The 425,708-nt window shown below is 44.1% G+C and overlaps 2 protein-coding genes across 2 annotated transcripts; one reads left to right on the forward strand and one right to left on the reverse strand.

Moving 5' to 3' along the window:
* The first annotated feature begins 36,430 nt into the window (after positions 1–36,430).
* BACH2 (BTB domain and CNC homolog 2) lies at positions 36,431–410,242 on the forward strand. Its single transcript, XM_065911689.1, has 7 exons — positions 36,431–36,554; positions 130,044–130,156; positions 253,320–253,468; positions 322,731–322,985; positions 383,707–385,299; positions 396,788–396,994; positions 404,061–410,242. Exons 4-7 carry the CDS (start codon positions 322,743–322,745, stop codon positions 404,526–404,528), a joined length of 2,511 nt encoding a protein of 836 aa, XP_065767761.1. The 5' UTR covers positions 36,431–36,554; positions 130,044–130,156; positions 253,320–253,468; positions 322,731–322,742; the 3' UTR covers positions 404,529–410,242.
* An 8,706-nt stretch (positions 410,243–418,948) lies between these two features.
* Positions 418,949–420,512, reverse strand: GJA10 (gap junction protein alpha 10). Its single transcript, XM_065911412.1, has 3 exons — positions 420,240–420,512; positions 419,084–420,146; positions 418,949–418,994 (listed from the first exon to the last, which is right to left on the reverse strand). Exons 1-3 carry the CDS (start codon positions 420,415–420,417, stop codon positions 418,949–418,951), a joined length of 1,287 nt encoding a protein of 428 aa, XP_065767484.1. The 5' UTR covers positions 420,418–420,512.
* Positions 420,513–425,708: the final 5,196 nt, after the last annotated feature.

The raw sequence follows: 425,708 nt of genomic DNA on the forward strand, positions 1-425,708 counted from the left end.
ACTGGATTAACAGCTCCTACAGACGAGAATGCTCTGCGGACACTTACCCAAATGCAGGGACTAGCAGGGACATCAACAGCTAAGTTCCCTTCTGGGAAATTGCTGAAGAGGGTGCCGCTGGCTGATGCTGTAGCTTCCTGAGGGTAAAATAGCTGGCTCCCCTTTCTCTTTTGGGGGGTGTCTGTCTAAACCATCATCACTGTTTCAGGTTCTGCTGTTTCCACACACTCCCTCTCCCACACAGGTAACTCAGCATTGCTGGGATCCCTGGAAAGATGTCATTTTTCCGGTCAAATTACAGGACACTGTGGATGAGGGGCCATAGAGTTTGCTCCTACATCCAGGCCTGGCTTCACCACACACAGCTTTACCGTGGCAGGAAAATTCTCTTTATGGAGTTCTGAGTGCAGCAGTCTGGCCATTGGGGGCTTGACAAATGTTTTTTTCATGATACTGAAGCTGATATTCAGAGGAACAAAATATTTCCTGGAACAAAGGGGTACATTGTGAGTGAATTCACCTTTTATTATGAGCTGTCGGGCCACCAGATCCCTCTGTGCCCAGCATACAAGGAAAACAGACCACAAACACGAATGCAGGACAGGACATGCAGAGACTGGGACCACAGCACCGAACTCCTCAGCGCCAAAATGCGTCTACCGTGCAAAACAAGCCCCACATTCAATAACCAAGTTGAGGAACTGTGAACAGACGTGAAGGATCAGGAACTCACAGACCGGCCCGAGCGAAAACTCCCAACTGATTCCAGCTCAAAGCAAGTGTTTATTCAAAAACACTAATTAGCAGGCAAAATGCGGGTTCATGAAACAGCACTCTCCAGAAAGTGAGGAAGGATGGAGAACGCGGGGTGGGGGCAGTGGGGGGAGGTAAGACCATTTCCCTAGTGAGAATGATGAGAGAATTGCTTGCTCAAGGGCAAATTTTATGGAAAATCATGATCCAGTGCTAACAGAGGAGAAACCTTTCCAAAGAGTTAATGGAGCAGTTAGAGAAATTCAGGTTCAGTAAATCATGAGGACTGGGAGTATTGATCTGAACATCCTGGTGGATGAAAATATGGAGCTGAGCTGCTGACCAAACTGTATAATAGAACAGCTCTTCCACAGAGGATGCGGATTTTTAGTTGCTGAGCTGATGCTGCAGTCTTGCCCACCCAACTCTCCCTCTCAAGCTGGTTCTCCTAAAAAAAAAATGCTTTCCACTCCATCCTGGAAGTTGGTCGACTAACCTCCCACTCATGTAACTGCCCTTCTCATCTCTGATGAGTTCCAAATCTACACCCTCCAGCCCAAGCTCTCATCTGACCTCCAGGGGGACAGCTCCAGGTCTCTCGGGGAATCGGGTAATTCACTGTCACAACGAAATTGCCACTCACCCTGCCCAGAGCCCTCACCACCAGCATCAACGAGAAAACAAAGCAATCAAATAAACCATAAACCATTTCAATCATGTTTCCTGTCTGCCAACTTTGAAAATATGGGTTTACCCATATTTTCCCTTTTTTCCCTCCCTTTTTTCAGCTCCTCTACCCAAACTGTCAATAATATCAGCATTTCACCTTGGCCAGTTGTTCCAGTGATTTCTCTAATTCTGTTATGCCATGTTGAGAATGAGAATAAGAGACTGACATGAAGACTGACCAAAAACCATGTGTGTGGAACACTCAGGGCGATACCAGGCATTTCATTACTACACACAAGCCAGCACTGGCATTGCAGGAAAATATTTATTCAATTCTTCCCTCTAGACACTCCACCAGCATCACATCAACACCTTCCTTGCCTCAGCCATTGGAATTTGGGATGTTAAGTTTCCCAGCCTTTAAAGCCAGGAGACTCCTAAGAGAAATAAAGACCAGTCCTTGCTGCTTGCCACAGTCTGGTGGGAATTAAAAAAAAATAGATACCAAGCCCCTACCCCAGACTTACAGAATCTCACACTTGGGGGAAGGTGTGCCTAGAAGCAGTTTGCTTTTTTCAGCAGCCTCTCTGGGTCTTCTGCTGCAAAGTCAGGTTTGGGAACCACTATATAAGACAAGGCTATTGAGTATTCTCATTCTACAGATGAGGATACTGAGGTAGAGAGAAATTAATAAGAGACTGAATTAAGGACACAGAGCTGGGAAGTAGCAGAGCCAGGAGGGTCCAAATCAATGTCAGCACCGTTCTACAGGTCAAATGTTATTCAATCTTACCAAAGTAATAACTTGCTGGCCAGTGTTACATGATCAGGCTGATCTCCTGCATCAGGCACAATCTTGGCTCTAGGATGCCAGAAATAAGAGTGCTAGAGCTCTTTTGGATATCTGGTCAACCTTACAGACTGGATGGACTAGAATAGTACCATGAAGGGAAGAAACGAGTTCAGGTTTGGACTTTCATCCAAATAGTATTGCAGGCAGTGGACTTTCTTCAAGGAAAACCATACAAATCATAGGGATAAGTGTGGGGACCCAAGGCAGGGGTCCTTCCCATGGGTAAGAGGAGTACCATCTCGTCAGTTGGTTAATAGTTGGGGATCTATGGAAGAGTACTTCAGAGTCACTTTTCAAAGCTTTATATAGATGCCTGGCCAACTGCATTATATGTTAAATAAGTAGGAACTTGGAGGCATTAAAAATTAATAGGAAGCTGTATGAATAATGAATCTGTGGCAGTGTATAAATTGATCATACATTACCTCCAGGTTAGGCAATGCATTTTGGAAATGGTACAAGCTATGTGAACTTACAGAGTTTTCACTGGTGGCCTGAGAAGAGGAACAAAGGAGAAGGTAAATGAAATCTGGGCTGAATGAAGGCTGCACAAGTTACTTATGCTTTGAAGCAATGTATCTAGGGATCCCCGCATACCCTGTCCCCAGAGACATGTACCACAGCCCTGAGCCTCTGAACCCAAATTGCAGAGGCTGATTCCAATCTCCTATGACAGAGAGATCCCTTAGGATACAAGTAAAGCAGGCTATAAGTAAAGGTTACAAGTACCCCTTGGGTTACAAGTAAAGCTAAAAGCAAAGGAGAAAAGGAAAGATATACCCATTTCTTTGCAGCCAAATATGCAGAAGCTCTATACAGTCAGCAAAAGCAAGACTGGGAGCTGACTGTGGCTCAGATCATGAACTCCTTATTGCCAAATTCAGACTTAAATCGAAGAAAGTAGGGAAAACCACTAGACCATTCAGGTATACCCTAATTCAAATCCCTTATGACTATACAGTGGAAGTGAGAAATAGATTTAAGGGACTAGATCTGATAGACAGAGTACCTGATGAACTATGGACAGAGGTTCGTGACATTGTACAGAAGACAGGGATCAAGACCATCCCCATGGAAAAGAAATGCAAAAAGGCAAAGTGGTTGTCTGGGGAGGCCTTACAAATAGCTGTGAAACGAAGAGAAGCGAAAAGCAAAGGAAAAAAGGAAAGATATTCCCATTTGAATGCAGAGTTCCAAAGAATAGCAAGGAGAGATAAGAAAGCCTTCCTAAGCGATCAACGCAAAGAAATAGAGGAAAACAACAGAATGGGAAAGACTACAGATCTCTTCAAGAAAATTAGAGATACCAAGGGAACATTTCATGCAAAGATGTGTTCGATAAAGGACATAAATGGTATGGACCTAACAGACGCAGAAGATATTAAGAAGAGGTGGCAAGAATACACAGAAGAACTATATAAAAAAGATCTTCATGACCCAGATAATCACGATGGTGTGATCATTCACCTAGAGCCAGACATCCATGGATGTGAAGTCAAGTGGGCCTTAGAAAGCATCACTACAAACAAAACTAGTGGAGGTGATGGAATTCCAGTTGAGTTATTTCAAATCCTGAAAGATGATGCTGTGAAAGTGCTACACTCAATATGCCAGCAAATTTGGAAAACTCAGCAATGGCCACAGGACTGGAAAAGGTCAGTTTTCATTCCAATCCCAAAGAAAGGCAATGCCAAAGAATGTTCAAACTACCACACAATTGCACTCATCTCACATACAAATAAAGTAATGCTCAAAATTCTCCAAGCCAGGCTTCAGCAATACATGAACCGTGAACTTCCAGATGTTCAAGCTGGTTTTAGGAAAGGCAGAGGAACCAGAGATCAAATTGCCAACATCCACTGGATCATTGATAAAGCAAGAGAGTTCCAGAAAAACATCTATTTCTGCTTTGTTGACTATGCCAAAGCCTTTGACTGTGTGGATCACAATAAACTGTGGAAAATTCTGAAAGAGATGGGAATACCAGACCACCTGACCTGCCTCTTGAGAAACCTGTATGCAGGTCAGGAAGCAACAGTTAGAACTGGACACAGAATAACAGACTGGTTCCAAATAGGAAAAGGAGTACGTCAAGGCTGTATATTGTCACCCTGCTTATTTAACTTATATGCAGAGTACATCATGAGAAATGCTGGGCTGGAAGAAGCACAAGCTGGAATCAAGATTGCCAAAGCCTTTGACTGTGTTTATCACAACAAACTCCAGAAAATTCCTAGAGATGGGAATACCAGACCACCTTACCTGTCTCCTGAGGAATGTGTATGCCAGTCAAGAAATTAGAGGATTCTAACTGTATGTAATTAAAAATGGACATAGAACAACACACTGGTTCCAGATTGGGAAAGGAGTATGTCAAGACTGCATATTGTCACCCTGCTTATTTAACTTAAATGCAGAGTACATCATGCAAAATGCCAGACTGGATGAAGCACAAGCTGGAATCAAGATTGCCAGGAGAAATATCAACAACCAGAGATACACAGATGATACCACCCTTAAGGCAGAAAGCATAGAAGAACTAAAGAGCTTCCTGATGAAAGTGAAAAAGGAGAGTGAAAAAGTTGGCTTAAAACTCAACATTCAGAAAACTAAGATCATGGCATCTGGTCCCATCACTTCATGGCAAACAGATTGGGAAACAGTGGAAACAGTGAGAGGCTTTATTTTGGGGGGCTCCAAAATCACTGCAGATGGTGACTGCAGCGATGAAATTAAAAGACACTTGCTCCTTGGAAGAAAAGCTATAACCAACCTAGACAAGCATATTAAAAAGCAGAGACATTCCTTTGCCAACAAATGTCCGTCTAGGCAAAGCTGTGGTTTTTCCAGTAGTCATGTATGGATGTGAGAGTTGGACCATAAAGAAGGCTGAGCACCAAAGAATTGATGCTTTTGAACTGTGGTGTTGGAAAAGACCCTTGAGAGTCCCTTGGACTGCAAGATCAAACCAGTCCATCCTAAAGGAGATCAGTCCTGAATATTCATTGGAAGGACTGATGTTGAAGCTGAAACTCTAATACTTTGGCTCCTGATGTGAAGAGCTGACTCATTGGAAAAGACCCTGATGCTGGGAAGGACTGAAGGCGGGAGGAGAAGGGGACGGCAGAGGAAGAGATGGTTGGATGGCATCACTGACTCAATGGACATGAGTTTGAGTAAACTCCGGGAGTTGGTGATGGACAGAGAGGCCTGATGTGCAGCAGTCCATGGCATCGCAGAGTCAGACGGGACTGAGCAACTGAACTGAATTGAACTGAGGGCTTCCCAGGCAGCACAGTGGTAGAGAATTCGCCTGCCAATGCAGGTGACGCAAGAGAGGTGGGTTCAATTCATGAGTCAGGAAGATCCCCTGGAGGAGGAAATGGCAACCCACTCCAGTATTCTTGCCTGGGGAATCCCATGGACAGAGGCACCTGGAGGGCTACTGTCGGTGGGGTTGCAAAGAGTCAGACATTACTGAGCAACGCACACCCATGCTGGTAATTTTCCATGCTTCCTTTTCATCCTACCAGTATCCAGTTACTTGGTCATCTCCTTCTCTGTCTCTCTGTCTCTCTCACACACACACAAACACACAGACACACACACACACACACGCACGCAATGCTGGCATATGCTGGCTTATAGAGTTTTAGATACTATGTTGGCGCAACACGAAACAAGCAGACCAAAAAAAAGAGCATTTCCTGCAAATTAAAGACCTGCAGAGCCTGGTAACACAGGTGATGGGGTGAACATTTACAAAGTCTGCCTCTCAACACTGCTTCTTTGATGCACTTTATTTTGCCCTAAAGGAATTTCATGGTAATGAAATCTGTACTCAGAAATCAAGCCTTCCTAACTAGAGATACCTTGGGACTGTTTCTTCTCTGCTGTGTAGCTGTGGGTGGCATGACCCTGTTACTGAGTGTGTGTTGGGGTGGGCGGAGGGGGGGGGGAATGTTGCTATCGATGTATGATCTAAGTCTGCTTTGAAAGCTGATCCCATGGGGTAAAGTAAGATACAGGTCTAATTTGATGAGACAGTAAATTCTGACCTGTCTTACCTAACAGAATTCTGGTGCTTGTTTTTTCATTATAAAGATTTGGGGTAATAACTTTATTTAGAGCTTGCTTTTCTCCCCCACTGGATTTCTAGCAGAAAGTCAAAGATCCCGATTTACAAACAGAGGTTTCTTAAGTACTATTTTTAGAACAATGCTGTACCAGATTTATAAGGGGGGTTAGGGGGAGAAACTACAGTCACTTTCGAGCAAAGTAGCATTTCACTGCATAATAATGAAGTACTAATTGCTCTTTGTCATCACTTTTTATGCAAATTGCCCTGGAGCATTTGCCCAATATGCATTTTACATTTTAACAAAGAAAGTGGAGTCTTGACAAACAAGAATAGTATACCCAAGCAAAAATAAAAATATCAGCTATAAAATAAAACTGCTTAAGGTGCATTCTCTATGGGTATAAATTTTTCTATTATATCATTCCCATTATTAGATCTATTTGACCAATAAGATTTCTTTGAATCTAAAATAGCAGTTTATGTGTCAGGCAAGAAATAAGTTGGTGGGCAAAACCTGCATATTTTGCTTATCATACAATTTGCAATGGAAGTTTGATGTGAAAATTATGTTCCCAGCAGAATTTAAATAGACCAGGTCAAAATCTAGACTGTCAAAAGAATCCAGTTGTGTCAAAGCATTTATAACTGGCACAAATCTCACTATTTTAGAGGTTTCGGTTATTCTAATGGTCCCTATTTTCATAGAGACAGTCATCAGCGTTATAAAAAAAAAAACATGATTTGCATATCACAAATGGGTAGGGAGGTTAAAACATATCTCAGGATGTGTGCGTTCAAATTCCAGTTTGGAGACAGTTACTAGTCGCTATCTTGGTGACCATCAGGCAGTAGAGGAAAAAAAAAAGAGAGAAATGTGATTTATAAGATTTCTGAGACCTTCAGAGTAATCTAAAATTCAAACCTGGTCTTCTAGGTCATTATGAAGATATATTTGTCAAGGTAAGAGGATAGAACATATTTTATTTAACAGTCTGCTAGTTTGATCTATACCATTTAAATATTTAAACATATGGTATGTGGCCTCCATTTGTACTGTTGCCCTAGGCTCCACAAATGTTCGAGGCAGGCCTACTTCCTAGAACCACTCCTCCACTTCCAATTCACAAGCTTCCATCAAATCTGGACCTGCTTATTCTAAAAATAGAATACAATTGACTCAAGGCAACTGATGTCCAGAGCTATCACGATGCCATTCGGTAAATCCATACTTTGCAAATCAAAAAATACATTATGTGACAAGGTACACCGTTTACAGAGAAAAAGAGGATTTCTTTCCAGATGTGCAGAAATGAGCTGTTGCCTTACTAAATGGCCATTGTAGCGTATTCTTTCCAAAGTAGGGTAACTCCTGGAATGATAAAGAATAACGGGAAGCCTGTTTAATTCCAGACTTCTAAGCCGTTTACAGTCCTAAAGTCATCAGTCCACAGTCCCTTCTTCTGCGCTGGATCCACAAGGTGTGAGACACTCACTTTCACAAGCACCCAGGCCTGGAGACGTATTGCCTAAAGTCACGGCGTGAGTCAGGGGGCGAGCGGAGTGCAGAATCGCTCACGGTCCCAGACACCCTCCATTAGACAACCCGATTATGAGATGAAATACGGGTAAACACAAGCTTCTGTACCCAGGAAATGCACTGTGAAGGGCATAATGAATTACTTATGCTGCGTGGTGTATGTATAAATCATATTAAAGCATGCTGAATGGTACATTATCATGCTTCTATTTTGCATTACAAAAGTAACTAATGTAAGCTGCAAAGTGTACTTTTAATCCATTATTCATTTCTAAAAGTAGTCAGACCACTATTCAAGAACCATAAAAGGCTACCAGGATAAGCAAACCTGCTTTTCAATGGATGAAGATGAAACAGCAAGATTTTAAAATCAATTTCAAATTAGTCAGGCTGTATTTATCAAAACTTGTATCAAATCTATGCATTCCCAGTTCAGATGGAGGAATCATGACAAACCATAACTTTTTCTACCCTCCCCCCCACACACAAAAATTTTATTTCTCCAGTCCAGCATCAATATAATTACTTTCATTATGTGTGATTCTCTGATACTGTTTATTTTACCTCATTTTTAATGTTCACACTGGTTCAAAACACATTTTTAGTTTTCCTTCTCATTTGGGTTCAGCTCTGTACACTCTAGTTTTTCCACAGGGGCTGCCTCAAGGAGCTAGCACGTTTTCTACAAACTTTCCCTAACACAAAAGCAAGAACTTGGGGTGTCTCTATCAAGCCCCCAGCACTCCATATAGAGCACCCTGCAAAAGCCTTTTTAGTCAGGGTTCAAAATCCAGGAGCCATAGAAGAAAAGGCTGATACACATTGATACAAAAGCAACATACACAGGAAACCCAAGTGACAAACTAGGAGAATGTTTGCAACCTGCATCACAGAGAGGCCAGCCACTTAACGTGTCATCAGTTTCAGAAATTGAGAAGGACTTCCCTGGTGGCACTGGGTAAAAATCTGCCTCAGAAGCCAAGCACCACAAAGACGAATAGCTCTCGCTCACTGCAACTAGAGGAAGAACTTGCAGAGCAAGGAAGACCCACTGTGGCCAAAAAGAAATAAATAATTGCTTTTAAAACTATTAAAAAGAAAGAAAAAGAAATCGAGAAAAGTCCAACAGTCTAACTGAACAAAAGTAATGAACAAAAAATGTACAGAGGGGGAAATACAAATGAAATACATATGAGAAAACTTGCCACGTCACTCGTAAAGTTCAATTCAAATTAAAGCTTCACAATGAAACCATTTCAAATTGGCAAACATTATAACTGTTGACAGGGCTGTAGGGGAAATAAACACATATGCTGGTGGGACTGCCAATTAGACTAAATCTAGTGGATGGCAGTGGGGCAGTCCTTATCAGAGTTACTTGTTTCGACCAGTAATCCCACTTCTGGGAATTTATCCTACATAGAGATTCATCTGTATCCTTATGAAATGATATATATGCAAGGTTACTCTCTACAACATGGTTTGTAGCAGCAACACTTAGTCCATTAATACATGTGATGGCTAATTTTATATGTCAGTTTGACTGGGCCACAGGCGGCAAATTATTTGATCAAATGCTATTCTGAGTATTCCCATGAGGCTGTTTTTGGATGAGATCTGAAGCAGGAGATTGAACAAAGCAGACTGCCCTCCCCAGTGTGGGTGGGCTAGTTGAAAGTCTGAACAGTACCTATTAGAAACAGTACTCACTACAGAAACACAAGTGGGGATGACCTTGGTGAGACCTAGGACACATTAACTAAATAACTGTTATGAATAGATCAAAATCTATTAAATGCTCGCCTTTACATGAAAAGGGAGATAAAGATACATATTGGTAATTGCTTATATTCACATTAAGACATATTGAAACACAAAAGCAGTAAATAAGATCGTTTCACTAGGGTCAGAGTGAACCAGGATATATATGCATAATGAGACACTTTTTCAATCCTTTTGCTTTTTGAATCATGTGAATATATTTCTTATTCAAAAAAGCTAAAATAAAATTTAAAATAACTGATAGCGTTTCTTGATCACATCACCCTAACTGGCTTCTTTTTTGGCACCATCACCATCGGAGATATTCTTGTTTAGTTACTAGTTTCCCTGTTCGCTGTGCTTTAGGACAGAGGTCAGCAAAGTATGGCCCATGAGCCAGAGTCAACCCATATCTTATTCTGGAAATAACGTTTCAGCAATAAACAGCCATGCCCATTCATTTTCGTATTTCTCAGGCTGCTCTTTTGCTACAGGGGCAGAGGTGAATGGCTGTGACTGAGACCATATGGCCCCAAAGCCTAAAATATTTGCCATCTGGCCTTTTCCAGAAAAAGTTTGCTGACACTTGCTCTAGAACTCGAATTCCTTCTTAACAGAATGTGAGGTAAGGGTTTCCCAGGTGGCAGGTGGCAAAGACCCTGCGTGCCAGTGAAGGAAATGTGGGTTTGAATCCTGGGTCAGGAAGATCCCCTGGAGGAGGGCATAGCAACCCATTCCAATAGTCTTGCCCGGGAAATCCCACGGACAAAGGAGCCTGGCGGGCTGCAGTCCAGAGGGTCACAGAGAGTCAGATACGACAGAGCATGCACACAGGCACAAGGCTAGGAAGCTTATTTGGTCTCCACTGTATTCCTTCAGTTCAGCTCAGTTCAGTCGCTCAGTCATGTCCAACTCTTTGAGACCCCGTGGACTGCAACACATCAGGCTTCCCTGTCCATCACCACCACCCAGAGCTTGCTCAAACTCATGTCCATCAAGTCAGTGATGGCATCCAACCATCTCATCCTCTGTCATCCCCTTCTCCTCCCGCCTTCAATCTTTGCCAGCATCAGGGTCTTTTCCAATGAGTCAGTTCTTCACATCAGGTAGCCAAAGTATTGAATTTTCAGCTACAGCATCAGTCCTTCCAATGAATATTCAGGAGAGATTTCCTTCAGGATGGACTAGTTGGATCTCCTTGCAGCCCAAGGGACTCTCAAGAGTCTTCTCCAACACCACAGTTCAAAAGCGTCAATTCTTTGGTGCTCAGCTTTCTTTATGGTCCAACTCTCATATCCATACATGACTACTGGAAAAACCACAGCTTTGTCTAGATGGACCTTTGTTGGCAAAGGAATGTCTCTGCTTTTTAATATGCTGTCTAGGTTTGTCATAGTTTTTCTTCCAAGGAGCAAGTGTCTTTTAATTTCATGGCTGCAGTCACCATCTGCAGTGATTTTAGAGCCCCCCAAAATAAAGTCTTTCACTGTTTCCATTGTTTCCCCATCTATCCGCTGTGAACTGTATTCCTTACAATCTTGAATAAGGTCTAGGTTGATTTTCCCGATAAACCAACTTTGAGCAGTGAACAGAGGCTTCTTAGGGCTGCTCCTAGGGTCACCTGAGGGAAGGAAAGGAGACGGGGGTGTGGGCAGGGAGCGCGGCGGGGAAGAGCCAAGGACCCCCACCACTCTGCCCCCTCCCCCCGGTCTCAAAGGACTGTCTCACCTGACCGCAGCGGCACTTCTGAAGGTGGAATGACCCTTCAGAGCTCCAGATGAGTTGACAGGGCTGGGGCTTTCTGGCCCCACTTGGATCTGTCATTGCGTGGGGGCATCCCGGAAAGGAGATATGACTTTCTTTCTTCGGTCGAAACAAATCCTTGAAGCAGTGTCACCAGTGACAGCTGTCTGCCGACAGGACTCCCCAAAGCTGGGATGTGAAAGTGAAAGTGTTAATCACCCAGGTGTGTCCAGCTCTTGCAACCCCAGGGACTGTGAAGCTCCTCAGGCTCCTCTGTCCGTGGAATTCTCCAGGCAAGAATACTGGAGTGGGTTGCCATTTCCTTCTCCACAGGATCTTCCCAACAAAGGGTTCAAACTCGGGTCTCCCACATGGCAGTAGATTCTGTCCTGTCTCAACCACCAAACCTGGGATAATAAGCATTTAATTTGGGGTGGAGGAGCATGCGACATAACATCCATCACAACATAGCATTCATCCCTGACAATGTGTGAGCAATCGTATGAGTGTGTGAGCATGTATCTTCCAGCAATGACTCCATCTCTTTGGAAAGTCTCCTGGAGTAGATTTTATTCTCGTCACCTTTCTTTGGGTTTTTCAGCATTTGTCTTAGTTTGTGTGTGCTCAGATGCAGACTCTGAAACAATGACTGGCGTTCAAATACTCTCTCTCTCTCTCTCTCTCTCTCTCTCTCTCTCTATCTATCTATCTATATATATATATATTTTTTTTTCCACTTCCTGAAATGCAGGGAACACCAGCAGAGGAAAGAAGTCAGACAGAGAAGGTAAGGCAGTTAACCGGCTGCCTGTGGCAACAGTCATCCCCTCGTATCTGAGGGCCGTTGGTTTCAGGACCTACACTAGATACCAAGTCGCTCGGAGGCTCACACGCCTGGTATAAAATAGCATGGTACTTGCATACATCCTACTCACATCCTCCATGTACTCTATATCATCTCTAGATTACTTGTAGTATCCAATACGATGTAAATGGTATGTGAAGAGTTTCTGGTAAATGTCAGATTCAAGTTTTGCCTTTTGGAACTTCCTGGAATTTGGGGGGATTTTTTGGAATATTTTTTAACCTTAAACCCACAGAGGCAGAACTTGAGCCACTTGTATGGATTACTGCTGCTCAAAGTGGGGTTCAGGGAATAGTGCTCATCCAGGAATGGTTTGTCACTACGTTTACAAACTACAGTTGTTGTCAATTCCATCTCATTCTGATCCTCAGTTTCTGGGCAGAATTTTCCCCCCATTCACTCAAAGTCATTAATTATCTTTAATTTAAAGTTAAGAGCCAATGTCCAGTGGAAAACACTACACCAATTACAGATTGGTAATTTTCACAGTTTTCCAGCAGGTGAAATAGCTCCCATCCCAGACTCAAGTTTTTATCCTTTGAATCTAGAGAGTCCATATTTCTCATTGTAAAACGATGGTTCCCATGGGAACAAAGTATCAGTTTCTCTTAGCAACCACTGCAGCTCCTATAACACTGACAAACTTGGTATCAATATCAAACGACTCTTACTAAGTGCTTATTGTTACTGTAAAGCCAAGCTCACCATAATTTAACTTAAAAAAATCTAAGCAGGATATAAAACTTCATGTAAACCGTGGTATGTACAAAATAAAGTATGTATAAAATACAAAAAGACCTCAGAGAAATAAACTAAAATATTAATTTTTTCTTTCTTGATGAATGTGTGTTCTAAATTTTTGTTTTGTGCACTAAATAACTATAACATCAAAAAGAGAGAGAACTCTAAACACAATACAACTTCTTTTAACTCAGAGATGAAGTTGAAATTCATCTTATTAACTGCCTGTTAAATTCATCTTATTAATTCTTTCTTTCTTGATGTCCATGTGTTTTAAATTTTTGCTTTGTGCACTAAATAACTGTAACACCAAAGAGAGAGAGAACTCTAAACACAATATAATAGAAACACATCTTTTAACTCAGAGATGAAGAGTGGAAGTGTCGTTGAGCTCTAGGCTGTTGGTCACAGCGTCTTCTTCTCTCTGACTTCATGACTGTATCATCGGATGAGAGGGTGCCAATCACTGACCCGCTAGCCTTTGGATTCTTTCCGTGAAGAGTGATGTCTAAGTTTCTTCTGAATTCTAAAAGTCAAAAACTTTATAATTTTACTCTTCCACAATAATTATATGTGGAGGCTTGCCCCAATAGTATTGAAGCAGTTTGCAGGTTTGGGAGAGCATAATGCTAACCAGGGGAATACGAAATAACAAGTGTTGATGATATGGAGAGAAGAGAACCCTCTACACTGTTAGTGGAAACGTAGATGGGTGCAGTCATGATGGAAAACAGTGTAGAGGTTCCTCAAAAAATTAAGCATAAACCTGCCATGCAATTCAGCAATTTCACTTCTGAGTATATATGTGAAGAAAATGAAATCGCTGTCTGGAAGGGATACCTGCACTCCACTGTTCACTGCAATATAAACTAGGATCGCCAAGACACTGGAGCAACCTAGCCAGCCAAGGCTCACATGGACGGACCTTCCACGCATTATGTTAAGTGAACTGAAGTCAGAGAAAGACAAATACTGTATATCTCACTTACATATGGAATCTAGGAAAACGGAACTCATAAGTATTGAGAATAGATTGGTGGTTGAAAGAGGTAGGGAGTAAAGGGTGGGCAAAATGGGTGAAGGAGATCCAAGGGTATCCTTTCAGTTACAAAATAAATAAGCTCTGGGGATCAATATACAACAATACTATGTTGCATATTTGAAAGTTGCTGAGAGAGTAAATCTTGAAAGTTCTCATCACAAGAAAAAAAAATTATAGCTATGTGAGGTGATAGATTTTCACTAAACTTATGGTGGCAAACATTTTTCTATATAAACCTGTCTAGATCATTAGGAAGGTTGTACACCTTCAACTAACAGAACAGAATACGCCAACTATATCTCAACAAAACTGGAAAAACATAAAATAAATAAAAAAGAGGATCTCCGGGAGAGTTTCTTGCAAGCTGATGAGCGGGCTGCATGCTCAGATCCTCCACAACTGGTTTAGACTAGGGCATCTTTACCATGGCTTCCCAGAGGTTCTAACGTAGGTCACGTTTGGGCACGACTCCACAATCAATGCGCAAATCTTGAGACTTAAAAATCATCAAGAAAAGAAACCATTCGGCATAAGAGAATGAGTCTTATGAGATCATCCAAAACTGAGCGGTACAGTTGGAACTTAGGGCAGCTTGGGTCCTCAGGTATTTAGCTGCAACTCATCTGTTCGTTCCAGTCACTTCGTTACATTCATCCCGGACCTCAGCTCCACCAGTATTTTGTTCACTCTTTGAAGCATCACTCTGCACCACCTGTAACATCCTCTGTGACTCCTCACAGAAACATAACAAGACTGTCCACACGTGGGGCCGCCACCTGGAAATAGACACGCTTTTCCCTCAGAGAGGAGAACCGCCCGACGCTCTCGAATGGAAGCAGCGCCTGCTGGGTCCAGTGCAATAGCAGCCGCCGACCTGCCACTGGTGACATGAAGGCTCACGATAAAGGATGGAGACAAACGTAAAACAGTCTGTGTGGTATATTTAATCCTCCATACCCAGAAGCAGTTTACAAACTAAACTACAAAGCCAGCAGGCTTTTACTGGAAACTTTCTTCTACCACGAGTAGGTAACGAGGATCCACCTGTGAGCCAAGAGGAAAAATCTTCCTTAAAGGGGCCATTTCTTGAAGACAAGCACATTTTACAAATCCACAAGAAATGTCTTTCCCAGGTGTTTACTGAAAGAAGATGGTTTTTAATTTAATAACCAGGAGAAAGCACTCTACGAGCTGTATGATGCTGGGTTTTGAAGTGAGGCTGGAATGGGAAAGGTGTTCATGTCTGTTGCTTATTATTGTTCAACATAAGTTCTGTTTACTGAAAATTTGTTTTGCCTATTCTCAAGTGTTTTTACCGAATTACATAACCATCAGGGGTAGCTGAATGACCCCATGGCTGCACATCACTGCCCATGCCTGATGATATCAAAGTTTTAAAGTATCTGCCAAACACTGCATGGGGGAAAGTGTTTCATTGCTGCTTCTGTTTGTCTTTATATCATTACTGTAAAGTCGGTCGGCTTTTTTTTAAGCCCACGGGTCGTCTCCTGCCTCTTCTGTGAAATGACATCTGCTTGCTTTGCTTACATTTCTGTTGGATGTCTTCTCTTTTTATTTGCGTGAAGATGTGCTTTGTGGATTCTGATGTTGGCGCCTGGCCATGGCTCCTCTTTAATGCATCGTGGGTTTAAGAAAACGTAAGGTCTGAAAATCAGTGCATAAAACACAGTGGAGCATAATGAAACACATTTCAAGTGCACCCTTACCTTCACAAAAAGGTTATTTACGTGCACTTTGAAACAAGAGTAACCCCTTCAGTGTTTAAAATATCACTAGTTTGGTTATAATTTATTTCTTGATCTGGGTGCTGGTTATATGTATGGGTGGTTAACTCTGAAATTTCATGGAGCTGTAAATGCATAAGTTGGTGCCCTTTACCATAAGTAAGTTATATTTTAGTTAAAAGTTTACCTAAAAATTCATTAGATTTATATCTCAATGTGCATACAACTTTTCATGGATGTGAGCCTGCTATAACTTTTGTTGAAGATGGTACATTAGAAAACTCAGCGAGGGAGGGAAAAGATAACAGAACAGAATGAGCTTCTGTGAGTTCAAATGAGGCCACAGGAGGTAAGAAAGAAGACCCAAGTCAAGGTAAATGGTAACCCAATGTCAACAGGATGGCATGCTGTCTAATACAGCCTTTTTTAGGATAAAGTCAAATGTCATAACTGATCATTTTTATTAGTCTCTCTCATTTAAAGAAGACTAATAAATCAAGATACAGATCAGGGTCATGAAGGTAAAAATGTCTTGCCCCTGGAATACCATTCCTAAGAGAAGTAGATTGAAATTACAAAACACAGGATTTGAAAACTGAACTGGCCACTCCCTACTCACCTGTGCCCTCGTTTATTTGTTTGTAAAAGGGAGATAATAAAAACAACCATGTGGGGTTGTTATGAAGACTAAGAAAAGCACACACATGAAGAACTCGTCCAGTGTCTGCCTCAAATTATAGTAATTATGATTGTTTCTGTCCCAAGATGTGAAAATTTTAAGGGAAAAAAAAATGTTTCTATTTAGAATTACTTAATTTGTTGAAAGACAAAATTGAATTTTCTTTTTTCCATGGAGCACTAAAAACACTTTCAGGACCAATATGTGATTTCTATGTGATGCAAGAACGTGACTTGTTGTTTTTCCCTGTTAGCTTTTGAGTATGGTGCGCAGCCTGCAGGCTTCTAGGTAGGCACGGATGATTGGTGTGTAAGCTCTTAGCAGTTAATATAAACCTTGGATTTACATGGCTTTCAATTTCCTTCACAACAGTTGCCTGAGTCGGGTTTACCACCCTTGTCCTGGTGCACCAAAGAGGACAGAGAAGGTGGAAAGAACAATTAAGCTGGTAAGGCTGTCTTAACGTAAAAATGTTCTGAGCAAGCAGCAGCTATGATTTCTCTGCCCAAATCAAAATCTCATGAAGTTGTGTTTAGACAGGGCTTAGTTCTAGACCTCAAATTTACTTGTGTACACTTATCTAAATACCTAAGGATTCAAGTGGGGTTTTTTTTCCCCCTTACGGCAATCATATGCTGTTTGGTTAACATCAAATAGAGCTATATCTACAAAAATCTTTCTCAATATAAGCAGGAATCTGAACATAAAACCCCTTTAAAATAATACTGGAGCCCAGATTAAACTCACAAACGCCAAGAGGGTTAATAGGGGTTGAGGGACACCCTCTCCTCCTTCGCTCTGCTGTTGTGATTGTTGAGACTTGGTGAACTGGAACGAAATCGACAAGGGGCAAGCTTGTCGTTTCAAGTCTCCCAGATTAAATTGACATCTTGTTTTTAATTTCATTTCCTTTTTTATTTAAAAAAAGAACTTGTTATTCACATCTTGTAATTACGCTAAATAAGTTAACTGTCCCAGCAGTCTCTCTGCCTGGTTGCTCACTGGACAAAACACAAATGTGTTATCAAAAATAGCCTCTCAGCCATAAAGAAAAAAGAATGAAATAATGCCATTTGCAGTAACATGGGCGGCCCTAGAGACAGTCATGCAGAGTGAAGTAAGTCAGACAAAGACAAGTATCTTGTGATATCACTTATATGTGGAATCTAAAAAAACAATGAACTTAATACAAGACAGAAACAGACTTTCAGACATGCTTACAGTAACCAAGGGGGAACGGAGAGGGCAAGGAATAAATTGGGAGTGTGGGATTAACAGATACTACAGATAAAATACACGAGATCCTACTGCCTAGCATGGGGAACGCTACGCAGTATCTGGTAATAACCTACAATGAAAAAGAACTGGAATATATATAACTGAATCACTTTGCTGTACATCTGAAACTCACACAACATTTAAAATCCACTATAATTTTTTTTAAAAATTAAAAAAATAAATAGTCTCAACACAGGCAGCTCCACACAAACATTGATGTTGGCTGAGGACGGGTCTAAGGAGCAAAGTAACCTGCATCTGGAAATCTCCTACCCAGAGTGCTATAGAAAACATCACCCAGCTCTTCATACTCAAGTTCACTGCAGGTACTGGAAAACAGAGGCAGGAATTGAGTTTATATTTCAAGAGGAAATTATGGGGAAATGGAATTAATCACTGATTTGAGCGAAGATTTGAAGCTAACAGATCTCCAGTTGCTAAACCTTGACTCTTCTATTCTTTGTCATTCTCTGTAAGATTTTGTGACTCCAGTTTACTATCGACGACATGAGAAAAACACAAGCAAGCTTTATCTTCTACAATTGTTGTGCCCTCAAAATTTGTGTGAACTGAACTGTGGAAAATAAAACTACAAGCTCTGAATATATCAAGAGAAAAGAAATTAAAAACCAGGAGTGTCATGTGACATGGACACATGTACAAACATCACTCACAAAACTTTGAATGAGTAAGGTTTGAATTATCTGAGATTTTTTTTAATGGAATAAACAGTATGTGTCTATTTCAGCTAAAAAATAACAACTGCTTTGAGCTACTCATGGTTTAAAATAAACTAATAATAGATTGCAGCAATTTTTATTGCATTTGATTATATATTGGGGCCAGATTTTTCTCTGTACCATCCTCTTTAGGTGAACAAAGGATGCTGTTACATCTTTTTCATAGGCCACGACAGTTACTGTTGTGGAATACTAAATGTGACTCTAGTGGCCCAGCGGCATTACTGGATCTTCCAAAAGTGCCCACTGTTCCCCTTGCAAATAGTGTCATCAGTGACAGGCTGCAACTGAGGAATTTCTGATAAGCAATGAGCAGACATCAAATTCAGGCATATTAGGCAAGGGTTTACACTGCTAGCAGAGACCTAGCGGGGTTGCCTGTTGAAAAGCATCTGTGAAAAACTTCTGCTACTATTATGGAAGCAGGAGGCAACATTCAAATAGAGGCGACTCGGTCATTTAAATAAATGTGTTTATTTATTGACTGCTCTACAGACCCATTTTTTCCTACTAACCTGTTGGAGATACTGTTGATGAGATTTAATGTTTTAAGGGCAGAGTCTTATGAAAGACAGCCTAAAAGGACACATCGTCATTCTTCTGAAGCTGTGAGTCATTACTGATCTGTGTGAAATCTGATGGCTCTTAAATCTGTACTCACATCACCTAAGCAACGAAAGCACAGGCTCAGATGACCACACAAGGTGTGGCCGCCAAGATGCCTCCCCTCCCCTCTCCGCTACGTTCACGCCCCGCCGTGGCTGCGGCTGCTGTTGAGTTGCCAAGTTGCGTCTGACTCTCCTGTGACCCCACCAGGCTCCTCTGTCCATGGGATTTCCCAAGCAAGAATGCCGGAGTGGGTTGCCATTTTCCCTTCCGTGGGATCCTCCCGACCCAGGGATGGAACGAGTGTCCTTCTTGGCAGCCAGACCCTTTGCCACTGAGCCGCCTGGGAAGCCCCTCCACGCCCCCGAGAAGAAAACAAAAACAAGCAGAAGGCAAGGCTGGAAGCTGGAATACTGGGGGCGGGGGAGGCCACGAGTTAGTTCAGAAGACAGCTCATTTTCCACATGTGAATGTGTTCGAGGTATTGATTACAGCTTATACCCCAACAGTCCCCCTCAAGAGAGAACGACCTATACACACGGCTGCTGAAGGGGAAGACGTGGATGACCTTGTTCTTTGGTCACAAGGGCGTCAGCCCTTTCCCACTTGGTAATTGTTGATGGGATCAGACGTGGGCTTCTAACCCACCCAAGGCAGCCATTCTGGCCATCTGACGTCTGGCCATCAACTACACTGATCAGATTTCTTCTCTCACAATGTTGAAATAAGAAAGATGTTAAAAAAAAAACAATCTGGAAGGGGACCGCCCTGGTGGTTCAGGGGTTAAGACTCCCTGCTTCCACTACAGGGAGTGAGAGTTGCATCATTGGTCAGGGAACTAAGAACCCACATGCCACATGGCGCAGGCAAATTAATTAACTGGTCAGCTTTCAGATATATTTAAAAAAGAAGAGTCAGAGCCTTAAAAAGGCAACACTTGCTCCTGAAATTTTCAAGGAACAAACATGGTGGGTATAAAGGAGTGTCTTGGCGGGGCCACATGCTGAGACTCGGCAAGGCATGGATGTGACGGCAGGCCTCACCTCCCCAGCAGCCTCTGCATTCAGCTGCGTTGCCCAATCGTCCCGAGGTTGCACATGCCCATTTGATGAGCCAGCGGAGGAGACAGGAGAACAACAGAGGCTGCATCACAGGGAGCAACCTCAGAACCCAGAGAGGAAAGGAAAACAAAACCAAACCCCCTAAACAATGAAGACACCCATTGGGCTGGAAGGGTCGGCTGGATGATGCTATGAGAGCTTGGGTATCAGGAGAGAGTTGTGGTTTGGGTACAGTCTTAGAACTCTACCTGAAAGCTTGAAGCTGTCTGTCCCAGCCTCCCCTCCTTCCTCCAACCCTTACCAGGCAGTGGGAGGATGTATAATACAACCCAAGATCACTATCATTTGCCTTGGCAACCATCCATCCCCAGATCTCCTGGACCAGAGGAGGCTGGAAGGAGAAGACACTTCCCCAGCACAGAAGCATAAGTGTGTGTAAGCAGAAGCCCTGGTATATCGGAGGGCAGGGCTTGTCCGCATTGCCATGGGGCAGCGTGGGCTACGCTGGTGGGAAACCCCAGTGAGGGTTAAACTAGCAGCCAGCACAGCAGAGGGCAGAGCCTCAGAAGCTGTGATGGCTGATTTTATGTGTCAACTTTATTGGGCTCAGGGATGCCCAGGTAGCTGGTAAAACGTGATTTCTGGGTGTGTCTGTAAGAGGTGAACATCTGAATCAGTAAACCGAGTAAAGAAGCTCATCCTCCCCAATGTGGGTGGACACCATCCAATCCACTTAGGGTCTGAATAGAAGAAAAGGCAGAGGAGGGGCAAAATTTGTCTCTCTCCAGGAGCTGGGACATCCATCTTCTCCTGCCCTTGGGCGTCAGATCTCTTGATTCTTGGGTCTTTAGTGTGTGTGCATATGAAGTCACTTCAGTCGTGTCCAACTCTTTGTGACCCCATAGAATATAGCCCGCCAGGTTCCTCTGTCCATAGGATTTCCCAGGCAAGAATACTGGAGTGCGTTGCCATGCCCTTCTCTAGGGTATCTTCCCGACCCAGGGCTAGACCTGCATCTCTTGCATCTCCTGCATTGGTAAGCAAGTTCTTTACCACTAGCACCACCAGGGCAATTCGGGTCTTTAGACTCTAAGTCGATAATCCCACTGGCTTTCCTGGTTTTCCAGCTTGCAGATGGCAGATTGTGGGACTTCTCTGCTCCTACAGCCACGTGAGTCAATTCCTATAATAAATCTATCATCTATCCATCCTGTTAGTTCTGTTTCTCTGGAGAATCTTGACTAATACATAAGGTAAACGAGCCACCTCCCTACACACACCTTAAGGAGGAGCAGAGCTGAGGTTTTGCCACCTGGCAAAAGAAGACTAGGAACAAGGTGACAACTAAGTGGGTGACGCTCCACAAAGATGATGGAGGAAGCGGAGGAGATGAAGGCCAGTCACAGAGAACCAAAACCTCACCTTGCTCCCCACCCTGCCTTCAAGTGACTTCCCCCTTCCCACCACCCACCACCCACCCCCAACAGGGGACAATAACAGATCTGGTCCCCATGCTCACTCTCACCAAAATAAAAGGCACAACCAAAAGCAGAATAAACCCAATCTGAGAGCCAGGGAGTCTAGAAAGCAATCTTTGGCATTTTGTCAGCAATAAAATGCGAGTTTCCGTTTTTAATTTTGGGAAATTTCATATTGCACAATTTACTATGTCTCCTTGAGCTGCCAGTACTATTTGCCATCTATTTGGTATCTGGACCAAACCCAAGCATTTACTGGCAGAGGCTGCTTTTACTGGTTTGGGCTGCATTGCGGATTAGTCAGAAGAACAGTCTCTGAAGCCAGACTTCATGAGTTCAAATCCTGCCTCAGTTACTTGATGGGGGTGTCTCTTAAGGAAAGCATTCCACCCCTCTGTGCCAAGATTCCTACCACCCAAGGTGGTTGTGAAGATAAAACCGAGGGATCAGCTTTCCTGGCTTGCTCAGGACTGAAGGCCTTCCCTAGGATGCTGGACTCCCAATGCAAACACTGGGAAGGTCCTGGGAAAACTAGGAAGTGCCGGTCACCTAAGGGAGAAATAAGCTATTGCAGGTAAAGCACTAGAAACAATGGGTGCTCAACAAATATTAGCCGCTGATACTAGTGAGCTTGCCATGAATGTGACTATTGCAAAGGTCATTGCTTCCCCTGACCTTGGAGGTCTGGGACTAGTGTCCTGGTCTTTCTGAAGGATAAGATCACTTCCATTTCTCCAGGGCTCTGGAATCACTGGAAACAGAGGCGAAGATGAGGGTGATGTGCCTGGGCTGACAGCCGAGTCTGCACACACAGGGAGGATGAGCCAGACTGCAGCCTCTTCCAGCCTGGGATAAAGCCGGAGGGGCCCCGACCCTCCCCACCCTGCGATGGGTCCACCTGAGCCCTGCTGGCTGTCCGGCTGGTCTGCACTGGAGATCTACAGACAGAGCGTGGTCTGCTGAGTGAAGACTTCTAGTCTTTGGAATCAGATTTCTCCTCGGGACAGCCTGAGTCTCCCCAGAAATTCCAAGTGAATTTTGGAAAACGAAAGGACCATATGCTTGCACACTCTGATCTGGCATCCTGGGAGCTTCCATTTCTCACAAGCTCTTCAAACATTTCATCAGTGAGGGGTTTGTGAGTTTCCTCACTGCCTGGTCTGGAATATAAGGCAGAATGATGTACATGGGAGGCACTTTGGTGTAGAGCTTAAGTGTTTAGGGATTCTAGATTGCTTCAGGGTGATCATGGGCAGCTTTTCCCCTTTAAATCTCAGCTCCCACAATTGCCACATTGAGATAATGATTGCTAAGATTTACAAAGCACTTACTATGTGCTGAGCAACTAATATACCTTAATTAATCCTTTAAGACAAATCAAGGGTTATACATTTTAAGAATCCCATATTATAGAAATCTGAGGCACAGAGAGATGAAGTAACTTGTCCAAGGTCACACGGCTTGCAAGGAGAACCAGATTCAAATTTGAGAAGTCTGGCTCCAAAATTCAAACTTTCAACAAAGTGTATTCTGACTCTATGCCCACCTGACTGGCTTGTTGCAAAAAATAAAGCAACACAAAGATGCTTAGCATATAGTAAGCATTAAGTAAATCTTGGTTGTTTTTTTTTTTTTTCAGGGTAGAGGCCTGAAAAGATAGTCAAGATAAACGGTTAAGCATAATCTTCATCCACATATAAGAACAGACAATGAGTCTACTAAGCTAGCCTGACATTATTAGAAAAGTTTAACTAGTATTTATTGAGCATGTATCCAGTGACTATTGCTACACAGAGAACTTGGAGTGGAGTTGTGAGTGAAACTAGACACTGTTTCTACACTCCTGAAGATTATTGCCCAGAGAAAGAGATTAAAATTGAGTAAATCATTCCACTTGGAAAAGAAGAAAATGAACAACTCAAAAAGGAAATTAAGAAAACAATTCCATTTACCATATCATCAAAAGAATAAAGTATTTAAGGATAACTTAACCAAGAAGGCAAAGACTCATACACCTGAAGACTACAAAATGTTGCTGAAAGAAATTTTAAAAGACACAAATAAATGGAAAACCAACCTGTGTTCATGGACTGGAAGATATAAAACTGTCAAGATGTCAATACTTTCCAAAGTGACTTACAGATGTAATGCAATCCATACTGAAATTTTCCATAGCCCCCCCCCCCCAAATAGAAATATCCATTCCAAAATTTGTATAGAATTGCAAAAGATCTTGAAGAGCCAAAACAATCTTGTAAAAGAAGAATGAAGTTGGAGGTCTCACATTTCCTGATTTCAAAACTTACTACAAACTTATAGTCATCAAAGCAATGTTGTATATTTCATAAAGACAGACATAGAGACTAATGGAATAAAATAGAACAGAAATAAACCCTTGTATACATGTTCAAATGATTTTTGACAAGGGTACCAATATTATTCAATGGGGAAAAGATAGTCTTTTAAACAAATAATGTTGGGAAAACTGGATATCTGCATGCAGAAGAATGATGTTGAATCCTTACCTTACACTATATAGAAAAATTAATTCAAAATGGATTAAAGATCTAAACACAAGGGCTAAAACTATAAAACTCTTAGCAGAAAACATAGAGGAAGGCTCCTTGACATTGAATTTGGCAATCATTTTTTGGATATGGTGTCAGAAGCACAAGGAACACAAATGAAAGTTTATAAACTGGACTCCATGGATAATTAAAACCTTCTGTGCATCAAGAGACACAATCAAAAGAGTGAAAAAGCAACCTATAGAACAAGAGGGAATATTTGCAATTTTATATCTGATAAGGAATAAATACCAAGACTATACAAAGAACTCCCACAACTCAACAAGAAAACAAATAACGTGATCAAAAAAGCGGCAAAGAACTCGAACAGACATTTCCCCGAAGAAGACACACAAATGGCCAACAAGCCATGAAGTCTCAAGGTCGCTGATCATGAGGGAGACGAGAACCAACCACAGTGAGACGCGCCTCACGCTCCTCAGGGCGGCGGCTGTCACATCACAGAGACAAGAACAACAAGCGCTGGCGAGGGCGTGGAAAAACTGGCACCTAATGTAGCCAGATTCATAGAGAAAACAAGAAGAAGAGTGACTGCCAAGGGCTGAGGAAGGGAAGAAATGGGAGTTGATGACGGGTATCACTGGAAGGACTGATGCTGAAGCTGAAACGCCATTACTTTGGCCACCTCATGTGAAGAGCTGACTCATTGGAAAAGACCCTGATGCTGGGAGGGATTGGGGGCAGGAGGAGAAGGGGACGACAGAGATGAGATGGCTGGATGGCATCACCCACTCGATGGACATGGGTTTGGGTAGACTCTGAGAGTTGGTGATGGACAGGGAGGCCTGGCGTGCTGCGATTCATGGGGTTGCAAAGAGTCAAACATGACCGAGCGACTGAACTGAACTGAAAGAGTTTTCATTTTTTAAAAGATTGTTTTGACGTGGACTGGTTTTAAAGCCTTCACTGAATTTATTACAGTATTGCTTCTGTTTCATGGTTTGGTTTCTTGGCCGTGAGGCATGCGGGATCTCAGCTCCCCAGCCAGGGATGGAGCCTGTACCCCCTGCATCGGAAGCTGAAGTCTTAACTGCTGTATCACCAAGGAAGTCTCGAGAGTTTTCCTTTAGCAAGATGAAAGGAGTTCTGCAGAAGGATGGTGGTGATGGCTGCACAGAAATGGGAGTGTACTTAACGTCACTGAACAGTAGACTTCAGAATAGTTAGGACGGTAAGTTTTATGTGAGATGCTGCTGCTGCTGCTAAGTCGCTTCAGTCGTGTCCGACTCCGCGAGACCCCATAGACGGCAGCCCACCAGGCTCCCCCGTCCCTGGGATCCTCCAGGCAAGAACACTGGAGTGGGCTGCCATTTCCTCCTCCAATGCAGGAAAGTGAAAAATGAAAGTCGCTCAGTCATGTCCAGGTCTGTGCGATCCCATAGACAGTAGCCCACCAGGCTCCCCCATCCATGGGATTTTCCAGGCAAGAGTACTGGAGTGGGTTGCCATTGCCTTCTCCAAATGTTTTATGCATTTTACCACAAATTTTAAAAAATGCGTTTAAAAAGAGGAGTGGAACGTATGTATAAAGAATGCTGCAAAGGATTTGGGTTCAAGGTCCACATAAGGCCACCCTGACCTGGGAGGAACGGTGGGTGAGAGGTCTCACTAAGCGCAGAGCTGGGTGAGTAGGAGTTTGCTGGGGCAGGAAAGAGGTGATGAGGAAGCATTGCGAAGGCCTTGTGAGGTGAGGGTGCTTCATTCATTTGGGAGGGTTTATTAATCATCCTTTAAGTACTAACACTTCTTTCCACCTGGTGATTTCTACCTTTTTCTTTTTAAACTGAGACGTAGCCTACGAACAAAGGTCGCAAAACCTTGAATGAACGGCTCAGTATATGTTGTACCAACACTCTGAATCAAGTAACAGTCCAAAGGAGTATTGCCAGGCTTCCGGCCCCCTTCCTGGCCCTTCCCCTGGGGACAGTTGGGGCAGAGGCAAGGAGACATCAACAGAGAGCTGGTCCAGAGGGAAGGAGACCAAAGCGATGTGACAGCTACATGAAACCGTGATCCTGCGCTGGATCTTGGACCAGAAAGGAGAAAGATGCTGCTGGGAGAGTCGGGGAAAGCCGACTCTGGATTGGCTGTCAGGGTTGCAGCAATGCGGACTTCCTGGTCTGGATGCTGCGTTGTACTGATGCAGGACAGAGGCACTGTCTTTCGGAAATATTCTCTCACACATTGAGGGTTGATGGGCATGATGCTGAAGTGAAGTGAAAGTCACTCTGTCGTGTCTGACTCTTTGTGACCCTGTGGGCTGTACACTCCATGGAATTCTCCAGGCCAGAATACCGGAGTGGGGAGCCGTTCGCTCCTGCCGGGGATCTTCCCAACCCAGGTCTCCCACATTGCAGGCGGATTCTTTACCAGCTGAGCCACAAGGGAAGTCCATGATGCTGAAACTTGCTTTCAAATATTCAGAAAAAGAATAATAATAATAAGTGTGTATGCAGATACCTATAGATAGAAAGGGGGAGAAAGGGAGAGAACACACAAACGTGTCAAAATATTAAGAATCGGGATATCTGAGCTGGAGGTGATACGGAGGTTGTATGTATTAATCTTGCACCTTTTCCAAAAGTTTGTAATTATTTCTAAGTAAGATATTTTTCAAAGACATTCTTTATGATTGAAAGGAGCCCACAGGTGAGGCTGTAGGTAACAGGTGAGATTAGAGAGGAATAGCAACGCTGTCGATCGCTGAATTGGAAAAAGGAAAGTTTGGGAGAAAAATTCGTGGTGTTTCCTGTTGTTCTTTTCAGAGCGAGGTAGGCTATCCTGAAACGAACTCACGAACTCACAGACATTAATACACAAGCACTCGGATTCAGCATCTGCTTGGGTTCACGCGAACCTGTCCTCAGACCTGGGAATCTGGTCCCTTTTCTGGATCACCGCCCAGCACGATTCTGAGACATATCCCAGACCCACCTTCACACCGCCCCTTCCAGCCTCAGAAAAACGAAGGACGGAGGAAACCTAACCACAGGGTCTGGCTGACGACGCCGGCAAATCCGGGCAAAGCCATAAATCCAGAAGGTGCCGAAGTGAGAGTGGAACATACACAGGGACTCGGCCTTTCCCTCCAGCTGCGAGATCACCCGACGCCCCGTGCAAGTCCGGCAGAGCCGCCAGGTTTGCTCACACACCCACCCACGAAGTGCAGCGGGGCGCTGGCCTGGGTGTGTTGTGCAGGGAGGCGTCTGCAGGGACCGCCTCGGGAAGACGCGGGAGAGCAGGCCCCGAGCTCGTGGTCCACGCCCGCCCCGCGCCTGGGCACAGCTGCGCTGCCCCGCGCGTGGCTGGCACCCGCGTTCAGGTTGGGCGCCCTTGTGCAATCGTATCACATAAACAAGCTTGTTTTTTAAAAGCAGACTGAAAGCGCTAAGTACAGCCTATTAGATCCCTTGGGGAAAACTGCTATAGGATTAGTGAACTCAGCTCTGTGCCCTTCAAAAACTCTGAAGCTGGATTGAGGGGGGCGGGAAATGTAGAGTATTAATACATTGGTATCAGAATAAAAGCATCCAGGCTTTCTTTTCGTAGTCATTAGAAAACTGTCAGATTACTTCTGTCTACAACCAGACTTCTTCAAGTTTCTTAAGCAAATATGTAATGATTGGTGAAAATAATCCATTTATTGACCAAAAACATCTTTACCAGGTGGGCAAAGGAAGAGACAAACATTGAAAATTTACTTATTCATTTAAAAAAAAAGCTAGCCATGGCAACAAGCTCTGAGGGGAACAAGAGAACATTGCTAGAGTTACTTATTTTAAAAAGGGGAAAGGAAAGCAATATTATTATTATCATTGTCATGATTATTACCAATACTATTATTTTGCTTATTTGAGCTTTGAACTCATCACCCTCTTCCTGTGGGGAAAAAAATCCCAGCTCTCAACTCCAATTTTCTTACTTATCCTGCAAGTCTCAAAATTTTATCATTGTCCTTTCTTTGATGATAATCCAGTTCATTTTCAGGTTCCACTTTTCTGACTAGATACCTGATGACCGCCCATCTGTCCCCCAGATTATGTTTAACGCTCAAAATGAGCACAAGTGTCTGTCTTTCTCCGTCCATCCATTGGTTCCTCCTGCCCACCCAGAGTTCTGGATTCACGCTGTATTTCCTCCTTCATATCTCGTGCATCTGCCTTTATCTGCTCCATCCTTTCATCTCCACTCTCTTCTGCCACGTAGGTCCTATCTCCATGTCTTTCTCAGCCCCCCAGGGACCCACATCTCCCATTCATTCTCCCCCTCCCCATGAAGTGGGTCTAGACCCTCCCTGCTGTCCCTCCATTTTCTTTTTTGTGGGATGCTGTTCCCAGACCCCTCCTTGAAAAGTCCTCCTTGCTATTGTTGATGTGCCCGTCTCTGGACCATCTCCCCTCCAGTTAGCTCCATTCCTGCCCACACCCATCCTCAACACTGCTGGTCCAGTTCCAGCCCTCGTTCCTCTTCACGTCACTGCTTACAGAGTGCCTTTTGCCTCCTCCCACTCCCCAGGATCAGTTCTTCCCTCGGGTTGCTCCTCCCGCTCCCCGTTGCCTCCTGCAGATGATCCTTACATCTTGAATTTCTCTGAATGTCTTTCGGTAGACCTTTCCTCTTGTGTCAGTCCCACTCCATGTGTTGGTTTGGGCTCCTGTCATCTTGTTCCTGGATCTCTGCTACTGTCTCCAGCTCCTCTGGCCCCTTCACGCTGCCGATGCTGTGTTCTTGTCTAAAACCAAAACTGATTATGCCCCTTTGACAGCTGGCAACTGGTCGTTGAAAGCCACCCAGCCAGGCTTTCCTGTATCTCTGAGCAACTTTGAAGACACAGATAAACTCAGGGCATTTTCCTACAGTGCACTGATTTTAATCAAAGATTTTGAGTGTGGGAGAAAAAAATTTAGTCCTAATAGGCACCAAATTATTTAAGTAAGAATTTACAGTAAAATCAACTCCTGTTCATCATAGAGGCAACAGAAGTTTAGTTGAATTCTTTAACATATAACAGGAGATCTCACAGACACACCACGCCTGGAGAAGAGCATCTGGGGCCATGTTCCAGGATTCCTAGTTCTTCGCATCCTGTCTCTGCCGTTTTACAAGCATGTCCCTGGAAAGTTGAAGAGGCATTGTGCCCTATGGATAAAATTAAATCTTCATGCTTTTGCTCCACGTCCACCTCTCTAGTCTTATATTGTGCTGCTGGCTGTTACTTTTAACATTGTACAACTCTTGAACTTTCACTACCCCAATTTCCCTGCTGAGGATGACCTTCCAACCTCTATGTTTGACCAGAATCTCCTTGTCCTTCAGAATCAAGGCATCAGGGAATGTATGAGAGAAGTGAAGGCAGGCAGGTAAGTGATTGTTTTCTAACAGATACAAGGTTTTGGCCAGTGAGAGGGGAACGGAAGGAGAAACCCGTTTCTCAAGAACCTGTCACCACGACAACGGCCCTCCCTCGCTTCAGCACCCGAGGGCTCCTTGCTGGCCGTCACAGCGGGCAGTGTCTCCCGTAACCTTCTGATGTCGTAATGTCTTAACTCCTTCCTAAGACTCCAACGCGTGGATGGTTTGGTCAGACCGAATACAGCCTCTGGGGATACTTGGGTGTTCAGTGTCTAGCCACTTTTCGTCCTCCGAATCCCTCCCAGCCTTGATGTTCAACTCAAATTCCATCTTCTCAGTGAAAACCTTCCTGGCTGTTTCAACCCTCATAAAAAAATTTTTTTCCCCTCTTAACACCTACTTCACTTCAGTTCTTATTAGAATTTAATTACACACATCTTGAATTTTATAACTTTTATTGGCTTTCTTTATTGCAGAAGTAATACATTTATATTAGAGAGAAAAAAAAAAAACAGTTAAGCAAAAAGAAAAACCACTCATAAGCTCTCCTTTAACACTGGCTGTATATCTTTCCACACTTTTTTTCTATGTTCACTTAGGCAGTTTTTCCACTTTGGGGATCATACTGTTCTGCAGTTTTTTTAAAGAAAATATACCAATAAAGCACTAAAATACCAATATACATACTTTTTCAACATCATCTTTTATGAATCTGTGATATTCACTTTTATATATAAGCCACCACTAATTCAACCAATCCTCTGCTATAGGCATTTAGATTTTCCTTTTTTTTGCCATCATACAAAAAATCTCTTTGTATATTTTTAATTTTTCAATAGTATAAATTCTAATAAATATCATATCTATGTAAATAATTTTAAACCTTAATATAAGTAATGCATGAAATAATTAATAAAATTAATTAAATATAAAATCACTACATTTGTCCACTGTTTCATTTGTTAGCTTTGACTTTCTACCTAAATTTAAGTGTCTTAAGGGTAGATCTAGCGTTTTCTAATTTTTCACCTCTCATCAGGACAACAGATATTCAACTGTGCCTGAAGAAGAATTAGTTTATTTCACTTAAATTTTTAGATAATAGTGGCATCAATTCTTCATTGTAATACAAGATCTTGGGCTATGCTACCATAGATAATGATGTAAGACCATGTTTTCCTCCTAAGGACTATTTCCAGTCCTTCTTAGGAACTGAGGTGAACTTTGGGGGAGGTAAAGATGTGATAAATAAAAGTTTATTTTTATATAAATTTATATAAAGTTTATATAAATAAAAGTAGTTAAAAAGCAAAAAGGCTGCCAGCTAAATTTAACAATAGCTAGCAGTAAAATTTCTGCATGGTCCTAGTTACTCTGAAAAATTACAACACTCTCTAGTTTGGAATACACTGATTATTTTTCAAAACTTGTATGAGAGTTTGTATGATGAGAAACAAGTCTTCTTGGCGATGCCCTGTCCATAAAGACTCTAGTAGTGACCCTCAAGCCCCATCTGAGCTGCTCAGGAGTCCTGCACATCGCGATGCACTGGTCCACTTTTCCCCTCTCCTCCAACTCCTACACCCTTCCCTTCTCCACCATCAGCTGAGACCTCACTTCTGAGTCTCCTAAGAAAACAGAATCACCCAGACAAGGACCCCCGGCATCTCCTACCACCCCAGGCCAGCCTCCCTGAGCATCCCTGCCTGAGCCGCCTTCTTGCTCTTGCTGGGGGATGAACTGACCCAACCTGACTCGAGAACTTCACTCTAGAAGTTGTCCACTCTCTCTTGACTTCAGCAGTTTCCCCTCTTGACCGGACTCTTCTTACCAACAAGGTCTAATTTCTCCCATCATCCTCTACCCATGTCTCCATCTTGCCTTTCACAGCAAAGCTCCTCTAGAGAGTGGTTCACATCCACTGCCTCTACCTTCTCACCTCCCCGTCTCTCCGAGACTCGCTTCAGCCACTCCCTGCTGCCAAAGACACCAGCGCTCTTCAGATCATTGAAAGTCAGTGGGGGGGACTTCCTGGGTGGGGTCCAGCGGTTAAACCACTGAGCTTCTGCAGCAGGGAGCGACGGTTCCATTCCTGGCTGGGGAACTAAGATCACATATACCCTGTGGCGCAGCTGAAATAAACAGAAAACAAATAAATATTCAATTTAGAAAAGAGTCGATGGTACGTTCTCCTCAATAAGTCGCATCAAAGCACTGGCACCACTGACTGGCCCCTGCTTCTCGAAACACCCACTTTCACTTGGTTTCCAGGATGCTCCGCTGCCCTCTCCCCGACTCGCACCATCGCTGTTTCCCAGCCACCTTGGCCAGATCTTCCTTTTACTCCTCTTCTGGCCTCTGAAGGCTGCCCTGCTCCGGGGCTTATCCTCAGACCTCTTCTCTTCTCCACCCACTTTCCGACTTTCTGTGTTGATAACACAGATTTCCAACTCTAGTCTAGACATCTCTTCTGAAGCCTCAATCTCCCATGTTTAATTGTTTACTCAATGTTTTCACTTAGACGTCAACAGGTGTCTGAAGTTTGGTGGTTGGTTGGCTGGTTGATGGTTTAGCAGCTAAGTCATGTCAGACTCTTGCAACCCCATGGACTGTAGCCTGCCAGGCTCCTCTGTCCATGGGATTTCCCAGCTAAGAATTCTGGAGTGGGCTGCCATTTCTTTTCCAGCAGATCTTCTGGATTCAGGGATCAAACCCAGGTCTCCTGCATTGCAGGCGGATTCTTTACCAACTGAGCCACCAGGGAAGCCTGACATTTACTTACTTTCTGCAAATGCAAACATTTGAACTCCTCCCTCCCCCATTACTGTTCCTCCTGTAGCCTTCCCCATCTCACAAAACGGAATTTCTGCTAATCTACTATTTAGGCCAAAGTCTAGAATTTCCTTTGACTCCTTATTTCTCTCACATCCCACAGCCGAATCATCAGTAAGTCCCGTCTGGTTTACTTTGAACATATATCTAGATTCCATTTGCAGCTATTATTGCAGTCCAAATCACCATCACCCCCCTCTTAGCCCATCTCGATAGCCTCCTAAATGCTCTCCGTGTTCTCACTCTTGTTGTCTCCTCCACTTGCCAAACAAAATGATTTTTTAGGAGCCAAGGCCAGACAGGGTCCCTTCTCTGCAGAAACTCCTGTAAATGCCCTAAACTAAATGCCACCTAAACTAAAAGCCTGGCTAGCTCTCTGGCATGGTCTCCTGCTTCTCCCCTTCCTGCCCTTCTCCATCAGGCACTGTGGCCCTGCTGGCCCCGTCCACCCTGCCTCAGACCTTTGCACCTGTTCGTCTCCACGTGTGAAAAGCTCTCCCCCGAGATAGCTCTGTTCTCTGCTCATTTATGTCTCAGACTGTACACACACACACACACACACACACACATATGGTCAAGTAGTGTGTTTTTTATATATAAATATATATTTGGTTCATTGTCTCTCTCCCCCACCCCAGTCTCATCACTAGAATGAATTCTGCCCGTCAGCTCGTAGAACAGTGCCTGCCACAAAGAGGTGGCTGAACAATTATTGAACAAAACACCACTCAAAACTATTCAAATCTCACCAGTTCTTCCAGGTGTTACTTGTGCAGTACTGGGCTGAGATTCTATGGTTTATATATACTTCAAAACATCTGGCTTTGAAATAATAAATCTCAGGCATAATGCTGAGGACTTTGCCCAGTGAGTAGAACTCAGAACTTTCTTAACAGCCATTTCCTCCAGTGTTTCGCCTCCCTTTGTCTTTGACTGTCTCCCTCTAGACACCATACCCCATTCTGTCTCATCTGACTTTAACTTTGCCCTGCGATGTCTTGTTCAAGGTACAACATTTCAAATTCTGCCTAAGCAAAATGATTATATCTTCTCCACATCCTCAGATCCTTTAAGAGGGTGCTGGAGAAGGAGAAAATCAAAGACTAGAGAACCGCTCACTTCTTTCTTCTATCTTCCTTTGCTCTTTTTGTTTCCTGCATATTTTGGTCTTTCTTATTTTATTTTATAAAATCAAGGGGATTTCTGGGGACAAAGTTTACTGACTTCAGTACTATGGTACAAATTATTGTCTCTGGAAATCATAGTCTGCCTTTAAAAACATACCACAGATGAAGCCCCTATTCTGGATCAGCACACACATCTAATTAGGTAAGAAGAAAAGTGTATCAGGAAAGGTTGAAAGTTGCAGGCATGGGAAATAAATTGACTTCTACTCAAGTTACCGTCGTGAATATACAGAGGAAAGGACCTGCATCTGTTTCACATTGTAAAAGCCTTAGTGCTCTGAGCAGCATTTCAAGCCCAGGGGATGGCCGACAAATGCTCATGACAATGATGCTGAGGCCGTCTGCAGCCTGACCTCTAGAGCAGTTCTGGTAAAGAGTGTCCGGTTCTTGATTTACCATCTTAATTTTATGTGATTCTGAATATGCTTTACAGGCTTTAATTCAAATTACCCACTTCTGACTTTGAAAATGAAATAACTAACTGCCTATCAGACTTCCAGCTCCTCCAGGGCAGAGATTTTTGTCTTACCTGCTGCCACAGAAGCCCCTGATGTGCAGTCCCGGACTTAACTCAGAGGTCAATTCCTTCTAATTCCACCTCCCTGAATGACTAAATGAAACAACCTATCATAGTTGCACCTCTAATTGTTGTTCCATCCCATACTTGAGAATTTCAAACTAAGAAACTTCCCCTTCTGAGTCTTTGGCAAGTAGGGAATGACCTAATAGCCTTTCTTGTATCCATATCCATCCTGGACCAGACACAAGCTGGCAAGATTGGCTTCCATCAGCCACCCGCCCCAACCCCACCCTCTCACCACAACCGACGCCAACCCCCACCGTCTCACCGCAATCCACGGTGAGGCACCCAGCTCCATTCACAGCTGGGCGGACACAGTTTGTTTTCAAAACAAATGAATCTACTCCACCCTCCTAGCGATCTTCTCAAGCCTGGCACTAGGGAGAAAACACTGCTTGATGCTACTAAAAAGCAAAGTTATCACATTGACACTCACATGCTTTCAAGAATGAGGAATGCAGAAACAACACGCTTCAGGAGACTATAAGAAATGGCCCCGCCGAGGCAGATCATCAAAATTCTGTCCTGACGGTGAGGCCGGGCAGGGACCTCTGAGAAGCCAGGATGCTTTGTCAAAAGGGGCACCAGATTCCTCGAACCAGGGGACTGAAGACTGCTCCTACCCCTGGGACCGCTGCTCATCAGAAAACTGGAGATGCTAGCAGAGGAAAATACCCAGTGTGGGTCTCAACCTATTCCAGGAGGCTCTGCAATGCTGCTAGAAAAATTACCTTGGCCCCTTCCGCTTCCTCGCAGCCATTGCTTAGCTTTCCACGCAGACGTTCAAAATGGGGCCTTTGAAAACTCTGCCCTCAAACGAAGGTGGTTCAGAGCAACACTTTGGCTGATATCACAAGACTCCCAGGGCAGCGCTTCGCTGCTTCCTCAGCATATGCCAGCGCCCATTTTACAGGGGCGATTTATGGTCCTTCTCTCAGTAGAGCGAGCCAAAGTTTTATAATCTTCATTAAAAACCAGCACCGCATGCAATAATACAGAATACCGCCTGTACACAAGGGGGCCAAGTTATAGGTGCTCGGGGAAACGTGGCAGAATTTCTTGGCCCTGGCAGGCGTAAAGTTGCAGGCACCAGCACTGTACTAACACAACCCCCTTTAATTGCAAATGTTCCTTCAGTCGAAGTCCTAATTACTTTCTGTAAAACCCTAACCACCATCAAGCTTTCTTCCGACAGGGCGGCCGCGCGCTGGCCTTCAGGCGCAGCAGCAACACCCTGGCGGCCTCTGGAGTGGGCGGCGGGCAGGGGGCTGGACCCCAGCAGGACTGGGGAGGCAGCCGCGAGGCAGGCTCCTGGGTGAGCTTCGCCATCGCACGCGCCCCTTTCCAACCCTGGCGTGCGGACTCAGGGGCCACCTCGGTGGGACAGGCGGAGGCCCTCCTGGAAAGGATTGCAAACTCAGTGTCAACCTTAGGTCAGAAGCTACTCTTTCTCACCCCGTCTGCTCCCAACAGGGGGACCGGTCAGCTTTGAGCGGCGCATCTTTTCCTGCCCCTTCTTGGGAAACCGCCAGCAAGCCCGGAATCCCAGGTCTCGAGGTCCCACTCCCCTTCCAGGGTCGGGCGCCCCGGCTCTGCCCGCTCCGCACGTGCCACACCAGCCATCACCTCTCCAACCTCCCCTCTCGCCCCCAGTCCCGGCCTTTCGAGGCCCCTGGGCGAGTCGCCGGCCAGGCCGGACCCAGCCAGGCGGCCAGGAGGGCCAGGAGCAGGGGGCCCTGCAGGCCGCGCGGCCGCACAAAGCGGGGAGAGCGGCGGCGGCGGCGGCGGCGTGAGGCGCGCCCCCTCCCGCGAGCAGGCCGAGCGCGCGCCCGCCCCGTGCCCCTCCGCCCCAGCCCCGAGCGCCATTCGCGGAGCGGCTTACGCTAGTCGCCGGGCGTACGGCGCCCCAGCGGCCGGGGAGGTGCGCTGCCCGGCTCCCGTAAAGTTATTGTGAATGGGGAGCGGGTGACGTCAGCGCCGAATGTCAACAATGTAGCGATTGAGAGTGTGGGCGTTCCGGGGAGAGCGCGAGCCGCGCGGCGCGGAGCAGACAGCGCCGAGCAGCCGCCGCCTCGCCAGCAGCGGCCGCGGCCACCGTGCACGCCGGCTGCGGTCGCAGCAGCGCTGAAGCCAGCGCCCGCCGCCGCCCTCGCCGCCCGCCTGCCCCTCCGCGGCCGCCGGGCTCTCGCCTTCGCCCCGGCCTCCCCTCCCCCTTCCCGCCACTCTCGGGGGGCTGGGGCGCGCTGCCATGTGATGCGCCCCCTCTCCGCGGGCTTTCGGTGACCCCCACCCCGCCCCGATCCGCCGACCGCCGGGAGGGGGCTGCGGGCCGGGAGGACGCGGGCAGGAGCAGACGGAGAGGAACGCAAAGTTCTCCGGCGAGGTGAGTCCGTGGCCCGCGGGTCCCGGGCCCCGCGGCCGGGCGAGTTGGCCGGGGAGGGGGCGCGGGGGAGCGGGCTCGCCCGGCTGGCGGGGAGGCGTGCGGAAGCGGCGCGGGAAGGAGCCGCGGCTGCCGGGCGCGCACGCAGCCGCCAGCCGAGCGCCCTGCCCGCCTTGATGGCATTTTCTAGGAACGGGAAGGGGGTGGGAGCGGAGCGGGCGGACGCACGGCTCCGGCCGTGCGCTCTCTCGCCCGGCTGTTTACGGCGGGCGAGGCGGCATTGTATTTTGCTCGCGTCGACGGGTGTTTTGGAACGGCAGGGGGAGGAGGAGCAGAGGGTAATAAGTCAGGCGTGGGGAGGGCGGGCTGGAGGGAGGCGCGCGTCCGCGCGACCGGAGCAGCTGTCAGACCCACGGCCCTGCGCTCGGGCCCCCGGCCCGCGATCGCGGTGCCAGGCCGGGCGGCCTCCTCCCAGCTCGCGGCGTCGGCGCCCGGGGCTGCTCCGCGAAGCTTTGCGCTCGGCTGTCAGCCGCCGCCGGGTAGCTGAGACTACAGCGACAGGCGGGGTATCAAAGCCCAAGTTTAGGGTCCCGGGAAGAGGCAGCCCAGGGACTCTCAGCGCAGACCTCGGGCTGCGCGCTGGGTACGATCGCTACTAGCCAAGGACCGGGTCATTGGCATGAGTCCCGGGGAGCTCGAACCGAGGGGCTCGTGCCTTCAGACAGGAAAATCTTGCACCTTCCTCTTCCACGATTCTGCATGAAATCAAAGTGCAACACACACACCTTCTTCTCCCTGCCTGCACTTCAGCCTGCACCCCCCTTTGGGCTCCACCTAGGAGAGGAGTTTATCCAGGGGACACCTCCCCGCCGCGCCTCGCAGAGGCGCCCTGTGGGGTCTCGCAGTTTCTCTGCTCTCACCGCTGAGTGCTCAGGACCCGAGCCCCCATGGAGAGGGAGGCGGTTGGCGCTCCTTGGACTACCCTGGCTGCCCGCGAGAGGGGACCCGAGTGAGCACCTAGGCGACCTCGGTTTGGCCGGGGATTTGCAAGAACTCGGGGCCGTGGGAGGAAGCGGGCAGGGCCGGGTGTGTGCGCGTGAAAGGACCGCGCGCCCCAGGCTTCCAGGGTCGCGGGCGCGCGAGGTATCTGCAGCACCGTCTCGCATGCAGCGAGTTTGATAACTTGGGAAGTTCCCGCACCGCCGTCAGCGGGTTTTGTCTGTGGCCGGAGAAGGAGCGCTTCGCAATTAGCCGGTCTGGTCACCGTCGTCTCGACGACCCGTGACCCCTGGAAACAGGAGGGACGAGGCCGCCCAGCCCCGGGCGGAGCTGCGCTCTCTCGGCCGCCTGGCGGGGGAGCGGCGGGACGCAGCCTTCCTCGGCTTTCACCTTCGCGGTCTAGTGCTGCGGTCTCTCACTCCGGGTGTAAATTTCATCTGTTGAGTGTATTTAACTAAAATGGGTAATTACTTTAGATAAAAATCCTTTCCTGCCTAGTGGGAACCTTGGCGGAGATGATGCCTAATGAGATATTTTGCTTTTGTCTGTTTAGAGTAAAATTAGAGATGTTAACTCTGATAACGGTTTTCTCAGATCATTAAAATGTAACATGTAGGAAAGGCATGTTGAGCTGCGAAGGCTCTGGCTGACATGAAAGAAGATGTGAGGGAAAGGCTACCCCTCGGTTGGCGGAGGGGCTGCTTTGGTAAGGCAGCGGCGTCTGGCTTACCATGTGAGATTGCCCCACCCTGCTGCTCCTGAAGCTCACAGCTTGTGAGTAAAGGGCGGTTTTCATTCTTACAGGTAATAATAAATGTGAGTCAAAATGACATCTTGTTAGAATTAGCCTTCAGTCTGTAAGAGAGATGGCTAAATAACAGTGATGGCTAAATAACTGCTCCCTTGAAAGGTCTGTCAGCATTTCCATTATAAATGCAGTTTTTCAGGAGTTTATAATTTCACCACAAAACTTTTGAGTGGCTGAAATGTTTTTCCCTTCTAGTGTTCTGCTTTTAAAAAAAAAAGTATGTGATGATTGCCTACTTCCATCCTATTTGCTGTTCCTGAACCTTGAATATCATTCAGATGAGCGTCCCACATATGGAAAACACAACCATGGAATAAAGAAGTTTTGTTAGAATGTACTCTATTTGTGACGAGTAATATTTTCATTTTGGATTTTGGAAGGTTTTATGTTTGCCATTTGGTAATCATAAATGTGTTAATTCTGGTATCTGTCAGTTCTGCAGGTGGATTGAAATGTCAGTTCATGCTGTATATGCCAGGATTACATGGAAGAGCGTTCTCCTCATATATGTGTCTGTGAGCTCAGCGCTAAATTATATGAGCATCTGTTAGTTACCTATCCGTTCTTAGTATGTTGCATGTGAAGATCTGCAATAAAGGAGAAGAGTAAGGCAGAAAGACAGGGAGGGAGTCAGGGACCCCCGTCCCCCCCACCCCTGTAACTTTTCAGCGTTTCTAGCGCGTGAGAGAAAGCCATTCATTTTCTTTCTTTTGAATTATGCCTTTGACTCAGTGTGTTTAGGCCAGTCCCTTTCAGTCACTCACCTCTGGCTGCAGTGTGAGGGGCTTAATTATTTGTAAAGTACTCTGACATCCCTGGATGAAAGGCACTGCAGAAGTGCAAAGTATTGTTATTCTCATATGGAATTTAATGATCCATTACAGTTCATCAGGAAAATGCACTTTGCAGCCATGGTGGGAAATGTTCCCACCTGATAGAGGGTAATAATAACTGCCTAAAAGTAGGGTCAGATTACAGATGAGACAATTAACTCTAGCCATGTGCTCTTCAATTTGTTGCAATTCATTTGGTGATCAAAGTGAGTCGCAGAGAGACAGATGGTGAGGTTCGCATCTCTCCTAGGCCAGCTCTTCACTTCTGAGCCCACTGCCTGCACAGGCAACAGGACCTCCTCATTAGTGCTTGTGAACTGTTCCTCAGAATTTGTGATCGAGGCTCCCGGGACGCCGACAAAAGGGCTCAGGCTAATCTGTATTGTTGCGAGCAGTTTAATTTTACTTGGATTAAGTCCTGCTTAGTGTCTCTGGGATGGATCCAGCCTTAACAAGGGAGGAGAGAGATCCTAGTGGCTCTCTAGCTCAGCGGGGCTGGGCTTCACTGCCCTAGTTTTTGTCTACCTCAGATTTCAGGGGGTGCAGTGTCTGGCTTCTTGAAAATGTTGGCTTAACTCAGATACATAAACACCCTCCTGTCTGACGGAGGGGTGGGGAGCAGGACCGGCTTGGTGGGCACGTGACCTGCACCGTTGCCCAGGCCCCCTCCCCTCTCAGAAGGACCTCACACGTGGTTTCATCTTCTGCTCTTGTTCTTCTTGAGATCCTTAATAGTTCGGGAACTTGGGGCCCTTCATCTTCCTTGCTCACCATCGAGGAGGGGGCATGGCGTGGAGTGGCAGGCCCCCGCAGCACCATCACAGCTCCTTGCCATCAGGCGGGAAGCGCTGGGAATAGTGGCTTTGTGTCGCCCCACTGTCTGATTTTTCTGAGGGAAGCTGGGTATCAGGGTTTTGATGTGGAATCCCCTACTTTCTAAATATTTGCTCACACTTTTTTTAATAACACTGGGCGGAAACATTGCAAGTGCTGGAGCTGGCCTGTAGGCTGTCTGGCTGCCCACTACTGAGTGAGCTAGAATGTCTTACTGTTGACATTTCTGTCTTTGGCTGTTTCCGAAAGGCTGACACATCGTAGATGATTTTTGAGTCTACACCAAGTGAATGGTTAACTGTGGTCAGGAAAATTGAAAAAAGCAAAAAACCCCAAACGGAATCAACTGAAATCAACACTGAGTCCCACTCAGGGATTGATAGCTTTCTTTTTAACAGAGAATACAATGTGAAAGGCCATATAATTAATACCGAGGGCACCATATAATCCTCTGCAGGTAAATAATCTATTTCTTTGGGTCACCTGCCCTCTATTTAATTGTTATTGACCAGATCGGGTAACGTGGCTGTTTAATGCCTAAGGACTCCTCCAGGAGAATTTGACATTTGCCAGCACCCACTAAAACAAGAGCTGTGGTTTATTGAATGTTCACCATGTGCCAGAAACAGTGCTGACTCTTTCCCTGAACATTGACTCCTCATTTCCTTCCTCGACTCCTCAAGGCAACCCTGAAAAGCAGGCATTGTGCCCATTGTACAGAAGAGGAAGGTTCTCGTTGGAAGGGTTCCGTCAGAAGGCAGTGTGTGTCTAACCCTAACCCTAACCCTGACTGTCTAAAGGTCATTTCCCTGTCCTGTACACACAGTCTAGCCCAGAGTCAATGACTGGGCTTGGCGTTGGGAGTCATAGCATACAGAGAACCCCGTCTCTACCCTGGAGTACGAGGAATAGGGAACAATGTAAGATGCAACATAATCTGTCAGAATCCGTGGTTCACACAGCAAGCCCCGCATCTGCCTGTCAGGAAGGTTCCGGTGACATAGGGCCCTATCAGAGGCCCAAGCAGTTCAGAAGTCAGGGCTGGCTGCAAAAACTGGCATTACTCTGGAGAAGAAAAGAAGCTTTCGGCAGAGCTGAAGCCGTGTTAGGGAAAGCAGCGCCAAGGCCTTTGGAATGATAGAAAATCGCTCCTGGATTGCCGATGACAGCCTATCACCTATTCGTATCCCATTTTTAAATTTCATGTAAATATTTACACATTGTTCAAGTCCAAACTGAAACCTGCTATGAATTAAACATTTTGTAAACTCAGATTGCCCAGAATTATTACTCATCTTTTTTTATTTTTTGGTCTGTGATGATATTTAATAGAAAAGTAGTTTCTTTGTCAATTTAAGGCTTTTACTCCCCCCACCTTTTATTCTTGTTAATTTCAAATGTCAGTTTCCTGAAGACTGAAACTTACTCTGACCATCAGCTTGCTCCTCAGCTTCCCTGAAGCTGGAAGTCTCAGAAGCACCAGTGTGTCCTTTTCAAGGACCATTTCTTTTCTAAAGAATATGGAAATTGAACCCTACTAGTGGCAGTCCTTCAAAAATCAAGCAGGAATGTTGCTTTTGTTTTTCCTTGAGCTACTTTTTTCCAAAATAATAAATCTTCCCAATCTGAAAACATTTCACGTACTTCTTCATCCTCGTCATTGGAATTACAGCCAAAATGTCTCTCAGTCTTCCCCAGTGACCTCATAATCACGGCTTCTCCAGCACATTACCCGGGTTAACTTCTCTTTTGTTCCTCAGCCTGATTATAAATTGGCCTTTGGTGCTGAGATGTGTCGTTTGCCTCCCTAACCTCTTTGTTCCACTCCTGGTGGAGGACACGGCAGTGATGCCCTGCCAGTGGCTGCCTGGTTACTGGTTCTCTCTCCTGCTTGAGTCGGCTTTCAGCTTCCTTTTCCCCAAGCGCTGCCATCCTCCTATTTCCAGCTTTCCCATACTTCTCGTGATTATCTTCATTTATTCCTGAGCCAGCAGCTGGCATGTGGACAAACTCCAGCTTAGTGCAGAGGGAAGCATTCTGCATTTCCAAGTCCATTGTCAAAATTCCAGTCTTATTCCGTCCTTTTGTCTCTCTCTTGCCACTTTCTGTGGATGCTTCAGGAGTTGCCTCAGGCTGCGTGTGTCTACCCTGTTAAAAGGCTTAGACTTTGGAGTTTAAAACTGGGAGATCCCAGTGTGGTTATTCCTGTTCTTATCCGTAGAAAACCAAAGTCAAGGTGCCGCTCAGCGAGTTTGCTTAGTCTCCCAGGATCTACAGATTATAGGCAGGTTTTATATTCTTCCCATCCTGTATTCTCCTAATTATTGGGAGCTCATGGATGGCATAAAATGGACCAGGTGTCCAGAAATGGCATACTTTAGAGGCAAGTGGCTCATTCATTCACTAAACAGATATTGAGTATCCCTTACATGGCAGATGTAGTGCTAGGTGAACATGATGCTTTTGGGGAGCAAGCCCCATTCCAGCCCTGACCTCATGAAGCACCCCATCTAGTAGGAGGGGTGACATTTATCAGATAGCCACAGATGACTTATTGCAGACTCTGAGAGGGAAAGGTATTATATGCACTGGAGGATATACTGGAGGGGTTGTGACCTGGATGGGAGGTTGGGGCAGCCTAGCCCAAGGAATTATGGAGTCAGCTGCCATCTGAACCTGTCTGAAACTAGCTAGGTTTCCCCCTACTCTCCCTGGCCTGTAAAGAAGGCTGAGCACTGAAGAATTGATGCCTTTGAGCTGTGGTGTTGGAGAAGACTCTTGAGAGTCCCTTGGACTGCAAGGAGATCCAACCAGTCCATCCTGAAGGAGATCAGTCCTGGGTGTTCATTGGAAGGACTGATGCTGAAGCTGAAACTCTAGTACTTTGGCCACCTGATGGGAAGGACTGACTTATTTGAAAAGACCCTGATGCTGTGAGATTGAGGGCAGGAGGAGAAGGGGATGACAGAGGGTGAGAGGGTTGGATGGCATCACTGACTCAATGGACATGACTGAGTAAACTCCGGGAGACAGTAAAGGACAGGGAAGCCTGGTGTGCTGCAGTGCGTGGGGTCGCAAAGGGTTGGACATGACTGACCGACTAAACAAGTCTCCCAAGCCTATGAATTCCCTCCTATCTGTGGCCCTTTGGAATATTGCATAAACCATGGTATAACCCGTTGAGTCATTTTGGCCAATAATGGTTCCTGTATACAGAGTCCAGAATTGATTTATTTACCTGTGTCTTTAGAACCTGATAAAAACAGAATTAATTGCCAAGAATATTGTTTCCCTACTGGAAAAAAAAATGCAAGTTAGCATTCTTGTTTTGGGCATGTTGAGGGTCATTTGGACAATGTTTGAGTGATTAGAACGTGCAGGCACGCCCTCCCAGTTGTCTAATATGCGCAGGCCCCGGGGCGAGGGGCTTTGGTGAAAATGAGAGTCCAGCTGATCAGAAGCCCCTACCTGTCCCAGACCGGCAGGGTCTCCAGCCTCTGCAGACCCAGGAAGATTATACAGACTGTTCTTAGCACAATTTAGGAGTGCAGACAGCGTCTGTTTAAAACAAATGGATTTATTATGTGCTAAAACGCCTCTCTCTTCTTTTTTTCCTATGATAGCTAACCTGTGTTGGGAGTCTTAAGTGTGTGTTCTTCATATTAACTACTTAATTCATATAACCACCCGGAGGCAGGTGTGATCATTAAAGACTGAGGCATGGATGTCACTTGGCTAATGAGTGGCTGAGCTGGGTTTGGACATGAGGTGTCTGATGCTAGAACCTGTTCTCTTAACCATCTGCTGTTCTGCACCCCCTCTTCCTTTTTGCTCTCCATCACATCTCAGAAGTGGAAATATAGGCCATCTCACTGTATTGGATATTTTCTTGACATCTATCTGAAAGAAAAAATTGGAAAATAATTTCTCAGTGAGCCTGAATGAATGCATCCTTTGTCCTTCTCCTTTTACCTAACTCACTTTCTGATAATTGCATTCCTCAGTTCTCAGCATCCGTCTGAGGATTCAGAGGATGGAAGTGATAACATGCCAAGACACAGGAAGACATAGACACAGAACATGAATCCTATGACTCTGTTCCCAGGGTTTTTCTGTAACTCATGCTCCTACCCTCCTGTTAAGTGGAGAATTTGTTTATAGCTTGCTTTCTTTTTTTTTTCCTACTGAGAAGGAAAAATTTCATTCAGAACCAATTCCATCAGAGTTCCTAATGAGAAATATTAGCTGCTAGTAACAGATAAAAACAGGTAACCTTTGCTCCATCCTAGTCAATTTCAGGAAGAGATTATCTTGCCAGATTAGCATGTTGCAACTCTCAACAGGAGATTTGAATGATTTTAAAGGACTCCGCCAGGCAGTTGGTTTGGTAGTGACCCCGATTACCCGGGTTGTAGGGTGACTGTTTAGAATGCTGACTCAGCTGTGTCCTGGGCCGGACGTCCAAGTTGTCATCTTTAGTCAAGCGGCATTATCCTTGGAGCTGCTGGAACATTTAAGCATATGCTTGAAGCTCAATTTGGGAAATGATCAAGCATATGACTGTACTGTGCTTATTTTTCAGTATTTAGTTCAAATTTTGGAGATGGCTAAATGGGGAGATGCTTAGCGTGTCACTGTTGGAGGTTTTAAGTGATTAAAAAAATCAAGCAGATGAGTGCATAAAGATTTCTATGCAAACAATGATGAGCTTAATTTAAAGCTGCTGATTTAGTGTGAGAATTACTTGCACTGATTTGTAGAACATCTATAGAGGTTCAGGCTTCCATATTATGCAAATGAATGAGCCCTGAAGAGTCAAACTGTGAAAAAAAAAAATGAAATTAACTATAAAAGATATTATTACCCATTCAGCAAGTGGAAAATGTAGACTGACTTAGAGTTCACCCTTGCTTTTCATGTATCTCCTTGAGAAGATCGGCGTTGGGGTGATGACCTTGACTTCATTGGGAAGAAGCCAGGCAAGGCTTGCTGTTAGTTCTCCGGTGTCCACTTTCTGTCCTGACTTCACTCTGCTCTGCTTCCTTGAGGCCGCCCAGTGCACTTAACCAGTCCCCTCCTTGCCTTTCAAACCAATCTCAGAAAAGGATTTGATGAAAACTGTCTCTTGTTGTTGTTGTTTAGGTGTGGAGTCGTGTCCGACTCTTGGCGACCCCATGGACTGAAGCCCACCAGGCCCCTCTGTCCATGGGATTCTCCAGGCAAGAATCCTGGAGTGGGCTGCCATGCCCTCCTCCAGGGGATCTTCCAACCCAGGGATGGAGCAGCAACAACCAAGTGTATTACTTCTTTCTGACGCATCAGCTTAGTAATAGGAGATAAAGTGAAAGAAGTGAAAACCCTAGCGATGGGGCTAGTAGAATCTCGTACACTGGTAACCTGGTGATGGCAGGAACTTTCTGAGTATAGAGGGGGCTCTGTATAAATCCTACCGTGGAAACAGAGAATATGGGCAAGCAGATTAGAACGTATAAACCACACGGTAGTATTAAAAATATGAAGAGCAGATGATTTTTAATGTGATAATACGTTTGTCAGAAAGCATCACCTTTCCCTTGCCAGACACTCGATCTGATTGCATAAACCTGGGCAGCAAGTTGCTGTGTTGACATTTAAACAGAGGTTCAGGGGAAAACCACTTGGTCTATAACTAGGAATTTTTGTCAGTTAGTCAGTAGCAGTGAACCTGAAATACTCTTATTATTCTTAAATGTTGACTGTTATTTATTTATTTATTTTCCATTTGTTTTTATTAGTTGGAGGCTAATTACTTTACAATATTGTAGTGGTTTTTGCCATACATTGACATGAATCAGCCATGGATTTACATGTGTTCCCCATCCCAAATGTTGAATTTTAAAAGAAGAAGAAGAAAAAGAGTGGATTTCACCCATCTGCCTCCCCACCCTACACTTCTGCTGATTACAAATTGAGTTGATAAGTCTGTTTCAAAAGTGACATGCCCGGTGCCATGAGCATGACTGGTGGTGACAAGTGGACACTTGGAGAGGTCGACTGTTTAATGAAATTGTGCTTTTTAAATAATCTTTATTTTTTTGGCATGTGGGATCTTAGTTCCCTGGCCAGGGATTGAACCTGTGCCCTCTGCGTCGGGAGCACCGAGTTCTAACCCCCTGACTACCAGGGACGTCCCAGCCCTGCTGCTTTCAGATAGACGGGCTGCCTTCTGAATGCCCGGTGGGGATGAGTCTGAGCCGGCTTCCCCTCTGCCCACCCCAGGCAGACTCCGCCGGCAACCATGCGATGTTGAGTTGATGGCGCCATCTAGTGTCAGTCCGAGGAAATGTCCTGCGTGCTCCCCTGCGATGCTCCGGGGTCAGATCTCGGGTGGCTGGGCCAGGAGGCCCTGCTCTCTGCAGGACGCTGTCTAGCAGGGGGCCGCTCCCTAATTCTTACCTTCTGTCTTGGGCTGCGTCTCTGCTTCCCTGTGTCTCTGACGCCGTTTCTCTCTGGCCTCCTCTCTCTGGTACCCCCTCTCTGGAGCTCTTCTTCCTTTTTTTTTTCTGTTCCAACTCTTGGTGGATTTTTTGGAACAACAGCAACAAAAATATCGAAACTCACAGCCGATAAAAGAGTTTCCTGATGATATGTTATGGCAAAATAGGAGAGTGTCATGCATTTCAAAGTGGGATTAACCACGAAAGGTCATCTTGGAGAACCAGAGCGAAACTGGACAAAGTCTGAAAGTCCCACCTAGAAGACTGCCTCTGGTTAGGTGTTTCAAACAGTCACTCCGTAATGTTTTCTTTAGTTTTTAATTGGCTTTGGAACTATTGTTATAGTGTTATTTTCTCTTTTAAAACAAATGTAACCTCTGGCTCGAATTTTACATTTGAGACAACCTTCATGGAATATCCTGAACATGGTGGTGTTTCTGCGTGGGACGATGTGTTCTGAGTTCCGAATAACCCGTTTCCCTCTGGAGTTTTGGGTCGGGTATTCAGTGAGAGAAAGAAGGTGAAAAGACGTGTAGGACCCAGCCCGAGATGTGATTACACCAGGACGTTCGTGGGATCCGAGTTCGTGTACAGGTTTAAGCTCCCACATCAAACAATAAATTTTAAATTTCCACTTGTGTTAAACATCTCGACGTTGTGGGTTTGAAAGTAAGTCCCCTCTGAAAAACAGGAACTGTGCTTGTCTGTTAGCAGTTTTTGTGGTCGATCGGGCAACTATTTTGATTTTTGTCAGAAGGGAGGAAAAGCAGTTAAATCCAGTTAAAATTAAAGCTGGTGAAAATGAACTGGCTCGTGAGATTTGAGTGCAGCTGTGCCCCGCATCCCAACAGGGAGAGCGAATTGTTTATTACCCCTGTTCAGGAGTATTAGCTGTCAGCGCTGCTTTTGGAGCAGCGGCATCTCTGCTCCGCGTCTGGCCTGTGTCTGTTCGGGGTTGGACCTCGGAGAATAGGAACGGTGAGGGGACAGAGGCTCCTGTTTGCCGATTTGCATGTACCTTGTTTTTGTTTTTGCCGGGTAGGCGTGCGCGCCTTCTGTCTGGAGAGCCATTTAGCGTGTCAGCAGTTTCCTCCCAGCCGCGCGTGCTGACTCATGTGGCTGTTACAGCCCTCAGCTGGCCCCCGGCCGGTCGGCCCACAGCACCAGCGCCGCCGTGGAGAGCACCTCGCCCATTCGCTGCAGGGAGACTATTTTCAGATCTGTGGTCGCGGCCGAGCTGGGTTCCCTTCTCCCTCCATCAGCCAGACACAGCTTTTGTTTCCCCGGGGTAGAAAACTGGGCTTGTTTCTACCTTAGTGACTGCTTGGGCATCACAGTATTTCTGGGAAGCCCCCAAAGAAAACCGATTTTTACTTCCTTTTAATTTTCTGGGGCTCTTTATAGGGAGAGGGGCGGGGGGATGAGAGTAAGAGAAAGGGACTCTGCCGTTATTTCCTCCCTAGCACCAGAGGGAACTCTTCTGAACAGTTAGCTGAGGTTTTCCTGGTGTGACCCAGATCTGACCCACTTCTCCCCGTGTCAGTGAAGCGTGTGTGCCTGGACCGGGGCGGTGGGCAGGAGGTGTTCGGCAGCCAGCCCCACTCTGTTTTATGTGGTTCACGTCCTTAAGTAATGACAGATTTTGTTTGTATCTGTTGCATGTTATTAAGGTTAAAAAAAAAACTCAAACCTGACCTCGGGTCATTTTAAAGTTGGCATGTGTTTTCAGAAATGGTTTCGCTGTTTGTTTTTGGAGTTCAGTTCTGCTTATTTTCATCGGAAAGTGAAAATGTTACTTTTTTTGAGGTTTATAAATAAACTTCCTTTTGCAGATACAGTTGATCAGAGCATCCTGAACTATCTTGAGAAAGATGATTAAAGTGAGATCAGTTAGGGAAAGGAAAGCTTTACACATCCTTGTGGAGTTTGCCTCCATTTTTTTTTTTTTTTTTAGCTTCAATAAGCATTCTGAAGCAGCTTTGACCAGTAATAAAGAAAAAGCCAAGCCACAGTCACTGTGTGTAACATGGTGTTGATGGAAGTTCTTGGTTTCCGCCGATACGAATGACTCATCAGTATCAATAGAATTGTGACTTCTAATAATAACACAGTGCAAAACCTTCAAAACATGTGGTTTTAGCCTGAGCTGTTAGTGAAAGGTTGGAAAATATTAGTTTGAGCTTTTTTTTTTTTTCTGATCTCTTGATTTCACCCAAGTTTAAAGTTGTTTTTTGTAGGTGTGATGATCACACTATTGTTTTTTCATCTTACTGTTTTTAGTTTCGTTATGACCAAGTCGCCAAACTCAGATCATTTCATCGTTTAGAAATCTGTGCAGTAAGCATCTCCCGGCGGGGCTGTGTTTTGAGGGAAATGTGGCTGAAAAGCAAATCCTCCCTGAACAGAGAAAGGAAAAAACCGGTCCGGACTCTGTCCACCGAGCCGCCAGCCTGCTCCACAGCGTCTGTTGTGGAGGGTGGTGGGACCGCTGGCGAGCTGATTGCCGCGTGAGTCATTGTCAGAGGATCCCAAGAGGAAGGGTAACAGAAAATGCGAGTCAGAGTGAGGAGGGGCAGCTCTGACAGGAAGGACGGTGCTGCCCCGTTTCCAGGGCTGAAGGGCTGAGACCCGCAGACCCCGGGCGTCACAGGGAGTTTAGGTGTGTGTCAGTTGCAGCCTCTCTGCTTGCATCTGTTTGTGGGAGCTTTCTTCTGCTCTTCAGCTTTGGTTTGTTTTGCCTGCAGTTTGGCCAGACCATCAGAGATCGCTATCTTAGCTCGGTGAGACCACAGAGGTCTTACCCCAGGACCTTTCCTTTTTGCATTCTGTAGTGAAAGCAGCTGAATTTCTAGACTGTGAAATCAGCACCTACATTTACCTTTATGCAGATTTTTTTCTTTCTGAACACTTCATCTTTAGAAACGTTGCCTCACTAGTTTCCTAGCTACTAGAGCCAATGGCCTTTGCGCCTTACCTGCTATGTTAGCCTTGATCTGGGAAATAGGAAATGCTTTAAAGAGAAGTGCAAAATGAGAATGTTGCTAGCTGAAATTTTGTGTCAGTCTTGCCTCTCTCACAGTTCGTTCTAGATGGCTCTTTTTCTCCTTGCCATCTTCTCCGCATTTTTTATTTTTAATGCTTATGCCTCCCTTTACTCTCTTTACCCTGGTGTCTTGCTCCTCAGTAGCATTTCCTTTCTTTGCCTCTTGTTCTTCCTTCCTTCTGCCAAGTCTTTACATTTCTTTCTCTATGTGAACACTCACCTCTTCTCGTTTGTTCTCGTAGATTCTGTCTGCTCCTGCCTGCATGCACACACCCTTTCTTACATCACTCCTAGACAGACCCAGGAGTGTGTGCACATATGCACGCACCCCGCGTCCATACGTGGACACATGTGCACCAACACAACCCCCTCCCTGACCCTGGGCTCTTGCTTATGGAGGCCCCATAGTGCCTCTGGCTGCTCCTGTTGCTCTCTCTTCCCAGAGCTGGGTTTCTGGGAGAGGTCGTTCAGACAGGAAGGGAATTGGAAGGGGAGCGTGCACTGGCTTGCCACCTGTGTCTAAGAATACATCCTGGGAAGGAGGCTGGATTCTGAGGCCCAGGGAGAAACCCAGGGGAGGCTCTGACCTCAGAATCCAGGGAGTATCTTCTTGTTGTTCACTCCCTAAGTGATGTCCGACACCTTGTGACCCCATGGACTGCAGCATGCCAGGCTTCCCTCTGCTTCACTGTCTCCCGGAGTTTGCTCAGACTCGTGTCCATTGAGTCGGTGATGTCATCCAGCCATCTCATCCTCTGTCACCCCCTTCTCCTGCCCTCAGTGTTTCCCAACATCAGGGTCTTTTTCAGGGAGTCAGTTCTTCACATCAGGTGGCCAAAGTACCGGAGCTTCAGCTTCAGCATCAGTCCTTCCAGTGAATATTCAGGGTTGATTTCCTTTAGGATTGACTGGTTTGATCTTGCAGTCCAAGGGGCTCTTCAAGAGCCTTCTCCAACACCACAGTTTGAAAGCATCAATTCTTTAGCGCTCAGCCTTCTTTAATGGTCCAACTGTTACATCCATACATGGCTACTGGAAAAACCATAGCTTTGGCTATATGCACCTTTGCTGGCAAAGTGATTAAGAGGAGGTAGGCCTGCCTGAGCTTGGGGAAATCAGCGAAAGAGAACAAGGTGTTGGGAAGATTCTTCCACCAGCCTTGAGTTGGAGAATCCTGATGGGGTGAGAGATGCCTCTGGATGGGGAGTACTCAGGGGAGGAGGAGGCTCAGAACTCAGGGTGTGAAAGAGGACGGGGATCATCGGCTTGCCTCTGGCTGTTAAAATGCCCACGGAGCCTGGTCGGTCTGGGGGACTTGGCAGGAGATCCCAGGGATACCCAGGCTCCCTCTGTGACCTTGAGCTGTCTCTTGCCCCATCAGAGAGGCCTTCCCCGACCCTGTGGAGTGGGGGGACCACCCTCTTTTCCAGGAACCCACTCCTGTCCTTCCTTTTCTCTGAGGCTCTTCTCACCCTCTGACCTCTTGTATATGAGGTTGCTTGTTCATCTGTCTCCCTCACTATGAAATCAGCTCCAGACTCCCGAGTCTTTGCCTGCTTTGGTCACTGTGTAAGTCCAGGGGCCTGGAAAAGTGACCCTACAGGGCTGCTCATTAAGCATGTATTTGTTGAATGAATGAACTTACTGACTGTCCCTTAAGAATCACCTGTGGCTTCTCACTGTCCATAGAAAACACTCAGAGTCCTCAGAAGAGCCTTTAAAGCTCCTTACAGTCTGTTCCCAGGCTACCATTTCAGATATATATCAGTGTTTTCTTCCTGCTCAACTTTTGTTAAATATCTCTTTGACTAACTTATGTTTTTATTTTGTACAGTCTTATAATGTTTGTGTTATATCTGTTGGTTCTGAAGTTCTCTTAATTTGTCCTAAATTTACTTACTGTGCAAATAGAGAACTACTTGTCGAGGGGCTTGCTCTTTGCAGGGAGCTCTGTTAAGCCCAGGTTATGGTGTGTGGAATACGGACCCAGTAGAAAGCATGGTCCCATAGACAGACCACCCTCTGACCATGCGGTCCCCCCAGACGGTAGGGAAGTTAGTATTTCTGGAGATGACATAGATACGCATGAAGCATTTGAAGTTCAGTGCACATAGCAGGATGTGATCAAGGGCCAGGATGAATAGTTGAGGTAAGTGTGGTCGGAGTTGGAAGAAAAGAGAGCTGGCAAAGATTGGGCACCAGGACGGCCTTAACAGGAGGAGTTGAATCTGTTTACGTCCTTAAAATGATTGTGGGATTTGCTGAAATGGTCCTAATTACCTAGTTGATATCCTTCGAGATCTTACAGATGTCAGGTTCATCAGCTTTATCATTCTATGTCAGTCATTGCCAGTATACTTTTCCTGACCATTCCCAGGTAAGACCTTCTTAAGAAAAAATTAATGAAGGGATATGAAGGACTCTCAAGTGCAGACCCAGAAAATTCTTCTGTAGTAGTACAGAAAGTTTAAAATGAGTGAGGAGGCCTTCACTTTAATTGTTTGAATAGAACTTCAGTTCATTAAGACATGAGGAGTAAGATGACACGCCCCGCGTGGTTGGTGATGTCCGTGGACATCTGTGGTACTGTTCCAGCGTGTGTAAAGAACACAGGAGTTGGTAAGAAGCAGCCAGACAGCCCAGTCGGAAAATGATACTGTACATGCGTCCACTCGCGCAGGCCCTTCACCAAAGAGGCCCAGACGGCTCGCTGAATAATGTATGCTGAGTGGAATTACAGCAACACGCCGTGCGCTCTCTCTGGCTCGGCAGACGTTCACGGATCTGACGTGGCCACGTGTTGGTGAGGATGTGCGTGCCTGGACGGTCTTGTAGATAGTAGGAGTATTTGGAGAAGGAAATGGCAGCCCACTCCAGTGTCCTTGCCTGGAGAATCCCCGGGACGGGGGAGCCTGGCGGGCTGCAGTCCATGGGGTCCCACAGAGTCGGACACGACTGAGCGGCTTAGCGGCAGCAGCGGCAGTAGGGGCATGACTTGATACAGTTACGTTGAAGAACAGCTTATTACTGACCCAAGTTCATCCTGTTACTGACTTAACAATCAAGCAGCCTTGCTCCTAGACACACATTTTGGAAGAAGTCTCACTCATGTGCTTCAGGATGGATGAGGAAGTTGCGGGACCTGTGTACAATGGGATATTTGTTGCTGGTTAGTTGGCAAGCCACATCTGACTCTTGACGACCCCGTGGACTGTCGCCCGCCAGGCTGGTCTGTCCGCGGATTTCCCAGGCAAGAGCACTGGAGTGAGTTGCCATTTCCTTCTCAGGGATCTTCCCGACCCTTCGAACCTTCGCCTCCCGCCTAGCAGGTGGGGTCTTCACCACTGAGCCATCTGGGGAACCTGCAGTGGGACATCACTCCGCCGGAGAAAGGAGCGGGTTCGAGTTAGCTGAACTGAGGTGGATGAACGTAGAGTTTGTTGTTCAGAGTGAAGTAAGTCAGAAAGAGGAAAACAAATATCGTATATTAATGCATATCCAGGGAATCCAGAGAAATGGTACTGATGAGCCTATGGCAGGGCAGGAGTAGAGGCTCAGATGTAGGGAACAGACGTGTGGACGCAGTGGGGGGAAGGAGAGCGCGGGGCAGACTGAGAAGGTGGCCCTGAGATGTCTGTATGCTGCATGTAAGTTAGCTAGCTGGTGGGAAGGTGCAGTGTAACTCGGGAGCTCAGCCTGGTGCTCGGACAACCTGGAGGGATGGGGAGGCTGGTGGTGATGGAAGGGCAGCTTCAGAGGAGGGGATGTATGTGGTCTTACAGCTGCTTCATGTTGTGTGGCAGAAGCCAACTCAACATTGTGGAACGCTGATCCTCCAATTAACGATAAATTTTAAGAAAAGAAACACTGACAAGAATGTTCAAAGAAACATCGGCTCATAAGAGCAAAGCCCAGAAGCAACCCAAATGCTCATCAGCATTGTATTCCGTTAACTCATTTGGCTGTACTTACCCATTGAGATCCTGTTTGGCTGTGAAAAAATTAAGTCAATAACACCCCATACAGGAGGGCGTGCGAGGTGTGTTTAAGAGCAAGGATTCTGCCTGGGTTCAAAATCTGGGTCTCCCACTTGCTTTGTGACCTTGGGCAGGTTTCTCAACCTCACTGACCATCCATTTCCTTACCTCTACATTGGGGTAGAAGACAGTGTCTGCCAGATAGGGTTGTTAGAAAGATGAAATGAGTTAATATTTGTGACATGATTAGGAGAGTGACTGCCATGTAATAAATTCTAGGTGAGTGTTTGTTAAACAAAAATGCATACATGCATATGGGTTAGTCTTAGAAATATAATGTCCAGTGAGAGAAGCAAGACCCAGAATGCATATAGAATGATTCCATTTATATTAAGTTCAAAAGCTTGCAAAACTAAGTGGATTGCTTAGGGATATACATATAGATGTTAAAATTATAAAGAAGATGAAGGCAATGATTGTCACCAAAAAAAAAATCTGTATATTGGTAACCTCTAGAGGTGATGGAGTAGGTTATGGTAGGGAAGGAACTCTTTGGAGGCTCCCAGGGTCCTCAAAATGTTTTATTTTCTAGCCTGAAGAATGGTCCCAAGAATGTTCTTTTAAAATGATTATTATTTGAAGTGTGTGTGGATTTTTTGCAAATGTATATACTTAAAACATATTAGATAATACATTTTTAACATATTTTGTGAGTTATTTTCTGAAAATATTTCTGATTTGATCTGTTATTTTAAAATTACCTAAGAAAATGCCAAACCCAAAGTAGCAGGGTGACATTTAGCAGGCATAAATGTAAATTCCTACATTTGAGTTAAAAAAAATAGCCTGTTCAAGTACAGAATTTGCACACCTGCTTGGTGCTTGTTTCTCCGCAAGACTTTGAGCTGCCCGTGCAGCGTGGCCCTTGCCTCTTGCTGAAAGTGGCTTTTCCCTAGAGCCACGTTTAGCGAGCTGTCCCGTTTAGATAGGACTACGCAGTGATTTTTGCTCACTATTCCCAGGCCTGGTTGTCCCATGTACAGAATACTGTGCCCCATCCCTGGGGACTATTTTAAGGAAGATACTGACCATGGATGGAGCATCCTCTGTGACCAAGATGTTTAAGGATCTGCAAACTGGCCACTTCTAAGAGTAACCAAAGAAGTAGGGATGTTTCGTTTGACAAAGAGAAGATGTCGGGAGAGAAATGGTGTCTTCCGTCATCAGAAGAGGAAATCAGCTTTCTTTGTTGTTCCACAAGTCAGATGCTGTCCTGCTGGTGGAGGCAGGTGTCAGCTCCTAGTGGCTGGAAACTTCCAAACAAAAGCTGCGGGCTCTCCTTTAGGCTTGACTAGAGTCTTGGTACCTGACGTGTGGTTCCAGGCCCAGCAGCATCAGCGTCATCCAGAGCATGTTAGCATGCAGAATCTCAGGCCCACTCCACACCTATGGAATCATCATCTGTATTTCCATCAGGATTTCCCTGGGGACTCTTTGAGACATTAAAGTTAGAGAGGCACTGGCCTAAATGTTTCTGAGATCCTTCTTTGTAATTCTTAGGATTCAGTGGTTTTATTTAAAGTATATACTCAACTGAAAATTATCAGTTCATATGTGACATTATTGATTTTAAAACCTTGACTATAGTTAATAATAAGGTATTTTATATTTCAACGTTATTGAGACAGTAGATTTCATAAGAAAAATTAGATTTGTAAGTATGTGTGGTGATGGATGTTAACCAGACTTCCTTGGGTGATTATTTCACGAAATATGTTGTTCTCAGTCGTGTCCGACTCTCTGTGACCCTCTGGACTGCAGCCCACCAGGCTCCTCTGTCCACGGGGATTCTCCAGGCAGGAGTACTGGAGTGGGTTGCCATGCCCTCCTCCAGGGGATCTTCCCGACCCAGGGGTCGAACCCAGGTCTCCTGCATTGCAGGTGATTCTTTACCGACTGAGCCTCCTGGGAAGCCCATTTCACTATTACGTATATATACATATGTATATACACACACACACACAAAAATATCAAGTCAGTGTGTTGTACACCTGAAACAAATACAATGTTGTATGTCAGTTATATCTCAATTTTTAAAAAGTAAAAAATAAATGCCTGAGTATGTTACAGGTACATAAAGCCAAACAAGTTTTTGTTGCTGAATTAGTTTGAAATTTTTTTGTCCATTTTCCCCCTAAAGTAAATGTAGTGTTGGTTATGTGTTGGGGCAGCTTATAACAATTACAATATAATATAATAGTGATTTTTTTTCTTTTTAATATATAAGATGAGATTCTTATTTTAAAATTATGTTAATTTATCCAAATTTTTCTTCTGTAGTCTTTAAAATTTGCAGAGTGGATTAAGGTTCTGAATACCTCTTAAGAATGCTCAGAAGAGATATTTAAATGATAAAAAATATATCACATTGATTTTGTATTTTTTTTGCTTGTACATATTCCATATTTTGACCTTATAGGAACCTTCGAAGTGTGAGTATTGATAGTGATTCTCCACAGTGCCCTTTATCTTTTAGATACTAGATCTGAGATCAAGTAAAATAGTTTTACCTTTTTCCCCCTCAAAAGATCATGACTAATTTAAGCTCATTTCTTATTTTCCTTAAAGATTTGCTACGCATCCTTTTAACTGATGAACTTCAAGTGGAACCCATGATTCATTTCATCCTTTTCCCTTTATGTAATTAGTCATTTATTCTTTTGATGTCCACAGTAAAACTAATACTTAGCATGATAGTCTTAAGATTCCAAAATAAAGAAGTTCTTAAATGACTTACAATCAGATATAAAATATGCTTTACTGTATGGCAAAAATGAATAGGGAAAACTTCTCATGAATAAAAGATGTTTTTTTAGGCCATATAACCATGAGTTAGTTGGCTTAAGCACATATTTCCAGATCTGTTTTCTTTTAACATGTAGGACAAAGAAACTGTACTTTGATATTTGGCTTAGATATTATTTGGTGATATATGCCATCTAAATAAGATAAGATGACAAATGGTTTTATCAAATGTAAGGTACTATAGGCACTTTATTAACTTCAGTGCATGATAATTCAGTTTTCATTTTAATTTAGCAGGGTTTCCCCTCCTTTTCTGGAACTGACTTAAACAAAATCTAAATTCCATCTTAGTGTGAGTCTTTAAGTTTCGATTTCTTTATCCATAAATGATTTTGAATATATGTCACCACAGGTTATCATATTAGTAATTGGGAGGTGGAAGGCTAGACTTTTTTCTGTAAGCTTGCTCACTTGTTTTCTTTATTTGTTCATTCATTCATCATGAATATGTGCTGAGGACTTTCTGTGTTCAAAGCTTTGGGCTCAGTGCTCTGGTAAGACACAAAATGAATAAGCCAGTCCAAGGTCCAAAGTTATTTGTAATTTATAAATTTATTTTTAATAATTATCATACTTTTCTGAATTTTAGAATGTTTGATCACCGTTTTAAATACTGAGTAGACGTGAGATCGATGGTGAACTTGATCGCTGTTGAAGATACAACTGTCTGAAGCATGTACTTCAGTTTTTAGGAGCACGGTTGAGGAAGAGCACTGCGTATCCCTACGGCGTTTACCTGATCTTAGATTTTTTCAGACTGCTTTGCGGTCACATACTCCAGTGTAGTCTGTGCTGCTTAATACAGTCACCACTTAGCTGCGTGTGGCTTTTGACCACCTGAAATGTGGCTGGTCCAAGTCAAGATGTGCCAAGAGTGTAAAATACACACTGGGTTTCAAAGATTTAGTACAAAAGAAGACAAACTACCTCTTCAATAAGAATGTTATTTGCCTGTTGAAATGATAACATGTAAGATTAAATAAAAATGTTTTAAATGTTATCTATTTCCTTTTACTTTTTAAAATGTGACTACTAGGAAATTTTAAGTTACATATGTGGCTGACGTTTTATTTCTGTTTGAAAGTGCTGGTCTAGATTCTAAAGTGCAGAGTGGTTGAGAGCTCTCAGAGAAATATCAGAGCTTAACACAGAGAGTTTTAGAGATGAGATACCACTGACAGAATCCACTTACTCAAAAGAAGAAATCTCGGTCTGCACCTTTGCCCTACTTTGAGACATGCCTGCTTTCCTGAGCACACAAAAAGAGCGTTGGTAGGGCGAGCATTTTCATATCTGCAATGTACAGAGTATTGAAGGGGATTAAAATAAATATCACACAGGTCCCTTCTCTCAGGAAAAGATCCAGCCTACTGAGGAGACAAGATATGAGCATGTGACTTGTTATATCACAGAAAGAGAGGAATAGCTATTCAACACTCTGATCCAGGAACTTGGTGGAAGCACTCAGTGGAAAAGGAAAGAAATGTCTCCGTGGCAGGGAGGGGTGTGTTGGCTGGGTGCTCACGAGTGGGTAAGGTTCCAGTGGACAGAGGGAAAAGGGCATGGCGGGGTGGGAAGGGGCTTGCGTGGAAACAAGCGAGAAAAGATGGAAAAGCAGTTGAGAGGTCAGCTGAGTCCGAGGATGGAGTTTAAGTAAGGTATAAGTAGAATAAATGTTGCCTATCTTTGTTAGAGTTTCGCGGGTGGCTCCAATTGTAAAGAATCTGCCTGCAGTGCTGGAGATGTGGGTTCAGTCCCTGCATCAGGTAGATTCCCTGGAGAAGAGAATAGCAACACACTCCAGGCTCTTCCCTGGAAAATCGCATGGACAGAGGAGAGTGGCAGGCTAGTCCATGGGGTTGCAAAAGAGTCACACACTCCTCAGCGACCAAACAACAGCAAATCTTTGTTAGAAAGTCCTTTAAATGGCAAAATCGGTCATGCTGTATTTCCAGTTACACTTATACTTACATTTGTATACAATCTTATAACTTAAAGAATCCTCAATAATACAGTATCATTTAATATTTTAGGCAACAGTGATACCATTTTTTTTTTTTTTGCTAAAGGCACACTGTTATGTCATTTGATTTTTGCTGTTGACTCCATTTTATACAAGCAGAAAGCAGAGAAGCCTGGCTTGCATAATTAATGATAAAATCTTGAATCTGAATTAAGCTCTCTAGCTCAGTTTTGGAGAAGGCAATGGCACCCCACTCCAGTCCTCTTGCCTGGAGAATCCCATGGATGGAGGAGCCTGGTGGGCTGCAGTCCATGGGGTCGCTAAGAGTCGGACACGACTGAGCAGCTTCCCTTTCCCTTTTCACTTTCCTGCACTAGAGAAGGCAATGGCAGCCCACTCCAGCGTTCTTGCCTGGAGAATCCCAGGGACGGGGAAGCCTGGTGGGCTGCCGTCTATGGGGTCGCGCAGAGTCGGACACGACTGAAGCGACTTCGCAGCAGCAGCCGTCTTACTACGCTGAGCCGCTCTGAACTGTGCGCCTGTGATTCTGTCTGCTCTGCCTGTTTCTGAACCTCATATTCATGGAATCATGCCGCATGCGCCCCTTCGTGTCTGGCTTCTTTCATTCGTTGTTCGTGAAATTCATTCATGTCATTGCGTATAATGGTCGATTTTTAAATTCTCAGTGCTATATAGTGTTCCGCTGTATGAATATACCACTCTTTGGCTATTTGTATAGTTTTCACTTTTCTGGCCGTTCTGAATGGCACTACTATTGAACATTCCAGTACATATCTTTGGGTGAACACACAGTGCGTTTCTGTTGGGCATATATGTAGGAGTAGAAGTATAAAAGCAGCTAAATTATTAAATTGTCTTGGAAATGAGGCTAAAATTTGGCTTTATGATACTCTTTAGAAGAAAAGTAAAAGCTGCAAACTTTTAAAAAACTAGAGTTGACTTACAATGTTGCGTTAATTTCTGGTATACAGTGGAGTGATTCATTTATGTATATTCTTTTTCATATTCTTTTCCATTATGGTTTATTTCAGGATATTTAATATAGTTCCCTGTGCTGTACAGTAGGACCTTGTTATTTATCTGTATTACACGTAGTCAAACACCAGACTTCTAATCCTCAAATACTATATCAAAATAGATATCAAGGCAACCTTTACAAAAGGATCTAAGGTGTAATAATTTTTCTGCTTTTAACACATTTTTGGATGGAAGCATGAAAATAGTAAACTTTTTCATCTATATAGAATTTGAAAGGGGTAACCAGGTGGCGCAGTGGTTAAGAATCCTCAGGAGGTTCAAAAGGTTTGGGTTCGATCCCTGATATGAGAAGATCCCTTGAAGTAGGAAATGGCAACCTACTCCAGTATTCTTGCCTGGAAAACTCTGGACAGAGGAGCCTGGTGGGTTAGAGTCCATGCGGCTGCAGAATCGGATGTGGCTGAGCGGCTGAGCACACAGACAGAACATGTGAAAAGACTGAATTTGTATCACTAAGGTTTCTCTGACAGTTATGCTTTTTTCCTCCAAGAGAAGTTCTGGCAGATAAATAGTGGATAATGAAGATGAGGTTTTTACCAGGATGACATTATACTAGGGTATAATGAGCAATGAGTATCTGGATTATGTTTATTGGGAGATGAGGAATTCGAGGTGCAGGTAAATGGTAGGAAATTACATCCCAGAATCTTTAATGAAAGCTACTGTTCTCAAAACTTTATTGAACTTTCCTCCAACCCTCCCTCTTTTGTTCAGGGGAATCTTCAGGCAATCAAATTTGCATTCTTGCAAAGAAGGCAATTACAAATTCCCCAACCTGTTTTTAGGGGAAAATAAAAAACGAAGGCTGACATTTATCCAGAGACATCCTCTGTGAAGGAAAGGTAGCTCTGGGATTTGCCAACAGAAGACTTCAGTCTTTGTAGCTTCTTAACGTTAATGATGATCATTGAAAGCTGGGTGTTTTATGTTTAGACTGACCAGAGTTGTTGAACTTAAATTGACTGGGCAGAGGAAGAAATCTTTCTTTTTTCTGTGCTCTGACTCAGGGTGGCCGTAGGCAGGTTACAAGGCAAATGGAAGTGTAGCCTCAGTGGACAGAGAACATTGTTGTGGTTATTGGTGGTAAATGAAAATTATTTTAGAGTGGAGAAAAGGACATTAACTTAGAACAATCACTTATGGACTGAAAGTTTTGTTCCTCTGTGGCTGTGATGGACATCTCTTGCATTTTATAGAAAGACCATCCTGGTTATTGTCATGTCAGTGAAGTGTGATTACTCCAGCCTCCAACTCCTGTATGTGCGTTGGGGGATTATGGGCATATGTGTAAAAGTCACATTTTTTTTAATGTCCACTGATGATTTCCTTAGGGTTACACGGTGTGGGTCAGCATTTGAGCTTAATTCAGTTTTTCCTCTCACTTACCAAAATCAATATCAAATGAGAGCATGATGGGGGGATCAAGTTATTTTCAACTCATATTTGAAGAGCAGGTGTGTTCTTTCCTGATTTACACTGCAGGTGCATTTGAATGTAACTGCCTAAAATGGTGATTAAAAAATTATTCAAGTGGAACAAAGCAAAGACTTGTAAACAGTTGCTCTTATTTTTCCCCCCATTTTCTCACCACTTAAAATAATGTGGATTTCTGAACGCTCCAAGAACCTCTTACCAGTACTGCTCCAAACATGTGAATTACACTCATTCAGTAAGATCCAGTCTTTTCATTGGTAGGACAGTGCCGGGGTGTTCTGGATCTTTTCTTTGTCTAGTCCAGTTCTAAGGCGGAGAACAGTCCTCCCTGCTTTTGAATCCAGTGACATCTTTCCGCTCATCATTGAACGCCAGGGGGAGCAGAACCACAGACCCTCCGGAATACCCCTCACCACTGTGGCTCCCACCCTCTGCCGGGGGTTTGTAGCTTTAGTCTTTCAAGAGCCGCGAATATTTGATGCTGAGATCCTGCACTCAGGTAGCCAGTTCTCAGGCTTGTGTGGGTGTGTTTAGAGGGGTCTCCCCTTCAGCTTGGTTTTAGGTCTTGGTGACCGAATCTAAATAACACAGGTTACTCATCACGAGTTGAAGATTTTCCCCTTTTCACATTGATGCTTCTGATATAATTTTGTACGTTGGCTGATGATGTGTGCGTACTTTGTGGCTGCCGAGATGCAGCTGGAAAGTGTGTGGGGGTGGTCTGCTTCCTCTGAGGCTGCTCCAGGTGGTCAGGTGGGGGCGGCCGAGAGGAAGGTACAGCACGCTTCCGGCGCTTCGCCTTGAGATCTGTGCACCGGCCGCCTGCACCCGGGTCCCGGCTCTCTCCTGCACGCTTTAGTTTTCGCTGCTTCAGGTTCGCCTGACGCTGGTTTATGACTAAGGCGGTGGTTCAAAATTCCCTTTTTATCAATAGCTATGAAGAATCTTTCCAATTACTTTGTGTCACCGTTGCTCTTTTTCTTTTGCTGTGCATTTTCTGCATTTTGTAAAAAAAAAAAAGAAAAAAAAATGAGGCCTGAAAAAAGATTTTAGTATCATAGAACAGATAAAGGTTAGATGGATCGTTTAAGTCCCTCATTAGAGCAAACGTAAAAATCGCTTTATGTTCTTCGCAGACTGAGCGTGCGAAAATGCGTTCTATGTTGGAAGCTGTCGGTTATCTAACACAGATACGGAAAAGTCCATTTCAGAATATTGATAGAGGCTCACTAGACTTGAAAGGGGTTCGTTCATCCCGTCCGCCCTCCACATCCATGTCTTTTGAGTTTCTGCGTTGCATCGCTGACTCGATGGACACGAGTCTGAGCAGACTCCGGGAAATGATGAAGGACAGTTCCAGTCCGCTGCAGTCCACGGGGCGCAAAGAGCTGGCCACGACTCAGCGGCTGAACAACAACATCCTTGGAGCTGGGAGAAATGTGAACTGCGCTTGGGGGTTTACAGTCTCCCTGGAAGGAAACCAGTGTTTATTAATATACCTGCAAAGGGATGGTCTTATTCATCCTTTGAGAAAAGCTCATCACTGAGATCATAGAATAACGTTTCCGGGACAGAGGCTGAGATGCAGGGGTGCAGGACCCACGCAGCAGAGCCCATGGGAGACGCCTCTGGCTCCAGACCCCGCGCTCTGGGCAGTGTGCGCGCCGCTTCTCACGCTTGGTCATTCAGAGAAAAACGTGATTTAGGGACATCCAGAAAGTATTCTGGAAGTTCAGCGTCAAGGGCGACGAGGGCAGCCGGAGCAATGGAAGAAGACCCACTGGCTGGGTGGGAGTCAGCCCTGAGCCTTAGCCACGGGTAGAATTTGTATCCAACAGCCATGGAGGAGAAAGGGTCTCCCACCCAGTATAAACTGAGGGAGGGCAGGGGTGATACCGGAGGGGAAGGACGTGTCCGTGGGGGCCTCCTCCCTGTCCATCACCAACTCCCACCGTTCAGGCGGGAGCCGTGAGAAGCTAGCCCTGAAGGAGTGCTGCCTGGGCGAGGCGCTATTCCAGGCTCTCTGCATCAATGAAGCAATCCTGCCTTCACAGCAGCCCTCTAGGGAAGATGCTGTCAGCTCTGCTGAGGGTCATGGTGGTGGCGCTGGGACTCAAAGCCCAGCTGTCAGACCCCAGAGCCTGAGCTCTGAGCACTGTGCTCTCTGTACCCCTCGTTACTAGGAGATGTGGATGGTGGGGAGGTGTTTTTTTTTAACTTTTGACTTTGTACTGGGGTATAGTCAGTTAACAATGTCGTGATAGTTTCATATACGTGGGAGAATGTATCCAGCACCGCCCCCGCCCCCCACATCCAGGCTGCCAGGCGACATTGAGCAGAGTTCCCTGTGGTGTAGCGTAGGTCCTTGTTGGTTGTCCATTTTAAATATAGCAGTGTGTACGTTCCCATCCCAAACTCCCTAACTGTCCCTTCCCCTCTATCTTCCTGGTGGGGCGGGCTCTTGAATGGCTGGGGACAGTGCTGGAAAGATCAAGATGGCAGGGGTGGTGATTGGGAGATCACAGTGACCGTAGTGTGATGGTTGATTTGGGAAAAAAGAAGCAGCATTTTCTCTGAGCCAGACAGGATCTGGCTGGTGCCAAGTGTGTAGCGAGAGACAGAGGGGAGCTTTAAGGAATCCGCAGGCCTGGAAGGATTTGAACTGAAGACGTGAAGGTGGTGCAACTTGGGGACTGGGTGGCATTTCTGCTGTTGAAGAAATGAGGGAGATCAACAGAGAGTCTCTTTCGAATCAGGCAATCAGACAAGGGGAAGACATGAAGCCTTTTGAAAGGGTTGAACATGCAGTAGAGGCCCTAGAAAAGTGGTTCACTGGAGGAGAGCTGAAAATCAGGGAGATGAGTCCAAGGGGGGGGAGAGTGATGAATTGGGGGTTCTGCACAAGGAGAGAGTTGATATCCCTGGAAACAGATGATTTCTCAGCATGAGAAACCCAGGGCTTTGGGAAGTACCCTCAGGCAGGCGGAGGACAGAGAGGAGAAGCAGTCAAGGGGGACACAGGAGAAGCAGCTAAGCTAGGGGAGAGAGGATAATTACAGGGAAAATTTAAAAAGCTGCTGAGCAGTGTTAGGTGTTGCAGAGAGGTCAAGGGGACAAGGAGTGAAAAGGGGCCACATGGTTTGACAAAGGGGAAGGCCATCTACACTGTACGGTAGGCTTGGTGGAAATCCAGGGGAGGGGAAATCCCCTGGGCTAAGGACTTTGGAGGTCTTCAGCAGACCTCCTCTAAGAGCTAAATTTACAAGTTAGTTTAGCATCACTGCAGAGTGGGCGCTTTGTAAATAGCTCGCGGCTGCTTGACACTGCTTTTTGTCGCATTGGGCCGTCTGGCCTATCTTTCCGAACACCTAATAAATTTGGTATTCCAATGCATTCGTTCACATAGCTAAGAGTTGTGATGGTGGAGGTGTTTAATTGATCACTGCCCGCTGAAGTCACCATTGGGGTGCCAGCTCAGTTCAGTTCAGTCGCTCAGTCATTTCCGAACTCTTTGCGACCCCATGAACCGCAGCACGCCAGGCCTCCCTGCCCATCACCAACTCCCGGAGTTTACTCAAACTCATGTCCATCGAGTCAGTGATGCCATCCAGCCATCTCATCCTCTGTCGTCCCCTTCTCCTCCTGCCCCCAATCCCTCCCAGCATCAGGGTCTTTTCCAGTGAGTCAGCTCTTCTCATGAGGTGGCCAAAGTATTGGAGTTTCAGCTTCAGCATCAGTCCTTCCAATGAACACCCAGGACTGATCTCCTTTAGGATGAACTGGTTGGATCTCTTTGCAGTTCGAGGGACTCTCAAGAGTCTTCTCCAGCACCACAATTCAAAAGCATCAATTCTTCAGCCCTCAGCTTTCTTCACAGTCCAACTCTCACATGCATACGTGACCACTGGAAAAACCACAGCCTTGACCAGACGGACCTTTGTTGGCAAAGTGACGTCTCTGCTTTTTAATATGCTGTCTAGGTTGTTCATAACTTTCCTTCCAAGGAGTAAGCGTCTTTTGATGTCCTGGCTGCAGTCACCATCTGCAGTGATTTTGGAGCCCCCCAAAATACAGTCTGTCACTGTTTCCAGTGTTTCCCCATTTATTTGCCATGAGGTGATGGGACCAGATGCCATGATCTTAGTTTTCTGAATGTTGAACTTTAAGCCAACTTTTTCACTCTCTTCTTTCACTTTCATGAAGAGGCTCTTTAGCTCTTCTTCACTTTCTGCCATAAAGGTGGTGTCATCTGCATATCTGAGGTTATTGATATTTCTCCCGGCAATCTTGATTCCAGCTTGTGCTTCTTCCAGCCCAGCGTTTCTCATGATGTACTCTGCATATAAGTTAAATAAACAGGGTGACAATTTGACATGCCCTTAAAGCAGAGCAGTTGAGGCAGAAGACTCTTCCTTGGAAACCATGGTTTAGAAGATCATCCAGCTGCCCACTGGCTGCCCCACTTCCCAGGGCCATAGACTCATCTATTTTTCAGTCTCATTTGATGATACTGTTTGCTACAAGGAGTCCAGATAGTGTCATAACACTGCCATACACAGGGCTGCTTTTCATTTTAGGGATCCCTTAGCATATGAAGTTCAACTGATACGAAAGTTACCCAGTTGTTTTTCCTAACTTCTCAGATATCCTCGAGATCCCAAACTGTGTCGTACATCTTCCAATGGCTGTGTCCCCTTTGGTGACAGTCCAGGATTCCCCAGTTTCAGCACTACAGCTGTGAATTTTAAAGCATTTCATCCACCACCGTGGCATTCACAGTTATTTTTATTTACACTGCCAAGTTTGGAAATGCACCTCACTCTAGCATTAATATAAATTTTTTTAGGGAGGAGAGAATAAATTTGCATTTACAAATGATCGTGGATTTTTTATTTTAGCTTTTGGCTGGAAGCCTATTTGGTTCTTTCTTTTTCCAGCCAGTTTTTCTTGGTAACTATAACTTGGTGGTAACTATAACTTGGTGCATTCTGCTGTTAGAAAACGTGTCTCCGTGTGGGAAGGCTTAGGAGCCCGTAAAGGCTGCCTCTCCCGCCCCTCCCCCTCCCCTAGCGTAGATTACTGGTAAGTGAAACTTCAAAGAGTCAGCTCTGGAAAGTCAGACCCACCGCCCACCCCCACCGGGCCCTCCTTCTCCTTCTCACTGCCTGTCTCTGTCATTAGCATCTTGACTCAGAAGCAGGAGGGGGGAGAAAAAAATGAAAGTCAGGCCAACTTTGTTTCTTATCCAGTTTTGGCAAAAGTTTAATTGTCTTTGGTTGAACTCTTGGTAGTTGGTTTTTGGAGTTGTCTGGGGTTTCATTTATTCTCCAGTTCTCTTAGTTTTCAGTAAGAAAAATTGAAATTGTAGTATAAATACAATCTAGAGTTCATTGTTCTTAATGAGAGAAACTGCTTAATCATTCACTTAGGTTAGAAATCTGTTCTGATTACGCAGAAGTTTTCTGCAAATCAATTTGGTATCTTTTCGTAAGTGTTTGATTGTATTAGCATAGTCCTAATATGTTTAATGCAATTTAATCTTTCACTATTAAAGTTCCTAAATGTATTACTGTGCTTTATCATTGTGAATATCAAAAAACTGTGCCTCATTAACCATTTTGTTTGAGTCATGGATGGATGATTTTATAAAATACGATAAAAGTGAATTACTAGAAAAATGAAATTAACATCTAAAATCATAAGATTTTAAAAAATTGTTACATTCAACAGACATAAAATTAACTCTGGAAAACTGCTAAAAAGTCTCTAAACTCTCCTCCCTGTTTCTGGGCTTGGGGCTGGTCTACATAGATCCCACTTTGAGTCCCACTGGGATGTGATGGAATACAGACAGCTTAAGAGCTATAAGCTGAATCCCTTAACTTTAGGTTATACCCTCAAAGCAGGTTTTGATGGGACTGTCATATCCATATTTCTTACATTTGCATTTTTCACTCATTAAAGTCAAGTGCAGAGAAAAGAATCCTGTTTATTTAAAGTTTTTCTATGTAAAAATATAGTTGCAGGACAGTTACTTGATTGTTAAAATGCTTCAAATGATATAAAGGTAAATATTGAAAAGTTTATTGCATTTCTTCTCAGTTCTCAGATTATTTATTTTCCTTGCTCTGAATGCAATATATATATAAACATATGTATGTATGTATGCATACATATATAAGATAATTTTTTCTCTGTAAAGATAAAATCATGAATAATACTCTGCAACTTTTTTTTGCTTAATATTGTGTCACAGCATTTTTCCTATCCATAGTCATAAATCTAATGCCTCTTTTAGTATATGAATGTCTCGTGCACCATCAGTTCAGTTCAGTCGCTCAGTCGTGTCCGACTCTTTGCGACCCCAAAGGTGCACCAGGCGCTCCATAGTTTCTTTAAATATTCCTCCATTGATGGTATTCAGGAGCATCCTAGGTTTTTACCATTCCACAAAACACCACAGTTAAAATTCTTGTACGCATATTCTCACTTACCCACTTTGAAGGATAGATTCCTAAGAGCTGAGTCAAAGATGATGCCAGATGACATTCCAAAAAAGTTGCATCGATGGAGCGTCTCACCAGGAAAATATGAAATACCTGGTTACCTCACTGCAGCTAGAGAGCTGGACTGTTTTCCAGGTTTCCCACTCTGATGGATGAAGAGTGATTCTCTAGTTGTTTTCCTTTGAATATCCTTGATTATCAGCGAGATTGTGCCTCCTTTTGTATGTTTAAGGGCCTGTTGGCTTTTTCTTTTAACTTTGGGACAGTAGGGGGACAACCCACAAGAGATTTCATTTTACTGGTCTTTTTAAGTACCAGTTTTTCTGTGTGTGGTGTATGCGGTGATTGGGGTTTATGTTTGGCTTCGTGGGATAGAGGAGATATAAAGATGAAAAAAATACAGTGTTGAATCTTGTTTTGTTTTGTTGAGTTGGCTTAGTTCTCATTTTCTTTCTCTAACATTTTTTTTCTTCAAGATCAGCTTACTTACAGGAAATCCGTCTCTGTCTATTTGTGTGTAATGTAAAAAGAGCCCAGGGTGGGGCATCTTTACGGCTTGGCATACTGTACATTGTTATTCAAGACTGCCCAAGGAGTGTGCGTTCACATATGTGTTTTTGTTTTTAATTGAAGTGAATTTACATAACATGAAATTAACCCTCTTAAAGTATACAATTTAGTGTGTACCCATCACCTCAATCTAGTTCCAGAACATTTTCATCACCCCAAAGGAATCCACATACCCCATTAAGAAGTCACTCCCAATACCCTCATTTTTCATCCCCTGGAAGCCACTAATCTGCTTCCTGCTTCCGTGGATTTGCCTTTTCTGGATGCTTCATATAAATGGGATCACACCTATGATATGTGACTTTGGGGGTCTGGTTTCTTTAATTTAGCATCATGTTTCTGACGTTCATCCACACTGTAGTGTACCAGCGCCTCGGTCCTTGTGGCTGGATAATATTCCATTGTATGCCACAGATACACCACAATTTGTTTATCCATTCATCAGCTGATACACATTTGGGTAGTTTCCAGCTCTGGCTGTTGTGAATAATCACACATGTAAATTTAGACCCCGAGTTAGTCATACAGAGGGAAGTATGAGGGACAAGCAGGAAGGCAGCTGAGAAGAGCCTTCCAGTGGGTCTTTAGAGCTCTCCCTTCTCTCACTGACTGGTCACTTATAGAATCTGGAAGGCTGAGTCAGCCTTGGAGGCAGATGGGCAGTGTGTTTTCGTTTGGCTTTAAGCTCAGGGTTAGACCAGCATATAAAGCCACCCAGTGGATTGCATCCTCTGGATTTGAAAAGAAGCTTACTTTCAACCCTGGAGCCTGGTTGCATATTTCCCCTCCTCCAGGCGCTGGTCTCTGTAGCCTTAGTGGATGCATGACCAGGAGGTAGTATTTGTGGCGGTCCCCTCCATGGCCGTGACCTCTGCCTCCGGTTTCTGGCTTGAAGCTTGAGGAATTTGGCGACCAGAGAGAGGAATTGTGCTCATGATGCATAAGGGGGCTTAGTTCCCAGCTTAGCAGTCTTGGCTATGTACCTCCCAGTTTTCTCCTCTGTAAGATGGGCTCACTGATACATCCTAGGGTTGTAAAGAGAGTTAGGTGAGATGATGTAGAATGAGCACTGCTGCGGTGCCACGTGGTCATGCCTGGTGCATGTTCATTTCCCCTTCTCAGAGCTGCCCTGTCCTCTGCCGTCGCATGCCTGTAACATTACGTTCCTCACCGTGTTGTACTAAGAACGAAATGAGCACATATGCACGGCATGGTTCCTAGCACCACGGCTGCCCTGTAAGCAAACACTCGGTGTAAGCAGATCGAAAGATACCTTACCTTGCAATCTGTATTTCCCATTGAGAAAACACCATCTCGTTGATTACAAGCTATCTAACACTCTAGGTGGTAAAGATTTCACCTGGGTTTATTGAGTTCTTATGAAACTTTATTTTTATTATTACAGACGTATCTGGCTAATTAAAAGACAATCATGTTCAGGACAGATGGACTGTAGCCAAGATCTTGGTGTGGGAGTTAGAAGTTTAGCATCATATTAGCACAAACATTAGAGAAAGTTATGTTTGCATCATATTGTTGCAACCTGCCCCCCCAAAAAAAATATGTGCACAGCGTGAAATCAGCTCTCTAGAAGCTGACACTTCTGTCTGACCTTTGAAAACAGGCATTAGCGCCCTGTTTCGAGTACAGTTTTGGTGTCATTATTTAGAAACCCTGACTTTTACCACGTTCCCTCTCGAAAGCACACTCTGTGAGGATGAAGGCAGTCATCCCAACATGCCTGTTGCGAGGAAATCTTTCTTGGGACTTCCCTGGTGGTCCAGAGGTTAGGATTTGCCAGTTTCACTGCCCAGGGCTTGGGTTGGATCCTTGGTCCAGGAACTAAGATCCTGTAAGCTGCTTGGTGAGGCCAAAAAAAAAAAAAAAAGCCTTTTTCCATCTATGCCAGTATAATTGAACGAGAAAGACTGTTCATGTTTTGTCAGATATGAAGTATGTTTTTAGTTCTAATCTTTTGTTTCTCTGACCAGGTCTGTACTGACTAGAATAGTAAATTGCTCATGTAAGATTTGCACATAAATATCTGAAGAAGCATTTTAGACTCAGCTGAAGTTTTGAAAGCGTTTAAGAATATTTGTAACACTTACCTTTTAAAATTAGGAGATCTAACACGCAGTAGTGTATTTGGCAGGTTTGTCCCATGTGTGCTTTGGATTGAGCCCCAAACCTTCAGTGAACTCCCAGCCACATCCCAGGAGCCACAGGGAGATCCTGGAGGCAGGATGAGTGACCAGGCGCTCCCTGGGAGGTAGAGACCAGGAGACCCTGAGGCCCCAGCTTTCTGGAGACTTCCAGAGGGAAGTGCCTGGATTAGGGGTGCATTCATCCAGCCCTCCACCTCCATGCTAGGAGTCACAATCAGTCCCCTCCAACACGTGCAACCTGAATCAAGGTTGTGCTCATAGAAGACAATTAAATGTGTCTTCTGTTGTTCCTGACATCTCTTTAGCACAGGGCCCCCCACATTTTAGGTTTGTGGTGCTAGAAAATGGATTTGCAATATGAAAAACTGGTATTCATTAAGAAAAGTAATTTTTTAAAAACTTTTTCCTCTTTCTTTTGAAAAATTCACAGCTAGAGGAAAGATGAAAGAAAAATATAAGGAACACTTCTCTACTCTTAAGTTTATGCTCATTGATCATTAACATTTGTTATTGTGTCTTTCTGTGTATACTTTTGTGTATATGTACTAGGGAAAGGGACTTCTTTCATAGCTCAGTCAGTAAAGAATCTGCCTACAGTGCAGGAGACCTGGATTCAATTCCTAAGTTGGGAAGATCCCTTGGAGAAGGAAATGGCAACGCACTTCAGTATTCTTGCCTGGAGAATCCTATGAACAGAGGAGCCTGGCAGGCTACAGTCTTTGGGGTCGCAAGAGTTGGACATGACTTAGTGACTAAACTACCACCACCATTGGGGAAAGGGGCTCATATTCTTAAAAGTTTCATTTGAAAGTAAGTCGTAGACCTTGTGACATTTTAACCCTAAACACTTCAGCATCATCTCTGAAGAATAATAGCATTTCCCTCCATAACTACAACAGTGTTGTAGAGTAACTCTGTTGAAAACTTCAGACAAATGGCAAAGAGTAAAAAGGGCAGAGATTGAACAATGCTGAGATTGAATTTGAAAAGTGTGAGGAGGAGAAATAGACGGAGATCATTCCAATTCCTGTTTGGTTTGCTCAAGGATAAATTTTGTATGTACCACTAAGTCACCCATGGATGCACATTTTCCCTGAGTATTTATTTAAAGAGTTTCTCCTGGTACTCTGGAGCATTTTAGCCCGAGTTAAAAGCTTTTCAAGGGCTTCCCTGATGGCTTAGTGGTGAAGAATCCTTCTGCCAATGCAGGAGATCTGGGTTCGATCCCTGGGACAGAAGATCCCCTGGAGAAGGAAATGGCAACCCACTCCAATATTCTTGCCTGGGAAATCCCAGGGACAGACGAGCCTGGCAGGCCACAGTCCAGGGTCGCCACTGTCAAACGTGACTGAGCAACTGAGCCAGCACCGCCATGAGCTTTTCAGCCTGCAAAGGTATTTCTTTAGTATCGTCAGTCTAAAACTTGAGAGGTCACATCTGCTTGGACTTGGTTATGAGCAAATTTCCAAGGGGATTTGTTGGTGCCAATAATCTGTTGGATTGACAACGTGGGGCCGTCAGTTATTATAGTCCATGTGGTTATTAATGGACAAGAGGAGGAGGCATGGTGGTCCTTTCCTGACATTTCACTTAGGTTTGTCTAAAAGCTGATATGCTAGCGTGCTGCTTGGAGAAATCGTTTTACTCACTTGGCAAAGTGTGAAGTTTGATGTCATCCCAGACTTTTTGCAGAATTTCAGTCTCAGGTTTCAGTTCCAGGTAACACGCTACTCTTTTAAAGCTGAACGGCAGGAACTAAGTCAAGTGGTTGCTATATATTGTATAAGCATCAGTGATTTGTGTATTTTAGAACAAAGATACACATTTTCTTGATACCATTAGCTCAGAGACCTTTAAATAAATTAAAAGCTTTCTTTGGACTGTGTCCCTGAAAACATCCATCTTTGGCAGGATTTAATATGCTACAAGAACTATGTTTGGGGATTTATTTTTCAAAGTTTAAAAAAGCTATTCACTAAGCTTTGGGATGGGAAGCATGTTCAGTTGTTTCTGTGGATAAGTACACTGTGCATCATCGTGTCAAGTACGAGAAAAAAAAATGTGTTTCCTTTAACAGCAAATGTGTCATAGAGTTGTTTGACCCATGATTTTTCATAAAAAGGTCCATTTTCCGTAAACCCAGTATGCTGAATGTGCTAACTGGCCTCCCAGTGATCAGGCAGGAGGGAGATATGTCCCAGTGAGTTTGAAACTGTGTATTTTATCTTTAATTCCCTTTTTCTTTTTACTCTTTTAGTATTCAGTGGCCATGGAGATTTCTAATTTTAAATTCCTATTTACATATCAAATTTACAAGCTATAACTTCTAGGATAATTTTTTTTTTTAGGATAATTTTTGTACTACGTTCTGTGAGCAAATTACAACAGCGTTTAATGTAAAATGCACGTGTGGTTCCTTGTGTTTCAAAGCCACACTTTTCTTTGCCTCATTTAACTGTCTTCTGTTTCCAATTTGTGTGAGAAAGTCCCGTGTGAAATGTGAACCCTGGTTTATACAATTACTGAGAACGAATGCATGTCCCTTGGGATGAAAGCCCTTGAGCTGTCTTTACGGTGATCTTATGTAGAGTATTTGAGTCCCTCTCCTCTAATGCCAAGTGCTCACTTTTCACATGTAAATTAAAGATGGCACTCCTTGAACTTGGCCACCAGTGCGTGCCTATAATGCCGATCAGTGTCATCATGATTTGGGGCCACTCTGAGAATTTTGTTTTAAATTTTAGCAGGCCCAGCTTAAGAAGGAGGATTGAATTTGCTCATCATTCATTCCTTCTATCAGTAAGCATTCATTAAGTGCCTACTTTGTGCCAATGTTGTTCAAAAAGGAACAGGATAACATCGCCATCCCGATTTCACATGATAGGTGCCGTGAGCCAGTGCTAACTGTATCAGAGCCTCTTGGATGGGGTGTGAGGATGAGGAGGGGGCCCACGGAAGGCTGGGTTAATCAGTAAAGACATCTGTGAACAAATGAATCCCACGCTGAATAGTGAAAGAATGTGTAGTGCATTCCCTCAGTTGGACGAGGGTAGCGAAAGGAGCATTCAAGGCAAAAAGTTTCTATAAAGTTTGAGAAGCATAGAACACGCCAGATTCTGTGAATTTCAGATAGTTCAGGATGACTAGAGCTTGGCAACATGGAGGAAGATCAGGCTCAAACATAAATGGAAGCCTGACTATGCAGGATCTTATATACTCTTCTAAGGAGATGGACCTTCATCCTTTAGGCAGTGAGGAACCACTTCTGAAATTTCAATGAAGAATTTTCTTGATCACATTTGTGATCTTACAACTATGTGGGGCCGTGACTATGGGAACGGATTCAGAGGTCCTAGGATCAGTTCCTATGCTCCTATAGTAGTCCATGCAAAGAGTGAGGGGACGGGGGGGTGGGGATGGGGGTTAGGAGCCGATGGTGCCGAGAGTCTGCTTCCCTGGAAGCTCAGCTGGTAAAGAATCCGCCTGCAGTGTAGGAGACCCCGGTTCGATTCCTGCATCGGGAAGATCCCCTGGAGAAGGGATGGGCTATCCACTCCAGTATTCTTGTTCTTCCCTGGTGGCTCAGACCGGAAAGAATCCTCCTGCGATGCGGGCAACCTGGGTTTAATCCCTGGCTTGGGAAGATTGCTTGGAGGAGGGCATGGCAGCCCACTCCAGTATTCTTGCCTGGAGAATCCCTTGGACAGAGGAGCTGTAGTCCATGGGGTCGCAAAGAGCTGGATATGACTGAGCGCCCAACCACAGCACAGCCTGGAGAGACAGGAGCGGATCGAGGACCGCTCCCAGGCTTCAGTGAGCGCATGGCGGCGACATCAGTGGAGGGGCGTTCAGTTAAGTCATGAGACCAGGGTAGGGTTGAGATTAATGGGAGAGACAGATCAGAGAGAACCACCGATAGAAGCCCTGGGAAGTGGATATTTCAGGAGGAGGCCAGTGAAAAGAAGCCTTAGAAAGAATGGTCTGCCGGAGGAGGAAAACTTAAAGATAGGATGTCCTAGAACCCAAGGCAGGCGTGTCTAGAAGGAAGGAGTTATCAGTGGTGTTAAGCATTTCAGAGAGGTTGGCAAGGGTTCCAGGATATTTCAACCTGTAGGTTTGTGTGATCCTAGTGAGAGAAGTTGTGGCGTAGTAAAAAATAAGAAATAAATAGTCCACTCATACCACTCTTGCACGAAGATGAGATGGGAAGGGAAGGAAAGAAAGAGGGTCAATGAGCGTTTTTAGATCTTAGTTTTTAATAGCCAAGACATGGAGGCAGCCTGTGTCCATTGACAGAGGAGTGGATAGAGAAGGTGTGATGTATGTATGTGTACAATAGAATATTATTTAGGCATAAAAAGAATGAAACAATGCTATTTGCAACAATATGGATGGATTTCAGAGATTATCACAGTAAGTGAGGTAAGGCAGAAAGAGAGAGATGTCACATGATACCACTTACAGGTGGAATCTAAAAGAATATGATACAAATGGGGACTTCTTTGTGGTCCAGTGGTTGAGAATCTGCCTGCTGTTGCAGGGGACATGGGTTCAATCCCCGATCTGAAAAGATCCCACGTGCTACGGAGCAGCTAAGCCCATTGCCACCACCATAGAAGCCCGTGCGCCCTGGAGCCTGCCCTCTGCAGCAGCAGAAGCCACCACCACGAGAAGCCCCTCTACTGCAGCACAGACTCAGCGACAGAAAGTAAACAAGCAAATTAGTTCACTTAAAAAGCGATGCAAGTGAACTTATTTACAAAACCAAAGTAGCCTCACAGACATAGAAAACAAACGCGTAGTTACCAAAAGGGAAAGTGGGGGAGGGATAAATTTGGGATTAACAGATAATCTGAAAAAGGTGGTGATGATAGGAAAGAATCCGCCTGCCAGTGCAGGAGATGCAAGAGACCCGGGTTCAATCTCTGGTGAGGAAGATCCCCTGGAGAAGGAAATGGCACCCCACTCTGGTGTTCTTGCCTGGAAAATCCCATGGACAGGGGGAGCCTGGCGGGCTATAGTCCATGGGGTCGCAAAGTGGTCGGGCATGACTGAACCGCTGAGCATGCTGAAAAAGAATAGGGGTATATATGACTGAAGCACTTTGGTGTATGCCTGGACCGTTATAAAGCAACTCTACTTCAATCAGTTTTTTTAAACTTAGTTTTTAAGCTTGAAAATCTTAAGCATGTTCACATACGAGAGTAGATAGAATCCAGAAGAGAAAAAGAGGAAGGAAACAATTAATGGAATGATGTCTCTAAGAAGATCTGAGGACATCTTAGCTGGAATGTATGGAGATATTAGCTTTGGACTAGAGAAGGAACAGCTCTTCTTAAGAGACAGGAGCAGAGGAGGAAAGGAAAGGTGCGTTTGGGTGAGTGGAAGGAGGAAGGAGAAGGTAGGACTTGAAATTTGAAAGTTTGAGGAATGCGGTGTCCATGACCATGAGATGTTTGCATCTGCAGCTGGAGCATAAGTTGGCTGGCTGCCCACTTGGTGCCCCTCTGGGGCCACCTCTGCATTGACTCTGGGACCGCCCTGAGCCCCCGGGCTCCTCCCCACCAGTGACAGGAGGGTTCCCATTGTAGCCTCATTCCTTTGGGACGCAAGGTTTTTCCAGTGGGCCGTGTTGGCTTGAGAACTCACAGTCGCTTGACCAGACCTTCTTGGAGCTGTGCTGCAGTCTGAGACTCCTGCTCATCCCTCCTTCCTTCCACTGTCCACGTTGCGGTCCGAAGCACCTCTCACCTTCTCTTGCTCCGTCCCGCCAGCAGATCTTCTGTGTTTCTAACGCTGTCTTGGCCCCTACTTCTCAGGAGACCCAAACTAAGGCAAAAGCGTGGTCAGAATTTGGATATTGTTAAGATAAAGTTAGCTGCTTGTACAGATAAGCCCCCAAATCTCAAGGTCCATAATGTGTGTTAATAAGTGGCACAATGGGTGAAATAAGTGGCATTCCTCCTGGTTGTCCTTCAGAAATCCAGATTACTTTTATTTTGTAGTTTCTGCATTTCCAGTGCATGGCTTCCACAGTTATTGGGGGTTTTACATCACATCAAGAGAGGAGGAAAGAACACGGAGGATCACACATGGGAGATTTTTATGGACCAGGCCTGTAAATTAGCATCATCACTTTTGCTCACATTTCACTGGTAGATCTCAGTCACATGTCACCAACTAACTGCATGGGAGGCTGAGAAATGTGACATGACCTAGCTGTGTGCCAGGAAATATTATATTTCATGAGATAGCCCCTCTAGGAAACAGGAGGACCAGCTGAGTAAGGGGACCTGATACTGTGAAGCTCAGATGCATACCAAATCCCACAATTACATGATTTTTTTTTTCCTAGCAACTTCAACATTCAGTGACCTGTGGAAAAACAGAGTAAGCAGGTAGATGACTTAGTTCAGTGTTGGGAGGTTCTCTTTTTTCAAAATTGAGCAGCTTTTAAAGGAATCATGAGGCAGGTTTCCATTGGTAAATGTGTCTGCAAAGTCTCCATACTTTTTGGATTGATGGGAGAAAGTCCTGGTCACAACACACATCCCCGTGTGGGTTCCTGGTTGTGTTCTGAGACCTGGACAGCTGGGAACATCAGTCTTGTGTGGCCACACATCACTTGGAGAATATAAAGTATTAAAAAAAAACCAAACCCGAACATCTCAAATAGTGTGTTAGAAGAGAGTGAATGGTCTATAGTAATTTCGTGCCTCTCTAACAATGCTAGGGATTCTGTTTCTATTATATACGGGGGCTATGCAAAGGGTCATATTATGGTTCTGAATTTTGTGAACGTGATTTCCACCCATCTGTTATTGAGAAAGTCAGTCACTTGATTGGGAACCAACTATCTTTTAACAATCTTGACTTACTCTGGAGTGTTCATGGAGGCAAATAGAGATTTTGGTTAGCTGTAGGGAATCTAAGGTATGTGAATGCTCAGTTGGATAGGTTTTTTTCTTTTTTTACTTAAGATTTGTGCAATTTATTCTACATAATTTGCATCTCACTTAAAATTTTTTTTACAAAACTTTAATAAGTTAGGGTGATTCTAAAAAACTCTTTAATTAGTAAGGTCATGCAATACATCTAGATTTTAAAATTTTCTTTGAAGGGAAGATTACCTTAGAAAGAGGTCCATGTTAAAATATTTGGAGAAAAAAATGCAAACGGAAGATTATTAATGCTTTTATTTAAAAAACCATATGCACACCTATGTGTGGGTTTAGAGGTGTACACAAAATAAATTTCTGGAAGGGGAACAAGTTGTTTACGATGGTTACCTTTGGATAAATGGGGAAGTTTTCACTTTCTTTATTTTAAAATATATTTATTTACTGGCTGTATTGGATCCAGGAGGATAGTTTAGAGTTTGAAACATTACAATAGCTCCTCGGGCCTTTTAAAATGTAGTAAAATTCTTGTAAGCGGAAGATAATGAGTTGACAGAAGACCTCTTTATACAATTAGAATATATCAAGCTGCTGGTCCTCTGCTGTAAATCCCCTAGCTTGTTGGTTTTTGTTGGTTCTGGATTTTCTTGCTTTTGCAGTTGCAGTTGGTTTGTTGTAGGATTAAAGTCCAAGAAAAGAAAAAATAAACAGTTTTAAATATAAGGTACATACTTTAAATATAAGACATGGACAGTATAAGTGATGTACCCATTTTTGGCTATAAGTCCTTTTTTTTACCCTTATAGCCAAACATATTGCAAATTTAAAGATGGAGAGCAGGCAGTTAAAATCTGGCCTGAAATTCCCCCTTGTTGACTAAGTTTGCAGGGTGTCACACCATTGGGTGACCCAGGCCTTACACACAACAGGTTATTTTAATCACCACTTATTTTATTAGCATAATGTAATGTATTGATTTCTTAATGTTTGGCAAATAGTGTCAAGTAGTTTTGAAAAGATCTAGAAAGACACACAGTTATTTTTTCAGGAATCAGTTATACTCTCCTTAACTGAGCCTTTTCTGTAGGGAGCATTTGCTTGCATTTACCATCTATCTGCCAAACTCTGTGCTCAATATTGAGATTATGGTCTATTGATTTGCTTCTCTCTCTGTGTTTCTCTAGTATGTCTTACCTTTTGGGTTTTGTTTCTGGCTCTACAGTCTTTTACTTTAAGCACTTTTATCTGGTTGTGATTTGTTGCTAAAGTGCCTGCATGTAAACTTTTATAAATGGATATAGATATTTTGAAAGTGATTTTTTTCAGGATGCCAAAACGTAAGAAAAAATTAAATGGGGGGGGGGAATAATAATGTGGTATTTGTACAAAAAAAAAATTAAATATACATCCCATTGCTATGTACAAATGGTCTTTTGGGATAAGAATTATTTGTATGTTGAAAGCAACGTGTGCAGTGATAGCTTTTAAAAAATTGTTCAGCAATGATGTTTTTGTTTAATTCTGTGTACATGTTGTGTGGGACCACGGAAGTCCTTTAGGATGACTGGGGCTCCTGTGTGGCCCGTTTTAGGTCAAATATGAAATATATGGTGTAGCTATTGTGGTGTTCCCTCTTTCCAGAACACTTGGACTTGTCCATGAGATGTATTAAAAATTGTTATTTCCGCTTGGGTTGCCCTTTCATTCGTTAGATTGGCTAGAAAAGAAGAACTCTGCAATCCATGATGAAGACAGTCTGTTAGTGCAGCCCCAGGCTAGTTCTTGGCGTTTGACTCATGAAGAGGGTGGCATGCTCCCCCATGTAATTACCAGTCGTGCAAGTGGGCAGGAAGTTCCATGTCTTCAGGTTCAAGACCATCAGATGCAGATGCTTCCTTTAAGGGAGCCTCATTTCTTTTTTTTATTTTTTAAATAAATTTTTATCTCATATTGAAATGTATTTGATTTACAGTGTTGTGTTAGTTTCAAGTATACAGCAGAGTGACTAGTTTTACATGTACATGTATCCTTTTCCATTAGGATTTATCCCAGGAGATTGGACATAGATCCCAGTGCTACACAGTAGGACCTTATTGTTTACCGTTCTAAATGTGATAGTTCTACATTTACCAACCTCAAATTACAAATAAGGCATCCTCATTTCTATGTTGCAAATAAAGCTAACAGTCCTCATGGCAGATCTTTAGTTATTTGAATAAAGACAACACCATAACCTCTGTGAGGCTCCTTTTTCCAAGCTATTCGTGTTAAATTCTCTTTCAGTCAGTTCAGTCCAACTCTTTGCGACCCCATGGACTGCAGCACGCCAGGCTTCCCTGTCCGTCACCAACTCCTGGAGCTTGTTCAAACTCATGTCCATCGAGTCGGTGATGCCGTCCAACCATCTCATCCTCTGTCGTCCCCTTCTCCTCCTGCCTTCTGTCTTTCCCAGCATCAGGGTCTTTTCCAACGAGTCAGTTCTCCACATCAAGGCCGCAGTATTGGAGTTTCAGCTTCAGCATCAGTCCATTCTCTTTAACATTCCTCAGCTGGAGTTCATTCATCATTCTGATCTTTCCTTCTCTTCAGAATCTTCGGTTTATGAGAAAGTGCCTTAAAATGTAGTGGGAAAAATTTAAAGCCATTCTCCATGAGTAGTTTGACTAGAGCCAAGTACGATGAGACTTGACTTCTCTGGTCTGAGAACAGTGTCTTTATTCATGCGGCCAAAGGGACATTTTGGCAGCCTGGTCACACTGCCTCTGTTGAATCAGGAAGCTGCCACCTCTATGGATCCACTGGGCAGAACTTCACATTGGAGCCTCCATCATCTTGACTGTATTCATTTGGGCTCATTTCTGATCTTGTAGGAACTTTACAAATCTTGTTTCTGGCATCCCTGGTGTTCTATTTTCAAACCAGTAAGTCTTCTGGATCTTTGTGACTCATCAGCAGTTGGTGAAATGAGCCAAATTGGCAAAAGACAAGTCATCCTCTGTCCAGGGTGATATAGCCATTGACTTTTGCTTTAGATAGAGTCTTATTGTCTGTGCCTGGGGAATTTGAATGATAAAGCAGGAAGAAGGCATGCTTTCTAGTTATTCCAAATTTTACTCTTAAGGAAAGAGAGGTTTTTTTTAAAAAGCTAAGTAGAAAATTTAGATTTTATTAACATGGTCTCATACATTTTAGGAGACCTAAAAGTGTCAGAGGAAACAAAATGGCTCACACCGAAGCCTGGTTATGACTTTCCCCTTGGGGGGCTCATAGGTGTGGGATGTGGGATACTTGTGGTTTGCCCAGGACTGTCCCAGTTCACACCTGTGTTCTGGATTAATTGACAACATCCCCTTTCACTCTTGAAAATGTCCCCTTTAGATAATACTTTATGTATTCACTCTAATGCTCTGCCTCCACTTTAAAAAAAAAAACAACACATGATGTTTTTTAACTACCTCTCTTTGGTTTGGGCCAGAGACCTCATGTTCCAAGGAATTTTGATTATGGAAGGTGATGTTATAAAATCTTCATCCAGTTTGGCAGCAGGGGAAAGGCTGTCTGGCACCAAGCTGTATTAATCTTTATGTTATTAAATAAGCATTACTGGCAATCTGAAAATCGGTGCTTCACATTATGTGGGCTTTAAAATCCTGTGGTGGTGATGTTTGTTTAGGCCAGCTACTCCTGTTCTGTTACAACATAATGCTTCTTACACCATAGTTGGAAATTTGATGCTAAGCATGAAGTGTTTGAACAGAGTAGAGTCTAAATAAATTATTGCCTTTCTTCCCTCCTTCCCTCTTTCTTCCTTTTTTCTGTCCTGAAATCTATGGATCGTACTGGAAAAACAGGTCAGAGGGCATATCTCCTGTCACATAATGTTACCTTTCTGTATCAGCCGATTTATTCTATGTGTCCTTAGGTTAACCTGAGCAACACCTATAAAGTGTAGAACAAAGTAACTCTCCATTAAAATCCTAACAGTTGTTATGAAGGCTCCTGCCTGGGGAGCTTTTTCTCACCCCTGTGGGGTGTGTTGCAAGAAGGGGAAAGTTGCATCTTCATTTGTTACCCATGACTTGATCCAGGTGTCACCTTCTAAGTTAGGAAGAGAGGGGGCAACCTCACACCAAGCGCCCTGCTGACAGACTTGGTTTTTAAGGGAGCAAAATTCTGAAACGGGAAGGGTTTTCTTTTTTTATGTGACTAGCAAAATCACGTTGATTAAGTCAGGCAGGTGCTGGGTATGTGCTAAACTAGTTGATGGTTTTCAGAGTACTGGAGGGCTATTTTTAAGGGTTTCTATATTATTCTCAACCAAGCTGCTGGATGAAAAGTACAAAGGGCTAAAAATATTTACAGTTTCAGTAATGTCTGTTTTAAAAGAAGCCATCCTGTGTGATTTTTTTTTTCCATTAGTAGGAGAAGCATATTATGGCTTAAAGACAAATGGTCACAAGCAGTTTGTCCAGCACATAGGTTTTCAGGCAAAATAACCGTCAGAAGGGCAGTAAGTTGGCCTAGAAACCATCAAGAGTTGAAAAACCGAGTTGAAGAATGAAACAGATGGGACTGTAGCTACTTTTACTATCATAGTATGATTACTACTCTTTCCCTGCTATTAACTATAGGTCCTATTGAAAATAGCATTGCTTATTTTCAAAACTTTGTGTACATAAGGAAACAGTTTAACTTGTTAGGAGACAAGTTGGATTGCATCTGAGCTCCATCTCCTGGATATGTGACCTTGGATAAGTTGCTTTCCCCCTCAGTGTATCCATCTGTGAAATGGGGATAATAACAGTACCTGCTTCCTAAGGGTATTGTGAGGACTGAGTGAGATGTCACTCAGAACCTGGTACCTGGTAAGTGCTCAGTAAATGTTGTTGTCGTTGTTCAGTTACTAAATCACGTCCAACTCTTTGTGACCCCATGGATGTTAGAACACCAGGCTTCCCTGCCCTTCACTATCTCCCAGAGTTTGCCCAGGTTCGTGTCCATCATCCTCTGCCAGCCTCTTCTCCTTTTGCCTTCAGTCTTTCCCAGCATCAGGGTCTTTTCCAATGAATCAGCCCTTCGCATCAGGTGCCCAAAGTAATGGAGCTTCAGCTTCAGCATCAGCCCTTCCAATAAATATTCAGGGTTGATTTCCTTTAGGATTAACTGATTTGATCTCCTTGCTGTCCAAGGAACTTTCAAGAGTCTTCTCCAGCACCACGGTTTGAAAGCATCAGTTCTTCGGCACTTAGCCCTCTTTATGGTCCAACTCTCAGATCCATATATGACTACAGGAAAAATCATACCTTAGACTACATGGACCTTTGTTGGCAAAATGATGTCTCTGCTTCTTAATATGATGTCTAAGTTTGTGATAGCTTTCCATCCAAGGAGCAAGCATCTTTTAATTTCATGGCTGCAGTCACCGTCCACAGTGATTTTGGAACCCAAGAAAATCTCTCACTGCTTCCACTTTCCCCCCATCTATTTGACATGAAGTGATGGGACTGGATGCCATGATCTTAGTTTTTTAATATTGACTACATGTATTTTTGACCTTTTGAGAATTTGTTTTAGTTTTTTCATTGTGCTTAAAAAGCACACAGCATCAAATGTACCCTCTTAATAATTCTTTAAGTGTATAATTCAGTAGTGTTAACTATGCTTACATTGTTGTGTAAAGGATCTCTAGAACTTTTTCATCTTGAAAAATTGAAATGTTTATTATTTTTTTGAAAGTTCATTTTCCTCCACAATCAGTTCTCTAGCTCTGTGGGGGTAGCATGAGAATTCAGGCTCCATCGGGGTAGGCGTTTAGGCTGTTCTGTTCACTGTTGTCTTCCAAGTGCTGAATCCCCATGCCTGGCCCAGAGCAGGGACTCAATTAACATTTGCCTAATTAATGAATGAATGGATGGATGGAGGGAGAGAGGGAAGGAGGGACAGGGATCAGTGAGGCTTCATTCAATACACTAGATGTGCTTTTGAAAAATTATCTCTTAAACAATAAACCCATTTTATAAGTGATCTTTAATACATATGGAAAACTGACTCCTTTCATAAGGAAATAATTTTTAACAACAAATAGGTACTTCTTAATTATTTATAAATTCTGATTTGGGTAGGTCAGCTTTTCTTAAACTGGAAAAAAAAAGTGTACTGAATGGAGACATGGCAAAAGAAAAGAGGATTTAATTAAATGATTTGTCTAAAATTTGAGCAAGATTCATTTTAAGTGCAAACTTTTTTTTTTTAACTTTCTTTCAGAACTGGCTGCCAGACCTACTTTTTCCTTAGGTATTTGTGAATCATCTTGTTCTTTCTTTTAGAAATCAAAAGTTTAGGTCTCGATCAGTTATTTACCAAAACTGGTGGAACACTCCCTTTCCACTGAGAGTGTGCATCACCTCTTTCTGCATCTTTTGAAAGCATGTCAGCTGAACATCGTCTAGAAATGGCCTAAACTCTGTGGGTGGGAAGAAAGGAAGGAAGAACATGTCTGTCACCTAGAACTTGCCACCTATGGAATAAATAATAGTCTTCATCTGCAGAGTTTGCCTTTAAATTATCTACTCTGCTGGGAAAAAGGTTTTTTGTTGATAGAGGTTATTTCCTTCTGGCTGAAACAGTGTTACTTTTTATTGCGCAACCTTATATTTTGTTTTTATAACATATTAAAAACTTCCAAGGGCTTGCCAGATGGCTCAGTGGTAAAAGAATCCGCCTGCCAGTGCAGGAGACACAGGTTTGGTCCCTGGGTTGGGGAGACCCGTGGAGAAGGGAACGCAGCCCACTCCAGAATGCTTGCTTGGGAAGTCCCACGGACAGAGGAGCCTGGCGTGCTGGTCTTTTGGAGGGTCGCAAAGGTTGGGCATGACTTAGCGATTCAACAACAAAATGTTCCAGTGAGCATTTTTTATTTTGTATTGGAGGATGGATCTTCGAAAATGGGCACAAAATGTGCCTTACACAGTGGTTCACTGCATTCTCCCAGGGAGAGGGGATCCGCACTGCCATGGACTTGGCAGTCCCGGGAGGAAGATGATGGGAAGCCATGTCACCTGCCCAGAGTGTTGGGGGGTCCCATCCTGAATGTAACCAGGAGCAAAAGTACATCTCTCCTTCCAGCTGACAGTTGACACGCCCTCACTCCCAAGTGGGTCAGCTCTAAGAACCTATCTGCCAGTGCAGGAGACTCCCGGGTTCGATTCCTGGGTTGGGACGATGCCCTGGAGGAGGAAATGGCTCCCCACTCCAGTATTCTCATCTGGAGAATCCCATGGACAGAGGGGCCTGGTGGGCTGCAGTCCCTGGGGTCGCCAAGAGCCGGACACGGCTGGGCAACTGCGCACACTCTGTTCCCGTGGCAGAGCAGTCGCCCATCTTCCAAACGGTGGCATCTTGAGTCATTTCCATTGTGATTCTGACCTCTTTTCTGAAAAGTGACACAGGAAAGTGATCTTACCTCGTCATTCTTTCCCAGGCCACAAGACAGAGCTTACCTCTAAAACAGAGATCATAAACTTCTGAGAGGTCTCCACTGCTGCTCTAAATGGTTCATGTTTTTGTATCTGAATTCTCTGATGGCAGGAGAGTCTGAAATCTTGCCCATAGTTTCAGTTCCCTCTTGATTCCGCACCTACAGACAGACAGCAGCGGAATCACAGGCAGTTCCCTGGCTTGGACTCTGAGGACAGGATACTCCTCGTGAAGCAGTCAGCGCATCCTGCCCCTCGTCTGCCCTCCCAGAGCTGCCCGCTGCCCGGAGAGTCCAGGCTCCCCGTCTGTGCAGTTCTGCTGACCTGCCCCCCCCCAGGACACTCCAGTCGCATCAGGGTGTTTTCCCTTCATTGACCTCTTATTTACCTCTCTGACCGGAGGCCACTGCTCTTCCTCACGGCTGCGCCTTCTCCTGAAAATGCCACCCCACCCACCCCCAGCTTTTCATTTTTCTAACTCTGGCTCATCCTTTAGGCTCATCTTAATACTTCCTCCAATAAGCCTTCCCTGATTCCCACCCTTAAGGAGCACCCCATCAGTTGTTTATACTTTCCCTCCTTCTATCTTTCTTAGCCTCTATTAGAATTTTAATTACTCATTGACATCTGGATTTGTTTATTTGATGGTTTTCCCTCCCATTCAACATAAAGCCCCATCACGGACCACAGCTGTCTGATCCTTGTAACATCCAGTTAGCCCACTTTGAAGCAGAAGGTGATGGTGATGATTTCGTAGCTAAGTTGTGTCCGACTCTTGCAACCCCATGGACTGTAGCCCACCAGGCTCCTCTGTCCATGGGATTCTCCAGGCAAGAACACTGGAGTGTGTTTCCATTTCCTTCTCTCGGGGATCTTCCTGACCCAGGATTGAACCCAGGCCTCCTGCATTGCAGGCAGATTCTTTACCCACTGAGCTACGAGGGAAGCCCTAAGCAGAAGGTAGGAGCTGGTGACTAGAAAGATCTCAGAATGAAAAAGTAGATAGAAGCTATACTTTAAAGGAACAAAAAGTTCCTCTAAGATCAAAAACGAATAATTTTGATTACCTTAATGCATAGATGATATTAACATTGCTGTTCGATGGCCCTTAATAAATTAATTCTTCCCCAAATTCATGACTCATGTGCTGTAACCATCCCTAGTAAATGAAACTTTTAAAAAAGTCTCTTTTAAACTATATCCATGTTCTTGTTTATAGTAGTAGTATGCAGGTTGACCATTTATATTTGGTCTTCAACCTTTATTACAAAGTAAAAAAGCAAAAGCATTTTTATACTATGTGACATTTGAAGTCCTTTTCTCATTTGTAATATCAAAAACTTTACTCTTAAATGAGTATCCTGAATTGACAAATCCTCTTTTCATGTGTATTAAAAGAAAACTTTCATACAACTTTAACGTTAGGTTTCTTTTGAAGACTTCCACATGCAGTATCTAACAGGTTCAGTGCAAATCCTCCTTTTCCTGATCAGATTCAGCATAATAGCCACACTGGTGTTTGAGCTGAGATACCCTGGAATATCTGTGTTCTTAGAAAAGTTGGTTATGAAATATGATTTTATGAATCAGATTGTATTGTAATAGACTTGGTCATCTTCAGATGATTCCTTCAGTAAATTAAATCCATTTATATCATCTAGTTTGTCTTCTCTAACTCTGAATTTCACTAAGTTTTACTAATTTTACCTATTTTTCTTGAATTGGGGGTTACTCTGCAAAGAATAAGTAAATGAATTATTTTTTCATCTGTATGTTTTAAGAGAATGTGTTATTTTGCTTTGGGCACATATATATTAGTTAATTCACACCCTGTATCCGATAGCCAACAGTGAGGGGTAGGGGGAGGCTCACATAACTGATTTTGTCTTTTGCCTGGAAACTTGTTGGAACCTGTCTTAAGGAGTTCTGAGCAGATGTTGAAGGATGAAACTGTGGTTTTCAGTTTAGCTGGAGAAACTTGGTTTTAGTGGATAACAATAATAAAAGTGGGACAGTTCTATTTGAAACATATTTTATTATAACTTTTGGAAATTCATCATCTCCACTGTACACACTGCACTTACAAAAGAACAATAATTTACTTTGCTTTATACCTGTTTTGTGCCAGTTATTTATTTACTTTAAAGAGTCCTTTTAACGTGGACCATCTTTAAAGTCTTTATTGAGTTTGTCCCAGTATTGCCTCTATTTTATGTTTTGATTTTTTTGGCCATGAGACATGTGGGATCTTAGCTTCCCGACCAGGCAGAGATGGAACCCCCACTCTCTACATTGGAGGGTGAAGTCTTAACCCTGGAACACCAGGGAAGTCCCTGTTTAAAGGGCAAGAAGGCATAGTCAAGGTGCCCCAGGTTTATGTACATTTTAGAATAACTGTAAGCTCGTGATTCCTAGCTCTCACTGTTCTAGTTCAAGTTAGGACCCTCTGTTCATTCTGTTCCAGCAGTCATCACTCAGACTCAACCTACCAATTTATCACTCGAGTCTAACTTCTGTCACTTCCTTCCCACTCCTCTTCCCTTGATTGCTTCTTGAGCTGTCACCCCTTCTGCGTCTTTATACCTTGTTATTCTGTCACTGCCAGCCTCCTGTCATGGAACGAAGATCTAGGCCTGAAGATCTTAGAAACAGATTCCTGGAGAGTAGACCTTCAGAGGTTTTTATCAACTCTGTTTCCACCTCCTTAAAATTTTTATTTTCAAATCTAAAATACTAAAAATTTTTTAAATTCAGACGTATTTCAGATTCAAATTATTTCTAGCCCCCTCATAGTTCAGTCTGAAGTTCATCTGTGTAGGAATGGAGCTAACTAAACTGGTGAATGTTAATGAACTTGAAAAGATACACTTACCTACTTAAGAGAACAAATTACTCTCAGTCACATAGAAATGTCCCCTTATTTTTATCAGTAAAAATGAATTGCATTGAAAAGAAGAGTTCGCTGTCCTTAAACAATGGTTTTTAGTAGTTGATTAAAATCAGTAGTGTGTTTTCAAAGCAAAGGTTATATTAGCCGTTGTTCATCCTTCATGGTTGTTGCTTGGTTAATTTCAGCAGATTAAGGCGATTAGCTGGAGCTGAAAGAGCCTGGGAGAGTAGGTGGGGTCTCGGGGAGATAGTCTTGGGCTTCCCTTGTGGCTCAGCTGGTAAAGAGTCCGCCTGCAATGTGGGAGACCTGGTTTGATCCCTGGGTTGGGAAAAGCCCTTGGAGAAGGGAAAGGCTACCCACTCCAGTAGTCTGGCCTGGAGAATTCCATGGACTAAGTCCATGGGGTCGCAAAGAATCGGACATGACTGAGCGATTTTCACTTTCACTTTCAGGGGAGATAGAACAGCTCCTACAGAGGGATCGAGTCCAGCAGGTGAACATGGGATGTGTCAGATATCGTACCAGACCTTGCTTCCTAGGGCATGACAGCATCTGTGAGTCTCAGCCCGGGGCACACATCTGTATGTGGCTGAGTGTAGGGGGAGAGGAGGTTTCTCACGGGTGGGCAGTAGCCACACTGGAGACCCCAGAAACCACAGACACTCTTCTGTCCACGTAGCAAGCAGTGTCCACAAGAATTCTGGACTCAGTCATTAGCCAGGGGCTCTTGGGCAGGACTGCAGTTCCTCAGAGAAAGGTTGGAGAAATCATAGCAGAGCCGCTGCTTGACTTCCCTGAGCTTTTTGCTTCCATAAGTGGAAATGGTAATAGTGATTATCTCATGGGGTTATCTTGAAGGCTAATTGAAAGAATACGCGTGAAGACCCCAGAGTAGCACCCAGTGCCCAGTGAGTATTTAAATGTTTGCTCTTATTATATTTACATGAAAGTAGTAAAAAGGTATTTCTTTTTAAATGTCCCACAACTGAGATTTATTATACCTCAATTCTGATTTTAATCAATGAAATTTTATCTGTTACAGGTTGGTGATTTCCAGAGGTGTTTTTTTTTGGAGGGGGTAGGAAACTATTTCACTAGTAAATCTGTTCATAACAAACAAAAGTATTTAAATGCTGAGAAAAGAATTTTTCATTTTGGGGGCAAATCCTTATTTTTGCTAAGTTCATAGAGTTCTTCCCCAGTGGTACCAAACTGTAAGGTTCATGGGGAAAAGGATGCAACAATTCCCCATGATATTAGGGCAGGTGTAGAAATAAGGGATGAGCATTGTATTAAGGCCATAATACAATTCAGAAAATGTCCTCAGTGAAAAGATAATGTCTTCTTTTGTTAGCAGGAAAGAAATTTCATGACCTAAAACCAAAATAGCAACAAAAACAGCAGCTCAACAATCCAAGTCATTTTCAGTGTCTTGATCATTTAACATTTTCTCCAAAGTCTAAACTACAGTTTGTTAAGGTTTTATTGAAATGATACAAAAAATTAAAAGTCAAATGGAATTATTGATATCACAGAAATCATAATTTCCCTCTTAAGAGTTGTATAAGGTTTAATAACTATAAGGGATTTTCAAGATGGTATTCATGAGTAGTTACATTTTTTGAGACGGTAAAAGTCAGGTATATTTGCTCAAAGACATCAGCTAGGGTCCTTATAAGTCTTGTAAGTTTGGTCTAGCTCTGAAAGTTAACTATCCTTCACTTAGATTATAGATAATATGCTAGTAGTGTTTCTAGTCACTTTGTGTTGATAAAATAAGATGTACCTCTGTAGGTGGATTTTTAAACATTATAGACGATAGACTGGTCCAGCCACTTTGGAAGACAGTGTGGCAGTTTCTTACGGAGCTCATCATAGACCTATGCAGTTCGGCAGGTGTGATTATAGATATTTTCACAAATGAGTGGAAGACTTTTGTCTTTACAAATCCTGTACACAAATGTTTATAGAAGTTTTATTCATAATTGCCGCAAACCAGAGGTCACCAAGGTGTGTCTCAGTAGATGAATGGGTAAACTGTGGTACGTCCATGCAATGGAATATTATTTGGCGTTAAAAATAAAAAATGGACTAGCAAGACATTCATTGGTGGGGCTGATGCTGGAGCTGAAGCTCCTATACTTTGGCCACCTGATGCGAAGAACTGACTGATTGGAAAAGACCCTGATGCTGGGAAAGATAGAAGGCAAGAGGAGAAGGGGACGACAGAGGATGAGATGGTTGGATGGCATCATCATAACAGAGGATGAGATGAGTTTGAGCAAGCTCCGGGAAATGATGAAGGACAGGGAAGCCTGGCGTTCTGCAGTCCATGGAGTCACAGAGAGTCAGACGTGATTGAGTGACTGAACAACAAAGCAAGACCTGGAGGAACCTTAAATGCATATTTTAATGGAAAAAGTCAATCTGAAAAGGGCGTGTACTGAATGATTCCAACTACAAGAAAGGCCAACTAGAGACATTAAAGAGCAGTGGTTGCCAGAGCCTTGGGGAAAGCAGAGGCAGGCTGGATAGGTGATGCACAGTGGATTTTCAAGGCAGTGACATTATTTTGTGTGATATTGTAATGGTGGCTAGATGACACAGAGCATTTTTCAAACCCAGAGAATGATGTAACATGAAGAGTGAAACCTAATGTAAACTGTGGGTTTGGGTGAGTATTAGCAAATTAATATGGATTCATTAACTGTAACCATGGCGCCATACTAAAGTAGGATGTTAATAACAGGAGACACTGGGAAGGACAGGACCTTTCTGCTGTATAATTTTTCTATAAACCTAAATCTGCTCTAAAAAAAGTCCACTAATAAAAATGTCTTAAAAGTAACTTTAAAAAATTGGGATAAAAAAATTGGGATTGACGTATAAACCCAACTATATGTAAAATAGATAATAATGAGAACCTACTGTATAGCTATGCCAAAGCCTTTGACTGTGTGGATCACAATAAACTGTGGAAAATTCTGGAAGAGATGGGCATACCAGACCACCTGACCTGTCTCTTGAGAAACCTATATGCGTCAGGAAGCAACAGTTAGAACTGGACATGGAACAACAGTCTGGTTCCAGATAGGCAAAGGGGTACGTCAATGCTATATATTGTCACCCTGCTTATTTAACTTATATGCAGAGCACATCATGAAAAATGATGGTTTGGAAGAAGCACAAGCTGGAATCAAGATTGCCAGGAGAAATATCAATAACCTCAGATATGCAGATGACACCACCCTTATGGCAGAAAGTGAAGAGGAACTAAACAACCTCTTGATGAAAGTGAAAGAGGAGAGTGAAAAAGTTGACTTAAAGCTCAACATTCAGAAAACTAAGATCATGGCATCTGGTCCTATCACTTCATGGGAAATAGATGGGGAGACAGTGGAAACAGTGTCAGACTTCATTTTTTGGGCTCCAAAATCACTGCAGATGGTGATTGCAGCCATGAAATTAAAAGACGCTTACTCCTTGGAAGGAAAGTTATGACCAACCTAGATAGCATATTAAAAAACAGAGACATTACTTTGCCAACAAAGGTCCATCTAGAAAGGCTATGGCTTTTCCAGTGGTCATGTGTGGATGTGAGAGTTGGACTGTGAAGAAAGCTGAGTGCTAAAGAATTGATGCTTTTGAACTGTGGTGTTGGAGAAGACTCTTGAGAGTCCCTTGGACTGCAAGGAGATCCAACCTGTCCATCCTGAAGGAGATCAGTCCTGGGTGTTCATTGGAAGGACTGATGCTGAAGCTGAAACTCCAATACTTTGGCCACCTCATGAGAAGAGCTGACTCACTGGAAAAGACCCTGATGCTGGGAGGGATTGGGGGCAGGAGGAGAAGGGGGCGACAGAGGATGAGATGGCTGGATGGCATCACCGACTCGATGGGCATGAGTCTGAGTAAACTCCAGGAGTTAGTGATGGACAGGGAAACCTGGCGTGCTGCGATTCACGGGGTTGCAAAGAGTCGGACATGACTTGGCGACTGAACTGAACTGAGCTGTATAGCTCAGGGAACCCAGTGTTACATGGTGACCTAAAATGGGAAGGCAGTTCAAAAAAAAGAGGGGACGTATGTATACATGTGACTGGTTCACTTTGCTCTACGGTGAAAACTGACACAGCATTGTAAGGCAACTATGCTCCAAAAACACAAACAAAAAGACCGTCGTCAACTATAACAGAATAGTATCCCAACAGGCAAAAGCAGAATAACCCTGGATGTAACTTTTGTTATGGAATCTGCCCCTACCTTATCTCTCTGGTTATTTTAAAAAACTTCTTTTCATTTAGCTCACATTTTATGTCATTACCTAGTAAGGAGCGGGCAGTTACAAAGTAGAAGGTAGCTTTATTGTTTTTGTATAGTTCCCTGTGGCAAACATGTCCAGTGGTGGGGGCAGGTCAGGAGCAGAAGGGCTATCCCCCGTGTGGCTGACAGTTCCCGTCTTCCTGCCTGTACCCCAGCCCTCTTTTCTGTCTTTAGCTGGGTTCCACCTGGCTATTGACCCTGGGGGCTTCCCTGGCGGCTCAGATGGTAAAGAATCCACTTGCAATGCGAGAGATCTGGGTTTGATACCTGGGTTGAGAAAATTCCCCTGGAGGAGGGCATGGCGACCCACTCCAGTATTCGTGCCTGGAGAATCCCATGGACGGAGGAGCCTGGCGAACCACATACAGTCCAGGGGGCTGCAGACAGTTGGACGGGACGGGGCTGCTAGGCGCAGCACATCGACGGCAGACAGAACCTGTGGGGTGGCGGCTCATTGTGCTTTCAGCATTACGCCACTGTATTTGCTTTTACACTGTCTCTTTTAAAACTCACATTTTGGTAGTTGAGGAGAGGAGACCCCTGGAGGAGGGAAGGTCGGTACACATGCAGTCTGACTGTAAAGACCCCTGGAGGAACATGAAGGTATATGGCTGTCCCACCCTGCCCCCCACCTGCAGTGGGAGTGGACGAGAAGCGGGGGTATTGGAAGAAGCTGGTCTCAGTCCAGGTGCCATGGGAATGATCAGATAGCAGGACCCAGCTGGTTCTAGCTGGGGTAGATACTACCACCCCACAAACCAGCAGCTCCTGTTGTGTTATCTCAGCCCTTATATTATTAAGGGACATATGATTATCACTTATGTGTATGTATTATTGTATTTTATGTTATATGAGAATCATATGTGCATTTAGCCAGCTCTTAATTTCTGGCCTCATAGAGAAGAGTGATAGAATTAAAATACACTATCTATTTACTTTGAGAATAGCATTAAATTATGAGCGACTGAACTGATTTTAGTAGGAATTAGCAGCAATAGCTGATTTTATGGAGACCATGGTTTTAAAAGTCAATTTGCTTTCTAATTTTGTGATAAATATTCAAGAATTTTGAGCCGTGTCTCCTCTTATTTAAGAATTTTGAATTGAATCACAAATATATCTCCTCTTATTTAATTTGTGATTCCGATAAGGTTCTGTTATAGTGGGGGATGAGAAATAACACTTTTCCTTGTGTTATTTTTTCTTAACATAAGAATTTTGTGAAGCAGACAGTAGCAGAGAGTTTTGCAAGTCTTGACTCTATTATGGATTTCATCCTCGACCAAAGCACAGGATTTTGGAAATGTTTGAAAACTTCATCATCACAGAAATTATGTTTCAAAATCATATAATTTAAATTTTTGAATACAGTTTTCCTCCTTGAAACATAAAACTTCCCTCATTGATCTTAGAATTACATTACAACCTCCTTTACCTTTATTATGAGGCAAAATACACTTTCAAAGGGATTAGCCTATGTTAAAGTTTTTCATGTTTAATAAAAGTATTTGTAAAAGCACAGTATTTTTCATTTACTCCAAACTGTTTTGAACTAAACTTCTTTTGACCTAGTACGTAACTAGTGCAACTAGAACTTTTTAAGGTTACCACATACCTGTGACCTGTAAGATTAATTTTCAGTTCTTTATTGTTCTTAGGATGTCTGCAATAGTAGTAGAGGTTTGTTCTGGGATTGATTCATATATTTGTTATTCTAATCATCCCACTATTTCACTAATGTTTATATGGTGATGTTTTAGAAATAGTCAGAATACATATGTATGTATGTGCTTATTTATTTATATATTTATGATAGAAAAACAAGCTGGAGATAACCATCCCACTGGAGATAACCATCCCACTGGAGATAACCATCATCTCTCAGTCATATGGAAGATAAGGTCCATCTCTTAGTCATATAGTATGATATACATCTTAGTAGTTGACATAAATGTGAGCTTATTGCCAGAGATTACTGAAATATGTACATCCACATGTATATCGTTTTGGAAGCAAAAAGAAAATCGTAATGTTTTATAGAGTAGCTGTATCTTTTTACTGTCTCGCCGGGACCTTCCTGGAATTCCAGAGCTGACACCTGCATGGTTCAGGCTCACCCATGACATTTTCAGTTGATCTTTCACTTGTTTTCTTTTCTAGTTGACCTTCAAACAGAAAGTTCATAGCCTCTTCTCAGCTGTTAATGTGATTTACTTCTGTCTGGGAGTCAGGATTGTTGCTGAATTCATTGTTTGAAGGGGACTGAGGTTCTTGGTTTCATGCCAGAATGTTCCCTCCTAACAGAACTAAATCCACCAACTCCAATTTCAAAGATTCCTGGCTCTGTGGCTCATGAACATGTTAGATTCCAGGTCAAGAGATTGTTAGGCTGTTCCTGGCATATCTCATATATACTGGGTTGTCTGTTGGTTATAAGCCAGGTATCATTGTAGCACTAATCAGCAAACACCCCGGTCACTGGCTTTGAGTTGGAAAAATATGGTGCAGCCACTAACGTGCTGTTCCTTATTAAAGACAGCATTTGAGTTAGTGATTGTTTATCTTTGGAATGCTTATCTTTGTATTAAAACATATAATTTTTCTTTATTTTCAAAATGAGGCATGCCAATGTGTGCTTTTCAGGGTCCCGAGGTGCACGGGAAGTACATTATTAAATAGAAGTGAAAAAGAGACATCTGATGAGCCCCGCGTATGGCGAAATTACAGCTCAGTCCAGCGGGGAGGCATGAGGTCATTGCTTCTCACACAGTGAAAGAGTTGTCTTGCCATGGAAAAAGGGTATATAAGTATGTTTAATTAAAAGCAGTTTAGCAGACTCACAGATGTGGAGAAACACCTAGTGGTTACCAGGTGGGAGAGGTAAGTGGGAGTTGGCAAAATAAGGGAGGGGATTATGGGTTGCAGACGCCTATATTTAAAATCACTAAACTACAAGGGTGCTTTTAAAGTTATTTCTTAATTGGAGGAAAATTACTTTACAATGTTGCGTTGGTTTCTGCCACACACCAACGTGAATCAATCATAAAGCCCCTCTGTCCCTGGGATTCTTCAGGCAAGAACACTGGAGTGGGTGGACACTTCCTTCTCCAGGGGATCTTCCCGACCCCGGGGATCGAACCCCTGTCTTATTTTGTATAAGGCTCCCTCTCAGCCTCCCCCCTGTCCCTCCATCGCACCTCTCTAGGTCATCACAGCACCAGGCTGGGCGCCCTGTGTTCTGCAACTTCCTACTAGCTGTTTATTTTATACATGGTAGTGTGTTTTAAAAAGCAAGTTAGCAGAGTTATTGTCTAGTTGGCTGGCGTGGAGGACATTAGCGGCAATGGTTTAAAGCCTTCAAGAGCCTCTCCCAAGCAAGACCACGCTGGTTCCCTTAGGGTTCTGTCTTTATGCCTCCACCGCTCTCACTTCAGTGTGAAACAGGAGGAAACCGTGCGAGGGCAGAGAAAGGTGTTTCAGAATCAGCTTATTAAGAATGAATGTTTCTTCATGGGTACTAGTGACCCAGAAGGAGAACTAGTATAAATAATTGTTAAATGTGTGATTTCAGGTGGACACCAGCCGTCGTGGTGTTGTATGGCTATGCAGGTTCTCTCAGAAATTTAATATTTTATCAAAAGGCACAACTCCAAAACCGATACCTGCCGGCTCGTTTCTATGGCAACTACTATTGAAATATGTCTAGCCAGTATGTGTCTTTCCATAATTTTTCTCTGAGAGTTTCGGGGAGTTCATTAATTTTACTTTCCTAGCATTGACTAGATAGAATAAGAGAGAGATATAAATATGCATATATTTTTCAATGAGGATATGAGACTATTGCAAAATTCCCTTAGGTTCATATAGAATATGACTACATCCTTACACATAAATATTTTTGACTAAAGCAGAAGCCCATTGTTTTATAAGTTTACTTAAACTAGTGGAACCAGTTAAGTACTGATTTCTAAGAGAGAGATGATTCTGGCTTCCTCAGTATTTTCTCGTACTTACAGGTGGAACTTTCAGATTCAGCACTTGGTCTGGAATGACCAATGTCCCTTTAAAATTAAGCTTCATTTGCCTGTCTCTACAGGACCCACCAGGCCGTGAGGCTTCATTTAATGGAGTTCTGGCCTGGATGTAATTAAGCCTCTTTGTGGCCCTTCTTCCTGGCCAGAGGTTGTTTGGGGAAGTCATACTTATTTCTTAGAAAATCTCAGTATTTCCCAGCAGTGTCACTCAGAAAAGCTGACTATAAGGCACCCAAGGACTTCCATCACATTTTATATTTAAGATAAAATGTACTATTGATTTGTTTTGAGAACTTCCCCACCTTTTTCCAAGGCCTGAACGTCACTAAATAGAGGTGGTCAGGTAGTCTTGTGATGTAGATTGTGTGCTCCCTGAGAAGATGATGCTTATGGCTGACATCTATCTAGTTGAATTCAGAGGGAGACCATTTTGGAAGGTAAAGTGGCAAGAAATAGTTACTAAGGAAACGCGACCACCCTGGACGGGACAGGAGGGGGATCTCACTCAGCTCACAAGGATGCTGGAGAAGCCAGGATGTCCCCGAGCCTGTTAGACATGCTCGCCCCTGATGATGTTTGATTCCTTGCGGAGGAGGAATGAGTGTTTAAGGCGAGGCCCTTTGTTTCTGCTTCCAAGTTCTAGGCTTCTCAGGGAAGGGCGTTGCCACTCCTGGGTCGTGCGGGGTGCTCTGGCCGTTCACAGATCCCATTGCCGTCCTGTAGACACATGTCGTCTTCAATCTGCTTTTAACTGAAGTATCATTGATCTGCAGTGTTTTGTTCGTTTTCTGAGTACAGGAAAATGATTCTGTTCATGTATCCTTGTCAGATTCTTTCCCCATTTTAAGTTATTACGAGACATTGAATGTAGCTCTGTGCTATACGGGAAGCCCTTTTTATCTGTTTTATGTATAGTAATGTGTACCTGGACTTCACTGGGGGCTCAGGTGGTGAAGTATCCACCTGCATTGCAGGAGCTGCAGGTTCAATCCCGGGGTCAGGAGGACCCCCTGGAGAAGGGCATGGCAACTCACTCTAGTATCCTTGCCTGGAGAATTCCATGGATCGAGGAGCCTGACGGGCTTATCTGTTAATCCCAAACTCCTGGTTTAGCCCTCCCTTTCCCTTTTGATAACCATGAGCTTGTTTTCTATATCTATGAGTCTATTTCTGTTTTGTAAATGAATTCATTTGTGTAATTTTTTAGGTTCTACGTATAAATGATATCATATGATATTTTGTCTTCTCTGGCTGACGTACTTCACTTAGGATGATCATCTCTAGGTGCATCCATGTTGCTCCAGAGAGCACTACTTCATTCTTCTATGGCTGAGTAATATTCCATTGTGTATATGTTCTGCACCTTATCCATTCCCCTGTTGATGGACATGTAGGCTCTTTCCATTGTGTAAATGTTCTGCATCTTCCTATCCGTTCCTCTGTTGATGGACATGTAGGCTCTTTCCATCGTGTATATGTTCTGCATCTTCCTATCCACTCCTCTGTCGATGGACATTTAGGCTCTTTCCATCGTGTATATGTTCTGCATCTTCCTATCCGTTCCTCTGTCGATGGACATTAGGCTCTTTCCATCGTGTATATGTTCTGCATCTTCCTATCCGTTCCTCTGTCGATGGACATTTAGGCTCTTTCCATCGTGTATATGTTCTGCATCTTCCTATCCGTTCCTCTGTCGATGGACATTTAGGCTCTTTCCATCGTGTATATGTTCTGCATCTTCCTATCCGTTCCTCTGTCGATGGACATTTAGGCTCTTTCCATCGTGTATATGTTCTGCATCTTCCTATCCGTTCCTCTGTCGATGGACATGTAGGCTCTTTCCATCGTGTATATGTTCTGCATCTTCCTATCCGTTCCTCTGTCGATGGACATTTAGGCTCTTTCCATCGTGTATATGTTCTGCATCTTCCTATCCGTTCCTCTGTCGATGGACATGTAGGCTCTTTCCATCATGTATATGTTCTGCATCTTCCTATCCGTTCCTCTGTCGATGGACATGTAGGCTCTTTCCATCATGTATATGTTCTGCATCTTCCTATCCGTTCCTCTGTCGATGGACATGTAGGCTCTTTCCATCATGTATATGTTCTGCATCTTCCTATCCGTTCCTCTGTCGATGGACATTTAGGCTCTTTCCATCGTGTATATGTTCTGCATCTTCCTATCCGTTCCTCTGTCGATGGACATGTAGGCTCTTTCCATCGTGTATATGTTCTGCATCTTCCTATCCGTTCCTCTGTCGATGGACATGTAGGCTCTTTCCGTGTCCTGGCTGTTACAATCGTGCTGCAGTGAGCACTGGGGTACGTGTATATTTTTTAATTAGACTTTTCTCTGGATATATGCCAAAGAGCGGGATTGCGGGATCATATGATAGCTGTAGTTTTAGTTTTTTGAGGAACTTCTATACTCTTCTCCATAGTGGCTGCACCAGCTTACATTCCCACCAACAGTGTAGGAATGTTCGCTTTTCTCCATACCCTCTCCAGCATTTATTATTTTAAACTTTTAATGGTGATCGTCCTGACTGGTGTGAGGTCATGCCTCACTGTAGTTTTGATTTGCATTCCCCTAATAATTAGCAGTGCTGAGCATCTTCTCGTGTGCCTTCTTGAAGTAGCCAAACAGTGACAGGCCCACAGTGTCTAGTGAGCTGAAGAAGCAAGCATAACTTCACAGAATCCAGGTTCTCCCGTTTTCTGGAATCCCAGAATCTTTCTCTTTTGCTTCATCTTCTATTCTCCCTGCATTCAAGCTTCCCCACTTCTTTTCTAGGTAAATGCAGTAAACTCTCTACTCCTCCCAGTTTCCACGGTATGGTCCCTTCTTTCATCTTCCATACTGCCCATCAGGGTGATCCTTTCTAAAAGCAGAACTGAGTCTTGTCATGATTTTCTTACAATCTTTCAAAGACTGCTGTTACGTAGAAGAGCACATTTTCTTCCCAGGGGACCTGATATTCCAGAATGTCTTAAGACCTACATGCCTTTCCAGTCAGCGTCTTTGTCCTCCTCCACCCCTTCTGTGCCCTGGACAGACCTGTGCTGAGTGCATGGATTTGCATGGATTTCTCCTGAGTCCCACTCTGCAGGCCTGAGCTCTCCTCGTGCCTCGGGCACACCTCTGTCCTAGCACTATTTTCTCGTGTTCGGTTGACTGACTTGCTTTCCTCACTAGTCTCTTAGGTTTCTTGCTGTGTTTTATCCAGAACCTAGCCCAGCACAGGTTAGGGCTCAATATAAGTTTATTGTGTGAATGAATGAATTAGTGATTTTATCACACACAAAGCAGAAATGGAGAAACTCCTTTTAATTAGTACGTAAAATAGGCCTGAGTTGCAGTTAATACAGATTTCAACAAGAGTGAGGCTTGCTGGTTAATCAGGGTGATTACCCTAAGGACATAGCCCTGTGGGATAAAGGACCAAAATCAGTTTTTATTGGTTTTAGAGAGATGTGATTTGCAAGAATTGCCTTATAATTAAATTGATGACAGATGAATTCATAACTGAGATGTCTTGACAGTGAGAAAGAGGGCCGTCGGGCAGTACAGCTGATAAGGGTCATTTGCTCGGGCCGTATCCTCTTGGTCAGTAAGTTCACTCAGGGGACCAAATGTTGGAGCTGGCTAAGTTCTAATATGAGGAACTGAACTCTCTCTAATTGTCCTTAAGGGATTTTCCATCAAGCTGGATTATCTGGAAGAATGATTCTTTTCTTACTGATGATAAGTAAGTCTGGATCAGTGACTTTTATGCAGTTTTTAATAGCTGTCAGACTCACTCTTCCTTTTTAATCCTGACAGCTAATATTTATGGAGGGCTTCCCTGGCAGCTCCAGTGGCCAGAGAGACCACCTGCCAATGCAAGAGACTTGGGTTTGATCCCTGGGCTGGGAAGATGCCCTGGAAGAGGAAATGTCAACCCACTCTAGTGTTCGTGCCTGGGAAATCCCATGGAAAGAGGACCCTGGCAGGCTACAGTCCATGGGGTTACAGAAGAGGTGGACACCACTTACCACAGAGCAACAATATTTATGGAACGTTTGCTGCTGCGGGTTAGGCACTGTTCTAAAGGCTTCATCTAAGTTGACTCAGTCCTCAAAACCTTATGATGAAGTTACTATTGTTAGCTCCATTTTTACAGACTGGGACACTGAGACAAAGATGTCAAGTGATTTATCTAAACAGACCTTGTGAAGGGAGCTGGGATTTTAACCCATATGGTCAAGACACCAGCCCCTATGCAGACCAACCTCTCTAAGGGTGCAGCCAGTCTTTCTTGTGTCTGCTTTACATACTTCATTTAATTCTCATAGCAACTCTTGCAAATGAGCTGTATAACCAAGCTGTTTTTGGCTGTGAGCTGCAGACCGACTTGAGTGAGAAAGCTTTAACTGTGTCCTGTAACTAAGCTGTGTTTATGTCGTGTGACCGGCTGTGATGTTAGGTCTTCCAGTGGGTGTGGAAGGGCAGTTCTTCACAAAGGAAGAGGAGTCAGTGATGGACAAACAAAAAAAATCACACGAGGAGTTGGAAGCTGAGAGAGGTTAAGTAGCTCGGCCAGGGTCACTCAGCTGGGGAACGGCAAAGGTGAAATTCGGAAAGTGGGCCCCCTGCCTCCAGGACCAGCCATTCTGTGTTTGCTCTGATTTGTATGGATCTGTGCATTTGCCCATTCTTCTTCCACCCTCCATCTTCAGCAAGTTCTGGTAGCCTTGGTCAAGATATCTTTAAAAAAAAACAAAAAACATTTAATTCTGTATTGGGGTATAGCTGATTAAAAATGTGTGATGATTTCAGGTGAATGGTGAAGGGGCTCGGCCAATATACATGTATATTCTCCCCCAAACCCCCCCTCCCATCCTGGCTGCCACATAACATTGAACAGAATTCCCTGTGCTGCTCAGGAGGCCCTTGTTGATTATCCTTTTAAAATATAGCAGTGTGTCCTGTCCATCCCAAGCTCCCTGACGATCCCATCCGCCTTGGCAACCATAAGTTTGTTCTCTAAGTCTGTGAGTCTCTTTCTGCTTTGTATTTAGGTTCATCTATACCATTTCATTTTAGATTCCACATATAAGGGGCATCATATGATATTTCTCCTTCTCTGGCTGACTTATTTCACTCAGTTTGATAGTCTCTAGGTCCCTCTATGTTGCTGCAAATCTTGGCCAAGATACCTTTTTCTCCACTTCATTTTAGCTTTAAGGACGCATAGTGGTCACCTCCTGTGAGCCTGGCTGTTTCCCAAATGCAGTGTGCCTTGCTTTATTGAATCCTGAACTGACTTTGAGGATAGTTATGTGAACAGTCTAATCATTTTACTACTTTCCACTTCAGAGAGTGAATTTTTTTCTGACCAGGCCCCAACTTCTGGAGAAATCTTTACTGAAGCCCTGTGACCAGACCAGAGCTTTTTCAGGCGAAGGTTTATGCAAAACATTGGCCTTCATGGAAATTTGGTTCTTGCTCACTTGGGTCTCGGTTCATGAGAATGTTCACCAACTCAAGCAGCAGGTCATAGAGATAAAAGCACAGGCGTGGAAGGGCAGCCTGTGACCTTGCTGCCGCCTCGCAGCCTACTGTAGAGATTCTCAGCAGGGACCTCTTTGGAAGATGCTCTGTACTTGGCACATCTCACTGTGTTTATGAGGAAATGGCAGCATTTCTCAGTGTTTGCACCACCTCTGACTGACGCTCTGATCCTTGAGGTGTTTAGCGTTTTACGTGAGCTCAGCTCTACATGAAAAACAGAGGAAGCCACAGGAAACTGCTGCCTGTATTTCCAGGAAATGTAACTGCCTCGCCTGCTCCCTGATCCGCACAGCCCAGAAGACCCTGCCGGGGGCAGCGGCGTCTCTGATGAAGGCGGTGATAAGGAGCTGGGGGAATGTGCTCGCTCTGCTGCTCTGCCAGCAAAGCTCCAAGAAGGCTGGCTCTTCAGACTGACGGGTTCATGCTCAATCCGGTTTCCTAAGCACTCACCCTCTGAACGTGTAAATGCTACCCGTGAAGTGAGATAGAATTCCAAACCAGACCTCTCTCTTTCGACTCAGGGGTGGTGCCTCCTGACCAGTCCACAGGGCTGGGGGCTGGCTCTCCCTCTCATCACACAAAAATGAAATAATCCTGGGAAAGAGCCTGTTTGAGGACTTGGGAGATTTCAAGAACATGAGGTGATGGGCTCGGAGGGCGTTACGCTAAATGAAATGAGTCAGAGAAAGACAAATACTGTATGATATCACTTACATGTGGAATCTACAGAAAAACAACAAACTACTGAATATAACAACAATAAAAAAGCAGACTCACTGATACAGAGGTCAAACTAGTGGTTACCCCTGGGGAGAGGGAAGAGGCGAGGGCAAGATGAGGGTAAGAGATTAAGAGGTACAGACTACCGTGTGTGAAATAAATAAGCTACGAAAATGTAATATACAGCACAGGGACTATTTTATAATGTTTTATAAATATTTGCAAATATTTTATAATAACTACCAATGGAGCATAACCTTTAAAAATTGTAGATCCCTGTATTGTAGACCGGTAACTTATAATATTAAACATAGACTATCAGTTCAGTTCAGCTGCTCGGTCATGTCCGACCCTTTGTGGCCCCGTGGGCTGCAGCACGCCAGGCTTCCCTGTCCATCACCAGTTCCGGGAGCTTGCTCAAACTCATGTCCGTCAACTCGGTGATGCCATCCAACCATCTCATCCTCTGTCATCCCCTTCTCCTCCCTCCTTCAGTCTTCCTCAGCATCAGGGTCTTTTCCAATGAGTCAGTTCTTCACATCAGTATTGGAGTTTCCGCCAAACACCAAAGTATTGGAGTTTCCGCTTCAGCATCTGTCCTTCCAATGAATATTCAGGACTGATTTCCTTTAGGATGGACTGGTTGGATCTCCTTGCAGTCCAAGGGACTCTTGGGAGTTCTCTAACACCACAGTTCAAAAGCATCAGTTCTTCAGTGCTCAGCTTTATTTATAGTCCAACTCTCACATCCATACATGACTACTGGAAAAACCGTAACTTTGACTAGATGGACCTTTGTTGGCAAAATAATGTCCCTGCTTTTTAATATGCTGTCTAAGTTGGTTATAACTTTTCTTCCAAGGAGCAAGCGTCTTATAATTTCATGGCTAGTCACCATCTGCAGGGATTTTGGAGCCAAAAAAAGTCTCACTGTTTCCACTTTTTCTCCTATTTGCCATGAACTGATGAGACTGGATGCCATGACCTTAGCTTTCTGAATGTGGAAGCCAGCTTTAACCAACTTTTTCACTCTCCTCTTTCACTTTCATCAAGAGGCTCTTTAGTTCTTCTTTGCTGTCTGCCATAAGGTTGGTATCATCTGCGTATCTGAGGTTATTGATATTTCCCCTGGCAATCTTGATTCCAGCTTGTGCTTCATCCACCCTGGCATTTCATATGATGTAATCGGCATATAAGTTAAATAAGCAGGGTGACAATATATAGTCTTGACGTACTCCTTTCCCAATTTGGAACCAGTCTGTTGTACCATGTCCAGTTCTAACTGTTGCTACTTGACTTGCATACAGATTTCTCAGGAGGCAGGTCAGTTGGTCTGGTATTCCCATCTCTTTAAGAATTTTCCAGAGTTTTTTGTGATCCACACAGTCAAAGGCTTTGGCATAGTCAATAAAGCAGAAGTAGATATTTTTCTGAAATTCTGTTGCTTTTACAATGATCTAATGGATGTTGGCAAATTGATCTCTGGTTCCTCTGCCTTTTCTAAATCCAACTTAAACATCTGGAAGTTATGGTTCCTGTACTGTTGAAGCCTGGCTTGGAGAATTTTGAGCATTACTTCGCTAGCGTGTGAGATGAGTGCCAGTCAAAAGCTATGGTTTAGTCAAAGCTATGGTTATGTCTCATCAAAGCCATGGTTTTTCCAGTAGTCATGTATGGATGTGAGAGTTGGACTATAAAGAAAGCTGTCACTGAAGAATTGATGCTTTTGAACTGTGGTTTTGGAGAAGACTCTTGAGAGTCCCTTGGATTGCAAGGAGATCCAACCAGTCTATCCTAAAGGAAGTCAGTCCTGAATATTCATTGGAAGGACAGATGCTGAAACGGAAACTCCAGTACTTTGGCCGCCTGATGCGAAGAACTGACTCATTGGAAAAGACCCTGATGCTGGGAAAGATTGAAGGTGGGAGGAGAATGGGGAGACAGAGAATGAGATGGTTGGATGGCATCACTGACTCAATGGACATGAGTTTGAGCAAGCTCTGGGAGTTGGTGATAGACCAGTAAGCTGGCATGCTGCAGTCCATGGGGTCTCAAAGAGTTGGACACGACTGAGTGACTGAACTAAACTGAGTTGAGTGCAGTTGTGCGGTAGTTTGAACATTCTTTGGCATTGCCTTTCTTTGGGATTGGAATGAAATCTGACCTTTTCCAGTCCTGTGGCCACTGCTGAGTTTTACAAAGTTGCTGGCATATTGAGTGCATCACTTTAATAGCATCATCTTTAAGGATTTGAAATTGGAATTCCATCACCTCCATTAGCTTTGTTCATAGTGGTGCTTCCTAAGGGTCACTTGACTTTGCATTCCAGGATGTCTGGCTCTAAGTGAGTGATTACACCATTGCGGTTATCTGGGATCATTATCTTTTTTGTTTAGTTCTTATGTGTATTCTTGCCACCTCTTCTTAATATCTTCTGCTTCTGTTAGGTCCATACCATTTCTGTCCTTTATTGTGCCTATCTTTGCATGAAATGGTCCCTAGAAATTAGAGATTCCAAGGGAACATTTCAGGCAAAGATGAGCACAGTACATAGACTGTATATCAAAAAAATAAAGATTATGTGTTGTATTGTTCTTAGTTACTCGGTCGTGTCTGACTCTTTGTGACCCCATGGACTGTAACCCACCGGGCTCCTCTGTCCATGTGGATTCTCCAAGCAGTAATATTGGAGTGGTTTGCCATTCCCTTCTCCAGGGGATCTTCCCAACCCAGGGATCGAACCCAGGTCTCCTGCATTGCAGGTGCATTCTTTACCATCTGAGCCGCCAGGGAAGCCCATAAAGATCATGAGGTTACACTGAATAAGAGTCATTCTTTAAAAAATGATGATAAGAGATACACACTACTACATGTAATATGGATAATTAATAAGAACCTATGGTATGGCACAGGGGACTTTATTTAATACTCTGTAATAGCCTATATGGACTTCCCTATGGCTCAGTGATGAAGAACTGCCTGCCAATGAAGGAAACTCGGGTTCGGTCCTCAGGTCGGAAACATCCCCTGGGGAAGGAAGTGGCAACCCACTCCAGTATTCTTGCCTGGAGAATTCCGTGGACAGAGCCTGGTGGTCTGCAGTCCATGGGTTGGCAAAGAGTCGGACAGAGCTGAGCGGTTAAGCAGCAGCAGCAGCGATGCCTCTGTGTGGGTGGAGAATCTAGGAGAGAGCGTGTGTATGTCTGTGTGTGGCTGAGTCACTTTGATGTACAGCAGTAAGTAATAGAACATTGTAAATCAGTTATACTTTAGTGAAAATTAATTTTAAAAGGATGGTAATGACAGTAGTTAACGTTTTCGAGTGTGCCAGACGTGTTACTTAGGACCTATGTGTGTTGTTTAATTTAATCCTCACACAAACCCCAGTAGGGACTTCCTATACTATCCCACCTTTCAGATGAGGCACCTGAGACTCAGAGAGTGTTTAATATTTTGCCTAGGATCACACAGTCAGTAACTACAAACCCAGGCCTATGTCATGCCAAGCCAACACTGTGAATAGCCGAGTAGGTGCCCCTGGACGTGGAGCTGGCCTGGCGGCCTGTGTGCATTGCGGATGCAGGCAGACACGGTCCACCCAGGCAGGCGGAACTTTGCCAAGGACAGGCTTCACTGTGGGTCTGCCACGGTGACACTCCCATGGCAGAAAGGAGGGGTCCGGTAGTCCAATAAGACCTGTACCCCAAGGTCTTCTGGGTGCCGGCCAGCATCCTGAGTGCAAGCAACTGAATACAAAAGGCTGGCTTGTCACCTTGTCATGGTCCCAGCTTCCTAGCATGGCTCTCTTCTCTGTTTTACCTTATAAATTCACATTGTGATTAAAACAAGTATAAGAAATTGATGTTGCTTAGCTTCTCTGTGAACTGAAGCAGATTTTTGTTTGAGCATGAAGTCTCCCATCTCACGGATCCATAAGAGGCTCTGGAAGAGAAACACCTGTAAATATTTGAGGCTTAATGAAGGCTGTCTCGTTAATAATACCTCACATTATTATAAAAAGGTAACATCTGGGGCTTCCGAGATGTCGCTGGTGGTAAAGAACCTGCCTGCCAATGCAGGAGACATAAGAGACGAGTTTGATCCCTGGGTCAGAAAGATTCCCCTGGAGGAGGGCATGGCACCCCACTCCAGTATTCTTGCCCGGAAAAGTCCATGGACAGAGGAGCCTGATGGGCTGTCGTCCATAGGGTCGCAGAGAGTTGGTCACAACTAAAGTGACTTAGACATTTGACTCCAAAATACACCCCATTAAAGCCAATGACAAAAAGCTGGAAAATGAGCCTAGGAATTAACAATAATAAAAAAAAATCAGAAGATCATTTATGGATTTGCTAGAGACAGGCCGAGAGTGTGGTTTTGAACTTTCTGGCAGCTGTTGTGAAAATGGAAAGAGACGTGTAGCAGAAATTGACTTTCAAAACCCAAAAGGAGAAAAGGTCTTATAGAATTTTAGCAGAAAAAGAGTTTACACCTCCACACAGGTAGTGGTTAGTGTTGGTTTAAAGTTGTTGGCAGGCATACAACTATACACCTCTCTGCATTCTGCTTATTTTTAGGATTAAACGCCCATGCAGTGTGATGTATCTTATGTCTACTTCTGGATTACTTCAAGACTGGATAATCTGGTTTGTGTATCATCTATGCCTTTCTGTCGCTTTCCCTCTGGGCCTGCTGTTCGTCTCCTGGACATTTCTTTTCTCATCAGCAGAATGCTCAGTGATAAGCAAAGAAAATAAAAACAAGCAAACAGCTCTAGCAATCAGCTTGGCTACTTACAGAGAAGGTTTTATTTTTTTTTATTTATTTATTTTTTTTAAATTTTATTTATTTATTTTTTTCAGTGGGTTTTGTCATACATTGATATGAATCAGCCATAGAGTTACACGAATTCCCCATCCCGGTCTCCCATCCCACCTCCCTCTCCACCCGATTCCTCTGGATCTTCCCAGCCCAACAGGCCCGAGCTCTTAACTCATGCCTCCCACCTGGGCTGGTGGTCTGTTTCACCACAGATAATATACATGCTGTTCTTTCGAAACATCCCACCCTCCCCTTCTCCCACAGAGTTCAAAAGTCTGTTCTGTACTTCTGCGTCTGGTTTTAATGTTTTTTTAGCTAATGGGACTTTCAGGAGAGATCTTTCCCGACTGTCTTAGAACCCAGTCTGCTGGTGTGTGAACTCAGTGAAACCCAGCTGGGCTCCAAGTGAAGACAGACCTACAGGGGAAAGTTTGACCCCATTGTGCCTGAGATAAAGCCACTCTTGGGGAATTGACATAGAGCAGAAAAGGTGGAAACTTGTGTTCATCTGCGGGGGCTGCCGTAACAAAGCACCCCAGGCCGTGCAGGCCGTAACAAAGCACCCCAGGCCATGCAGCTAAAACAGCAGAAATTTCTCTTTCTATATCTAGGCTGGAAGCTCTAGGTCAAAAGGTCAGCAGAGTGGGTTTCTTCTCAGGGCCTTTCTCCTTGGCTTGTAGATGGCTGAGGATCACGTGGTCTTCCCTTTGCCTGCATCTGTGTCCTAATCGCCTCTTCTTATAAGGACACCAGTCAGATTGGATTAGGACCCACCCCAGTGACCTCATTTCACCTTAAATACCTCTTTAAAGGCTCTGTCTTCAAATACAGTCACATTTTGACTTACCGGGGCTTAGGATTTCAACAGTTCAACCCATAACAAAACTGCCGATTAAAACAAGATGTTACGTTATCTATTTTAACAACACGGATCTCTCTCCTCCTTAGTTGTAAAGAATCGAAGGTCTTGCAAGGCACCCTTGTTGTAGCTTTCTGCCCTTGAAAGGCTTGGATCACAGTCAGGGTTTCGTGTGTGTGGGTTTTCTCTTTTGGATCAAATATACTGTGTCTATTGAAAGTTTGAAGATCAGTGCATTTCCTTCTGTTCAGAAAATAATAATGCCAAGCTTTCACCAGAGTTCTTTTCATCTCCAAGGCGCTCTTAAATATTGACTAATTAAGTAAAAATGGAGGAATTCTGGCTAAATAGCCTTTCTTTGAGGACCAGTCCAGTGGACTTGGAGTACATAGTGATTTGCAGTGTCTTTGAAAACAGAAGCAACTAGAAATCTTTTATTATTGGCTATAATAGTAAGTGGCATCTCTTATTATGTTTAGCAACTGACATATCAAATTGTATTTTAGTTGGTTGTTATACATGGAGTAGTAGGATATGAGTAGACTAAAAATGAGAATTTACAGCCCTGGGACACGGGGTATCTGACATCTAGGGGTTGCCATGACAACTCATCAGGATGTTGCTTTGTAATCTTTTAGATTAGGTTCCAGCCCAGGGTCACTGGATTGGAATTGGAGGGGGGAACTGGCTACTGGACGTGAATGTTGTGCTTTTAATAAGTGGTATTTGAATTTGCGTTTTGGTCACGTTGCTAAGATCAAACAGAAATGACTTTGAAGGAATATTTAAATTCTTCGGAACTGAGACAAGGTCACATTTGTCAGCAAGAATATTCCGATGGAGTGGTCTGAGACCCAGCAGCTGGGAGACAGGATTTCCTGTCCTTGCTCAGTGGATAAAACTATGCAAGTATTCCTTAATATATGTATACCACTGAGCAGCTCTGTGCCAATGAAACATGGGGAAATTAAAACTCTTTTTTAATTGTCTTATGTTAGAAAATTGGAACCGAACATCCCCGAGAACACAATTTGGCCGCAGAGCAAATCACAGCTGCTTTCTAGTGTTCCACATCCTCCATCTCAGACGGAAATGGCCTGCAGGGTGTGGAATTTGGATCAGGGAAGGGAATTGGTCAGAGTGAGGAAGGAAGCGGTGGGGAAACAGGGCACCACATTCCTCACCCCTCACATTGGCCTTGGCCTCGGGTACCGCGGCCTCCCAGACATGCTTGTCACCAAGGATGCTCCATGGAAGCCACCTGGAAACTGAAGGGCTCTGTGCTGAAGTCAGATCCCGGTTCTGCCACGAAGAGTGTGACCTTGGACACAACTCGTTTCCACTCTGGGCTCCCCCTAGGAAATGAGGCGCTGGCGTTTCCTCCAGCCGTCGAGTTCTGCTGCTCATCATCACTTGGGGAGGGGCAATTCACCACATTTTTCTTCTTTGCCATTAAACCCACATTCCTATCATGTCTTTGCAGCACAAGTACCCTCGCTGGTTAGTGGGCCTCCAGATAATGAAGAGAGAGCAGAAAGGTTTCTCCCCACCCTCATGTATTTTAGGTTTTATTGCCATGAGGAGAAGGTGAAATCCCAAACAGAAGATAGCCAGTTCCAGTAAGTTTTTCCACCATTGCTATTGTCAGCATCAGCCTAGCTAATGTTTACTGAGCACTTCTCAGTGGAGACGGTGCCAAGCACCTTGTATTCATATGCCCTTTAATCCTATGACAAATAAACATGTGTGTATATATATGATAATGTAAAATTGAGCATTTGCTCTTTACCAGGTATCATGACAGATCCTTAACAATAACCCAGTGAGGTCAATCAGTTAAGCTTCTTGACAGAAGTGGTGTCATCCATTAGCTTCGTTTTCACAATTAATGAAGCCGAACCCAAACCAGTAACAGGGGGAGCAGGGATTTGAACCCATGTGGTACGGCCTCAGAGCCCTTTCTCGTAACCACTCTGCTGTGGTTCTCCACATTCATATGGCACAACAGTCACCTGGAAAGCTCTTAAAATCCATGGATCCCCGGGACTTCCTCGGTGGTTCAGTGGTTAAGACTTTGCCTTCCGATGCAGGAGATGCAGGTTCAACCCCTGGTCACGGAGTTGAGATCCACATGCCTCATGGCCAAAAAGCCAAAACATAGAACAGAAACAATATTGTAACAAATTCAATAAAGACTTTAAAATGGTGCACATCAAAAAAAAAAAAAAATCTTTAAAAAATCTATGGGTCCCCTATAGGTCCCATGCAGCCTACATGACGGTAAGCACCTCAGGCTAAGAACCCCTAGTCCCAGGCGAACCACTTGGGTCCTTTGACTGGGTAGATGTGGACAGTCCCATATCTAACTGGTGACGGGGCCGAGGCCTTGCATCCAGGCTGCTGACTCTGAAGCCAGGTCACTTGATCATCTGATGAGCAACATTATTGTTGCTCTCAGGGCCTGTACCTACCTTCATGCCTGGTTTCCCTTCCTAGTCTAAATCGCAGAGCCTCAGGTTCACTGTCTCATATGTGACTGGGACTTTTCCTGGTGATCCAGCGGTTAGTACTCTGTCCTTTCACTGCAGGCAGCATGGATTGTTCGATACCTGATCAGGGAGCTAAGATCCCTCAAATCGTGCAGCGTGGCCAAAAAACAAAACAACTACAACAAAAACAAACAGAAAGCCTATGTAGTGGACCACGATATGAAAATCAAAGAAGATGAAACAAGGGGGTGATTTCCCACTTAACAGGCAGCTACCCTGGGCTGTTTGTAATTTATGCTCATGCTCACTCATGTTCAACTCTTTGTGACCCCGTGCACTGCAGCTAACCAGGCTCCTCTGTCCACGAATTCTCCAGGCAAGAATACTGGAGTGGGTTGCCATTTCCTCCTCCAGGGGATCTTCCCTATCCAGAGATCAAACTCGCATTTCCTGAGTCCTGCATTGGCAGATGGATTCTTTACCACTAGCGCCACCTGGGAAACCCCAACTTTGGACTGTAGCCATTGCCTTCTTTAACATCAGATGTCGTGCTCTGCCACGAGAGACTGGGACTGTGGATCCAAACCCGTGATGCACATTGGAATGACCTGGGGATCTTTAAACACCATGGATGCCCAACCGCTGCCCAGACATTCTGATTTTATTAGCATGGAATGTGACCTGGGCAATGAACTTTTAAAAAGCTTTCCAAAGTGATTCTAATGTGCGGCAGTTGGAACCAGCGGTTTAAGAACTTGGTCTGTAAGTTCACAAGGGTGTTGACTGTAGAATCACCTCTGTGGCCTGACTTGATGAACTTACATTTTACCTCTGACAGTGTCTCTTTTGCTTTTTAGCCAGCAGTAATTGACATTTAATTCTGCTCAGTTCCCTACCTGACTCCAAATTCCACCTCTCTGTCAAATGATGGTTTCTCTCCAGAAGTGGTTCTTATGCTTAGGCTCGTGGAGTAATACTGGTGATGTGTCTGTGAAGTGTCTTTGTACGGTTCTCAGCCTCACTGGACTCTCTTATTTTCTTTTCCTCTTTCTTTTAAAAAGATATTTGTTTACTTAGTTGGCTGTGCTGGGTCTTAGCTGTGGCACTCCAGATCTAGTTCCCCGACCAGGGCTGGAACCTGGGGTCCATTGGGAGCATGGAGTTTTAACCATTGGACCACCCGGGAAATCTCTGGACTCCCTTATTTATGAGATATAATTTCTTCTGAAATTGTTTTACATTCTGAAGCTTTTTTATGATTTTAATATACATTGCTTTTTTCTTCCAAGAGTAAAATAAACACCTTTTCCACATAGTGCTTTATAATAATAAACCACTTATGAGTCTTTCCTCAAAACAGTTTGACCATCATGGGAGACAGCTGACATGCCTGCAGTGCTTAGCAGTTGATAAAATCTTACAGACAGAAATATGGTACAAGTTTTCTCCTTAGGGAGTTTAGAAAAGTTTGATTAACTTATCCATTGGGAAATACAGTTGGATTAAATAAAGAAGTATTAAAGCAGAAGGGTGCGTTTGTTCACAGGTTTGCAGATGTACTTGATTAATCTGGAAATCCATTTTGCAGTGGGTGCTGGGTCTCAAACTGAGGCTTTTAAGGCAATAGAGATGTTGTTTGGTGAGAGGAGACAGGTAGGGCTTCCCTGGTGGCTCACACGGTAAAGAATCTGCCTGCAGGAGACCTGGGTTCGATCCCAGGGTTGGGAATCCCCTAGAGAAGGGAATGGCTCCCCACTCCAGCATTCTTGCCTGGACAGAGGAGCCTGGCAGGCTACAGTCCATGGGGTCGCAAATGAGTGGAACTTGACTGAGCGGCTAACACACGCAGGAGACAGGTGATTTGCAAGTGGAACAGATTTTGGCAAAGGCTGGGAGACAGAATCCTGCTAGGCGGTTGGGAAACGTGTAAACTGGGTGTGGCAGGTGATGAGAAAGGCTTGCCAAGGTGGGGCTAGTTGTATGAGATTTCTTAGCAAGAATACTTGGGAAGAGCTAAAAAATATATGGTATAGTGGAAGGAGTTTCTGTTTTCCTTTGTGTGGTGGTTGAAGTCCAGTTGGTCTGTAATCATGTTGGTGCTATGGATCATTGAACAAGGCTGGTCATTTGGATTGGTTTTCTTGAGGGTAAACCTTTTGAAATTAACTCTGCTTCTTGAGATTGAAAATTTCCTCATTCTGATGTCTTGTCTACGTCTTGCTGCTGTAATCCCTGAGACGAGAAAGGGGACTTGGGGCTGCCTCTCTTTTTAAAAGGAAGGGTTAGCAAAGGCGGGGACTGTCACGGTTGTTTCTCTTTGTTCAGGACTTAGAACTTGTGAGCCTGTGGTTCCACCCCTCACTTTGTGAGCTGTTTTCCTCTGATATTTCCTAATTTTTCCCATGACGTTTCAGCCCGTTTCTTCACAAGATTGTAAGGCCTGAAAGACCCCATTGTTTTCCAGAGTGTGAGCTGGTGCACATTTGCTGGGCTGGTCGGCTGGGGTCTGTGTGTGGGTGGGATGTGGCTAATGCATCATGCAGACTGGAGGGTGTGTAGAGTGTATTCCTGACGATGGCAGACACTTTCTGCTCAGCAGGCATCTAGGGAGGGCCTTTTGCTTCATGGAAGGTGCTGCAGTTTTAAAATATTTTCCACAAACTATGTTTTTTAACTGTGCTGATTGAGAGAAATGGGAGGCTAAGGGAAGTTCTTGATGGCAAATCAAATGAATGAAGGCCTTATCCAAACTTCATTTCATGTTCGGATAAAAGCAAACTTTTGTTCTTATAATGCACACTCATACACCGCCCCCCCCCCCAACACACACAAACACACTGCTGATGTCCTGCCTGTGATTTATGTGAGCTCTGATCCATTTTCATCTTCTCATCACCCTGAGCATCTATTTAGAATTGCAGCCATCCTCTTCCATCCCATTTCCAATTCCTCTGACCCCAGTCAATTTTTTATTGCTCCTACCACCTTATATTCTTGCCTGGAGAATCCTGTGGACAGAGGGGAGCCTGGCAGGCTACCGTCCACGGGATCACAGAGTCCAACATGACAAGTGACTTAGTACACATGCACCACCTTATAACAAAAGTCATTTATTACATTTCTTGTTTGTGCTTACCGTTAGACTCTAAGTTCCATGAAGGTAGGGGGTTTTGTCTGTTTTCTTCATGGATGTATCCCAAGTCTCAGGACAGTGCCTGACACATGATAGGTGCTCAGTAAATACTGCTGGGTGAATTAGTGAATGAACAATGTTGATAAGTGAGTGACATGTCTCAGATTTGAGTCATAGCCTTTTAAATTCTAATTTACTAGAGAATCTTAATGCATTTTCTGCAGTTTGGTTTTTCAGCTTCCCTACATTTTTTAGGATACTGAGGAATGGTATCTCCTCCCAGCTGCAGTATGGGAATGATCTGATGATCCTTATGGAGTAGGGGCAGAGTATTGCTCCCAGATTTACTTTTTGATCTTGAAGGCCCCGAACTAACAGTCTTCAAACTCTGGTCTGCAGAAGTTCCCTGGAAATACTTAAGGGGGTGTGCGAGCATTTATTTCATTTGCATTTTATTTTTAATATATTTGAGTATTTTTTGTAACGCTAATTTAAAAACATGCGCACTTAAATGTGTTGCTTACATGCCAAATTTTAACACATTGAGACCATCGACGCATTGAGTCAGACTGTCAAATTAACCTTGAAATTGAGTGTTTTCTGCTATCTTGGCTTATATTTGAACCTGTTATAAAGGGGTTGTCGACAAGTCTGTACCATGTCTGTACCAATGTTTTCCAGATTCCAGCGAGGTCATAAATTGAACAAGTGAATTCCTCCGGTTAGATAAATACAGCATGGTCAGTTACATGCCAGGCAGGGCTAGGGAGTCTCCTCTGAGTGTAGATTTCTGGGTGGGTAAGTGGCTAGTTATATAATTCTTCTGGATTCTGTCTAGAAAAGTGTTCTGACTCAGACCCTTCCATGCCATCCCTCTGCCATGCCGGGTCAGCTGTCCTAGATTCCAGTGTCATCCTTCTCCTCTTCCCTGGCCTGGACCCTGGAGGCAGCCTCACCAGCCTCTCCAAGACCCAGTCTTCCCTCTGCTTCTGCACATTGTCGCTGCGCTGGTCTCCTCTTGAGACATGTCGCAGCGAGTCCATTGGCCGTCACCACCTGCACGGTCAGACGCAGACCCGTTCGGGACAGCGTCCCCTGGCTGCACGTGGCTCGTGAGCTCTCCAAGTGTGGCCGGTCTAAGTTGAGATGTGTCACAGGTATAGAGCCATGCCCTGTTCTAAAAAGACTTACATGTGACTGGAAACTAGAGACAGTCGTACTGAGTGAAGTAAGTCAGAAAGGTAGAAACCACATGATGCCACGTATGTGTGGAATCTGAAATGCAACACAAATGAACTTATCTCTAAAACAGAAACAGACCCACCGACCTAGAGAGCAGACCTGTGGTTTCCACGGGAGCGGGGGAGTCGGGGAGAGATGGATTGGGAGTTTGGGGTCAGTAGATAAGCAAAAAGGTCCTACTGTGTAGCACCAGGAACTGTCATCGATATCCTGTGATAAACCATAATGGAAAAGAATATTTAAAAAAAAAAAAGGAATCTTCATATATGTAAAACTGAATCACTTCACTGCGCAGCAAAATTAACACAACATTGTAGATCAACTATACTTTAATAAAAAATTAAAAAATAAAAATAAGAGTATAAAAATGTAATATATCTCAATAATTTTTATATTGAATACATGTCAAAATGGTAATATTTTAGACCTATTGGGTTAAATAACATATCATTAAAATTAATTCCTTCTGTTCCTTTTTACATTTTTAACATGACTGCTGGAAAATTTGAAGTTATGTGAGTGGTTCACCTTAGGTTTCTGTACCTCAGCGCTGGTCTCCACTGTATCATGACATTTGAAGTTTCTAATAACTTAGGCTCAGTTCCCTTTTCAGTCTCAAATCCCAGTCCTTCTTCCCCTCCTCAGAATTTCTCATAACCCCCAGCACTCACCAAACCTATTTATACTTACGGGTGGTGGTTGTTGGGTTTTTTTTTTTCCACATTCTGTTCCTTCATTCTGAGCTGTCCTTCTCTTTCTTTGTTAGCTGTAAAATTCCTACTCAGATTTTTAGGACTCAACTGTCCTACGCTGCTGAAGTTATGCCCTGTCTCCCTAGACGGAATTAGCCACATTTCCCCACAGCAAGCGTTGGTACCTCCATTACTGTGATGGTCTTGCTGTGGGGCCACGAGGTGTCTTCTTAACTAGGCTTCTTCAGGGAGAAGGCTGCAATTTATTCCTCCAGTGACCCCCTGAGGGCAGTACCTGGTGTGTACTAGACATTTAATTGACATTTATTAAATTAATTTATGAATTAATTTCACCCTACTGCACACACTGCTGTTTTCACATGCATCCAGCCTTGATCATCTGAACCATTAGCCATGCAAACACTTGGATGCAGAGGTGGAGAGCCCTGGACCTCTCAGTTGATCAGTTTCAGACTTTGATGTTTAATGAAATGGCCTCTTTGGTCTCACTGGTTGACTTACAGTGATTTAAAAAAATTATCCATTTGAATTTATTAAATCCATGGATATTGTATCGACATACAAATAACCACTTACTATTTTGTTTAGAGAGATTTCATATAAGATTTGGCTTGATTGAAGATTTCACTTCTAAACAGCTTTGAAAGTCACTGTTCTAATCCCAAATCTCATTTATATTGCCATTCCAAAGGTTTCATTTTAATTTTAATGCGGTGCAAGTTCACACAGAGCAGGACTTTTCAACTCTGGCTGCCCAATACCTCCAGCTGGGAAGCTTTCAGAAATCCTGATGCCTAGGTGCCCCTCCTCCCCCAGCCCTGACAGGGGTCCTGGTAGAATTGGGCTGGGAGCATCAGTATTTATGAAAATCCTAAGTATTGACTTGGCCAAAAAGTTCATTTGGGTTTTCCTATAACTTCCCAAACAAACTACTTGGTCAGTCCAATACTTTGTAATAAATTGATTCCGTGGTGCAGAGGTAAATTATGAAATTGTTGAAGTTGTGAGCTGATCATTTTTCTTCCTTTTTATTAGTGATGTTGTGACGATGGTAATTCATCTTAAGTGTGTACTATGGTTTGGGGGTGAAAACCAGCATTTAATTGAACCCATCTTCTATGGACAATTTCTTAAGGCTTCTGAAATTGAAAGTTCCTTTTCTATCATTTTCTAAAACCTGCGGTAGCAGAATTTTAATGTCCCTTATTGGGGACATATTGGGGAAAGAGCAAACAAAAAGCGTATTTCAAATCACAAAACGAGGATGGACAAGGACAGTGGGTGTAAGATGTCTGTCCGCTCAGGTAGCAGCCTCCTGACACCCTTGTTAGCCTGAATAAACAGTGTTCCCTGACTGAACCTCCATATTACTGCCACACTGATAAAATCTGACATTCTGCTTAATCACTTTTTAATGATACTCTTCCTTTTCTTCTTGGTATGTGGGAAGCCAGCCTTTTAATTTTTTTAAAGTGTGGGAAAGAATTAACTTTCAGTTCCTAACTCAGTAAAATGGGCTGGTATTATACATATAATTCTAGTGGGAACGGGGGCAAAATTTATCTAATTTCTGCTTACCACTATCTCTTCTTAAACTGAAAAATAAAAAAACAGTTATAAACTACCTGAAATCACGTAAAGGAGAAAATCTGAGATAAATACTTGGGAGAAGTTGCAAGAAAAGCGCCTGAATTCCGATAGTCTGTTCCCTGTTATGATTGTGTTCGATGAAAATGCCAATGTCAATAAGCATAAGTTTTGCAAATTATCAGTTTGTTGAAAAAGGCTGTGGGCTCTTATTCTTGTGAGGTGGCATCTCTTTCAGTTTAGGCTCCAGAGGGGAAAGAAGAAAGAAAGAAAAATACACACTTGCGGTTGAATCCTTGAGGGCAGAGAAAGGAGCAGAGTCCTTTCCTGGACTTGGTTATTTGTAGCCCGCGTGTCTTCTGGGTGAGACTGATGTCATGAGAATTGAATGCAGAGGCAAACTTGGGTGTGTGTGTGTGTGTGTGTGTGTGTGTGTGTGGTGGTTAAAAGCCCAGAATATGGAGTGAGTGTGAAGGGCACCACAACCACCCCTGGATCTGTCAAGAATGTACCTATTTTTAACATCCTGGATCAAGTGTCAGCCCTCAGCAGGAGTGAGGAAGGGTAGGGACGCGTGGGGCGGAGGAGGACGGGAAGCGGTCCTCTGGCGTATTGCAATACAGCTGTGCCGCCTTAATGGCTCGCTGCCGCCAGGTAAAGTTTTCTTTGCACGTGATGAATGGCAGAGAATTCTTTAGCCGAGGGAACCGAAGGAGCTGGGAGGCGGAAAGGGGAAGGGCAGAACGGAACAGAGAGAAAAAGAAACACCGCCCCAGAGGGAGATGGTCTGTGCTTTGCAGTTGCTTGTGTGGATAGAAACCAGATGGTGAGCTGGAACCGTGCTCTGCTCCGCGAGCTGGGGAGCCAAACATATGGTTAATGGTCGGGAGAAACAGCTCCTCGAGCCAGGGCTTTGCTGACTGCTTCATATTACAGATTGTTACACTGTGTCATTACATTGCCAACCTAAGTGCTTAATACCCACTGCGGGCGGGCGCTGGGCATCCACTCACAAGAAAGACTTTGAGCTCTGTGCTGGCTCAGGATATAGCAGTGACATCATAGGGAGGCTTAAAATGTCTGGTGTTGGGAGGTGGGAAGAAGGGCAATTTTGTAGTGGAAACAATATTTTTTTTCTTTTCTTTTCTTTTCTTTTTTAAATGAGCCAAGCCTTCACGCCACCAAACTCTGCTGTTTTTCTGAGGTCCTTTTTGTATGAGTATCTCTCTCTGTCTCTCTCTCACACACACAAGTCCTCAGGCAAAAATCTAACCCCGGTCCCTGTCCCCCCACTTTCACCTGGACACCCCATCCCTGGCCTTTGCAAGCCCCACATTTGAAGTTTCTGTTTGGGGCGCTTTGGGCCACAGCAGGCCCGTGTTATCTAAGGAACTGCTGAGCCCATTCATCTGCTTTTCACGGCCCGCTTCCTTTTATTTTTAGCCAAATCCGTCAGGCCTGACAGGCGGGTAATTCGAGCCAGAGAAAGGGCAGCGCTCCAGGTCCTTTCCACAAAGCAATTCTTCTCCTCCCTCCTGGGAGGGCTCCAGACTTGGCCTGCTTCAGGCAGATGGATTTGTTGAGTCATGTGAGATCATTTACACAAAAACACAGTGAGGCAATGGAAATTGAAAAAAAAAAAAAAAAAAAAGGAGGGTGGGGGCAGAGGAAAGAGGAGGGGAAGGCCGGGGTGTGAGCTGGGAGCAGAGGAATGTGCTAGATGAGGAATGCGTAGATTCATTTGTGTATAAGGTAATGTCTCGTTTACACTGCGGGTGGAGCCAGGCTGCAGAGGCGCCTCCAACCACTGGCCTGTATTTACACGAGGAAAGAGGTGTAGGGGAAACTTCTTTTTTTTTTTTGGCTTAATTTTTCAAGCAACACCCACCAAACAAAGACCACACTGTTGACAGCCTTGGGTTCCAGTAGCGGTAATCTACCAATGAGATGGTTTACAGAAAAGGAGTTTGCTCTGTGATGTAATACAAGTTGGCTTTGTCCTGGTTCCAGCATGACTGAGGCAGCAAGAGAGGGAGAGGAAAATTGGAATGGGAGTCTCGGTTAATGGTTTCCAGAGATGATTTAGCAGGGCTGGAGTGAGCGAGGGAAGTGGGTTATGGTGGAGGACTACTCCCAACGTGCCCCATAATTGCGGTAGGTAAAATAAAGTCATTACGGTGGCTTCCCTTGCTCAAGAGTCATTGAGCAATGATTTTGAAATGCCAAGGAAGGTATCACTTTTTCCCTACCAAGGTATTCATTTACCTCTTGCTTCTGGAACATGAAAAAAAAAAAAAAAAGAAAGCCCAACTCTTATATCATGGTCAACAGTATTAACATTTAGTGAATCAGTTTTGTTTACTGTTTATACCACAGGCCCTTAAAACATTCCATTAAGAAACTGTCTCCTGCTCATTCATGAATTTTTTTTCCTCCTTCTTCTGATTTGCTTACATGCAGGCACTGTGTTTAAAAAGGGATTTTTCTTTCTTTTATGGGAATGAAAGAGGTTGTGAGAGAATGATGACTGAGTTATGGAAACGTACATTCTTACATCAGATGCAATGAAAGTGTGCTTATGTAGAGGAAAGGGGGTGTTTAGAAACAGGTACAGAAAATTAGAAATGGGAGAATTTCAAAATAAGCACGACGATTATCTTCATCATGAAACCTTTCTGCAATTCTGCATTTATTTAGTGTCCTACCATGCAGCTGTTTTTTTAACCTTCCTAGAATGTAGGTCAACATCCCCACGGTTCCTCATATTTTTGCTGGTATTGTGAAAGTTGAAGTATTTTGCCATTTTCTCCCCCCCCCCCCCCCAGCCCTACATCTACTCAGGTTACATGTATGGTTTTAGTGATCATGGAAGCGAGCTCAGGAATTCCTTCCGTGAGGGCTCACCAGTGAACCGTGATGGTGAGCGCAGAGATCACACCTTCACCTGAAATAAACAGCACTCACGTTGATGCTGGTCATGTCGTCTCAAATCCAAGCTGCTCCACTCTTTTCCAGGCAGCTCTTGATGATCTGACTCTGCATAGTTACAGGGCAGTTTTCATTTATTTTACTTGAAGAAAGAACTGGTGAATTTTTGTGGTGGTTACTTGTGCACATTTTGACTGCGTGCTCCCGACGTTATTGGAATGTGATTAAGAATGGTCACTCTTTTAAACTTACCCAGTACATCCTCGAGTGTTCCCTCTGCATCAGAATTTCTCAGTTTCATCCCTGTTGACATGTTTTTTCCCTTTTGAACTTTTAATTTTGTATTGGGATGTCAACAATGGTGTGATAGTTTCATGTGATCAGTGAGGGGACTCAACCATCGATACACATGTATCCATTTTCCCCCAAACCCCCTCCCATCCAGGCCACCAGATAACATTGAGCAGAATTCCCTGTGCTATACAGTGGATCCTTGTGGGTTATCCCACTCTTGGCGTTTTAGAGTCGACAGTTCTTATTATGGGGGGTGTATTGTGCCTGGTAGGATATTTACCAGCATCCTGAGTCTCTACCTGCTCGATGACGGGCGCACCCTCCCCCAGTCGTGACAGCCAAGAATGTCTCCATGCACTTGCAGTTCAGAACCACCGCTCTGTTCTTAATTTTGGTTTGTAAGTTTACCCTCTTCCTTCTGAACCAAGCATTCAGTTACGTCTGAGATGACATTAAAGAGTGTAAAATAATTTTTTCCTCTTTCCATTTATTCTAGAAGTGGGAGCCCCAGGTTGGATAAAGTTTTCCAAGGCTCGGGCAAGGGTATTTTAGGGAAAAAAATTTTCCCACCAAACGATGTAGAGTTTTGTTCCACGAGACAGCCTCTCTCTTGGGCTTGCGGCCTTAGCAGGTGGAACCCTTCAAGGCTGAGCTTTCCCAGGGCCGTTCCAGAGCCAGCGGCTCCGCTGACTGCGCCTGGTGGGGTGGGGTTGACAGAAGAAGAAAGGGAGCGTCCCCAGCTCAGGGGCTCTCTGCAGGCTCACCTCCTTCCTGTCCAGCCCCAGCACGAGGGGAAGAGGCCGGACCTCAGTTCTTTCTTTGGAGCAGAGCAGACATCCTCCCGGCGCAGGGGCTGCGGTCTCTGAGGCTGGAACTCTCGTTAAGCGAGGAATGCGCGCTCTCCCCAGGCTGAGGCCGGCATAAATTTCCTCTGTTTGTTTTGCGAGGACTGGTGTGGACTGCTGTAATGAGATCAGAGGGTCCCCCGGGGCCGAGGCCTCCAGGTCGGCGGCTGCGGTGGGAGAACTCGGCGCCTCTCCAGGCCGCAGTTGTGATGTGCGGAGCCGGTTGCGCCCTGGTCTCCTTCCTCGTCCTCTTTGCCCCTCTCTCGCTACCGAGACGTCAGCGTGCGGCCATCCAGTTCTGGATCATTGGAAAGTTAACACCAGGCACCTTCCTTCCCTCAGACCCAGGACAGACTTGGCCGGCTGTGAAGAGCGCGGGCGCCGACTGCTTCCTTGGGGGCAGTTTGCTGCGCTGCCGATGCTGGCGGGGGGCATGGGTCTCAATGTTTGACCCGATCCTTAAGCTCTTCCTCACCCAGCGTCACTCTGCCATGAATGAGGAAAAGTCAGGCTGTGAGTCATAACGAGACCGCATCAGCTACAAAGAACGTATTTCTGGCTCTGGCCTGAAGTATAGCCAAATCGCCACTGGATATGACAGAATTGAGGTTAGGGAAGCCCACATGGGGATTTCTGGCAGAACAGAATCCTGAGGTCATGCAGCCTGGCCCCCTTCTAACTCCCAGCCCCACTCTGCCTACCCCCAGATCCTTAGGTATGTTGTAAATTGGAAATAGTAAGTGCCTCGTGAACTCAAATCCACCTGCAATGCAGAAGATCCAGGTTTGATCCCTGGGTCAGGAAGATCCCCTGCAGAAGGAAATGGCAAGCCACTGGAGGATTCTTGCCTGGAGAATTCAGTGGACAGAGGAGCCTGGCGGGCTACAGTTCACAGGGTCGCGAAGAATTGGAGATGACTGAGTCACTCAGCACGGGCCCAAGCTCGAAGGCGGGAAAGGGAAGTTCCCAGATGGGAGAACATCAATGCCACGGACGGGGCCATGGGTTCTAGGGGCTGCAGTGGGTGATGGCACTCACACCAGAACTGCTGACCCAAAGCGGCAAGGTGCGTTCCCCCCAGAGTCTGTGTGGGGCTCTCAGGGTGAGTGCTGGGGGCACGGCGTGGGGAGATGGGCACCCAGCGTTCTGTTGTTAGAAGGACTCTGGGGGTTCCCAGGTGCGCTACCTGTGAGGTATGAGAACTTCGTTCATTCTGATGACACTGAACTCATTCAAGAGCATAGAAAAAGCCCCAGCACCCTGGAAGAACAAACATTCAGACATCGGGCGCCCTCATGAAGAACAAGCCACACGGTGGAGAAGCTAGTGTTCAGAGGACAGAATCTGAGCCTCAAGAAAGCAGAAATCAACAGTGAATCCTTGAGATTGCTTTCGACAGGTGCTGGTCATGCCAAATTGAGCTTTCTTCTGAGGATTAATGAAAGCTCCTTCCAAGACGAACAAGGCATCACACTCAGTTTGGCTGGCTAAACAGATGGGTTTCAGATGTAAGCACTCGCCCCCAGTAAGACGGTCACTTCTCACTGACTTATCCTCAAGGTATTGTTGAGAATATTTCAATCCCTCAGTTGAAAACCTTTTGTTGGAGAGATAGCTGATCCCCTTGAGCTTCTGGAAAGAGATACTTTTCAGAGTGATTTCCCGTGTCTTTGCTTCCTTTTCAGTGGGTCATTCTGAAGTCACCCACCAACTAGGCTCTCTGTTATTTTCGCTTCTTACCAAATCACAGGAAATGTGTTTGTATGAATTGTTCAGCAAACGCCCCAGAGGAGAGGGAAGCTGAGATTGTTGGAAGGTCACTAGGATTCTTTCAGAACAAAATCAAAGAAACCTGGATCAGTCAGTCATGGTTAGTAAACTTTTGTCCTGGATGAATACAGGTCAGCCTTCTCCATCCGAACTGGACAAGTGTACTGGGGATTGCCTCAAACTCTGGCCAGCCACCAAGTCCACAGCAGGCAGTGACATGCACTGTTGGCAAACATGAGTTGAGGATGCTAAAATTAAGGCATGACTCTATTTATTAGTAGGGTGATGAAATCTCTTACATTTAAGTTTTTTCTTCTGAGGCATACAAAGAGTACCCAGATAGTACCCTATTGACCTAAAAGTGATGCCATACTTCTCAAGAGAAAACTCTTCAGGATTGCATTCTTAAATTTGAAGGTGTTTTTTCATTTAGCCTCACAATATTCTGGCCAAGTCAGGAGTAGATACAGATTTTGACATTAAAGCATCAAAAGAACATAAATTGAGAGGAAAAAGGCTCTGTTGGAGCTAGATTTAAGGAAGATCTTCCTAAGTGTTTGCCACCAACAGTTTAGCCTGCTATAACAGAATGCCATAGCCTGAGAGGCTAAGCAGCAGCTTATGTCTCACAGTTTTGGAGGCTGGTGAGTCCCAAGATCAAGGTGCCAGCCCATTTGACTCCTAGCGAGGGCTCTGTTACAGTTGACTTCCGCTGTGTCCTCAGATGGTGAGGAGAGGGGGAGAAAGAATGCATGCACACATTTGAGCTCTCTGGCATCTCTTCTTATAATGGCACTAATCCCACAATGGGGACTCCACCCAAATATCATCACATCGGGGATTAGGCAACCTATGCATTTTGTGGGGGGACACACAAACATTTGGTCTATAACATCATTATAATTAAAATTTGCATATATTGAGTGCCTACTGCATGTAGGGCGGTGGGATAGATGCTGGTTACTTGGGAATAAAACAGACAAAATCTCGTCCCTTGAAATACTTGTAATCCAGTAGGGTAATTGAGAGGTAAACACCTCCGTACACTTGCAAGCATAATGAGATGATGCTGAATGGTGATGGGAAACAGGAAGAGGTGAAGAGCCTCATCTTTGTTAACATCATGCATCCAGTGCTTTCTTCATGTTACTCCATTTAACTGTCAGAACAGGCTTAGGATGTATAAAGAATTTCCGCAAATTTTGCAGGTGAAGGAATAGAGACGCAGAGGTCGTTAGTGCCAAGAGGCAGAGTTGATATGCAGACTGACGTGGTTCCTGAGCCCTTCCTTGCCCACTCTTCCCTGGGCTCCCTGTGCCCAGGGAAGCCACAGCGGCGCATCCCTAGAGGACCAGGAGACAGGCTGGGGCCATCAGCCTTGGAGGTTTAAAGGAACAAAGAATCCCCCAACCAACATGAAAGGTCTCCGATAATAGACACAACCTGACCCACCAAATCAAACCCGTTCGGTATTTCCAAAGTATTAATATAAACTGCCAGTGTTGAAAAGGCATATGCTTTCATGTAATCTCTCACTGTTTCTGTCTTCCTTGAATATCAGAAGCTCTGGGGCCATGTGCCTCGTGTCCCTTGTTCCTGCCTTCCTCGAGTGACACTTGGCAGATTCTCCAGGCCACCTACGCCTCACTGTCTGTCTTCTCCTCTGGCCCGACTGTTCCCTCATCTCATTCTTCTTGACCGCTTTGTTGTCGTTCAGTCATTCAGTCATGTCCGACTCTTTGTGACCTCGTGGACTGCAGCACGCCAGGCTTCCCTGTCCTTCACCATCTACCAGAGCTGGCTCAAACTCATGTCCACTGAATCAATGATGCCGTGCAACCATCTCATCCTCTGTAACCCCCCTCTCCTCCTGCCCTCAGTCTTTCCGAGCGTCAGGGTCTTTTCCAGTGAGTGGGTTCTTCTCATCAAGTGGCCAAAGTATTGGAGTTTCAGCATCAGTCCTTCCAATGAATATTCATGGTTGATTTCCATTAGTATTGACTGGTTTGATCTCCTTGCTGTCCAAGGGACGCTCAAGAGTCTACCCCTTAAGCATCTGAATTTGTGTCCTCTGGGTTAAATAGCCCTACCTAGGCTAGAAGTAGGCTGATCCAGGCACCCCCTTGGAAGCTTTTCTGTATTGTGCCTTTAATTAAGATATTCCTAAATTACTTAAATTGGTCTTTTACAGAGTGTTCGCCCTGAACTTGGATATCCTGACTTAGGATTAGACTACGGGGACCCCCGGCATATGTGTCAGAAGTGTTCATCTGAAAGCGGCAGACACTCTGCCCCTTGGCGCGTCCGCTGGCATGCTGCTGCGCCTCATCTGGCTCTCAGGGCAGTTTTTTTGTGTTCTCAGCGGCATCTCTCTCCTTTATATTCCTTTCACTTCTTCTTCCTTATCAGTTTCCTGTTGAACTGTATAGCTCACATGCCAGTTAGTGTTTCAGAATATTCATTTTCAGATTACCTAGCCTGCCCTTGGATAAGCAGGCTCCTGATGATGCTGGGTGGCCAGATGACTTGCGTGGTGTGTTTTCTGTGGCATGCCATGAGGATAGGGCATAGGGGAGCAAGGCAGAGTGGCCAGCACCGTCCCGTCTCTCGGGGCAGAATCAGATTATGGCATGTTTGCTGCCTGAAGCTGGGGATGGCAAAAACAAGTCTTGCAGAGTCAGAGCCACATGTCTGATGTAACCGTGAGGCTGGAGAAGGACCTTCAAGATATTTCTCAGGAAACGTTGCTCTGTCTTTTCAGGAGGAATGGACGGAGACAGCTGCTTGGAGAGTGTATGTGCATTTAGGGTAGAGGACGGGTCTGTTTGCTGTTTTACCTTTGGATCTTTTAATCCCAGCACCAACACCCCTTACTGTGGAAGGGAGTGTTTGGACTGTCTGTAATAAAATGGTTTTACATTTTCCAGTCTTGCACAAGGATTCCTCTTGAAGGTTGTCAAGACTTTGCTTCAGAGGCGTGTTAATTACCCCAGCCCATGAAATTTACTCTCCTATGGTGGAGGATATTAGGGATATCTCTCTCATCTGTTAACGTCATTTCTGACGCTCCTAAGTCCTAGATTTAGAGAATTTCTCCTATTAGACTCTGACCACCTTGCATGCTCTGCCTTTCTCTCCAAGCACCCATTCATCTTTTTTTCCCTTATTCCTTTCCCACAGCTCTTGGGTCCTCACACTCTGGCCCTTTGCTCAGGCTTCTGGATTCAGTGGTGGGAGGGGAGGGACTGGAGGCCTGATTCACAGGCTGACCTCAGGCTATGTTGTATGTAAAAGCCAGTGGGAACTTGGACAAAGTGAGGCATAACCACTGGCTCCTCTTGGCGTGTTTCCTGTAGGGAGTGCCCAAACTCCCCAGCTTTGAGTAATATCAGAAAAGACTTCTAAAATGAGCATCTTGGTAGAGATTGAGGAGTTGGAGTGGGAAGAAAAACCCAGCTCATCATATTCCATTGATTTCTTATTGGTATTTAATGTCACCGAAGGTGTTAAGTCACTCAGTTGTGTCCGACTCTGTGACCTCATGGACTGTAGCCTACCAGGCTCCTCTGTCTATGGAATTTTCCAGGCCAGAATACTGGAGTGGGTAACCTTTCCCTTCTCCAAGGGATCTTCCTGACCCAGGGACCAAACCTGGAACTCCCACCTTGCAGGCAAATTCTTTACTGTCTGAGCCACCAGAATCATTGATTATTGGTAATAAGTATTTGCTGCATTTTCAAGGGCTAAGAAATGGTGCAGCACGCACACAGCCATTTGACATGGTTGAGCTTCTCTTTAGAGTAAGGAGGAGAGAATGAAGTTGGCTTCCATCCTCACTGTGCCTCTCCACGCCATTATCAGTGATCCAGTTTAACATACTCTTCTCTGTGGTAGGTGGAGATGGATGGTAAATACATAGTGGTGAAACAGGTAGGCCCGGTCTTCACTTCACTCCGACTCCCACTTGCTGACACCCGAGCCCTGAGAGTGTCCTCCCGGAGAAGCCCTAGGATGTGGCGCTGTCTCCAGGAGCCTCAGGACTGGCTGGTGAGGGGCTCGGCCATATCACTGAACCTGTCCCCGAGGCTCTTTTGCTCGCCTGCCCTTTGCTTTGCTCCTTTTCTGTAGCCTCACCTTCTCTTCTCATTCTCTTTGCTCCTGTCTTACATTTGCCCTGTCTCTACCTTCCTGCTCACCCACACTTGCTAACCCGCCTGGAAAGATGAATTGCAGCTCAACTAAGCTGTTACACGCCTGAGGTTGACCATGGGCTTTGTTTTTCTTCTTGAACCAATCCTGTTAGGAGTGACTGAGTGGAAGTCACACGCTGGGATGGCGTTTCTTCAGCTGCCCTTGAGAGGCATCAGCTTCTTGAACAATTAAAAAGAAACATTGAAAAATAGAATAAAAAAGAAACACTCCCTTAATTCTACTGTGGTAACTCTGATATCTTTTCCCTGAATGCTTTATACTTGAGTCAGTCTTATTTTTTAAGCTGTGGATTTTTCTAAGCTTCTTCATAAATTGAATTGGCTATAAAACAACCAGGTTTTCTGTATTTCAAAGGAGATTGAAATAACTTGATAGAATAAGGCTAGTCTTTTCTGATGCTGTCCAGAAGCAAACTGATCCAGTTTCTAACTCTGTCATTCATTTACTGAGGTTATTTGTGTTAATTGTGATCTTTCAGTGTGTATGTATGTTTTATTGGGGGAGGTTCTTTTATTTGTGGTCTTTGAGCTTATTTTAATTCTATAGTGTCTTGAAATGAAGTCACTTCCAGCACAGGGTCTACTGCCTACTATAGCATGACTAAGAAGAATTCTTTTTCCTCTCTGCATCCAATTTCCTAATTAGGAAAACTACCACCCAGATTGATCCCAGTACTGAAGAATATAAACATGCATTGTACAGTTTTGAGCGTTGTGTAAGGTGTTCTTAACAGTACTTTTAAAAAAAAAGATTTCTGATCCTGGATATGAAAAGATTTTCTTCTTCTAAAAAAAATCCTGAAGGCCATTTGCAACGTTTATCAACATTGTTTTTAAGGCCCTCCATTAAGAGTCATGACATCACTCTCAGCCCTACGAGTGAGAGCAAAGAAAAAAAATCTACTCATAATATTTATTAAGAATTTTCTAGCTGATTAATATTTCCCTTGGAGAGTTTTTATTCTGACTTTGCTGTAGAACTGACATACATGAAAACGATACAAGAACACTTGGCAGGGGTGACGGACAGGAGAGGACCCAAAGTTAGTTTACTGCAATCTATGGAAGCAGGTTCTCAGGGCATGGGGATGGTGGGATGATTGGAACTGGGTGGGGCTTCCTTGGGGAAATTATGCTCAAGAATCCTTGTCTGTTTGTTGTTATCTCTTTGTGCCCACCTTTCCTGTGTTGATACCAGTGTGTCCCTCTGAATGGAATTGTGACATCAGGCATCTCTGCCAGGTTTTTGAACAAACGTCCCAGTTAATTGTTGGGCCATAGTTTTTAAACGGATCAAGTACATATGTCAAAAAGGAAATAACATGTCTAGATTTCTCTTTAAAACCCCGAAATTCATTAACATCTGCTTGTAGAAATTCAGAGAGATAAATTACAAGCAGAATTTTCTTTCAGTCACTTTTAAGCTTGGTTAGAATTAAATATTGAATTTTCTTGGCTTTGAAGCAGTGATTACCCAGGTCTCGTGTACAGCTGAGGGTGTACACGATGCATTTGGCTGTATTTAGATGTATTTCGATGTATTTAGGCTACAGAGGCAGAATTCCAGGGTCTCTCGTGTTGTACATCATTGTTAAAATATGTTATTGCTATGACTGAATGTAATATTTTCTTTGGAATTTATGTGTCTCAAATAGCCGAGGAGTGATCGGCAGTCTCCTCTCCCTGTCTTCTGATTTATAATAATATTATGTTTGCAGAATGATATTGTGTGTGGAGTAAGGGTTTATCTTTTGAAAACGTGTATTGCAAAATCACTTCTTTCTTAGCGAAAGATGTTAAAATAGAGAACACAAACTTGGACTTAAGTGCCTTCGACTCAGTCAGCAGACATGCCTCATGTTGTTCTCCAATAGACGAAGGCTGGCTGCTAAAAACTAAAGGTGATGCTGGGCCAGTGGGATTCTGCGTACTTCTCCCTTTTCCTCTTGAATGTTTCCTACACTGTTGTTATAATTAAAAATAATATATTTTTAAGACACCGCAGTTCTGCTTGAAACTCGAATTCCAGGCTTTATGGAAAGATTCAGATATATAAATCCTTCCTAGCTGCAACCTGAAAACATGTAGAAATAAGGCATTATAAGGCACCTTACAATGTTTTGTTCTCTTTTCAAATCTTCTCAGAAACATCTTTCAAAGGAAAAGGCTACCAATCCAATTAAGTGGTTGAATACATTTTCTTTATTTATTTTTCCTCAATATTTGACTAATTAAGAATCCTGGAACTGAACAAGGACCATTGTGTTTTAAATATAATTCAAATGAGTCAAAAAACCTACCTAAAGAACCAACAATGTGGATAAAAATGTGGACCCTGTTTCCCGTTTGAGGGGACGTTGGGCCATCTGCTTCATTTGGCCCGTGGCAGACAGACGTCCTCTGGTACACCGCTGCTCAGAAAGCCCCATGGAAGGCTCTAGCTGTGAAGCCCTGACGGTGGGGCAGTCAGGCTCCAGCAAACGCTGGTCCGCTTCTTGTTTGGTTGGTTTGTTTGTTTGTTTTCTTTCTTACCACATCATGCAGCATGTGAGGTCTTAGTTCCCTGACCAGGGATCGAACCCACGCCCCCTTCAGTGAACATGCAGAACGTTAACCACTGGGCCGCCAGGGACGTCTCAGCTAGTCTGTTCCTTTACTCCCCGTGGGCTGCTTGGATGGCACTGAGGTTTGGCACGTTTGCAGCTTGTATGTTAGAGCCTGTCGCTTCCCAAGGAGACTGAAGGCTGCACGCGAAGCGCTTATATAACCGCCCTCTCTGGCCTGCTGGCCACTGTATCCTCAGCACTCAGGGCCCAGTTGTAGGATGAATGAGTCTTCTTCGCCCCGTGCATCCACACTCACTCGGGGCATATGATATCCAACTCTTCCTTGGACCCTGGTGAGCCTGGTGTCTGCGGCCTCTAGACTCTTGATTAGACTCTCTAGACCTGCACCATCCATTATGGTAACCACTGACCACACATGGCTATTACATTGAGCTTTGATTAAAATTACACAGAAATTAAAATTCAGCACTCAGCTGCAGTGGCCACCACTCAAGTACTCGGCAGCAACGTATGGCTCGTGGCTACCATACTGAATAGGCATGGAGCCTTGTTCCCCTGGACACAGGACTGCTCTGAAAGATCTTTTCTTTGTTTGTGATTGCAGTGCAGCTGTCTGCTTCAGGAAGTGGGGTCAGCAGGAGCAGGGAGAATCTCTAAGAGCTGCCTTGCGCTGTGACATGTCTGATTCCTTGGTGCAGTCCCTACAGCATGAACAAGGTAAGAGGCACTTTGCGGACTCATCCTTTGTGTCTTCTTTATGGTACCATGAATTTCCCTGGGTACGTGATGTCTTTCTGTGATGTGAGCAGGTTGTGTCTCCCGCCAGAAGCATTGTGGAGGTTGGCAAGCAGTGTCGACAGGCAGGGTCACAGGCTGCTGGTGATGTGGCCTTCTAGAGGTGTGAACTGTGTTTGTCGGAGGCCTCTGAGCAGCCAGACTGTCGGTTGTTAGTATAATTGTCTTGGTGTGGATGTTGGAAGACGGAGGCTCTAGGGCCAAGCTCCCTGGGTTTAAATATCAGCTAGCTTTGAAGAGCTTGGGAAAGTGGCTTGATGGCTCTGTGCCTCGGTTTACCCATCTGTAAAATGCTGGTGATGATGGTATGTAACTCGCAGGGTTGTTTAAAGGATGAAATGAGTTGATATGTGTCCAGTGTTTAATACAACCCGTGTCTACATTATAAGCTGCTGCTGCTGCTGCTAAATCGCTTCAGTCGTGTCCGACTCTGTGCGACCCCATAGACGGCAGCCCACCAGGCTCCACGGTCCCTGGGATTCTCCAGGCAAGAACACTGGAGTGGGTTGCCATTTCCTTCTCCAATGCAGGAAAGTGAAAAGTGAAAGTGAAGTCGCTCAGTCCTGTCTGACACTTAGCGACCCCATGGACTGCAGCCCACCAGACTCCTCCATCCATGGGATTTTCCAGGCGAGAGTGCTGCAGTGGGGTGCCATTGCCTTCTGCAACATGATAAGCATTGGATGAGTTTTTGCTGTTGTTGTCTTGGGTGTTGGGGACACTGTTGTCCCCAATAATGTTGCCAGTGAGCCTTAGGTGCAGGTGGCGCTGGTGGTGAAGGACCCACCTGCCACTGCGGGAGACTTAAGAGACATGAGTTCGATCCCTGGGTCGGGAAGACCCCCAGGAGGAGGGCATGAAATCCCACTCGAGTATCCTTGCCTGGAGAATCCTATGGACAGAGGAGCCTGGCGGGCTACAGTCCACGGGGTTGCACAGAGTCAGACACGACTGAAGCGACTTAGCACAGCCTGGTGACATTTGCATTTATTCCTTGATTGATTACTCAGCACGCAGTGATTGACTACCAGAGGGGCGCCTTGGGGAAAAATGATGAGTGGGCCTGAGGTCCTGCCTTCAGCAGGTGACAGGCAATTTAGGGGCGCTGTGACCGGTATGAGGTGGGTACCAGCATCTGAGGAAGCACAGAAGAAACATCTCTCTTTGAGGAATCTGGAAAGGAGCGTATAGAGGAAGTGACATCTCGAGTTGGATTCTGTATGGTACACGGTCATTTCTTGGGCACAGAAGTATGGCAGGGCATTCCAGGTAAAAGAAACCCCCTGTGTAGAGGTGCAGAAGCTTATGAGCAAGTCTGCCATGCGTAGAGAACAGTAGAGTTCGTGTGGCTGTAGCAGGGTTTCTCAGCCTTGACACTACTGATGATCAGGAAGTCCTTTGTCGTGAGAGGCTGTCTTTGGCGTTGGAGGTCTTTAGTAGCATTCATCTTCCTCCACTTGAGTGTGACGATGGAAAATGTTCCCACATGTTGAACAGTGTGCCTTTAGGGAACCAAAAAGGCCTGCTTGAGAACACCTGCCCTGGTGGAAGATGGCAGATAGGAGACCAGAGAAGGATGGAAGGGTTGCATTCTGAGAGCCCCTGAAGGATTTAAAACAGTGGAGAGACAATTCCAGAAACTGCAGCAAGAGGTAACCATGGGAGTTGGACAGCACTTTTAGGTGATTTGGTCTTAAAAACTTATTTTGGGACTCCTAGACTTTAGAAAGCCCATGTAACCTGTTGAGGTTCTTTTGCTAAGGTCCCTTTTCCAGGGGCAATTTTTCTCATGGCCATTGTTTGGCCTTTTTATGGGCATGGTTGCTTTACCCCATCAGAAGAGACCAGAAAAAAGTAAGCCATTGTTTTGGGGTTTTTTTGGCCATGCTGTGAAGCAAGTGGAATCTTAGTTCCCTGACCAGGGATCGAACCCCTGCCCCCTTCCCTGGAAGCGCAGTCTTAACCACTGGACCATCAGGGAAGTCCTAACACATTGTTTTTTGAGAGATTTTCATTTAACTGAGCCAAGCCAAAGAGAAAGAAAACTTTGCTGACCTCTCCCCCGTTTGGCTTCAATACTTAAACCTTTTTTTTTAATCCATATTTTTTTAAATTGAAGTATAGTTGCTGGGATAGTTGGATGGCATCACTGACTCAATGGCCATGAGTGAGAAAACTCAGACAGACAGTGAAGGACTGGAAGGCCTGGAGTGCTGCAGTTCATGGGGTCAGAGGGTCGGACTTGACTGAGCAACTGAACAACCACAGTAGTTGCTGGACAGTATTATACCAGTGACAGGTGTGCAAGGTAGTGATTCAAAACCTTTAAAGGCTGTGCTCCATTTATAGTTGTTATAAAATACTGGCTATATTCCCCGCGTTGTGCAATCTATCCTTGTAGCTTATCTTACACCTAATAGTTCATATCTCCTACTTCCCCACCCCTGTTCTGCCCCTCCCCCTTCCTTCTCCCACTGGTAGCCACTAATCTATTAGTTCTCTACTTATGAGTCTGTTTCTTCTCTGCTATATTTGTTAGTTTGTTGTATTTTTTTAGATTCCACGTATAAGTGAAATCATGCAGTATTTGTCTTTCTCTGACTTGTTTCACATAATGCCCCCCGACAGTCTTTGAAGAGTGAGCTTTGGAATCCTGGAGGGTGTTCTTCCCCAAGGTCAGGATTGGAAGTGGGGGAGGGAAGGCAATTCATCATGGTGGTCATTGGAGACCTGGGCTTCTATCATTGACAGTTTGATGTAGTGAAAAGCTAAGACAACTCTTGGGAAATCTCAGATTGGCAAGCACAGTCTGCTGTGACAGCCCTGCCCTGAGTTGCTCCAGGGCAACGCAAGACCTGATGTCATGGTTTGGCTCTTGACACACAGCCGGGAACCAGACTCAGAAATTTCAGAAGTCCCGGTAGGTGTGTCGGTGGCTTGAGAGGTTATGTTCTTGCCTGAATGACCCAGTGAATGTTTTATTTTATGTTATTTTAAGTCAAAGTGGTGATTAAGCATGATGTGTAACCTTCATCGGTCAGCATTTTTCTTATAGTTTTCTTGGCATAAGACAAAAAAAATAGGTCACCCCCTGGGAAGGAAACAGACCTTGGCGCAAGTAAAACTAGACAGTCACCTCATCAGTTAGGATATTTGTTAGAACATTGGAAACATTTTTGAGGGTGTGACTGATTTTCTAAGTAGAAATGTTCCTAGAAAGTTGGAGAATCTGAGTTGTACGTTTTCCACTTCCTTGGACATACACCACGCAGTCACACTCCTCCCTTCCCAAACCCAGCTCGCTTTGTGACACTCTAACTAGGGACATGTCTGGATAGAGCGGGGCTGGGACATCCTAGGGTCCAGGGCTGCTCCTCTGAAACACCGCAGCGATTCTGATCACCGTTAGGCACTGACAGCTCCCTTTGGGGCCAGTTGGAGACAGAACCCTCTAGAAAACATAGGCATGGCCGCACGGCATCAAAAATTGGCAGTTTGTCTAACTAATTTAACGGGGATAATCCGACAGTGAACCACTGGCAGCCAGATAGGGCCTTCATTCCTCACATTCTGGAACCTTCTCTGTGGGCCCGGGTCTGGAATGCACCTGCCTGGAAGGGGTGCGCTTCTGGCCCTCCGATAGCCAGCAGGCTGGTAAGTGCCTCAGTGCCGGCAGAAAACGGAGGGCTTTCCCAGCCACCACAGTCTTCACTGTGAGCTTAGGGCCGTTTCCGGAGCTGCTGTACATGGGACGCGTCAGGTTGATACCCAGCTCGTAAGCTTTATACAGGGTGGATGCCCTCACGTCTCTTCACCTTTTCAGTATTGTAAACACACTTTAATGGTTGTACATTTCTGGGCTTTGTGCTCTAGCCTTACATTTAAGAAAACTGTATGTACAAATTTCCCCAGGGTGCTCATACTCCCTGGGCTTAGGCAGACTTGCAGACTATGTTTCCAACTTTCATATTCCCCTTGGAGCTTTTTGCAAGAGCTGACTTTCTAATCTTTTGTGTTGATCAAAAACTTTATAATTGGGATTTCACTTTAAATTTGTCCAGCATCTTTACCCTTTCTACTTTCTTGGTTATCCTCTTGTTAATATATATAAATATATTTTATATTTTAATATTATAAAATTTGCCCACCAGAAGGATTATTGTTTTGTGTTTATATTTTTTATCTATATTTTGTGTTTATATGTGTTATTTGTATGTGTCGTCCTGCTGTCAAGAGAGGATTTTAGCCTGTAACTTAGGAAATTGTAGCCAAATGAGAGGTTGGACAGAATGGGATTCTGTGGACGTAAACTGGGCAAGGTGGTGTGCATTTAGGACATGCCACTATGTAAGACAGAACCACACTTACAGGAACAAAGTTCTGCTTTTGAAAGAGCTCTCTTCCTAGAAGCAACCTTGGAATTATGATCCTAAACTCTTTCTCTCATGGTCATCATTCTCAGGAAGGCACATCACATGATGTTCTCTGCCTTGAATTTATGAGGACACTCCATCTGAATGAAAAATAATTGATTTTTCCATTATTGCCCAGAATGCTTCTCACTCTACCCCCACAGTGAAAATGAATCTTCTTAGAACTGTTTCTTCCTTGTCATGTTCAGATAAGGCTAAATCTGATTGTTACCGCCTTAGACATGCGCCATGGCATCAAATGGAGGAAGGTGGTATCTCTTCTCTCTCTTGTTGGGTGGATACCACTATTTTGCTTACTCTGCCCAACGTAACTTTTTCTCTGAATATTTTCCAGTCTTCAGCACCGAATCCTACCATGCCAAGTTTGGGGCAGTTTCTTCCTTACATACAAATCGGTATCTCTGCAGTTGATAGAAAAGTAACACTGGAAATTTCATTTCTGCCTTCCTCTAGAGTTTCTCTCACTTTGCCACTCCTTTATATGAAGTAGTGAAGTCCAGGACTCACACCCTTGGGTCGTCCCATGAGGCACCTGGCAACACATAAGAGCATCAGGTCCTTCATCCTTCAGCACATCCATCACGTACGCGCTGCGTACCATGACCATGCTTGCTGTTCACCAGGGAACAAAACAAAGGTCTTGACTGTCCAAAGCCTCCGTTCTGGCCAACATGAGTTGTCTCACTCCAGAGTTTAATAAGCATGCACCTGATGTTCAAACTTTCTCCATTTGAAACTTCTTCCACCTGAAGAGCAACTTAACAGAGCTACTGGACGCTGGATAAGGGCTTGGTGAACAGTAAATGTGTAAGATCTCTCTCCTCCCCTTTCTAGGACACGCTGGGTGATTTTACCCAGTGACCAGTCTTTATTTTATGAGTCTCCACTGTTGTTTTTCTGAAGGCAAAAGGCCAAATTCCCATCCTGGCAGACTTTGGAGAAACGTCACACCCTTCAAAAACCAGTGACACAGAAAAAAATACAAATACAGCTTAAATCATCTTGGAATAAGGAGGGCCTTATTAATATCTAGTGACAGAAATGATAGCGGAAGAAAATGTATTTGTGTAAAACCTACAGATGTTTTCCCATCAGAAGACATTCTGAACTATCCTAACACACAGGAGACTAGCCGGGCAACATATACAACACATGTGTCAGACAGTTAGCTAACTTATGAAAAACTCTGGAGCATTAGGAAGATAGAAAATGGGAAAGAACAGAAAGATAAAGTCAATAAAGGAAGAAATGTGATCAGCAAATAATTTACAAGTACCCAATCCCAGAAGTTAACAAAGTAAGACAAATTAAAATGATGAGATGGTACTTTCTACCTATACAGTTGATGAGATTTTATTTCTGCCTATACAATCGAGGAGGATTTATTAACAGTTACTCATCAAAGGCATAGATAGGACTGACAGCCCTCTCTCATTCACTGTTAATGAAAGAGCATGTTTCTCAAGGGGACTTCGTGTGTATCAAAGCCTCCAAAATACATGTACCTTTTGGCTCAGAAATTCCATGTCTAGAACTCAGTGAAAATTGTCATAGATGTGTGTAAAAATTTAGCTAAGATTTTCATTATATATTATCATAGTAACTTTAGAAAAATGATAACCATGGTATATCCAGACAATAAAAATGACGAGGGATGGAAGAATATTTAGTGATATAAAAAGATGTTCCCGATAAATTGTGAAGAAGGCAAGTTATTAATAGATAACAATATATACAGTTTGATTATCATTTTTTCTTAAAAGACGCCCTTCTGCCCACAGCAAAGAGATTGCAGATAACAGCAAAGTACCAAGGGCCTTGTCTTCTTTTTGCTTATATGTTCTAAATTCTCTTAAGCAATGTGAATTCTTTCCTACTAAAAATAGTATTTTGAAATAAGGCATGCAATTATCTTTAAGGTAGAGACTTCACTAAATATTAAAAATATATATGATGAAGAAGACTTTGCAGTGGACTTCCCTGGTGGGCCAGTGGTTAAGGCTTCACCTTCCCGTGCAAGGGGTGTGAGTTCAAGCTAAGATCCCACACGCCTCGATGCCAAAACACCAAAACATAAAACAGAAGCAATATTCAGTAAAGACTTAAAAAAAATGGTCCACATTAAAAAAAAAAAAAAAAAAAAAAAGACTATGAGGATTTTGCTCAGAATTCTGGCAGTGTTTTTCCCGAGGACAGGTATAAAGTATGCATGTTTCTTATTTAAGAAAATATCTTTCTGTGAGAAGAGACACCTGAGAGCTCTCTCTGCTAACCCCTTCACACGGTGAAGAAAGGCCAGGTGAGGATGACATCGTGGGAAGTGACCATCTACACGCCAGGAGGGAAGGGCTCACGGGGACCAGTCCTACTGGACTGGTTTGCACAGTCTCCATAACTGTGCACATATCAATGGCTGTTGTTTAAAAAACACTTTTTTATTTTCAACTTTCTTGCAATTAATATTTATATGTATGATTTACAATCAGGAAAAGCAGGCATTTTACAATAAATACATTTTTAGCTGTTTTGCATTTGAGGTACAAGTGGTGGAAATATTTAATGGCAGATAAAAAGAGAGAGATGCATTGGTCAAACAGATCTGAATGTGGAAGTCCTTCTATTTGACATATTACCAGGAAGGAATATTTTAATGTACTAGCATTTTATAGGCAGTAGTATATTGAGAAGGAAATGGCAACCCACTCCAGGATTCTTGCCTAGAGAATCCTATGGACAGAGGAGCCTGGTGGGCTGCTGTCCATGGGGTTGCCCAGAGTCAGACACGACTGGGGCAACTTAGCATGCATGCATGCATTGGAGAAGGAAATGGCAACCCACTCCAGTATTCTTGCCTAGAGAATCTAATGGACGGAGGAGCATGGTGGACTGCCATCTATGGGGTCGCACAGAGTCAGACATGACTGAAGTGACTTAGCAGCAGTATATTGAGAAATGGTCTAGAAAAGATACTGTCCCTTGGTTCAGTGGCTATTACATCCTCTTATTCAAGATGCTGCTGAAGCGCCAGGTTTAGACCAATGGTTTTCAAGCTGTGGTTTGGGGACCCTGGGGTGCCCACTTACTGGCCACCTGAAAAGTCAGAACTATTTTCATAATAATACTGAGACATTTTTTGCCCTTTCCACTGTCTCTTGCGTATACAGTAGCATTTGAGAGGCTCCATGACCTGCTATGATGCCATCCCCCTGATGTGTGTTGGTGTGTTTGCTAGTGTTTTCCTGTTCCGAGAATGTCTCCATTTTAATTTTTAATAGGATAAAGTGTGTGAGTCACTCAGTCGTGTCCGACTCTTTGTGACCCCACGGACTGTACCCCACCAGGTTCCTCTGTCCACGGAATCCTCCAGGCAAGAATACTGGAGTGGGTTGCCATTTCCTTCTCTAGGGAATCTTCCCAACCTCGGGATCGAACCCATCTCTCGCTTTGCAGGCAGATTCTTTACCCTCTGAGCTACCAGGAAGCCCCACATTGTCAGAAATAACTGACCTGAACAAAGGCTCTGTAGGGTCTGCAATCATTTTTAAGCATAGCCTCAGATAGGAGTCTAGTCTGTGCTTGGGTCCTGTATTGGGCAGTGGTTACTCTAAGAAGAAGGTGGTCCCTGACGCCTGGTCCAGGAGGGCCCTGGACATCGTAGCACATCTGTCCTCACCTTCTGCATCTTTACGGAAACATTGCCCTTGTTCCTTATTTTTAAAACTTTACTTTGTGGAGTTTGTGAGGCTGCGTGAAACTTTGTTAACACAAGGGTGACGTGTAAATTGAGTTCTGCTGAATGTGAGGTGTATGGGAATGGTGAAATTAGACCTCCACTCTCTTGCCTTTGTACTGCACTGGGCAAGTCTGCATTTTTAGGATGAAAACAAGAATATAATTTCCTTCTGGGAGGTATAGGAGTGTGTATTTAAAATAAACATAACCTGTACAGATGAGGCTATTTGCAAAGCAGAAATAGAGACAGAGACATAGAGAACAAATGTATGGACATCAGGAAATGGGGGGTGAGATGGGTGGGAGATTGAGATTAACATATACTGGGATTGACATATATGCGCTATCAATACTATGTATAAAATAGATAATTAATAAGGACCTACTGTGTAGCACAGGGAACTCTATAATCAGTGCTCTGGGGTGACCTAAATGGGAATAAAATCCAACAAAGAGTGGTTATGTGTAAACACATGGTGGATTCACTTTGTTGCACGGTAGAAGCTACGACATTGTAAAGCAGCTAGGTGTGAAAGGGTCAGTCGCTCAGTCGTGTCCGACTCTTTGTGGCCCTGTGGACTATAGCCCACCAGGCTCCTCTGTCCACAGAATTCTCCAGGCAAGAATACTGAGTAGGTTGCCATTCCCTTCTCCAGAGGATTTTCCCGACCCAGGGATCAAACCCAGGTATCCTACGTTGCAGACAGATTCTTTACCATCTGAGCCACTAGGAAAGCCCATAATACTCCAATAAAAATTAATAAAATTAAAAACATAACCTAGTGGATGGTCAGCTTGGCATGAAGTAGGGAGGAGACAAACTTGGAATTAACTGAATATGTTTATGCTTATCTGTCTTTAAAATGTGCGCATGTCTGGAACTTGTGTTTGTAAACATATGTAAAACAGACCTGCTCTTTGAGAGCTGCTTCCTGAATGATGTGGAATCCGCGCCTAGACCGTCCTCACTACCGGGGAGGCAGCATCAGCGCCCAGGCTCCCGCTCCTCTCTGCTTCACTAGGAACACACGTCGGCCTCAGGCGTGGGGCTCTCCTCTGCCTCTCAGCGCAGCGCACGCTGGGGCAGTGGTCTGCGCCTGCTCCTCTGAGCACGTATCTTTATGGTCTGGGCTGTAGGTTGAAACTTGGAACCTTTCTGTACAGAGAACGTGGCTTCAAAGGAAGGACGCTGTGGAGCTCTGAGACCAGGGTCCCCGCGGCAGTGTTACTGGCGGCTTCTCAGTGTCGGCCTGAGCGGCAGGCTTCGGCAGCCTCACTTACCAGCTCCCCGTCATGTCAGAAAAGAGGAGGGAGAACCCAGACAGGGAGGAGCGAAATTAAGGCTTCAGACTGGACTCTTGGTTTAAGACCATCCCGGACCCAGAGCAGGAAAAGGAATACATTTTGACATGACTGCAATCTGATTTCGAGTCTAAGAGGCTGAGCTGTGAATCATGATATAGGCTCTTTGAAATGTGGCCACAGCTGTTGTTGTTTGCCCACTAAGGCACGTCTGACTCTTTGAGACCCCGTGAACTCTAGCCCTCCAGGCTCCTCTGTCCGTGAAATTTCCCAGGGAAGAATCCAGGAATGGGTTGCCATTTCCTTCTCCAGGGGATCTTCCCGACCCAGGGGTCGAACCCGCGCCTGCTGTGTTGCAAGCGGATTCCTTACTGTTCTCCCTCGGAGGAAAGAGGACGCCCGATCTCACTTGGTCATTTTTAGTGGCAGCTCACACACATTGTGATCGTCAGTTTGGGAATCTTAGCATCCTTATTTCTTGAGGGTTTAGAGAGATGTGCCTAGGATTTTCTTGATTACAAGTTTTGCTTCTTCTTTTTTTCCTTAACTGACCAACTCCCCTACCAGCCTTCACGTCGAGCTGTGATTGAATGTTGACTGAGCCTCGGGAGTCTTGCTCAGCTGCCCCGTGTGGGACTGAGCCCACAGCCGCATCGTTAGCCGGGCCCTTTGGACCGCGATGTGTGCGCTGAGCTCTTTCTTTGCTCCTGGTGGTGACTGGGCCCCTGGTAACAAAGAGGTCAGTGGATCCTGGCCCTGGGCATCGTGTGGAGGAATGCCCTGACATCCTTCTAAGCCCTCGGCTCTGCCCCTTTTCTCCCGGCTTTAATGGAGACAATTAAGTTACATCCTATTTAGCTAATTGGTGATTGGAAACATGACTATTCAGTTGATCTGTGTCTTGTCTGTTAGAATATTAATAATCCTCTTGCTTTGCCTGATTTTGTGAACACATCTCCACCAGGGCAGTCACTGTGTAGGAGGGGAAATACATAACACAGAGTTTGCTTTCAACCCCAGCTTATTAATTTGAGTACCTAATACTTCAAGTTGCTTTTTATCCCTCCCTTTTTGTGCTATGGAGGCCTTATAATGTGGAGTTGTTTGATGTTTTTCCCACTTCTTGTTATCTTTTATCTCCATAAAAATAAGCCTGGCACTACTGTCTTCTGTAAGATGCTCTCAGAGAGCACGGTGCTTTTGAATGTATGTACGTCCTCGGCTTTATGTTTTAAAAACCTCCTACTGTGTGATAAAATCGATACATGTACTAGCTAGAGGAGAGGTGCCTATTCTGAGTAGGTAAAACTACGTAATTTGCAGAAACTCCTCAGTTAATACTCAGAAGACATGTATTTCTTATTTCTCATAAATGACAATATTTAGGTTTAAATGCAAACATTTAGGTTTGATTAATCATAGTTTATATGTTCTTCTGGTTGATTTGCTTTTTTTTTTAATGAAATAGTTTTGTAATTTTTTATACCCTTAGACGTTAGTAAAGTGGCATTATCTTGAAAGGCTAGTCTCAATTAGATATAAACGTGAGCAATTAATTAAGTTAGCCAGCACAAGCCACGGAGCTAAGGTGTCATCACATGTCAGTGATCGAGGAGCACCTGTTAATTAGAACAGTAGGAAAACTGCAATGAGTTATGGGAGAAAAAAAACTAAAAAATGATGGGTGAAATTAGCAATATCTGCATTTCTTGTTATTTCTTAAATCCAACCCGTAAACAATATGTTGTGACAGCTCTAGGATGGGATTATGGCATTTTGGGTGAGGTCTGATGATGGCTAAAAATAGACGTGTATTGAAGATCAGAAGAGGAATATTAAACAATTGAAATTTTGTGAAAGACTGATGCTGTTTCATTGTAATAATTTCCCCAAAGACACATTAGTAATGCTGCTAAATACAGACTTTAATAGACTTTAATAATGTGTACTTTAGAGGCCTGATACACAAAGGAATAATGTATAAAACATTCATTATGGAAAATTGCTACCTTTTTTATTTAATAGGAAATCTGTTGAAACAAAACCATTGCACTGCCTATGGCATTGTGTTCCTGGGTGCGAGCAGCCTGAAGAATAATTGCCACCTTCTCTTACATTTTTTCCATCTATTCTAATCAAGTTGCCATCATATTTACTTCTTTGTTCCCTGAATGAAGTTAGATGGGGTTTAGAAGAAGGGTGCATTGGATGCACCCTTGTTAACGTGTGGTCCAGCCTCTCCCTACGCGTGTAATCTTGGTCGAGGACCTTACCGTCAGACTCCTCTTCTTCATTTACACACCGGTAAATGAAGGTTTACCTTGCTTGCCTCACAAGGTCAAGGTAGGAGATAGGAAATGTTGGCAGGGCGGAGGCTCCATGGAACAGGCACCCAATAAAATGCTTCCTATTCTGATTACTTTCTGCATCTGTTTCTCTTTGCATTTCTTGTTTCTATGGGTGACCAGTGGGTGGGGAGAGCAGCCTGGGGGTCGAGAGTAGAAAAAAGCAATTAAAAAGAAGCCTCCGTAAGCAGCTCTGTCGCCAAGCCCTGCATTGGATTTCAATTTGATTTTAATGTGCTGCTGAGAGAGCCATGCTGTTGAAAAAGAGAGGAGAGTAAGAAGCAGATGCTTTTGGAAGAACAGTAGGGCATTTATCTCTTTTAATGAGATAACATCATTAGAGTGACAAAGTGCAGCGAATCGATACTCGAAACGGACTCATGCTATCCTTCCAGAGTGTGGTGATGGTTCCCCTTCATAGCCGAGAATCTGCTGAATCACGAATTCTGTCTTATCTGTTATTAGAGTCCCTGACTTTGATCTCACAGAATAGATCCTCACCTTTGGAATCTGCCCAGGAGTAGAAAAACAGACTAATTGGATAAATGAGAAGAATCCAGGGTGATTTATAAGCTGCTCTGTCATCAGGGAGCCTCAGAGGAGGCAGGTCGGGCTTTTTTGCCTTTGACTTCTATCCATGGCTGCGCATCCTCGCCCGCTCTCCTTGTTCCCCGCCTGCTTCCTGGTGTCAGAAGCACTAATCACGTCAGGCTGTGACACTGACAGCCCTGACATTCACAACAAAGAGGCAAGCAGGGAGACGGGAAGAGAGACCTTGGAGCGGGAAGGTGAGGAGGAGCAGTAGGGGAAGGATTTTTTTTTTTTCTTGCACGTAAAATCCATCGCTACAGCATCACCAACATTTCTGGGTAGATTACACTCAAGGAAAATAAAGGAAGAAGCAAGGTGAATTCTGATGGAGATAAAATTGGGCAAGGAAGATTTTTTGCTACTGTTTTTTCCCCTCTTCTCTTAGATTTCATGTGTAGTGTATGTGAGAGTGACTGAGGCTATGATTTCTTCTCATCAAGAATAAAAAGGTCATTGAAAAAATTTCCCTCCTGGGAGTTAGGAGTTTGAGATGAACATCTATACCCTACTGTAGTATATAAAATAGGTAAACAACAGGACCTGCTGTGTAGCACAGGGAACTATACTTAATATCTTTTAATGACTATAGTGAAAAAGAATCTGGAAAAGAACATATGTGTGTTTGTGTGTGTGTAAATGTATAACTGAATCAGTTGGCTGTGCACTTGAAACTAATGCAACATTGTAAATTAACTATACTTCAATAAAATTAAAAAACTAAAAAAATTCACCTCCTCCATTATCCTAGCTTTTCTCTTCAAGACAAAGTAGAGTTGAGTCTTAGTAGGAACTGTGTGCTCTCTCTGAGTTTTCCTTTTACTGCCAGATTCCCATAGTTAAATCTGAACAATGACGACTCCAGGAAAGGAGTCATTGGTGAGGGGTGCTTTCTGACGAAGCTGATGAGGGGATGGGCTGTTTAGTGTCACCCTCTGGCCATCTCACCCTTGGCCTCCCCCGCTCCTGCCCGCTGCAGGAAATGCTGATGCCTGGGACTTCCTTGGGTGTCCGATGGTTGTAACGCCAGACGCCACTGCAGAGGGCGCAGGTTCAGTCCCTGTTCTGGGAACTAAGATTCCCACATGCTGCACAGCCAATAAATAAATAAATACAAATTTTTTTTTTTTAAAAGAAAGACCAATGTGCTTGGCAGTTTGGAGCAGGCTGTCTGTGGCCAGATCTTTCAAACACCTTTGAGTCTCCTCTCTCCCTTGGGCAACTTTCTCCATTTGGCATCCTTCCAGTGAGTGGTCTCCAGTCCATCCTGGATCAGTTCAGGACCTGGAAACCTGTGGCCACATCTCACGTGTGGTTTGGAATCCAGATGCTATGATCTAAATTGAGCTCTGAGCTCAGGCTGAATCATCCTAGCTTTTCTATAAACAGGAGAACCCAGCTGCCAGCTCAGCTTTTGAGGTATTTTGAATTACAACTCTATGTCTTAGCAAGGATATCTGTCCTTTCACTTTTTCATGCAAGGGAAAAAAAAATAATAATAATAAAAAAGGGAAACAATGTATTGATTCCATGTTAGTTACCCTACCACAAAGGAAGTACATTTTTTGGTCTACAGTTGAGGGAAGAAGGTGTTACATGGTGACATCTCTTCAGATTAATTAAAAATAATATTAATAAAGAACTTTGGAAAAAATTGAGACCTCATTTTGCAGTATTTTGTTCTTAGTACCCAAGTAGGATTTAACACACTTGGGCCACTTGGGAGAAATGTTTCTCTGAATTTGCAAAATAATTGTTTTAAGTGAATTATAGCATAATTTAAACCTTTACATTGTGGCTTATTTAAAATTCTTGAGGAACTTCTACTTCTACTGGCAGAGGAGAGTACATTTGTACCCTGGGGAGGGCTTGGGGGAATTACCCCCAAGTATCTTCCTGTAAACTCATATTTTCTGTGAAGTTCCCTTTTATCCTAAACGTTTACATGGATATTACGTTGTTCTCTGTGTTCTTTGGGTTTTTTACGTAAAAGAACTTTAAAAATTACTTGCCAGTTAAATTATTAATACTTAATTAAATCTTAATATTATTAGTAGATAAGTTAGCTATTATTACAAATAAACCCTCAATAGCCAGTGATTTGGCACAATAAAAGTTTCCTTTCTTGCTAAATTTTGACCCATTGTAGGTGTTTCTGATAGGTAAAGTGCTTTTTACTCGGCAGTTATTCAGGAATCCTGAACCCAGCCTCCTGCCTCGTTCTGGCCTTGCAGTCTGTACTGGGCTTCTAGGCTGCTGTTAGGAAGTACCACAGCCTGGAGGCCTTAAATAAAAGTAATGTATTGCCCCACAGTTCTGGAGGCTAGGAATCCAAGATCAAAGTGTCGGCAGCGTTGGTTTCTTCTGAGGCTATGAGAGACGGATCTGTACCAGGCGTCTCTCCTTGGCTTGTAGATGGCTGTCTCCTCCCTGTGACCCTTCATGTCATCTTCCTTCTGTTCCTGTCTGTCCAAATTTCCCCTTTTTATAAGAACACCAGTCATGCTAGGTTCAGGCCCACCCTCTTTTGATGTGACTTTATCTTAACTAATCACACCTATAATTATCCTACTTCTAAATAAGGTTATTTTCTGAGTGGCTGAGGGTGAGGACTTCATGAATTTGGTGGGGAAGAGAGGATTCAACCCATAATCCCATCTTTGAGGCTAATGATTGTCTGCACATAGATGGTGGAAGGGAGAGAGAGCATGAAGAAGGAACACTCCTTAATCCCCATAGCCCTGAAGTGAGTCCGCATTTTCCCTTCGTATTCCGTTGGTAAGAACTAGTCACGAGTTTCCTCCTGAGTGCAGAGGACCTGGGAAATGTAGTCCCTGGCTGAGTAGTAGCTGTGCCAAGGGGTTCCTGGCGAAGGCATGCGCACAAGAGCCACCCATCTTTCTAGGAAAAAGTGTCATGTATATCCTGGATCTTCCACTGTTCCTGAGAGCCAGCCCATCCGTGGGCACAGAAGGAGATCGTATCCAAGTTTGAGAAGCCCGTTCTAGCACAGCTTAGAACACTTCCCAGTGAACACTCCAAGTATTTATATGTAAATGGGTGCCTCAACTTGCTTACTATTTTGTTTCTTAAGAATCTAATGTATTCTCAAGGGGATTTTATTTATACTATTAATGGATACGCTTTCCTCTTATGAGACTAGTAAACTCCAAAATAATGAGGTTTTACTCTTCGCCAGAAGTATAACTTGTGGTTAGAGTGATTTCTTATGGTACAGTGACCTTTTTTTTGTTATATGTTCTGTTATTACTGAAAAACGTTATGCATCCAAGAGGGAGAAAAGGATATTATGAGTGCAGAGGACAATTATATAACCTGCTGTGCTTATCTCAAATGGCTAGACTTTAGTATTTAATTATAAAAGTCTTGTCTTTCCTATCAGATTAGTCATTATTTCAGAAGTTGAACGTGGGTTTTGTCAGTGACTAAGTAATTGCTTTGTATGTTCCTTCGCAGTTACAGTAAGAAGTCATGAATCTTCTACATTTAGAACTGCTAAAAATTATTTAGATTTGCTTGTTGAGTGGGTTTATCTAAAGAAGGACTTGGGAAGAAATTTCCACTGTGAATTTTTGGCTTCTCAAAGTAATTTTTAAGAAATTTCACCTGAAAAAGATAGTGATAGTAATTTTAAAAGGATAAGTAGGTACAGTTTGAAAACTTGGTAGGTAGTGTGAAAACACATGACTATTGAACCATAATATTTAAGATTTTCATTATGAAGTCCCATGTCAAGAAAACATTCTCTTGTTGTTTTATTGTTTTGTAACTTTAGAACACTGATGTTATCTAATGATTTAAAATCCATCAGTGGTGCTATAGATTTCCTTTTGATCAAAAATCCTAACAGTGATACTTTAGAAAGATAGTCATTTGGACAGTAGCCTTTTAATTTTCAATAGTTATAGTTTTTAATATGGCAAAATAAACTAACACAAATATTTGAGTTGTTTTAAACATGAACCGATCTATCATTTGCTGATCTGCATGTCTGTACCTCATTACAATATTGTCTCTGCCTTTAAGCTTCCTCTCCAATATATTCAGTTTTGTACACTGAGGTCAACTCTTTTTAATGCCCGGCTCAAAAGCCACCAGTATCACAAAGTCCAGTAGAAAGAGAATCCAGAAGAAAGAATGAACTAAGTCCTCATTCACTTAGATGTCATGAATTCAGATTTTGGATTAGGATCTAGGATGAAGTTTATCCTTTGTAGATATTTAATTAATAATTTAACTGTTAAATCAGTACCACCTGTTTAGATATAGCAGATCCAGTATTTGAATTTGGATTTTATTGATTCCAAAACCCAGGCACATTTTCATCCTGTCACATTGCCTCATAGGAGAGTATTTGAACTATATTACGTGGATTTGCTAAGCTAAGAGTAAATGCAGCATCCCAGGATGAATGTTTTAGTTCTTGAAAGAACAAGTCTTTTGCAAGTGAACAAATTAATATAGTGGCTGGAAATTAGTTTCATCTCATCATTAAAGCAACTGTAGAACTTTTACTTGCTAACACTTCAGTAGACTGCCACTTTCTAAATAAAGGAACAGCCTCAGATTCAGGAAACCTCTTAAACATCCCATGTGTGACTCACGTGGGCTTCCCTGGTGGCTGAGTGGTAGAGAAACCCCCTGCCAATGCAGGAGACGTGAATTTGATCCCCGAGCAGAGAAGATCCCCTGGAGAAGGAAATGGCAGCCCAGTCCAGTATTCTTGTCGGGGAAGCCCAGGGACAGAGGAGCCTGGCGGGCTACAGTCCATGGGGTCACGAAAGAGTCGGACACGACTTAGTGAATGAACAACAGCATGAGGCTAACGTAGAGTCCTTTAGAACTCGTGTTGATTTCCTTAAAACTGGTTTCTAATGCATACTGTCACACTTGCTCACCTTGATAAATGCGCCCAGGTTATGAAGGTCTTATTGATTGGCTGAGGCAAACACAGGAGAGGCAACCTTGAACCACAGGTAGGCCTGCCCTGAGGGCAAGACCAAGAAAGCCTCATATTTCCAGTGAGAAGGTCAGCTCGAGCCCTCAGATAAAAGGAAGGTATATTCCTCTGAAAACATTTCACCTTTTCACCTTTTCTAGCAACTTGATAAGCCCGACTTGTGGTGAAGAGGTTGATTTAGAGTTTGGAAGGGTACCTGCATCATTTTCTGTTTTATTCCATTTGCTCCCTTCACGGTCCCTGCTATGTGACTCTGGCCAAGTCACATCCTCTGTTTGAAACTGGGGGTCTGCATGTATGAGATGGAGCCGTGGGAATACATTTGGAGTTGTTCGCCTGATGTTTTAGCCTAGCTTGACTTCAGGGGTTGTCTGTAAAATATAGGAATTGAGTCCGATATTTGATGTGCATATGCATTCTTCTGAAGAGAGTGGTTCGTAGGTTATTATATCAGATTCTCCCGGGCTTTAGCAGACGAAGGAATCAAGAAGTCAGATGATCTTGGAACTCTGTAGGGCCTCTAGCATTCCAGTTTTCTACAAATTATCTGAAGCACAGGCTGTCCTGGGCAGAATAGAGGAGAAAATGAATTCATTCTGTCTCCTTTCTGCAGTGTGACCTGGAAAGGAATACCTGCAGTGCTTTTATTATAGGCAAGTGCTTCTGTCTTCTCTAGGATGAGTGTTCTCTGTACAGTAAACGTTCAGTATATATTTTTGTGGAGAGTGACAAAATTCTGTTATTAGGAGAAGAGCAGAAATAGCCTATTAGTCTGAAGTGAGTGACTTTTTGATGATCAATGAGCATTTTTTTTTTCAAACCTGAGCATTTCTTGTAGTTATCTGCAATGGGTGTTTAAAGAATCATTTGTCTTAGCACGTAAATTACTTGGTATCTCAGACACTTGAAGAGTTGGTAAGGATGTTCAGAGTTAAGAGGTTGGTCCCCAGCAGTGAGGAGGAGGCGGAGGCCCAGAGGCATGGGGGTGCCCAGCCTTTATCCGGCTGCATTTCTCTGACTGTGGTTCCTACAGTGTGGTAAGCATGCCATCTTGCCAGAGAGCCTTCTCATATGGTTCATGGCTCAGCAGATCAGCCAGCCTGAAGCAAGAGCCTTATTGCTCAGCAGATAAACAGATGAGAGAATCAGAAGAGCACTCTGGCACCTCCCCCTTTGGGTAGGGAAGAAAAAGAATTAAGCAGCCTTCCCTGGCCAGCTGTGCAGTTTGAAGCTAATGGAAGTCTGCTCTTTAATGTGACTCGTGCAGTTCACTGTATTGGCACAATACACTCTTCTCCAGAAAGTCCCGATATGATTAAAACAGACAAACAAAAACATTATTTCTTGACTACTTGGATCTGCCTTTCGAAAAAATCAGGGATGTTAATCTACATTATTACTTCTAGACAAAAACTGTATTCCTTTTTCTTTTTTTTTCTGTTGGTGGGTTTTTAAAAATTGGCTTTTGAGTCCTTAATATAAACGTCTATGCGTGTGTTTTACAACCATTGACTGTCAACTTTGGTTTAAAGTTTAAGCATCTTGGCTATTTTCTTTGGAAACTTTGTACAAAGAGAATAATCATATAGACCACAATAATATTATTTGTCTTCAAAGTTGCTATGAACAATCATTCCTAAGATTTATTGTCTAGGCCAAGTCCACAATTCAAAATCCAGAGCAGGCCAAATGTTCAGAGCTAGGCTTTGGAAACTGATTTAATTTATTTTGTAATGCTGAAAACATACTCAGGGGGCCTCCTTCTGCTCTATTTTTTCATTGTTGGGACCACCAGTCCTTATTATAGGTATTTAATATGAAACTTTCATGATGATAATCACTTCAGAGTTGTTTGAGCTGGATTGGTAGTATGCAGCAATCATATCAAAATTTTCAGCAGGAACAGAAAACATGGTATAAAATGATATTACCTGTATTCTTTGGCGTAGTTTCTCAGGATAGGTTTTTTACCAATTATCTGTGTCTCGTTCAGTCATGAGTGAGCACACACTGTGGCACGTGGCTTGTACCATGTATATTTATGTAGTTTTGATAGATATAAATAAATTAGTGCCCAGGTACCAAATAATGAACACCCTCAAAATTTGAATTTCAAGGAACAGTGGCAGAAAATATCATCACTTGAAACTGAAACTTTCAGACATCAACAGAAAAATGACGGAGATTAGCTATGTGTGAAATTCCCAGAAGGTAATCCACACTCCCATCAACCCATGGTTTGTCTACCCACTTTTTGGTATCCTTTCAACAGAAATAAAAATAAATGTAGATACTTCGGCAAGTGAACACACAGCACCACATGGGGTGAATAACCTGACATCAAATGTTTCTTGAGATGATAAGAGTGTGAAGGTATCACCTGGGAGATATTCTTGCCAAACGTGTCATCAAGCCTCTAGACTTCATTCCACTTTAAAGGAAATACAAGGGGGTTGAGAAGGAAGTTAAATAACCACTGCAGGAAAACAAGGAAATCAGTTTTGTGGGAGAGTATGAAGATAAATGTTTTTGACTGCTTCAAAAGCCCTCGTCATTAAAAAAATAATAAGGCAGAACTGGGACTTCCCTGGTGAACCAGTGGTTAAGACTTTGCTCTTCCATTGCAGGGGGAACAGGTTTGATCCCTGGTCAGGGAACTGAGATCCTGCATTCTGTGTGGCATGGCCAAAAAATTAATTATTTTTTTTAAAAGGAGGAACTATTCTACATTAGAAGAAACTAAAAAGCCACAAAGCCAAAAACAAAAAAAATGTAGACAATGTTAATTAACCAATGTGTTGGGAATTCCAGCATGTTCACATCAGAAGCGAGCAGCTAGATGCTGTTCTTTGTATCAGCCACCAGCACGAGTTGGGGAGCCTGAAAACTGTGTATTATAGACCCACTGGCAGCTATATGTGGCCAGTACCAAGTTTTAAGTCTAGAGGTTTAAAAGTCGTCAAGGCAGGGTGACCGAACTCTATCGCCACCCGCTTCTGAACGTCACACTTTCCCAGCACTGAGACCCCTGGCTCCAGTATTGGAGGCTGACTCTGCTGCTCCTCTTTGTGACATCAGCTGGGGCCCTGAGCCTCTCCAGGCCACAACCTCCTTGGCTCCAATATGTACACAAAAGATATTTCAAAGGTTTGTTGTGAGGCTGAAATGAGACCACTGATGTGAAAGGGCCTCGGACAGGTCTTGGCCCATGGTAGGCTTTCAGTAAATGTTTTAATTTAAAAAATAATAATCCTCTGGCCCCAGTATTATGCTCTTCTGGGAAACTCTCTTTCTCTTTGTAAATTGATAAGTAAGCATTCCAAGTAATCGGTCAGCTTGGCTTTTAGGACTGGGAGGAACGAGTCATCTCAGTGTGAACAGATGCAAACGATTTCTCTTCCGTGCAGAGCTGAGTCCTCGGTGACCCTGGCCTCCTGCTGACCCATGAGTTGATGGGAGTTAACCCCCACCCCCAGAAGAGGCCTCCGCTTCACTCCTGCAAGATGGGTGTTAGTCAGGACTCTGGAGGTTGGGTTGAAAACTTAGGTGTTTTGTTTCTTTTTTGACAGGACCAAAAAGCTGAGCATATGCGTGAACTGTAGCAAATGGGAGAAATATAAATCCCACTCACAGTATATTTTTCAGATGCTGTTAGCTGGGTTTATTTTTACTTTGACAGATACTTCCGTTTAGGGGGGTGCTTTCCACAGACAGAGTCTATTGTGCAATAGAAAATTCGGTAAATTTTGCCTCGAGATTTCCTCCAGATCTCTCAGGTGACCACACCCGAGCCTCAGCATGGCCGTGTTTTCAGTAAGAGACTTGAGTGATTACTTTAGAAAGTGACCTTCGTTTCTTCCCTCTGGAGGTTTTTGTTGGCGGTTTGTCGTCTTTTTTTTTTTGGACATCATGCTTACTATAGGAAAGACCAGCCATGTGTGTGCCACAGACTGAAAACTGGCGTAATTGTATCTACCTGTTACTTGATTTCACACTTCACTGGCTCCCTAAAGTCAGCATGTCCTTCCTGGTTAAGAGTTTTCACCCTGGGTGTCCTCAGACCTGCGTTCAGATCCCAGCTCTGCCACAGAGGAGCCTTGAGACCTCGGGCAATCTCCCTGACCTCTTCTAAACCTATCGCTTCTAAAATACTGATGAAAACACCTAACTCCCTGGCCTCCTCGGAGGATGATGTTAGATCGTGCCCATAAACACTTAGAGCTCAGCATCGGATGAGCACTCAGCCAGTGTTCACCCTTGGGATGGGTGTGAGGGAAGGGGAATGGCAGGGTTCTCAAAAGCGACTTCTGTTTCAATTCAGTAAGTGCCTGGAATTTCACATTTGCATCTCTCTCATGATAACCTTCAGAAGAACAGACTTATTTGGGCCAAATTTGATATATTGTGTTTTAAATTTCTAGTAAGAGTATCAGCTCTACAGACTGACAATCATCTGTCTTCTTGTGGGCTATTGCACTAAAAAAGTAAATAAAATAAAAGACTATTGTTTGTAGACAGCGCGATACACCCTGAGAGTGACTTCCAGTGTTACAGTAACCATGCACATATTGGGGTGGGGTGATGGGGAGTCACTGGCCAGCGCTCTGCGGGCGCCTAGCAAACCCTCTGAGTGGAAGCTGCCCTGTAGATTCTGGCTCCAGATTTACATGAGTGGTTTGACTTAAGGCTGTTTGGGTTTGGTTTTGTTTTCTAAGTGGAAAAACTCTTTTGTGTCTCTCTTTTCTATTAATTCCAGAGGCTGAGTCAGTGGTGAATCCAGTCGTTGAATTAATATGGAAATCATACTCTAAGCTAATGCTTAGGATTACTCCCATTATGTAACACTGAAGTGGACTGGAACAGAGAAAATTCCAGTACCATTTCTTTCTCCACTTTAAAGATTGTAGAGCACCAATCTTCTCTGTGAAAGTACATGCTGTATATAAAAGTGGTTTTTAACAAGGATTTTAAAACAGGAGAAAGGATGAGTTCTTATTCTGTGTCCCTCTCTGGGCATCTATAACATTGAGGAATTTTCCCGGCTGCTCGCAGAGTGAACGACAACCAGATGCATTTGCATAATCATCATAAAAATTATGTTCTGCTGCATTTTTCATTGAGCAAAACTTTGCACAGAATTAGGCACAGCCTTTGCTCTCTGGGAGTTTAAATGTAAGACACAAGATAGCAATGTGTGTAGATATTTGGACAAATTTGTGTTAACATTTTATAAACTTTTCTATTTTGTACTTTGACAGCCTCCCTTAACTCATGTAACTCATCCTTGGGTATCAGTTCATCCATAGGATAATGTTGTTTTTTTTTTTTTAGATTAGAGAAGTTCTATTTTTCTTGATTACAAAGCTAAAACAGGTTCCTTTTAGAAAAATTGGAAGATAAAGTATAAACAAAAAACACAGTGACATGTAATTCTGTCACCCAGAAAAAACTACCCAGTGGTATTTCATAGGGAGATTTTTAATACCTCTTTTAAAATATATCTATATATTTTCTAAAACTGAGATCTATATATGCAGTTTTGCTTTGGGCTATTTTCACTTGACGTATCTTTGCATGTTTTCATATTGTATATGTTTAAAAATTCACTTTGAGTGGTGTTATACTATTAGAGTAATTTTTTAAAAGTTGAGAATCCAGCTTCTGGACATCTGAAACAGTCATTTGGTGGATTAGAAAGTCAAAAGATCACTCTGACTGTTCAGCCAGCCCATCCAGACCTGTTTCCGAAACAGCCATTGTCCACCTTGCGTGGAAACTCGGCCGACTCTGCGTGTTTCCTCGGGCTGGCCGCTGCTCCGCGTCTGTCTCTCCCTGCTGACTTATCAGCCTCCGCGCACACATGCACATTTGTTTATACCAGCCTTCCTGACATGCAGCCGCAGCGTGGGGTTTGGAAGACTGCCCGGCTGCATACCATTCATGCCGGCTGATCTTCAGCTTCTGGTAACTGAACTGGGTGCTCTGAACTCCTTCCATCTCTAAAGAGCTCACCCTGAAGTGCCGCTGACCACAGAGCAAGTGCGCTCCCAAACTCTTGAGGGCTCACATTCATGCTCGCCGGAGGAAAGAGGGGTCTTGGCCCAAGCATTGTGACAGGCTTGGGGGTACTTGTAAAAGTCATCAACACTCTGTTTGCCACCCCCTCAGCCATACCATAAGCCACTGGTCCCCAGCCTTTTAGGCCCCAGGGACGGGTTTTATGGAAGATGGTCTTTCCAGGGACTGGGGCGGGGTGGTGGGGGTGGCGTGTGGCGGTTTGGGGATGATTCAGGTGCATTACATGTGTTGTGCGCTCCGCTTCTGTTATTATGACATCAGCTCCACCTCAGATCATCAGGCATTAGATGCTGAAGGTTGAGGACCCCTGCCATAAACAGCTGCTTGAATTCATATACCTTCAAGCTTAAGATGATGTTTCTTGAAGCACCTTGGAAGCAGGGGGAGTCTGAGGGGACCTAGGAGGAGTGAAGGAGATGGTCCCGCCTCGTGGAGGACAGATGCAGCCCCTGTGCTGGGCTCACCTCTTATGTTGGGAAGTGTTGCGTGTGCCCTGAAGCCATCCCTTTCTGAACACTCCCTGTGGCCCTCCCGCCTCCCCCAGGAGCCCTGTCGGTTTCTCTTAGAGAATAAGCATCAGAAAAGAAAACTTTGGGGGGCTCAGTGATAGAAAGGGAATGTGGAGGGCAGAGGAAAGGACATCATGCCGAGTAGAAAGATCGCCTTGTATTGGGTGAGGCTCAGAATCTTTCCATGAACTCCGCAAACACTTTTTTCCTCCAAAGAAAGAATTGGTACTCCTTTCCATCAGATAACCTTCTGTATATGCAGGGATCTGAAGAGGAAACAGTCACAATAACGGCATACCAGGAAATGGGGGAGCCTAGACAGAGAAAAGAAGTTAAAGTGACATTCATTCTGTTTACAAATACCTCCGCTGAGCATGTTTCAGCAGTTAATCAGAGCTTTCTTGCTTGGCACGTTCTAAAATGATATCATTATCTAGCTTGCTATTTCAGCAGTTCCAGGAATACCTTGCCTGTGGGTCAGGGTACTTGGTTTCATATAAACAACTCATCAGAGCCTTTTATAATTTCAGAGAGACAGGCAAAAAGAGAAAAAATAGCCCCACAAGTTATGCAGACAAACGATAAATTGGCGAGATTTCTCTCCTAATACAGACCCTGGGAGAAGGCATCCTCTGCTCCCTCTCGGGGTTAAATGTGACTTATTTGTTTCCCCCTCAGACTGTGCTGAGTTTAGTTTCTCAGTAGACTGAAGCACCTTTGGAACTCCTAGGGGGAGGCCAGGAGGTATGTCCTTAATTGCTTCATGGATGATGTGAAGTCTTGGAATGGAATCTAGCTGTCACTCATTAACTAGCTTGGCTTATTAAACCTTGACAGCTAACAGAACTGAGCCAAACACCCTTGATTAGAGGTGGCTCAAGAGCAGCAGGAGTTGGTCCAGTTGAATTGTACTGAAGGAGTTACTGTAGTACGTCCACTTCATCTATTTGAACTGATTCTCGTGAAATCTGAGGAGGACAGATGATGGTTTGCCAGATGCTTTTCCTGCTTTCATTGAGGGCAGTAGGAATAAATAGGTGACCATTTTCTTAATTGGGATACTGATCACTATTATTGATGGCATCACTGTTATACAAGAATGGCAAGTTTTTGTTCAAACTTTTTGGCTTGCTTGAATCTATTTATGGTAAACAGTAAGGGATATACATGTTATCAAGTACATTCTGATTCCGCAGACTTGCTTCTCACAGCAGGGACCTACAATCAGTCAGCGTTTTCAGGCGTGGACATGTAATCAAGGCATAAACTCAACAAAGGATGTTCTGCTGCACAGCCAGCGTCCGTATAAACACACATCACGTCGACGGATTTGCTCTTTGCTCCATACCACAGAACAGATAATGTCTCTGGAAGTAAATACATTCCAAGTGTTCATACAAACATTAGCCATTATTATTTCTCTGAATGATCTCACCCCACGGAAGTAAAGGAAGGTCTGAATTAGTGACGAGCATTCCATATGTGAATACATACGTCTGCATACACACACCACGCTCCAAATGTGATTTGACACCTAAAACCAACATTTGAAAGGGTGGTAGCTTGCCCTGCGGTTGCTGAGTTAGGAAGAGGCAGGAAGGAAGCAACACCTGTCTGAGTTATCTCATGTTTCCTGGTAGAGATGTAGTTAGAGATTATCTAAAGGCAAGGAATTCTTAGCTATGTTCATAGAAGACTGCAGGTTGATTTGCCTGCGTGATAGACCCTCTTACCAATTCACCTTGTGAATTCATAGAATCTCAGCTTCACAGTTCCATGAAACTGATATTTTATTGAAGGCCTATGATACAGCACCATGCTAGCCACATGGTGAGGGTGAGAAATGATGCAGAGATAAATGAGACATCGTGCTCCTGGTCAGCTCCTGGAAAAATCGGCACCTAAACCCATCATCAAAGGCTAGGTGAGAACTGCTGGGGTGCGCCTGTCCTCAGTGGTGTGGGCATGTGGAGGGTGGAGCACTTCTGCTTGGAAGAGGCAGGAAAACCTTGATGGAGAAGATGACATTGAGCTACATCTTAAAGAATGCGGAGGAGTTTCCCAGGCAGAGAGAAAGAGGAAGGGGATTCCAGATAAAGGAACACAGGCCTAGAAGAAAGAAGCCTTGTTGCTTATTTAGAGATTGTGAAGATGTTTCCACTTCTAGTTTATTTGGGTAGGAGGGAAGGTGTCTTTGATTCAGAGATGAACCAGTCAATAAGGATTTTGTAGCAGTGGTGACTAAAATGATGTCTATGGGATAGAGGGTTGCCCTCGTAATCAGCCACAAAAGGCTGATCTCTGGCTACACTCTCTGCTGGGTTTAGTGTTCCAGCCTGGAAAGGAGAGCTTCAGAGGACAGTTGGTGGTTCTGAAAAGAGCTCTGGAGTGAGGACAGATCGCAGCAGTGGGCTGGGTCCCTCTCTTGAAGCAGCCCATCGCAGGGCTGGTGAACTTGGCGGCGTGATCCCCAGCCGTGGTGGACCAGAGTCTAGTCGCCTTGCTAGTTGTGTGGGCCGCAGAGTGGTTCAGAGGCCAGGCCTTGTGGCCTCAGAGACTCAGGTGCACTTCTTGGCTCTTCTGCTGTTTACTTAGTGTGGGATTTGGGGCAAGTTTCTTTCCTTTCTTAAAAAAAAAAACAGCAACCAACTCTTGTATGTCTATATACTGCAAGTGATTTCCTATTAGTGCATGAGTGTGATAATAGCACGCACACTTTTTAGTTTCCCATTTTTGAAGTTTTCCTTTTTGAACTAGACCTCTCACTTCCTTATTCCCCCTTCACCCACTTTAACTGTCCAGGTAGCCACCTATATTTTCTCAGCTTAACATAATCAGTTATATAAATACACAACCATACAAACACACACACACACCAGCACGCACGTGGGAGCAGGGGTGAGAGTTGTCCCAGGAGTGAAAGCATATCGTATGGAGTATTCCTAAAGCATTAGTGCAGTTTTAAGTTAATAACTTTAGGATTATAGTCGCTATGGGTTTCCCTGGTGGCTCGGATGGTAAGGAATCTGCCTGCATTGTGGAAAGAAAGAGAAGTGAAGTCGCTCGGTCGTGTCCGACTCTTTGCGACCCCGTAGACTGTAGCCCACCTCTGTCCATGGGATTCTCCAGGCAAGAGTGCTGGAGTGGGCTGCCATTTCCTTCTCCAGGGGATCTTCCCGACCCAGGGATCAAACCCAGGTCTCCCACATTGCAGGCAGACTCTTTAACCTCTGAGCCACTGGGGAAGCAATGTGGGAGACCTGCGTTTGACCCGTGGGTCGGAAAGAGCCCCTGGAGAAGGGAGTGGCTGTCCACTCTGGTGTTCTCGCCTGAAGAATCCCATGAACGGAGGAGCCTGGCCGGCTACAGTCCTGTGGGGTTCCCAGGGTCGGACACGACTGACCAGCTAACACTGTAATTGCTGTACACTTAGAAAAGAAACCTTGGAACATTTAATTATTTGCATTTATTTTACTTTGTCAACTTTGAATACAAACATTTGCTCTTCATTTTTTGTGTGCAGCAGTTTCTGTTAAATTGAATTTTAATAAGAACTTTAAAATGTATTTTAAAATGTTCAGTGTTCAAACTTTCATGTTATTTTTGTAAGTCTGTAGCATTTATACTTTTGAAATTACTAAAGTTTAAAAGCCCTACACTAAGACTTTGGGAACGCCTCATTACATTTTCTTACAAGTGCTTTTTCTGAAAAAGCCATGTCGAAATCTCTTCATTCAACTGATAAAATTCTAGTCACTCTTCTAGGGGTTGCATAATATTTTATAGTGTAGCTATTATAATCTATTCCACTGTTACTCTGCTGATGGATATCTACCTTGGTCCTGCCTCCCACTTTGCTGTTGTCAACACTGTAATCATAAACATATCTGTACATAACCTTGCAAAGAAGTTTTGTTAGTACCGTGGCGTTGTTTTCCAGGAATGGGACTGCAGCATTGAAGAATGGAGGTACACTTGGCCCTTGAACGGCATGAGTTTGAACCATGTGGGTCCACTTATGCTCAGCTTTTTTTTCAGTTGTAAATACTACAGTATTATACAATCCACGTTTGGTTCAATCTACAGATACAGATATGAGGGAACCCTAAATACAGAAGACCAACTGTAAGTTAAATTCGGATTTTCTAGCTGCCTGAAGTGTTGTTATCCTTAACGCCCAAGTTATTCAAGGGCCCACTGTAATTTTTTTTTAGGATTATTTTGATGTGGATCATTTTTAACATCTCTTATTGAATTTGTTACAATATTGCTTCTGTTCTATTCTTTGGTTTTTATGGCTGCAAGGCACCGAGATCTTAGCTCCCCTGACCAGGAGTTAGACCCACACCCCCTGCATTGGAAGGAGAGGTTTTAGCAACTAGACTGCCAGGGAAGTCCCAGTCCATTGAAATTTTAATTTTAATGGTATTTCTGTGAATGGCTTTAGTTGATTAATAAAGATGTCCTTGGTTTTAGATTGTTTGAAAAGAACATTCAAATGCATTATCTTTGATGTTCACAGTGACCTTTGAGGTAGGCAGAGTAGATATTATTATCCCCATTTTACTGATGGAAAAATAGAGGCACCGAGAAGCCAAATGGTTTCTCATAATTAACTCAGGTGACGTGTACCTGATTTCCATCTAGATCCAAGTCTCATCCTGACGAAGCCCCGTACAGTCTTTTCTTTACCTGCGTGTTTGGTTTTGATAGATCAATTAGATGAAAAGTTTCTAAATTGATTGAATTAAGAAAAGGCCATACACCTTTGTTTATGCCACCAGGAGAGGGCAGTAGTTGAAATGCAGTTTTTTCCCTAAATATTCGCACCCCCAGCCTCTTTTAAGAGCCATATATTTTTTTTTTACACATTTGTAATGTCTTAATTACAGTTAATAAACTTAATAAAGTTTGAGTTTGTTGATCATTGGAATCTTAATTAAGGTTCGATGGTTTACATTTCATCAGTGATCCGTTTCCTCTGATTTTTTTTAAAGTCGAAACACACAGAGCATAAGCCAAGGGTTGTGAAAGAATGAATATTGTTTCCTTGGTTCCCGAAGAACTTCTGTGTTACATATTCTGGGTCTTATTGACTGTTCAAATTCCAGCTTGGCAAATTTACTGACTCTGTGGTCTGGAGCAGTTCACATAGCACTTGGCTTCCTCACCTGTAAAATGAGGGAGAATACACCTTCTGCCTAAGGCTGTTTTTCTCAAGGCATGAAGCTCACAGCAAGGGCTCAGTAGACACATGTGCAGGGGTAGTCCTCATGGAACTAGACTGACCCTACTGATCAGGAATTCGTTAGACACTGGCCAAGTCTCCCAAACATACAAGGGGTGGGGTGTATTTTTTTAAACAGTTTTCATCTACACCATTGCCAAAATGCCATTCAGCTGCTCAGCATTTTGTGCCCAGAGCAAACACTGATACAGCTCCCTAAGTAGAAGTGAAATTATAGGAAGGCTCATGGCGTTTCTAGGTACCACTTTTTTGAGTGACAAGTGTGTAAACCACAATGAAAACTTTTGTTCCTTCAAGGGTTTGATTGAGAGGAACAGCAAAAAGAATTTTAGTTTCTCTTCCTCCAAGCGAACATTGTTTTTTTAGCTGTCGTTTTTTGGGAGACGGGAAGGAGTGGTTACTTAAAACCAGTAGTGTGTGTACATAGGAGTGGCAAGTATAATTAGCATTTACTTGCTGTAACTCGTGGACAAGCCCCCATAGACGTGGCTGGGGAGACATCTGTGAACTAACAGACTTTTTTTTCCCTTTGAAAATGTTAAGAATCTTTCTGTTTTCAGCAGAAACAGCTGTAGAATTCAGCGGTTTGTAACGTGATGTCCGATCGAGGGCTGATGTTTAGATGTTGTGTGTTAATATCCAAAATGTCATTGTAGATAATAGTAAGGTGGTGAGGTAAGTGGGATAAAGCCAGAAAATTCAGCCACAGCTGACATCTCATCCTCTCTGAGGTTTGTGAAAAGGCCACAGCTAGCTTTGCATTTCCCCAGGAAGGAGGGCGGAGGTTTGGTTGCTATCACACCCTGCACATTACGGAGAGCGGTTACAGAAAGTGTGTCTTTGACTGACTCTGACATGCTGGTGCATAGCTCTTCTCTGGTCTGCAGCCCTTGGGAAAAGTGAGGGTCCAGGTGTCTGCTCTGAGCTGAGAACCTAAGTGGACACTTCTCTGGCCCTGCCCAAAAGTGGCTTCTGACATCCTTTCTTCAGCAACGGTTTTTCAGTAAAGGAAGTGATGTTTCAAGGCCAGTAACTCGGAGTACCCAGATTTTTGATCCACAAGCCTTTCTTACCAGCTTTAGAGGGTCAAAAGAGTGAAGCTGTGATGTGCAATCGGTTGTGTGTGGAATCCTCCCTAAGGAGGAGAGGGCGGCCCAGGGGCTGCCGGGGACAGCCCTGCGTCACAGCTGACAAGCAGCAGAACCAAAAGTCCTGACACCTCCTCCAGGGTGTTCCATCCGCCTCACGGGGCCCAGGGAGACTGGGCATTCACAGGACCCGTACCACGACGCCTCCTCACAGGTGCGAGGTGCTGGCCTCAGCAGTGGAGTCCCGGAGCCCCGGGTTCTCATCAGAAGCCCACCACCTCCTAACTGGAGCGTCTCCAGGGGATGTAACCCCTGCATCTCAGGTTCCTTGTTTGTAAAAACGGGGCTCACAGCAGACTTCATTGAGTCATCGTGGGAGTTCAGTGTGATAATGTGTAAAAAGCTGAGTAAAGACCTGGGTATACAAAGAAACGATAACTTTAGTGGGGGCAGTGCTCAGCGACACTCTGGAGATGTTAAAAAAAAAATAAAAAGATAATCATTCATGCATTCAAGTCATTTACAGTATAGTTGGGAAGATAGGTTTAAAAAGCAGCAAGTGTTCAATGGGATGATAGCAACGAGGTGCATGAGGAGTGCAGACAGGAGTGGTCTGGGAAACTTCGGAGTGGAGCTGTTTCACAGATTTTCTGAAGATGGATAATGAGTTTTTTCATTTTATTGAAGTTTTAGTTCAGTCGCTCAGTCGTGTCCAACTCTTTGCGATCCCATGAATAGCAGCACGCCAGGCCTCTCTGTCCATCACCAACTCCCAGAGTTTACTCAAACTCATATAGTTTATTTAAAATGTTGTGTTTAGTTTCTGCCATATAGCAGAGTGACTCAGGGTTATACATACATATATTTTTTTTCATGTTCTTTCCATATGGTTTGTCACAAGATGCTGAAGATAGTTGCCTGTGCCATACAGCGGGGCCCTGTTTATCCATCCTCTATATAATAGTTTGAAGATGAACAATAATTTTGAGGCAGGCAAATATTTTTCAAGAAGGAGCGAGGAGCGTACAGTAGGCTAATGTATGGACCCATAAAATAATATTTTGATATCAGCATGTTAAATTAACACTGCTGCTGGTGCTGCTGCTAAGTCGCGTCAGTCGTGTCCGACTCTGTGCGACCCCACAGACGGCAGCCCCCCAGGCTCCCCCGTCCCTGGGATTCTCCAGGCAAGAACACTGGAGTGGGTTGCCATTTCCTTCTCCAATGCGTGAAAGTGAAAAGTGAAAGTGAAGTCGCTCAGTTGCGTCTGACTCTTTGTGACCCCATGGACTGCAGCCCACCAGGCTCCTCCGTCCATGGGATTTTCCAGGCAAGAGGACTGGAGTGGGTGCCGTTGCCTTCTCCACCAGCCAGAAAGGACAATAGAAAAGGGACCATATTCTGAATGGCTTGGAGGCTGTTCTGTGTAGGGATGGGTCAGCACTGAAAGACTTGAAATCTAGGAAATACATGGTGATGTGTATGCTCTGTAAAAATTGCTCAGAGGGCAGATGGAGGATGAATTGCAGGAGGGGAAGTTACACAGGCTGTTGGGAGGTACTGAGGCATTGGGTCTGGCTTGGGACTGGACCCTGTCACCCAAGACTTATTTGGAAGGGTTGGTAATGAGTACCATTTGGAATATTTTGTGTGGGTTATCCAGATGGCTGGATCATCAATATCATTTTAATTATACTGGCAAGTTAAAAATTGTATGAGAAGGGAAAATATTTTCAACTCTTTCGGACATGAATCTCCTATTATTTTGGTCTGAACAAAACTTCTCTTTCAAAGAATTCTTTAAAAGAAAGGATCAGATCTTTTCCAGTGAAAGTTTTCTTAATATAAGAATTCAAGTCTTTTTGGCATTTCTTAATAGTGAATGTTCTTTCCTTAGCATGTGGTCATTTATTGTTTTTCTTCTGTCGTATGCGGACAGTTATGAAAGCACAGAGATTTTGCTATGTACCTTTAAAATCTGTCAAGACAGTGGTGATCATGTTGCAATATATATATAAATATCAAATCATTACAGTGTATACCTGAAACTGATATAATGTTACATGTCAATTATACCTCAAAAATAAATTAATTTTTACTTATTTATGAATAAAATAGCCAAGAAAATAAATAGCCAGTCTAGAAAAAAAAATAACCAATCAAAAGAGTTTCTTATGACTCTGGTGCATTTAGAAAATCATCATGTGAGTAAGGACTATCAACTTCCCCATAAATGAATTTAAAAATAATAAACATTAATTATAAAACTTAGATATAGAAAAATAGCTGTCTTAATGTCTGTGTTTTTCCACTTGAAATAATATTACAGTACATTTTGGGGAGGGGGTCCACCCCACTCTGCCTGTGGGATCTTAGTTCCCCAACCAGGGATTGAACTTACACCTCCCACAGTGGAAGCAAACAATTGCCTCTGGACTAGCAGGGAGGTCCCTACAGTACTTTAAAATGCACTTTCTGAGCAAGTTCACTTGGGTTCATTTATTTCTTTGAATTAGGAAGGATACAACACATAGAGGAGAGAAAGCATAGCATATTTGCACATTTTAAAGAATAAAATGGAGATATCCACATTTATACTACTTATCTAAGAATATTATCACTCTACTATCGAAATCCATATGTACCTTTCTCCTGTTATATTCCGCTCTCCCCAGTTGCTTTCCTGGATTTGGAGTTAATCACCCTCCTGCTTTTCTTTAGTTTTACCACATAAGTATGTGTCTCTAAACATTGTACTATATTATTTTAATCTTTATGTAAATAGAATCACACTGGTTATTATGTGACTTACTCCTGCCAAAACAGTATGTTCTGAGATTCATCTCTATAGATGTGTGTAACTTCTTTAGTTCATTCACTTTCATTGTTGTATCATATTTTATTGTACTTATTATAATACAATTTACTTAGCCATTTCAATGTTGAAGGGCTCTGCATTTTATCATGTGTATGGTAACATTATTAGCCTCCTTATTAATGAAAATAATTTGTAGATTCTTTAGGATTTTCTATTTAGATTATTATATCACCTATAAGAAACAATAACTTTGATTTTTTTTTCCCTTTCTGATTTGTATAGTGTTAATTCCCTTTTCTTGGTTTATTGAGCTGGCTAGAATCTCCAGAGTTGAACAGAAGTGATAATAAATAGCAGACTTTATCTTTTCGTTGACTTTACAGCAATGATTTAAAGTTTTACCCTTGAATTGAACTGAACTGAACTGAAATGATGCAGAATTATTTTGTAATACCCTTTACTCAGCTGAGGAAGCTTCCTTGTATTCCTTGTCTACTCAGAGTTTTAATCATGAATGGTTTTTGTATTTTATTGAATGTTTTTTCTGCATCTTTTGAGATAAGCATATACTTTTTCTTCTTTAATCTTCTAATGTGATGAATAACACTGATTGATATTGAACTGACCCTGTATTATGGGGCTAACTCAGACTTATTGCATGGCTCATTCTGTTGTATGGATATTCTGTTGCATGGAATACTGGAGTGGGTTGCCATTCCCTTCTCCAGGGGCTCTTCCCCACCCAAGGATTGAACCCAGGTCTCCTGCATTGCAGGCAGAGGCTTCACCCTCTGAGCCACCAGGGAAGCAACTCAGACTTAGGCGTGTTATTTTTCTTTATAAATTAATGTATTTGTTAATTTTTTTTTGCATTTATGTTTACAAATAAGATTGTCCCATGGTCAGTTTCCCCTTGAGGTTACGTGAATTTTGTTATTATACATTTTGAAGATATTGTTAGGCATGTGTTTCTCTGGTGGCTTAAATGTTTTTATTACTATGTCATGACCCTTTTCATCTCTTTGCCTAATATTAATTTTGTATGGGTTCAGTTTAGTTAAACCAGATTTTGGGGCAATTGTGTGCAAATATCTTTCTCCAACTTCCTTTTTTCAAGGATACAAACGTTTTAGATTCGTCTTTTGTAAATCACATAACTAGATTTTGTCTTTCTTAATTGACTGTGTGTGTGAGTCTGTCAGTCGTGTCTGACTCTTTGTGACCCCTAGGGCTGCAGCCCACCAGGCTCCCCCGTCCATGGAATTTCCCAGGCAAGAATACTGGAGTAAGGAATAATTTATATACAGTAAGACTCAAGCATTTAAAGTGTACAATTTGGTGAATTTTGACAAGCGTGGAAGGCATGTAACCAACACCACAATAAAGATACAGATCATTTCCATCACACCAGAAAGTTCCTCATGCCCTTTTTGCAGTTTCTTTCCCTCTCGTCTAGCCCCAAGAAACCACTGATCTGCTTTTTTTATCGCTCTGCTATGGTCTTCTCTAGAATGTCATATAAATAGGATCATACCGTATGTAGGTTTTATGGTGTTTGACTTCCTCCATTTGGCATAAAGCTTTTGAGATTCATGCATGTTGCAATGTGTATCAGTATTTCATTCATTTTCGAGTATCATTCTGTTGTATGGATATACCACTATTTGTTTGACCATTTACCAGTTGATGGGCATTTGGGCTGGTTTCAGCATGGAACGATTATGAATAAAGCTGCTGTGAACATTCATCCGCTGTTTGGGTGGACATGGTTTCTGTTTTTTAATTCAATCAGTCTTTGTCTTTAACAACAAAAAAATATGATCAGTTTTTTGTTTACGACATTGCATTGATTACATTTGTATTTTCAGTCAAAATGTAATAATGAATTTAAATTCATTTCAGTCATCTCATTTTTGCTTTCTGTTTGTCCTTTTTCTGTTTTGTTTTTTGTTACTACCTTTGTCTGAATTGCATGAGTTTTGCTTTGTTTTTATGCTTCCAAGGTTTTTCTCCTACTGGTGTGACAGTTGCACACGCCGTTCCCTTTCAACGTTTACCCTGGAGATGTCAGTATTCTGTTTAACTTAATGAAGTCTGACTCTAGATAGTGTCTTCCCTCTTCTCCCAAGCAGTTTAGGAATCTTAAAACTTTTTTGTTCTGATCATTCTTTTCCAACCTAATATGCCATTGTTGCTCAGCTTCCAGTTTCATCTTGTTGTTTATATTAGGCATGATTACAATTTGTATTTAGTCAGCATTTGTTTTATATTGCTTATGTTTCTATCAATTTAGACATACGTCTACTGTTTTCTTTGCTTACCATTCCCTTTCATCTCAGATCACTTTGCTTTTTTCTGAAGTATGTTTGTTAGAAGTTTCTATAATTTTTTTTTAAATAAACTTTCTTATTTTTGACTGAAAATGCCTTTATTTGCTTTTATTTGTGAAAGATAGCTTTGCTGAGTATACAGTTCCATGTTTAATATTATTTTCTCAGTGTTTTTTTTTAAGTGAAATAATACATTTTTATTTTGTTTCAATTTGATTAATTGAATATTCCTCCCCCATATTAAGTAGCCACTTTCATATTCTAAATTCTTTTGTTTTAAATTGTATTACTTTGCTTACTATTCAGTTTAGCTAATTTGCCTATTCATGACCCATTACCACAATGTGAAATTATTACTGCTTTACAATACATTTTAATATCTTTTTTCAGAGTTGTATTAGCTTATAAGATAGACTTGAGATGGTCTCTGTTAAAGAATAAATTTCTGTTTCTAGCTGAAAATTTTATATTGAATTAAGATCTATAGGTATTGTTATAAAATATTATGGTCATACATAAAACCATAATGAAAAAAAAAGAAAAAAATATTAAAAAATAAATAAATAAAAATAAATAAAATATTATGGTCATACAGAAAGAGAGGTGGCAAACAGTATCTCAGAATTAAGATTAAAAAACATTTTCTCCAGATTCCTCCTCTTCTCTTGAGAAATCAAATATCAATCTAGCTATCACTTACTTGTAGATAATCTGCTTTGTCCTTGGGCTGTCCTGAAGATATGTTTTGATAATGGTGTTCTGCAGTTTTTCAGGGGTTTATCTGGGTTAAGATTTCTTTCTATTTAGCATCCTTGGAATTCATTTGGCTTCCTGAATGTGATGATTGATAGTTCTGGAAAATCTCAAGTATAATCACTTCTAAGTCTGTCTTTCCCCTCATTTTCTGTTTTTTCCTCCATACTCCCCCCACCATAACTTTGCATCTTTTTTTCATCTCGCTACAAGATTATATGTAATTTCTTTATATCCATCTACCAAATCACCGTTTCCCTCTTCAGCTATATCTAATTTGGTATTGAACTCACCCACTGAATCTCTATTTGTAATTATTTTCATTTCTAGAAGTTACTTTTGGCTCTTGTTCAAATCTGCTTAGTTATTTTTGGTATCTTACTCTTTTTCATATTTTAAGATGCTGTTTTCTTCCTCTAAACACTAGACACATCTTTCCTATATTCTGTATCTGATCTGTGCAGAACCTCCGTTCTCTGAGAGTTCGATCCCGCAGTTTGTTTTCCCTTCTTGTCCGTGGTGTGCACGGGCTTAGGCGCTCAGTCGTGTCCAACTCTTGCGACCCCATAGACTGCAGCCCGCCAGGCCCCTCTGTCCATGGGATTCTCCAGGCAAGAACACTGGAGTGGGCTGCCGTTTCCTTCTCCAGGGAAGCTTCCCGACCCCCGAAACGAACCTGGGCCTCCTGCATTGCAGGCAGACTCTTTAATTGCTCTTTTGTGTGTTTTGAGATTTTTGATTCTGAATTCAATTACTTGGAACTCTCTGTTTGAAGACTCTTTGAAATGTGGATTTAGTTCATTATTCTATTCTATTATTCTATTCTATTCTGTTGAATTTGTTTCTGGTGTATGTTTGGGGGCACTGCCGTTTTAGGGCTTTTTTATCCTAAATGCTTGTATTTGGGAGAAGATGTGTAATTTCTGATCCCTAACAGTGCAACAGTGGGCTTGGAATTTTCTGAAGAAAGTTTTTCTTTCATTTCCCCACCTCTGCCATGGCTAATGCTTACTTTTTCTTTCTTCTGCTCCTGGGGAGATGTTTTTCAAACGTGCCCACAAAGGGTCTCACGTTGCAGGGGTATGGGCTTCAGGCCCCACGCCCTTCGTGTGCCTTTGGCTTCTCTCCTAGCCCATGGACACCCCGGGGCTCACTCACGACTCCAGGGTACATGCCACCTCATGGATTACTTACCTTCCTGGCTTCTAGTCTCCTTGCTATTGCCAACCTTTAGTACTTTCTTGCAGTTTAGCCACATATTTTTTAAGTGTTTTTAATGCTTATACCAGTATTTTTAGGTGTTTTACATAGATTTGCCAAGGTTGACAATCAGAAGTCCTCTTGATTTGAAAGTTGAAATGTTTCCCAGAAGGGGAGAAATATTAAATTAATTAGATCCTGTAATCTGTGAATTTTACTGGAATCAAAGATTGACTTTGATTTTTACTTTCAAAAAAGTAGTAGTTGGTTTCCATAAACATTAATGTTCATTTTTTAAAATTCCTGCTGAAATAGAATTATAAAAAATTTAAGAATCAGTTATTTGTTCACTTCCCTTTCAGCGAGTACTTGTTGAGCTTCTGTGTTTTGGAGGGCGGTTTTAGGTGCTGGGAGTACATCAGTGATTAAAATAGACAAAAAGTCGGCCTGTATTGAGCTTACATTGCAGTTGGAGGAGACAGACAATTCACAAGATCAGTAGGTAAAGTATGTACAGTTGAACCCTGAACAGCTTAGGTGTTAGGGGCACCAACCCTCCCTCCCCCTCAGTTGAAAGTCTGTGTACTGCCATCTCTGCCTCAAAAGCAAAGAAACTGATAAATGACTAACTCAAAGGCAGGAAACAAGCAGTTTTGATAGAATCAGAACTCAAACCCTACTTCTTTTGACTCCGCATACTGTGATCTCTTATTGCACAGACTTTTCCCCACACTTAGTTAATTCAAAGATTTATAAAGTGGAAATGCATACTATGTTTATTGGGAAAAATCTATATCTAAGTGGTGCGACACAATTCAGAACTTTGCTGTTCAAAGATCAACTGTAGTATGGTAAAAGGTGATAAATGCTGTAGGGAGTGATTAAGCCGGTAAAGGAGGACTGGGAGGTGGTACTGTTCTTCATTTTTAAAACAATATATTTAAGGTCAGCAGGGACCATTGCAATTAAAGAAGGACAAATGTTGTATGTTAATGCATGTATGCGGAATCTAGAAAAATGGTATAGATGATCTTATTTGCAAAGCAGAAATAGAGATGCAGACATGGAGACCAAATGGACAGACACGAAGGGGCCGAGGGAGGATGGGGTGAATTGGGAGACTGTGGTTGACCAAATACACTTCTGAAACTGGGTGTAACATAGGTAACTAGTGTCAGCATACTGTATAGAGGAACTATCCTCGCTGCTCTGTGATGACCTCCCTGGGAAGGAAATCCAGAAGAGAGGGGATATGTGTGAACATGCAGCTGATTCATTTTCTGTCCAACAGAAACACACACACCACTATAAAGCAACTATGCTCCAATTTAAAAAATTATGAAAGAAGCTGAACGCTCTACTACTGCAGCATTATTAATTCTAACTTAACTTTGTAAATGTTAAGTTAGATGTTTGTAGATGTTCCTAGATTGGAAAATAAGTTGTTTTTTAATAGTTCCTTGGTCACTTCTGAAGTAAGAAAGGAAATGATTAGAAAATATTAGCCACAAGAAAAGTTCAACGCCAAAACCTTTAAAATTCTCAGGTTTTAAAAATAGCTTTAAACTGGAAAATGATCCTTTCTACCCATCAACCCCCACAAGGCATAAAACAAAAGACTCACCAACAGCTAAATACCAAAGGAGGCTAAATATCTATTGCACTTAACTCACTCTGGTTGGTTTTGAAAGCCCCAATGGGCGAAGTTATAAAAGGCCATTCATTTCTTTAGTGTGAAAGCTGATGAACAGGGCAGAAGTAACCAAAAGGGAACAAAGAGAGCCGTGGGGAGCTTTGAAGACGGCGGCGGTGGACACCAGGGTGAAAAGCAGCAGGCCGGGCTTTAAAAGGAGCACCGCTAATCCGGAGAGTAAAGCGCCGCAGACGGAGCAGCGCGCGTTCGCAGCTCAGTTCCCACGAGAGCGGACCAGCGCTGTGACAGGCACACCGGCTCAGGGACAGAGTCTGTGGTCGCACAAGTGTAGTGGCTACCTGCAGGAAGCGGGGTGAATGTCTGGGTCACTGTCCTGACCCCGGTGACTTCATCCACCCCACCCGTGCAAGTTACCAAGTAAGGGTTCAGAATCGTAAGAGTTACCGCAGGAGCTTATTCAGGAGTGAGCTTCCTCTCATTAGGCATCATCTGAGACTGTCAATTGTTTACTTATTGAAGTAGTTGATTTGCAATATTGCATTACTTTCTGGTGTATAGCAAAGTGATTCAGCTATGTGTGTGTGTGTGTATATATATATACACATACACACTCTTTCATGTTCTTCTCCATTATGATGTATTACGGGATATTGAATATAGTTTCTCTGTGATACAGTAGGATTTGGTGGTTTATTTTATGTGTAGTAGTGTGCATCTGCTAATCCTAAGCTCCTGAGTTATCCCTGTCCCACCTTTTCCCTTTGGTAACCATAAATTTTTTTCTGTGCCTGTGAGTCTGTTTCTGTTTCATATATAGGTTCATTGTGTCATATTTTAGATTTCGTGTATAAGTGGTATTATATGATATTTGTCTTTTTCTGACTTACTTCACTTATATGATAATCTCTGAGCCTATCCATGTTTGCTGCAAATGGCATTATTTCATCCTTTTTTATGGTCGAGTAATATTCCATTGTGTATCTGTACCAATATACCATTCACCTGTCAGTGGACACTTAATAAGACTTTCTATTTTTAATGTTTATGCTGAGACTTTTCTAAGAGCAAAAAATTCAGGTGAGCAGAATATCTATCTTTTAAGAACCAAAAAATACCTTTCATAGAAGAAAAGAGAAATGTATGAACCAGAAAGAAGTCCTCACCAGATGCCTAACTGGCCAGGGTCTTGATCTTGTACTTCTCAGGCTTGAGAACAGTAAGAAATCAAAGTTTGTTGTAAAAGCTAAAGGGAAAAAAAAAAAAAAAAAAACTTCTGAAAATATGTAAATCAGTTTAATGATTTTTCTCATTGTAAAAGTCACAAGTGTTTATTGGGAAGGAGTCAGAAAATCTTTTTTTTTTAATTCTTTAATCATCCATACCCAAGAGAGGGCTTCAGCTGGTAAGGAATCTGCCTGCAGTGTGGGAGACCTGGGTTCGATTGCTGGGTTGGGAAGATCCCCTGGAGACGGGAAAGGCGACCCACTCCAATATCCTGGCCTGGAGAATTCCATAGACGGTATAGTCCATGGAGTCACAAAGAGCTGGACATGACCGAGTGACTCTCACTTCCACACCCAGGAGAAGCCAGCTGCTAATACTGTTAGGGATGTGCCGTTACCAAGCTGTGTGCCTTGGTGCGCGGGGACAGCCCAGTGAATTCATGAGGGTGCCCCAGGTTATTTCCCATCCTCAAGGGACACCCGTCTGTTCAACACTGTTTTGAGGTTGCTCATGGCTTCAACATAAGAATGTGCCATGTTTCTAATGATGACATCATATCTTTGCAAAAGAGGGTTTTCAGAGACTGCTGAGTTTTTTAATGACAAATGAGCACCATGTGAAAACCAGTGTGAAACAGGAAATGCAGACAGTGGCATCCACATTGAATCTGAAGTTTTGCTTGTCCACAAAGAATCTGAAATTTTGCTTGTCCAGCAGGTGTTCCCATTCTGTTGATAAATCATTAGGAGGCTATTTAAGAAAGAACAGTACTTTTAATTTATGTGGGTTATTTTTTCCAAATAGCTATTAAGTTATTAGGACATAAATACTTACTAAGTTGTTTAGACTAGCTACTGAACAAACAGCATTGTTGAATATCTGTTGGAGCCTGGAGGCACTGTTAAAAAATTATCAAGATTCTGAGAGCTTCCATAATCATTTGGGAGCCTCTAATATATTTCCTTCTAGATGTTTCCCTATGTACACTGTACATATTCTTTAAACTTACAATATCTAGTGAAAATCTTTGCATTTCAATAAATATGGGTCTGTGTCATTATTTTCAAAATTTAATGGCATAATGGCTTTCTGTTGTTTGACTCCATTATTTTATTTATCAAACTTGTAATTTAGAATTAAGCAGAACTTTACTTTTATGGTATGGTGTGGTCATCCCCTTTGTACATTTTCTTTGTTTACAAATCCATTGATTTCCTTAGGCCGGATTCCTAGGAAGCAATTTACTAGGTCAGACCGTGTGTACCTTCTCATGCTTTTGATATCCAGAAAGAGAGGGAGAACCAACTTGCCCTTTCAGAGAGATTGTGCCGATTTCTCTCTACCAACAGTCTGTAATACCTCAGCGAAGAGGGCAGCATTAATATATCTATGCTATCATGTGTAAAATAGATGGTGGGAAGCTGCCGTGTAGGGCAGGGAGCTCAGCTTGATGGCCTGTGATGACCTGGAGAGGCAGATTGGGAGGGAGGGAGAGGCTTCAGAGGGAGGCGGTGTGTGAATGCATATGGCTCATGTATTACATGATATTGTACGGTAGAAACTAGCAACATTGTAAAGCAGTTTTATTCCAATTAAAAAAATAGCGAAAAAAAAAAAAAAAAGAATACCTCGGTTTAAAGAGGTCCTATGGCTGATTCTTGTTGTTGTTTGACAGAAAACGACAAAATTCTGTAAAGCAACTATCCTTCAATTATAAAAATAAATGAAGTGGGAAAAGGAAAAAAAAATCAGAAATGAAGCATTGGAGAACTCCTAACCGTAAGATTTGTGAATCGGTCAAGGGTGTTCCTCCTCCCCACCAGTTAAATGAACTTAATGCCGGTGAAAAAGCTGAGGAAGTGCATTCTGGCCGAGAGCTTTTGGGATCCTCAACAGACGGAAGTTCCAGCTAAAGTCAGAGGTAGCTGAGAGCAACATCCAGGCAGATGCCCACTTAGAGAACAGAAAAACCACTCGTCAGGAAACTTCTTTAGCTTTAGCCTCACTATCTAGTTTTTCAAAACTAGGTAAGTCATACCACACTGCTCAGCTTTCACCCTAACTCTGTGGGCCAGAGGCAAATGACCAGAACAGACATTGACATCAGGAATTTTTTTTTTTTGAGGGGATGGATTTCAAAGTATTTTGACAGTCACATGAAGTCCTTCGTGTTCCATGGACCACAGCACATATAGTCTCATCTACAGCCACGTGTGTATCACGTTTTGAACTACATTCAATTTAGACAAATGAGCTAGTGTTTTCAATTGTAAGTTACCAAGGAAAAAACGTATATTATGTATGCAGACTCTATCATGGAGACACACACAAAAATATGGTACATTTTGGAAGTATTTCTGTTTTAAGTAAACTGGAGCCCTTCATCTTCCTGGGAAACGAAGCTGTGTAGGAAGACTCATTCCTGAACCTCATGAATGGCTAAGACTTTTGTAATTTTCATGATGGCCATGTGTATTACCTTTTTAAAAATTAAAACGTTATCCACCTTTGATCTTGATTTAGAAAATGTTTAAACAATTCAATTTGATAATTTTATAGATATTCCTATTAAAACAACATTCTCTATTAAAGCTATTTGAAAAATTCGTGCTTAGATGCTGCTGCTGCTGCTAAGTCGCTTCAGTCGTGTCCGACTCTGTGCGACCCCATAGACGGCAGCCCGCCAGGCTCCCCCATCCCTGGGATTCTCCAGGCAAGAACACTGGAGTGGGTTGCCTTTCCTTCTCCAATGCATGAAAGTGAAAAGTGAAAGTGAAGTCACTCAGTCGTGTCCGACTCTTCGAGACCCCATGGACTGCAGCCCACCAGGCTCCTCCATCCATGGGATTTTCCAGGCAAGCGTCCTGGAGTGGGGTGCCGTTGCCTTCTCCTTGTGCTTAGATAGCTGACTCTAAAGAGATGAGTGGATTCTTTCAGGCCTTCACACTTTACTCTTATCAAATTGAAGTAAAAATTAGTGTGGTAAGATGGTAGTTAAGTAGGATGATCTTACTTAAAGCAGAAATTTTGATACAGAAAAATTAAAATCTGTATTATAAATCCTTATCACTTCATTGCCTTTACCTGATGCCTTCAATACATGCCTGTTTTCACTTGTATCAGAAGAAGTAAGAAGCCTGCTATGGTATGTTCATCAAACAGTTGCAACATGGAGGCCCTTTCCCTCTTTGCATAGATGGAGAATATCTGAATTGTTGGAAGCCTTCGTGGGACTCCACAGCCACAGAGTATTTCCTTTTAAATCCTCACTGGCTGTCTCTCCCAAAGTCTGGTGTGTATGTCAGCTTTAGTAGGAAGCCAGTTGTGTTGAGAGGTGGCTTTCTGCCTTTGTGACTGGTATGGTTAGGAGAAATAAGGTTTTCAGGAGTTTAGGAGAATTTGAAGGCTATATCAGTTACTTTTATTTGACCAACATGGTTCTCTTTTGTTAATTAAAAAATAAAATAAAAGGTGAATTGCCAGTCTGCTTCCAGAGCACTGGACGTGTGTACAGACTTAAAGAGACCCACGTCCACGAGTGTACTAGTGTACTGTAATTATGTAACCCTCCTCTGTCACACCCAGATCAGAGTTTCTTTCAGACAGTTCCTTAACCCTCCGGTTTTAAGTATAGAATATCATGATCATTCTTTGCTTTTTTGTCCATAGGAAATGAAAATCTGTGTTAAAGGACTGATCTCTCATTTCTGAGTTTTTGAATATGACCAGGAACACTATTTCGTTAAACCCCACATCATTTTTATCAGATATTTACTAAATTCATAAGTTATCTGATAGATAAGAGCATTAATAACTGCTGTAAATCCAGCCCTTCACACTCATTCATTCATCAGCCAAGATTTCTGGAGCTCCACCAATTCTGGGCCCCAGAGATGAGCCACACAGATATGGTCCTGCTCCTAAGAAGTTTGTGATTGAATTGGGAAGCTTTCAAGAAAGCTGGTGGTTGAATATAAATGAAGAAGTGCTATAGAGATTCGGGAAATCTTTTAGAGCAGAGTGCCTGACCTCTGATAAGCTTCCTGAAAGGAACTTCTGGTTTGTCTGAGTATGAAAAGTCAGAGTACTCCTTCTGTGAAATCCAAGTGTACGTTCTTCTGGCCAGATGCTCCACATTTTCAGAGCTGTGACTGACAGCCAGATGCTAGCTGGTTCCTTGCCTTGTGGTCCACTAACCACGATGGGATATTTGTCTGTTAGACTTAGTAATAGAAAGGTGAGATTTTAAACATTCTGCTTTTTCTTTTCTTTTTCTCTGAATAATGTCAGCTGATGATTCTAGGGCCATATTACCTACATGTAACTTGTTTGGTTTTTGTGTCAGCCCTTGAGTGACTTTTTAATCAATTGTGTAGCTATGCGTAATCATGATACTTTGTTTATTCAAACAGGTAAATAACCACATGTGTACTTTAATGTTTATATTTATTTAGATGAATTCAGAAGTTAGTCATCTGTGATTTGGGGCAAATATGAGTGGTGGTATCAATTCTCCCATTTGTCAGATTTGGTTAACAGTAGCTGTATTTACGTAACAGATTAAATATTTAATGTTTATGGAACCTTTGTGTTTCATTAGAGGTATCATTATTATGGTTGTTCGTATGATTTGAGAATCATTAGTACCAACCATAGATGAACACAGCTGCAGAAAAGATCGCATTTTCAGACAAATCGTGACTCACTCAGATAGCTTTAACTTTTTTGAATCCAAGACTTTCATTACAGAAGTTTTGGGGTCACAGACCCTCAATATCTCTTTTTCTTCCTCCCAGTTAAGATCATCCACTTGTCAAAGGCTGTGTGATAATTTGGCCTCTTCTGAGGAAAGCCTGAGATGAGAAATCCTTTCCTAAGGCCTAGTAACTGGTTTGATTCAGGACTCCATCTTATTTGTTTCCTCCTTGGGGTTCCTTTGTCTCAAGAAAAGCCAAGTCTGAAGAACTGTACTCTGGCTAAAAAATAGGTGACTTTTTTGGAATGCTGCACAGAAGTTTCTAGTGAAGAGGTGGTGTTTGTCTTAGTATCCTGACACTATGCTTTTGAAAAGCTTGCAGTACCAAATTCCCATGTGGTATATTTTTAGCTTGAGTCTACTCTGCTAGTAAAAATAAAGCTATTTTTGTAAGTGCTACTTCTAGTACTTACAGCTACATTTGAAAAGAAGTCACAGAAAACAGTCCAGAACTGTGTGCAGTGCCCAGATTGTTGCAGAATTGTGTTTTGAATAAATCTTTTGATGATGGCTGCATTTCAGCTATACCAGAGGGTTCAGCTCACATGATTCCACCCCCGGTACACACACACACACAAAGGGTTCATGGCCCCTTCCGAAAGTGCTTATTTCATGTGTGTATTTGTCCAGTGTGTGTATGCATTGTCTGCAGCCTCAGTTGCGCACACAGACACTGAATAAATCTCTATGATGACGAGTCCCCTTAAGAGACAACGGATTGCTCTTTTAGAGAGTTGTGTGTTTCTATGGCAACCCCTTTCTAAAACTTTGAATTTTATCCATATATGTTTTGCAGATACCAGAAACAAGCTTATGTTTAATTTAGAGACGCTTTGAGTTTTGAAGAAGAGGAAATTGTAGCTCCTCAGCAGATGTCAAGAGCATGCACCCTTTGTTTGAAAGCTTGTTGAAAAAAAAATGATGATTCTTTTTGTGCTTGACACTTAACCAGAGGCCAGCATTCCATTCAGACAAGGTTTTATTGTCAATTTTTCATGCTTCTTACAGTAAGAGTCACACAGAGAAGTGTAACTTGACAAAACTAAAAAGGAGCCGAGTAGGCACAGTATTTTGGGGTTCTGTCCCCACTTCTCTCCCCTTCCCAGTTCTGTCCATTATGACGTACACTGAGTTATATTTACTTTCATCATCCACTTCCTTTTCTCTGTGTTGCCACAGTATCTATGGGCTCTCAGTTACAGCTATATCCGAAGGTTGTGTTCCTTTTCTGAGAAGGGGGCCATCTCCATGGCTCAGTGCTTTGTGTTTGTTAACAGTTGGGATTCTGGAAGCGATACGGCTGTTTTCCTGAGTGATCAAATACCTGTATAACAGCCCCTTCCTAACTTTACAGGACAGTTCAGACACAGTAGTTTGTTGGGTCTTTGAGGTCTGCATGGATGAATTTAGCTTGCTTTCAGTTGTCTTACTTTGCTTTCAGGGCGTTTTGTTTCCTTTTTTCACCCTCTGTGTATTTTCACTCTTTCTCCTTTCTTGCTGAAACACAGATTTCCTTTTCTTCAAATCAGATCAGCTGCGTGACTGGCGCTGCTTCGCCTTTTCCACATGTGCTAATTGTTCCCTGGCTTATTTTGTTTACTGTTTTTGCAGACCTGATTTGCCATAGTCCTTGCCTTTCATTCTACCAAACCACATCATTGATTTCCCAGTGGGGAAAAGACTGCCTTTTCACTGGGTAATTAGTTATCTCATTTCAAAAGGACCAAGTTTCTCCGAGATGCCTGCGTCACACTTTAAATGTCTGCTTGGGAGGATGATAGCCCATTTAGCTACATGCTCATCAATGTGGTGGAAGAAACGCATGGTTAGTCACCATGGAAATTCTGAAATATCTGAAGGGCAGAAGATGGTTAATTAGACCATTTATACTCAGCTATTGAGAGATTATGAGTTAGTTTATAGTGATAAGAAACCAAAGTAAGAAATAATATTTTTCAGCCCCATGAGGAAGTGGTAGTGTTGTTTATTCCTTAGGTGTATTTTCATTTGCTGAAGGAGGACTCTCCGCCACTTTATCTCGAATAATTTTTGCGTGATCTCTTGCTAAGTAAGCCAGCATGCCCCCAAAAGGCACAGAGGTACACTGAGTTATGCGTCTCACTGCTGCTACCTCTCCAGGATATGGAAAGAGAGTCAAAGCTAGACTCTTCCCTGAAAGTGCAGGATGGAGGTAAGATTGTCCCTTAGCGGGCTCCCTCCATTCCCAGTGCTTCTGGGTCTTCCCGCACCCTCAGATCACCACCCAGCTCTTGTTACTGCACACCATGAACCTCTACGCAGGCCCCTGGTCCCAGGCAGCCTGGCCTCAAGGCCACCGTCTTCCTCTCCATCCTTTTCCTGTCTTGGCCTCTTTCTTTCCTTCGTTCTCAGTCACAACCAAGACTTCCCTGGTGGCTCAGTGGTAAAGAATCTGCCTGCAATGCAGGAGAAACGGGTTCTGTTTCTGAGTCAGGAAGATCTCCCAGAGCAGGAAATGGCAACTCACACCAGTATTCCTGCCTGGGAGATTCCATGAACCGAGGAGCCTGGCAGGCTACAGTCCATAGGGTTACAGAAGTTAGACATGATTTAGGGACTAAACCACACCACCAGTGTTAGAACCTACACTTCCACTGCAGAAGGCATGGGTTTGATCCCTGGTCAGGGAACTCAGATCCTGCATACCTTGCGATGTAGCCAAAAATAAATCAACAAAGTGGGGAAAAAAAAATTGGTTACAACTGTGTGGCTTCACCTTTCAACCCAGGCTTCAGGTCAGCCCAGGTCTTGTCTGTCCCCTCACCCGCTCCATCTGGCTTTCTCCTTTGGGGCTACACTAAGCAACTAGAAATACTCACTGTAAAAGGACAAGGAATGGCCATTTAATATTCTCAAAGCAGCCATGCCCCGAGACATTTTAGAGCCCTGTTCTGTGTCAAACTTGATGTGAACAAGAAAGGTCTAAGAGTTTTACAGTTTAAAGAATGTATGTGTTCATATTTTCTTATGTTGTATACGACTCAGATGGTCTGGCTCCCCCCTTACCTCCTCAGCTCCTTCTTGCTCCAAGTTCGCCCCCCGTCCCTGATCTGCTCTCCATCTGGGGAGTGGTTTCTGAGTGTGTCATAGTCCATCCTTCCACTTGGCCACTCCGTGTGGTCCCTCTGTCTGAAAGGTTTCTCCACCCCTGTCCCCAAACCTCAGTGTCCCTTCTCCAGGGAGGCCTCACCTCCCCCTTATCTAATCTAGGTGCCCTGATAGTTAATACCACAGACCTTTTCAGCAGAGCATTTATTACAGTTGTAGTTTTATCTTTAATCGGCATGGTTATGTCCTTAATTTCTGTCTCTGCCATTATCTCTAAGCTCCTACAGAGAGGCCATTCCTTGTCACCGTGATTCCAGGACCAGCACAGGGGTGGACACCTGTAGGCACTTGGTGACTGCTGTTGAGTGACCATCTGCTCACATCTCTGGGGGCCCCCCGGTGGACTCTGGCCTCTTTCTCGCTGGCACAGACCTGGGTGAAGTCTGCACTCTCTTCCAGCTGCTCTCGGGAAGCAGGCCGCAGACCCAGTCCATCCCCAGGGGAATTTGGGGTTAATCCAAGCAAATCAAATTATAGTGAGTCTCCTACATATGAACCTGCACGTTACGAACTTTCAAAGATACGAACGTGCGTTCACATGTCCAGTCGCTTGAGTTAGATCACGTGACTAGTGTACACTGTCTCATGCGTGCGTCCTCTGCAAGTGGTTCTTTACATAAGTGCTGTATAGAGTGCGGTAGTACAGGCCTTTATTTCAAGACCAGGACGTCTGGAAGCAAGCATAAAAGCGGCAGTGGGGTCGCTGGTACAGGGTACTGTATTACAAGTTTAAAAAATATTTTCCTTAATTTTTTGTGTTTGTTTTCTATGTATTATTTGTGTGAAAAGTACTATAAACCTATCACAGTACAGTATCATGTACACATGCCAGTTTTGTTAGTGGTTATGTAGGCTAACTTGGTTGGACTTACGAACAACCTGGACTTTGGATACACTCTGGGAATGAAGCTTGTTTGTATGGAGGGGACTTACTGTAGACAGAAAGATGGAAAGAATCGAGGTCCTTGATGATGTTGGTGAGCTGCCAAATAAACCATCTCCACTGTATCCAGGCAACTCTGTTGTATGAGATAGAAGGTCCTCTTATTGACTTAGGTCAATGGAGATATTTTGTGTGTCTGAAAATATCGTGATATAGAATGTCGTGAGTGAATGAACCCACCAGTAATGATCAGCGTAATCTCACATCTTCCCGAGTCGGTTTGTGGTTCAGTTTTCTCTTCATTTCCCAGCACGTGGAGTGTTGGGCTGCCGCAGTGACGATGTCAGCCAGCGTCGACCCCCGTGACGCTGCTGTGCTCAGCCCCTCAGTCCCGTCGGGCTCTTTGCAGTCCGTGTACTGCAGCCCCCCAGGCTCCTCTGTCCCTGGGACTGTCTGTCCCGGCGAGAACACTGGAGCGGGCTGCCTTTCCCTTCTCCAGGGGATCTTCCCGAACCAGCGGTCAAACACGCATCTCGCATCTCCTGCCCTGGCAGATGGACTCTTTACCGCTGGTGCCGCCTGGGAAGGCTCGAAGCCCACGTAACTCCTCCGTGTTTAGGAAAGGGTTTCCTTCCGCTGAATGCCCAGACCCTGAAACTGAACTCACGGTGTTCTTCACCTCTCACCCTGACTCCACACTCTGTTCATTGCCCTTTGGGGCAGGCTCATCTCGAGGGAGGTGGAGACTCAGGTTAAGCCATACCTAGCCGTTTCCTGTTTGTGAACCCTGAAGCTCTTGAAGGGTGCGGGCAGGTTTGATGGAACCTGTCTGTGTTTTCAGACGCTGAGTTGGTTCTTTCCCTCCGGCCGCTCCGCTCCCCGGCTCCTGTAGCAGCTCTTCCCTCTGGATGCTGTGCGGTATCTGTCTGTGTGGGGTGAAGCTTTCAAGTCCTCCCCATTCTACACGCTGTGACTTTTCTGGAGTTCGGCAGATTGTACTTTAGCTCCCCTCCCCCAACACACACACACACACAGACACACACACTTCTCCATTGTTACAGAATGCTTCTATACAAGAGAGGAGTTCTGTCTGTTTCTTAGCGTTTTTGTTGGTGGTGGAAAGGCAGAGCTTTACATGATCCTTGAAAATTCCATGCCTGGTGGGCAGAGGAGCCTGGCAGACTGTAGTTCATGGGGCCACAAAGAGGCAGACAGAACTGAGCGCGCGGGCGTGCGCACACACACACACACACACACACACACACACACACACACACACACACACACACACACTGCTTTCTTTTTTAAAGTATTGCATGAATTTATTACTGATTCTTTTTAATGTTTTTTATTGTAGTAAAAACCACATGATATAAAACATACTCCTTTAACCATATTTAACTCTGCAGTTCAGGGTCACGAAGTACATTCACATTTTTGTACATCTCTCACTATCGTTTCTCTCCCGTATTTTTCACCTTCCTAAACGGAAACTCTGTCCCCATTAAACACACACTCCCCATTCCCCCTCCCCACCCCCTCAGCCCCTGTCATCTGCCAATTGTACTGGCTTTTCTTAAACCAAAATGGGAATGATCTGCTTTGGCCCACCACCGTGGACAAAGAACACATTCTCCAAGGTTCAGAAAATAATCTTAACCGTTTCAGAAGGCTGTTAGGAGAGGTATACAGTGAAAGTGTTTTGTATGCCTGGGAGGTGCCGTATAAAGTATTCCTATTGTAAGGGTGTGAAGACAAACCCTGGTGAAGTATCTTCTCACACTGCCCGGCACCTACCTGTTCCCTCTTGACCCCCAGAGACGTGCAGAGCTGGTCATCGCGTGGCTTCACGTGCTACAGGGCTTAGTTACCCTGGAGCCTTTAGCGTGAGTCAACTGCCGCTTCTGATGGCAGAATGCACCTGCTGACCTCTGAATTTGATTCTTTTTTTAACCTTGGTGATTTATATTGAAAAATACATATATTCCTCGTAGGTAGTGATGAGGCAGCTTCCTCATCTTGTTACCTGAAAAAAAGACTTTTTGCAGTGTTGCTGGTTGATCTGTGTCTTGTTCTGATTCAGTCAGCTGGCATCTTTCCACACCTGCTGTGTGCCACTCAAGCTTCCACATCCAGGTGTGAATAAAACAGACGAACATTTCTGCCCTCCTGGAGCATATATTCTACTGGGTGAAAACAGAAATAAGCAGTAAACAAATAAGCAAATTCTAATACATTTGGAGATTGTGTGTGTCCGTGCATGTTCAGTCGCTCAGTCGTGTCCAACTCTTTGTAACCTCGTGGACTCCAGCCCCCCAGGCTCCGCTGTTTGTGGGATTTCCCAGGCAAGAATACTGGAATGAGTTGCCGTTTCCTTCGCCAAGGGATCTTCCCGACCCAGGGATTGAGCCCGTGTCTCCTGCATCTCCTGGATTGGCAGGCAGATTCTTTACCGCTGAGCCACAGGGGAAGCCTGTTGGAGATAATAATTGCTATTAAAGAAAAGGAAAAAGAACAGGGCAAGAGGAGTGTCAGTTTGGGGACAGGACAAGGTTGAAGTTTTAAGTTGGGTGGTCAAAGCAGGCCTCCTGTGTTTTTGGTCTTTGTTGTTGTAGTTTTTACAGAATGTTGTAATAGTTTAATATTGCAAGTGAACTGTCTGCATAAATTAAATGTCTGAAATGAAATGAAAGTCATTCAACTGAAGACTAAATCTGGTTGCTAAATGCTTTAGAAAGCATGGGATACTGAACTGGCCCTTGTCTGGAATTCTCAGGTTCTCTTAGTGTCAAGTTCTCTTAGTGACAAGTTTAGTGTCCTTTTCCAAAAACAGTTTTTTATTTTACATAGTCTCCTAGGAGGGGGTATCTCTGATGCCTGCTGCCACGTGTTTACACATGTGTTAAACCTAACAAGCCATCTTTCCTCCAAGACCAAGAGGCTTGTCCACAGCGTTCCCCTTCAGAGTTCTAAGAAGGCTCCCCTGGTTGGTTTTCCAGTCCATAACAGTGATGGGATTCGCAACCCGCTCGTGGTTCTCCATGCAAGCCTGCAGTGAATGTACCCTCTCCCCCGCTTGGCCCCTCCTCGCTGCACACAGCCTTTGTTTTCCCCCAGAAGCCGCTGAGTCTTGGGAGCGGCTGGCCCGTGGCTCCTCCCGTCATTGCTCTGGGGCAGGACCACGTCAGGATTGCGCTGAGTTTTGCCTCCGGTCCAGTCTGAGTAGGACAGTGCTCTTTACAAGGTCAGCTGGAGTTCAGGCCATCAGAGTGAGCGTGCTCTAGGGTTGGCAGGCGTCTTTCCATCCCTTGCCTGGAAGGGAAGTTACTCCCAGTCACTTACCAGATTCATAGGGTGTGATGATCCATGGAAGCGAGGCTAGAGCCTTTAGAGTGGGTCCTCCAGAGGGGCTGGGTGGCCACCCTGGCTCATGGCCAGGTCTGAATCTGCCACTCATATTCTGAGTGGTGCAGTGCCCTTCTGTCACCGCCTAAGATAGAGTGACCTCGAGAACGTCGCATCCTTTCTTTAAGCCTCAGTTTCCTCATTTATAAAACGGGACAAGGACTTCCCCGGGGCTCAGTGGTAAAGAATCTGCCTGCCAGTGCAGGAAACACGGATTCGATCCCTGGCCTGGGAAGATCCCACATACCACAGAGCAGCTCAGCCCAAGATCCCACGTACCACAGAGCAGCTCAGCCCACGCGCCACAAACTACTGAGCCTGTGCTCTGGGGCCCGGGGACCACAGCTCCTGAAACCTGGCCCGTCTAGACTCTGCTCAACGAGAGAGGCCTCCGCCGTGAGATACCTGCCCACTGCAACTAGAGAGTAACCCCGCTCTCTAAAACTAGAGAAAGGCCGAGCAGCAACAGAGACCCCGCAGAGCCATAAACAAATAAATGTATATAAAAATAAAAGGAAGTGATGAGTTCCCAAATTACGTCAAGATTATTTCCACTTCTTATGTTTCAGAGGACACTATTAACTGTCCTTCTCCTTAAAACTGGCCTTTTTTATATGATGAGGCTCTTCTCCTCTTTACTCTTTATCCTTCTTGACTCCCCATGAATGAGTCTTATTCATGATTCACCTGAAATACTGAGGTTCCATTGGTATCTCTTGAGTAAGGAGTTAGGCTGTTGGCAAAAACATGTTGTGGCCCAAAGTCTGTATTAGAGAAGAGATGGGGAGTGGAACTGCATGTTCTTATTGTTTTAGTATTCCTATTTAGTTAGAAAAGAATCTTTAGCTTAGAGGTAAAATGGCCGAAAACCATATAACATATGAGACTCTAGAACTGGAATTCACTTCCTTGGAATATGATTCATATCCTTGGTTATGAATTGATACCAATATCTTATGTGAAATGCCTATACTCTGGAAAATTCTACTACTCTAGATATACAGCTAATAAATACACCTGTCTTTCAAAAAAAGATTGGAACCAGTTCTTTTGTCTCTAAATAGGGACATAGCAATGTCCCTATTGTAATGTATATTGCAATGTATATTGTAATGTATATTGCTGGGATTCCATCTTATTTTTAAGATTTTCAAGAAAGGAGATTTCATTACTTCTCTCACTAATCTATTCCACTGTTTAATTGGGTCAGATGCCAGAACACTCTTTCTTATCTAACTTAAATCTCTCATGCTGTAGCTTAAGTATACTTTCTCTCACTCTGCCTAGGATATTAAAAGCAACTAATGACCATTATTCATAATAATGTTCATAAAATCCTCTGTGTATTTGAAATGTTAATACTGTAACTGACAGCAAGCATAACTCCCAAATATCAGTTAATTTTAAAATAGAGAAGAGAGACCAGCTCGTAATAAATGTAGATGACATAGTAGTGTTTAATTTTGATGAATGAGTAATACTGTTAACTAATGTGACTTAGACTAAATGAAACACATTTATCTATTAATTCATTCACTTAAATATTTATTAGGCACCTACTTTGTGATATTGTGTTATATTCAGAAGTACCGGAAAAGGATAAATCATGGAATTGAGATGATTTCAAGGAGAGGGATTTTTTAAGTAGAACTTAGGCATATTCCTCAGAGTGTGAGGATAGAATAACCCAACCTTAAGAGGATAACTCTTGTTCTAGCTAATGAACCTGTGATATTTACAACCATGTCTTGAGGCATGCCTGAAAAAAAAGCCTGCTGATTAGAGCAGGCTTCGCTGGTGGTTCAGTATTAAAGAATCGTCCTGTCAGTGCAGGAGACGTAAGCTTGATCCCTGGGTTGGGAAGATCCCCTGGAGAAGGAAATGGCAGCCCCCTGCAGCATTCTTGCCTGGGAGATCCCCTATGGACAGAGGAACCTGGTGGGCCAAAGTTCATGGGGTTCACAAAAAGTCGGACGCAACTTAGCGGCTAAACAAGGACAGTCATTACAGCATTTCTGTTCTTTTTACAGCCGCCCCATTACCAAAATCTATAGTAGGAATCAGAATCCTACTCTGTATGGTCCTTGAGCCCTCCAGTCAGGTAACCCCTTCATTTCAGCGTTGATGTTGAAGAGATCCCTGTGTCTTTCTGTGTATATTTGGCCATGCGTAAGCACCAGCCCGTGTAGGGCTACAAGAGGTTTATCGCTGGAAATAAATTACAGAGTCGTGGAGCACGAAAATGATGTGCCCAGGAATGCCGAACACCGGCTTACCTTCTGCCTCCTTCCTCTATCATAGGCAGCAGAGGCGCAAAGGAGCAAGAGATTTATTCTGAAGCCATTTGACGCTGACCAAGCAGTTTATAACAGATGAAATGCTGGTTTATTGCTGTGAAGAAAATAACGGGTGTTCTTGCCCAAACGTCATTAATGGCTTTATTGTTTCAAGTGCAAATTATATTCAGCAATTTGTTCGTCTCCTTTGGAGGCGAAGTTGAAGTAATTCAGTGTAGGCTTTCAGCAGAAAAAGGACAAAGTAATTAGCAAATGGTAAAAGAATTCATTCACCAAGCTTGGCTGATATTTGAATTCTCTGTCTGAACTGTAAAGACATAGAAAACATTGCATTTAAAAAATACAAGATGATACAAGTATTTGTTTAAGACAGAAAAGCCATAGCCGGGCTCTGTAGAGAGAAGAATACCGTCTTCTGTAGGTGCTACTGTTGGTGTCTACTGTATGGTGATCGTGCTCGTCATCAGACAGAAGACAGAACTGGAAAAACAAACATTGCCCCTGCCCTTAGCGGCCTTACTCTCTGATGGCAAGAATAAAATAATTCAAAATTAATTCAAATATATAACAGGAGAGTATCAGTATTTCAAGAACGGCACACTTGAAGTGTTTCCAAGGAGGAAAAGATGGCATTCAGAAAGTGATATTGGAAGTCAGTTTTAACAGATGCCTAAGATTTATGTGAAAATGTTAGTCACCCAGTGATGTCCAACTCTTTGTGACCCCATGGACTATAGCACACCAGGCTTCCCTGTCCCTCACCATCTTCCGGAGTTTGCCCAAGTTCATGTCCACTGAATCGGTGATGCTCTCCAACCGTTTTCATCCTCTGCTGCTCTCTTCTCCTTTTGCCTTTAATCTTTCCCAGCATCAGGGTCTTTTCCAATGAGTAAGCTCTGTGCATCAGGTGGCCAAAGTATTGGAGCTTCAGCTTCAGCATCAGTGCTTCCAATGAATATTCAGGGTTGATTTCTTTTAGGATTGACTGGTTTGATCTTGCAGTCCAAGGGACTCTCAAGCTTCTTTTATCCACCACCACAGTTCAAAAGCATGAATTCTTTAGCCCTGAGCCTTCTATGGTCCAACTCTCACATCTGTACAAAACAGTTGGAAAGATCGTACCTTTGACTATCGGACTTTTGTCAGCAAAGTGATGTCTCTGCTTTTTAATATGCTGTCTAGGTTTGTCATAGCTTTCCTTCCAAGAAGTAAGTGTCATTTTTAACTGAATGTTTAACTTTATTCAGTTGAGACTTGAATAGTCATATGTAGTGAGTGGCTGCGTTTGGAAGTATCACCTAAATCTGAAAGTACTAAACAAACTAATAGGAATCGCAAAGTGAGAGTTGATTCTCGTGTTCGCAAATGCCTGTTAAACTGCTGAGACTTGCTTGTACGTAAGCCGGCAGGCTTGGTTGCTGATCACTGTAGTCAGAGATAACCGCAGAGAGGGCTGTGATCCTAATCAGACTCTGGTGAGGTGATCAGAGCAGTTAAGAAAGGAAGGGAGGAGGAGAGTATTTCCAGTAACCCTGCAACGAGAAAACTACTTGAGGCTTGATGGAGAGCAATCGTGCAGTGGTTTCTGCAAGTAGCTAATAGGCGGTTAAGACCTCGCGTTAAATGGGATCTGGACCGTCACTGTCCCTTTCCCAGGTCAAAAGAGAGGAGGTGTCGCACTGCCTGCTATTCTGTTTGCCTGCCAGTGAGAGCCAGGATAGCACTGTTATTATGTAAGGTCACAGCTGAGGACTCCCGGGAGTTCAAGGACAGCACTAATTGGAACCCCGAGGGATGTATTAGAAGGAAAGGTGCACAGATTTCTTGGTGTTTGTGAGGGTAGGATAGAAAGACATTCGTGTGCCCATAGATGCAAAAATAAGACTTTTTAAATAGCACTCTTTCCCTTCTTGCATCCCTTTGCCCTGTTTGGGCATTGCTGGCCTTTCCAGTTCCAGGAATCTCTCTCTGGATGGGGAGTTTGTGCGGGGCTTGCGGCCAGCTGCCCCCACATCACTGACTCACCATTGAGATTTATGATGCCTTTGAAACTCCAGGTGCCTCTGCTGTTAAGTAACCTGTATGAATCGGGGTCTTTCTCTCAGGAGATAAAGGAGGCAGATGTGTAGCACAGTAGCAAGGGGAAGGATTTTTAGTCTGTCCAGAGAGAAGATCACAGCTGTTGGATTGCTAGATCCGTGCCCAGTGCTAATTACTTTAACTTCAATGTTCTTATCTGTAAAATGGGAGTGCTGGTATTTTCAGAGTTACTCAGAAGATTACATGAATTGACAGGAGCCTTGTATGTGGAAGCGCTGGAAAAAAGTTTCATTCCATGTGCCTTACTGTACCTCTAGTCTCCTGATTTTCTTAAGTTCCCATCCATTATTGTTCCAAAACCCAGTGTTATGTGGGACTCTCAATTCTGTTAAACCCCGACTCCCAGATCACACACACACATCCCTCCCACGCTCTCTGCCTTGGGGAGCAACTTGGGGCAGCCTTGCCCCTCTCTTGCGGTGACTTCCGTAACTCCTGAGCGCTCCCAAGGCCAGAGCCTACCTGTCCTGTCCGCCTTGGTTCCCCGTCTACCAAGCGAAGACAGTGGTGAGGGGAGCTGAAAGCCCTTCAGCTCTAGCATTTGATAGATTTCTGTACACAAGGCCACCACCTGATTTTGTTCCTTTTTAAAAAACATTTGTTGATTTTTCTCTTTATCAAAACCCACAACATTTTTTAAAAATACATTTTTAGGAAGAAGCAAGGAAGGAAGGAGTTAAAGCATTCTTGATTTTACCATCTCTGGAAACTCCTGTATGCATCCTGGTTGTATCTTTGTGTGTGTGTGTGTGTGTGTGTGTAAAGACAAAAATTTAATCATTTCCACTTTTTGGTAACATCCCTCCTAAATGTCATCATTTCTTGAATATTTTTTCTGCATCACTAAATATTCCTCTACCCCATCACTTCAAATGCCTGTCTAAAATGCCATGTTTGAATGTATTCTGATTTATTACCAGACGTTGAGGTTGTTTCTCCTTTTTTTCCACTGGTGTGAACAAGGCAGAACATTATAGAAAAAGCAGCAAATAGCAGCCTCACACATACATCCTTTCACGTATCCTTGAAATGGAATTACCAGATCAAAAAGCATGCACATTCTTAAGGGTTATAGTACCACATTGTCAGGTTAACCTGCTGAAAGGATGGATCTGTTTTCCCCTCCCGTCAGAGCTCATAAGGCTTGGACCACTTGATTCCTGATGGAACCAGAAGTCCTGCTTGGGGGGAAAATGAGAGGAAGAGAGAAAGAAAAATAACGCTTTTTCCTACTCATGTCTCCTATGTTTTTAAGCTCTCCTTGAATAGGACGTCTCCTTGGCTTGAGTGGGATTCTTATTTATCACCCACTAGTTTCCTCTGCCTCCTCTAAATTGCCACCTTTAAATCAACACACTGTTCCTTTGAAGTGTCGACCCTCTGGGAAAAGCCTTTCTGCACCTCTGTCTCATCAAACTGGAGAATCTCGTCAGAGTCTTTTTCTTTCATCTCATCTCATTCTGCAACAATATTTTTTCTTTTCTCTCATACTGCCTTTTTGATTTACTGCTTTAATTTGGCATGTGGGTTCTTTGTATCACCATTCTGGATAATTCATGCCAGTCTAGGTTGAATATTCTATAAAAATTTTGTGAAATATTCTGTGAAAGATGTCTTACAGACTCAGAGGATGGCCAAAGAGAAAAAGCTGAGCGCTTGTGGCAACCACACAACCTGTCTTGTGATTCCAAGGGCTCAGGAGAAGACTACTTTTTCTTTAGCTGGATAAGGATAAGCAGTTTCGTTTTGTTTTTTTCCTAATCGATTTCTCTGGGACGTAGATTGTGGCTTCAGCAGGTTGATCAGACCACATTCCACCATCTTTAAGGATGTGAATACACAGGTTCCTTAGAGGAAGAGTCGGGCTCAGGCTTGTACGTAGAGAAAGACCCCAGCCACCTCCTGCCTGGGATCCAGGACCCCGGGAGCAGCTGGGGAGAGACTAGCACTTTTCTTAGCGCGCTGCTTCAGCGACTTGTGGGAAGGCTTATGGTGGAGCAATCTGACAAGCCGTGAACAGCAGATCAGAGAAAAAACGTGAGATAATTTAATTGAGGAGCTTGGGGAGAGGACAGCTGAAGAGCAGAGAGCAGGGACGTGGAGAAAAAGGGCTTCTGAGGAAGGGATAAATTATGAAAGAGCCTTCTGAGCACAGTATGAAAAAAGTGCTTCCTCATTTCTCTGGCAGTTTGGGTCAATTTCCTACCCTCACATACTTTGCAAAAAAGGAAATAATTTATTTTTATTACTGCCCCATTCTCATTATGGCAATTTTTAATATCACATATAGCAAGCCACCCATTTCTGCTAACTTCCTCTTTTTTCTGGGTTTGGTATTTACTATTTCTGCTATATTCTGCCATTTCGGGAAAAAATCTTTTTTTGTCATTTTCTTTTCCTTTTTTTAAGTAGCGGTAGAAATGTGAGGCTGACAAGCTATGGTGTGTTCTCTTTGAAATATCTTTAGGTAGCCACTGGAGGTCTTTTTATTTCTTCGACTGTCATTGGCTCTGAATTCTGAAATTTTATATCTTCATTCCCAAACAAGTTTTTTGAGCTCGTTTTATACTTCATTCCTTATTGTTCACTCTGATTCACATTATTTAAACACTATCTAGTCTTTTACTAAATCTCAACTAATAGCCTTCCTGGGTGCTTGAAGAACAACAAGCAGAATTCAAAAATGGCTTACCTGGAGATTTTAAGGTATTTGTTTATTGAAGTTGAAATAATTCATTTACTAAATTTTTCAGCTTTCCATTTCTTTCTGTGTTGAGACCAGTTGTTTACTTAAGAATGACTGGCCACCTAGTTTAGAACAAGGTCTTGAAAGTGTTTCCCGTCAACTTTGGATCATGGCATGATTAAAGCCATTTTAGACACTTCCATCTTTACATTTCATCTAGAAGACTTTACAACACTGTAAATGACAGAATCAGTGCCTCAGTATAAAATCATCAGCTTCAGTCCTTAAGGGAAGATTGCACTGGAATACAAGGATTACCACCACCCATACCACCCCACACACAGGATGGATCTGTTTTCTCCTCCCATCAGGGGAATATTAAGAAGTGTTCCCTGTGCTATACAGTAGATCCTTATTAGGTATCTATTTTATACATAATAGTGTGTATATGTGAATCCCAATCTCCCAGTTTAAGTTCTCCCAACTACCCTGTAACCATGTTTGTTTACTACATCTGTGATTTTATTTCTGTTTTGTAAATAAGTTCATTTGAACCATTAAAAATTTTTTTACTTCTTTAATTTTTTATATTTACTTCTTTTTAATTTTTAGCATTTTAATTTATCTATTTTTAATTGAGGGATAATTGCTTCACAATGTTGTGTTGGTTCCTGCCGTACGCAAACATGAATCAGCCGTAAGTGTGCATACGTCCGCCCCCTCCGGACCCTCTCTCCCACCTCCCAGCCCGTCTCCCCTCTGCGTTGTCACAGAGCCCTGGTTTGAGCTCCTTGAGCCACACAGCCAGTTCCCACTGGCTGGCTGTCTTACATACGGTGGTGGTACGTTTCCATGTGGTCCCCTCCACTGGTCCCACCCTCTCCTTCCCGCCCCTCGTGCCCACAGCTCTCTCTATTTCTGCGTGTCCATCCCCGCCCTCCAGATAGGCTCACCCCTACCATCTTTTGAGATTCCTTGTGTGTGTGTTAATGTACAATATTTGCTTTTCTCTTTCTGATGTACTTCACGCTATATAAGAAGCTCCAGATTCATCCACCTCATTAGAACTGACTCAAATGTATTCCTTTTTATGGCTGAGCAATATTCCATTATATATATACACACATATATGTACACACACACACACACACACACCACAGCTCCTTTATCCATTCATCTATCAGTGGACATCTGGGTTCCTTCCACGTCCTAGCTGTTGTAAATAGTGCTGCAATGAACACTGGCGTACACGTGTCTTTTTCAGTCATGATTTTCTCAATGTATATTGCCCGGTAGTGGGATTGCTGGCTCATATGGTAGTTTTATTCCTAGTATTTTTAAGGAATCAGATTCCACGTGTAAGCAATATGGTATACATAGAATCTTATGTAAAATTTTTAAAGCGAAGTTTGAATGTCAGACTCTTAAGTTTCATTTGTTCCTAATTCCATGATTGAGATTCCATAGTTGAAAATTTGTTGGAAGTCAAAGAGAAGAGGTCACGAAATGGCTCAGTCAGTCACTTAAGGACTTTGTCAGTTTCCACCACCTTCTCTCGAGCTGCCTTCTACACACACCCCATCTTCTTGCTTAAACCTCGGTGGTTTCCCTCTATATGCAAATTGTTCACATCCTTGTGGAAGATGACACTCTTTTTTCTTGGGGTTATCATTCCTTGCTATTGAGTGGGTCAAATGGTTCAAATTAGTCAGAGGGAGACTTAAATGATGAACTCATATATTTCAATATGAATTTGATTTTAAGTCCTGGCACATGGGTCATGTTTAGGAGAATGTCACTCTCTGCACTTTTGAAAGGATATACTTGCAGAAAGAGGCTCTCTAGGGACCTTCAGGGAACATTATCAGGCATTTTCCCATCATCCTGAGGGAGCTTGGATTGTATTTTAAGTGTTTTGCACTTAAAAAGTTTTCCGTGTGAACCAGTTTTGTAGAAAGCTGACTGCATACTGGTTTTGTAAACCCCTTTCCTCCTCACCCCGCATATCTTCCCAAGTTTATCTCCAAGTGCTTCCTATCACCCAAGCACTTAAACAAGATTGCAGACATTTTCATCTAAGCTGGTAGCAGTTAATTGCCTGTCTTTGTCTGCATTTCAGCACTTAATACTATTTTGACAGGGGTTGCATACTCTCTGTCTTTCTGGAATTTTTTTAAAGTGCTCTTATGAGTAATTTGAGAAATTCCAAGTATAGATGAGTTGAGCTGTTCTTTCCTTTGTTGGGTTTTTTTTTTAAGACATTTAAAGAGGACCCACTGTGTGTCAGATAACAGGTCTCCTGACTCCCACGAACATCGTCTAGCTTCCTTTCTTCTCCCCTTGGCTCTGCACCTCGAGCCTCCCCTGTAACCTCACGGTGGGGGTGGGAGTGGGCTGAGGCCAGGGGGTCCAGGAGCAGAGAAGAAAGGTCGTGCTGTCTGGGCGCGCGTCCATTTTGGTGGGTGATTCGGCCTGCGGCCTCAGGGCGTTGCTTCCTCCACCCTCAGCTGTCCGGTCGCCTCTCGGCAGACGTGGTCTGTCATCAGCATGGCAGTGGCCCTCGGGGAAGCTTCCACACGAGTTTGTTTCTGTTCCCTTTACACAATCTCTGTTTGCTCACCTGCGCGGGAGGTGAATGGAGGCTCAGCCCACCCAGCGGAGTGTGTCAGGAAGGATTACGGATCGCTGTGTTGGCTCCTCGAGTACCTGTAAGACGTTGGTTTTATTGCTGCTCTCAGTGGGGCCTGCTCGCCCAGCCAGAGTTTAAACGCCTCAGGCCTGTCGTCCCAGGACAGCGCTGTTCCTGAGGTGCCGTCCCCAACCTGAGGCTGACCTCCCTCGGGCGCAGCAGGCCCGGCTGAGCGTCCCTTTCCGGCCGGCCCCTCTCCTGGGCCGTCTGCGGACGCCCGTGCCTGCCTTACCTCAGGGCGAAGGGTTGATCCTGCGCTTTGCTCTTGACACCAGACTTTCACTTTTCTCCCCTTTCTTCCTTCGTTCCTCCCTCCCTCCTTTTCTCCCTGCCCTCCTCCTTCCTCCCGTTCCTCTAGCAGACATTTACTGAGCACCTACTGATCCCTCACACTGTGCAAACTCCCAAGAATCCAGAGTCAAGTAAATAAGCCTTCCTTTGTGTTGTTCACAAGTGAATCATGAGGTTTTCCCCAAAAGCAAACCACGGGTACCCATTTTCTTAAATGAAGGGGGAAAATGGCATCTTTAGCTGAATCAGCTCCCTGTTTCTAGATGGGATTGCCCACAAATCTGTTATCAGGGAATAGGGCCTAGCAGGGAGATTTTTCAGGACACTGTTCATTCATCAAATACTCATTAAGTGCTAAATGCGTGAGTTCTGTGTCAGACACAAGAAATGTAAAGCTAGGTGAGGCATGGTCCCTTCCTCCAGGCTCATATTGTAACCAAGGAAAGAGCTCTATAAAGTGTATGTATAAATGGCATGGTAAGAGCCCAGAAGGCTTCCCAGGCGGCGCTAGTGGTAAAGAGCTCACCTTCCAATGCAGGAGACCTCAGAGACAAGGGTTTGACCCCTGGGTCGGGAAGATCCCCTGGAGAAGGGCCAGGCAGTCCCCTCCAGGCTCCTTGCCTGGAGAATCCCACGGACAGAGGCGCCCACAGGGTCCCACGGAGCTGGGCGCGTGAGGTGACCGAGCCTGCACGCACGCTGCTGGCAGAGGCGTGGACGTGATCAGGGACGGGGTGAGGAGCCTGAGCTGAGTGAAGACCGAGGTTTCATTCACGACCTGTTCAGAGCGCCTGAGGCAGTGCCTGACGCCCTGACGCCTGATAGGCTCTCACAAGCGCTTGTTGACCGTCAGCGGAGTGAGCGCTCAGTCAGGGCCTTTAGGGGGTGACTCGGGAGCGCTTCCCAAGAAGCTGTGGAAAACACTGTCCAGAGGAGAAGCACGGTCTAGGCGGAAAGTGAACGGAAATGGAAGGAGGAGCCTGGGGCAGGCCGTGTGGGGCGGGGGGCCCTCACAGGAGCCGCAGGGTGTCCCAGGCGGCAGAGCTGGAGAGATGCTTCTAGAAACGGGAGTCGGTTTGAAGGCTTGGGCTGTTTTCCCGTCGGTCAGCAGGTCAGAGAGACTTGGGTGGTTTTTGAGCAGTGAAGTCGTCCCAGGTGGAGGCTAGAACCCCTGCCCTGGCTTCCGTGCCCTGCACGGGATATTCTAAGTAGGAGGAAACCGGGAGAGGAAGCCCGAGGGAAGGTTGAGGTGGGGTCCAGCCCGGCAGCCTGTGTGAAAAGAGGGGAACAAATTTGGGAGGAACCGCAGGCCCATTCTGTATCATAGAGCAGACGAGGGGGGTTACAGCTTTTAGGGGACTCCCATCCGCCCACTGACTAGCTGAACAAACTCCTGCCAGTCACTGTATCCCCAGAGGCTCGGGGATTGCATCTGCACAGTGGGCGCAGCTGTGTGTGCCTGCTAGGATTGCTGTGGGAATTACCTGAGAGGCTGGTGGTCTCAGCACTTAATGTGGCTCCAGCATAAAAAATAGCCAACACTTACTGAACTCACACCGAGGCTTTTCCTGTGCTTACTGAGGCCTCACAGTAACTTTGTGAAGTAGCGAGGGTTGCCATCCTTACCCCACAGATGAGGAAACCGAGGCACAGAGAGCGTAATTAACTTTCCCAAGGTAGCTCATCTGGTGATGGGGGATTTGAACCCGCAGGCAGGCTGCAGTATTGGACATCTCACTGCAGGCTACACTGTCTTTAGGAGTGATCCGTTATTGTGTGTCTTCATCAAACCGTCTCAATCCTCAGTCCTGGCTTCCTGACTGTGGAGATTTTGAGAGGCTGGCTGCTTGGAAGAAAAGCTGTGACCAACCTAGACAGCATATTAAAAAGCAGAGACATTCAATTACTTTGCCAACAAAGGTCCATCTAGTCAAAGCTATGATTTTTCCAGTAGTCGTGTATGGATGTGAGTTGGACCATGAAGAAAGCTGAACACCAAAGAATTGATGCTTTTGAACTGTGGTGTTGGCGAAAACTCTTGAGAGTCCCTTGGACTGCAAGGAGATCAAACCAGTCCAATCATAAAGGAAATCAGTCCTAAATATTCATTGGAAGGACTGATGCTGAAGCTGAAACTCCAGTGCTTTGGCCACCTGATGCAAAGAATTGACTCATTGGAAGAGACCCTAATGCTGGGAAAGATTGAGGGCAGGAGGAGAAGGGAAAGACAGAGGATGAGATAGTTGGATGGCATCATCGACTCGATGGACGTGAGTTTGAGCAAGCTCCGGGAGTTGGTGACAGATAGGGAAGCCTGGCATGCTGCAGTCCATGGGGTCGCAATGAGTCAGACACGACTGAGTGACTGAACTGAACTGAACTGAGGAGAGCTGGGATGTCCAGTCCCTGATCTTTTGATTGTCTCTCTCCACACTCCCATGACCTGTCCCTGACTGGTCCTCTTAGGACTCTGTCCAGGCCACAGAAACGAACCTGATCAGTGAAAGTCTGCTGTGAACGGAGGCGGAGAGGGGGCAGTAGATCAATCAGTTACTTTTCTAGAAAATACATCTACATTTTAACTAACTTGCAACTAGATGAGTGACCAGTTTCAAGCCAACAGGGAATGATTTTTGAACTGAAATCACACCCTTTGGCTGATCCAGCCTGCCTTTGTTCATGTCCCAAGTGTTACTTACAAAATGTCTCTACTTTGCTCCCTTTTCTTTCTTTTTTTATTAATTGACTTGTTTTTAATTGGAGGGTAATTGCCTTACAATAGTGTATTGGTTTCTGCCGTACTTCAACATGAATGAGCCATAGGTATACACATGTCCCCTCCCTCCTGAGCCTCCCTCCCACCTCCCAGCCCATCTAGCCTGTCACAGAGCGTAAGTTTGAGCCCCTGTGTCCTATAAGAGCTTCCCACTGGCCATCTGTTTTACACACAGTGATGTACATGTTTCAGGGCTCCTCTCTCCACTCGTTCCTTTTCATTCTTTTTTTTTCCTTTTTAAAAAAACTAATTAATTTTAATTGGAGGATAATTACTTTATAATATTGTGATAGTTTCTGCCATACATCAACGTGAATCAGCCACAGGTGGACATGTGTCCCTCAATCCTGAACCCCACCTCCCACCTGACCCCATCCCCCTGGGCTGCCCCAGAGCAACGACTTTGAGCGCCCTGCTTCGGGCATTGAACTTGCACGGGTCATCTATTTTACATACGGTAATATACATGTTTCAGTGCTATTCTCTCCAATCATCCCACGCTCACCTTCTGCCAGAGAGTCCAAACGTCTGTTCTTTATATCTGTGCTTCTTTTGCTGCCTTGCATATAGATTCGTTGTTACCGTCTTTCTAAATTCCTTATATGTGTGTGGGTATACAGAATCTGTGTTTCTCCTTCTGACTTAATTCACTCTGTATAATAGGCTCTAGTTTCATCCACGTCATTAGAACTGAGTCAAATGGCATTCCTTTTAATAGCTGAGTAATATTCCATGGTGTATATGTACCACAGCTTCCTTATCCATTCGTCTGCTGATGGGCTTCTAGGTTGCTTCCATGTCCTGGATATTATAAACAGTGCTGCGATGAACATTGGGGTGCACGTGTCTCTTTCAGATCTGGATTCCTCAGTGTGTATGCCCAGCAGTGGTATTGCTGGGTCATATGGCAGTTCTATTTCCAGTTTTTTAAGAAATCTCCACACTGTTTTCCATAGTGGCTGTACTAGTTTGCATTCCCACCAACAGTGTAAGAGGGTTCCCTTTTCTCCACACCCTCTCCAGCATTTATTGCTTGTAGACTTTTGGATAGCAGCCATCCTGACTGGCGTGTAATGGTACCTCATTGTGGTTTTGATTTGCATTTCTCTGATGATGAGTGATGTTGAGCATCTTTTCATGTGTTTGTTAGCCATCTGTATGTCTTCTTTGGAGAAATGTCTGTTTAGTTCCTTTGCCCACTTTTTGATTAGGTTGTTCATTTTTCTGGTATTGAACTGTATGAGTTGCTTGTATATTTTGGAGTTTAATTCTTTGTCAGTTGTTCCCTTTTGTTCTTAACACTATTTCTCTGATGATGATATCCATTCTAGTTCATTGAAGAAACTTTAGAATAAAGAGAAGCAAACAGAAGAAGTGTAACTCTCTCAGAATAGTCTTCTTGCACGGCAGTAACCACTGAAGACTTTATAGAAATTGTCATTCTTTTTTTTTCTCTATATGCACAGGATATAAGGCAAGAAGGGGGCTTTGTTTAGCCAGATGTTTTCCATCTTAAAAGTGCGTATTGTCTTATCTTCAGGTTCCTACATTCTCTCCTGTAATGGGCATTCTCTTTATAATTGTATTTTGAACAACAGGGTCCTGTTTGGACAAAGGCTTGTTATCCTGAAATCACCCCATCAGAGCAACATTTAGGGCTTTGTAGAAATCACGTGGTTGAATTGCTCTAAAAGTAAGTGATGAAAGCATGACCATCCTTCCTGAAAACGTGACCTCACAGGCTGGGTTGGGTGTCATCAAGAACAAGTCTTTAAATGAGCACTTTTAAGAGCAATGGAGATCACATACAGATCAAATGATAACACCAGTTTTCTTAATAGGATGCAAATGTGTATTTCTCACTCAGGATCAAATTTTCAGAGACAGCATCACCTACTAAGTCAAAGATTCTATCACTGACAATGAGAAGTATTAGATGATTAGAAAGGAATTCTACCAATAATGAAGACATTGAAGATGAGTGTATAACACTTGGACAACACATTTACATAAAATATGATTTCAAAAAATATTACAAACCAATCAGTTACTCTCTATGGATGCAACTTGTAATATGAATATGAAGTAAATATCATATTTTCATCACATTCCTAAAAGTTTATAAACTCAAGTTAGCAAAACTTTCCTTTACTGTTTTTGTAGTCTCATTGATAAAATGGAAGATCTTTTATTTGAGGCTACCTTATATTCAAGTATGTGTGGTAATATATGTTCTTTGATTTTTAAACAACAAATAGGATCACACTACATGTTTTGTTTTGTAATTCCTTTTTATGCTTTATATGGTAGGCTTTCCTGGTGGCTCAAGACAGTAAAAAAATCTGCCTCCAATGCAGTAGACCCAGGTTCAATCCCTAGGTGGAGAAGATTCCTTTGATTGTGACTGTTTTCCATGACTTAATCTTATTAACCACCTCCTCTCTAATGGTTACATTAGAATGGCTGGATCAGCATTTCTCAACCAATCCCCTCTTGTTAGATGTGGAAGGGTTTTTTTTCCCACTTATTTACTGGTATAAATAATCTTGATGAATATCTATATATATAGATCTCTTAAATATATCCATGGCTATTTTTCTGAAGCTAAATTTCTAGAAAGGAAATTGCTGGGTTGGAGCCTTAAAAAATTTTAAGATATTTAATATCGATCGCTAGGTTGTACCAACCAGTAATACTTTGATTATATTTTAGGAAACTATTTAATTATTGTCCCCTTGTGACAATGTCTTAATTAATTCTTAGTAGCTCTTTTATGAAATCATTTTTTTGCTGTCCAAAATGTTTGTTCTGTCTCCCTCCTTCCTTCTTCACACCTCAGGCCACTGGATTAGTATTAAATACAGGTTAGAGGATTTCATGTCTATTTTGTTGTCCACAGCTATTGATTGAAAATATTTGCTACCACTGGGCTCAGTGAGATGTCTCTGCAGCACCATGTGATATATTACCCCTTTCCTGGAATGACATTAAATCATTAGAAAGCATCACTGGGTCCTATGAGATCGAGGACCTATATGGCTTTTCTTAAACTCAGAAGAATGCTATTATTGCACTTTACCATAATAGGCCCTTTTGTTTCCATTTTCATATGCTGCTGATCTTTATATGACGCAGCCTCAGAAAATAAGGAAGCTTACAAAGCTCTCATTATATCAGAGAGAGATTGCTAGTTGGCCACCAAAGAGCTTTCTTTTCCTTGCTCACCAGTTACCTGAAGGCCACACTGCTACAGGCCAAAAGGCATGTTGGACTTCCCATGTGGCTCAGATGGAGACCCAGGTTCGACCCCTGGGTTGGGAAGATCCTCTGAAGAAGGAAATGGCAACCCACTCCAGTACTCTTGCCTGGAAAATCCCATGGACGGAGGAACGTTGTAGGCTACAGTCCATGGGGTCGCAAAGAGTCGGACACAGCTGAGCAACTTCACTTTTGCTTTCTAAAAGGCATGTTCCCCAGCTTCCTTGACCATGTGGCTTGGTTATGTCCAGTGATATGTAAGAAGCGGGTGTGCAAGTTCCAGGAAGTCTTAAAAAGGGTAGGTCACACCCTTCTCCACCCCTTTCTCCATATTCTCCCTTGGAGTATAAGTGTGATGGCTGGAAAACCAGCACCATTTTGGACTTAGAGGAGGAGGAGGACCACATCATAGGACTGATGGAAAGGAAAGAGCTTGGTTCCTGATGAAAGAGAAACCTCAGTTTGGTCCTTCCTGACCCTGATTTCTTTTCTGTGAAAGTAAAATAAACTTCTCTGCTATTTAAACCCCTATTTTGGAGGGTCTCTTTTACCTAGAGTCTGGCATAATTCTATCTAAAGCAGTGATCTTATCAATTTTATGACCATCTGTCTTCCTATTCTCTTTCCTGTATTCATTTTCTTTTTTTTATCTTATTAACTAAAAGGGATTCCTTAACAGACACAGGGCCCCCCAACGATGTAGAAGTACAATGGATATTGTTCATATGGCAGATAAGGACAGCCTCAGAGCACTGCATTACATAATCACATTTCCTGTGTTCATTTACATGTGCTATTTGAAGCTGGTTGGTTTGTTGAATGCCCCCTCCCTTCCTCCTCTTTTCCCCAAGAAAAGAAGCGAGACTGGTCCCTATGCAGAACTCACCAGAGCACAGCTCTATCAGAAAATAAGAGGGGTGTCAGCCTCCTGGAGTATGAGGAGGCAGTTTGCTGAAACTGAGAGCCCCAAATAGTGAGCCTGCAACTTCACGGGGCCTGCCACCCTGACTGTGAGCCAGCTGCATTTATCTACCTCCACCCTCACTTTTCTTACTAACATTATCTGTGACTGTTTTTTTAGGTTTACCCAGCTCTTTCACCCAACAGTTCAAGACACACAACACTTTACACAAAACATCACTATTACAAAGTTGAATCAGGACTTCCCTGGTGGTCCAATACTTAGGACTTTGCCTTCCAATGCAGGGGATTAGGGTTCCATCCCTGGTCAGGGAGCTGAGATCCCGCATGACTTATGGCCAAGAAACAAACAAAACATAAAACAGAAGCAATATTGTAATAAGTTCAGTAAAGACTTTCAAAATGGTCCACAGTAAAAAAAAAAAAAAAAAAAAAAAAAAAATCATTAAAAAAAAAAGCTGAATCATGAGAATCATGGCAAGGAATAAATAAAAGAAGATAGAAAAATATGAAATCACGTAGACAGGAACGAAGATCAGAAAATTCCAGATTTCAGTCACAGATGTACAGTAGCACTGTAAACAAGACTTTCTTAAATCTGGTGACGTAGCAAGAACATCCTTTGATGCCTCTTTTTCAGTGAAGTCACCTTAAAAGCAAGCGAGGAAGCCGAGTAGGCATATCCTGTTTATGCATCTTGTTAAGTGTGTCTGCAGGGGAAGCCAACGAAACCTTCTGAGTGTTCTGTCAAAAATGCAAGCCTGCTCCCATCCTGGCACCTCCTACTCAAAGTCAGCCCCCACCGGTCTTCCCACCCTGCTTTCTTGTTAGTGGGTCGTGTGGTACCTGAGTTAATGCAGGCACTGAAGTGGCTTACAGACACTGTGTTTACTATGTCCCACTTCAGTGTGTTTCACTTCCTGACAGCTCTGTTGAGGGTTATTGCTTAGTGGCAAGGGGTTGGTGGAGCTGAAGGGGTGAGCTTAGAAACCACACTTTCTTAGATTAATTAATATGTTCTAGCTCCTAGGAAGTGTCTTCTGGTGCGCTTAATGAATTCACCTCAATTATTCGTATTGGCATGTAGTCTCCAAGCAATGGTTTGATTTTTTCAAGGGTTTTTCAAAGAAAGGCTTAAGCAGATTCTTTTTCTCTACCCATTATTATCCTTGTCTGTGTATCCCTGATCCTTTAAACTGACTTTCACTGTTCAGTTCATGTCTGTGTTTCTCCCTCTCGTCTCTGATTAGATCTAGAACAAGCCTTTGGTTCTGAGAATGTGTCTCCTGGGCTTCATGGCATCTCTCCATGAAAAGTTAGAGCAGAAGTCATTACATCCTAGACTATCAGACTCGGACAATCTCAGAAGACATCATCACCTCTTACACTTTTTTTAAGTTTTTTTTTTTTTTTATGTGGACCATCTTTAAAAATCTTTATTGACTTTGTTACAATATTGCTTCTGTTGTATGTTTTGGTTTTTTGGCCATCAAGCATGTAAGATCTTAGCACCCCAACCAGGGATCAGACCCACATCCCCTGCTTTGGAAGGCACATTCTCAACTATTGGGTCACCAGGGAAGTCCCCGCCTCTTACATTTTATAATCTCCTCCCAGCAAGGTGGGATCCTTTGTCCCCATCAGAGAAGAGTAGATTTAACCCTTACCACCTGGTCCTTCCCACTGCCACCCCACCTGGCTTTTTGAGACAACAGTCGAAGCTTTTTAAAAGTCTGGGCATCAGGTCCTTCCTGGTTGAGAATTGTCTTGGAATATATCATCCTGATGGGAAAGAGCACTGGACAATTATAGAATCTCAGAGGCTTCTCCAAGATAATTCACTTTCAGCTGTTCTCAGTAAAAGCCACATAAAAATGTCCAACAAATCATAGAAAAAATGACCTCATGTAATAGTGTTTAGCCATAAACTGGACTAAAAAATCTGTTGGTCCAGAGAGAGAACCATGTAGAAGATCTTTTCAAAAGTTCGACAAGCAAGAAAAATGGGGAGGATAAAGTGACAAGGTGTCCAGTTTGGTTCCCGTTGTCTTTCTAGGAAGGAGTCAAGAAATGGTGTGGAGTCTGTTCTCCTGGCCCCAGCCTCATTTTCAATTTTCTCGGAATATGTTCCTTTGAAGTTCAAGTTGATAGATTGATGGCATCTTTATAGACAGTTGAGAGCCATCCCATTTCACTGAAACACAGGTGCTTTTCTTCACTCCAGCAGGAGCATCTGCACTCTCTCCTCAGGTATTTGCGGAGAGAGAGAGCTGGTCTACCTTGGGTGGTGTGTGTGCAGCCCCTGTGTGGTTCATTTCACTCGCCTGGCAGCCGAGGAGGAGTTTAATAAAATGTTAGTGTGCAGAGTCCTTAGGGGATACTGTGTCTTGGGTTTGAATCGGCACGTGGAGGTCAGACCAGCCGGGTCCTCCGCCTGTCTCTGGCAGTTGCTCTCCTTGTGGCTTCACTCAAGCAGGCGTTGTGTGTGGGTCGTGGTGCTGGGGTCACAGGATGACTTGGTACACAAGAACTGCCTCACTTTCAGAAGGGGTCCGGTTAGTCTGCAAGTTCCTGTTTAAAATGGGAATCTGGTCTGGGTTTTTGCATATGTGTCAGCTCTGTGCATAAGGCCAAGTCTTTCTCACACACTAGTTTCCTTATATCCTGTTTCTTTGTGGGACACTTAAATAACATGACTTAGTACTCATTTTGCTGCTCATGTTGCAACCTGATTTTTTGGCTCACTTTGTCCTGGCGACCTCTTCCTTCTGCTTTTTGCTGCTTCTGTAGAAGTAATTTAGTTATTTTTTAAAAACCTTAATCTTTAGATTTTTATAAGAGAACAGTCCTGGCAGTATGAAGTGCCATTTGCAGTTACTCTGTTCACTGCTCTCAGCTTTATTTTGCCAGCCATGTCCCCTCTCCTCCCCATTTACTGTAGCCATCCTCTGCGTCACCTGTATAGGGGGTACCAAGGGGCGTGTCAGTGAAGGAACATTGACTTTCAGGGTACCTTCTATGTGTAAGGCCTTTTATATTTTGAACCCTGATCACAACAAACATTTGAGGTAAGAATTGCCAAACCCACTTTGCCGATACGGCAGTGGAGGCCAAGGAGAGTTAAATGACTCGCCAAAGGCTTTTCATCTCCTACTGCAGTTGACTGGGCTTCATTGGCGGCTCAACAGTAAAGAATCCGCCTGCAATGCGGGAGACACAGGAGACACGAGTTCAATTCCTAGGTCAGGAAGATCCCCTGGAGGAAGGCATGGTGACCCATTCCAATATTCTTTCCTGGAGAATCCCAAGGACAGAGCAGCCTGGTGGTCTGTGGTCCATGGGGTCCCAAAGAGTCGGACACAACTGAAGCGACTGATCATGCATGCACTGCAGTTTATTAGGATTTGAAACTGGATCTCTCCAACTCCAAAGCGAAGTGCTTCCCCCAGGGCCACGTTCATGTAACAATGCCTCTTTTACCAGTCCTATTTGTCTGTAGTAGAACTGATCCTGACAGTGTTTAAAAAAAAAACAAAAAAGCATAAGAAAGTAAGATAGGTACCTCTGGAGGTGAAGAAATGCGGCCTAAGCAATAGCAACAGCAGAATGATGTGAGGGTTACAGCTTGGGACTGTGTTTGTGAGACTGGCTGATCACAGGCAGGAAAGGGGGGCCCTCTTTCTGGGTGATACCTTTGGATGAGTAACTAGCCTTAGGGAAATTCAGGAAGCTTAGGGGAAGTGATGAGAGAGCAAAGAGAAGGGACAGAGCACTGACAAAGCAAGCAGCAGTGAAGATGAAACATAGTGGGGATCAGCTGGCTGCAGCCAAGACAAGAGACCCCAGTGGAGGGGGCCTCAGGCCCAGGGGAATTGGTGGGAGCCTGTCATGGAGACTCTGCATCATCACTGCCCCACTGGCCGTGAGACCCAAGCCAGTACCTAAATGTTTGGTGGTAAGTGAGGGAATCAACAGGAGGAGGGTTGCAAGAGAAGGTAGCAAGAGAAGATGAGGCTTCTCAGTAATCTTGATTGTAACATTTCAAGGTTGTTTGTGACCAGAATTCTGATCAACATTAGACATTCAGTCAAACTTGGAGAAAAATGGTAGCCTGGGGTCATGGGTGCAGAAGCAGCATCATTTTCTGAACTTGTAGTGCACATTTTCAAGGTCTGATGTGAGAGAGATGGGTGAGTGGGTAGGGGGGATGAGAAGAGGACAGAGCTTCACTGTGTTGATGATGAACAAGGCAGAAATGCTGTTTTGGTTGGCTGTGTTGGATTGGAGGACAATGACAGCAACAATACAGAAAATGTTTGTATAATAGGAGAACTATATTGAAGAAAAGCAGGGCTGCTTCTATAGCCTTCATTCCTTAATTTCAGTCTCATTTTTGCAAAAATGTGGTCACAGCATGCTGCCTGAGAGATGATGGTATTCCAAGGGCATCACCCCATTGGGGGAGGAGACACATGATTCAGAAGTAAGGGTACTGTTGAAGTGATTGTACATGTGTCAGTCTCAGGACCTATTTATTCCACATTTCATACCATCTACTCCTTGTCTGTATCTGTTATATATCCCAATAATTCATTTCTATAAACTCAAGACCCCAGATCTCCAGCTTGCCCTCCTAACTAATCTGATAGGGAAGAACTGACCCAGCTCTTTCTCACTCCCTCAAAGGCCTTGACCAAAACAAATACCAGCTCTTCGCACAAGACTTCTATTCAGCCAGAGCACACAACTTTCAGTTTAGACATAAACTCATCTAACGAGCTTCTCTACCCCCACCCCCAACCCTTCCCTTCAATTAAGAAGACCTGGGTTCTGTAACATAGAAAGTTTCACTTTGGAGGCCAGCATTCTGGAGATGGTTTCCACTCAGAGTATTCTCCGTGCACTGCCTATCCTGCTTCAAAATTATTGCTCTCCCAACAAAATGTTACCTCAGAGCCCTGACCTGAACTGTGAGCCCAGCTCCACCATTCATTCTGGGTTAACACCTGCCTCGTTGAAACCCTTCCACCAGAAAGGACTCCTCCCTGTCCCTCTTTTGTAACAAAAGAACTACTCTCATTTCTCTCCATGCCCAGGTTGACACTGTCCCCAGACAGGTCAGTGATGGGCACCATCAGAAAAAATACGGTACAATATGAAATGTGCCGTGCTATGCTCAGTCACTAAGTCACGTCCGACTCTCTGTGACCCCATAGGGACTGTAGCCCGCCAGGCTTCTCTGTCCACGGGGATTCTCCAGGCAAGAATACTGGAGTGGGTTGCATGTCTTCCTCCCAATCCAGGGATCTTCCCAATCCAGGGACTGAACCCAGGTCTCCCACATTGCAAGCAGATTCTTGACCATCTGAGCCACCAGGAAAGCCCAAGAATATGGGAATGGGTAGCCTAACCCTTCTCCAGGGGATCTTCCTGACTCAGGAATTGAACCAGGGTCTCCTATATTGCATGTGGATTCATTACCAACTGAGCTACCAGGGAAGCCCCAAGATGCAGTATCTCTAAATAAAAGCTGATTAAAGATGAAGGCATGTGTTTAAAACGTTTAGGGAAAAAATGCATTTCTGTAGGGGAATTGTTTCATTTCCTCCTCTCCCTCCCTTACATAGTGAATTATAACTCAACCTTATAGTTATTACTAGATTTAACATCAATAAGGGTGTTTGGCAGTGTTGTAGATTTCCTGACAGCAGAAGTACTTAATTCTGAGTTCACTGAATTCCATTGTGTCATCTACCCCGAGGGAGCTGGTGATGTCTCTGCTGAGTTTACTTTTGCATTTCATTTAGATTCCCTTCCTGAGTTCTCCTAAGGACATAAATAAAAAGAAGTCTTTATTTACTGAAGTGGCTCTCCATGGGTTGTGAACGAAGAGGAGGAGAAGGGATAGGGTAGGCAGAGATGATACAAAGAAAGAGAAAATAATATAGTCTTTTGGGAGCCATGAGAAATTCAGCTGAGGAGAGAAGAAATTAATGGATTTGCATTGGAATAGCGTTAAAGCGGTAAACATTATAAGAGAGGTGACCAGGAGGTACACCGCTTATCACCGAGTGATAAGGTCAGGGTTGCACGTGCTCCTGGAGAGGCCAGAGCTGCCTCCCTGGAGGAAACAGGCCTTACCTGAACCTTGGCAGGTAGCCAGATAAAAATGGGCATGGATGTGAGCAGGGGGTGAGGTTAGTGCAGAGCGAAAGTGAAAAATAGGATTGGGGGGGCAGCTTGCTTACCGCATTGCTGAGGTCCGCGAATACACGCTGAGTTTTGAGTTGCCCCTGGAAAAGGCCATTGTGATAACGTGGAGGTGGTGTCCCAGACAACTGGTCGGGGCAGAAGCCAGAGGCTCAAGACCAGTCAGGAAGTTCTTGTGAAGGTGTCGCCATGGCTGGACAGACCTGAGGAGTGGGAAGCACCCTGCACTAAAGTGGTAACGGTAGGAGTAGAAGGTAGAATTGGAAGTAAACGGCACATATCAAGGGAGTAGTCAGTGGGACTTTGGTGAATATTAATGGAGTCAGGATGGAACAAGAGAGAGAAATCAGAGAAGACCCAGGGCTCTGAGTCTGGATTCTTGAAAGCATGGGAGGTAGAAGCATGGATGAAAGCATAGGAAAGTGAGATGTGTGTATAAGGCTGTTATTTATAAGACAGGCTTGTTCTGGTGCTTCGATTAAATTTGCTAAAGACCCTGTAGGGGGCTGTGACCCCACTAGAAGAATAATATTCTGCCTTAGGAAAAAATAGATGAAGACTGAGTCAGGTTGACCCATGTTACAATATACATACCTGTTCACCCATTGTTTGCAGCTGGAACTCATAGCCACTTGGAGAGGAGTATAGTTTATCTTCTTCAACTGGGCAAGATGTCTAGGACTGAGATAACTTCCTCTCTTAACCACTTACCATTCTATCATAACCATTCTTTCTGCTAAGTCATGGTAGCATGTTTTCATTTACTTTTTAGTAGCCAGCAATGTGCCTAGTGGTCATTAAGCCTGGATGTGGCCGTGTCTGTCATCAACAAGGGTAGCATCACTCTTGATATCCTGGCATGCAAGTAATGCCAAGGAGAAACAGTCCCTGAAGCTCTGTTTCCGTTTAGGAAAGGCGTCCCTTTCACTGGCTGGCGTTACAGTAATGAGCATCGTTTCCCAGCTGTGAGCAAAGGCAGCTTGCTCGGTGTACATGGACTTGGCACCGTCTTCCGTGTGGCAGCTGGCCCACTGACTTCATCCTTTGGATTCCCCATTCCAGCACCACAGAAGTGAAATGCTGTATTTTCCAGGGTCACCCCACATGTGATTGTTTACAGTGACATAATGCTTTAAACGTTAGTTCATCCCTCCCAAAATGGCCACAAGTGTGGTGGTTTGAAGGGTGAGCTCATGGGGAGGAAGAGGATGCAGATTGTCTGTAATAAAGGGTCCGATGAATCACTGCGGACTGTGCTTCTGGAGCGCACCTATCCGTGCAGAAGGGTTTGCTGAAATTTAGGCCGTTAGAAGCAGAAAGCTTAGAATCCTGACGGCTGCCCCTGGGTCTCAGCAGGTCGGTGTCTTTTTCAACTACTTTGGGAGAAGCTACTGCATTTTGGAATTGTTACAGAATGAGGAGTTGACTGCCCAAAGGTGACTCTGGTTTTTGAATCCAGTCTGCAGTGTGCCAGGCATAAGTGTCATCACCAATAAGAAAATGACGCCCTATAAACTCGTCCAGTTCAGCAGCTGACATGCAGGTCTCCAGGCAGCCCGTGAGTGTGGGAAGGATCACCTACTCTGAATTCACTGAACGTTCATGTCTGTCATCCACATATCACAGAATCCATCTTCACGTGTTGGCTTTTGGGGTCAAACTTCCTTATTACTGGTAAAGAAAGAAAGAAAGTGAAATCGCTCAGTCGTGTCCGACTCTTTGTGACCCCATGGACTGTAACCTTCTACATTCCTCCGTCCATGTGATTTTCCAGGCTAGAGTACTGGAGTGGGTTGCCATTTCCTTCTCCAGAGGGTCTTCCTGACCTAGGGATTAAACCTGGGTCTCCCGCATCGCAAGCAGACGCTTTACCATCTGAGCCACCAGGAAAGTCACTACTGGTAAATGCCAGTATAATCAGCTAGTTGCTGCTTCTCCCTTCTCCCCGGGGTCATTCTGAGAACCTTCTCTTGGATTTTCCCAGGTCGGGCTAGTTGGTACCTATGTGAAGGTCAGTCTTCTGCATGCATGCGTGCTCAATTGCTTCAGTCATGTTTGACTCTCTGCGACGCTATGGGCTAGCCCGCCAGACTCCTCTGTCCATGGAACTCTGCAGGCAAGAATACTGGAGTGGGTTGTCATGCTCTCCTCCAGGGGATCTTCCTGACTCCGGGATCAAACTCGAATCTTCTGTATCTCCTGTACTGCAGGCGGATTCTTTACCACTGAGCCCCGGGGAAGCTCGGAAGGAGTAGTATTTCCCACCAAAAGACTGCAGTAATAATAACATCTAAGCAAACTGTGTGTCTGAAAACATTTTTCATGTTCCTTATTGAATACTCACAAACAACTCTGTGAACCGGGAAGTATCAGATGAACTCTACAGATGAGAAAATGGAAGTTCAGAGATTAACTTCAGGTCAAAGAACTAGCCAGGTGGAGGGTCAGGATTCTAACCAGACCTGTCTGCATTCAAATTCTGTGTCCTTACTCCTCCACATTCACATGAGAAGGGGCTTTTGTATCCAGGATATGGCTTCTGGGTGTTCCATCCTGGTAAATCAGGATGCTGACTGGAGCTGGTTGTTCACAGTTTACACTGGTTTACACTGGGGTGACGGAGAAGGCAATGGCACCCCACTCCAGTCCTCTTGCCTGGAAAATCCCATGGACGGAGGAGCCTGGTAGGCTGCAGTGCTTGGGGTCATGAAAAGTTGGACATAACTCAGTGACTTCAGTTTCACTTTTCACTTTCATGCATTGGAGAAGGAAATGGCAACACACTCCAGTGTTCTTGCCTGGAGAATCCCAGGGACGGGGAGCCTGGTGGGCTGCCGTCTACGGGGTCGCACAGAGTCGGACACGACTGAGGTGACTTAGCAGCAGCAGCAGCAGCATACTGGGGTGAAACCACTGAAGATGATGGAAGGATACTGGTTCCAGACTCAGTTGCTGTCAGTTCCAACTCTGTCACTTTTTGTTAGCTGTTGTAGCCTTAAGCAAGTTACCTAATCTCTTGGAGCCTCAGTATCTACCTTGGAAAATGAGAATAACAGAACCACAGGCTCTCAAGGTTTTGGAGGTGGACCTCAGAGAGATTATGGCTTTGGTTCCAGACCACTACAACAAAGGGAATAGTGCAATAAAGGAAGACACACAGTTGTTGTTTTTTTTTTTTCATTTTCCAGTACATATAAGTTATGTTCACACTATACTGTAGCCTGTTAAATATGAAATAGCATTATGTCTAATAAAACTTTGAACATACCTTAATTAAAAACTGCTTTGCTTCTGAAAAATGCCAGCCATCATCTGACAACACAGGGTTGCCACCAACATCCTATTTGTAAAAAAAGACAATATCTGCCAAGTATAATAAAGCAAAGTATAATAAAACTAGGTGTGCCTGCATCAGATGAGTCTACGTACATAAAAGCAGACAGCACAATGCCCAGCAGGGACGAAATGCTTTGGTGGTGTTAGCGCTGGGTCAGCATCACCATCATTGGTGGGACCAGTTCTTCTAACTCATGACTTTCACCGTCAGACCAGCCTCTTGCTGGCTACAGATTTAAGCACTTGAATACTGGGCCTGGACTATTCAGGCTAAACAGACCACTTTGTCCTAGATTTCCAGGCACTCTGAGATCCCTTCTCTCCTCTGTGTTTTAAGAGTTCTCTGTGCATCTCATCCTCCAACAGGAAGACCACCAACTCAAGGTATACTCTAAGACACCCCGAAGACTTAGGGGGATGACTACTTTATCCCACCAGTCATTTCTTTACTAAAATGACTCTTTCCTCTGCCTTCTTCCTGATACCAAACCAAAGAGGAGTTTCATGATGATGAAGAATGAGAGGGAGGGAAAAGGATGGGCTAAGGAGGGGGTGAGTAACAGAACTGGAAGAGCTCTCTGGGGACCTCTGGACTGTGGCTGGGGCAGTAAAGATGGGGGTGGGGGCTTGTGTGAAAAACGTCCCTGGGGAATCAGAGAATACTCCCCATTCACAGTTTTCCTTTGGGTCAGCTCCATACAAACTTTATTTTCAGCAGATATTAATACATAAATGTAGCTTGCCTAGTTTTGACATAAAGAGCAATTCGTGATCCCAGGAAGCACAGTTACCATTGTTCCCCAGTATCCGTAGGGGGCTGGTTCCAGGACTCCCTCAGATACCAAAATTCACGGATGCTCGAGTCCCTTGTAGAAAATGCCATATTATCTGCATCTAACCTATGCACATTCTCCTGTATATTTTAAGTAATCTCTAGACTACTTATAGTACCCAGTACAGTGTCAACGCTATGCCAGTAGTTGCCGGCACATAGCAAATTTAAGTTTTGTGCTTTGTAGAACTTTCTGGCATTTTTTCCCCAAATATGTTCAACCTGTGTTTGGTTGATTCTGGGTGATGAACCTGCAGATCCAGAGGATCAGATGTAGTCGTCTTCATTTTCCAAGGCACGTGACTCCTCATGCAGAAGACACTGTGCCTGACTGAAAAAAAATCTTCAAACACAGCACCTTGACCTCACAGCGCGGCGCTGAGCCAGCCAGAGTCTGTAAAAATCAGGGGGAGAAGGCCAAGTATTTGCTGTCCCACCGGCTTCCTTTTCACTGGAAATATCTCAAGTGGCTGAAGATCACTGAATCACACTGTATTCTTTCTGACTTTAATGTAAATGATCTGCGAGCTAGCGAATGGCATCTCCCCAGCCTCCCTGAAGTCCTAATAAGTAACAGAGTGTTGTTTTAATCTTGCGGTTACCAAAGGGGAGGGAAATCTGAGGCTCCTGCATTGCAGGCAGGTTCTTTACCACCCCTAAAGGGGAAGGAGGAGTGTGGAGAAATGAGGAGTTTGTGAGTAACATATACACATTACTATGTAGAAATTGGATAACCAACAAGGACCTGCTGTATAGCCCAGGGAACTGCATTCAGTATTTTGCCATAACCTATAATGGAAAGAATCTGAACAAGAAAAGATACATATGCATGTGTGTGTGTGTAACTGAGTCACTTTGTGGTACACCTGAATGTAACACAACCTGGTAAATCAATTATTTGTGCCCTGTGAAACCTGAGGAGGTACGCTGGCACCAAGGCTAGCGCTACAGGGTGGGGCTGGAAGGGAGAACCACCGCCGTGACCAGTTGTCACCGAGGCTGCGTGAGAGGCTCAGCGCCCCCGCATCCCCTCCAAACGAGGGCCCACCTTCATCTCGCACCCCAAGCCGTCACCCCCAGAATGGGCCGTCCTCACCTGCAGGGTGGCGTTCAGCCTCTGGGACGCAGCTCCTGTTTTCTCTTGGAAGCAACTTTGGCTGTTGTATGGGCTGGAAAAGAGGGAAAGTGTGTTGCTTTTTTTATCTAACAACTTATAACCGTGTCAACACATAAGACAGTCTGTCAAAGCTTTCTTCTCGATGTTGCCGCTGTGAATTAATTTTGAGCGGCTCTTGTGAGCAGTAAACACTTTGGCGGCGCGAACAACTCTTTGTGCGGGAGGAGTTGTCGGCAGCCCACTGTCCGCGTCCCCACCCTCACCCCTAAGCGGGGAAGGGAGCAGAGATTGCCTCTTCCCTGGCCAGTCGGGTTGACTGGGGCGGGGGGAGCAGACGTTGGCCTCTCTGCTCATGTTGTGATTCTGTCTTTTTTGACCACCGCGCTGTCCGATCCTCAGACTGCAGGACAGCCTTGGGGTGTTGAGTTGAGAATCTGCAGGCCGAGGCCTGATCTGCGTGTTCTGACCACGTCCAGCCAGTGCACGACGTCTGACCCCCATTTTTTTTCAGTTGTTTCTGAGCCAGGAACCTGTTCTACACCCAGTGAAGTGCACACGACTCTTCTCTTTCCTTGAGAGTGAACACTGGGATGGAGATGTTCCTTTTCAGAGGTGAACCCACCGTTTCGCCTAAACCAGGCATCTGGCCGCCTCTTACTGTTTTAGAATTGGTTCTAGAATGAATGGTCCTCATCACTTTTGCCCTTAAATTATTCAAGAAGGTATCACCGTTTAAGAGCAGGACAGAAAGACTCAACAGTACATGTGCCAAACACTGAGCGAGATCTTTCACAGTTTTACACTGTGTTACTGTGACGTTAAATATTCTTTTTGAACCTTATTCACAGAGGTAGAATAGTCTCTCACTTCACTTAGGTCACTGCGCGCACACACGTGCATGCCCAGTTGCTCAGTCATGTCAGACTCTGTGACCCTTTAGACTGTAGCCCACTAGGCTCCTCTGTCCATGGGATTCTCCAGGCAGGAATACTGGAGCAGGTTGCCATTTCCTCCTCCAGGGGATCTTCCCGATCCAAGGATCCAACAAACATCTGCATTTCCTGAATTGCAGGGAGATTCTTTACCTCTGAGCCATCAGGGAAGTCTACACACACGCGCACACACACACGTATATATGTATATATACTTATATTTATGCAATGTTCACTATGACTCTTTTTCTCTTTGTTTAAAGGCCTTCATTTTTTCTGCTCTTTGCATCCCTTATCCAAATACCCCCGTCTGCATCAGGCAGCCCCCGGCCCTCCCTGCTGCTGCCTCGGACAGGAGTGTGGGGAGTATCTTCCAGGTCCAACAGTGAGCTTCCTTGCTCTGACCCACATTTTGGAGCTGTGTTCCAGAGTTCCCTGTCCCTTTAAAACCTGGAAGAATCTATTGTGCACAACACGCCCGTTCTAGTGGCTATTGAAATCTATTTTAGGCTGCATAGTTCTGAAGGCTTGTATGCTTCGAATGTTTACACAGGACCTGCTGCAGAAGGTCAGGCTTAGCTTTTTATCCGAAAATTCCTTTCTTCAGGCTTTACAGTGGGACCCGCTCGCTTTTACTTCCTGAAATGTGGTGACCAAGACCTCCGCCAGGCTGTTCACATCCCGCGGAGTGGGGTCTGAACGCTTTCTCTCCCCGCCACCCCCTCCCCAGCACCCGGCACATGCTCTTACTGTTCATGAGAAATGCTCAGTGAATGAAGGTGGCCGGTCTGTCACCGTCCAGCCTATCCGCGGAGCTGCGGCCAGCAGAGGATGGCCACGGCGGGGGAGCTGGGTTTTCATCTTCGTGACCATGGGGCTGTCAGACCTTCAGATTGGACCGCGGCCTTCGTGTATTTTATTGCGTCGAGAATCTGCAGGATGAGGCCTGGTCTGCATGTTCAGCTCCCTTCCAGCCAGTGCATGACGTCTGACCCCCATTTGGCATCATCTTCAGATAGCAGGAGATTTCCGGGGGCCCCGTGAGAAGACCCCTGCTATTTGTTAGGGCTAGAGGGTCTCCGTACCAGGTGTGAGCCTGTGGAGGATGCCTCTGTGACAGAGCAGGCAGGGAGCCTGAAGGCAGCACGTGTCCTGTGGAATGAAGCCCGGTCTGTGCACCCTGCTCACATCCAGCCCATCCACCACCTCCGACCCCCTTTTCTTCAGTTGGTGCCAAGCTGGGAATAGTTTTACACCCAGTGATGTGGGTACAGCTGTTCTCTTTCCTAAAAAGTAACCGTTTGGAGAGGAGTGTTCTTTTTTCAGAGGCAAACACTGTTTCTCCCGCCTGCCCAGGGGGAGGTTTGCTCACTGTTCCTGACTCTTAAGAGAGATACTAGTAGGGAATCCATATCATGCCAGCCTCCAAAGGGTTAACTAATGATGCCTTTTAAATGGGAATCATCTTGAAATGTATGTAACATAAAAGGCAAATGCAAAATACTTAAGTGACAGGTGGCATCGTTTGAAAAGGATGTGGGGGCTGATCCCAGAACTGCGATCGTACACAGCTGCATTAATTTGCCTAATCACTGGATTGCTGTAACCAGTGTCTATAAATAAACACACAAACTAATCTTTTGATTATCCTTTTTATGGCACGTTCTCCGCTCCCTTCCTTCTTTTTCATCTTCTTGTCTTTTCATTGTGATTAGAGAGTATTTCAAAACTCTATAATTCTGCAGATTCTTCTCTAACTGCTATTTTAAACAACCAAAACTACCCTGGACAGTTCACAAAGAGAATGATGCAGATGGCCAATAAATGTATGAAAAGATATTCCATTTTTTATCGTTTTTAGAAAAATACAGGAAAATATCAATGAACTGTCATGTTTAAGTATCAGATAGGCAGAGATTAAAATTACTGTGATGACCCCTGTGTGGCTGGTGTATACTGTCTGTGCGCTGGTGCAGTATTTGGTGACGGCATCTGGCATTATGTATCCAAACAGTGAGTGTGCCCATCATTTGATTTATCAAACATACTTCTCGGGATTTGCTCAAAAATAACATTGGCAAGACCGAAAGATGTATTCTCGAGGATTCCTGTATCAAGAGTGTTTGCAGTTGTATGAAAAAAACGTGAAAATAGAAATCATAAAAGGGGACAGATTAAATACATTCTGGTACATAAAGGAATATCACATACCCATTAATGAAGATCATATAGCGCTTGTGTTTTTTACTGAGGACAGATGTTTATAACACCTCGATGTGTGAAAAAAGCAAGTTAAAGAACAAGTGTATTCTTTGACATAGTATGTTGTCAGTTATATGAAATCAGTGCTTCTCAAATACTTACATGCAAATGCAGGTTCCAATTCAGAAAGATTGGGTTGGGATCTGAGATTCTGAGCCACTGTCAAAGCTGACAATTCCCCCACTCTTCGCCAGTGCTGCTGGCCTGTGGACCAGACTTGGAGTCGTGAGGTTAAACTGTACACATAAATCTGTGTGCCAGTAAATGCTGGGGACAAATGTGGAAGACGGTGAATCTGGGTGACTTTTACTTTCGTCTTTGTGCTTTCCTGCATTGTTTAATACTTTATGATGCGTCTCTATCGGCTTTCCATACGCAATAGAATGGATTTTTAAAATAAAAACTAGCCTATTAAAAACATTAAAAGATGCTTGCTCCTTGGAAGAAAAGCTATGGCAAGCCTAGACAGTGTATTGAAAAGCAGAGATATCACTTTGCCAGCAAAGATCTGTATAGTCAAAGCTATGGTTGGAAGGTATTCCCGACATGATGGACATGAGTTTGAGCAAGCTCCAGGAATTGATGATAGACAGGGAAGCCTGGCATGCTGCAGTTCATGGGGTCGCAAAGACTCGGACACGACTGAGCAACTGAACTGATGGTCCTTCCAGTAGTCATGTATGGTGGATGTGGGAGCTGGACCATAAAAAAGGCTGAGTACCAAAGAGTTGATGCTTTCAAACTATGGTGCTGGAGAAGACTCTTGAGAGTCTGTCTCTTGGACAGCCAGGAGATCAAATCAGTCAATCCTAAAGGAAATTAATCCTGAATATTTATTGGAAGGACTAATGCTGAAGCTGAGGCTCCAATACTTTGGCTACCCGATGGGAAGAGCCAACTCATTGGAAAAGACCTGATACTGGGAAAGATTGAGGGCAGGAGGAGAAGGGGGTGACAGAGGACGAGATGGTTGGATGGCATCACCGTCTCGATGGACATGAGTTTGAGCAAGCTCTGGGAGATGGTGAAGGACAGGGAAGCCTGGTGTGCTGCAGTTCATGGGGTCGCAAAGAGTCAGATATGACTTAGCAACTGAGCAGCAGCAACATTAAAAACGTGTCTATTTTTGAAAAGTTGGCTTCAGATTTACCTCTCCAACATTTAAGGGAGGGGCACAGCATCTAGGCCAGTTATTCTTACAAAGGCTAGGTTATCAGAATCACACAGAATACTTTTCAAAAGCACAGTATCTCAAATCTGACCTCAGAAATTCAGATTCAACCATCTTCAAATGGAGAAATCAGCATTTTTAAAAGTTTGCCAGGTGATTCTGACACAGACCAGATTTGGCCACTGATTCAGGCTTAAGATTCTTAAACATCAGATTTGGGACTCAAGCATGCATTTAAAAGAGGTTTCCACCCTTTGTCCTGCTCACTTCACTCTTCAGAATCACGCTTTTGATATTGACACATAGACTTCTCTGTTTTCCAGGAGCTGTTGGTTGACATTTTCCCACCAGTCTCCTGATAGGCTTTCCTACCAGCCTTCTGTTAATATATCACTTTCTTCCATGAGCAGGAGGATTCTTCACCACTGGCGCCACCTGGGAAGCCCAATATGTTACTTTCCTGTAACAAAAGATCACACAGACTGGGTTGCTTCACTCAACAGAACTGTGTTCTCTCACAGTTGTGAAGGTTGGAAGCCTGAAATCAAAGTTCCCCACTTTCTTTCCCAAGGCCTTAGAGGAGATTCCTTCCTTTCCTTGTCCGGCTGCTGGGGAGGCTCTGGAGGTTGCAAGGCAAATGGCTGCATGCCTCCAACCTTGGCCTCCATCTTCACGTGGCCTTCTCCTCCGTGTCTTCTCTTGTCTCATGTAAGGACCATTGTCTTGGATTTAGGGCTTACCCGATTAATCTGGGAGGATTTTGTCTTGGGATCCTCAACTTAATTGTATCTGCAAAGTCCCTTTTTCCAAAGAAGGCCACATTCATATGAACAGTTCCAGGAGTTAGGACATAAGCCTCTCTTCTTGCAGGGGCCACAGTTCCACCCACCACATCTTTTAAGTGGTTCAACAACAGTTTTGAAATTAAGTAAAAGATTCAAGATTTACCATTTTGTTTTTCTCTGAGGTTGAGTCTTTGGTTTTATTTCCCTTTTACAGGTAGAGCTGTAGGAAGTTCTTCCATGAAAAAAACGGTTGCCACTGGCAGTATCTACACTAGCGATTCAGCTGCCTAGAGAGCTCAGGGCTGTGTCCTGGTGGGTCTGGGTCCTTTTCTTGTCCAGGAACCTCCCAGCCATCAAAGGGCCTGGGAAAGCCAGGCACACCCAACAGCCTCTGAGCACATCCACACTGCTTGCCTGCACTGTGGTGGAAATGCCATCCAGCATTAATCCGGGGATGTGGAAGTCAATTAATGTTTACTGAGGAATAACCATAAGTCTATGGGCTGTTGACCTGGACTTTGAACTGGGTCAGAGCCAGTTTTGCCCACCCCCACTCACAGGGAGAAAGGTAAAAGTAAAGGCTAAAACGAGAGTAACCATACATCCCAGCTTACTGCTTTCGAGTGGTTCTTTCCTGTAAACCTCTTTTTGGTGGTTGTTATTATTCTGGTAAGAACGGTGACCTGTGTTTGATACTGAGACTGACACAGACTTGACTTTCTGACGTTTCACTAACTTGATTTCTTTGTTCAGCACACGCTACAGGTTTCTCACAGTGGATTTCTCAGTTGAGGAGGAGGTTTCTCAAAACTGCTTTGCCAGTGTCCAGTCATGCACAGCCCCTGGGCATCCCCAGTGAAGTGCTTTGAGTCACAGTCCCTTTAAGACCCAGACAGAGATGTGGACTTGGGTCATTTCCCAAAATATACAGGAGGAGAACCAGATTAGTAAAAGGGAACCTTGTTCACACATGGGAGGGTTCTGCTGCCCCAGAATCAGCCTTTACATATGAAAGATCCAGCTCTGTTACTGAGAGGTTCATGTTCATTGGACCCCAATGAAACCAATTTTACAAATAAGTAGGTGTCCTCATGCCAGAAACAGAGATGCAAAAGGCAGAATTAAAATTGCTAGCTAAATAAACAATACATGAGTGAATTTATTTGACCTTCTTTTCTCTTTGCTTCAGGATACCTGAAATTTATACATACATGTTTTACATGAAAAAGAGTGTTTTTAATTAAATAAGCAAAGAATTACCATTGATAAAATGTTAGACAATAAAAAAGAAATCAGAAAGAGCAAAAAGAAGAAACTCCATATTCCTAGAGATTCCTGGGACTGTTTGTACAGTTATCGTCCTAACCTGATTGGGACCACACGTTTTCTTATTAGTTGAAAATCTGGCTGAATCACTAAAAAAAAAAACGAAAAAGATACTGCATGACTTAAATAATGTATTTAACTTAAAGATGCACATGAACAGTTATTGGCCAATCTGATGTAAGCTCAAGGCCTTTTCTTGGAGTTTGTGTACACTGATTGGAAATTCTGTGTCACCTTCCACATATGTAAGCACAAGATTTTCATGTTTATTCTCTTTAAAGTGGAAGAGCTTTTTAAAAAATTATTTTTGGCTTCGCTGGGTCTTCATTGCCATGTGCGGACTTCTCACTGTCGTGATTTCTCTTGTTGCAGAGCTCAGGCCCTAGGCATATGGGCGTCAGTAGTGGAGCTTGCCGGCTCTAGAACTCAGGCTCAGTAGCTGAGCTGTGCGGGCTTAGTTGCTCCGTGGCATGGGGAATCTTCCCAGACCAGGAATCCAACCTGTGTCCTCTGCATTGGCAGGCAGATCCTTATCCACCATGCCGCCAGGGAAGTACTAAAGTGGAAGAATTTTTAGACACTTGTCATACAGTCTGAGTGCAAAATCATTGTAAATATTTCTCCAGTCTTCCAGTTATATTATACATATATAATTCGATAGCAAATTTCTTTCAGCAACTTACTTCTTTGATTTCACTAAACTTTCAGAAAAATAGCTTTGAATTTTCACACTCATCTTTCATTAGCCGACATGATATTTAAACACATTTATTGTTGCTGTTTCCGTCACTAAGTTGCGTCCAACTGTTTTGCGACCCCTGTGGACTGTATGTAGCCGGCCAGGCTCTTCTGTCCATGAGATTTCCCGAACACTGGAGTGGGTTGTCATTTCCTCCTTCAGGAGATCTTCTAAATTCGGGGATCGAGCCCTAGTCTCCTGCATTGGCTGGCAGACTTTTTACCACTGAGTCACCAGGGAAGCCCCCAAATTACATACATGTATTATTTCTATACATGTATATCACACAGTTATTATACAGTAACAAGAACAGCGGCTTTAGCAGTTGACGCGTAAAGTTCCCAGGAAGGAGCTGAGTGCTCCAGGATGCCAGAGGGCAACGTGAATCCTTCATTTGACCCCTGTGTCAGTCAGCATATTTTACAGAGAAGATGGAGAAGGCCAATTTATTCATCCAGCCAACTGAGGACCATCTGTCAAGACTTTCTACTGGATCTATTCTGACTTACTCCAAGAAACTCATCGGTTTATTCAAAAAGCAAGTGGCCTTAAAATGATTTGAAGAGTTCTCTGCCAAACACAGGGACCCACTTAGGAATATTAAGATCCATACCAAGACTCAGGATATTTGAAGAAGGTTTATAGTTACGCAAATATTTGACTTCTTCTGAAGGGCCAGTAAATATATCCGTGAAGATATTGTGAAATAGACAAGCTTTGTTCTGAGAACCTTGAACTTAAAGAGAATTGGTTTGCCAAATGGTTTATTCTGATAAGGTAATGTTTCTCTTTTAATTTTAAATGTGTACAACATAATAAGTGCTCAGAGAGCTTGATGCTTCCTGAGGTAGAGAAAGCAGTATTTCTGTTCCTGTTTTGTGGACCAAAAACAAACAAACAAGCAAAAACAGACCTAAAGGGTGTCTGTTCCATGAAGATGGTAATCATCATGAATTTTCCATTGTGATGCCTGATTTAAATTCTTTGCCATCATCGTGGTCCTCCCCATTTTTAGGGTGTTTAGTAAGCCTTACTGAGTGAGCTCTCTCCAAGGGGCATATCTGTTTTGCCCATTGATATCAGCAGTATCTGGAGTAGGTGGGTGAATGAATGAATGAATGAGTCACACAGTTAGCAAAAGATCGACTTGTGCTTAGAGCAAGGTCTTCTGACTCTTCATCCTGTGTCTTTTTATTACATTGGGATCTAGTGCTGTGCTGGCGTTTCTGGGTTCTTAATGTTCCTGAGACCTGAGCAGGACCCATTTATCAAGTCATAGACAGGTTGTGACAGATAATGTAAAGCAAGATAAGCCACTCCCAATTTTAACCGACATATTGTCTCAGTAACAGGCAAGTCATATATGTTTTCACACATGTCTGGGAGTTTTTAACTGAGGCTTCATGATTATCTAGAAATGTCCAAGTTAGTATTTTCTTTTCAAGGTAAATGAACATCATACTTTAAGAGATTGTTTTTGACAGGAGCTAAAAACTACTGAAAGCGTCACTCAGTCATGTCGGTCTCTTTGCAACCCTGTGGACTCTAGCCCACCAGGCTCCCCTGTCCATGGGATTCTCCAGGCAAGAATACTGGAATGGGTTGCCATATCTTCTAAATATTTGTTATTTAAAACATTTTAACCCATTAGTAAATGCTAATTATATCTTTCTGGCAACTTTTGCAGTTATTGAGTAATGTCCAATTGTGAATATTTTCCATAAGTAATTGGTTTTCCAGCTGGTAGATAATATTATATATTTTCAGAAAGTTGTTTCCACAGCTGCTCATCTCTTCTGTATGTTGAAATTTCAGGCTTTTAATTTAAATTGATAGCTCAGTGAACCTACATCACAAATCCAGTGATTTGCTGAGCATTTGTCTATGATGTGTGCCATATTTTAAATAATAAATTTTGGACATTGTATTAATGTACGTAAGTTTATTTTTGGTATGTGTGAATCAGTCTTTTGTAGGCTCTTCATCAATTCTTCGTATTTTAGTTATTGAATGAAACTAATGTAATGAAGTAAAGCAAGTGAGCACTGGCCCACAGGAGACCCTGGAATGACCATGATTTAATCCCCATCACTAGACGTGGCTACATGTGCGTGACAGTTCCAGACGGTTTCTATAGCGTGTAGATAACAGCTCCCAAATGTCATGTTCACACAGAGACTTGCAGGTATCCCATAAAGCCTTACGTGTAACTAGCATTTTGCATTTTAAAGGATGTCATGTCACTTGTTTGTACAAAGAGCAATTGGTGGTGGTGTGGTCTTAAATCATGTCCAACGCTTGTGACTGTATAGACTGAAACCAGCCAGACTCCTCTGTCCATGGGGTTTTCCAGGCAAGAATACTGGATTGGGTTGACATTTAAAGATAGAAGGAAATAGTTTATTTACATAAAACGTTCTGAACATTTGCTGTGTACCTGGGACTAGGCTCAATTTTTAACTTATATGTGTTATCTCCTTTAATCTTCATAAAAATCCTATTTGCTAAGTACCACTATGGCCATTTTTATATTATTAGATTTAGAGGAGTTAAGTAACTTTCTCTGGATACCTGATAGGCAGTAAATTGTAAAGCTTGGAACCAAACCCAGGTCTGGTTCGACCCTGGAGCCCATACTCTCAATGACTCCTATGCTGCTACCTCTTTGGCTACCTGCAAAGAAGAACAAGCAATCCTTTGTTTGGTCCACTTTTCCTTTAGACACTTACTGTGACCTTCTTGGCTTAATGTCAGCTTTTCTTAAGAGTGAATGTTGGTCTTTCCATGACAGATTAATCAAATGCATATCTTTTGAATTAATGAGAATATATTAACATTAGCAGTTCAGTGACAGCTCTTGTGTACCGATCACTGGTATTAATAAAAGGCAAATCAGATTCAATGAAATTATCAAAACTCATCAGCTGTGTGGCCGGATCTTGCACAGGAATAAGAATTTGGATACAATAACACAGGCTCCGTTTTAATAGAAGGCTGTTTTAATCATTGGAAAATAATTTTTCCAAACTTATAATTCAGGTACTTGCATGAGTTATTTACTCATGGAATGTCATGACCCTTTCATCTTGTCTGTATTCTCCACAGAGCAGAAAAGAATGGTCAGTAGCAAAGAAAAGTCAGCTGTGTGAAAACACTGCCCCTCTTCTCTTTAAATAATAGATGCTTCTTCTTCAGATTCCTTGGTGAGCATTACACTCCTGGAAAATGTCCACAGAATGTCTTCAAAAATACTTGAGGGCTTATTAGCTTGAATTTTAAATGCTCTAAGGAACTTTACATTGTCGGTTAGACTTAACTATCCTTAATTATAGCTGTATAATAAATGAAACTGTAATGAATCATAAAAGAAAACTATTATAGTCAGTAACAAACAGTACAGAGTACTTTAATGTACAACTGTAGATGCTGGAAAACACAAAATTGAACTAGGAGCGAGAGGAGGTAAAAAGACTGAAGAAGGAAGGGCCTGAACTTAGAGAACCATTGTGTGTTACCGCTTGGTATGAAAAACACAAAGTAATAGAGAGGTGCACGTTTGTTTGTTTGTAACTTTATTTTTTTATTGATGGCTGTGCTGGATCTTCACTGCTGTGTGGGCTGTTCTCTAGTTGCGGTGCCGGGGCTTCTCATCTCAGTGGCTTCTCCCGTGGACCCAGGCCATCGGGTGCATAGGCTTCAGCAGTTGCAGCACGTGGGCTCAGTAGTTGAGGCGCACAGGCTTAGCTGCTTCACAGCATGTGGGATCTTCCCGGATGAGGGATCATAACCCGTGTCTCCTACACGGAGCCTCCAGTGAAGCCCCTAGAGAGATGTATGTTGATTAAAAATACATGTAAAGACCAGAAAGCTAAAAGCAAGAATGTTGAAAATGGGGCTGCAGCCTGGTGGCTAGCAGGCCAGGTAGGATTTCCAGGGGAAATTGCTATGGAAGCTAAGGAGGTGTTGGCAGCACCCCGGAATATGTATATAATCTTCCTAAACTGGTTAATAATGGCATGGAAGATCCATTTGAGATCAAGCCCTGAGCCTTTGGAGTGGGAACACTGACTCCCAGACCCTAGACTACTAGAGAACTAAGCCTCAGTTCAGTTCAGTTCAGTTGCTCAGTCATGTCCGACTCTTTGCGACCCCATGAACCTCAGCGCGCCAGGCCTCCCTGCCCATCACCAACTCCCGGAGTTTACTCAAACTCATGTCCTTTGAGTCAGTGATGCCATCCAGCCATTTCATCCTCTGTCGTCCCCTTCTCCTCCTGCCCCCAATCCCTCCCAGCATCAGGGTCTTTTCTAATGAGTCAACTCTTCGCATGAGGTGGCCAAAGTATTGGAGTTTCAGCTTCAGCATCAGTCCTTCCAATGAACACCCAGGACTGATCTCCTTTAGGATGGACTGGTTGGATCTCCTTGCAGTCCAAGGGACTCTCAAGAGTCTTCTCCAAAACCACAGTTCAAAAGCATCAATTTTTCGACACTCAGCTTTCTTCACAATCCAACTCTCACATCCACACATGACCACTGGAAAAACCATAGATTTGACTAGATGGACCTTTGTTGGCAAAGTGATGTCTCTGCTTTTTAATATGTTATCTAGGTTGGTCAAAACTTTCCTTCCAAGGAGTAAGCGTCTTTTAATTTCATGGCTGCAATCACCATCTGCAGTGATTTTGGAGCCCCCAAAAATAAAGTCTGACACTGTTTCCACTGTTTCCCCGTCTATTTCCCATGAGGTGATCAGACCAGAACTCAGCCTCGGGAGTATCAAATAGTGAGAACTCACACAAAGGAAACCATTGAATACAGGACCCGGCATCACCCAACCACCAGAGGCACCCTGTGCAGGACGCCTCATCTAAACAACAAACAAAACAAGAATACAAACCCAGTCATCAGCAGACAGGTTTACCACCCCACTCAGCCTTGCCCATCAGAGGAAAAACAAACAAACAAACAAAAACTCAAAACAAACAAAAATACAATAGGGTATTGTACCCTATACAAGCTGACACAAACTGCTGGACCAGCCTTAGGAGAGCAGAAACCAAAAGGAAGAAAGAATTCAACCTTGAAATCTGGGGAAAGGAGACCTCAAACACAGTAAGTTAAAAATAATGAAAAGGCAGAGAAATACTACACAAATGAAGGAACAAACTAGAAACACAGAAGTCCAAATAAATGAAGAGGAAATAGGCAAACTACCTGAAAAAGAATTCAGGATATTGAGAGTAAAGATGATCAAAAACCTTGAAAACAAAATGGAGAAAATGAAAGAATCAATTAATAAAGACCTAGAAGAATTAAAGAATAACCATACAGAGACAAACAACACAATTACTGAAATTAAAGATACTCTAGAAGGAATCAATAGCAGAATATCTGAAGCAGAAGAATGAATCAGTGACCTGGAAAATAAAATGGTGGAAATAATTTACAAAGACCTGATTAAAGTAAAAAAGAATGAAAAGAACTGAGGATAGTCTCAGAGACCTCTGGGACAATATCAGATTCACCAACATTCGAATTATAGGGGTCTCAGAAGAAAAAGAGAAAAAATAAAGGGTCTAAGAAAATTTTTGAATACATTGTAGTTGAAAATTTCCCCAACATGGAAAAGGAAATAGTCAATCAAGTCAGTCCAAGAGACACAAAGAGCCCCATACAGGATAAACCCAAATAGAAACACACCAAGACACATACTAATCAAACTAACAAAGATTAAACACAAAGAAAGAATATTAAAAGCAGCAAGGGAGAGGCAACCAGTAACATACAAGGGAAACCCCACACAATTAACAGATGATCCTTCAGCAAAATCTCTTTAGGCCAGAAGGGAATGGCAGAATATATTTAAAGTACTGAAAGGGAAAAATCTACAATCAAGATTACTGTACCTGGCAAGGATCTCATTCAAAATTGATGGAGAAATAAAAAACTTTTCAGATAAACAAAAGTTAAGAGAATTCAGTACCACCAAACCAGCTTTACAATAAATGTTAAACGGACTTATATAGTCAAGAAATACAAGAGATGAAAAAAGATCTACAAAATCAACCTCAAGCAATTAAGAAAATGGCAACAGGAACATATATATCAATAATTACTTTAAATGTAAATGGAGTAAATGCTCCAAGCAAAAGACACAGACTGGCTGAATGAATCCAAAAACAAGACCCATATATGTGCTGTCTACAAGAAACCCACCTCAGACCTCAAGACACACACGACTGAAAGTGAGAGGATAGAAAAATATTTTCCATGAAAGTGGGAAGCAAAAGAAAGCTGGATAGCAATCCTCATATCAGACAAAATAGACCTTAAAATAAAGAAAATTACAAGAGGTAGGGAAGGACACTACACAACGATCAAGGGATCAATCCCAAGAGGAAGACATGACAATTGTAAATATCTATGCACCCAACATAGGAGCACTTCAATACATAAGACAAACACTAACAGACATAGAAGGAGAAATTGGCAGTAACACAATAATAGTAGGAGACTTTAACACCCCACTCACACCAATGGACAGATCATCAAAACAGAAAATTAATATGGAAACACAAGTTTAAATGATAGATTAGATGAGATGGATCTCACTGATATCTTCAGGACATTCCATCCAAATGCAGAAGAATATACTTTCTTCTCAAGTGCACGTGGAACATTCTGCATGATAAATCACATCTTGAGTCACAAATCAAACCTCAGTAAATTTAATAAAATTGAAATTGTATCAAAAAAAAAAAAAAAATTGAAATTGTATCAAGCGTCTTTTCCAACCACAACGCTATGAGACTAGATATCAATTACAAGAAATAAACTGTAAGAAACACAAACACATGGAGATTAAACAACACATTCTAAACAACCAACAGATTACTGAAGAAATCAGAAGGGAAATCAAAAAACTTCTAGAAACAAATGACAATGAAAACATGACAACTCAAACCTGTGGGATGCAGCAAAAGCAGTTCCAAGAGGGAAGTTTATAGCAATACAGTCCTACCTCAAGAAACAAGAAAAATATCAAACAAATAGACAACCTAACTTTACACCTAAAACTACTGGAAAAAAAGAAGAACAACAACAAAAAAAAAACCCCAAAAGAAATTATAAAGATTCCAGCAGAAATAAATGAAAAAAAAATCAAAGAAGCAGTAGTAAAATTAATGAAACTAACAGCTGGTTCTTTGAGAAGATAAACAAAATTGACAAACCTTTAGCCAGACTCATCAAGACAAAAGAGAGAAAAATCAAATCAACAGAATTAGAAATTAAAAACGAGAGGTTACAACAGACAATGCAGAAATACAAAGGATTATAAGAGACTGAACAACTATATGGCAATAAAATAGATAACCTGGAAGAAATGGACAGATTCTTAGAAAAGTTTGATCTTCCAAGACTGAACCAGGAAGAAATAGAAATTATGAACAACCCAATTACAAGCACTAAAACTGAAACTGTGATTAAAAAAAAAACACTTCCAAAAAACCAAAGCCCAGACCAGATGGCTTCACAGGAGTATTCTATCAAACATTTAGAGAAGAGCCTGTCCTTCTAAAACTCTTTCAAAAAACTGCAGAGGAAGGAACATTTCCAAACTCATTGTACGAAGCCACCATCACCCTGATACCAAAACCAGACAAAGACAACACAAGAAAAGAAAACTACAGGCCAATATCACTGATGAACATAGATGCAAGAGTCTTCAACAAAATTTTAGCAAACAGAATTCAGCAGCACATCAAAAAGCTCATAGACCATGATCAAGTTGGGTTTATTCCAGGAATGCAAGGATTCCTCAATATACACAAATCAATCAATGTGCTACACCATATTAACAAATTGAAAGATAAAAATTTTATGATAACCTCAATAGATGCAGAAAAAGTCTTTGACAAAATTCAGCACCCACTTATGATTAAAACTCTTCAAAAAATGGGCATAGAAGGAACCTACTTCAACATAGTAAAGGCCAAATACGATAAGCCTGCAGCAAGCATTATTCTCAATGGTGAAAAACTGAAAGCATTCCCCGTAAGATCAGGAACAAGACAAGGGTGTCCACTTTCACCACTATTATTTAGCACAGTTTTGAAAGTCCTAGCTGTAGCAATCAGAGAAGAAAAAGAAATAAAGGAAATCCAGATCGACAAAGAAGAAGTAAAGCTCTCATTGTTTGCAGATGACATCATACTGTACATAGAAAACCCTAAAGATAGTATCAGAAAATTACTAGAGCTAATCAGTGAATTTAGCAAAGTTGCAGGATATAAAATCAATAAACAGGAATCACTTGCATTTCTGTATACTAACAAAGAAAAATCAGAAAGAGAAATTAAGGAATCAATCCCATTCATCATTGCAACAAAAAGAATTAAATATCTAGGAATAAACTTACCTAAGGAGACAAAAGAACTGTACACAGAAAGTTGTAAGACACTAAGGAAAGAAATCAAAGATAACATAAACAGATGGAGAGATAGTCCATGTTCAAGGGTAGGAAGAATCAACATTGTGAAAATGACCATACTACCAAATGCAATCTACAGATTCAGTGCAATCCCTCTCAAATTACCAATGGCATTTTTTTCACAGAGAAATTTCACAATTCATATGGAAACACAAAAGACCCTGAAAAGCCAAAGCAGTCTGAGAAAGAAGAATGGAGCGGAGGAATCAAGCTTCCTGACTTCAGGTTATAGTACAAAGCCACAGTCATCAAGACAGTATGGGACTGGCACAGAAACAGAAATATAGACCGATGGAACAAGGTAGAAATCCCGGAAATAAACCCATGCACCTATGGGTACCTTATTTTTGTCAAAGGAGGCAAGAATATACACTGGGGCAAAGACAGCCTCTTCAATAAATGGTGCTGAGAAAACTGGACAGCTCCATGTGAAAGAATGAAATCAGAGCACTTCCTAACACCATACACAAAGATAAAATGGATTAAACACCTAAGTGTAAGACCAGAAACTGTAAAACTCTTAGAGGAAAACATAAGCAGAACACTCGATGACATAAATCAAAGCCAGATCCTCTATGACCCACCTCCTAGAGTAACGGAAATAAAAATAGAAGTAAACAAGTGGGACCTGATTAAACTTAAAAGTTTTTCTCAGCAAAGGAAACTATAAGCAAGGTGAAAAGACAGCCCTCAGAATGGGAGAAAATAATAACAAATGAAACAACTGACAAAAGATTAATTTCCAGAATATGCAAGCAGCTCATACAACTGAATACCAGAAAAACAAACAACCCAATCAAAAAGTGGGGAAAAGACCTAAACAGACATTTTTCCAAAGAAGATATACAGATGGCTAACAAACACATGAAAAGATGCTCAGCATCACTCATTATTAGAGAGATCCAAATCAAAACTAAATGAGACAAAAAAAAAAAAAAAAAAACTAAATGAGATATCACCTCACACCAGTCAAAATGGCCATCATCCAAAAGTCTAGAAACAGTAAATGCTGGAGAGGCTGTGGAGAAAAGGGAACCCTCACTGTTGGTGGGAATGTATGATACAGCCACTATGGAAGACGGTGTGGCGATTCCTTAAAAAACTAGGAGTAAAATCACCATATGACCCAGCAATCCCACTCCTAGACATATACCCTGAGGAAACAAAAATTGAAAACGACACAGGTATCCCATTGTTCATTGCAGCACTATTTACAATAGCTAGAACATGGAAGCAACCTAGATGTTCATGGACAGATGAATGGATAAAGAAGTTGTGGTACCTGTATACAAAGGAATATTACTCGGCCATAAAAAGGAACACATTTGAGTCCGTTTCTGATGAGGTGGATGAACCTAGCACCTATTATGCAGAGTGAAGTGAGTCAGAAAGAAAGATAAATATCGTATTCTAACACATACATACAGAATCTAGAAGAATGCTACTGGAGGACTTACTTACAGGGCAGTAATGGAGAAACAGGCATAGAGAATAGACTTCTGGACATGAGAAGAGGGGAGCAGAGGGTGAGATGTATGCAAACAGCAACATGGAAGCTCACATCACCACATGTAAAATAGAGAGCCAACGGGAATTTGCTGTCTGGCTCAGGAAACTCAAACAGGAGCTCTGTATCAACCTAGAGGGGTGGGCTGGGGAGGGAGATGGGAGGGAAGTTCAAAAGGGAGGGGACATGTGTATCCCTATGGATATAGGGGCTCCCCTTATAGCTGAGTTGGTAAAGAATCCACCTGCAATGTAGGAGACCCCAGTCTGATTCCTGGGTCAGGAAGATCTGCTGGAGAAGGGATAGGCTACCCACTCCAGTATACTTGGGCTTTCCTGGTGGCTCAGCTGGTAAAGAATCCGCTTGCTATGTGGGAGACCTGGGTTCGATCCCTGGGTTTGGAAGATCCCCTGGAGAAGGGAAAGGCTACCCACTCCAACATTCTGGCCTGGAGAATTCCATGGACTGTATAGTCCATGGGGTCGCAAAGAGTTGGACGTGACTTTCACTTTCACTTCCATGGCTGATTCATGTTGAGGTTTGACAGAAAACAACAAAATTCTGTAAAGCAATCATCCTTGAATAAAAAAATAAAAGAATGTTGAAAATGAAGTGCAAGAATTAGGAACAATCACAGATAATACAGAAAAGAGAAAAATCAAAGCTAACCACATACATGCCGTCTAGAATTATCTCTTTTCTCTTTGGTAGGATTCACACATTAGTCCATTTGTTCATTAATACTACAATCATTCTTGAGTACCTCTAGCTCGGGCTCAGAGATGAACAGGAGAGCCTAGTCCTTGCCATCAAGAAGCTTAAAAAGGAATGGAGACATTTAAGTGAGTGATCATCTGGGGAATAATAAAGTCTGTGACTGCAGAAGGGTGGGACGCTGTCAATTACAAAGAAGCAAACCTAACCCAGATCAGGGAGGGGGTCCGAAAAAGTTCCCAGAGGAACTCTCCAATCTGACACCTGAAGGATGAGTTAGCCAGGTCAGGGGGAGGGGAATGAATGACTGAATCCTGAGGTGACAGTGCCTGGTGCAGTCAAAGAACCGAATTTCAGGACAGCTGAGGAGCAGAGCAAGGGAGGAGCAGGAGCGAAAGAAGAGGCTTTGGAGGGAGCAGCGTCCTGAACGGCCTTAGAAGCTGTAATTGAGCTTCATCCTAAAATCAGTGGGAAGCAGGGGAGTGATATGGTGAGGTTTCCATGTTGAAAGATGACTCCCTACATTGTAGAGATGACCTGGAGAAGAAAAAGACTGGCAGCAAGGAGACCAGGTTGGGGAATGGTGAGAGACAGTGAAAGCTTGGACTCTTGTTTCATCTGCTGAAATGGAGTCAAGATGACGGATGCTCATAGAGCAATGATGTCTTGAGAAGACAGAGTCTGGACTAGTTGTAGCACATTACTTCTCTCTGGAGAAGGGAATGGCTACTCACTTCAGTATTCTTGCCTGGAAAAATCACATGGACAGAGGAGCCTGGCAGGCTACAGTCTATGCAGTCATAAGAATTGGACACAACTGAGCAACTAAACCAACACCAGTCTGTCCCCTTACTTGCACATGATTATTTTGCAGTATGCAGAGGTCTTTCCTGCAGGGTATCATACCACCCATTGTTACATACATGCTTGCATCCAGTCAGCAAATATTAATCACCTGCTATATTCCAGATATCGTCCAAGATGGTAGACATACAGCATGCACAGGAAACAAGATTCCTACTCGAGTGGAGATTCCCATTCTGTTTCAGGAATACAGACTGTATACCAGTAATCCTGTTCATCCCCAAGGTAGTTTCAGAGAGTTATGAGAGCTATACAGGTAATAAAATGTAGCAATATGTTCAGGAGGAGGACAGTTATAGGGAAGTGTTATAGGAAGGTCAGGTAATGCCTGATTAGGGAAGAAGGACCTCACCAGGCTAAGGGCAGGGCCTTTCAGGCCAAGGCCAAAGAAGGTATGAGCACTGAAGCAGACAGAATGTGGATGGTGGACTGGCCTGTGGACTGAAGTGACCGGAAAGGGGGAAGAAAAGGAGGATGAGTAAGAATGAAGACAGAGGACTAGGCAGGGCTTGGTAAGCCTGAGGAAGAACCTTGGGTTCTATTCTGAGAGCAACGTGAAGTCACAAGGAAAGGTGTCAAGCAGGAGGGTGATGGTAGGGGATGTGGTACCAAGAATTCTGTTTCAACCATTTAATATTAGACATGCAAGTTGGATAAAAAAGCTCAGGTGCTGAGTGGGTAATTGGAAATGGAACTCAGAGAGGAAGTCAGGACAAGAAAAAGAGGTTTGGAAGCCTTCAGCATATGGGTAATAGGAGCCGTAGACCTGGCAGTGACTAGTTGGAGAAGAGAAGTCCGTGGTTGGAGCCTTGGACCACACTGACGTTTTGAAGGGGAGTCAGCCAAGGCTCTGGGGTCGGGAGGCAGGGGTGGGGGGGCGCTCATAGGTGAAGTGAGAAAGCCAGGGGAGTAATCAGGACCATGTGATGCTGCTGAAGCCACAGGAAGAGGTCATTTCACTGAGGAGCTGGGCCACTGAGTCAGGTGCTGCTGAGACTTCACAGAAGAGAAGAGAAGGTGAGGCGTGAACCTGACAAGATGGACCTCTTGGGAGCTTTGATAAAAGCAGCTTATTTGAAGTAACACAAAACCTACTTAACACAGGCTCAGGATGGAATGAGAAGCAAGACTACGCCAACAAATCTGAACAACTCTTGAGGATTTTCTTTCCTTTGAAATGGGGGCAGAGAAGGGGAGTGGTACCTGGTGAAGTTATGGAACCCACAGAGGATTTGAAGATGGGAGATAGTAAATGTGCTGCGATGCCAGGGGTCCTGGAGAGAGACATTGATGTCACAGGAAGAGTAAGGGTAAATTCAGGGACAGATTGCTTAAGTGAGAGCATGGGTGTAGGATCCAGAGCTCAAGAATAGGCATTGATTGCTGATAGGAGGAGGAGGAGCCGACGGGGTGCCCAAGGATGGGGCTCATCACCTCTGTGTCCTCAACAAAGAGACTGACAGTAGAAAACAGCCAAGACTGAAGATATTTCTTGGGAGACCCTAAGAAAAGAAGGGTCTAGATTCTCCCATTTGTTTGGGGTTTTCCCCATTTGTCTGGAAAGATGGCAGACATTCTCCATCTTTGGCCCCCATCTTTGGGTCTTTTCCTGCAGGCTGTGGGAAGGGAAGAGTCCAGCTGATAACCAGGTTGTATGTTACACTGGCTTCCTCTTTCCTGATGTTCAGTAATCAGACTGCCTCCCAAAAGCCAGGGGCAAGGGGGAATTGGACAAAGAGTGTTGGTGATTTCTTGGTAGTTCATGGTCAGTAAATAAACCATGAAGGTGTAACCCTGAGTTCACTCATCTGATAAGACACTTCTTGACCTTTCCTCCTTAGGCCAGTTATAAGAGAAAGCAGCTCTGGAGTTGAAATGTCTCCTTTCTCCTTTCGGCGTTGTAGGGATCCGCAGCTGGAGCAGGTCAGCTTAGTCAGGGCTGTGTTCTGTCCCAGGCAAAGGCCGCCCATCTTCGCAGAAGGATATTTTAAATATTATTCTTGACAATGGTTGGCGAAGGAAATGGTAGCTCATTCTATTATTCTTGCCTGGAAACTTCCCTGGACAGAGGAGCCTTGTGGTCTACCACCCATGGGGTCGCAAAGAGTCAGACACGACTGGGCGCGCACACACACTCACCCCGTCAATGGTAATGAGTGCCAATCATTCCCTTCATTATCTCAGGTTAGTGACACATGACTAACTCTGTGTCATCTCAAGACATCCCCCAGGTGAGGGGGTGGTTTCAGAAAAAAAGGAAGTGAACTGTGTCTGGTTTCATTATGAAGCTGGGACCTGTATCTGTCCTCATGCCGCCTGGGCAGGACACAGCGCAGAGCAGAAATCTTGAAATCTCTTCCATCACTAAACATCCTCTTGTCTTAGATAGTTCTCAGCAGGAGAAATAAACAAACATGGTAAATATTTATTCTGAGTTTCCTCTCCGAATTGACCAAGCAGATTTCAGCGCAGCATACACAGGGAGCCAGTTCCTAAAGGTCATCTTGTATTGAGTTAGTTTTCATCTTGACTGCCCTCTGCTATGTAAGCTTAGTACAATTTAAGGATTACAAAAAAATCTCTTTAGCACAGTTCTCTTTCATGTGTTCTTTTGTTATTGAGGGGATAAGCAGAAGGAAAGAATTAAAAACAACAACAACAACAAGGAATTCGAGCTGAGAGAGCTGACATTTAATAATAGAAATCAGTGTCAAGACCTATGGTTGTATCCAAATAAAGAAATCAGCTTCACAAATAGAAAATTCAGGACGTAGAAGGCAATAGCAAAATGTGAAAAATTCTCATAAGACTTACTTTCCACAAGCTCAATCCGTCAGTGATGGGAAGAAGCTGCCCAAAATGTTTACGAAATCATGGTTTGCACTATAGGACTAAGAAGATGGTAGATAGTTCTTTCTGCTCATCACAGTTAAAATGATGCTGAATTTGAGATCACATTTTGGTGGATATATTGGCAAATGTATTGTTGGCTATTGCATGGTATTAGCTTTAAATGATTGTTTTTTAACAGAGAGCTTTTTTTTATTTTGAAAGACATTGGCTTGAGACAACGACAGAAAATTTGAAACCATGTCCCAAGTGACATTTGGAGGAACTGAAAACAGTTACCTGGAGAAAAGACTTGGGGTGAAAAAAGAAAGATGGAGCCATGCCTGTTCCCTAACACGTGTATGGGTGTTATTCTTGCTCCGGTGACCCTGGAGGGCAGACCAGTATTTTTAGGCTATAGGGAGGCAGATTTGCCTGAGGGAGAACTCTGATGTTAGATGCAGTGATGTTGTGCCTGTAATTCCCCAAAATGGAATTGACTGTTTCAGAAATAGTAGCTTTCTTCTCGCTGGAGATATTTAATCAGAATCAGCCACTTGGTGGTCAAACCTTTGATGGTGGATTGTACCATCTGGCCCTTAAAATGCCTCTCAGCTTGTGATAGTGTTGATGGGTGTTTATTTCGTGGAGCATGTAGGTTTGCTTTTCATTAACCATCTACTGGATTAAAATAATGAGCTCTGCAGGCCAAGTGAGAAGAGGTGGCCGCTTCTCCATGCTGCTGTCGGCACATGAGGATAATTTGATGAAATAAATATCTGTGAAATATTTTAGTGTTTTTGAAACTTTGGCTGCAAAATATGAAAAGATCTTTTTCTGGTCAGTCCTTATCTCAGGGAAGAAAAGAGAAACCATTGACTACGGACTGAGCACAATGAGCTGCCACCCTGTTTTCCTCTCCCTCTTCTGAAGATGGGGTACTTTAGCAAGGAGCTCTGGAGAGAGCAGAAAGCCCAAAGTTGATGGAGTTCATTAACTCCAAGCAAAAATGTTGGTGGGATCCATTGTTACTGTGATAGAGGGTAAACCTTCAGGATTTTGAAGCTTTGAGCCCCAAATTTGGGAATTTAAAATCTAAAAATAAGAAATTTTAAAAACAGATGCTGATGATTAAAACTAGGAAACTTGCCCCATCCTTCACTTTCCTTCTCGTTCCGTCGGTAACAGTAGAATTACCACCCCCATCCACAGATAAAAGGACTGAAAAAACAGGAAACAACATCAAATAGTTTTAAATTACTTTGGGAAACTCCTGAAAGTGGGTGTAACATGATGGGCCTTTAAAAATGAATCATATTTGTGCATTTGATGTGCAGCTACTTAATTGCTTCTCACCGTTCACCCCAACGTTCACTGGTGTTTGTCTCTTCCCAACTACGCCTGGTCCTTCCTTGATGTGTCTTAACTGCTGCTGGGTTTGTTCCCGCTGGTACCATCAAGTTGTTAAACTAGCTGCTGGGAAATATGTTACAAAGTATGTATGAAGAAAGAGACCACAAGAGATGAAAGAGTCCGGTGATTTTTTTTTTTAATGAAGATTTTTCTCAGTTAGCCAATAGCAAGATCCTAATGTATTTGGCTGCAGAGAAGCGAGATGGGAAAAGATTTAGCTACCCACGTTCTGCATGATCTCTCCAAAACAACAGTGAAGGAAACCTTTGTTGCATAAGCGCCTTGATATTCTGAAAGCCCCTTGCAGCCACCTCAGCTTCCTCACCCAGAGGGTCAAGTGTCTGCAGCATCAGGGTGTGTGCCCCCCGGTGACCATCCACGGGCTGCCCAGCCCTGATCTTGGTGACCAGGGACCCTGGCCCTAACCTGAGTGCAGCTTGGAGCAAGGGCACATGTGAAACTCACGTGCCATACATTGAAAGATTAGAATGTTCTAAATCAAGCTAATAGCCTGGGTGTATGAAATGTGTACTATCCTTCTCCATGATACAATGACCTTTCAGAGGCCGGCTCTGAGTTTAGAATTCACAGTCTCCTTGGAGCTCCCATCTGGAGCGTGATGGTTCAGGGTGAGCTGGTGCATGCCCCGCTCCTTCATCCTTGCCCCTTGTCCTCCCATCCCCCAACTGCATCCTACTCTACAGGGGCCTGGATGCATGCACGGGACCCCCCAACGCACTCAGCCAAAGTATATCTGCATTTCCTTAAACAGTTGCCACTTGGCTGTTTTATTTTATTTTTTTCCCATTTATTTTTATTAGTTGGAGGCTAATTACTTTACAATATTGTAGTGGTTTTTGTCATACATTGACATGAATCAGCCATAGAGTTACACGTATTCCCCATCCCGATCCCCCCTCCCACCTCCCTCTCCACCCGATCCCTCTGGGTCCTCCCAGTGCACCAGGCCCGAGCACTTGTCTCATGCATCCCACCTGGGCTGGTGATCTGTTTCACCCTAGATAATATACATGCTGTTCTCTCGAAACATCCCACCCTCACCTTCTCCCACAGAGTCCAAAAGTCTGTTCTGTACTTCTGTGTCTCTTTTTCTGTTTTGCATATAGGGCCATCGTTACCATCTTTCTAAATTCCATATATATGTGTTAGTATACTGTAATGGTCTTTATCTTTCTGGCTTACTTCACTCTGTATAATGGGCTCCAGTTTCATCCATCTCATTAGAACTGATTCAAATGAATTCTTTTTAACGGCTGAGTAATATTCCATGGTGTATATGTACCACAGCTTCCTTATCCATTCATCTGCTGATGGGCATCTAGGTTGCTTCCGTGTCCTAGCTATTATAAACAGTGCTGTGATGAACATTGGGGTGCACGTGTCTCTTTCAGATCTGGATTCCTCAGTGTGTATGCCCAGAAGTGGTATTGCTGGGTCAAATGGCAGTTCTATTTCCAGTTTTCTAGGAAATCTCCACACTGTTTTCCATAGTGGCTGTACTAGTTTGCATTCCCACCAACAGTGTAAGAGGGTTCCCTTTTCTCCACACCCTCTCCAGCATTTATTGCTTGTAGACTTTTGGATAGCAGCCATCCTGACTGGCGTGTAATGGTACCTCATTGTGGTTTTGATTTGCATTTCTCTGATGATGAGTGATGTGGAGCATCTTTTCATGTGTTTGTTAGCCATCTGTATGTCTTCTTTGGAGAAATGTCTGTTTAGTTCTTTGGCCCATTTTTTGATTGGGTCATTTATTTTTCTGGAATTGAGCTGCAGGAGTTGCTTGTATATTTTTGAGATGAATCCTTTGTCTGTTGCTTCGTTTGCTATTATTTTCTCCCAATCTGAGGGCTGTCTTTTCACCTTGCACTTGGCTGTTTTAGCCGTCATACAGGTGGAGTAGCCCACTCTAAGGAGGATGGAGGGACTTTCCTCGTAGTCTAGTGGTTAAGACTTCTCCTTCCAATACACGAGGTACAGGTTCCATCCCTGGTCCAGGAGCAAAGATCCCACATGCCTCATGGCCACAAAAACATAAAGCAGAAATAATATTGTGACAAATTTAATAAAGACTTTAAAAACGGTCCACATAAAAAAATCTTTTTAAAAATAAAATACAAATAAAGAGGATGGACTGGGGGAAAGTCCTGCATTGATGCTGGAAGCTCACTTGGGTGGGACACTCCAAGGCACTGAAAAGCAGAGAGGGTCATGGGTTTGAGGCAGGGTCAAGGGCAGGGTTCCTCCGCCTGGCTTCCGGAGTTGTGCTGCCCCTGGGGGAGCCCTGTGGACCCTGCTGCACCTCTGTTTCCTTGTGGTGGCGATTGCTTCCCTCCACACAGATGCAGCTCTTGCCTGGACTCCCAGGGCCAGGGTGAGTGGGTGCATCGCCCGGAGGTGCCCTGTGCTTCTGGGCATGGCAGGCGCAGGGGCGGGCTCAGTTCTGAGGTTTCAGGAAAGGATTTTGCCTCAAGTTTGTGGGTCCAGCTTCTCCTTCAGGCTTTGTTCTTTTCCTCTTCTGCATCCTCTCCTTGCCACACACACCTGCATCTCTACCTTGGGACCCAGATTTGAAAACTGCTCTTGTTAGCAGACTCACAGACATAGAGAACAGACTGTGGTTGCCGAGGGGGAATGGGGTAGGCGAGGGATGGGGGAGAAGTTTGGGATGAGCAGATGCAAACGACTGTATATAGAGAATGGATAAGCAACAAGGTCCTACTCCACAGCACAGGGAACTGTGTTCAATATCCTGGGATAAATCGTAATGGAAAAGAATATATATATGGGCTTCCCTGATGACTCAGCTGGTAAAGAATCCTCCTGCCATGCAGGAGACCCTGGTTCAATTCCTGGGTGAGGAAGATCCTCTGGAGAAGGGAAAGGCTACCCACTCCAGTATTCTGGCCTGGAGAATTGCATGCGGGCTTCCCTGGTGGCTCAGATGGTAAGGAATCTGCCTGCAAAGCAGGAGACTTGGGTTCCATCCCTGGGTCGGGAAAATCCCCTGGAGAAGGGCAAGGCAACCCACTTCACTATTCTTGCTGGGATATCCCAGGGACAGAGGAGCCTGGCGGGCTATAGTCCATGGGGTCACAAAGAGTCAGACACAACTGAATGACTAACACCGCCCTTCACTTCATGGATAACTGAATCATTTTCTGTACAGCAGAAATTAACACAACATTGTAAATTATACTTCAACTTTAAAAAGGCTTTTTAAAAAACTGCCCTTGTTTAGAGTTCATCACCCAGCCCCTCCTCTTGCCCTCTATAGAATAAGAGACCTTCTCAATAAAATTGCGAGGAATTCGAACACTCCGTGGAAATAAAATCGCAAGACCCTTGACACCTGAAGATTGTAAGTTAAAAGTCCTGTGGGTTGTGTGCTTCCCAGTTTGGCCACATTCTCAGTCACTGACCAAGCCACGTACCCTCTCCACGCCTCTGTCTGCATCTACAAAACTGGAATGACAACTCATGCCTGTTTCTGGTACTTCAAATGGATGCTTTCAGGACAAATTTCTAAGTACATATACAAAGCAATCAGAATAACTCATCACACCCCTTTCCCATAGAACTTCATCTAACTCTCCAAGAGCTTTCTTATATTACCAAGAAATATGATTCAAATTTACCCTAAGTTGTCAGAAAAGCGTGAAATCTGTTTCTAACAGATGTTCCCCGTGCTCCCCCAAATGTAAACATGTTTGCGAGATGATCGTAAGACAACCTGTTTACGCAGGGAAGTAGTTAAAAAAGCAAACACAAAGCACCAGCCAGAGCAGTCATTGTGATCAAAGTGCCTCAATTATTAGGGTGTAAAGGGAACTGATGACTCAACTTAGCACCACCGCGGTCTCCAGATTTCAGTTTCATAACAAGAGTTTCTTTTCAGGAATATTCTTCACTGACACACAAATCCGATTTTCTTTCTAAAATGTTTCTCGATTTTTGTCAAACCGAAATGACAGGATCCCTTCAAAAGATGACTTCGATACCCGTATCATGCTCACATGAGAGTCATCTGGATATCCTTGGCCATGGAGAGCTGGGGTTTTCACTTCCCGGGATCTTGGTGCCCAGAAGAGGGACCAGGTCTTCTGCCCAGTGACTCCTGGCTCGCAGCTCCTACACCTCCCCAGTTAGTCAGACGCAACACAGAAAGTCCAGACTGCATGGTGGTAGGAAGTGACTTTCTGAATCAATCAAAGTGTGATATTTTGATCCTTTCACATGCATGGGTATTCTGGGCAAGTGCATGTTTCAATGAGTGACTCATGGATCAATATGCAAAGTAGGTCTCTGACTGCTGGCTGGCTGGAAATAAGTTTTTAAACCTGAAACAAAATGCAGTCCAGTAAAGAATAAAATTAGAACTTGTATCAGGTTTAGCAGTTTTTGGGGAAAATAATCACACCTGTTCCCCAAAGTAATGTACATCGGGAGTGTACAAAGTAATGTACACCTTTCCTGAAGTGGAAGGGTGTAGGTAGACGTGTCTCTGTGAAAACCTGTAAGAAATCTCGCCTAACAGGAAGGTTCTTTTGTAAAGGTTCATTCAGAACTCCTTTAGGATGTGGTCTCCTATACAAGCGAAACTTTAATAAATTCTTTTACTCTGGGGATGGTGACGTCAGACCCTGTGGGATTTTTGCCTGATGATGTCCACTTGAATAGACAGACCTAAGGGGCCAGGCTGAGGACTTGATTTTCTAGCATCTCTTCTGTGGAAGTGGGTTCATGGTTCACCGTGTACCCTGCAGTCCCTGCGGTACAAATCACTGCATGACTGTCGGCAAGGGTAGGAAGGCCTCTGAGACTGTGGCCCCCAAGGGGGAGGGTCCCCCAGGGAGGAGGGACTGCTAGCGTGGGCTCTTGGCATTTGCACTGCCATTTCAGTGCTGGGTTTCTGTGCGAACATCTACCTATGCTCTTTCAGAATACTCAAGACTCCAGTCCACGTACACACCAACACACACACACACATACACACAAACGCACACACACAAATTATTATAATTAACAAACAAGTTTAGGATGGTGGGATAAAAGGTATTAGGATAAAAAGATCAATGTACAAAAATCAATGTTATTCCTATAAACTAGCAATGGAACACTCTGAAAATAAAATAGCTCTCTGTACAACAGTATCAAAAAAAAAGAATGAAATGCTCAGGAATAAATTTAACAAAAGAAATGCAAGATTTATACACTGAGAGCCACAGAACACTATAGAAAGCAATTAAGAAGACCTGAGTAAGTGGGAGACAGCCACTGTTCACAGAGCAGAAGACTTGCCATTGTTAAGATGGGAATACCACCAAACTGATAAACATATATATTCAACATAATCCCTATCAAAAGTCCAGTTAGCTCTTTGCAGAAATTGACAGGCTAATTTTTTTTAAATTGGAGTATTGTTGATTTGCAATGTTGTGTTAGTTTCTGGTATACAGAAAAATGATTTTATATATATGTATATTCTTTCCTATTACATACTACCAGACATTGAGACAGGCTAGTTTTAAAATTTGTGTGGAAATGCAGGGGACCCAAAATAGCCACATCAGTATTGAAAAAGAATAACAAAGTTGGAGAACTCAGTTTCTGATTTCAAAACATAACACATAGCTACAGTAATCAAAACAGCATAGTCATAGGATGGACAGTGGTATAGAATCAATAGTCTAGAAATAAATTCTTAGGTTTGTGGTCAAAGTTTTTCAGCAAAGATGCCAGCACTATTAGATAAGAAAGAATAGTCTTTTTTCAACAAATGATTCTAGAATAACTAATATTCTCATGCAAAAGAATAAAGTTGAACTCCTACGTTATACAACATACAAAAACTCTGATTGGATCATAAATGTAAGAGTTAAAACTATAAAACTCTTAGAAGAAAACATAGGAATAAATCTTTGTGACCTTGGATTAGGCAACAGTTTCTTAGACATGACCAAATACAAGATAACAACAACAGCAAAAATGGATAATTGTAGTTTCATAAAATTCTTCTATGCTTGAAAGGAAACCATTAAGAAAATGAAAAGCAACCCTCAGAATGGGAGAGGATGTTTGCAAAACACACATCTGGTCAAGAATTTGTATGCAGAATATATAAAGAATTCTTACTTGTTAACAGTCAAAAGACAAATAATCCAATTAAGTAAGGAGCAAGAAATTAAAATAGGCATTTCTCCAAAAAAGACATGCAAATGGCCCATAAGTGAGTGGAAAGATGCTCAGCACCAGGTGTCACTGAGGCAGGCTCAGTCATGACCGATGCTTTGCGACCCCGTGGACTGTAGCCCATCAAGCTCCTCTGGCCATGGAGTTTTTCAGGCAAGAATACCTGGGTGGGTTGCCATTTCTTCCCCCAGGGGATCTTCCCTCCCCAGGGATCAATAGCCTTGGCAGGTGGATTCTTTCCCACTGGTGCCGCCTGGGAAGCCCTGTTAGTCGTTAGGGAAACACAACTCAAAACCACAATGAAATAATCACTTTAGCCCACTAGGATGGCTGAAAATAAAAAGAAAACAGTAATAATAAGTGTTGGTAAGAATGTGGAATAATCTAAACTCTTATGCATTGCTGATGGGATTGTACAACTGTTTTGGAAGACGGTTTGACAGCTCCTCAAAATGGACATGAGTTTGAGTAAACTTCTGGAGATAGTGAAGGACAGAGAAGCCTGGCGTGCTGGAGTTCATGGGGTTGCAAACAGCTGGACACGACTTAGTGACTGAACGACAGCAGAGTGTTAAATACAGAGTTACCAGATGAAATCCTTAAGATGTGTTGTATATGCAGAAAGAGTGAGATTTATTTTAAGGCATTATCTGAGAGTCCCTTGGACTGCAAGGAGATCCAAGCAGTCCATCCTAAAGGAGATCAGTCCTGGCTGTTCATTGGAAGGACTGATGCTGAAGCTGAAACTCCAGTACTTTAGCCACCTCATGTGAAGAGTTGACTCATTGGAAAAGACCCTGATGCTGGGAGGGATTGGGGTCAGGAGGATAAGGGGATGACAGAGGATGAAATGGCTGGATGGCATCACTGACTCGATGGACATGAGTTTGAGTAAACTCTGGGAGTTGTTTATGGACAGGAAGGCCTGGAGTGCTGCGATTCATGGGGTCGCAAAGAATCAGACACGACTGAGCGACTGGACTGAACTGAACTGAACTGATCTACCATAGTCATGAAAACTGGCAAGTCCAAAATCTACAGGCTAGGTCAGCTATGGTAAAGACTCAGGGTGGAGCTGATTTGAGCTTTATGTCTGAAGCTGTCAGAATTTCCTCTTCCTTGGGAGAGGTCAGTCTTTTTCTTAAGGCCTTCAACTGATTTCACCCATTTTATCTAATGTAATTTACTTTACTCAAATCTACTGATGTAAACGTTAGTCTCATCTAAAAATTACCTTCACAGCAATATTTTAATATGCTTGGCCAAATGTATGGGTACCATGGCATAGCCAAGTTAAAAATAAGATTTGTCATCACGCCCAGTATTTACACTTCCAGGTATATTTCCTAAAGAATTGAAAAACATATGTCTACGTATATCCAGCTCTGCTTAAGCACTCATAGCAGCATCATTTATGATAGCCAAAAAGTGTAAAGAACCCAAAGGTCCATCATCTAATAAATGAATCAACAGAATGTGATACATACACACAATGGATTATTATTTAGCCATAAAAAGCAATGAACTAATAATACATATTACAACATGGATGAAGCTTGAAAACATTATGCTAAGTAAATCCAGATAGAAAAAGCTGCCTAGTGTGTGGTTCCATTTATATTAAATATTTCATTTATATGAATAGGTAAATCCATAGAGACAGGAATTAGATCAGTGATTGCCAAGGGCTGGGAGTGGGAAAGGGGTCCAGGAAGGAAGAAATGTGCAGTGATTGTTAATGGGTATGGGATCTCTTTTTAGGGTGATGAAAATGTTCTGAAATTAGATAGTAGTGGCAGTGGCATGCACGTCTCCAGGAATAAACTAAAAGCCATTGAACTATACACTTCAAAAGTGTGAATTTTATGGTATGTGCATTAGATCTTTAAGTTTAAAAAGATACTTAAAACTGCAAATATAAGTGGTCCTGACTGCACAGTAAACAGCATCAAGCATTGCTTCTAGAGTGAGAATGTATGCTGGGCCTCATTAATGAAGAGTTAGACGGGGAGCCGGAGAAGGCAGTGACTCCCACTCCAGGACTCTTGCCTGGAAAATCCCGTGGATGGAGGAGCCTGGTGGGCTGCAGTCCATGGGGTCGCTAAGAGTCAGACTTGACTGAGTGACTTCCCTTTCCCTTTTCACTTTCATGCATTGGAGAGGGAAATGGCAGCCCACTCCAGTGTTCTTGCCTGGAGAATCCCAGGGACGGGGGAGTCTGGGGGGCTGCCGTCTGTGAGGTCGCACAGGGTCGGACACGACTGAAGCGACTTCGCAGCAGAGGGGGAACATGGGAACCGCTATATACCAGGCCCCTCTGTGTCTCCCAGGTGGCACAGTGGTGGAGAACCCACCAGCCAATGCAGGAGACACAGAGGCTCGGGTTCGATCCCTGGGTCGGGAAGATCCCCTGGAGGAGGAAATGGCAACCACTCCAGTGTTCTTGCCTGGAGAATCCCATGGACAGCGGAGCCTGGTGGGCTACAGTTCATGGGTTTGAGAAGAGCCAGACGCGGCTGAGCACTCAGCAGCCTTCTGTGTCTCAGGAGCTGTGTTTATCAGCTCATTCAATCATCCTTTAAAAAAAAAAGAAAAAGAAAAAACATATAGGTTGGTATTATCATCCCTATTTTTTCATATTAGGAAATTGAGCTTTCCTTTAAAATAGTTGACTGGGGACCTCCCTGACGGTGCAGTGATTAAGATTTCACCTTCCAGGTGGGGTGATTTGGGAGAGTAGCGTGGACACATATACATTACCGTATGTAAAGTAGACGGCTAGTGGGGATTTGCTGCATGACGCAGGGTGCTCAGACCTGGTGCTCTGCGGCCAGCTGAAGGGGTGGGATGCGGAGGGAGGGGGAGAGAGGTTTACGAGGGAGGGGACGTAGGTAAGCTTGTGGCTGGTTCACGTTGTTACACGGCAGAAACCAACACAGCATTGTAAGCCAATTATCCTCCAGTTAAACAAGAACTAGAATTGTTTCAATGGTCCACATGAAAAAATATATTAAAAATAATAAAAAATAAAAGAGTTGGCCTCAGTCTGTCAACTTGGTAAACTGGGATTAGACCCCCATCTGTCTGTCTGTCTTCCCACTGTACCTGCTGCTTCCGTAGGGGAAACCCTGTCCCAGCTGGGCCGAAACTGCAGACCCTGTTGCCTTGAGCCGTGGACAGGTGAATCCCACGGGACAAAGGGATGAAAGGGAGACGGGTGCTTTTAGAGGAAAAACTGATAAATTAAATACAAAAGTCAAGATTGTTACTTTTATGGTAAAGACAGAATATGAATTTTTTTTTTTAAATTATAAGAGTTCACAAAGGACCAAGAAGGAAAGAGACAGGATGGAGGGGAGAGAGCAGGATCTATGACCACAAATCCAAGAGCAGACCCCAAGACCGTCCAGGGAAAGGCAAGTCCAGGAGAGACTGGGAGAGGTCGAGGATTCCCAGAGCAGCCGGCTGGCTTGGGAGAGGCACGGCTGGGCTCGCGGTAACTGACCAGAGGCCTGGTAGGGGTGCTCCTGAAGCCAGAACAAGAAAGGTCATTTTTCACCGAGACTAGAGTGACACCAGAGGAAGTCACTTGGGATGCTCCAGCGACCAGGATCCAATGCAGAGACCCAGGCACGAAGGGAGCTGTTGTTGAAGCTCATTTACAGCAGGGGTTTTTAACCCGGGGTCTGTGGGTTGAAGCTCACAGGGGTCTTTTAACCCGGGGTCTGTGGGTTCTTAGGCTTCCCAGGACCCTTGAACCGCTCCTGTTACATGGAAAGGTTTTGCGTTTATTTGTGCATCTTTTTATGAGGAGAGAGTTATTAGGTTTTTAAAGGGCCCGTGATGGGCGAAAGGTTTTAAAAACTCAGCTTCAGTGTTTCTCTTAAAGTGCCAGGCTCATTTTCTGGCTGTGTGATAGATTGTGTGAAATGGTCTGGCACTCCTGATTTTTGGAATAAAAATGAATTCTTAGTGAATGATCTCACTGCCTGCAGTGCTGTCTGATTCTGTCCTGGCATTTGATAGAACTTGTTCGGGGATTAGGTAAGACAGGATGTTGGTACATTTCAGGTCATTAAACCAAGGAAGGCAGGAAAAAAAGAAATCTTGCTAAGTATATTGTGGAGTTGAACTGAATGCTGAGTTGCCAAGAGATGTTCTTTGTGCGTTATGCCGACACTTTTGAACCCTTAAGAGTAGACTGAGGTGGTGGGGGACGCTCCACTGCATTAAGAAATGCAGTGCATTAGTTAATGCCTGTCTTTCCGAGAAATACTGCTTTACCTGTCCTTTTGCAGAGGAGGTGTGGAAGGCTGTGGTGTTCTAGGTTGTGTAACGTTTTTGTACGTGGATACAACTAGCATGAGCTTCCCAGGAGGCTCAGTCCTAAAGAATCTGTCTGCCAAGAAGGAAACAGTAGCTAGATCCCTGGGCTGGGAAGATCCCCTGGAGGAGGAAATAGTAACCCACTCCAGTATTCTTGCCTGGAGAGTTCCGTGGACAGAGAAGCCTGGCAGGCTATAGTCCGTGGGGGTCGCAAAAGAGTTAGACATGACTTAGCAACTAAACAACAACAATAGTGTAGATCTGAGAGAAACAGCAAAAGTTGCCTTTTCACCTGGTAGCCAGCATTCTCACAGTTCTGGTTTCAAGACTAGCAGAATAATGAAAAATGTATTACAGGAGACCTCATGTGTATGAAAGGTTTAGTTGAATGAACTGCTGCCCTCCCCTCCTCACTACCCAAAAGGCTATTTTCCACCTGTCTTTTCCTTCAACTTTTTTCTGGTGTGCCATTTACTAAGTTGACTGGCAGCCCCAGTCAACACACATGCCCATGTCTACTCCTGCGCCCATGTCTACTCCTGCAGCGAGCTTAGTTACTGACTGCCTGATTTCCTGGATGTCTTTGACCTAAGGGTGGAAAATATGGTACATGAGCCCTAAATGCCACTTCAGAATCTGCTTTGGGTGTTTTTCTGTGTGGGCATTGTCAAGATCATGATGTCCTTCAAAGATCAGGACCCAGAGGAAGATACTGCGTGTACATATCTTCACTGCCGTGTCTCATGATCGAGGATAGGTGTCCATGCTTAGAACTCACTTGGAGAGAGTAATCTGGGTCATTTTAAAATAAGACGCCTGGTAGTATTTTAAGAAACTGCAATATGAAAGGAATTTTTAATTCTAGTGTACCTCATGAAATATAACCATTTTAGTGCTAACAAGCTAATCGGCTTTTTGCAAAAATGTCTAAATGGCTGAAGGACCTGCAGCTTTGTCACTTTACTTTGACAGTTTACTGGTAGCACGTGGAAGAGTGGGCCTGTTTGCTTTGGGGAGAGGGATGTAGTTTCCCCAGAGTGTAGAGGATAGCAGTGTTGCGGAGGAAAGGGGTGAGCTTCGGAGTCACACTGGCATGGATACAGGTTACTTGTCACCCCCTCTTATCTCCTCCAGCGTGACCTTGGGCAAGGCACGTTGCCTCTCTGAGCCATGGTTCTCTCATTCATTCGGTAGGCTAATAATACTCATAATATTCCTAACACAATTCCTAGAATGTGGAAGTTTTCAGTCATTAAAAAGTATGATTATTGCTATGCATAAGTATAGGTCACTATTTATATTCTAAAGCTACAGAAACCCCCGGTATATTTTGGATTGGGTATTTTCTTTTATATTGAAATATAGTTGATTTTTTTTTTTTTTCGGGTATACAGCAAAGTGATTCAGATCTATTCTTCTCAGATTCTTTTATAGATCATTACAAGATACTGAATACAGTTCCTTGTGCTATACAGTAAATCCTTGTTGGTTATCTATTTTATATACTGTAGTGTGTATGTGTTAAGACTCTTAATTTAGCCCTTCCCCCCTTCCCCCTTGTTATCAGATTGTATGTTTTCAACACTTGTTTCTTTTTAGCTTCTTGTGTATCAGATTGTGTGTTTTCAACACTTGTTTCTTTTTAGCTGGTTCTTTTCAGAATTGTCAGTGGCAAGTTGTTCTGACTGCACTATCCTCTTAGGGGTGGAAATCTGAACACGCTCTCCACTATGTTTTGGGAAGGTAAAACCTTGAGAATCAAAGAAGTGAATTTTCTAGCTGGGGTTCTCCAACTAGAGTACCTTGGCATCTGAAATGTGTAAGTGGAAACTTTCAGAAATGTTTTATCTTAATTAATTTTCTCCATCCTGTCTGAAGTGGCTGCTCCCCAGTTCTTTCTCTGTTGCAGAAAAAAAAAAAAGCACATTTCCTCATATCACCTTCCCATGCCACTAGAACAAAACACAAAAGCCACAGACCTATGATTCAAAGGTCTTCTGCCTCGTACAAGTGACTGTTGAAATTCGGTTTGAAATGTATGTTCAAAAAAAAAGCTCACCTCCGTAGTTTCTTAAAAAATTAACGTCGATGGACCCCTTTCTTTTCAAAGCCCTTCTGGTCATAAAATAGTACGTGACTACGGGATGAATAGGGGCTCCAGGACCGCTCACAAGTTAGCATGTTTATCGCTAAAGCTGTCACCAAATTTCTGGTAATATTTTTATACAGCATGGGACCAGCAGAACGTTTGAGATTTAACCTTTTCTAGCAGATGGTAGTCTCAAAATGGAATTTGTAATTTTAGAATTAAGTTTTGAACTCTCATCTTGTTTTCTGACCACTGTAATTTCTCTTTCTATTCAATTCAGAGGGAAAGAGTGATGGAGTGTGTGTATCTGTGTAGATGGACATTATTTATTAATCTTAAAAACCAATACTGTGACTTTGCACAGAAGGACCAGAGTGGCATTTTGAAGCTCCTGAAAGTCAGATTGGCTCAATGGTATCATCCAGGTACAATCCCATTGTGATGCTGAGCAAAATCAGGTTATTTAGCCTGGTGACTCTCCTCAAGTGAAATAGTATAAATACAATGGAGATGATTAGCTTAAAAACACTGTATCCCAGAGCATAATATCTCTGTCCTCTTAAATTTTGGCAGACCTGGATTCTGGTTCAAATAAGAACAGAAAACAGCTCTTGAATATTTTGTCATGTTTTCTTATTATCATTCTGAATCCCAGTAAGGTAGGAAGAGGTGATCAGGAGAGGAGAGAATTGACAGCTGGACGCAGGAAGCAATATTGGAAATTGGAAAATCATTAAACCAAACCACTTTTATGTTTCTTAGAAATAATGTAGCTGGTATTAGATTTGGGATGTAGATAAAAATATTTCCACCTGGAGTTGCCTGGGGGGAAGCAAAGAGGTCTTTGCTCATCAAATCTCATTCAAGCCACTGTGAAAATTTTAGCTAAGAGTGGAGTTGTAGAGTAAAAGAATGCAATCAGCCTTACTTATACAAGAAGTACCTTCTAGAAAACCTGATCATTTTACAGTTAATGGGAATAAATGTTCCCTTGCCCACTGCTCGCAGCTGGAGACCTGCTTGTACTTTTTTATGACTATTGCTATAATTAAATACCATTTACTTTTTCTTAGCTGAAGAATGCAGGTCCCACTGACTTTTTCTTCTAAGTAAATTTAAGTTTGTGCAAGAGGGAGTTTCTTACAGATAATTTCCCTTCTCTGGGACATGTGAGTTGACTTGTAAGTGAGTGCACAGTGACCGTTCAGATGTCCCTTTTAAAACTTTCCCCAGCTTCTCTAACAGTAAATATGAAAAAACGAAAAGGCACTGCTTTCACGCTTAGTACAGCGTTACCATATCTCCTCACCCACCTCTTCCTAAGAGCAGTCTGGTGAACCACGGTGAGGTTTCGTGAGGTCTTTGGTCATCAGTCTAGCTGAGAGGCAACCATGAGAGCAGGAAGTGTCCGTGATGATCTCATCACCGTTGTTTCGAGACACCTAAACGTACCCAGGAGGAGGTCAGTAACTGCTTGCTGAAGAGATGATTGAGTGTTGTCCTGTGAGCTTCTGGGGTCCAAAATACTGCCTAGAAAGCTAGTGCATGAGGCAGCCTAGAGCTGCACCGTTGAATAAGTTGCCCACTCACCACATGGGCCTCTTTAAATGTACATCAATTTAAATTGATAAAATTTAAAATTCAGTTCTTCTGTCTTACTAGGAACTTTTAAGCTCTATGGCGTTCTTGAAAGTTCTATGGAGAACCACTTTGGACACCACAGATACTGAATATTTCCCTCATCAGAGAAAGCTGTGTCAGACAGCCCTGCTAGAGTGTCATTAGCAGAAGCCAAAGTTAGCGGCCCCAGCCCTTCTGAAGTGAGGTTCCCCTGTAACCCTGATGTTCCCTCACACTGCAAAAAGTGACCCTTTTAGATCTCTCCTCCATACTGTAGGGGCTCAGTCAGGAAAGGTGGGTGGCCCACAGAGGTGCCATCTCTCTGAAACTAAGAGCCCAGCAACAATAGGGCTGTTTGCCAGACTGCCATTCCCAGGGGTCTACACGCATTTGGCTACGCTAGTTGTTGGAATAGTGAAACATTTTACCAGCTACTACAGAGCTTTAAGCTCTTCCAGGACCTCCTTCCTATGCCCCAGAGGCCCTGACTGTTCACCTAGGATGTCCCCAGCCTCCCCTTAATCCTGCAGAATGAATTAACGCCCGCCCCGTCCCCAGGGGTGAGAGGCTGCTGACAGCCCCATCCCAGTACTGCAGACTGTGACCTGCTGACCTCGACTGCAAGGGGAGACTGCTTCCGAAGAGTCACTCTCAGGGGTGCCCCATCCCACCACGGCCAAGTCCCTGATCACAGAACCGTTAGTCTCAAGAAGAGTTTTTAAAGCATTTTACTCAACTGCCTCATTTTACTGAGGAAATCACGTCCAGAGTTACTCAGCAGATTTGTGGCCATGTCAAAGATAAAACTCTCCTCACTCAGTTTTGTTCTGTTTTGGGGTTGGTTTGTTTTTTGTTCATTTGTTTTGGTTTTGCTGTCTCTTCCTGTTGTCAGTTTCCTTAGCTGTGAAATGGGGATCAGTATCTTTATACCTTGCAAAGTTGTTAGTAAAAAGAACAGTGATACCCAATATTTTATGTATGTGTTAGGAGTTTGCGAAAACTCTCTTGTCTGCCGTCTCATTTGATCGTCACAGGAACCGGTGAAAGGCATTGGGCCCAGAGGCGATGAATGACCTGCCTTTAATAGCAAAGCTCCTCTGAGTGGCAGCCCTCTAAGTCTCTTAGGGCTTAGGAAACTATAAACTCTCTCGTAAATGTACGATGACAGAACCACATGGCATTAGTAGTTTTTAAGCTTGTGGTATTTTGCAGTTCAAGATTCAGTGACATTGAAAGTGTAATTTTATTCAAGCAACTTTTTTTTTTTTTTTTACTTTGATAATATGCCAATCGCACAGACTTTGGTTCAGCATTAAAACAGAAGTGAGCTGCTCCGAAGTACATTCTTTAAATGAGAGAATCCAAATTTGTAATCAGCTTTAAAAATGCAGTTGTGTAGTTTGAGTAGCTAAAGAGCTTTTAGTAATCATTTCTGTTACTTAATGGTGGCTTATTTTTTTTTATTCTCTTTCCCTCTCAAGTAATTAGGCCCTTTGGAAAAAACAAAGTATGTTCTTTGAGGGTGAGTGGTCATCTCCTCTCAGTTCTATTCAGTCATGTCTGACTCTTTGCAACCCCATGGACTGCAGCACGCCAGGCTTTCCTGTCCATCCCCAGCTCCTGGAGCTTGCTGAAATTCATGTCCGAGTTGGTGATGCCATCCAACTATCTCATCCTCTGTCATCCCCTTCTCCTCTTGCCTTCAATCTTTTATCATCATCTTATTTTTCTCATCCTATAGGCCTGGTATACCTAGAAAATTAATCGTATACCCTATTGTAGCAAAGAAAAAATCACTTAGAAGTCCTTCTACCCACTTGACACCTAATTATCAGGAATGCTATTTTAAGTATAAAGAAAAGCTTCAGTGGAGGAAGTGGTCCACTTCTTGATACATCTTGGGTCTTTTGATAGATTTGGTGGAAGCACCCCTTAGTTTTTGAGAAGATTGTTGAGATCAATTTAACTCACTCCTAAAAAAAATTAAATTTATACCCCCTTCTTTTTCTCTCTACGAACTGCAGGCATTATATAGTGTATACTAAACTATGCAGAAGCTGAGTTTCTAGATGAGGGCAAGAGTGGGTGTTATTTCATTCCATGTAACAAAAAAATCTCTCTTCCATTTTTTTGTATCAGTGTGTGAAAACTGTGGCCTCGGCTACATCAATTGTAGCAGTAAATGGCAGCTCCAGTATTCTTGCCTGGAAAATCCCATGGACAGAGGAGCCTGGCAGACTCTATAGCCCATGGGGTCGCAGAGAGTCAGACATGACTGAGCGACTGAGCGCGCACACACACTCCGTCGATTATCCTGCAAGGTTAACTACATAAAGGGTAGAGAGAAAATTTATTAGAAAAGGCTATAAATGGAAAGAAACTTGGGGTTGCGAACTCTGCTTTAGCATTATTAAACTTGTAGTCTCACTTGGGAAGAATATGTTTGTAGGTTTGGTGGTTTTTTAAAGTGTATGTGTGTGTCTTCATTCTTTTCTGTGCGAACAGACTCTCAACTCTCAGCTGTCCTGAGATACAGCCTCCCTTCTGTCCATATAAAACCTTGGACGTGTTTACAGTTATTTGGACTCTTCTTGTATTTTATACTATTTTCACTGCTTCCTACAGATAGTGCTGGAGGTGTTGACAGAAAAATATCTAAGGGTAACATTTGGATTGATAGCTTGACTAGGAGTCCCTGAGTCTTTGGATTATCTTGGAGTCATTCAAGACATTAGGCTTGATCTTTGAAATTGCAACCCTTTAATTCCTCCAGACTTACTAGAGGAGCAGGGGGATTGATGAGCAAGCACATACTTTCGAACCTCACCATCACCAGTTTCTGTACCAGTGCACTCAGCATTATGTGAGATAAAGCATGTAAGGCGCTCGGCACTAGAGTTGACACATCGTGAGCACTTGGGAGGGTTAGCCGTGATTACTGGCTTGTCTGATTTAATTTTGTCTTCACATCTCTTTCTGCTCCCTGATGGCCATTCTGAAGAGCAGTCAGATGTCCAAGAAATGGGAAAATACCAAATGCACGGGAAATGCAAGGCTTTGGTCTTCCAGAAACAGAATTTATCAGTGCACAAAGAAAAATGATTGTGTTTTTTTTTTTTTTCACGATTATGTGTCGACGACTTCCATACTCCCTCCACGGAAGAGGGGCAGTTCCTCCCTTGTCCAGATCCAACTCAGTCCCATCTAATGAGGGCCACTTGATGGAAAACTTACCTTTTTCCCATTTCCCTCTTTATTATGTGAAAAACAATGAGCTGCTGATTATCATCTGTGTGAGAAAGAAAGTACAGTCTAAGTGTGGTTGTCCCTGATTAGAACTTTGTTAAGGTATGTGACGGGCAAGTGGGTTTCTTCTGTGCCTTCAGTAAAGTGGGTATAGCTAAACAAATGAACCAAAACTCAGGCTGCGGCAGGAGTGTGAGTTGGTACAGCTTTTCTGAACAGTCACCAGGACCCTCAAAGCTCGCTCCCCTTGACCCCACAGTTCTTTTTCTAGGAATCTACCTAGGAAAATACACAGACATTCAGGCAATTTGATATTCAGATACATCTGTCAAAGTGTCACTTGCAATAACAAAAGAAAAGAAAACAATATGTCATTCCCCAAGTGAGAGAAATAATGAAATAAAACACTTTTCTACACAGACATTGAAAAGCATGTTCCTGAAGAATTTTTAACGACTTGAGGAAATGCTCACGTTCATATAATATTGAATTAAAAAGGAGAAGCTAAGCTCTCTTTTTGTATATCTGAAAAGAGTACCAGTCCACAATCCCTTATCCCCAGTTCTGAATGCATTTGCTTCAGACATCACAAACATCTCTTGGTGACTTGTTTGGTAGAAAAATCTGACCTGAACTAGTGTGAAGCTCTGTTTTATCTGACCAAATAAGAATGTGCATCTGCTTTGCTGCAGAGCTATCTAATATGTGTGATTACGGGGTGCTGCTTCAGGTTCTGATGGGGCAGCATGCGGTAAGTGGTAGTTTAGCATCGTAATACTAACACCAAGCAGTTCTGAACTCTGAAGTGTATCTGGCCCAGGAGTTTCATTTAAGGGGTCATGAGCCTACACAACAAAATATCATGAATGACTTATCAGTGTCAAGGTCTCAGTTGATGTTTATTTTTTCTTGATTCTTTTCCATAAAATTTTCAGGTGTTCTAGAATAAGCATGTATTAATTTATCCTCAGGAAAAAATAAGGACTGTTATTTTCTAAGAAAACATATTTGAGGTATCAGAGGATCATCTCATTTCAGTTGGAATCCACAAATTTATCACTTGCTTCAAATTTATCACAACTCTTTCTGTTGTTGTTTAGTCGCTAGGTCTTGTCTGACTCTTTGTGACCCCGTGGACTGTGGCCCGCCAGGCTCCTCTGTTCATAGGATTTCCCAGGCAGGAATCCTGGAGTGGCCTGCCATTTCCTTCTCCATTGTTTCCTGTATCTTCTTGTTAATGTAGCCAGGTGTGTCTTTTGAACCAAAGTGTTCTGATGTGTTAAAAGAAAACATTCAGGAGATGAAATAGAGAGATAGCTGACTGGGTATGTCCAAGCTGCTTTGGGGTTCAGAAGAGCACCCAGTGAGGGATGCGTTTCACCCGTGGTGAGCCCTGGCATCGATACCTGCATTATTTTATCCAGTTCTGTTTGTCTGGATCGGTCCTGAGGCACAGGACATTAGAGGTCGTGAAATCGGAGGATGGGGTGTAGCAGATTGCAGGAGCGAGGGGACGATGTTAACTTGCAAGGTTTCCTGTGCTAATGGACAGTCTTCCTTCCCAACCAGGTGGATGCCCGCTGACCTGGCGCAAGGTGGCCCCACAAGGTTTTGGGGTCCATGTCTGAATGGATTGCTGTAGCCTTCTCTTCTCACCCTTCGCCCAGTTCCCTGCATCCTAAGACTCGAAGCCAGCACGGGACCTGGAAAAATTACATGTAAGTTTTGACTAAAGTTTCTTTCCTCCAACCACACAAGGCTAAGAATTTTCTGAGATGATAATAACAAGGTGTCTTGAGAATTATCATTGAGGAAGGGAACAGGGGTTAGACTCTGCCTATGGGTGGTTCCCTAACTCGGTGGGTCTTAACCACTGTCATGCTTCAGAATCGCCTGGAGGGCTTGTGAAAGTCCAGCTTGCTGAAGCTCATGCCCAGACCCCTGGATTCAGGAGATCTAGGGGCCTCTGAGAATTTACTAACAAACTTCCAAGTGATGCCGATGAGGCTGGTCCAGGGACCCCACTTTGAGAATCGCTGCTTTAACTCAAGTGTGACTGATAAGAGGAATGATGAAGGTAGAAACGTGTGTGAAACTGAAATGAAGACATTAGTGCTGTACTTAATACATGAACTCAACTCTCAGGAAGGAGACTTTTAGGGCCTTCTCAGCACCGTCACCTTTGAAAGTCCATCCAAGTAGATGCCATTCTTCTGTTCCAGCTCAACTCCAGAGGCACGCGTACCAGCCATTCTCTGCCCTGGCCTTTCAGCAAGGGTGACTGACAGTGCTGGTAGCAGGCTGTGGTGATGGGCACCATCTTTTCCCATGGGTCCTCATCATGCTTCGAGACATACTCCAAAGGGAAAATCTTTTTTCTCCTGGGCTAGAAAATATATTGTTCCCTTTCAAAGTGAATCATCCCAGTATGATCCTTCCCCTCATACTCTTAAATGTGACTTGATTTGCAAAAGGCGTGTGTGAAGGAAGGTGAACTTTTAATCAAAAGTCTCAGCCAGCAAAACCAGTGTTTTTTGGCTTTTATGTTCTCAGGACTGACATATTTGGAAGATAAGCATGTTTCTCTGTTAGCTTTGGGACAAGCCAGTCACCTCTCTGCTGAAGGCAGGAACAATTTAGTCCATGTTCATAGAATAAAGTAGAGGAGTGTGCACTTGCATATATGGGAGCATACATGCGAATGTACACATGTACCTGTGAACCTGTATGAACTTTGTATGTTTCTAAGCTTTCAATGTAGGAGTTCTCACAACTTGTTGTCTTTTGTTTCATTGAATCAATGTGCGTGTGAAAATAGTCTGAGTGATGCTGTCTAGGAAATGTTTGAGAAATTTATGGGCGTTTTGAATCTGTGGATAAGCATGGTGGTTTATAGCATTTTACTTGATATGGTTTATGTTATCATTCAAAGCAGCAATTAGGGCTTACAGTTCTTTTATTAAAACTCTCTGAAATGGAGAACAGTCACTTAAAAAAAACTTTTTTTAATTGAAAGTAGTCACTTTTTTAAAATAAAGTGATTGAACAGCACCAGAATGGTTGGCATGGTTTGGCATTGCTTTCATTTTACAGACAAAGAAACTGATTATCAGAAAGGGTTAAAATAATGGAAGGAAGGAAAGAAGGAAGAAAGGAAGGGCTCCAAGAATCACATAGAAAGAAGTAGCCAAGGCCACCTGTAAAATTCGAGGGTCCCTGTACAAGATGAATATGTGGAGTTGCTTGGGAATAGTCACTTTTAATAAAGCAATTCCCAAGCAGATATGTAATGAAGGAGCATTACCTTCTACCTAGATGTTAACAGAACCCCACATCCTGGAGATAGATTTAAGTGCATGCATTTAAAATAAAAATCACAAAATCAGAAAAATAAGACCAAAAGAGCAAGAGGTGATGAAAGAGTTGTAGAAGGAATTAATTCAGAATTGTCTTCTGGGAGCTGCCCAGAGGGTAACAGGGCTGGTGATCGGGCGGGCAGAGTTGTGAGCGATGTAATTACCTCTGATCACTCTGCCCTTACAAATGATAACGTCTCTGTCAGGCACTAATTGGTTATTCTGCACCGCATCCTGGGAAGTTTCAGTGTATGAAATGTGTTCACCATTAAGTAGAAGAAATGGGTTGGATCCAATGTTCCTTCATCTCCCTCCTGCTTTCCTGCGCTGGCATCTGTGAGTGTCCACGTTTACACTTGAGGTTTCCCTGGTGAATGACCGTGGGTGCCAGTTTAATAACTACAAGGAAACCAGGGCGGGTAGCAGGCGGCTAGGACCCCTTGGGTGACTCGGAGCAGAGACTCCTGCTGGCCCTGGCGCCCACTTCCTGGCCCCCTCCCTGCAGCCTTGGGTGAGGCAGCCAACACACCAGGTGCCCGGAGTGGCTCTGTGAGAGTCATGGGGACGCCCCTGGTGCAGTGATGAGACTCCACGCTGTCAAGGCACGGGACGTGGGTTCAGTCCCTGGTCAGGGAAATAAAATCCCTCATGCCATGTGGCGTGGCCAGTAAGTAGATTTAAAAAAATAATAATAATGTCTTGGCAGTTCCCTGGTGGTCCAGTGTTTAGGACTTGGCACTTTCACTGCCATGGACCTGGGTTAAAAAATAAATTAAAAAGTAAAGTTTGAAAAATGGATACTGTGCATTTGGGGACAAGGCGTATATGGGGCCCCATGGTGCTTCCCTTTCAGTTTTTCCATCTACCTAAAACTGCACTAAAACAGTTATTAATATCAAAAACTGAAGACTAGACAGTATGATGATTCCTCAGAAAATTAAGCGCAGAATGACCATGCGTGGCTGTCGCTTCAGTCGTGCCCAGCTCTCTGCGACCCTGTGGACTGCAGCCCGCCAGCCTCCTCTGCCCGTGGAGTTCTCCAGGCAGGAACGCTGGAGTGGGTTGCCATTTCCTCCTCCGGGGACCTTCCCGGCCCAGGGACTGAACCCATGTCTCCTGCATCTCCTACACTGGCAGGTGGGTTCTTACCACTGTGCCACCTGGGAAGCCTAGAAGGACTGTATGATTCTGCAGTTCCTCTCCTGGGTGTATACTTAAAAGTAGTGAAAACCGAGACTTGAACAAATACTTGTGCATCCATGTTCATACATCATTATTCCCAATAGCCCAAAGGTGGAAGCAACTCATTCAACCACGAATGAAGAAAATGTGGAATACACATACAAGAGAATATTATTTAGTCTTAAAAATGTGGGATTCTGGCACATGCTCCAACATGGATGAAACATGTGATACCAAGTGGAATGAGCAAGACATAGAATGACACATACCGTATGATCCATTTACGTGATGTGCCCAGACTAGTCAAGGCCATCGGAAGTGTAGAAGGCTGATTTCCAGGGCCTGGGAATAGAGGGGAGAGAGAAGCTAGTGATAACGGGTACAGAGTTTCACTCTGGGAAGATGAAAGAGCTCTGGAGATGGATGGTGGTCACGGCCGCACAGTACTTTGGACGGCTTCCCAGGTGGCTCAGTGGTGAAGAACCTGCTTGCCGACGCGGGAGACACAGAACCTGTGAGTTCGATCCCTGGGTTGGGAAGATCCCTTGCAGAAGGAGATGGCAACCTGCTCCAGTATTCCTGCCTGACAATCCCATGGACAGAGGAGCCTGGCAGGCTACAGTCCATGAGGTCGCAAAGAGTCAGATGTGACTCAGCAACTAGAACAACAATCCAATGCCGCTGAGCTGTACTCTTAAAAAATGATGTAAGTGGTAAATGTTATGTTGTGTATATTTTACCACACACACACACACACACAATACCCTGAGTACCAGAATTTACTTTCCTTCTGAGAATAGCGGGCAGAACACTAAGTGATGCTCGGCAGGAATGCTGTAGTTTGAGTAGGCGGAGGACGCATAGGTGTCTCTGTCCGTCGCACTTTGCCAGGCACCCTCTGGGCAAAGGTGAGGGCCTGCAGAATATTAGACTTCAGTCTCAGGAATGGGTTTTCTATCGGAACAAGGACAAATTTGTCCGAAACCGCTAGGGAAGTTTGTCATCGATACCCGTCCCCTCCACTGAAACCTCATGTCCGCATGCAGGAAAGCCGCTTTCCTGGGGTGGAGGGGATGAGCACACCCGCGTGCTCCAGTCGGGGGGCTGCTGCAGGTCATGTGAATTCATTAGTGGGTCCGGGTACCACAGCCCGGGATGCCTGAACAGTGGAGGCCGTTGACAGGTCTTAGCCGTGGGGGCAGACCTGAAGCCAGGACCAGGACTTGCCCCAGAGTGAAGCCTAGCAGAAAGTGGAAACTTGGAAAGAAAATTAGTAGCAAATAGATCTCCTGCAACGGGGCTTCTCTCTCGAATGCCTGTTTGACATCGTCCCAGTGAAGTGTGGCTTATCCCCCATCAGCAAATCTCTGTAATGCTGGATATTGCTGCACCTGTACCTCACAGAACAGCTGTAGCAGCAACGTGGAGGCCTGTGAGGAACGAGAAGGGTTGAACCCACTGAGTCAGTCCATTTGGGCCCTAATTTGGGGGAGGGAGGCGGATTTTGCTTTTTATCCTGTGTTTCTAGTAAACCAGCCTTGGAGAATCATCAGTGAGTTGTAGTTCCTAAAGAGCAGTACATAAGGATTCATAGTTTCAGAGAGCTTAGCATCCTCCTTAAGACATCAGAATCATTTATACATACGAGCATGCCTGTGCGTGGCCTTCCCTGGTGGTTCACAAGGTTAAGAATCCGCCTGCAATGCGGGAGACCCGGGTCTGATCCCTGGGTTGGGAATCTCCCCTGGAGAAGGGAATGGCTACCCACTCCAGTATTCTGGCCTGGAGAATTCCATGGACAGAGGAGCCTGGTGGGCTATAGTCCGTGGGGTCACAAAGAGTCAGACACAACTGAACGCCTTTCAAAAAGATAATAATAATAAATGCATGTGTGTGAATTATATACATACATAAATGTGTGTGTATGTCTTTTGGCTCAAGGAAAAAGTATATCCAAAAAAGAATTGAAATAAAATCATCAAAGTTGAAGTACAGTAGATATAAATCAGTCCCTCATTTCCAACCCAGACATTCCAAACCTGCTTAGAAATACTCTCCCTGCTTTTTGCTTAGGTGCTAGAGAACAGGGCATAGCAAGAAAGGTTTTGGAGTCAGTTGCTATAGGGAGCTGCTAAGACATCAGACAGTTGGAATGAAATGTTTTTATGGAAAAGAAAATTCAGGGGAGCAAGTCTTAAGAGAGGAGAAGTAAGTGCTTTTTCATCTTTGACATCACACGTAAATACTGGCACCCTAAGCTTGAGTTGAAACAACATGGATATGGATTCTAATCGAAACAGGTTCAGCCCCAGGAGTTCAGAGACCATGATTTTTCGATGGACACCCTGACACGGATTGTCTACACAGTCCCCAGAGGGAACGGCACAAGCTCGAGAAAGCCAACAAAGACAGCCTTTGGGGCTCTCCTGATCGACTCCTAGGGCTCCGAGAATCAGGTGTACCTGGATACAGGCGCTGAACTCATATTTAGTGATGCTCAGCTACCTGGAACCCAACTAACCAGAACCCTGAATTAGCCAGCCTTGGTACTTCCCACCGCCACTCCACCCCACCCCCCTCACACCCCACACCCCACCCTACCGCACAAATCCCACTTCCCTTTTTCGGTGATAGAGATTCAGAAAACAAGATAGCTTTGGTCTAATAAAGTTAGCAAATACACCCTGGAGGATATTTCTAGCTGATGACACTGACCTGCTGAATCACTGAGAATGGTTAGATCCTTTATAAGTAGAAAAAGAAACTGCTTTGAAAAGATTTTGAACAGAAAGCATTTTCTAGCTGTCAGTTCCCCGGAAAATTGAAACAAATCAAAAAAAGATCTTCTTGTCTTCAAATAATTTAGTTAACTTAGTACCTATTTTCATGTCTTAATAATGATATAAACATATTGACTTAGGATAGAAAAATATACCATTAATTTGTTCTTGAGAAACCATGCAAGTTTTGGCGTTTACCACCTTTCCAGTACCAGAGTTTAAATCTCAGATAATTATTTTTATGCTTATTCTGTTTATTCTAGTTGGAGGCACTCTAAAAGTTGTGATGTTGATGATAGGAATGTTATATAAAATAAGTTCATGAATGTATATATTTAGCTCTTATTGTCATTGGGGAACCATTGGCATAGTTTTGAAGCCAATTCTGTTTTTTCTTTTTTAAAGAATGTATGTGCTTCTTTGTAACATACCGGTTCACAGTCATGTTCTGCTCAGGCACCGTCAGGATTAATTTTCATTCTCTGCATCTGCACTGATGGTGCAGGTAGTGGTGATGTAACCAGCGTGGTAACAGACGTGTCCAGATCTGAGAAGGTGCTCGCTGTGCATTCCCGACTCAGCCATGCAGGCGACAGAGCCGCTCACCAGGTGACGTCAGCTGTAGGACAAGTAGTTTGTCCATTTCTTCTGATCATTTCCAATCTGCTGCTTCTTAGAAGCAGTTTGTGTGCTCCTTCTTGGATGTGCCTCTGCGAACAAAGTCACAGTGCTCTCTGAGCCGTGATTTAGCCCAAGGGAGAGCCACCCTCTTCCGGAGACACACCCCTTAAACTGACCACTGTGAGGTCCCTGGCCCCTGGAGCTCTGGAGTGGCTGGAGCGTGCCCAGGCCGCGGTCACAGTGAGGAAGGACGCTGTTGCGAAGCTCTGCAGAGGAGCAGCATTCTGAGAGTCCTGGTCAGGCTTAACTAGAAGATATAATCTATTGTTTCCAGCAGATTTTCCCTGTATTTCATGTCTGCTTTGTCACCAGCCCAGGTTACAATAAAGATCCCATGTATTAAGTGTTCTCAATGACTAGAAAGAACAGAATCAGAAACTAATGAATTGTTTCCTTTTATCAAAATAGAGTTAGCTTTACTTTCCCAATTATGACAGTAATACATGCTTATGGTACAAAATTTATAAAATAGCAGAAAAGAATAAAGAAAATAAGTCACTTTTAATCCAGCTATCCAAATGCAACCTACCTGTTAATGCCTACTTTTCTGTGTTTTTCCAGACTTTTTTCCTTTTGTCACCCAATTACAAATTGACAATCAGTACTCTGGACTGCTGACATCCCACCAAATTGGTGGAATTCAGAAATGATAACTTTGTTATCATTTTATAGGACAGTGATCTCCTGGTTGCTTATTTTTCTCCCTTCAAATTACATTCATCAACTCTTACAAGAGCAGATACCTCTGTAGACTCAGCATTGTGTTTATCAAATGGAAATTGTTATTAACTTTTTTTTTCCATTTCTGGATTCTGTCAATGAATGTGATTTTTAAGTGACCCTACAAGATCCTAGTGGGCCTTGGAAATGATAAAAGAAAGATTTGATGTGGTCCCAGATGGTTTTAGTGTTATATCAATTGGTTGTGTTCTAGATAGGTAAAAATTTGCAATTGATACACCATAAGACAATTTGGCAGAAGAGGGAAATGTTGATGAGCCGGATTCCTCACCCCTATTCCCCAACCATACTCCAGACAATATGGACTCCAATAAAATTCTGATTTTATATTCAAATATAGCCCCTTCTGTGCTGTGAACCAGAGGGTTTTCCTTTGCATCATTTGTCGTCGTTGTTCAGTCACTAGGTTGTGTCCCATTCTTTGCGACCTCATGGACTGCATCAGACCAGGCTTCCCTGTTCTTCACTATCTCCTGGAGTTTGCTCAAACTCATGTCCACTGAGTCGGTGATGCCACCCAACTACCTTATCCTCTGTCACCCCCTTGTTCTCCCGCCCTCAATCTTTCCCGGCGTCAGAGTCTTTGCCAGTGAGTCGGCTCTTTGCATCAGGTGGCCAGAGGATTGGAGCTTCGGCTTCAGCATCAGTCCTTGCAGTGAGTACTCAGGGTGGATTTCCTTTAGAATTGAGTGGTTGGATCTCCTTGCTGTCCAAAGGACACTCAGGAGTCTTCTCCAGCACCACAGTTGGAAAGCATCGATTCTTCGACGCTCAGCCTCCTTTATGGCATCCCTCTTCGGAGAAGCATCTGTTCAGCCCCCTCTGGCATGGTGTTCAGCCTGTGGTGTGGCTTGCGCTGAGTATCTGCATGCTTCCCTTTAGAGAGACGTCAGCTCTGGATCGGGGTGAATCCTGACTCTTCGCCAAACTTAGGAAGGGCTTTGAACACTGAAACAAAACCCAGATTAAAATGAAGGGGATTGTTAAAGGAGTCGCCTGAGGAAAGTTGTGGGAATGTCATCCACGAACATTAATGTCAGTAGAATATTAAGTGTATAGTAAACAGCTGCTGGAAGAGATTTTATGTTTCAAAGGTGATCTGGGGACTTCCCTGACAGCCGATCCAATGGTTTAAGACTCTAGTGTTTCCAGTGTGGTGGAGTAGGGGTGGGGGGAGGTCAGATTCAATCCCTGGTCGAGGAATTAAGATCCCACATGCCACGTGGCACAGCTGAAAAATAAAAAATAGATGTTTAAAAATGACCCATATTAGACATTGTGTGTAATGAGGTCTCATCGTCCTCTGTACAAGCCTTAGGTTCTTTAAAAGCAGTTTTCTCTAGGTTCTTTCCTCTGCATGCCTTCACATCCTCTGTGTCCTAGTGTATAATAGGGATCCAGCATGCTTTGACTTGAATTAAAATTTCTGTGCTGTGACTCTTGCGTGACAGATGAGCGAATGTGCTGAGTGCAGGGTGTATTCTGCTTCCTTCTGAGAGTCGTCGAAAGATGCCTTCTTCTGACGACAGTCGAAAGATGCTTGGGTAAATTGTGTGGCGCGCCCGAGTCGGGTACCAGTGTGGGACGTGGTCTGCAGTGCGCTGATGCTGCCTTGGAGAAGGAGATGCTTGTGTGGATGCTGAGAACTCACTTCCCCACCTTCGGTTTCGGTTTGACCTCCTCGCTCCCCTGAGTCACGGCGTCCGCTCATCGGCGACAGGCACGTCCCAGAAGCCTGAGACGGTCCCTCGGCCTGTTTGTGACACTGTCTCTGAAATTTCCCGTGACACCAACAGCCAGCATCTGTCGTCAGACTTCAAAAACTTTGGGTTGGTTTGCAGTTGACATTGAGATTAACTTTCTCTAACCCGAACCAGTGAAAAGTAAAACACTGCTCACCACATGAAAGTCTTGCTTTCGCTGCGTCCAGACCCCTCCCTCCCCGTCACAGCCCAGTCATCTGGAGTCTAGTGCGGGGAGGTGTGGTTGTGCCTCGGCCGTGGATGACCCACTTTTTCGTAACACTTAATTACCCGTGTTTTTACAACAGCAGTCAGAGACCTGGGCAGAGTGGACTCTAACCCCTCAAAGACTTTCTGACCCTGCTCATCAGCACTGCTCTGGGAAGAAGGTGTGAGCTCTGCAGGGCGCGAGGAGCCACCGGGCATGACAGCATTGCCTCTAGTTTCTGGATAATGAGCAAGCGCGCAGGTAAAGATGCCTTTCTCGGTGTTGACTCTTTCCGTGTCTGCATTATTTGGTGGAGCCGACTTTTAAATATTGATCCCCGTCTGCCTGTTTGCTACTGTGCGTTGCGGAGGGTTCAGGGGAGCAAGCATTCAGATCGGTGCCCTGGGACTTTAATAACTTTTCATGAAAAGTCTAAAGAGATGGTGATCAAAAATAGACTCTCGTCTCTATCCTCTCTATGCCCCCAGAAACATCCTCTTCCTCAATTTTTTTTTTTCTTATTTGCTCTCAAGGTGGGTTTTTTCAGCATCAGCAGCTCTGCTCGGCAGCGAGGGTCCATGCTTGGTGAGCTGAGGGCTTGCGGGGTGAGTGGATGGGACAGACAGAGACAAAAATGCACAGAAGGGAAGGGAGATGGCAAGGAGATGCCGTGTCCCGGGGAGCGCTGGCCTTCAGCACCCCAAGAGCAGATTTAGGATAAGCACTGTTGCTGTAACTTTGGCAGGATCATTTCTGACAGCCTGCTCTGTTCTAGAAACGCTTACGTTTCTGATGTCCCTTTGTCCATTTGAGAAACTTTTAAAATACCGTCTTTGTTGCAAAAGAAGGTGTTGTAGGTATCATCTGCCTGAATTTACAGAACCGTTTGGGGGTATGTTTCTTTGCTGGAAGCTGGTTGCCAGGCGGCGGGTGGCGGGGTGGTAGCGGTGCCTGGCGGATCACACTTGCCAGAGCACCGTCTGCCCTGCCACCGCGGAGTGCTTGAAGATGCCCAGAGATAAGTCAGCGTTGTTTTCCCTGAAAGTCCTGATACAGAAAAAGAATGAAAGTACAAACACTAACTGGAAAAAATGTCACATATTTTAGCCACTTTGCATCCCTTGTTAGGACGAACCCTGGGCTGGGTTTTTTTTTTCTTTCTTTTTTCACATTCGTGGACTTGTGCGGTAGGTGGAGCAGTGTGGGTGGCCCAGAAAAAGTAGCGGTTAGAATAAGATTTTCCATTTATTGCCCTTTTGTGCATGGCTAAAAATAAGATTCATACAAATCAGAATATGTAATGCAAGCAGAATCACTCTGTTAATTCTGATGACTGGCTTGCCCGCATCTTTGCATCTGTCTGGTAAGTGGTGCGCTGGGGGGAATAGATGCGTCTCTCTAAGCAGCGAAAAGTCGGCCACGTTTGGCCACTGTGTGTGTACCTGTGACAGTTGATCAGCATTTTCCCCTCCTGAAGAAAGAAAGACACAACTCATACATAAGCAAACTGTGTCGGCGGAAGGTTGCAAGAAATAGTGACAAGATCCTTGAATCATTGTTTGAGAAGTAATTGCCTTGTTTGAAATGCCATTTTACAACATCCATCTCTTTGGCTCGAGGTGAGAAAGTCGTGTCTTGTAGATCCAGAGAACAGCATGGGAGGATCCCTTAGTGGCGTTGCAGAGAGATTGGAGGACGTGTTTGTGTGTGTAGGGACAGGGTGTTGGGCGGGGGGCAGGGATGGGCACACACCTGCTCTATGCACAGATGTCGGAGGGGCAGGTAACCAAGTCAAAACTCCCCTTCATCTGCCAGCCAAGCCTCCTGCAACCACAGTAAGGGGTAGCGTGTCTGTCTGTGGCTACAGGAAATACCAGACAGAAGTGGTGTCAGCCTTCGCAGGGAAATTCGCAGCTCCGTGATCCCAGCCATGGTGCTGTCCCCCTGCTACTGGCTGAGTGGCTGTGGCATTTCCAAAGAATGAGGGTGTCTGCAAGTGAAGAGTGTGTCTGCTGAAGCCTCTCAGTTTGATGTCACTTGGGAAATAGGATGAGTCAAGAGGACAGTCATTCCAGAAGCCTCTGGAAACTGAAGACTGCAAATCATATTCCCCACTGGTTGTCTGCAGGCTCAGCAGATGGTGAGGAAGGGTGGTTAACCTGAGGCCAGAGCTTTGGGGAAAAGAGGACTAGACAGCATCAGATCTTCACTTAGCTACCTGTTGACCTCGATCTCTTTGTTGAACCTCTCCTAGGCCTGGATGTCTTTAATTAAAAACTGGAACAGGGCGAGTGCCTACCTCAGAGGGTGCTGGTGGGGAGTAAATGAGATAACGTCCTTGAAGCACAGAGCCAGCATTCAGTAAAAGGGGGGTGGTGATGCTTACTCATGCTATTGCATCATACGAACATAGTGGAGAATTCAGGGCATTCGGCGGTTCCTCGCTCTGCTTGGAGGACACATTTGGGAATTAAGTGAATACAGGATCGTCCTCTTGTTCATTGTTTCTCAATAAGAAGGTGACGGGTCATTTACAAATCATTTGGTTCTTCATAGGCTACTACTGTTACTTTTGGGGTCTCGGGTTTTTATTTTGCTCTTAAATTAGCTCCATAAAAGCCCCTCTTTCATCTTAAGGTGAGCACTGTGTTGAGCATAAGCAGTTATTTTTGCCCTCCCACTCAATTTATTTCAGCGTGACTATTTCAGTTCTGACATCTGTGCAGATTCTCTGTAATACCTGCTGAGGTACATCATGAAAGAGAGAGCGCTAATGTTGTAATCAAGGAAGGTTTTAAGTATTTCAGTTGGGAATGGGCAAAACTTGAGGAGCAATTAGCTTCCATGGTGGTAGAATTCCCTACAGAAAATGCCACATCTGTTGTCATTCTGGTTACTGATCAATCCTTTAGATAACCGGATGCTGACAAGCAGAAAACAATTACTGTTGCTTCTTTTTAGTATTCTTTGCAAATTATTTTCTCTTGAATGTAATGTATATCTAACCTTCTAGGAGTCTTTTTCTGCTCACCAAAGTTTTTCATTAAGTAAATATATTGTGTATTTCATAATCAGGGCATCATTGTAGGTATCACTTAACCTTTTTGGTCAACCTTTAGTATTACATGTGAAGAATTACATACATCAGATTACATATATCAGATTCTTCAGCTTCCTCCATGACCTTCCTGGGATGCGGTTTCTTCATTTATCAAGTTAAAAAAAGACACTATGACTGCACCCTGACTTGGCCTCACCAGGGACCTAACAAGAAGTGATAAATGAGACTAAAAAGCTAAGGGATTAAAACACGGTGCAGGTGTAAAGCAGTGATGGCTTGGTTTTATCAATTGATGTATTTTGCTAGTTTTAAAAATTATTCTCTCCAAATTTTCTTCTTCATGATCTGTCCTACCACTCCTGTCATGGGTACAACCTTTGATTTGTAGTATATATATTAGCATCATCACTGGGTTTTCTGGATTTTTCATGCTAGGGACCCTATCAGTCCAGTGAACTGGAGACATTTCTCAGGTCGACTGAATGGGCAAAACCTCTCTTTCATTAGAATGGTACCCAGGGAACAGACTTATGAATCTGGTGGGGCAGGAGCTGGGGGTCGGGGGGGAGGTTGCCAGTGGAAGGATAGGGTGGAATTTATGGAGAGAGTAACATGGAAACATGTATTACCATATGTAAAATAGATAGCCAATGAGAATTTGCCGGACTCAGGGACCTCAACCCGGGGCTCTGTCACAGCCTAGAGGGATGGGATGGGGGAGGAAGGCGGGAAGGAGGTTCAAGAGGGAGGGGACATGTGAATACCTATGGCTGATTCATGTTGATTCTTGACAGAAAATAACATAATACTGTAAAGCAATTATCTTTCACTTAAAAATAAATAAACTTTTTAAGAAAGAAGGATGGTACCCAGATTCTTTCAGTGCATCCAGACAGTGCTGCTTTTTCCACCTTTTTTTCCCTCCTTCTGTTGAGTGAAATGGAAGAATGCTTTTCAGGCAGAGCAAATCATTCTAGAAGACTAGCAAGTTCCTAGCATCACAGATAGAGCTCCCCCCACCCCCCATGAACACACACACTCCCCATGATCTTTGCCTGTCTTATTGTACTTTGCCACAGACTGAAGTTTCTGTAAAAATGGTAGGCAAAAGGAGGTGATAAATTAGGCTCTGGGTCTGATTTCCTCCCACACCTTCGTAAGGGATGAGAGAGATTCTGAAATTCATTTCATTGATATACTGCCTGCTTCTTCCTTCATAACAGCCAGTTTTAACCTATCCTTCATGTGCAATTTGAGGGTACTGGCCAGGCTGGGCTCATTATTCCTTTGGTTGAATAATGTAAAGCATTTGCAATGGAGATTTGCTCTAATGATGTATTTTAAGTGCATGTCCATGTTGTTGGTTTAATGCACTCAGTCATGGAATGCTTTAGAGTGTATTGCTAATGGATGAATCCTCAGGAAAATCGGCATTTTCAATCGGATTGACATTTGGAGTGAGAAACAGAAATCTAATGAGAGCATTTCAACCAAGGTTTGTAATTAGGGCTGAGTGGAGTAAATTTGTCCGTGCGCACCCCAGAAGGGCACCGTGGAAGGTGAAATCGCTCACTCTGCGCGAATGAGGCACAGGGGCCGATGGATCGGTGTCGGGCCACGACACTGTGGAGTAGGAATGATCCTGTCGCCAAGTGCTGCGCGGGGCATCAAGGGAATTCCACTCCAGTAAATTACGTTACTCAGACAGACCTGAAGGCATTGTGCTGGAATGAGAGGAGGGAAGAGGAGGCTGTCAGCACCCAGCGGACGATATTACAGAGCTGGCTGCAGGGGTGGACGTCACCGGTTTCCATCGTACCTGGAGATTCTGTGTCCTCCTTTGTTAATTAGTTTTCAGAGGTTACAAATGGGTACATGTGAAAGCAGTCGTGTCTCCTGGGGTATAGGTTTCAATTGACCCCAAGGGAGTAAAGGCAAGTTAATTTGTATAAACTGGTTAGTGCTGGATTCTCTTAGTAGCTGGTGATACTACATGTTCATCTATGATCTAACCCTTGTCTTATCTTATTTTGGGGCTGATCCAAAAATATTGGGTTGGCCAAAATGTGCATCCAGGTTTTTTGATAACAGCTTATGGAGACCAAATGGAGTTTTTGGCCAACCCAATACATTAGGGGGATGTAACCATTCTTCTATCTGTAATAGTGTTTTATTTTCCCCCATCCCTGGCTTCATAGAAACATGCATTTTTCTCATCCTCTTCTAACACATCTTTCCTCTCATCACCTTCCATCCCTAAGGGCAACAAATTGCACCTGCGCCTAGCATTTCATTTCGTGAAAGAATTCCAAGTGAAGAGCAGTTGATTCCTCGAGTGCAGTTTGTGGCACCAAAAAAAAAAAAAAAAAAACCACTATTTTTTCATTTCTTCTATTTTCTTTATTCCCCTGCAGTGAAGTGAGGCTTCAGTTTTGGGGGAAAATATTAGGAGAAGAACATAAGAGCATCAGTTATGTGGCTGCCTTCTTGGTCACGTTGGAGGTGTTCTGGGTACTTTGTCCACTTTGACCTCCAGTGCCAGCTCTTAAAAAAGCCAGACCAAGCGCTCGGGAGTTACACGGTTGCCTCTTCATCGGAAAGCAGATGTCCTCTCTGAGTGGATAGATATTAAAAACTACATCCATTCTGACTTTCTTAAATCCATGTTACACCTTGTCTTTAGTGAAGTAAACCTGATAAGCATCTCTGATACTCTGTTAACAAGGAGAATGCATGATATTGTACGGAATGTCTCTAAAAGGCTTCCAGACAGCAAATTTTAAGCAACCTTTGTGAAACAGAAAACGCAGATAGCAGTGAAAATAATTTCTTGAGTTTGACTTTTATTCTTTCCAAAATAATACTCCATCAATATCAGGGTATCGCAATTTAGTCTTTATTTTGTAGCCATCATTGCAATCTTATTTTGTTCATCCAAGCATAAAACTTCGTAAAACCAGTATACTTGGAAAACTAGTTTTGAGGGCGGATAGGAGAAACTTTGGTTCATGATAAGATGGTTGGTATTTCTGTCTTATGTAAGGTACCACCACTTTAATGACATTTTAAAAAAATGTTGTTAGTTGATGATTCTAAAGTAATCATTGAGTATAAAAGGCATGATATAAAATGTCTTAGCATCATGTGTTATCCTCAGCACACAAGGACTGGGCTTATAGGCGTTGCTTTGTTTACTTAAGTGACACAAAAGGCTGGGACTATATGAGGAATAAGAGTCTCTCCCTAAATAAACTCCCTAGAATTTTCCCGCCTTTGTATTATGTCCATTTTGATGGGTAGTGTGTACCTTATGTCTTCTGTTTTCTTCTCAGCCATGCCATCATTTGGGAGATGCCAGGTGTTTCGTCGTTGGCCCCAGTAACACACGTATGACGGGTTTCTCTGTCCCGGCCTGTGATGCAGCGTGCTAACACAGTACACTTTTTGAGTTTTTTCTGAATTGAATTCTGATGGAAGGTGTTTAAGAGTACCTCAAACATGGCCGGTTTAGATGCTCCTCCCATCTGCAGAGGTTCCTTTGTTCCTGCCTACTTCTCCATGTCTGATTATTGTCTCTCTCTCTTTTTTTTTTTACATTAAAATTGGAAAGAGAAAGGGGGAGCTCCTTAGGAGAAATAGGTCTGTGGAGAATTGTGAATCCTCATTCAGAAGCTATTCTTAGTTCTGAGAAATAGAGTGAACTTGAGCTTTGGGTCCTGCCGCATCTCCCATGAATGATCTTGCCATCGTCACCAGCTCGCCCCTTGATTATGTTTTCCCCAAGGACTACTGGTATCTTTCCTCTAATATTCTGAATGAAGCATCTCCCAAGGAAAACATGTCTTGGAAGGAATTGGGTCCTGTTGTCCAGCAGGCCCACCTCTAAGTTTTCGGGATGATTTTTTTTAATTAATTAATTTATTTTTGCTGTGGTAGGGCTTCACTGCTGCAAGGGTTTTGCTCTAGTTGCAAGCCAGGGGCCTTTTCTCCGGTTGCCGTATATAGGCTTCTCATTGCAATGGCTTCTCTTCTTGCAAAGCACAGGCTCTAGGGCATGCAGGCTTCCGTCCTTGCAGCTCCTGGACTCGGGAACACAGATCTGACAGCTGTGGCTCACAGCCTCAGTTGCTCCGCGGTGTGTGGGGTCTTCCTGGATCAGGGATCGAACCTGTCTCCTGCATTGGCGGGCGGATTCTTTACCACTGAGCCTCCAGGGGAGCTTGGGTCATTCTTTATCATTATTTATTTATCTCTGGCTGCATTGGGTCTTCGTTGCGGCACCCAGGCTTCTCTCTAGGTGTGGCGCTTGGGCTCCAGAGTGCACGGGCTCCATAGTTACGACGCCCAGGCTTGGGTAACCCACAGCATATAGGATCCTAGCTCCCCAACCAGGGACTGAACCCCCATTCCCTACACTGGAAAGTGGATTCTTAACCCCTGGACCACCAGGGAAGTCCCCTACTGGATGAGTCTTAATTGTTCTATGAAGTGCATCTATCCTGCAATACCTTGAAGTCTGCTGTGTCAAAGAAACTTTTCCAGAGATCTTGATTTCCTTGTCAGAAGTCAGCCTATTAATGTTAGCACTTCACTTAACAGGATCGTTATGGTGTTTCCAACTGAAACAGCTGCCACACACTCCACGTTCCCTAGTTCCCAGCGCTGCAGAAAAAGAGACTTTTGTTCTGACTTGATGAGGAAAAAAATGCAAACAACAACACCAGCCCTACCACCAGAGATCCTATGAAGACATGTTCAAATGAACAATAAGGCCGTTTGTTCACAGATGACATAAGGATGTAAGAATTTAAACAATAAGACCTCTTGTGAAATGTGGCAGAATATGCCCCACAAACGTTGTGAAGTTCTCTGTCTCAGGGAAGCCAGTTTTTACACAGGCTTCAAAAAACCCATTAACGTATAAAGCACCTTTTAAAAGAAAAGAAAATCACTTGTCTCGCTATAACATTAAAGCAATTTCTGTTCCAAGGAAAGCTAAAATGCGTTCATTTATAGAAAGTACATGCACTGTAATTTATAAAAAGTATAGTACTCTACTAGGGAGTATAGTGCCTCTTCCCTCCTTGGCCTGAAATGCGAAATCCATCATGCAGTCAAGACCTCTCTTCCTTTGAAGAATATTTATTTCTTCAAATGAAAAAAAAATCCTTAAATCGCTTAGATTCAAGATGAAGTTTGCTTGACAGTAATTCTCTTAAATTCTCTAACACCGATATGCTTTTCGTTTTTCTCTTCTTCTTCTGGGACCCCTCTGTGGGCAAGAATAGAGACACAGACGTAGAGAGTGGACTTGTGGACACAGCGGGTGAAGGCAGGGTCGGGACGAATTGAGAGAGTAGCACTGAAATATATACACTACCGCGTGTAGGATGGATAGCTGGTGGGAAGCTGCCGTCTCACACAGGGACCCCAGCCTGGTGCCCTGTGACAGTCTAGAGGGGTGGGTGGGAGGGAGGTTCAAGAGAGAGCAACATATATATACTCAGGGCTGGTTTGCATCAAACAGCAGAAACCAGCACAGTGTTGTAAAAGCAATTATCCTCCAATTAAAAATGTTTTTAAAAATGAATTTTGGGGAAAAAGAAAAAGCCCTCTGACATTGGTGGAACATGGGGAGGGAATAATTCTTCTTTAAAGAAAAATTTTAATTACTTTTATCTGAACCGTATCCCCTTTTTTTGCCTTGCACTTTTACGGAAGGTTTGGTGCATTTGTAAACCCTAACAGGACAATGACAGAGAAATGCAGAGATTTCCTTGTCAGCTTGGATCAGGATCTCTAATGATGTCCCTGAATTATTCCTGTCTTGATGATTCTGATGCTTAAAATGTGACCTTCCTATTTCACTAAAGAAAAAAAAAATGTTACCTTCCAGGAAAACTTGGAGGGGAGGAAAAAAACAATTTAACTGGCCAGAGCTGCTCATTGAGCTGACTTAGAATTAAACTCTAAAGATTTTCAAGTATTTGCAGATGGATATATATACAGCATCCTTGCAGAATCCTCTTAATTGAAGAAATGTTTCATCTCTATCTCTGTTGACAGAAAAGATTGCCTACTGATAATTGCTTTGCTTAAGTGTCTGATAATATGCCAGGAATGAGAGCATTCTGTGTTAGGTCATCTTTAATTATGCATGTACCACCTGTCAGCTCTAAATCTACCAGATTACATCCTCGTGAAGTCAGTGTGGGGATGGTTGGAGGGAAGCCGGGGTGATCGCTTTTAGAAACAACAAAATTAGAGAGGAGTAAACATGGCTTTTTTTAAGGAGCCTCACTCATCCTCATTGTTCCTGGGCGGGAGTAAGCTCTTGGTGCAACTGAAAGATGTTCGAAATCTCGCCCAAGCTACCTCGAGTGGCGATACATTGCTGGGTGAGAGGGCGGGAGTCCCATCTGCTGCATTTCCTTTTTGCTCCCTCTCGTCACTGTAAATGAGCCAGGGAAAAGCTCAGAAACATTTTTTATAAGCTATGTGAGGACAGGAAATATGTTAACGATGTTAGATTTCCTACATTTCAGGTTTTTTTTTTCTTCTTTCTGTAGTTGGTTGGCTTTTTTTAGAAGGACAAATGTGGGTTGGAAATAATGCTGTTCCCCTCTGTCAGCTTTTGGTAGTTTTATTCTCACTTTTCAGGGTTGTTTGGGACTTTCTGGTAGGATGTTTAGGGTTCTTTTACTGAAGGTTCTGTTCCCTCTTCTATGCTTTGATAGCATTGTGGATTTGTGAAGAATGTTCCTCTTTGTTCACCTGTCACAGGGGACAGGGAAGCCTTGAGATCCTGTGCACTCCCTCCAGAGGAGGAGGTCGGATTCAGCGAGGGGCTGAAGGCAGAGAAGGGATAAGTGGACAGAAGCAGCAGGTGTGTGTGATGACACCGCTAGCCTGACTGCCCTCCAACCTCAGGAAACTGCCTCAGCAAGAGTTTGTAAATAATAAGCTTAGCAAGAATGTGGAATCCTGAAATGCATTATTCCACACTCTGCTGCCTAGAGGCACTGAGGAGAAACCAGATCGGCTCATAAACAGGGGAAGACAGTACCCCTGTGTTCTGTCATGGCCCCGAAGGACCCCTTGGCTGCCTGCCTACACTTGAGGCACCGCTTTTCTGAAAATACACTGGATGGAGGACAGAGACCCCGTGAACAGGGATCAGGATTGGGAAAGCCGTCAGAGAGTGTGTCTTATAACCAGTGGTTGAGGGAGCTAAGCAGAGCCAGCTTGGAGAAGAGAACAAGGAGACACAGAGTCGCCGCATTGAGATGCACAGAAGACGTGATTATTCCAGAAAAAGCAGAACCAAAAGGTGCAAGCTATAGAGACAGTGATTTAGACTCAGAACTAGCACTACCCCACACTGAAATCAGTGGCTCCATTTGGAACAGTGAACCCCTTTTCCACCTCCTGTTGCTAGAATAAAAATCGTTATCTTTTAGGACCATGTTATGGGGTCGCAAGGAGTCGGACACGACTGAGCGACTTCACTTCACTTTTTGGGACATATTATAGACAAGATACAACGAACATGAGCTCGGGCAAACTCCAGGAGATGGTGAGGGACAGAGAGGCCTGGTGTGCTGCAGTCCATGGGATCAAAAAGAGTCAGACACAACTGGGCAACTGATCAACAACGGCGATAGGCAAGGTTAGGGCTCCCGTTGTGGCCCAGTGGTAAAGACTCCGAAGTGCAGGAGATGTGGGAGATGCATGGGTTTGGTCCCTGCTTGAGAAGACCCCCTGGAGGAGGAAGTGGCAACCCATTCCAGTACTCTTGCCTGGGAAATCCAATGGACAGAGGAGCCTGGCGGGCTACAGTCCATGAGGTTGCAAAGAGTTGGACAGGACTGAGCGACTAAAGAGCACAATAGGCCAGATCGCAGCGCTGCCTAGCAGCACAAACCAGTAAGCGTAACTTTATTTTGCAAGCTCAGAATCCCCGTTCCACGCGCAGTCACCATCAGGGACATGAGCACCAGCCTCCACACGGTACCTGGCTGGTCTGGTGCTCGGCCCTCATCTGCCCACAGGTTACAGGCTGAGAGTGGGGATGCTGTCAGGGCCAGGGAGCTGGCTCCTCCCTCTGGGAGCCTGTCCAGTGAAACAGAAGGAACCCTGGATCGCATCTCAGTTCCCACGCATCCTGGCCTCTTGCTAGCTGCGACTGTGTCAATGACTTCATCAAAGCTTGGAAGCCTCCTTTTCTTGCCAAGCAAAATGGAAATAATAAGTATTTGCTCCCCAGAGTTACCTGAGGCTTCAACAAGGTAAAGTGTCCGGTGGATGCTGTCCATCGGAGGGTGCTTGCTCCACCACTGAAGACATCCGAGCTCGGGGTTGTCACAGGTACAAGGGACAGAGTGGCCTTCCTCGCAGGGTTGCTGAGAGCTGGACAGCCAAATAAAAGGTCACATGTAATAATAGAACGGCCCACATAAAAGGCCCCAGCACGGTGCAGGTGTTCAGTATTGTCAGCCTCACTCTACTGTCTGGACCTGGAGAGGCTGGGAGAGGGCGTCCTTTCTCACCCACGCCTGCTGCTCACATCCCCACCAGGTGCTCTTGGGCCTTCTGCAGAGACCGGCCTGAGGCTTGGGCCCCTCCTGTTCCCTTGTCATCTCACCCCCAGCCACCTTCTCTCCTCCTCCTCTCTTCTTCCTCCTCTATTTCCTTCTCTTCCTAAGCCTCTTCTTGTCTCTGGCTAACTTGCCTCTGCGCATTCTGGGTAGGATCGTTTTGAGGAGCACAAACTTGCAAGTACTTTTTTCAGTCATATTTTTGTTCAAAACAAGAGGTTTTAGGTAGCTTGGGTGGGGGGACCTTCTTCATTTTCTTCTAAATTTACTTGAGCTTTTTTTTTCTTTAGTGTTAAGATTTTCCCCTTATCCCATCCCTTGAGCTTGTGGTCACTCACTTGCCAGACCCAGGGTAACTGAGTATCTCTGGACTTGGCAAACTGTCCTTCGCAGTGAACCTAACTCGTATATTAACCCAGACAGAGCAAACTACTAAATAAATAGCCCCAGAATGTCACCTGCATCCTCTTGGTCCCACCCTGTCCTGTGGAAAAGTGGTTGATGGAACAGAAAAGTCAAAAGGCAGCCAAGGTAAAGTTTCAACCATTTTACTGAGTCAGAAATTGGGGTCCTGCCAGATTCAGGCATCTTGTCCATCTATTCATCCATCTATCCATCTATTCATCCATCCACCTATCCATCCAGCTGTCCATTTATCCATTCATCCACTAAATATTCAGGAAACAGGTCCTTGTCTAAGACCCAGAGTGAGATCCTGGGCAGACATGAGGCGGGTGATTGGATTCCTGCCCTCTGCCTTCCTCTGCTATTTGAGCAGGTGGGAGAGTGGCTCTTTTCATCTGTATTCCAGTATTCCTGCAGTCCTCTTGATAGGTCTAGTTCAGTAAATGCAGGAGTGACTGTGAAAGTTGTATAATGGAGGGAAGGAAAGAAGGAAAATCCTCAAAGGAAGAAGGGAAATTGTATTATATGTAGTGCCAGGCATGTAAATCGCTACACATGCTAAGTGCAGTTTAATGATTGCAATGAGAACCCAGGGAAACATCGCTGCATATGGAAATTTGAATAAAGTTTCCAGGGAAGTGATGCTAATTATCCTCATTTTTGTAGAAGTCAAAATGGAAACTGTGCATTCTCCGAGTACATCCCCCAGAATATGCATTCCTCCTGATTTTTCTCCCAGTAAGTGATGTTGCTTTTTACTTAACAGAAGACTGCAGCTTAAAAAAAAAAAAAAAAAAGAAGACTGCATCTTTAGCCCTCCAGTCATTTCTGGTTTTTAAATCAGAAAACTGAATTCTTTCCCTTTTAAGGAAAGCAGAGAACAGCCTGCTTCTCCCCCACCACACCCCAGCACCTTTTACCTGCAGTGTTTCTCTGGGGCCGTTGACCTGTGGGAGGAAGGTTGCTCCTACCTCTTGGCTCAGCCCGTGACTCAGCAGCTGCCAGATGCGGTGCCCGTTCCCCCCGCACCTCAGCATCTCCACGGGCCTTGCGCACCCCTGGGTTGTCATGCGAGAGGAGATTTATACAAAAGCACTTTGAAAGCGCAGGTGCTAAATATGTAAAGAATTTTATTGCGAAATGCAACATGTCGGCTTGATTTTTCACAGTACATTTGTGTCTTTCTAAAATCGTAGCATAACACCTGAGGTCATTTGCTGTCTGCGAGTTTGTCAACTGCCAAATTCCATTTCAGAGAAGCTTGCGGGGCCCTAAAATAGAAGTCATTTTCCTCCTTTTTCCCCCAGAAAGTTCTCAGGACCTTTGTGTTATTCACAGGCGTGCAGGTGATGTTTTTTCATAAACCAGTGCCAAGACGTTTGAGCTGTAACTCCCTGCCGCCCTGGGTTTCCACGGCGTTTTGTTTCCGTTCTCAGCGCCCACCCTCAGAGGCCACGGTCAGGCAGAGGATGGACAGCGCACACGAGCGACTGTGGCAGGTTGTTGGTGTTCAGCCCCGCAGTCGTGTCTGACTCTGCAGCCTCACGGACTGAAGCGCACGAGGCTTCCCTGTGCTTCACCAGCTGCCGGGGTTTGCTCAAACTCATCTCCACTGACTTGGTACTTTGGCCACCTCATGCGAAGCATTGACTCATTGGAAAAGACCCCGATGCTGGGAAGGATTGAGGGCAGGAGGAGAAGGGAACGACAGAGGATGAGATGGTTGGATGGCATCACCGACTCGATGGACATGAGTTTGAGTAAACCCCGGGAGTTGGTGATGGACAGGGAGGCCCGGCGTGCTGCGGTTCATGGGGTCGCAGAGAGTCAGACACGACTGAGCGACTGAACTGAACTGAACTGATGTCCATTGAGTCAATGATGCCATCCAACCATCTCATCCTCTGTCATCAGGCGCCAGTCTATTTGATAGGTCAAGCTGGGAGTAGGGGCATATCTGGGAGAGGTAAACTAGCCTTTTAAGCAGAATAAGGAGAAAAAGGAGGACACATTCAAGCATCCTTAGTGCCGTCCTACCATATAATATCGTGTTTGTCTTACCCCTCTTATATCACAGGATCCTGGGGACAGGGACTTTCCGATTCATCACCACTATGTTTAGTGATGTGAGCTTACAATTAATAGGTTAGGGAATGGCTGCCTGAGCAAATAGATTCTGTATGATCTCATACAAAATTTCAATCCCAAAATCAATGCCCCCATTTGAAACAAAACTCAGTAACTTCATTCTATATGTGTATATGGCATTTTGGGCCTTTCCAGTTTTTTTTTTAACTCTGGGAAAAAGAAAACAAACAAACGCTGACTTTAGGAGGAGTTCTAGAACAGTCAAAATAAGGAAAGTGATTTTGTTTACACTTGAAGTATGAACCGAATGCAGAGAGACTTCCAGAAACTCTTTGCAACAGGAAAAGTGGCTGCTAGGGGGCCTGTTTCCACGTATAATCAGGTTTCCCTTTTGTCAGGTTTAATTAGATAACAGAAATTCCTTTTACCCAGCAATCTATACTGTACAGTGATTCAAACATTATACTTATTTTATTACTAGATTTTCCCATTATTTACTAAAATTCATAAGCTCTGTTAGTGCAGAAGTATTTGTCAAATTCTTTGATGTATCTCCAGGGACTATAAGCTTCCTAGTCATGTAGTAGGTGCTTAATAAATGCAGGAGACCTGTGTTTGATTCCTGGGTCAGGAGGATCCCCTGGTGAAGGAAATGGCTGGCCAATCCAGTATTCTTACCTGGAGAATCCCGTGGACAGAGGAGCCTGGTGGGCTATAGTCCATACAGTCGCAGAGTTGGACATGACTGAGCAACTAACACTTTGAGTAAATATTGCCCAAGTGAATGAATAGTCGACTGTGTCAAGTCCTATGGTAGATTCTGGAGGCTCGAATGATGAATAAGTATAGTCTTTGCCCCCAAGAACCCCATCATCTAACTGGGAAGACAAACATATGAAGTCATTATTGGAGAGTGGAAAAGTAATGACAAGCTATGCAAAAATTATTTATTTGTTATTGTTGTTATTATTACCTTGAAACAAGAAGGCTCAAAGAATTATCGGTTTTTATCTCTTGGTCTGTCCGTTTGTTTTACTAACCTTTGTCCTAAGTTACCGGGTTTCCTGGGTGGTAGATGCTTGTGGTAACCTCCAAATGCAATCTGTGCTAAAATTTGCATATAGAATAAAAATTCAAATCAGACTTCCAAGGTCAAAGTCAGTGGCCATGTAAGCACAGACATTGCTGGTTTGTAATTGTTTTTTCTAGCATCCCTCCCAGTCCAGTTTCCCTTGCCATCCCTCTCTCTCTCTCTTCCCTCTTAAAGATTGGTGTTCCACAGCTACCTGAATTTACCTGCCACCTGAGTGAGGACTTGACTGTAATCTGCAGGCCCGGCTTCTCTCCAGTGCTTCATAGAGACAGCCTGCTGGATATCATGCTTGCTCTGTCCAGACCGGGATGCATTATTCCACCCTCCCATTCCCTCTTGCAAGAGTAATCCCTTCATTTCCACCTAGCTGACAAGCCCATGAGTCACGCTTCCCTTCCATGCTCTCTATCCAAGGAGTCGACTCTGCTTTGAGTCGCTCAGATCCAGGCCTGTCTGCAGCCCAGCGCCGCAGGCCTCACCCAGCCACCTCCCCTCTGCTGTCCTCTGTTGTGCACAAAGAAGTGGTCTTTCTGAATATGAACGTGAACCCATACATTCAAAACCTCTCAACACCACCCATCGCCACTCATAACCTCTTGCATGTCTGGCCGCTGGAAATCTCTCTTGTTTTACCTCCTGGCGCTCCATCTTCATGTCTGAGTTCCCAGGCTTTTTCCACGTTGCCTGGGTTCCGTGCATGTTTGCTGGATGAACCAATAAGCCCAGAGCTGAGAGGAGGAAGACCACTTGCATGGGAAACCTGGCAAGTGAAGGTGGATGGAGGAATCTGTGTGGCGTGTCCAGGAGAGGTGGCCAGGGGCTCAGAGCTGCAGAGGTGGGGATATAGCTGGGACGCGCACACACACACGTTCACACCCCACCCTTGCCCTCCGGCCACACCAGACATTTTAGTGTTTCTCTGCTGGCCTGTGACAGCTCCACACCCTTGCCCCTCTTTTGGACCCTCTGTCGGTCCCCCACCTGGCAGACCAGCTCCTCCGTGAGGGGGCCCCTAACGCAACCTCCCTGCAGACAGTCTTTCAAGCCCAAAGTGCAGTGGCTTAACTACCACCCTTATACTTCTAGCTTTGCTAGATCTCTGCATTCCTTAGGCTCACTCATCTCGCTGCCTCCTGGACTAGTCTGCTTTCTCACTCCTGGGTTTACCAAGTTGTCCTAACTGAACATGTCTGAAATCCACCCTCCCCGCTGCCACCGAACTCATCTTCATAGATACCACCTTAGCCCTTTGTTCCGGGAACGTTTGGTTGAAACTCCCAGGTCTGACTTTCTGGGTCCTTCATGTTGCCTTCTCACCTGCCCTCCCCACCCCAGCTGTCCAGAATCCCGTGTCCAGCTGTGTTATTCCTTCCCCTGGCTCAATGACCTGGGGTAGGGGAGGCAGACCACAGCCCACAGGCGAGCCCCCTGTTTTTTAAAGGAAGTTTTTATGGGAACACACCCCCACTCAACACAGTCCTTAAACTCCTCTTCTCTAGATTCCTTGCCGTTCTCCAAATGCACACTGTGCATCTTTGTGTCCATTCCCAAATGTGTCTTTTGAGACACTTCTCATCTGCCGAGGCCAGGTGTCACCTCCTCCATGCTGTCCCCCCGACTGCTCCTATTGGAAGCTCCTCTCCGGCACTCACAGGGCGCCAGGCTTGGACTGTGACTCAGGTGGCACATGTCACACACTGGTGTTTGACCCTGCCTCACCCACCTCCTGCTTTGTGTCCTCCTGGAGATCAGGCTTTGAGTCTTATGGATTTGCATTTCTTTCTGAGTGCCTTTCACAAGGGAGATTTTCAGTGAAAGCTTATTTTATGAATAAATGAACAATTGACATTTTACCATTTCCAGCACTTTATTTGCCAGATTTCTAAGAGGCCGTTGATTTAAATACAGCATTTTGTGTACCACTAAGAAAGAAAAAAATACTAGGGAAGTGCAAGTCAAAACTACAATGAGATACCGAGTTAAACCTGTTAGAATGGCTATCATCAAAAAGACAAATAGCAAGTGTTGGCAAAAATGTGGAGAAAGGGAACACTTGCACACTGCTGGTGGGAATGTAAATTGGTGCAATCACTATGGAACACTCAAAAAAAAAAAATAAAGCTACCATACAATCCAGCCATTGTACTTTTCAGTATTTGAAGAAAGCAAAATACTACTTCAAAAATATATATGCAACCCTACGTTCATTGCATTGATGCTTTTGAACTGTGGTGTTGGAGAAGACTCTTGGGAGTCCCTTGGACTGCAAGGAGATCCAACCAGTCCATCCTAAAGGAAATCAGTCCTGACTATTCATTGGAAGGACTGATGCTGAAGCTGAAACTCCAATACTTAGGCCACCTGATGTGAAGAACTGACTCATTGGAAAAGACCCTGATGCTGGGAAAGATTGAAGGCAGGAGGAGAAGGAGACGACAGATGAGATGATTGGATGGCATCACTGACTCGACATGAGTTTGAGTAAGCTCTTGGAGTTGGTGATGGACAGGGAGGCCTGGCGTGCTGCAGCCTATGGGGTTGCAAACAGTCGGACACGACTGAGCAACTGAACTGAACTGAACGTTCATTGCAGCATTATTCACAGTAGTCAAGGTGTGGAAGCAATCTGAATGCCCATCAGTAGGTGAATGAAAAGATACACACTCACACTTGAGATCACTCAGCCATAAAAAAAGAATGAAATCGTGCCATTTGTGACAACATGGGTGAATGGGGCGTGTGATGCTGGATGAAACGAGTCAGAGGAAGATCAGTGCCAGGCGATCTCACTTCCACGTGGGATGTAAAACACCAGAAAAGCAGGACAGAGCAGACGAGGGCTTGACACAGAGAGCAGGCAGGTGGCTGGGGAGGCTGGGCAAGAACTGGTGGGTGGAACGGAGAGGTGTGAGCTTCCAGTTATAGAGTAAGTCGCAAGGGTGTTTTATATCACGTAAGGAATACGGTCAGTGATACCGTAGGAATGTGTGGTGACAGACTTGTGATCATTTCATAATGCATTTGGCGGTTGGATCACTCTGTTGTACACGTGAAACTGACATAATATTGTATGTCAAGTGCACTTCAATTGAAAAAGAGAAAGACTATAGCAAGCTATCAATTTTAAGATGTATCCTAATTTTAAAATATTATTATATAGGAAAATCTTAGTAAAATACAGAATAGTAAATCCAATTCAGATAGATGTAAGTATCAAATTAGATATTTATAAAACACTTAAATGCGCTGGGCATGAGAATCTCACAAAAACTATATGAGAGAGGTAAGGTGCGTAGTAGTATTCTTATGTCACAGAGGAAAAAGTTGAAGTTCAACGAGGCTGCAACGCATATGCAGAGTAAAACAAATACTGTAAATGAGGGAGCGAAGTCTTATGGCTGCGTCATAGCTCCCTTCCTAAAGTCACCTGTGGATATCAAAACCCTTAGGTCAGCTCTAGGCCTGATTATCAACATGTACCGTTTTCTTTCTTTGCAAGTTATATGCACATCGGTTGACCTTTCAGTTTGTTTTTCCCAGCTGTATTGTATTGTCAGGTTACCCCAGGAACATCCTGCTCCTTGACATGACATAATGTAATGGGATGTGATATTTCATGGTGCTTAGCAGAAATTGGAATGGTTGTTGGATGCTTAGATTTTCTGGGTAGGAATTAGCAGACAGCATCTCTCTCACACACACCCCCAGAGGAGTTTCTCAACCTTCCATTAACCTCAATACTAGTAGAAGGCTTTCCAAACCCACACTTCTCTTAATTAATTACTTCATCTGACTACCTCCTTTTGGATTTTCACAAGCACTTGCCGGAATATACATTAAGACACAAAGCAGTTTTTGTTAGTAAGTTTAGGTATTTGTGACACTTTGGAAGGAGTTGGTATGTGCAGATTTTGACTTACAGAGATATCAAACTAATTTTCCAGAATAGGGACATTAAATCTCTTTCCTATATATGTCTGGTTGCATTTTCATTTTATTTGGACAACTAGGTGAAATAAGAAAAACGCAAATGGAAGTGTCTCCCCAGATTAGCAACAACTGGAGAGTGTTCACATCTTGGCAGAGTCAATTCAGCCTTTCATCAGTCCAAGGGAGATGTGTTGAAATTCCCCCACTGTTCTCAGGATTACTCAGACTTTGAGTAGCTTGTTGATTTCTTGTCACTGTGCTTTTTAAAAAAAAAGCAGTTGGAGAGAGGGAAAGAAGTCAGGAAGACTTAGTCAAATGATATAAAATAAGCTCTGTGTAGGAAAATTAAGAGATAGGGATTGTTTGGCTTGGAGAAGAAATAGTGAATTTAATTTCTATCTTCAAATACGTAAGAAGTTTGTTTGTTTGGGTTTTTTTTTTGTTTTGTTTTTTGTGTGTGTGTGAAGAATGTTATAGTCCAACTACATACCCTCATGACCACTAAGCACAAATTAAGAGGAAATGGACTTCAGTGTGTGTTAGACACATTACATGGTGATGTGGTTTCCAAGGGATGCCACAGTGAAAGAGGTGTGCATCCTAAGACCTTTAGGATTTACTTGCCTAAAGTGGATAGGGGATCAAATTAAATTCGATTTGAGCTAATAATTGAGTTAATCTCCTCTTTTCATAACTACCCCAAACAGCTTTTGGGTAATGATTATCAGATATTGCCCTATAGCTTCTACTGCTGAAACATGGGTAAACTTTAAGTTAGGATATAGCATCCCCTCATGGTTAAGATTACAGTCGCCAAGTCCTTGTACAATATACATAAGGACTAAACCTTCTGTCCTGCAGGTCATGTGCATGACTCATGTTTCATGTCACAGACATGTTCCATGTCACGCATTAAAAGACTTTGGGGCATTTGGGCTTTTCAAGAATGTTGCTCCTGGAAAATATCCCCTTTCTTTTCTGGATGATGAGTTTCTCCCTTGTCTTCGGTCTTTCCCATGGACATGTTAAATCTTTAATATCAACCAGTGGGAGGAGAAAAACTCTCTTCTGCCAAACCCTCCTCTAGCTTCTACGTTATTTTATTGCTCCCTTTCACATAGAATATCTTGAACTTCTTGCCCATGGGTGTTATTTCTGCTGCCTCATCTAACCCTACTGCTGCACCACAACTGTTCATATCAAAGCCACCAATGACCTCTTTGTTGCCTCATTTTTCTCAGCCTCTCAACAGTATCCAACACAGTCAACCACTCCCTTCTTCCTAAAATTCACTGTTCTCTGGGCCTTCATGAGAGCACCTTCTCCTGGATTTTTTCCTTCTCAATTGCTACTGCTATCTTCTCCTCCATTCAGCATCTGCATCAATATCCTAGGCATAGCTCTGAGCCTTATCTTTTCTCCCTCTTCAGCCTCACTTGATATTTTATCTGCTTGAACTTCATGGTACTAACTCCCCAGTTTATATCTCCAGTTCTGATTCCTCCCTTGAGTATCGGATTCATATGTTCAGTGGTGTACCTGACATATCCACTTGGATGTTTGATAATCATTGCAAACTTAACATATCCAAAACAGAATTTAGACTTCCAGTTTTTTCACACATTAAGATCTTGTGTGTATTCAGATATTTAGTCGTGTCTGACTCTTTGTGACCCCATGGACTATAGCCAGCCAGTCTCCTCTGTCCATGGGATTCTCCAGGCAAGAATACTGGAGTGGGTTGCCATGCCCTTCTCCAGGGGATCTTCCCAACCCAGGGATCAAAGCTGGGTCTCCCGTGTTGCAGGCAGATTATTGTCTGAACCACCAGGGAAGCGCAAGGCATAGCCTATACAATTAAATAAAAATAAAAGAATAGAAGTGGTATGTAGTTTTGAAGGCAGTTTTTTTTTTAAGTCAAGCAAGGATAAAAACTGAATGAAACACAGAAAAAGTAGGGCAAATAGAAATCAAAAGTATATCAGCTGTCACAATATATGTAAATTTTCTGGCTAAAAGACAGAGTTAAATTAAGAGTCTATAAAATAATAATTCAGCTCTACAGTATTGCAAAACCCTGACATGGAAGGACAAAATAAAAGGATGGAAAAATATATTTCAGCAAATGGTACTCAAAAGAAAGCTAGAGTAGCTTTATTCATACCAGTCAAAACAGACTTTAAGACAACATTATTTGCCTAGGGAACTTTATTCAACATCTTATAGTAACCTTTAATGAAAAAGTCTATGTGTATATATGTATAAGTGAATTGCTTTGCTGTATACCAAAATCCACACAGTATTGTAAATCAACTATACTTCAATTTTTAAAAAGTGAAAAAAAAAAAGACAACATTATTAAGGTAAAGAGAGTACTACTTATTGATAACAGTTTTAATTTATTGAAAAATGTACAACATTTCTAAAATATTCTCAAAGTATAAAAAACAAAAGTTGATAAAATTGTAAATAAATTTCTTATGTTTTTCTAAGTTACTGCTCAGTGAAGCAGATGACAAATAATGAGTAAAGATGGAAAATTTAGACTGCACAATTAAATAGTTTGACTCATGGACATGAGGACTTTGCACCAAACATTTACAATACATGTATTCTTCACAAAGAAGAGTTATAAAAATTGACCTCACACTAAGCCACAAAACAAGTCTCATCAAATTTCCAAGAATCACTATAATAATGATCACATTCTCTGATCATAATACAATTAAATTAGAAGTCAGTAACTAAAAGATAACCCCCCACAAAATCCCCCCTATATTTGGAAATTTTAAAGCATTTCTAAATAACTCACTGATCAAAGATATCATAATGGAAATTTTTAAATACTTAGAATTGAATGATAATGAAAATATTACATGTCAAAACTTGTGGGATGCAGTGAGACTTGAACTTAGAGGAAAATTTATAGCCTCAAGTACTTTAACCAGAAAAGAAAAAAAAGTAAAAATTAAAAAGTGAATTTTGAGAGGGTAGAAAAAAGATGGAGAAAACAAGGGAGGATGAATAAAGATGGGAACAGAAATTAAATTGAAAATAAAAATACCATTTAAGGAATCAAGAGACCCAGAATTGCCTCTTTGAATGGCGTTCGTAACATAGAGTTTTGTTAAAGGGCAGATAGTAAGTATTTTTGACTCTTGGCAGTACAGTGTCTGTCACTCAACTCTGCGTTGTAGTGTGAAAACAATTACAAATATGTAAATGAGGATGTGTGGTTCTATTTCAATTAACTTTTATTTACAGAAACTGGTGGCACAGTTTTGGCCTCTGGCTCATAGTTTACTAACCACTGAACTAATATAATGGGAAGACTGATATGCAAAAAATAATGGCAACGCTTGGCAAAGTGGCTGGATATAGTATCAATATACAAAAATTGGTTGCATTTTAATACACAAAGAATACAGAAAAATAGCTTTTAAAAGTTATGGTTTACAGTAACAACAAAATATTTAAGTACCTAAGAATAAATCTCACCAAATTCATTCAAGACCTAAATAAATTTGCTTAAAAATCAATAAGCTTATTGTCTCATTCCAAGACCAATGGTTTTCAAATTTTTGGTCTTAAGAATCCTTTATACTCTTTTCAAAAAAAAATTTTTTTAATTGAAATATAGTTGATTCATAGTATTGTGTTATTTTCTGCTGTACGGCAAAGTAAATTAGTTGTTTGTATACATATATCAACTCTTCTTTAGATTCTTTTCCCACATAGGTCATTATAGATATTGAGTATGTGCTATACAGTCACCTTTATACTCTTAAGAATTACTGAGACTCCCAAAGAGCTTTTGTTTATTTGAGTTTTATCCATCTATATTTACCTTATTAAAATTGCTTAAAGTATTTATTCGCTAATTTTTAAATAACATAATAAGCCCACTACGTGTTAAACGCATAAATGCATGCGTTTATGAAAAAAACTAAATCTGTTAAGAGAAAAAGAATAGTGAGAAGAATGGCATTGTTTTATACTTTTTCATATCTCTCAAATGTCTGGTATGTTAGAAGACATATAAGATAGTTGGGTTCTAATATCTGTTTCAGTATTCAATCCATTGTTATATGATGGTTTGGTTAAATTAGATGAAGAAAATTCCACCTCACACAGATGTGTAGTTGGAAAAGGATGAAGTATATTTTCAAAGTCTTTTCAAACAGTTGTGGATACTCTTTTTTGATACGACATCAAAAGTTGACAGATGGTAACTTCCTAAAGGTTAGTTGCCATGCTGAATCTAAAACCATATCAATGAACTTTTCATATTCTGTTATGTTAAAATGCATTGGTCTGCTTTGCATATCAATTGTATATATTACCAAAGCATGATTTCTTAAGTCCATGATTGGCTATTTGGAAAATAGTGGTTTACTGAGTCATACAGATCTTCAGAATGGTGACACATTTCATTTTACAATGTCCCCAAAATTCACGTTAGGATTACCACCAGTATCAAAAGAAAAGTATTAAAGTTTGAGAAGCTAGTAAGCTCATAGTAGCAGATACACATTTTCAAAAATTCTGATTTGTAGAAGCTTGAATTTTCTACTTGGCGGCAAACTCTGCCAGTTGTTTTCCTTGAAGTAACAGCTTACCTTTCTCATTCTCAAGAAAATACCTGCTAGATATCTAAATCTGAATAACCGTAGTTCGTAAGGCAGTCTTTCAAGTAAAGATGTTGTTCCATGAAAGTTTTCGTTCAACTTGCAGCTCAGACAGTCCCACAAATATTTTCCCTTGACATAGCAGTCACACCTCAGTGGCAACAGAAATTCTTTTGTTATACAGAATGTTAAAACGATGTTACTCAGGTGTTGAAATTTAACGTAAGTTTAATGCAAATAACAATTCTTACTGCTTGATCAAGTGCATTCTTCAGTGAAACTAGCATTGCCTTACTGAGCCCGTCTGGCGCTGGAGAACCAACACAGTGTGTCCTGCTGCGGCGCCAGCAGTTTTACCCACTGTTAAATTTGCACCATCTACGCAGATGTCAACCCGCGGAGAAAAAACAAATGGCGTCTTAGGACTATTATGAAAATAGTAGTGACTTCATTGATTTTCTGAAAGGGTCTCAGGATCCCCAGGGGGTCCACAGACCATCTGGGATCAGCTGCCATAGACCTTCATGTGGCTGTCTCCTTCGTGTCATTCAGACCTCAGTTTAAATGTCATGACCTCAGAGAACCCTAGTCTGTTTAGCCCCCAGGGACTCCCTAACATAGCACTGTATTTTGCTTTTATCACTACTTGATAGGGATAAGTTTATTCATCACTGTTGAACTGTTGTTTGTTTATGTGTTTAGTATCTGTCTCCCCAGACTGGAATATAAGGCCTGAGAATGTAGCAACCTTGTCTGTCATGTTCAATATAATACCTGTGTCTCCAAAACCTAAAGTGGTATTTGGCACCTGCACATTCAGTAGATGTTTGAGGTGTGATTGAGTCCCACTGAGATGGGGCACGGGGAGCTGGGGGGATCCTCACCATTTCTCACTCAGATGGCCTCATAGCTGCAAATAGCCATTTTGCTTTTACTCTTGTTTCTATGGATAATAGCAGAAGGAATTTCTGAGTTCTGCATTTTACATGTATTAATTCAGTCCTCACAAGAACCCTGGAAGCTGTTTTATTCACCCCTTTTCATAGAAGCATTGGAAGGTCACCAAGAACTATGTTAAATCAAAAGATGTGATAAGAATTAGAGCCAAAAATTGAAGTTGTATCCATCACCTTCCTCCCAGGTGAAGACCAGCAGTTCAATGGATGCACGTTAAGACCTACTCAGAAGAATCACTCAGAGGGCCAGGGTTTCAAGAACTGCCTGCCAGTGATGAGGCAGTAGTCATTCAGAAAGTGTGTTTGTTAGAGGGAATTTTTTTAATAATTAAAATTGAAACTCTGAAGTTATAACAAATGAGCAGCAAATTTTCAAAATTAACTTCCTTGTACATTTTAGAAATGTTTACCTCAAACTTTAATTCCCAAGAAACCGTGTGTTTCTTCAGTTCTTGGCCCCCAAGTTCATGAGCTTTCAGAGAAACTGTGGCAGATGAGCATGGAGTTCTCATGTTCCATGCATACCAAAGATCTCTCCTTTGCCCCGTTTTCTGTCTGGAGCAAGGGTGCAATGACATGTGATGACACACATGCCAGCGTGAAGACTTAGGCCTCACCTGATCTCAACTATTCATCTTTACTTCATAGATTATGCCACAGAGAAGCTATGAATTTTTAGGGGTCACGGAGAAGTCAGCAGTGAACATGGAATATGAGCCAGGTCTTCTATTGTCTAGACAGATGCTGTGTTCGTTACAGGTTTTATGTATAATCTTTAATACCAAGGAGAGACTCGCCAAGAATCTTTGAAGGGAGCTTCTAGACCAGCTCATTAGACGCCGAGAGATATGGAACGTTTGACAGTCAATTCCCTAAGATTGTGTTTGCTAGCACTGAGAGTTAGAACTGTTAAAAAATAAAGTAGGGCACCAATGTTCTGAGTTCTTTTTATTTTAAAGGCTGCTTGTGAGAATTTAGGGCCATTTCACCTGCAGGGGTTAGTGGTGTGACTACAGTGGAGACTGGCAGGGCCTTTCTCTTCCACTCTATGGATCTGAAAATCCGTAATTATCTACTAAATTCATTCACCCTCAGAATATGACTAAACTCCTAGGACCGTCAGAAGAGATCATAAGTCAGTCCGAATTTTCTGAAAACCAGTTTAAGTTCTGAGCACACGAAGGTGCTCAGCTTGACCAAGGAAACTGGAGGATGAGAAGAACAGAAGGGAAGGAAGAAGTGATTTGTGAAAATGGAGTGCCCAGTCAGGGGTTCTGACCCCAGAAGAGCCCTGATACTCAGGAGACGGAGGGAGGGAAGGGGGGACCTGTCTGGAAGAGCCTCTGCTGGCCTCAGTCTTTCCTTGGGTGGGTCATGAATGTGCCAATACAGTTCAGGCTGCCTCTGGATTCTCAGCAGCAATGGGAGAGGCACCTGTCTGTCTCTACCGCAGGCCCTTCCCACTACCCCAGCCCCGGTAACTTCCCCAGAGCACCCAAAGGATAACAATTCATACAAACAACCAGACCAGTTTGTCAAGGCCTCGCCTTGGCCTCTGCTAATGGCTTGCTTGATCTTGAGGTCACCCTTCCCTTTGTTCTTATAATTATGGTGTAAAAACCAGTCTCCGCTCATCATCCTTGAAACACAACAGGTGAAATATTTGCAAAGTGTTCAAAGGGATCTTCTGATGCGTTGTTTTCTTGAGTTTTTTAACCCAAATCCCCTTGAGGGATGACTCACTTCTTGTGTACATCCCCACTAGCACCTCAGTGTCTGTAGTTTGTGACGGAAGATTAACTTAGCTCAGGAAGCCTCGCTCAGACATGTGTCTCCCACTCCCAGGGCATATGCCTGCCTTGGAGAGTGACTAATGTGTTTCGTATAAATTTCTGCTTTTCATAGTATCTGCTTATCCTGGGACTGTATTTGATTCATTATAGAGTTTTTATTAACTTTTTTTTTTTGGTCTTCAGTATCCTGTTAAGATTCTGCCAGTGTTTGAAGAGTCCCTAGCTTCTGAAGTGGAAGCACTAACCCTTAAAAATGTGGGGCTGCTGGAAGGACCTAGGGAATATGATACTAAATGAAGTCAGTCCAACAGAGAAAGACAAGTATTCCGTGGTATCACTTATATGTGGAATCTAAAAAAAAATTGATACTGTTGAATTTACTTACAGAACAGAAACAGACTCACGGACATAGAAAACAAACCTATGGTTTCCTCGGGGGAAAGAGAGGGGCGGAGGGATAAACTAGGAGTGTGGGATTAACATACACGCTACACATACAGCAGGTAGACAGCAAGGACCTACTGAATAGCCCAAGAAGACAGATATGTATATATACAAGCTCAGTCGTGTCCATCTCTCTGTGAACCCGTGGGCTGCAGCCCACCAGGCCCCTCTGTTCACGGAGGGTCTCCAGGCAGCAGTACTGGAGTGGGTAGCCATGCCCGTCTCCAGGGGATCTTCCCGACCAGGGATCGAACCTGGGTCTCCCGTGTTTCCTTCATCGCAGGCGACTTCTTTACCTGCCGAGCCGCTGGGGAAACCACACACACACACACACACACACACCTTAATCACTGTGCTGCGCTGACTCACTCAGCCGCGTCTGACTCTCTGTGACCCCGTGGACTGCAGCCTGCCAGGCTCCTCTGTCCGTGGGATTTTTCAGGCAAGAATACTGGAGTGGGTTTCCAGGGATCATTGTGCTGTGCCCCTGAAACTAACACAGTGTTGTAAATCAAGTATACTTCAATTTCTAAAATATAAAAAAAATAAAAAAATAAAAAATTTAGTGTCTCTAATGTAGGGCTGCCCCCGGGCAGGCAGTATATAGGTGATAGCACAGACCATCTTTGCTTGGAGATCCTAAGTATCAGGGTCATATTTTCATGTTAATATTAAAAGGCATAGTCAGCTGATACCCGAATTCCCTTGACTGCCATTATTAATCACGCCTAAATTCACCTGTAGTCCTATTTGGAAATATTCTAATGTTTCTGATCAGTCCATTTCTGAATATGTACGAAGTTGATCTTTTTCACCGGGGCGTCTCTCTAGGTCAGTGGAGAAAGTATTCAGAAGAACCCGTTGACTCTCCTCTCCACCAGCCTCCGCTGTACCTTCTCTGTTGATATCACTCAAAGGGCCAACCAGAAAAGCCTGGTGCTTTGTCTACTTTGCTCCTTAGAAATGTTCACAGCGAATACCTCTTGTAATGCCATCTGCTTTCATATTTTTAAATGTGATTATATTCCTATGAGCTGAGGAGCTATTGGTTTAGGGTAATATATTTGAAGTAACCAAAAAAATTTGGTGGACCCACTGACCTGCTTTTGATTTCTGAGGAATACAGCTTCACTATCTCAAATTCTACAAAACTTGTCCTGGGTTTACGGCAAAGATTATTTTATCTTCATTGCGAAAAATTGTTTCTGCCTGTTTTTTCAGTAGAGACATGTTGCACTTGAAAGATGTCTGTAGATGCTGGATTTGTTATCTTTTCTCCCCTTTCTAATTGGAAATACATGGTGTATACCTGTTAATATCTTTTCTTTCTGGAACTACTCACTCCTACTGATTCCAGCCTGTACTTCATGCTATGACAGGGTGCTGAGTTCCCAAGCAGCTTGAAGAGGGTTGACACACATTATCCACCTACTGAGCAATGGAAACTTATTCCAGAGAGTTCTGTGATCCACTTTGTTCCCAAATAACTTGGGCTACAGGCTGTATTTCCTTGAGAGTGCAGTGAAAAAGTCTGAATTGGTCCCCTAGACAGGGAGAAAACTTCGCCTGTGTACTCTTACCTCTCTCTGTGTTATTTCTTTGCCCGGTTTCTGCAGGGTCGGGTTATATGACCCTGTTAACATGTTCCTGCACACAAACTTGCTTATCCATTCATTCAGCTCACACGAGTTTACTCCCTGGATGATCTCATCCAGTACTATAGCTTTTAAATACCATCTCCACCCTAATACCTCTCAAATTTATATCTCTAGAATCAACTTTGCCCTGAATCTCAACCTATGTGTTCAGCTGCTTCTATAAAATCTCCATAGGGCTGTCAAACAGTGCTATCCCCATGCTTAGCATTTCCCAAACCAAGCCTTGTTCTCCCCTCAACCCCCACCCTGACACCTGATCCTCCCCTGAGGTTTCCCATGTCAGTGCATGACTGCTCCATTCATTTGGTCACGTAAGCTGAAATCCTTGAAAGCATCCTTAACGCCTTCTCTCACATCCCACATCAATCCACTAGCAGGTCCCATCAGCTCTACCTTCCAAATATATGCCAGGCCCACCCACTTGTCACTGCTTCTCCTGCTCCTTCCTTAGTCCAGTCCATCATCCTTGCTCATCTTGGGTGCTGCAGGAGTCCCCCCAACATGCTTCCAGTCCGACCCCACCACAACCCACTTTCCACAGAGAGGCCAAACTCATCCTTTAAAAATAGAAATCAAGACTTCCCTGGCTGTGCAGGAGTTGGGAGTCTGAGCTTCCACTCCTGGGGGCATGGGTTCAATCCCTGGTTGGGAACTAAGGTCCTGCATGCCTAATGGTGTGGTCAAACATTTAGAAAGGAAAAAGAAATCAGATTCTGTCACTTGCCTGCTTTGGCTTCCCATAGCACTTAGAATAAAATCCAGACTCCTAACCCAAAAGCCTGCCTTTCACTGCCGTGACTACCGCGGCAGCCTTCTTGGCACACCTTCCAGGCTCTGGGTAGCTGTTAGCTCTGCCAGCAGCTCTTCTCTGAGATACCTGGATCGTTACCCGCTCCCTTCATTTGGAATCTACTTCAGTGAGACCCTCGGTGACCACAATGTCTAAAGCAGGACCTCCGTTCTCAGCCTCCAGTTCTCTTGCCCTGCCTTATTTTTCTTCTCTGTGTTACATTTGATCAGGACTTTATTTCTGTGTTTGTATTGCTGTATTGCCAGCTACCCTAGTAGAATGTAAGTTCCTTGATAGGAGCTTGGTAGGCTTTGCTGGGCTCACGGCTGTGTCCTCCGGCGCCTAGGACAACACGTGACATCATGTACTGTGCTCGGGGAGTGTACATTCAGTATTGACTGAGTGAGTGAAAACACGTATTGAGTAGCCAGCTCTGCTTCAGACGTTATGCTGCAGGAAGGAAAAAAGAAAGCCTGGTGTCTGCCCTTGAGGGACTTGCCCTGGGTGACAGACAGACACAGAAGTAATTCTGTGATAGTGGTATGACTAGGGAGCTGGGGAAGCTGGTGCGAGAATCCCTCAGCTGTGCCCTCAGGAGTCGGGAAGTAACCGGAGGAACTGACATCTGAGATTATTCTTGAAGGATGAGCAGGTGTTTGGCAGAGAAGAGTAGGAAGGGCAGGCGATGTATGGAAACTTAACATACAACAGCATGGAGCTGTGATAGGACCAAGCTCTTGAATATGACCAACTGATTCAGCTGATGGGAGAGTTGTGTGAGAGGAGTTTGTACCATGAGCTTTCAGCAGGCAATAATTTATTTCAGTCCCAGTCTCCAATTAATCATATGAATAGATCTTTATGAAAGCTTATTGGATCATCTTCATAGATGCTGCAAAGATATTGATGTAATTCAAAATCCATTTTTCATTTAAAAAGCACTTTATAAAATAAGAAATGATGGTATCTCCTCAACATGATCAAGTATAGATATTACACCTAAAATTGAGCATCATGCTTGAGAGGGAAGTACTAGAATCCATGTTATGTCAGAAAGAATGAACACAAAGGCGCTTAACATTGTACATTATTTTGAATATACAATGAGCCCATGCAATGCTCAGTCAGTTTAGTTCAGTCACTCAGTCGTGTCCAACTCTTTGCGACCCCATGAACTGCAGCACGCCAGGTTTTCCTGTCCATCACCAACTCCTAGAACTTGCTTAAACTCATGCAGTACTAGAGACAGAAATTAAAAGCATAAAAAGTCAGAAGGGAGAAGTCAAACTGTGTTTGTAATTTGCAGGTGATAACAATTGTGTACTTGGATTGGGTGCTTATTTCTATGAATCAACTGAAAAATTGTTGTAAACGATAACAGAACTCTGTAAAGGTGGCTGAGTATCAATTTATTATGTGAAAAATCAACATTCTTCATGTACAAGATCAACAGCTAGCTATGATATAATGGTAGAAAAGATCTTACTTACAACAGCAAAAAAAGAAAAATCCAAAAATAAATGTAAATATACACAGAAATACATTATGCATATAAACACAGGTATCGAGTTTCACAAACAATCTGTAAGATATAAATCTTTATTCTTATAAATAAATGAAAATTTTTCATTCCCCTGAGATGCAGAGGAAAAAAAGATATAAATAAGTGAAAAGACAATTCATGTTCTTATAAAGAAAATCTCAACATCAGAGATTTAACACAAAAAATAACAACAGAACTGTTTGTAACCACACAAGCTGATGCTGAAGTTCATGTGGGAAAAAAATGTTTTTAATTAGGAATAGTCTAGAATTTTTAAAAAATGAGAAAAAATTGCTTTTCAGATGTCAAAATATATTACAAATATATTTATACATTTGAGTCAGGACATTAATTAGACAGGTCCATGGTGGAGTATGGAGTCCAGGAATAATCTCAAATACATTTGAAAATTTAGGTTACATTAAAAAAGGTGTCTCAGATCACTGCAGTTAAACGGGACCATTCAATAAATGGTGCAGCAATGACAGTAATAGCTCTCTGGAAAAACTGAAGTTTGTTGAAAACAGAAACGGTCACAGATTTCGAGACCAAGCGTATGGTGGCCGGGGTGGCGTGGGGGAGGATGGGGGAAGCGATAGTTGGGGAGATGGGATGGACAGGTACACACCACTGTGTTTAAAGTGGGTACCCAACAAAGACCTGCTGGGTAGCACACGGACCTCTGCTCCATGTGATGCGGCGGCCTGGATGCGAGGGGCGTCTGGGGGAGGACGGACACGGGTACCTGCGGCTGGGTCTCCACCGCTCACCTGGGACTGGTGTGACGTTGTCAGTCATTGCTTTGCTCCCCTGCGCTCTCTCAGTGGTGTCCGACTCCTTGCAGCCCCGTGGACTGTCGCCCGCCAGGCTCCTCTGTCCATGGAATGTTCCAGGCAAGAGTACTGGTGTGGGTTGCCATTTCCTCCTCCAGGGGATCTTCCTGAGCCAGGGATCGAACCCAAGTCTCTTGCATCTCCTGCATTGCAGGCACATTCTTTACCACTGCACCTCCTGGCAAACCCTGATCGACTATACTGCAATACAAAATAATAAGTTTAAAAAATGAAGTTTGTTGATAGCTAGTATTTTATGAAAGTGGAAGTCGCTCAGTCGTGTCCAACTCTTTACAACCCTATGGGTATAGTCCAGGAATTCTCTAGGCCAGAATACTGGGGTGGGTAGCCTTTCCCTGCTCCAGGGGATCTTCCCAACCCAGGGATTGAACCCAGGTCTCCCACATTACAGGCGGATTCTTTGCCAGTTGAGCCACAAGGGAAGCCCAAGAAAAATACTGGAGTGGGTAGCCTATCCCTTCTTCAGGGGATCTTCCCCACCTAGGAATCGAACCAGGGTCTCCTGAATTGCAGGCGGATTCTTTACCAACTGAGCTATCAGGGAAGCCCCAGTATTTTATACCAAGGTAAATTCTAATTGAATTGAAGACATACATTTAAAAGAAACCAAACTGGGCCTTGCTGGTATCTCCGTGGTAAAGAACCCCCCTGCCATTGCAGGAGACACAGGTTCGATCCCTGGTCCGGGGAGATCCCACTTGGTACAGAGCAACTGAGGCTGTGAGCCGCAAGCATTGACCTATGCTCCCGAGCCTGGGAGTCACAACTCCTGAAGCCCAGGTGCCCTAGAGTCCACGCCTCAAAACAAGAGAAGCCCCCACCGCGAGACGCTGCATACCGCACTGGAGAGCGGCCCCCTCACCACAACCAGGAAAAGCCCTGCGCGGCAGTGAACGCCCAGCACGGCCAAAATAAAACAAGTTTAAAAAGCCTAAGAATACTATAAGAATTTAGGGGGTAACTGTTTATATCCACAATTGGGAAAAGCTTTTAAATTTATCATATACATGCTAAAAGCCTTAAAAAGAAAGCCGTAAAATTAATCCAATTTTATGACAATGAAAAACAAAAGCAAGTGACAAACTAGGAAAAATATTTTTCAAGTCATTATAAGAGAAAAGGCAGATTTCTCTACTATATAAAGAGCCTGTACACTAAGAAAAAAGACCATCAATGCAATTGAAGAGATAACTTTAACAGAGAATTTACTTCTGAGGACATATAAGTAGCTGCTCATAGATGTATTACATGTACTAAAATGAATGTATTTTTAAACTTTAAAGTATTTTTAAGCTTTGAAATGAATATATTTTTAAATTTTAAAGCTACAATGAGATGTTATTTACCTACCAAAAAGACAGATTTTTTCCCTTTCAGTTTGATAACACTGTCTATTAGCAAGACTGGATAAAGAGGGTACTCTTGCATATTGCTGGTAGGAATTTAAATTGGTACCATCTAAATGGAGAACAGTTTGGTAAAATCACAACTGCAAAAGGTTCTATCATTTTAATGCTTACCTTCCCGTCAGCCTTAGGGGGAAATATATGGATGTGCAAAATTACAAGGTTACACATTGCAGCCTTGTTTATAATAGCAAGTCAAATTGCTATGAATAGAGAATTGGTTATATACATTATACTGTGTTCTCATAGTTGAATTTTGGTTGTAACCAAAAAGCAAGGATGAGGAAATTTTCTTATGTTGGTATGGGGTGAAGCTCAAAATATATTTTTGAGTAAAACAGCAAGGTACCTAATAGTGGTATGTTAGGTTTTGTGTAAAAAAGGAGAAAGAGTTATCTATAAATGTATATATTTTTGCTTAAATAGACATAAGATTCTTCTAGAAAGGCATATAATTAACATGAGATGCCTCTAAGAAATGGAACTGTGTGGTTGGGCTGGAACGATCTAGGAAATTTGCACTATGTACCATTTGTACCTTTTGAAATTTGAACCAGCCAAAACAAACCAAAAAATTGTAATACTATTTTTAAATCATCATCAGAAGAAACAAGCGTTACAAAAGCATGGATGAATCCTACAAATACAAGATCAAAAGAAGCCAGACATACACATGCCCCCCTCCCTCGCCAGAAAAAAATGTAGTATATTTTCCCATATATTCAAAGCTCAAAAGGAGACAAAATAAATCTATGGTGGAAGCAGTTAGAATGGCTGTCATCGCTGGGTGGGGAAGGTTCCAAAAGGGCATGGCAACCCAGTATTCTTGCCTGGGAAATCCCATGGACAGAGGAGCCTGGTGGGCTACAGTTCGTTGGGTTGCTAGAGTTGAACACGATTTAGTGATTAAACGACAACAGCAAACGTCTTGGCGTGGAGACTGATGGGACGGGGCAGGAAGGAGACTTCTGGGTGCCGCTCGCCTTCTTGATCTGGGTGGTGTTTACATGAGTAACTTGAAAAAATTCACGGGAGTGTACTCTTACGGTTGATACATCTTTCTGCCTGTGGACTATGCTTCATTTTTTTAAAAAAAATTACCAAAAAGGAAAAAATAATCTTTAGGATTAGTTTCAGAAGCCTGCAGTAACAAAATGCCTCAAACTGATGTTCTTAAAACTACGGAAGTTTTTATGTCTCATAGTTGCTAGAAGTTCAAAATCAAGGTGTCTGCAGGGCCTTGTTCCCTCTGACCTTGTAGAGGAATCGGTCTTTGCCTCCTCCTAGCTTCTTGCTGGTGCCCGGCAATCCGGGACATTCCTTGGCTGCTAGATGCATCACTGTAGTCTCTGCCTGCATCCCACGCGGTGCTCTCGCCTGCCTGCTCTCGCCTGCCTTTCCTCGGAGTCCCTTTTATAAAAGCGCCACCGCACCCCAGTGGTGTGGGGCTGGCATTTAGTCACTCAGTCGTGTCTGACTCTTTTGTGACTCCATGGACTGGAGCCCGCCAGGCTCCTCTGTCCATGGGCTTTTCCTGGCAAGATTACTGGAGTGGGTTGCCATTTCCTCTTTCAGGAAATCTTCCCGACCCAGGGTTCAAACTCGCGTCTCTGCATCTCCTACATTGCAGGTGGCTTATTACCGCTGAACCACTGGGGAAACCCCACCCCAGTGTGACTTCATCTTAAGTATTTACATCTGCAGTGATCCTATTTCTAAATAAAGTCCCATGCTGAGGTATTGGAGGTTAGGGTGTCAACTTTTTGTTGTTGGACACAATCAATTCATAACAAGGGTTAATGGAGAATTGTTAAAGAATGTTGGAGTTTCTTTAGAAGTCTGTTATAATCCCATTTCAGTGACTGATTTGTGAAGTGTACCATTGTTGAGCTCTTTGGTAAAGTAACCCAGTACTTTGTCTGCTAAGGGTATCTCTCCTTGGCAATCATTCAGCTGCTGGAGGAAAATGAAAAAGGCCTAGTCCACTCACTGCCCGCTGACAGGTGAAAAGAAAGTAAACAGGAGCTTCGGGGGTCCTTTGGTAGCCTCCTTCTTGGTTGTACGTTCTCTAGAACTAAGGGTCGAACCCTAATAGATTACAGCTTGGCACGCAGTGACCGTCCATCTTCATCACTAAGCAATAATGCCGATCTGGAGTTGGGCAAGTTTTAAAGGCCTCCTCATTTTTCATATTTACTCCAAGGATCCTATAGAGCCCTCAGTTTTCTGTGGGTACGCGTTTTATTTTTCTATCGAAGAGTCAACCAGTTTCCAAATGAGTAACAGACCCAGAGTGTGGTGTGTGGCTTCCCTTTTGGTTGTACATCCAGATCACCCTCGAGATATAATTAATCCTGCAATTCTCACCACCATTGAAGTTATTTTCCTGGTTTAATGAAATGATTATTTCGTTGTCACTGATTTCTAGTGTGTGTTCAAAAAGTTGGTTAGCCGAAGGGAGGAAAACAGAACAACATTAAGCCGCTTAACTGTTGAAGGAGGCTTTTAATCATTCCAAATTCAGCCATTCGAGGACAGATAAAATTTGTCTATGCTAGAAAGACATTAGAATAGTGGTTGCCTTAGGCAGGTGTGGGGGGATTAACAGGGATGGGGAATCTTTCTGGGGTGATGATTATATTCTGTAGCTTGATAAGGTTCAGATTACACAGTTATCTACATTTATCAAAACTCAGTGAGTATGAAATGATTTGTACATTTCGTTGAATGTAAATTATACCTCAGAAGAGAAAAACTATAAACAAATTTTGAACTCTAGCAAGTGATATGTCTGTTAAAGTATTTAGGGGAAAGTGCGCCGATGTTGGTAATTTATACTTTGATATGCACTCTATGTGGATTGACAGATGGATAGAGGAGTGGATACAGATGCTTATTATAATGTAATAAGCATAATAAATGGTTATTGCAGCATCTAGATATGGGTATATAGGTGTTCAATGTAAAATTCTTTACACTTTTACACTCTTCTTCTACCCACCCCTTATTTTATATTTATCAGCCCTGTGAAAATTAAATGTCAAGAAAAGGGCCTAATTTTGTAACAAAACATTCTCTCCATACTCTTCTCCATGACCCCCTTCCCCCTTAATTTTTTCCAACACAATATATTAATAGTAGAAACCTAGGAGTCAGAAATACTTAGGTTCTCCTGTGTCTGTTGCGGAATAGTTCTATGATCTTGAGTAAATTACTTTGAGCCTAGATTTACACTACTGTAAAAGGAGAGAATTCAATCAAGTGATCTACTTCTGGTAGATCCCTTCTGGTTCTGGAATGAAACTTTGCTTAGCTTTTTTTTTAACGTGTCTTCCTGTATTATCTTTTGGGCGATCAGCTGTAATGAAATCTTGAATCCAGACCCTGGCATACTCTAGAAGGAATAAGTCCCTTTCCCAACAAGACACACACCCTGCTAAGAGCTCATTTTAAATAATACTAAAGATTCTAGTCCCGGTGAATATTCCATCTGCTCCTCCATATTAGCCAGACTTGAAGTTAGTCGAATATTTAAGGCATTCAGGAGAGGAAAGCCATGATGTCTTACATCTCTTCCAAAAATATCAGTGAAAGCAGAGAAGAAAGTGATTTTTCTATGTGTAGATCTGTATGTTTTGTTTCACTTGGGCTTCTCCCTAGGTGAAAATTTCATTTAAATACTGATTATGGAAAGAGACTATCAATTCCTAGCCAGGTACTTTCCCCAAACCCTGAAAGCAAGACAGAGTAAATACGCCTGTTGGGATGTGTCTATTTCCACTCTCAGGGTATAACAGAACTCCAAGGAAAGAGCGATGGTGCGTCACAAGATAGAAACAACCCAGAGAGGTTAATCTGACCAACTTTGAATCTCTTCATGTGCTACTTACTCAGCTATGTTCCCAAAGACAGAGACTCAGCTTTCATCATGTGGATTCTTTGGCAGGTCTAGCTACCTGAGGAGTGATTATCCAGACATAGTCGTGCCAGATGTAAATTATATACCGACCGTAGTTGTCTCCGTGTTCTATCTTTTCCATAGCTTCTGTCTCTGTGTTTACGTATTCTGGCCCGTATATCTACATATTTTCTCCCTTCACTTCACTGTAAACCAAATGAGTAGTGGGACTGCTTAAATAATGAAAGAGGCTAATCATCAAGGACTTGACTTTACTAATGTACTCAGGTTGGAGATGTTTTTGGTGACGAGAGCATGGGCAAGTCATCTGATTTGGTCCATTATTATATTTTCAATTATCTTTGGTGCTCAGAGACATTAATATAGCTGAGGATGACACAGCGAATTACCACAGCTCTCTAACCGTTTAAATTGCCACTGTTGTAATCTGTAATTATAGAAATCAGTGTGAGGATTGTGGCACTGCATAAGTATCTTTCTTGATACTTTATTGCTGAATGAATTATTAATCAGAATCAGTCTTGTATAGTATTTGCAGCAACTCTGAAGAATACTGTATAATTAAATTTCATTATTCCTATTTTTGTGCTAATGTTTTATGATGTTGTAATTGATAATTAATTGGCCCAAAATTCACACAGTGCTTGGGAGTTTCAGGTGGCTGGAAAATGTTCAGCATGCTGAGTTCATTAACTAAGTAATGATCATTCTGTAAAGATCATACAGTCCAGTCCTATCTGATGAAAAAACTTTTGAAGTTGTTATATTAAATCATTAAGCTTTTCAGTGTTTCTTTAAAATAAAGTAATAATTGTGAGCACATATGACTAATTAAGAAATCTCAATAGATTTCAAATCTGGTCAATTTTACGTAATCAAATGTTGATTATGACTATCAGGCTTAATACTCTAGATTCAGTTGGTATGCTTTTCTATGTATAAGTTTCCATTCTAATTAAGCAACCAGCAGTCTCCATATAACCACAGTTTTAAAAAGAGAATAACAGTGCTACAGCCTGAAAAGCCGTTTCCCTCTGCCTTTAAAGAGTATAGCCCACATCTTTATAGACCAAGTCTGGTGTAATCTTCTTTTCCAATTGTCCAAACTGTTAAATGGTTTTCCTCCGCACAGACACAGAGAATTTAAAATCTGAAAGGATTATGAACTTTTCGGTGACTGGCATTCTAACGAAGAAATCCTGGTGTGAGTCTCTTTTGGTATCCTTTGCAACCTCGGTAACCAGCCAACGTTCAGAATCCAAGAATGTCTTTCACTCGGCCTGAGTTCTGTTGAAAAGAAACATCGTCAGGCATTTTATGTGAACTTCTGCTGTGCCATTTTATTTGACTTTTTTTTTAAAGAAGGTAATACTTTTTTCTGGTTTTCAAGTGTCTTCTTTAGAAACATACAAGTTAAAAAAAAAAAAAATAGGTGAACATCTTTTTCCTTTCCAAAGAATTTTGAAGGCATTGTGATAGGAAACTTTACAATGCATGTGCTATTTTTCAATCAGTTCTTTTCTAAGCTGGTCAGAAAACTATCCACTGGGGACTGTTCTTGGGAATTGCGGGGCAAATACACCTCTACTTTCCCAGAAGGATTATGAGTGGTTTATTTTCACATTGGTTGCCTTGACTCCAGTGTCTTACAACTCCAAATGATAAATTATTAAAGAGGAGTTTGTCATCAGACCGCTGTGAGTGGCAGTAAGGCGCGTTCCTGTAGCATCTGGGAGCATGTTGCTCAGTGGCCTTTGTCCGATGCTGGGGTGAGCATCAGAAACCTTGCTCTTACCGTCCTCTCTCAATTGCAGACCCTCCGGAGCTCTGCGCGATCCCAGGGCAGCCAGCAGCCAGGAGGTGAGCCTGCTGAGCTCAGCCATACTCTCAAAACACAGCCCTGGGGATGCAGTTGCGAGTCCTGTGTGCACATCATCTCTTGGGGGCTTGGCGGCCTGTGTGCTGCTGAAAGGGAGGGTACCACGGGCCGTCTCTCTGGCATTTGAGAGCAGTGGCTGTGAATTTAGAGAGAAATCAGAGCCATCGTGCTTTTGCCAGGCTGGAAGAGCTAAACAATGGTCTGTGGGGATCCACCTCGTGCAGACCCAGTGGGCAAAGAATGTGTTTCGGGGAAGAACCTGCCTGCCAGTGAAGGAGACATGAGAGATGTGGGCCTGACCCCTGGGTCGGGAAGATCCCCTGCAGCAGGGCATGGCAGCCCAGTCCGGTACTCCTGCCTGGGGAATCACGTGGACAGACGAGCCTGGCAGGCGGCAGTCCACGGGGTCGCAGAGTCAGACGTGGCTGAAGTGACCTAGCAACACACACACACACACACAGGAAGCGCAGTGCCGTCCTCTGTAACAACCCAGAGGGGTGGGGGAGGGTGAGGAGTGGGAAGGGAGGTTCAAGACGGGGGGATATGTGTACGCTTGTGATGGACCCATGTTGTTGTATGACAGAGGCCAACACAGATTGTAAAGCAATAGTCCAATTAAAGACAAATTAAAAAGAGAAAAGAATGTGTTGCACTGAAAGCCTGGAAATAAAACACACTTAAGCCCCTTCCACTGAGAAAGTCTGCAGATGTTAGCTTTTCCTTTATTGTGTCAACCTAGGCTTTTCCTATAGCTTTTTTAAAATGTATTTTTAATTGAAGGATAACGGATTTACAGTGTTGTGTTGGTTTATGCCATCCATCAACAGGAATCAGCCATTGGTACGCACATGTCCCCTCCCTCCCACCCTCTAGTTGTCACAGAAGTGCAGCTTAAGTCCCCTGAGGCATGCAGCAGACCCCACTGGCTGGCTGTCTTGCAGATGGTGGTGTGTGTTTCCACGCTCCTCTCTCCTTTTGTCCCCTGTAGGGTTTTTACCTTCCCGTTCTCTAGGCGTGTACCTTGGCGGTTATGGCGTTGGTCTCCGCTAACATTCACATTATGCAGAAGGGCCAGAGTCTTCTGTGGATAAACAGACAGGCACGGCAGCCTGGTGGCCCAGGGAAGACAGACGGCCCCAGAGAGCATAGGAAGATGTGAGGAGAAGCAGGTTTGAAGGAAACCTCGCCCCAAACAGAAGCAGCACCGAGTGGTGCAGGAGGACGGAGAGGCGGGCGGGAGGACGGAGAGGCGGGCGGGAGGACGGAGAGGCAGGCGGAAGGACGGAGAGAGGATGGAGAGGCAGGCAGGAGGACGGAGAGGAGGGCGGGAGGACGGAGAGGAGGACGGAGAGAGGATGGAGAGGCAGGCAGGAGGACGGAGAGGAGGGCGGGGGGACGGAGAGGAGGGCGGGGGGACGGAGAGGCGGGCGCGGGGACGGAGAGGAGGGCGGGGGGACGGAGAGGAGGGCGGGGGGACGGAGAGGAGGGCGGGAGGACGGAGAGGAGGGCGGGAGGACGGAGAGGAGGGCGGGAGGACGGAGAGAGGATGGAGAGGCAGGCAGGAGGACGGAGAGGAGGGCGGGAGGACGGAGAGAGGATGGAGAGGAGGGCGGGAGGACGGAGAGGAGGGCGGGAGGACGGAGAGAGGATGGAGAGGAGGGCGGGAGGACGGAGAGGAGGGTGGGAGGACGGAGAGAGGATGGAGAGGCAGGCAGGAGGACGGAGAGGAGGGCGGGAGGACGGAGAGAGGATGGAGAGGCAGGCAGGAGGACGGAGAGGAGGGCGGGAGGACGGAGAGAGAATGGAGAGGCGGGCGGGAGGATGGAGAGGAGGGCGGGGGGACGGAGAGAGAATGGAGAGGCGGGCGGGAGGATGGAGAGGAGGGCGGGAGGACGGAGAGAGAATGGAGAGGCGGGCGGGAGGACGGAGAGGAGGGCGGGGGGACGCAGAGAGGATGGAGAGGAGGGCGGGAGGACGGAGAGAGGATGGAGAGGAGGGCGGGAGGATGGAGAGGAGGGCGGGAGGACGGAGAGAGGATGGAGAGGCAGGCAGCAGGCTGGGCTTTGAGGAGGTGGTCAGGGAGGCCTTCCTGGGAACGTGACACCCGAGCAGAGACGTGACGGACGCCAGGGAGTGAGCCAACACATCCACATCTCAGAACAGCCCCGTGGGAAGCCGGTGTACCTCCTTTCATGCATGAGGAGATAAGAACTGACACGAGCCGCCCCCGTCCCCCAGCTCTAGGAGGTGGCAGGGGGCCTTCCTGGTTGGTGCGGCTGCCTTGAATGAGCTGCCCGGGGGTGAAAATGCAGGTTCCCACCCCACTCCGGTTACCTACAGCCACACAGGGACGAGCTCTTGTAATTCCCAGAGACTGCACGGCCGCTAGGCGAGTCCGGGTGCCGCAGGCAGGACGGGAGCCAGGAGATGCTGCTGGCAGAAGGGCCGGGCGGCGCCCCACCGTGTGAGCGCGGGAGGCCGCCCGGACCTGCGGCCAGCACCGGGGCGGGCTGCCGTATCCTTCTGTTTCTGGGCTGGTCCGGTCTTCGCTGCTGCGCGGGCTGTGAATCGGCGGTCCTCCTCCTCGCCGTGGCGGCGTCTCCTGGTGCCGCACCGTCTGCACGTCACGTGGGCTCCAGGACTGGCAGCCTGTGGGCTCCGCAGCTGAGGCCCCGGGGCTCCAGAACACGAGCTCAGTAATGTGGCTCAGGCTCACCTGCTCAGTGGCATGCGGAACCTTCCTAACAGAGAGATCCAGCCTGTGTCTCCTGCATTGCCAGGTGGACTCTTTACCACTGCGCCACCAGGCAAGTACTGTATTCACTTTATTTAGTCCTCGTAGTCTCCAGCTCTTTGCGACCCCATGGACTGCAGCATGCCAGGCTTCCCTCTCCATCACCAGCTCTCAGAGCTTGCTCAAACCCATGTCCACTGAGTCGGTGATACCATCCAATGATCTCATCCTCTGTTGTCCCCTTCTCCTCCCGCCTTCAATCTTTCCCAGGATTAAGGTCTTTTCCAATGAGTCAGTTCTTTGCATCAGGTGGCCAAAGTGCTGGAGTTTCAGCTTCAGCATCAGTCCTTCCAAAGAATATTCAGCACTGATCTCCTTTAGGATGGACTGGTTGGGTCTCCTTGCAGTCCAGGGGACTCTCAAGAGTCTTCTCCAACTCCACAGTTCAAAACCATCAATTCTTCAGTGCTCAGCTTTCTTTATAGTCCAACTCTCACATCCATACATGACTACTGGAAAAACCACAGCTTTGACTAGACAGACCTTTGTCGGTAAAGTATTGCCTCTGCTTTTTAATAAGCTGTCTAGGTTGGTCATAACTTTTCTTCCAAGGAGCAAGCATCTTTTAATTTCATGTCCTAGGAAAGAAAAGCAAAAATAACCAAATGGGACCTAATTAAATTTAAAAGCTTTCACACAATGAAGGAAACCACAAGAAAGGTGAAAAGACAACCCTCAGCACATGAGAAAATAACAGCAAACAAACCGACTGACAAAGCATTAATCTGCAAAATATACAAGCAGCCCGTGTAGCTCAACACCAGAAAAAAATTTTCTTTAAAAAAAAAGGATAAGTGGTCAGGCCCTGGTGCACTGGGAAGACCCAGAGGAATCGGGTAGAGAGAGAGGTGGGAGGGGGGATCGGGATGGGGAATGCATGTAAATCCGTGGCTGATTCATGTCAATGTATGACAAAACCCACTTCAATGTTGTGAAGTCATTAGCCTCCAACTAATAAAAATAAATGGAAAAAAAAAGGAATAAAAAAGGATAAGCTGTCGTCAATCTGGGAATGAAGAGTAGATCGAAATGGTTGGCATGTTGAGAGAGAAGAACTAATTTTATTGGCCACATACTGCATACTGAGAGTGAATTAATGAACAGACACACACGTGAAGTGTTTTCACCCTCATGCGCCTACAGGGTGGGTGCTCTTTATCACACCCTTTTTGTACAAATCACAAGAATGAGGCTCAAAAGAGTTACGTGCTGGTGGAGGCCGGGCGAGAAATGAGTGGCAGAATCGGGATTCCAGGCAGGCAGGCCGGCTCCTGAGGCCGTGTCCTCCACCTTGCACCGCCCTGCTTCTCTGGACCCTGCACAGTGCTTCGTGCTCGCCTGCTCTGTGCTCCAGGAAGTGCTCCGGGCACTTTGTGTTTGTGCTTGAGCTTGCTTGCTGCTCATGACAACTGGGTTACCGATGCGGGGTCCTCACAGAAAGCTTCTGGTCAGTACGCAGATGCCGGAAGACTGGCTCCAAAGCCTGGCTGGCCACTGCTACACCCAGTGTCTCTCAAGACGCAAGAGGGTTCTGATTTGAATGAAACATGGCAAAGGTTTCAAAGAGAGAAAACTGGGAAAGCCTGTCGTAGAAGGTGGACTGTTCAAAGCTCATCCTTCTAACAAGCATGGATGGGATGGAATCTTTTGGAAGCTTTCTTAGATGAGAATCAGTACAAGCCTCCCTCCATCTGCCAGATGCCTTCTCTTGGCATGAGTGAGAAATATATCAGGGTTAAGTGCCCAGCAGGGCAGACACGGTTGATATGAATAATATAATCGTGTACCACCATAGTTATGAGTAGAATTAGTCAGATGGTGGTGAGGATTGTTCCTGATGCAAACAGAGTTCTTTCTGCTTCTCAGAAAGCTCTCAAATCTGTTGCCCAGTTCACGCTCATCATGGATGTTAGAGATGGAAGGCTGCAGTGACGTCATGGTCAAAGTTGCCAGAAAACACCAGATCCCTCACATTATTGCATCATTTTCTCACAGGCCATGGATGGAGGTCAGGCAAACTGGGCTTTCCCCAGGTTTAACTAAGCAGGAGAATCCAGCAAACAAAGACACACCTCACTCTTCATGCAGTTTGGGTTTGCCTCGATATAAGAAACTCATTCTGTGCAGAATTACAGATTTTTTATAATGTACAAAGAAATTCATTTTCCTTTCATAATTATAGTTACCATTTGTGGAGTGTTTACTATAAAACAAAGACCACCTTCAAACCCTATTGAACTAGTTGAATAGCTTTGTACAGTCAGTTGCTGAGTCGTGTCCAGCTCTTTGTGACTCCGTGGACTATAGCCTGCCAGGCTCCTCTGTCCATGGAATTCTCCAGGCAGGAATACTGAAGTGGGTATTCCCTTCTCCAGGGGATCTTCCCAAACCAGGAATCAAACCCAGGTCTCCTGCATTGCAGTTGGATTCTTTACTGTCTGAGCCACGAGGGAAGCTCAAATATCTTATTGCTTCATCTCATTGAATCTTCGCAGCGTCATTTTGCAGGTGGAAAAACCAAGGATCACAGAGTCTAATTGGATCCATTAATTAATGTACCCAATGTCCCACAGCCAGGAGGTGGGAGAGCAGAAACTCCAATGGAGGGCCCGCTATCTAGGGTTGGAAGGAGAAATAGGAGTCAGGTACACTGTGGAATCAAGAAAGCACTGAGACAGAAAGAAAAATACCGTCTGCTGTCATTTATACGTAGAATCTGAAACATACAACAGCCTAGTGACCGTGCAGAAAGAAGCTGACTTGCAGGTACAGAGAACAAGCTCCGGTGGTCACCAGTGGGGAAGGAAGGCGCAATAGGAATAGGGGAGTCAGTGATGCAAACTGCTGGGTGTAAAATAAGCTACCAGGGTGTACTGTATAACACAGGGGATATCGCCTGTATTTTATAATAACTATGAATGAAGTGTAACCTCTGAAAATCGTGAATCACTGTATTGTACATCCATAATTTATATAATATCGTACATCAGCTATACTTCTTTTAAAAAGAGAGAGAACTTACCCAGAACCCAAAACAAAAAGGGAAGAAAAGAAAGTACTGAGCAGTCTCTTCCTGCCTGGTACTCCTGGACGCTTCTGGATGCTTCTCTGGTACCATCTGGTCATACCCCTTCCTTTCCATTTGAGGAGGGTGTTTTCTCCTCCATGGCAGTGCAAATCTGACTTTTTACAATGAGTGAGTTAGAACAAGACCTCTTCCTGACGGACTCTGCTGTGTCTGAGGCGTATCTTTCTCATCACGCTGAGATGCTGCCAAGGACAGGACGGGGACTTGGAAGGCTCCGAGCACGTGCTTCCCCCATCTCTCTTCACTGACCTCCTGCCATTCCCGCGTCCTCCCAGGAGAGCACTTCACCTGTGTGCTCATATTCCAGCTCCGTTTGATCTCTTTCTTGGTGGCAGATGGTCCAAGTGCTTTTATTACCTGATGTGGGATTTAACAGACTGCCAAGCAATGGTCGTAGCTTCATGGTTTTAATCATTTTGAAATGGAAAAACAGGAGTGAGGGTGCCTGGGCTTTAGCGGAACATTCACTGACCATTTCCAAAACGCCTCCCGAAAGGACCCTCAAACCAGATGACTCCTCTGCCCTGATGCCTTGATTGGGCGCTGCTGCCATGGGTGCCGAGTTTTGTTTTTAGTTACCAGCTGAATCATCTTGCAATATGAAATTCATCCATGCCAGCCTGCATCTCTGCAAAGATGGCAATATTTCAGAACAGAATCACACTGTCCAAAAGACCCCAGTACATGAAAGAAGCAAGTTTCCTCTCATTCAGAACCTTTTCTGTGAAAGCTGTCTTTCTACCAGGCCACAGAGGCTCAGTTCTGTTTTCTTTCCCACCTGTAAACAGCATACCCTCTCGGGAAGCGGAAAGCCATTGCTGGAGATCACAGGGATGAGCAGCCACAGAACTGTAGATGCTCTTTACGTACAGGCAGACCTTCCTGCCAAAAGTGCCTATGGAGGTGAGCCTGCCCTCACTCCCTGCCCTGAGAAAGAGTTAGGTGTGATGATTCCTTCTCTAGCTAGCACTATACTTCCTGATCAGATGATTTTACCCTCGGCAACTTACACGTTTTCGCACCTACAAGCGGTAAGTAGCCCAGAAGACTAGTCCAGGAAACAGTAGCTTTGTTAACATGGTTTCTTCACATCGATAACCAAGCCCAGCGCTGTCACTGACCTGGTGAGTAAACTTCTGAAATGAATAACACGGTTATCTATTGAAACGAATTCAAGGAGCAACATTTTTAAATGATGACACTTAACTATTCTTTTTTCCTCTCCTGTTCCCTCTCTCTCCTTCTGCATCCCTTCTTTCCTTCCCTCCCTCTCTCTCCCTTTTCTTTCTGCCACCCCCTTAATCAGATTTGAAGTCCACTAATTACCGAGTTCAGTTTTGTGGCAGTCTGAGATCTGACAGTGATGCTAACGTTGGAATTGGACAGACTCGCAGGCTCCCTTTGTTTCTGCGTTTGACTGTCAGTTGTCTTTTCCTAGTCTCTGATTCTCTGTTGTGAGTTTTGACTTGGTGCTTCTCTAAGACAGAATAATTTCTGTCAAGTTCTGGGAACTCCCCTCCCACCCGATGGAGAAGTTTGAGAGGGGGGGATGCGCGCCCTGTGTCGAACTTGCTCTGGGTACAAATCTGCAGCACCTTCTATTAAAACGTAAAATGATCCGTTGAGTCATCCTCTCTCTGGTTTGACTCAGATGCTTTATGGAGCACTTTGCATGTCATTTCTCTGTAATGATTTCCCCATGGAGAAGGGCGTCTGATAGAATCCAGGCAGACTGAAGATTGCTCTGAGTCAAATGGATCTTTTATTCTTTGAGTATTAACCCTTATCTCTCAGTTTCCCATTCTTGCGTTTTCCCTGAAGGAACCTTAATGAAGTAAATAGGTTCCACCACCCTCATTTAGCCTCCTAATCACTGTTCATAATTTCTTCTCACATTAGCAGCGTGAGGCTCTAGGGTCATATTTCTCTGGCTGGAAGGGAACACCAGGAGAGAACAATTCACACAGATGCCCTGATAGAGAAAAATGAAGAAGGGAAATGACTTCTTTCTGTCCTCTAACTCCTAATGTGCAAGAAGCAAATGCTGATAGGAAGCAGAGATTGATGTATGAGAAATGAATATAAATGGAGAACACAGATACGAAGAAGTAGGAGTGGAGGCAAACTGGAAGTGACAGGGTAGCCAAGGGTAGGAGTGGATCCACCCCAGCGGAGTAAATGGGGGCTTCGGCTGCACCCTGAGCTGGGAGCTGGCCGAGAAAGAACCAAAAGCAGGCATCAAAATACAGAAGAGACGAGCAGAGGAGATGATGGCAGAGTCGCATGGCTCCAGTCTACCCATTCCTAACTCCACACTTCCTCCCTGCTCACACTCCTCCCTCACCCCCACCCCACCATCACCCAAACCCCACTGACAATAATTGTCATTTTTTAGATTGGAATATGATTGCTTTACAGTGTTGTATTAGTTCCTGCTGTACCACCGTGTGAATCAGCTATATACACACATATATCCATTCCCTCCTTAAGCCTCCCTCCAGGCCCCCACATCCCAACCCTCTAGGTCATCACCGGGCACCAAACTCAGCTCCCAGGGTTTTCCGCTAGCTGTGTATTTCACATGGGGTGTATACAGTGGGCTTCCCTGGGGGCTCCGAAGGTGAACAATCTGTCTGCGATGCCGGAGACCGGGCTTGATCCCTGGGTGGGGAGGATCCCCTGGAGAAGGGAATGGCACCCCCTCCACTGTCCCTGCCTGGAGAATGTATCAGTGCTACTGTCTCAGTCTGCCCCACTCTCTACTTGCCTTTCCCCTGGGGTCCACAGGTCCATTCTCTATGTCTGGGTCTCTGTTCCTGCTCTGAACATAGGTTCATCAGTACCACTTTTCTAGAGTCCATGTATGTGTGTTATTGTACGATGTTTGTTTTTCTCCTTCTGACTGACTTGACTCTGTATGACAGAATAATTGTGTATCTTGAACAGTCTAGCTTGGAATCCCTTTCCCCCATTGACTTCAAAGCACGTAATTCTTTCATCTGCTTTTTGAAATGACAGTGTATGTCCTGTGTGATTACTAAATCCAAATCATAGCCTCCCCCTGGTCCCCGAAAAGCCTGACCTCACTGTTGTGTCACCTGACGTCACTGGGTGGGGATTCCTATAGGCGGAGCTGATGGACACCCCGCTTGATTCCAGAGCTACAGTTTCTGGAACCTGTCCTGCACACGGCAGCCCTCTTTGAGGGGAGCGGGGTGAGAGGAGAGCAAGGTGTCGAACCCCGGTTCAGTCCCCGGGGGAATGCATCCCACTGATATGAACAAATTGGCCCTTGATTCATCCTTCCTAGGGTGGACTTGTTTTTAAGGAGAAAAAGTTCAGATTGTTCTGGGGAAAGTCTTCCTTCCTTATTCATCTTTCCCAAAAGTTTTGTGGTGGTATTTCTCCATTCCAACCAGCTATGTTATTTTGAGCATCTCTAACTTCCAAAAAAAATAAAAGATCCCCCCCCAAAAAAAGATTTTTCAAGACTGTACTTAGAAAAGCTCACATTTCAAGTTTTTCTTAAACTTTCTATACTTTCACAGAACCATTGAAATTAAAACTAGAAATATCTTGCAGGTCACCTAGTCCATTTCCTCATTTTATAGATAAGGAAGTGGAAGTGCATTGAAGTGATTGGGTTTTCACAGAAAGAAGATGAAACATGAGATCTCTGAAAAGAGGCTTGTTCAGAAACAAGCCTGTTCTCAGATGTCTCACCACCTCCTGAAGGGCCTTATCCCTGTATTCTGCCCATTTTTGCAGATTCTTATTTAAAATGTCCAGCTAGATTTGATTGCCTTTAAGGTCCCTTCAGACCTTAAATTGTAGGTTGTAAGATGTGTGTATGTATTTTTCTTTAAAACACAAGGTCCACCCCAGGACCTTTGTAGTTAAGTCACTGAACTTAACTACAGGGAACTTGAGCTGTAAACTCTTTCCTAAAATCTTCCGTTTAGAGCGAGAGGGCTCAGTGGTGAAGAGTCTTCTTGCAGTGCAAGAGATGCTGGTTCGATCCCTGGGTCAGGAAGATCCCCTGGAGTAGAAAATGGCAACCCATTCCAGAATTCCATGGCAGGCTCCATTCCGTGGTGTTGCAAACAGTCGGACACAACTGAGTGTCTGAGTACATAATCATAGGATTTTTTTTACTGACAAAATACAATGTAGAAACAGAAAAGTGCATAAGCAAATGTGTAATTCAATAAAAAAGCAAACAAATATCTGCCTATCACTGATGTCAAGAAATAGAACTCTGTGGCAGCATCCCTGAGACCTCCCCAGCACCACTTTCCAAGAAGTCTCTTCTTTCTGTGTCTTTTTCTTGTTTCTGTTTTTATTTCTTGGCCCTGTTGCATTGCATGTGGGATCTTAGTTCCCACACCAGAGATTGAACCTGCACCCCCTGAATTGGGAGCATGGAGCCTTAACCACTGGACCACCAGGCAAGTCCTGAGGCCTCTTTTCAGTTTCACCACCTAAGTGTGTATCCATGGATGCTGAAGTGTTATCTGTTTTTGGACCTGATGTCCATGGAATCCAAGCATGTTGTTATTTTGTGCCTTGCTTCTGTAGCTCAATACTCAGTGTTAGGTTTGTGAGATTTGTCCATGTTGCATATGACTCTAATTTGCTCTGTATTCTTCCATTAAAACAATATATGCATATACTTCAGTGTGTTTATTCATTCGCGTTGTTTCCAGTTAGAAGCTGAACAACAGTGCTGTGACCACTCTTGTCCAGAGTTCTGCTACAGACATGCAGAAGCATCACTTGTGTGTCGTCTCAGAATGGAATTACTGAGTGACAACCTTCAACTTCGTCCAGTTCAGTTCAGTTCAGTTCAGTCGCTCAGTCATGTCCAACTCTGCAACCCCATGATCGCAGCACGCCAGGCCTCCCTGTCCATCACCAACTCCCGGAGTTTACTCAAACTCATGCCCATCGAGTCGGTGATGCCATCCAGCCATCTCATCCTCTGTCGTCCCCTTCTCCTCCTGCCCCCAATCCCTCCCAGCATCAAGGTCTTTTCCAATGAGTCAACTCTTCCCATGAGGTGGCCAAAGGATTGGAGTTTCAGCTTCAGCATCAGTCCTTCCAGTGAACACCCAGGACTGATCTCCTTTAGGATGGACTGGTTGGATCTGCTTGCAGTCCAAGGGACTCTCAAGAGTCTTCTTAAATACCACAGTCATTATATGATGCCAAAGTGTTTCCCAAAGAATCTGAACTGGTGGTCAGTGTGTGAGTCCCTGTGGCTTTACATCTTCACAAACACTTTATTTATCTAATTTTCCAATTCTTTCCAGTATTGTTGATATGTACTAAATCTTTAATTCTTTACTGCCTTTAGATTATTACATACCATCTGCTACCAACATTCTAGTATTTCTTCTAGCTCAGTCTCTGTATCATACTGTGCCTCTACAAATAGTTTACTTTTTTTTTCCTGTGAAACCATAGAATGAATGTACTTTTGTTTTTGTTTGTGTTGCAAACTCACAAACACCACTCAGCATGCGAGATCTTAGTTCCCGGGCCAGGGATGGGACCCACACTCCCTGCAGTGAAAGCGCAGTCTTAACCACTGGACTGCCAAGGAAGACTTTGAGTTTACTTTTGAAAATGGAAATGCAGTCATTGTCACTGATATTATGTTACCCGATAGTTTGAAAGTTTCGATTCTTTTTTGTTTGGCTCTGTTTATAAGAAGTAAAACAACAACATCAACAGCTAAAATTACCCCTCCAATCGGGGCCTGTTATGATGGTTCCTAATTTTTCTCAACTGCACAGTCAAAACCATTGTCACAAACCATATCGGTAAATTGAACTTCCTCCCGAAAGGTCAAGGAAAATGGAAGTTTATGTTGAAGTAGGAGAACCATTCAGAGCTATTAAGGATTTGATGATACAATTGTAAGTGCTTCCTCCTAATAACGGCCTTAAATTTCAGTTCCCAGTACACAGACAGATGGAGTGTTTTGAGTAAATAAAGAACATGGAATGTTTTAGTGCTCCATGTCAGGCCCTCAATTTAGCTATCTAAAGGCATTAGAAACATTAGGTGACAGGCACTGCAGTTTTCCATTAGAAAATGCCAAAATTGGATTGCTTTCCACTTTAAGTAAGAAGTTTGAGTCCTGATGTGATTGAAAAGTGTTTCCAATCCCAAAGTAATAACTTCGTAATTTTAATGGCACAGTGCACTCTAAAACTTCTATAGACTTGATAACTTTCTTTTATACAAACTAACCCTTACAGTTCTGTAGTAAGTGACTTTTAAAAAATGCTTCATAAGAGCAGAAATTTACTCAGCAAATACTAAATAATTTACTGTTTGATTCACAGAAGTGTTTGCTTAATGCACTGTTTCTAGGAGAAGTGTGGTTGGAATTTCAAGTGAAATGGTTTGTAATTTGGTCTTTTTCATTACCTGCAAGGCGTATTCATGTCTCCTCTTATGAAACGTAAACATGACACATTATCTGAAAAACGTAACATTCTACTTTTTTGTGAATTGCAACTTGTCAGGTTTCCCTTTGTAGTTCTTTTTCTTTCCTTGGCTTTTCAATGTAGACTTTTACCTTCAGAGCTAAGTGTGAGACATTTTAATTTCTGAATATGACCCAATAGTGAATGAAGAGTGAGCGAGGGAGTTAAGAAGTGCGTCTGTATTCATTAACACTTCATCTTTGAATGATAAAGAGTTGTGGTCTGTGTAGCTTTTTGAGAGGATGAGCATACTCTGATAAAATGATACTAATTATCTTTTACTGCCAAACCATACGATAAGATGATTGGGTTATATGTGTGTGTGCTTGTGCAGCTGGGGGAATTTTTGGCCTACAAAAAGAAGAATGAGATCCAGCCAAAACCCAAATCAGAACCTTTGGAAAGCTTCCTTACAATCTGATTTCAGCTAATGTCTGCACACTTTAACACATTGTCTAATGCTTAGCGTAAAGACTGGCTGTCAGATTCCTATATGCTATTCTGGGCTGTTACTCAGTACAAAGTACTTCATTCTTAGATCCCATGAGGCCTGCTACAGATTTCAGGATTTGCTGCATTAGGGGGGAAAATGTGTTTCTATATTGGTATGGCAGGTAAAAAAAGAAAATAAAACATAATGCATTGATAGGAGAACCAGATTTCTGGTTGGCATTGGTCAGTCCAAAACAGGAAAATGAGAATTCCTAGAAGAGCACCGATGATAACTGGGGCATGGGGAGGGCTGACTGATTTCTAAAAGAAGAAGAACAGCAGTGTGTTCCATTATGCTTGAAGAGGGGCCAGCAGGGAGGGGTATGATAAGCTCTGGTAGGAATGTAAAAACCAAGAGGCGCAGAGTGGGCTTGGCATGGCGTTGGAAGGGTTATCCAGGAATAATGCAATAAAAGTCAAGAAAATCCTCAGACAGATTAGAGTCTAGCAACAGCTTCATGGGAATGATAGCTATTTTTTCCTTTTTGTTATATTCACTAGTATTTTTTTTTTTTTAGATTCCACATACAAGTGATATCAATACAGTATTTGTCTTTCTCTGTCTGACTTATTTCACTTAGCGCAATATCCTTCAAGCCCATCTGCTGCTGCTGCTGCTAAGTCGCTCAGTCGTGTCCGACTCTATGCGACCCCATAGACGGCAGCCCACCAGGCTCCGCCGTCCCTGGGATTCTCCAGGCAAGAACACTGGAGTGGGTGCCATTTCCTTCTCCAATGCAGGAAAGTGAAAAGTGAAAGGGAAGTTGCTCAGTCGTGTCCGACTCTTAGCGACCCCATGGACTGCATCCCACCAGGCTCCTCCGTCCATGGGATTTTCCAGGCAAGAGGACTGGATCAGGCCCATCTATGTTACTGCAAATGGAAAATTTTCATTCTTGTTACATCTGAGTAGTATTCCATTGTGTGTCTGCATGTGTGTGTGTATATATATTCTGACCTGTAGAATTCCAGGGACTGTGTGGTCCATGGGGTCACAAAGAGTCAGAAACGGCTGAGTGCCTTTCACTTCACTTCATACACACATACATATATGCTTTCTTTATCTTCTCTTTTCATCTGTTGATCGACCCTTAGCTTGCTTCCATGTCTTGGCTGTTTTAAGTGCTGCTATGGACATTGGAGTGCATGTATCTTTTCACATTAGAGTTTCCTCCAGGTACATGCCCAGGAGTAGGACTGCTGGGCCATATGGTAGTTCTGTTTTTAGTTTTTCAGGGAACTTCCATACTGTTTTCCATAGTAGCTGCACCAATTTACATTCTCACCAATAGCGTAGAAGGGTTGCCTTTTCTCCACACACTGTCCAGCATTTATTACTTGTAGACTCTTGTGTCTGTGTGCGTGTGTTTGCTTTTTTAATTTATTTTTAATTGGAGAATAATTGCTTTACAATGTTGTGTTGGTTTCTGATACATCAACACGAATCAACCATAGGTATACATATTATTTGTAGATTTTTTTGTTGATGGACTTTCTGACTGTTGTGAGGTGATACCTCGTTGTAGTTTTGATTCAAATTTCTCTAATAATTAGTGATGTTGAACATCTTTTCATGTGATTGTTGGCCATTAGTATGTCTTCTTTGGAGAAATGTGTATTTAGACCTGCTGATTTTTTTATTGGATTGTTTGCTTGTTGTTGTTGTTTGATATTGAGTTCTGTGAATTTTTTATATGTTTTGGATATTAACCCCTTGTCAGTCACATCATTTGCAAATATTTCCTCCTATTGCGTAGGTTGTGTTTTCATTTTGTTTTGTTTTTTTTACGGTTTCCTTTGCTATGCAAAAACATTTAAGTCTAGTTAGATCCCATTTGTTTATTTTTGTTTTTATTTCCTTTGCTTTACGAGACAGATCCAAAAACTATTGCTATAATTTATATCAAAGAGTGTTCTGCTTGTGTATTCTTCTAGGATTTTTATGTTCTTACATTTATGTCCTAATCCATTTTGAGTTTATTTTTATATATGATGTGACATTAATTTTATAAAGAGTAACATTTTAATAGCATTCTTTCTTGTTTCCCCAGCACCACTTACTGAATGAAGCGATTGTCTTTTCTCTATTGTATATTCTTGCCTCCTTTATCATAGATTAATTGGCCATAAATGTGTGAGTTTGTTTCTGAGCTCTCTATTCTGTTCCATTGATCTATGTGTCTGTTTTTGTGCCAATATCATACTGTTTTGATTACTTTAGCTTTTACTGTAGTCTGAAGCTAGGGAGCATGATGCCTCCAGCTGTGTTCTTCTTTCTCAGGATTGTTTCAGTAATTAATAGTCTTTAGTGTTTCCATAAAAATTTTTAAATTATACTTTAGATCTGTGAAAAATCCCCTTGGTATTTTATAGGAATTGCATTAACTCTGTAGATTGCCTTGGGTAGTATGATCATTTTAACAGTTTTAATTATTATATCTTTCTAGCTGTTGTATCATCTTCAGTTTCTTCCATCTGTATCTTTTTAAAAATACTTGGTTTATTTATCTACTTTGCTGTACTGAATCTTTAGTTGAGGCATGCGAACTCTTAGCTGCAACATGTGATGTAGTTCCCTGATCAGGAATCTAACCCAGGCCCCCTGCTTTGGGAGCATGGACCACCAGAGAAATCCTCCGTCAGTATCTTACAGTTTTCCCATTACAGGCCTTTTACCTCCTTGGGTAGGTTTCTTCCTAGATATTTTATTATTTTTGATGCAATAGTAAATGAGATTGTTTCCTTAATTTCTTGTTCTGATTTTTCACTGTTAGTGCACAGAAATGCAGCCGGTTTCTGTGTATTAATTTTGTATCCTGTGGTTTTACTGTCTTGACTGATGAGTTCTGGTAGTTTTCTGCTGGCATCTTTAGGGTTTTCCATGTATAGTATGTCAGCTGCAGAAAGAGGCCATCTTACTTGTGAGCTGGAAGCTGAGGACCCACCTGCTGCCGTGACTCCATCGCTGCCGATGCCTGCTCTGCCTACTGGCGGGCCCTGGCCCAGTCCTGCTGCACAGCAGTCAGCCCCACTCAGACCTCACACCTCCACACTGGCTTCCTGGGCGGCATGTTGGTTTAGTTCACATTCCCTTGCTCGGCCATGGTCCCTAGAACAAACCTCTGGGCTAAGATACATAGGGCTAGAGGAGCTGGTGGCATCAGCTCCACACATTATGCTAAAATGTCCCTCTAGGTTTGAATTCTCCATTTCCTAACGGTAACTTCTCTTCCAGGATCTTGTTCCCTCCATTTCGTCCAGGATTCCATGGTCTAGCCTATCAGGTCTTCCTCACCTGAAACCTGTGTGAGCAGAGGTTGGGTTTCTGGCTCTTCCTCTCCCAGAAGGCTTTTTTGTTTGTGTTTTATGTGTTATTTGTGTGAAAAGCATTATAAATCTATTACAGTGCAGTACCCTATAACCGACTGTGTTAGCTGTGTACCTTGGTTAACTTTGTTGAACTTAAGAACAAATTGGACTTACGAACATGCTCTTGAAACGGAACTCATTTGTATGTAGGGGACTCACTGTTAATGTATTTCCAAATAATATATGCATCAAGGTAGAAACCAAAATGAAAATTAGGAAGTATTTTGAACTGAGTGAAAATAAAAGCTCAACATTTCAAAATCTGTGGGGTGCTGCTAAAGTATCTCGAGTGAAATGTATAGCATTTAAGTTTTCATTAGAAAAGATGAAAAAGATCTCAGATCAGTGAATTCAACTTCCACCTTAGGAGACTGGTAAAGAAGAGCAAATTAAACCCAAAGTAAGCCCAAGAAAGGATAAAATAATGAGAGCAGAATTCAGTATAATAAAAAATATAAAGTAATCAATGTAAGCAAAAGCTTATTCTTTGAGAATATCAATAAAATTGATAAACGTTGAGCCAAAGTGATCAGAAAAAAAAACATGACACAAATTTCTAGTATCTATATTTCAAATCCTGAAAGATGATGCTGTGAAAGTGCTGCACCCAATATGCCAGCAAATTTGGAAAACTCAGCAGTGGCCACAGGACCGGAAAAGGGTCAGTTTTCATTCCAGTCCCAAAGAAAGGCAATGCCAAAGAATGCTCAAACTACCACGCTATTGCACTCATCTCACACGCTAGTAAAGTAATGCTCAAAATTCGCCAAGCCAGGCTTCAGCAATACATGAACCGTGAACTTCCAGATGTTCAAACTGGTTTTAGAAAAGGCAGAGGAACCAGAGATCAAATTGCCAACATTCGCTGGATCATTAAAAAAGCAAGAGAGTTCCAGAAAAACATCTATTTCTGCTTTATTGACTATGCCAAAGCCTTTGACTGTGTGGATCACAATAAACTTGTGGAAAATTTTGAAAGAGATGGGAATACCAAACAACCTGACCTGCCTCTTGAGAAACCTGTATGCAGGTCAGGAAGCAACAGTTAGAACTGGACATGAAACAACAGACTGGTTCCAAATTGGAAAGGAGTATGTCAAGGCTGTATATTGTCACCCTGCTTATTTAACTTATATGCAAAGTACATCATGAGAAATGCTGGGCTAGAAGAAGCATAAGCTGGAATCAAGATTGCCAGGAGAAATATCAATAACCTCGGATTTGCAGATGACACCACCCTTATGGCAGAAAGTGAAGAGGAACTAAAAAGCCTCTTCGTGAAAGTGAAAGAGGAGAGTGAAAAAGTTGACTTAAAGCTCAACATTCAGAAAACTAAGATCATGGCATCTGGTCCCATCACTGCATGAGAAATAGATGAGGAAACAGTGGAAACAGCGTCAGACTTTATTTCAGTGCAGATGGTGATTGCAGCCAGGAAATTAAAAGATGCTTACTCCTTGGAAGGAAAGTTATGACCAACCTAGACAGCATATTAAAAAGCAGAGACATTACTTTGCCAACAAAGGTCCATCTGGTCAAGGCTATGGTTTTTCCAGTGGTCATGTGTGGATGTGAGAGTTGGACTGTGAAGAAAGCTGAGCACCGAGAAATTGATGCTTTTGAACTGTGGTGTTAGAGAAGACTCTTGAGAGTCCCTTGGACTGCAAGGAGATCCAACCAGCCCATCCTAAAGGGGATCAGTCCTGGGTGTTCATTGGAAGGACTGATGCTGAAGCTGAAACTCCAATACTTTGGCCACCTCATGCGAAGAGCTGACTCATTTGAAAAGACCCTGATGCTGGGAGGGATTGAGGGCAGGAGGAGAAGGGGATGACAGAGGATGAGATGGCTGGATGGCATCACCGACTCAATGGACATGAGTTTGAGTAAACTCTGGGAGTTGGTGATGGACACGGAGGCCTGGCGTGCTGGGATTCATGGGGTCGCAAAGAGTCGGACACGACTAAGCGACTGACCTGAACTGAACTGAGAGGGTGAGAGGTGCCATTGGTACAGATTTTACTGGTATTAGAGGAAAGTAAGGAAATATTATGTGTAACTTTATGCCAATAAATTTGACAATAGTTTTTGAATTGAATTTATAATTAAAACTCCAGGCCCTAAAAAGTCTATGGGAACTGATAAGCAAGTTAGACAAAGCTGCAGGATACAATATAAATATGCAAAAGTAATTTATATATCTATATACTCACAATGAAAAATCAGAATTGCAAGTTAAAAACAAAGCCATTTCTAATTGCATTAAAAATGTTAATATCCAGTTGTAAATCTGACAAAAGATGTGACCTTGGTTTGTGCAAAGGGCTTTTAGATATGACACCAAAAGCATGATCCGTTAAAGAAAATTGCTCCCTGGACTTCATCAATGAAGACTTTCTGCTTTTTGAATGACACTGCTAGGAAAAAAAACGAGAAGCTACAGACTTGGAGAAAACATTTGCAGGTCACATATCTGATAGATATAAGATATCTGATAGATATAAGAGCTTTTACAAAGAACGTTCAAAACTCAGTAGTAAGGAAACAACCCAGTATAAAATGGGCAAAGAATCTCTCCAGAGAAAATGTATGAAAGTGAGCGTGTTAGTCGCTTGGTCGTACCTGCCTCTGTGCGACCCCGTGGACTATACGCCTCCCAGGCTCCTCTGTCCATGGGATTCTCCAGGCACGAATACTGGAGTGGGTCACCATTTCCCTCTCCAGAGGATCTACTGACTCAGGGATCAAACTCAGGTCTCCTGCACGGCAGGCAGTACCATCTGAGCCACCAGGGAAGCCCCAACACATCACTGAATGTGGGACATGAACCTACGACCCTGAGATTCAGGGTCTCAGGCTCTACCGAGAAAATGGATAGATGACAAATAAGCACACGAAGGATTCTCAATATCTTCAGTCACTGGAGAAAACCAAAGTGAAATCACTGAGAGATGCCACAGTGCACCTATTATAACAACAAAACTCAGAGAGGCTGGCCATACCTCATGGTGGCAAGGATGGGAAAGAAGTGAGCTCTCATCCATTGCCATTCAAAGTGTAAAATGGCGCAGCCACTTTAGAAACAGGGGCTGTTTCTTTATAAGTTGGACTTAACACGTACCAAATGATCCATCAGTTCTATCTCTGGGTGTTTACATGAGAGAAAGGAAGGCTTACATTCATATAGAGATTTATACACTCATCCAGAGGAGCTTTATCTGTAACAACCCAAAGCGGAAATACCCAAGTATCCACCAGTAGGTGAAGGGATGAGTGCAGGGGAGAGATTGTTAAGGGATGTAAAGAGACTTGGTGGTGAAGAATATGTTCAGTGTACTGATTGTGATTATGGTTTCAAAATCCATAGATTTTGGTATTTGCGGGCAGTCCTGGAGTCAATTCCAGTGGATACCAAGCGACTACTGTATTCGGAGAACTCGTTCTTGGACTTCCCAGGTGACAATAGTGGTAAAGAACCCACCTGCCAACGCAGGAGATGCAGGAGACACGGGTTCCATCCCTGGGTCGGGAAGATCCCCTGGAGGAGGAAATGGCAGCCCACTCCAGTATTCTTGCCTGAAGAATCCCATGGACAGAGGAGCCTGGCGGGCTACAGTCCATGGGGTCACAAAGAGCTGGACACAACTGAAGTGACTTAGTATTGTTTCACAGTTGTGAAAATCTGCCAAAATATGTCAAGATTGCATGCTCTAGGCTGTGCAATTTTATGGTGTGTTAAAACTCTTTAAAAAATAAATAAGAAGGCCTTCTCTGGAAGTCTTGTAGTTAAGACTGCACTCTTCCACGGCAGGGGACATGAGTTCAAGCCCTGGTCAAAGGAACTAAAATCCCAAATGCCAGGCGACACTGCCAAGAAATTATTTAAATTTTTTTTAATGAAATAAGAATAAAGCCAAAAAGAAAGTAAGACTCACTATTGAAATTCATACTAGTGTAAACATTACTGGAAAATTGTTGCATGCTAAGTCACTTCAGTCATGTCTGACTCTTGTGACCCCATGGACTGTAGTTTGCCAGGCTCCTCTGTCCATGGAATTTTCCAGGCAGGAATGCTGGAGTGAGTTGCCATTTCCAACTCTAGGGGATCTTCCTGACCCAGGGATCAAAGCTCCATCTCTTATGTCTCCTGCATTGTCTGGTGGGTTCTTTACCACTAGCGCAACTATTAGGTAAATTAAATAGATTTTTTAAATTCATCAGTGGACACTTTTTAAAGCAAAGAACCCCTTGTAAAAGTAATCTTCACCGTTGAATATATCTTTCTCTTGACTCCTAATGTGATATACTGTATTTCCTTGAAGAGAGTGTACATCCAGTCTGCTGGAGCGATGATAGCACACTTGCACTTCTTTTCAAGAGCCTTTCATGACAGTAGTAGGGCTATGGTAACTGCTTTGTCTGACGTGGTGGAGGGCAATTGCGATAGATAAGTGGCTACATCCACTCCATCATACACAGTCCGTTTCGTTCCCATTTTAAATTACGTATTGTGATTAGATGTTTAACCGCTTGGCATCTTGGCCAAATTTCAGCCCAGAAACTTAAACACGTGCTTCATCAAGGCAGCATTGCCAATACTTCTGAATGATTCATTTCCTCTTAACACACAGTTCAGTTAATACTTGCACTGGGACTCAGTATGTGTGAAAGTTCCCTTTCAGTCCACTAACAAAATCAAAACTACCAAGTCTTAAAGTGGGTATGTGTTTTGAGTGGTTGGGGTGTTCCATTAAAAGACCTGGCTTTGTTTCCATGGGGTTTTAAACGACGCAGTAAGGGGAGAGGAGAAAAGTCAGCCATAGAACACACCTTTCCAGATGTTGTATGAGTCCACGGTGCTGACTGAGCAGAAGATGCTAACGGCGGGTCTGCGCCTTCCAGCCTGGCTCGGTCAGGGCGGGGGCTCACAGGAGGGCAGCATCCTTCCTCACCGTCTCCCTGACTCGGGGAGCCGCGCTGACCCGGGCTGGCTTGCTCTCTTTCAGGGTGTGAACGGCATGTCTGTGGATGAGAAGCCTGGCTCCCCCATGTACGTGTATGAGTCCACAGTCCACTGCGCCAACATCCTCTTGGGCCTCAATGACCAGCGCAAAAAGGACATTCTCTGTGACGTGACCCTGATCGTGGAGAGGAAGGAGTTCCGGGCCCACCGAGCAGTGCTGGCCGCATGCAGTGAATACTTCTGGCAGGCGCTGGTCGGACAGACGAAGAATGATCTGGTGGTCAGCTTGCCCGAGGAGGTACCGTACCTTGGTTTGTTCGCGTGGCTGCCGATAGAGGCCTGTTGACTGGGAGGTGGACCCGGGAGGTGGGCGCAGCGTCAAATCCCCGCTCGCGGGTTGATGATCAAGTTACCCACATGTTAGGTTTGTGGCTGAGCCGGTTTCTATTTGATGCATTTCAAGTCTCGGAAGCATGAATCTGAACCTCACCTGTGGCTCGCAGCCTCTTGTAGTTTCTAATTCACTTACTCTTGGGTTTTGAGTCGTTGGACTGAAGTTTAGTACAATCCTAGATGTGGGATCTGAATCACTGGGACTGTTGCTATGATTTTTCTCTTTCAAATGGTTGAAGGAACACTTGACTTCCCTTGAGAGTTAAAGAATGAAAGTATTCACAGCCCCTTCCTTGCCCAGGGGGCAAAGTAGAAGCAAGCTGTTGTTTTCACAGTTAATATAGTAAGATTCTAAGAAATGTAAACTTTGCTTTTCTCACCATTGTTGAAAATACCCTACTCAGGTTTCTTAATTACTTTGGGGGGGTCCAGTCACTTCTGTACCTTGGGAACACTGTCCAGAGATGATACTCAGTTGACTAATTTGAGCTGCCAGCGCTCAATAGATGGGCTTGATGCTGACAGACTGTTAAATTGGTCACCCCTTGGAACTGCCTATGCGGTTTCTCTTCTTCCATCATCCTGACTCCTCTTCATTTTTGTGGGATAAGGGTACCAGCGAGCAGCCTTAGGCTTTGTGTTCAGGCCAGAATCCTTTCCTGGGCACCACCACCGCGAGGGCCACCGACAGTTGTGCAGGCCATGCACTGCACAACTCACATCCATAGTCGTACGAAGAGAGCCCCAGAGGTGTGCCGTGACCCTCAGGGCAGCTCTTCACAGCACTCCTAGGGGAAGCCAAGGACCCGGTCACCCGGAGGGAACGGTGGCTGCAACTGGCTTTAAGTCCCAGAGGTCCTAAATCCAGTGCCTCCAGAGGCCTGGACATCATATAAGTGAATAAAGCAGGTTGTATATAAAAAGTGGGCTTCCCTAGTGGCTCAGACGGTAAAGAATCTGCCCGCAATGCAGGAGACCTGGGTTTGATCCCTGGGTTGGGAAGATCCCCTCTTGAAGGGAACAGCTACCCACTCCAGTATTCTGGCCTGGAGAATTCCATGGACTGTGTAGTCCATGGGGTCACAAAGAGTCGGACATGCCTACTGTATAAGAAGCAGGCAATGGTGAGGCAAGCATCTGCTCTGCAGAAAGACATTCAGGTTCAACCTAAGAAATAAACGTTCACACTACTATATACAAAATATAAAATAGATAAAGCAGCAAGGAAGCTGGGGAGCTTTATTGATACTAGTCAAAATAGACTTTAAGACAACATTATTTGCACAGGGAGGTAGATTCAATATCTTATAATAACCTATAATGGAAAAGAATCTGATAAAGAATATAGATACATATATATTCCTATATATAAGTTTGAATCACTTTGCTATACACCTGAAACAATTTAAATCAACTCCTCTTCAATTTTTAAAAGTCCCTCTATACCCCCCTCCAAAAAAAACCAAAATAGGCAGGGAGTCAGAGGGGTCACCAGATCCAGTCCCCTGTTAGACAGTGTCTGCAAAGCAGGAGCGTGGCCAGCTGGCAAAGTGAGGGTGATGCAGCAGTTTCACATGAATATTCCTTGTTATGTGCCCGTGTGAAAGGCTCCATTGCTCCTCACACCACTGGCACGAGGATAACTAAGAAGGTCCCAATACAAGACGCCAATCAGCTGAAGGTCATGTAATCGGGGCTGGGGTAGGGAGGGACGTTTATGTGCCAAGTGACATGGGAAGGCCGAGGAGAGGCAGCTGCCTGGTGACCACTGATCCCGAGCTGGACTGTCCTGGTCTGTGTTAATGGGCAGCTATTTAATCCATCATGAGGTTAAAAGTCTCCATTTAAACTAGTAGGACTTCATCAAATGTAAGACTCTTTCTTCGTGTCTCGAGGGGCGGGTGTCAAGAATGCCTGTTGAATTTACTTTCGCTCTAGAATCCTCTGAAAATATCTGACAAGAATCCCACTTATCCAGAACGGTTTTGGGGAGGGAGTGGAGTTTACAGTTAATTTGCTATCTGTATCTGTTTGAGAACCACCTAATTTATGTTTTTTACTGCTTTTAAAAAGTTAGATTATCTTGAAATGTATTTACAAATGAAAACCGTATTTACATAATTTAGTCTGTCTTCCATGACTGCTGACCACATCTTAAAACTCCCTGGACCCTGTACCTTATAAGCTCTGGCCTCCCCCCACCCCAGTAAGCTCTGTAATCCTCGTCTAGTCCTTAACCTCTCTGAGCCGCATTTCTTACCTGTAAAAACCCCTAAAATTCTGAAGTCCTTAAATTATGTATCATAATACAATGCCAAGGCAGTAACACCTAACCTACAGGTTTCTCTTTAGATCGAATCCCTGATGATCACTTACTTCCTTGGCACTGGGCTCTCTGAAGTCAGAGGCACACTGCAGAGATCTCACACAAAAATCTGCCGTTGGAACTTTTCGGTTGCTTGTGTTGCAGTTAAGTGAGAATCTGCTAAATGCTGATTTTCTTCTTTCTAGTCGTGTGAAATGATTTCTGCCCCTGTGTCATCTGCATTTCCAAATCATTAAAACGTTCTGGTTATTTATGTGCCTGAAACCTTCAGATATAACTAGACGTTTTTTTTCCCTTCCTATGATATGTGAATTCATATTGTCAGTAACCCAGCCCTAAGCATCTGGCTGATGGGCATGCAGCAAACCCCCATGGTGTTTTCCTTTGTGGGTCTGTAATTTTTTCTGAGACCACCCCCTTCCGAAGCCTGTTCCTCTGCTCAGAGCCCCCTCCTGCGGCCCCAAACACCGGGCGTTGTTTTCTGTCCTTGTTGGGTGCTCACTGCAGGGTCCTTGCAGGCTGAAAGATCATTGTCCTACTTAGCTCAGTGAATGACTTCATAGAGTTTGAATTAAGTGGTGAATAAACAAACATCACGAACACTACCTTGAAAAGTAGCTGCCTGGAACTCACTGGCATTTGGTTCCTATGATGTAAGAAAAGGCATCTCATTAGCTCCTTGGAAGTCCTCATCGTCATCCATCATGGTCAGATCACCTTTGGCCCTTGTCCCAGCCTTGTTCTCACTTGTCTCACTTCTGTGCTCTCGGCCGGCCAGCCTCCGAGCTTCTCAGGGACCAGCACGGCCAAATCCGAAAGCTCCACCTTTGGCTGGGAAATCTCCAGATACGAACTGCTACCCCCCACTGCCCTGCTTGGTCGGCTGAGGCCCGACCCGGCTCCGGCCCGCACCTGCCGTCCCCTTGGCGATTCTGACCCCCGGCCCCCGACGGGCAGCGCCAATTCCTGCAGAGCTGAGCCCACCACAGTGCCAGGGAGTCTCTCAACTGAAGGGGCCTCTTGGAAGTTAGAGTCAAGAAGTCGTCTCCCTCCCCCTCCACCGCCAAAATGGGATGACAGATAGTCCTTAGGGCTTGTGTGACTTGAGTGCTGGCTCCTCATTGAAAAGCACATCCAGGATTGTGTGTTAGCAAAGACTAGGGGATAAGGCGTTGTCTTTAGGGCTTTCATTCAGCGATGAAACAGATCATCTGATGCGTAATAGTGAGCATGTTTCGAGTTAAGAGGTGAAGAGAGAGTGGTTGATGTGCCGAGCATGGCAAAGCTATTTTTGCTCTGTCGGCAAGGATGTGGAGAAGGGGACACCTTTGTGCACTGTGGTGGGGATGTCGATTCATAGAGCCGTTGTGGAAAATAGTATGGAGGTGCCTCAAAAAATTAAAAGTAGTAGAAGTGCCATGCAGTCCAGCAAGCCCACTCCTAGTCTACGTCCAAAGGAAGTGAAACCACTCTCTCAAAGGGCTGTGTGCACTCCCGTGTTCATTGCAGCATAATTCACAATAGCCAAAATCTGCAAACAGCCTGAGTGTCTGTCCAGAGATGAATGGATAAAGAAGCTGAGGTCTGTATGTACATACACACATGCATACACACAAGAGAATGTTATTTAGCCTTTGGGAGGAAAAAAAGAAAATCCTGATGTTTGTGGCAACATGGATAAACATGGTGGACATTATGCTAAGTGAAATAAGCCAGACCGAGAAAGACAAACATTGCGTATTCTCACTTCTTTGTGGCATCTAAGGAAAAAAGTCAAACTCATAGTAACAGAATGGAACGGTGGTTACCAGAAGCTGAGGGGTAGGGCCAAAGGAGAGATATTGATCAAAGGGTACACACTTTCGGTTATAAGATGAATAAGTTCTAGAGACCTAATGTACAGCATGGTGGCTGTAGCTAATAATAGCATATAACATACTTGAAATTCACCAAGAGCGTAGCGCTCAAGAGTTCCCACCACATACCCAAAAGTAAACTGTGGGAGGTGACAGATAATGTTCATTTGTTTTCAGTGGTGATCATTTAACAGTGTAGACATATATCAAAACATCGCATTGTCTACCTTAAATATATCCAGTTCTCATTTGCCATCAATAAACAAACAAACAAGGAGACAGGTTATTGCCGAGGCTCTGGTACCTTTCTCTGGGCTTGTTTCCCGGCTCCTCTCACGCTCCAGAGAAGGGGAAGCTTCCCCCAGGGAATGGCAGTAGGGTAGGCGTACGTTCATGTGGCCCCTTCAGGCGGACCTTAGGTTCTCCTAAGTGTCAGAGTATTTCAGACTTCTGCTCACTCACTGTCTTTATCTTTTGTTTTTCCCATATCTTTCAGTTTCTCTCTCCCTCCCAGTGTTTTGTGACAGATCTTGTTTTGATAGTGCTCAACAAAAGGGAAGACTGACCCAAAAGGATTATGAAAAAAAAAAATGGCATTTGTTATGAAGTCTCCACCCAGGGTGCAGTAAAGAATGTCCCTGTGTCACGCTGCTGGGCCCAGAGGCCAGCAGGGAAATGATGGAATCTTCTTGTCTGAAAGTTCTTAGAGGCGATGAAAGCCGTTCATGTTCCGGAGTGGCTTGGGCCCCGTTTTTTAAAGAAGCAGTAAGACAGGCATGGTTGTCTTTGGACAGTGCTCTCAGGATGTCACACTGCAGAAAGCGCTCGGTGCTGCATGAGCAGACGATGCCCACAGCGTTCCGAGCCCGAGCGTGATTCTTGCGGGGGTGGGGGTGCGTCCCTGGAATGTGGCCTGACCAAGAAACGCAAAGCACTCCCCACCCCGAAGCACAGAGCCAGCCCTTTGGCGTCCCCTCATTTATCGCCGAGACAAACCTCTGAAGTCGAGTAGGCCAACTTTAGGAGCAGAGGAGCACCAACCACGAGGGGCCGGGAAAACCACAGTCGGGACGTTGGCTCTAACTGCACATGGGGTCTTGCGCAGGCCAGTCAACCTCCTTGAGCTTCTGTTTCCTCATTCATTCATTCATTCATCCTGTAAATGTTTATCAAAGGCTGTGCCGGGAGACAGCGTTTTAGATGCTGGGTGAAACTAGGGACCACAGCAGAGCTGACATTCCGGTAGGGGAGAGGAAATAAATGCAGCATGGACTTTGTTAGATGCCGCTGGGGAAAATAAAACAGGGAAGGGGGTTAAGGATCATCAGGGTTCAGATACTGCCATTCTAAATAGGGTGGTCAGGAGAGGCCTGATTGGAGGATGACTTTTTAAAAATGTATTTGTTTATTTTATACTTGGCTGCATCGGGTCCTAGTTGCAGTACGTGGGAGCACATGGGATCTTAGCTGCAATGCGAACACTCCTCTCTTAGTAGCGGCGCCCTGGGCTTAGGCACTCGGAGGCATGTGGGACCTTCGTCCTCTGCCTGGAAATCGAACCTGTGTCTACTGCCTTGGAAGGTGGATTCTTAACCACTGGACCACCAGGGAAGTGGTGGGGATGATTTTTGTATAAAGGCCTGAAGAAGGTGAGGGAGACAGCCGCGCTGAGCTGTGGAGGGAGAGTGATGCAGGGGGAGGCGATAGCAAGGAAGAGGCCCTGGGGCGAGCACCGCCTGGCCTGTTTGACGCACAAAAGTAGCGTGAACACGGGGTCCGTGCGAGGTGGCACAGCAGAGACGAATCGGGGACAAGCAGGGCACATCGCCTCTCCTTGGAATGAGCTGGGAGGCCAGTGGAGGGTTTCACAGGAAAAGGTGACTTTGACTGCTGGGTGAGGATAAATTGAAAGAGGACAAGGGCAGAGCAGGGAAAGCCTTGAAGATGCTGAGGCAGCAAAACCGGGCCTGACATGAAAGCCCAGATAGCTGCGGAGTGGTGATCAGTGTTAGATTCTGATAGTGTTTTGTTTTTTTTTTAATTTGCAAACATCTGTTTGTTTGGCTGCGCGGCTTGAGGGATCTTAGTTCTCTGATCAGGGATCAAACCTCGGTCCCATGCAGTAGAAGCATGGGGTCCTAACCACTGGACCACCAGGGAAGTCCCTCTGATAATATTTTGAAGGTAGAGCGTATGGGATTATCCTGTAGATTAAATACAACGTGAAAGAGAGTTAAGGATGACTCCAAGGTTTGGGTAGACTGTTGGGAGAATGAAGTTGCTGTTACCTGGGATTGGTGAAAGCCTGAAGGAAATAGGTTTCAGATGGTACTGGTGGGGCAGGATTAGGAGTTCTGTTTTGTACATAGTAAGTCTGAGATGCCTATTAACATCTAGGTGGAGTTGTCTGCTACATAGTAAGGATATACAGGTGTCCGATTCTTTGAGACCTCATGGGCTGTAGCCAGGCTCCTCTGTCCATGGGATTCTCCAGGCACGAATACTGGAGTGGGTTGCCATTTGCTTCTTCAGGGGATCTTCCCTACCCAAGGATGGAACCCGGATCTCTTGCATTGCAGGCAGATTCTTTACCATCTGAGCCGCCAGCGAAGCCCTTTCAGAGTTGTCTGCTACACAGTGAGGATACACATGACTGAGATTCATGGGAGAAATCTAGCCCGGAGTTAGAATTTTAATACCAGAGTATTGGGGATATTGAAAGTCCCAAGATCACATACAAATGCCAAATGAATAAGTATAGATAGAAAAAAAAGAGAGGGTGGTCTTGGGATTGATTCTTGAGTCTTTCCAGAACTAAGAGGTCAGAGAGAAAAAGAGGAGGCGATAGAGTAAACCAAGAAAGAGCAGCTATTGAAGTAGAAAGCAAAGCAAAAGAACAAGTGTAGTGTGTCAGAAGCCAGGTAATAAAAGTATTTCAGGGTGGAGAGAGTGACCAGCTATGTCAGATGAAGTTGATAGTGAGCTAAAGTGAGGGCTGAAAATTGGCCATCCAGTAATTTGGAAGCCATTCATGATTTCGTTGAGATTTGGGAAAGCCATAGGGCAAATCCAGTTGGGTTCTGCTCTAGAGAGAGGAGAGAAGTGTTTGAAGAAGCTCATAGAGGCTACATTTCTTTTTAGCCTTTGTTTTAAAGCGAGTAGAGAGGTGAGCCAGAAACTGGAGGGAAATAGAGTCACGGGAGAGTTTCTTTGGGCTTTTGTTTTCAGGAGGGAGAAATTCCAGCACACTTGCCCCCGAAGATGAAGATTATCAATACTCACTCATACCCAATTTTCCTCTCTTTCCTGCACACACAGGAAGACCACAGTCACAGTCAGGAGTGCAGGGTAACCAGATCCAGCCAGTAAGAGGTGAGAGGAAGTCACACGTCACTTCTAGCCTGAGGCAGTTAAGAGTAAGCCTGAGCTCTTCCTGTCCTTCTGTATCCGTTGAACTGGTGTCAGAGGACTCCTGGGTGGTGGAACCGCAACCCAGATTCTTGGGTCACTGTTGGAGGAGAGCCATCTGACTCAAATCAGACTGAACACGAATGAGGGATTAACTTTTCTGTTAAGGCATTAAGACTTGGTGTGTGTTTGTTTGCACAGCAGAGCTCATCCTGACTCATACTTGGGTGGATAGGCAAGTTCCAAAAGAGAGAAAAAACTTGCTGATATGGGAAACATAAGACTAGTCCCTAAAAGAATTGCTCTTGAGGACTTGAAAGAGGGTAGGATCTCCTGAACAAATGGGAATACTCAACTTAGCAAGGTTCATCCTTCAGAATTGATGGAGTTGAACTAGATGATCCCTGGATACCTAGCCTAGGCGACAAGTTGATGGTCTTTGAATTTTTCGAGGTTCCTACTGGAGGGAGAGGAAAAAAAAAATCCTGCAGGTCAGGAAGAGAGGCAAGATGTTTGGATTGAGAGGTAGGGAAAGACCAGGGAGATGGAAGGCAGATTGGTCTGGAAAGGAGAGAATCATTCGGCTTCAGAAGAGATGTGAGCTCACTTCTCTTCTCTTTGAAAATTCTCCCTGACCTTTTGGAGGTGGTCTTACCAGAGTTCACAGATGACAGCTCAAGAGCTGTAGAACCCCTTGGGCTATTTGGTAACCTAGAACACAGACAGCTTGTAGAAAATGTAGATCACTATTCTACAACCATTTCAGAAGTATCTTGAAAAAAATTATTTTCATTTAATGACCTCAATGTCCATGTGTGTATGTAGGGAGTAACAATACTGGGCAGCAATTTGCCTTTCAAGTCTGCTCTTCAGATTAATGAAATGTGATAAGTTAAACTTCTTGGAAGGATGGTGCTATATAGACAGTAGGTGTTATTATTCCCCTAGAAGGAAAGCACAACCTTCTCTGATGAAATGACTCTTACCTCAGAGTCCTCATTAAAAGCTGTGCTGCAATTTTCCAAGTTGCATTAGTGAGACTTGGCAGCAGATGAAAAAAAAAAAAAGCGAATAAAAAATAAGGCAAAATATCCCAGGTAACTACTTGCTGGCAAGTAAGAAGTTTTCAAGTCCTAGAATCATGCTGATAATTTTGAACTGCCTGAAGGCAGAACATATTTATAGTTACACAGAGGTGACTTCCAGCCCTGAAATCTGGGCCTCCGTCTCAGATGGGGGTGCAATAAAAGCAAAGCCACAAAATGGGGTGCTAATGCTATTGTGATTCCATCTCTGAAGACTGCTGAGTGGCACTGCTACAGAGGTAAGGAAATCTGGGGTGAAAATAGCCACAGCGATAGCTAATTTTAAAACTGAAATAGATAAGCTATTTCCAAACCTCTTACATTTTCTAAATCCTGAGGCCAGTAAGTCCTATTTAAAGAACTTTAAGCAGAGATGTGTTCCTCTTTTGGCATAGTAGAAGGAGTTGAGTAGACAAAAAACTAAGACCTGTCTAAGAATTATTTTTAAGTGACCTGATTTCAAAGCCATTTTTAAGACTTTCTTTGACTATACCTATTTCCCCCTGTATAATGTAGGATGAAAACGGTCATCAACATTTTAAAATAGGTCCATTTAAAAAACCTTTAACAGTAAAGTTGTTTGAAATTTTGTAGAAGTAGTTTCCAGGGTATCTATTCATTTTAAAACTCTTCTCTCTATATGAATTAAACATCCGGTACATTTCTTTCTTTGCCCTGTTATGGAATCTCTTAACTATTTCAATTAAAATTAGTAATAGCTTTAAAGACAAAAGTTCAGACCTGTAAAGTTCTTCACTTGATCAGGAATCAGAAGTATTATTTTTGTCATATTTAATCATAAAACCCAGGCCTTTAACAGGATACTTAATTAAACTTTTAATTCATGATAAGAAGTTAAACAGCACTTGGGAGGGTTTTTTCAAAATTATTTCCACTTCCCATCCAGCTTACCCAAAAAAAAAAAAGAAAAGTGTGATAGACGTAATAGCTGTCAGCCAGGGGTATTGTAGGTCATGCCAGCATGACTGGCAGCAAGCCATTGTCCAATTAGCACGGCTTTATCGATGCAGCGTCATCACTCTTGAGTACAGAGTTGAGTCACTCCTGGTGTGGTGGTACTTCAGTTGAGCCAGTGCTTCCTCGAATAGGTTTCTTGTTCACTGTTATTACCTGCCCTCCTTTGCCAATAAAAGTGCAGGACCATTTAGACTGAAAGCCGAACAGAAGAGAAACATTGATTATAGATCTCATTTCTCTTTGCTTCCTGAAAACTGAGATTGCAATTAAACAGTGAAAGCATGGTGTGTTTTTTAAATGAGTTACAAGAAAATACAGTTTCCACACCAAAATACTCAAAGTTGGAATCCAAGAATCGGTTTTGATTCTGTCTTTTCTTTGGCAGCTCTACCATTTGATACAAATGGGAGGATATCAGTAAAATTACCTAATCATTTTAATGGATTCACATTCCATTCAGAAACTTGGAATGTCCCCAAACGTCTTCAGGTTTCAGCTCTGTCAGGGTGTCCGTGACATTTCTGGAGGTGTTCTATACTAGCAGACAGCTTTGGAGAGGGACCCTTCTTATGGTGAGAACACCTGGAATCTTGGTTGGACAAGCTGTAAACCAGGAAATTGATTCAGAAAATTCCTGAATAAAAGGGAACATATCCAGGCGTTGTAGTGGTGTGTGGTTTTTAGTAGAAAAGGCTGTTCTTAGAAACACAGAGAAAGTAAAATCGTTGTTGGCATTCATCAGTTAATACCTTTCGGCTTCTTTCCTTGTTTGTTTGGGTTCTTAAGCAAATCACAGGCCAGACAAAGGGGTAGATTGGTTTTGCTTTCAGGGAGCAAGTAAACAATGGCACTTTTGGTTTCCTGATATTTCAGAAGTGTTCTTTTTTTTTCATTTACTTGGTACGCATAGTAAAATCTTTCACTGTGCCATCGACTCCTCAGATATGTTGACAGTCTCTCTCGCTGACGCTGGCACCTCTTCAGAGCTCACTGGTGATGCAGTGAGCTTTCCTGTCTGAGCTGGACTTGTGTGTGCACCCTGGCAAAGGCTGTGTGTGAAAAAGTGAGCGCGTTCAGCACCCTGGGTGGGATGGAGCCAGGCCCTTGATGTGAGCACGTTTCTTGACTGATTGGCAGCGCAGAGAACTGGCAGCTGTTCCCAGGCAAGCCGAAAAGTTGGCCCGGGTTTGGGAAAAAAAGGCTGGGGTTTAGCCAACAGAAGATTCCTGAGTTTAGAAGGAAATCAAAGGAAGGATATGGAAGGTCACAATTACAGGCCTCCAACTTGTTGAAGGAAGAATGATTTCATTTTGTCTTCTGCTGCATAGAGAAGAGTATTAAGTAAATGTTATCGCTACTCATTTTGTCCTGATTCTTTATTTCTGAGTCTCCATTTTTGTTCTCTTGGTTTGTTTATGTTTTTATTTCTCCAGATGCAAAACCGAATGACAGATTATTCTTCCTGAAAGTAGTATAGGGATGATGCTCTTTGCAGAGGTGGCATCAGCAACCAGAAATAAGTAAAATAAGCAGGTCTCAGAGAGTGTGGCCACATGCACGTGTGCCAAGCCGTGTCGAATGGCACCAGTTGGGATGGAGTTACGTACCCTCTGACTTCTCATGACTTATTTCCTACTCTTAGTTTATTACTTACTAAAAGAGAAGGGTGAGGAAAACAGGAACGTCCCTAAAAGGCCAGGAAAATGTCTGCTGAGAGATAGGCTCCTCAAGGGTCTCGCTCTGTAATGATAAGCAGTCTCGTACCACATGAGACACTGTCACATTTGCTTCATTCTTCCTTCCAAGGAACACCCTAGGCTATGTGAGAATATTCTTTCTGCCAAGCAGAGCTCTTCTATCCCAGGAATTAAGTGGTACCCTACAACTAGGAAGGTGGGAAGATTAAAAATGTGGACCACCAAGATTCAGGGGTAAGAAATATGCAGGGTTCTAAGAGAAGATGTTTGAAGCACACCTTTTGTAACTCTGGGGATTTGGGTGGCAAGGGACTTAAATCCTTCAGATTTGTAAGATATTCATGGGGAGAAATGAGATGACCTTTCCAAGTTCTGTTCAGCAGTCTCTCCTTGACTCCTCTTTGAGGCTATTATGGTAGACGTCGACCAGATGTTCTTACTTGCTAGCAGAAGAAATAGTATCCTGGCTACATGTCAGGGATCTTGGCTCTCTTCAAGATTTTTATAACAGTGCAAGATGTTGGACACTGGGGTAGGGTAGAAACAAACACAGAATTACCTCCAGAGATATGTGTGTGTGTGTTTAAAGGACAAACGGGTCCTTTAAGCCTTTAAGATGGCTTAAGGACAGTACTTTATAGAAAAAGAGAATGGACTTGGGGGCCCTAACGACCATCTCCTCCAAAGAGCTTACAATATATTAATAGTTGAATAATCAAGGCAAACCGTAGAAATCAAAAGGTGTGAACAATTCAAAAGCATTTGTTGTAGATGCCACGCCACGTGCTAGCCATTGTTTTTGCTGCTGAGGTTCCGATGGGGTGCTGGGATGGGGCTTTCCTTCCATCTCCTAAAACCAACTCTCACACGGATCGATCAGACTTCCTCAGGGAATGAGAAGAGAGAGATCCTTCAGGAAAGGATGCTGATGTGACAAAGGTCCCAAAAGAAGCAGTAACAGGGCCTTGAGGAGTCATCTCTGAAGAGCACAAAGGGTAGGTTTGGGGAAATAATTCAAAATAGGGTCAGATGCCATGGGGCCTTCCTATGAAAGAATAAAGTTTAGACAAAAGAATTTAGTCTTGATTGAGTAGCCAATAGTTGTGAGCCAAAAAGTGAGCCCAAATGGAACATGACAAAAAGGAATTTAAGGAATAGCTGTCCAGCGGTGGAAGGTTGGGTGGATGGGTTCCTAGACTACTCCAGACAGAGGGCTCGGTCAGAAGGCTCCGCTGGTCCCAACATGAACTGACAGTGGTTTGTGCCTGGTGATGAGCTAGGAGATCCCGAAACCCGAGCGTGGGACTCATCAGTGGAGAGAGAGGCTGTCCCGCCTTCGTGTGTATCTGTGGCACTTTATATATTCACAAGGCACCAAGGCACCAAGCTGATGACAGGGATACAAGGAACACAGGCCCATGGGGCGGGGCTGAGGCAACTGGGAATTGCCGACCCCTCTGAGAAAAGAGATGACTTCCCTGGTGGCTTAGCGGTAAAGAATCTGCCTGCCACGCAGGAGACTCAAGTTCAATCCCTGGGTCGGGAAGATCCCCCGGAGAAGGAAATGGCAGCCCACTCCAGTATTCTTACCTGGAGAATCCCATGGACGGAGGAGACTGGAGGGCTACAGTTCACGGGGTCGAAAAGAGTCGGACATGACTGAGCAACTAGACAGCAACAGCTGCTGAGAAAAGAGAAGAGGAAAAAGGGGCCAGGGCTGAGACTGAACCCCTGCCCCGAAACTCTCATTGCTGGTTCCTCCACTAAGAACAATCTTCTCTGGATGGCTGGTTTTAAGTTTATCTTCGTTTATTTGCGAAATAGTTAAGCCTCAACAGTTTATCGGACTGGGGGTGCCTATAGAGGAGCTCCCTAAATGACCTTCCAGGGAGTATGCCTCCCAGGTGATATTGGGAGCATCACTCCTTACATAGCACAGGTGGAGGCAAGGACCTACAAGAAGATACATACGAATGAGTTCTGTTTGAGAGTGTGTTCATAGGTCCAGCTAGCTGTTTGTAAGTCCAACAAAGTTAGCCTAGGTACCCAGGTAACACAGTCGGCTATATAGTACTGTACTGGAATAGGTTTATAATGCTTTTCACACAAATAGCATGTACATAAGAAGCAAACACAAAAAATAAAATGTTTCTAATCTTACAGTGCAGGATCTTGGGAAGTACATGAGTCCAGTACATCAGCTGGCATACAGGGACTGGCATCACATGAACAGGCAAGAAGAGTTACCGATGGGAGGAGAGAGAAGGTGGGGGATGGTGGAGCTGAAGGATCGTCAGCAATAGGAGACGGAAGCCGAGCTGCGGTGTCACTCCCGCCTGACGTTGATGGCACAGATTCTGGTTCCTTGCTGGAACCAGATGTAGGTTCACAACTTTGAAAGTTCACAACTTAAAGTTTCGAATGTAGGGGACTTGCTGTACTGAATTTCTGGAGGACAGAGCCTCTAGAAATACCTCAAGGGCGCTTGTAATCCAGTGCCACGTATTTTAAAGTGTTAGGAACAAATTCAGAAAAGGTGTTCACTTACCGTTAAAGCCATTATGATGACTGTTTGGTGGACACTTGTACAGTAGCTAAGCAACACAGTAAGACACACGGTAACAACACGCACACTCTCCACACGCAAACCCAGGCAGGAATCAGCCTGAGCATCGCTCCGGGTGAGTCACCTTGGCGTTAGATGTCTTCTGATGACATCCATGAAATACACACCCTTCCCGACGATGTGTTCCGTGTGCAACTTGACCTCATAAAACCTTTAGATATAATTTCCAGTCAGAGGAAAACCAATGATTAGAGAAACAAGCATAACAACAGCCTGAGGGAGCAATGGGGCAAATCTGGAAGGTGGGACATTCTGCAGGACAAATGACCTGATTTCTTCAATGAGTCAGTGTCATAAAAGTGGGACTACGCTAAATTAAACAAGAGTTAAGGGATTTAAAAACCAGATGCAGAATGTGGTCCTGGAGTGGTTACTCATTTGGATAAACCAGTTATAGAGAACCTTTGGGGGGAAATTGTAGACATTCAGATGTGGTCTGGATATTAGAGGAAATTTCCCTGAAATGGAAAGTTGGTAATAATTGGAAAAGGCAGACTGAGAAACAATAGGCCCAGTATGATCTTAGTTTGGTCAAAAAATACAAACTGTGAGTGTGTGTGTGTGTGTGTGTGTGTGTGTGTGTGTGTGTGTGAAGGAGACAGAGTGCATGTGCTAAGTGTTAAAGAGTGGTGACCTGTGAACGGTGGGAACGTGATGGGTTTTGTTTTGCTTCTCTGAATTTCCAATTTCCTACAGCATACATTACTTCATTTCTGCAATAATAAAAAGGTCATTTGAACAGTTCAGTGGATAGAAGGGAAGGAGGGAATGAAGATCAGATGGAGTGTGGAGCATAATGCTGGAAAATGTACAACTCTGCAGTATCGTATTAATGTGTGATTTCACAAGTCCTGTGACCCCATCAGGTTTCTTTCTGGAAGCACCTTCCTTCCAGCTCAGGGCCCTCCATGCTCCTGACTAAGAGACTAGAGTCCTCAACTTGGACCAAGCCACACTTGCACTCACTGTCTCATTGGTGAAATGAAAATTAACCCCAAAGGCAGTAAAGGGAATAGATTTCTTCTAGTTCCTTCTTATTAAAAGTTTAAGTCCTTTTTTCATATTTCAATTTACCTTGATCATTGAAACTTACAGATGCTCTTCCTTCCTGTATATTCTCTAGAGTTACTCCTCTGGAAATTACTAGTGTTATTTTCAGTGAAAATAGCGCAGATGTTTTCCAAGACTCTGACCGTCTGCATCTCCAGATAGAGAAGGAAGTTCTCACTGTCTAGTCAAAACTTGTGCGACTTTGAAGGATAAGAATCTGCCTGCCGAGGCCGGGACACGGGTCCGATCCCTGGTCCGTGAAGAGTCCACATGCTGAGGAGCAGCTGCACCCGTGTGCCGCAACTACTGAACCTGTGCTCTAGAGCCTGCAAGCCGTAACTGCGGAGCCCACGTGCTGCAACTGCTGAAGCCCGCACCTGAAGTCTCTCCTCCGCAACAAGAGAAGCCCCTGCAATGAGAAGCCCGCATACTACTAGAAAAAGCCCACGTGCAGCAACAGAGACCTAGGGCGACCTCATAAACAAACCAAAGGGAAAAGAAGCTACTTCCATTCTCAGCCTGGCTTTGTTCAAAGAAGACACCATAAGGCCATCCCCGGTTCCTGGAACGCCTGGACCGCTGAGGGCCCTGCAGTAATGGGATAGTTTCCCTCCTTCATGCCCGAAGTCTGCAAGAAGACAGCTGACACGTGTGTGACTGAGATTTCAGGAGCAAGCCAAAATAGAAAGTGATGCTCCAGTGGGTCTGCACCTGTAAGGCTCACACTGGTGTTTAAAACGACTTAATGCAAACTGCTTCCTACTCTGTGGTCAGTGGAATGCTGGTTCTTCCTTACTTCCTCCCCAGGAGCTTCCAGAAATGTCTTTTAAGTTTTTTAAAAAGTGATTTTCTCTGAAGTCCGTCTTTAGCTTGTTTTCCTGGGAAATGTATAGCTCTTTAACTCTTCTAGTATCCGAGTATTAGTCTGCTCAGACTGCTGTAACAAAAATACCACAGAATGGGTGGCGTAAGCAGCAAATTTATTTTCTTACAGTTCTGGAGGCTAGAAGTCCAAGACTGAGGTGTCTGCAGGCTTGGTTTATCCTAAAGCCTCTCTCCTTGGTTTGCGGATGGCCACCTTCTCACCGTGCCCTCACATGGATTCTCCTCTGAGCACAAAGAGAGAGAGCCCTGGTGTCCCTTCCCCTTCATGTAAGGACGCCAGTTCTGTTAGCTCAAGGCCTCACCCTTACAACCCCATTTAACCTTAATTACCTCCTGAAAGGACCTGTCTCTAAATGTGCTTATCTGATGATGAGGATTTAGGCGTATGAATTTGAGGAGACACACTTCAGTCCATGATGACCCACTGAAAAAGAGTGGGTTTATCATGACGATGTCTGGTAACAATCAACACAATATGTAAAGTGATTATCCTTCAGCTTTTAAAAAATGGGTCTTAATGAGTAACAAAGCAACACGGAGGCAGGATTATCCATGTATGTACAACCATGCAGCTGCATACTCTGCAGCTATACAGAAGAAAAGGTCTTCGTGTGCTGATATGAAATAATTTCCAGGATATATTTTAGAAGGCAAAAGCAAGACGCAGAAGCATGCATACACTGGATATGGTATGCTTCCTTTTGATTAAGAAACAAGGGGAAATATGGATATGTATTTATAATGCATATATATATAAAATATAAAAGAAATGGAACAGATAAACAAAAGCTATGAAAAGGTGGCCTCGGGAAAGTGGGCTAAAACAGAGTGAAAGAATTTAAGATGCAAGTAGCTTTTCTAAATGTATCTTTTTATTTGGTATTGACTTTTGAACGATTTAAATGTTTTATGTAATCAAGAAATTGAAATTTAATCAAAAAAGATGAAAAGTAGGGAATTCCTCAGTGGTTCAGTGGTTAAGACTTCACGCTTTCACCACCGAGGGCCTGGGGTTCAATCCCTGCTCAGGGAACTAAGATCCCATAAGCCTCACAGTTTGGCCAAAAAAAAAAAAAAGATTAAAAACAGCAAACTCTAAAGTTTAAAATAAATAGAAAAAACGAACTCTGTATATTAAATTGGTTAACTAACCACACAATAAAAGAAAAAATTAGATTAAGTTTTAAACATAGTTTTATGGCTGGACATCGTCTGTGAGACATTCTTCAAGACAGCTGGCCTGAACTTTTCGAAAGTGTCACTATCAGTAAAGACAAAATGATGGGGTCAGAGAAAATTAAGTGGGACCAAATGCAGTAAGTGATCTTAATAGGCTCCCAAACTGGAAAAAAATCTATGAAGGACATCCTTGGTGCAGTTTAGAGACCGAATGTAGACAATATAGTGTGGTTTATAACACTGTGCCAGCATGACTTTTCTTGGGTGGAAATTGGTATTTCGGTTTTGTAGAATATTCTTGTTCTCAGGAGATACATGCTAAAGTTTCTAAGAATGAAATGTCATGACATACTTTTGAATGGTTTTGGAAAGGTTTGAATGGTTATGTGGTGGAGTGTGGGTGTATGTATGTGTATAGATAGATAATGAAGATATAGAGAAGAGATCACATTTTTTCTTTTGCTTAAAACACCAGAGGTATTAAACAGCTTCAGGCACAGTTCGATCAAGGAGAGCACACAAATTTAGCAAAATTTAAAACTGTTGGTGAGCAGAAATGAAAGGTATATGGACGTGCATTTAATTTTCTGGATTAAAAAAACAGGAGAAAAAAATAATGGCTTCGGATCGATTTTGTCATAAAGGTGCTCATTCAGTAGAAGCGTTTACTGAGCTGCTCTGTGCCAAGCTCTGTTCTAAGTGCTGGAAATGTAGCTGTGAGCAGGACAGAGTAAGTGGGAGCCCTCAGGGGCCTACACTTTGACGCACAAGACAAATAAGAGAACAGGTAACTTTGGATTGTGCTGAGTGCTGAAAACAGAGTAAAACGAGCTGACGTGCTAGACAGAAGGAGAAGTGGCCTTAGATCGGGCGGGCATGGAAGTCTCTCCAAGGAGGAGACTTTGGCAGTGAGACCTGAGGGACCAGAGGGAGCCGTTCATCCGTGGACCAGATTTGCACGGAGCACCAGCCGTGTTGCTCTTCTACGTACCTGGTGTAGCCGGGAACAGAACACCCTCTGCCTTCCCAGAGCTTGCGTGCCCGTTAGGGGCCACGTATGAGAAACAGGGCTACGTAAGTTGGCGGTCAACACTACAGGGGAAAATAAAGCAAGGAGCCTAGTGGTTAGAGAGGACAGGAGTTGAAATTATGTTGTGTTTCATTTTGGCAATGCAGCTTTTAGAAAATTTCTTGAAGTATAGTTGACTGATAGTGCTTCAGGTATACACTGAAATGGTTCAGTTATACATATATATATATATAAGCCGCATATATGCGTATTATTTATGTATATATATGTACATATACATTCTTTCTCAGATTCTTTTTTCACTATAGGTTTTTATAAGATGCTGAATAGAGTTCACTGTGATGTACAGTAAGACCTTATCTACTTTATATATAGTAGTATATATTTGTTAACTTTAAGTTCCCTGTTTATCTCTCCCCACCCCTTTCCCATTTTGTCACCAGAGGTTTGTTTCTATGTTTGTGAATCTATTTCTGTTTTGTAAATAAATTCACTTGTATCGGATTTTTTAGATTCCACATATAAGTGATATCATATAATATTTATCTTTATCTGACTTACCTTACTTAGTATGATTATTGCAATAATGCTACCAATGGCATTATTTCATTCTTTTTAATGACTGAGTAACATTCCATTATACATATGTACCACATCTTCTTTATCTGTTCATCTGTCCACGGACATTTAGGTGGCCAGCTGAAATTCAGAAAGGGCTCACCAAACAGGTGACTTAACGGAGACGAAGTCTGAGCTGGCCTGTTGAGAGGGGACAGCACGTGGAGGGCGTGATGGTCCATGTTAGTGACTCGGCTTCTACTCAGTGAAACGGGATCCTTTGCAAGGGTCCAGAGAGGACAGTGGAGAAGGAGATGGCAACCCACTCCAGTGTTCTTGCCTGGAGAATCCTGTGGACGGAGGCGCCTGGTGGGCTGCCGTCCACGGGGTCGCACAGAGTCGGACACGACTGAAGCGACTTAGCAGCAGCAGCAGATAGGAAAGTAACATCATCCATCCTGTCTTTATAAAGGATGGCTCTGGATGCTGGGTTGAGGATAGGCTACAAAGGGGCAAGGGCAGAAGTAGGGATACCAACTAAGCATTGGTAGGGATACCAACTAAACAACTAATTATTGCTTCGATAAGTCAAGCGAGGGACTTCCCTGGCGGTCCAGTGGTTAAGACTCCATGCTCCCAATGCAGGGGGCATGGGTTCGATCCCTGGTTGGGGAACTAAGATCCCATGTGCTACACAGTGTGACCAAATAAAAATAAATAAAGTGAATAATTCAAGCGAGAGGTAGTTTGTAGGTGAGTGATCGCAGGGGAGGAATGCAAAGGCTTGGAATCCGACTCTGTTTTGAAGGTGAAACTGCCAGGACTTCCCACTAGCTGATTGGAAGTGGGATGTGAGAGAAAGAAAAGTATTCAAGATGACTGAGGTTTTGGCCCTAAGAGCCAGAAGGATGGGAGTTGCCCTGAACTGAGGTGGGGAAGAAAGACTGCCTGAGGAGCAGGTTTGAAAGAGGACGTGAGGGGCGGGCCGGGTGAAAGGCAGGGCCCCGGGGCCATCAGCAGTGAGGCCGAGGGAAACGCAAAACACTGAAGATCTACTGAGAATCTCACCGCGGGCTTGTGCAAGGATAATTGAGGTTGCCTTGGATACATCTGCTCATAGAATTGTCTTTTCATTTGCAAATTAACCTGTTGGTCATTTGAGTTCCATCCTCTCCAATGACAGGTGATCTCCCAATTGGCGCTGCTACTTGCCTCTTGGAGTCAGGCTCCCATGTGGAGATGCTCCTGTGTTCTGGACGCCGGGGGACGTTTTGCTGGGAAAGGGGGATTTTGCGCTGAAGATGTGGCTCTGTTCACAGTGACATGTGCGGCGGCGTTGGTGGGAGTGGCCCTGCAAGGTTCAGCCAGAGTGTCACAGTGCTTCCCAGACATTTTTTGCCAGTGACCCCTTTGACATGTGACTGAATTTCACAGACTGCCTTTCAGTTTTAAACCCAAACTTTCCTTCCTTCTGTGCCCTCCGCCTGCATCCACAAGGGACACACATTCTAAGCATATTTCGTTCCTCAAGAGCAGGCTCTGGCAGCTCAGAGTCTATTCATTCACATTCCATGGCCTCTTCTGCACTCCTTCCAAGATTCCAACAGAGGCTACACTTAAAATAATGAGGCTTTATTGATTCAGATTCTTCCTCCCCCAGAAAGATGCTGAGAACTTTTCATGGGAATTCTTGAAGGATCGTTGAGATCTTGTGGACTTCAGAGAGTGTTCTTGAAAGCAGGACTCTTAGAGCACCTTCAGAAGAGGTTTATTGATGGATACGATGGGCCTTGAGCCCACTCTGCTTGGGAGGACGCTCTCTAAGCAGCTGTAACACGTCCGGCCCGAGATAACACTCCAGGGGCCTCCCTCTCTAGCCAAAGCCAGAAACAGAATCCGGGGTGAGTTCGCCCTCGTCCTGTCTTTCATTGCATCCCTTCCCACCTCCCTCGTTTATTTAAAAGCCATATCAATCAAAAAAAGCCAGCCACAAAAAGACAAATAGTGCATAATTCCACTTAAATGAGGTATCTAAAGTACTCAGATTCATAGAAATGGGATAGACAGGTGGGTACCAGAGGCTGGGTCCTAGGAGGTCAAAGGGACTGGTTTAATGGTTACAGAATTTCAGATTTTTAAGGTGAAACTGTCTGGAGCTTTGTCTTACAGCAGTGTGAATGTACTTAACATGGCTGAACTATGCCCCTGAAATTGACGGAGATGGTAGATTTTCTGTTAGGCTTCTTTTTTTGTTTGTTTAACCACAACTTTTTAAAAACCAGATTAACAGCATTACTTCCCCAAAAGGAAAAACATACAGTTCTAAAAAGTGGAGTGCCTTCAGACAGAGAAAACAAGCAGAGTCCAAGGGGTAAGGCTTTTATAACTGTAGATGTTTCATCAATTTTCTGGATGCATGTATATTGTGTGTGTGTGTGTGTGTGTGTGTGTGTGTGTGTGTGTGTGTGTAAAAGTGTGAGCACTACAGCTTTCTGTACACATGTGTGGGTCTCCCAGACGTTATTATCATTACATCATAAGAAAAAAGACATGAGAACCACCCCTGAGTTACCCAGCACATCCACTGGTCCATCCTCTGCTAGGTTTAATATTAGTTAGTAGTCTAGTTCCATTCCACGTGGGGGCAAACTTCTATCTAGTTCATACTGTTCTTACTTACTTAAAATGCAGTTGTCTTTTGGTTCAGAAGTTCCTGAAATTCACCTTCCTTCGCGCTTCCTACACACTTGGGCCCCTTTTTCCAACCAGTGTTGGACTGGATAATTCCCTGAGTCCTAAGCTATCTGAACTCCATTGGCTGCTCAGTCTGTGGTAGGTTATTTTTGGATTTTAGAATTCACTTAAATTCTTTTGGGAAACAAAATATTAATATATGATATTGTTTGTAATTGTAACTTGCTTTGAGTTAAAGGAGATTTCTTAAAGGGCATGATCATCTTCCCATCCAAGGCTTTCTTCCTTGTTACTTCTTACAAAACTGGAGCGGCAGCTTCTGAACCAGCGACGCCATCCGTCCTCAGAGGCCGGTGCCAACTTCACAACCTGAGGCCCAGTTCAATTGTTCACCTCAACTTTGTGTCCAGAATTCGCGTTAGAATCACTAATTAGATTTTTAAAAAAAGATCACAGACCTGAGAGACCCATGCAAGAATTTGCATTTGTGAGGTCCTAATCATTAGAACAGGAAATGGACGTCTGAGCAGGAGCTGGAACAGTGGCCTCCGGGACTTCCCCTCCCTTTGCTTCAGGAGCATCTCTTTTCCCTTGGCCTTAGGTTGCTGGCATAGAAGTACGTTCTCTCCCAAGTCGTGACGATCCTTGATAGATTACAGATGTTCCTTGATTATCAGCCATTAGTAAATGACAGTACCTGTTGCCATGATTTAGAGTATATCCCTCACCTCTTCCCACTTATTTCATTGCCTCATGTCTTCCATCTCTTCTATCAATACTTGTAGTCATTTATTCTGGTTTCTTTTCCACTCATCAGAAAAGATGTTGAGATTGCCTGGTTCAGTCCTAAAACCCATCCAAGAGATCACTGGAGAGGAAAGGCTTTGGGCTATTTTCTCCTGACATTTTAACATGTACAGAATGGCAGAGTGTGTACAGGTTTTACGATATTTTCTAATGGCTGTTATTATGTCAAGCCCTGAAAAAATACAAGATGGGGCTTGCCGCTATCCATTCAAACAAAACTGTGGTTCCGTGTGACAGACTCCATTTACTTCCCTGACAGGTCTAAATAGAAAGGGCTTACTTGTTCAGCAAGGGAAGTCATGCCTGGAAATAATGCCTGTGTAAATGTCTTGAAACTCAGACTGCTGAGTCTGCATTTATTTAATTTCCAGGTTCTGCAACTGTACAGTTGAATTTTTGTTGAGGAGATACGAAGGTCTTTGAAAATTTACATACTTGGGAAATCTGACTCCTTTATTTTTTTTTTTAATACTTCCTTTCATCGCATTCTGTCAAAGCGCCCTGTGTTCTCTGCAGATTGTTCACGATCTCAGCAGACTGGTTGGACTAGGTCAGAATTCCCAACTAGAGTAGCTTGAAGGATGTGTCGTTCATAGGCTTATAGAGGACCTGGGGAAGTTTAAGAAAGCTCTGGTTGTTTTGCTAACTCACAAGTCCATGTATTGGCCAGTGTTACCCAGAGTGAATGAAAACACTTCCCAGCTTGTCTTTGTTGCTTGTCAGTTTTTGCAAAGAAATGTGTTGTTTGTCAGTGTTTAAGGAGCTAACTAAGAACCTTGCCTCCTTTCCTTTCTTGTGGTAGAAAGTGAGGAGTATCAAGGATTGAAAGTTAGAAGAGGAGGCATGTCAGGAGGCACTTAGTCCAATCTCTTATCCACTTTGGCATCCTTTTATGATACTGACATAGGTACCTCTCCAGCCTCTGCTGGGACACTTTTAGCAATAGGGATCCCACCACTGCTTGAGAGCTGCCTCCCATTTTGTACAACTGTGATTACTAGAAAATTTTTTTTCATTTTTAGCAGAAATCTACTTCCCTTTAATTTTCATCTGTGGCCCTATTTACGCCCTTGGCAATGGAAGAGAACAAATCTCACTTCACCTTTCTGCGATCGCTCATTAGCTCTCTGAAGACAACTCTTGTTGTCTCCCTTTCTCTAGGTTGAACATCCCTGGTTCCATGGCCACCAGGGACATAGATTCAGTGTTCATCATGATGCTTTTCGGTATGGCCTGTTCTTTAAAAAAAAAAAAAAATTCTTTAAAATTATGAAGGTATGACATTTACAGGAGACTTGGGAAATACAGAACAAGGTAACATATGCTTCCACTATATATTACAGTTTTTTAAGTAGATGAGTTAAGATTTTTAGTTGCAGTTTCAATATCAAACTTTTAAAAATTAATAGGATGAATATACAGAGGAGTAGAAGAATATAGTGGTCTGGTCTTTTCTTAACGTACAGCACAAGGACTGAATATGAAAGTCTTAGTGTGATCTGAACAGTAAAGAATTGAGGGAAACTATAACCCCATCTCTGCAATACATCTCTTGATGTAGCTCTGGTTGTATGAAGTTTCCTGGCAACTCTGTCATAGTCCTGACACGCGTCATTAAGCCAGAACTCTCCCATCCTTTTTTTTTTACAGAGTAAACACTTTAAAAAAAAAATAGTTGGCTTATATTATTGTGCGAAGTTGACTTTTTAAAGTCCAGTATAGGAATTGACATCTATTTTTGTTAAATTGCATCCTTATACATTTACTCCATAGTATCAGCCCATGGTCATCTTTTAGGGTCTTGCTCTGATTCCTGGAATATCTTACCAGCTTATCACCCAAATCTTTTCCAAGTCAGAGATAGAAGTTAAGCATGACAGAGTGGAGAGAAGGCTAGGTCTTGTCACCAGATAGTTTCCTTCAGATTGAAGTTGACACTCATCTATCACCTAGCCAATGATTGCTTAATTTTGCTATCTTCCAAACCCCATTTTTTCATATTATTGAAAGAGTGACCTAAGATATATGTCAGGTGCCTTTACTGAAATCCTGAGATGCTATTTCTGCTGCATTCTCTGAGCACAATCCCAGCAAAACCAGAGATGAAGTTATGTTGGCATGACTTGGCCCTAATGAAGCTCGACTCATCTGCCACTTTACTGTCCACGTTTTGAGTGGGTGATGGTTTGTTTGCCAGACCCAGAAAGATCAAGGATACTATCCAGATAGAATTCCAAGACTTAGTTTTGCTCACTATGAGCACCAAAATTTTCAGCATGTAAGTGGGAAGATTTAAAAGTGCCTCGTGAACATCTGGATTGAGTGATAGGGAAAAACGTCAGGGAGAAAAAATCCTCCCTTGAGTATATACATTATAAAAATGAAAACAGAAGTCACTGTAATTCTGGGGGAGTGGCTGATAAAAATTAGGATATGATTTTAAAACTGAAGTGGAGGCTGGTTATTAGGAAAAACAAGAAAACAAAAACTGAGTTCCTGAAGCCCATGGTGTTACACATCTCTGTTTGAGAGAAAACAGGTTGAACAGAAAGACGGGGAGAAGGCAATCCTATCAGGCAAGTCTAGGAGTCAGTGGGAAGGGCTTCTTAGGATAAGATGCCTAAGCCAGTTCCTCAACCTTGGAATGGGCTTACAAATGCCACAGAATGAAATGCAGATTAAAAACACACACCAAAGTGGAGAAAAGGGAACTCTACTCCATTGTTGGTGGGAATGTAAATTGGTGTGGCCACCATGGAAAACAATGCAGAAATTCCTTAAAAAACTAAAATGAGGGTTTCCCTGTGATCCCCCCACCCCTCTCCCGGGTATCTGTCCTGAGAAAACTATAATTCAGAAAGATACATGCACTCATGTGTTCATAGCAGCACTGTCTACAACAGCCCAAACATGGAAGCAACCTCAGTGTCCATAGACAGATGAGTGGATAAAGAAGATGTGGTGCATGTGAACAGTGGAATACGACTCAGCCACGAAAAGATGAAGTCATGCCATTTGCAGCAACATCGATGGACCTGGGGATTATTATGCTAAATGAAGTAATTCAGAGAAAAGACAAATACCAGATGATATCACTTACCTGTAGATTCTAAAATACGACACCAGTGAACTTGTCATTTTAAAACAGAAACAGCCTCACGGACATAGAGAACAGATGTGTGGCTGCCAAGAGGGTTGAAGTGGGAGTTTGCCAGATGAAGACTGTTGTGTAATTAATGGATAAAAAACAATACCCTACTGTATAGCGCAGGGAACTCTCTCCAGTATCTTGTCATAAATCATCATGGAGAAGAATATGAAGAAAATGTATATATATAGATAACCGAACCACTTTCCTGTGCAGCAGAAATTAATGCAACATTGTAAATCAGCTATACGTCAATAAAGTAATTTTTTAAAGCAAAATTAAAAAAAACAGCACACACACACCAGAAAGAGCCGTCGTGACAGAGCTCCGCTGTGCACAGCCCGAGCCCACGGGGCCCGCCCCCTCCATGCAGGGGCTGAGTTCAGTCCGCCTCCAGCATCAGTCTCCCTTCCTGTCTTTCCATTTTCCTGTGTGAGCCTTTCTCAGAGACCAGGTGTTTGAGAAAGGTGTTAGAAGCCCTGTGGTAGCAGGACCGGGCCCTGCGCCCAGCAGCCCAGGGCCCTCATCCTTCCAGCCCCTTCGCCGTCTTCCTCGAGCCGTTGCTTCCGCTCCTCATGCCCCTCCTGTGCAGCATCAGAAATCACTGAATCCTCAGCAGCACTGCCGTGGAGTTATTTTTGGCTCTCCTCCCGCCAGCCCTGGTGTCTGCCGCGCGTCGACAACCATTAACAGCTGTTCGAAGGGGCTTTCAAATCCCTGGCTTCTTGCTGAAGTGCTTTAGCACCAGTTTTCTATGAGCTCAGCCCCACTGGAGAGGTGAGACAAACATGGCAGAAGAGTTGCGTGAAATGCCCGTCCTCTGGGGAGGCAGGCTCCCCTTCCTTTTGTGCAGGAAAGCTGAGCCTCTGACAGAGGCTGAGGCGCCATCGCCCAGCTGGGTGTCTGTGCAAACCGCCGAGCCCAGGTGGTCGCAAGCGGTGGCCCCGGAGGCTGCCCGGCTCACTCCCGGGGGCGCCGTCGGCTCTGAGCAGCCTCGGTATGAGGAAGCCAGCGTCCCGCCCTCATGGGCCTGCAGCCTCTGCACCGCCGCAGCATCAGGAGTCCTGGACTCGACACAGAGGAGATGGCCTGTCACCGCAGAGGCTGGAAGAGGCCCCCCGGGTCCCCCGAGGCCACCCGCAAACCCAAACCCAGGAGTCCCTGGAGGGCAGGGCGGCTGCCCCGTGCCCCTTCCACTGCAGAGGGCTGAGAAGGCTCCAGGAGACGTGTGGAAAGTTCTCTGCCCCGTCACTGTGAGCTCATTTGTTCTCGCCGGCCCCAGAGAGGACCCCGATAGTTCTGGTCACTGATTTATTTTGAGTGAGTGATTGACTGGGGGCTTCACTGGGTCTTCCTTGCTGCACGAGGGCTTTCTCTAGCTGCAGCAAGCAGGGACCACTCTTGGTTGCAGGCTGTGGGCGCCTCATCACGCTGGCGGCTCTTGTTGCAGGGCGCAGGCTCGGTAGTTGCGCCTCACGGCCGTGTGGAGTCTTCCCAGACCAGGGACTGAACCCATTCCCCTCCTCGGCACGCGGATCTCTAACCACTAGACCGCCAGGGAGGTCCCCTGATCTGACGAGTGCTTCGGGTCTCTGCCACTTTTTACCACTTCACTCTTGAGAGCGGTCAGGAGCACCCCCAACCAGAGGGGAGTTGCCTGGTGTCCCAGACTGGAAGACACAAGAGGCTGTGTCCAGTATCCCCCACCTTAGCGCTTAGAATACTTCCTCAGCCTCCTAATCCCAGGATTCCCCATCCCATGGATATTTGTAGCACAGCTTGAAAATGAAATGATTTCAAGTGATATGTGAAGAATTTGTTTTCAAAATCACTGTTTATTTTAATGACATATTGGATAAGTGCAACTCACATGTTAAACCTGCGATTTCACAGATAGTATTGCTTAGAGTGAGTTTCGTTCTAAGCTGAATTTAATTTTTAAGCAAAGTGAATTGTGTTAGAGAAGATATTAAAAATTGTGACAGTGGGTCATATGCAGTTTGGGAGGCGCTCCATAATTCAGTACATTTTGTCTACTAGTCCTCTTTGTTTTGTGTAGTCCTGCCCCCAAAGAAAGCCCCAAAGGCATTTTATTGGGAACACAGGTCATGCATATTTTTATAAGTTTTATATAAAATATAAGGAAATATGTGCTTCCCCAATGACTCAAGAGGTAAAAAGTCTGCCTGCAGTGCAGAAGATACGGGTTTCATCCCTGGGTCAGGAAGATCCCCTGTAAAAGTAAATGGCAACACACTCCAGCATTCTTGCCTGAAAAAATCCCATGGACAGAGGAGACTGCCGGGTTACAGTCCAAAGGGTGGCAAAGAGTTGGACACGCCTGAGCACGCGCACACACACATACACATAGACACATAAGAAAATGTACGGTTTTTGCATAACGAACATTTAGATGAAAATACTTTTTGTGTGTGTTTTTTGGTCATGTGATTTGTATATTTCTTGCAAAACATCCTAGCACTCCTGCGTGGATCCCTAAGTGTCTATCCAATTCCTCTCCTGTTTCTTTACCTTCCTCTTGGTGAGGGTAGAAAACGACCCTCTCCCTGACGACTGCTCTGAGCTGAGAATTTCTTCAGAACTCACATAGGTAACTTGCACTTATCCTATCTGAGTTCTGAGGAACTACACCTCTTCCTCCCTCTCTCCTTTTCTTCTCATGTTTCAGCTCAGTGAAGTTCTAGAGAACGTCTGTTTGGCTGTTGTGGACATCCTCATAACTTAAATACAGCTTCCCAAGAATGAATACAGAGAGTGATGCCCTTGATGTCAATAGCCCCATTTTCTGTTGTTAACGTGTAGAATAGGGAGAGGATGAGGCAAGGCAGATCATTTAAGCCCAAATACAAAGCACCTTGAATGCCGTGCTTGAAGGGCTTGGGTTTTATTCTGCAGGAAGCAGGTTGACGAGCTGTCATTAAGAAGATGAGTCAGGCAGGGATACAAAGGAAGGACTGAGAGACACAGGTACGATGGCCAGGTTGTTGCGGTGGCCGAGCAAGAAGTCATGAGGCCGTGAAATTAGGTGTGTTTGCTGGAAAAGAAAGAGATGAGATGACTTTTACAGACCTAAAGGAAACAGAAGAAGACCTCACGTTATGTCATAGTTTTCACTGATCCATTCGTCAACTTGCTTGCTTATTTTGTTACTTGTCCTAGGTCAGTGTGGTCCAATAGCATCTTCTGCGGACATGTCCTTCTGCACACTGTCTATGTGTGTTACATATGGTAGCTACTAGTCACGTGGGGCTGTCAAGCACTTGAAATGTGGCTAGAGGGACTGAGGAACTGAATTTTTCATTTTATTTCATTCTGATTAGTTTTAATGTCAACAGTCACACGTGACTGGTGGCCACCAAATTGCACGGTGCAGGATGAGTTTCAGGCGTCATGCCCTCCTTGTCTGCCGTTCTGTTCCTCGAGCCCAGTGCAGTGTTTGGCACAAAGTAGATGCTCAATAAATATTTGATGAATGAACCAGTAAAAAGAAACCCTATAAGGAAGGATTATGTCCTATTCAAACGAGTAGACTTTATGGAGAATTTTGGCCCCCGCTGAAAGCAGGAGGAGGAAGAGGGCAAGTTCCCATAGACACTGAAGATATTTCCCAAAGGTTTAAACTGAAGCTCCCAGCGTGTGCAGGTGGAGTCTTATCATAAGTGAACATCAGCCATGTGGTGGGAACATCGAAAGCTAGGGTCTGTGCTGTGGTCTCTGCCTTCTTGGTCTTCATTTCTGGCTCTTACAATGCACAACACCCACACTCTTTCTTGAAATATGTAAGGGGTGTTAATCAAAATGGAAAAAATAGAGTTTAGGGGGAATGAGAAAAAGAAAATGTGTTAGAGCTGGTTTGTTAGAATGGCTATAGAGGTGGGGGAGGTCACATGTGATCTGAGCTCAGGACTCAAGCCCAGCAAACCTGGGCAAGTTGCTCAAACTCTCTGCACCATTTTATAAATCTAAAGTGAGAATAGAAACTGTCACATTTCACTTCACAGGTTGTTGGAAGGAAAAAGTGGCATAAAAATATATAATGACAACATAATTCATAAATTTCCATTCAGGTGTTTAATATTACTTATTTATTCATTTCTTTGTTTACTTAATTGGCTGTGCCAGCTCTTAGTTGCCGAACTCAGGATCTTTGATCTTCGTTGCGGCACACGGGATCTAATTCCCTGACCAGGGATCAAACATGGGGCCCCTACATTGGAGGCAGAGCCTTAGCCACTGGACTGCCAGGGATGTCCCTCAGATATTTATTATAGTTTACGTGCACTGGGCCCATAGCTGAATATATGTCTGAAAGGCACAATTATATTAAAATACAATCTGGCAGTGTGCCTTTCAGAAAAACAAAAATAAGAAGTCACCAAATTTGAGATATCTATATTCAAAAAAGGACCTAAACCATCCAAATAGAAAAAAAGAGCTGTATGTCTCTCATATTAAAAACCAAACCCTGGAAGGTTGATACCTCAGCCTCTTTCCAGTATCTTATGATTGAGGAGTGCTTTTTGCCAGGAAGTTCCTGATCCAGTGGCCACCTCCCCTCCCCACCTGGCCAGGACCACCTCCCACTTCCCAGGGCAGCCCTTCATACCCTCCCCCCATCTTCCCTACCCTATACCTTCATCCTCTGTCTTTGGCCGCAGTCCTAGCAAAGAATTTAGACTCTTCTCTGCAGGAACTGCTCCTCCCAAACTTATAACTTCAGCAGTCCCTGTAACCTCCTGTTAAGAAACATCTCAAAAGCAAAATAAATAAAAAGGAAGGGACTTGCCTGGTGGTCCAGGGGCTCCCAATGTGGGGGGCCTGGGTAGACCCTGAGTGCTACAGCTAAGATCCAGCGGAACCAAAAAGAAGACAATCATCTCCAGCCACCTGAGTCCCACAGGACCACCACTGTCCCTCCTAGGCCTGCCCCATCTGCCTCTCTTTACTTCTCATGATTGTAGCAAGAGTTACTGTCATCCATGTGTACTCACCGTCCATCCACACAGAGCCCTGTCTTACCCTGTCAGTCATTTCCAGTTGACCGAGGTGGACCAAATCACGTGCCTTCTGGAAGTAACAGCTACTTACACGAAAGGCGCAAGATTTGGTCCATGTGTCCGGTTCTCAATGCTGTGCCCCAGTTGCAATATTTTTAAAAGAGTTCCTATTGAAAATAACTATAACGTTGTCACTAGATTTTCTTGTAGTATAGTACATCATCCCATTTCTTCCAAGACTTCCTTGAATGTGACCTCCCTTCTCATCTTTTTGTGATTTTATTTCTCAGAGTTTAATATACTTATGTGAAATAATAAGAGGCTGTAATAATAAGCAATTTCAATAAAAGTCTCATCAATTCAGGGAATCTAAACATCAGTTTTCAGATTTCACCATCATATTCCCCAATATTCTTCCTCATTGAGAACATATTCTCTTTCTAATTATAAAGACAGGAATCCCTATAAATCTTATTGGCTTGCATCATGTATTTATAATGATTGCTGTCTTTAAATATGATTAGACAGAGAACATGTTCTCAATGAAGAAAAATATTTAAAACAGGAATCATTATAAATCTTACTGGCTTTCATCAAATACATGGACTTACCTGGTGGCTCAGATGGTAAAGAATCCGCCTGCAATGCAGGATACATGGGTTCAGTCCCTAGGTCAAGAAGAACCCCTAAAGAAAGGGATGAAAAAAATAAAGAAAGAAGGGAATGCCTACCCACTCCAGTATTCTTGCTGGAGAATTCCATGGACAGAGGAGCCTGGAGGGCTATAGTCTACAGGGTTGCAAAGAGTCAGACACATCTGAGCCACTAACACTTCCATCACATATACGCTTGAATTATTATTTTCTATTTTGCATTTAGGGTGTATCTTTGTTTTCTTCCCCAAATAGTACCATCTATTGAGCCTAGTCAGAATCTGTCATCTTTAAACTTTAGTTCTAATTCAAACTTCTCCTTATGCTTAACACCACAAAGAATAAGGCCATTCTACCTCTGTCATTGGTAAAAATACTGAAAATTGATAGGTCTGTATAGCCAGTCCACAGTGTACCTGATTGTATTAACAAAAGGGTAAAGCTGTAAATATGCTAAAATTATACAAAATATAACACAGAATGAAAGATAATATATTTTAAAATCTTGTGATGTTAAGGAAAAAAGTTATACAGATTTCATAAAAAAGAGAAAGCAGCAGAAGACTCAGCATCTTTGGGTAGAGGCCAGCAGCGTTCCTCGGTTGCACGGTTAGGTGACCTTCCTACCGAAGGTCTGGGTCCTCCACAGGTATCCTCAGGGCTGAAAGGCATTCAGGAAAACCCACACCTGACCCTTCTGCTCCCTCTGGAGGTTGGCCACTCAGGCATGGTCCCTGCTAGAAGGGTTAGCCCCGGTGGTGTAGCTCTGATCCCAGACCTGTCGCTGTGAACGGCCTCACATGATGATTTCCATTATAGTCATAGGCCAGCCTAGGACAAGCGTACTTATAAAGTGTTTTTCTGTATAGCACTGCATATAGCCAAACTTACTGCCCCCTTCATAAGTAAAGCCAGGTTGTGTGTTTCACTTTTCGTTTTACCAAGGCAGGAGTCCTCCCCTGAAACTAGGGGAGTTTCCTAGTATTCAAGTGACATGACTGTAAGAAGAATCTTCACATTGACACTACTTGAAACATTTCCATCGTTTCGAGCATGGGTTGACGCAAATGCACTTCCATTTTTTGGTGGCCCGGTAGCTAAGGAACACAGGCTTAGGATAGGCGGCTTAGGTAAACTGTGTTCTAGAAGTTTGTTGAGAAACTAATTGCTTGGTGGAACTGCCCTGATGGTCCTGTGGTGAAGACACCACCTTCCAATGTAGGGGCACAGGTTTGATCTCTGTTCAACTGAGGTCCCACATGCCGTGGAGTGTGGCCAAAAAAAAAAAATTTTAATCTCTTGTTAAAGAAATTAGTTGCTTGAACTGCTGAGAGTGTCTTTTATCCTGGAAACAGGATACCCTTCTATCTGTGTTGCCTTTTATTTTTTTTAATTTAGTCGGTGGATAGATGTTTATCATCATGCAAAGAGAGAAAGAATTTATTTCTATGATCTATGAATAAGTGAAGGGCTGTAACACTGCGAACAAGTAGTAGATAATTCAAATGAGAGATGGCCTCATGGAGGAGAGGAGGTGTGAGTGGGATTTCCATAGGCGGGAAAAGGCCCTTGGAGTTCAGTGTCCCTGCATTATATGTGAGTCACACCTTTCTATGTTTCTGTCACTGCAGTTTGTACATTGCATCATAGCTGAATTATTGCTCGTCTGTCTCCTCATTTGGACAGTAAGATATTTGTGCAAGATTTCTGAGTGGTGATGGTAGTGGCGATGCTATTTTTAATCTGCAAATCAACCATCTAGGACAATACTCACATGGTAGCCATTTGGTTAGCATCATGACAGGTCTCCTTTAGGAAACTTTCAGAGGCAGGAAAATATGTAGTTTATATTAGGTGAGAAGGAGGGGAAAGACTGGAACCGAATTGTTGAGAACCAGAGTCCTGAATGCCAAAAGATGATCTCACTGGATTCTAGTTCTGATGCATTTTTTTAGCCACGCCTATTCTGTTGGTATTGTTAATTTTTTTATGGGAAATTCCTTTGGAGTTGCAGCTAAAGGACCCAGTGCTAAGGATACAGGAGCTTCCTCTGGGAAGGGGCAGAGATCTTGTTAGCATAGCAGTCATTTACTGTCTCTGCGGATCTGTATGAATGAGCCAGCAGACCCACCTCACCAGCCACCCTGGGAGGTTACAGTTGGAAGACAAAGAGCAGTGTCTCTGCTGAGCCTTCCCGAGGGCTTGCCTACCATTCACTTTCAAGTTCAGCCTATTCATAAAGTGAGGGCTGTTTATAAGTCAGGGACAGTGTGTATTTTATGAAAAATGTTTTCAATATCAGATTCCCTTTTTTCCTGTCACTCGCACAAATATACGTGAAAATGTTGGCTTATCTTTTCTTTGCATTAGCAACTTATGACTTTCCCTCCTCCCTTTATGTTTATTTTGTTGTTGTTGTTTTTAAAGACTAACCCAACCTGGCCAGTAGATTTAGGTTGGAGCTACAGTCACTCCAGCTGATGGCAGACAGCCTGGAATCGGGCTGGGGCAGCCTCTTCTGGGTGGCGGCAGAGTTCACTCCTCAGGCTTCGGTTTCCTCACTCTAATCATGAGCGAGAAGCCTAGAGTTAATTACAATGCATGAATGGGAGATATTCCTGGCCATATGTGCATTCATGACTTGCTGGCAGTTCCTCTGTGGAGGTCTCCATCCTTGTTTTTACTGAGCTTTTTGGCACTGTTTCTGCAGTTGGTGTGTGAATTTTTATGATCTGTTGCATGTTATTCATACAATTTCCTGCCCTGTAATGGTATCAGTTTTCCAGACGCAGAGGAACACAGACTAAAACCCAGGAGCCTGCATTAGCATAAAATGTCCCAGTTCTGTCAGTTTGATTAATTTGTCTCTTTGTCTCCACTCTATATGATAAGTGCTATTAATGGTTGCAACACTTCATATGTCAAAGTCTTTCTTCCTAATGACTTGAAAATGTGGTTTATTTCCCCCCTTTTTGTATTATTTTTCTCATTTAGCATTCTACTCGAGTATAGATTTGTGCCACGCTCTTTCATTATCTTACTGGCTGCAGCGCTGGAGTGATTGCATATGGTGTAGAGTATCCGTAAAGATGTGATCCCAGGGGCACCAGCTGCTGATGCAAGCTGAAAATAGATCCAGCGTGCGCTCAGCACTTTTCCCAGAGGCCTTTTATTTATTAGAAGCAGTCTCGGTACAGGACAGCTTGGATCCTCATTTAGCAAGATGACTTTTTGCCTTTCCCAACACTGCAATGACTTTGCTCTATTTACTGACACTGCTGTGTAATTTTTTTTTTTTCAACTGCCTTGGATCTCAGCAACGACTGGATCTCAGCAATGACTGAACCTAACATAAATTGTCATATAATCTCTGTATATAATGAACTCAAGAAACGACAGGCTCCATTTGAAGTAATGAAGCTTGACAGATCTAAGGTTTAAATTAAATAATCCTATTTGTAAGACAGCATTTATACATGGTACACTGCTTTAAAATGAATTTCTATTCTTCTCTAGCACTTCCTACACCGTTTTTAGTATTCTCCCCTTCAAAAGGACTTTTTTTTCCAGAAAGAAATGCATTGCCAAGCCAACAGCTCTTTCATAAGGAAAGAATAAGATGAAAAAATTTTTTTACCCATTTCAATCACTGAACTGGAACCAGCATCATTAATGATTCGAGATGGGTAGTTATTAATCCAAGCTGTCAAATCCAAATAGCTCCGACTTTTCTATCAGCGCAGAACATCTGTGATGGAAATATAATAGCAGAATTTAGGATTAAGATAATAGCTAACCTTCTGCACATGTTTTAGGTTCAAATGGGTATTTTTCAATAAAATCGAAGAGTCCTGATGATGAATATACATAGCTATTTTCTGAATACAGCCAAGAAGGACTATTTTGTAATGTCATTCTTCTCATTGAAAAATGTACGTTAGGACAAAGAGGAAGTTCGCTGTACATACTAGTAGGTGACATCAAGAGGCTCATTCCTCACTGCATGATACATTTTCCCACATTGCAAAAATAAAAAATAACATTTTAAAAAGTTTATAAGCAGATGACAATTTAAGAGTATTACTTACTGGCAGAACCTAGTCATCTGATAAGGAAGCCTTAGAAAACAGAATTTATAGAGAGCAGAGCTCGTCCTGGTGAAGTTGTAAATGTAGGAGGCAAATTAGTAAATTTGCTTTTTGCTGTTTTATGTGTGATTTTACTGCCCCAGAACCAAGCAGCTGTCAGAGAAAGGGGAGGGGGCGCTGTTCCCTCCTTAAATTTGTTGTCATTCTCAAACAGTCCCAGGGTATTCTGTTAGGTAACAGAGATTTTATTAATTCCATGATCAAATGAAAGTTGCATGGGGTAAACACATGATTTCCTGCTGAATTGGGTTAAAAATTAAAGCAATGATTCATGATAAAGAAGTACAGCGTGATTGTTTCATTTTAGGGGGTTTGTGACCTATAATGTTGTTGAAAGAGCAGTAATTCAAACCATGCCTCAAACAAGCGAACAAAGGGGCATTTCGGCTGAGTAAGAGAAGCTCCCGTTTTCCTGCCCACAAGCACAGTCGCAGGAGAAAGGATAAGGGCACATTCCGTCAGTTCTGATCACTGGGATTCGTCTGCTCTTTCAAGTTCGTTTGGGAGTTTAGGCTGCTAATAGCCTGTGTTGCCATAACGAGGATAGATGCCTGCGCCCAGCCTTAAAGATGCCCTTGGTTGAAATAGATGGAAGGCAAGCAGGAGCTTGCCTGCAGCTACAGTGCCAGCTTTTTTATTTTTTACTCTTTTTATTTTGTCTTCTTTTCTTTCCCTCCTGTCCTGCTTCCCGCTCTCACAAACAAAGAGCACCGAAGCTTGTTCTCCAGGCTCATCCCTATTCCCTCCATTGTGGCACATTGATGTTATAGCTGATTTCATTCTCTGTCTGGTGGCCTCCGAACAGTGGGTGATCTTGCTTGCTATGGGAAGAGTGATACTCAGGCATGACAAAATGAATTAAGGGTGGGGTTTAAGTATTAACTCTTAATGTCCTAGATCTTGTGGCTCTAAATTAAATTCAGTGTTGTTATAACTGGGAGAGCATGAGCATTTATATGTATGTGTGTCTGTCAGCAAAACCATGTTTGATCAATTGAATTGGCCTTTTTTTTTTTCTCATGAAACACATTGACTGCATCATGAAACAAGTCACCCAAATGAAAAAAAAAAACATTTCACATATCTTGACAGATATTTCATGGGGACCTCTGAAGGCTGATATTTCCCTTCTGCTGCCAGAGCTGAAATGAGAAAAAAAGCACTTTATTTTTGATAAGTGGGATGCTGTGTTTTTTCTGAACCTTTTTGCCTCCAAGATGTCTTAATGAGAGTTGTCTCAGTTTGGGTTAAGCTTCCCAGTAAATGATGGAGAGTCTGAAGGGGAGGCTCTTGGAGCCAGTGATATAGCAAGTGGTTTGTAAACCAAAGACTGGAGGAAGAGGAAATTCCCTGGTGGTCCAGTGGTTAAGATTCTGTGCTTCCACTGCAAGGGGCATGGGTTCAATCCCTGTTCGGGGAGCTAAGATCCCCGCCTTGTGGCCAAAAAAAAAAAGACTAAAGGAAGAAATATATTGACAGATAGGGGCCAAGGAACTTTATTGAGTACCTATTGTGTGCCCAGTGAATATGAAAATAGTTTGAGCAATATAAAGATTTTAGTATCAGAGGAACAAAAGAAGTTCAGTGGACTTACATGGCTGGCTTTCTTTTAATGGAAACACTGTGTTTTGTATTAGGCTATAAATATTTTATATAGAAGTGTTTGAATAGAAGAAAGAAAAGGGGAAAAGGCAAAAAGAAAAAACTAAGTTCAAGTCTCTCTAAAGAGTTATTAACAAGATGGTAAAATTTCAGCCACTGATAGAACTGAATCAGCCTATTTTAATACCAAAGTGTGCTCAGTCTTGTCTGACTTTTTGCGACCCCGTGAACTGATGCCCTCCAGGCTCCTCTGTTCATGGAATTTTCCAGGCAAGAATACTGGAGTCAGTTGTCATTTCCTTCTCCAGAGGATCTTCCCGACCAGGGATCGAACCTGCATCTCTTGCATCTCCTGCGTTGGCAGGCAGATTCTTTACCAGATTCTTTACCAGCAGATTGTGCTACCTGAGAAGCACAATACCAAGAAATGTATTGTTCATTTTCATTCCTGTATTCTATTAGCAACATTTCTGCCTCTCCAGATCCTTTTGAAAACAGAGAAGTCTGCATCTGAAGCTTTGCCAGGTCTAGGGTCTGCCTCACCCAGAAAACATCTTCAGGAAACCCAAAATCAATGGGATTTTTATTCAGTAGATAACACAAGCCAATTTTGAGTGTGATTTAAAACTCACTACATAAATTCCTCCTGGCTTGCTTCAGCTATGAGTGTCCTCTATTTTTTATTGCCAACTCTTTCTGTAAAACATACATCCACTCCACTTTCCACACTTCAGATTTCAAGTGGAAGAGAGCTATTTGAAGGCCTACTCTCAAAACTGACTCATTGGACCTTGTAGACTGCTGTAAAAGCTACCATGAGTATAGATGTATATGTACTTTTCTTTTTTTTTTTAGCTTTTAACTTTTTTTTATTGACGTATGCTTGATTTACAATATTGTGTTAGTTTCAGATATCCAGCACAGTGATTCAGATAGATAGATAGATATTCTTTTCTCGATTCTTGTCCCTTATAGTTTATTATAAAATACGAGTATAGTTTCCTATGCTATACTGTAGGTCCTTGTTAGTTATCTGCTTTGTATGTAGTAGCCCGTGTCTGTTAATCCCAACTTTCTAGTTTGTCCTTTCCCCTTTGCTACCATACATTTGTTTTCTCGGTTTGTGAGTCTCTTTCTGTTTTAGAAGTAAGTCCATTTGTATATCTTTTAGATTCCACTCTATGTTCTTGCTCTTTGAAAATGATCTTTGACTCAAAAATATTACAGCATTTGCATTTATGGGCATACAGTTACGCAGTGAGCTTTTTAAAGGCACTAGCGATACGCACTTTTTAAAGGCATATCGCTCTAGTTTTGGTTGTGTCCTGTTCTGAAAAGATACATATGCTTCATTAAGCTAAGATTTATTAGCAAGGCCAGCAGGTGATAATGGGACAGTAATTTTTTACATATCAATTTTGACTTGGTGCACTTAACTGGCAGCAAGGAGAAATATTAAAGGATCTTGCTAGCACAGCGTGATCCACGGGAAGTGAGAAAGTCATAGGAGTATTTTTCTTCTCTGATATATTGGAAATCATAAACACTTGGTCTTAAAAATCATCTGAGCCAGCGCTAAGGAAAAGGGCTAATTTCCTCTTCGGTACGTCCCTCGTGTCTAATATACTGTTGATGGTGATGATTAAAAATAACCCTTGGTGAGCATTCTCTATGTGCCAGGCACTGCTTCATGGACAATATATGTTTAACTCATTGATGCTATGAGATTGCTGGGTATTATCCCCAGAAGCCAAATGTGGAAACTGAGGCAGGAGAGGCTAATTAACTTGCCCAAAGATCGGCTCCTAAATTAAGGAGCCAGAATAGAAGCCCCTGCAGCCTGACTCCAGAACCCGAGTTCTTAACCCCTGGTCTCAGTGATGACAATAGCAATCTTCATTAAAGATGCACATGCTGGGCTTTAATCTGGTGGGAAAATAAGCCCTGGGGTCACAATCCAGTCAGCTGTAGACAGGGAGACAGCAAGTCCCTCCAGCCCTTGTTCAAGGTTTCCCTGGGCCATGTAGAAATTACCATGAACGCAGCACTGGAAGTTTGTCTTTACACAAAAAATAATGAAAAGGATGCTGAAAAAAATTTAAACATACAGTGACAGCAAAGAGAAAATGCCCAAACTCTGAAATTTTCATGCTTTTTCTTCACTTTACCCATTGATGACTCAATTCACACCACTTGATCACAAAAAGATCTGAATATGTAGGTCACCTTGGCTTACATAAGGACCTGCCTTTGCAGCCTCAGTTTTGAAGCACTGAAGACGTAAGATACAGCTAAGACAACAGCTGCATAGATTTTTATAATAACCCAGTGTGGTCTGCAGAGTAATGCCCCCTGCAAAGATGGCTACATCTTAATCCCCCAAACCTGTGAATATACTCCCTTACATGACAGAAAGGACTTTGCAGATGGGGTTAAGGATCTTGAGATGCAGAGATTTTCCTGGATTATCCAGTTGGATTCAGGGTGATCATAAGAGTGCTTATAAGAGGGAGGCAGAAGGGTCAGAGTCAGAAAGTTCACTTTGCGGTCTGAAGTCCATTCAAGTGATGATGGAAGAAGTTATAGGGACCGTCGCCACAGAACTGGTCAGCTGCTCCCCAGTTACCACCAGACTCAATGGCCAGGAGGAAGGTTGCCTTTTCCCCATCTGTGACCATTGCTATTTTCAACACACCACCTCATGTTATACTAGTCTGTCTCTCTGCCATTCATCTTTATTTAAATTTTTAAATTCAAGTTCTGTAAGAACTTTCAGCTCCTTCTCATTGCCAGACCAGAGTGATTGATTGGGCAAGTTGGCTGTTTTTTAAAAAAAAACAAAACCCTACATCATGCAGTAGCTTAAATATCAATGGCTGTCTTCCCTTAAAGAAAGCTCTAGGCTACAGAATTCGGAGCCACATCCTCCCTAATAATTTATGACTCTGAATCCTAAACTACCTTTGGTGACTCCTGCGGACCTTAATTCCTGCTGGAAGCGCCACTCAGGAAAAGTGTGATGTGTGTCCCAAGCAGCTTCGAACTGGAACCTTACGGTCACTGATGCAGTGTCCAGATTGTGGCTTTGGTGAGTGAGTGAGAAGCCCTGGGAGCCTCTTTTGATTGTTCTCAGTCCTGACTTGGGTCCTCACACATCGCCAGCTCTCCCTGCTTGTGGTCCCTCTCATTTGTCCACACCCCAGCATCCACCCTAGCTGTGTTCCTGCCACCCCTCGCGGAGCACTGGGTTCTCTCCTGTGTCTGCGGGATCCACCAGTTCCCTTGGCAGGCTTCAGCCCCTGTGTCATCCTCAGAACCAGATGCCTCCTCCCAGCCCCTGGGTACGCTGGTGGAGCATAAAGGCTCCTCCATTCCAGCTCTTATTTAATATCAGGCTGCTGACCTGTCTCTGCCCCATCCGCCTAGACTCTCAGACCAGGGCCCTTCCTTCCTTATTCATTGTTCCCCCAACCCCGAGCCTGTGGAGGTGGGCAGGATGCCTTAGGTGAGGGACAGAGAGGTCTGTGCGCTGCGTTGCCAAGGTGGTCACCAGCCAGCATCCCGCAGCGTGAGGCCCGAGGGAGAACGCCTGAGCTCACTGCCGTGTCCCAGGTGTCACACTCCCAGCTCGGACCCCTCCTCCAGCCAAGGACTGTGGTGCAGCTGGGCCGCTGGTCCCCAGGTGAGGCTGGGCGCTCACCAGGCTGACGCAGGTGCTCCCCCGTCACTAAGTGGCAAGTGAACGACCCAGGGAAGGTGCCGGCCCTAAGGTGTTATTGAAAAGTGAACGGCGAGTGTTAATCGTTCAGTCGTGTCCAACTTTTCTGCGACTCCGTGGACTCTATAGCCCACTGTCCGTGGCTCCTCTGTCCATGGATTTTTCCAGGCAAGAATACTGGAGTGGGTTGCCATTTCCTTCTCCAGGGGGTCTTCCCAACCCAGGGATTGAACCCGAGTCTCCCGCATTGCAGGCAGACTCTTTACCGAGAGAGTGTTTATTTCGCTTTTCCCCTCAGAGCTGAAGGAAATTCAGCACGCAGGAGAGAAGCCTAATCAGAATGAATCCTCCCTCTGCACGTACAGACTTAGTGGTGGACCCCACAACAGCAGATATAGCAGTTGATGAAATAATGTTATCATCCAGGATGAACGAAGAGCAAATGAAATGGCCTTTTAGGTTTTCTTTTGTTATGATTGGCTGGAAATGTTTTCGGTGTGGTGAACAAGTAACGGATCCCAAATTCCCGTTCCTTCCTCCCTGAGAAGTGCACCATTCGGATTCCACATCTATTTGTCGAGGCAGCGGGCTTCTCCCTGCCTCCTCCTCCTTCTCCGACGTGCCCTGAGACCCAGATCTATACCCCTCCTGTGTGCTTGTGCTCCCTCTCCTGGTCTTTTTTGTTTTTCAGCAAGACAGCGTTCCTGAAATGTGTCCCCCACCAGGGTGCGGGGAAGGGGAGTGCCTGGGGGGGAGAAAGGAGCCAGCCAGCACCGCAGGGGTTGTTCTGAGATCCGTAAGGGATCAGAAACAGCGTCTTCGTTGTTTGCAGTCCAACTTGATGAAGTGAGAAGGGCCATACTGGGATGGACAGGAAACGTGCCCAGCATCCTTTTTGAGAAATGAAATGCTTCTCCAGGGAAAAAAAAAAAAAAGTGTAATAAAAAACACTTGATGGTACATTTTTGAAAAACATGCCTCCCTAGAGATACACATATACACGATATCTGTGCCCTGCCGGTTAGCGGTGCTAATTACCTAATTATCTGGTCAGGTGGAATAAAAACCCCCTTTGACATTCTGTTCCTTCCATATGCCAGAGGAAGTGTCTGGTGTCTGCTCCGCGACCGTGGCGAGCCTTCCCACTAAGAGCAAGGATGTCGGACGGTGTGTGCCGCTGGCCGGCGCGGCGCGTGGCTTCAGGGGCAGAGCTGGGAACAGGGCGGCTCAAGTCCCCGCCCCAGAGCTGGCAGGACGGCAGGCCCTCAGGACGGACCCTGGGCTTCACAGGGCCTCCGTGGCACCCACCGTCCCCCGGAGCGCCTGCGAACTCTGACCCTGCCCGGCTTCTTTTGCTGATGGCTGTTGCTTCTTGGACATTTTGTCACTTTGTCTCGTTACCTTATATTCTTTTGTTTTCTCCTGTTTGACTTTCTGAAATATCTTCCCCGCTGTGTCGTTTTCCCTCCTTCAGTATGTAAAAGAGGATTTTGACTTTGCTTTTTCTCAAGTTGATCTAGAAGCTTCCTCCCATCCCCCAGATGTGGAATCCTACGATTCTCACTTAGCATCCCCAGATGTGAAATCCTACGATTCTCACCTAGCATCCTAAGAAACAGTGTGGCTCGTCCACGGAACTCTCCCAGCCTCCACGTTCAGACCAGCTTCCCGCTCCTGCAGTTCCTGCAGCGGTGGTGTGCAGGTGCCCCCGAAGCCCCATCTGTTGTGTTCTGTGGTTTTCTATGCACCATCGGCCTCTCTTGACAGATCATTTCTGTTTCTACCTTGGCGTCCCTTTTAGGAGGGCCAGCTGAAGTTTCATGCAGATGGGGTAGAGGGCCCTGGTTTCTCTCTGGCAGACAAAGGTGTGACATCCAAGATGCTGGTGGAAGATCTTTTTTTCTCGATGGCCACGAGGCTATTTCTGACATCTGCCGTGGCCATGATCGCAGCATTCGAGGGCATGGGTCGTGTGCGCTTCTGTCCTCCAGCCTGCCCTCACTCAGGCTTAGTGCTGAAGGCTATCACACAGCCCGGCAGGCCCATCCTGCTTCTGGCACTTTCTGTCATACCGGGAGTCTGGACAATGTATAGTGCAACGTTTAATTACTCTCCCCAACTATGGATAATGCATCATGAGTTCCTCCAGGGTAAGACTGTCTGTTTACCTCAGCACCCGACACAGCAGATGCTCAGGTAAATATCTTTGGATTGATTACTGTTGATACGATTGATTATTGTTGACACGAGATACCTAGGATGTACACAGAAGTCCTCATGACCCCAGTGGTGCTCTGTGACGTACTAATTTCCCATCATTTAACCTTTTGTGAATACTGTATCATCCAACGGAGGTGAAAATGTGGCCTTTTGTGAATTCCTTTAAACCGTGTGATGATATTATTGGCTTCTGAAAAGAAACAACAAACTCTTCTTTACAATGCAGATATGTTTGAGATTTTATTAGAATACATGTAGATGACCCATAAAAGCAGACCTTTAGGAATTTCTTATCGAGACAGGCATGACACTTTTGCAGACATTTGGATGGACCTAAACCAGTCCATCCTGAAGGAGATAAGTCCTGGGTATTCATTGGAAGGACTGATGCTGAAGCTGAAACTCCAATACTTTGGCCACCTCATGGGAAGAGTTGACTCATTGGGAAAGACCCTGATGCTGGGAGGGATTGGGGGCAGGAGGTGAAGGGGATGACAGAGGATGAGATGGCTGGATGGCATCACCGACTCGATGGACATGAGTTTGAATAAACTCCGAGAGTTGGTGATGGACAGGGAGGCCTCGAGTGCTGTGATTCATGGGGTCGCCAAGAGTCGGACACGACTGAGCGACTGAACTGAACTGAAAGATGATCATACTAAGTGAAGCAAGTCAGAAAGAGAAAGACAAAGGCCATATGACATCACTTACACGTGGCATCTAAAATATGATGCAAATGAACTTATCTATGAAACAGGCAGACTCACAGACGTAGAGAACAGACTTGTAGGTGCCAAGGGAGAGGGAGGTCGGAGAGAGAAGGACGGAGAGTTTGGGATCAGCAGATGCAGACTCTTATATAGAATGGATAAACAGCAAAAAAGGTCCTACTGGGCAGCACAGGGAGCTATATTCGCTATCCTGTGATACACCAGAATGGAAAATAATATGAAAAATAATATGTATATACACATGTATAATTGAATCACTTTTATTACAGCAAAAATTAGCACATTACTAATAAAATTTAAAAATATTTTAAAGGCACAACATTCAGATAGCAATGGAAAACAGCACTCATGTACTCATGTGATTGAATGCCAGAGCTGGGGGTCTGTGGGCAGCAGCTCTTGTCCAGAGTGTGTGTGAGGGGTGGGCATCCAGTTTAATTGCCACCTCCTTCACAACGGTTTCCCTTGGCCTCGCATTCCATGCTGAAGGACACCCTGCCCCCTGTCCTGCATAGATTTCACGGGTGCAGTGGGCATCACAGTAGAGCAATGTGAAGAATGGACCCAGGTGGTGAGTGCCGCTTGAGCAAATGCTAGAAGGCTGGAGAAAGGCTGGCGGTCAGGCGCAAGAGGATAACTGGAGATTAGGTTGAAAGGGGAGTCGTGTGGGGGAACCTGGAAGGTCAGATGGAAGAGCATACAGTTTGCTCTCTAAAGCAGGTCATCGCTCCTGGAAACACGGTCCGTGTCAGGAGCGTTTACCCAAAGACTCTTCAGCCTCCCTGGGATGGAGGACCCAGAAAGATCATCAAGGTGCAGGGGAGAGGAGAGGTGGTGTCAGCAGAGAGGACAGGAGAAGTGGTATGAGTTTTCCCTTTTGCTTTCGGTCTCAGTATTTTTACCACGAAGATGACCCTGCCCAGAGGCTCTTAAGCCCTGGCCTCCTGCACTTGGTGAAGACATGATCATGCCATCCAGACACCTGCTAGCGTGACTGAGGTTTTCACAACTCCGCTGGACTGAAAGGCTGCCGGTCATCCGCTGTGGATGAGCTCTGGGGTCCTCCCTCACAGGAGCCAAATACTTCTTGCTCTGATAGAGCAAGGAAACCGGAGGGCTTGTTTCCCGTTGTAGTCTGATCTCCAGCTTTGAGGACTAAAATTCCCATCGAAATACTGGAACACCCCCAACCACGTATTGTAGGTGCCTGAACTCGCATCCTTAAAGGTATATTCTGAAATACATTGATTCGCCCCAGACAGCTGTTATCCCTGAGATTTCGTGTCTCTCAGAAATCAAAAGTTTGTTTTCAGGACTCAAAAGATATCTTCCTTTAGAGTAGAAAAAGTTGTCTCCCTGCTTAGGGGCTCTAAGTAAAGAGGTCTTTCATCACAGTTCCAAGCCACATTCAAAGTCGGTGGCCCAGAACAGCCTCCAAGGGGCATTCTGGATGCACCTGTGGCTTATTTCCTTTTCTCACCACCCCGAGTTAGCGTGAAAAGTGTGTTTCAGCCCCACAGAAACTGGACACAGCCTGCCAGTCATTGGTGGAAATTTCTGCCTCAGCTGCTTCAGCAGCAGGGCCACCAGAGATGACTCCACCGTCCAAAATAGGCCCTGGGGACTCCCCTGGTGGTGCAGTGGTTAAGGCTCTACATGCTAAATGCAGGGGCACAGGTTCAGTCCCTGGCTGGGGAATTAAGATCCCTCATGCATGCCAAGTGCAATGGCCAAAAAAAAAAAAAGCCAGAAGACGCCCCTCTTCATGCTCCATAGTCTCCATCCTGGACACCCCGCCCTTCTCATAGGAGGCGTACATCCAGGACCGTTGATGTCATTTGCAAGCCTGGTCCCCTCGTTCCCACGGGGGGCTGTGGAAGGCTGCAGGGCAAGAGCCCAGTCGATCCAGGCAAAAATGGCAGCCTTGGCCACACTGATGGATGGACCTGGCTCCCCCTTCATCCCCTCCTTTGATGATGGGAATCACATGGAGATAAGTGAGAACTAGGGGGGAGTAGCTGAGTGACAGACTTGACTTCATGCTCCACTCTGGGAGTACGGGTGTTCGTCATACTGACTTCTGCAGCCTTGGTTACCGCAGAGCTGTGTGTGCCGTCTGCTAGTCCGTTAACTCCGCGGCAGCCACGGTCCGCTCGCATACGGAAGGCTGATGGCCGCTGTTTAAGTCCCCACAGACCACAGATGGCGCCTGCATCGCATCGTCATTGACTCTTCCCCATTGGCAGAGCCCGCTGTGGAAACAGGAGGAGGGAGGCGAAACCAGAAATACACGGTCTCTTTGGCAAAACGTCTGCTTCCCATATATGCGTTCACCCTGGCTTACTGTACAGCCTTGGAAAACCCAGTCAGCATGCCTTGGCTTCTGTTTTGGGTGGATAGTAAAGGACTTAGATGGAGGAAACTAGAGACAGTAGAAATACTGTCATTGCTGTCATCTAAACCATACGCGTGAGGCAGAATCTGTAGCTTTGTTCCTTCTGTAAGCCACGGTGACACCCACTTCCATTGCAAATGGCAAAACTCTGTTTGAAAAGATGATACACATCTTTTTAGAATTTTTAGTGTTTGTGTCTCAAAAGCCTTTCAGATGTATTATCTGAATTTCTTCAGCATGTCCTTATTTATTTATTCCTATTATGCAAATGAAAGATGGGCAGTACTTGGCTAGGTTGTCAGGGTTAGATTATTTTCCCCACCAAAGACCAGTGATTCTCCCTTGGTGGAACCGAGTCCTCACGGCGATTGGGGTGTTAGTGGAATGTAAAACCCACTTGCTTCCAGAGGTCAGGAAGAAAATGGCATTTTCCAGAAGACGTGTGATCTGTCGGTTCTTCAGTTTTTATTTCAGATGGAGAATATGACTTCAGTTCTTAAAAGGAAAGAAAAAAATAAAAATTCCCTAACCAGGCATGACAGATGTCTTTGACTATGTGATAGATGGTCATGTGAAAGGAGGACTCAAGTTGTCTGCTTGCCCCAGCAGGCATTACTAGGGTTAGTTCAGTTCAGTTCAGCAAATAGTTATTGAGGACCTCCAGTGCATAAGGTTCATGCTTTAAACTGAAAGTGGGGGGCGGGGGGAAGGGACAATTATCCTACTAATCTCATGACACTGATTATTGCAGAAGCAAGCGGGTTTGACATTGATAGGAAAGTGCAGAGTATTTGGTGAATGACTTGATAAACCAAGGAGAAATGGAAGACAGAAGCAATGCTTATTTGGATGAAGCAGGAGTAATTAAGAAATTGAACTGGAGATTGTTGCCAGAGTGATAAATAGAATTTCTTGGATGGCTCAAGTAGCCGCGTGAGCAAAAGGGCATGACATGGAGATGTGGCCATGAGCAGGAATTCTGCATTCAAATGAAAAACGTGACCAGCTGGGCAGAAAAGCAGAGCAGCAGCATGTATCCAGAAACTGTAGGCAAGTTGAGAAACAGGAGGGCAGGAGCCTTCTAGAGAGAACTAGGAGGAAACAGGAGAGAAACAAAATTGACAGCGTAGTAGGAGCTTCTTATGGATTCTGTAGTCAGAGTGATTACGGACTCCGGGTTTCAGTTCCCATTTACAAAATTAGGGCAAAGGAGACGCATGATACAGAGCTTCAGCTGTCTAAGTAGCTATCAGAATTCTCTTCAAGTAACAGAATACCTGAGCGGTTATTGATTTGCCCTGTTGGTGGTTTCACCTTTAGAGGGTAGACAGGTCGAGACTAGAATTGCTACCTTGGTCCTCATACGGACTAACTAAAAGGAACTGACAAGAGTATGCAGGAGAGGACCCTTAGAGGAAACCACCATCTTAGAGAACACAATAGTCAACAGGGAGGCTTTTCACAGTCCGTAATTATTCCAAGACCTATTTTTATTTTGATTTTTAAAAGCACAACATGAATTTACCATCTAACCATTTTTAAGTGTCCTATACTAATGTCCAGTAAACATCTTACGTTAAAAATAGTCCTTTTTTGATAGTAGCTATCCTAATGTGTCAGAGGTGATATCTTACTGGTTTTGACTTGCACTTCTTTCATGGTTAGTGACCTTGAGCATCTTTTCATAGGCTCATTCGCAGTTTGTCCATCTCCTTTGGAAAAATACCTATTCAAGTCCTTTGCCTTTTGAAAAGAACCAAATTATAGGAGTTGAGTTATAGGAGTTCCTTATATTATTGATATTAACCCCTTACTAAATACACGATTCACAATCTCTTCTCTCATTCCATAAGTTGCATTTCCACTCTGTTGTGTCTTTTTAAGATTATGTATTATTTGGCTGCGTCAGGCCTTAGTTGGAGCCTGAAGGATTTTCACTGATCATGTGAGCGTTTTCATTGCATTGCACAGACTCTCTAGCTGTGGCATAGGGGCTTAGTTGCTCTGTAGCATGTGGGATCTTAGTTCCCCAACCAGGGATCAAACCCACGTCCCATGCATTGCAAGGCATTTTCTTAACCACTGGACCACCAGAGGTGTCCTTCTGTTGTGTCTTTTCATGCACAAAAGGTTTTAAATTTGATGTAGTCCCATTTGCCTCTGTTTGCTTCTGTTGCTTGTGGTGGTGTCATATCCAGGAAACTATTGCCAAATCTGGTGTCATGAAGTTTCTGCCTTGTGTTTTCCTTTAGAAGTTTTCTGGTTTGGGGTTCATGACCTTTTGAAATTCTTTTTTAAAATAAGAGAAATGTAGAAATTACGCCTATGCAGGGAAAAATGACTCAGGACAGCTCTGAATGTCCAAAACAAAGTTCAGATGAGGACCTTTTTTTTTTTTTTTTCTACAAAGGATGGTAATTGTGCCAGCAGTTCTCTGTTTTGCTCAGATTTTTTTGAACGGTAGGAAAATATGAACAACGATGAATAGGTATGCGTGCCAAGTCACTTCAGTTGTGTCCGACTCTTTGTGACCCTATGGACTGTAGCCTGCTGGGCTCCTCTGTCCATGGGATTCTCCAGGCAGGAATACTGGAGTTGGTTGCCGTTTCCTCCTGCAGGGGATCTTTCCAATCCGGGAATAGAACACATGTCTCTCACATCCCCTGCATTGGCATGTGGGTTCTTTACCACTAGCGCCACCTGGGAAGCCCATGAAAAGGTATACAGGACCTGCAAAAAAACAGTATCAAGAAAACCCAAGCTCAAAATGAGTGGAGACCTTTCAAAGAGGGAGCGAGAAAAGAAATGTGTTGTCCTGTGTGGAGCAAAAAGATAAGGGGGCCAACAGCTACTCCTTGGGGCTGACCATTTAGTATTGAGCATGACAGAGAGCCCTGAATTACCTCTATATTGTATGTCACAGAGAATGTTCAGTAGATGGAAAACTGAGAAAAACTCGGAGAAAGAAATGGAAACCCCAGGTAGAAGAAAACACCTAAGCTCCCACTCTGGATGAAGTCTCCCAAAGGACAGGAAAGATATAGTCATAATGATGGTACAACTTGTTAAGGTCAAAATCCTTGGGAAACTGTGGAGCCCAGGAAAACATGGGAAGTCTGGAGGTGAAGATATGGCATTACAGGTTTTTAAAAAAGGAAGAAAGTGAATCTTAAAAAGTTTTCCTGGAGAACAATTTATATAATAAGAACAGTTTCTGAATGTTGACACGGGTGTTCACTCAGGTTAAGAAACCAGTTTTGCAAGATTAAGATGGACTTGTGGCTTATCGGTAGCAAATGCTAGGCGGAAGAAAAAGCAGCAGCAGCTCAGAGAGGGTCACTGGTAGCACCGTGAGTGATAAGTGGCAGTGAAATACACCTTCGCATTCATAGAAAATAGACTCTAGACGGAGGGAGTTGGTAGTTCTGTCCTCTGTTCTAGTGATAGCATCTGCTCAGTCCAGGTATCTTGCTGGAGATGTAGTCAAGCTCAAGATGTTTCAGAGGAGGGCAATGAGGTGGGGAGGGGTGCTGGTAACTGGTTAGGTTTCAGGGATGGGCTGCTGCTGCTAAGTCGCTTCAGTCGGGTCCGACTCTGTGCAACCCCACAGACGGCAGCCCACCAGGCTCCGCCGTCCCTGGGACTCTCCAGGCAAGAACACTGGAGTGGGCTGCCATTTCCTTCTCCAGTGCATGAAAGTGCAAAGTGAACGTGAAGCCGCTCAGGGATGGGAATTTTGGCTTAATAGGAAGAGTCCAGGTGGCGTTAGTGGTAGAGAATGTGCCTGCCAGTGCAGGAGACTCAAGAGACGCCGATTCAGGCCCTAGATCTGGAAGATGCCCCGGTGCAGGAAATGGCAACCTGCCCCCACATTCGTGTCTGGAAAACTTCATGGCAGAGGAGCCTGGCAGGCTGCGGTCAGGGGGTCGCAGAGTTGGACAGCGCTGGGCACAAGAAGAACCATTAGGAGGCTCTGCTGAGAAGCTGAACTCCCCAAGACTGGAAGCTTTAACAACTGCTTCGTGTTATCTGGCTGAACATCACATGGTTGATGGTTGGCCTGAAATGACTAGAGGGGTCTAGGAATGAAAACCAAACCTTGACTCAAGAAAATTCTAGCCTGTGAAGATCACTGGTTTCCTGAAAGAGGGGAGGGGGTCATTCAAAGGGAAATTAGGTAATTTTTAAAAATCTTTTAAAAAATAATTTTCTGTTGGAGGTGGTTTTTGAAATGAAACTGTAAACCTCAATGCAGGTTTTACTACTTGTTTACCAGTGGGTAGGATGCTTTTCACTTTCATTTTACACTGAAAAACGTAAAAAGTTACTACGATTTTATACCTATTTTAAGATCTACAGTTATACTGAAATTGAATTTTTAAAAATTACTCCGTGAGCTTCATTATATAATCTTTCAGAAGAGAGACTTTCTGTTTTCATTGTATGCTTTTAGAGTAAATATGAACACAGTACCTTCTATTTGAATCACCTGTGACTCTTGCCAGTCATTTAGCTGGCAAACATAACTATCAGGTAACTGAAGGAGAAAATAATTAAGGCCACACATGAAGGAGTGAGATGAGGAGGTGAAACCACCCCGGTGAAGTGAGGGTTCCGCAGGGCCAAAGCACTGGCTGTTTCCAGGAAAAACGATAATGAATGTTTGCTTCCCTTCCCTGTTCCCTTCACCCAGATACCTCACGGGCAGTTTCAACTGTTAGGTAGCCACCAAATAATCTGGAGTCAGTGGACAGGCAGGGGTCACGGGACATGCCCCCTAGACATCAGCCTTATCAGGCCGCCTTTCTCGTTTGGAACAAAGCTTTGGTGTAACATGGCCCCCCACCAGAAAGGCATTTCTGCTTTGATGCCTTCCAGATTCCAAGAACTGAAGCTGAACTGAGCTTTGCTGATTTGTCAAATTCCTATGTGATAGAAGAGCTCCCTTGATTTACCAGGTTTCATCAGGCAACAGAGGGACTTAGCAGTTCCTGTCCTTCTTCAGGAGAAATCTAGGCACTGAATCTGAATCATGTAAATGACGATAGAGCCAGATGTGAGATTCACCCTTCCTCCTGCCGGGGAAGTACTACATCCAGTTGGCCAGACTCCTTTGGATAGAGCTGTATAAGGTGACTGTTTCAGAGATTGTAATAAAGCCTACAGTCGCGTGTGTCCATGTGAAATATCACTTCTTTTCTGGTTCACTTCAGAGAAGCAGCAACCGTCTGAAAGGAGCAGGAGGATATTTAGAAGGGTAGCCACCGAGGGCCTTCTGTGCCGCCCAGGGAGCCCTGCTGAGGATCGCCTGCCGCCTGCCTGGGTGGGGTCTGGGGGAGAATGGATGCGTGTGTACTTACAGCTGAGTCCCTCTGCTGTCCGCCTGAAACTCTCAATATTGGTAACTATACGCCAGTATAATATTAAAAAAAATTTTTTTTTAAACGAAAAGAGCAGGAGAGTTGAACTCTGCATTCAGAAGGCTTTAGTGAAGCCCTGGCTGACCAGCCGTGTGACTTTGGGGAAAATCCCTCACCTCTCTGGGCTTCACCTCATTTGGCTTCCTGGTCTGTAAACTGGATGAGGATTGAGTCAGGGAAAGAGAAATCATGCCTGGTGTTTCAGACAGAGGGGGCGTGAGAGAATCGGTGAGACAGGTGTTGGAAAACCGAAAGAACAGGAAGTGGAAGGAGACTCAAGCCAGTGATTGACGACGGCAGGCCTCGGCTCCCACTCCCGGGGCTGGAGGGATAGAGGTGGCCTCTGAGCGTGCAGGAGGAGCGTGCGGGAGGAGACCACCGCCTCCAGACACCCCACCAGGGAGGGGAGAAAAGGAGAAGCAGCAGGAACCACAGCGGCTTTCCTCCCACCTCTCATCTCCCACCAGTGCCCCCTATGGGCAGAATAAGTCACCGGACAAGGGAGCCTGCTTTAAAACCAGCTTAAAGAGAAAGCTTAAAAACTAACCTAGCTTCAGCATTAGAGAAGGAAGCATAGAGAGTGGGCATGATTGTGATACACAGGAGAGTTGCTGAGAGAGTAAATCCGAGAAATTCTCATCCTAAGGAGAATTTATTTTTATTGTATTTTATATGAGAAGATGATGTGTTAGTTGCTCGGTCGTGTCCGACTCTTTGTGACCCATAGACAGCAGCCTACCGGGCTCCTCTGTCCATGGAATTCTCCAGGAAGGAATATTGGAGTGGGTAGCCTTCCCCTTCTCCAGGGGCTCTTCCTCGCCCAGGGATCGAACCCAGGTCTCCTGCAATGGAGACAGATCCGTCACCCTCTCAGCCACCAGGGAAGCACAGCAAGATGATGTCAGCTGAACCTACTGTGGTCATAATTTCACAGTACATGTCCATCCAGCCATCACACGTACACCTCAAACTTATACAGGGATGTCTGTCAATTCTTTCTCAATGCAAGTAGAAAAAACAAAAGAAGAGTGGATGTGAGTCTGAAAGCCAATAGGCAGTAATCAGCATGTGAGTTTATAATATCAGACTAAAATTAAATGGTAGAAGTCAAAGTTAGTAGTTTGGCCAGAACTATTGACATGGTCTTGTTACCTTTGTATTGAAGTAACACTCCTGGGACTTCCCCGCAGTCCTGTGGTTCAGGACTTTACCTTCCTGTGCAAGCGGTGCGGGTTTGATCCCTGGTCGGGAAGCCAAGACCCCACATGCCTCATGGCCAAAAAAACCAAAAACATTAAACAGAAACGATATTATAATAAATTCAATAAAGACTTTAAAAATGGTCCACATCAAAAACAATCTTTAAGTAAAGTAGTACAACTACTTCAGTTCATAGATAGGTAGGGATGGATATATAGATAGATTCGGTTCTGATATAGACAGTTTCTGAATAATTTTCTGTTGAAGTTTTTGAAATTAACAAATCTTATATTAGTTCATTATTTAGGAAAACTATAAGATGTATTCAATACATTTCTGCAGACCCTTGCAGAAGAAATCATAGCAGCAACATGGATTATTATAGGATTCTTCCTTGAGAATTCCTGGGAATTAGAGTCTGGATCTGTGAACTGACTCAAGTGTGGGATCATGACTCTATGATGGAGACTCAAGCAGGACTCTGTCCACTGAACCTACATGATCTTCTTTTCTTTTTTCACCAATCAAAACATTCCTTCATGGGCTGACTGTATTTCAGGCCAAGGTACCCATAACCTCGAGAGTCACTTGACCTACACTGATGATCCCAGTAGCTATGTCCCTGAACTCTTGGAGTTTGACTCAGTTGGAGTTCACTGGCTCTACCCTCGGATGACATCACCCCCCTGAGATCACCATTTCACCAGCTGGGCATAGACAGCAAGTGTGTGTTTATAGGGCCAGATCATGGGCTTCTGACCTACATCATTGCCTAGGGTCCCATGCTCAGAAGGACCTTGTCATCATCTTTTCAGATTTTTTTAATTTGGATCTTAGCTGTATGATGCAGGCTCTTCACTGCTATGTGTGGAATCTTCGTCACCACATGTGGGATCGTTAGTTGTGGCATGAGGGTTGGGACATGCTGAATCTAGGTCCCTGACCAGAGATTGAACCCGGGCCCCCTGCACTGGGAGTGTGGAGTCTTAACCACTGAACCTCCAAGGAAGTCCCACCATGTCATTCATCATCTTGAAGTTCCCAACCTCCAAACAATAAGACCACGCTTCCACTTTGCACTCGGCCCTGCAAGTCTGATAGCCAGTCTTGGGCTGGAAGGACGGGTGTGATTAGAGACCCAGGAAAGGCCTCACCAAGAAAATGGCACTTGAAGAATGAGCCAGGTCTTTCTTATTGCGATGAACTTCAGCTCAGCGTTCCAAAGGTCATCTCTTCTCGGAAGGCTATGCGGACACTACCCCTAGCTTGGTCCTGCCTCAGCGAGCTGCAAATACCTGTTACATACACATTACATTCTAGACGTTTGTACTGAACATCTGTCTCTGGTCAGTGAAATGTTAGCTTTTTGGAGAAGGAGACTATATATTATTCATTTTTGTAATAACAGCAGTAATAATTGCTGTTACTCAATGCTAGAAGCTGTTCCATGGGTTTTACTACAAGGCAGGCACCGTTGGTCTTACAGTTGGAGAAACTAAAGCATATAGCAATTAAGTAAGCAGCTCAAGTTACCTGGTACATTGTAGAACTGGGATTTGGATGAAAGACAGCTGGTACCCTCAGATGTCACACAATGCATGGGCAATGCCCACTATGTGGTCAGTGAATGAATGAGTGAATAAACAAACAAAAACAGTCAATGATTAAATGATCAGATAGAGTCTCAGGGACAGATTTACAGACAGGAGAGGAACTTTATATTGTGGCTGGAAACCCCAATTCAAGCCTGCACAGGAGAGAAAAGAATAGATTAAAAAATAGATTAATAGATTTTAAAAAACCCACCATATGAAATTATATACTTGTAGATATAAATCAACTTGCTTTAGTTTTTGTATTGTTACTTTAGGAATGGAAACAGATTGATTTCTCTGGCTCTATCGTTAACTAAAATTAATATTAAAATAACCAGAAGTTCTGTTGAAAGAGTGAGGTTAATTGAACAAACACATCCTGAATGTAGTATGCTTGTATAGCATGCTGCTTTGGGGAGACACATGTGCTAATATGGATATTAATTTTAGAAAATTAAGATTAGAAGCGATGCTTCATCTCTAAATCAGTCTTCAGCCTGCAGAACGGGATGCAGCGTGGTGCGGGGGCGGAAAGGAGGAGTGAGTTGTCATCAGTGCTGTTCTCGTTATTTGACAAGTGCCTTGCTGTGCAAACACAACCCAAGTCAGCTTTGTTACCTTCTCTTCCCCGCTCCAGGAGTGGAGGAGAGATCCAGCTTCACTGGGATGTAATGTTGCTGAAGATGAAAGAGTCCGTGTTTTGTGAGAATGGGATTATGGAACCTTGGGCACGTGCCACCCCTCTCGTGGGGTGCAGTCCCCGCGTCTCCTGACCCATCTGATCAGCCTGGGGCAGATGGGCTCAGTGCTGCAACCGTGAATGTATACTGCCAGCAGCAGCTGAGGAGGGTGGTCCAGTGGTCAGGCCTCCGCCTTCCAATGCAGGGGGCGAGAGTTTGATCCCTCATTGGGGAACTAAGATCACACATGCTATAGACTGTGGCCTTAAAACTTTAAAAATTAAAAAGAAAACTAAAAGAACCATCAGAGGAGACCTTCATCACATGACTCGAGTATGGAATGCTGTTCATGTCTCATAAAAATTCCCAAACCCTATTTTCAATTTATGCCTGCGGCCCAACTGCCTGATCGCTCTAATAGTCCAGAGCAATGAAAGTGTTGAGAAGTTTCCTCTCACCAGCTCTGCCCAGCAGCACAGGGGGCACATTCTCAGAGAATAAACCCCCCAGGCCTGCTAACAGCCCCTAAGCGTGCCCTCTGCTCGCCACGTTTTCATCACTTCCTCTTCCTTTCTTCTCCAGCAGAGAGATCGGGCATCAGAGCGCTGGGGGAACAAAGGGTGGGTGGAGGCTCACGGCTTCCGTGGGTTACATTTCCAACCCACGGATGGCACGTGGGTGCACGCCACAGGGCACACATCTGGTGCTCCGATCTTGTTTCTTTCAGACCCAAGACCCAAGGTCAGTGCCGCTTGCCTCGTGTGTGCCAACTGCTGGCTGGGGTCACAGCGTCCTCGGGGGACCCAGAGAGTCGGGCGAGGTGGCCTGCAGACCTCTCGTGGACACAGGGCGCTCAGGGCACACCCCCCTGTGCCCAGCGTGTCAGCCAGTCTCATCTGTAACACAGTGTGTATTGCACACCATGTGATGGAAAAAATACTCTTCAGAACGATCCAGCAGCCAAGGAGGACTTCCCTGGCAGTCCAGTGGTAAAGACGCTGCACTTCCACTGCAAGCGACATGGGTTCCAGCCCTGGATCGGGAACTGGGACCCCACATGCCTCGAGGCACGGCCAAAAAAAAAAAAATTAAAAAAAATGATCCAACCTAAATATTACTTTCAAAAGGCGAGACTGTTATCCCAGATGTCCCTAATACTGTATTTTGCGTTTGTTCATCGTTCCTTTAGACCATTCCTGACTAATAATTTTGAGCCTAGATATGTCTGCTTCCCTTAGAGCAGTGGAACACAGCTCCATTAACACCAGTGAGCTGGGACTGGCTTGCTATTTTTCTAAGTTACTTCATTCCACTGTAACTTGGTGATCATTACCTTTTTAAATAACATTTTTATGGGTCATTAGTTTTGTGTGTGATTCCTCCTACCCCCATCTTATTTTTCCTATTATCAGAGCCTTATTTCTTACAAATAGAGCATAAATAACAGTGCAGTCTTGTGGCCCAGTTTCACAAACATCCAGCTTCACGTTGGTACCTGGATATTTGTCACCGGTACCTGGATATTTGTTTTCTGAGGACAGTGCGAGGTTAAATGATTCCTGAAAGTGGAAAGACAGTGCAAGCTACTCAAGATGGGGGATAAACCAATACTGAGGAAGCCTCTGCCTGCTTTAACACTAGCCTACATGCACCAGATGGGCTCCTGGGGGGGACGGGTGTTGCCGTTCAGAAGGTACCCGTTGTATCAAAGCAGCCCTTGACCCAGATCAGACCTGTGTGTGCGTGTGTGTATGTGAAGTTGTTTCAGCCATGTCTGACTCTGTGTGACCCTATGGACTGTAATCCACTAGGCTCCTCTGTCCATGGGATTCTCCAGGAAAGAATCCTGGAGTGGGTTACTATCCCCTGCTGCAGGGGATCTTCCCGACCCAGGTATGGAACCCAGGTCTCTTATGCCTCCCTCATTGGCAGGAGGGTTCTTTACTTGTAGCGCCACCTGGGAAGCCCAGATCCGACCCTGCTGGAGGCAATTCAGTGCACTCCAGGTGTCCTGCTTACACGTGTTCAAGGGATCACACGGACCTCAGCCATCTCCTCTTCTGAACTGATCAGGATCTCTCAACTGACAACTTATTATGTCATCTTGCGACAGCCCTTCCATTGGTTTTTTTTTTTTTTTTTTTTTTTTTGGCTTTTTGTTTTTGTTTTGGCTACACTGGGTCCGTTTCAGCATGCTGAATCTTTAGTTGCAGCATGCGAACGCTAAGTTGTAGCGTGTGGAAACTAGTTCCCTGACCAGGGACTGAATCCAGGCCCCCTGCATTGGGGAGCTCAGAATCTTAGCCATTGGATGCTCAGCCCTTTCAGTGTTAACATGGTTACTTAAAATTAACTTACTGTTCATATATCTCTTCTTCAAAGCTAAATCGTGAGTGTATTAAGGACAATGCTGAGTCTTCGATTTAATCATTCCTCATAGCACTGGTTGGAATCCCAGCTCTCCACTTACGAGCTCTATGACCTCGGATGCATTCCTTCATCTCCTTGCTTCTCAGTTTCCTTGGCTACAAAAAGCACTGCAATCCTGCCTGCCTTCCAGTACATAGGAGAACCAGCTAGAATGGTGTTAGGTAGTAACAGGAGCTTGGTGAATAATAATTGATTCAGTAGACAAAACCCTGCACACAGAAGCTGAACAAAATGTAGCAGAATTGAATGTAACAAAACATGACTTAACCTCATGGGAGGGAAGAGCTAATTATGGTAGCTAAAGATTTCATGGTGAGGACACCACTTCCTCTGACCTGGGCTTGAATGACAGTTTACAACCCTGTGTTTATTCTTAACTTGTTCATGACCATGTGACCATCATTTCAAGCTCGTCATGTCTCCTGAAACCAAAAGGATTTGTGAACTGGTTTGGGATGTGGAGACTGTGCTCATTGGCATCCCTGGCCCCACCCCTACATTTAAGCAACAACCTGGCCCTGAGCAGAAAGCTTCCTGCAGCTCCTTGCTGCCCTGAGGCAGGCGGTGACTCCCAGGACTGATCTAGTGATACCGATGGATGTCTCTTAGCTTCTTCAGGAATCTTCTTTAACACAGTCATAATGGGTGCAGTGGTGCGGCTTACTGAGACAACATAAAGATTAAAAAAAAAAAATGGGGATGAGAATAAAGAGAGCTGTGTAAAAATAAATAAATAAATAGCATTGAGATGAGTTTCCCAGATTTCCCATGTAATGAGCGCATCTGCCAAAACTCAAGATGTGTATTATCCACTCTGCAACTGGCAGATTGCCTTGGGGGGGGGCGGGGGGAGCAGAGGATACTTCCTGATGAAGGAATCAAATCTGTCATGATTCTGCCACTTTCTCTTTGTAGTGGAGCCGTGTTGCAATGAAGAAATGGGTCCTGTGACATTCTCGGCAACCTTCTTTGGTTACTTATCAATATGCACTTCCTTACCTTACACCCTCTTTTAAAGGTTCCTGGGAGAAAAGTACATAAAACAGACATGTGCTGAATCTGTTGCCATGTCAACTTAGTAGAACAAACGTGGTCAGATGTGCCCCCTTCGATATGGGCAGTAGGGGTGAGTGAGTGAGGGAGAGTCACTCTGTCGTGTCCGACTCTGTAACCCCGTGGACTCTACAGTCCCTGGAATTCTCCAGGCCAGAATACTGGAGTGGGTAGCCTTTCCCTTCTCCAGGGGATCGTCCCAACCCAGGGCTCAAACCCAGGTCTCCCACAGTGCAGGTGGATTCTTTACCAGCTGAGCCACAGGGGAAGCCACAGGTTCTAGGGGACACAGCAGATAAGCCCCCCGCCCACTGTTGATTAGTTAATTGGGATGGTTTGTTGGTTGACACAATGCCTTTCTCCAAAAGCAATCTGAGACCAAACTCACCAAACAGACTGTGTTGTCACTTTCTCGACACTGTAGTTTTATGTTAGGGGCTCAGTTGAACTTCTGTCTGACATATTCAGTAATATACCAGCTTTCAGCAGATATTTAGAGACCCTGGTTAGATTCAGGGTCACAAAGAGAAATTAAAAAGCCCCTGATCTGAAGAAACTTTGTTGTCCACTGATAGACACAATTAAGTACAATAAAAAGGAGATGGCAGTGATTGCCTTTGTAGAACTATAATGTGGGTCTTGCAGTCATGTGTTTTTGTGGTAGATTTTTATTGAAAGTATTTAAAAAATATTAACAGTTAAAATTCCAGTCATTTCTGTATCTAAGAAATTTACCTTACGAGGCATTCCCTTAGAATGCAGTGATATAGGGATTTCCCTGGTGGTCTAGTGACTGAAACCCCAAGCTCCCAGTGCAGGGGGCCTGGGCTCAACTCCTGGTCAGGAACCTGATCCCACATGCTGAAACTAAAGAGCCCGTATGCCCCAACTAAGACCTGGTGTAACCAAATAAATTTTAAAAAGACAAGGTGCAATGCTATAAAATCAGTGCTGCCGTGGGGAAGACAGAGTTATTTCCTTGCTCCGGCCGTAGGGACTGTGAGGATGCTGGCATTCGATCTCTAGGAGGTCTGCAGGGGGCCCCCAGAGGAGCGATGTCTGAGCTGAATTTTGAAAACAGTTTCAGGTCCTCACAAGAGTCTGGGCTCTGTGTGCTGTGCTGAGTTCTGTCCCCGTGGCAGTCATCTACCAAGCCTGCTGGTTTATCTCGCTCCACATTTATTCCCCTAGCAGAGGTTTTTTAATCACTGCTACTACAGCTTCCAGCAAGGACCCCATGACCCCTGCTTTCATTTGTTTTGTGCGTGTGATTCCTGAATGTGCCTCCCTTCCCTTCCTTATGGGGTCAGCCGTGCTTGCAAGAACTTGGAGGACGCATGGGTTTGTGTGTATGTTAAGGGCAAAGAGTCGGGCACCACCGAGTGACTGAACACAGACACACACAAGGAAGCCTGCCCTGACCCCAGGAGGTTTCATCCATTTCCGTCTGAAAAAACAACTGGCCTTAGGCAGCGTATTTCTGACGAAGTCATTCTGCAAGCTTGTGTGCATGCACGCATGCCCATGTACACACGCTCTGCATAAATAGCACATTCCCGATGTTAGCACAATGACATGGATGAGCAGCACGTGACAGGAGGCTCAGCCCCTGAAGATCTACCAGGAAAGAAGACAGCTGCGTGGCAGAGCTGCTGCTTATAATTAGGGAAAGAACTGCCCATGTCCCGTGCCATTCACAGCTTCAGCCACTTAAATGACAGTCAGTTTGTTTAGCTTTGTAACACCCTCGCGCCAACCACCCCCCGCCCCCCCACCGCCCCGTTTTATGGGCCAAGAGTTAATTTCTTGTTGAGAACACTGCTAAGGACTGTCATCTCTGGTATCATTGTTAAGATGGGATATGACATGATGGCTGGCAAATCTCAACTAGAAACCATGATGAGTGAGCAAAAAAACAGGAGTTGCTTTTACTGTCTCTTTTTAACTTTGTAAGTGAGCAAAAAACTATTTTCAAAGCCCCATGGACTTTCCGGTTTTTAACAGGGCCATATTGCCGGTTTTGCAGTTGACAAGAAAATTATAATGCTTTCTTTGGCTCGAGCGAGCTGTAAGAAGCATCGCAGCACCCCTGATGGACAATGGCTCTCAACAGGATAGATGGGGAGGGAAATTAATAGGCTTCCCATTGTTACCGTGCATTTTTGCCAGGATATTTCATTAGTGTAAACACTGAACCCGTTGTCATCTTGTTTAGCCACTTGACCCTGGTGATTTTTCAATTCTGTGTGGCGTGCACGAGACAGGCCCTAATTACTGGGAGCCGAATCATTGCTGACCCAGGACGAGATTAACTGCTCCTTTGCAGTCTTTATCCTGGGACATTAGCGCTGTCTGGTTATCTTGCCTCAGTTGAGAGATTCGGGACAATAGCAGTGCTGATGGTAACGGTTGGCGATTTCCCTGTTTGTTTTGCAGGTCACGGCCAGGGGGTTTGGGCCGCTGCTGCAGTTCGCCTACACCGCCAAGCTGTTACTCAGCAGAGAAAACATCCGCGAGGTCATCCGCTGCGCCGAGTTCCTGCGCATGCACAATCTGGAGGACTCCTGCTTCAGCTTCCTGCAGACCCAGCTCCTGAACAGCGAGGACGGGCTCTTCGTGTGCCGGAAGGATGCGGCGTGCCAGCGCCCGCACGAGGACCACGAGGACAGCGCCGGGGAGGAGGGGGACGAAGAGGAGGAGGCCATGGACTCGGACACGGCCAAGGTGGCCTGCCCTAGGGACCAGACGCTTGCAGACCCCATCAGCTTTGAGGCCACCAGCATCCCCGTGGCAGAGAAGGAAGAAGCTTTGTTGCCCGAGTCCGACGTGCCCGCGGACACCAAGGAGAGCTCGGCCAAGGACGCGTTAACGCAGTACCCCAGATACAAGAAGTACCAGCTTGCATGTACCAAGAATGTCTATAACGCATCGTCACACAGTACCTCAGGTTTTGCAAGCACATTCAGTGAAGATCACTCTGGCACCAGCCTCAAGCCGGGGCTTGCCGTGGGGCAGATTAAAAGCGAGCCGCCCAGCGAAGAGAACGAGGAAGAGAGCATCACGCTCTGCCTGTCCGGGGACGAGCCTGACGTCAAGGACCGGGCGGGCGACGTGGAGATGGACCGGAGGCAGCCCAGCCCCGCGCCCGCGCCCGCGCCGCCGGCCGGGGCCGCCTGCCTGGAGCGCGCCCGGGGCGCGCCGTCCCCGTCCTGCCTGCGCTCTCTGTTCAGCGTGACGAAGGGCGTGGAGGCGTCCGGGCTGCCCGGCACCTCTCTGCAGCACTTTGCCAGGAGCTCAGCGTGCCCCTTTGACAAGGGCATCACTCAGGGTGACCTTAAAACTGACTACGCCCCTTTCCCGGGGACTTACGGCCCGCCCCACGTGGGCCAGAAGGACGCGTCCAGCTTCGCCATGGGGTCGCCCCTCAAGGGCCCTGGCCTGGAGGCGCTCTGCAAACAGGAGGGCGAGCTGGACCGGAGAAGCGTCATCTTCTCCTCCGGCGCCTGTGACCAAGCGAGCCCCGCGGTGCAGTCCTATTCTGGGGTAAGCGCTCTGGACAAAGACCTCTCGGAGCCGGTGCCAAAGGGCCTGTGGGTGGGGGCCGGCCAGTCCCACCCCAGCTCGCAGGCCTACCCCCACGGCGGGCTGATGGCGGACCACTTGCCGGGAAGGATGCGGCCCAACACTAGCTGCCCGGTGCCAATCAAGGTGTGCCCGCGGTCGCCCCCGCTGGAGGCCAGGACGAGGACTTCCAGCTCCTGCTCCTCCTACTCCTACGCAGAGGACGGGAGTGGCGGCTCGCCCTGCAGCCTCCCTCTCTGCGAGTTCTCCTCCTCGCCCTGCTCCCAGGGAGCCAGATTCCTTGCCACAGAACATCAGGAGCCAGGCCTGATGGGAGACGGGATGTACAACCAGGTCCGACCCCAGATTAAATGTGAGCAGTCTTACGGAACCAACTCCAGCGACGAATCCGGATCGTTCTCGGAAGCAGACAGTGAGTCGTGTCCCGTGCAGGACAGGGGCCAGGAGGTAGGGAACCCGCATAAATTCAAGCATGTGATCCACCCTCAGTCCTTTATCTGGACTCTCCCCGCCCCCCACCACTGCCAGATCGTCCTTGTTTGCCAAGATTAAAGCTTTACAGTTAAGGGACCGCCTCCCCCATCCTCCCCTGGTGGCTCAGGCGGTAAAGAATCTGCCTGCAATGCAGGAGACTGCCTGCCGTTCAAGAGACCTGGGTTCGAACCCTGCGTGGTGAAGATCCCCCCCCTGGAGAAGGAAATGGCAACCTACTCCAGTATTCTTGCCGTGAGAAATCCCATGGACAGGCCACAGTCCATGGTGTCACAAAGAGTCAGACACAACTGAGCGACTAAACCACCCCCCAACACACACACACACACAAAGGCAGGATGCTTCCAGGTGATTCAGAATTAACCAGTTTGCCCTAGAAAGCACTTGAAGTTTGATCGAGATTTCAGTCCTCAAAAAGCAGAGGCACAAAGCTTAGTGGGAAAAAAGTCCGATGCCTAAAAGCGTGTGCAGATACTTCAGATCTCCCCCTCCCTTCTCTGCCTGCTGTGAAAGGATGCCATACCTGTCACCGTCATCCTTGCCCCTCGCTTCTTCAGTGAGAAGAAAAATATAAAATTGCTTTCAGAATTGGCTGATTGAAACTGGAGAGATTCACAGTAAGCCCCTGCTTTCCCAGCACCTTTAAGTTTCCTTGTCAGCAGGGACGCTGGAGCCATCCCTTGTCCATTGCAAATGCAGGTGATGGACAGCTCACCTTCCATCCTGGCCCCAGTATCACTGAGGAGGAACCTCTGTCGGTTGCACCTAACCGTATCACGGGTCATTGCCCAGGTGCCCCCCAAACGGCGAGAGTCATTTTAAGGAGCAGTGGGGTTGGGTAGCAATTTTCGTCCACACTAAAGGTGAAGTGCTTTCTAGGTAAAAATTCCCAAAGGCTCCATCCATATCTTCCCAATGCTGGGAGAGGAAGCAGGTGCAACGCCAGCCACATCGTGAGTGAGACTCACGTGGCCAAAGAGAGAAAAGAATGGATAGCGCAGGTGCTCCCCCTTCCCTGGGAACATGAGAAGCCCCCGAAAGAGCTGAGGGTGTCTGTGTCACCATCTGGTAGTGACTGCCATGGACCCCACGTGAGAGGGCCACCTGTGTCTCAGAGCAAGCCCAGTGCCAAGCCCCTCCTGAGAAGTGCATCCCCGAAAAACACAGGAGGAAAGGAAGCTGACTCTCATTAGGCCAGTGCACTTCATCCACGTCTGCGCTCCCTGGATATCAGCCTCTAGTAAAGCAGGGACGTTAACCCAGCCAGACAGCAGAAATGCCACACGGGGTGAGCTGACTTTTCACAGAGCCACGTGCAGTTTATTCAGCCCTCTGTGAGGTTGGCAAGAAGCACGTGAAGAGTTTAGATTGGCCATGTTTTGTAAACAGCTTCCAAAGCCCCCTGGACCAACTAGACATGCCCTGTGGTCACCTCCTCGCTCTCTACCTAGCCTGGTCCCCACTGCTCCGTTACTGCCTAGCAGAAATGGAAAGAGAAATATACTGAAAGGATTTAGTTTAACTAAGAGTCAATAAAAAGGAAATTTGAATGGGAAACTGTTTGAGTACACTGTGTCCCCTAGGGCTTGGAGTGGAGGATTGGGCTCAGTGTCCCAAGCCAGAGTCACATCTGCGTCCTTCACCTGAGAAGGTGGCGGTTTGGTGAGAACAGTTCAAGTTTGTCTTCTGTCTCTCTCTCTTCACTCACTTCTTTCTCTCTGATCACAACTTTTAGGAGGCTTTCTTTTTTTCCCCTGAAATTATTCATAAGCATTCCTGATTCAGAAGCCTAGTCATTGAGTCCATTGGCATAATGATTTCTCTCTCTCAGGATACATATCTCGCAAAAAAGACAAATGTCTCTCAGTCTTTCTTTCTTTTTGTCTCTCTCTTAAGAGGAGCCCCACCATTAACTAAAAGGGGTGTGTGTTCATGACAGCTGCATATGTCCAAGGACCTGTCAGTTCAGAAAAATCTTTTATCTCTCTTACATCCCCAAAGAGAACTTGAAGTCAGTTCTTGAAACTGAATGCCACCAAGGGCACGGGTATCTTTCCTGTGTTGAGGCTTTATCACTTGTCTGTCTTAGAGCTTTGCAAGGTTTGTGTTGTTTTGGCTTCACCGAGTCTTAGATGTGGCATGTGGGGTCTTCATCATTGCGGTGGACGAACTTCTCTCTAGTTGGGGCTCACAGGCCCAGTTGCCCCGAGGCATGTGGGATTTGATTCACCAACCAGGAATTGAACCCAGTTTTCCTGCATCAGAAGGTGGATTCCTAACCACTGGACCATCAGAGAAGTCTTTATAACTTTTCAGCTTTAAATGAATCAGTGAAATGGAGGAATTATTCAGCCTACACAGTAGTCATGAACAGGACTGATCTCCCCTCAAAAAATATACACTATGTTCAAAAATATTTTTATTTTCACTTTTAAAAAATGAATCTGTTCTTCACGTTCCTGAACAGTCTCAAAAGGTATTTTCCAAATTTCTGTGCCATTTCAGGAGTCACATTTAACCCCTCTCAGTAGGCCAGTTTTAGGTAGAATTGTTATAGTAAAGTTAAGGTTTTCCCAATTTGACCTTTTCATTCTCCTAAAGTAGAAGAGATTAGGTTTTCCCAGAACTGTCTCAGGAGCTGAGCATGACTGCTCCTCTTTGAGCTAATCGTTTGCTTTGGGGAGTTTCTTTGACCCCAGTGGAAGTGTGGTCTCCAGCGGTATCACTGAGGGCAAACCCTTCACAGGGTGAACATAAATGATTCAGAAGCCAGCACCTCTTGGGCCGATTCTGCCCTGATCTGCTCTCATGTAAGGTTCCAGGTGACTTCTTTTCCAAGTGGACAGAATATTCTGATTTCTGGTTACACTGTCTTTACCCTCCCATCTCATCAACGTTGACTTCTCATCCTAAGCATTCCCCAGCTTCAAGGAAAGTTTAACTAAGCACAATATTGTCCTTTATCAACAACCATCTTTTTGAAGTTCCTTTTTAAAAATAATCAAGCAGAACATACCAAGCCCCTAATGTACCAAATATATCAGGCTTTCTCTGTGCCTACAACAATATATAAACATATTCACATGTCTATGGGTTTGGGCTTTATTTTAATAGCATTTAGAGGAACCTGGTGGGCTACAGTCCATGAGGTTTGCAAAGAGTTGGACACAGCTGAGTGACTAAGCACTGAGTATCACACGTTTAATGACTAAGCAGCTTGCTTTTTGCACACAGCTGTCTGCTGCCCACACGCCCCTGGGTCAGTTGTGTAGGGTTAACACAAGCTTCTTTAATATCCTTGGTTCCCATACATCACAGCTGACTCAGTGATCACCTCTCAACAGGCATTTCCGTTTCCTGTGTTTCCCTCTTAACCAACATTGCTGCAATAAACCTGCTTGTGAACATATTTATTTAGTGGTGGTGCTTTTATTTTTGTGAGTTAAAGTTCCATAAGTGGGTTAAAGGTTATACTCACTGGTTAGATACTACCTGTTTACTTTCTCTAAAGGTTGTAGCAGTTCACACATCCTCCAGCAGAACTGGCGAGTGTGTCCGTTGCCCCCTGTTCTTGCCAGTTGTAGCGGTCAGCAGTCCTTTTATATTTGCCAATCTGACAGGACATGATGACTTCTAATGCAGTTGATATTTTTCTTTTCTTTCCTGGACTTGCCATTTGTCCATTTGTGTGTGTGGAGGGGGGGGGTGTTTGACTTTAATCAGTTTACCGAATCCTTAATTTAAGACTATTAATCCTTTCTTATACATGTTACCTATATCCTCTCCTAGTCTGTTTTTTTAAACTAAATTTTCGGTCTTTATTTATCATAAAATAAAAATTGTTCATATACATGGAGATTTGCAGGAGACTCAGGTTTGATTCCTGGGTAGAAAGATCCCCTGGAGAAGGAATTGGCAACCTACTCCAGTATTCTTGCCTTGAAAGTCCCATGGACAGAGGAGCCTGGTGGGCTACAGTCCACGGGGTCGCAAAGAGTCAGGCACGCTTGAGCAATTGAGCACAAGCACAAATCTTGAAAAATAATTACAGATTAGGCTTGATAATTGTCTGGTCATTTCAGAACCATGACCTTTATCATTAAGTTTCTTGAACTCTTTATGTTATTTTTTAAAATTTTTATTTCTCCTAGTCTGTTTCTATAGTATATTTTTCCATTTAAAAAAATTTAAGTTTTATGTAATCAAGTGATTATTATGTTTCTTCGTGCCTTAATGCCTTCATACCTAAAAAGTCAACATGGGAATTTTTTTTCTCACTTCCAATTATGAAAAAATGAATAGGTCATATAAAGTGAAAAAAGTAACAGTGTAGATAACATGGTCCTAGTTTACTTTATAAATAAACACATTATAAACAATAAAAGCAGTATAGATAATAAAATGAAATGGGAGGCAAACTTGGAGAGAGGGAATATAGAGAAAGATTTATTTCTGTTTATTCCTATAATGTTTGATTTCTGTGCACGTATGTCACACAGGTTTTTTTTTAATTAAAATAGAATTGATGTACCATAAAATTCACTGTTAATGTGAACAATTCAGTGATTTTTAATGATTCATAAAGTTGTAGGACCATTACAGTGTCTAATCCCAGAATATTTTCATCATCTCAAAAAAAGCAATACAATATCCAGTAGCAATCACTTCTCATTCCCCTCTTCCCTTACCCCAAGAAATTACTAATATACCTTTGTCTCCAGTAGATTTGCCTATTCTAGACATTTCTTTTCAGTAAAATCTAGCCATGTGGGCTTTTGTGTCTGGCTTCATCCCTTAGCATGTTTTCTAAGTTCCTTCTTGCTATCACTGTATCCACCTGGCACGTTATCATATATTTGTTCTTCACTCCTTTTTATTGCTGAATAATATTCCACTGTGTAGATACACTAATTTTGTTGATCCATTCATTGGTTGAGGGATGCTGGGTTATTTCCATTTTGAGGCTATTACTGATTATGCCATGAAGAGTATTTGTGTTCAAGTTTTTTGTAGACATATATTTTCAATTCTCCTTGTTATATACCAAGGAGTGAAATTGCTAAATCATATGATAACTCTAAGTTTAGCCTTTTGAGGAACTACTGGGCTGTTTTCCAAGGTAACTGAGCCATTTTATACTCCCACCAGCCTTGTATGAGGAATCCAGTTTCTCTGCACCCTCATCAACATTTGTTATTGTCCTTTTTTTATATAGTCGTTCTAGTGGTATGGTACCTCATTGTGGTTTACAGGTTTGCTTTTAGAATTTGAAAATTATTGAAAAGTCACAAGCATGTGCCAGGTAGTAAGAGTCTTAGTGAATAGTTTTGCACCACAAGCATTAACTAGATTTTAATAAAGAAGCAGCAGGAAGACAGTTTATTTGCATAGTCAAAGGCATTAATTAGTTGGATTTGTTTTATTAACACCTTTCATACCAAGAGTGGTAAAAGCGTATGAGGGTGCTGTGTGTATGTGTATGCTTGTGGATGTGTGAGGGCAGGGAGGAGTAATGTCCAGAACAAACCCTGAAATGTTATAGAAAAGCCATGTCTGACTCTTAACTCTTCCACCCAGATGTTGACTTCCAGACATATGTTGGATATAAAAATTTTACAGTCGTTTTTGTGGCTTGTTGAATCAGGAATCTTTTTAAAAGTAACTATAGTTGGTCTGCTTAATAAAAAGAAAACCATTCTGGGCAGCGTGGACGTCAGCCACATTTCTAATGAAAACAATGTTTTCACGTTGTCTAGAAAGACTCTTAGCATCTGGAACTCCAAAGCATACCCCATGACCCAAAGAAGAAGCTATGTGACAAAGGAAGATGGTGGACGAGCTGAAACTCCTGCTGCTGCAGCCGCCGCTGCCAGCCTTAGTAACCCTTCACAAGTATCAGGCAATTCGGACTTTGCAAAGCACCTTCTCCATCTGTTAGCCAATTTTCTTCTTCATGGCAACCCTGTAGGCTAAGTAGGGCAGATGTTGAATCCCTCTGACTCCCAGATCCTCAGAGAACTTCAGGACCGAGAAGGAAAAGACTTGCCTGGGATCACACGGCTCAGGAATTACAGCATCACAACTAAATTCTAGATGTCCTGCGTTTGTTCCAGAAACTGGACCACAAGATCAGAGGTTAGGAGGACAGTTGTGTGAGAAGCTTGTCTCTGGCAGAGGAGGTTTTGTCTTTGGCATCTGCCCAGCTCAAAGCTGGCTGTCCCCATTCGAAGAGGACTGGAATCGTCAGCCCACAGGGCATCTTGCTTCATCCCCAGACAGCTCACAGGGATCTGAGGGGCTTGCGAGAGCATTAGTGTTAATACGGACTTCCCCGGAGGTTCAGGGTTAAGACTCTGAGCTTCCATGCAGGGGCTTGTGGGTTTGACCCCTGGTCAGAGAACTGTGTCTCACATGCCCCTCGGCACAGCTAGAAAGTTGTTTGTTTTTTTTTTTTTTTTTAAGAGCATAAACGTTACAGGTTTTGGAGAAGATCCCCAGGGTACTGCTAAGAGGATCCAATTCCTGCAGCTTCTGCTCAGCCTCTAATGTGAACCAAGAAAGGAGATAGGATTGAAGCTTGACCCCAGGGGCTGGTGCTTCTAGTTGGGATCTCTAGACGAAAGAGGTGCTGCTTTTCGCCTTTTTCTGCAACATTTGCATCTCTGTCCTGCCTCTCCAGTAGCCGCCGTGCAGCACACCAGAGTCATCAGGCAAGTGAGATGTGTATTGAGAGGCGCAAGCTCATCACCAACCTGTAACAAGCGTGCAGAGGCGGCAAAGGTCACAGGGAGGCCCAGGAGGGTCGGTGTTTGGGAGTGGGAATTCTTTCTCTTCTTTGGCCTCGTAACTGAATTTGCTGCTAGAAGTTATACTTCTCATACAGTTCTTAAATGATATTTTTTTTCACTGGAAGAGAAGAGATGTGGTTTGGGCGGTAGAACCAAGGTGGGTGTTGGCAGGAGAGAGAAAGGGAACAGATGATTTCTGTCTGGTGAGAAAGCAGTGCCCGCCCCCGGGGTCTAGCCGGCAGCATCCCATGGTCAGGCCCCGGAGGAGGAATAGTTAAGCTTCATTCACTGTCCAAATGTCACAGCCTCTTCCCACCTTTTGTCAGCCCTTGGGGCCAGAGGTTACCTGCACGGCAGGGGGTCCACTCATTCCACCATCGGCTCCAGAGCTGGAGCCCCCAGGAGTGAAATCCCCGCCTCTGGTTATTACTGACCCAGCCCAGAGTGGGTCCCGGGTGAAAACATCCTCCACCGTGGTCCTTACAGGATGAGACAAGCCGAGATGCCTCTGACAGTTAGAGTGAGTCTCCACTGAGAACCCAAGCTGGGGCAGCACCTGTCCGAAGAGACCACGGGCCCCCCCAGACCCCCTGGGCCCCCGCCCTTCTAAAGAGCCTGGTCCGCTTTCTGCCTCTGTGCTGAGCCTCGTGCGTGACTGGCCACTGAATGTGGCTGCAGGCTCGCCGCTCAACAGGTGGTGCTGCTGGCTCGCTGGACTTTGCCTTCCGTCCCCTCACTGTTTATGAGGGTCCGGGGCATGAAAACTAGTCACCTCCAAAGTGAAATCCTGGAGGAATCAGTGGGTGGAGGGACTGGGTCTACTTGGGTTGGAAAAGTCTGCTGGGAGAAAGGCAGGAGGGCCTTGGCCCTCTTGGTGTCCAAGGCCAAGTCACTTTCGCTGACTTTTGAGCCCATCTGGGGAATAGGTGGGTGCCTGCCAGCCTGGGAAAGGAACGCTTCCCCAGCCCCTCAGTGGGTCTGTGGCTGACATGTATCTCCAGGGAAGATGCCGTCAGTTTGGGACTTCCTACCCTGAAATTAGCGAATAGCTGTGGTGAGGTTTCTGCCTCGCCTTTCCAAGAACAACGTCAGGGGCTTCCCTTTGGTAGTTAGGGTAAGCCCTCCCTTTCTCTAGGGGTCTCAGCACACTTCAGAAAGAGACCAGAGTGGTTGGGACTGGGGGAATTTTTTTCACACGAAAGAAAGTCTATAGTGGACAATTTTCCTTCGACCTCTTTGTAAGGCAGCTTGCGTTGCAACAGCTCCGCTGAAAAGTTACATATGGCCTTTCTCTTCAAGGACTTTGAAACCAGCATTGTTGATTTTTCCTCTTTACTGTCAAGCTCGGTGCCGTTACCATAGTGGTTTTTTTTCGTATTGGCTGTCTAGAGGGTGTTAAATACAGTAGCCCGTGGTTCAGAAGGCCTGTGACTTTGCTGTGGCCTGAGCCATAGGTATATATTCTGTCTGAGAGTAAGCATCAGCAGAATGGCTTTGTTGTCGGCAGAGGGGGAGACGCCGTGGGGCCCAGTGTCACCCGCTGTGAGCGCACGCCCGCTGTGAGCACACGCCCGCTGCCTGGTCTGGGACATCCGTGTGGCCGACAGGCAGGCCTCTGTGCTGCGGAGGTGCTGTCCAGGATCCGAGTCTGTCTGTTATCCAAGCGTAGGAAAGGGAAGTCAAACATTCTTTCATATCGCCCTAAGCCCTGTGCAAACACAGCCCGCGGACAAAGCCCTTTGCCGGCCCGTGACAAGGAGCTGTTTGTGCTCGCCGCCCGTCGCTAGCGGTCGGAGCAGGGCTGAGCCGACGGTGCTTCACGGGCACTGTGTGATTTCTGCCCTCCTGAGCCCGCATCGGACAGGTGTCGTGGGGCAGAGGTCGCCCTGCGGAAGTTCAGTCAGAGCACCCGCTGGGAGCCTCCAGCAAATGCCACGTCTCACAGGCTCAGAGCTAGGAAGTAACCTGACTGAGCCATCACACCCAGCCACAGGAAGGCAAATGATCATTTAGTAGGGTTGCCTTTGTGCCAGGGGATTAAGTAACCGCAAATGTCCAGACTCACTCAGGGTGTGCCTGCCTCTGAGCAACCAAAGCAGAAGCCTGCGCTCAGATTAAAGACCTTCCTCTCGCTCCCCTGAGCGACCCAGACGTAACCCGTAGGTTCTGAATACGAAGCGCCATTTCTTCACCAAAAGGAGTTTGATCCATTAAGCCCAGAACGGCCTGTCTGTTCCTCTGGTTATCCAAGTCCACTCGAGTCGACTTGTTCTGTCTGCTGAAGCTCTGCCGTCCAGTACCGGAGGCTCGCGCCGCACGTGGCTGCTGAGCCCTGGAAATGAGGCTGGTCTGAATGGCGAGGCACACCCAAGTGTAAAACACGCCCCAGGTTTTGAAAAGGTGGCATCCCCCCAAAAGTGAAATGCCTACTAATTTCATGCTGATTCCTGTTGATAATATTGCAGCTACATTGGGTCCTACTCAATATGTTATTAAAATCAGTGTCACCTGTTTCTTTTCACTTCCGTTAACGTGGCTACCAGCAGGCGTGAGAGTCCCACTGGCAGCTGGCGTTGTTTGCATTGGACAGCGCTGGGCCGGAGCCTGGGCGACGTCTGGGTCTATAGCGCCATCTGCTGGTACAGCCAAAGCAGATGCTCGCGTTAAGCAGGCGCTCAGCCCCTGAGCTGGGAGACACCTGTCTTGGCCAAGCCACACTCAACCTTCCGCTTCCAGAAGCTTCTGGACGGGACCAGAGCTGACTCCTGAAGTCTCTGCCTCATAGGGAGGCCTGAAGGGGTTAGAGGCAGACTGCTGGAAGGTGCGGGTCTGCGTTCTCTATCTCGTGGGTGCTGAGGAAGCTCAAGAACGTTGGTTCCTTTTCTAAGAAATACTTCAAACCGCCACAGGGTTGTAAAGAAGCATTTAGCAGAATATAAGGACACAGATCCATCTCTGAAATGACTAGTGTTCTTTCTTTGGACGATGCTCACCCTTCCCCTTGATTTGCAAGAATTTGAAAGTGCGACTCTTGCTGAAAACAGTATCCGCGTCGGTTATTTGTTGCCGTGTAACAGATCACCCCAGGGCTTCCCACTGGTGGTAAAGAACCTGCCTGCCAACGCAGGAGATGTAAGAGATGTGGGTTCGATCCCTGGCTGGGGAAGAACCCCTGGAGGAGAGCGTGGCGACCCTCTCCAGTATTCTTGCCGGGAGAGTCCCGTGGACAGAGCCTGCTGGTCTACGGTCCATAGGGTCGAAGAGTCGGACACAGCTGCAGCGACTTAGCACGCACCCGTGCAACGAATCACCCCAAAACTTTGTAGCTTCAAACAGTCATTTAACATCTCTCATTGCTTCTGTGGGTCTGGAATTCGGAAGTGGCTGATCTGAGCACGCCTGGCTCAGAATGTCTCATGGGGTTTACGTCAGATGTTTGCAGGAGGCAACCTCTGGAGGTTTGCCTGGGCCTGGAGGATCCTCATCCAAGGTGGGTCATTCATGGGACTGATGAGGCGATGCTGGCTGTTGGCTGGAGACCTTGGTTCTTCTCCACCTGGGCCTCTCCGCAAGCTGTCCTGAAGAGAGCACAATCTTGACGGCGGTCCCCAACCTTTTTGGCACCAGGGACGGGTTTTGTGGAAGACAGTCTTTCCACAGACTGATTGTGAGGAAGATGGTTTCTGGATGATTCAAGCGCATTACGTTTATTGTGCCTTCTGTTTCTAATCAAATGCTGCCGCTGATCTGTCGGGAGGTACTGGTCCACAGCCTGGAGGCTGGCCCTGATCTAAGAGGCCTAAGAAGATACTGTGCAGCTTTTATGATGTCACCTAGAAGTTGCATGGATTACTCCCACTTCATTGTATTGGTCAAAAGGCAGGAACACGCATTCCACCTTTTGACAGAGGAAGGTCAGCATCACATTGTAAAAGAAAATGTGAGAGAGTGGGCCATTTTATTTTCCCTAAATCCATAGTGCCTCATGGGTATATCATAGCGCTGTGCAACTAAAAAGCATGTCCCATTTTGCAGATGAGGAAACTGAGGCTCAGAAAAGTATGGTAACCAGCCTGAGGTCTCACGTCTGGCAGGAAGGAACAAAAGCCAGTTGTAACTCCTAGATCACAATGATGTAGCCTTGCCAGGTTCTCTCCCCATGACTGTCTCCCTTACGCTGCTGTAACTGCAAATCACACCGACTGTTTCATCTTTCCAGCATCTCCAAGGTGTACAGGCTCTCTTAATTCAAGTGTTTTAGATGATTCCTCAGATGATGTCTGTCTATAAATTGTTACTTCACTGAGTTGAGGCTCAATGGGAGTGGGTTTCCACTAATTGTTGAGCCCTGCTTACAAAAGTGCTGTGGCCGTGACAGTGTATACATTTTCTATTGTTTCCATGCTGTTTGCTTCTGAGATCTCAGGAATGATAACCACACCATAATATGAGTGTGCTCACATTCTGTTTGACTATCTATTCCTTCTTGTTTATATTTGAAACAGGAAAGAATCATCACTGCTTGCTTCAGTCGTCTTCATAGTACTTGGTCATCATTAAAAAGAAGATTTTACCATTTTTTGATGTTCCACTCGCCAGAATGAAAACTATAAAGTCCAGCTGCCATAATCATGTTCTGTTATTCTTGGTTGCAGGTCAAACTTCCATTTCCTGTCGATCAAATCACAGACCTTCCAAGGAATGACTTCCAGATGATGATCAAGATGCACAAGCTGACGTCGGAGCAGTTAGAGTTCATTCACGATGTCCGCCGGCGCAGCAAGAACCGCATAGCCGCCCAGCGCTGCCGCAAGAGGAAGCTGGACTGTATTCAGAACTTGGAATGTGAAATCCGCAAGCTGGTGAGTCGGCCCGCCCTTTGCTGTCAGCAACCTGGAATGATCAAGACTGATGCGGAGTTTCAGTAGCAAAGGCCAGACAGACAGAGAGAAGGGCCACCATTCAGGGACATTCGCATTGATTTTTAAAGGCGTTCTTAACAAGAAATAATAGCTTTACATCTGTAATATATGTGTGGCTGTGTGATTGTGTGTCCGTGTTTTATATCTGAGCCATTTGTATGGATCACAGGGGCAGTCGTCCCTGGGCGTGCTCAAACCACCAACCTTCCCTGGTGGCTCAGCTGGTAAAGAATCTTCCTGCAGTGCGTTCGAGCCCTGTGTTGGGAACATCACCTGCAGAAGGGAAAGGATACCCAGTCCCGTATTCCGGCCTGGAGAATGCCATGGGCTGTGTACTCCACGGGGTCACAAAGAGTCGGACAAGAATGAGGACTTGGACTTTTACTTTCACTTTCACATTCGCATAGAGGTGCTTTTTTTTTGAAGTCTAATTGATTTATAACGAGTTTCTTTGTACAGCAAAGTGACCCGTTATGTATATTTAGTTTTTCATATTCTTTTCCATTATGGTTTGTCATAGGATATTGAATGTAGTTCTCTGTGCTATATACTAGGACCTAGTTCATCCATCCTGTGTATAATACTTTGCCTCTGCTAATCTGAAACTCCCATTCCTTCTCTCCCGTAGAGATAATTCTTCTTATTTTCCATTCAGCGTGAGCCGAGAGCTAACATTTAGTGCTGCGTGTGTGGACCAGGTATTTTTCTGGTCTCTTTCTCTAGCTGGTCACGTGTAATCCTCACATCAGCCCTATCATTTAAGTATTACTTTATCTCCATTCACAGAGGAGGAAACCAGAGTGCGGAGAGCTTTGGTAACTCCCCACCTTGTGATGGAGCTTGAATGCAGGTCTGGTTGTCAGATCCCAAGTCTTGTCGTTGCCCTGCTTTCTCCTGCCTCCCACGGAGGGGTAGGTTGGGGCACCAGGGGCAGCTCAGCCACCTGATCGCCTGAAGCCCTTCTCAGCCCTGGGTCCTGAAGTCTGCACCTTCTCCCTCAAAGTGGTCATCACCTCTTCCCGTGCCTGGGAGTCTTTTGTCTCTGGGACTCATCTCTGATCTTTCAAGCCTCCGCCTCGCTCAGAAGTCTGCATTCCCTTCTGAATCGGCCACCTTAAGCTACAGAAAGTAAATCCAGGTGGCCTCTGGCTCCTGACTGTCCCCTTGAAGGTAGTCGGTACAGCCTCATTCAGCGCATCCTTCCTGCTGGCCCAGTCCTAGAAAGTCATCCCAGGAGCCGTATCTGTGGCGGCCTGAAGCAGAGGGAGGCCACGCAGTGTGCTCAGGACCTGAGTGTGGGTGCTCAGGCTACACGTGACGGGCCTTTGCCTCCTGGTAGGCCAGTGTCCTGACGAGAACCTCAGAGCAAGATGAGACGTTTGAGAGTGCAGGTTCAGTTCAGTTCAGTCCCTCAGTCGTGTCCGACTCTGCAACCCCATGGACTGCAGTATGCCAGGCTTCCCTGTCTATCACCAACTTCTGGAGTTTACTCAAACTCCTGTCCATCGAGTTGGTGATGCCATCCAACCATCTCATCCTCTGTCGTCCCCTTCTCCTCCCACCTTCAGTCTTTCCCAGCACCAGAGTCTTTTCCAATGAGTTAGTTCTTTGCATGAGGTGGCCAAAGTACTGGAGTTTCAGCTTTAGCATCAGTCCTTCCAGTGAATATTCAGGACTGATTTCCTTTAGGACGGACTAGTTGGATCTCTTTGCAGTCCAAGGGGCTCTCAAGAGTCTTCTCCAACACCACAGTTCAGAAGCATCAATTCTTCGACAATCAGCTTTCTTTATAGTCCAACTCTCATATCCATACATGACTTTGGAAAAAAAAATAGCTTTGACTAGATGGACCTTTGCTGACAAAGTGATGTCTCTGCTTTTTAATATGCTGTCTAGGAAAAAAAAATGCCGTCTAGGTTGGTCATAACTTTTCTTCCAAGGAGTAAGCATCTTTTAATTTCATGGCTGCAGTCACCATCTGCAGTGATTTTTGGAGCCCCAGAAAATAAACTCTGTCACTGTTTCCATTGTTTCCCCATCTATTTGCCATGAACTGATGGGACCAAATACCATGATCTTAACTTTCTGAATGTTGAGTTTTAAGCCAACTTTTCCACTCTTCTCTTTCACTTTCATCAAAAGGCTCTTTAGTTCTTCTTTGCTTTCTGGCATAAGGGTGGTGTCATCTGCATATCTGAGGTTATTGATATTTCTCCCGGCAATCTTGATTCCAGCTTGTGCTTCTTCCAGCCCAGCGTTTCTCATGATGTACCCTGCATATAAATTAAATAAGCAGGGTGACAATATACAGCCTTGACGTACTCCTTTTCCTATTTGGAACCAGTCTGTTGTTCCATGTCCAGTTCTAACTGTTGCTTCCTGACCTGCATACAGATTTAGATTTCTCAGGAGGCAGGTCAGTTGATCTGGTATTCCCATCTCTTGAAGAGTTTTCCACAGTTTGTTGTGATCCACACAGTCAAAGGCTTTGGCATAGTCAATAAAGCAGAAGTAGATGTTTTTCTGGAATTCTCTTGCTTTTTCAGTGATCCAACGGATGTTGACAATTTGATCTCTGGTTCCTCTGCCTTTTCTAAATCCAGCTTGAACATCTGGAAGTTCACGGTTCATGTATTGTTGAAGCCTGGCTTGGAGAATTTTGAGCATTACTTTGCTAGCCTATGAGATGAGTGCAATTGTGTGGTAGTTTGAGCATTCTTTGGCATTGCCTTTCTTTGAGATTGGAATGAAAATTGGCCTTTCCCAGTCCTGTGGCCACTGCTGAGTTTTCCAAATTTGCTGGCATATTGAGTGCAGCACTTTCACAGCGTCATGTTTCAGGATTTGAAACAGCTCAACTGGAATTCCATCACCTCCACTAGCTTTGTCCGTAGTGATGCTTCCTAAGGCTCACTTGAGAAACTTTGAATAAATGTTACTTGTTGTCTGGACTTGTGGAGACAGTGGGAGGAGAGGGTGGGATGAACCAAGAGAGTAGCATTTACATATACACACGACCATGTGTAACATAGACAGCTGGTGGGAGGCTGCTGAATGGCGCACTGAGCTCGGCTCAGGAGTCTGTGACGACCTACGGGGGTAAGATGGGAGTGGGGGGCAGGATGAGGCTCAAAGGGGATAGGATATATGTATACGTGTAGCTGATTCACGTTGCTATGCAGCAGAAACTAACACAGGATTGTAAAGCAATTAAAAAAGAAAAAGTTTTTTAATGTTACCTGTTCTCAAGATAGTCCTGGACGTCATGTTTTGTTTTCTTTTTAATCTAACTAACACCCACCAAGCAGGGAAGATTTACGCATGTTCAGCAGCTGCCATCACCTACATGATAAAGGCCAGCTTCCTCAACAAGATGCGCTGTGCTGTCCGTGACTCAATCTTCCCCTCTAGCGTCACCTTCCACTCCCTCCCTGGAACTGGACCCCCAGTAAAATCAAACTGGGTGCATTTCCCCCAGCCCCAGCTCCCGCTGTTGCCACCTCTCTGTTCCTGCCTCTGCTGCGTCTCCTCCACCCGGGACAGTCCTCGACTGTTTTTTATGTGTATTTTGTTCCTTAAGAGTCAGGTTGCTGGCTCCTCCTAGAAGCCCCTTTGCTGGGTCTCTGGTGAGGCTGACTCTCTGTCCTCAGAGCCCTCTCTGATGTCTGACTTCATACTTACCACATCAGTCTTGGTTATCTGTGTATCTGTCTGTCTCCTCAATCCCGGCCCTAGACTGTAGATTCCTCACGACCAGGACAGTCTTGATGATCTCTGAGTCTCCAGTGCAAGCCCCTGAAGCCTTTCAGGAAACATCTGTTGCCCTCAAATGTATTGGACATTGTGACTGAGTCCTGGGATTGAAAATTCCTTCTTTTTTCAAATTTTTCTCTAACGTTCTAACAACAACGACGACAAGGCTTCCCAGGCGGTGTTAGTGGTAAAGAACCCTCCTGCCAACGCAGGCGATGTCAGAAATGCAGATTCGATTCCTGGGCCGGAAAGATCCCCTGGAGGAGGGCATGGCAACCCACTCCAGTATTCTTGCCTGGAGAATCCCGTGGGCAGTGGAGCCTGGAGGGCTACAGTCCATGGGGTCCCAAAGAGTTGGACACAACTGAGCGACTGAGCACACACATGTGACAACAGCAGCAAAATCGTTTAATTTAAGCCGACACAGGAAGCCAGGTACCGCTGCTGGTGAGTGTGGGTCTTCTGGGAGCCTGCCTGGCTTAGTTGGGTACTCGAGCGAGGCTGGGCCTGCAGGGGATAAGCCATCGAGCCTTAAGCATATGCCTGTGGTGATGCTGGCCCTGCGCTCTTTTCCAGCTACAGGAGTAAATCTAGTCACCCATGTTTGAGAAATGCCTGAGTTTTTGTAATTAGCTCTCTTCTCTGTGTGCCTGTGTTGTACGGGACAAATTGAAAACGTCTAAGCCACACGCCCGGCAGAAACTTAAAGCTCTGTGCTGATATTGCTCAGCTGAAACCGGAGGGCATCTCCTAGTTCTCCCCTGGCCTTTTTGGAAACCCCTTGAATAATGAGCTACCTTCCCCGCGGAATGTGAGTGTCACGTGCTCACCCACAGTACACCTGTGGTTTAAAGCATCCTGCTCTTACCCGAGGCCTGGATTTATACGGCCTTTCCTGCAGAGAGCCAAAATACTGCCAATTGCGGCATTTTCTCCCTTCTAGAAAGTGGCCCAGGACACGCTGCAGGTCGGCGGGCCTGGAGGGGTAGGTGACTTGGCCAAGAAGATGTGGTAGAATTGAGACCGAGTTCCTCCCCTGGGGTGGTGTTGCCTCTCAGTTTGCTGAGTTGCAGGTCCAGGGCAGGAGGTCCAAGTTGCACAGCTGCTGGTGTAAGATGTCCTTTCCTCGGGAGCCCTCCGGATGGGTTTTATTCCGTCCCTCCACTTCCACCAGCCCCCTGGGGGGCGGTGGCCACAGGCTGGTCCCACCCACTCACTCCCACTGGTCTCCCGCAAGGCACTCACTCTGCTTTTGCAAACTTGCAAAATGTATTTCTCTCTCGAGTTGCACTTGTACATCTGTTTATTTTTCATCTCTAAAGCATGGTTTCTTGATAAATTTATAAATATTTTAGCAGGTGCCCTTTCCCCGTGTAAATCTCTATCTCCAACACACATGCCCACACTGCCTGCCAGATTGCATTCGTGTTTCAGCACGGGCAGCTCCCGTGTAGGAGACCCTGTGGTCGTGTGTTTGCCTCGCTCTCTCTCGCTCAATCTCTGTCTCTCTCTGCCCTCTTCCCTCTTCTCTCTCTCTCTCCCATCCTCTCTCATCCACTCCTCAGCCCTCTGCATACCCTTGCAAAGGGTCAGGACTCACTTCACACCCCTTCAAATGTCCAGTTTCTCCGTCCATTTCACAGCTGTGCGTCTCAGGGAGATTCCTTACGTTCTGTCCTTACACAGGTGGTTATGACCACATTCACCTCTCTGATAGGGTGATGAGTTTTAGTAACACTGGCGTCTGTATGAGGACATCTCAGAGCCCTGGGCTCGTACCCTGAGCCTGTCTTAGCACCTCTGTGGGCACTTTGCACGTCCAGAGAGACTAGGTGCTTGAGACCCACTCCGCAGTCCTCAGCCGTCCTCAGAGGACCCATTGTGCAGTCCGTCGGCTGCAAAGGCCAAGAGCGTGCTGGTGTCGGATGAACCATAAGAAACTGCAGCGGTTGAATTTTTTTTGCAATTTTCATGGTGTGTGTGTGTTTTTTTTTTAATAGACTTGCTTTTCTAGAGAAGTTTTAGGTTCACAGAAAAATTGAAAGGAAAATAAGAGTTCCCACCTGCCCCTTCCTTCTGCTCACTCACCGTCTTCTCAGAGTGGTGTGTTTGTTACAGGGGGTGCGTCTGTGTTGATCAATTGTAATCACTCAGAGTCCATAGTGTACCGTAGGGCTCACTCTTGGTGTTGTGCGTTCTGTGGCTTTGGACAAGTATGTAATGACATGTATTCACTGTGACAGCGGCGTCGAGTAGCTGCATGCCCTAAAAATCCTCGTGTTTCAGTTATTCTTACCCCCCTCCCCAACCCCAGCCGCCGGCAGACACTGGTCTTTTTGTGTCTCTGTAGTTTTGCCTTTTTACAGAATGTCTTATAGTTGGAACTGGTCAGTTATTTTTGACCTTCAGAAATCAAACCCTAATAGATCTGGGGGAGATTTTCAACTGTAAGGTTGGGAACTGAGAGTTTTCCAATTGATTCTCTTCAAACCCCAAATACCAGGCAACTGGAATCTTGATTGTCTCCAGTTTTCTGGTGGGTGGAGACTTTGCTGGTTGCTTGGCCAGGGGCTTCCCTGGTGGCTCAGCTGGTAAAGAATCTACCTGCAGTGGGGAGACTGGGTTCGATCCCTGGGTCGGGAAGATCCCCTGAAGAAGGGAAAGGCTACCCACTCCAGTGCTCTGGCCTGGAGAATTCCATGGACTGTAGCCCATGGGGTCACAAAGAGACGGATGAGACTGAGCAACTTTCACTTTCACTGTTTTGGCCAGGCCTCAGAGGATGACGAGCTGCCACAGGGAAGGTGTCAGGGACGCTGCCCAGAGGGAAGATGGCGAAAATATGGGTCCTGGCTCCCTGGATAGGGAGCTTTTAAGTTTCTAGATTCTGACCTAGTCATTCATGAATGCATGCATGCCAAGTTGCTTCAGTCGTGTCCAGCTCTTTGCAGCCCCATGGACTGTAGCCCACCAGGCTCCTCTGTCCATGGGATTGTCCAGGCGAGAATGCTAGAGTGGGTTGCAGTGGCCTCCTCCAGGGGATCTTCCTGACATAGGGCTCGAACCCACGCCTCCTGTGGCTCCTGCATTGCAGGCAGCTTCTTTACCGCCGGGGCACTGGGGAAGCCCCAGTCCTTCTTGAGTTACACTCTAGGACGCGAAAAACTGAAGCAGGACCCCCCTACAGAACACAGGGTCTGCGCTGCTCCCGTTCAGCCTGGATCAGGTCTCCTCTTTTTGCTGTCTCCTCCAGGTTTGTGAGAAAGAGAAGCTGCTGTCAGAGAGGAATCAGCTGAAAGCGTGCATGGGGGAACTGCTGGACAACTTCTCGTGCCTCTCCCAGGAAGTCTGCCGAGACATCCAGAGCCCCGAGCAGATCCAGGCCCTGCATCGGTACTGCCCCGTCCTCAGACCCGTGGGTCTTCCCACAGCGCCCAGTATTAACCCCGCGCCCCTGGGCGTGGAGCAGTGCGCGGCGGGGGAGAGCGCGCCCTGCTGCTTGGAGCAGGGGGCGGCGGCGCCCGGCCCCCCCTGGGCCCCCAGCAGCGCCTCGGAGAACTGTACTTCTGCTCGGAGGCTGGAGGGCGCCGACCCAGGGGCCTTCTCTGAGCGAGGGCCTCCCCTGGAGCCCAGGAGCCAGACGGTGACCGTGGACTTCTGTCAGGAGATGACTGATAAGTGTACAACGGATGAACAACCCAGGAAAGATTACCCCCAGTGACGGCCTGCCTGCGAGTTCTCAGCCCCCTCCCACACAGCTGTCCTCGGGCCAGCCTGCAGCGCTGTCCGTCTGCCGTCTGGAAGAACCGAGAAGGAATCTGGTGCACACTACAGCGGTCTTAGCAGCAATACTGTTCCTTAGTATTCTCTCCTCCCTTCACGCAGGAGCGACACATAGTTACCCTCACAATGGTGCTACCCCTTGCTCAGGCAAGGGAAGACGACAGTGGCAAAGCTGTCTGTCTGTGGGTTCATTTCAGTCTTTACAGGGATGGACTAACACCTCTCGGACCCAACCGCGGATTTCTTTTCTCCGTGGCCCATGTCACAAAGCCTATCTCAGGAATTTCTTCTGAATGTTCAACTTTTTTCATGGAAGACAGCTTCTATACACATCAAAGTTTTATAGCTAGACTGTACATAGTATATATATAATATATATGAAATATATTATCTCTCTCCATATGCAAACGTCCTGCATGCCTCAATTTTCTCCTCCTGAAACTGGAAACTTGGTTTCTCGTTTATAAACAGGTTCCAACATTCCTCTTTTGTCTCTGATGCTAGAACCGGTTCGTAACTGTTAACCTGCTCATTTTTCTTGCTTCACAGTTCAAGTTGTGCTTATTTATGGACAGAATTCAGTGTTGGAAGCTTTCTTTGACATTTTATTTCAGACCTTTTATTTCTTGTTGGTTTGGTTTGATTTGGGCACGCTCAGATGATGCCAGTTGAGTATCATGGGTTTGTTTTTTTTGTTTGTTTTTTTTTGGCGGATACTGTATAGTCAAGGTCAACTTTGCCACTTGCACTGAGTTTTGGGTCAAACATATTTTCCTAAATGAAGTTGTCACTTCAGTATAACTCAAGTAAACTGTATATTCTTTGCTTTTACTTCAAAAAGTAAAACAGCTAATTAAAAAAAGAGCACTCAGGTGATAATTATGTAGGAAAAACAATCTTGCCAAATAATGAATTCATCCTAGGATGTAGACAATAATCTGCTTGAATATTTTTATATTTCACCTCCTCCCCACCTTTTCCTAAGCAAAGTTAAAATGCAGAGAGTTCAGAGTTGATGTTCATTCAGATTTCTGAGTGGGGAAAGAGTTTGGACATCTCACTGGAAAGTGCATTGAAACAGCGGGAATCGTGATGTTATACCGGAACTCAGCAGGCTTTGGCTCCTAGATACCAAGTTAGAACTGGTTTCTCAGCCAGGGAGTAAGTCCCATTCATTTCAACACTGCCCCAGACCTCTGCCTGCTCTGGATGTATAGAACAGTAGGAACTTCTTCGAAGGACTTAGCTGCTTGGCCACCCAGCCCAGGACCTGCCTCCCCCGGGACTCACCTGAGGGGCTTTGCATCACCGCCCTGGGGATGATGTGGCTGTCCTGGGGTTGATGCGGCGGGCCCCGCCCGAGTAGGAGAGAGCAGGACAGTTGTAGCCTGAAGTCTGTTTCTGGCGCAGTCAAAAGCATTTCTTTCTCCCTTGTTTCTCCAAATGCTTTAAGTTGCATCCTGAGGTTTTCCCACCAATTCTTTTGGTCTGAAGGCAGATTTCATTCTGAGGCTTTGGACACGATGCGTCCAGGAGCCCTCCCTGCCCCTTACCCCCACCACGCACCTCCCTACTCTCTCCTGATGATGATTTCCTTCTTTTGCTGCAAAACTGGTTGGCTTGCAACCCACAGAGAGCGGCTTCCCTTGGCTCAGGGGGCGTGTGGGCCCCTGGCTGCGTTTACAGGAAGGGGTGCAGACCCCTCGAAGCCTGTGCTGGGGGAGAGGTCAGCCCCCCACTCCTGTGGGTCCTCCAGCTCGGCTGCGGGGAGGAGTCCCGAACAGTTTAATGTGGGGATGGGGTGGTGGGCCGTGGGGACTAGACGGTTGATTTTGTTTCTTCATTTGTGCCATTGTTTGGACGATATTAAAGCTGCATGTGAAAGGGGAAATTAGTATATGACGTAGGCGAAACGTGAAATCATAGTAACATATGTTTTAGTATTATTAACTTTTTTCTGTACAAATATTAGTGCTAAATGTTTAAATATGTATGAATGCCAGAAATTTGTTGGTTCATGCGGTAGGGTTTAAAAAAAAAAAAAAAAGGCTTTTCTTTGAAAATAGTTCCACTTTTAGAACCTGCCTCTGGGCTTTTGTTTTTTCTTGTCTGTGTGTATGTGTGTGTGTGCGTGCATTTGTCTAAGATACATTTTGCTCCTGCTCTGAGTCGAAGCTACAGTTTCTGTTGTGGCTGTTGGAATTTCTTGGCCTAGTTCTGTGCTTCTCTGTGAGGTTTGCCTTTGGGGAAGACTGGTGACAGCTCTGATTTAAACTCAATGTGAATGCCGTGATCCATCATAGGTGTGTGTTCTGGTGGAAGAGTTGGCTAAAAGGTTGTTTTTTTGTTTTTTTGTGTTTTTTTTGGTTTTTTAACTCGTTGCCTTTTTTAAGTGACCTCCTCTTCTTTTAAAAAAGGAGTGTTTTCTGCTCATATCATAACCAGGTCCAAACTGGCTCAGTGCTGTGAATGACCCTGGTACCCACTCATGTGCATCTGGTCGTCTTGACCCCGTTCTGAATGCCCCCCCTTCCTTTATCCTGCGCTGCTGGCTTCCAGCTGGGGAGGGGTTTCCTGTATATCTCTCCCCCCAACTCAGCCCACGGCCTCCTCCGGCCAACCCCTGCCTCGAATGTCTTCCTCTTTGCTAACCACACCCTCGCCACGCCTGCCATGGGAAGCAACCAGTTAAAAACACTGCTGGAGAAACTGTCTTTCGATTTCTTGGAGATTTGAACAAGTTGGTGGAATTTGGTTCTCTGTCCACCAGGAATAGCAAGCGACTGGCTTTCTTCAGTTGTTGATGCGACGTGTCTGTGTCTCTTACTGGTCTGAACCATGTGCTTGTCAAGATTATTTCCAGGTTGATTCAAAGGGAGGACTAGCTGGGGACCATGGTCCAGGTTGCCTCAAGTAGAGTTTGAAAACCAGCCTGTCTCCTTTTCCTGGGATCCATTGGTGCAACCCAAGTCTTTTATGAAAGAGAAAAGCAAGTAAACAGCATGGAATAGTGTTTACGTGGAATGGTGACATCTATTGTACCATTAAGGTTCTATCCTTGCAGATATAAAGAACTCGGGCATTTATATGCCAGCCATGAAATGGTCAGGAGGGTCCTTGTGACAGGCGATTGTGTCTCCAAGTGGCTGGGTAGGTGTGGGCTGCTGCAGCAGGCACAGTGGAGGTGGTCCCGTGGCTACTGAACATCTGCCTGGAACTAGTCCTCCCCTCGGATCTGCCTTTTTTCTACTTGTGTCTCCAGACAACCTCACTTCGTTCAGATCGGTCCGGCTTGGGCAGGTGCGTGCTTTGCTGTATATGTCTGTTTCTCTGCGTTATCTGGGGGTGCCTTGAATAAAATAACTTCACGACATACTGATTCTGGAACAAACCATGGAAAAAACAAACAAACAAAAAGAGCTGGAAAAGTGACTAGGCCACCTGCTCCTCCTCTTCTGGGTTCCTTTAATAATGACTCAGGCATCAGAGGTGATGCTGCCGTAAGGAAGGGTATTTTGTGTAGTGTACAAGTAATTTATTAACTGTATTTCTAAAGGTATGCTGCTCTTAAGATGCACTATGATTTTGGATTTAATCCTTGTGTTGCTTTCCCAAGGAAGTAAAAAAAAAAAAAAAAGCTGATGATTAGTATGTCAGCTGCCACTTCTTGAAAAGGAAGGCAGGGACCAGTGACAGAATTCACGTGAGGGGACTTCTGAAAACCAGGTGGGCACTCTGAAGTCCAGCGCTATTGTCAGGAGGTCTAAACCTACACTTTCCCTCTAAATGCTTTATGATTGCCATTAAAGAAGAAGAAATGAACAGAAAAAGGTGTGAAAATATACAGCTTTGAAGACCCCACTTGCTTCTTCAAGCTGATCCATCTGCTAGATTATGTAGCATAATCCTCTCAAAATGAGTAAAAGTCTGCCAAGCTCTTTAGACTCTCTATGGGTTCCCTAGCTCTGTACATTATGCCCCATTTCAACTAGGAGCTACTTAATAAATGACTTCAAACTGCACCACCAGTACGTAACATTTGTTGGAGGAGTTGCTGATCAAGAGGGCAAAAAGAATGAAGTTTTGTCCTCAAATCGCTATAAATAGGCAAAGAAACACAATTTCTTTTTTTTTTTTAAAGAATAAAGCTCTTCACTGGATCATGAGTTAGTCTTTCTTCCCCAAATTGAGGATTTTGCTGTGGGTTCCATTACTGGCAAGTCAGTGCTCAGTGGGAAGCCTGTGTGGAATTGGAATTCACGCAGGCATTCTGTGTGCCTGGAGGCATTCTGTGTGTAAGCTGTGTGTGCCGAATACTGCCCAAGCTAGCTCCTGACCCAAGCATCAAAGACGGATGCTGCAGAATAAAATATATTTGTACACAAATAGTGTGTGCAAGCAGTCTGTGTACATAGAAAAGATCTATTGCGGCAGATGGAGGATAAATTATTTGACTGACGGTGCAAAAACATTTCTTGCAAAGAAAAGTAAGTGTGTAGTATTTTCCTAAACTCCACCTTGGGAGATAGTGTTTATAGCGAATGAGTATCAGTGCATGTTCATTGTCATATGACAAGGATGCCGCCATGGTGTAAAGAAGACCCACTCGGCGGCAGAGGCCCACTTTCATAGCTCTGGTTTCCTGTTGTGGCATGGTGTGTGCGTTTCACTCTCCAGCAGTGGACAGCCAACCTTGGCTTTCCTTTCCATTCCAGTGGACTGACCTCAGATAACAGTGGCCTCCTTAGACACAGAGGGCACCCAGAGTGTGCATTTCAGGTAGACTCAACTGCAGCACCAGGCGCTCCTGGGGGGACAGGAGAGTGAAGGGATTTGGATAAAGAGGGCTTTTCTTCCTACAGTTTGATGCTAAGTCTTCTACCAAAACATGCCTGGAGGCAGAGGGGTGGTCTCCACACGAGTCCTAACCATGCACTGTGCATGTGTGAATGCTGAGACCCATTCATGCCCCGACCTAAAAGACCTGCCACTTCTATTAAGTGATCCGGACGCTTCCATGGGCGTTCAGGAGCTTCGGGCGCTGGTCAGACACGGTGAGCCATTTGAGGCAAGTGCCACCTTTGCTTGCGAGGTCCTATGGGCCCGTGAGAATTTGTTCCAGAACCAGTCTAATGCAAGTGCACCTCCAGTCTATGCCTTACAAACTCCAGAGGCCATTTTCAAAACAGGGTTTTCTCAGTGTATGCAAGGGGCGACCGCCCCTCTCCTCTTCCTCCCCAGGTCGAACAATACGGACAGTTTTCACACATATCTACCTGTATAACCCTCTGTACCTCTCATAACTGGTCAACGACTGTAACAGGTTACATCAGGTGTTTTTCTACATACTTTTTACACAGATTCTATGCGATTAATGTAACTTAATTCAATGCATCATTTTGTTGTACTAGTTCTTAGGCTTGTCTTTTTATTTCCTAAGTGATTGTGGTTTTTTCTTGTGGTTTTTATTGTAAAAATGAAATGGCTGTTGATGGTTATTCTCTGTAACTAAGAATTTTTACCTTTTTTTGGGGGAAAAAACGCATTGCTATGAACTAATGAATTGAAACTTCATTTACTCATTGTAAATACACTATTGTGCAAAAAAAAAAATTCACTCAATTGAATTGCTAGTGTTAACTGAATTTTGTCTAGACACCATTTCTGTTGATGAAATAAAGACATATCATTACGCATTGTAAACTGATTTTCTCTGATCCCTGTGTTGGAGATTATAGAGCCAGAGGCTTTCAGAACTGTTTCCTTCGAGAGAGGCCATGCCTCTTCCTTGTCTGGACCTTTACCTGCTACCTGATTAATCTGATAAGAAATCTTAAAAATGGGATAATGTGATTCTTCAACTCTCAATTTTAAAAATCCCGAATGCCTTTGAGAGAGGACAAAGGCACTAAACCCAGTTTCTTGGTTTTGATATTGTGCTGTAATTATGCAGAAAGTCACCATCGGGGACGCTGGGTGAAGAATATTGCTTCTTAGTAGGGCATGTGAATCTACATCTCATAATAATAGGTTTAATTAAAAATAAAAAGTTGAATGAATGCAAATGGGGAAAAGGAAAAACCAATGCCAGATACAGTGAATTGCAGGGCAGAGAGTTTATAATTGTGGTTAGGGCAGAAATACAGCTAAGCCAGAAAAGAATATTTGATCACTTGAGTCTGAATTTTGTTGTAAAAGGAAAACAAGATACCGAATGGCAGGCAGCCCAGATGACCTGAGTACGCTGGACTCATGAGTGGTCTGGCAGTGAGGATGGAGTCACGTGATGGCAGGAGATAGCAGAGCTGCTGGGCTCTGAGCTTCTGGATGTGCCCAACTCCATTAGCCAGGTGGGAAAACGGAAATTACAAGCTGCCAAACTCCACTTCCTCCATGGGCTCCCCACTGAGGCAGAGCCTCAGGGGCATCTAACAGGATTAGCAAATATTCTCTGTTGTGAAATCACCATGGTCCAAACATCTCAGTGTCAGTTCAGTTCAGTTCAGCCGCTCAGTCGTATCCAACTCTTTGTGATCCCATGAACTGCAGCACGACAGGCCTCCCTGTCCATCCCCAACTCCTGGAATTTACTCAAACTCATGTCCATTGAGTTGGTGCTGCCATCCAGCCGTCTCACCCTCTGTCGTCCCCTTCTCCTCCCGCCTTCGATCTTTTCCAGCATCAGGGTCTTTTCCAGTGAGTCTGCTCTTTGCAGCAGGTGTCAGAGGTTAAGAAGAGTCCTTTGCCTGAAGGCATGAAGTTATTCAGTCCATTCTGGGGAAAGGGTGGGCCATGATCCCAAAATTCTCTAGGAAAACCTGTTCATTTAGAACCAACAGTCATTTGCACTTTCCACCTGACTTTAGTGCTCGTCGCAGGGAATGGCTGCTGTGGTTTGATACAGAATAAGGCTCTTACACCCTGCAGAAGGGAAGCATTCAAACACCACCCAGCCCCAGATGGGCAGCAGTCGTTCCCTTTCCTACACTGTTTTTTTAAAAATTAATTAACCTGGCTGCATCTGGTCTTATGGCACGAAGGATCTAGCTGTGACATACAGGGTCACTTTTTTTGTGTGTGGCATATGGGATCTCCTTTTCTCATCAGGGGTCAAACCCGGGCCTCCTGCGTTGGGAACACGGAGTCTTAGCCACTTAGACCACCAGGGAAGTCCCTCTCTCCCCTGCTTTGAATGTGCACCTTGGGCGTGAATCTACTTCTAGAGCACAGTGAGGAGTCTCATTCTGCCTTCTCCCTGCCAGCAGCTCTGTGGCATGCTGTTTGGGAAAAGCTGAGCTGTTCTTGGAAACAGTGCTAGAACTTCTCACTCTTCTGCAGCTCATCACCCCAGCCCCTCAGTTGGGATACAGTACCATGACCATACTCCATGGCTCCCACAAGCTTGTGACGGGGTCCAGGGTGGAATGGGCTTCCCATTCTCTGCACTGAGCACCTCTGTCTTCCTGGCATAAATAAACGTCATGCTTCCTGGTATCAGGAAATCAAGGTCCAGAGAGACAGAGAAAGCTGCACTTACCACACCCCATTATGAAAGTGTCTTTCCTTTCATTTGAATCAAGAGCATCATCCCTTCCGTCCCCTTCCCCACCCTGGCTCCTACATATCTGGTCCCTAGACTTTCTCTGATGGAATAGAGTGCCTCCCTGGTGAACGCAGAGCGTCAGATCAGCTGCAGGAAGTGTGGCCAAGCAGGACAGAGAGGCTGACCCCAGAGGTCAGGAGCCCCCACTGGGATCTTCTGACACACAGCCACGGCCTGACCAAGGGCTCCGGAGGGGATAGTTGGGAGTTTCTCCTGCAGTTTGAGCTCACAGACATACAACTTTTATTTCGCAGATGCCAGCTCTCTCCTGGGTTCATTTTTTCTGATCCCAGGCATCGATTATTTTTTCATAATAGATGAAAGTTCTAGAAGCATGTTCTGAAACAAAATGAACAAAATAGACTCAGAAGGGCTGGTAAAAGCTAGTCTCACCCACCCACCCACGCCTCTGTGTGTGTCACAAATATCCCAAATCCAAACAAAACCCTCTACAGAAGCTAGTCCCCTCCCCACTTCACCCCAGAGAAGAATGTCCAGGTAAGAGGCTCTGCTCCCTGACAGCATCACAGCATAAGATCTGAATCCCACCTGCCATCCCCTGCTCCTCTTCAGCTGAGCTTGTGTCCAAAATTCAGGTCTAAAACTAAGAGGCCAGCCTTTTCCTAATCTCCATCTTCATCCCCTCCACAACTAACCAGAGTTCCTGACTTTGCATTAATGTGGAATGGGAACATGGATCCCAACATAGATGATTCATTTTGTAATAATCTTTCCTAAAAATGTGCTACACTTAGCCTGCCTGAAATGCAGGAGACCTGGGTTTGATCCCTGGGTCGGGAAGATCCCCTGGAGAAGGGAATGGCCACCCACTCCAGTATCCTTGCCTGGAGAATCCCATGGTCAGAGGAGCCTGGGGGGCTACAGTCCATGGCTCACAAAGAGTAGGATATGACTGAGTGACTATCACGTTCACTTTCTCAGGGAGAGCAGGAAGCAGCAATGGGAGAAGGAACTTGGGTTGGGTTAGATAAATTTAGGATAAAATTCCAGCTCATTCACTCATTCAATAAATATTTATTTATGTTCCTGCTATGTCCCAAAGACTGTGGTTTACCACATCCTAATTGTATGACTTGGACAAGTCATCTACTTCCTTATTCTTAAATGGCAATAATCACAGGGTCACAATGAGGAAACCCATGGCAGTGTCTAGACCAGAATCAGGGGCTCCATAAAATGGGAGACTTTCTCCCTCTTCTTTAGATCCTTTGGCAACTGATATATTATGGAAAACTTCTCTAGTAAAAGGTTCAATAAATTATAACAATCGAAACATCCATCTAATTACCCGTGTTGATAATGCTGTATCAAAAAAGACCTTCTCAAATGAGGCAAATAACCTAGAAGTCACAGAGATTTTAGATTTAGTACAATGTTAAAAGTTTAAAGACACCATACACAGTGATAAGATATAAGCAGACTGGGAGAAAATCTTAAAATACATATATTGACAAGGCATTAATATAATACCATAAAATAGCTCTTAGAAACCAGAGGAAAAACAAATATCTCAACAGAAAAATAGACAAGGATAATTCATGATAGAAATACAGATGGTTAATAAACATATGAACAACTTTACTAGTAATCACGGAAATTTAAAGTAAAACAAAGGGAAACATTTCTAGTTTATCAGACTGAGGGTGGGGATAGAGAATGTCTGAGTGTGGAGAAAAAGTGCTAATATGCTGGAAAGAGGATAAATTGGCATAGTCCTTCCTGAGCAAAAATTGGCAGCATCTATCAAAATGTAAAATATGCATGCCTGTTAAAACCAATAATTCCATTTCTAGGTACCTATCAAAGTATGTATGAAAGATTCATTGCAACACTGTTTGCAGTAGAAAAAAGTTAGAATGGCTAAATTGTCATCAAGTATCTATGGTTCACCTATGGTGGAAAAGCATGAAGCATATACAACTGAGCATCTCCGTGGGCGCTGAAGTGAAGAGCTCCCGAGACATCTCATTAATTAAGCAAAAGCAAGTGGCAGAGACATCTCTGTGGCAGGATCACATCTACATTTTTGAAAACATATAACAGATATATGCGGACATATGTTTGTATTCAAAGACAGATTACGACTGCGGTGAGGCAGGAAGGGGATCACAGCCTGTGCTGTTCACAGTGATGGTCTCTGGTGCAGGGAAACGGGAATGGAGTCCAGGCGAGGGGGAGAGGTGAGCCCTCACATCGTCAGGCTCACATTTTACTCGGCGTTCTTTTATCCTGATTGCATGTCTCTCAGTAAGCATGTGCAACTTTAGTTTGAAAACTAAGAAGAAAGAAAAAGCCTCTTCCTTCAAACCATTAACAGTAGTACCCCTGCAGTGAGTCACATCCCCTCTTACCTGGGCCCCGTGCAAGCCTCCGAGCTGGTCTCTCTGACTGCACGCTTACCCCCTGCCTTGGGCCATTTGGGCTGCTATAAGAAAATACCCTAAACTGGGGAGAAATGTAGGGACTTCCCTGGTGGGCCAGTGATTAATAATCCACCTTCCAGTGCGGGGAAGGTGAATTTGATCTCCAGTTGGGCAACTAAGATCCCACATGACTCAGGGCAACAGAGCTCACACGCAGCGACTACTGAGCCTGCGGCCGCAGCCGCAGAAAAATCCAAGTGCAGAGTGAAAGGCCCTGTGCGCCTAATGCAGTCGAAAGTAAACAAACATTTAAAAACAAAAAGGATAGAAATGTGCTGCTCATATTTCTGGAGACTGGGGATTCTAAGACACAGGTGCTGGCAGATTCAGCGTCTGGTGTGAGCCTTCTTCCTGGCTCACAGATGGTCATCTTTTCATTGTACCCTCACATGGTGGGTGGGCTAGGGGACGATCTGATGCCCCATTTAAAAGGGCGCTAATCCTGTTCAAAAGGGCTCCATCCTTATGACCTCATCACTTCCCAAATGTCCCACTTTCAAATACCACTCTCCTGGGAGATAAGGTTTCCACATGTGAATTTGGGGGAGACAAACATTCAGACCACAGCATCTCTACAACAGACTCATCAGAAACAGTGATTTTAAAAATATACGTATCATGGGCTTCCATGGTAGTCCAGTGGTTAAGAATCCACCTGCCAGTGCAGGGGACATGGGTTCAATCCCTGGTCTGGGAACTAAGGCCCCATAAGCCCTGCAGCAACAAAGGCCATGTGCCACAACTGCTGAGGGCCCCGTACCCAAGAGCCCATGCTCTGCGACAAAGGAAACCACTGCAATGAGAAGCCTGCAGACCACAACGCAAGAGCAGCCCCCACTCTCCACAACCAGGGAAAGCCCACGTACAGCAACAAAGACGAAGTGCAGCCAAAAGCAAATAAGCTAATTAAATATACACACGTGTGCATATGTGTATGCATCAGACCACCACCATTCCTGCGCCACCCAGCCCAAATTCCTTTCCATGACCTAGAAAGCCTGACGTATCCGCCCTTGCCCATTCCAACCTCGTCACACCTAACTCTCCCCTCCATGATCACGGCCCAAGAGTGCTCCCTGGGACCTGAGCACACAGCTGACACCATCAGTCACGCTGAGGTCCTTGGGGGGGTGGGACAACACAGGCAGAGGGGTCAGTAAGTACAAAGGTCCTCAGCACCGCGGAGCTTCAGGAGAGTGCTCTTTATCGTCACTTTAACATCACGAAAGATCAGAGGCGTTCACAGGGCAATTTTCCTAACGCCAAAATCTTCCTACTCTACAGTAGTAGTTCATATTGGAATCACCGGGGAGCTTTAAAAATAGTGGTTCTCGGGCTCTTTCTGCAGAGGTTCTTATTACACCATTTTCCAAAGCTTCCCTGCAGATTTAAAGTGGAATTGGGCATGAGAATGACTACTCTACAGCACCTCGGACAAGTGAAGGCATTCATTGATGAATGCCACCCATACCCTCTCCACTACAGAGGGGAGCATGGGTTCCTAAAACTCAACCAGCCTTCCTCCCCATGCTTACTGGGCCAGACTAAAAGGATTAAAAGTTTGCTGTCCACGCCCAGTAAACTCCATTCTTATAGAATCAAACCTAATAGAAACTTATTCAATAACCAACAGGCTTAGACTTGAAGAAACTGTGGGATTTGAGTGATGACGGCAAGGAAAATGTCTTGGAGTATAAATCATGGCTCTTGCAGGTGGTTTTCCTGACCTTTTAAAACAGAGTGGATTTCTTTCGCAGGACAGTTCTCTGCAAGGGGAGCGTGTGGCAAAGAAACGGTGGTCTCTACTTGAACTCATTTCATTCTGAAACACCAACTGCTACAATCAGAATGCATCTGATTGACCCTGAAAAATTCAGCTCTCTGAGACAATGTAAAAAACTGTTTATAGTCCATGTACTGAGTGGGTGCTCACAATCCTTTGCTTGATGCACTAATGTCTTCCCTTTTTTTTGGCCGCACCACGAGGCATGTGGGACTGAATTTCCCCAACCAGGGATTGAACCCCTGCCCTGCACTGGAATGTGGAGTCTTAACCACTGGCCCCTGGGGAAGCCCCAACTGCTCTAATTTCTCATGAAACTCCCTGTTTGCGGTAAGTATGACGTGTCAGCCGCAGTGCTCTAGAGTTGACAGCTGTGACCTCAACCTCCAAGTCTCCCTACCATTTGGGGAGTACAGTGGCCTGTCAACTCTGAAAGAGGCTTGGGGGAAAGTGACCATTAGTAGGAAAGCTCTGGGACCAAAAGTGAAAAGTGACTCCCTCAGTTGTGTCTGACTCTCTGCGCCCACCAGGATCCTCCATCCATGGGATTTTCCAGGCAAGAGTACTGGAGTGGGTTGCCATGTCCTTCTCCAGGGGATCTTCCCGACCCAGGGATCGAACCTGGGTCCCCTGCATTGTAGGCAGACGTTTTTACTGTCTGAGCCACCAGGGAAGTCAAAGCAAATGCCTTGTGACCAAGGGCACTATTTATAATTCCTAGAAACATAAACAAAAACAAAAGAGGAAGATGAAAATAGAAAGAGGGCCTGTCACCCTCATCGTCTTTTCTCCAAGCTCTGCAGCATGGCTTATCTCTCCCAAAAGATAATCTGAGATGAAGAAAATCTGCCTCAACTAAACACTGCCATTCTTCCCTCAGTTCTCTGCCAATGCAAAGGCTTCTCTCACATGGAAGGAGGTACAAGAGACAGAAAATGATGAAAACAGTCATACTGACTCCACAAAAGCAGATAAGAAGCCGGGGCCACTGGCAAGGTCACTCTAAGATAGTGAATCTCAACCCTGACGGCACATTGCAATCACCTAGGGAGCTTTAAAAACACTGATCCTGCATCCCATCTCCAGAGCTTCTGGTTCAATTGGAATTGGATGGGTCCTGGGCTGGAGATTTTTTTAAAGCTCCAGATGACTAACTCAAGCCAGAGTTGAAAACCGTCCCATAGTTTGGCATAGGGTTCCAAGCACCCATACAATAATCCTAAATATAATCAACCTCCTGAGAAGATGGCTGGTCACTGAGAAGAAATGAGTATAAGTTTGAAAAAAAAGCATTTTGGGAAAAAGTCTAGGTAGAATGATTCCTTTTCAAGGTAAGGCATTAGGGCTGTAACAAAACATCTCTAAATTCATAGAAGATATGAAACTGGGGTAGAGGGATTCAATTATTATTAACAGAAAGAATGAAACAAAGGAAAAAGCAAGTGTCTGAGCTCAACAAAGCAAACTCCACTGAGAAGTTCCCCTATTAACACGGTGGTTTTTCTTTATAATAAGCAAGTAGTGGGTAAGAAGTATAAGAAGCTAGTAGTGGGTAAAACACGAGTCAATTTTTTCCAGAATTGAGAAGAATCCACAGTAAATATCCATTGTGCCCTATGATAGCCAGGGAATGTTTATTCAATTGTGGCTTTTCAGAGAACAGGATTAAAATCCATACAATATTGATTTTAGTCTTTGTGGAATATATTGCAAATGTTTGTATATGACTTTTAAATGCCAGAATTGTTAAAACCATGGAGCACACCCTCCGTCCTTAGTGAGACAAGGGCAATTCAAGGTACAAACGGCCCCTCCTCTGATTTATACCTTCCGTATTCTGTTATAAAGAGCTTTCTAAAGGGCTACTTCATTCCAAGCACTCCCCTGTTGCACATTGTCCAGCACTGTCGGTTCTCAGGTGCCTCCCTGCAAACCCTCCACGCCCCCTCCTCCAGTCTTCTGTATCTCTGAAGGTTTCCTCACCACCTTGTGCTCTAGACGCACATGGCCCCCAGACAGCTCCACTTTATGACACCTCCCGGCTTTTGTCCGTGTTCTCCTTGTACGGAGAGAGTCTTCTTCTACACGCCCCAGTTCACCCAGGTCTAGAGAAACTCATCTCTCTCAAGACTCAGTTCAAAAGTAACTTCAACTACAAAGCTTTTCCTGACCTTTCTGTAAAGAACTGATCTCTCTCTCTTTTGCCCACCATCCCCTCTAACGTGCACACTTATGCTTGACCATTTACAAGTTTAACTAATTTCCCATCCAGACTCAGAGCGCTTTGATGGCAGAGATAGTGGCTCATTTATATACTAGCACTTACAAGACTAGTTGATAGCAAGTTTTCAATAAGCTTATTTTATGAATTGAGCTTAACTGGATGTACTGAATGGCTCTCCATAAATTAACCTCCCTCTCCTCCTCTCCCTCTCTCTCAACACACACATATACACACAAAGAAGAAGGGAAGAGAAGGCTAAGAAGGGACCAGAGCGGGACACCTCTTGTGAAAGTTCCATGACCAGTCAGGTCGTCTGACCATACTCACCATGGATGTCCTTCGCCCGGGGGCTGAAGGCAGAAGTGAGGGGCTGTTTTCCCGGTGTGGAAAGCCCTGGCAAGAGCTGTTTGGAGAACTGGAGCTTCCTGAGTCACCGTACAGTTGTCCCTTCTCAGAAAACAGTCTGGAGAGGAAGCTGGCCTTGCGACTGCCGGGGTAGGATCTGTCTCTTGCCTCTTGGACCCTGCTGTCTCTCCTGCTGCCATCGCTGTGCCTGCAGTGGCTGTGCAAGTCTGCAAGAGGCTCCCCTGAGCGCTGTCGGTCCTGGGACTGCTCCCAGGGTCCTGCTGTATGTGATGGACAATGCCTAGCAGCCATCCTTGCACCTAGCCAGGAGTGAGGCCTTATGGTCTGCAAGCCAAACGAAGAATGGTCTGGCTGCTGTCCTGGGTGCTGAATTCCAGCACCGTCGTCCCAGGCACACGGGCTGTGCACATGGAGCTGTCCGTTGTGCTGATTTTTCTCAGCCCAGTCTTTTTTACTATAGCAAGGGTCTACGTCAAGTTGCCTGGGCTGTGGGATATGCCACGTCGTTTTAGAATTCGGCACATTGATTCGGCTCACTTGCTGTTGGTTGTTGGCCTGAAGTAGGGAGATTTTCTCAGGGAAGGGAGAGCAAGTCATACACTGCTGGGTCACTGAATGCTTTTTCAAATGGAATGGAGACCTCCTTTCATCCTCAATGCCCTCACTGCTGGATTTGTCATGAAGCGCCCTCATGATTTTCCTGATGCCCAGATGAAATATTTCCAGTATGTTGAGAAACAAAGAGATGGCTGCAATGCTGTGCATAAAGAGCATGAAAATGGTCTTCTCTGTGGGCCTGGACACGAAGCAATCCACTGCATTGGGGCAAGGAGGTTGAGTGCATTTGTAAAGAGGGTGCATTTGAAACCCATAGAGAATATATTGGCCTACCATGAACCCTACTTCCAGCAGAGATCTGGTCAAGACGTGTAAGACGTAAGTACGCAGCAGACATCCTTTCAGCGGGACTTTTTGGATCCTCTTCTGCTCCTCTAATTTCCTCAGTTCTCTATCCATCCTTTGCTGATCCTCCAATTCAAGCTCTGGATTCTCCATCTGGGCTCTAAGCTGTGACTTCTTCCTCTGCCTTTCCTTTTCAAAGGCCCTGAGTCTATACAGTGCATGGCCCATATATACTAGAGAGGGAGAAGACACAAAAATGATCTGTAAAACCCAGAACCTGATCAAGGAGATAGGGAAAGCATCATCATAACAGACAGTGTTGCAACCTGGCTGCTGGGTGTTGCAGGCAAATGCTGACTGTTCGTCATCCCAGACATCTTCAGCAGCCACACCAAGTATCAGCATTCGGAAAATGAAGAGGATGGTCAGCCAGATTTTCCCCACCATGGTTGAGTGGGAGTGAACTTCCTCTAAGATGCCACCCAATAAATTCCAATCCCCCATGGTAAGAGACTAATGTCTGAAACATACAGAAAACACTAAGATTAATAGAATCCATGGGTATAATATATAAAAAACACGACCAATACAGCAGGCCCTCTCTTCATGTCAATAAAACTGTGAAGGACTTTTCAGCCCTAATACTTATGGTTCATGCTTGCTGAAATATTTCTAAGGAATAGGTTTTGGAAAAAATACTAAAGACCCTCCCCAGTCCAACCCAATTCCTTCCTATCCTCCTCTCCTACACAAAGTTGACTGCCATTCTAGTATACTCATTGGCCATCATATTTGTACAATACATTCTATTCCATAGTTTTGCCCATTTTTCTAACATATGAAATGCCATGTTTACCATATATCTTACATGATCTTAAGTAAGTCTCAACTTCTTTAGGAAGTCTTCCCAGCCATCTCAAGTCAGAGTGATTTTCCCATTTCTGAATTCATACACTAGTGCTTATATTACTCATTTGGTACCGTGCCTAAATGAGCTTTGTGATAGTTGTCTTAGGTTCTCTTTTCTGAAAGGGTACTCTTTATACAGACAGAGATGCTTTCTATTTCATTTTGATCTTGACATGAAGCCATCAATAAACAATAGTGAACTGAATTGTCTTTTCTTTTTAAAAACTCAGCTCTTTGACTCTATCACTGGAAAAATCATCAACAGGAAAACCAAGTAGATCCTCATTATATATTATCGACAGCTCCTACTGCAAGACTGAGAGTACAAGCAGAGAGAATAGAACTCAGGCAAATAAACCCTCAGGATCTGGCACAGGGTAGCAATAAAGATTCAGCAGGCTCAGAAGCAGTACCAGCGATGACATATGATCAGATCACAAAGCCACATCTGGAACAGAAGATTTTTATGGAAGCTCTGCTTACTTAGAAGAAAAGTGAATACAAACTGCTTCGCTAGCAAGTTTGGGAGCTGCGGAAGAATCAAGGCATAGACCATGAATGGGTCATTGGGTTCACCTTGAAAAAAACAAGATGGTTCTCAAGGTTCAATGAGGTTAAAATACTTGAGGGTTTACAGGCTTCTAAAGTGTATGACTTTCAGATATGAAAGAAACAGAGGAAAAACAGGTAAGTGTTTTTAAGCTAAACAGATAATGAAACAATTCTCCCCTTCCACAATTCATTTATTCAATAATGTGTACTAAAATTTATCATATAGACACTGTGCTAGATACCAAGGAATTCAACAGTGAACAATACATACTTCATTCAGACTTCACAGTACTTAGTCACCAGGAATTCCCAGTAACGTATAAAATGGACAGTGAAAAAGTTATGAATATCAAATCAAAAATAGAGGAGGAAAAAAAAAACACAGAATTGTTATATTTTCCCTACTTATCTCCAAACACAAAAGTAAATTCCAGATGGAATAAAGTATTAAATGTAAAAAAAACTAAACCATAGAAGTATTGAAGTAAAATGTAAAAGAATGTTCTATAATCTTGGAGTAGAAGGAGGCTTTTTAAGTACATCAATGCCAGAAATTATAACTAGGGAAAAAATTAGATTTTACCCAACAAAACTGAATAGTAAAAGTGAGGAGGTCCAGAAGGTATTTGGATCTAGAGAATAAAAACAAAATATGTGAACTACAGATAAATAAGCATTTGTACATAATCACTGAATAGGTTGAGATCACCTCGGGACAAAAAGAAAAAGTAAGCCAATGGGAGAACCCTGAGAAACAGCATGGGAAAAAGTCTACAAATGAAAATGAGAAATGGCCAATGAGAAAGAGGGGGAAAACCATAAGGGTGAAGGCACTGAAACCAAAGTAGGGCAGTTTCAAGGAGAGAATAGTTGACAACGTCGAAAACCACCATTTAAATAAACCAATGTAATGGTGGGATAGATCATGCTCAGAGATTAGAAAACTACACATTTATAAAGGTGTCAATTCTTTCCAAATTCATCCATCCACAGCTCACTGAATAAAATAAACTCCTATAAACACATACATATGTACACATATGTATATGAGATGTGTATATATGTGACTATGTAAGTGAGAAGACGCAGAAGGCACACATGAGGAAGTTCATGTCGGCTTCCGGAGGTCTGCAGGAGACCCTGAGGGCGGAGGAAGAGCTTGAAGGCAGAGGCAGAAAGATAGAGGAGAGAGACGCTTCTAAGGAAGCATGACTGATTCTCACCCAGTACACACATTTATATACATGCACACCTGTATGTACATACATATGCATAAACATCTTTTAAGATAAAATTTTAACAGCAGTAGGTACCTGTCAGAATCTAGAAGAGGTATTAATGAGTCTTTTCTATTTTACTCCATACACTTGTTCAAAATTTGGAAATTAAAAATGTAGTCATATCTACCACTTGCAAATAAAAATTAGATTATAAAATTTTGGACTATTTCTCATTAACTGAAACAGTAATTTACTAAGCTCTATCCTCTCTTAAGAGTTTCAGTCCTTTCCCATAATTATTCCTTTAATATTGTCTGGCCATTGTTCTTTATTAAAAACTAACTCCTTTAGTACTTAAAAAAAAAAAAAATCTAGAGCTTCTATTTATATAAAAACCTGAAAGTGAAAAAGCTAACTCATGTTATTAACTTATTCTCTATTTAGAAATCCTAAACTATTTAATGTTCTTTTTGCCACTATCTCTTTAAAACATAGAAATTATAATTTTTAAATAGCAAGAAGAAAACTGGAAATAGGAAATACACAAAACAGAAGAATGATCATCATATTAGCATGCAAGAGTGAGATCCTTTAGACAAATATTTCTGTTTCCTCAGGTCCAAGTAATACCCTTGAATTTTCTTTATCAAATAAAATATAAAGAAGTTGGCACTCCTTTTGTGAATTTTACTTCAAATATTACCTTTATATCCCCGCAGGAATTTCCTGTATTTCTCACAAACAAGAGATACTACATATTTACCACTTACCTTAGGAGTAGATAAAACAATGACTGGGCTCCAAGAACCTTCAAGTTGGACCATGTGTGGCTAATTGGTGGAACTGCTGCTGGTTGCAGATATAAAGGCTCGGACCTGCTGGCTGTGGGGCCCAGTTCAGAATAAGCTCAGCAATTCTGATCAATGGAGTCTAACCTAGTCCTCCCCTGAGGTCAAGATGTCCTTTGGTGCTTTTAAATTTTCTTGTGTTTTTTCCCTAATTGGCACGAGGCTGGAGCCCCTCCCGGTGTACCATATTTGGAAATGAAAAGTGAAACAAATGAGAATTTTCCTTTTTCATTTGTAGGTGATTACAGTGATTTGAATTTCGGTGCATTTCTTTCAGTCAATTGATTGCTCTGTGAATCGATGTCACAGATCAATGGGTCATGTCCAATTTCATCAAGAGCCGCCTGGGGCGAATCTGGCCTCACCAAATGGGAACAAGTAATAATAGAGTGACAATCAAACCCCAAGTGTTCTTGCAAATCATGTCAGGCTGAAAGGAGAAAGAGCTCAAAAGGAAATTAAACATTTTCAGACCACCAAGAGGGGGCTGTGCCTGTCTCTAGATTATGTGTTCTAGCAATATTCTGTTAGGCTGAAACAGGCAGCTCGGGAAAAAATTTATTTTTTCCAGCAGAGAACCTGAAAACCTTAGAAACCCATGTCAAATTCTTGTAAAGTGTTTGAATTCAGAGAGGTCAAATGATTTGCCCAAGGCAGAGACCAGATCTTCTAACCCCCAGCCCTGCAGAATCTTCCGGGCATCACATCTCAAGTACACAATCTTACTGTCACCTCAGAGGAGTTGATAGCAACGGTGTCACCAGAACACAAGAATGGCTTCAAGTCACAGCTCTGAGGCATACTTCTAAGCCTGGTCTTTTCCATATAATATATAGAAAATACATAAAATCATTGACAGTTCCTAGGTATCATCTGCCTATATATTTAGTTTTAAAGAAAGGATGATGAGGAAAGGTGGACAGGTTGGGGTGGGGAGGTTAAATTTCCACTACCCTGGCACACCAGCCTCAAGTACAAACTGACAGAATGAACTAGAGGTGGAATCACACAGTGTATTAACATGTGTGTTTGTATAGTATTGGGTATATTGTCCGAGAAAGCCCCTGACATCTACTCCTAAAGTTCACCTGCAAAGTAATGTATTTAAAAGCTTAAGTGCATTTTACCAGAATCAAAATACTAAATTCATAAGTTTATAAGGGTATATAAAATAAGTCCTAATATTAGATACCTCAAGGGAACGTAACATGATGAATGAGGAAGAGGTGAGATGAATACTTTTACATGGAATTCTCTAAATGTGTTACCTACTCAAGAAAATAAATGTTCAAGCCACAAAGAAAAAAAAATAAATGCAACCATACATCTGATTTTTTTTAAAGTCTTCAGCATATGAATCAATCCAGTCTTTACTCTTGAAGACCTTGAGCGGCTAGGTGAATTATCTGTGAGACAGGCACAGAGTGAGCGCCTCTCCAAACCTCACACAAGTAACTGAAGTGTCCTGATGAGGCCAGTAATGTTGGCATGGCACAGCTGTGGGAAACAGGAGCAGCACGGGGTGGAGCGTCACCAAAACTCGCCGGAGCGTTCAGCAAAAACTAGCACACCAGAGGCTGAGGATTCACTGCCATAGAAGACAAGTTTTGTTTCGCTTGGTTTTGCATTTACTTTTTTAAAGTTCCTACTTTTACTCACACCAAACGTTTTGCTGCATCTGTGGAGTCACTAGTAGGCCTAAAACACACTCAGATCTGAAACAGAGGGAACGGAAAGGTTAGAGAGAATAAACATCTCAGGGCGGAGAAAGAGGCACCGGTCCATAGCCTCTGCCTTCGTGCTCTCAGGGGCCCCCAGTGTTCACAATGCCACCTTGTCCACACCTGGTGGTATAAACTCCCGTGGGCAGAAGTGAGAGCCCCCCTAAGACTCCTGAGTTGCTTTACTGCCGTGGTCTGCAACCAAACCTGCAACATTCCTGAGGTCTGCCTATACATGGATCACCAAGGGAGCAGGTGATTCACTCAGCCCCCAGCTCTTGAAATATTTTCTGCACTTGTTTTTTTTTTGTGGAGTATTCTTCAAAAATGTTTACAATGTGGATCTTTGAGTGATAAATCTTACTGCTTTTATTAAACTTTCACATGTGAATAATATAAATGGACATAAAATTTTAGCTCTACTACTTTAAAAATAGTTTCCTTACAGCAAGTATTGCCCTTCAGAAGAGTAAGGTCAGTGTGATTCCTGTTCTTTGCACAATGATCTGTCTAAAAGCCTGATGCTTCTTATTATATCTTCAATA

This window comes from Muntiacus reevesi, chromosome 19 (assembly GCF_963930625.1).
Source record: "Muntiacus reevesi chromosome 19, mMunRee1.1, whole genome shotgun sequence".
In the NCBI taxonomy this organism is placed as follows: Eukaryota; Metazoa; Chordata; class Mammalia; order Artiodactyla; family Cervidae; genus Muntiacus; species Muntiacus reevesi.

Bases quoted from the DNA above. Each gene is read 5' to 3' on its own strand.
- BACH2 (XM_065911689.1), top strand. From the start codon at position 322,743: ATGTCTGTGGATGAGAAGCCTGGCTCCCCCATGTACGTGTATGAGTCC. The intron at 322,986-383,706 runs GTACCGTACCTT...TTTGTTTTGCAG, and splicing joins TGGTCAGCTTGCCCGAGGAG to GTCACGGCCAGGGGGTTTGG. The intron at 396,995-404,060 runs GTGAGTCGGCCC...TGTCTCCTCCAG, and splicing joins AATGTGAAATCCGCAAGCTG to GTTTGTGAGAAAGAGAAGCT.
- GJA10 (XM_065911412.1), bottom strand. From the start codon at position 420,417: ATGGGGGATTGGAATTTATTGGGTGGCATCTTAGAGGAAGTTCACTCC. The intron at 420,147-420,239 runs GTTGCAACACTG...CTCCCTCTCTAG, and splicing joins CTGCAACACCCAGCAGCCAG to TATATATGGGCCATGCACTG. The intron at 418,995-419,083 runs GTACGGTGACTC...TTCTGCCTTCAG, and splicing joins TTTTCTGAGAAGGGACAACT to CCCCCGGGCGAAGGACATCC.